Source organism: Pseudorasbora parva, chromosome 6 (assembly GCF_024679245.1).
Source record: "Pseudorasbora parva isolate DD20220531a chromosome 6, ASM2467924v1, whole genome shotgun sequence".
NCBI lineage: Eukaryota > Metazoa > Chordata > Actinopteri > Cypriniformes > Gobionidae > Pseudorasbora > Pseudorasbora parva.
Genome location: NC_090177.1, coordinates 29396390 through 29973105, shown reverse-complemented (window position 1 = coordinate 29973105; position 576716 = coordinate 29396390). Strand labels below are relative to the sequence as shown.

At 38.6% G+C, this 576716-nt stretch overlaps 12 protein-coding genes and 1 long non-coding RNA gene across 34 annotated transcripts in view; 5 read left to right on the top strand and 8 right to left on the bottom strand.

Moving 5' to 3' along the window:
* Window positions 1-8832, bottom strand: part of zgc:171775 (STKc_p38 domain-containing protein) — a 9846-nt gene extending 1014 nt beyond the window's left edge. Inside the window, exons 1-10 of the mRNA XM_067447341.1 lie at window positions 8503-8832; window positions 7014-7143; window positions 5475-5533; window positions 5125-5236; window positions 4933-4962; window positions 2558-2605; window positions 462-576; window positions 303-374; window positions 143-222; window positions 1-60 (exon numbers count right to left, since the gene is read on the bottom strand). The exon at window positions 1-60 is cut by the window's left edge and continues 19 nt beyond it. Of these exons, the coding sequence (XP_067303442.1) occupies window positions 1-60; window positions 143-222; window positions 303-374; window positions 462-576; window positions 2558-2605; window positions 4933-4962; window positions 5125-5236; window positions 5475-5533; window positions 7014-7143; window positions 8503-8621 (825 nt within the window). The 5' untranslated portion in view covers window positions 8622-8832. The remainder of the gene's footprint in view (window positions 61-142; window positions 223-302; window positions 375-461; window positions 577-2557; window positions 2606-4932; window positions 4963-5124; window positions 5237-5474; window positions 5534-7013; window positions 7144-8502) is intronic.
* Window positions 8833-18180: 9348 nt separating this feature from the next.
* plxnb1a (plexin b1a) lies at window positions 18181-120663 on the top strand. Of its 4 annotated transcripts, XM_067446622.1 has the most exons (38): window positions 18181-18489; window positions 72513-72592; window positions 73910-75008; window positions 78631-78813; window positions 80603-80731; window positions 82646-82746; window positions 82857-82989; window positions 84339-84495; window positions 86030-86138; window positions 87337-87445; window positions 88502-89182; window positions 91250-91384; window positions 92203-92325; window positions 92445-92538; window positions 94993-95159; window positions 100638-100789; window positions 100978-101083; window positions 102219-102355; window positions 103147-103326; window positions 104269-104494; window positions 104597-104839; window positions 106194-106370; window positions 106461-106609; window positions 107400-107500; window positions 107589-107806; window positions 108934-109112; window positions 109235-109301; window positions 110913-111059; window positions 111400-111565; window positions 111705-111808; window positions 111915-111999; window positions 113805-113977; window positions 114061-114221; window positions 114309-114456; window positions 114543-114607; window positions 114701-114776; window positions 115636-115710; window positions 118527-120663. In XM_067446622.1, exons 2-38 carry the CDS (start codon window positions 72579-72581, stop codon window positions 118629-118631), a joined length of 6474 nt encoding a protein of 2157 aa, XP_067302723.1. In that variant the 5' UTR covers window positions 18181-18489; window positions 72513-72578; the 3' UTR covers window positions 118632-120663. The 4 variants fall into 4 exon arrangements, with proteins under 4 accessions (XP_067302723.1, XP_067302724.1, XP_067302722.1 ...); XM_067446623.1 differs by lacking the exons at window positions 18181-18489; window positions 72513-72592 and having other exon boundaries at window positions 73893-75008; window positions 104269-104479; XM_067446621.1 differs by lacking the exons at window positions 18181-18489; window positions 72513-72592 and having other exon boundaries at window positions 73893-75008.
* Window positions 120664-126750: 6087 nt separating this feature from the next.
* Window positions 126751-129441, bottom strand: LOC137079507 (mucin-1-like). Its single transcript, XM_067447459.1, has one exon. The coding sequence runs from the start codon at window positions 129439-129441 to the stop codon at window positions 126751-126753; it is 2691 nt and encodes an 896-aa protein (XP_067303560.1).
* Window positions 129442-131267: 1826 nt separating this feature from the next.
* On the top strand, window positions 131268-144854 carry si:ch211-220i18.4 (SRSF protein kinase 3). 2 transcript variants are annotated; one of them, XM_067447339.1, is made up of 12 exons: window positions 131268-131504; window positions 131904-132004; window positions 132261-132369; window positions 132480-132567; window positions 132649-132736; window positions 139057-139163; window positions 141430-141598; window positions 141731-141798; window positions 141944-142051; window positions 143657-143726; window positions 143808-143900; window positions 144000-144854. In XM_067447339.1, the coding sequence occupies exons 1-12, from the start codon at window positions 131404-131406 to the stop codon at window positions 144182-144184; spliced, it is 1287 nt and encodes a 428-aa protein (XP_067303440.1). In that variant the 5' UTR covers window positions 131268-131403; the 3' UTR covers window positions 144185-144854. The 2 variants fall into 2 exon arrangements, with proteins under 2 accessions (XP_067303440.1, XP_067303441.1); XM_067447340.1 differs by lacking the exon at window positions 143657-143726.
* LOC137079372 (uncharacterized) lies at window positions 139555-141357 on the bottom strand. The gene is made up of 4 exons (XR_010905479.1): window positions 140939-141357; window positions 140528-140570; window positions 140356-140420; window positions 139555-139812 (listed from the first exon to the last, which is right to left on the bottom strand). It is a non-coding gene; the product is annotated as an uncharacterized lncRNA (long non-coding RNA).
* A 491-nt stretch (window positions 144855-145345) lies between the features above and the next one.
* Window positions 145346-364780, bottom strand: slc16a7 (solute carrier family 16 member 7). Its single transcript, XM_067446620.1, has 5 exons — window positions 364673-364780; window positions 364232-364467; window positions 363765-363908; window positions 145744-146580; window positions 145346-145663 (listed from the first exon to the last, which is right to left on the bottom strand). The coding sequence occupies exons 1-5, from the start codon at window positions 364714-364716 to the stop codon at window positions 145419-145421; spliced, it is 1506 nt and encodes a 501-aa protein (XP_067302721.1). The 5' UTR covers window positions 364717-364780; the 3' UTR covers window positions 145346-145418.
* prkcbp1l (protein kinase C binding protein 1, like) lies at window positions 364285-398717 on the top strand. 15 transcript variants are annotated; one of them, XM_067446605.1, is made up of 21 exons: window positions 364301-364424; window positions 367718-367764; window positions 374890-374960; window positions 375383-375543; window positions 377224-377445; window positions 381474-381587; window positions 381713-381805; window positions 382000-382087; window positions 382175-382230; window positions 383373-383450; window positions 383622-383737; window positions 385420-385892; window positions 385997-386104; window positions 386200-386349; window positions 387700-388221; window positions 388326-388763; window positions 391771-391901; window positions 392151-392231; window positions 392855-392933; window positions 393640-393879; window positions 397797-398717. In XM_067446605.1, exons 2-21 carry the CDS (start codon window positions 367718-367720, stop codon window positions 397973-397975), a joined length of 3447 nt encoding a protein of 1148 aa, XP_067302706.1. In that variant the 5' UTR covers window positions 364301-364424; the 3' UTR covers window positions 397976-398717. The 15 variants fall into 15 exon arrangements, with proteins under 15 accessions (XP_067302716.1, XP_067302712.1, XP_067302706.1 ...); XM_067446606.1 differs by lacking the exon at window positions 364301-364424 and adding an exon at window positions 366942-367029 and having other exon boundaries at window positions 375386-375543; XM_067446610.1 differs by lacking the exon at window positions 364301-364424 and adding an exon at window positions 366943-367029 and having other exon boundaries at window positions 375386-375543; window positions 377302-377445.
* Window positions 398718-401337: 2620 nt separating this feature from the next.
* On the top strand, window positions 401338-416124 carry mapre1b (microtubule-associated protein, RP/EB family, member 1b). Its single transcript, XM_067446603.1, has 7 exons — window positions 401338-401430; window positions 402443-402566; window positions 402653-402798; window positions 405288-405486; window positions 411869-411975; window positions 412063-412215; window positions 414139-416124. The coding sequence occupies exons 2-7, from the start codon at window positions 402446-402448 to the stop codon at window positions 414187-414189; spliced, it is 777 nt and encodes a 258-aa protein (XP_067302704.1). The 5' UTR covers window positions 401338-401430; window positions 402443-402445; the 3' UTR covers window positions 414190-416124.
* An 11328-nt stretch (window positions 416125-427452) lies between these two features.
* On the bottom strand, window positions 427453-429358 carry LOC137079369 (zona pellucida sperm-binding protein 3-like). Its single transcript, XM_067447338.1, has 8 exons — window positions 428746-429358; window positions 428549-428670; window positions 428361-428464; window positions 428118-428295; window positions 427928-428045; window positions 427777-427856; window positions 427619-427707; window positions 427453-427550 (listed from the first exon to the last, which is right to left on the bottom strand). The coding sequence occupies exons 1-8, from the start codon at window positions 429319-429321 to the stop codon at window positions 427489-427491; spliced, it is 1329 nt and encodes a 442-aa protein (XP_067303439.1). The 5' UTR covers window positions 429322-429358; the 3' UTR covers window positions 427453-427488.
* Window positions 429359-437423: 8065 nt separating this feature from the next.
* On the bottom strand, window positions 437424-439333 carry LOC137078855 (zona pellucida sperm-binding protein 3-like). Its single transcript, XM_067446598.1, has 8 exons — window positions 438721-439333; window positions 438524-438645; window positions 438334-438437; window positions 438091-438268; window positions 437901-438018; window positions 437750-437829; window positions 437592-437680; window positions 437424-437523 (listed from the first exon to the last, which is right to left on the bottom strand). The coding sequence occupies exons 1-8, from the start codon at window positions 439294-439296 to the stop codon at window positions 437462-437464; spliced, it is 1329 nt and encodes a 442-aa protein (XP_067302699.1). The 5' UTR covers window positions 439297-439333; the 3' UTR covers window positions 437424-437461.
* Window positions 439334-445240: 5907 nt separating this feature from the next.
* Window positions 445241-533422, top strand: lama5 (laminin, alpha 5). Its single transcript, XM_067446602.1, has 80 exons — window positions 445241-445706; window positions 448399-448551; window positions 478147-478264; window positions 480422-480540; window positions 480683-480853; window positions 480965-481062; window positions 484310-484425; window positions 487938-488056; window positions 488267-488357; window positions 488552-488686; window positions 488851-488895; window positions 488989-489129; window positions 490250-490387; window positions 491834-491968; window positions 492051-492185; window positions 492270-492407; window positions 492500-492552; window positions 493395-493494; window positions 493649-493701; window positions 493789-493894; window positions 493975-494074; window positions 494168-494324; window positions 496160-496298; window positions 498116-498258; window positions 498340-498443; window positions 498538-498691; window positions 499256-499419; window positions 499766-499880; window positions 499975-500072; window positions 501077-501269; window positions 501441-501567; window positions 501652-501791; window positions 501900-502015; window positions 502797-503008; window positions 503087-503288; window positions 505413-505557; window positions 505665-505805; window positions 506161-506322; window positions 508572-508676; window positions 508795-508878; window positions 509039-509269; window positions 512221-512334; window positions 512530-512660; window positions 512817-512897; window positions 513532-513746; window positions 513843-513943; window positions 514025-514208; window positions 514305-514445; window positions 514735-514886; window positions 515010-515120; window positions 515230-515341; window positions 515447-515617; window positions 516187-516383; window positions 516568-516684; window positions 516775-516929; window positions 518531-518672; window positions 518807-518906; window positions 519026-519139; window positions 519456-519641; window positions 519726-519868; window positions 521693-521875; window positions 522034-522170; window positions 522280-522433; window positions 523608-523750; window positions 523835-523997; window positions 524087-524212; window positions 524298-524440; window positions 524531-524663; window positions 525628-525771; window positions 525855-525985; window positions 526058-526222; window positions 526363-526486; window positions 526794-526942; window positions 527056-527242; window positions 527334-527480; window positions 530738-530885; window positions 530984-531114; window positions 531539-531632; window positions 532559-532678; window positions 532790-533422. The coding sequence occupies exons 1-80, from the start codon at window positions 445449-445451 to the stop codon at window positions 532936-532938; spliced, it is 10992 nt and encodes a 3663-aa protein (XP_067302703.1). The 5' UTR covers window positions 445241-445448; the 3' UTR covers window positions 532939-533422.
* Window positions 533423-533460: 38 nt separating this feature from the next.
* adrm1 (ADRM1 26S proteasome ubiquitin receptor) lies at window positions 533461-544348 on the bottom strand. Of its 3 annotated transcripts, none has more exons than XM_067446599.1 (10): window positions 544214-544348; window positions 543299-543513; window positions 543107-543223; window positions 542508-542631; window positions 539414-539500; window positions 539217-539289; window positions 538876-539135; window positions 538633-538790; window positions 538187-538289; window positions 533461-533702 (listed from the first exon to the last, which is right to left on the bottom strand). In XM_067446599.1, exons 2-10 carry the CDS (start codon window positions 543506-543508, stop codon window positions 533599-533601), a joined length of 1236 nt encoding a protein of 411 aa, XP_067302700.1. In that variant the 5' UTR covers window positions 543509-543513; window positions 544214-544348; the 3' UTR covers window positions 533461-533598. The 3 variants fall into 3 exon arrangements, with proteins under 3 accessions (XP_067302700.1, XP_067302701.1, XP_067302702.1); XM_067446600.1 differs by having other exon boundaries at window positions 539414-539497; XM_067446601.1 differs by having other exon boundaries at window positions 539414-539494.
* A 714-nt stretch (window positions 544349-545062) lies between these two features.
* osbpl2b (oxysterol binding protein-like 2b) lies at window positions 545063-573011 on the bottom strand. 2 transcript variants are annotated; one of them, XM_067446595.1, is made up of 14 exons: window positions 572907-573011; window positions 560688-560803; window positions 559299-559422; window positions 559003-559078; window positions 554462-554596; window positions 554210-554307; window positions 553845-554027; window positions 553305-553412; window positions 553126-553215; window positions 551109-551235; window positions 549025-549147; window positions 547372-547495; window positions 547202-547292; window positions 545063-547110 (listed from the first exon to the last, which is right to left on the bottom strand). In XM_067446595.1, the coding sequence occupies exons 2-14, from the start codon at window positions 560722-560724 to the stop codon at window positions 547008-547010; spliced, it is 1419 nt and encodes a 472-aa protein (XP_067302696.1). In that variant the 5' UTR covers window positions 560725-560803; window positions 572907-573011; the 3' UTR covers window positions 545063-547007. The 2 variants fall into 2 exon arrangements, with proteins under 2 accessions (XP_067302696.1, XP_067302698.1); XM_067446597.1 differs by lacking the exon at window positions 572907-573011 and adding an exon at window positions 560950-561071.
* Between the last annotated feature and the right edge of the window lie 3705 nt (window positions 573012-576716).

The following is a 576716-nucleotide window of genomic DNA, read 5'->3' as shown; positions in this document are numbered from 1 at the left end:
AAAGACCTCTTTGAAAGCCTTTTTCTTTTGGACTGGAAGTGAGCGGACATATGACTGTGCCTGCCAACACATCAATACAATAATGATAAACAGACTAGAAAAAGATCCCGAAACAGACAGTTGTCTGATGGTATTTGCTTACATCTTTGCTTTGCATTTTCATAACAAGCGTTGAGTTTGGTGTGCCCGTCAGGTTGAGGATCTTATTCAGCTGGTCAATACCTAAACATAACGTTAAGGAACAGGCACTCTGTATTTTGCTTGACAGATGTATTTAAAAAGCGAGGAATGATAAAGGATACTGTCACTGCCTGGGAAAAGCACTTCTCCTGTTATCATCTCGGCCAGGATGCAGCCAGCAGACCAAACGTCGACTGAACAAACAACAGTGAATTGTGACTACAGTGACTTAAATCGTACCAAGATAAAACAGAACCACTTTTTACAAGGTCAAAGGTCACCTGTTTGAGTATAATGCATCCAGTTGAAAATGATTTCGGGGGCTCTGTACCAGCGTGTCACCACATAGCCCGTCATCTCAGTTTCGGTGTGTCTTGCCAGTCCAAAGTCCAGAATCTAAACAAATGGTGTAAGAAACAGGCCACATAAGCCACTTTTCCAACCTTTCCTATTGCTTAACCGCTCCCTTCTGTGCTGATCCGGCCCAGCCGGTACGGGTATGGTTTCATTTTCCACTGTGGGGCTGATAACAGAGATCTTTGTAATGTTATTAAAATTTGAAACGCAAGAGTTTACAGACGACATGAGATGTATGTACCGAACCAGATATGGACGATGATATATCACATATATCTTTTAATTTTATAATTAACTTGCATTAAGCAATCTTATTCTCGTGCTGAGAATTCAAGAATGGTTTGTAATCGTGCCATACCAAACCAAGCACAAGTGGAAACATAACCGGAACCGTTCCTAGAACCGCTCGGCCCGACAGTGCCGGAAAAGTGGCTATAGTAGCTACAGAGGACGTATGATGCTTTTTACATTTTCAACTCTCTTTAGGGCTAGGGTCTCAATGTGTAATGTTGCTGTTTGAGCACGAAAAGCTACAAAGTCTGTAAAGCTACAAAGCATAAAGTCACTCAAAAGGGAGTTCTTCTCTATATGAAGTTCTTCTCAGTGAGCCGAACTCTGTGAAAATCCTCTAATGTAGTCTTGACTTTTCTTCCGGGAGCAAACATGTCACAATCTTCCTCATTTAAATAATTCCCACCCAAGGCAGGAGCAAAATAAAGGTACGAGTTGCGTTAATAGTGTGTTTAAACCAAAGGCCATAAAAAATATGGACGACTCGACATCATCCGTTTCCGCTTGCCATAGTTGAAGCTTTCAGGCGGCCTGCACGACCCTGACATCTTGGGACCGAGTCTGCACAGTAGAGATTTCGGGACCGGAGTTGTGCAGTAGAGAGCAGGAAGTACTGCTGTGATATCAAAAGCCCACCCACACTCTCACAGATGCAGAACAATTAATTATGTTGGTGTGAAATAAACAGTTATGGAAATGCAGAAATTAAAGCTAAAGCTCTAATCTGCTCCCCAAAAATCCAGAAAAAAGACCGTTAGTGCCTCAGTGACAACTTCACTCAGAGAAGACGTCAATCTCAGCTGTCAATCATGACAGGGGTTTTCAAACTTTATGATGCCAAGGACCCCCAATTATGATGAACCTTTATGAGGGACCCCCTTCCTAAAATCTATCTCTATATTTTTCTTTATGAAATAAAACAAACAGTAAGTCATAGTAAGTGTGACATTATGAATACAACATATTGTTTCCAAACTTAAACTGGCTATATTTAATGCTGGATCTGGATGTATAAACCTGAAGAACATTTTCAATTAAAAATGATTTGTATCAAATCTTTCACAATAAATGCATGCACTCTAAAAAATGCTGGGTTAAAAACAACCCAAGTTGGGTTGAAAATGCACCGACCCAACAATTGGGTTGTTTTAACCCAATGGTTGAGTTGTTCTTACCCAGCAATTGGGTTGTCTTAAGCAACATTTAACCCAACCACTGGGTTAAAACAACTCAACCACTGGGTTAAAACAACTCAACCATTGGGTTAAAACAACTCAATTGTTGGGTCGGTGCATTTTCAACCCAACTTGGGTTGTTTTTAACCCAGCATTTTTTAGAGTGTGTAAACAAACTTTCATACTCTGCCCAGTGAGATAAAGGGAGAAAACTCACTATAAAAGGTGCAAGACAAACATACAATTCTGGAAAGTGTGTATATGGCAAGAAAGGAGAGAAACATTTAGAAAATTAAACAGTTTATCCATTTTTTCTTAGCCTTTTTATTCCCTGAAATTTTCTGGGGACCCCTTAGAACCTTCTGGAGGACCCCTGGGGGTCCCCGGACCCCAGTTTGAAAACCCCTGAATCATGACGTTATGAGGGGGGAAAAGTAGCAGTGAAACATGATAATTTTGTTTTGAAATATTATTTGTAATATTTTACTATTATTTTGCTGATCATTCATTTTATGATAATTTTATTTAAATAATAACTATTTAATTATGTTTACCTTTAATTCACAGTTTTCATCCACGGCAAGGTTACTGGGCTTAAGATCCTGAAACAAGATACTAGTGTCATGTCATCATGTTTCATCATTATTACTGCATTTACATGCACAAGAACATTCCAAAGTTAATGAGAATTTGGTCATACTCTAATTATTTAAAGGGTTAGTTCACCCAAAAATGAAATTTCTGTCATTAATGACTCAGCCTAATATTGTTCCACACCCGTAAGACCTCCGTTCATCTTCGGAACACAGTTTAAGATATTTTATATTTAGTCCATTTACATTTAATCATTTAGCAGACGCTTTTATCCAAAGCGACTTACAAAAAAGGGGAGAGCAATAGAAGCAACGAAACAAACAAGGCCATCAACCTGTAAGAGCTGTAAGAAGTCTCAATTAATTAGCACAGTACACTTTTTTCAAAAACTCATGTACGCAAAATACAGAACACTGGATTTTGATAGCCATGATAACAACCCATTAGGACTAAGGCTGTCCAAGTCCAAGAGCGTATGCAAGTGTATGCACACTATACTGTCCATGTCCAGAAAGGGAATAAAAACATCATCAAAGTAGTCCATATGAGACATCAGTGGGTTAATTAGAATCACTTGAAGCATCGAAAATACTGATTGAAAAATCACAAAAACTGACTTTATTCAGCATTGTCTTCTCTTCCGGTTTTGTTTTCAATCCTCAAATAAAGATTCAAACGGTCATGAATCAGCGTATTGATTCATGATTCGGATCGCGTGTCAAACTGCCAAACTGTGCTGCGTTCCACTCCACTATTAGACACGCACTTGAAAACTTCCCTAAGCACTTCCCCTCGGGGAATCCCCGCCGCCATTTTGAAGTGCGTTCCACTTTGTGTAGAGGACAAGGGAAGTTTATATGGACAGACCCTTTTCCCTCGATTTTGACAGAGGGAGCGAGTCTTCTTCATATGTACACTTCAGGCAGCTTCAATCCACAATTCAACGCAGTTGACATCAGCGCATATTGCGTTTAATTTACCCCACCACAAACAACTCTATGATATTTTAAATATTTTTAAAAACATTTAAAACAACCCAAATACACCTATATACATATAGAATGTTGCATTAAACAATTTCGTAAAGGATTTTTTTTATATAATAAAATCAACTCCATTGTGGATTCCAAGTGATCAAGGGCTTAGGGCGTTCCAGTTCAGTTCATTGCAACGGTTCCACCAGTAGTGGACACTCATGCAACATAAGCAATGACGCACATACGAGTGAACGAGACAGAGGGAATTTCACGAGTAAAGGGCATAACAAAAACAAACTGGAACGCAGCACTGCTGAAAGCACGGGACATTGGTGATCCGAATCATGAATCAATACGCTGATTTATAACAATTCAAATCTTTATTTGAGGATTGAAAACAGAACCGGAAGAGAAGACAATGCTGAATAAAGTCATAGTTTTTGTTATTTTTGACCAAAATGTATTTTCGATGCTTCAAGAGATTCTAATTAACTAACTGATGTCACATATGGACTACTTTGATGACAGTATAGCTTAGCTATACTTAGCTATACTGATGACTTATTTTTCTGGACATGGACAGTATAGTGTGCCTACACTTGCATATGCTCTCGGACTAAATATAAAATATCTTAAACTGTGTTCTGGAGATGAACGGAGGTCTTACGGGTGTGGAACGGCATTAGGGTGAGTCATTAATGACAGAAATTTCATTTTTGGGTGAACTAACCCTTTGAGTGTCATGGATATGAATGAACCATATATATTATTTAAAAATGTACAAACATTAAAAGAAACATAATGAAAAACATATATATATATATATATATATATAAAGTAATTTTATTCAGCAAGGATGCATTAAATTGATCCAAAGTGACAGTAAAGACATTTATGTTTAAAAAAAGTTCATATTTCAAATAAATGCTGTTCTTATTTTGAACCTTCTATTCGTCACGTAATCCCATTAAAAAACGTGTTTACAGTTTACAATAAAATATAAAGCAGCACAACTGTTTTAGACATTGATAATAATCAGAAATGTTTCTTGCGCATTAAATCATCATATTATAATGATTTCCGAAGGATCATGTGACTTTGAAGACTGGAGTAGTGATGCTGAAAATTCAGCTTTGACATCACCGGAATAAATATATTTTAAATTATATTCAAATAGAAAAAAGCTTTTTAAAATGTGTTAATATTTAACATTATTACTGTTTTTACTGTATCAAACAAATGCAACCTTGTTGAGCATATATATATATATATTTTTTTTTTTAACTAACTTTTGAACAGTATTGTATATTTATCACTGTACAAATAAACAGCCATTATTTACTCTACACAGTACATACCCGATGAATAATCCCAGCAGAATGGATATACTAGGGAAAACGTATCATTAGCTGCAATATCAATCAATATTCATGTTTCAATGTCATCAATAAGTGGTATACAAGGAATTTAGTGTATGACATCTATCGAATGCTTTAAGAACAGAAGTACAGAAGAATGAAAGAGTTTCAATAATTAGGATTAAGGCAGACCTTGAGTCCTCGCAGTATCTGATAGAACAGGTATATGATGACTTTGCTGGTTAATTGCTTCCTCTTCATTATGTGGCTAAGATCCTGAGCTACAAATGGCATCACCATATAGCTGAGGAAAAACATTAGAAAATGTAGAAATTTCAATATCACTAAAGTTTGTAATTTAGTAAAAAAAAAAAAAAACTAAATGAATTTTTATGAATTTATGGAAAACTGTATGGAGCACATCCTCTCACTCACACACAAATACATAAACACACAAGCATGCATGCACTGCATCCCTCAGCCTGTCATGACAAGTGCAAGTTTTCTGCACAGGAATGCATTCTGTTCATCTCGACACTCACAAAGTATCAAATTTCTCCAGCGAGGAATCGGGGGTAAAGACATTGAGGAGGCATATCACCTGCAGGAAGAACAATACATCTGCATTCAGGAATGGTCTGTGCATTACCAATTAATGAATTGTTAATCATCATTTAATAAAGTGAAGGGCAATATCATTTATCCTAAGAATGGAAGAATGGCACATATAGTATTTGTTCGTTTTCTTATTGTTCTACTGCTTCTCGCATAATATAAGTATATGACAGACCATAGAAAATATAAAGTTGTGAATATTACAAGATTGATCAGGCAAAAATGTACTATAAATTTGGAATATATTACCTTAAATAATTTTCACCCAGTGTATGGGACACAAACATGAGTGTCCAATTATGGACAATTATATTTTTAATGTTTTTGAATTCACTGACAAATCTTTTCGTTCACTTTGAGAAACGTTGAATTCGCTTTGGTCTGTACCCGCTAAACTTTTACCTTCTTATCAGGGCTAACGTTATGCTTTTCAAGGGAACACAAAAACAATGATTTTTTTTTTTTTTTTAATTCTTCAAGTTCAACAATTTGAACAGATTAGTGTATTGTTTATAATCCTCCAATCGTTTTTTCCTATCTTCATACCAAGCCTCACAAACATAATTCGAATTAAAGGGATAGATAACCCAAAATTTCAAATTTTGTTAATTATAACTGCAATTTCTTCCTTCTGTTGAACATAAAGACAGATATTTAGATGAATATTTGTAACCAAACAGCTGCAGCCTGGTCCCCATTGACTCCCATATATATAAAAATCAATACTATGAAAGTCAATGGGGACCAGAAACTGTTTGGTTACCCACATACTTCAAAATATCTTCTGTGTCCAGCACACAAAATAAATTAGTACAGGTTTGGAACAACTTGAGGTTAATGATGACAGAATTTTTATTTTTGGCTGAACTCATCCTTTAAAAGGAATATTGATCTTCTTAACATGACTGTATTCAAAAACATGTCATGACCACACAAATCTATGCAGACCTAATCCATAATTGCTGCTTGCAGATAAATGTTTATTTGCTGTTGTTTAAAAAAATCATTAAAGCAAACTTTGCCCTGGCAAACGCTGCTAAACAAAGAATGATGAATTCTAGTGACTTAACTGGTCTGGGGTTTGAAAAGAGGATAACGTATTGCATAAATTATTCTCGATCCTCTTGCTACTCAACTTGAAGTACATAATAAACCTGCAGTGGTGTGAGGTCAGGCATATTGTTTACTAAGCACAGAAACCGGTTTGAGAAGATAAGGGGGGCTTTCACAACAGTATCATAAAATCTTTTCATTCTCTTTTAGTTGACAGAAGGATTATGGTGCTATTACAAACTACACACATACACAACACATGATAATGCTCTGGTTTAAATGATAAATAAACGTTTATGAAGTATAAGACTGACATAAGGAAGACACAAACAATACAAATAATACAGAAACGTGTGCTATTTAATCCTAGTCTGTGTTTCTTGTCTTCCTCTTGGGGATGATCTGAGACTTACATTGTCGTGTTGGATGTGACGGAGCAGCCGGAGTTCTCTGTAGGCACGTTTAGCATGGATCAGAGACTGGAATGGTCTGTAAAGTTTTTTAATGGCAACCTTTTCCTTTGTCTTCTGGTCAATTGCAGAACTGCACAGAAGTTATCATTAGGAACCATCATATCACACTTTAATTTGACATGAAATTCATTTTCACAGATAACTGAGAGAGATGGCATGCAAGCACTACGTCGTACAGCTCAAAACTCAAATCTGTTTTCACCATATTCATTCATCACATTTTTCCTTGTTCACTTACCTGGCATTATTACTTTTTTTTTATCAGAAATAATGTATCATTTCCCTGTTTAATAAAGAACGATGTCCATTGGATTTTACTTTTTTAGTTCATGAATATTTAAATAATAATAATATTAATGCATATTTGTAAATCCACTGCTCCATATTTACCGTATGCAAAACTATTAACTCCAGTACAACAGATGTTCATGAAACAGCTGTGGTTTTTGTTGTAATGTGGTGTTTAGGAGAAAATAACATTAAAGTGGACTTTTATTCTCTCTATTAATTTTTATCACTAGATGATAGGCTATACTGTATATGTACAGTTAAAATATACAGCTAAAGACCATTGTTCTTGTGCCACAAATTCAAATATTTGTTCAACCTTTAACTTTATATTACAAAATATAGCTTTTATTGTATTTGTGTAGACATTTTTATATTATCACAAGGTCTGATTTCAAGTACCAAAACAAATGTGGTATTTAAAGCATATTCTTTACATAAAAATACAATAAAAAATGTGTCTGTAAATTTTGTCTGTATTTATGTCTGTACAAGTTTTTATGTTTTTTTTTTTAGCCAATGGATGTAGTTGCAGATTTGCTAATACCGGCACTTAATTGATGTGTATTGTCCTTAGCCTAAATAAATAAAATATGACATAAGAAGAAAGCTATATTGACTGAGTCTCAGTATTTTGGGAGAATTTCTCTTATCAGCAAACGTGTTGAAACCAGCCACTCAGGTATGTGAGCCCACAGATGTTTATTGCTCCTATGGCTCACTACATTCTCAAGTCTATGTCATAGATGCACAAAGTAAATCATTTATATTACTAAATCTCTACATCTGCATAATGAACATAACAGTAGTTTTACTGCTCGACAGTACTGTTTGTAAAAACAATGATCCATTATGCAAATCTACAACACCACTGTTAGGCTACTGTTATTTATTAGAATACTTGAAATTTAACAGTGCGTTGTTAACATACTTCATATATGCCAAATCACTTCCAGAATCTGGCTATATAAATCTCCTTTACTACGTATAAAACTCTTTAACATAGGCTATACATAATTTAATCCCTTTAATTGCACTGAGCCATATATAGATTCCCCTTATAATGTTCAGTATAAACCCGCTCCCATTTCGGATACAGATATAGATGTAAATCTGACCTAACATAAGCCCCCTTCCTTACCATACTGTCCCATAGGCTCCAGAGCCAACGGGCTTGAGTGAGGTGTATCGGTCAGGAACATCCCATGTAGTTTTCTGGATGTCCAGTCTGTGGAATCCCGCTTTCAGAGGTGAAGCCATGAAGACGTCCACCTTATTATTTGTGTCCAGGTCCGTCAAAGCGCACTGTTCGACCACTCGGAATGTTCACAGTGACCCAGGTGCGCGCCAGTCAGAGTCGCGAGGACACGGCGACACGCCCACCTCCACTCACCTTCACCGTCACGTGATTTAGGTGAGGGTCCTTGCGCTCTGCTCAACCAAAATAACAACACATGATTATAACAGTAGTTTGTCTTTTGCGTGGAACAAACTTGACTGCCGTCTGTCTTGATTCCTCAACAACATCGTGTTGAACTTCCAGGAAGTTGAGGGTTTTATTGACAGCATAGGCTACCATAAAACATTAAAATAAACAGACTTTTTATAGATTAGCCATAACTGTAGTAGCCTAATTACTGTTGTGTTTTGGTAGAAACTATTGTAACATTTTAGTTTAGGGTCCGATTCTCACTAACGTTGCTTATTTGCATACTAGGATATTGGCTGTTTATTAGTAGCCTACTTATAAAGCACATAGGCCTACTATGACCCACAAAACCAGTCATAAGGGTAAATTCTCTGAAACTGAGATTCATACATCATCTGAAAAATGAATAAATATGCTTTCCATGGATATAAGGTTTGTTAGGGTAGGACAATATTTGGCTTAAAATCTGGAATCTGAGTGTGCAAAAAATCGCCATTAAAGTTCTCCATAGAAAATCGATATAAAAGAAAATAGCCATTAAAGTTGTCCAAATTATCAATGCATAATGCTACTAATAGGAATATTTTTTTGATATATTTACGGTAGGAAATTTACAAAATATCGTCATTGAACATGATCTTTACTTAATATCCTAATGATTTTTGGCATAAAAGAAAAATCGCCCACTAATTTACTCACCCTCAAGCCATCCTAGATGTATATGACATTCTTATTTCAGACGAATAAATCGGAGTTATATTAAAAAATGTCTTGGCTCTTCCAAGCTTTATTATGAAAGTGAATGGAAGCCCAAAATTTGAAGCCCAACAAAGTGCATCCATCCATTATAAAAGTAATCCACACGGCTCTGAGGGAATAATAATAAGGCCTTCTGAAGCGAAGCGGTTCATTTTTGTAGAAAAATATCCATATTTAACATTATAAAGTAAAATATCTAGCTTCTGCCAAACCGCTTTAGGCTGCCATTATAATGCTTGAATTAGCCAGGACATGTTTTAATATAACTGATTGTATTCGTCTGAAAGAAGAATGTCATATAATAGGATGGCTTGAGGGTGAGTAAATCATGGGGTAATTTTCATTTTGATAGCTGGAAAATATAAAATTATTTGTTTCAATATAAAGGCCTAATATTTTCATCACATTCTGAAATAAGACCTATTTCAGAACGTGATGAATACTAATGAACATGAATGTGAACGTATGTAGGTTTAAAAACATATAGCATAAAACATGAATGTCAGTTGTCAGACTTTTTTAGTTTAGTGCGTATTTTCACATAATAGCTTTTTTCACACTATTTAGGGTCAGTTGTCACAATGGAACCTTTTAAACCATCTGTTATGGACTTTTGAGCAAAATATTGTTATACATGTGCTGGTCATATATCATCAAAAAGTTGATTTATTTCACAAATTCCATTCAAATGGAAACTTGTATATTATATTCATTCATTACATATAGACTGATATATTTCAAATGTTTCTTTTTCTTTTAATTTTGATGATTATAACTGACAAGTAAGGAAAATCCCAAATTCAGTATCTCAGAAAAGTAGAATATTGTGAAAAGGTTCAATATTGAAGACACCTGGTGCCATACTCTCATCAGCCAATTAACTCAAAACACCTGCAAAGGCCTTTAAATGGTCTCTCAGTCTAGAACTGTAGGCTACACAATCATGGGGAAGACTGCTGACTTGACCACTGACACCTTGCACAAGGAGGGACACCATTGCAAAAGAGGCTGGCTGTTCACAGAGCTCTGTCTAAGCACATTAATAGAGAGGCGAAGGGAAGGAAAAGATGTGGTAGAAAAAAAGAGTACAAGCAATAAGGATAACCGCACCCTGGAGAGGATTGTGAAACAAAACCCATTCAAAAATGTGGGGGAGATTCACAAAGAGTGGACTGCAGCTGGAGTCAGTGCTTCAAGAACCACTACGCACAGACGTATGCTAGGGATAGGCGATATCTTATCTTTTGCGATACCGGTAAAAATTCTCCCCATGATAAGAATTTGTCTTCCCGCAATAATAAAGATAAAGCCTATGTTGATGACGCGACCCATTCGCATCTCTCCTATAGAGCGTAAACAACTATGGCAGAAGCTGAAGGATTTTATTGCTGAAGGAGGAGCTATCTCTACAACCTGGAGCTAGTACACACAGATATATTTTCACGCGATGAGCACTTGGACTGAGCATTTGAGAGATTTGCGCTTTGTCAAGCGATCCGTAAAGCGCGCTATTTCAGTTCATCTCAATGAACACGCAGTGTATTTGACGCACAGTAGTGTGAAGTGTCCGACTGAGAGCGCTCAGTCTTTCTCAAGAACTTAAAGAGAGAGCGTGAGAGTCTTATACCACGCAGAATCGATGTGTTGCATACAAATAATATTCTTTGTTGTATTTTCCTGTAAAAAAACAGCGTTCGTTTGGAATTATTCAGGCCTAATGCGCAAACGGCAATCTCATGGCTGGTGCGCACCTATTACTGTACCCGTTTTGATTTCAGCAAATCATTTCAAGAAACCACTGGCAATGTGATTAATATTCATAAACTCAACAACTCCTCAATCCTTAGTGCGGTTTATATTGTTATTAGTAGTAGAATCCGTAGTACTATTACCTTTATCAGTATTATGTTTAGTTTAGTGATTTTTTTTTCTACAGAAACACTGAATGACTTACCATCTCTTAAGATCCACAACCAGTCCTTCAGTTAAAATGAAAAATATGCATTCATACATTTCCATTCGTACGTGATTACCAAGTTTTAGTTCAGATTACTTAAGTTCTATCATTAAAATCATTATTTGCTATTTTTTTGTTATCTGGAGACATGGTTGGGATTATTACTTTTGGAGTGTTTGCACTAGAATATGAATAAATACAGAATCTGTGTTTACGTTTTGAACGTGTCTTTTTTTTTTGTATTGTGTGAAGTTTTTCAGCACAGTTGCATTATTTAAACATTACCTGCACTTTTACAGAAGTATAACTGCAACTTTTTAATTTCTGAAAAGGGTGTTTTTTGGATTAAGTGTTTTTATTATTCTTTTAAGTATTATAGGGGACTATTTCATGACGGGTACGTTTTGCTTTATATTATTGTTTGTTTTTCTGAGGCTTTCAAGAATGTATAGCCAAAAACTATATTTCGCTTATAGCCAAAAACATGGGGAATGGTAATACATTTATCGTCATTGATATCATTATCGCAATAAATACCAGAAAATATCGTGATACATTTTTTTAGTCCATATCGCCCATCCCTAACGTATGCAAGACATGGGTTTCAGCTGTCGCATTCCTTGTGTCAAAGCACTCTTGTACAACAGACAGCGTCAGAAGTGTCTTGCCTAAAGACAAAAAGGACTGGACTGCTGTTAAATGGTCCAAATTTATGTTCTCTGATGAAAGTAAATTTAGCATTTCCTTTGGAAATCAGAGTCCAAGAGTCCGGAGTAAGAGTCTGGTTTGGGGTGCCATGTCATCTGCTGGTGTTGGTCCACTGTGTTTTCTGAGGTCCAAGGTCAACTCAGCCGTATACCAGGAAATTTTAGAGCACTTCATGCTTCCTGCTGCTGATCAACTTTATGGAGATGCAGATTTCATTTTCCAACAGGATTTGGCACCTGCAGTCACAGAGCAACCAGTACCCGGTTTAAGGACCATGGTATCCCTGTTCTTAATTGGCCAGCAAACTCGCCTGACCTTAACCACATATAAAATCTATGGAGTATTGTGAAGAGGAAAATGCGATATACCAGACCCAACAATGCAGAAGAGCTGAAGGCCACTATCAGAGCAACCTGGGCTCTGCAGTGCCACAGACGGATCAACTCCATGCCAATTAACTTTTTTATTCATTAAAAGATTCCTGAATTTTTTTTATATATAAAAGAATATTAAACAGCACAACTGTTTTCATTCTTGATAATAATAAGAAATGTTTTTTGAGCACCAAATTATCTCTGTATGATCATGTGACCCTGAAGACCAGCGGACCCTGATACTGAGCAGCTTGGTGAGCACAAGAGTTTTCTTTCAAAAACATCTTACCAACCCCAAACTTCTCAACAGTATCTTGTGTAGCCATATCTTTGACTGATGTAAAGGTCTGTCAAGAAACTCCAAAAAAAAAACAAAAAAAAAAACCTCTGATTATCATTTAGCAATTTTATGTTACTAACCTTGCAAACTTTCATCTTCGAAAGCACCAGCTGTATTACTCCAACTTTGTTTCCAGACAGGGTGATAAAAAAGGCCTTTGTGCTTTTACTCCTCAAAGACAATCAGATTCAAACGTATTACATCAAAAAAGTGTTTTCCAGATTTGTGTGCAATACAGATCAGATGTTTAGTGCACGACTGTGGGCGGACTGTGTGACGTTCAAGGTTGAGACTATTGTAAGACATCCAGCATGACCATAAAGCAAACCGTGAGCCAAAATGAGCAGAAGATATGAAGAGATGACATTCATTGCTGTCATAGGGTAAAGTGTGCATTGATGATTAATAGAATCATCCAGATGAGTCCCACATAGGCCTACGCTGACATTGCTTCAGATAATATGACTCATTGTTATTTGTCAGAGGGTCATGAGGCTCCGGGAAACAGTATGGGTTGCATGTACAAAAAATGGGTCATTTATTCAATTAAAAATGATTATTATTATTTTCATTTAGAATGATCGTTCTGATGATGTTCCAAACCTATAGGACTTTCGTTCTTATGCAGGACACAAAAGACAATACTTTGGGGTCCGAACAACATTTTATTGTATGAAAAAAGAAAAGTCAGGATATGCTATATACACAGATCAGCATAACATTATGACAATATTGATACTATAAAAATAATATTGTGTTGGTCACCCCTTTCCTGCTAAAACAGCCCTGACCCGTTGTGGCATGGACTCCACTAGACCCCTGAAGGTGTGCTGTAGTATCTGGCACAGATATGTTAGCAGCAGAACCTTTAAATCCTGTAAGTTGCGAGGTGGGATCGGACTTGTTTGTTCAGCACATCCCACAGATGCTCGATTGGAGGCCAAGTCAACACCCCAAACACATTGTTGTGCTCCTCAAACCAATCCTGGAGCATTTTTGCTTTGTGGCAGGCAAATTATCCTGCTGAAAGCGTCCACAGTCACCAGGGAATACCTATTTTTTTATTATTTTTTTTAAACAGGAAAAGATTAAGGACAATCGGGCCTGGCTCAGTATACAACTGATTTTCAGCAGGTTCCTGCTCTGCAGAACATAAAAACCACATTCACAACAAAGCTCACACACTTGACCTCTAAAGACAGCAACAGACACACATTACCAAGATATGGGCGACAGGGGAGCTATAGAGCAATCTCAATGATCACAGATATACCTGTCCATTAAATATTGAGCAAATGTTTTTTTTAAATAGTCTTCTTGATGTGATAGTCCTGATGTGCTGTGGGATCTCATTCCAGTTTTTAGTGAGCACAAGAAAAAAAGATCTCTGTCCATAACAATTTCTAAAAGCCGGTAAAGGCAATAATCCATTTGTAAAAGATCTTGTAGTGCGTTCAGACCTTGAGCTAAGTTTCGGAACCAATTCGGTTAAAGCAGTTACAGTGTGTCCATTAGTGATTTGATGAAACAGGTTTATCCCGTGGCTTATTTTATAATTCTGAAATGTCAGTGCATTACACAAAGATAGTGGAGTATAGTGGTGACTCCAGCCTGGTAGCCTGACATGGATCTTATGAGCTCTATTATAAAGGCTTATTACTGGATCAATAATCTCATTTGTTGTTAGTGACCAAACAGGTAAACAATACGACAAAGTGGACAGAATGATGACATGAAGATAGGTTTTTGAAACAGAAAGCAGCAAATATGGTCTAATTTTGCTATAAACATATAATTTTTGATTTAACTTTCTGGTTAGGGTTTTCCATGAAAGGGTGTAAATGGTCTGCAACAATGCTTAGGTAGGTGTCGAAGTAACATCCACATGGATGGCAGGACCCAAGGTTTCCCAGCAGAACATTGCCCAAAGCATCACACTGCCTCCACCGGCTTGCCCTCTTGCCATAGTGTATCCTGGTGCCATGTGTTCTCCTGGTAACTTTGTCAAACTCACTCAAGTCCCTGCTTCTAACACATCAACTTTGAGGACAAAATGTTCACTTGCTGCCTATTATGTCCCACCCACTAACAAGTGGTGTGATGAAGGATAATCAGTGTTATTAACTTCACCTGTCAGTGGTCATAATGTTATAAAACACATTTGACAAAATCCATTGTTGTCAGAAAGCATTTGCCAAGGTAGGTCTGGTCAGAAAGTTTTAGCAATGGGGTCAATTCAGAGGTGATTCAGTTACATGTGTTTTCCACATACAGGTGTTACATCAAATAGAGGTAGTGTTTGCAGATTCCTCTTCTTTTGGCCCCAGTGTGTAAGAAAACACTGGATTTCAGAGGAATAAAAAGACTCTCTCACAGAAGGTCAAAGGTCAGTTCCTCAAGGCAGAGAACTTTCACACACATTCAAACACGCAAATGTGTTCATAATATCACTACTATCATCATACTATCAACACTTTTCTGCATTTCGCCTCTTTTATAGCTTGATTTCTAATCTAGTTGCTAGCATTTCTATATATGGAATATTTTTGGCTTTTTTGACGAATTGTTTCTTTTTTTTGTAAGTCGCTTTGGATAAAAGTGTCTTCTAAATGCATAAAATGTAAATGTAAATATTAATGGTCATGGGTGATTTTATATAATTATTCTTGTAAAATTGTCAATTAAAACCTTACATTTTTTGATTTTTTTTTTTGAAAAACCTGGATTTTTTATGTCAGGGCCAGTTGTCATATTGATACAGGGGAAAATTGTGTTTTAATTATTTTAATGTTTTTCAAAGAAAAAATTTAATTAAATGTTTTTTTTTTTTTGTTTTTTTTTACAGTGGTTTAAAAATGCTCCGAGAACTGTTTTCACACAGGTTTTTTTTTTTTTTTTTTTTTTTTAGGTCAATGTCAATGCCAAATTGTTATCATAATGGAAACCATTGTGAAACAAACATCTTTTTGTAAACTTATTTAGGCTTACAAACATCTAATCATAATATTATAATATTATATATACTATTCTAATCATAATAGTCAAAGTGATAACTACACTATATATGTAGTCTATTTAGACATTGTGAATAGTGTCTAAAACTCGGCTGTAAGTGGGGACCCTACGCTATAATACATTGAATATTTGGCCAACAGTGGCCTCTTCTGGTTGTAAGCAGCATTGCCAGTTTTAGATCAGATGAATCTTTCTTTCATTTTTATTTAGGCATTTGTACAGAGTGGTTCCTTCTAATTCAGCTCAGTCGGGTTATGCTTAGTAAGTAAATGCCATTTTAAGGAGGTTTGTAAATATGGTTATATCTAAATAGAAATCAATCTTGGCTTCAGGCCTCTTTGTCACATCTGATAATATACTCCGTCTATAACTGCAACACATATTCAAAACATAAACACATTACACAGTGAATTTCAAAGCAAATAAATCGCTCTGATATGGTCAAATAAACATGATGTGTTTGTGGAAAAGAGTAAGGCCTTGATGTCGGTTTACTTTGAAGGAGTGGGGGAGACTGCCCGTGAGGCATGCGCAGAGGTGACCAGACATTGGTTGTATTTTTATGATGCCCACTGTGAGGTGAATGGGGATTGGTCGCATGTCTGTGATGCTGGGCGAGAGGTGTGGTGCGATTGGGTGTGTTTTCATGAATGTGTTTGTGTGTTCTTTCTTTGGCACACTGTGAACTCCCACCGCACAGACACACCCACTCAAACAAACACCTACTCAACACACCCACCATCTGTGTGACCATGAGCACACACTCAACACCGCTCTCTTCTGCTCTTCTGGCTGTCGCACACATAGACATACAGGCGAAGCAAATGTATACAATGATAGATCATTAAATCAGAGGTAGAATTACACAATTTCCCACATAAATCAATGGAGTTAAAATATATCCTGCTGTTTGCTTTTCTGACACTTTTTATTTTGCATTTCCTCTCAGTTTCATTGTTCGGATTGATAGTTAGGCCCAACATGACCTTTGCCCCGTCACCCTCTATAAAGCTGAACGAAGCATACATTTCACATTGTGTGTTAAAACCTAAACTGGTAATGCATTATCTATACTCGAGCTGGTATAAGTGAATGTGAAATAAACAAGATAAACAGACAGGCAGACAAACAGACATGATTAGATAGATAGATAGATAGATAGATAGATAGATAGATAGATAGATAGATGATAGATGATAGATGGATGGATGGATGGATGGATAGATAGATAGATAGATAGATAGATAGATAGATAGATAGATAGATAGATAGATAGATAGATAGATAGATAGTTGGATGGACGGACGGACGGACGGACGGACGGACGGACGGACGGACGGACGGACGGACGGACGGACGGACGGACAGACAGACAGACAGACAGACAGACAGACAGACAGACAGACAGACAGACAGACAGATAGATAGATAGATAGATAGATAGATAGATAGATAGATAGATAGATAGATAGATAGATAGATAGATATTAATAAACAATTAATTAAACCACCAAACATTGTTTTTAAATGTTATATTAACAAACAAACATGTTTTGTTTAATGTTATATTAACAAACAATCAAACATGGTTTTTTGTTTAAATGTTATATTAATAAACATACAATCAAACACACATGTTTTTTGTTTAAATGTTATATTAATAAAGAAACAAACATGTTTTATTTAAATTAACAAACAAACATGTTGTTTAAATTTGTGTAAATGGTATAAATGTTGTTTCAATGTTATATTAACAAACAAACAAACAAAAACGTTTTATTTAAATGAACAAACAATGTTGTTTAAATGTTTAACAAACAACCCGTTTGTTTAAATTGTATATTAACAAAGAAACGCCAGTTTGTTTAAATGTTAATATTAACATTTTTTGTTTGATTGTTATATTAACAAACAAACGTACGTGTCGTTTAAATTTTATATTGCAGACAAACATTAATATTTAACATTAATAAACAAACATGATTAATAAACAAACCTGTTTTGATTAAATTCTATATTAACAAACAAATAAATCTTTGAGTTTAACAAACAAACCGCGTTTTTGTAAAGTGTAGACAACATTCGGATGAATAATCACGGGTGTTTTTGTGCTCGGTCTCTCGTGTATGGACTAGGCGATGTCTGAAGCCCAGCCCTTTTCCATCAGCGGCCGCCGGGTCGCACTAGCGGACAATAACTCTACTGTGAACTGACGCTCACCTCCCGTTATTCCTCACCAAAGGCACACAGGCAGAGCCGCGAATGATAGACAAGAGACGGGCTTCCTGGAGTTTGCGCGTCTAAATATACACTGGGACTCGTTTCACTCATTAGTTTTTAGGAAATCTTTCCTTGCGTGGAGACAGACAGCGAGGGACAAACACACGTGTGTTAACGGGTCGGGCACAAGCGCTCCCGGTGAAGTTTATAGACTGAAAGTGTCCTCGCTCGTGCGGATTAACCGGGATTCAAATCACTGCGAGTCTGTGGGAGGCGAAGAGGCGCGTTTTTTTGTTCCAAAGAAGATTTCATCGCTTTAAATGCAGGTGAGAAGATAACGAAACTCAGTTGATGTAAAACCTGCTGTGCAGACTTTTTGTTGTTGCGTTCTGGATTAACCTGTTATTTATGTGAATGCCAGTTAGTTCACTTTAACTTCTGTGGTTAGTTGCTGATGAAATTGACTGAATAGACGCATATTATGCCAGCACCCTTTATACCCGAATAGGCTATGTTTGTCTTTTACCATAAGTGCATTCATATCAGCATAAGTGAAAACAATGCTAAAGTGACTATCTATCACTGATATACTATATAAATGTAGATCTCTCTCTCTCTCTCTCTCTCTCTCTCTCTCTCTCTCTCTCTCTCTCTCTCTCTCTCTCTCTCTCTCTCTCTCTCTCTCTCTCTGATAGCCTATATATATATGCGCTAATGTCAAGTAACATTAATTAAGAAATGTCAGTGGTCTGTATTGTCATGTTGATTTATTCTGATGGAGAAGCTCATTCAGTCTGAGGTTCTAGTTGGAAAGAGATCGTTTGTTTTGTTTCAATTGTTGTCTTGATGTTATTATTTATGCTCCAGTAGCCTATATTTATGATAAGGTGGTCAGGTTTATGAGAACCTGTAGATCATCATCCGAATGAACTTGCTGTCATGAACCGCTGCACTTAAAGGTGCACTCAGTCATTTTTTTCTAAATTAAAATTGCAAAGCAATGAATGGTGCTCGTGGGGAATATCATTAAAATGATGTGAACTCACATAATATGAAGACTCCAGACATAATGTCCTTCTAGATAAAGATGTTTGATTTGTCATTGACCGGGCCATCCCTTCCTACCATGTTGACTTCTACTGACCAGCCAAGCAATTGACTAAATTGCAAGTATTAATATTACTGTCTCTAATAATATGTTTACTTTATACAGAACTTTCAGCCAGTACTTTACAAAGCAAGTAAGAAACAAGATAAACCAATGTAAAAACTGTTAGTAACAGGCCTAGTAGTAGGTTTCAGTAAAAAAAAAGGTGCAGTTTTAACAGTAATTCTCTAATACAAAAAGATCATATTCAAAGTTCGATTTCTGTTCAGACTAAAAGCATTAATAAGTCTTTTTAAAATGTCATGTGAACACTTTATTCTGACTGAAATTGCCGCTTCCCAAAAGAATCGTAAGCCTATCGTATTGCCACCAGTGGTCCCTACGATCAACTTTGCTCACACTACTTTTGAGAAACTCTTTTTTTTTTTTTGTAAACCCGGAATATTCGTCCCAGGAACTTTTTTTTCAGACCTGTTTTTGTCTGCATTACAATCACGGTTTAAAGTACCGTGACGATTGGCCAAATAAGTCCTGTGACGTAGGACTGCACATGACTTTTCAGTTCCCGCTGGATTTTGTCCTCCGCATATTATCTTAATAAAGCCTGAACCTCGTCATCGGTCCATCGGCGCGTATTTTTTAAACTCCATTGTTGAATAGCAAACAACTCTTACTGCACGCACCGCAACATGCTGAAATAAAATGCTGCGTGAACTCAGTTCAAGTCCCAAGTCCCACCCCCGAAATTGCCTAAACTTTGAAAAAGTACAATGAGTAGGGAATTTCTGAGGGGGAGATTTTTACCCAGAACTTCATTTAGACTCTGGTCACTGCATTTGAAACACACAGAGTACCATAACAAAGTCCCTAGTTCATGTGGTGGAAATGTGGCTTAACAGACCTATAATGTGATTCAAGCTGGGCTTCACCCATATCCTGAAAGATGGAAACTGTTAATGCTTAACTACTTAAAAGCCCACAAGGTGTGATGTACAAGAGTTTTTAATGAGCATGTATTTTAGAAGGTCATCAATCTGCCTCCCAGCATCTGTTGCCTTTTGGTGCATTCTTCATCGGTGTGTTTCGTTATGGCAGGAGGGCTTAAGATGCCTTTTAACCATAAGGCACTGAACTTTATTTTAGTGATCTGCTGCATCTGCACCATCCACGCTTCAGCCAAGAAACACAAAGCAGCTTCATTTTTATTGTAAAGCGTTGTGAATATTTTCATACTGGAATGAATTTAGATTATGAGGGGTTTTAAATAAGTCACCAAAGATCTATATTTATAACTTTTTAAAGTAAGTTACATAAAAAGGTAGATTGGTCTAATTTGAATTGGAAAGCTGTACCTCACTGCTAGTTGGACAAAAAAGTTCATGTGACTCCAGTGGTTCAACCTCGATTTTTTTATTGATGTAAATAACATCACAACATTCATTTCCATCAAGAGGTGCATACATTTTTGGTCAAGATCTTGTATAGAGTGGTGCAGGCATGACATCACTTTTTAGGCCAAAACGCGGAAGCGAGTTAGCTTTTTAACACTTCTGGTCTGATCGTCCCGAAGTCAGTGCAAAAAAATAAATACAAAAATATTGGGATTTTTGTTTTGTTTAAATGGCTGAAATAAGGTCTGTGGTGAACACAAGCTCTAGTACGTTTCACGTTTTATTCTGTGACATAAAATACATCAGTATTACCCCACTGGAGATTTTTTTGAAGCTGTTTGTTGTCTTGAAAATGATGGAGGCTGTCGGTGACAATAAACGTCCCCACGCCGAACAAGTAAACTCCATCTTCTTTTACAGCCTCATTATGCTCCAAATGTGCTCTTATAAACTATTCTAACTCGAACAAAATGTTTTTTTAGGTGAAAACTGAAAGAGTTGTTGAAGCTTAGTGATGGTGACGTGGTGTAGTTTCGCCTACCTGTAGCTTTTTACTTCTGCCGACTGCATTTAGGCCTCAAAATTCATAAAAGTTGTTTTCATCAGTGATGGCGTTATCAAGATAATCTGTGTTTATTATCTTGATATGACATCACAAAGTGACGTCATACTTACACCACTCTATTGTCAATGCAAGAGTAAAGCACCCTATAAAGTCTCCTCCAGCACATCCCAAAGGCTTTCAATGAATTTAAGGACCAATTCATGTGTGAAAATTATTCTTCAGGCTCCCTCGCAACCATTCTTTCACAATCTGAGCCTGATGAATCTTGAAATTGCCATCCTGGAATATAGCCATGATGTGTCTTCCAACATGGTTGTTTAAGAAATTTAAAGCTACACACTCCATCAGTTAGGGTTAGAAGAACTGCTGCCAAACAAAGTTTAATTTACAAAGTTTGGGAGGAGCCCGTTCAGGTAATCAAGCCAATCAGTGCAAGAGGAAGCCGGTATATATAGCCGTCTCTCACCTCTTGTCCCACGACAAACACCTCTTGTTTCACAGCATCCCTCCACCACACCATCGCTGCACTCTTGGCTGGTTTCATTCCCAGTCAAGGAGTATTCTGGGTTTTGGGCCAAATTCGGAGCTCGGAGCAAATTCGGAGCTCCCCTACCACCCCTACCCAGACAGCACGCCAAATACACATAAATTATTTGATTTCATGTACGTGTGAAACTCGTGAAACATATAACATGCTAGAAACATAATCATGGCAAATGGGGTAATAAAGACAACACACAACAGTAAAGAAACGCAATGAATCTAACCGAAACAACACTCTAATTTGCATCACTGATAAAATTAAATACAATTTAATTAATATAATGTAATATAATATAATTATTATAATTTAATAATGTATATAAAATAAAAACCTTCTGCTGTTTTTTTTACTGTAAATTACGCTGTAATTCAAATCTGTTTGAAAAACAAATTTGACTGTATTTTACAATAAAATTACATATAATGCAATGTTAAACTGTTTTTCATATAACTGTATGGTAACATTAACAGGTTTTAACTGTAGTATTTTTTTTTTTTACAGTTTTTTTTTCTTTTTTTTCTTTTCTTCTTTTTATGTAATTGCAGCTTGGTTGTAATTTACAGCTTGACTACACAATAACCTGCTGTAGCACAATTATAACTGTACATATTTAATGTGTGGCTGCTGTCATAGTCCCCTCCCCCCAACCACACACACACACACACACACACACACACACACACACACACACACACACACACACACACACACACACATAGGAAGAAATGCCATTAGGAAGTTAAAATACTCCCACAGTCTCACATCCAGCAAATGGTATGGCCGGATCTCACAGAGGGATATAAATGGTGGGAGAGACTGTGTGATGGACATTTGTCTGACTGTTCATTGCACTTTTCATATTCTGTAAAGGCTTTCTATCTTCATCTGTGTTTGGCCAGCACACTAGATTTAAGTGAGATTAAGATTCAGTAATTCAAGAGATTCAATTATATCTCATTAATTTGACCTTGACCGATCCCTTGTTGTTTTTTTCATATCCACCCATAGAGGAACACTTCAAGGTTCAGTTTACCCCACATGTGCATTCGCGCTGTTTTATCTCTTCATTATCTGCATCATCTACCTGAAGTCAAGCCAAAAATGTTGTGGTTTAAGTAAAAAAAATGCTTCTCGTTTCCATCTCTGGCTTTCGTGTTAAACCTTGCTCAAAGATGGCCATCTGCTCGCTGCTTTGTAGTTTCCTTCAGCACAATATCAGATTAACCCCTCACCTCATGTTCTATGGGAGTGTGGTGTGGAGCAGAACGGGATGGTTGTAGCGTGAAACCACTGGTCTGGAGGGTTTTGGCCAGGGTTAACAGGTGGTAGCAGACATAGATCCTGAAGGGTTGGCTTGGCTCTCTCATTCAAATGCTTAGCCTAAAACGTTGGTCTCGATGTACAACTTAAACTTGTGTTTGTGATATTGATTCTGCCTTTGTCTGTCGATTCGATCAGTGTCCTTAACTCATATGTGTCACTTAACCCCGAAAGATTGTATAGTGCATGCATTCTAGTCTGTTGCTTTGGGGGTTTTTAACGCTTGGTTAAATGGTGCTCAGAGAGGAAGGTGTGAGGTACAAGAGTTTTTAATGAGCATGTATTTTAGGAGGTCATGAATCTGCTTCCCAGCATCTGTTTCGCTGTAGCAGGAGGGCTTTAGATGACTTTTAACCATAACATAAGGCACTGAAATAGACATTTTCATTTGAATGCTTCTGCTAAGAAACACAAACATTTATTGTACAATGCTGCGATATAATTTTTTCAACTAGAATGAGTTTAGATTATGCAAATGAATTTTAAATGCATCACAAGACATGATGTTTTTTTATACATTAATGGTTGGATCTGATTGTTTGCGGAAGTCGATCCATTTGAACTTTCTTTACATCCACCGGCTTGTGTTTCCATACAAAAAACACAGATGTCAAACAGTGACATAATAAGATTTTCATTTAAAATTGTGGTTTCCAGGCAAGGAATAGTCATAGAAATGAATGAAATCTTGAAGTCAGTGAATTTTAGTAGTTATGTTCAACAGTTTACAATAAGGTTTCATTTGTTAACATTAGTTAACTACATTAACATGAAAAATACTTCAGCATTTGTTCATCTTAAAATGAATCTCAACATTTACTAACAGTGTGCGAGTTACGTAATCAGATTACTTTTGTAAAGTAACGCATTACTTTTAAAGTTACTTTTTGATTTAAGTTACTTTGTTTGTTACTTTGAACGTAATGTTGTAGTTAGAATAAATTTGAGCATTTACTCATATCACTTGCACAAAATATTCCTCAAAATGAAAAAAATAATGACATGCAAACGTGGAATAATGAAGTATTTTAAATTACACTAATATACTTAATGCATTTAATCTCACTTTATTAACCAATGTCTTTGCTACTGATCTTCAACGAGCCAAATCAATCATACAAATAAGCAAAAATTACTTCAGATTAAATTTGTTTTATTTTTATTGCTAAAGTAAGAGTGTTTAACTTTGTTCTCCTGCGCTCTATTGTTCTGCGATCCAGAAAAAAAATAGATGCATTGAAATTACCCTCCCCCCAACAACAAAAAGTAACATAGTGCATTACTTTTCATATGAAGTAACTAAAGCCCCTTTCACACTGTGATTCCGGCAAATACACGGATAATGCGACCCGGCATTTGTTCCCGGGCCGCTAGATTTGGTCCATTCACACTGCCAGCGAAATACCGTAATATGTGCGCTTTCACACACAACGCTTAATGGTCACGGGTCAAGTTGACACGTGACATCCTGATGTGACGTATAATGGCGAGCGATCTCAGCTTCAGCGCGGATAGTAAGGAGCTCCGTGGTCTCGACTTGTGTCCAGTTTGCTAATCACATTTCTGCTTGTTTAGTTTTAGTTTCTTTTGTATACGAACACTCTCTGCGTTTAAAACACCGACTAGCTCTTCTGGCACAGCAGGGTTGTGTTATTGAAGAAACAAGTTCTAGGAGTCGCACGATAACTACGTACACGTTGCGGCATTAGTTTCGGCTTTTGTTCACACAGCGCTCGTCCCGGGTTATCAGTCGAATTCGGTAATCAATCCCGGGACATGGTTGCTTTCACACAGAAGGCGACCCGGCAATGTTCCGGGAATATTGCGGGTCCGACGTGCAGTGTGAAACGGGCTTAAGTATCACAATTAGTTACTTTTTTGGTGAATGCAAAATTGTAGCATATTACTTTTAAAAGTAACTTAAAAATATCATCTTAAATACATACATTTTAAGATCAAAAGTTGTATCTATTAACATCAGTTAATGCACTGTGAACAAACATGAAACATTTTTATTAAAGGTCCCATTCTTCGCGTGCTTTCGAAGCTTTGACTATGTTTACAGTGTGCAATATAACATGAGTTCATGTTTCGCGTGTAAAAAAACAGTATTTTTCACACAATTTACTTATCTGTACAGCGCTGTTTCCTCTGTCCTAAAAACGGCTGATGATTTCCTTGTTCTATGAAGTCCCTCCTTCAGAAACACATAACGAGTTCTGATTGGGCCAGCGCTTCCCGTGTTGTGATTGGACAGCAGCTTAGCGCACTTTGCCCGGAAAGGTCCCGCCTCTTACCATAACGGGGAGATGCAAGCGCTGAATGCGTGCTCTTCTCCACGTGGGAGAGCAACAAGACCACGCCCCCTATTTTGCTTGTTCTTGTGGGCGGAGGGTTAGTCAACAAATGGTTCTAGTGATTTCATTCCTGCAAGGAAGTGCAGGGGTGTAGTCTAAACCGGCCGTTCACTGTAGGCTTTGAAAGGGAACTTCTGTTAGAAAAAAAATCTCGCTTGGCATTGAACTTTGAGCTTTATAATTTTACAGGTATTATTTATGCTCTAACAGCAACATTACACACTAACTAAAGTTTGAAAAATGGAATCGCGAAGAACGGGACCTTTAACTTATATTACAAAAGGTTACAGGGATAGTTTACCCAAAAAATCAAATCATGTCATCATTTACTTAAACTCATGTCGTTCTAAACCTGAATGAGTTTCTTTGTTCTGCTGAACGCAAAATAAGATATTTGGAAGAAAGTTTGTAGCCAAGCAGATAGAGCAACCATTCACTACCATAGTAGGGGAAGAAATACTATGGTAGTAAATGGTTGCTCTATCTGCTTTGTTACAAACATTCTTCCAAATATCTTATTTTGTGTTCAGCAGAACAAATAAAATGATACAGGATTGGAACAACATGAGTGTAAGTAAATGATGACATGATTTTATTTTTTGGGTAAACTAGTAAATGCTGTAAGAATTGGTGATTGATTGTAGTTCATGTTAGTAAATGCATTAATATTAACAAATTAGACCTTTTTCATAAATATTGAATCAGCTAGAAAAGTTTGTAAATGCAGTCAACAATATAATAAAATTAGATTTAAAAAGAGAAAAACTATGGAAATGCATTAGTAAAGAATGTGTAAAATCAGGCATTCTCCTTTTCCAATATATTCTTTTGTACATTTTTGGTCCCTGGTCTTTCTGTGATTTGTTTTTCTTAACTTGAGTAATGATTTCCAAGCCCACACATAGAAGGGTATGCAGAACTGGAAAATTGGAAGCAGAATAATCATATTTAGTGTTTGTTTACAAAGGATGTGTGGGAATGTGGATATAGCCTGAGATAAAAATAAAATAAATAAAAAGATACATTGACATTATACATTATTCTGGATTCTAATGTTATGCAAGTGCTGCCATGGCAAAGTCCGTTTGGACATACAGCGAGTAACCTGAGGATTAGTTTGAAGATCAGATGCTCACTAATAATAAGTCTGGCAAACAGATGAAAGCTTGCAAAGAGCTTTGAAATTGGCCTGCTCTTATGATTGTTGTTGTAGTTCAGGTCAGTTCGACCCGACCCACTGTATACCAGGACAGAGCACCACCTAAAACCTTTAACCCACTACCATTTGCATGTTGTTAAAATGATTGCACAATGCGCTAAAAAAAATATACCCAGAACCTTTTAGGAAACTCAGAGCCATATCTGGGCGATCAAGCAGAATTCCATATTACGTCTTCACGATTAATCAAAATAAAATGAATTGAAGTTACAACATGGCTTGACAAAATTATCGAATCGCAAAGGCTGTGATTTATATAAATTAATATATGTGCTGCATGTTTCAGAGTGAAGTACAGCACTGTTTTTTTTTTAAAGAGAAGCGTTAAGGGCTACTTGTTTTTCACCAAAATAAAAGCTTGATGGTTTGAAATGTTTTAAAATAAAGAAGTAAAGGTGCACTATGTAGTATTTTTTGCAGTAAAATATCCAAAAACCACTAGGCCAGTGTTATATATTTTGTTCAGTTGAGTTCTTACAATATCCCAAATGTTTCCAACTATTTGTGAATCGTGAGGGAATTGCTATTTTAAAGGGGGGGTGAAACACTCAGTTTCAGTCAGTGTCATGTCAATCTTGAGTACCTATAGAGTAGCATTGCATCCTGCATATCTCCGAAAAGTCTTTATTTTTTTTATAATTATATAAGAAAGATGCGCTGTTCCGAGTCTTTCCGAAAAAAGCCGAGCGGGTGGGGGCGTGTCATGTGAGCGGAGCTAAATAATGACGTGTGCAGCAGCGCGCTGCAGTGAGGAAAGTGAGTCGCTCTGTGAGGAAAGTGATTCGCTCTGTGAGGAAAGTGATTTGCTCAGTGAGGAAAGTGATTCGCCCGCCGCGTGAGGAAAGTGAGTCGCTCTGTGAGGAAAGTGATTCGCTCTGTGAGGAAAGTGATTCGCTCAGTGAGGAAAGTGATTCGCCCGCCGCGTGAGGAAAGTGATTCGCTCTGTGAGGAAAGTGATTCGCTCAGTGAGGAAAGTGATTCGCCTGCCGCGTGAGGAAAGTGAGTCGCTCTGTGAGGAAAGTGATTCGCCCGTCGCGTGAGGAAAGTGCTAATACAGATCGACCGCCGGCCTATCAGTGGGTAAGTCAGTAGCTACTGGTTATATCACCTGTTTAGCATCCTACAAGCCAGCGCTTTGATGGGCGTAGCCTGTTGCTTTCGCTCTCTCCCTCGCTCTCTCTCACGCGCTTCCGGTAGAATTGTCCGTAAGGCCCATACAAGGAAATTCCGCCCCCATTAACGTCAAAGGGGACGCATGATCTCAAAAAACTTGCCGAAACTTATGACTAACCGGAAGTAGTATTTTTGACAAAGAAATACTCCCATCAAACGTCCACCTTAACTTTTGAAACTTTGTCTATGTTTAGTATGGGATTCCAAGTCTTTAACAGTGTAAAAAGATCAGTATGCATGAAACAGCATTTCACCCCCCCTTTAACCAAGGAGCCGGGACGTCTGAGGGAGTCGCCTGTCATTTGCGTCCTATCTGTGTTACCCACCGGCTGTGAGGTGAAGACCACATGCTTCTGAGCTCAAACTTGATATCATCAAACTATGCCTTTATTTTGAATAGGCAGCTTTAATTGTTTTTTATTCCAGTAGTTTTTTTTTGTACTATTAATATTTTATTAAGTATAAAAACAATTATGATCATAGTAATAATGATAATAATAATATTTGTATTATTATTATTTAGTTATTACACAGCTCTGCGAAATACTTGATTCTGATTGGTCAATCGCGCATTCTAGCGGTATGTTATTTCCAGATACGGGTACTACGAGTTATCTTGACCGGTACTACTTCTATGCGTAACGCTGGCGCCATCTTGTGGCTGTTAAATACTTAAACAGCCATGGCTACAATGAAAGACTTCAAGGCGGGTTTCCTTTAAGTTTTAAATATGGATATTTTTCTTACACAAACGCATCGATTCGAATCAGAAGGCTCCATTAACCCATCGGAGTCGTGTGGAGCACGTTATTTGGCAGACAGCTGCATTTTTTATGGACTTCAAAAACAGCTACAACTACTGCTTGGATTAACGTTAGCCTGGACTTTTTAAATATAACTCCGATTGTATTTTTCTAAAAGAAGAATGTCATATACACCTATAATGACTTGAGGGTGAGTAAATCATTGGCTTGGTTTCATTGTTGGGTGAACTAACCCTTTCAGCATTCATTTTCAACATTTAGCAGCAATAGATAAAGGCTTAAAGCAGTTTTGAACTGTTTTTCTTCGCGGAAGCTTTGCGTAAGTGCTAATAAAATATTTAATCTCAAGACAATATTTTGTGTCTAATTTATTTGAGATGAGTAGCCGTGTAATAAGCGGGATAATGTACACCCAGCCGGTTGTTATCACAGAATAAACCCCTTCAGAGTAATGTGGTGTACATTATCCCTTACTTGTAGTATTATTTTATAGTCATAGTATTATATAATCACAAATTGTGCATCACTACAAACAAGCATAGCAAAAAATCTGGAGGATCTCTCTCTCTCTCTCTCTCTCTCTCTCTCTCTCTCTCTCTCTCTCTCTCTCTCTCTCTCTCTCTCTCTCTCTCTCTCTCTCTCTCTGTAGGTATTAAAAGAAAGCCCACCCGGGACTTCTCATTAGTCTCGTGTAGAGTCCTTGCATTCCTCTCCTTTCTTCCTGTTGGGTATACTTTTACACAAACAACTCCGATTATTTAATATATTCACAGCTATCTGGCATATTAACTACTTTTGCAGCCTATAAAACCACACTAGTTGTAATGGTTACTGTGCTTCTGACTTTTTAATTATTTCTTAACGAGAGATGATAATCTCTTCTGAGAATATATATATATATATATATTCTATGACTTCGTACACCTCTGTTCTCAATGCCCTGCTGAGAAACTAAGCCTTAAATGCTAGGCTAGTGTGCCAACATCCATCCTAGCTGTGCCCTGTCCATAAATAACCCTTTTTATTAGCGCACGGCCGAAGTGTTTACTTAACCAGAGTGAGCTTTTCCTGTATTTTTAATCTGGACTGTGGCTTGACAAGGCCCATACAGGGATATTAAGAAGCACGTGGAGGTGCTGCATGTGCTGAGAGGCGAGGACAGTTGTGGCTAGCATGATCACTTCAGAGTGGCTGGTTGCTTATTCTCTGTTTATTTGAGTGAGCGTCGAATGTGCGAAGACACTTTCCCCGTCTCCCACTCACACATGCCTGTCAGTTTCTCTCCCACTGACCCACACACACGAGGTTCCTAACCATGATATACTATACAAGTGTGGCAAGTTGTTGAGCTAAAAATATTCAGTGTTGCATATGTGCTGTGCCATAAGTGTGTTTTCCAGTGGAGGCCATGTATGGAGTTTTTAACGTGTGGTTTTGGTGAATCTGGAGAACACAGCTCATAAAATATGAAATGCTTTCACTGATCTGACACCAGACTAAACAAAAATTTTGTTTATACTCTTTTTCTCACATCCACTCTTGTGTTTCCCAGTTTCTTCGCCTGTAATATCGGCTACATTTCATCTCTTGTTTTATTTCCTTTCCTGTGACATTTGAATGGGGAATAGTTCATCCAAAAGTCATTTGCTCACCCTCATGCTGTTCCAAACCACTTTTTTTTCTGCATAATTTGACATGAATTGAATAATCTTTTGAGTTGTTGAGTTAAATCTGTGTTTTATTAGCAAATCAGACCAATGTGAGCAAATCGGACTGATTCGCCAGATCATTCTGTTCATTGGAGAGGAAGATTCTCACTGGGTGACATCTTAAAATATGGAGTCCTGGATCAAAGAGCATACATTTTGAAGAACACTTTTATGTTTCTTATTTGGAACTGGACTGTCTTGGTATGGAAAAGAGCCGCATGAAGATTTTCCTCATTTTCACGGGAAAAAAATTACTTTGTATGGGTAAGCATGAGCAAAATAATTCTTATTTTTTGGATGAACTATAAAGGAGGTGATTTGACATACGCCACTTGCCTTTGTCCCCTGCAGAGCTATGCCAGCCATACGAAATATGGCTCCGTGTAAGTACAGTAAGCCGGGTCTGTGTCACAGACGTGACAGCTGCATCTGCTCTCATTTTGCCTAATCCATTAGTTGAAAATGTTACAAGCCACTGGAGGGGGTTTGACCTGGGGTCCTTTTGACAATATATTGGATTTATCTGTGGACATCCGCACAGTGACTCACATATTTGTTTGGGTGAGAGGATATTAGCTGCGACTACTGAAGCAAAGCAATCGTACCAGAGTTGGCCAACGACCTTTTGGTTGGCAGCTGCTTAAAGGGGGAGAAAAGGCAGGATTTGAGACAGGATTTCAGTCGCATTATAATCTTACTCACATTCTATATATAATGTTTATTATTATTAGATAAATCTCTTGTTGAAATATAACGTAATGGGTGTTTCGAGTATTGTTAGACATTTGCGTATGTAAGTTAAATGCTTACAGAAAGTTGGTGTTATGACTGTGAGTTCACTGGGTGTCATGGATCAGTGGTATAGTTCATTATCTGTTTACCTCAGCTAGTTAGTTAATTGCTCACAGACCACAGTGCAGATGGTAACAGCTAGTCCATCTGTGCAGCTAGCTTCACCCCATTATTGTAATTGCATGTCTTACTGAAAGTAAAGCATCCAAGTTGCTTTGTGGAAGAGTGACATGAATAAAGCAAGAAAAATGGCAACACATAGTATAAGGTCTATCAAATTTATTTGAGGTTTCAAATTTTTTTTGTTAATAAGCCAGCCTCCTACTGTTTTGAAATTAGAAACGCTATCATATTTTTTTTATCAGTGCTTTGTGTCTTTTCCCAAATACTTCTCTGCAATTGTAGAGCCAAGAACATTTTGGTGAGCCAGAAGTTGTCATGTCAGACTGCTCAAATATAAAGCAATGTGGAAAGTGTACAGGTAAATGTCAGTTTCAGTAACAAAAATAATTTTCAGTGCATCACTAGTGTACAGTCGTTATGAATAGCACTTTTAAAATTGTTTTTGAATAAATTAATAGATATGAATCGAAAAAAAGGGCTTCATGTAATTGATCCTTAAACACTTTAAAAATTGGTGTGTGTTCTAGACTTCTGATGGAGTTCAGGCTGGGATGATCTGTTTGTCCGTCCAATTTGGATTGGGAAACCATATAATGTGCCATGCATAAACCCAAGCCCTAAAAATATACAGCAATGTTGAAAGTTCCACAGTGTTATGAATATGAATTTAATTAAAATTTTCCTAGAGTTGCACCACATGACATTTTTCAACCTAAACTATCCTTGCCTTGGCATAAAATGTAAAATTATCTCATTCTTCTAATGAGGCTCTCTCATTATGATATCAAATCAGTAACATCACCCTGACATTTCTTAGTTTATCAAATAATTAACAATTTATTAAAATTAAAATAAGTTTTGATATAAACTACAAAAGTAAAACATAAGGTTCATCATAAATATATATTATAGAGCTGCACAAATTAATTTTTACCAAAGTTTTCATTTTGCTGAAAATTGAAAATAAAGTTAATAGTAGTCAGTTAAGTAATGCCATTTATTTAAGAATCAACACTCAAGGAAAAAAAAACACTGAGTTGCATATACACATATACATACATATACATACATATACAGACACACACACACACACACACACACACACACACACACACACACACACACACACACACACACACACACACACACACACACACACACACGCATATATTTAACAAAGTGCTCCTCTCTAGAGTTATTTTTATGAATGATGAAATTCCTGAGGTATATGTAGTTATGCGACATTATTTACAAGCTGTATTATTGACATTTTACTGTGGTTGAAACACTCGTTTAGCATGAGACATGATACGTTTCCGTAAGTTGTACTTTTTCTTTCAACATACCTTCTGATGTTCATTTATGTTTATTTTGTGCTATAACTATAGTAAAGAGGAAAATCAGTTTGTGTACGCTTGATCCATGTTGCAGCTTGAACTGCCACATTAAAGAGCATATCTATTGTTTGTATTTCATTTTAAAATTGACAGACTTTGAAAGCTGAGACTTTGTTTTATCGCAAAAGCAACAAAGCACGAAACGTATTGCAATTTTTAGATAAAAAGGGCTACATATAATGTTTAGTGAAGTTTTGTTCACGCATCAACGGAATACAGCACAGAGTAAAATGAAGATCCTGACATGTTTACCTGTTGTAGCTTATCCATGTTAAGCACACGAAATAGACACTGACAAGGTCAAAACATGCCATCGGAGAAACGCTAGGTAAATGGGTCATAGTTTCAGTAAAAAAACGAAACCTTTTTTGCCCAGAGTGCCAAAATTTCAGTGCATCACTAGTGTATTGTAGTCATTTTGAATAGCGCTTTTATAAGTATTTTTGAATAAATGAACAGACTCATTTAATTGATCCTTGATCGCTTTCAAAATCGGTGTGTGTTCTGAACTTCTGACTCAACCAATGGAGTTCAGGGTGGGATGATACGTTTGTCCGTCATATTGGGTTTGGGAAACCTAATGTTGCACACTTAATCTTGCCATGCGTAAACCCAAGCCCTAAAAAAGCATGCAAAAGTGCAAATTGTCATTATTCCACATGCATGAGTGTATTACTCGTAAGGCAATAGTGGTGCTATTTAACACAGTCTTCCATGCTTATAATGGCTTTAAATGTGGTTAGTTTGCACTCAGTTCCACTTGCAGGCACCGCTGTACAGTAATACAAGCTGGCTGAGCTAACCTTATTTGGCAGGAAGCTGTAAAAGATCTATGCCATGGCTAAAATCAATGAGGCCAAACCATTGCGCGGGTAACAAGCCCCTTTCAAGTGTCGATCCCAAGCATCTGCCCCTCACTTCAATCACACCCTACGAGAGAAAGGAGGATTACACCTCTCAATGCAGAATAACCCCCTTCCTTCCCCAAATCTCAAATGATCAGGATAATGAAGAGAGTGGGGGAAGAGAGAGATATGGTGGGATGCTGGACTGACTCAACACACCCCTCCCCTCCAGTTATGCCTGCTCCGTAATCCCTTAATCCCATTGGCTCTGGGAATAATTCTGCTTGATCAACTGATCAATTTATAACCACCACTTCAGCCGAGCTTCACATAGCTGAGTACAGATTATTTAAGGCATGCGAAGACTGCAGTAGCTCGTGAATAGTGACACAGTTGAATAGTGATTAAAAAGCAAAGTTTATTTTTTCATGTTGTCTAAATTCAAGTTTAATGTGCGGGCAACTTAATTATATTAATTAATGGCTAATTTAAAAATGTTTATTTTTTATTTTAAGTATATATTTAAAACTTGTATTCAAAATTACGTGTGAGTGTACACTCATTTTTTTCTGTTTTACTTGATGGTAAATTCACAGAACATTTTTAGTTTCATTACATTTGAAACTTTTAAAATTCAAGTGGTTTACACTTTTCAAAACCCTATCAAGCCAAATTAAATACAAATATTATGTTCTCAACTATTAATACTGCTAAATAAGATTTTAAAATATTTATTATTTTCTTTATCATGGATTTGTCATATTCGTCATTGACCCTTTTTCTGAGTCTGCACATTAAATGGATAAAAGATCAAATTTAATATTATAACATATTACAAAAATATTTTGATTACACTGTAAACCTGGATAAGCTGGCAAAACTAAAAAAAATGAGACTATCAGTTAAGAAATTCAATGTTTAAGTTAGTAAATGAAACTCAAAATATATCAGTTCTGTGAACTTAAAAAAAGTGCTAAATACTTATAAACATTAATTACACTGAACTAATTTGTCCTATACTCAAACCAATGAATTATTTTGAGTTTTGCATTTGTATCGTGTGTATCATATAATCATATTCTCATATAAATGATCACCTATAAAAAAATGCACACTGGACTTGATCATGGTAAAGGCTTGTGTTTATGTAGCAGCTTTAAGTATACAGCTGAATTTGCTGCTGAATGAAGGGAATGTTTTCTTGGATTTGGAGTTTGTTCAAAGACATTCTTGCTATGAGGATGTTCCAGCCCTTGTCTTATTCTGTGCTCAAATCAGGGCTAAAATACTTTTAAAAAGCTCACGCTCTGCCTTCTGAGTCTCAGCCAAAGTAACAGTTCAGCTGCTTATAAAACAAATACTTTATTTTTCAATTTATTTGTTCTTGACCCTTAACAGTTCATAAAAGGAAATACAATGAGAAAGAAGACACATTTATTTCTTGCTATCATGTTGGTTTGTGTCAGACTTGGCTAAAGATTCACTCCCTGTCTTAAGGGTTACAGTTTCTGTTTTATTGCAGAATTAGTTGTATTCCACACAGACGGGTGAAAAAGTTAATGGATTTCCTGACAAGAAATTTAAGTAAACATACTCCTACTCATAAATGAAGAAATGATGCGTTGCTATGCCAGGCCTGTGCCTTCGGGGCAAGAGGCATGAAGCGGTTTTGTAAGCATTTCCCATGGTCTCCATGAATCTGCTGCGTGTCATTATTATGGGATAGCAATAGCAGTGTTCTGCTGATAGAATTAATGTGAATTTATGCGGTCTATCATCTTGGCTGAATACTCTTTCATTTGATTTTGACGGAGTCACATTTTCTAGAATGTCTGCTCGTGAAAATGGTTATGTGATTGTCTCTTCTAAATAAACCAAATAAAATATTCCAATCTAATTAAACTTCTGTTTCCCATGTCCTACTAACCAGAACATTAGTGCTTGGCAAGGCCGTGCACACACTGCATGTTTCTTAATCAGTGCCGAATCCTTGTTATACAAAGTTTTATTACTTAAATATTGTTAAACATGATCAAATCTATAACAAAAAGTTGTATTAATTATCGAGCACATCCTGCAATGGTTGATTTTGGGCATTAAGTTTGGGCTTTTAGAGAGGGATGAAAGTGCATTATAGTGTTTCCAGCACAATATTTCACTGGAATGGTAAAACTGACAGTTATTTTCGTCAGTTATGGCTCAAATTGAATTAATTTTAGAGAGAGAGAGAGCGAGAGAGCGCGATGGGAGGTGCATGTCCGCTCAGTGCCTCTCTCTCTCCATTAATAAGGAAGCTGTGAGTTTTTAATTTCTTCAAAAGTGCGATGTAGCTTGTGTGTTGCTGAGAATTATAATGCGTGATCGCGTGTCGAACTGTCAAACTGCTGAAATCACGTGACATTGGCGATCCGAATCATGAATCAATACACTGATTCATAACCGATTGAATCTTTATTTGAGGTTTGAAAACAAATGCGGAAGAGAAGACAATGCTCAATAAAGTTGTAGTTTTTGTTATATTTGGACCAAAATGTATTTTTGATGCTTCAAGAGATTCTAATTAACTAACTGATGTCACATATGGACTACTTTGATGATGTTTTCTTTCTGGACATGGACAGTATAGTGTGCATACACGTAGATACGCTGTCAGAATAAATATAAATATCTTAAACTGTGTCTGAAGATGAACGGAGGTCTTACGGGTGTGGAACAACATTAGGGTGAGTCTTTAATGACATCAATTTCATTTTTGGGTGAACTAACATTTTAAAGGGTTTAAATTGTCTGGATTTTAAAAAAATCTAAGAAATCAAAGAAATAATCAACAGATTAACTGATTATGAAAAAAAATGTTAGTTGCAGCCAGTGTTGGCATTACAAGTAATCCAAGTTACATTATCAGGTTACTTTTTTCAAGTAACTAGTAAAGTATTACATTACTTGTGAATTTACAAAATATATATATATATATTTTTCTAAATTACCTTTTCAAATTAGTAACGATACTTTGTTTTCCCATTTATCAACTGATTTCTCTTCTGTCCCCATGTTGAGCGAAATTGGGAGTAAAGTGTAAGAGTAATGTAACGCATTACATAAGTAACTTTTTTTTAAGGGATTTACCACTGGTTGCAGCCTCAGATTTTAGATTTTAGATTAGGTTTAAGATAGTAGTTTTTTGTATCAACCAGAGTTTTCATAAAGGTGTGTCCCTGTTTTGTACAAACAGTTAATTCAATAGCTATATAATAATTAATAGGTTTAGCACACTGTTTCGGAGAGATGTCATTAAATAATCAGCCCAGTGTGTTACTACAAGAACGTCACATGGGCTTGCTCAATGTCATTATGTGGATAGTGTGGATAGCAAAAAGTTGTTGTTTTCCTCCTACACAGATTTGGAGTTATTCTGGCATTTTCAGCAATACTGATGATTACACTCAACCAGGAGAGTGGCTTTAAATTACTGTGTTTACTGGCTGGCTTTTGCTCCATGGACCATGAGATGTGAACCCTGCTATGAGAGATCCACTCACTGAGTTTAGTGTTATGGTGGAAGAGGGAAAAATAAAGATGCTGGAAGGGGGAAAAAAGAGGAGGGAGGGAGATTTTCATGGCCTAACTGCTGAGGCTTGTAATTAAGTGGAGAAGTTGGCTGAGGACTGTAGATTTTGTTTGTTCCAGCTTTGGTCCGTAAAGAGGAAATCGCTGCAAGCCGTGTTATGACCACTGAGGAGCATGTTATCTTCAGCCACTTCTTGGCCAGCACTGTTGCATGCAGGGATATCTCTTCACTGTTTATATGGTACAGTTACATTTCAGTAAAACTGTCTTCTTGTTGATTTTCTTTTAATATGTTTAGAAAAGTATGTCAACCTAATCGGAGACTTATGACATCGCTAGACTTTGAAACCATGCAGAGACCGATTCTTGACGATCGCTGACATCTGTTGTGCTTCATGTGCGCAACCTCTCAGGATATTCACGTTTACTATCCATATGTCTTGTTTTGCACAGACAGATCAGTATATTTTTTTTTAGAAAATGCACACATTAAATATGTGCACTCATGACCTACATGCTTACACGGCCAAGGAAGTGTAGCATTATGACTGGACGACCTCGTTCCTCTAGAATTCCTCTAGAAGACCCCCTGTGGTGACGTTTTTAATGTTGTTTATGTCTGCGTGGTGTTTTTAACATGCTTTCAGACAAACCTTGTTCAAATTCCTAAGTCAACACCATTGCTAGAGTATTTTCTATTTTCTAAAGCTAACCTAGTAATGCTAAATTCATCAAATGAAAGTTCATTAAACCTACATTTTAGGGTTAAACTTTGACAAAAATTCTCAAAAGGGAACAGTCACAAACTCCTTTTCCATCTGGGCCTGTGGCTGATATTATCTAATAACAACTGCAAAGCACGAAAGCATAGTTTGAAATTCCCCCAGGAATGATGTGTGACGCGGACGACCTTTGACTTACTATTTTCCACATACTATCAATTGGGACATAGAAATATATCATTCAGAACTACTGAAGCAGTACTGACCAGGCCATATTTTTCCATGTATACTTCATAGTGACAGCCACAGGAAGTCTTAATGGACTTCATTGTCTGTCAATAAGTCATAAACTGAAGCATGTACACAGCATGTTTTCACTGTCAGGTGTTCAAGCACCAAAAAAACAGTTTAAAGGCATGCATAATTGCCTGTGTTGAGTGCATAAGCTAATGGCAAATTGCTTGGTTAAGATGCTAGTGCAGCCGGTTGTGACTGCATTAGTGATGGGTGGACCCACTGCGCTGACACCATGAAAACAGCTAGACCTCCTCAGAAGGACCATTCACGTCAGCCCAAGGTAAACTTTCACTCTGAACATCACAAATCTCTCTTTATTTCAATGTAGTGAGACCCAATGATGGAAAAAGGCCGCAGTGTCCCAGCCAGAGCTTGTTAAACATTACACACCGAGGCGCTGAAGGAACAAACAGGCCTTCTGGAGGGTTGTTGGAAAACTGCTATGAATCTTATCCATTTATTTTTAGCTCTGTTTCCAGTATGCTTGAATGCTGTCATCACAGTCCTCATGTGGTAAAAACAACCATGTAGCTCATATTCTCTTGTCTTAATGGGATAGTTCATCAAATAATTAACATTCTAAAAATCACTTACTCACCATCGTGTCATCACAAACTTGTATGTAAGGTTGTACTTATAAACCCATTAACATTTGTGTGGTTCCCTGCACCAGTTTTGGTATCAGAGCAAAAACGTTTTAATTATACTTAGTGTCCTGTTTTGTCTCATTCCTTGGTTATCACTGTCAGTGATCACCGTTTCCATGCAATTGCGCATTTAAATGTGTTTGTCAATCCAGAAACTTTGCAGTGTATTTAGCAGAATGAAGAACTAAACTTGTATTCAGATTGTGAATGGGAATTCAGATTTCATTTTGTGAATGAAAACGTTTTTGCTCTGATACCAAAACTGGTGCAGGGAACCACACAAATAATGGGCGGCAGTGGCTCAGTGGTTCATGTAGGTTGTCTACAAACTAGGGGTGTCCCCGACTAAGGATTTACACATTCGAATCAGAATTTTCTAATCTCTCTATGGTCGACCGATAGTCAAATCATCTGTGTGTGTGTAAACCATAGACCGGAAAAAAATAAACGATAGGCTATAAACGGGTTGGGAAGGGCAGGACACTAGTCAGCAGGAGGCTAAGACTATTTTTATTTTACTTTACTCACAGCACACAGCCACCACTTTTAATAAAGTGGTCAAAACTAGGCTACACTACACATTCGTAAATGAACCGTTCTCTCATAACATTTAAAAGCCGCGATCGAAACATAGACCTTCACACAAATATATAAAAGAACATTTTGATAAATAAACCTAAAAAAATACCTGCCTAGACAGGAAAAGAAGACTTTGAGTGCGTTTATATGCACGTTCTTAAGCCGATTGTGCCTAAAGGGGGTCGCACACCGGACTGAGGCTCAGCGCCGTGTCTCAGGTAACTTATCTCACACCAGGCAGACGTGAACATTATATACGCGTATATATACGCGTGAGCTCAATTTTGAATCGACTTCTGACAGAAGAGCTGCACGATGAGTGTATCTTGTAACACACGGTGAAATCAGTATGTACATTTATGATTTGAGGGAAATATACATTTAATCACCGCGGACAGGCGTCGAATGTTGGTGTCTGTGTGTGTTCGAATTTTAAAGGCGCGACGCGCCCGGTGCGAAGCTCAGTGCCCTTAAAGGGGCGATCGCTCAGCGCTGCGACACGTCTTTATAACACTAATATTGAGCACCCCCATATTGCCAAAATGGTATGATCCTCGTTTCATAACACCCGCGAAGATTCGACCATGAGATCAGTGGTCGAATCCGGTCCTGCATATCGATGCATCGAATCTTCGACTATTAGGGGTCAGCCCTACTACAAACCGAAAGGTTGGTGGTTCAATCCCCGTTTCCACCTGACCAAGTGTCCATGAGCAAGACACCTAACCCCAGCTGCTCCCGATGAGCTGGATGGCGCCTTACATGGCAGACACCGCCGTCGGTGTATGAATGGGAGAGTGAATGGGTGAATGTGAGGCAAGATGTAAAGCGCTTTGGATGGCCATAGGGTCTGTTAAAAAGCGCTATATAAATGCAGTCCATTTACCATTTAATAATGAGCAGAAAGCGAGAGGAGAGCCTCGCTTTATAAGCAGAATTTATAAGCTCGCGGAATTCTGCACTCTTGCGAAAACTTCCATTTAAACAAAAAAAGCTGTCTTAATTGTACAATGAATCGCTTATTTATATCGTGTTTATACTTTGTAGGTCACAATAACAGTATTCACAATCATGGGGCTCACGTTGAACAAGACAAAACCTTGTATGTTTTCAACAGTTAAGCAGATTGTGGCTTCTGATTGGCCATTGCGTTCATGCACTCAACAGATAAGATTGTGAATGCTTACAATTCTCAACACTGTAGACACACTGTACACACTGTAAGTAAAAACCTTTGACATGCAAAAAACTTAAATAAGAGCTTTTAAAAGCAGCGTATATCAACGGGTACCAAATATATCTTACTGGGCTGAATTGCTGGTACTGTTTTTTTTTTTCTAGAGCAAAATGGTACCAGTAGTAGCGGTACATTTTACAACCCTACTTGTTTGACTTCCTTTCTTCTATAAACGCGAAAGGTGAATTTTTGATGAATATCCTGTCTACTTGTTTGGTCTAAATGATTGATAAATGATAAATGAAATTTCCCTCTGTTCTTAATTTTTAAAACTGCAACGCTCCAGTGCCCATTCATTGTAATTGCATTTTTGTGCCCCAGTTAAAGGACAACTCAGATGAAAAATAAACCTAGGGGTAAAGCGTTCGTGGCTCGACTGGTCGAGACTGTTTTCCAAGATGGCTTCTGTCTGTATACGCGTAATGGACTGTGTTTAAAAGTATCTTCTTATTAAACTGTTTGTACACTTACAAAGTTCTCAATGCTTTGGTTTGCATGTTAGCGTGAGGCTATTTTGAGCCTTGTTAGTGGTATTAACTAGCGATTTAATTTGACTTATTCTATGCCCCTATACACTCGCGTCATAAGCTAGTCTGTTTTTAGAGATAAAACTCTTTACATTTGATTTTCATGAAAACGCATCCCAGAGAACGATCTATTCGGTAACAATGTGTTAATTACCCCCAGGGTCATTTCTCATCAGAGTTGTCTTTTAAGAAGGAAAATCATACATTTTTATTTTTGGGTGAACTATCCTTTAAAATCTTTGGCTTTTTATAGAGTATATAAGATCATCCCTCTCATGGGGAAGTTCTTTAATTGGACATCACACAATTTTTGCCTGACAAAGGTCTGCGTGTGTTAAAAAAAAAGTATATCCCCACATCACTTCATCATTTTTCTCTTCATGCTTCCATACGTTCAGCTGGATTTATGATCTAGCGTTCTCTCTTAAACCACAGTACTTCTATAAGAGCTTAAGCAGCACTTAGTCCTCACATTGTTCATCTATACTAGTGTTGGGCGATATGCCTAATTTTCCAATCGTCATATCGTCAGCCTGTGAGATCGCCGATACGCGATCTTATCGCGTCGGGGCGGAGCATTCAGTGGCATAACTTTGTTTTAAAAAGTGGGTGGGACAGTCTCACGAAAATGCGTATAGTACGAGTGTGCAATCTCGTGGAATGTATACGTCAAAATGAGCTTTGGCTTACAAATGGTAGGCTACGCAGTTTTTTGTGTGCATATGATACACACTTTATGGCGTATTATAAGGGGATGCATCTAAACACAATATAGCGTTAGTGTCCAGATTTTTCACGTGAATAAAGGCATAGATTTGCACACTTTAAATCCTCGAATTTTTTTCTCATTAAAACCGAATATCATCATTGATTGTACATGAAGAGCAGGGACAGTTTTTGTGCATTTTGTTTCGTGATTTTACCGGAACGAATACAAAAGTTAGATTAAAGTGCTCTGCACATGCACGAGCCACGAGAGAAATCTGCAGCACTGAAAACAGCGGCAACGAGCGCCAGATCGCCTCTTATTTAACAATCGAAATGATGCTCTTCTAGTTAACCAGATGTGTTGTGTTTGTATTATTTAGGTTCATCCTTGAAGCAATCCGTGTGCAACTGGTCCGCTGTTGCATACCACAAACACAGCATTTATTCATTATTTTTTATTTAAAATCCAAAAGTTTTTACTGAACATGGCTCGTCACTAGCCTACATAAACAGCATTTTATTCAATTAATTTATTCATATTTAGATTTAGCTCACACAAGTGGCAAAACATTTAAACATAGGTTATAGCCTAAATCACAAACATTTTAAATTAGAAACTTACAATAGGCTATTCAAAAACAGCCGACTCTCGTCTTTTCTTTCGTTTTTAAACCTTTTAAAGGAAATCCTGCAGTCTCGTTTCCTTGCTTAACTTGAGAAAAAAAGCCATGTGTTGACTTTGAAACAAGAGTAGGCCTATATTTTAAGTTATACGCATCTGTGGTTAAATTACTAGATTTTCGCGTCAATAGCCTAGCTGTTTATTTTAATGCGAACAATGTTCTGTCGTTTTAATGCAGCAACGCAGCGCAGCAAAAAATAGCCTCGGTACGAAAACGATCCGTGCACTGCTGCAGACGCACCGCTCCTGGAACGGACTGACGGACAGCACCCGCGTGCAGTGTGACAGCTGTCATCTGTTAACATGGGTACGGAAAAAAATACGCACCGCACACGCACTGCAGACGGGGTATGTGTGAAACGGGCTCCATCGGAACGCGTGTTCAGTGCAGCGGGCAACATACTCCCCACCGCAACCTTCTCAAACCAGCTGGTTTTCTTTATACAAAACATTTTTGGGAATAGATACCTGAATTGCATAACAATAATTGTTGTCTTAATTGTTTCTGGCCTTGTGTTTGTTTTAGCAATAAGTTCATTCGAGTAGCCTATACATTTGAGGTGATTTAATTGTTTTGCCGTTTTATTTGAGTTCTTTCATTGTGTTTTTTTATTTATTAAAGCCTATTTCGTTATTTATTATTTTTAGGCTACCGTCAACCTGGTGTCGCAGCCTGTCTATTTTAATGGACTATTTATTTCTGTAGCCCATACAGCGGGCAAGGGCTAAAACACATTATTAGAAAATACATTGTCTGCTGACATTTAAGTATTTCACTGCACTTTAACAAGAAATCTTAGCTTAACGGCCAGTGCAATATTTTTTGTTCATTGTTGTTCCGTTGTTAAGTCGTTTGAAATAAAGCTGCTTTTACTTTTTGACTGATTGCTCTGTTCAAATGTATAGGCTATAGCCTATAATTATAATATAGCAATTTGTTATTGTATTATTATAAGTATAAAATAAATGTACATTTATGAAAAAAAAAATTCTTTAGCCTGATGATGATGATGATGATGATGCCGTTTTCGCCGTGGCTTATGTGAATTTGTGAATATAGGGCTAGGTTGATCACCTTGCAATTAAATTCTGAAACTATGTAGTTTTTTCGTCTTTAAAAAAACATTTTTTTCACTGAAGAGTAACTCATTTTTACATTTTAAAAGCGTGTGGTGTTGCACTCGCAGTATATATGCGGCACGTAGCCTGTGAGTGCAACACCACGCGCTTTGATGTTGATGTGAATAGTAAGGCTAAGCAGAATAAGTAGGCTACAATTAATGTAATGATGATGATAATAATAATAATAATAACTATGATCATAATATTTTCATTTAATAATAATTTTTATTTATTTATTATATTCATGGGGAACGAGCCAAATATCGCCTTGAAATCGCCAACAGCTTCAGCTTTCGGCGATCTCTCTGCCTATCGTCGATACACGATACTATCGTCTATCGGCACAACCCTAATCTATACCCTCCAGGGACATACAATGAGCTAGATAGACACAGGTAGGTTTTATTTGTAGATAAGTTTCATTTAAAATGGCAAAGTGCAATGTGTTTTGACTGGCTTTATGCATTTTTCAAACGGCAGGTTTGACACAGGTTTTAGTCTGAAGGAACAAAGCTGTGTTTACCAGATAATGGGCTGCTCCGGTTAGCGCAAGATAGTTATACCCTACCATTGAGAAGTTTGAGGTCAATACAATTTTTTTGAAAGAAATTGTACTTTTAATTTAGCAAGGATGCGTTCAATTGATCAAACAAGATCTTTCCATCATCTCCGATCATGTTCGTATGTAAATAACGCAAGTTTACTTCGTCCATTCGATTAAAAGATCTGAAAAAGCCCTCATTTACCCTTCCCACAGACCCTTTCCTCAAAGAAATCAGGACAGAAGTGGTCAAAACAGATGGATTAAAACACCAGGTAAACGGGAATGCGTTTACCCTCATCTATATGTGATCCGATCGACCAACTAGGTGTAAACAGGGCCTGACTGATACAATGAGCAGTTTTGAAAATGAAATGATCAGGAATTTTCCAGTTTACATGGTTAGTGGTGGCTTTTAAAACATTCGAACTTTGTATATACATCAGCAGAACAATTTGTTGTGCTTAATACAAGTTATAGTGTAGTACAGCTGTTCACAGACACTGCTTCACCATTTTTCTGATACATTTTCTCACGCCAGTCTATTATTTGAATAAAATCCTTGCGAAATTTCAGGTAAACCCACCACTTTTTCTCACGCCGGGCTATCATTTGAATAAAATCCTAGCGATAGTTTAGATAAACCCACCACTTTTTCTCACACCAATCTATCATTTGAATAAAATCCTAGAGAAATTTCAGATAAACCCACCAGATAAAACAGACTGTGGTTGATCACTTTACATGTTGGTCATGTGGTCTTTTCCTGTCCAAGAAGGCTTTTCTTGGCCGGTTTAAGCTGCAATGTGGACCAGACTGTAATTAAAGCTGTTGCTAAACAAGACTACTAGATATGCGACTTGCAACTGCTTACTATACAATACTCCTATACAATACTGTTGACATTTCATGTAATTCTCTTGTGGACGTTAGTGGCCGTTCTTCTCTAAACCCCTCTGAAATCCATTAAAGCAGGGATCTCCTCCATTTGCTGTGCTCTGCAGGAGTCTGCTACTAGATTGGGCCGTTGTTGCTTTTGGCTCCCGGTGCAGTTACACTGTTTTGCCAGCTGTGCGCCGTCTTTTGTTTTTGCTCCCAGCGTCACGTGCTGGATATTCAAGGAGGTGTTTTCTCAACGTGCCAACAGTCGCAATCTGGCTCGCATCGAGGAAATGAGCCGTATTTCAGAAGAAAGACGTTTGATTAGCATCCATTTGCCGCATGTGAAATTGAGTCTTAATGCGTGAAACTGTAAACCGATATGCTCGTTTTACAGTTACTGTTGCAATCTAAACCATGTCTGACTTAGAAACTGGCTTAATTCGAGGGAAATCTTTAACTGAAGCATCATAAGAAGCATATGTATCCATAAAGACATCAAGTGTAAGAGGTTGCTGGAAAGGAGGCAAATGTTTGAATAGTGAGCAGTCTTTGGACTTTGAACTTGACTGTGATTTGTGTATAGTGTAGAGAGTATTGAGCACATACAGCATTAGCAGACGCCGCTGCCTTTGAGCCTCAGCTGTTTACACTGTGTGTACATTAAAGGAACCGCAACACTCTGCCCATGTTAAGCTGCAGAAGAGACGTGTGTGAAGGACAAGCTCACTTTGAATTCATTTGAACAATTATTTCCTTCCTTCCATTAGATGAAGTCTTTACTTCTTAACGTCCTTTATTTGTTTTCTTGCTTTTCCATTTTTCCTTTATTTTAATTGCTTCCTTCCCCTGTTATCCTTACATCCTCTGTTTCCTTTCCTTTCCTTTCCTTTCCTTTCCTTTCCTTTCCTTTCCTTTCCTTTCCTTTCCTTTCCTTTCCTTTCCTTTCCTTTCCTTTCCTTTCCTTTCCTTTCCTTTCCTTTCCTTTCCTTTCCTTTCCTTTCCTTTCCTTTCCTTTCCTTTCCTTTCCTTTCCTTTGCTTTCCTTTCCTTTCCTTTCCGTCCATTTTTCTCATTTGCTTTACCATCAGTACTTTATATCTTTCATGAATTTTTCTTTCTTTCTTTCTTTCTTTCTTTCTTTCTTTCTTTCTTTCTTTCTTTCTTTCTTTCTTTGCTCCTTTTATCCTTTTCCTCATTTCCTCATTTCCTTCCTTCCTTCCTTCCTTCCTTCCTTCCTTCCTTCCTTCCTTCCTTCCTTCCTTCCTTCCTTCCTTCCTTCCTTCCTTCCTTCCTTCCTTCCTTCCTTCCTTCCTTCCTTCCTTCCTTCCTTCCTTCCTTCCTTCCTTCCTTCCTTCCTTCCTTCCTTCCTTCCTTCCTTCCAGTGTTGCCAAAAGTACTGACCGCAAAACCAAATCGGTACTGAAATTTTAAGAATGTGACGCTTTGAGCGCTGTTGAGCGGAATTGTAAACATCTCTGACTGGCCATTGTGCTCACGTGCTCAACAAATATGTCTGTGATTCGATCAGCGCTTCACAAACACAATACATCATTGCCGCTTTTCACAAGCGCTTGCACAGATAGACACGGAGCGTTTGAATGCAGGCGTCTATCAGCCTACCGGTCCGCTGTTAACGTCTGCTTGTGCTTTCAAACACTCCTGCTTTTAAAACACTTTCAAACGCTGCCGTGCTCTTTCAAACCGCTGCCGTGCATTGATCATTGTAGCCAATCACAGGCACATCCGATGAGTGAGCACAATGGCCAGTCAGAGGTGTTTACGACTACAGCTTAACAGCGCTCGAAGAATCACATTTAAAGCAGCACTTGGCAACTTTTGCTCTCGGGGTCCCCCTACAGTTGGGAAAAAATAATGTCCTCAACTACTGTCGTAAGCTCTGTCATCTTACAACAGGGGATGCCATCGCGCGTGCATTTGTTGACATGACAACCCTGATAGCCCTGAGCTAGTAATGCGCGGGTCGTCTCATAACCCGCGGACCCCGTATGTCTATTTAATGGTCGCGGGTGTGGGGTGGATTGTAAAAATATATACAGTGGTGCGGGGCGGGCCAAATAAGTTCAAAAAAGCGGCCCCGCGGGTCGGTGCAGCACTAACCTTTACCCTGAACACTGCAGGAGGAGTTCACATGCAGGTGTTCTTCGGCGTCGCGTGTGAAATGTCTTCATCCCAGGTACAGTCAGTGGCATATGTTTCAGCATGTCGTATGAATATAATTTCATGGGTTTTGTTTTTTTCAAACGCCAAATAATCACGATGCTCACGTTTACAAGCCAGCCTCATTATAGTAGTCTATTGTTTACCGTTTTACAGAATCTATATGATACTTCAGTTCAATGTTTGAGTGGTAGCTCACCGTAACAAGCAGGACAGCATCGGTCGGGCACGCCTCCTTCAGCTCACGCCAACGAGCAAACGCTGGTCACATGTTGATCCTCGTCCTGCCTTTAATCCCATCACTCTTTCGTTTCCTCTTATTGCTTTCCTCCAGCAAAACCTTTTCTTTCTTATTTGTCTGTGCTGCTTCGGACATGACTATATTATCCGACGAACAAAGTTGGGCTCGCACGTCCGAATTTAAGGAAGTGTGGGTGTTGGTGGAAGTGACGTATATGCCGTAAAGCAGTCGAATTTTGTAGTTCTTTTTGTTCTCGGGTTACTACCCGAAACCCGAAGTTTAAAAGTACGATTAAAAACGATACAGACAAGCTATGGCAGACATGTCATTCATTGTAAGTCGATGTATCATCACAAGAGTCTTGGTATCACCGATTTGGTATCGCGGTCGGTACTTTTGACAACACTTCTACCTACCTATATACATACAAACATAAAGAATGCTGTTTTTGCTGTGTTTGCAGAACTGCTTTTGAGGCCGTCATTCGGGTTAATGTTCCTTGGAGCGTTCAACTTAAAGGCTAAACCAAATGGCTCGCGTCCGTTGAACTGAGGAGTGAGGAATTAGAAACCTGACAGGCCGCCTCCCTCGTTAAGGCATCCGGTCATTTCCATGCACAGCACATCCAAGAATCCACTTCCTCTCTGTCTTTCACTGTGGTCTCGGTCGGGAACGGGAGAGAAGGAGGGGGATCGTGGGATGACCGGCGGCTGGAGCGAGTGTGGGAGCGTCCGCTCTCTGTCTCCGACCTCATAGAGTGCTGTGCACTGAATATTAAACTTCCCCCTCCATTGTACCGTTGGCTGTTTAGGCTACTGTCAGAGAAATGCTTTTTATTTGTGTTAGACATTTCATTTTAGTCATATTTTTCCATATTCATAGTGTTAATTGTCAGATTTTTTTAATGCCCTTGGCTAGAAGACACTGTTCAAGGTCAATGCCAAGGAAGTCTTTAAATGGAGCACTGAATAATGGTCTGTTAATTCAGTGTCAGCCCTAATCAAAGCTCCGATAGATAAACGGAGAATCTGCACTGCTATGGCGTTCTTTATCAGGCTGTCTGGATCGGGCTCTCGCGATTGATTCCGGGGAGAACAGAGCATCTCTGTGTCTGTGGCCCAGCGGAGCTTGTCCTGCGAGTGACTCTGCTCATATTAATCATTTATGTGGTTCCCAGGTGTCTGGCCTGTTAACTGACTTGCAGTGACCACAGGGGAGAATCCCACTGCTTCTCTCCTCTGCACACTTCCCATCCTTCCAAACCTCTCTGCGTCTCTTCTCACCTAATCTCAAGAGGACACTCATGCCAGCTGAGGGTTTACAGCCTCGTCCTCCCACCCTCTGTCACGCTCTATCTCTTTCCATCCCTGATTTTGGAAAGATTGCTTCAATTAAGCTAACGGCGGGGTTCCTTAAGCCATTAGCCATGTTGCTGGAAGCCGTGTGCTGTCTAGCTCCGCTTTGCTCCCTGTAGATTGAGGAAGCCACATGCTGCTGTCTGGTTATTCATGTCACAAGCTCTCTTAGTAAATCGCATGAAAATGCATTTTTTTTTTTTTTTTCAAAATTAGGCTGGATGAGTGTCTGTTCAGGATTTTATTTTATAGCAACAACGTTTATTTATTGTAAATGTTTATTTTATAGCAGCTTTGTACAAGCTCAAGGTTTACAATAGTAAGTCCGATAAACATGACAGCAGGCATTAAGACAGGCATAAATGTAGATAAATATATATAGAGTGTAGAGAAATATAACAGAGAAACATAACATTCAAAACATGAGCCAGGTCATATAAGGATCCAAAAAAATAAAATAAAAATAATAATAATAATAATAATAATATAATAATATAATATATATATATATATATATATATATATATATATATATATATATATATATATATATATATATATATATATATATATATATATATATACATATATATATATATATATATGTTTAAGGTGGGATGTTGGGAAATTGAATTCCAGGATGAAGGCACTCCCACCAAACGATGCTAGTTTGTGGTGCGGGACCAGCAATAGACCCGAATCAGAGGACCTAAGAGTGCAGGCAGGGTGTGTAGCAATAAATGAGGTCCAAAATAAGATTCAAAAGCTTGCACTGGGGTGATACCCTTTCAAATGGTACATATTTTTACCTTATTTACCCCGAAAGGGTGGATATTAGTACCTTAGAGGTACATTTTAGTACCAAAATTGTGAATATTAGTGCCTTTTGAATACACTGAATGGTTTATTGGGTACCATGCAGAGAACGCTTTGGAATATGTGCATATGATATTATTCTCATAACTATTATTGAGATTGGGTTTGAGATTAGAACAGAGGAGGTGTGCTATTACTTTTCAAAGTAATCAAATTTGTCATCTTAATGCCAATTGCACAAAGTCTGCACAAGTTTGTATTTTTATTGGAATTGTACTATTTCATCCTCATTTTCCATCCCCTTTTAATCTTTTTAAAACATTTTTTTACACTAGTAAGACAAAATGGTTACACTCAGGACCTTAAGGACAAAAATGTCCCCATTGAAAGTGCCATTTATAATCCCAAGGAGATTTTAACTATAAAAACATGCTTTGTCTTTGATGTCTTTGTTAATAAGCTTTCATTTTGTTGGTCAAGCTTAAAAATGTATATTTTCTACTATTCTGCCAGATGGTGTCATTTGGAACACAACTTTAGATTTAGATTCAAGGCTTTGCTTTTCTAGCAGTTTTACCCCTGGTTTCATAGACAAGGCTTTAAAATAGTCCTAGACTAAAATGCATGTTTGAGCTTTTTAAACTAAAAACAACTTGCACTGATAGATCTTAAATTAAGTCAGTGCCATTGTTTTGTCTCAAGATGCACACCAGTAACGTTTTTTTTTTTTTCCTAAGGCACATTTATAAAAAAAAAAAAAAAAAAAATATGTTATATGTTATGATGTTCATAAATAATTTTCATAAACTCATACCAAACTTAAGTCTGTGCTCCCAAGCTTCAAATTTTATGGACATGGATGTTTTTGTCTTCTATGGCCTTTTTTCCCCCTATTTCATTCTGTGTAACTTTTTAATTTGATGCACAAGGGTGTTTGATGCACAAGGGTGATGCACAAGGGTGTAAAGGTAATTATCAAATGGCCCACTCTCACTATTTTTATCATTTGTAGTTGCTATTAAAGGAAATACTCAGTGTAGTAACCCAGAAATCAGAGCCGCTGATAACCGGGTCACCCTCTTTCATCCTGCTTATGTGAGACGTTTCTAAGAGTGAGGTTAAAGGGTAACTAGCACGAGTGGGCTGATAAATTTTCGATTTTCCAGAATGACAGCCAGATGCAGATGCCCAAACGTGTGTCCTTTGTCCTGGATTTGAGGGCAGATGCGAGCGTCCCGGTAGACAGTGCTGTGGAGAGCTCTCGCTGAGAGAGGAGGCATCTGCTGTGCTTTTCAGAGACCACCTCTTGTTCCTCAGCTCCAGTCCTCCTCTCTTTTCAGCCCAGGCGGAACTCGTCACCTCTTCACATCCTCGCTTTCTGTCCCTGCCTCGCTGTGCCGTCCCTCACACAGAGGAAACAAACAGACAGATGTCTTATTTTCTACCACCTGCAGAGCTCCACCCACCCACAGGGGTCGATCTGCTGGCCGACCCACGTTCATGCCCACAGTCTGTGACACTGGGGCTTTTCAACTTGGCAAGTGAACATCGATCGGCAACGATTTCCTGTCTGCGATGACTGAGAGGGCTGGAGATTGATCACTCGCAATTGTCTAATTGTGCGGCGTGGGATTGTGCGCATGCTTATTTGTGTGTTTCCATCCAAGTGAGTGAATGAAAGCAAAGAGAAGGGATTTCATAAAGTGCTTGACAACTGTAGACCTCCCACACCAAACGCTACGGCTTAGATTCTTCTCATTTGCAATCTGCCAGCAAGGACAATGTGTGTGTCCGGGGGTAGTCCATTGTCTTTCAAATGAAGCTGTCTCCCTTCCAAAACTGGAACAGAAGGTCATGAAAGCTCCCTCCGTCCTACGCTTGAAAAGCTTATTTGTGGGTGGACCTCTTTGTTGACGCAGATTCTGCTGATTGTGATGCAGGTCCAAAATTCACTGTCCCTCTACGCTGACCTTGTCCTAGACCGCCGGTCGTCCTGTATTTAGAGTAATTCATCAACGACGCCTACTCACTCGCTCGCCTTGCTCATTAATATTAAAAATGATGAACTCATGCGGAGTACGCAAGTGTCTTATCTGAACTAATAACTAGTATTGATTTGTGATTCATATGTGGTCAGCTCTCAGTAATTCCCTTGTTAAAAATGATCCACAACAGCTGCATGGCTGTGTTGGCAACGTACGCTTATTTTCCCCCAGGTTTTGCCCACTCAGAAATCAATCAGGAAAAAAATAGATTGTTATTTTCACAGTGAGTGGCGGTGTCTGGCTGTTTGTTTGGTTCCTTGCTTAACAACTGATTTCAAATTGACTTCCCAGCCATTACTCTGGAGTCGATTTGAGTTGATTTGATCTTAATTCATTTAGGATGTATGTTGGTGCAGCCCCTAGGCTGTTTTGGGGGATAGTATTGATTTTTTTTAGTTTTTTAATGTTACAGTTTTTGGTGTAAACTTATAACTAATAACTAGATTGGATTGGCAAATATAGGATAAAGGGTATCAAAACAAAAGGCTGGCTGTGGTGAGCTGCATGGAAGACCGAAGCCCCTTTATGATTACTTCAGCATGGGCTCTCTGGCACTGGATCAAACAACACACTCGACAAATGGGTGAGAAACTATTGTCCGCACTGGTGAGAACAGGGCAGTCACACCAGATCCGCTGCTGTAATTCAGCCAAGAAGACCTTTATGCTACTGAATAAAGATAGAGTGAATAAAAATGAGGGTTTAAGGTTGACTGATAATATATATTGTCTATTTGGTAATATTGACAGATACATGCAAATTAGCCCTGTCTCTACTCCATCACACCAGCTTTGAGATCCACTGTCAATTTTACTGTGGTAAACCAAAGTCCCTTTCTATATAGTCTTTGGGTAAACGCTGCACAGTGGAAAGTGGACATACTGGTTTAATTCAGCCATATATGAAACCGATTCAGAGGAAGTGGAAGAATATACAGTCGATGTTTCAGAAAGGTAATGGATTTTGTGTATAACTCTACAGCGTCTGACACATACAGAAATAAATATGATTAGCCTTTGGCTTGACTACGTTATCAAACAGCTAATAACGTGTGTCTAATGTTACACAAATCATGTTCCCGTTCGCTTTAAAAAAATCAGCACCCTTAGAAACGCTTTGAACATCATAGAATTTTAGAAAGAATTATAGTTTATAATAATAACATCGTAATATACATCATAAACATAATTCACCTGCTATATTGCTAAATGTACCCGATTTTTCATATCAACAGAAAAGAGAAAATCTTCTCTTGAGATTCCTCTGCTTCAGAGCAGTCATAATGATATGCTAAAGCCCGCTCACAGGTTGACGTGATTGGTTATAAGCTAGTTTTTAGACGTCAGAAACACCAACGATTTTAAACCACAATTCTAAGACTGTCTTTGGTTCAGTACAATTTTAAGGAGAAATTACTCAGCAGTGGTGTTGACATGAATTTGCTCATGGTTTGTGAAAGCATATTAAAAACGCCACATAGAAATAAACAACATTTAAAAAGTAGATTTTCTGTGGTTAATGAATCCTTTTAGCCTGACGTGGTCATACTCAATTCTAGTCAGAATATGAGTCTGAAACTGCTCCATTGGCCTGTGATTATGGGGCATGTTTCAACCGAACCAGGACACCTCGATTGGATAGAACTACAACCAATCAGAGCAATGAAGCGGCGCATAACGTTAGTTGTCAAATGTCAACAGAACTCAACTGCAGTGTTGCCAAGTCTGCGTTTTTTTCGCGGGTTGTTTTCCATGTCTGCGGGTTGAAGCGACTATTATGTGATATATAGACGCATGATTGCGAATTTTAGCAGGCAACCTTGCCAAAATAACTCACATTTATCCCCTTGGGCGTAGATTACACGGGGGACGGGGGGACGTGTCCCCCGCACTTTTAATAAAATGTATTTTCGTCCCCCGCACTTTTACTGGGTCTCACCGATCCTAGTCGACCCGCTCCGAGTGGGATTCGAACCGAGATTACCTGCGCGGGAGGCAGGCACGTTAACAAGGACGCTAAAAACAGCTGTCACCAACCTCGGTTGATAGCGTGGTTCTTGGGTCACGGCCCACGGCAAGTGTATTTACATAGAAACCAATGTGAATACATCACATTCAGGGACAAAAAAATGATCTATGCATGCATGACCTGTCATTTTATTCGTATTTAAATATGAGGAGGGTGCACACTCTCTTGATTTGAGCATCAAATCCTAATATAAGAATGATTAGTGAAGTATTATGTGACACTGAAGACTGGAGTAATGATGATAAATTCAGCTTTGATCACAGAAATAAATTGCACTTTAGTATATATTCACATAGAGAACAGCTGATTTACATCAGAATAATATTTCACTGTATTACCTTTTATACAATAACTTTTCTTTTACATTGCATAAAATCTATGGAGACTTAATCCACAAGTGTTTGTAATAGGCTACATAAACCAATTATAAAATTGGCATAAAATATAGAAGAAAAAAATTATAGATATTAGTAGTTATTCTTCAGCAGTGTATTTGATATATTACCGAATTAAAAGCAAGAGATGCGAAAAATTATATCGGTTAAAAAAAAAAAAAAGGTATAATGACAACTTTTCTGTCCCCCTCACTTCTGAAAAGATGGCTACGCCCCTGTTTTACCCCCCAAATGCCATTTTTTCCTGGAGAAGTATGTTTCATTGTCATGTTATTTAATATAGTTAACTAATGTTAATAGATGGAACCTTATTGACCATTTTTATTTTATTTTCCAGTTTTTTAATGTATTATCAAAACATGCCAATCAAACAAAATGTAAATGTACACTAAATTTGAAAGGCTTAGTATGTTTGAGAAGTTTGTTTAATGGTATGGAAAGTATTTTTAATATTCTAACTTTAATCATTTTGAAAGAATAACATAAGTCCAACATACTGTCATTCACTATATCTGACACATTGTAACTTACAAGACTTTATTATACAGTAATATTTTAACTTAAAACCTTTAACAGATAGTTCACCCAAATATGAAAATCATTTGCTCACACTCACCTGTTCCAAACCTTTTGGACCCCATTGAGTAAAACAGCCGAAACATTCTTCAAAATATATTCTGTTCCACAGAAGAGAGAAAGAGTCATACAGGTTTGGTACGACATGAAGGTGAGTAATGACAGAATTTTCATTTATTTGGTGAACTACTCCTTTAAACCATAACCTTTTTCCAAACACACCACAGTGTGAAAAGAAAAAAATGATATGTTATTGACATGTCATTTTTGGCAATTTACAATCTGTAATTTGTGAATTTCTTATTTCCAAATGCTGAAAAACGAGGCTTGCACATTTGTCCCACAGGATCCACATAGTTAAACTGTCGAGTTCTCCATTACTGTCGCAGTTGGTGTGCAAGACTCTTGGGTATTTCATAAGTCATTGTTATCAGCAATCCTCTCTGAAAATAACGCAGCCTCAGGCACCTGTGAATGAATTAACATCCATTACATCAGCTCCTCACCGTGCCTGTTGACTCGACTACTGACAATCCTGCGATCTTCACCACTTAGTGTTTAAAAGTGTGTTCACACTTGGCATGTTTGGTTTGATTAAAACAAACCCTTTTGTGATTGCTCTGTTAGTGTGGTTCATTTAAATTGGTGTGAACGCTGCCGTTTGAAACCTGGTGCGCACCAAACAAGTAGACCAAGACTGCTGTAAAGATGGGCCTCGGTCTGCTTCCAAACAAACTCTGGTGCGGTTCGAATGAAATATATGAATGCAACACGGACCAAAGACATGCAAACAGAGACATGATGTCACAAGATGTGACCCTACACTCAAAAAAATGACTTGTCGAATTTACTTTTAAAAGATGTATCTAGTGTTTGCACACAACTATATTAAGCATTTTTTACAATTAGCAATTTAGTTATATAAACAAAAGAAATTCAAGTAAAGCTGACTAAATTTCTTTGAGTAAATACAAACCATTTGAATTTGCCACTCTTACATAATATTTATATGTGTTTACTTAATAATGTTATGTTACATTTATAAAAGTTTATTATGTAAGGTGAACACATTTATCGATTTAATTTACCTTTAAAACTTTCAATTAACAAATTAGAATTAAAAATACAAAAACAACTCATTGGACAAACGCAGTTTTAATTGGGAGCAGGATTTCCATCTTATGAATTTGTGTTTAAGTGCCCACAGCCTAAACACAGGCGCCATTCTTCTGCATAATGGAAACCACAAAATTACAGAAACTCCTGAATGTCCAAAATAACTGAACATTAAACACTAACAAACTAACAACATCTTTCCCTTTACTGATAAACACTTTAAAATAACACTTTAATCCATAAATTGAATCTCCTAATGCAGTCTCTCGCAAAGAATGCTGGGAAATACAGATCCACTGCCCAGTTAGTTATGTCAGCACAAATATTTCATGTAGGTTTAACACAAATGAATTAAGTAAACGTCAGTTTTAAATATATTAGGTTGATTGAACACAATTAAATTAAGCTGAGACCAAATTTTATATGTTTAAGTAAAGTGGACAGAATTTAAATGTGTCATATCTATAGAGCACCTGAATCATTTTTATTGAGGGTACAAAGGACAGAATTATGCGTCTCCGTGTAGTAGATCTTCATTTTTGTGTGTAACGGAGGGATTCCTGCCACTGTTGTGACTCTTTTACACATTATATGCTCTTCACAAGTTCTCAGCTGGTAAAAACACCATCATATGTAGCTTACGCACATACAACATTTAGTGCATTTAGTGCACAGCATTGTTTTGGATGTCCGGTAAGTTCCATCATGAAATACGTAATAAAAGCCGTCCAATCAGGTTGTGAGCATATCCGTGTGTCTTTAGGTTCAGTATGTTTGATGTTAAGCGGACCAGCACTAAATGTGGATTTTTTTAGTGTTTTGTTTTTTGGTCCAGACCAACCGAAATCAACCGAACCCGAACTACAAGTGTGAACACACCCTAAATCATGCTCTCTTATACCTGTGTTCAATGTGGCTATTCTTGAATTGAATATTTGATTCTAAGGGATGACTCATTCAAAAAGAAAAGCCTGTCATCATTTACACGCCTTTATGTTGTTTCAAACCGGTTTGACTTTCTTTCTGTAGTGGAATACAAAAAAAGATTGTCATTATGAAAATAAATACAGGCCCATGCTCTGAGCTGCAGATTTATTAAATGTATTTTTTTAAAGCACCACAACAACTCATATCGTGTCTGTTGTGTTCAACGAGAGTAATTTCTTTGGAGCAGCACAAGACTATTTTATTATTTTCTTTAAATCAACAGTACATTGTAAGTTTGTTTTTATTTTAATTCATATACATGTAAAGATATACAAAATGTGGAAACGTTGTAAACTACAACTGCACATTTATTTTCAAGTGTGATTGGACACTGAATTTGTCATCCATCCTTAGTGACACTGGGTGTAAACTTTGGCTAATAATATTAGGTCTTTTTGGGGCCCTATTTTGATGTGAGCTAATGGACTCCCCGACTGGAGCATGTATCCGTGTTGACTCCTCACATCACTGGACCATGGAGTGTCGTCAAGACAACCTCAAGCTACAAAGAGCCTTCTCAGGCCCATTCAGAGGCACGAGAGAGAGGGGCTTTTGTGCTGGAGTTGTGGGTGGGAAGTAATGTATTCATTTAGTGTGCAAACAGACCAATAAGCATGCTAGCTCTGCTCTGTTCACTTGCGCATTTCATATCTGAACCGCAAACAAAAGTTCACATTGAACATGCTTTCCGTTTGTCAGCAAGATGAATTAGCATTTGAGATGGTCATACAGATTACATATGGAAACAGACACACTCACACAGCCGTACATGAACTCATGCCACAATGAAGCCGACAGCTGAGAGATTAATGACTCTATTACTGAACATTATGCAGAGAGACTATAAGCCATAAAACAAACGCTATGCCTACACCAATGGTGTGAGTTTGTAGCGGAACTATCGGCCTATCTGAGCTAACTTATTTGAAAACAGCCGTTATTTTTGGCACTAGTGGAAGCAGTTTTGAGGTACAATGTTTCAACTTCATGATTACTTGGCTACTTGTGAATCCTGTGAGATTGGATTATAAAACAAAAAACATGATAACATGCAAGTTTTCAAGTGTTTACACATTTCCTCACCCTTGTATCTTCTTTAGTATTCCACAGAAGAAATAAATCTACAGTTATGTTTACAGAATTATACATAATCATACAGGTTTGGAACGACTTGAGGGAGAGTCCTGTTTGGGGTCTCAGAAACGCCAGGAATAAATCATGAAGAAATGTAATAAGGATAGGCCTACATAATGTTTTGTTACAATGTATAGGGTGATTTTAGAGATTTGGCAACTTCGAGTCAGGGGGGAGGGGGAGAGAGGGTACACCATTGCAGTAACAGTTTAGGCCCCAATCTTATATACACTTCCTTTAAATGTAATTTTTTTTAAATCTCAATAATGAATATCCCCTTTTCATACCATACATTACAATGTTATAATGCTAAAAATGATTGATTTTAGTGCTCACTGTCCGTTCACACCAGACGCGTTTTGCGCAAAAAGAAATTGTGCTATGCGCATGTAGCTGGACACGTGAACACGTGAACATTTTGAGTTTACTTGCTTCATTCGCTCTTTTCAAGACAGACTCGAATTCGCGTCATGGAAGGGGCTTCTGTCTGGTGGCTCCAGTCTCGTTGCGAAATGGCTGACATGGATTGTTTTAAAATATGGCGAATAAGCTAATTTAGCTGGATTTAGGTAGCTTGTAGTCTCAATATGTGTGTGTGTGTGTGTGTGTGTGTGTTTGTGTATATATAAATTGAGTAAAGAGCGTTTTTTACAACTTACTAGACTGTCCGACCTCCTCGCTTTTTTCAAGCAAGATCCTTTTCATCCCAGTTTCTATAAAGTACAAAGATGTATCGTACAGGGTATTCTCATATGATTTTGTATTCCTTGTTGTCACTTGAGCAAGCTCCTAAAATGTGTTAATGCGCTACAAATATCCACCAAAGTATAGATTTTTCAACTCGAGTGAATCATGTGTTAAACGGCCCAAATGCTGAATTTGTTCCATGTTATTTGCGCCGCCAAATATCTGTTGGTGTCTTTGCATTGACTCAACATGTAAATGCACCATTAGTATTTTATTTATTTTGTTCATGTATTTATTTTATGTTTAGTTAGTTGTTTGCTTGTTTGTTTGTTTGTTTGTTTTTATTATTTTTTTATATTTTTTTAATTATTATTGTTATTTTGTAATTATTTTTTTATTTTTTTATTTTTTTGGCAAGAGTCTATAATTACAAGCAAATGTTAAGTAGGCCTAATTCATTCATTTAATTGTGGAATTTTGAAGTAGAAAGACTGAAATATTATTTTCTTGTAAAATGTACATAATCTGTTTTATTTACAGCTATAAAAAATAATGTTTGTGCCTTGTGGTATTTTTTTTTGTACTCAAGTGTATTTTTATTAGTTTTATTCTAGCTTTGTGTTTCTGCAACAATAACCCTAGACAGAAATTACATAAACTTCATGTATCATGACAAAAAGAGTAATATCTGTCTGGTTAAGCTGGAATTTAAGGTCAGATGAACATAAAAGGGACTTGAAGGGTAAATAATAGGTTATAATTTCTAAATGTTGCTATTAGTATTAGCGTTGTTGTTGTTATAGGCTGTACAAAATTGTGGTCTGTTGGAAACAAAGAACCAAATCAGTTGAAGGCAAAACACAAGGCTAAAAGGTTTCACAATGATTAGTGGCTGCCTATGAAGTGTTTATCCATGTTGATTTTAATGGCTTTAACTATATATGGATGGCCAATATTATGCTGAGGCCTTTGGCTCCTGTTCAGCTGCCGTAATCAGGGAGCCATTTATGAAACTGTCCTGCAGGAATGTGATTTCGTATGACCAGCCGACATAATTCAGGCAAGTGTGAATGTGAGGGCTGGGTGATATCAGCTGGCTCTTTCATTGGCTAGTGTTTCATCATACTGCTGCTAAATCCAGTTACTCCAGCCCGATGTACAGTCACTGCCTCTGTCTGACACAGCACACGTCCCCTGACTCACATAAGACAGCGCTGTCCTGTCTAGACACAGGAGACGAGTCAAAACGCAACCAAGCTGAATGTTTAAAGGCATAGTCATTTTCAGTGCAAAATGTTTCTACCCCAAATGTTGTTCCTTTCTGTGGAGATTTTGAAGAGTCTTCAGACAGCTTTTTCATAAAAAAGACAGTTCATAATAACTATTGCCATAATAAACAAAAATAATCTGTAAGATTAGCAGTGAGTAGTGTGTACAGTGAGCACAGTGAATTTTGATAGTAATATTTCTTATTTAAACCTGCACTATGTAATTTTTCCGCTAGAAGGCGCTTATAAAAAACAAAGGCGTAGTTTGATGACGCCAAGTTTGAGCTCAGAATCTTGGGACATGTGGTCTTCACCTCACAGCCGGTGGGAAAGAATCAGGATAGGACTCGGGCAGAAATCATGTTCATAGATGCGGTTATTAATGTTACTGTAGTATGAAGCAGAGCAGGACCGAGTGTTGTGGAGCTGAGCAAGACCGCTGGAGTGATTGTTGCAGAACACATGCCTCGCGAGCAGCGGGATTATTATTATTATTATTATTATTATTATTATTATCACTCTATAGTCATATTGCTATAATAAACAGAATAATATATATATATACAGTCCCTGACAAAAGTCTAGTCGCTTGTGTACAAATTGACCTAAAGTGCCGCTGAAATATATTTCTAATCAAGATTTTTTTACAAGAAATGGCTCATTTTAATCCCACCAGCTTTTGTGATAATGTTTCAGTGAAAAACTAAACTTTCAAAAAGTATTCTAATATTCACAGCTTGGTAAAGCCCATTGAGTCAATTTTTGCAAAGACATAAGTGTTGTCACCTTGTCATATGAGCTCCACCTGTGACTAATAATGGATCAATTAGGTCTCAAGTGTGTATAAAAAAGAAGCCCAGTACACTAGACCTTCACATCAACTGCAACTAGACCTCTGCAAACATGCCTAAGATTCTCCCAGAGACTAGAGTTTTGATTATCAAGAGGCTGAAGACCAGATCCACTGCTGATGTGGCAGACACCTTCAATGTGTCTCAGCGTCAAGTACAGAGGATAAAAAAAAAAGATTTGAAGAGACTGGAGACGTTTTTGACAAGCCCAGGTCAGGCAGACCCCGCAAGACAACTGCTCGAGAGGACCGTTTGTTGGCTCGAAAATCCAAGGCCAGCCCATTTTCCACTGCAGCAGAGCTCCACGAGACCTGGTCACCTGAAGTCCCTGTGTCAACCAGAACAGTTTGTCGGATTCTGTCTCGAAATGGCCTCCATGGTCGAATCAGTGCCCAGAAGCCAGCACTAAACAAAAGACAATTGAAAAACCGTGTGGCATTTACCAAGGCCCACAGCCTGCTAAAAGGATGGACGCTGGAAAAGCCGCAAATATTGCAGGAGACCTACTGGAGCCAGAATGGATCCGAGATTCACCCATAAAACAGTGAAGTTTGGTGGCGGAAAAATCATGGTCTGGGGTTACATCCAGTATGGGGGTGTGCGAGAGATCTGAAGGGTGGAAGGCAACATCAATAGTCTAAAATACCAAGAAATCTTAGCTACCTCTTATATTCCCAACCATAAAAGCGGCCAAATTCTGCAGCAGGACGGTGCTCCATCGCATACTTCCATCTCCACATCAAAGTTCCTCAAGGCGAAGAAGATCAAGATGCTCCAGGATTGGCCAGCCCAGTCACCAGACATGAACATCATTGAGCATATGTGGGGTAGGATGAAAGAGGACGCATGGAAGACGAAACCAAAGAATATTGATGAACTCTGGGAGACGTGCAAGACTGCTTTCTTAGCTATTCCTGATGACTTCATCAATAAATTATATGAATCCTTGCCAAACCGCATGGATGCAGTCCTTCAAGCTCATGGAAGTCATACAAGATATTAAATTTGGATCTCACAGCACCACAACTTAATTTGCTGACATATTTTTGTATTTGCAGTAAATTTGTTCAATTTCTGTATAGGCGACAAAACTTTTGTCTTGCCAAAATTTGACCTTTCTGTCTTGATTAAATGATAAATATTTTTTCTATGAAAATTATTTATTTCAGTGCATTAAACATCATTTGGGAGGGTTTTAGCTTTTCAAATGAGCTATTTCTAACACCAATGAATTAATTAAAAGTCAGGTTAATATCAGGTATTTCTAAAAAATAGATAAGCGACAAGACTTTTGTCAGGGACTGTATATATATATATATATATATATATATATATATATATATATATATATATATATATATATATATATATATATATATATATATATATATATATATATACACACACACAAATATTTATATATACAAATATTTATTTTACAAATAAATATTTTTGAGATTATCAGTGAGTAGTTATGTAATTAGTAAATATGTAATTATATATACACATACACATGAATTTGAATATTTAATAAAAAAAATTAATATTTATATATAAATTATTTATATATTGTGTAAATATATATACATTATACATGCTAATATTTCTTAAATATATAAACATTTCTGTGTGTGTTTTTATATACATAATAATTACACAGAATACACATGTAAACACCAACTTTTACTTTGGATTAATCGTTTGACAGCACTATTAATTATTATTATTAATATTATTATTAATGATAATAATTATCGCTGTAAATAATAATAATAATTTACATTTAAATTTATCTTTATATTTATATTATTTTTATAGTCATAGTGCCATAATATACATAAATATGTATTATGAAAATATGCATTATACAAGTAGTTACTCATAAGATTATTATCTTTTCATTGTTGCGTAAGATATTATTTCATTACTCAAAAAAATAGGATTCAATTATTAAATTAATTATCAAAATATCACTTAATCATTATTAAATCATTGTTTATTGTAATAAATATTATTATTTATGTGTATTAGATAATGATAATGGTATGCTCTTTACACAAAGATAGTGGCTATTATGGTAAGCTATTGGAAAAGAGAATTAAGACTTCATTAAAAACACATTCATTTGATATGACATAAGGGCGGTAAATAATGAGTAAATTCCATTTTTGCATCTGAAATAATCCCTTTAATGTTCAGATGTAGATGAAGGCATGTTAGGAAACGGTGACTTGGCTCTCCTGACCCTTCCCTGACCTCAGCTTGGCACCAGCCTTAGATGCCTAATTAAGTCCCTGTCACATCTGAAGTCACTCAGACACTCTTTCCTTGTTCCATCACTGTACGATTCATCAGAGCAGCACACAGCTAGCATCTGGAGTTCACTATAAAGGCAGAGAGTGTGTTGAATAATTGAAAATGTCCCAAACCTCAAGCCTGTCCAAGGACTTCCCCCAATAAACATGGCCACGTGAACCCTATTTTTATCTGAATGTGTGAAGGGGCTCCAAAAGTGACTGTTCACCCTCACCTGCAGGTGTGCGGGTCGTCCCCCACCCCACAGTTTGAAACCGGTTTTGTTTTTTACCACCCAGCTGAAACTGTGGGATTTCTTTTCTGGTCAGTCAGGCAGGACAAAGGCTAGTTTCTCAGAGGGGGACGGACATCACCCTTTTGAAAAGGGTTATGATGGGAAAAAGCATTAAAAATGCATGACACGCAGCCATATTAAGAAGCTGCTGGGGGCCTTTAAATGCTCTTCAAACAAAGTGACTTGCATTGTGTTAGAGAGATGTTGAACATGTGCCTCATTAAATTTGATTTATCAGTTTTGAACTCTGATACACAAGTCCGTAATGTCTTGCCAAATCCTGAAATGCAGTCCGTTTAATTATGATTACATATAATTTCAGTAATTAACCTTGGCAGATGTTCTCTTTTCCTCACTCTCAATCACTCATCCCGCTTCCTTCCTTTCTTGATCAGCATGTAGTTGTTTTCAATGGTCTGTTTGGCAGCTGCTGTCAATGCTTTTGTGCCGCTGCCCAGCATTCAGTACTTCGCCACATAAACCAAAATTCACATCAGCAGTTGTGCTTCTGCATTGATCGCTTCTGCATTGAGAATGTGCAAAAAGACTGAATCCCAATTTGCAAACACTGAAAAAAAAAACGGTGTAGGGTTTACAGTAACACTTTACAACATGTCTCTTTTGTTAACATTTGTTAATGCATTAACTAACAATGAGTAGTATATTCTTACAGCAGTTATTAACCGTTGTTAATGTTAGTTAAATGGCCATGACATAAGAAATCAAATTTGCCTTGGGAAAATTTATGTGAGCATCGCGTCAAAAGCAAATAGAACCCATTAAAATCACTGACACTGTTCACACTAGTTCAGTCATGACAACTCTTAGAATAGTTTGAACACAGTTTTATACATTGAGTAATGGTGCTGTAGATGTAAGTAGGATTTGTTTGGTAGATGTGAGTAGATCTGCAGGAAACTCTGCAAACTCTGCTAGTCTATGAAAACACTGAAAATAAAACTGATGCTGTTGCATAGCAAGCATACATACTTGCTCCATAAAACAAGGTGACATTAAGTGCTACAGCAAAGAGAACCCCGTTGCAGATTTAGACAGGTGGTGCTGGGGTGGAGGAGGGTTAAGACGAGTGTGCCGTCTAACGCTACCAGTGTCAGACCGAAATATATGCTTACTAGGTAGGAAGACACAGTGTCCTGTTTGACACTGTGAAGCTGCTTTGACACAATCGTGATTGTAAAAACGCTATATAAATAAAGTTGATTGAGTTGATTGAAGAAATGCCCGAACGGCTGTAGCTCCAGCCGTGAGACTACCAATTAGCGGTACGTTCGAGTTCCATGACTGAGCTGGGTATACAGATGCACGTTCCGTTTCTGACATATCCATGAGCATGAGTCTGCCGACAGCAGGACAAATGGAAGAAAGAACGAACATTCGCACTGACGGATCCAATTTAAACAGCTCTTTCGCGTCTCTGTAAAGACATCAGTAGGATCATAGTATTGGAAATAAGTGGATGGTTTATTTTAATGGTGTCCTGGATCGTGTCTGATGATTATATATTTGTTCAGAGCATTTTGATTGTAAACAAGGCAGTGTAGTAGAGAGTTTGCAAAGAAACTGTTGTTGAAAGATAAAGCAGTCAATTGTATCAGATCTGACAGCAGATGCATCTCAAACGAAGTAAGTTGTTTCATAATGCTTTGTCTGTAAATGGTTTTACATGGATAATGTTTTCAAAACTCTGGCGTGCAATAGCGAGTTGGCATTTATATTGAATGAGGGTCAGAATGTTTTTTCACATATGCGTGTGTGTGCGTGTGTGTGTGTGATGGAACCTTATTGTAAAGTGTAACTGGACTGTTACTTACAAGAGTTACTTTGTAAAATGTACTTGCAATTTCTGAGTGAAAACGGCTTCAAACTGCAAGTAACTTGTTGAATTAAACATCCAATTTTAAAGTAAACTGACTGGGAACAATATATGTACACCAATAATCTTCGAAAAATATATTTAGTGCACTGTTTTAGTTAATTAAAATAAAGCTGAAGTAAAATTAAATTAAAAATATTTGTTGAAAAACAAACTTAAACCAGCACTAGGTAGATTTTGCTCTCAGGGTCCCTCTACAGTTGGAAAACAGTATTGTCTTGTGTTTACGCGGGGGTGTTGGTGGAAGTGACGTATATGCCGTAAAGCAGTCAAATTTTGTAGTTCTTTTTGTTCTCGGGTTACTACCCGAAACCCGAATTTTAAAAGTATGATTAAAAACGATACAGACCCCATCAGGCTATGGCAGACGTGTCATTCAACCTATCGTAAGTTGATGTATCATCACAAGAGTCTTGAAAATATATTATGAAGGTTGAAAAGTTACCTAGTGCTGCTTTAAAAAATCTTCAGAATTAGAAAACTGAAACTGAAAACATACAAAATAAAAGCAAATTCAAAGTATTAATACATATAACAGTATAGATCATACTAAAGTAACACTGGGTTGGATAGCAGTCAGTTGAACTCTATCTCCCCCTTTAGTACAGTACCACACACATTTGCAATGTGTTGGCTAAGCATTTGTGTCTTCATTTGCATACTCAAGCCAGGAGTAGTATTAAATCATAAATTGCACCTTGAACAAGGGGGTTATGGGTAATATTAGCCTAAAATGGCATGCATGTGTGCGTACGTAGCCTCCTCTAAAATCCATTCTAGGATTTAGGACACACCTCCTAACATTTAGCATGCTATACAACTCATAATGTGAATTATATGTTAATATTGATCACATGTGGTTCTGTTCTCATACTGTGATTGTTTTCCGTGATGTGATGTGGCATTTGTAGGGTATTATGGAGTTTCTGTCCGTACACTGGCACATTGAGCCACAAATAAAGTCGCTCGCGTTGGTTTCTGTGCCAAGTGTAATTGTGGGCACAGGCGAGCTTGTGAAAGAGACTTCGAGAGACCACAGCATGACAGCGACGGCACAGGCCGATACAGTGAGACTGGTGAGAAACAGTAGACTTGGCTGTGTGAGTTTGGTAGTGTCTCCACCCCATCTGTAACCGTGACATCGGTGGTTTAGGACGGGGATATTTTTAGTGCTGAGGGTCCAGCTGTCATGGGAAGTTTGTCTGCTTGAAGGAAGTGGGACACTGTCAGAACTCTGGGTTTGAGCGTAATGCTGTTTTGGATCATTTATTTGTTTTATGGCTGTTCATTGCAGACAGGCTGCTGGGAAGTCCTGGGCCTGGTTGCATGAAAGCCCTTAAGTTAAGAAATGTTATTAGGTAAAACATGGGTTATGGGTTGCATTGGAAGGGCTCATCCTATTTTAAGTAACCAATAAAATGGAATTATGTCACACAGCCATGAATCATGATTTTCTGCTTGCTAGTCAGTAGTGACGAGCGCTTAAACAACAAACTTCGTGAAGCTTCGAAACCTTTGCGAAACATTTGTTTCGGGCCATGAACCAGTGTTTATATGGCTTTTACCTCTAATGATGATCTTGGATCAATTTTATACATTTGTAGACATTTAATAAAAAGGAAGAGTTCACTGAAAACCCTAATAAGTTGTTTCAACTCAGCTGATTTGAGTAAACTCGTTCCCTCAATTCAATTGAGTAATGGAGTCTCCCAAAACTTGTATATTTAAGTTCACTTAACTTGGTGCTTTCGTTCACTGTACTTAAAGTTCACCAACCTGGATACACAGTTCAGTACACCATGCTGGGTACAACCAATCAAAACTTCCCCATGGGTCCCAACATGCATTGTGGCATGAATAAATTATGCATCGAAATTGTGACTAATTTTCTTTGATTCTTACTATTTTCTTTTACTTTTGCTGTTTTCTTCTGATGTTTTTATAGCTTGTTTTATGTTCAGAGTTGTTTATTGGAATATATATTTTTTTTCTTTTTTTTTCTCACCATTGTAGAGATTTATACGTGGATTCTTGATGTCTGTGTGTGGATTCTTGATCTCTGTGTGTGTCTAACTAATGCCGTTGATTATAAAAAAAAAAAAAAGTGCAATTACCATAACAATGAATGATCTCATGGTTATTATTATTAATTCTTCAAAACTATTAATAACCACTTCGACATCCAGAGCATTAGACTCTGTTTGAGATCATGGATTCTGTCATCACATGATGATGTTTTATCTTGACTTTGTGTTACACAACAAATGTGTCTCACAAACACAAAGCAGCCAGAGAAACATTAATATTACACAGTCAAGGGTCAAGAGCCCAACTAAAGCAAACACTGATCTCCATCATGGTGACTTCTAACAAAACTATTATTTCATTAAAACAGAAATAAAGTCAATCTGGTTAGTTATAAGTTAGTTCACATATTATTGTTAGCTTTAGAAACTTACGAATTTTAAGAATTTAAGATTGCACACAATGAAAAAGTCTCCATCTTAATTTGAATCAGCAACAGACGAGGCGAAAAGGACCCGCCTTTTGTAAATGTCCTCTAATCAGTGAATTAGTTCTTGTTGCCAGACAGAACTCCTGGCATGGCCAATCACATCAAAGCAAGACCAAAATTATCTATTTTAATTAGTTATGATTTTGAGTTCATTCAACTTGAAATCTTAACCTGTTTTTTGAAGGTTAATAAGTTATACTAACTTATATTTGTGAGTTTCTGGACTAAACTAGTAATATTTAGTCAAGATAACTTGATTTGTTTAAGTAAAGACAACATTAGGGTTTACAGTGTTGTAGTTAAAAGTCTCAAATTGGTCTCATTAACCAAGCTCTCCATTAAAGCATATTGTTAGATTGGATGTTTTGTTAATTGCATTTAATAGATGAAAACCTTCAATAAAACATTTGTAATTGGTTTGTAAAATGTTTTATGCATGTTTTTGTTGCATTTGGGTTGTTGGCGTGACATGGCATTTTCACTGTCTCAGATAAAAATGAATATAATTAGTATTGTCATCAAATACAGAAACTGGTTAAACATTTGTTTGTCTTACATGGACCTGTTGATATGAAAACTGCTTTGTTATTAGAATTTTTTATTTTATTTTTTATTTTAAAAAATTATTAGCCAAATCTCATAATTGTCCTAGTGCGACTGTCTCAAGCACGGTTCAGTAATTTACAACGTCTATACATTTAAAAAGAAAAGGATACAAATGTTAATAAATACTGTTTTAGTAAATAGCAATCATTTTTTTCATCCATATATTTCATATATTTCTACAAGTGTAGAAACTTGTCACTGAAAGCCATGTCCTCCGGTGTGACACCATATCCTGATTTTTATATTAGGCATTTCCATTGGCAAGTTTAATTAGTTTTTGGACCCCATTCAAGGTCATATTACTGAAGCCCATGATGTGCACATGGTACGTTTTTGTCTCCAAACTTTTGTGGAACCACTATAAAAGTGTTAAAGGGTTAGTTCACCCAAAAATGAAAATTCTCTCATTAATTACTTACCCTAATGTTGTTCGACAGTCATAAGACATCTGTTCCGTTCATCTTCGGAACACAAATGAAGATATTTTTGTTGAAATCCGATGGCTCAGAAAGGCCTTCATTGACACCAATGTCATTTCCTCTCTCAAGACCAATAAAAGGCACTAAAGACATGATTACAAAGCCCATCTCACTACAGTGGCTCTACAATCACTTTATTAAGTGACGAGAATAGTTTTTGTGCGCAAAAAACAACAAAAACGAAATAACGACAAAGCTCCGAACTGTTATTAATCAACATATCGATTCATGATTCGGAAACCAATCAGTATTTGTTTTTTTTGTTTTTTTTACCTCATTTTAGACGAATCTCATCTAGTATTCCCAATGCCATTACTTTCGTCAAGTAAGGTCAAAAACTTTTCGTGATCATAGATATATATTTACATAGATGCATTATTCGACCGATCCGCACAGGCACTAAGGAGGAATCTATATATATATATATGATTGCGCCGGGTTATGAGGTAAAAAAATAACACAAATACTGTTTGGTTTCTAGCAGAAACCGATCGTTTCGTGTCTTAAGACATCAATGTGTCGCCACGAGCCACAGGGTTTAATATGGATTCGTATGTCTATTTGTTTTTTACTCTCATAGAAAAACACCCCATTGACATGCATTATACGAGCAACGGTTGGAGTTAAAAAATCTTCATTTGTGTTGTACTGAAGAAACAAACACACCTACATCTTGGGTGCCGTGGGGGTAAGCAGATAAACATCAAATTATCATTGTTGGGTGAACTATCCCTTAAAATCAAAACACAATATGGTTGCTCATTTTAGATCAGATGCGTCTTCCCTGTCTAGGCGGGCAGTTCTTGGCTAGTGTGAGCTGCAAAGTTGGACAGACATTATCTTGATAGTGAAAAGTCCAGCTACGCAATAAGGAAAGGTCAACAATAGTGTCTGGAATGCAGGGTATGCTGCGATGCCCCTCTATGTTCAACAGCTCTATTAATAACACTCTCTCTCTCATGAGCATGCTACTGTTTCTCCCTCTTACTCCATCATTTCTCTTTCGATTCTCACGCCTTCCTGGAAAAATCTGAAATACAGCCGGGGATTGTTCGCAACACCCATTCACCATATTTTACAGACAAATCTCTTTTAGGGGAGAGGCTAACGACATCGGTTTGATATCTGAAAAGACGTCTCATACGCTGTGAATTATGTTTCAGTCCTCTTTCTACGTGCTGAATGGCCGCATTGTCCCACGAGATGGATAAATAGCTTTCTTAATCATCCAGAGTGGCAACTTTTCATGTTCATTGTCATGCCCAATGAGGCGTGACAGCGTAACATTCTGTTAGGGACCATAAAAATGTGGGGTCACTGCCAACCCCTCCCAGAGAGACAGAGGGGTCAGTCTCCTCTTGGCGCTGCTGTGTGAGGCATGCCTCACGGGCCTGACGTTGCCCTGCCGGTCCCGGCATCTATCTATGCCCCTGGGAACGCTTCCAAACAATACACTCCCTTCAGCCCAGGGACATTTCGGAGGGGCCTGCTCAGAGTTTTATCCTTTAATACAGGGTGAAGTGCTTGTCATTCTTGTGTGGAATCCTTGCTCTCTCTCTCTCTCTCTTTTGCTTCCTCCTTCCCCCCCTCTTTTTCTATGACTGGTCTGTGAAGAGGAGATTCTACATTGTGTCGGCCTTAACTGTCATTGGTGTTAAATCAACACCACCTGCATGTCTATTCTAGGGAAGATTTAAAAGCAGTCGGCCTAACGAGCCTCTATTATTCGGTTTGCTGTTCGCTAACTGTGGAGGTTGAGCTCTTTTTGAGACCTTTTGTCTGTGCTGCTTTTCAGAGTGCAACCTAATGTTGAGGGGGGGTTTCTAAATACTCAACAGGACCTCTTGGAACACACCTCTAAAATCCGGTAATAGGTCAGCTTGGGGCACTTTTATTTGTTTGGTTTGGTTAATAGTAACTAGATTGGGGTCAAGTCATTCTCTGGTAACTTGAAATTCAGTGAATTAATTGGACATATGTCTTACTATACGGCTTGGCAGAGACACTCAGTTTGGTTAAGTTAGCAACTTACTATACAAACGTTTGGTTGTAGCAGTTAGCTCATTTTCTGACTGTTTTGGTACTTGTTTTAGTGGCGCATCGTATAGTTTTAAACAAAGAAATGAACAATACTTTTTTTATTTTTACAAATGATGTACTTTTATACATTATGTTTTAAATTATATATTATGTGTCCAAAGTTATGTACTTTAATATTAGATGACTAGCCTAGAAAACACTGTTCTGTTTTACATAATGGTGGTCTCCTCTCGTGGTGGCTTCCATGTTGGTCCTATGACAAGCTGAATACTTCTCATTTCCTATTCTCTTATGAGCTCTTACTTTTTAGTGAACCAAAAACATCTAGCATGGCCAGTGAAATCTTATTCTTGAGCTAATGAATATTATAAGCTGGTTATTTGATGGACACTATATCACAGCACTATATATAAAATGAACCTGCTTGTATAAATCTTTTGCTCAAGAATCAGACTTGCCAAACAAATGACTCTTTTGAGACGGTTCTTTTGAGTGAATCAAAAACACACAGCACAATCAATAAAAATATACTCATAAGAATTTTTTGCTCATGAATCAGACTTGCCAAGCAAATGACTCTTTTGAGATGGTTCTTTTGAGTGAATCAAACAAATTTAGCACAATCAATGCAAATAACATCCTCGTGTAGACTCTTTTGCTCAGGAATTAAACTTACCAAGCAAATTATTCTCATGAGCCGCTACTTTTTAATAAACACCTTCATGAATCCATAGGAGCAGAATCATTCTCTGAACCGCAAGTCCTTCATTTTGTCTTTCCTAAGTCCATGAACCCAGAGCTGTTACTGTTTTATATTGTATTTACGATTATGAGATTTAGTAGTTTAGTAGAGATGAGTAGTTACTGACAGTATTTTTTTTAAAACAACTAATGTGAACTCATGTTTTGTTCTTTTGTTGTTTTGCATGTATTATTGAAATGATCCAAGCATTTCTGATTTCAAAATACTACTTCCTTAAAATGGAAAGAATCGTTATTGTAACCATTAAGGAACACAAATCTTTAAACCTGTTTAATTCTTTATGATTCTGTTTCCCCTTTTATCTCTAAGTTGGTATACTCAAGTTGTTGCGTGGTTATTGCCAGGTTAATAATTTGTTAGCAGGAAATAGTAAAGCTAAGGATATGTAACTGACCATGGCTAACATGTCATGAATAATAAGACTGTAAAATCCTCTTATTCATTGGCCTGCAGTCAGTTTTGTAAGTGTCTTTCTACTGTGCATTTATTCCATGCTGACTTGGAGAACGAAATCAGTTGTGGACAAGGGAATGTGGGCAATGAAAGGAGGTTGCTCCGCTTCGGGAAGTGGTGAATCGGGTGATGCTGAACGATTGCACAAGTCATCAAATCACATTATTTCACTTTTTATCTTATTGATTGTGTAGGTCAGCTTGAATTGCTTCAAGAAATCTGAGACTACTACCCTATAATGGCTTCTTATTAATCACATCTAATTCATATAAAACATCATCGACAGTTTGCCTCCTCAGAGTACAGGATCTCTGCCAATCTGCTACTGCAGTGCAATGCATTAGGGCCTCGATGGTGACTTAGGGCCCATATCATCCAATTTCCTGTCAGAGAAGCATTGCTCAGCTCAACAGCTGTGTCTCCAATGAGCCACAATGGCATTAAGCCTCCTGTCTTCAGATTGCTCAATGCCGGTCTGTGTAAGAGCTAATCGGCATGTTTTTCTACCCTCACAGACTGTCTCCACAGGCATGTGCTATGCCACTGGATAACCAAGAGGACAGCAGCCTCCCGAACATTATATGTCTGACAAATGGTATGTGTGTTATTTTCCCATCATATTTCTTAAATATGGCTGTTTTTACAGGCCTTGTCTGAAGATCATTGCCTTGTGTCATAATCATAATTCATTTATACTGTATATTTGACCATTTAATTCTATAGCATACACTTACAAATACATGTTTATCAAGTTTTTTGTTTATATTGCATGGTACCACTCTTATTAAGTACCTTCATAATGTTTATATATGTGCTTGAAAAAAACAGGAAACACGTTTTACCTAGTATTATTGTTTTTGAGAGCGCATCATACTATGGTGTTTTTTATTTCTTTGTTAATTTCTTTATTGTCTTTTTTTTCATTTAATACCATCATTGTATGGCACCACCACAACACTTTTTTATTAAGTACTTATTAAAATTGTTCTGTTAATATTCATCTCATAAGGACAATCCCATTGGAACTTGTCGTAAATGGTTAGTTCACCCAAAAATAAAATTTATGTCATTAATAATATTAAAACACCCTAATGTTGTTCCACACCCGTAAGACCTCTGTTCATCTTCGAAACAGTCCGAGAGCGTATGCAAGTGTATGCACACTATACTGTCCATGTCCAGAAAGGGAATAAAAACATCATCAAAGTAGTCCATATGTGACATCAGTTGGTTAATTAGAATCTCTTGAAGTAACTAAAATACATTTTGGTCCAAAAATAACGAAAACTGACTTTATTCAGCATCATCTTCTCTTTCGGGTTTGTTTTCAATCCTCAAATAAAGATTCAAATGGTCATGAATCAGCGTATTGATTCATGATTCGGATCGCCAATATCACGTGATTTCAGCAGTTTGACACGCGATCCGAATCATGAATCAATACGCTGATTCAAAACCATTCAAATCTTTATTTGAGGATTGAATACAAACCCGGAAGTTGTAGTTTTTGTAATTTTTGGACCAAAATGTATTTTCGATGCTTCAAGAGATTCTAATTAACCCACTGATGTCACATATGGGCTACTTTATGATGTTTTTATTCGCTTTCTGGACATGGACAGTATAGTGTCCATAGACTTCCATACGCTCTCGGACTAAATATAAATATCTTAAACTGTGTTCCGAAGATGAACGAAGATGTCTTACGGTGTGGAACAACATTAGAGTGAGTCATTAATGATATGAAATTCATTTTTGGGTGAACTAACCCTTTAATTAAAAAAAACTCCTGATGATTATTGTTCATTTGTGTATAGTTATCCCTAACATGCCTTTGATTAACTGTACTATGTTTGGCACTGTGCTGTGAGCTAATTCTGCTGTAATACTGACTCATGTCTTGTGCGATCAGTGTTTTTGCAGTGCAGTGTGGGATGGCCCTCATCTTGACCCTGCTTCAGTCCCTCATCCTGGGTGTTCTGGGGATCCACAGCAGTTACCCTCGCTTCTCTTCCAACAACACAGTCTTCCAGCACCTGGCATTGCACCCCAACCCCAGCAGAGGAACGGTCTACGTGGGGGCTCGGGACCATCTGTTCCAGCTGGCTGGCCTTGATGGCCTCCGTCTTGAACTGGATGAGAGAACCGGCCCAGTGAGAGACAGCAAGGACTGCCTGCCTCCAGTAAACCTGGAGAACTGCCCTCAGGCTGGCCTCGTTAGCAACCACAATAAGCTACTGTTAGTGGATCCATACTCCCTCCAGCTCATCACCTGTGGCAGTGTACACCAGGGCACATGCCAGAAACGCAGCCTAGCCAATGTGAAAGAAGTTCTCTTCTCTGCCGAGAGACCTGTCGATACGCAGTACGTGGCAGCTAACGACCCCACAGTGTCGACGGTTGGGCTTGTGGTGCGACCGCAAGACAAGGATCCCGTCCTTTATGTGGGCCGAGGCTACACCAGCAGTCACCCGCCGGTCTCCACTCGCCAACTTTCGGCAGAGCCAGTGTTTTCTTACGAGGAAACCGCCAAGCTCGCCGTTGCCGGACGCCTCTCGGAGTATGATCACAATTTTGTCGCAACCTTTGCGAGACGCAATCACGTCTACTTTTTATTCTATAGGCGCGACTTAAAAGCTCCCTCACGGGAATATCGTACATACGTGGCTCGGGTTTGCCTGGACGATCAGGCGTATTACTCTTACGTTGAGGTACCGCTAGTGTGCCGCTCAAACTTAACAGGAAGAAACAACAATTTCCTCCAGGGAGCGCAGGTAGGCGGTGAGGAATTTGGAGACTCGCAAGTTTTGATGGGAGTTTTTTCGACGTCGGTGAGTGCTGCTAATGGGCTCAGTGAGGAATCGACATTGTGTGTGTACTCTCTGGATGAAGTGGACCGTGCTATTGATGCTACACGAGACCTGTGCTACACGCAGTATGGGGAGAAAGAAAACAACAAGGTGGCATACATTGAGTACGACGTTAAATCCAACTGTGCCAACCTGCCTACGGTGAGTGAATAGATTAAAGTTTCAGGTATAGTCTTAAGCTGTTGCCTAATGAAGAATGACACAATATTATAGTAACAGGAAGAATCCCCTTTTCTAAATTTTAAAGTTGGCTTAAGCTCTGCCCCTTTGAAAGTGGAAAGTGAAAGTGCCCTTTTCGATCGGACCACAGTGCCCCCGCGAACGCGATTTCCACCGTGATCCAATCGCGATTTCTACCGAGGGGGACCCCAATCATCCAGTGTTATTTATTTTGTTCAGTTGAGTACTTACAATAGCCCAAATGTTTCGAACTATTTGTAAATTGTGAGAAATTTGCTATTTTAATTAAAGGGTTACTTCAGTGATTAGCATATGGTTTTGTATCAGTAGAAACCCTGAAGTATATTCGAGTGATTGTGCTTTCCCCCCTCATATCCCCCTGAGACAAGAGATTTATGCATTTTATTTCTGGAAAAATTCCTCCTATGATGCAAATTGACGATATTTGCATCATAGGAGGAATGTTTGGCCAAAGGCTAAAGACTACAGCCAGCAGAGGGAGCTATTTCCACATGTTTTGAACCCGCATATGGGGGATGGGAGATCACACTCAGAGCTCAGCTCACAGCTACAGGCACTACAGAGCTATGGCGAGCAATGTAAGTCTTAACTTCTCAAATTAATTTCTATGAAAGTTAAGCTTGCAAAGGCATGAACTGAAACGCGCCAGACTGAACTCACATTGTGAATGTATGCCACGAGTGTAGTCGCGATTACCTCAGCTCTCATCACGAGAGCTCATCAGCTCATTTATCTGACTCCTGCAGTTAGTGCTCAGTGCTGTGATACTCGCGCTGTGACTCACTCATTATATTGAACAGACACGTTCAGTTTTTAATTGTAGTTTCTTCTCCAACTCAGTCACAGTAATCAAGTAGGTGGCTTTGGGAATGTCCTCACAGGGAAGCAAAGCATTCTGGGAATTGTAGTCTTTCATCCCCATGAGACAAAAATAAATGTTTTGTCTTTTCTCAGTCTAGAAGGCACCAAATTCAAAAATATTTTCACATTTCTACTACATTGATGACTCAGTTTAAATACAGATTCATCTTCCCAGCGCTGAAGTAGCCCTTTAAGGAACTGGGATGTCTGAGGGAGTCGCCTGTCATTTGTGTCATATCTGTGTTACCCTCGGTTTTCCGGTTTTATTCTGCAGAAGCGCTTTACTCTTAGCAGTGTGAACAAGTGTCACAGCAGCCGCTGAGCGAAAGCACAGAGTAACATCATAAAATCATTTTAAACACACTTAAAAGTATCTAATATAATAAACAGAGCTGCTTTACCTCACACTCATGACCGGAAAAGCGGAAATGGCGCCGGTGACTGTGTCCCGTCATAATAAGTCCCGTTGGTCACGAGGCGTGTGTTCTGCAACAATCACTCCAGCGGTCTTGCTCAGCTCTACAACACTACTACAGTAACGTTAATAATCGCATCCATGAACATGATTTCTGCCCGAGTCCTATCACGATTCTTTTCCACCGGCTGTCCCAGTGACTGTCCCAAGATTCTGAGCTCAAATTAGGCGTCATCAAACTACACCTTTGTTTTTAATAAGCGCCCTCTAGCGGATGGAAAAATGACATAGTGCAGCTTTAAACGGGTGAGAGTGCGAAAAGTATCGCACCACTTTTTTTTTACACTGTATACCTATGTCTCTGTTTCAAACGCTTCATGACACTGTTAGGTGGCCTTTACCTAGCCTGAAATAAAGATTAGAAAAGCTAGAAAATATAAAATATGCTAGAAGTGTAACTATTTGATTCTGACACGGACTTGCAGTGTTTGTTTTACAAGAACATTTGACAGATGCAGTTCACTCTCTTCACATTGAAACATTATACATATAAATTATCCATATAAATAAGTTTCGAGGTCAACCATTTCCACATAATCATCATAGTAGTTTAACTTTGATTGAAAAGCATGGAAAAATGGGAAAGGGATGCCCACAACGTAGCTCTAGGGAACTGGGCCGCATAATTTTCCTCTAACGGTGTGTGTTCAAAGTAACATTTATCCTAATTTAGATGCATTGCTCCTCATTAATTCTCAGGCAAATTGCTTTAGCTCATACTATTCTGCCTGCCATGATCTGAGTGAATTATGATTTAGTGACTTTGATGACCATAAGACAGGCCTACCTAGCATTACTCCTAACAAGATCTTCAGACAAATCAAAGACCTCAAGGATGTGGGCTCACAGGCAAACAACCTCTTCGTGACCTCCATGTATGTGCCCATTCAGCATCCAGAACCCGGCCTGCTCACTCTAAACAGGGTTATTCGGATCAATAAACCCCACAAGCTTAAACTACTAATGATGTCTGCTAGAAGAGGGGGCAGGATGGAGAAATACATGTCTGAGGAGGATTAGATATCTAGAAGACTTCTAGAAAGAAGAAGAATTGCCCGTTAAAATGATGGTTTACATAAATAAATTCTGTCATAATTTCCTCATTTTGTTACAAACCTGTATGGATTAAGTCCAAAGTACATACGCGATGGTCCACTTGACATAATTTTCATCATTAGAAGGGCATGCGGACGTCTGAATGCAACCACGTTTGTGTGTCCACTGTGACTTGAATGCTTAAAGTCCACTATATGTGGGACACCAAAGGAGATATTCTGCAGAATGGTCATGCCATCATGTCTTTCCTACATTGAAAGTGAATGGGGATGCTTTCATTCTCCAAAAATGACAAAAAAAAGTATGTGCCCTAAGGTTAGTGTGAGTTAGGGTACCATTAGATTGGATAGACCAATGACCAATGTACCATAAATGGGATCTTACTGGCCATATTCTTGAAGCCGCTCAATATCTATTGTGCAACTTTTTGTTTTTGTTTTTTGCTTTACTAAAATCGTGACTTAAATGTTGGTCTGTTCATCCCACAAAGCTATCATATGACTTCAGATGACTTATGTATGGGACAGGTTATACAAACTTCTTGTATAATGCTTTTTTTTTTTTGTCAGTTACTGGAGTTTGACGGCTTCCCCATCCAGTTTTATTTACTGTAAATGAGCATCTTGAACATTCTTTAAAATCTCTCATTTTATGTTTCACAGAAGAAAGTAAGATGAAAAAATGACACATTACATTTTTGGGTGAACTATCCCTTTAGTGGGATGTTACTGATCCAGAGACACCACCACCCAAATACATGATTTTTTTTGTGTTTCTTGCAAATCCTCAAACATTCATACACATTTTCCTGATCCCCATATGTTTTTTTGTCTGGCACACAAACAGTTCACTTCTAATAATGAGGGAACATGGCATGACGTTCAGGCTAGATTTTATCAAAGACTGCTGAAGCAGATTTGATAGCGTTAGTCTCAAAGAAAGGAGCAGTCTTGCCATCATAGTGTGAGGCCAAGATAATCTTCATCTAATCTGGCTTTCTGAACTAAGAGGATTTGACAGCCTTGAGGCAATATTCTGAGAACTAAACCCCTACGGTACAAAAAAACGCAGATTTGCAGAGTTTATTATTACACAACATGAAACTGGATTATGTCACAACATTTTTTTCCCAAAAGCGAAGTCACGAAAACTTGTTTTTGTGTCCTGCAGAACACCCTGAACGCTTATCCCTGTGGCTCGGACCACACCCCGAGCCCAATGGCTAGCCGGGAGCCAGTTGAAGCCGAAGCCGTATTGGACAGCCCATCCGCCCGTCTCACTGCTGTCGCCGTTAGTGTAAAGCAGGGGCACACTATTGTTTTCTTGGGTGACTCCAAAGGCAATTTGCATAAGGTATGTGACATGAAAATGTGCTCTTTGACTGGTAATTTATAAAACAATATGTTCATGATCTATAGTATGCCTTTTAAACCACTAGGGAAATATTAGTTCACTTAATATGGTAATATCATCTGTGTGCTTAAGCAGGAAAGAGATTTTGCCTTCTGGGCGAATGTGTCATAGCCAAGATATTGCTGAAACAGCATACCTAAAGCTTTGTTGCGTTTCCTCAGTCGGACTGCTGAGCAGCCTTCACCACAAACCACTTTACAATAACAATGTGTTTGCAGGGAGAGCGATTGCTCAAAGACCGTTGATCATTTTGTCTTATTTTTTAACTCATTGTGACAATGCTTGTAAACTCAAAGGGCTCGTGAGCTGAAATTTAAACACAGACCAAGTTATGTCTAGTCCTTGCACTGACTGTATTTGCATGGCACAATGGTCAAAGGTTAAACCATAGTGTTTGGTTAATTCTAGACAACATTACATGACCCAAACCTCTCTATGATAGTCAAACACTGTTCTCTGCTATTTAGACACATTTTGGCAAATCAGTGTCATTGTTCACAAGCATGTGTGACATTTTTGCAGTGGAAGGCAAGTGACGCATTTAGACAACAACGTTTTTGAATAGCCGTCATCACTATGTGCATCAGGTTTTAAAGGTTGGCCATCAAAGTGCCCTTATTATGCTTTTCATGTAATTGTGTAATATGGCTGTTTATGAAAAGGTCTGCAAAGTATTAAAGATCATAGTGCATGATAAGTAAAACTATCGGTTCTTAAAAGAAAGAATCCAAAGCGAGTCATCAGTTTTTCCAGTCTCACTTCTGTAACATATCTAGGTTTGTAACAATTTTGCATAATGCCAGCCTATCTTCATTGGTCTTCAACATCTAGTTAGACCCTCAAACACTTAAGTTGTGGCTTAGGCCTGAAAGAGTTTGGTTTTTCTTGTCCACATGTCATTTCTACACTGCAAATCCACTTCGCATAAACTTCCAAAGAATGAGTATTCATGCTGCAATGTATATTATAAATAATGTGTTTTTTGACCTTGGATACATGTAAATCTATTGCAAAAGACCTGGAAACAAAATTAGGAACATTTAAAATAACATATAGTGGCACTTTAAATATGACTATGACCTGCTGAATCATCAGTCGTTTGACCCAGACATCCATCTCGAGTTTTATACATGGAGGCAAAAATCTCAGCTGTATTTTCTCTCACAAACATGCATTCACATCTCCTCTAACTCTACATACACACAACTAGTCTTGCATAATACAATAATGTTGCAATGCACGATTCCTCCTGCAGTAGACCGTGCCGGACAGCTTGTCAATGCTAATCCAGTTAAAACACAAACCTGAATGGGCGGAGTGCGTGAGCAGCTCAGGGTATAAGGTGTCTGAGACTCTTAAGCAGGATACCTGCTCTTCTGATGGGATTCTCACTATTCTAATCCGGTTTGCTGAAATCGACCCCAGTTGTGATAGAATTCAAGAGGCATTAGGCACCTCGCTCAGATCCTTGTACGTCCTTTTCCTTTAATGAGACGTAGAAGTGCTCTGGCGCTAACCCTTTTCAGCAGACACTTTCAGCACTTTTAGTTAGACCTGTCCGCATTCAGCTCTCCTCGTCTCTCTAAGGTGTCCTGTTGCAATTGATGCAGTTTCATAAGCCTGAATATGCAATTAAACCTTGAGGAAGTTCTCAGGAGCCGTTGTCAGGTTACTTATTGAAAATCACTTTTTTTGTGGTGTGTTCAATGTGCTTTTTATCTCATGAAAGGTGTTTCTGGGTAACTCGGGAGAGGTGAAGAAGTACTCCACCCTTCTCATCCAACCTGGTCTGGCCATCAACAGTGACTTACTGCTGGATTCCACCCATAGACACGTTTACGTCATGACCAGCCATGCTGTGAGTTCAACATCATGACATTTGTACACTTCTGCTCAAAAGTTAGATTTAAAAAAAATTAAAAGTATGTGATGTTCATCAAGGCTGTATTCATTGGATCAGTAAAATACAAACAAAACTGTAATATTGTAAAATATTATTGTAGTTTACATTATATTTCAAATAAATGCTGTTTTTTTTTTTTTAATTTCTGTTCATCAAATAATCCTGAAAATAAGTATCCCACTTTTCACAAAAATATTAATCAGCAAAAACTTTTTCCATGTAATGTAATAATATAATGGATCACCAATAATAACTGATCATCAAATCGTCATATCAGAATGATTTCTGAAGGATCTGGAGGAATGATGCTGAAAATTCAGCTTTATCATCACAGGAATAAATTAGATATAAAAAACTGTTGAGACTATATTAAAGGGTTAGTTCACCCAAAAAGGCAATTTCTGTCATTAAAGACTCACCCTAATGCCGTTCCACACCCGTAAGACCTCCGTTCATCTTCAGAACACAGTTTAAGATATTTTATATTTAGTCAGACAGCTTATGATTCGGATCAATGATTCGGATTGCGTGCTAAAATGCCAAACTGCTAAAATCTCGTGACATTGGCGATCCGAATCATTGATCGATTCACTGATTCATTACCGTTTGAATCTTTATTTGAGGATTGAAAACAAACGCGGAAGAGAAGACAATGCTGAATAAAGTCGTAGTTTTTGTTCTTTTTGGACCAAAATGTATTTTCGATGCTTCAAGAGATTCTAATTAACTAACTGATGTCACATACGGACTACTGTGATGATGTTTTTATTCCCTTTCTGGACATGGACAGTATAGTGTGCATACACTTGCATACGCTGTCGGACTAAATATAAAATATCTTAAACTGTGTTCCGAAGATGAACGGAGGTGTGGAACAACATTAGGGTGAGTCATTAATGACATCAATTACATTTTTGGGTGAACTAACCCTTTCAACTATAAACTAGATTACTAATATTGTAATAATATTTTACAATATTGCTGTTTTTACTGAATTTTTTATAAAATGATTGCAGCCTTGGTGAACATAAGAAATGTCTTGAAAATAATTATAATGTCACTGTTAGGTAGAAACCTCATATCTCCAAAAAGCTAAGTTAAATAGCTTAAATAATCAAACTCCATGTTGTCAACGTTGATATTGTGGCTTTAAATATGGTGAAGCACTTGAATGTGTCAATGTAGTATTAACATTTTACCAAAAATCAAGCTCAAATTAAGATTTTCACCAACGAATGTCTTTAGAACGGCCACATCTGAGGCAGTAAGTGCATTGCATTTCTATAATTTTTCCCTGATTTTTAAAAATGTTTAAATATTTATTGTTTGTTGTGTGTTCAAAGTGATGTTACAATTCTACTCTGTGCGTTCACTTGGCGGCTACTATGAGACGGCTGTTGTACACTGCAGTAGCGAGATGGATATTAGGCATGATAAAACATGGTACTACTCGCGCTCGTGGAAAATCAAGAAAACCAGATTCAAACAATAAAACTAACTGTGTTGAGCTATATAAAAATGATTTGTTTTCTGTCGATGAATGTATCCAAACAGTTACTCACCTGTCTAATAAAACACATCATATATTAAAGTGTTTTTGGAGTCATTGATAGACATTGCAGGTCCGTGTCCTGTTTATTTCTCTAGATTTAAAAATTCTTGGAAACCTTTGGGATAATGTAAGGACACAAGTCAACAAAATATATAACAGTGTTTTTTTGATATTTTAATACAAAAATCGTACATATCTTACATAATGTGGGTCATGACTCACTCTCACACACATAAATGCCTGGAGTGAAAACTCTGGGTCACCATCACTGTGTGATGAGTGAAAAAGTGATTTCTCCTGTTGTGCCGTGTGGTCAGGTGGAGAAAAGGCCAGTGGCAGAGTGTGACAAGCACACTGATTGCACTTCCTGTCTGGCAGTGAAAGACCCTTACTGCGGTTGGTGTGTTCTTGACGGCCGGTGAGTTTCATCTTGTAATATCTGCTTTGAACTAGGCTTTTTTCAGTTCATTGTAGGAGTATTTCTTTCTATCTGTCAGTTATCTTACCCTATCTCTTTTTTTTCTGCAGGTGTGGGATGCGTTCAGACTGTAGGCTGGGCTCCGTTGAAGGTCATTGGCTGTGGAGTTTTGATGAGCAGCAGCAGTGTTTGAGAGTGGAGTCTCTGGGCCAATATAACGCCAGCCTTGGAGAACAGAAACTGGTATAAAATCATTCAATAAGATATTATGATGAAGTGAGAAATTCAAAGCACCAATTCAATCAAAATCAGCCCCTTTCGACCAATTCCATTGGCTGTCTGGAAATCCTACAATGTCAAATAATGTCTTTTATGCACTCCCATTCGAACGTTTGGGGTTGAAAGACTTTTAAGGGTTCATACAAGGTGCTTAAAGTGCTTGAAGTACTGTACATGAATTTGACTTTTTGAAATTTAAGTCCTGAAAAACCCTTAAAAAAACAGCCATATTTATGAAAAGGTACTTCAAAAGTGCATGAATTATTGAAAGAAAATGTATATGGTAAAAAAAAAACATAAATACAATCTTTTCATGCAAAACTTACACTATAGACTAACGATATAGAGCCATTTCACATGCCTATAAGCGTGATATTGCGTATATATTTCCAAGTACATGGCAGCCTTCATTCTTAAGGTCAATCATATGTTTGTGGGAAAAAACAGTTTGAATGAGGAACATCTTTGTCATAGTATCCATAGTATCTGTCATATTTTTAAATTGTGAAATCAAGTGCAGCACATGCAAAGTGTGCAAGGACTGTGGCAACTTTATGTATGGGAACATTAACACAGCATAGAAGAGGAAATAGAAAGAGGACATGATTCTTATTCTTATGATTCTTATTAAAAGATGTAAAGACAGAAGAAAACAAAGGATTTATTTGTGAAATATAAAGCATTTCAATGTAACTAATTACAAAGTAAAACACTAATATTGTGGTTATTATAACTTAAAATAACTGTTTTCTATTCTAATATATTTTAAAATGTAATGTATTCCTGTGATAGCAAAACTGACTTTTCAGTCTTCAGTGTCTTATGATCCTTTAGAAATCATTCTAATATGCTGATTTGATGCTCAAGAAACATTTATGATAACATAATGAGAAACGCTACCTAATATTTGTGCGCAAATCGTGATAATTTTTTCAGGAATCTTTGATGAATATAAATAATTTTAAAAAAGCACATTTATTTGAAATATAAATATTTGGTAACGTTATAAATGCATGTACTCTCACTTTTAATCAATATACTGCATCCTTGATGAATGAAAATATACTTCTTATAAAAACACCCCAAAATTTGAACAATAGTTTATATGACATAATATACTCAAAGCTGCAAATGATTTAATTGAATATGTTTCTTTCATATGTTAGCAAGCTAATGGGATAATCAACACAAAAATATAAATTCCGTCATCATCTTGTGTTTATATTTTTGATATATTTGATTACATGCACATGGTTTTGCCTCACTGTATTTGATTTTGAGACTATAACCATGACTAATGTTTCTTTTTTTAGATCGCTGTGGATGTCCCGGGTTTGCCCAGCCTGTCAGAGGGTGACATGTACTCATGTTTCTTTGAAGACGCTGAAACAGCTGCTTCAGTCTTGGGCTCCACAGTCACCTGTGCCACTCCTGAGGCCCACAGACTTCCACCTGTACAACAGGCACAGGGTAAGACAACCCACATGCAAATGATGTTTGGCTTCCTTGAGTCATTCCCTATGAAATCTGTCCTTATTGGTTTACCTGTTTGGGGGAAATCTTTGTCTTTCTCTGATTGATTTTTAAGCACCAATCAGTTTCAGTGTCACATTTTCTCACAGTTAAGAGTGACTTACCTACTGTTCAAATGTTTGTGGTCAACAAGATATATATTTTTAAGAAATAAATACATTCATTCATTCAGCAAAGACTTATTAAACTGATTGAAAGTGACAATAAAGACATTCATAACATGATCATATTATGTTAAGATTTCAATTTCAAATAAATGCTGTTCTTTTCAACTTTCTATTCATGAATACATCCTGGAAAAACGTATTATGGGTTCCAAAAATATTTTAAGGAGCGCAACGGTTTTTAACATTGATAATTATAATAAATGTTTCTTGAGCATCAAATCAGCACATTAGAATGATTTCTGAAAGATCACGTGACCCCGATGACTGGAGTAATGATGCTGAAAATTCAGTTTTGACATCGCAGGAATAAATCACATTTTACAATATATTACAATAAAAAACAGTTATTTTAAATTGTAAATATATTTTACAATATTACTGTTTCTATACATTTTTGTTCAAATAAATGCCAACTTGGTGAGCATTAGTTATTTCTTTTAAAATCTTACCGACTCCAAACTTTTGAACAGTAGTGTACATTACACTTTGTCTGGCTTTCACCAGACCAAGCTCAATTTAAAACTGAACACTGGTCTGGGGAGTCTGCTCAGTATTTTCTACTGCACAAGAGGCCTGATAAACGAACATAATTCAAATGACTCTGTGCGCAATTGGACAGTCCTTCAACCAATCAGACCACAAGAGGCGGGATCAACAGGCAAAGAGTCTATCGCTTCTCTATCCGTCATCATGTTAAACCCGCCAATAGTGCGCCAGGTGGATAAGCCAGTCTGTGATTGGTTCCCGCAAAAGTGTAACAGAAGCAGCAGAAATGAATGTACAGGTTTCCAGACTGAGTTGACGGGTGAAATCAAATCTCCGGCAGATCAGGCTGGGTTTACCCAGACTACATTACACTAAGATCCCACTTGAATTCTGTAATGGTGACTTTCTGGTTTTTGGTCTGGACTTCTTCTGTTGGTTTGTGGAAGAATTCCACTGAAATGTTGTTGATACTAAATGAATGGTGAAATAAGCTGTGGGTGGTGTCTTGAACTTAAAGTCAGCAGGAAACGAAAGTTGCGATAATCTTTTCTTTCTTATTTTGACATAAATCAGCAAAAATGTCTTCTTGAACAAGAAAAAAAAATAGGGCGAGGCTTGATTCTGATGACTGGATGGTTGTGGTTTGCTATTGGTGGTCAATCTCATGTGAGTGACAGGTTGTCCCGCCCTTGCGTCGGTGAACGCGTCATCAGAGAAGAGATCTCACTGCTGGAAGTTATTTTGATTAAAGATTATGAGGGCATGTGAATAAAAAAATAAAATTAAAATAAAAAACATTTAAAAATCCTCTTCAACAGATTCTGTGTCCGTCACACTGTCCCTGCGCTTCCGGACCGTCACCGTAGCGGCTGCAGACTTCACCTTCTACGACTGCTCTGTGGTGCAGCAGCTCTCTGGCAGCATGCCGTAAGTCCCATGATCGCTCCTGTGCTTTAATTCCACACGAGTAAAGCAATCACACAAACACAGTACATTATTTTTATTATTAAAGTCAAAAAATTACATTTCTCTCATCGTTTACTTACATTCATGTCCTTCCAAACATGTACTTTTTTTGTCTAGTAAAAGTCAGTGGGGTATGGAAGTTTGTTTCCGGCACCAGATATAAATAAATAAATATAAAAATTGTGACTGAGAGTTATAATTGAAGGATATAAACTCAATTCTGAGAAAATAGTTCAACAGTGCCTACCCACTTTTTCTGCTAAGGTGGTTCTGGAAGTATTTTTTCCATTCATTTTTCTCATAGGGATCAATGTTTTTGAAAATCAGACAAAAATATAAAGGTACAAGATGGTGTATTAGCAGCTTTACTTTATAATCCCATGAAGCTTTGCAAAGGGCATAATTAATTGAAAATTTCAGCTTTATTTCTCAGAATGTTGTATCTCACAATTTGGACTTTATAATTCGCAGTTCTGGAAATAGTCAGTAAATAAACGTTCCGTGGTGGAAACAAGCTTCCATAGTGGAGTTCAATGTTGTTTTGGACTGAAAAAAATGAAAAACATTGGAGAGAAAAAAACATTGGAAACATGATTTTAAATATATTTTACTGTACTTTAGTGTGCAAAATTTTACTACAGTATAAATGCATTTAAAACAAAATGTAACCGTTTAGTGTCATTCCATCATCATCATCATCATCTAAGAGCAATATTAAAACATCTTTTGGTAAGCAACTGTCATGGGTTGAAGAATGTCCCAGAGGCGTGAGAGGGGCAGGGCAGCTGTCTGTCTCTCCGGACCTCGGTAACACATCCCTGATGATTTAACAGCTGTTTCCCACATTCCACCATTCCACAGCCCTGCCATATCCTCTGCCCTCACCATCCTCCCTTACCCATACACCCCTGTAGACAGCCGCTGATGGGACGGCTCTCCCTGATGCTGTTTTGATTTGCGATGTGGGAAAGCTGTGAACTCAGCTCTATGTTGTTTGATGAGTTGAGGGGAGTCATGTGTAATTCTAGAGCTCAGCTATTTTGGATGCAGGGCAGCTTTACTGTCTTCATCCTGATGCTCAGAGGGGCGCAAATGGGTTTAATTTATGCTGTCACTTCTAACTTTTGGCCCATTATGTTCTGTCGTCTTGTGTTTTTAGGTGTAGTGGTTGTGTGAACAGCCGTTGGAAATGTAACTGGTGCATCCACCAGCATGTGTGCACTCACCGGTCCACGTGTGACCGCGGTGCGATCATCTACAACCAGAATGTAAGTTTTTGTTAATATGGGAAGTCATATCAGTGAGTTTGATATGCTGTGTGTAATTATATTACAGTCCAAAACTCTAAGACCAACAATGCAAAATAATGGTCAAAATGTTTTGGTTTTTTTTAGCGTGTGTGTTTATGTCTTATATCTACACTACCAATTAAAGGTTTGGGGTTGGTACTTTAAAAGTATTAATTTTTAAGAAGTCTCGTGCTCTTCAAGGCTGCATTTATTATTATTATTATTTTATCAAAATACAGTGAAATCAGTAATATTGTGAAATATTATTACAATTTAAATGAAATGCTTTCCATTTTAATAAAATGTAAGATGAAATTTATTTCTGTAATGCAAAGCTGAATTTTCAGCATCATTACTCCAATCTTCAGAGACACATGATTCTTCAGAAATCATTCTAATATGATGATTTGATGCAAAATGATCAATGCTGATAGCTATTGCTCAATATAAAGATTAAAAGAACAGCATTTATTTGAAATACAAATCTTTTGTAACATAATGAATGTCACTTTTGATTAATGTAATGCATTCTGCTCAATATAAGTATCAATTTCTTTGTCTTTTTTTAAAATCTTACTGACCCCAAACTTTTGAACTGTAGTGTTCTGTTGTTTTAAAAATAAAATAAAAGTCAGCCTAACAATGTGTATCAAAAGTTTAGATGAAAAAAAAAAAACCCTTTCAGAATCAGTATTAGATTTGCCCCATTTTGTTACAAAATTACACAATTGACTAGTGCATAAATGACGAGTGCAAAATATTAAAATTTCATTCTTAGTCATTAATTTTCTTTTGTTAAAACGTGTATTTCTAGATTTACTTGAAGTTTTAAATTGGCTATTTGCAGAATGGTCTCAGAGTTCCGGACCCTACTGTATGTGTTTTCAGTTCCTTTTGCTTGTATATGTAACACTTGCCTGTGTGTTTTATGATTTTTGATTAGTTTAATCCTTGTTTATTGTTTCGAGTTTATTTCAGTTGCCATTTTTTTAATTTGTCCCCTCATTCTCTCTGTTGTCCTGTGTTCGTCTAAAGTTCACGCTCCCCACATCTGCTCCTCAAACAATAAAAGACTTTGACACGTACACGTACACCACCTCGACACCCACGACAACAGCCCTCTCGACCGCTGAGGTTGCCGTCACAAGTGAAGCTATTGTCATGACTACCCCTTCAGTGACCCCTCCCACTACTCCAGAGCCCACTGCCGCCCCCACCACACCTCTGGAAACCACAACCCCACTCAGTGATGCACCCACCACCCCCAACCACGTCACTACAACCACCATGCGCCCATCCAGAGCCACTACAGAATCAACTGATACGTTCGCAGAGGCCACAACCCTCTCGCAAAATGGCTCTTGGGTGGAGGAGCGCGTTCAGGTAGGTTTGCTGTCGACACCGACCCCGCAATCATACGAAGAACTCGTGGGACATTCATCCCGTGAAGAGGCCGCTGAAGTGACGCTGCCCACATTGAGAGCTGGGGAAGTGGTGACAATGGGGCCGCCGAGTGAGGCGCTGCCCTCATCTTCCTCTGAAGTGGTCACCCTCTCGCAGGCGGAGATGGATATAGATGCACTTATAGACACGGGCGCACCTGTGTCGTCAGCCAGCGCCCCCTCTGGCGACGGCGAGGCAGGGCCTGATTCATCCGACTTCCCCCTCGCTCCAGACATGGACTACCAGTCCGACTCGGATGACCTTTTCCTCCTGGTGAGTGTGGTTCCCCAGGCGGACTCTGCTCGCATGTTACTCTGCAGAAGCCGGAGGTTGAACATACCTAAAGCGTGAATTATATGCGTGAATGAAGGGATGTATAATTAAATAGATGAAGCAGCTCTGCCCTATTACTAATTTAACCATAATTATATATTAAAAGGCATTTAATGTCTCAACATTAAAGGAATGTTCTGGGTTTATGATGATGTTGATTTGCACAGAAATTCCTTTTGACTCATCCGCAGCTTGTAAAAACGGGCAAAAATCTGGTTTAGAGAGAAACCAGAGAGTTTCAATCAGAGCATTACTAAAAGAGAGTTAGTAATGCTCTTACAGTTTGAATGGATAGTTCACCCAAAACATTAATATTTTATGATCATTTACCCTCCTTACATTCCAAACCTGTTTGACTTGTGTTCTTCTTTTGACCATAGAAAAATATATTTGTCCATACAATGAAAGACAATGGCCCATTGACTTTCATTGATTGGAATAAAATATTTTCTATGTTTCACAGAAGTAGGTAAGTCAAACAAGTTTGGAACAAGATGGGGGATAGTAATTGATCGTAGAATGTTCCTTATTTGGGTGAACTGTCTTTTCAAATTGATATCAATTTTTAATGGAATCTTAAACCTTTTGAAGACAAACCTACTGTGAGCTACTGATTAAAAAATGTTTTATGGTGAAGTAAATTCTACAGAAAAATAAATGTAGTTTCTACATGAAAAAGTTAGTTCAGGCAACAACAAAAAAAAGTATATTCTGCATCAGTACTAATTCAAGCTTGTAGAAATTAAATTGTAATTATCAATGTTATACAATTAGGTAAAACTATTCAACTTTTCTGATACTGGTGTTCCCATCATGCAATGGGGCTTGAATAATTAATAAGGTCGATTTTATTGTTAACCCCCTCTGTTTTCAAGCTGTATTTACACTGTTTTATCATTGCTTTTGTTGTTAGGTTCAGTAACTTGCAATTTTGTGACAACTGGAGATAATTTTTTACTCAAAATGGCGCATTCATTCTCAAAACCCATTCATTGGATGTTATTGGCATTGTGTATTGTGTATCGAGTATTGAGGTCTCTGTGTTCAGGTGCCACATTACTTCTGTTATATAGATATGTTGTTTACTTATTATTCTATTGTTTGAGTAAAAAGTATTTCAAAGGAAACTTCAACTAAGTAGAAATTACTCAACCTTTTACTGGTGAAATTAAAATTACTATTTTCTTTGTTAATTTGACTTAACTTAGTTTAGAAGAGTTTACTTAGCTTAATAGTGCAACTTACTTTAAAAATATGCATGAGAAAGGAAAATTAAGTACATTTCACAGTTTTTTGATGTAAGATTTTGTTGAAGCCGTCAGGCCATATTATTTCAGCCTATTTTTTTAATCCATTCAACAGCGAAACTTCTGGTTAAAAAAAAAAAACTACATTATCATGATTCTGCAGAGAGATCTCCACCAAACAGGGAATGGAAGCAAGCAAATCGTGTCATAAGATCACTTTAGTGCCAATCCATTCCCATGAAGCACTGCAAATTACTCAGTTTTCCTCTACTATCAAACTACTTAAATATTTTTATGCATATTGAACACATTTAAGTAACTGGTTAATCCATAATTTTGATTATATAGTTCGCAATGCTTCATGGGATTGTAGTTCTTTTCACCATTAAACGACGTTAAGAACACCTTAACTTTTTTTGTTTGTTTTGCACCTTTGACTTTTTGTCCAATTTTCCAATACCTTTTTGTGTCAGATCAAACTTTGTAATATGAATCACCTTATAATTATATAACACATGCTTATAATTCTTTGACAAAGAGTTGAATGAATAGTTGAATGAACCCAGAACATTTCTTTAATTTGGGTTTGTTGGCTGTTCCCCGTTTTTTTGTCCATTTAGTTTTTTGTCTAACACACTCACTTTTGTTGTGCTGTCATTCTGTGCTGCTAAACATAGCAGAAGCGAATACATTCTGTGTCTGCTCCTTTAAAAGCAGCCGTGTGTTTAATGAAGTGTATTGTCCATCTGTCTGCGATCAGGAAGAAGAGAGTTTACTGATGAACAGGGGTTCTCACGCCTGTCCGTGTGTGGAGAGCATCCAGGGCAGCTCTCTTCTACCTGTCAATGTTGAGAGGAAGATCACTCTGCTGGGACGCAACTTGCACCTCTATCAGGTGATGCAAGGTCTTGAGGCTTGTTGGAGCTTGATAGGCTAGCACAGTCAGACTTTGACTATGATCATAATGTCTGGTCATGCTCACTAAACTGCAGGAGACTGTCTGACTAATGTAAAACAACCAACTGCCATTTCTTTAGGATATTTAGGGGCGAGTCAATTTGAAACTTGCCTACCAAGGCTGTCTTTATTTGATATTAAAAACAGTAAAAAACTGAAATATTGTGAAACATTATTACAACACTGTAAATTGGTTTAACTTATAAAAAAGTAAGTAACCTGGTTGCCTTAAAATGTTGAGTTTATTGAAATTAAAAAATTGAGTTGATACAATGAAGCAAACGATTTGGATTGTTTCACTGCGTCATCACAAATAAAACACACGATTACCCAATATGCTTACAAAATCTTTTAATAATATTTGAATAAAGGTTGTTGATTCTCAAAAATGTTCATTGTATTAAATATTTTTTTTTAATTTCATTGAACTCAAAATTTTGAGGCACCAGGTAAACTTATTTTTAAAATATTTTTTACAGTGATTTTAAAATAGACATTTTCTATGTTAAAATATTCTTAAATGTAATTTATTTCTGTGATCAAAGCTGAATTTTCAGTATCATTACTCTAGTCTTCAGTGTCACATGATCCTTCAGAATCATTCTGATAAGATGATTTGATGCTCAGGAAACAAACATTATTTTTGTGATTCTTTGATGAATAGAAAGTTTTCTGATCTCATTATTTTTCTGATTTAAGAAATATTTGAAAATATTTAGGCCATAAAAAAGAATATGTCTGTGCTTTTTTTTTAAGGATAAAGATCTTGAGTACCAGTGTGTGTTGGTGATTGAGGGTCGTTCAGTGGTGGTGGATGCTTTTGTGGAAGTGGACGACACTCAGCCATCTCTCTTCTTCATTACCTGCCAGCTACACCAGGTCTGCGAGCACAACCCAAATGCGGCTTTATTATGTAAAGTAGTCATCGATAACTGTGTTGCATGCCTGTAAAGCTTTGCTATGGTATTAAAAATTGTGATTGCGTTTTGGTTTCAAAGTACGCTTACTCGGCTGCCGTGGAGGAATACAGCAGCATGATCTCAGTCAGGAGGAGGAACTCCTTCCAGATGGATTACCCAAAGGACCTGCATGGTACGTTACCCATTGTTTGTGTAGGCCGGCTGTTTTGAATGTTTTGTTCTCTGTTTGGACACGTACACACTGTAAAGTTTCAGCAGTGACAACTGCATGTAAATACAGAAGTGAGACCCCTAAATTATTGTGTGAGTACGGAATACAACTCACTGCCAAAACTATGATGATTGACACTGTAGTAACCATTGCAACATCCTGGCATCTCATGAGTTTGGTATCCGCTAGAGATGTGGAATATAATAATTTTTACGATTTTGAACGATTCTGCAACAATGTGCAACAACTTTTTAATTTATTTTTTTAAAGAATTTTAATTCAATTAAATAGGCTTATAATACATATTAATGTACAGTTTTATTGCAAAAACATAAATTACTACTACTTATTAAGCCTAATAAACTAGATATGAGATATATCTGATGTTCACAGATAATGTAAAAGAAAAAGAATATATATATATATATATATATATATATATATATATATATATATATATATATATATATATATATATATATATATATATATATATATGTGCATGAATAAGCTGTCTATCACTAGCAAAGCTAGTCATGTCTAGTCATGATAAATCATGTTAACATGTTGATTCATGCAAGAATAATGTTATTCCTGTTAACCAAATGCTAAAACTTGTTAGCAATATGTTAACTCTTTCTAGCAACATGTTGATTCTTAGCAGTGTGTTAACAATGTGTTAAATCATGCAAAATGGTAAAACATGTTATAAAATGTGTATAAAAAATGCTAACAATGGTCAAAAATTCAAGCTAACTTCATATTAAAGGCCCACTGAAGTGCCTTGAAACGCGCCGCATTATTCAATGTGTTGACGTAATTTCCCCTGAAACGGCTTCAGCTGTTAGCAGCTCCTCCCCTTTTTTGAAACAGCCAATAGCGTTTTGTTAATATACAGTTTGACTAGAGCGCAAGAGCGGACCTTTCTCTGTTTGGTAAAGCCAGTTTCCTCTAACACTGTTTACCATCATAATCTCCTCCATATCGCTTTGAAATGCAGCATTCTGTGCAGAATTCAAATGGGTCCGATATGTTTGTTGTCTGTGCGGACTCGTGCATATGATCCGCACTGAGCTCTTGTGTCTGTAGTCTAAATTTAGACCAGAGCCGCTGGTGTGTGTGCGCTGCGCCGGTGTGTGAAACTAACGTGAAAACAGACTTCATTCGCCTCAAATGAAAGCATATTTACACTGAATCGTTTCCTATCACATATATAGTGTGCTATGTGCCTATGTAGAAATTAGTAAATGTGTGTTAACAATGGACCGATTTCAGCCGCAGCTTCAGCAGTGTAGGGGGCGGGCTTTAGATTCTAGAGCGCATTCTGATTGGACAGAATATTTGACGAGAAAGTGAAGTCTGCGATGATGTCACCAAAATCTGAGATTCGTTTTAACGGAAGTGAGAGACTGTAAATTTTGAATGCTTATATCTCCTAAATGCAAATTTTGTCATAGTTTTGGAACATACCAGCTTATTCATAACTTGAAGGCTAACACAGTCATACTAAAAGCTAAAAAACTTAAATTTTGATTTCAGTGGACCTTTAAATCAAGTTAGCAACACATGCAAAATCAAGCCAGCAAACATGCTAACAGCGTGTTAAATCATGCTAACATCATTGTTAAAACATGTTAGCAAAACATACTAATTCATGCAAGCAATGTGTTAGCAACATGTTAATCGTGCTAGCAATGTAGAAGATTTTTATTATTGAATTTAATGTAAAATAAGCTGTATATAAGACACTATTAGATATTGGCTGTTTGCTGAGGTTGTGTTTGCCCTGTTTTAAGTTCTTGGGGACCTTGACAACGTGCTTGAAAATGACATGTAGAAGATGCATGATGGACAGAAAAAGATCTGGGAATGTTGTGACATATGAGCCAGGAAACCAACTGGAAAACTAGCTGAAGGTTACCATTTTGGGAAAGCAGCTGGGTATATATGCTAGGTAAACCAAAGAACTGGAGTTGTCTCCTGCAGGGGAAACTCGGCTTTGTTAAATTGAATAAAGTCTTTCTGAAATCAAATGATCTTTGGGAAATGATTTTTGGAAGAAGAAAATTTCCAACAGCAACATGTTAAATCATGTTGACGTGTCAATCATGCCAGTAGCATGTTAAAACATGATAACAGCGTGTTAAATCATGCTAGCATCATATTAAAACATGTTAACAAAACATGCAAATGCTTGCTAGCAATGTGCTAGCAACATGCTAATCATGCTAGAAACATGTTAAATCATGTTAGCAATGTATTAAATCATGCTACCATGATGATAACAACTTGTTAAAAGATGTTAGTGATGCATTAATTCAGTCTAGCAAACTGCCAATCATGCTAGAAAGGACAGCCAAATTGAACTGCAGTGTGTTCAAGGCCATTGTTTTACGTGTGTTTTTGTCTTTGCAGTGCGGCTTTATAACTGCTCCGTGGGCCGATCCGACTGCAGTCGCTGTCACACGGCCGATCAGCAGTACGGGTGTGTGTGGTGCGAGGACTCTCGCTCCAGCTGCGTCTACAAGAGCTCCTGCACCGGCCGCGTCCAGCAGACCTGCCCTGCGCCTCACATACACACGGTGAGAACATGCGGCTTTCCTTCTGCTCGCTGTGAGCCATTCACATTGTACTTAGTCAGTGGTAGTTCCTAGCCTGACGTGGTCATACTCAATTCTAGTCAGAATATGAGTCTGCTACTGTTCCATTGGGCTGTGATTATGGGGCATGTTTCAACCGAACCAGGACACCTCGATTGGATAGACCTACAACCAATCAGAGCAACAGAGCGGCGCATAACATTAGTTGTCAAATGGCAACAGAACTCAACTGCGCTGTGTTGCCAAGTCCGGATTTTTTTCGCGGGTCGTTTTCCATGTCTGCGGGTTGAAGCGACTATTATGTGATATATAGACGCATGAATGCCAATTTGAGCAGGCAACCTTGCCAAAATAACTCACATTTTACCCCCCAAATGCCATTTTTTCCCCGGAGAACCCCCCGAGAAGCTATTGTTTAGGGCTAGTAGTTGGCGGGTTTTGTTGTAAAAACTTGGCAACCCTGTCTGCACGCGCTGGAATAAACGATCTTTGCCAGTGTTGTAAAAAAAAATATTGAATGATACACAGAGTGCATACCCAACATGATCATCATTTCAGAGAGAAATAGTGAAGGTGAATGCAGATGCAAACAAGCTCTCCGTTTAGGATTCGAACAAATATAATCCAAGCCCCTTTGGTGACGTGCACGATTACGTTACTGTTGATCATCTGTCCGTCATCATCTAAAGCCTGCCTTGATGATTTCATTGGTCCGAACAGTTTCTGTTCTGGGATAATTACTCCTCTATAGATCGAGTCCAGACCGAACCGCCCAACCTAAAAATGTTGTGGGTGGGGCTAAGTTCGGCTGGCATCCAGGCTAGATAGTTCCCCCAATTTTTTATTCTGTTACCATTTACTCACACTCATTCTGTATTTCTTTAACTCTATTTGTGTGTGTGAACTGTCCCTTTAAGAAACTGAAATAAAATTGCCAGGCTAAATGGCATTGTAAGGTTTTTTTGTGTGTGTTTTTTTCTTCTTAACCATCTGAAATATACATTATCATCCTTGAAGGAGTGACCCTTGTCCTTTAAATGTAGATGTGGTATGGTTTCTCACCCTGAGGGGCCGGCCTTTCCGTGCTGACCCCTGTGTTTGTACAGTAATTGTTTTGTCTACTGAATTTACAAATCAGGGCAAAACAGATCACAATGAGGTCGCATTTGTCAGCCACATACGTCATGGACGAGGCTGCTTCATTTCAGTAAACTGAACGCTACATTCCAAAGTCATTAAGAAATCACAACAATTTATGCTTCACTAGAAATAAGTCAATTGTATAATGGTTACTGTTCTGAAATAAGACATCCTTTATGACCGTCATGCGACCTCCGGAGGATGTATCCTTTGAAACGAGACAGCGAATATTTCACCTGACATAATGAACTAGATGACATTTGCGTGCAGTGACTTAGGCTATTTACTGAAGAAAATGTGATGTGAGTAATGTTGCTAGGATGTTGTGGCTGGTTACATGGCATTACAATAAGGTTGCTAATACTGTTAGGTAGCTAGGGTTCTGTAGGTGATTTCTAGGTATTTAATTCAGTTAAATATTCCTATTGAAATACATTCATATTTTTTTATTTAGCAAGGATGCATTACATTGATCAAAATGGACAGTAAAGACATTTATGATTCTATTTCTATTGCCATGGGAGGATGGTATATCAGCTTCCACAAAAGTGAAGTTTTCATTATTGATAAGATTCAAGGCCTGTTGCATTAGCCTGGTTTCAATTTATACCCAGGTAAGTCTGAGATTAGTTCGAGCAAAGGTGGATTTGATTTTAGTGGTGTTCATCAGGATGATAACTTACTGTGCGGCTAACCTGTTCCAGAGCAGGATTTATTCAGGGGTGCGTTTCCCGAAACCATCATTGGCATATGGTAGCGAGTTCCGTCGTTATCAGCATAGTCTGTTTCTAGAAAACCAGTTCCAACAAACATCATCGTAAAATTGTGCGGTTGGAACGACAGCTCTCGAGCTGTGGTTAGAAGCAGAGTTTCGTCATTGTTTGCATGACGTATCCTTATCTTGAGCAAAAGAAGCAAGCTGACATCCAGTACAATCTATATCTATTATTTAGAATATATACAAATGTTGTTTATGTCTTTTAGTTTGTCAGGAGTGAAAAAAAACGCCTTTTTTTTGAAGAGTGCAAGTGTGCGTACGTGCTCCCTATGATTGATAGGGAAATATTGGATATAAAGCGAAAAATGCCATGTCCATATTTTATAGCCACAAAAAAAAATCTAGCATTAATTTGATCTCAAACAGATTCATTAAAATAATTTATTACTCCACCACCCACGACATTATTACATGACTTTCATACACTGCTTTCTTCTCGTTTTTATAGTTATTTTCAGGCCATTTCAGTGGCTTTATTTTAATAAAACATTTCCAGAGCGCATTATTGTAACACGAGCACATCCATGTAATGAGCAAGCATGAATCTTTCCGCTCGTAGGCGGGTTTACTTCACTCTCTCGCTTCGATATTACATGTATGCGCTAAAACTTTGTCCCGTGAACTCGGAAATCTCTACTTGCTCTTTCTCTAGAATTGTCTTCTCTCATGTATTTGAAGGGTTAGTTCACCCAAAAATGAAAATTCTCTCATTAATTACTTTCCATGAGCACTTAATCTTACATAAAAAAAAACCTCTTTCCTCCTCTATTTCTCCTTTCTTCTTCCCTTTTCTGATTTTTGCTACTCTGAGCGGTATACAAATCTTGGTATTTGGGGCACTTTCTGTGTTTCGTTGCCTCTTCTTGACGGATCGCTTCCTGTTCTCCTGAGTTGTAAGTGGCTTTGGATAAAAGCGTCTGCTAAATGCGTAAATGTAAATGTAAATGTACCATAATGTCGTTCGACACCCGTAAATCTTCAGAACACAAATGAAGATATTTTTGGCTCAGAAAGGCCTTCATTGACACCAATGTCATTTCCTCTCTCAAGACCCATAAAAGGCACTAAAGACGTCGTTACAAAGCCCATCTCACTACAGTGATTCTACAATTTTTTTATGAAGTGACGAGAATAGTTTTTGTGCGCAAAAAAACGAAATAACGACTTATATAGTGATGGGCCGATTTCAAAACAAAGATTCAAACGGTTCTGAATCAGCGTAATGATTCATGATTTGGATCGCGTGTCAAACTGCTGAAATCACGTGACATTGGCAAATCCTGAATCGAGATGGACTTTGTAACAACATCTTTAGTGCCTTTTATGGGTCTTGAGAGAGGAAATGACATTGGTGTCAATGAAGGCCTTTCTGAGCCATCAGATTTCAACAAAAATATCTTCATTTGTGTTCCGAAGATGAACGGAGGTCTTACGGGTGTCGAACGACATTAGGGTAAGCAATTAATGACAGAATTTTCATTTTTTGGTGAACTAACCCTTAAATGTTGCCATAAGCTTTAAACCACCTGACTTGACCAGACTGACTGATGAAATAACACGTTGCGTCCCAATTGGTCTACTTATACTATGCCCTAAAAGTTTGTACTCTTTAAGCAAAATAGTAGCTTTGGGATGTAGTACGTACCGTCTCGTCTTTATAAATTTCCACATTGTTATTGCAAATGAAATTTAAAATGGATAACATTAAATAAATATTTTTTATATCGTCCATCGCTAGAGCATCTCTTGAGGTCAGAGGAGTGAGGTTTACTCGCACAGCAACTACTACTAGCTGGCCTCCGTTACATATAATAATAATAATAATAATAGATTTTATTTATAATGCACTTTTCATTCCGAAGAATCTCAAAGTGCAACAAAGGGGGGGGGGGGGGGGGGAATAACAAAAAAAAAAAAAATGAATTACAAGTAAAAATATAGAATACTACAAACAATCAACCAACACAGAAAACAGAACAGAAACAGAGCTGATGGTGAACAGAAACAGAGCTGATGGTGAACAGAAACAGAGCTGATGGTGAACAGAAACAGAGCTGATGGTGAACAGAAAACAGCTGATGGTGGAAGTCTCTGTTAGCTCCGCAGCACACTGTGGTCCACTCCATGTTTCAGATTTCTCCCAGCGGCAGTGTCCCGATGACATCGCTGAGGCACGACAGCTGAAGACCAGATGATGGGTCTTCTTCATGATGATTCAAACGATGGGGATCGCTGCAGCACCATGCAGGAGGCAGAACATTCCTCCGGGCACTTCTGTGGACACACCGGGGCCGGCGCAGATGTCGCTCCACGGTCGCAATGCAGGACGGAACAGCGGCGCAGCCGAGAAGCAGAACATCCCAACATCATGCCGGACACCGACGACGAGAGCCCGGATGACGCTAGCCCGGTGCAAACTTCAGCCACCATGCAGCTTAAGCCCAAGGGAGACCACCAGTGAGCACCCGCGGCGAGAAACATAAAATGTCCTCCAAACCAGAAACCAACCGCAGCAATTCAAATGTAAACATTAGAGAAGCGGTTGAAAACGGCGAAACGACGAACAACGACTTCTCAGTGGCTGCCAGCAATCAGCAACAGTCCCAATTGTAGCTCTGACTGTTAGACTAGTCACAAACATAAGGCAATAAAATAAAATGTAAATCTAATAGTACATTAACATGATTTGTTGTGGGTGGAGAAGCGGCGAACAGACGACGCCAGCGTCCTCTCCCCCACGTTCAATATGTCATATGACATATGTCTGGGATAAACTTATTCTAATCTCACATTCTATTTAGGATGGATAGTATGGACATTGGGACCTTTGAAATTGTAAAGAAGTTACGTATTCACCTTTGTTTCATGAGATAGGCCTAGCATTTTCAGCATTTTCAAGCTGACACCTCGGGTACATGTAATTCAGAGTTAAACACAAACTCTGGATTAAACCCGAGTTGAGAGAGAAGGCTTGTGAGCCCACAGAGCCTTATTAAAACCAAGTTGGTTGTGTAGGGTTTTGTCAACTCTAATCCTATTCTAAAACCCAACTAGCTTCATGCAACAGGCCTCTGAAATGTTTCTTGAGCATCAAATCAGTATATTAGACTGACTTCTGAAGGGTCATGTGACACTGAAAATCTGACTTTATAACTCACAATTCTGACTTTATAACTGGCAATTCTAACTTCTTTTCTCAGAATTGTGAGATATAGGCTCGCAATTGCATGTTATAAAGTCAGAATTACATGATAAAAAATCATATCAGAGTTGCACATTTATATCTCACAATTCTGTCTTTATCTAGCAATTGTGTGTTATAAACGAAGTCAGAATAGCGTGATATAAGAACGAATTGTGAGATGAAGGGTCCCAATTAACTTTTTAATTTTTTTATTCTGTGGAAACAAGCTTCCATACATATATAGCTTTTTTCAAAATCGTAACTTTTTCCAAACTTTTAGTTCGTCTCGATTCCTTCATGCAATTTTCACCCGCTTTATCATTCGGTAGCTTCATGACTAATTTCTGTTTAATCGCAGATTGAGCCTCTTTCTGGTCCAGTGGAGGGCGGCACAGTGGTGACGGTGTCTGGCTCTAATCTGGGTCAGAGAGCTGAAGACATCCAGCAGTCTGTCACTGTAGCGGGAGTCCCCTGCACCGTCATCCCAGACAGATACGAGGTGTCCTCCAGGTAAATCCAGCAGCATCGTGTCATACCATATGAACATAGTGCTCCTGATCTTGAGCGAGGCCATGCTGTAATACTAGCATTCATTAATGACATTGTATTAATGGCTTCAGGCATTTCAGTTCCACAGTGTGGTGATGAGTATTGACTCAGTGCACTGAATAATGGGAGGTCTCTTTTGTGTCTGTTAGAATTGTTTGTGAGACCACAGCGAGCGCAGGGGAACAGAGCGGGCATGTCTCGGTGCAGGTTAAAGGCGGAGGAATCGGGCAGTCTGCCCAGCGCTTCCGTTACCAGGTAACCATTAATCCATCATGCCACAAGAGGGATAAAGTTGGTTTAGCAAGAAGGAATGATATGCAAGGAATTCATTCAGTGTTTATTAAAGGCAGGGAGGTATTTGACTGCAAAAAGGCATTTTCTTAAAAAGCGTCTCTGTCTTGTCCTCCTTAAAGGCACAATATGTAAGATTTTTGGATTCAAATATCCAAAAAACACTAGAAGAATTTTATATATTTTGTTGACTTGTGTACTTGCATTATCTCAAATGTTTCCAAGTATGTTTAAATCCAGAGATTTTAACAAGGGCGCGGACCGTGTCCATGCGTTGCCTATCAATGACATCATACCCACGTTACCCTCGATTTCTGGTTTTATTTTGTAGAAACCATGGAAATATCAAAGACGCTTTAATATATGATGTGTTTTATTAGACAGGAGAGCAACTGTATGGATACATTCAGACATAAAACGAATCATTGTTGTAATGCTCAAAACAGTTAGTCTTATTGTTTGAATCTGGTTTTCTTGATTTAATGCGAATACCATGTTTACCATGACTAGTATCCACCTAGCTTATATATGTTCATGTTTATTTTTCAGTAGTGGATTAAAAAAGGAAATTGAATTAGATTTATACTTAAAAACAAGGGAAAAAAGCACTGATGTATACGGTAGCAAACAAAATATAATAAATCACCTATTGATTTCATCATTACACCTGTAGGTGGCGACAAGTAAAATGTATTTGTGAATCGTTCATTCATGAGATTTGTTCAAAAATACTGATTCATCCCATCCAGTAATGAAACAAGTGATATCTTTGAGTCATTGAGTCATTGAATCATTGAATCGACTTTATAAATATTTTTTAATAAACTGCAGGAATTAATGTGCATTTTGTCTGAACCTCTAGTAAATTACGTTATTTTGTTTAAACAAAAAATTGTGACTCTCAATATATCCAGAATCATGCAGCTCTTCTAAATATGTCTTATTTGAAGGATTTTTAGATATTTTGTAGTGGAAAGACCAAAGTATAATGTATATTTGAGGCACTTTAATAGGATGAGATCATTGTTATGGCACCGGTCCGCATGTATAAGGCAGTGTTTTCTGACATGTGTGCGTGTTCTGTTTTTCTAAACTCAAGGACCCAGTGTTATTGGGAGTGTCTCCTCTGAAAGGCCCAATGTCAGGCGGCACATCACTCACCATCACGGGACAAAACCTTCTGACGGGCCGTTCCAGTGAGATCAGCATCCTGATTGGTGGAGTCCCATGTCACATGTAAGTGACTGTGTAGACAGACCATCGTCCTCTACAGCAATCCAGTCAGACAGAAATCATCAGGAAATCTCATTATATCATCTCGACCACACACAAACACACACACACACACACACACACACACACACACACACACACGTTTGTTTTTGTGACATATTGGGACACTCCATAGGCGTAATGGTTTTTATACCGTACAAACCGTATTTTCTATCCCCCTTACACTGCCCCTGCCCCTAAACCTACCCATCACAGGAAACATTCTGCATTTTTACTTTATCAACAAAAATCATCCTGTATGATTTATAAGCATTTTTTTAAAAGTGGGGATGTGGCCAATGTCCTCATATTTCACCCTCTCCTTGTAATACCTATGTCATACCCATGTCATATTACACACATTTGTGTCCTCATATGTCACAAAAACATGCCCACACACAAACACACACACACACACAATGATCATGGGATAATCGATCATCCTTCTGTTAAAGATGATGCTTGATGTGGTCTGGTGGTAGATCCAAACAATGAGTTATGTTAAATATATTATATTAAATATATCAATTCATAAATCTAATATTCTCCCTGAATTTCACAGGGGTGTGTGTGTGTGTGTGTGTGTGTGTGTGTGTGTGTGTGTGTGTGTGTGTGTGTGTGTGTGTGTGTGTGTGTGTGTGTGTGTGTGTGTGTGTGTGTGTGAGAGAGAGAGAGAGAGTTATTTTATTCCTGTTCATACCTGGTGACAATACATTAGATTGATGAGAGTTTTAATACAGTCCGTGTCTCAACAGATCTCCTGAGCAGTACAACAACGAGCATTTTGAATGCGTGACTGGAGGGAGTAACAGAACCGGGGAGAGTGGCGTTAAAGTGCGGTTTGGTAGAGCTCAGCGCCATCTACAGGAAGTGCTGTATCGTTACACCCCAGACCCCAATGTGACCCATGCTGCTCCCTCCAAAAGCTTCCTCAGGTAAGGAGCATGATATTTTTCTTATGGAATTCAATAAAGCAACTGTACCTTGTTTTAAGGATTTTAACTTTAATTGTATTATTTAATTTAATTATACATCCATTTTCCAAATGGCTTGTTCTACACCCTTATAAATAAAGGTTCCAAAGGGGTGTTTATGCAGCGATGAAATCATGGAAGGACCATTTTTAGTTCCTTAAAGGACTTTTCAGTGAGCAGCTCTTAAAAGAACCATATTTTTCTTAGTGTGAAGATCATATTAATATTCCAAATCCAAAGAACCTTTTGTCCACTATACAGAACATTTTGTACAAAAGATGGTTAAAGGTTCTTTAAGGAATCATAAATGCTAATAAATGTTATTTTTAAGAGTGTATGACGAGAGCTGGAGTCTAATTTCCTTTTAATAAAAACATCTTAAAAGCTTCATATGTAAGGAATGTGATATATTTACAATTTTAGAGTAATTTTGCTTTTTAATGATTAAAAAATATGTTTTTCTTTACTTTTTATGTTTATTAAGTCAAATAAGAAATGAAGACTTGATAAGAAGGACAGATTTATGTAATTTATGTAATTTACGTAAATGTAAGCTATCATATGTGATATAGTCAAATCTGTCAAATGTCAAAACATTTCTATACATTGGGGTGTTCTCAAATTTAAATTGCTTTAACTTGTGTTATGCAGTCCTTTTGTCCCCCCAAAAGTTCAAGAAAAATATGGTTTCTCATATTAAAAACCCTTTATTGTAATTTACAGAAGGGTTGTAGATACAGCAGATATTATGGTTATTTTAGACATGTGCACCAATTAATAAATGAATGTTATTTTTTCCTTGATTCCGTGTTCAGTTTTTTGGAAATAAAAACTGTGTTATTATTATTAGTCGTCAGCAGCATACATAATACCCAACTCATTAATCATCTGTGTTTGTGTAAGCGGGGGCCGTAACATTCGAGTGTCTGGCCAGCATCTGGACGTGGTTCAGGAGCCACGTATCCGTGTGACCCTGACCCCTCTGGAGCCACACTCTCAGAAGAAGAGGAGGAAGAAGAAGAGGAGGAGCGCGTATCACAGTCTTCTTAGGAGAGAACGGCGGATCGTCCCAGAGCCGAACTGTCCTGAAGATAGTCTCTGTGTCGTCAAACAGGTAGAGTTCACACAAGTGAGTCTGCGCTTGTGCCTTCTATCATCAAACTGGCCAGTATTCACGTGTCAGTTATTAAAGCACAGTTTCTGCCTTTCTTCATGTCCTGTTCTTGATCAGGTGGAGGAGCGGTGCACAGTCAACAGCTCAACTCTGATCCTGTGTCCCACTCCGGAGGTGGGGCCCGAGGCCCTGCATGCTGCCGTCAGTGTGCATTTCCTCCTGGATAACCTCCACTTTGAGTTTGAGGCGGTCAGCGGCAGCCCCTTCAGTTATGAGCCCAATCCTGTCCTTCACACCCTCAATCAACACGACCCCAGCAAGCCCTTCCGCCACAAACCTGGCAGCATCATCTCTGTGGAGGTCAGTCTGTGTATTAATGCATAGCAGATTATTATTTAGAAAACATACTCTAACAAGTATTCAAAGCTATATTATATTATAGGTCAGAACTATATTATATTATATTATATTATATTATATTATATTATATTATATTATAACGTTACGTTATGTTACGTTACGTTATATTATTACACGGCTATGTGAATACCTGATTCTGATTGGTCAATCGCGCATTCCAGCGGTATGTTATTTCCAGATAACAACCGCTCATACGGGTACGACTTATCTTGACCTGATAAGTATTTAACAGTTGTGGCTGTTAAATACTTAAACAGCCATGGCTACAATGGAAGACTTCAAGGCGTGGTTCCTTTATAAAGTTTTAAATATGGATATTTTTCTTACACAAACGCATCGATTCGAATCAGAAGGCTCCATTAACCCATCAGAGTCGTGTGGAGCACGTTATTTGGCAGACAGCTGCATTTTTTATGGACTTGGCTACAACTACTGCTTGGAATAACGTTAGCCTGGACTTTTTAAAAATAACTCCGATTGTATTTGTCTGAAAGAAGAATGTCATATACACCTATAATGACTTGAGGGTGAGTAAATCATAGGCTTGGTTTCATTGTTGGGTGAACTAACCCTTTCAGCATTCATTTTCAACATTTAGCAGCAATAGATAAAGGCTTAAAGCAGTTTGGAACTGTTTTTCTTTGCGGAAGTGCTAATAAATTATTTAATCTCAAGACAATATTTTGTGTCTAATTTATTTGAGACTAGTAGCCATGTAATAAGCGGGATATTGTACACCCAGCCGGTTGTTATTGCAGAATAAACCCCTTCAGAGTAATGCAAGACCCCTCCGCTCACTCTGTTGGGTGTACATGATCCCTTACTTATATTATATTATATTATATTATATTATATTATATTATATTATATTATATTATATTATATTATATTATATTATATTATATTGTAAAACCATTATACTTACCTTGATTTCTTTTACTTACAAAAAAGTTTATTTAAAGGTGCACTATGTAGTATTTTGCAGTAAAATATCCAAAAAACACTAGACCAGTGTTATATTTTTGTTCAGTTGAGTTCTTACAATATCCCAAATATTTCCAACTATTTGTAAATTGTGAGAAAATGTATAACCATTTTTTATTAACTTTATTATATCACTACAGTAAAACATTAATACTTGCACTTCATTGTGCTATGAAAACACACTGTAACTCCTGAATGGAATCACTTCTTAAATGTGTATTAATGCACAGCAGATTGTTATTTTTACACACTTGAATGGCCCATGGAGCGCACATAAATAGCAATGGCTTTGTCTGAATTTGGATTCTAGGGGGAGAATCTGGACCTGGCTATGTCTAAGGAGGAGGTGGTTGCTCTGGTTGGGGATGGGGAATGTGCTGTGAAGACTCTCACCAGAAACCACCTGTACTGTGAGCCGCCGACACAGCAGCCATCAGTGGCAGCGTCCAAGAAACGAGAGGCCACAGACACGCTTCCAGAGTTCACTGTACGCCAGCTTATATCTGAACCGTTTAGGGATTTGTGATGTTTCCCAGTGATGCAATATGAAAAGTTGTTTTTGTGTGTGTTTGTGTAGGTGAAGATGGGGAATCTGAACTTTTCTCTGGGACGGGTGCAGTATGATTCTCAGGGCCCGGCTGCCTTCCCTCTAGAGGCTCAGGTGGGAGTCGGGGTGGGAGCCTCCATCGTGGCTCTTATTGTGCTGGTCATCGTACTCATATACAGGTATGATGTACCACTTACTAATGCTAGAGAAATAGTAATGGCCAAAAAATTGTGTCAGGCATCTTCACCCTATTCAAATAATATATAAAAAAATGTCTTTAAGATTTTGTAAGCTTATTGCGTAGTTGTCCTTGGAGTCATTGTTTTATTTGTGATAACACAATGAAATTGTGCAGACATAATTTTTGGCCAGGCTGTCATACAAAGAAATAACCAATGAAATATAATAATGTGAGTATTTTATTTTTTCTGTGCTTTTTTTTTTTTTTTTTTTTTGCATAGTAAAATCAGATCTGTAGCTCTTGTTTGCCTTTTTGCCAATATAAATATTTTAGATAAATGCCTTAACCAAGTTTATTGTTTTATTCTTCCCTCATATTTAAAATAAAATATTTTCCTCATATTTTGATAGTTTTATTTAACTAAACTTGTAGGGTCATAAAAAACAAAAATCCCCTCCATATTATATTGTTATATTAAAACCTACATATATATTACATGCATAGATTTCTTTCTTTACAATAAAGAATAATATATATTTATTATATATATATTATATATATAATATATATTATATATATTAATTAATTATATGTGTTCTAGCTTATGTAATTGTTATATTCTGATTATCATGTTATCCAGTATGATTGTATGTTTATATATATATATATATATATATATATATATATATATATATATATATATATATATATATATATATATATATATATATATATATATATATATATATATATATATATAATATGTGTCTGTGTGTGTGTTTTAAAAGGAGGAAAAGCAAGCAAGCACTAAGAGACTATAAAAAAGTCCAGATCCAACTGGAGAATTTGGAGACGAGTGTCCGAGACCGCTGTAAAAAGGAATTCACAGGTCAGACGCTCCCGCACAAACATCAGCCAGACTGTGCCTACATGCTTGAAATCCCTTGTAATAATAAAACTGTGTGTATTATGTGCAGATCTGATGACTGAGATGATGGATGTCTCCAGTGATCTAATGGGCTCTGGGATTCCATTCCTGGATTATCGTAAATACTCGGAGAGGATTTTCTTCCCGGGTCACCGCGAGTCTCCACTGAGACGGGATCTTGACGTACCCGCCTGTCGTCGGGCTACGGTGGAGCAGGGCCTGGTTCAGCTCTCTAACCTGCTCAACAGCAAACTGTTCCTCACTAAGGTGGGCTTTCCTTAAACCTGTGAGCAGGGCCGTTTCTAGCCTTTCTGGCACCCTAGGCGAGATTCATATGTTGTGCACCCCCCCCCCCCCCCCCCCCTCTTTTTTTTTTTAAACTACAACTTATTAAGTAAATATGACTTCCTTATTTCATGGGCATATTGTACATGCATTAATCGAATAATGTAGCTAGGTTTATTATCTCTGAGATCATAGATGTTGGGGGGTTCGAGGGCATGCTCCCCCGAGAAAAATTTGATTTCTATGATCTACATATGTGTATTTTAAGATGTTCTGAAGGCCAAAAAATTAGATAACAATAGCTTGAAAACCATGTCACTCGGCGCCGCTGCGGATTGAAGAACACAATGACACAAAGACTAAAACACGGGACGAAGCAGTAGCCGAAGCCTTGCGCCAGTTTCATGTTTTAAAGGTTAATCACATATTTTTTTAGGGGGGGCTGATGCATAAGTTCATAAAAAAGGGCCTAGTGACGCCCATGGTTATGACAGTATTAGCCTACTTGATCAATTTACACCTAACAGCTATCTCTGATGTAAAAAAAAATTTATTCAAATTAACTGCTATAATGTTCTGCACCTGAAATGAGCATGGCGTGTGGTCCGTCCAGTACTAATATTCAGTGTAATGTTTTGCTCAACGTTATGATAGAGCGACCAGCTTAGTAGAGAACAAGTAACCAATAAGTAGGCTATACCTGTATATTTCGCTTTCTTTTTTCACTCGGACACAAGCGTTACAACGCCACGGATGACGATGTTCCCTGCCGCCCTCTACATGATCTCATTTCATTACAGCAGCGCCACTATCACCATGGCAACTTCACTCCAATAATCGCAACTAATCATAATGCCTTGAAATAGCAAAAGTACGAAATATTAATAATAAAATATATATGAAATAACTAAAAAATCTTGTTGGGGCGGGGACTCATTGACGCCCCCCAGCTGTTGGCGCCCTAGGCGACCGCCTAGTTTGCCTATGCCTAGAAACGGCACTGCCTGTGAGAAATAATTATTCAAGCAACCAAACCAGATTAAATCGATCATTAAGGTTTTGAGGTTATGTGTGATCTCATCTCATATTTGTCATACATTTCCCTACAGTTCATTCACACTCTGGAAGCCCAGCGAACCTTCTCTCCAAGGGACAGGGCGTATGTGGCCTCCCTCCTAACGGTGGCGCTGCACGGCAAGCTGGAGTATTTCACGGACATCCTAAAAACTCTGCTTAGTCACCTGGTGGAGCAGTACACCACTAAAAACCCTAAGCTCATGCTGCGCAGGTCAGTAGTGATGAGTACATTATCACAGAATCCTTGTTAAATCACAAGAACAGGATTTTGATATTTTAAATGGGTGATTATGGCACCTTTGATTCTCAGTGTAAATCTCTCATTTGTTACAGGACTGAGTCTGTGGTGGAGAAGCTGTTGACTAACTGGATGTCCATTTGCCTTTACACCTTCCTCAGGGTGAGTGATGCTTGGTGTGTTTTTGGTTTGGCTCACAAGGATAAGAAAGAAATGCAAAAGTGCTAGAAGAGATGGGGAACATAAAATAGAGGAAGACGTGCCAGTGATTGTAATTAAATATGTGACTAGTCCATAGTACCAAAACTACTAGTCCCAAGTGTTTTTTGCTAGGTTCAGCCCGACGCAGTTATCATTTCCACGTACATCGGGTCTCCCATGGGCGTGCTGGTCTGAAAACAAGGTGTTTTCAGAAGCTCAGAACTAAAAATAACTACACCACTGACCAATACAAATTTGGTCTTAAGTCAATGACGCAGTATTTTTTGTGTTATTTAAAGGGACAGTTCACTGTTTTTTCATATTAAACTGTAGCTGTGTCTCATTTCGTTAAATTTCGAAGGCTGCGTCCTCCGGAGGACACGTCCTGTGTAGGATGCAGTATACGGAGTGTCCTCAATCAGAATTAAACGAGACGTCCTTCATAGGACACACAGGCAGGAAGTATCACGTTGCTATGCCAACAAGTTCAGCCTCGTTGCGCTCTCACGCCATTTATATGAATGAAAATTATTTATAACTTGAAAATGACCACACCTACGCTCGCATGTATATCTGGCGGTGGTGCCGTTTTTTCATATAATATTAAAAAAAAAATTGACGGTTGTTAACGGAGACGCAAAGAATTGAGGGTTATCTCCAGCCGTGAAGGCTACACCTCATGCACACTCCGAAATCCTGTGAAAGAAGGACACATTCGAAGGTCGCATTTGGAGTGTCCTACTCACTTTTTTGAAATGAGACGGCCTTATGACGTATGCAGCCTTCGAATGCGACCTCCGGAGAACGCAGCCTTCTGAAATGAGACACAGCTTATGTTATTCCCTTAACTAAGATGAGTTGATACATCCCTCTCTCATCTCAGTGCGTGCACTTAATCTCTCTGACGCGCGGTGACGATCTGATAGCATTTAGCTTAGCCCCCTAAGCCCAGTTCATTCACTATGGTACCAAACAGAGATCAATTTAGAAGCGACCTAACAATTCTATGGTTTCCCCTATTTGAATACAGTTACACGAATAGTTGAACGACCTAGTATGGTGACATAAAATAAAACGTGGCGCTTTTCTAAGTGGGTTAAAAAGGAGAACTATAATGTATGTCAGAATAGCACTTCTGAGAGTGCTTCAACTAGGCGCAGTAAAAAGTCCCGGCTGAAAAATTACCCCTCAAATCAGAATCAGAAGAATCAGAATCAAAAAGAGCTTCAGAAAGAGAAGTGTGCCTTTCACAAATACAAATACAACACGGTAATAAAAAAATTATAAGAATAAAAATATAAGCAGTATAAGGTCACTGTTACGTTTCGTCAGAAAATCTCCCCCTCACGCTCTCATTTCTGTCAATAGGGGGTGGGGGGTGGGAGGATGTTTCAGCCTGGACTTTTTACTTCGCAGAGTTGAAGTTCTCTCAAAGTCTTGATGTGACATTATTTCATATGTCAGGCTTCACAGGGTTAAACGAGATAAAATAAGTCAAAATGAATATTCCATGTTTCACATCCATGTATTGATGCATTTAGTAAGTATCCATGTCTCTTTGTCCTATGGCAGGATACAGCAGGTGAGTCGTTCTACATGCTGTTCAGAGCCATAAAGCACCAGGTGGATAAAGGCCCAGTGGACGCGGTTTCAGGCAAAGCCAAATACACACTTAACGACAACCGACTGCTGCGGGAAGACGTGGAGTACCGCACTCTGGTGAGACACTGAGTTTGAGATAGAAATCAACTTTATATGGAAGTGTAATGCATTATCTAGACTTCAATGAAAAGGTTCATAGTTTACAGTTTCTTCATGTTTTTGCTAAAGCCAACGTGGGTCCAAAACCCTGCTGAGTTTAACTCCAACCCTGATAAATCTCCCCTGCCTCTAGCTTTCTAGCAAACATTAAGACCTTGGTTAGCTTGTCCAGGTGTGTTTGAGTTGGGTTGGAGCAAAGCTCTGCATGACTGTGGCTCTCCAGGACCAGTGTTGGCAGTAAAATATGACACTTTAAAGCAAACAACAGCTTTTAACCTCTTTCTCCATTGTTCTATAGAATCTAAATGTCCTGGTGACCAGTGGAGGTGCTGGTGAGTCTCAGACGGTCCCCACCAAAGTGCTGGATTGTGACACCATCACACAAGTGAAGGAGAAGATTCTGGAGCAGACCTGTAAGGGCATGTCATACACCCAAAGACCCTCCGCAGACTCTGTGCATCTGGGTAAGAGCACGCTGAGCTGATATAATGTTTAAAAACCAAGCAAATCATTTAAAGGCGTTACTAAAATAATTAAAAGAAATAATAAAATTAAATTCAATAATATTTAAATATTTAAATAAAATAATCCTGTGTTTTATAGAGTGGAGGGCGGGAATGGCTGGTCATCTGATCTTGTCGGATCAGGACTTGACATCAGTGGTTCAGGGATCCTGGAAACGCCTCAACACTTTACAACATTACAAGGTCTCTCAAATTGTTCCTCGATTTAATGACTTCATTTTGTGGAGTGAAATTTCACATGCTAATTTTTTTTGTGAGCGCATTGTTGATTTGTAAGTGTTTCCTGCAGGTCCCAGATGGTGCCACAGTAACACTGGTATCACGACAATCCAAGCAAATCCACCACGACAGCCAAGACTACATACCAGGAGAGAGTGAGTTTCCTTTGTTTCGTTTTTTTCATGACTTCCGAACAATATCCCAACCTACCCCATTAAAGGGTTAGTTCACCCAAAAATGAAAATTATTTTAATAATTACTCACCCTCATGGACACCTGCAAGACCTTTGTTCATCTTCAGAACACAGATGAAGATATTTTTGTTGAAAGCTGATGGCTGAGAAAGGCCTTCATTGGCATTCAGTACATTTCCACTGACCCACCAACAAGACCCATAAAAGGCACTAAAGACGTCGCTACAAAGTCCATCTCACTACAGTGGCTGTACAATAATTTTACAATGTGACGAGAATAGTTATTGTGTGCACAAAAGTCAAAATAACGACTTTATCCACCAAGTTATTGACGTGAACTCGACGCATGCGCGAGAAAATGACGCAGCTCCACCGTTCGAATACATGACCCGGAAGAGGAGGAGCGCCGCTGTCGCGTGAGTTCCATCTCAGAGACCTACACGGAAGACAATAACTTGGCGGATCAAGTCATTATTTTTATTTATTTTTTGCGCACAAAAACTATTCTCGTCGCATTGTAAAATTATTGTACAGCCCCTGTAGTGAGATGGACTTTGTAACGTCGTCTTTAGTGCCTTTTATGGGTCTTGTGAGTGGGTCAGTGGGATCGTACTGAATGCCAATGGAGGCCTTTTTGAAGCCTTTCTCAGCCATCAGCTTTCAACAAAAATATCTTCATTTGTGTTCCGAAGATGAACGAAGGTGTTACGGGTGTACAGCGACATGAGTGAGTAAATGAAATAATTTTCATTTTTGGGTGAACTAACCCTTTAAGACCAGGGTGTGCAGTTTCGAATAGGATCGCAAATAGAAAGCTAGTTTTGAAGGTAGAAAATGAGGAAAGAAGATCCCATCCAAAACACATAAACGTGCACCGCCAGAGCAGAGTCGGACATATGCAATACATGTGTAGGGTGACAGGTAAAATGCCTTTTCATTGGATGAAGATTTTTTTGGTCCTGAGATTTCCACAGAAGATATATGTGCTTATTTGTTTAGACCATTGATTGCATTTAGGATGTGAAGAGGCTTTCAACCAGTATAACAAAAATGTTTAAGAAAAAGCCTAGCCTAGCCTAGCCTAGCTTTAATATAGAATTCAGTTGATGTGCAGGTAGCATAGCATTTTACAACAGCTTTGAAATTGTATATATTATATTAGTTGCATTAATTTGTTTAATCATCACTTACTATAGTATTATATTTTGGTTTATGCCAAAATAATAACTTCTAAATAAAAACAGAAAATAATCAAATTAATTACCTCTTGTGAAATATTTAATTCCCTAGATTATCCAATAGCAGAAATGACAGTTATTATTAAAAATGTGAGGTCAGTAAGAAGAAAAGTAATGCTTGTAGGATGCAAAATTGACCAAAGTAACAGTAAGACATTCATAATTTCACAATATAACATGCTGTTCAATCAAAGAATCAGACTACAGTTTCTGCAAAAATATGAAGCAGGTCAACTGTTTTCAATATTGATAATAATAAGAAATGTTTTTGAGCAGCAAATCTGCATATTATAATGATGTTTGAAATAATGGCTGCTGAAATAATTACATTTTAAAATATATTTTAAATTGTAATAATATTTAATACATTTTTTATCAAATAAATTTTGCTTTGGTGAGCATTAGAGACATCGACAAAAACATTGGAAAATCGTACCCGAAATTTTTCAAATGTAACATCAACCAACAAAAAAGTAATAAGAGAACCATTTGGTCTCACGTTCTCACATGCTTTCTTTCCTCTCCCAGAGACCCCGATGTTGGAGGATGGAGACGAAGGAGGAGTGAAGCAGTGGCACCTGGTGAAGGCAAACGAAGAGGCGGAGCTACCCAAGCACAGACGGGGCAGTCTGAGAGACAAAGAGCGTGAGAGAGCCAAGGCGATCCCAGAGATCTACCTCACACGCCTGCTGTCTGTGAAGGTACCGCTGCAGACGCCACAGAGACAGAGCCACTGGGAATGGGGGCAGATGGAGCACTGTCTTACTTGTACTGTGTGTTTTAGGGGACACTGCAGAAGTTCGTGGACGATCTATTCACTGTGATTCTGAGCACCAGCCGGCCGGTTCCTCTGGCTGTGAAATATTTCTTCGATATGTTGGATGACCAGGCCACACTGCACAACATTACAGATCCAGAGACAATCCACATATGGAAAACAAACAGGTTGGTTAAATAAAATAAACTTTTTTTATTGAATAAGCAAATAATTATGGGTAATTAGTTTACATCTTGTATTATGGCTTTTTGTAGTTTGCCGCTAAGATTCTGGATCAATATCCTGAAGAACCCTCAGTTCATCTTCGACGTTCAGGCCTCTGACAATGTGGATGCAGTGCTGTCAGTCATTGCTCAGACCTTCATGGACTCCTGCACTATAGCTGACCACAAACTGGGCAGGGTAAGCTGGACAAGATGGATTGTGGGAAGAAGCCAGCTAAAAAGACCAGCTGCTAATTAGTTTGGTTTTATGTCTTGTACATACAGGATTCCCCAATCAACAAGCTCCTGTACGCTCGAGACATCCCACGATACAAACAAATGGTGGAGAAGTGAGTGTTTCATTTGTGCAGTTTCATGCTTAATTCATGACATAATGTTGCATAAATGTACTCAACGCTATTTTGATGATTGTATTTCATTAGATATTATTCAGATATAAGACAGACCATCTCTGTCAGTGACCAGGAGATGAACTCTTCTCTTGCCGAACTCTCTAGGGTAAGTTGTGGGATATTTACATCCTTTGGGATACTCAGATTACAAAATTTTCCATTTGTGAGAGTTGCGATTCTCTGTAAAGCTGGAAATGTTTTAAAGGGGACCTATTATGCCCTTCTTCAAAGTCTTGATTTTGTTTTAGGGCTCTACTAGAATAGGTTTTTATACTTGACTTGACCTGATTTGTCACATATTTGACATTGTTGCAGCACATCTTTTCTAGTCTGTCAGTAACCCTCTTTTTAGTTCCTTTCTCTATGAAACCCCTCCTTTCGAAAAGCGCATTGTGCTCTGATTGGTCAGCTGGATCAGTGTGTTTTGATTGGTCATCTGCTTGGAGCATGTTTTTGTCACGACATGTCGTATGTCGTGTCATAAATGTCACGGCCCTTACCAAAACAGCGAGTTTCAACACACTACTAATGCAACTCAACTAGGCCGCGCCTCCTTTATTTTGGATACGTCTTGGGTGGGAATTATGAAAATTAGGAATATTGTGACATGTACTTTTATAGACGAAAACCCAAGACTACAATGGACACTAAAGAAAGTTGAAAATGTAAAAAAACATAATAGGATCTCTTTAAGATTAAGTTTATCTGTGAATATATATGTTTCTCGATTTTATTTCTGTGTAAAATGTTTCAGCCATTTTGAATTTTCTACAAAAAAATCGACTTTTTTAGCTAGTGGATTGATATCTGTCGAAGGCAAAGTTCAAACTTAACGAAACTTGATAAACATAGAAAAGAGTAAAATCTTGACAGGAAAATCTTGACAGGAATTTGATAATGCAGTTAAAAGTAGCTTATTCCCACTTTTGAATAATAAATGACCAACTGCTATGCTTCCCTTGCAGAACTACTCAAATGAAGTTAATCATCTAGTGGCGCTGCATGAGTTGTACAAGTATATCAACAAATACTATGATCAGGTGAGTCTTTCAGTCTATTACCCCTCTCTCTCTCTCTCTCTCTCTCTCTCTCTCTCTCTCTCTCTCTCTCTCTCTCTCTCTCTCTCTCTCTCTCTCTCTCTCTCTCTCTCTCTCTCTCTCTCTCTCTCTGGCAGAATATGGTATTAATATGTGCTTTATAAGTACTAATAAACAGCATATCCTAGTAATATGTATGCTAATAAGCAGCTACTTAATATAAACAATTTTGCATTAAAGGGGAGGTGAAATGCGGTTTCATGCATACTGAGCTTTTTACACTGTTAAAGACTTGGATTCCCATCCTAAACATAGACAAAGTTTCAAAAACTAATGCTGGACGTTTGATGTAGTATTTCTGTGTTAAAAATACTCCTTCCGGTTTCTCACAAGTTTCGGCGAGTTTTTTTCGAGTATGGCTCGGCTTGACGTTAATAGAGCGGAAGGTCCTTGTATGGGCCGTACGGGCTCTTCTCCCGGTAGGGTGCGCCCGCGTGACTAGAGCGAGAGAGGAAATGCACGCCCATAAACACTCTCTCAGGTGCAGATCCAGTCGTCGTTATAGTCCGCGCCGCGCTCCACTTTATTCCTATGGGTGCATTGACATCAAGCGACTTCAACGCTTCAGCACAGCATTCCGGGAAGGCAGCGCTGCATTTGAACCGATTTGAACGCAGAAATGACGAGAAGCTTCACAACATCGCTTTAGTCACGTCGCAAAGTGGATCTCCACCGTTCAATGCTGTCAGGACTTTACCAAATCATACCAAAGAAGTGTGTTTTTGACAGAGCGGTCCCAGCGATAAAGGTTCGGTCCTGCTTTGGAAGCAGCCGGTGAGTAAAACTGCTTCAAATGTCTATGCTGTTGGCTATCGTCACGTGAGTAAACATCAGTAAACGACACGATCGCGTGCTTCGTCATTCAAATGCGCTAACGGTTACTCCATTGTTGTTCTATGTATAACGTTAAACTAGTCTGACGAGCAAAACCGTTTTGCTTGCTACTGCTAAGGTTTAGTCACATACAATAGTCCATAAACCGAATCATGTCCTCATAAACTGCGAGTAAAGACACACAAATGTTGACAGGACACTAAATACAGTACATACGACAGAATCGGACGTCCTGCTGTTGCTGTTTCTCCTGTTCAATTTATTTCAGCCTCCGAATGATTCTGGATCATATCTCTATTAACTGAGATCAATAGCCATGGGTTTCTCCACGCTTGAGGATGTCACCGCTTTGCGCATTCGTCATTCTTTAGCTCCGCCCACACGATACACCTCCAGGCGCTCGTTTTTTTCCGGAAAGACTCGGTACAGCCCATATTTCTTTTATAAATATAATAAAACTAAATACTTTGTTTTTATAAAAAACAATTATATTATTTATATAATTTATATTATATATATATTTATATTATTATATATAAATATAATAAAACTAAAGACCCCCCCCCCCCTTTAATTTGTGTGAATGATTGAAAATGTTTGATTATTACAATGAAATCATATTAAAAGTGTAGTTGTTCTTTTGTCTCTGCTTTGGGTGCTGTTATCCTTCAGATGAGTTATTGATATTTGTATGCTTTGGTGTGAATAGTGATGAAGGCATTCACAGCATGTTCATGTCATACTCTCATGCCTTGGCACATGTTTAGTGGCAAAGCAAGCTAGTAACCATGCACAGTATTAAAGATGACAAAAATAGATTCTTGTTGTAAGCGTCTTTTTAAAAATAGACTCTTGTTGTAAAATATCTGTTTACAAGTAGGGTAATATTTGCCTGTAGGCACAAAATGTATCATCAGGAATCAACATTTTCTTAATTCTTTAAGGCTAAAATGTTTGATTTACTATGAACACAAGTCATATTCATTCACTTGACAAAGACAGCTGTGTTTGAAATCTATGCCCTCATTCATTATTCCCTACATTAATCCACTAGTATAGTCCGCTTGAAGGAGTGAATGAAAACGAATGAATGGATTCAAACACTGAGTGAAGCAAAAGAGCAGCCGTTTTTTTAATAGTTTGTGCTTGCTGTTTAATTTTGAAACTTAGCAAACTGGCATCTCCAGTAGTAAGCGAAAGATTTAGTTGTCATGGAAACTGTACTTAAACAATTTAATAATCAAGTAAAAAGGAATTTATACCTGTATGATATTACGCTGGACCAGCGGTTTGGAAAATAGATGAATGGAGGATTTTAACTGAGGCCGCCATGTTATGGCAAGATGCGTGAATTAATTCGATGCGTGGATTTTACAGTGCATTCTGAATATTATCTAGCCGTTAAGTGTACATCAGTACACTCGTTATTGCATTGGATTGAATTAGTGCACTCGATAGCGTCCACTGTCGGACACCACTAAAAATGGCTGTTCTAGTGCCTTATTAAAGGGAATGGGGTGATTTCGGACACAGTATTTTTCTTCTAACTGAACTCTAAAAGCTTGTTCTGTACCTTCACAACTTTTAGATGTCAGACAAAATGCCATTTCATTCTTTCTACTTCAAAATGAAAGTAAAATATGCTAGCCATTTCTGAGTGACAATTGTTTCCTAGACCACTTTTTTTTGTGTGTGTAGCACCTACCGCTCTGCAGATTCTTATGAAGGATCTCAACATTAAGCTACATTAACATTAGAAATGGGCCTCAGGCGAAAAACAACAGAGATAAAAAATCTAATTTTACACCTTTTTACATTGTCAGAACCTAAACAGCCATCTTAGAGCTGGTGTGATGATTCAGACATCAGGAAATAAAAAGATCCCCCATCTTCTTCATGCCTAAAACACTGTTTTGTCTCTTCAGATCATCACAGCTTTAGAAGAGGACTCCACAGCTCAAAAGATGCAGCTGGGATACAGGCTCCAACAGATCGCTGCAGCTGTGGAGAATAAAGTCACTGACCTTTGACCTGTAACCTCGGATGGACGCTTGAATAGACTGTAAAAGAGACAAAGCCAATGACCGAGAGAGACCAGAGACCTCGCCAAAAGGCATGAACTCTTACTTCCTGATGACTCCAGAGCACTAAGAAGAACAGAGGATATTTGAGATTGATCATTATGATAGAAGACAGACAGCATTCCCAGATTCAAGAAGTGTGAATCTCTCCAAGAGAGTTACACATTCACGCTTGCTGGTCTTTAGAGCTGCTCTCTGCCTCTCTGCTTACACTAAGAGTCTTTGTTTCATCTGCACAGCCGTCACTCGCAAACATGCTACAGTGCCTGTGAAACTACTGTTTTCAGCGTGTCAAGCATGCTTGAGCGCCATCTTTCCTGTATTTAAAAAAGTCTTACATAGACCGACTTGCTGTTTGGCGAGTTCTTGGGAAACTCGTGCATTTGGTGTGATGTGCTTTGTGTTGCAACCCATGTCTTAATAAAAGCTCAAAAGGACAAAAAAACTAAATGAAGGATGGCTTCTAAGGACAACTAAATTAATAATTTTTTGCTCCAATCCTCCCATTGACCTTTTGTTTGTCCGGATTTTGTTTTTTTTTATTATGAAAAACACTGGTTTAAGGGACCTCACTCTAACAGGGCCATTTGAGATGTTTTCACGTGGCAGAGACTACAGTATTATATACATTAACATGCATGGATACTCACCGTGAAGAGATTTTAGGTTGGCACATGCAGGTCGCTTGTGCGTTTTATTGTCGATTATGTTTCTGTAATTGGAAGGTTAACCCGATTAACACACTTTAGGTAAATAGGTTTCATGTAACGTTCACAATGCTCCGTTGTTCATTTGTTCATAGTCATTAAGGTTTGTTTCCTCAGTGTTGACGTGTGCTCTTCGATGTTTTAGGTTGGCTTTCAGTAAAAAAAGAAAAAAAGTTTGCGTGCCTGTCCCAAATGTGTATATCTGCGGTACATCCCTGCACAATTGGCCGAGGTCGTTACGACGGAAGTATTTAATTTATGCTTTTTTTGTGCAATCATGACCATCCCTTCAAACTCTTGATCAACTGTTTTCTTTGGAAACGTGTTTCCGTTACGGAATAAATTATAAAAAAGGTAATTGCGACTATATATATCACAATCTTAGCTACTTTATAATTTGCAAATGCACAGTTTTGAGGAAAAAAGCCAGAATTGTGAGATATATACTTGTAATTTCATGTTATAAAATCAGAATTGAGAAATTACGGTGCAATTCTGCAAAATAGTCACAGTTATGAGAAAAAAAGGCTAAATTGCTAGATATAAACACACATTTATGATGTTTTTTCATCTTGCAATTGCATGTTTTTTTTTACTTTATAACTCCAGCAGCAAATTAATATTTAATTGTGAGATAAAAAGTTTCAATTACCTTTTACATTTTTTATACCGTGGTGGAAACGAGCTTCCATAATTTTCTGATTATTTTAATTGCTTTTATTACAAAGTCATTGTCCAACTGGTGTCACACCCTTAATGCTTGATTTGTTTTGGCGATCAGATCATGACTAACGTACATTAGCTTTTTTTATTTGACGTTTTCTGAACACTGAATGCACATTTTAAGGTGAACTAAATTCAGCTAAACTGTCGCACAGTGCATTGCTCGCACGTTTTACGTTCTTATTGATTTTTTATGTATTTATTTATTTATTTTGTTTCGATTGATGTACAGAATACAAGTTGGTAATTATATTCCACCTCCAAATTAAAAATTAACTTTTTTTTATATCTTGTAATCTACAGCGATCTGAACGCAGTTGTCAAAAAAAAAAGTGCATTCATGCAAATATACTGGTCTTATTTTTGCTGTAGTTCACTGTTGTGCTCCGTGTTTTATACGTATGTGTGGCTGTGATACACTATAGATTATTTTGTGAGTCTTGCACAGGATGCGTTGGCCTGTTTGAAGCGATTGTAAATTCTTTCTACCATCTGTTCTTCTATTACTGTGCATTTGTATTGTAAATAAAATGTTGCTATAACTCATAAAATGTTTCAGAAGTTGTCCGCTGTTCTGTAATAAACAGATTGCGTCTTTGTATTAAAGGAACAAATTCTGTCATCATTCTGCTTATAAACTATTGACAGAAATAATGTCTTTTAAAGATCTTAAAATCAACTCAAACTGATTCAAAAATGGTACCATTTGGGTATTGTAAGTAAGAAAGGCTTGAAGGAAATTCTTAGATTGCTGGAAAACAGATTACAGCATCACATCCTTTATTACAGACAGTAATGGAGGTTTACCTAATAAGGGCTTTCTATGTGAGGTGCTGTCACTCAGGATTCCCTCTAGCCAGGAAATGTGCATTCTAAAACCAGCCACTGCAGGACAGCACCAGGGAAACTGTGTATATTATTATCCTCACATCATCAATCCCTGTCAGTAAAAAGACCCCAAGAGTGTGACAAACATCAAGATTTGTGCTGTGTGAAAGTGAATAGCTGTAATTTATATGATTACTCATTATGAACTATCTTTAATCCATCCAAGGGTTGACAAATTGTTTAAATTGTGTTGTCAACCTGGAAAAGCCTGACATGACATAATGGTTCACTGAAGCTTTACACAAAATGGCTTTAAAATTTCAGACTGATATACTGAGAATATAGAGCTCACACTCGAGGAAAGGAAAAACTGCCCAAAAAATGAATGAAATTTGCAACTTGATGCAAAGTGTAAATACGACAAAGATTAATAGCTTTTAATGTAAATAAATTAGATCTAACTGCTTATATGCAATGCATACATGTATAAATAAATATATAAACTGATCAGGCATTCAGACAGGTGAAGTGAATAATTCTGATCATCTCTTTATCACGACATCTGTTGGTTGGCGGGGTATATTAGGCATCCAGTGAACATTTAGTCCTCAAATTTGATGTGTTAGAAGCAGGAAAAAATGGGCAAGCGTGAGGATTTGATCGAGTTTGACAAGAGTCAAAATGTGATGGTTAGATTACTGAGCATTTTCAAAACTTCAGCTCTTGTGGGGTGTTCCCTGTCTGCAGTGGTCAGTATCTATCAAAAGTGCTCCAAGGAAGGAACAGTGGTGAACCGGCGATAGGGTCATCGGGCAGCCAAGGCTCATTAATGCACGTGGGGAACGAAGGCTGGCCCGTGTGGTCCGATTAAACAGACGAGCTACTGGAGCTCAAATTGCTCAAGAGGTTAATGCTGGTTCTGATAGAAAGGTGTCAGAATACACAATGCATTGCAGTTTGTTGTGTATGGAGCTGCATAACTGCAGATCAGTCAGGGTGCTCATGCTGACCTTCCGTAAACCACTGAAAGCGCCAACAGTGGGCATGTGAGCATCAGAACTGGACCACGGAGCAAGAAGGTTGCTTGTCTGATGTATCAAATTTTCTTTTACATCACTTGAATGGCCGTGTGCATCGCTTACCTGGGGAACACATGGCACCAGGATGCACTATGGGAAGAAGGGAAGATGGAAAGCTGACGGAGGCAGTGTGATGCTTTGGGCAATGTTCTGCTGGGAAACCTTGGGTCCTGCCGTCCATTTGGATGTTACTTTGACACGTACCACCTACCTAAGCATTGTTGCAGACCATGTACACCCTTTAATGGAAACAGTATTGCCTGGTGGCTTTAAGCAGGATTTGCTTTCAATGCAAAAAGGATTCAGGAAACGTTTGAGGAGCAGAACAATGAGTTTGAGGTGTTGACTTGACCTCGAATCGAGCATCATTGCTGCTTTTATTTGTATGTTTGGAATCAATGCATATAAACCTCAGCGATTATTGTAATGTTTGGAGGGAAAAAAAACCTGACCAAAATACCAATCCAGCAAACAGAAATGTTTAATAACATTTTACTAACATTCCCATTAAGTCTCATAAAAATATTATTTCTTTAATTTTCTTTAACGTTTTAAAAAATACACACACACACACACACACACACACACACACACACACACACACACACACACACACACACACACACACACACACACACACAAAACATTCTTGGATATGCAAACATTAAAGAAACATTCCATTTTATCCTTCTGCACAAACATTTCACGAACGTTATATAAAAAAAGTTGTTGTGCTAACGTTTTGAGAACATTATAAAGACTTTTCTTTTAAAGTACTTTTAAAGCTGATGTTTTGAGGCTAAGGGAAAGCCCAATACACTTTTAATGGAAGATAAACACCCACAACTCAAGCCCATATAAGCTCATTTACTCCAAGCTTCTCAAGGCCTATTGAATCCATCTCATTGCTAATGAACTCATTTTTCATTTATCATTTGCCTTGTGATAAATGCCTCAGCTGCTTTCTCCTCCACATAATTGCTTTTGAATTGTTACATTCGAACTGTATAATCAGTTTGGCAGTTGGCAGTATGAAAATAGCAGGGATCTATTAATGAACCGTGATGCCATTTTGAGGCATGTCCCATTTAAAGTACAAAGCCCAGGGGAGAATGCTTGAGGAAAGAAGGAAGAGAATCCATGTAGACACAGATGACCTCCATTCATTAAAGCTCTCGAGATTTTATTCATCACCAGGTTTTGTTAATCATCAGATTAAAATGGTGCAGTGGCTTTTTAAAATTATTTTAATAAAATGCATTTAATAAGGTTGACTTGGACTGCATTTAAAATGAACATGGAACAGTATTAGCAACACATTTTACTTCCATAATGGGATGCTTTTCCAAATGAAACAGGGTATTTAACAGAAAAAAATGTAGGGTGAGACTTGAATGGCACTAAATTGGCACTAAATAGGCCTGAATTTGAGTGTAACGATAGTTCACTGAGTTAAATCCATGTGCAGTTTATTTAAATAAACATGAACAGATACTAGTAACCAGAACCAGACATTGACTTGACATGAATACCAACAGCAGGTTACATTTAACAAAACTAGATGAGACAATGGAAACCGTCTCAGGTTACGTATGTAACCATGTTTCCCTGAGAGGGAACGAGACGCTGCGTCGAAACGCTAGGGGACACCTCTGCGTACCATGTCATGAAGCACTTGTGTAATCAGTCCAATAGCGGGACGATACGTCACGAGCGGGTGACGTCATCGACCAGGAAGCTATAAAGCACACCTGGACCAAACAGTCGCTAGCTTCTGGAAAAGCCGAACAAATCGATCACAGGCATGCCGGGAGTATGGCATCGCGACACAGCATCTCGTTCCCTCTCAGGGAACCATGGTTAAATACGTAACCTGATACGTTCCCTATCTCGAGGGAACTTCGAGCTGCGTCGAAACGCTAGGAGACCTCAATACCCACGCCGCCAGAGTCCCAAATGTCTGTATGTGTGAATCAACCCAGAAACACTCTGGACCCCGGAGTAGAGGCTACGTCTACAGTAGATTGTAAAACCTCACAAATGTATGCAGAGAGGACCACCCAGCCGCATCACAAACCTCTGACAGTGAAACTCCCGAAATAAGAGCCATTGAGGCAGCCATACTCCTAGTGGAGTGGGCGCGGACCCTCATAGGTGAAGGATGTCCGGCCGACTCATAAGCGAGTGAAATAGCCTCGACTATCCACTTGCTAAACGTCTGCTTTGAAGCCGGTTTTCCCTTTGCTCGAGGACCCAAAACACACAAACAACTGTTCTGACTTTCGCCACAGGGCAGCTCTGTGGACATATGCATTTAGGGCCCTGACCGGACATAGCAGATTTAGCTTCTCTTGGTCTTGACTAGTGAACGGAGGCGGACAGAAAGCCTGCAGCACTACTGGTCCCGGCACGTTAGTCGGGACCTTGGGAACATATCCTTCCCTCGGGAAGAGAAATGCTTTCACCATTCCTGGTGCAAACTCAAGGCAAGAGGGTGCTACTGATAGAGCCTGTAGGTCTCCTACTCTTTTTAGTGATGAAATCGCTAGAAGAAACACTGTTTTTAGTGTGAGGAACTTTTCTGACACTTCCTCTAATGGCTCGAAGGGAGCCAACATAAGGCCTTCCAGCAGTATGGCCAGGTCCCAAGTAGTCACCCTCGAGCCTGACGCAGGTCTGAGCCTCAAGGTACCACGGAGGAAACGCGTGACCCACGGGTGTCTCCCTAATGATGCATTATCTAATGGATTATGATAAGCAGATATCGCCGACACATATACTTTCAGAGTCAACAGGGATAACCCTGCAGAGAATTTTTCTTGTAGGAACTCAGGAACTGAACCGACCGGGCAGTTAACAGGGTCCAAAGTCTGGTACGTACACCAGGCGACAAAAACTCTCCATTTGAGTGCGTAAAGTCTCCTTGTGGATGGTGCTCTGGAGTGCAACATGGTCTCTATCACCTCAGTCGATAAACCCGTGTTTATGAACTGGGCCCCCTCAGGGGCCAAGCCCACAGTTTCCACAGTTCCGGGCGCGGGTGCAGTACTGACCCCCCGGCCTGCGAAAGAAGATCCCTCCTGACTGGGATTTCCCAGGGAGGACCTTCTAGGAGAGACATGATGTCTGGGAGCCATACTCGGCCCGGCCAGAACGGGGAACACACGATCTGTTTTATCGTGAGCATTTTGAATTAACCCGCCTAATTTCGGCGATTGTTTCTCTCCCCACTTCTTCGGTCTCTTCATTAATATCCCCCAATAAATCAGCTTGATAAGCCTGCAGTACGGCCACCGTATGTAGACAGGCGGCCGCCTGCCCTGCTGCCGAGTACGCCTGAGTACACCACGCAGCTGCGGGGCTTGCAGCAACGATGCTGACTCGGGGGAGAGATAGCTCGTGAGCGTCTCTTCCACCCGCGGCATCGCCGCATAACCATGAGCCTTCAACCCGCTTATATTCAAATATTCAGATGTGGACGGGTTAAATGTGTAGATGTGGAGGTCCAGGAAAAATGGCAAGCCCCGCCTAGGAGGTTGTGTGTATGATGGTAAAAATCTCTCATCTAGCCTGCTTGTATGCTTATGTGACTCAGAGCGCTCGGCCGGCCAGTCTAAGCTTAATCTGGCAACGGCGCGAGTGACAACCTCCATTAGCTCCTCCTGTGCGTGCGTGTGTAATGGTGGAAGTAACTCGTCAGTTTCATTTATGCTTACAACATCAAGTTCCTCGGAACTGGAGTGCTGCAGCTGATCTTGTGCCTCAGCGCGAGCGGAAGAAACCGCAGAGCGTGCTTCCAACTCACGAGCTGAGGCTTGAGATCCAGCGGGTAAGGGCAGAGATAGGGGATCACCCGTCTCTAACCCCGCCACTAGATCTAACTGCGATCCCCAAGACGCGAGCCTTCGATGCGCCTCGGCAACAGCGGGACCCAAGCCCTGAGGACCGCGAGCCAAAGCACTCTCCTCGAAGAGTGCCCGGCGTGATCTCAGTGTTCGCATTGGGAGACTCTCGCAATGCTCGCAGCCAACCCCCTCGAGAGCTGACTGGGCATGCTCAAGCCCCAAACACATTACACACAGGTCGTGTGTATCCCCACCCGTGATGTAACGAGGGCAGGGAGTAACACATCGCCTGAACTGACTGGACATTCTCTTTTCTCTTTTTCTGATACACTCACAATAAATGGACATACAATATCACACAGAGCGCTTTGTGAAGGCACAGAAGCTAGTGACTGTTTGGTCCAGTTGTGCTTTATAGCTTCCTGGTCGATGACGTCACCCGCCCGTGACGTTTCGTCGCGCTATTGGACTGATTACACAAGTGCTTCATGACATGGTATGCAGAGGCATCCCCTAGCGTTTCGACGCAGCTCGAAGTTCCCTCGAGATAGGGAAATGAAGGCTAAATATACAGAAGGACTAATGACATAAAAAGACACATCTTAAAGTAATGAACACAATGATCCAATGAGAAGACCATCCTGGTCTTGATAAGACAATGACAAGACAATTATGTGTGTTTGGCTTGAACACGATACTTTGATGTTTAACATTGCTGCCACGCAACATGGCAGCCATGACATGGGCGGCAATGGCTCAGTGGTTCATGTAAATTGTCTACAAACCAGAAGGATGGTGGTTTGATCCCCGGTTCCACCTGACCAAGTGTAGGGGTGTCCATGAGCAAGACACCTAACCCCAGTGCTCTGATGAGCTGGATGGTGCCTTACATGGCTGACAACGCTGTCGGTGTATGAATTGGTCTGTTATATAAATGCAGTCCATGAGGCTCTGGTGTGGGGACCATAATGTGATGAGGCTCTGGTGTGGCAGCCATGATGTGATGAGGCTCTGGTGTGTTGACCATGATGTGATGAGGCTCTGGTGTGGGGACCATGATGTGTTGAGGCTCTGGTGTGGGGACCATAATGTGATGAGGCTCTGGTGTGGCAGCCATGATGTGATGAGGCTCTGGTGTGGCAGCCATGATGTGATGAGGCTCTGGTGTGTTGACCATGATGTGATGAGGCTCTGGTGAGGGGACCATGATGTGTTGAGGCTCTGATGTGTTGACCATGATGTGATGAGGCTCTGGTGTGGGGACCATAATGTGATGAGGCTCTGGTGTGGTGGTCATGATGTGTTGAGGCTCTGGTGTGGCAGCCATGATGTGATAAGGCTCTGGTGTGTTGACCATGATGTGATGAGGCTCTGGTGTGGGGACCATGATGTGATGAGGCTCTGGTGTGGGGACCATGATGTGATGAGGCTCTGGTGTGGGGACCATAATGTGATGAGGCTCTGGTGTGGGGACCATGATGTGATAAGGCTCTGGTGTGTCGACCATGATGTGATGAGGCTCTGGTGTGGGGACCATGATGTGATGAGGCTTTGGTGTGGGGACCATGATGTGATGAGGCTCTGGTGTGGTGACCATGATGTGATGAGGCTCTGGTGTGGCGACCATGATGTGATGAGGCTCTGGTGAGGGGACCATGATGTGTTGAGGCTCTGATGTGTTGACCATGATGTGATGAGGCTCTGGTGTGGGGACCATAATGTGATGAGGCTCTGGTGTGGTGGTCATGATGTGTTGAGGCTCTGGTGTGGCAGCCATGATGTGATAAGGCTCTGGTGTGTTGACCATGATGTGATGAGGCTCTGGTGTGGGGACCATGATGTGATGAGGCTCTGGTGTGGGGACCATGATGTGATGAGGCTCTGGTGTGGGGACCATAATGTGATGAGGCTCTGGTGTGGGGACCATGATGTGATAAGGCTCTGGTGTGTCGACCATGATGTGATGAGGCTCTGGTGTGGGGACCATGATGTGATGAGGCTTTGGTGTGGGGACCATGATGTGATGAGGCTCTGGTGTGGTGACCATGATGTGATGAGGCTCTGGTGTGGTGACCATGATGTGATGAGGCTCTGGTGTGGGGACCATGATGTGATGAGGCTCTGGTGTGGTGACCATGATGTGATGAGGCTCTGGTGTGGGGACCATGATGTGATGAGGCTCTGGTGTGGCGACCATGATGTGATGAGGCTCTGGTGTGGTGACCATGATGTGATGAGGCTCTGGTGTGGGGACCATGATGTGATGAGGCTCTGGTGTGGTGACCATGATGTGATGAGGCTCTGGTGTGGGGACCATGATGTGATGAGGCTCTGGTGTGGCAGTCATGATGCGATGAGGCTCTGGTGTGGGGAGCATGATGTGATGAGGCTCTGGTGTGGCGGACATGATGTGATGAGGCTCTGGTGTGGCGGACATGATGTGATGAGGCTCTGGTGTGGAGACCATGATGTGATGAGGCTCTGGTGTGGGGGTCATGATGTGATGAGGCTCTGGTGTGGTGACCATGATGTGATGAGGCTCTGGTGTGGGGACCATGATGTGATGAGGCTCTGGTGTGGTGACCATGATGTGATGAGGCTCTGTTGTGGCGGTCATGATGTGATGAGGCTCTGGTGTGGCGACCATGATGTGATGAGGCTCTGGTGTGGTGACCATGATGTGATGAGGCTCTGGTGTGGGGACCATGATGTGATGAGGCTCTGGTGTGGCGGTCATGATGTGATGAGGCTCTGGTGTGGGGAGCATGATGTGATGAGGCTCTGGTGTGGTGACCATGATGTGATGAGGCTCTGGTGTGGCGGTCATGATGTGATGAGGCTCTGGTGTGGGGACCATGATGTGATGAGGCTCTGGTGTGGGGACCATGATGTGATGAGGCTCTGTTGTGGCGGTCATGATGTGATGAGGCTCTGGTGTGGCGACCATGATGTGATGAGGCTCTGGTGTGTTGACCATGATGTGATGAGGCTCTGGTGTGGGGACCATGATGTGATGAGGCTCTGGTGTGGCAGTCATGATGCGATGAGGCTCTGGTGTGGTGGTCATGATGTGATGAGGCTCTGGTGTGGTGGTCATGATGTGATGAGGCTCTGGTGTGGGGAGCATGATGTGATGAGGCTCTGGTGTGGCGGACATGATGTGATGAGGCTCTGTTGTGGCGGACATGATGTGATGAGGCTCTGGTGTGGAGACCATGATGTGATGAGGCTCTGGTGTGGGGGTCATGATGTGATGAGGCTCTGGTGTGGCGGTCATGATGTGATGAGGCTCTGGTGTGGCGGTCATGATGTGATGAGGCTCTGGTGTGGCGGTCATGATGTGATGAGGCTCTGGTGTGGCGGTCATGATGTGATGAGGCTCTGGTGTGGCGGTCATGATGTGATGAGGCTCTGGTGTGGGGACCATGATGTGATGAGGCTCTGGTGTGGCGGTCATGATGTGATGAGGCTCTGGTGTGGGGACCATAATGTGATGAGGCTCTGGTGTGGTGGTCATGATGTGATGAGGCTCTGGTGTGGCGGTCATGATGTGATGAGGCTCTGGTGTGGCGGCCATGATGTGATAAGGCTGTGTTTTAGTTTGTATTGTTTTAATTTTGTTTTTGTAATATTTAAATTGTAAATGTAAATTATTATATTGCTCTCTCATTCCTCATTTTTCCACCTAGTATAAATCATCTTATTTCTGTACTTATCACTCAAGCTCATTCATGGCTTCGTCATGTCAGTAGTAAGTGTTAACAGGCTCATATAAACCGCAGACAGCTGCTGTTTCTCTCTCCCTGTTCTCCAGCTGACTGTTGGGTATTTTCAGCACTGCATGAAAGATAATGCACAGAAACCACAGCAACTTTTGCTCCAGACTGCTCCAATAGGGCCTGGCTGCAGACATTCACGTTTTTGTGAATACTATAGAGTGTTTTTTATAGAGAATGCCAAGTGTAAGTATAATCTTTTTTTACATGATATTCTAAACACTGCACAATATTTACTATTTACTTTATTATTGTCATAAATTATCCTTTAGCAGTTAATTTCATTCAATCTGTCCGTTTTTGCTGTCAGTGTTTTTTCTGCAGTGTCAAAAAGTTTGTTGTGCCTATGCTTAAGTTAAAATGAGCAACAACCTGTCTCCTCAGAAATATATGAGAGAGAGAGAGAGAGAGAGAGAGAGAGAGAGAGAGAGAGAGAGAGAGAGAGAGAGAGAGAGAGAGAGAGAGAGAGAGAGAGAGAGAGAGAGAGAGAGAGAGAGAGAAGGTGAAGAAAGTGAGTGGGTTGTGGGGGGTTTAGAGGAAGTTTCCCCATCATAAAACCAGCGGGTAAACTATAAGCAGCTTTAGACCTCTGATGAAATCATGCAAACAAACACGACCGATACAATCCACAACAAATCGTGAGTACTCTGCATGCTTCTGGATTTATTTAAGTGTAAAGGCATTCACAAAAATATGTAAAATCTGAGCTGCTCCTTGTGTTGTTGCTTTTGGGTCTGAGATTCAGTCTATGGCCTATGATAGTCATAGTAAGTCTCATTCAAAAAAAGTTTCAATGAGAGAGTTTGACTGCAATTTTATGACTGTGAACCCTGGGCTTCAGGACAGGAAGACTGTACTGGCCAATTGGTGCAGGCAGAAATGAATCCCTATATATAACGAAAACGAATGCTTTATAATTAGATGAGTTATGTAGTTTTATATATAGTATGTGATTTATATTAGCTGAGAGTTTCACATGATGGTTTCATTCTTATTTGGTCTATAACAGTGTTTCTCAGACTGCAGAACATGTACAACCTTTGATCATTTGAGAACATCCACCTAATTGACCCTAATTGTTTTGAGTGCCGGTTTAAGGACATGATGACACATTTAGATTAATAACAATATTTCTGTAGTTGAGATAAATTATGCTGCTGTCCCCTACACTGATTAAACACATACATCAAAATAATTATATTCAGAATGTTGTTGTAAGTTATTTGCATACTTTGTAAATAATATATAAATATATATTATAATAAATATTATATTATATTAAAAACAATATACTACATATGTCTATTCTGTTACTGCCTGTAAAGTGTCCTTGAGCTTGGGGGAATTATTATTATTATTTTTTATTTTTTTTACTGGAAAAGTCTTAAAACAATTACTGTCTGTCTGGAAGTGATTAGAGTTCTGCTTTATCTATCCAACTTAAAATCAGAAATTAAAAATAAAATATGGAACAATAAAAATAACCATTTAAATTAAATGATTACATTTTTAGTAGTCCACACTTGAAGGCACCATCTATTGTGCAACTTGTAAAATATTTTTAATGGATTTTTTTTTAAAGTACATTAATGCAGTTATACCATTCAGTTCTTTATAATTCGTTAATTTGTTAATTCTTTGCATGTGTCAGTAAAATGTCTTTCCTTATCAGTCAAGCTAAACAGTTTGCTTGACTCTGGGAATGTGTCCCTCACATTGCCCTCCAAAATCCTGTGTGACATGAGTGACAGACAGAAAGTGGCATGATATATTTTCAGGTCACGGTTCAGAGATCCTGCTGTAAACTCCCACAGCTCTCACGGGTGTTGAGATCTAAATGCGGTGCTGGCTTATCTGACCCTTGGTGAGCCAAATGTGTCTGGATAGAAGAGCTGTACTGGACATTTATGGTTGTCTAAGAATACACCACACAGATTTAGTCTTTTTGTCTATGCTCCATTACATCAGCAACCGTTAAATTATTTATACTCACAGGATACTCAATATGTTTTCAAACACATTTGCAAAGATTAAGGACTCGCTACTCGCATTGTGTGTGTGTTTGTGTGTGTGTGTGTGTGTGTGTGTGTGTGTGTGTGTGTGTGTGTGTGTGTGTGTGTGTGTGTGTGTGTGTGTGTGTGTGTGTGTGTGTGTGTGTGTGTGTGTGTGTGTGTGTGTGTGTGTGTGTGTGTGTGTGTTTGTGATTATGCTGAATATGCATTTATGAAGATGATAATATATGTGTTTTTGGGTTCTAATGCAGGTCTCATGCAGCTATGGACTACAAACTGAAAACACTAAATTATGAACATCTTGAACCGGATTACACAGAGGAACATGAAGATCCAAAAGATTACTGCTACGGTATTTAATTTAATTTAATTTAATTTAATTTAATTTAATTTAATTTAATTTAATTTAATTTAATTTAATTTAATTTAATTTAATTTAATTTAATTTAATTTAATTTAATTTAATTTAATTTAATTGTTTTTTTATCTTATTTAATTTCATCATTTTATTTATTATTTATAATTTCATGTTAGATGGTTTTAAAGCCATCTTACTTAAAAAGACTTAAAAGCAGAAATGAAAAGAGTTAATTGATATCTCTCTATAGGTGGGTATCACCCAGTCACGGCGGGAGATGTGTTTAATAAGAGATACAAAGTTCTGTCAAAGCTGGGTTGGGGTTATTTCTCTACTGTATGGCTCTGCGTTGACCTCAGGTACTGGAACTTTGTGTTTGCACCACAGTATCTATGTGTTCCCCTGTACTGAAGCATGTAAGAGTTTGTGTTGTTAAGGTTCTTAAGTGCTCATGTTCATGGTTTTGCAGGTCAGGCCGGCATGTGGCAGTAAAGGTATTAAAGAGCGGAGCTGGATTCACTCAGGCTGGCCAAGATGAACTGACATTACTGCGATGTGTGAGTGTCTCTCGCTCTTTCTCTCTCTGGTTGTCTGTTTCTCTTTCACTGTGTGCATGTACACCTCTTCTCTCCCTCCAGGCCAGTGGTCCCACAGCCCGTAACCCTCTTAAAAGACATATTGTGCAATTACTGGATGAGTTTAAGATAGCTGGTGTAAACGGGATCCGTATCCTTTCTTAAAATAATGTATGTGAAATGAAGCACCACATCATCTAACAAAACATGTTCTAACTTCTAAGAACTTTTTTGCTAATGTTCTCATTAAGTTATGAAACATAATTTTTTAACGTTCTCTGAATGTTCAAAATGTCCGAAGTTATAGCTGTTCAAAATTCCCTCTGAGGTTTGCAGCCAAACTCTTATGTCTCGAACACGACAGACCCCAAGTTTGCCCGATATCTCGTTTGCCCGAGGGACTATTAATTAATAGAATAGAATAGAATAACATTCCAGTTGATGATTTTGCACACATTATGGGAACGTTACATAGAAATGTTGTCTACATTTTCAAAATGTCAGAAGTTATAGCTGGTTAAAGTTCTGGTTATGAGTAAGCACATTCCTTTGTGTCGTTCCTAAATTAATCAGTGTGTTTGAACAAATTGGGTGAATGATTCAAATGAGACATTAAACTTGTGTCGCCATTACTAGCAAATGTAACTTTCAGGTGTTAAAGGGGGGGGGTGAAATGCGGTTTAATGCATACTGAGCTTTTTACACTGTTAAAGACTTGGATTCCCATCCTAAACAAAGACAAAGTTTCAAAAACTAATGTTGGACATTTGATGGAGTATTTCTGTGTTAAAAATACTCCTTCCGGTTTCTCACAAGTTTCGGAGAGTTTTTTTCGAGTATGGCTCGGCTTGACGTTAATAGAGCGGAAGGTCCTTGTATGGGCCGTACGGGCTCTTCTCCCGGAAGGGTGCGCGCGCGCGTTACTAGAGCGAGAGAGGAAATGCACGCCCATAAACACTCAGCGCCGCGCTCCACTTTATTCCTATGGGTGACATCAAGCGACTTCAACGCTTCAGCACAGCATTCCGGGAAGGCAGCGCTGCATTTGAACCGATTTGAACGCAGAAATGACGGGAAGCTTCACAACATCACTTCAGTCGCGTCGCAAAGTGGATCTCCACCGGTCAATGCTGTCAGGACTTTACCAAATCATACCAAAGAAGTGTGTTTTTGACGGAGCAGTCCCAGTGATAAAGGTTCGGTCCTGCTTTGGAAGCAGCCGGTGAGTAAAACTGCTTCAAATGTCTATGCTGTTGGCTATCGTCACGAGAGTAAACATCAGTAAACGACACGATCGCGTGCTTCGTCATTCAAATGCGCTAACGGACTCTATTGTTGTTCTATGTATAACATTACACTAGTCTGACGTGCAAAACCGTTTTGCTACTGCTAAGGTTTAGTCGCATACAATAGTCTATAAACCGAATCATGTCCTCATAAACTGCGAGTAAAGACACACAAATGTTGACAGGCCACTAAATACAGTACATACCACAGAGACGGACGTCCTGCTGTTTCCGTTTCTCCTATTAAATTTATTTCAGCCTCCGAATGATTCTGGATCATATCTCTATTAGCTGAGATCGATAGCCATGGGTTTCTCCACGCTTGAGGACGTCACCGCTTTGCGCGCTCGTCATTCTTTAGCTCCGCCCACACGATACGCCTCCAGCACTCTGTTTTTTCCAGAAACACTCGGTACAGCCCATATTTCTTTTATAAATATAATAAAACTAAAGACTTTTCGGAGATATAAAGGATGCAATACTACTCTATAGGTACTCAAGATTGACATGAGATTGACTTAAACTGACACCCCCCCCCCCCCCTTTAAAAATCCCCAACATACACTAACATATAGGTGCAATCACATATATTATATTGTCAAAAGTATTGGGAATCCTCCAAATCAGTGAAAACAGTACCCTCCAAATCATTGAATTCAGGCGTTCCATTCACTTCCATGGCCACAGGTGTATTAAATCAAGTACTAGGCATGCAGACGCTTCTACAAACATTTGTGAAAGAATGGGTCGCTCTCAGGAGCTCAGTGAATTCAAGTATGGTACCATAATAGGTTGCCACTTGTGCAATAAGTCCATTCATGAAATTTCCTCACTACTAAATATCCCATGGTCATCTGTTAGTGGTGTTAAAGTGGAAGCAATTGGGAACAATAGCAATTCAGCCACAAAGTGGTAAGCCATGTAAAATCACAGAGCGCAGTCAGCAAATGAGACGTGCAGAAGTCCCCAACTTTCTCCAAAGTCAATCGCTACAGAGCTTCCAACTTCGTATGGCCTTCAGATTAGCTCAAGAACAGTGTGCAGAGAGGAATGGGTTAATGGAATGGATTTCCATGACTGAGCAGTTGCATCCAAACCTTACATCACCAAGTGCAGTGCAAACCCTCAGATGCAGTGGTAAAGCATGCCGGCACTGGACTCTAGAGCAGTGGAGACGTGTTCTCTAGAGTGACAAATCACGCATCGCAATCTAATGGACACTTCAGGGTTTGGCGGTTACCAGGAGAACATTTCTTGCCTGACTGCATTGTGTAAGGTTTGGTGGAGTTTGGTTTGGGGTTGTTTTTCAGGGGTTGGGGTTGGGCTTGGGCCCTTAGTAAAGGAACTCTTAATGCTTCAGCATACCAAGACATTTTGGACAATTTAATGCTCCCAACTTTGTGGGAACAGTTTGGGTATGGTCCCTTCCTATTCCAACATGACTGCACACCAGTGCACAAAGCAAGATGTATAAAGACATAGATGAGCAAGTTTGGTGTGGAAGAACTTGACCATTCTTACGCACATGAGTAAGCAATCATTGTTGATAAATCCTGCATGTGCGTAAGTACCATGCTCATTCACGTTCATCGTCATTAGCATTCGGAAATGCCTCCAAAGAACCATATTTGGTGACAACACCCTTTAAAAAATACGTGATTGTGTTTTTTCCTTACCGCAATAATAGCAAAGGGGAGCAAAGAAAACAAACTTCACAAACACAGAATGAGTCGCGTAATGACATTTAACAACAAAAAATTTGCATCACAAACGATTTGCACGTTAACAGAATTAAATTCTTTTCTATTTACATCATTACATTTGTTGGTTGATGGTGCTTTTATGGCGATGTGGGTGCAGTCAATGGCTCCAGTTATGTTTGGGAATCTGGTGATAGCATGAAAGCCCTATTTTATTTTGGCTTGTTGAGGATTTTGGTAAGGGAACCGATGTAGGTTGGAAATAATTGCATCCAACATTTGTCACAGCTAGGTTTTATTGGGATTGACACCAATTATGCATTGTGTTTAAAACTAAAAACATATATAAATTGAGTGTTTTATAATTAAAGGAAACACGGGACATATGCCAATTGCTTAATGCATAGTGTGACATTCTTAAATGCTTTTTATGTGTAGTGTCACTATTCTACCACTTCTTTGCATAAGCATGCTCAGAAGTGTGCTTTTATTTCCACACATTTATATGTATAAGTACAAGTTAGATCCCACACTTTGCATAAAACTGTTCTTACGCACGCATTTATCAACACACCTTTGATAAATGAGGGCCCAGTGTCAGGTATTCTAACATGGAGGAGGACCCAGACACAGAATCAACCAAAAAGACAGTTTATTGACAGGACAGTTCAACAAGGCACAAGAGGGTAGTGGATGAGTGACAGTTCAAAGAGCAGGGCAGGGGACAGACACCATGATGGCAGGCGGGGAGGATGACCACTGAGACCAGTCTGGGGAGACAACGAACTTGACGACAGCTTGGGAGGCAACACCAGGCAGGGCAATGGTGGAAAAATCCCGGCAAGAACACAAGGAATCTGAGGCTAGATGTTCACTCTCAGGCAGCGGAGACAGCAGCCAGGGAAACCTCGGGCAGGAACCAACAAGAGTTTAGAGAAGACAACGAGAAATAACAAAACTAACAACTAACTAAACAAATCTAAAAAATAACTGGGGCTAGCAAAAGAGGAAAAATAAAACAAAACCAATCTCTAAAAATGACCGAACTAAAAATAAAAAGGGGAAAACTGGAGACAAATAAAATAAGAGGCAAAGCTAGCAAAACCAAGAAAACTAAACAATAAAGGCTTCAACATACTCCACAAGAACAGAGAAATTTGTTCATTTTCTCAAGGTGGCAAGAACAAGAACAAAGTTTGTTCTGGCCAGTACATTCCATACTTCAAGAAAAAAGCAGGTGCCGATCATCTGTGTTTCTCCGCATTAACCACGCCACATTAAATCTATAAAAAAGTTCTGCTCAGGCGATGTGTCGAGAACAAGCTGCGAGAACTCCCGTACCAGGGCTGCGAGAACAAAATGACGTAATCGGTCTCGCAGCTCTTGTTCGGGAGTTCTCGCAGCTTGTTCTCAACACATTGCCTGAGCAGAACTTTTTTCTTGCGGTTGTTTCTTGTGAAGTATGGAATGTACTGGCAAGAACAAACTTTATTCTTGTTCTTGCCACCTCGAGAAAACAAACAAATATCTTTGTTCCTGCAAACATACTCTGCAAGAACAGAGAAAAAACTTCTTGCTCCCAGGGCTGCGAGAACAAAATTACGGCATTTTGTTCGGCAGCCCTGGATTGGGAGTTCTCGCAGCTTGTTCTTGACACATCGTCTGAGCAGAACTTTTTTCTTGCGGATGTCCGAGAACTATTGTGTGATTTGTCAGACATTTAAAGTGGGCAGGTTAATGCGGAGGAACGCAGATGATCGGCACCTGCTTTTCTCGTGAAGTATGGAATGTACTGGCCACAACGAACTTTGTTCTTGTTTTTGCCACCTTGAGAAAACGAACCAATTTCTTTGTTCTTGCAGATTATGTTCCAAGCTTTACTAGAGGAAAACGCGAGTTGTGCTCAAAAAGTTCTGCTCAGGCGATGTGTCGAGAACAAGCTGCCAGAACTCCCGAACCAGGGCTGTGAGAACAAAATGACGTAATTTTGTTCTTGCAGCCCTGGAAGCGAGAACTTTTTTCTCTGTTCTTCCGGAGTATGTTGCCGCCTTAAGGCTAGGGTGAACTACCAAAATAAAGCCCGGAGAAATCGAGCAAAATAAAGACTTTGACTACTAGACTAGACAAAAAATTCTGGAACAAAGAAAAAACTGAAATAAATCAAAAGCTAGAAAAATAAGAGACACTAAATCTAGAACAGACTTGACAAGAAGCTAGAGACTTGCACACACTAAGCAAACGCGCACAAATGCAACGAACCAGCAAGGACATGAGGGAAGGTAGCACAATATAAGGGACCAGAGCACATGAGGATCAGGTTAACAGAATTAGTGAAACAAGGACAAGACCACACTAAACAAGGGGGCGTTGGTAACAGCAAACAAGGAGGTAGGACAAGAGGAACACATGACAAACACAAAGACAGACAGATCCATGTGATAAGACACAACATGAACATAGAAACATTAAACAATGGCCCTGTCCCAAATGGCACACTTCATGTGTACTTTCGGTCTTGTGGACTTACAATGGCCACTGCGTGCGCGTGTCCGTTAAGTCCACGAGACTGCAGGGTGTCCCATTTGTCATTTTAGGTCTTAGAAGGGTTCTCGCGAGTGCCTCCTTTGAAGTCGATATGCGCCCTCAATCCGCACATTTGCCGAGTCCGCACTGGTGCGGGTTACGCAGCCGGCTTCTTCCCGGCAGTCGAAGTGGCATTACGTTGTGAAAGTGCGGACTCAGAGGAAGACTGTGAGGGTTTAGGGTGCCATTTGGGACAGGGTCAAAGACAACACAGACAAGGCTGCCAGGGCAGAACTGACACCCAGGCCCTGACACCCAGGCCTTCTCGTCCAGCATCAGTGCCTGACCTCACAAATGCGCTTCAAGAGGAATGGTCAAAAATTCCCATAAACACTCTCCTAAACCTTGCGGAAAGCCTTCCCAGAAGAGTTGAAGCTGTTATAGCTGCAAAGGGTGGGCCAACTCCATATTAAACCCTATGGATTAGGAATGGGATGTCATCAAAGTTCATCTGCATGTAAAGCAGATGTCCCAAAACTTTTGACAATATAGTGTACATTTGTGACATTTCAGCCAAATTTCAAGGGTAAAAAGGTACATTTTCAATAGTTTAGCAATATATGAAGCACACATGTCACTTCTAAACCAAGCAGATTTATGTTGGTCAAAATGAACACCAAATGGGGGGAAAAAATTAACATGGGGAACTTTTCGCCCTTAAATGAAACTCTTGATCGTGTATATTCCTGTTGAAACGAAAGTTTTTCAGCTGTGAAATTTCAGTGAGAAAATGTGACCACATGTGGTAAGTCATAAGCACTCTTGGAACGTCACTCACCCAATCAAATTTAAAGACCATAGGCCTGTATAAATTCTGTTCTGTGGGAAAGTTATCATATAGGTATACTTCATATTTATAAAATACAGCGAGAATTGTTAGTCAATTCTTGACTACTATGTAGATATTTGTTTGGTGTTGGAGCTGCTGGGACCAAACTTGCGCTGTTGGCAGGTGTGTTTTGGTAGTCCGGGTCTCTCTCTCATCTGTGTTAAACACGTCATTACTCAGGTGAGACACTGTGTGTACACTGTAAAAAAATTCCCTGTTAATTTACAGTAGATTGCAGGCAGCTACGTGACCTGTAGAATGCTGTAATTTTACAGTGGACCTACTGTAATCTGAAACAACAGTTAAATACTGTAAAAAATATTACAGTACTGTGCTGTAGAAAATATAGTCTGTACAGTATAATACTGTCAGGTGTTTCCCTCCCGTTATAATGTTATTTTAGTGTTCCTGCTGTAATTTTCATAAATGGTTTAATACTATAACATTTATTAAAGTACTATCAAATGTGATATTTATATTGCAACACTACAAGAAACTGATGATGTATAATTTACATTTTAAAACAAAAAACACTAAAAATTGCTGGCAAACAAATGGCTCAGACAAAAGATAACTTTAAAACATGCTTTTATTAAAGCTAATAACATAAAATCCATTCATAGAATGACAATATTTCTGCTTCACCAGTGAGGCTAGGCTGAACAGAACATAATGCTGTGACTTTGCCCCACTCCATGAGTTTTTTAAGACGGTGACTAAAGATTCACAGTTGTTGCCTTTTTCATGCACATGCGTCCCTGTCTGCTTGGACACCACCTTTGCCTGGCTGGCTTTTGTTCCTCTCTTGGGGTTCACACAAATAGAGCATCTACAATATAATTACACAGAAATATAATATATTAGTGAGGTAAGTAAATATTAATTGCACTTTAGACATAAACACACTGCATTCAAATATAGGCCTTAATATTCTAGGTTGTTGACATTATGACAGTATTTGCATCAAATTTAGTTTACGTTTGATCTGAGGCATTAAGAGACCTGAGTATCTTAGAGTAATGTAGACAGCACTTTATAACTTTGTCAGCAGTATTAAAGGGATAGTTCACCCCAAAATTAAAATGTTGTTATGATTTACTCATCCTCATGTTGTTCCAAACCTGTATGAGTTATTTTCTTCTGTTCAACAGAAAAGAAGATTTTTTAAAGAATGATGGTAACCAGACAGTTGACAGACCCAAATGACTATCATAGTAGAAACAAAAAATACAATAGAAGTCAATAGCTACTGTCAACTGTCTGGTTACCAACATTCTTTAAAATATTCTTAGAATACAGAAAAAGAACAACTAGAGAGTATGTTTTATTCTGTTTTATTGTTTTATACTCCATGCTTGCCTGTGACACTTACCTAGCAGTATCAGTGGACGCAGGGAGGGTCAGGGTGTGCTCAGCATCTGCTGCAGTGGCAGATATCTGTAGAACAGAAAAATGGTGGCCTATGTAGTGAAATGAAAATGTGTATACAGTCACAATAGGCATGAAGTAAATACTAAACAAGTGGAATACTAAGCAAAACTCACATCAGCACGGAGTATCATTGCCTCTATGTGTGACACTTGATGGCTGAAAACATAGAAAAATGCATTATGTACTCGGGGATACCACACTTTGCATTCAGCAAAAAACTATGACATTGCTGCGGGTCTTACCACATATGTTGCACATTAGCATTTTTATACTACAATCCACAGACCTACACAACAAAATAATCTTACCATTTTAACACAGACAATCTTTAATCTCTCAACGAATGCTAGGACTAAAACAGAGGCAGCCAGCAGTGACTGCTAGTCTCATTGCTTTAGTGAGTAATTTAGTAATTTGCTTTAGTAATTTTTTCACATTTAAAACAAAAAAACAATACCTGATGTAGATTCGATAATAAATCAAGTCAGTTACAAAAGAACACTTTTTTTTCAGTTTGCATTTACCTTGATAAATTGGTGAAGTGAAAAGCCACATGCTGGTGATGCACCGTCGTCTGATGTGTGCTGGCAGGGTCACAATCGGAGCAAAAATTCTTCCTTAATTTAATCCTCTTCTCATTCTTCTTTTCTCACAATAAAATATTAAAGTAATGTAATGTTAAACCTTAAATGTTATGGTAATCCTTTTTGGTTGCACGCCTGTTGATGAGATGTGATGCTTCCTGATTTTCCTATGAGTTGTGAGCAGACTCAAGCATGTGACTATAATATAAAAAATACTGTATTATCCCGTAAAACTGAACAGTAGCTTGCCGTTATTCATTTGCTCGTCAAATTCTGCCTCATTTACAGTATTCAGCTGTATTAATGAAGAACGGTAAATTACTGTACAAAATGTCCCGTATTTTTACAGTAATTTTTTACAGTGTAGAATTTAATTCTATTTTAAAGACCATACAAATCAGCATAAGACCTGAAAACTGTGTCTGTCGCAGGTGCTTGAAGGTCTGGAGTATCTTCACCGCCACTGTAAGATCATTCACACAGACATCAAGCCTGAGAACATACTGCTGTGTCTGACACCGCAGTCTCCTCCTCATCCAACAGGGGGCGCGCTACAAATGCACACTTCAGCTATTAAAACCACAATACTCCAGGATCCAGGTAAGAATATCATTAAACGTAAAGTAAGTCATTACAGTGCATCACTTTAATAAATGTAGCCTAATATTTATGTTAAACCACATGGATTTAGCGAAAAGGCTGACATCCTCTTCTTTTTTCATGTGGGCGCAGCTGGAAAACCTGGAAACTTGGATAATATAACGGTGAAGATTGCAGACCTTGGCAGCTCATGTTGGGTGGTGCGACACATTGAATTCATATAATGCTTTTCTAAAGCCTAGTCTTGTGAAAGGATACTATTGATGCACTGAATCCGTAATTAGAGCAAATCAATTGATGTTTACCCCTGATTAGATTACCTAAGCAATTTTCTTGTTGTTATAGTACAAACACTTCTGTCAGGAGATCCAGACCCGACAGTATCGCTCTCTGGAGGTTCTTCTAGGCACTGAATATGGCCCTCCAGCTGACATCTGGAGTGTTGCCTGCTTGGTGAGTCTGCAGCGGAAGACAGTGTTCAATGAAAAAGAAGAAAATTTGGCTACATTCACACTGCAAGCCTTAGTGCTCAATTCTGATTTAATGCTCAGATCTTTGTCCAGTGTCTGCCACCGTAGCTTCTCTATGTGCTTCGAAAAGGGAGGGGGGAGCAGTGGGCTGTTGCAATTCGCAAGCTATCCGCTAGATGCCGCTAAAATGTACACACTGAGCATTTAAAGTAGTGTATATTTACGTATATAAATAATCATTTGAAGCAAATTGTATGTTTTAAACACAACGAATGTGGCTGGGACCCGGTTTCAGATACCAAATGTCGGATTCATGCTTCCAAAACGCCGGATCCGTGTGGACAAAACGCTGATACGGTACAAGATTTATACGTATACAGCTAGACACCTCTACCCCTGAAAGTGCCAACAGTAGGCACGTAAAAAACCCTCATGTAAATACCGTGATCAATGGGACAGCGAATTTATTTTTTCTGAAGAGGAGCAGGGTGGGGGACAGTCACGCGTTTCGTAAGTTTTGTAACTGCGACTTCAGCATCTCACATCCGCATCATGTGCGACAGCGGAAGATCTTTTTAAGTGACAGTAACCACTTATAATGACAATTTAAAGAACAAAAGTAATTGCTCACTAAATATGCTCTGCTCTTGACTAAATAACTTCAGTATCTTTAATCAGGATTAATCTATATATAATTCATAACTCATGCAGTGCAAACTGAATTTATGTATATTTCCTACTTGTTAAGTTGTTATACAGGCAGAGCACAGGTACAAATTAAAAGTATTACTACTATGGGTCTATGTGAGGATTTATTTATCTCCCCCCCCACACACACACACACACACATACACAAATGCTTCAGGAATGGTTTGAGGAGCACGACACTGAGCAATCGTTTGAGACACCCGGAAGAAAAATCTGTTGAATGTGTTGAACAAACAAGTCCAATCCATGGAGGCCCCACCTCGCAACTTACAGGACTTAAAGGCTATGCTGCTAAAATCTTGATGCCAGATACCACAGCATATAAAATATTTAGAGTGACCCCCCATCCACGCAGAATTGTGACAAATGTTGATCTAGAGTAACGTAAAACTTTCATGAATTCTGATACGACTGCTCAGAACGAGGTCACATTGCAAAACATCTGACCTCTTTTGGTTTTAGTAGCACTTATTGGAAGTGGCCCAAATCAGAATCGAAAAGATAAGACTCCATCTGGTTTGCTGCTAACATATGAGCAAAAAATTGGGCCACATTTGCCTGCAGTCTGAACGCAGAGTTTCAAAAGGGTATAGTGGTTTAACTCACCATAGCATGCGCACACAATACCAGTACACTTTAAACATTGCCAAATTTCATCCAAAAGCTGTCAACATGCATTGATCATGTTGTTTGATTATTGTCTTCTCTTTTGTAGTTTTATGCCATATTTAAGGAAAAATGTGTTGATTATTTAAATTATTTGCTGCATTTTTGCTACATTAGAAAGATCAAATTATATAAAAAACTAATATTATAATTATATAATTAAAAGTCCTTTTTTGTGTATTATGAATTATTTCTTAATATCATTATGCACCAGGCATTTGAGCTTGTTACCGGTGATTCCTTATTTGAACCCAAAGCAGGGCAGAATTTCTCCTTAGAGGAAGGTGAGCCATTTAAAAGCCACCCTCAATATTTTTATTATAAAAGTGTAGATTTGTAGTGTTGATTGTTTCTATTTGTTTCAGACCATCTGGCTCATATTATTGAGCTCCTGGGTAAAATCCCAGTGTCCGTTGCTTTGTCTGGGAAATATTCATCTGAGTTTTTCAACCGCAAAGGTGAGTACAACACTAGTCTTTGCCAATTTATCTTAGTGTGACAAACTCATCAGTTTAATGAAATAGTAATTTGTTTTACTTATGTCCGTTGTTGCACAGGTGACCTGCAGCGAATTGCTGTCCTCCGTCCATGGGGGCTGTATGAAGTGCTTGTGGAGAAATATCACTTCCTCCTCAGAGAGGCATCGCTTTTCTCTGATTTCCTTTTGCACATGTTGGACTTCCTGCCAGAGCGGAGGGCCACAGCAGCTCAGTGTCTCAAACATCCCTGGCTAAAACTGTGAGCCTTTCTGGCTTCTTATACTTGAAATTGTATTGTGCACTAGGTCTCCATAAGATTATCTGTCCATGTCCCTGCCTGCCGAATGAAAAGGTCATGCTCCTATATTTCAAAATGGGGCTTAAATAAGGATTTCACCCAAAAAAGAAAATTCAGTCATCATTTATTTATTCTTGTGTTGTTCCAAAACTATAGGACTTTCTTTCCTCTTTGGAACACAGTAAATGATAACAGAATGTTCATATTTGTGTGAACTGTCTCTTTAAATAAAAATGGCTGGATCTGTAACATGCATGAACATCACAGGTGTTATATCAAATGTCTATCTGTGAAATATGTTAAAATGTCTGGTACATACATTCCACTCTTAAATAAACCCAGTAGTACTTCTGTGCTTGCATCACAGATTAAAACACTATGATGACCATGACTAGAGATGCACAATATATATATCGGCCACCATATCGGTATCAGCCGATATATGTTACTTTTACATGTTATTTTTTATCAGCCTGAAAAGAAAATGTGGCCGAAATATTATAGCCGATAAATAATGGATTATTTCCTTCAGCTGAGATTGTTCACCATGATGGTTTTGAAATGCTTGAAATATGATTGAAATTACTTCAAAAAAGAAAATATAGTTAAGTGCAACATGCAGCGCAAGTCTGTCAATAAAGTTATAATTTTGTGCTTGGGTCATGGGTTTTAATAGTGAGCCTTTTATTTTGTAATCAAGATTTTTTATTATTATTATTTTGGATTTAGAAGATATATTGACCAACATATCGGTTATTGCCTTTCAAATACAAAGAATGACTGGTTATCGATATCAGCCAGAATGTTCATATCGGAGCATCCCTGACTATGACGGATCATTTGCTCAGGCCATTTGTTTTGGTAATCGACATGTCGAAACTAACTTTTCACAAAAGTGAAAAGATACATCTTTGTACCTTACTCACCACTAAATGTTACATACCTTAAAAGGTACATAGTAGTACCTGCATATTAGTTCCTTTTCGGTTTTGTACCTTAGGGTACCGCCCCAGTGACGCCCCAGTTTTATAATTTATTGATGCAATATTATTGAATGAAACGTTTAAAAATAAAGCCATCAATCTTAACAACACATTACAAAAACAGACAAAAATGCCAACAAGAACTCATTTATAAATTTATAAACATGCAACTTTGAGGACAGACAGACAGATAGATTCTAACAAAAGAAGACAGATTCAGGAATCTTTGCAGGTTAAGCCTGCTGCTTCCTCTTCCTCATTGTCTTTGGCCTTCTCCATGGCAGTAAGCTCTTTAGCTGAGCCAATCTGTAGCTTGTCTACCTTTCTCTGTTTCTTTTCCTTTTCCAACCATCTGTAGTTGTAATAGTTCATGATGAGGAGGAAGATACCGCCAACCAACATTATCATACCACAAGCAAAGTACATGTATTTATAGTCCATGAAGATGTCAACCAGTAAACCTAAGGGGGGGAAAAAACCTTTTAATACACTTCCTGAACTATATATCATGGAAAGATACAGTATAACAGTGAAGACTCACCAGCGATTGGTGGTCCCAGCAGGACAGGCCCACACTCTATGATGGTAACAAGCCCAACCGCACTGGAGAACCGCTGGGCTCCCACCAAATCCATGAGTACCTCGAAAAGAAGAGCACTCACCATTCCAAAAGCCATTCCAAAAAACACAGCGTACACCACCAGGCCTGTGTAACCTGGTAAGAGCGGGCACATCAGATGGCAAAGGCCATTATAAATCACAGCCAAGCTGAAGAAATACTGGATCTTGGGCCTAATCCATCTGGTGTTGGCGACCAGCCCCGTTCCTGGACGTGCAAACATGTCCACTAGAGCAAATATGGAGAGCAGGAATGCTGCGGAGTAATCGTCTATCCCCTGATGCTTGGCATATGGTGCCAGGAAGACCACTGGGGAAAAAAATCCAAAGAACATGAGCACATTTCCTACCAGATAGATGAGGAAGCCTCTGTGCTTGAAGAGGGATACATCAATGAACTGGGTGACCTTTGCAGCACAGCCTGACTGCTTGGACTTGGTTTGTCCAGCTGTCTGAGAGGTGACGTCCAGCTCCCCTATGTCATTTTCATCAGGGGTTTGGCACACTGATGGTTTTATTTTTATCTTGATGGGTCGCATAAGGGATCCAGCTACGCAGCAGTTGAACGTGACTCCTCCAAGGATGAGGAAGCTTCCTCGCCATCCAAAATGGTCAAAGAGAAACTGGTTGAGGGGAGCTAGGGTGGAAAGTAACACTGGGCTTCCCGCCATTACCAAGCCATTTGCAATTGGCCTTTTCACAAGGAAGTATTTGCCGATTATCGTAAGAGCTGGTTGAAGGTTAAAAGATAAGCCAAAGCCTATAAAACAAAAGCAGTGCCAAAGAGTTAACATTTAACAAAGTACATAACCTGATGACATATTACTCCAATAAAAGTACTTAAAGTAAATGTACTGATCTGTGAGGACTTTACATGCTCCATAATGCTCACTTTTTTTAGCAAGGCTGCATTAAATTGATAAAAAAGTGAAAGTAAAGACATTTATTTATATTAATATATTAATACATTTATAGATTTTAAATAAATGCAGAACTTTTAAACTTTATATATATATATATATATATATATATATATATATATATATATATATATATATATATATATATATATATATTTATATATATATATATATATATATATATATATATATATATATATAGAGAGAGAGAGAGAGAGAGAGAGAGAGAGAGTATTCAGACCCCATTAAATTTTACACTCTTTGTTATTTTGCAGCTATTTGCAGCTCATTAATGTACACAGAGCACCCCATATTAACAGAAAAAACACAGAATTGTTGACGTTTTTGCAGATTTATTTACAAAAAAACTGAAATATCACATGGTCCTAAATATTCAGACCCTTTGCTCAGTATTTAGTAGAAGCACCCTTTTGATCGAATACAGCCATGAGTCTTTTTAGGAAAGATGCAAAAAGTTTTTTGGGGATTTGGGGATCCTCTGCCATTCCTCCTTTCATATCCTCTCCAGTTCTGTCAGGTTGGATACTAAATGTTGTGGACAGCCTTTTTCAGGTCTCATCAGAGATGCTCAATTGGATTTAAGTCAGCACTGGCTGGGCTATTCAGAAACAGTCACAGGGTTGTTGTGAAGCCATTACTTCATTATTTAGCTGTGTGGTTCGGGTCATTGTCTTGTTGGAAGCTTAACCTTCGGCCCAGTCTGAGGTCTTGAGCACTCTGGAGAAGGTTTTCATCCTGTACTTTGCCGCATTCATCTTTCCCTCGATTGTCGTCCTGTCCCTGCAGCTGAAAAACATCCCCACAGCATGATGCTGCCACCACCATGCTTCACTGTTGGGACGGTATTGCACAGGTGATATTTTTCTCCACTTTTCTCAATTTTTCTGTTTTTGTAATCTTGGCCAGATCTGTGCCTTGCCATAATTCTGTCTCTGAGCTCTTCAGGCAGTTCCTTTGACCTCATGATTCTCATTTGCTCTGACGTGCACTGTGAGCTGTAAGATCTTATATAGACAGTTGTGTGACTTTCCTAATCAAGTCCAATCAGTATAATCAAACACAGCTAGACTCAAATTAAGGTGTAGTAGAACCATCACTGTGTCCCAATTCACCTACTATCCATACTAAATAGTATTCGAAATAAGAATTAGTATGTCCCAAATCGTAGTATGTTGAAAAGAGTATGCCAAAGATACCCGGATGGTTTACTATTTCCGGTCAGAATTCAAAGTACAGATCGACGCATACTCTAACCACTGATATTGTCCACAACCCATTGCGAGTTTGACGTGATTTCGATTAGATCTACAAACGCAGATAAAAAAGTGTTAAAAACCTACAAATATGACAGATGTGCAAGTCCGACAAATAAGTAGAGAGGTTTAGATAACAGGGTTTGAGTGATCAATTATCAGTATTTAGCCTGACAAAAAGATATTTATTCAGTGTTGGTGTTGTCCACATTAAATTCACCTGCAGCAGCATTGTGATCTTTTGTATTGATTCGTTTGGCCATTAACTTTTTAATGCATTATTATATTTAAAGTGCAAACATATGAGGAGAGTGTCTACATTAAAGACATGAATGGCAGATCAATATATATATATATATATATATATATATATATATATATATATATATATATATATATATATATATATATATATATATATATATATATATATATATATATATATATATATATATATATTATTATTATTATTATTAGGGGTTCAAGCACGAAGTGCTGAAACCCTATTGTAATTGTACTGATTTTTATTATTATTATTATTAGGGGTTCAAGCACGAAGTGCTGAAACCCTATTGTAATTGTACTGATTTTTATTATTATTATTAGGGGTTCAAGCACGAAGTGCTGAAACCCTATTGTAATTGTACTGATTTTTATTATTATTAGGGGTTCAAGCACGAAGTGCTGAACACCTATTGTATTTGTGCTGATTTTTAGGGGTTCAAGCATGAAATGCTGAAACCCTATTGTAATTGTACCGATTTTTATTATTAGGGGTTCAAGCATGAAATGCTGAAACCCTATTGTAATTGTACTGATTTTTAGGGGTTCAAGCACGAAGTGCTGAACACCTATTGTATTTGTGCTGATTTTTATTATTATTAGGGGTTCAAGCACGAAGTGCTGAAACCCTATTGTAATTGTATTGATTTTTATTATTATTATTATTATTATTATTCTTCTGCCGTAAAAGCGATCGTGCAGACCAAACCGTAAATGCTAGAGACTTCAAACTTTGTCAACAGGTAGTCCAAAAATCGAGGAGAGGTTATCAAATTATGAGCCAGATTGGCCCATAGGTGGCGCTATAGCAACCAAAAGCGCGAAAGGGCTCATAACTCCTAAACCGTTGCTCCTAAGGGTCAAGTGTCTTATATCATTGGAAAGCTGAGACCATGACGAACAAAACGTATATCTCCGATTTCATTTCCGGTATGCAAATTTTTCCGCCATTTTGAATTTTGTCGAAAATCTACTTTTGCGAACTAGTCCCTGGTTTTTTGACCAATCGGAACCAAACCAGTGCAGAAATGTTGTCTGGAGACTGAATATCAATATTCATTGAAAAAAAGTCGAAATTTCGATTCATGTTTGCTAAAGGACGTCAAAATGGATGTTCAGGGCGGAGCCTATTTTACTAATAAGGCTATAACTCAGGAAGGAAATTAGATATCGTCACCAAACTTGGTACACATATTTATGGGCTCAGTCCTTGGTCACGATAAAAAGATCGCGACGATTGGCCACATGGTGGCGCTATAACATGAAAAAAACATAAAAAGGGGTATAATCACCTGACCGTTAGTCTTATTGACTTGAAAATGGGAAAGCAGTGTCTTGGTCCAAGGCACCATGTATGTCTATGAGAACATCGGCGTATCTCAAAAAACATGGCCGCTATCGGCCAATGAAATTTGAGCACCTATTAGACAAGGTTAACGGAGGCTGATCGGAACAAAACTTGATGGGCATGTTTGACTCATGGCCCTAGAGGTCTGTAAGAATTTTTAAAGAAATCGGCCACTAGTTGGCGCTAAAGATTTGTATGGCTCCGTAATCACGTGGTGTGGCACCCATCCACAAAATATGCATATCATGTGATAGATCTCCTCATATTGAACAACTTTGCCTCTAGAACCATTGCTGTCAGTCAAATCATTAATTCAATATTTGCAATTATGTTAAAAACCTACTTTCGCGAACTAGTCTCTGTTTTTTTGCCCAATGTGAAACAAACCAGTGCCAAAATGTTCTCTGTAGTCTGAATATCAATATTCATTGAGAAAAAGTTGAAATTTCAATTTACGGTTGCTAAGAAGTGGAAAAAGAATGTTGTGGGCGGAGCCTATTTTACTAAAAAGGCTATAACTCAAGAAGGAAATGAGATATCTTCACCAAACTTGGAACACATGTGTATGGGCTCATTTTTTGGTCTAGATAAAAAAATCGCGACGTTTGACCAGTTGGTGGCGCTATAATGTGAAAAAAACAACGACCGCTAGTCCGATTGACCTGAAAATTGGTATGCAGTGTCTTGGCCCAAGGTACTTTATAAGTCTATGAGGACATTGGTGTATCTCAAAAAACATGGCCGCCATCAGCCAATGAATTTTGAGCACCTTTTAGATGGGGTTAACGGAGGTCGATCGGAACGAAACTCAGTGGACATGTTTGACTCATGGTCCTAGAGGTCTGTAAGAATTTTGAAAGAAATCGGCCACTAGTTGGCGCTAACCCAAAAGGGAAGCTCAAAAATTCACGAAAATTGTTGGGTATATGTGGCATGACATGCTGATGAAGCATGCAAAGTTTTAAATAGATCGGACTATAGGTGGCGCTATAACTGTTAAAAAGCTTTAAAAACCATGCATTTCCTATGGTAAATTGCCTATATTGGCTGTGAATGGACTTTTCCATCTATTATTTCAGTGTTTAAAATCTTGCTAAATAAAACTTAATGTCTTTAATGCCTCAGTGCTTAAACGCCATTAAATGCTTGAACCCCGCTCAAATGCTGCTTGCAGCTTTAATTAGGGGTTCAAGCACGAAGTGCTGAACACCTATTGTATTTGTACTGATTTTTATTATTATTATTATTCAGCCGAAAAACGCATCGTGCAGACCAAACCGTAAGGGCTGGAAACTTGAAACTTTGTCAATAGGTAGTCCAAAAATCGAGGAAAGGTTATCAAATTATGAGCCAGATTGGCCCATAGGTGGCGCTATAGCAATCAATTGCGCAAAATGGCTCATAACTCCTAAACCGTTTGGTCCACACTCAAGTGTCTTATATCATTGGAAAGCTGAGACCTTGGCGAACAAAACGTATATCTCCGATTTTATTTCCGTCATTAAAAATTTTCCGCCATTTTGAATTTTGTTGAAAACCTACTTTTACGAACTAGTCCCTGGTTTTTTGACCGATCGGAACCAAACCAGTGCCAAAATGTTGCCTGTAGTCTGTATATCAACATTCATTGAGAAAAAGTTGAAATTTCGATTCACGAAAGATAAGGGGATCAAAATGGACGCTCAGGGCGGAGCCTATTTTACTAAAAAGACTATAACTCAAAAATGAAATGAGATATCTTCACCAAACTTGGTACATGTGTGTATGGGCTCATTCTTTGGTCTCGATAAAAAAATCGTGACGATTGACCACTTGGTGGCGCTATAATGTGAAAAAAAACATGAAAATAGCTATAACCACATGACCGCTAGTCCGATTGACCTGAAAATTGGTATGCAGTGTCTTGGCCCAAGGTACCATGTATGTCTATGAGGACATTGGCGTATCTCAAAAAACATGGCCGCCATCGGCCAATGAATTTGAGCACCTATTAGACAAGGTTATCGGAGGCCGATCGGAACAAAACTCGGTGGGCATGTTTGACTCACGGTCCTAGAGGTCTGTAAGAATTTTGAAAGAAATCGGCCACTAGTTGGCGCTAACGAGTTTTATGGCTCTGTAATCATGTGGTGTTGCACACATCCACAAAATATGCATATCATATGATAGATCTCCTCATGCTGAACAACTTTGCCTCTAGAACCATTGCTGTCAATCAAATCATTAATTCAATTTCCGTAATTATGTTAAAAACCTACTTTTGCGAACTAGTCCCTGGTTTTTTGCCCGATCGGAACCAAACCAGTCTAGGATAATTCTCTGGACTCTCTAGATCAATAATCTTTGAAAAAAAGTTGAACTTTTACATTTGGATGGCTATACCAGGGCCATTTTAAAAAGAGGCGTGGCAAAATACACTCAAAAGCCTATAAATCCTAAGGTAAAACTCAAAACTTCACGAAAATTGATGGGTATATGTGGCATAACATGTTGAAGACACCTGCAAAGTTTTATGGAGATCGGAGTATAGGGGGCGCTATAACTGTTAAAAAGCTTTAAAAACCATGCATTTCCTATGGTAAATTGCCTATATTGGCTGTGAATGGACTTTTCCATCTATTATTTCAGTGTTTAAAATCTTGCTAAATAAAACTTAATGTCTTTAATTAGGGGTTCAAGCACGAAGTGCTGAAACCCTATTGTAATTGTACTGATTTTTAGGGGTTCAAGCACGAAGTGCTGAAACCCTATTGTAATTGTACTGATTTTTATTATTATTATTATTCTCCGATAAAACGCATCGTGCAGACCAAACCGTAAGGGCTAGAGACTTGAAACTTTACCCGAAGGTAGTCCAAAAATCGAGGAGAGGTTATCAAATTATGAGCCAGATTGGCCTATAGGTGGCGCTATAGCAATCAATTGCGAGAAAGGGCTCATAACTCCTAAACCGTTTGGTCCACACTCAAGTGTCTTATATCATTGGAAAGCTGAGTCCTTGGCGAACAAAACGTATATCTCCGATTTTATTTCCGTCATGAAAAATTTTCCGCCATTTTGAATTTTGTTGAAAATCTACTTTTGAGAACTAGTCCCTGGTTTTTTGACCGATCGTAACCAAACCAGTGTCAAAATGTTCTCTGGTCTCTGTTTATCAATAGTTATCAAAAAAAAGTTGAAATTTCGATTCATTTATGTTGATTGACTTCAAAATGATCGTTCAGGGCGGAGCCTATTTTACTAAAAAGGCTATAACTCAAGAAGGAAATTAGATATAGTCACCAAACTTGGTACACATCTGTAACGGCTCAATTTGAGGTCACGATAAAAAAATCGCGACGATTGGCCACTTGGTGGCGCTATAATGTGAAAAAAACATGAAAAGAGCTATAACCACGTGACCACTAGTCCGATTGACTTGAAAATTGGTATGCAGTGTCTTGGCCCAAGGTACCATGTATGTCTATGAGGACATTGGCGTATCTCAAAAAACATGGCCGCCATAGGCCAATGAAATTTGAGCACCTTTTATGTTTATGGCTCTGTAATCACGTGGTGTTGCATACATCCGCAAAATATGCATATCATATGATAGATCTCCTCATGTTGAACAACTTTGCCTCTAGGGCCATTGCTGTCAATCAAATCGTTAATTAAATATTCGTAATTATGTTAAAAACCTACTTTTGTAAACTTGTCCCTGGTTTTTTGCCCGATCAGAACCAAACAAGTCTAGGACAGTTGTCTGGACACTCTAGATCAATAACTATCAAAAAAAAGTTGAACTTTTGCATTTGGATGGCTATAACAGGGCCATTTAAAAAAGAGGCGTGGCAAAATACACTCAAATGCCTATAAATCCTAAGGGGAAACTCAAAACTTCACGAAAATCGTTGGGTACATGTGGCATAACATGCTGATGAAGCATGCAATGTTTTAAAGAGATCGGACTATAGGTGGCGCTATAACTGTGAAAAAGCTATAAAAACCATGCATTTCCTATGGTAAATTGCCTATATTGGCTGTAAATGGACTTTTCCATCTATTATTTTAGTGTTTAAAACCTTGCTAAATAAAACTTAGTGTCTTTAATTATTATTATTAGGGGTTCAAGCACGAAGTGCTTGAAAACCTATTGTTATTGTAAGGATTTTTATTATTATTATTTTTCTTCTCCCCTAAAACGCATCGTGCAGCCCAAACCGTAAGTGCTAGAGACTTGAAACTTTGCCAAAAGGTAGTCCAAAAATCGAGGAGAGGTTATCAAAGTATGAGCCCGATTGGCCAATAGGTGGCGCTATAGCGCAAAAAACAAAAAAAAAATACTATTTTGCTTATATCTCGAAAACCCATTGTCGCACATTCAAGTGTCTTACATCATTGGAATCATTGGCTCAAGCCAAACAAAACGTATATCTCCGATTTCATTTCCGTCATGAAAATTTTTCCGCCATTTTGAACTTTGTCGAAAACCTACTTTTGCGAACTAGTCCCTGGTTTTTTGACCGATCGGAACCAAACCAGTGCCAAAATGTTCACTGTAGTCTTAATATCAATAATTATCGAAAAAAAGTTGAAATTTCGATTCACAGACGATAAGGGCGTGAAAATGTACATTGAAGGCGGAGCCTATTTTACTAAAGAGGCTATAACTCAAGAACGAAATGAGATATCTTCACCAAACTTGGTACACATATGTAGGGACTCAATTTGAGGTCACGATAAAAAAATCGCGACGATTGGCCACTGGCTGGCGCTATAATGTGAAAAAAACATGAAAATAGCTATAACCACAAGACCGCTAATCCGATTGACCTGAAAATTGGTATGCAGTGTCTTCGCCCAAGGTACCATGTACGTCTATGAGGACATTGGCGTATCTCAAAAAACATGGCCGCCATCGGCCAATTACGTTTGAGCACCTATTAGATGGGGTTAACGAAGGCCGATCAGAACGAAACTTGATGGGCATGTCTGACTCATGGTCCTAGAGGTCTGTAAGAATTTTGAAACAAATCGGCCACTAGTTGGCGCTAACGAGTTTTATGGCTCTGTAATCACGTGGTGTTGCATACATCTGCAAAATATGCATATCATTTGATAGAACTCCTCATGCTGAACAACTTTGCCTCTAGAACCATTGCTGTCAATCAAATCGTTAATTAAATATCTGCAATTATGTTAAAAACCTACTTTTGCGAACTAGTCCCTGGTTTTTTGCCCGATCGAAACCAAACTAGTCTAGGATAATTCTCTGGACTCTCTAGATCAATAATCATTGAAAAAAAAATTGAACTTTTACATTTGGATGGCTATACTAGGGCCGTTTAAAAAAGAGGTGTGGCAAAATACACTCAAAAACCTATAAATCCTAAGGGGAAACTCAAAACTTCACGAAAATTGTTGGGTACATGTGGCATAACATGCTGATGAAGCATGCAAAGTTTTAAAGAGATCGGACTATAGGTGGCGCTATAACTGTCAAAAAGCTTTAAAAACCATGCATTTCCTATGGTAAATTGGCTATTTTGGCTGTAAATGGACTTTTCCATCTATTATTTCAGTGTTTAAAAACTTGCTAAATAAAACTTAATGTCTTTAATGCCTATGTGCTTAAAAGGCCTTAAAAGCTTGAACCCCGCTAAATGCTGCTTGCAGCTTTAATTATTATTATTATTATTATTATTATTCTGCCGTAAAACTCATCGTGCAGACCAAACCGTAAATGCTAGAGACTTCAAACTTTGTCAATAGGTAGTCCAAAAATCGAGGAGAGGTTATCAAATTATGAGCCAGATTGGCCAATAGGTGGCGCTACAGCAACCAAAAACGCGAAATGGCTCATAACTCCTAAACCGTTCATCCTAAGGGTCAAGTGTCTTATATCATTGGAAAGCTGAGACCATGACGAACAAAACGTATATCTCCGATTTCATTTCCGGTATGCAAATTTTTCCGCCATTTTGAATTTTGTCAAAAACCTACTTTTGCGAACTAGTCCCTGGTTTTTTGACATATCAGAACCAAACCAGTGCCAAAATGTTCTCTCTAGTCTGAATATCAATAATTATCAAAAAAAAGTTGAAATTTTGACTCATGAACGAAAAGGGGCGTGGAAATGTACATTTAAGGCGGAGCCTATTTTACAAAAGAGGCTATAACTACAGCAAGAAATGAGTTATCTTCACCAAACTTGGTACACATGTGTATGGGCTCAGTCTTTGGTCACGATAAAAAAATCGCGACGATTGGCCACTTGGTGGCGCTATAACATGGAAAAAACACAAAAAGGGCTATAACCACGCGACCGCTAGTCCGATTGACTGGAAAATTGGTATGCAATGTCTTGGCCCAAGGTACCATGTCTGTCTATGAGAACATTGGCGTATCTCAAAAAACATGGCCGCCATCGGCCAATGAAATTTGAGCACCTATTAGACAGGGTTAACGGAGGTCGATCGGAACAAAACTCAGTGGGCATGTTTAACTCATGGTCCTAGAGGTCTGTAAGAATTTTGAAAGAAATCGGCCACTAGCTGGCGCTAACGAGTTTTATGGCTCTGCAATCACGTGGCGTTGCACACATCGGCAAAATATGCATATCATATGATAGATCTCCTCATGTTGAACAACTTTGCCTCCAGAACCATTGCTGTCAATCAAATCATTAAATAAATATTTGCAATTATGTTAAAAACCTACTTTTGCGAACTAGTCCCTGGTTTTTTGCCCAATCAGAACCAAACCAGTCTAGGACAATTCTCTGGACTCTCTAGATCAATAATTATCAAAAAAAAATAGATTTCTTGCATTTGGATGGCTATAACAGGGCCATTTAGAAAAGAGGCGTGGCAAAATACACTCAAAAGCCTATAAATCCTAAGGGAAAACTCAAAACTTCACGGAAATTGTTGGGTATATGTGGCATAACATGTTGAAGACACATGCAAAGTTTTATGGAGATCGGAGTATAGGGGGCGCTATAAGTGTTAAAAAGCTTTGAAAACCATGTATTCCCTATGGTGAATCTCTGTAATCAGGTGGGGTTAAAACAGCCACATAATATGCATATATTATGATAGATCTTCTCATACTGAACAACTTTGCCTCTATAACCAATACTGTCAATCAAATCTTTATTTAAATATTCACAATTATGTTAAAAACCTCGTTTTGCAAACTAGTCCTAGGTTTTTTGCCTGATCGGAACCAAACCACAGCAGTATGATTCTCTGCACTCTCCTGATCAATTCATATTTAGACTTTATAAAGTCACTATTATAATATTTAAAATCACATTTTATCAGTTTATCACTTCATTTCACCTGATATCTCTAAAATTCATCCAGTGCTTAAAAACCTTTCATGCAAAAGGTGTCAAATGCTTAAAGACCTTAATTGGCTTGAACCCCGCTAAATGCTGCTCGCAGCTTTAATTATTATTATTATTATTCTGCCGTAAAACTCATCGTGCAGACCAAACCGTAAATGCTAGAGACTTCAAACTTTGTCAATAGGTAGTCCAAAAATCGAGGAGAGGTTATCAAATTATGAGCCAGATTGGCCAATAGGTGGCGCTACAGCAACCAAAAACGCGAAATGGCTCATAACTCCTAAACCGTTGCTCCTAAGGGTCAAGTGTCTTATATCATTGGAAAGCTGAGACCATGACGAACAAAACGTATATCTCCGATTTCATTTCCGGTATGCAAATTTTTCCGCCATTTTGAATTTTGTCAAAAACCTACTTTTGCGAACTAGTCCCTGGTTTTTTGACCAATCAGAACCAAACCAGTGCCAAAATGTTCTCTCTAGTGTGAATATCAATAATTATCAAAAAAAAGGTGAAATTTTGACTCATGAACGAAAAGGGGCGTGGAAATGTACCTTTAAGGCGGAGCCTATTTTACTAAAGCGGCTATAACTCCAGCAAGAAATGAGATATCTTCACCAAACTTGGTACACATGTTTATGGGCTCAGTCTTTGGTCACGATAAAAAAATCGCGACGATTGGCCACTTGGTGGCGCTATAACATGGAAAAAACACAAAAAGGGCTATAACCACGCGACCGCTAGTCCGATTGACTTGAAAATAGGTAAGCAGTGTCTTGGCCCAAGGTACCATGTCTGTCTATGAGAACATTGGCGTATCTCAAAAAACATGGCCGCCATCGGCCAATGAAATTTGAGCACCTATTAGACAGGGTTAACGGAGGTCGATTGGAATGAAACTCAGTGGGCCTGTTTGACTCATGGTCCTAGAGGTCTGTAAGAACTTTGAAAGAAATCGGCCACTAGTTGGCGCTAACTAGTTTTATGGCTCTGCAATCACGTGGTGTTGCACACATTGGCAAAATATGCATATCATATGATAGATCTCCTCATGTTGAACAACTTTGCCTCTAGAACCATTGCTGTCAATCAAATCGTTAAATAAATATTTGCAATAATGTTAAAAACCTACTTTTGCGAACTAGTCCCTGGTTTTTTGCCCAATCAGAACCAAACCAGTCTAGGACAATTCTCTGGACTCTCTAGATCAATAATTATCAAAAAAAAGTTGATTTTTTGCATTTGGATGGCTATAACAGGGCCATTTAGAAAAGAGGCGTGGCAAAATACACTCAAAAGCCTATAAATCCTAAGGGGAAACTCAAAACTTCACGAAAATTGTTGGGTATATGTGGCATAACATGTTGAAGACACATGCAAAGTTTTATGGAGATCGGAGTATAGGGGGCGCTATAAGTGTTAAAAAGCTTTGAAAACCATGTATTCCCTATGGTGAATTGCCTGTAAATTGTATTTTCCATCTCTGTAATCAGGTGGGGTTAAAACAGCCACATAATATGCATATATTATGATAGATCTTCTCATACTGAACAACTTTGCCTCTATAACCAATACTGTCAATCAAATCTTTATTTAAATATTCACAATTATGTTAAAAACCTCGTTTTGCAAACTAGTCCAAGGTTTTTTGCCTGATCGGAACCAAACCACAGCAGTATGATTCTCTGCACTCTCCTGATCAATTCATATTTAGACTTTATAAAGTCACTATTATAATATTTAAAATCACATTTTGTCAGTTTTTCACTTCATTTCACCTGATATCTCTCAAATTCATTCAGTGCTTAAAAACCTTTCATGCAAAAGGCGTCAAATGCTTAAAGACCTTAAATTGCTTGAACCCCGCTAAATGCTGCTCGCAGCTTTAATTATTATTATTATTAGGGGTTCAAGCATGAAATGCTGAAACCCTATTGTAATTGTACCGATTTTTATTATTATTATTATTATTCTGCCGTAAAACTCATCGTGCAGACCAAACCGTAAGGCCTAGAGACTTGAAACTTTGTCAATAGGTAGTCCAAAAATCGAGGAGAGGTTCTCAAATTATGAGCCAGATTGGCCAATAGGTGGCGCTATAGCGCAAAAAACAAAAAAAAGTCACTATTTTGCTTATATCTCAAAAACCCATTGTCGCACAATCAAGTGTCTTACATCATTGGAATCCTTGGCTCAAGCCGAACAAAAAACATAGGAGGTATTTTATTTCCGGTATGCAAATTTTTCCGCCATTTTGAATTTTGTCAAAAACCTACTTTTGCAAACTAGTCCCTGGTTTTTTGACATATCAGAACCAAACCAGTGCCAAAATGTTCTGTCTGGTCTGAATATCAATAATTATCAAAAATATGTTGAAATTTTGACTCATGAACGAAAAGGGGCGTGGAAATGTACATTTAAGGCGGAGCCTATTTTACTAAAGAGGCTATAACTCAAGAAGGAAATGAGATATCTTCACCAAACTTGGTACACATGTGTATGGACTCATTCTGAGGTCACGATAAAAAAAACGTGAAGATTGACCACTTGGTGGCGCTATAATGTGGAAAAAACATGATAATAGCTATAACCACGCGACCACTAGTCCGATTGACCTGAAAATTGGTATGCCGTGTCTTGGCCCAAGCTACCATGTATGTGTATGAGGACATTGGTGTATCTCAAAAAACATGGCCGTCATAGACCAATGAATTTTGAGCACCTATTAGACAAGGTTAATGGAGGTTGATCAGAACGAAACTCAGTTGGCATGTTTGACTCATGGTCCTAGAGGTTTGTAAGAATTTTGAAAGAAATCGGCCACTAGTTGGCGCTAACGAGTTTTATGGCTCTGAAATCACGTGGTGTTGCACATATCCATGAAATATGCATATCATATGATAGATCTCCTCATGTTGAACAACTTTGCCTCTAGAACCATTGCTGTCAATAAAATCATTAATTAAATTTTCGTAATTATGTTAAAAACCTACTTTTGCGAACTAGTCCCTGGTTTTTTATCCAATTGGAACCAAACCAGTCTAGGACAATTCTATAGACACTCCAGGTCAATAATTATTGAAAAAAAGTTGAACTTTTGCATTTGGATGGCTATAACAGGGCCATTTAGAAAAGAAGCGTGGCAAAATACACTCAAAAGCCTATAAATTCTAAGGGAAAACTCAAAACTTCACGGAAATTATTGGGTATATGTGGCATAACATGTTGAAGACACATGCAAAGTTTTATGGAGATCGGAGTATAGGGGGTGCTATAAGTGTTAAAAAGCTTTGAAAACCATGTATTCCTATGGTGAATTGCCTGTATTGGCTGTAAATGGTATTTTCCATCTCGTTAATCAGGTGGGGTTAAAACAGCCACATAATATGCATATATTATGATAGATCTTCTCATACTGAACAACTTTGCCTCTATAACCAATACTGTCAATCAAATCTTTATTTAAATATTCACAATTATGTTAAAAACCTCGTTTGGCAAACTAGTCCTTGATTTTTCTTGCCTGATCGGAACCAAACCACAGCAGTATGATTCTCTGGACTCTCCTGATCAATAGTTATCAAAAACATGTTGACCTTTACACTTTGGGTAGCTATAACAGGATCATTTAGAGAATAGGTGTGGTAAAACATGCTCAAAAGCCTATTAATCCTGAACGAAAACTCAAAACTTCACAAAAATAGGTGGTGTGTGTGTGTGTGTGTGTGTGTGTGTGTGTGTGTGTGTGTGTGTGTGTGTGTGTGTGTGTGTGTGTGTGTGTGTGTGTGTGTGTCTCTGTCTGTCTGTTTGTCATTCGAGCAAACAGCACTTCCAACATGCTACACATGCTAGCAGTGATTAGCTAAGTGTTAAATCAGGCAAAGAACATAGTAAGAACTCTATAAACATTATAGTAACCATCTGTGACAGCTAACAACTGCCTAGCAACACCATAACAACCATCAAGAACAACCTAGAAACCACCTAGCAACATGTTTATCATGTTAGCAAAGTAAAATAGTAATTTTGTCATACTATTGATTAATATTGTTCTATAATTCATATTTAGACTTTATAAAGTCACTACTATAATATGTATAATCATATTTTGTCAGTTAATCATTTAATTTCACCTGATATCTCTCAAATTCATTCAGTGCTTAAAAACCTTCCATGCAAAAGGCGTCAAATGCTTAAAGACCTTAAATGGCTTGAACCCCGCTAAATGCTGCTCGCAGCTTTAATTATTATTATTATTCTGCCGTAAAACTCATCGTGCAGACCAAACCGTAAGGCCTAGAGACTTGAAACTTTGCCAAAAGGTAGTCCAAAAATCGAGGAGAGGTTCTCAAATTATGAGCCAGATTGGCCAATAGGTGGCGCTATAGCGCAAAAAACAAAAAAAAGTCACTATTTTGCTTATATCTCAAAAACCCATTGTCGCACAAACAAGTGTCTTACATCATTGGAATCCTTGGCTCAAGCCGAACAAAAAACATAGGAGGTATTTTATTTCCGGTATGCAAATTTTTCCGCCATTTTGAATTTTGTCAAAAACCTACTTTTGCAAACTAGTCCCTGGTTTTTTGACATATCAGAACCAAACCAGTGCCAAAATGTTCTGTCTGGTCTGAATATCAATAATTATCAAAAATATGTTGAAATTTTGACTCATGAACGAAAAGGGGCGTGGAAATGTACATTTAAGGCGGAGCCTATTTTACTAAAGAGGCTATAACTCAAGAAGGAAATGAGATATCTTCACCAAACTTGGTACACATATGTATGGACTCATTCTGAGGTCAGGATAAAAAAACGTGAAGATTGACCACTTGGTGGCGCTATAATGTGGAAAAAACATGATAATAGCTATAACCACGCGACCGCTAGTCCGATTGACCTGAAAATTGGTATGCCGTGTCTTGGCCCAAGCTACCATGTATGTGTATGAGGACATTGGTGTATCTCAAAAAACATGGCCGTCATAGACCAATGAATTTTGAGCACCTATTAGACAAGGTTAATGAAGGTTGATCAGAACGAAACTCAGTGGGCATGTTTGACTCATGGTCCTAGAGGTTTATAAGAATTTTGAAAGAAATCGGCCACTAGTTGGCGCTAACGAGTTTTATGGCTCTGAAATCATGTGGTGTTGCACATATCCATGAAATATGCATATCATATGATAGATCTCCTCATGATGAACAACTTTGCCTCTAGAACCATTGCTGTCAATAAAATCATTAATTAAATTTTCGTAATTATGTTAAAAACCTACTTTTGCGAACTAGTCCCTGGTTTTTTACCCAATTGGAACCAAACCAGTCTAGGACAATTCTATAGACACTCCAGGTCAATAATTATTGAAAAAAGTTGAACTTTTGCATTTGGATGGCTATAACAGGGCCATTTAGAAAAGAGGCGTGGCAAAATACACTCAAAAGCCTATAAATCCTAAGGGAAAACTCAAAACTTCACAGAAATGATTGGGTATATGTGGCATAACATGTTGAAGACACATGCAAAGTTTTATGGAGATCGGAGTATAGGTGGCGCTATAAGTGTTAAAAAGCTTTGAAAACCATGTATTCCTATGGTGAATTGCCTGTATTGGCTGTAAATGGTATTTTCCATCTCTGTAATCAGGTGGGGTTAAAACAGCCACATAATATGCATATATTATGATAGATCTTCTCATACTGAACAACTTTGCCTCTATAACCAATACTGTCAATCAAATCTTTATTTAAATATTCACAATTATGTTAAAAACCTCGTTTTGCAAACTAGTCCTTGGTTTTTCTTGCCTGATTGGAACCAAACCACAGCAGTATGATTCTCTGGACTCTCCTGATCAATAGTTATCAAAAACATGTTGACCTTTACACTTTGGGTAGCTGTAACAGGATCATTTGGAGAATAGGTGTGGTAAAACATGCTCAAAAGCCTATTAATCCTGAACGAAAACTCAAAACTTCACAAAAATAGGTGGTGTGTGTGTGTGTGTGTGTGTGTGTGTGTGTGTGTGTGTGTGTGTGTGTGTGTGTGTGTGTGTGTGTGTGTGTGTGTGTGTGTCTCTGTCTGTCTGTTTGTCATTCGAGCAAACAGCACTTCCAACATGCTACACATGCTAGCAGTGATTAGCTAAGTGTTAAATCAGGCAAAGAACATAGTAAGAACTCTATAAACATATTATATATTATAGTAACCATCTGTGACAACTAACAACTGCCTAGCAACACCATAACAACCATCAAGAACAACCTAGCAACCACCTAGCAACATGTTTATCATGTTAGCAAAGTAAAATAGTAATTTTGTCATACAATTGATTAATATTGTTCTATAATTCATATTTAGACTTTATAAAGTCACTACTATAATATTTATAATCATATTATGTCAGTTAATCATTTCATTTCACCTGATATCTCTCAAATTCATTCAGTGCTTAAAAACCTTCCATGCAAAAGGTGTCAAATGCTTAAAGACCTTAAATGGCTTGAACCCCGCTAAATGCTGCTCGCAGCTTTAATTATTATTATTATTATTCTCCGCTAAAACGCATCGTGCAGACCAAACCGTAAGAGCTGGAAATTTGAAACTTTGTCAGATGGTAGTACTCATGTTGGGGAGACCCTGAGAAGCTATGACCCCAATTGGCCCATAGGTGGCGCTATAGCAATCAATTGCGAGAAAAGGCTCATAACTCCTAAACCGTTTGGTACACACTCAAGTGTCATATATCATTGGAAAGCTGAGTCCTTGGCGAACAAAATGTATATCTCAGATTTTATTTCCAGTATGCAAATTTTTCCGCCATTTTGAATTTTATTGAAAACCTACTTTTGCAAACTAGTCCCTGGTTTTTTGACCGATCGGAACCAAACCAGTGTCAAAATGTTCTCTGGTGTCTGTTTATCAATAGTTATCAAAAAAAAGTTGAAATTTCGATTAATTTATGCTAATTGGCTTAAAAATGGACGTTCAGGGCGGAGCCTATTTTACTAAAAAGGCTATAACTCAAGAAGGAAATGAGATATCGTCACCAAACTTGGTACACATGTATATCGGCTCAATTTGAGGCCAAGATAAAAAAATCGCGATTATTGGCCACTTGGTGGCGCTATAATGCGAAAAAAACATGAAAAGGGCTGTAACCACGCGACCGCTAGTCCGATTGACCTGAAAATTGGTATGCAGTGTCTTGGTCCAAGGCCCCATGTACTTCTATGAGGACATTGGCGTATCTCAAAAAACATGGCCGCCATCGGCCAATGAAATTTGAGCACCTATTAGATGGGGTTAACAGAGGCCGATCGGAACGAAACTTGATGGGCATGTTTAACTCATGGTCCTAGAGGTCTGTAAGAATTTTGAAAGAAATCGGCCACTAGTTGGCGCTAACGAGTTTTATGGCTCTGAAATCACGTGTTTTTTCACGCATCCACAAAATATGCATATCATATGATAGATCTCCTCATGCTGAACAAATTTGCCTCTAGAACCATTGCTGTCAATCAAATCATTAATTAAATATTCACAATTATGTTAAAAACCTACTTTTGCAAACTAGTCCCTGGTTGTTTGACCGATCGGAACCAAACCAATGTCAAAATGTTCTCTGGTCTCTGTTTATCAATAGTTATCGAAAAAAAGTTGAAATTTCAATTCATTTTTGCTAATTGGCTTCAAAATGGACGTTCAGGGCCGAGCCTATTTTACTAAAAAGGCTATAACTCAAGAAGGAAATGAGATATCGTCGCCAAACTTGGTACACATGTATATCGGCTCAATTTGAGGTCACGATAAAAATATTGCGACGATTGGCCACTTGGTGGCGCTATAATGTGAAAAAAAACATGAAAAGGGCTATAACCACGCGATCGCTAGTCCAATTAACCTGAAAATTGGTATGCAGACATTGGCGTATCTCAAAAAACATGGCCGCCATCGGCCAATGAAATTTGAGCACCTATTAGACAAGGTTAACAGAGGCCGATCGGAACGAAACTTGGTTGGCATGTTTGACTCATGGTCCTAGAGGTCTGTAAGATTTTTGAAAGAAATCGGCCACTAGTTGGCGCTAACTCAAAAGGGAAGCTCAAAAATTCACGAAAATTGTTGGGTATATGTAGCATGACATGCTGATGAAGCATGAAAAGTTTTAAAGAGATCGGACTATAGGTGGCGCTATAACTGTTAAAAAGCTATAAAAACCATGTATTTTTTTATGGTAAATTGCCTATATTGGCTGTAAATGGACTTTTCCATCTATTATTTTAGTGTTTATAATCTTGCTAAATAAAACTTAATGTCTTTAATGCCTATGTGCTTAAAAGGCCTTAAATGCTTGAACCCCGCTAAATGCTGCTTGCAGCTTTAATTATTATTATTATTATTATTATTCTGCCGTAAAACTCATCGTGCAGACCAAACCGTAAATGCTAGAGACTTCAAACTTTGTCAATAGGTAGTCCAAAAATCGAGGAGAGGTTATCAAATTATGAGCCAGATTGGCCAATAGGTGGCGCTATAGCAATCAATTGCGCGAAAGGGCTCATAACTCCTAAACCGTTTGGTCCACACTCAAGTGTCTTATATCGTTGGAAAGCTGAGACCTTGGCGAAAAAAACGTATATATCCGATTTCATTTCCGTCATGAAAATTTTTCCGCCATTTTGAATTTTGTCAAAAACCTACTTTTGCGAACTAGTCCCTGGTTTTTTGACATATCGGAACCAAACCAGTGCCAAAATGTTCTCTCTAGTCTGAATATCAATAATTATCAAAAAAAAGTTGAAATTTTGACTCATGGACGAAAAGGGGCGTGGAAATGTACATTTAAGGCGGAGCCTTTTTTACTAAAGAGGCTATAACTCCAGCAAGAAATGAGATATCTTCACCAAACTTGGTACACATGTTAAGGGGCTCAGTCTTTGGTCACGATAAAAAAATCGCGACGATTGGCCACTTGGTGGCGCTATAACATGGAAAAAACACAAAAAGGGCTATAACCACGCGACCGCTAGTCCGATTGACTGGAAAATTGGTATGCAATGTCTTGGCCCAAGGTACCATGTCTGTCTATGAGAACATTGGCGTATCTCAAAAAACATGGCCGCCATCGGCCAATGAAATTTGAGCACCTATTAGACAGGGTTAACGGAGGTCGATCGGAACAAAACTCAGTGGGCATGTTTAACTCATGGTCCTAAAGGTCTGTAAGAATTTTGAAAGAAATCGGCCACTAGCTGGCGCTAACGAGTTTTATGGCTCTGCAATCACGTGGCGTTGCACACATCGGCAAAATAGGCATATCATATGATAGATCTCCTCATGTTGAACAACTTTGCCTCAAGAACCATTGCTGTCAATCAAATCATTAAATAAATATTTGCAATTATGTTAAAAACCTACTTTTGCGAACTAGTCCCTGGTTTTTTGCCCAATCAGAACCAAACCAGTCTAGGATAATTCTCTGGACTCTCTAGATCAATAATTATCAAAAAAAGTTGATTTTTTTGCATTTGGATGGCTATAACAGGGCCATTTAGAAAAGAGGCGTGGCAAAATACACTCAAAAGCCTATAAATCCTAAGGGGAAACTCAAAACTTCACGAAAATTGTTGGGTATATGTGGCATAACATGTTGAAGACACATGCAAAGTTTTATGGAGATCGGAGTATAGGGGGCGCTATAAGTGTTAAAAAGCTTTGAAAACCATGTATTCCCTATGGTGAATCTCTGTAATCAGGTGGGGTTAAAACAGCCACATAATATGCATATATTATGATAGATCTTCTCATACTGAACAACTCTGCCTCTATAACCAATACTGTCAATCAAATCTTTATTTAAATATTCACAATTATGTTAAAAACCTCGTTTTGCAAACTAGTCCTAGGTTTTTTGCCTGATCGGAACCAAACCACAGCAGTATGATTCTCTGCACTCTCCTGATCAATTCATATTTAGACTTTATAAAGTCATTATTATAATATTTAAAATCACATTTTGTCAGTTTATCACTTCATTTCACCTGATATCTCTCAAATTCATTCAGTGCTTAAAAGCCTTTCATGCAAAAGGTGTCAAATGCTTAAAAACCTTAAATGGCTTGAACCCCGCTAAATGCTGCTCGCAGCTTTAATTATTATTAGGGGTTCAAGCACGAAGTGCTGAAACCCTATTGTAATTGTACTGATTTTTATTATTATTATTATTATTAGGGGTTCAAGCACGAAGTGCTGAAACCCTATTGTAATTGTACTGATTTTTATTATTAGGGGTTCAAGCACGAAGTGCTGAAACCCTATTGTAATTGTACTGATTTTTAGGGGTTCAAGCATGAAATGCTGAAACCCTATTGTAATTGTACTGATTTTTATTATTATTATTATTCTGCCGTAAAACTCATCGTGCAGACCAAACCGTAAATGCTACAGACTTGAAACTTTGTCAACAGGTAGTCCAAAAATCGAGGAAAGGTTATCAAATTATGAGCCAGATTGGCCAATAGGTGGCGCTACAGCAACCAAAAACGCGAAATGGCTCATAACTCCTAAACCGTTGCTTCTAAGGGTCAAGTGTCTTATATCATTGGAAAGCTGAGACCATGACGAACAAAACGTATATCTCCGATTTCATTTCCGGTATGCAAATTTTTCCGCCATTTTGAATTTTGTCAAAAACCTACTTTTGCGAACTAGTCCCTGGTTTTTTGACATATCGGAACCAAACCAGTGCCAAAATGTTCTCTCTAGTCTGAATATCAATAATTATCAAAAAAAGTTGAAATTTTGACTCATGAACGAAAAGGGGCGTGGAAATGTACATTTAAGGCGGAGCCTATTTTATTACAGAGGCTATAACTCCAGCAAGAAATGAGATATCTTCACCAAACTTGGTACACATGTTTATGGGCTCAGTCTTTGGTCACGATAAAAAAATCGCGACGATTGGCCACTTGGTGGCGCTATAACATGGAAAAAACACAAAAAGGGCTATAACCACGCGACCGCTAGTCCGATTGACTGGAAAATTGGTATGCAATGTCTTGGCCCAAGGTACCATGTCTGTCTATGAGAACATTGGCGTATCTCAAAAAACATGGCCGCCATCGGCCAATGAAATTTGAGCACCTATTAGACAGGGTTAACGGAGGTCGATCGGAACAAAACTCAGTGGGCATGTTTAACTCATGGTCCTAAAGGTCTGTAAGAATTTTGAAAGAAATCGGCCACTAGCTGGCGCTAACGAGTTTTATGGCTCTGCAATCACGTGGCGTTGCACACATCGGCAAAATAGGCATATCATATGATAGATCTCCTCATGTTGAACAACTTTGCCTCAAGAACCATTGCTGTCAATCAAATCATTAAATAAATATTTGCAATTATGTTAAAAACCTACTTTTGCGAACTAGTCCCTGGTTTTTTGCCCAATCAGAACCAAACCAGTCTAGGATAATTCTCTGGACTCTCTAGATCAATAATTATCAAAAAAAGTTGATTTTTTTGCATTTGGATGGCTATAACAGGGCCATTTAGAAAAGAGGCGTGGCAAAATACACTCAAAAGCCTATAAATCCTAAGGGGAAACTCAAAACTTCACGAAAATTGTTGGGTATATGTGGCATAACATGTTGAAGACACATGCAAAGTTTTATGGAGATCGGAGTATAGGGGGCGCTATAAGTGTTAAAAAGCTTTGAAAACCATGTATTCCCTATGGTGAATCTCTGTAATCAGGTGGGGTTAAAACAGCCACATAATATGCATATATTATGATAGATCTTCTCATACTGAACAACTCTGCCTCTATAACCAATACTGTCAATCAAATCTTTATTTAAATATTCACAATTATGTTAAAAACCTCGTTTTGCAAACTAGTCCTAGGTTTTTTGCCTGATCGGAACCAAACCACAGCAGTATGATTCTCTGCACTCTCCTGATCAATTCATATTTAGACTTTATAAAGTCATTATTATAATATTTAAAATCACATTTTGTCAGTTTATCACTTCATTTCACCTGATATCTCTCAAATTCATTCAGTGCTTAAAAGCCTTTCATGCAAAAGGTGTCAAATGCTTAAAAACCTTAAATGGCTTGAACCCCGCTAAATGCTGCTCGCAGCTTTAATTATTATTAGGGGTTCAAGCACGAAGTGCTGAAACCCTATTGTAATTGTACTGATTTTTATTATTATTATTATTATTAGGGGTTCAAGCACGAAGTGCTGAAACCCTATTGTAATTGTACTGATTTTTATTATTAGGGGTTCAAGCACGAAGTGCTGAAACCCTATTGTAATTGTACTGATTTTTAGGGGTTCAAGCATGAAATGCTGAAACCCTATTGTAATTGTACTGATTTTTATTATTATTATTATTCTGCCGTAAAACTCATCGTGCAGACCAAACCGTAAATGCTACAGACTTGAAACTTTGTCAACAGGTAGTCCAAAAATCGAGGAAAGGTTATCAAATTATGAGCCAGATTGGCCAATAGGTGGCGCTACAGCAACCAAAAACGCGAAATGGCTCATAACTCCTAAACCGTTGCTTCTAAGGGTCAAGTGTCTTATATCATTGGAAAGCTGAGACCATGACGAACAAAACGTATATCTCCGATTTCATTTCCGGTATGCAAATTTTTCCGCCATTTTGAATTTTGTCAAAAACCTACTTTTGCGAACTAGTCCCTGGTTTTTTGACATATCGGAACCAAACCAGTGCCAAAATGTTCTCTCTAGTCTGAATATCAATAATTATCAAAAAAAGTTGAAATTTTGACTCATGAACGAAAAGGGGCGTGGAAATGTACATTTAAGGCGGAGCCTATTTTATTACAGAGGCTATAACTCCAGCAAGAAATGAGATATCTTCACCAAACTTGGTACACATGTTTATGGGCTCAGTCTTTGGTCACGATAAAAAAATCGCGACGATTGGCCACTTGGTGGCGCTATAACATGGAAAAAACACAAAAAGGGCTATAACCACGCGACCGCTAGTCCGATTGACTTGAAAATTGGTAAACAGTGTCTTGGCCCAAGGTACCATGTCTGTCTATGAGAACATTGGCGTATCTCAAAAAACATGGCCGTCATTGGCCAATGAAATTTGAGCACCTATTAGACAGGGTTAACGGAGGTCCATCAGAACGAAACTCAGTGGGCATGTTTGACTCATGGTCCTAGAGGTCTGTAAGAATTTTGAAAGAAATTGGCCACTAGTTGGCGCTAACGAGTTTTATGGCTCTGCAATCACGTGGTGTTGCACACATCGGCAAAATATGCATATCATATGATAGATCTCCTCATGTTGAACAACTTTGCCTCTAGAACCATTGCTGTCAATAAAATTGTTAAATAAATATTTGCAATTATGTTAAAAACCTACTTTTGCGAACTAGTCCCTGTTTTTTTGCCCAATCAGAACCAAACCAGTCTAGGACAATTCTCTGGACTCTCTAGATCAATAATTATCAAAAAAAAGTTGATTTTTTGCATTTGGATGGCTATAACAGGGCCATTTAGAAAAGAGGCGTGGCAAAATACACTCAAAAGCCTATAAATCCTAAGGGGAAACTCAAAACTTCACGAAAATTGTTGGGTATATGTGGCATAACATGTTGAAGACACATGCAAAGTTTTATGGAGATCGGAGTATAGGTGGCGCTATAACTGTCAAAAAGCTTTAACCTGATAACCGTCACGAGGACGAGGACGCACTGAAGGTCTCTTTGTTTAAATTAGCTCAAAATTACTATCAGATGTAAGTAATTACCTTGACAAACTATACATCATTAAAAAGATCTAAGACTAAAGTTTAATTTTTTTACCTCTGTTTTATTCTCAAAGTCTTATAGTGACCGTAATGTGTTAATATGTTCCAGGAGTTATGAATATGATCTTGGGCGTCGCTACCTTTTGATTGTAATATGCGCGTCATTTGCTCCCATTCATAAAAAAATCCTCCTTGGTCGTCATGAAGACACTCGACAAAACAACTTCCCTCAGGGCTTTTACTTCAAAAGTGTGCAGATGTGGAGAAATATTGATAGATTCTCACACGTTTGAGTCAAATTTCTATACAGAGAAGTATTATTTATTCAATCTTTATCCAAAATCCGCGGATGTGTGATTATGAGCGCAGTAGGCTGTGATATGCTGTGTTTTCAATTCATTCTGGCAGCCGGAGGGCGCTGGAAAGCTGTACTACTGAAAATTCACCCCATGGGGAACACATGAAGAACAGACACACCATGTGACATTCAGGAAGTATCTGACATATGGACATATCCACACAGCTCCCTGGGATCGTCAGATCGCTATTTTATGCAGATAAACACGTTTTAAGACAATAAACACACAATCGCGGCAATATATGGTTGGTCTGTGTTCTTTATGCCATGTTGGGTGGTTTCATAATAGATGATATTTATAATGCAATGCTATTCCACATAGCTTTTAGCATTGTATATTTTCTGTCAGATTTTTTGACCCGAAGCTATATGAGATCACATATTGTTATATAAAACACTCTACATATAAAATATAAAGTGATATGAAGCAAGTTTTGAATAAAACATGATTTTAATCGTATAAATTGTTGTTTTGCTGGTGTGCTAAGCTAACATGCTAGCTTGCCCTAGATGCACCTGCCACTGAGTAAATACTTTATTTTTATGAACATTTTCTAAATGTAAAACTACTGAAATGCTTATTTGGACGAAATGCATTCAATAGAGTCTCAGTGAGGGTAAAGTGAGAGGTTTGATTTAGAAATGAGGTTTGAATAGAACAGTTTGAATAGAAAATCGTTAGTAATTATAATGCAGACAAAAGAATAATAATTGGAGCCATAACCAGTCCGCAGAAGTGTGAATGCCGGGGAGACAAACTGAATGGGGCAGTTTGCACCTCTAAACAATAGAGGCAATACAGCGACTGAAAGCTGAGAAGATGTGGCAATAAACATCAGTTGATATTTCAGCGATATCTCAAAATAAAATCACATGAAACGATCTTGTAAAACGTTTAATAAAATGCAGAGTTTTAGACTGATCATCTTCAGATCTGAAATATAACATGGTCAGACTTGTGGCTTTAGCTGTAGTGCATTTCTAGATTTCTCCAAGGCCCACTTCAATTTTATTTTCATAAAGATATATCATACAAATAAATTTCTAATAACTTTACAAAACTTTGAAGCTTATTATAGCTTTTTTTTATTATAAAAAATATTATCATTTTGACTTTACAGTAAACTGCCAGGTGTCTGCTTTCAAATGAGACCATAATTATGCTTTTAGTGCAAAGGATTCACAAACTGTATTTGTTTTAGTCTGAGTATACATTTCTTAGGATTTTTTCAAAATTTAGAAATCAGCTTAACAGGTTAAAAACCATGCATTTCCTATGGTAAATTGCCTATATTGGCTGTAAATGGACTTTTCCATCTCTTTGTAAAGTCACTATTATAATATTTAAAATCACATTTTGTCATTTTATCACTTCATTTCACCTGATATCTCTCAAATTCATTCAGTGCTTAAAAGCCTTTCATGCAAAAGGTGTCAAATGCTTAAAGACCTTAAATGGCTTGAACCCCGCTAAATGCTGCTCGCAGCTTTAATTAGGGGTTCAAGCACGAAGTGCTGAACACCTATTGTATTTGTGCTGATTTTTATTATTATTAGGGGTTCAAGCACGAAGTGCTGAAACCCTATTGTAATTGTACTGATTTTTAGGGGTTCAAGCACGAAGTGCTGAAACCCTATTGTAATTGTACTGATTTTTAGGGGTTCAAGCACGAAGTGCTGAACACCTATTGTATTTGTGCTGATTTTTAGGGGTTCAAGCACGAAGTGCTGAAACCCTATTGTAATTGTACTGATTTTTATTATTATTATTATTCTCCGCTAAAACGCATCGTGCAGCCCAAACCGTAAAGCGTGGAACTTTGAAACTTTGTCAGATGGTAGTCCTCAATTTGGGGAGAACCTCAGAAAGTATGACCCCGATTGGCCAATAGGTGGCGCTACAGCAACCAAATGCGCAAAAAGGGTCATAACTCCTAAACACTTTGGTCCACAATCAAGTGTCTTATATCGTTGGAAAGCTGAGTCCTTGGCGAACAAAACGTATATCTCCGATTTCATTTCCGTCATGAAAAATTTTCCGCCATTTTGAATTTTGTCGAAAAACTACTTTTGCGAACTAGTCCCTGGATTTTTGACCGATCGAAACCAAACCAGTGGCAAAATGTTCTCTGTAGTCTGAATATCAATATTCATTGAGAAAAAGTTGAAATTTCGATTCACGGTTGCTAAGGGGTGGAAAAAGAATGTTGTGGGCGGAGCCTATTTTACTAAAAAGGCTATAACTCAAGAAGGAAATGAGATATCTTCACCAAACTTGGTACACATGTGTATGGGCTGATTCTTTGGTCTCGATAAAAAAATCGCGACGATTGACCACTTGGTGGCGCTATAATGTTAAAAAAACATGAAAAGGGCTATAACCACGTGACCACTAGTCCGATTGACTTGAAAATTGGTAGGCAGTGTCTTGGTCCAAGGCACCATGTATGTCTATGAGGACATTGGTGTATCTAAAAAAACATGGCCGCCATCGGCCAATGAAGTTTGAGCACCTATTAGATGGGGTTAACAGAGGTCGATCGGAACGAAACTCGGTGGGCATGTTTGACGCATGGTCCTAGAGGTCTGTAAGAATTTTGAAAGAAATCGGCCACTAGTTGGCGCTAACTCAAAAGGGAAGCTCAAAAATTCACGAAAATTGTTGGGTATATGTGGCATAACATGCTGATGAAGCATGCAAAGTTTTAAAGAGATTGGACTATAGGTGGCGCTATAACTGTTAAAAAGCTATAAGAACCATGCATTTCCTATGTTAAATTGCCTATATTGACTGTAAATGGACTTTTCCATCTATTATTTTAGTGTTTAATTATTATTATTATTCTTCTGCCGTAAAAGCGATCGTGCAGACCAAACCGTAAATGCTAGAGACTTGAAACTTTGTCAACAGGTAGTCCAAAAATCGAGGAGAGGTTATCAAATTATGAGCCAGATTGGCCCATAGGTGGCGCTATAGCAACCAAAAGCGCGAAAGGGCTCATAACTCCTAAACCGTTGCTCCTAAGGGTCAAGTGTCTTATATCATTGGAAAGCTGAGACCATGACGAACAAAACGTATATCTCCGATTTCATTTCCGTCATGAAAATTTGTCCGCCATTTTGAATTTTGTCGAAAATCTACTTTTGCGAACTAGTCCCTGGTTTTTTGACCAATCGGAACCAAACCAGTGCAGAAATGTTCTCTGGAGACTGAATATCAATATTCATTGAAAAAAAGTTGAAATTTCGATTCATGTTTGCTAAAGGGCGTCAAAATGGACGTTCAGGGCGGAGCCTATTTTACTAATAAGGCTATAACTCAAGAAGGAAATGAGATATCGTCACCAAACTTGGTACACATATTTATGGGCTCAGTCCTTGGTCACGATAAAAAGATCGCGACGATTGGCCACATGGTGGCGCTATAACATGAAAAAAACATAAAAAGGGGTATAACCACCTGACCGTTAGTCTTATTGACTTGAAAATGGGAAAGCAGTGTCTTGGCCCAAGACCCCATGTATGTCTATGAGAACATCGGCGTATCTCAAAAAACATGGCCGCTATCGGCCAATGAAGTTTGAGCACCTATAAGACAAGGTTAACGGAGGCTGATCGGAACAAAACTTGATGGGCATGTTTGACTCATGGCCCTAGAGGTCTGTAAGAATTTTGAAAGAAATCGGCCACTAGTTGGCGCTAAAGATTTGTATGGCTCTGTAATCACGTGGTGTGGCACCCATCCACAAAATATGCATATCATGTGATAGATCTCCTCATACTGAACAACTTTGCCTCTAGAACCATTGCTGTCAGTCAAATCATTAATTCAATATTTGCAATTATGTTAAAAACTTACTTTTGCGAACTAGTCCCTGGTTTTTTGCCCAATCGGAACCAAACCAGTGCCAAAATGTTCTCTGTTGTCTGAAAATCAATATTCATTGAGAAAAAGTTGAAATTTCAATTTACGGTTGCTAAGGGGTGGAAAAAGAATGTTGTGGGAGGAGCCTATTTTACTAAAAAGGCTATAACTCAAGAAGGAAATGAGATATCTTCACCAAACTTGGAACACATGTGTATGGGCTCAATTATTGGTCTCGATAAAAAAATCGCGACGTTTGACCAGTTGGTGGCGCTATAATGTGAAAAAAAACAACGACCGCTTGTCCGATTGACCTGAAAATTGATATGCAGTGTCTTGGCCCAAGTTACTATATAAGTCTATGAGGACATTGGTGTATCTCAAAAAACATGGCCGCCATCAGCCAATGAATTTTGAGCACCTATTAGATTAACGGAGGTCGATTGGAACGAAACTCAGTGGACATGTTTGACTCATGGTCCTAGAGGTCTGTAAGAATTTTGAAAGAAATTGGCCACTAGTTGGCGCTAACCCAAAAGGGAAGCTCAAAAATTCACGAAAATTGTTGGGTATATGTGGCATGACATGCTGATGAAGCATGCAAAGTTTTAAAGAGATCGGACTATAGGTGGCGCTATAACTGTTAAAAAGCTTTAAAAACCATGCATTTCCTATGGTAAATTGCCTATATTGGCTGTGAATGGACTTTTCCATCTATTATTTCAGTGTTTAAAATCTTGCTAAATAAAACGTAATGTCTTTAATGCCTATGTGCTTAAAAGCCCTTAAATGCTTGAACCCCGCTCAAATGCTGCTTGCAGCTTTAATTATTATTATTATTATTATTATTCTCCGCTAAAACGCATTGTGCAGACCAAACCGTAAGAGCTGGAAATTTGAAACTTTGTCAGATGGTAGTACTCATGTTGGGGAGACCCTGAGAAGCTATGACCCCAATTGGCCCATAGGTGGCGCTATAGCAATCAATTGCGAGAAAAGGCTCATAACTCCTAAACCGTTTGGTCCACACTCAAGTGTCATATATCATTGGAAAGCTGAGTCCTTGGCGAACAAAATGTATATCTCAGATTTTATTTCCAGTATGCAATTTTTTCCGCCATTTTGAATTTTATTGAAAACCTACTTTTGCAAACTAGTCCCTGGTTTTTTGACCGATCGGAACCAAACCAGTGTCAAAATGTTCTCTGGTCTCTGTTTATCAATAGTTATCAAAAAAAAGTTGAAATTTCGATTCATTTATGCTAATTGGCTTCAAAATGGACGTTCAGGGCGGAGCCTATTTTACTAAAAAGGCTATAACTCAAGAAGGAAATGAGATATCGTCACCAAACTTGGTACACATGTATATCGGCTCACTTTGAGGTCACGATAAAAAAATCGCGATGATTGGCCACTTGGTGGCGCTATAATGCGAAAAAAACATGAAAAGGGCTGTAACCACGCGACCGCTAGTCCGATTGACCTGAAAATTGGTATGCAGTGTCTTGGTCCAAGGCCCCATGTACGTCTATGAGGACATTGGCGTATCTCAAAAAACATGGCCGCCATCGGCCAATGAAATTTGAGCACCTATTAGATGGGGTTAACAGAGGCCGATCGGAACGAAACTTGATGGGCATGTTTGACTCATGGTCCTAGAGGTCTGTAAGAATTTTGAAAGAAATCGGCCACTAGTTGGCGCTAACGAGTTTTATGGCTCTGAAATCACGTGTTTTTTCACGCATCCACAAAATATGCATATCATATGATAGATCTCCTCATGCTGAACAAATTTGCCTCTAGAACCATTGCTGTCAATCAAATCATTAATTAAATATTCACAATTATGTTAAAAACCTACTTTTGCAAACTAGTCCCTGGTTTTTTGACCGATCGGAACCAAACCAGTGTCAAAATGTTCTCTGTTCTCTGTTTATCAATAGTTATCGAAAAAAAGTTGAAATTTCAATTCATTTTTGCTAATTGGCTTCAAAATGGACGTTCAGGGCGGAGCCTATTTTACTAAAAAGGCTATAACTCAAGAAGGAAATGAGATATCGTCACCAAACTTGGTACACATGTATATCGGCTCAATTTGAGGTCACGATAAAAATATTGCGACGATTGGCCACTTGGTGGCGCTATAATGTGAAAAAAAACATGAAAAGGGCTATAACCACGCGATCGCTAGTCCAATTAACCTGAAAATTGGTATGCAGACATTGGCGTATCTCAAAAAACATGGCCGCCATCGGCCAATGAAATTTGAGCACCTATTAGACAAGGTTAACAGAGGCCGATCGGAACGAAACTTGGTGGGCATGTTTGACTCATGGTCCTAGAGGTCTGTAAGATTTTTTAAAAGAAATCGGCCACTAGTTGGCGCTAACTCAAAAGGGAAGCTCAAAAATTCACGAAAATTGTTGGGTATATGTAGCATGACATGCTGATGAAGCATGAAAAGTTTTAAAGAGATCGGACTATAGGTGGCGCTATAACTGTTAAAAAGCTATAAAAACCATGCATTTTTTATGGTAAATTGCCTATATTGGCTGTAAATGGACTTTTCCATCTATTATTTCAGTGTTTAAAATCTTGCTAAATAAAACTTAATGTCTTTAATGCCTATGTGCTTAAAAGGCCTTAAACGCTTGAACCCCGCTAAATGCTGCTTGCAGCTTTAATTAGGGGTTCAAGCACGAAGTGCTGAAACCCTATTGTAATTGTACTGATTTTTATTATTATTATTATTATTATTATTATTCTCCGCTAAAACGCATCGTGCAGACCAAACCGTAAGAGCTGGAAATTTGAAACTTTGTCAGATGGTAGTACTCATGTTGGGGAGACCCTGAGAAGCTATGACCCCAATTGGCCCATAGGTGGCGCTATAGCAATCAATTGCGAGAAAAGGCTCATAACTCCTAAACCGTTTGGTCCACACTCAAGTGTCATATATCATTGGAAAGCTGAGTCCTTGGCGAACAAAATGTATATCTCAGATTTTATTTACAGTATGCAAATTTTTCCGCCATTTTGAATTTTATTGAAAACCTACTTTTGCAAACTAGTCCCTGGTTTTTTGACCGATCGGAACCAAACCAAAGTCAAAATGTTCTCTGGTCTCTGTTTATCAATAGTTATCAAAAAAAAGTTGAAATTTCGATTCATTTATGCTAATTGGCTTCAAAATGGACGTTCAGGGCGGAGCCTATTTTACTAAAAAGGCTATAACTCAAGAAGGAAATGAGATATCGTCACCAAACTTGGTACACATGTATATCGGCTCAATTTGAGGTCACGATAAAAAAATCGCGATGATTGGCCACTTGGTGGCGCTATAATGTGAAAAAAACATGAAAAGGGCTATAACCACGCGACCGCTAGTCCGATTGACCTGAAAATTGGTATGCAGTGTCTTGGTCCAAGGCCCCATGTACGTCTATGAGGACATTGGCGTATCTCAAAAAACATGGCCGCCATCGGCCAATGAAATTTGAGCACCTATTAGATGGGGTTAACAGAGGCCGATCGGAACGAAACTTGATGGGCATGTTTGACTCATGGTCCTAGAGGTCTGTAAGAATTTTGAAAGAAATCGGCCACTAGTTGGCGCTAACGAGTTTTATGGCTCTGAAATCACGTGTTTTTTCACGCATCCACAAAATATGCATATCATATGATAGATCTCCTCATGCTGAACAAATTTGCCTCTGGAACCATTGCTGTCAATCAAATCATTAATTAAATATTCACAATTATGTTAAAAACTTACTTTTGCAAACTAGTCCCTGGTTTTTTGACCGATCGGAACCAAACCAGTGTCAAAATGTTCTCTGGTCTCTGTTTATCAATAGTTATCGAAAAAAAGTTGAAATTTCCATTCATTTTTGCTAATTGGCTTCAAAATGGACGTTCAGGGCGGAGCCTATTTTACTAAAAAGGCTATAACTCAAGAAGGAAATGAGATATCGTCACCAAACTTGGTACACATGTATATCGGCTCAATTTGAGGTCACGATAAAAATATTGCGACGATTGGCCACTTGGTGGCGCTATAATGTGAAAAAAACATGAAACGGGCTATAACCACGCGATCGCTAGTCCAGTTAACCTGAAAATTGGTATGCAGACATTGGCGTATCTCAAAAAACATGGCCGCCATCGGCCAATGAAATTTGAGCACCTATTAGACAAGGTTAACAGAGGCCGATCGGAACGAAACTTGGTGGGCATGTTTGACTCATGGTCCTAGAGGTCTGTAAGATTTTTGAAAGAAATCGGCCACTAGTTGGCGCTAACTCAAAAGGGAAGCTCAAAAATTCACGAAAATTGTTGGGTATATGTAGCATGACATGCTGATGAAGCATGAAAAGTTTTAAAGAGATCGGACTATAGGTGGCGCTATAACTGTTAAAAAGCTATAAAAACCATGCATTTTTATGGTAAATTGCCTATATTGGCTGTAAATGGACTTTTCCATCTATTATTTCAGTGTTTAAAATCTTGCTAAATAAAACTTAATGTCTTTAATGCCTATGTGCTTAAAAGGCCTTAAACGCTTGAACCCCGCTAAATGCTGCTTGCAGCTTTAATTATTATTATTATTATTATTATTCTGCCGTAAAACTCATCGTGCAGACCAAACCGTAAATGCTAGAGACTTCAAACTTTGTCAATAGGTAGTCCAAAAATCGAGGAGAGGTTATCAAATTATGAGCCAGATTGGCCAATAGGTGGCGCTACAGCAACCAAAAACGCGAAATGGCTCATAACTCCTAAACCGTTCATCCTAAGGGTCAAGTGTCTTATATCATTGGAAAGCTGAGACCTTGGCGAACAAAACGTATATCTCCGATTTCATTTCCGGTATGCAAATTTTTCCGCCATTTTGAATTTTGTCAAAAACCTACTTTTGCGAACTAGTCCCTGGTTTTTTGAAATATTAGAACCAAACCAGTGCCAAAATGTTCTCTCTAGTCTGAGTATCAATAATTATCAAAAAAAAGTTGAAATTTTGACTCATGAACGAAAAGGGGCGTGGAAATGTACATTTAAGGCGGAGCCTATTTTACTAAAGAGGCTATAACTCCAGCAAGAAATGAGAAATCATCACCAAACTTGGTACACATGTTTATGGGCTCAGTTTTTGGTCACTATAAAAAAATCGCGACGATTGGCCACTTAGTGGCGCTATAACATGGAAAAAACACAAAAAGGGCTATAACCACGCGACCGCTAGTCCGATTGACTTGAAAATTGGTATGTGGTGTCTTGGCCCAAGGTACCATGTCTGTCTATGAGAACATTGGCGTATCTCAAAAAACATGGCCGCCATCGGCCAATGAAATTTGAGCACCTATTAGACAGGGTTAACGGAGTTCGATCGGAACGAAACTCAGTAGGCATGTTTGACTCATGGTCCTAGAGGTCTGTAAGAATTTTGAAAGAAATCGGCCACTAGTTGGCGCTAACAAGTTTTATGGCTCTGCAATCACGTGGTGTTGCACACATCGGGAAAATATGCATATCATATGATAGATCTCCTCATGTTGAACAACTTTGCCTCTAGAACCATTTCTGTCAATCAAATCGTTAAATAAATATTTGCAATAATGTTAAAAACCTACTTTTGCGAACTAGTCCCTGGTTTTTTGCCCAATCAGAACCAAACCAGTCTAGGACAATTCTCTGGACTCTCTAGATCAATAATTATCAAAAAAAAGTTGATCTTTTGCATTTGTATGGCTATAACAGGGCCATTTAGAAAAGAGGTGTGGCAAAATACACTCATAAGCCTATAAATCCTAAGGGGAAACTCAAAACTTCACGAAAATTGTTGGGTATATGTGGCATAACATGTTGAAGACACATGCAAAGTTTTATGGAGATCGGAGTATAGGGGGCGCTATAAGTGTTAAAAAGCTTTGAAAACCATGTATTCCCTATGGTGAATTGCCTGTAAATTGTATTTTCCATCTCTGTAATCAGGTGGGGTTAAAACAGCCACATAATATGCATATATTATGATAGATCTTCTCATACTGAACAACTTTGCCTCTATAACCAATACTGTCAATCAAATCTTTATTTAAATATTCACAATTATGTTAAAAACCTCGTTTTGCAAACTAGTCCTAGGTTTTTTGCCTGATCGGAACCAAACCACAGAAGTATGATTCTCTACACTCTCCTGATCAATTCATATTTAGACTTTATAAAGTCACTATTATAATATTTAAAATCACATTTTGTCAGTTTATCACTTCATTTCACCTGATATCTCTCAAATTCATTCAGTGCTTAAAAACCTTTCATGCAAAAGGTGTCAAATGCTTAAAGACCTTAAATGGCTTGAACCCCGCTAAATGCTGCTCGCAGCTTTAATTATTATTATTATTATTATTATTCTCCGCTAAAACGCATCGTGCAGCCCAAACCGTAAAGCGTGGAACTTTGAAACTTTGTCAGATGGTAGTCCTCAATTTGGGGAGAACCTCAGAAAGTATGACCCCGATTGGCCAATAGGTGGCGCTACAGCAACCAAATGCGCAAAAAGGGTCATAACTCCTAAACCCTTTGGTCCACAATCAAGTGTCTTATATCATTGGAAAGCTGAGTCCTTGGCGAACAAAACGTATATCTCCGATTTCATTTCCGTCATGAAAATTTTTCCGCCATTTTGAATTTTGTCGAAAAACTACTTTTGCGAACTAGTCCCTGGATTTTTGACCGATCGAAACCAAACCAGTGGCAAAATGTTCTCTGTAGTCTGAATATCAATATTCATTGAGAAAAAGTTGAAATTTCGATTCACGGTTGCTAAGGGGTGGAAAAAGAATGTTGTGGGCGGAGCCTATTTTACTAAAAAGGCTATAACTCAAGAAGGAAATGAGATATCTTCACCAAACTTGGTAGACATGTGTATGGGCTCATTCTTTGGTCTCGATAAAAAAATCGGGACGATTGACCACTTGGTGGCGCTATAATGTTAAAAAAACATGAAAAGGGCTATAACCACGTGACCACTAGTCCGATTGACTTGAAAATTGGTAGGCAGTGTCTTGGTCCAAGGCCCCATGTATGTCTATGAGGACATTGGTGTTTCTAAAAAAACATGGCCGCCATCGGCCAATGAAGTTTGAGCACCTATTAGATGGGGTTAACAGAGGTCGATCGGAACGAAACTCGGTGGGCATGTTTGACTCATGGTCCTAGAGGTCTGTAAGAATTTTGAAAGAAATCGGCCACTAGTTGGCGCTAACTCAAAAGGGAAGCTCAAAAATTCACGAAAATTGTTGGGCATATGTGGCATAACATGCTGATGAAGCATGCAAAGTTTTAAAGAGATTGGACTATAGGTGGCGCTATAACTGTTAAAACGCTATAAGAACCATGCATTTCCTATGTTAACCTGATAACCGTCACGAGGACGAGGACGCACTGAAGGTCTCTTTGTTTAAATTAGCTCAAAATTACTATCAGATGTAAGTAATTACCTTGACAAACTATACATCATTAAAAAGATCTAAGACTAAAGTTTAATTTTTTTACCTCTGTTTTATTCTCAAAGTCTTATAGTGACCGTAATGTGTTAATATGTTCCAGGAGTTATGAATATGATCTTGGGCGTCGCTACCTTTTGATTGTAATATGCGCGTCATTTGCTCCCATTCATAAAAAAATCCTCCTTGGTCGTCATGAAGACACTCGACAAAACAACTTCCCTCAGGGCTTTTACTTCAAAAGTGTGCAGATGTGGAGAAATATTGATAGATTCTCACACGTTTGAGTCAAATTTCTATACAGAGAAGTATTATTTATTCAATCTTTATCCAAAATCCGCGGATGTATGATTATGAGAGCAGTAGGCTGTGATATGCTGTGTTTTCAATTCATTCTGGCAGCCGGAGGGCGCTGGAAAGCTGTACTACTGAAAATTCACCCCATGGGGAACACATGAAGAACAGACACACCATGTGACATTCAGGAAGTATCTGACATATGGACATATCCACACAGCTCCCTGGGATCGTCAGATCGCTATTTTATGCAGATAAACACGTTTTAAGACAATAAACACACAATCGCGGCAATATATGGTTGGTCTGTGTTCTTTATGCCATGTTGGGTGGTTTCATAATAGATGATATTTATAATGCAATGCTATTCCACATAGCTTTTAGCATTGTATATTTTCTGTCAGATTTTTTGACCCGAAGCTATATGAGATCACATATTGTTATATAAAACACTCTACATATAAAATATAAAGTGATATGAAGCAAGTTTTGAATAAAACATGATTTTAATCGTATAAATTGTTGTTTTGCTGGTGTGCTAAGCTAACATGCTAGCTTGCCCTAGATGCACCTGCCACTGAGTAAATACTTTATTTTTATGAACATTTTCTAAATGTAAAACTACTGAAATGCTTATTTGGACGAAATGCATTCAATAGAGTCTCAGTGAGGGTAAAGTGAGAGGTTTGATTTAGAAATGAGGTTTGAATAGAACAGTTTGAATAGAGAATCGTTAGTAATTATAATGCAGACAAAAGAATAATAATTGGAGCCATAACCAGTCCGCAGAAGTGTGAATGCCGGGGAGACAAACTGAATGGGGCAGTTTGCACCTCTAAACAATAGAGGCAATACAGCGACTGAAAGCTGAGAAGATGTGGCAATAAACATCAGTTGATATTTCAGCGATATCTCAAAATAAAATCACATGAAACGATCTTGTAAAACGTTTAATAAAATGCAGAGTTTTAGACTGATCATCTTCAGATCTGAAATATAACATGGTCAGACTTGTGGCTTTAGCTGTAGTGCATTTCTAGATTTCTCCAAGGCCCACTTCAATTTTATTTTCATAAAGATATATCATACAAATAAATTTCTAATAACTTTACAAAACTTTGAAGCTTATTATAGCTTTTTTTTATTATAAAAAATATTATCATTTTGACTTTAGAGTAAACTGCCAGGTGTCTGCTTTCAAATGAGACCATAATTATGCTTTTAGTGCAAAGGATTCACAAACTGTATTTGTTTTAGTCTGAGTATACATTTCTTAGGATTTTTTCAAAATTTAGAAATCAGCTTAACAGGTTAAATTGCCTATATTGACTGTAAATGGACTTTTCCATCTATTATTTTAGTGTTCAAAATCTTGCTAAATAAAACTTAATGTCTTTAATGCCTATGTACTTTAAAGGCCTTAAAGGCTTGAACCCCGCTAAATGCTGCTTGCAGCTTTAATTATTATTATTATTATTATTATTATTCTCCGCTAAAACGCATCGTGCAGACCAAACCGTAAGAGCTGGAAATTTGAAACTTTGTCAGATGGTAGTACTCATGTTGGGGAGACCCTGAGAAGCTATGACCCCAATTGGCCCATAGGTGGCGCTATAGCAATCAATTGCGAGAAAAGGCTCATAACTCCTAAACCGTTTGGTCCACACTCAAGTGTCATATATCATTGGAAAGCTGAGTCCTTGGCGAACAAAATGTATATCTCAGATTTTATTTCCAGTATGCAAATTTTTCCGCCATTTTGAATTTTATTGAAAACCTACTTTTGCAAACTAGTCCCTGGTTTTTTGACCGATCGGAACCAAACCAGTGTCAAAATGTTCTCTGGTCTCTGTTTATCAATAGTTATCAAAAAAAAGTTGAAATTTCGATTCATTTATGCTAATTGGCTTCAAAATGGACGTTCAGGGCGGAGCCTATTTTACTAAAAAGGCTATAACTCAAGAAGGAAATGAGATATCGTCACCAAACTTGGTACACATGTATATCGGCTCAATTTGAGGTCACGATAAAAAAATCGCGATGATTGGCCACTTGGTGGCGCTATAATGCGAAAAAAACATGAAAAGGGCTGTAACCACGCGACCGCTAGTCCGATTGACCTGAAAATTGGTATGCAGTGTCTTGGTCCAAGGCCCCATGTACGTCTATGAGGACATTGGCGTATCTCAAAAAACATGGCCGCCATCGGCCAATGAAATTTGAGCACCTATTAGATGGGGTTAACAGAGGCCGATCGGAACGAAACTTGATGGGCATGTTTGACTCATGGTCCTAGAGGTCTGTAAGAATTTTGAAAGAAATCGGCCACTAGTTGGCGCTAACGAGTTTTATGGCTCTGAAATCACGTGTTTTTTCACGCACTTACAAAATATGCATATCATATGATAGATCTCCTCATGCTGAACAAATTTGCCTCTGGAATCATTGCTGTCAATCAAATCATTAATTAAATATTCACAATTATGTTAAAAACCTACTTTTGCAAACTAGTCCCTGGTTTTTTGACCGATCGGAACCAAACCAGTGTCAAAATGTTCTCTGGTCTCTGTTTATCAATAGTTATCGAAAAAAAGTTGAAATTTCAATTCATTTTTGCTAATTGGCTTCAAAATGGACGTTCAGGGCGGAGCCTATTTTACTAAAAAGGCTATAACTCAAGAAGGAAATGAGATATCGTCACCAAACTTGGTACACATGTATATCGGCTCAATTTGAGGTCACGATAAAAATATTGCGATGATTGGCCACTTGGTGGCGCTATAATGTGAAAGAAAAAACATGAAAAGGGCTATAACCACGCGATCGCTAGTCCAATTAACCTGAAAATTGGTATGCAGACATTGGCGTATCTCAAAAAACATGGCCGCCATCGGCCAATGAAATTTGAGCACCTATTAGACAAGGTTAACAGAGGCCGATTGGAACGAAACTTGGTGGGCATGTTTGACTCATGGTCCTAGAGGTCTGTAAGATTTTTGAAGGAAATCGGCCACTAGTTGGCGCTAACTCAAAAGGGAAGCTCAAAAATTCACGAAAATTGTTGGGTATATGTAGCATGACATGCTGATGAAGCATGAAAAGTTTTAAAGAGATCGGACTATAGGTGGCGCTATAACTGTTAAAAAGCTATAAAAACCATGCATTTTTTATGGTAAATTGCCTATATTGGCTGTAAATGGACTTTTCCATCTATTATTTCAGTGTTTAAAATCTTGCTAAATAAAACTTAATGTCTTTAATGCCTATGTGCTTTAAAGGCCTTAAAGGCTTGAACCCCGCTAAATGCTGCTTGTTATTAGGGGTTCAAGCACGAAGTGCTGAAACCCTATTGTAATTGTACTGATTTTTATTATTAGGGGTTCAAGCACGAAGTGCTGAAACCCTATTGTAATTGTACTGATTTTTATTATTATTATTATTATTATTATTATTATTATTATTATTCTCCGCTAAAACGCATCGTGCAGACCAAACCGTAAGAGCTGGAAATTTGAAACTTTGTCAGATGGTAGTACTCATGTTGGGGAGACCCTGAAAAGCTATGACCCCAATTGGCCCATAGGTGGCGCTATAGCAATCAATTGCGAGAAAAGGCTCATAACTCCTAAACCGTTTGGTCCACACTCAAGTGTCATATATCATTGGAAAGCTGAGTCCTTGGCGAACAAAATGTATATCTCAGATTTTATTTCCAGTATGCAAATTTTTCCGCCATTTTGAATTTTATTGAAAACCTACTTTTGCAAACTAGTCCCTGGTTTTTTGACCGATCGGAACCAAACCAGTGTCAAAATGTTCTCTGGTCTCTGTTTATCAATAGTTATCAAAAAAAAGTTGAAATTTCGATTCATTTATGCTAATTGGCTTCAAAATGGACGTTCAGGGCGGAGCCTATTTTACTAAAAAGGCTATAACTCAAGAAGGAAATGAGATATCGTCACCAAACTTGGTACACATGTATATCGGTTCAATTTGAGGTCACGATAAAAAAATCGCGATGATTGGCCACTTGGTGGCGCTATAATGCGAAAAAAACATGAAAAGGGCTGTAACCACGCGACCGCTAGTCCGATTGACCTGAAAATTGGTATGCAGTGTCTTGGTCCAAGGCCCCATGTACGTCTATGAGGACATTGGCGTATCTCAAAAAACATGGCCGCCATCGGCCAATGAAATTTGAGCACCTATTAGATGGGGTTAACAGAGGCCGATCGGAACGAAACTTGATGGGCATGTTTGACTCATGGTCCTAGAGGTCTGTAAGAATTTTGAAAGAAATCGGCCACTAGTTGGTGCTAACGAGTTTTATGGCTCTGAAATCACGTGTTTTTTCACGCATCCACAAAATATGCATATCATATGATAGATCTCCTCATGCTGAACAAATTTGCCTCTAAAACCATTGCTGTCAATCAAATCATTAATTAAATATTCACAATTATGTTAAAAACCTACTTTTGCAAACTAGTCCCTGGTTTTTTGACCGATCGGAACCAAACCAGTGTCAAAATGTTCTCTGGTCTCTGTTTATCAATAGTTATCGAAAAAAAGTTGAAATTTCAATTCATTTTTGCTAATTGGCTTCAAAATGGACATTCAGGGCGGAGCCTATTTTACTAAAAAGGCTATAACTCAAGAAGGAAATGAGATATCGTCACCAAACTTGGTACACATGTATATCGACTCAATTTGAGGTCACGATAAAAATATTGCGACGATTGGCCACTTGGTGGTGCTATAATGTGAAAAAAAACATGAAAAGGGCTATAACCACGCGATGGCTAGTGCAATTAACCTGAAAATTGGTATGCAGACATTGGCGTATCTCAAAAAACATGGCCGCCATCGGCCAATGAAATTTGAGCACCTATTAGACAAGGTTAACAGAGGCCGATCGGAACGAAACTTGGTGGGCATGTTTGACTCATGGTCCTAGAGGTCTGTAAGATTTTTGAAAGAAATCGGCCACTAGTTGGCGCTAACTCAAAAGGGAAGCTCAAAAATTCACGAAAATTGTTGGGTATATGTAGCATGACATGCTGATGAAGCATGAAAAGTTTTAAAGAGATCGGACTATAGGTGGCGCTATAACTGTAAAAAAGCTATAAAAACCATGCATTTTTTATGGTAAATTGCCTATATTGGCTGTAAATGGACTTTTCCATCTATTATTTCAGTGTTTAAAATCTTGCTAAATAAAACTTAATGTCTTTAATGCCTATGTGCTTAAAAGGCCTTAAATGCTTGAACCCCGCTAAATGCTGCTTGCAGCTTTAATTATTATTATTATTATTATTCTCCGCTAAAACGCATCGTGCAGACCAAACCGTAAGAGCTGGAAATTTGAAACTTTGTCAGATGGTAGTACTCATGTTGGGGAGACCCTGAGAAGCTATGACCCCAATTGGCCCATAGGTGGCGCTATAGCAATCAATTGCGAGAAAAGGCTCATAACTCCTAAACCGTTTGGTCCACACTCAAGTGTCATATATCATTGGAAAGCTGAGTCCTTGGCGAACAAAATGTATATCTCAGATTTTATTTCCAGTATGCAAATTTTTCCGCCATTTTGAATTTTATTGAAAACCTACTTTTGCAAACTAGTCCCTGGTTTTTTGACCGATCGGAACCAAACCAGTGTCAAAATGTTCTCTGGTCTCTGTTTATCAATAGTTATCAAAAAAAAGTTGAAATTTCGATTCATTTATGCTAATTGGCTTCAAAATGGACGTTCAGGGCGGAGCCTATTTTACTAAAAAGGCTATAACTCAAGAAGGAAATGAGATATCGTCACCAAACTTGGTACACATGTATATCGGCTCAATTTGAGGTCACGATAAAAAAATCGCGATGATTGGCCACTTGGTGGCGCTATAATGCGAAAAAAACATGAAAAGGGCTGTAACCACGCGACCGCTAGTCCGATTGACCTGAAAATTGGTATGCAGTGTCTTGGTCCAAGGCCCCATGTACGTCTATGAGGACATTGGCGTATCTCAAAAAACATGGCCGCCATCGGCCAATGAAATTTGAGCACCTATTAGATGGGGTTAACAGAGGCCGATCGGAACGAAACTTGATGGGCATGTTTGACTCATGGTCCTAGAGGTCTGTAAGAATTTTGAAAGAAATCGGCCACTAGTTGGCGCTAACGAGTTTTATGGCTCTGAATTCACGTGTTTTTTCACGCATCCACAAAATATGCATATCATATGATAGATCTCCTCATTCTGAACAAATTTGCCTCTAGAACCATTGCTGTCAATCAAATCATTAATTAAATATTCACAATTATGTTAAAAACCTACTTTTGCAAACTAGTCCCTGGTTTTTTGACCGATCGGAACCAAACCAGTGTCAAAATGTTCTCTGGTCTCTGTTTATCAATAGTTATCGAAAAAAAGTTGAAATTTCAATTCATTTTTGCTAATTGGCTTCAAAATGGACGTTCAGGGCGGAGCCTATTTTACTAAAAAGGCTATAACTCAAGAAGGAAATGAGATATCGTCACCAAACTTGGTACACATGTATATCGGCTCAATTTGAGGTCACGATAAAAATATTGCGACGATTGGCCACTTGGTGGCGCTATAATGTGAAAAAAAACATGAAAAGGGCTATAACCACGCGATCGCTAGTCCAATTAACCTGAAAATTGGTATGCAGACATTGGCGTATCTCAAAAAACATGGCCGCCATCGGCCAATGAAATTTGAGCACCTATTAGACAAGGTTAACAGAGGCCGATCGGAACGAAACTTGGTGGGCATGTTTGACTCATGGTCCTAGAGGTCTGTAAGATTTTTGAAAGAAATCGGCCACTAGTTGGCGCTAACTCAAAAGGGAAGCTCAAAAATTCACGAAAATTGTTGGGTATATGTAGCATGACATGCTGATGAAGCATGAAAAGTTTTAAAGAGATCGGACTATAGGTGGCGCTATAACTGTTAAAAAGCTATAAAAACCATGCATTTTTTATGGTAAATTGCCTATATTGGCTGTAAATGGACTTTTCCATCTATTAATTCAGTGTTTAAAATCTTGCTAAATAAAACTTAATGTCTTTAATGCCTATGTGCTTAAAAGGCCTTAAACGCTTGAACCCCGCTAAATGCTGCTTGCAGCTTTAATTATTATTATTATTATTATTCTGCCGTAAAACTCATCGTGCAGACCAAACCGTAAATGCTAGAGACTTCAAACTTTGTCAATAGGTAGTCCAAAAATCGAGGAGAGGTTATCAAATTATGAGCCAGATTGGCCAATAGGTGGCGCTACAGCAACCAAAAACGCGAAATGGCTCATAACTCCTAAACCGTTTGTCCTAAGGGTCAAGTGTCTTATATCATTGGAAAGCTGAGACCTTGGCGAACAAAACGTATATCTCCGATTTCATTTCCGGTATGCAAATTTTTCCGCCATTTTGAATTTTGTCAAAAACCTACTTTTGCAAACTAGTCCCTGGTTTTTTGACATATCAGAACCAAACCAGTGCCAAAATGTTCTCTCTAGTCTGAATATCAATAATTATCAAAAAAAGTTGAAATTTTGACTCATGAACGAAAAGGGGCGTGGAAATGTACATTTAAGGCGGAGCCTATTTTACTAAAGAGGCTATAACTACAGCAAGAAATGAGATATCTTCACCAAACTTGGTACACATGTGTATGGGCTCTGTCTTTGGTCACGATAAAAAAATCGCGACGATTGGCCACTTGGTGGCGCTATAACATGGAAAAAACACAAAAAAGGCTATAACCACGCGACCGCTAGTCCGATTGACTGGAAAATTGGTATGCAATGTCTTGGCCCAAGGTACCATGTCTGTCTATGAGAACATTGGCGTATCTCAAAAAACATGGCCGCCATCGGCCAATGAAATTTGAGCACCTATTAGACAGGGTTAACGGAGGTCGATCGGAACAAAACTCAGTGGGCATGTTTAACTCATGGTCCTAGAGGTCTGTAAGAATTTTGAAAGAAATCGGCCACTAGCTGGCGCTAACGAGTTTTATGGCTCTGCAATCACGTGTCGTTGCACACATCGGCAAAATATGCATATCATATGATAGATCTCCTCATGTTGAACAACTTTGCCTCCAGAACCATTGCTGTCAATCAAATCATTAAATAAATATTTGCAATTATGTTAAAAACCTACTTTTGCGAACTAGTCCCTGGTTTTTTGCCCAATCAGAACCAAACCAGTCTAGGACAATTCTCTGGACTCTCTAGATCAATAATTATCAAAAAAAAGTAGATTTCATGCATTTGGATGGCTATAACAGGGCCATTTAGAAAAGAGGCGTGGCAAAATACACTCAAAAGCCTATAAATCCTAAGGGAAAACTCAAAACTTCACGGAAATTGTTGGGTATATGTGGCATAACATGTTGAAGACACATGCAAAGTTTTATGGAGATCGGAGTATAGGGGGCGCTATAAGTGTTAAAAAGCTTTGAAAACCATGTATTCCCTATGGTGAATCTCTGTAATCAGGTGGGGTTAAAACAGCCACATAATATGCATATATTATGATAGATCTTCTCATACTGAACAACTTTGCCTCTATAACCAATACTGTCAATCAAATCTTTATTTAAATATTCACAATTATGTTAAAAACCTCGTTTTGCAAACTAGTCCTAGGTTTTTTGCCTGATCGGAACCAAACCACAGCAGTATGATTCTCTGCACTCTCCTGATCAATTCATATTTAGACTTTATAAAGTCATTATTATAATATTTAAAATCACATTTTGTCAGTTTATCACTTCATTTCACCTGATATCTCTCAAATTCATTCAGTGCTTAAAAGCCTTTCATGCAAAAGGTGTCAAATGCTTAAAAACCTTAAATGGCTTGAACCCCGCTAAATGCTGCTCGCAGCTTTAATTATTATTATTATTATTATTCTCCGCTAAAACGCATCGTGCAGCCCAAACCGTAAAGCGTGGAACTTTGAAACTTTGTCAGATGGTAGTCCTCAATTTGGGGAGAACCTCAGAAAGTATGACCCCGATTGGCCAATAGGTGGCGCTACAGCAACCAAATGCGCAAAAAGGGTCATAACTCCTAAACCCTTTGGTCCACAATCAAGTGTCTTATATCATTGGAAAGCTGAGTCCTTGGCGAACAAAACGTATATCTCCGATTTCATTTTCGTCATGAAAATTTTTCCGCCATTTTGAATTTTGTCGAAAAACTACTTTTGCGAACTAGTCCCTGGATTTTTGACCGATCGAAACCAAACCAGTGGCAAAATGTTCTCTGTAGTCTGAATATCAATATTCATTGAGAAAAAGTTGAAATTTCGATTCACGGTTGCTAAGGGGTGGAAAAAGAATGTTGTGGGCGGAGCCTATTTTACTAAAAAGGCTATAACTCAAGAAGGAAATGAGATATCTTCACCAAACTTGGTAGACATGTGTAAGGGCTCATTCTTTGGTCTCGATAAAAAAATCGCGACGATTGACCACTTGGTGGCGCTATAATGTTAAAAAAACATGAAAAGGGCTATAACCACGTGACCACTAGTCCGATTGACTTGAAAATTGGTAGGCAGTGTCTTGGTCCAAGGCACCATGTATGTCTATGAGGACATTGGTGTATCTAAAAAAACATGGCCGCCATCGGCCAATGAAGTTTGAGCACCTATTAGATGGGGTTAACAGAGGTCGATCGGAACGAAACTCGGTGGGCATGTTTGACTCATGGTCCTAGAGGTCTGTAAGAATTTTGAAAGAAATCGGCCACTAGTTGGCGCTAACTCAAAAGGGAAGCTCAAAAATTCACGAAAATTGTTGGGCATATGTGGCATAACATGCTGATGAAGCATGCAAAGTTTTAAAGAGATTGGACTATAGGTGGCGCTATAACTGTTAAAACGCTATAAGAACCATGCATTTCCTATGTTAAATTGCCTATATTGACTGTAAATGGACTTTTCCATCTATTATTTTAGTGTTTAAAATCTTGCTAAATAAAACTTAATGTCTTTAATGCCTATGTACTTTAAAGGCCTTAAAGGCTTGAACCCCGCTAAATGCTGCTTGCAGCTTTAATTATTATTATTATTATTATTCTGCCGTAAAACTCATCGTGCAGACCAAACCGTAAATGCTAGAGACTTCAAACTTTGTCAATAGGTAGTCCAAAAATCGAGGAGAGGTTATCAAATTATGAGCCAGATTGGCCAATAGGTGGCGCTACAGCAACCAAAAACGCGAAATGGCTCATAACTCCTAAACCGTTCATCCTAAGGGTCAAGTGTCTTATATCATTGGAAAGCTGAGACCATGACGAACAAAACGTATATCTCCGATTTCATTTCCGGTATGCAAATTTTTCCGCCATTTTGAATTTTGTCAAAAACATACTTTTGCAAACTAGTCCCTGGTTTTTTGACATATCAGAACCAAACCAGGGCCAAAATGTTCTCTCTAGTCTGAATATCAATAATTATCAAAAAAAAGTTGAAATTTTGACTCATGAACGAAAAGGGGCGTGGAAATGAACATTTAAGGCGGAGCCTATTTTACTAAAGAGGCTATAACTACAGCAAGAAATGAGATATCTTCACCAAACTTGGTACACATGTTTATGGGCTCAGTCTTTGGTCACGATAAAAAAATCGCGACGATTGGCCACTTGGTGGCGCTATAACATGGAAAAAACACAAAAAGGGCTATAACCACGCGACCGCTAGTCCGATTGACTGGAAAATTGGTATGCAATGTCTTGGCCCAAGGTACCATGTCTGTCTATGAGAACATTGGCGTATCTCAAAAAACATGGCCGCCATCGGCCAATGAAATTTGAGCACCTATTAGACAGGGTTAACGGAGGTCGATCGGAACAAAACTCAGTGGGCATGTTTAACTCATGGTCCTAGAGGTCTGTAAGAATTTTGAAAGAAATCGGCCACTAGCTGGCGCTAACGAGTTTTATGGCTCTGCAATCACGTGGCGTTGCACACATCGGCAAAATATGCATATCATATGATAGATCTCCTCATGTTGAACAACTTTGCCTCTAGAACCATTGCTGTCAATCAAATCATTAAATAAATATTTGCAATTATGTTATAAACCTACTTTTGCGAACTAGTCCCTGGTTTTTTGCCCAATCAGAACCAAACCAGTCTAGGACAATTCTCTGGACTCTCTAGATCAATAATTATCAAAAAAAAGTTGATTTTTTGCATTTGGATGGCTATAACAGGGCCATTTAGAAAAGAGGCGTGGCAAAATACACTCAAAAGCCTATAAATCCTAAGGGAAAACTCAAAACTTCACGGAAATTGTTGGGTATATGTGGCATAACATGTTGAAGACACATGCAAAGTTTTATGGAGATCGGAGTATAGGGGGCGCTATAAGTGTTAAAAAGCTTTGAAAACCATGTATTCCCTATGGTGAATCTGTGTAATCAGGTGGGGTTAAAACAGCCACATAATATGCATATATTATGATAGATCTTCTCATACTGAACAACTTTGCCTCTATAACCAATACTGTCAATCAAATCTTTATTTAAATATTCACAATTATGTTAAAAACCTCGTTTTGCAAACTAGTCCTAGGTTTTTTGCCTGATCGGAACCAAACCACAGCAGTATGATTCTCTGCACTCTCCTGATCAATTCATATTTAGACTTTATAAAGTCATTATTATAATATTTAAAATCACATTTTGTCAGTTTATCACTTCATTTCACCTGATATCTCTCAAATTCATTCAGTGCTTAAAAGCCTTTCATGCAAAAGGTGTCAAATGCTTAAAAACCTTAAATGGCTTGAACCCCGCTAAATGCTGCTCGCAGCTTTAATTATTATTATTATTATTATTATTATTATTATTCTCCGCTAAAACGCATCGTGCAGACCAAACCGTAAGAGCTGGAAATTTGAAACTTTGTCAGATGGTAGTACTCATGTTGGGGAGACCCTGAGAAGCTATGACCCCAATTGGCCCATAGGTGGCGCTATAGCAATCAATTGCGAGAAAAGGCTCATAACTCCTAAACCGTTTGGTCCACACTCAAGTGTCATATATCATTGGAAAGCTGAGTCCTTGGCGAACAAAATGTATATCTCAGATTTTATTTCCAGTATGCAAATTTTTCCGCCATTTTGAATTTTATTGAAAACCTACTTTTGCAAACTAGTCCCTGGTTTTTTGACCGATCGGAACCAAACCAGTGTCAAAATGTTCTCTGGTATCTGTTTATCAATAGTTATCAAAAAAAAGTTGAAATTTCGATTCATTTATGCTAATTGGCTTCAAAATGGACGTTCAGGGCGGAGCCTATTTTACTAAAAAGGCTATAACTCAAGAAGGAAATGAGATATCGTCACCAAACTTGGTACACATGTATATCGGCTCAATTTGAGGTCACGATAAAAAAATCGCGATGATTGGCCACTTGGTGGCGCTATAATGCGAAAAAAACATGAAAAGGGCTGTAACCACGCGACCGCTAGTCCGATTGACCTGAAAATTGGTATGCAGTGTCTTGGTCCAAGGCCCCATGTACTTCTATGAGGACATTGGCGTATCTCAAAAAACATGGCCGCCATCGGCCAATGAAATTTGAGCACCTATTAGATGGGGTTAACAGAGGCCGATCGGAACGAAACTTGATGGGCATGTTTGACTCATGGTCCTAGAGGTCTGTAAGAATTTTGAAAGAAATCGGCCACTAGTTGGCGCTAACGAGTTTTATGGCTCTGAAATCACGTGTTTTTTCACGCATCCACAAAATATGCATATCATATGATAGATCTCCTCATGCTGAACAAATTTGCCTCTAGAACCATTGCTGTCAATCAAATCATTAATTAAATATTCACAATTATGTTAAAAACGTACTTTTGCAAACTAGTCCCTGGTTTTTTGACCGATCGGAACCAAACCAGTGTCAAAATGTTCTCTGGTCTCTGTTTATCAATAGTTATTGAAAAAAAGTTGAAATTTCAATTCATTTTTGCTAATTGGCTTCAAAATGGACGTTCAGGATGGAGCCTATTTTACTAAAAAGGCTATAACTCAAGAAGGAAATGAGATATCGTCACCAAACTTGGTACACATGTATATCGGCTCAATTTGAGGTCACAATAAAAATATTGCAACGATTGGCCACTTGGTGGCGCTATAATGTGAAAAAAAACATGAAAAGGGCTATAACCACGCGATCGCTAGTCAAATTAACCTGAAAATTGGTATGCAGACATTGGCGTATCTCAAAAAACATGGCCGCCATCGGCCAATGAAATTTGAGCACCTATTAGACAAGGTTAACAGAGGCCGATCGGAACGAAACTTGGTGGGCATGTTTGACTCATGGTTCTAGAGGTCTGTAAGATTTTTGAAAGAAATCGGCCACTAGTTGGCGCTAACTCAAAAGGGAAGCTCAAAAATTCACGAAAATTGTTGGGTATATGTAGCATGACATGCTGATGAAGCATGAAAAGTTTTAAAGAGATCGGACTATAGGTGGCGCTATAACTGTTAAAAAGCTATAAAAACCATGCATTTTTTATGGTAAATTGCCTATATTGGCTGTAAATGGACTTTTCCATCTATTATTTCAGTGTTTAAAATCTTGTTAAATAAAACTTAATGTCTTTAATGCCTATGTGCTTAAAAGGCCTTAAACGCTTGAACCCCGCTAAATGCTGCTTGCAGCTTTAATTATTATTATTATTATTATTCTCCGATAAAACGCATCGTGCAGACCAAACCGTAAGGGCTAGAGACTTGAAACTTTACCCGAAGGTAGTCCAAAAATCGAGGAGAGGTTATCAAATTATGAGCCAGATTGGCCTATAGGTGGCGCTATAGCAATCAATTGTGAGAAAGGGCTCATAACTCCTAAACCGTTTGGTCCACACTCAAGTGTCTTATATCATTGGAAAGCTGAGTCCTAAGCGAACAAAACGTATATCTCCGATTTTATTTCCGTCATGAAAAATTTTCCGCCATTTTGAATTTTGTTGAAAATCTAACTTTTAAAAACTAGTCCCTGGTTTTTTGACCGATCGGAACCAAACCAAGGTCAAAATGTTCTCTGGTCTCTAATTATCAATATTTATCAAAAAAAAATGAAATTTTGATTCATTTTTGCTAAGGGGCTTCAAAATGGACGTTCAGGGCGGAGCCTATTTTACTAAAAAGGCTATAACTCAAGAAGGAAATGAGATATCTTCACCAAACTTGGTACACATGTGTATGGGCTCAGTCTTTGGTCACGATAAAAATATCGCGACAATTGGCCACTTGGTGGCGCTATAACATGAAAAAAACACAAAAACGGCTATAACCACACGACCGCTAGTCCGATTGACTTGAAAATTGGTATGCGGTGTCGTGGCCCAAGGTTCCATGTATGTCTATGAGGACATTGGCGTATCTAAAAAAACATGGCCGCCATAGGCCAATGAAATTTGAGCACCTATTATGTTTATGGCTCTGTAATCACGTGGTGTTGCATACATCCGCAAAATATGCATATCATATGATAGATCTCCTCATGTTGAACAACTTTGCCTCTAGGGCCATTGCTGTCAATCAAATCGTTAATAAAATTTTCGTAATTATGTTATAAACCTACTTTTGTGAACTTGACCCTGTTTTTTTGCCCGATCGGAACAAAACAAGACTAGGACAGTTGTCTGGACTCTCTAGATCAATAACTATCAAAAAAAGTTGAACTTTTGCATTTGGATGGCTATAACAGGGCCATTTAAAAAAGAGGCGTGGCAAAATACACTCGAAAGCCTAAAAATCCTAAGGGGAAACTCAAAACTTCACGAAAATCGTTGGGTACATGTGGCATAACATGCTGATGAAGCATGCAATGTTTTAAAGAGATCGGACTATAGGTGGCGCTATAACTGTGAAAAAGCTATAAAAACCATGCATTTCCTATGGTAAATTGCCTATATTGGCTGTAAATGGACTTTTCCATCTATTATTTTAGTGTTTAAAACCTTGCTAAATAAAACTTAGTGTCTTTAATGCCTATGTGCTAAAAAGGCCTTAAAGGCTTGAACCCCGCTAAATGCTGCTAGCAGCTTTAATTATTATTATTATTATTATTATTCTCCGCTAAAACGCATCGTGCAGACCAAACCGTAAGAGCTGGAAATTTGAAACTTTGTCAGATGGTAGTACTCATGTTGGGGAGACCCTGAGAAGCTATGACCCCAATTGGCCCATAGGTGGCGCTATAGCAATCAATTGCGAGAAAAGGCTCATAACTCCTAAACCGTTTGGTCCACACTCAAGTGTCATATATCATTGGAAAGCTGAGTCCTTGGCGAACAAAATGTATATCTCAGATTTTATTTCCAGTATGCAAATTTTTCCGCCATTTTGAATTTTATTGAAAACCTACTTTTGCAAACTAGTCCCTGGTTTTTTGACCGATCGGAACCAAACCAGTGTCAAAATGTTCTCTGGTCTCTGTTTATCAATAGTTATCAAAAAAAAGTTGAAATTTCGATTCATTTATGCTAATTGGCTTCAAAATGGATGTTCAGGGCGGAGCCTATTTTACTAAAAAGGCTATAACTCAAGAAGGAAATGAGATATCGTCACCAAACTTGGTACACATGTATATCGGCTTATTTTGAGGTCACGATAAAAAAATCGCGATGATTGGCCACTTGGTGGCGCTATAATGCGAAAAAAACATGAAAAGGGCTGTAACCACGCGACCGCTAGTCCGATTGACCTGAAAATTGGTATGCAGTGTCTTGGTCCAAGGCCCCATGTACGTCTATGAGGACATTGGCGTATCTCAAAAAACATGGCCGCCATCGGCCAATGAAATTTGAGCACCTATTAGATGGGGTTAACAGAGGCCGATCGGAACGAAACTTGATGGGCATGTTTGACTCATGGTCCTAGAGGTCTGTAAGAATTTTGAAAGAAATCGGCCACTAGTTGGCGCTAACGAGTTTTATGGCTCTGAAATCACGTGTTTTTTCACGCATCCACAAAATATGCATATCATATGATAGATCTCCTCATGCTGAACAAATTTGCCTCTAGAACCATTGCTGTCAATCAAATCATTAATTAAATATTCACAATTATGTTAAAAACCTACTTTTGCAAACTAGTCCCTGGTTTTTTGACCGATCGGAACCAAACCAGTGTCAAAATGTTCTCTGGTCTCTGTTTATCAATAGTTATCGAAAAAAAGTTAAAATTTCAATTCATTTTTGCTAATTGGCTTCAAAATGGACGTTCAGGGCGGAGCCTATTTTACTAAAAAGGCTATAACTCAAGAAGGAAATGAGATATCGTCACCAAACTTAGTACACATGTATATCGGCTCAATTTGAGGTCACGATAAAAATATTGCGACGATTGGCCACTTGGTGGCGCTATAATGTGAAAAAAAACATGAAAAGGGCTATAACCACGCGATCGCTAGTCCAATTAACCTGAAAATTGGTATGCAGACATTGGCGTATCTCAAAAAACATGGCCGCCATCGGCCAATGAAATTTGAGCACCTATTAGACAAGGTTAACAGAGGCCGATCGGAACGAAACTTGGTGGGCATGTTTGACTCATGGTCCTAGAGGTCTGTAAGATTTTTGAAAGAAATCGGCCACTAGTTGGCGCTAACTCAAAAGGGAAGCTCAAAAATTCACGAAAATTGTTGGGTATATGTAGCATGACATGCTGATGAAGCATGAAAAGTTTTAAAGAGATCGGACTATAGGTGGCGCTATAACTGTTAAAAAGCTATAAAAACCGTGCATTTTTTTATGGTAAATTGCCTATATTGGCTGTAAATGGACTTTTCCATCTATTATTTCAGTGTTTAAAATCTTGCTAAATAAAACTTAATGTCTTTAATGCCTATGTGCTTAAAAGGCCTTAAACGCTTGAACCCCGCTAAATGCTGCTTGTTAGGGGTTCAAGCACGAAGTGCTGAAACCCTATTGTAATTGTACTGATTTTTATTATTATTATTATTATTATTAGGGGTTCAAGCACGAAGTGCTGAACACCTATTGTATTTGTGCTGATTTTTATTATTATTATTATTATTATTATTATTCTGCCGTAAAACTCATTGTGCAGACCAAACCGTAAATGCTAGAGACTTCAAACTTTGTCAATAGGTAGTCCAAAAATCGAGGAGAGGTTATCAAATTATGAGCCAGATTGGCCAATAGGTGGCGCTACAGCAACCAAAAACGCGAAATGGCTCATAACTCCTAAACCGTTCATCCTAAGGGTCAAGTGTCTTATATCATTGGAAAGCTGAGACCTTGGCGAACAAAACGTATATCTCCGATTTCATTTCCGGTATGCAAATTTTTCCGCCATTTTGAATTTTGTCAAAAACCTACTTTTGCGAACTAGTCCCTGGTTTTTTGACATATCAGAACCAAACCAGTGCCAAAATGTTCTCTGTAGTCTGAATATCAATAATTATCAAAAAAAAGTTGAAATTTTGACTCATGAACGTAAAGGGGCGGGGAAATGTACATTTAAGGCGGAGCCTATTTTAATAAAGAGGCTATAACTCCAGCAAGAAATGAGATATCTTCATCAAACTTGGTACACATGTTAATGGGCTCAGTCTTTGGTCACGATAAAAAAATCGCGACGATTGGCCACTTGGTGGCGCTATAACATGGAAAAAACACAAAAAAGGCTATAACCACGCGACCGCTAGTCCGATTGACTGGAAAATTGGTATGCAGTGTCTTGGCCCAAGGTCCCATGTCTGTCTATGAGAACATTGGCGTATCTCAAAAAACATGGCCGCCATCGGCCAATGAAATTTGAGCACCTATTAGACAGGGTTAACGGAGGTAGATCGAAACGAAACTCAGTGGGCCTGTTTGACTCATGGTCCTAGAGTTCTGTAAGAATTTTGAAAGAAATTGGCCACTAGTTGGCGCTAACGAGTTTTATGGCTCTGCAATCACGTGGTGTTGCACACATTGGCAAAATATGCACATCATATGATAGATCTCCTCATGTTGAACAACTTTGCCTCTAGAACCATTGCTGTCAATCAAATCGTTAAATAAATATTTGCAATTATGTTAAAAACCTACTTTCGCGAACTAGTCCCTGGTTTTTTGCCCAATCAGAACCAAACTAGTCTAGGACAATTCTCTGGAGTCTCTAGATCAATAATTATCAAAAAAAAGTAGATTTTTTGCATTTGGATGGCTATAACAGGGCCATTTAGAAAAGAGGCGTGGCAAAATACACTCAAAAGCCTATAAATCCTAAGGGGAAACTCAAAACTTCACGAAAATTGTTGGGTATATGTGGCATAACATGTTGAAGACACGTGCAAAGTTTTATGGAGATCGGAGTATAGGGGGCGCTATAAGTGTTAAAAAGCTTTGAAAACCATGTATTCCCTATGGTGAATCTCTGTAATCAGGTGGGGTTAAAACAGCCACATAATATGCATATATTATGATAGATCTTCTCATACTGAACAACTTTGCCTCTATAACCAATACTGTCAATCAAATCTTTATTTAAATATTCACAATTATGTTAAAAACCTCGTTTTGCAAACTAGTCCTAGGTTTTTTGCCTGATCGGAACCAAACCACAGCAGTATGATTCTCTGCACTCTCCTGATCAATTCATATTTAGACTTTATAAAGTCACTATTATAAAATTTAAAATCACATTTTGTCAGTTTATCACTTCATTTCACCTGATATCTCTAAAATTCATTCAGTGCTTAAAATCCTTTCATGCAAAAGATGTCAAATGCTTAAAGACCTTAAATGGCTTGAACCCCGCTAAATGCTGCTCGCAGCTTTAATTATTATTATTATTATTATTATTCTCCGCTAAAACGCATCGTGCAGACCAAACCGTAAGAGCTGGAAATTTGAAACTTTGTCAGATGGTAGTACTCATGTTGGGGAGACCCTGAGAAGCTATGACCCCAATTGGCCCATAGGTGGCGCTATAGCAATCAATTGCGAGAAAAGGCTCATAACTCCTAAACCGTTTGGTCCACACTCAAATGTCATATATCATTGGAAAGCTGAGTCCTTGGCGAACAAAATGTATATCTCAGATTTTATTTCCAGTATGCATATTTTTCCGCCATTTTGAATTTTATTGAAAACCTACTTTTGCAAACTAGTCCCTGGTTTTTTGACCGATCGGAACCAAACCAGTGTCAAAATGTTCTCTGGTCTCTGTTTATCAATAGTTATCAAAAAAAAGTTGAAATTTCGATTCATTTATGCTAATTGGCTTCAAAATGGACGTTCAGGGCGGAGCCTATTTTACTAAAAAGGCTATAACTCAAGAAGGAAATGAGATATCGTCACCAAACTTGGTACACATGTATATCGGCTCAATTTGAGGTCACGATAAAAAAATCGCGATGATTGGCCACTTGGTGGCGCTATAATGCGAAAAAAACATGAAAAGGGCTGTAACCACGCGACCGCTAGTCCGATTGACCTGAAAATTGGTATGCAGTGTCTTGGTCCAAGGCCCCATGTACGTCTATGAGGACATTGGCGTATCTCAAAAAACATGGCCGCCATCGGCCAATGAAATTTGAGCACCTATTAGATGGGGTTAACAGAGGCCGATCGGAACGAAACTTGATGGGCATGTTTGACTCATGGTCCTAGAGGTCTGTAAGAATTTTGAAAGAAATCGGCCACTAGTTGGCGCTAACGAGTTTTATGGCTCTGAAATCACGTGTTTTTTCACGCACTTACAAAATATGCATATCATATGATAGATCTCCTCATGCTGAACAAATTTGCCTCTGGAATCATTGCTGTCAATCAAATCATTAATTAAATATTCACAATTATGTTAAAAACCTACTTTTGCAAACTAGTCCCTGGTTTTTTGACCGATCGGAACCAAACCAGTGTCAAAATGTTCTCTGGTCTCTGTTTATCAATAGTTATCGAAAAAAAGTTGAAATTTCAATTCATTTTTGCTAATTGGCTTCAAAATGGACGTTCAGGGCGGAGCCTATTTTACTAAAAAGGCTATAACTCAAGAAGGAAATGAGATATCGTCACCAAACTTGGTACACATGTATATCGGCTCAATTTGAGGTCACGATAAAAATATTGCGATGATTGGCCACTTGGTGGCGCTATAATGTGAAAGAAAAAACATGAAAAGGGCTATAACCACGCGATCGCTAGTCCAATTAACCTGAAAATTGGTATGCAGACATTGGCGTATCTCAAAAAACATGGCCGCCATCGGCCAATGAAATTTGAGCACCTATTAGACAAGGTTAACAGAGGCCGATTGGAACGAAACTTGGTGGGCATGTTTGACTCATGGTCCTAGAGGTCTGTAAGATTTTTGAAGGAAATCGGCCACTAGTTGGCGCTAACTCAAAAGGGAAGCTCAAAAATTCACGAAAATTGTTGGGTATATGTAGCATGACATGCTGATGAAGCATGAAAAGTTTTAAAGAGATCGGACTATAGGTGGCGCTATAACTGTTAAAAAGCTATAAAAACCATGCATTTTTTATGGTAAATTGCCTATATTGGCTGTAAATGGACTTTTCCATCTATTATTTCAGTGTTTAAAATCTTGCTAAATAAAACTTAATGTCTTTAATGCCTATGTGCTTTAAAGGCCTTAAAGGCTTGAACCCCGCTAAATGCTGCTTGCAGCTTTAATTATTATTATTATTAGGGGTTCAAGCACGAAGTGCTGAAACCCTATTGTAATTGTACTGATTTTTATTATTATTAGGGGTTCAAGCACGAAGTGCTGAACACCTATTGTATTTGTGCTGATTTTTATTATTAGGGGTTCAAGCATGAAATGCTGAAACCCTATTGTAATTGTACTGATTTTTATTAGGGGTTCAAGCACGAAGTGCTGAACACCTATTGTATTTGTGCTGATTTTTATTATTATTATTATTATTATTATTATTCTGCCGTAAAACTCATCGTGCAGACCAAACCGTAAATGCTAGAGACTTCAAACTTTGTCAATAGGTAGTCCAAAAATCGAGGAGAGGTTATCAAATTATGAGCCAGATTGGCCAATAGGTGGCGCTACAGCAACCAAAAACGCGAAATGGCTCATAACTCCTAAACCTTTCATCCTAAGGGTCAAGTGTCTTATATCATTGGAAAGCTGAGACCATGACGAACAAAACGTATATCTCCGATTTCATTTCCGGTATGCAAATTTTCCCGCCATTTTGAATTTTGTCAAAAACCTACTTTTGCGAACTAGTCCCTGGTTTTTTGACATATCAGAACCAAACCAGTGCCAAAATGTTCTCTCTAGTCTGAATATCAATAATTATCAAAAAAAAGTTGAAATTTTGACTCATGAACGAAAAGGGGCGTGGAAATGTACATTTAAGGCGGAGCCTATTTTACTAAAGAGGCTATAACTACAGCAAGAAATGAGATATCTTCACCAAACTTGGTACACATGTGTATGGGCTCAGTCTTTGGTCACGATAAAAAAATCGCGACGATTGGCCACTTGGTGGCGCTATAACATGGAAAAAACACAAAAAGGGCTATAACCACGCGACCGCTAGTCCGATTGACTGGAAAATTGGTATGCAATGTCTTGGCCCAAGGTACCATGTCTGTCTATGAGAACATTGGCGTATCTCAAAAAACATGGCCGCCATCGGCCAATGAAATTTGAGCACCTATTAGACAGGGTTAACGGAGGTCGATCGGAACAAAACTCAGTGGGCATGTTTAACTCATGGTCCTAGAGGTCTGTAAGAATTTTGAAAGAAATCGGCCACTAGCTGGCGCTAACGAGTTTTATGGCTCTGCAATCACGTGGCATTGCACACATCGGCAAAATATGCATATCATATGATAGATCTCCTCATGTTGAACAACTTTGCCTCCAGAACCATTGCTGTCAATCAAATCATTAAATAAATATTTGCAATTATGTTAAAAACCTACTTTTGCGAACTAGTCCCTGGTTTTTTGCCCAATCAGAACCAAACCAGTCTAGGACAATTCTCTGGACTCTCTAGATCAATAATTATCAAAAAAAAGTAGATTTTTTGCATTTGGATGGCTATAACAGGGCCATTTAGAAAAGAGGCGTGGCAAAATACACTCAAAAGCCTATAAATCCTAAGGGAAAACTCAAAACTTCACGGAAATTGTTGGGTATATGTGGCATAACATGTTGAAGACACATGCAAAGTTTTATGGAGATCGGAGTATAGGGGGCGCTATAAGTGTTAAAAAGCTTTGAAAACCATGTATTCCTATGGTGAATTGCCTGTATTGGCTGTAAATGGTATTTTCCATCTTGTTAATCAGGTGGGGTTAAAACAGCCACATAATATGCATATATTATGATAGATCTTCTCATACTGGACAACTTTGCCTCTATAACCAATACTGTCAATCAAATCTTTATTTAAATATTCACAATTATGTTAAAAACCTCGTTTTGCAAATTAGTCCTAGGTTTTTTGCCTGATCGGAACCAAACCACAGCAGTATGATTCTCTGCACTCTCCTGATCAATTCATATTTAGACTTTATAAAGTCACTATTATAATATTTAACTTCTTAATCCGCACCGGATCGTGGGCGGGGCGTCTGACGCAAGTGGGCGTGTCTCTACTTATAATTACTTTTGTTTTATACAAACTGTTCAATCAACTATCACAAACTATGCATCATTTGAAAGCTAAAACACTCAAGATTCATGTTCTGAACTCGTTTTTGCAATAAATACACCAGAGAGGAAAGGGTTAAATTAAATGCTAAAGCAGTGGCTATTTAAACATTAGCATAATGAACGCGGTACTCATCTTTCATCTCCTGACGTTCAGATCAGATCGGACGAATCCACGAAACAACAGCATACATGTCTGTGTAAGAGTCCACTCTTCAAAATGCATCCCACTTTTAATCCAAAACAACGAAAAAATAAGGGGAAAAAACTAAAAATCCTCCGTTGTTTGCATAAGCGTTTTGTGTTAAGAGTAATCAATCATGTCCATTTTCAATGAAATAGCGATTGTAAGCCTTATTTTGACAATCTCCCCTGTACTGTGGACTGTTCCGGTTATATTAAACCCTCCCAGGTCTCTCTCCTTCAATCAAAAGCTGACTAGGACACATAAATAGAAAGGGAGCGCGTCACTGGGTGATACATCTGTCAGTCAAACTCGCCGGTCCTTTGTTGGATAAGCCAGTCAATGCCTAGCCAATGCATAGCCAGCATAGATTTGATTGATGGATGTAGTAACGAATCAAAAGACAATATTTTGCGTAGTTTCTGTAAGAGATGTCGTAAGAAGCATTGGTGAATACCTCATGCTTACTTAGCTGTTACTTAGAGTCGTCTCCACAGTTTTCATTCATCGTATCCAGCGCCTGCCAGTGTAAGCACACATACTTACACACAACGCGCAGACTAAATAAGAGACTGTTTTTATCAACTAAATGAGTTTTTTTTACACTTGTAAATTCTGTAAATAGTTGTTTTAGTTATCAGGGACTGCAAATGCATTATAATTAGCAGTTTATTGCAGATTTATTTGAATAAAAACTACTCTTTACTATTACACAAATGTTCTAATATAATTGGACTTTATTGAAAGGAAGCCCAGTCTTTTTTGACATAAAAGCTTACAGAAGCTACATTTTTGAGAGAATCGTCCTCAAATTTTAATCAAAGCATGATCAGACATTCAGTTTTATATTTAGGTTATTTTCAGGGCATAAAAATTAAAATCTAATATTTTTTTCCATAAGGGAATAATAAAAAAATAAAAACGTGAGTCACTTACATGCATATTTCCCCTTGTTTTAATCTGTCCCTATACTATTTGAGTTATTATGACTTTTGGGTAACATAATTTAAAGTGTCTAGTTTAAAATAAGACCACATTTATGGATATAGACCATAGGGTTTAAGAGCTGCAGACATTTTTATTTGGGGTATGTCATTTTTTTATTTATTTCTCAGCACAGGGCGAGGGTTAAGAGGTTAAAATCACATTTTGTCAGTTTATCACTTCATTTAACCTGATATCTCTCAAATTCATTCAGTGCTTAAAAGCCTTTCATGCAAAAGGTGTCAAATGCTTAAAAACCTTAAATGGCTTGAACCCCGCTAAATGCTGCTCGCAGCTTTAATTAGGGGTTCAAGCACGAAGTGCTGAACACCTATTGTATTTGTACTGATTTTTATTATTATTATTATTCAGCCGAAAAACGCATCGTGCAGACCAAACCGTAAGGGCTGGAAACTTGAAACTTTGTCAATAGGTAGTACAAAAATCGAGGAAAGGTTATCAAATTATGAGCCAGATTGGCCTATAGGTGGCGCTATAGCAATCAATTGCGCAAAATGGCTCATAACTCCTAAACCGTTTGGTCCACACTCAAGTGTCTTATATCATTGGAAAGCTGAGACCTTGGCAAACAAAACGTATATCTCCGATTTCATTTCCGTCATTAAAAATTTTCCGCCATTTTGAATTTTGTTGAAAACCTACTTTTACGAACTAGTCCCTGGTTTTTTGACCGATCGGAACCAAACCAGTGCCAAAATGTTGTCTGTAGTCTGAGTATGAACATTCATTGAGAAAAAGTTGAAATTTCGATTCACGGAAGATAAGAGGATCAAAATGGACGCTGAGGGCGGAGCCTATTTTACTAAAAAGACTATAACTCAAAAATGAAATGAGATATCTTCACCAAACTTGGTACACATGTGTATGGGCTCATTCTCTGGTCTCGATAAAAAAATCGCGACGATTGACCACTTGGTGGCGCTATAATGTGAAAAAAACATGAAAATAGCTATAACCACACGACCACTAGTCCGATTGACCTGAAAATTGGTATGCAGTGTCTTGGCCCAAGGTACTATATAAGTCTATGAGGACATTGGTGTATCTCAAAAAACATGGCCGCCATCGGCCAATGAATTCGAGCACCTATTAGACGGGGTTAACAGAGGCCGATCGGAATGAAACTCAGTGGACATGTTTGACTCATGGTCCTAGAGGTCTGTAAGAATTTTGAAAGAAATCGGCCACTAGTTGGTGCTAACGAGTTTTATGGCTCTGTTATCACGTGGTGTGGCACCCATCCACAAAATATGCATATCATATGATAGATCTCCTCATACTGAACAACTTTGCCTCTAGAACTGTTGCTGTCAATCAAATTATTAATTAAATTTTCGTAATTATGTTAAAAACCTACTTTTGCAAACTAGTCCCTGGTTTTTTGCCCGATCGAAACCAAACTAGTCTAGGATAATTTTCTGGACTCTCTAGATCAATAATCATTGAAAAAAAATTGAACTTTTACATTTGGATGGCTATACTAGGGCCGTTTAAAAAAGAGGCGTGGCAAAATACGCTCAAAAACCTATAAATCCTAAGGGGAAACTCAAAACTTCACGAAAATTGTTGGGTACATGTGGCATAACATGCTGATGAAGCATGCAAAGTTTTAAAGAGATCGGACTATAGGTGGCGCTATAACTGTCAAAAAGCTTTAAAAACCATGCATTTCCTATGGTAAATTGCCTATATTGGCTGTAAATGGACTTTTCCATCTATTATTTCAGTGTTTAAAAACTTGCTAAATAAAACTTAATGTCTTTAATGCCTATGTGCTTTAAAGGCCTTAAAGGCTTGAACCCCGCTAAATGCTGCTTGCAGCTTTAATTAGGGGTTCAAGCACGAAGTGCTTGAAAACCTATTGTATTTGTGCCGGTTTATTATTCTGCCGTAAAACGCATCGTGCAGACCAAACCGTAAGGGCTAGAGACTTGAAACTTGGCCAATAGGTAGTACAAAAATCGAGGAGAGGTTATCAAATTATGAGCCAGATTGGCCCATAGGTGGCGCTATAGCGATCAATTGCGCAAAACTGCTCATAACTCCTAGACCGTTGGCCGTAGCCTCAAGTGCCTTATATCGTTGGAATCCTTGGCTCGAGACGGACCAGACGCATGCCTCGGATTGGCTCGTGACCTGGGAAAATGTCCGGCTATTTTGGCTTTTTCCAAAAACCTACTTTTGCAAACTAGTCCCTGGTTTTTGGCCAAACCGGGACCAAACCAGTGCAGGCAGATTCTCTGGAGTCTGAATGTCAATAATCATTGAAAAAAAGTGGAAATTTGGGTTCAGGGTTCCTAAGGGCCGCCAAGTTTGAGGTGGGAGGAGCCCCTTTCGACTTAATTGGCTATAGCTCGTCAACGGAACGAGATATTTTCACCAAACTCAGCACAACTATGTAAGAGCTCATTCTGTGGTCACCCAAAAAAGGACGTGGCAACTGGCCTCTTGGTGGCGCTTTAACTGTTAGAAAGGTCAACTACATTATCCTATGCAAAATGACATTTAAATGACTAAAAAATGTCTGTTCTGCGCAGAACTTCACCAAATTAGCTGAGCATGTGCACCCTATTATTGTAAAGCAGCGTGCAAACTTTTATGGAGATCGGGCCGTCGGTAGAGGTATTACAGTTTAAAAGGGAAATTTTTTAAATAAAAAATAAAAATCATTTCCATGATAAATGAGCTGAAAAGGCAGAAATCTACCGTGTTCCTCTCTGCCGGCCATGTCAAAACGCTTGATAAAGTTTTTGTAACCAGCAGCTCAAAAATCAGGCGCTGAGACCCTATAGTTTTTTTTTTATAAGCCTTTTTAGGCCCTTTTACGCCTCTGTTATTAGGGGTTCAAGCACGAAGTGCTTGAAAACCTATTGTATTTGTGCCGGTTTATTATTCTGCCGTAAAACGCATCGTGCAGACCAAACCGTAAGGGCTAGAGACTTGAAACTTGGCCAATAGGTAGTACAAAAATCGAGGAGAGGTTATCAAATTATGAGCCAGATTGGCCCATAGGTGGCGCTATAGCGATCAATTGCGCAAAACTGCTCATAACTCCTAGACCGTTGGCCGTAGCCTCAAGTGCCTTATATCGTTGGAATCCTTGGCTCGAGACGGACCAGACGCATGCCTCGGATTGGCTCGTGACCTGGGAAAATGTCCGGCTATTTTGGCTTTTTCCAAAAACCTACTTTTGCAAACTAGTCCCTGGTTTTTGGCCAAACCGGGACCAAACCAGTGCAGGCAGATTCTCTGGAGTCTGAATGTCAATAATCATTGAAAAAAAGTGGAAATTTGGGTTCAGGGTTCCTAAGGGCCGCCAAGTTTGAGGTGGGAGGAGCCCCTTTCGACTTAATTGGCTATAGCTCGTCAACGGAACGAGATATTTTCACCAAACTCAGCACAACTATGTAAGAGCTCATTCTGTGGTCACCCGAAAAAGGACGTGGCAACTGGCCTCTTGGTGGCGCTTTAACTGTTAGAAAGGTCAACTACATTATCCTATGCAAAATGACATTTAAATGACTAAAAAATGTCTGTTCTGCGCAGAACTTCACCAAATTAGCTGAGCATGTGCACCCTATTATTGTAAAGCAGCGTGCAAACTTTTATGGAGATCGGGCCGTCGGTAGAGGTATTACAGTTTAAAAGGGAAATTTTTTAAATAAAAAATAAAAATCATTTCCATGATAAATGAGCTGAAAAGGCAGAAATCTACCGTGTTCCTCTCTGCCGGCCATGTCAAAACGCTTGATAAAGTTTTTGTAACCAGCAGCTCAAAAATCAGGCGCTGAGACCCTATAGTTTTTTTTTTATAAGCCTTTTTAGGCCCTTTTACGCCTCTGTTATTAGGGGTTCAAGCACGAAGTGCTTGAAAACCTATTGTATTTGTGCCGGTTTATTATTCTGCCGTAAAACGCATCGTGCAGACCAAACCGTAAGGGCTAGAGACTTGAAACTTGGCCAATAGGTAGTACAAAAATCGAGGAGAGGTTATCAAATTATGAGCCAGATTGGCCCATAGGTGGCGCTATAGCGATCAATTGCGCAAAACTGCTCATAACTCCTAGACCGTTGGCCGTAGCCTCAAGTGCCTTATATCGTTGGAATCCTTGGCTCGAGACGGACCAGACGCATGCCTCGGATTGGCTCGTGACCTGGGAAAATGTCCGGCTATTTTGGCTTTTTCCAAAAACCTACTTTTGCAAACTAGTCCCTGGTTTTTGGCCAAACCGGGACCAAACCAGTGCAGGCAGATTCTCTGGAGTCTGAATGTCAATAATCATTGAAAAAAAGTGGAAATTTGGGTTCAGGGTTCCTAAGGGCCGCCAAGTTTGAGGTGGGAGGAGCCCCTTTCGACTTAATTGGCTATAGCTCGTCAACGGAACGAGATATTTTCACCAAACTCAGCACAACTATGTAAGAGCTCATTCTGTGGTCACCCGAAAAAGGACGTGGCAACTGGCCTCTTGGTGGCGCTTTAACTGTTAGAAAGGTCAACTACATTATCCTATGCAAAATGACATTTAAATGACTAAAAAATGTCTGTTCTGCGCAGAACTTCACCAAATTAGCTGAGCATGTGCACCCTATTATTGTAAAGCAGCGTGCAAACTTTTATGGAGATCGGGCCGTCGGTAGAGGTATTACAGTTTAAAAGGGAAATTTTTTAAATAAAAAATAAAAATCATTTCCATGATAAATGAGCTGAAAAGGCAGAAATCTACCGTGTTCCTCTCTGCCGGCCATGTCAAAACGCTTGATAAAGTTTTTGTAACCAGCAGCTCAAAAATCAGGCGCTGAGACCCTATAGTTTTTTTTTTATAAGCCTTTTTAGGCCCTTTTACGCCTCTGTTATTAGGGGTTCAAGCACGAAGTGCTTGAAAACCTATTGTATTTGTGCCGGTTTATTATTCTGCCGTAAAACGCATCGTGCAGACCAAACCGTAAGGGCTAGAGACTTGAAACTTGGCCAATAGGTAGTACAAAAATCGAGGAGAGGTTATCAAATTATGAGCCAGATTGGCCCATAGGTGGCGCTATAGCGATCAATTGCGCAAAACTGCTCATAACTCCTAGACCGTTGGCCGTAGCCTCAAGTGCCTTATATCGTTGGAATCCTTGGCTCGAGACGGACCAGACGCATGCCTCGGATTGGCTCGTGACCTGGGAAAATGTCCGGCTATTTTGGCTTTTTCCAAAAACCTACTTTTGCAAACTAGTCCCTGGTTTTTGGCCAAACCGGGACCAAACCAGTGCAGGCAGATTCTCTGGAGTCTGAATGTCAATAATCATTGAAAAAAAGTGGAAATTTGGGTTCAGGGTTCCTAAGGGCCGCCAAGTTTGAGGTGGGAGGAGCCCCTTTCGACTTAATTGGCTATAGCTCGTCAACGGAACGAGATATTTTCACCAAACTCAGCACAACTATGTAAGAGCTCATTCTGTGGTCACCCGAAAAAGGACGTGGCAACTGGCCTCTTGGTGGCGCTTTAACTGTTAGAAAGGTCAACTACATTATCCTATGCAAAATGACATTTAAATGACTAAAAAATGTCTGTTCTGCGCAGAACTTCACCAAATTAGCTGAGCATGTGCACCCTATTATTGTAAAGCAGCGTGCAAACTTTTATGGAGATCGGGCCGTCGGTAGAGGTATTACAGTTTAAAAGGGAAATTTTTTAAATAAAAAATAAAAATCATTTCCATGATAAATGAGCTGAAAAGGCAGAAATCTACCGTGTTCCTCTCTGCCGGCCATGTCAAAACGCTTGATAAAGTTTTTGTAACCAGCAGCTCAAAAATCAGGCGCTGAGACCCTATAGTTTTTTTTTTATAAGCCTTTTTAGGCCCTTTTACGCCTCTGTTATTAGGGGTTCAAGCACGAAGTGCTTGAAAACCTATTGTATTTGTGCCGGTTTATTATTCTGCCGTAAAACGCATCGTGCAGACCAAACCGTAAGGGCTAGAGACTTGAAACTTGGCCAATAGGTAGTACAAAAATCGAGGAGAGGTTATCAAATTATGAGCCAGATTGGCCCATAGGTGGCGCTATAGCGATCAATTGCGCAAAACTGCTCATAACTCCTAGACCGTTGGCCGTAGCCTCAAGTGCCTTATATCGTTGGAATCCTTGGCTCGAGACGGACCAGACGCATGCCTCGGATTGGCTCGCTCTTCAGGCACCAATTTTGAGTTATTTTGGGTTTTTTGAAAAACCTACTTTTGCAAACTGGTGCCTGGTTTTTTGACCTATCGGAACCAAACCAGTGCAGAAATATTCTCTGGAGTCAGATTATCAATAATCATTGAAAAAAGTTGAAACTTTGATTCAATTTTGCTAAGGGGCGTCAAAATGGACGTTCAAGGCGGAGCCTATTTTATTAATAAGGCTATAACTCAAGAAAGAAATGAGATATCATCACCAAACTTGGTGCACTTATGTATGGGCTCAATCTTTGGTCACGATAAAAAAATCGCGATGATTGGGCTCTAGGTGGCGCTATAATGTTAAAAAAACATAAAAACGGCTATAACCACCTGACTGTTAGTCTGATTGACTTGAAAATTGGTATGCAGTATCTTGGTCCAAGGCCCCATGTATGTATATGAGGACATCAGCGTATCTCAATCAACATGGCCGCCATCGGCCAATGAAGTTGATACCTATAAGACAAGGTTAACGGAGGCCAATCAGAACGAAACTTGATGGGCATGTTTGACTCATGGCCCTAGAGGTCTCTAAGAATTTTGAAAGAAATCAACCACTAGTTGGCGCTAACGAGTTTTATGGCTCTGTAATCACGTGGTGTTTGACATATCCACACCATATGCATATCAATTGATAGATCTCCTCATGTTAAATAACTTTGCCTCTAGAGCTATTGCTGTCAATCAAATCTTTCATTAAATATTTGCAATTATGTTAAAAACCTACTTTTGCAAACTAGTCCCTGGTTTTTTACCTGATTGGAACCAAACCAGTCTAAGACAATTCTCTGGACTCTCTAGAGCAATCATCTTTGAAAAAAAAGTTGAACTTTTGCATTTGGATGGCCATAACAGGGACATTTAGAAAAGAGGTGTGGCAAAATACATTCAAAAGCCTATAAATACTAAGGGAAAACTCAAAACTTCACGACAATTGTTGGGTATATGTGGCATAACATGCTGAAGAAGCATGCAAAGTTTTATGGAGATCATACCATAGGTGGCGCTATACTGTTAAAAAGCTTTAAAACCATGCATTTCCTATGGTAAATTCCCTTTATTGGCTGTAAATGGCCTTTTCCATCTGTTATCATATAATGTTCAAATCATTTGTTAGATCTGCTCATTCTGACTCTCTAGATCAATTGAGAATGAGATGTCGTCACGACACAGTGCCCCGCCCATAGAGATCACGGAATCCTCCCCCTTCTGCCATTTTGGGAGGATAGTACTCGCCTTAGTGGATTCGGACAGAGACTGGAGAAGAGATATTCTGATGATTATTAAGTACAACATTTTCTAAACTCTATGTAACATGAAGTTTTTATCCACCCAAGCCGAGCTGAGAAAGCAGCTGCTGATAAACATACGCTATAATTCACCACAGGGTGTGAGTCATCGTCTAAACTCGTGACCGCGAAGCTGAAGTGTGTAACACCTGATGAATACGATCCTTTATTTATTTGTATTAAACATTTTGATCACTATTCTGTCATTTCCACTATCAATCATTTTACTGTATGTAATTTACATGTTTATGCCCAAAACGCTTAATTAATATTCAAAGTAGGCCTATAGTTGACAAATTTTCCTCTAACGTTACATTAATTTAAGGCACGTACCGAGCATTTATTCTACTTAAGAAGGCTGGACTAAAAGCACCAGCACACACAAGCGATCCTTTTTATTAGTCAAATTCATTTAGAAATCAAAACTCAACAGGTATTAAATATGATCAGTACAAGAAAAACTCTTACTGAGAGGACGAGCACTGGACTGCTGCAGGATAGTGGGGAGATTTATTTATTTATTATTCAGAATGCACAGAAAATATATGTATAGAAACATTTCAGGAAGGTAGTAAAGCGTCTAACATTAGGTCTCTGTTCCATTGTGCTGCAGGCAGCTCGTATGGGTCGACGTTTTTGATCTCAGCCAGCTTAAATACCTCTGCCTGGCGCTGGTAGTAAGTTTCTCCCTGTAAGAGGCCTCCATTTCTCTGTTTAAACGCGGTGATGATAATTCCTCAAGCCGTCTTTCCTGCTCCGATCTCTGTATCGCTCTTACAATGTTGCCCCTGGCAACCGATAGCGTAGGATCCCAAAATGGTGGACGGGCTCAGACACCGCCCAATTTGTCACGTGACAGCAAGCTACCATGACATATGTCCTCATTCTCAATAATTATCCAAAAAAATTACTTTTGCATTTGGATAGCTATAATAGGGTCATATCAAAATGTGACTTTGACCAAGTGTACCTAAACCTTTAACTCCTCAATAAATGTTTAGATCTTCTCAAAAATAGTTTGAGAAAGTAAATGTGACATGTGACTCTAAACAAGCATTCAAACTTTTATGGAGATTGGTCTATAGGTGGCGCTATAACTATAAAAGCTTTGATGCGTTTGCTATGGTAAATTTTCTGTAATTGTTGTAAATGGTCTTTTGTATCTATTATCGTATAATGTTCAAATGATTTGTTAGATCTGCTCATTCTGACAGGTCAATAATTATCCAAAATGACTGGCATTTGCATTTGGATGGCTATAATTGGGTCATTTCAATATGTGGCCTTGACCAAGTGTCCCCGAAACCCTTTAATAAATCCTCAATGAATGCTCAGATCTTCATTTCATCTCAGTTTTAATTAATTTAATGCTAAAAGGCCTTAAATACAAAAGACCTTAACTGTTTAAAGGCCTTAAATGCTTGAACCCCGCTAAATGCTGCTTGCAGCTTTAATTATTATTATTATTCTCCGCTAAAACGCATCGTGCAGACCAAACCGTAAAGCGTGGAACTTTGAAACTTTACCCGAAGGTAGTCCTCAATTTGGGGAGAACCTCAGAAAGTATGACCCCGATTGGCCAATAGGTGGCGCTACAGCGACCAAAAGCGCGAAATGGGTCATAACTCCTAAACCCTTTGGTCCACAATCAAGTGTCTTATATCATTGGAAAGCTGAGTCCTTGGTGAACAAAACGTATATCTCCGATTTCATTTCCGTCATGAAAATTTTTCCGCCATTTTGAATTTTGTCGAAAAACTACTTTTGCGAACTAGTCCCTGGTTTTTTGACCGATTGAAACCAAACCAGTGGCAAAATGTTCTCTGTAGTCTGAATATCAATATTCATTGAGAAAAAGTTGAAATTTCGATTCACGGTTGCTAAGGAGTGGAAAAAGAATGTTGTGGGCGGAGCCTATTTTACTAAAAAGGCTATAACTCAAGAAGGAAATGAGCTATCTTCACCAAACTTGGTAAACATGTGTATGGGCTCATTCTTTGGTCACGATAAAAATATTGCGACGATTGGCCACTTGGTGGCGCTATAATGTGAAAAAAACATGTAAATAGCTATAACCACACGACCGCTAGTCCGATTGACCTGAAAATTGGTATGCAGTGTCTTGGTCCAAGTCCCCATGTACTTCTATGAGGACATTGCCGTATCTAAAAAAACATGGCCGCCATCGGCCAATGAAGTTTGAGCACCTATTAGATGGGGTTAACGGGGGTCGATCAGGACGAAACTTGGTGGGCATGTTTGACTCATGGTCCTAGAGGTCTGTAAGAATTTTGAAAGAAATCGGCCACTAGTTGGCGCTAACTCAAAAGGGAAGCTCAAAAATTCACAAAAATTGTTGGGTATATGTAGCATGACATGCTGATGAAGCATGCAAAGTTTTAAAGAGATCGGACTATAGGTGGCGCTATAACTGTTAAAAAGCTATAAAAACCATGCATTTCCTATGGTAAATTGCCTATATTGGCTGTGAATGGACTTTTCCATCTATTATTTTAGTGTTTAAAATCTTGCTAAATAAAACTTAATGTCTTTAATGCCTATGTACTTTAAAGGCCTTAACTTCTTAATCCGCACCGGATCGTGGGCGGGGCGTCTGACGCAAGTGGGCGTGTCTCTACTTATAATTACTTTTGTTTTATACAAACTGTTCAATCAACTATCACAAACTATGCATCATTTGAAAGCTAAAACACTCAAGATTCATGTTCTGAACTCGTTTTTGCAATAAATACACCAGAGAGGAAAGGGTTAAATTAAATGCTAAAGCAGTGGCTATTTAAACATTAGCATAATGAACGCGGTACTCATCTTTCATCTCCTGACGTTCAGATCAGATCGGACGAATCCACGAAACAACAGCATACATGTCTGTGTAAGAGTCCACTCTTCAAAATGCATCCCACTTTTAATCCAAAACAACGAAAAAATAAGGGGAAAAAACTAAAAATCCTCCGTTGTTTGCATAAGCGTTTTGTGTTAAGAGTAATCAATCATGTCCATTTTCAATGAAATAGCGATTGTAAGCCTTATTTTGACAATCTCCCCTGTACTGTGGACTGTTCCGGTTATATTAAACCCTCCCAGGTCTCTCTCCTTCAATCAAAAGCTGACTAGGACACATAAATAGAAAGGGAGCGCGTCACTGGGTGATACATCTGTCAGTCAAACTCGCCGGTCCTTCGTTGGATAAGCCAGTCAATGCCTAGCCAATGCATAGCCAGCATAGATTTGATTGATGGATGTAGTAACGAATCAAAAGACAATATTTTGCGTAGTTTCTGTAAGAGATGTCGTAAGAAGCATTGGTGAATACCTCATGCTTACTTAGCTGTTACTTACCGTCGTCTCCACAGTTTTCATTCATCGTATCCAGCGCCTGCCAGTGTAAGCACACATACTTACACACAACGCGCAGACTAAATAAGAGACTGTTTTTATCAACTAAATGAGTTTTTTTTACACTTGTAAATTCTGTAAATAGTTGTTTTAGTTATCAGGGACTGCAAATGCATTATAATTAGCAGTTTATTGCAGATTTATTTGAATAAAAACTACTCTTTACTATTACACAAATGTTCTAATATAATTGGACTTTATTGAAAGGACGCCCAGTCTTTTTTGACATAAAAGCTTACAGAAGCTACATTTTTGAGAGAATCGTCCTCAAATTTTAATCAAAGCATGATCAGACATTCAGTTTTATATTTAGGTTATTTTCAGGGCATAAAAATTAAAATCTAATATTTTTTTCCATAAGGGAATAATAAAAAAATAAAAACGTGAGTCACTTACATGCATATTTCCCCTTGTTTTAATCTGTCCCTATACTATTTGAGTTATTATGACTTTTGGGTAACATAATTTAAAGTGTCTAGTTTAAAATAAGACCACATTTATGGATATAGACCATAGGGTTTAAGAGCTGCAGACATTTTTATTTGGGGTATGTCATTTTTGTATTTATTTCTCAGCACAGGGCGAGGGTTAAGAGGTTAAAGGCTTGAACCCCGCTAAATGCTGCTTGCAGCTTTAATTATTATTATTATTCTGCCGTAAAACTCATCGTGCAGACCAAACCGTAAATGCTAGAGACTTCAAACTTTGTCAATAGGTAGTCCAAAAATCGAGGAGAGGTTATCAAATTATGAGCCAGATTGGCCAATAGGTGGCGCTACAGCAACCAAAAACGCGAAATGGCTCATAACTCCTAAACCGTTGCTTCTAAGGGTCAAGTGTCTTATATCATTGGAAAGCTGAGACCATGACGAACAAAACGTATATCTCCGATTTCATTTCCGGTATGCAAATTTTCCCGCCATTTTGAATTTTGTCAAAAACCTACTTTTGCGAACTAGTCCCTGGTTTTTTGACATATCGGAACCAAACCAGTGCCAAAATGTTCTCTCTAGTCTGAATATCAATAATTATCAAAAAAAAGTAGAAATTTTGACTCATGAACGAAAAGGGGCGTGGAAATGTACATTTAAGGCGGAGCCTATTTTATTAAAGAGGCTATAACTCCAGCAAGAAATGAGATATCTTCACCAAACTCGGTACACATGTTTATGGGCTCAGTCTTTGGTCACGAAAAAAAAATCGCGACGATTGGCCACTTGGTGGCGCTATAACATGGAAAAAACACAAAAAGGGCTATAACCACGCGACCGCTAGTCCGATTGACTTGAAAATTGGTAAACAGTGTCTTGGCCCAAGGTACCATGTCTGTCTATGAGAACATTGGCGTATCTCAAAAAACATGGCCGCCATCGGCCAATGAAATTTGAGCACCTATTAGACAGGGTTAACGGAGGTCCATCGGAACGAAACTCAGTGGGCATGTTTAACTCATGGTCCTAGAGGTCTGTAAGAATTTTGAAAGAAATTGGCCACTAGTTGGCGCTAACGAGTTTTATGGCTCTGCAATCACGTGGTGTTGCACACATCGGCAAAATATGCATATCATATGATAGATCTCCTCATGTTGAACAACTTTGCCTCTAGAACCATTGCTGTCAATAAAATCGTTAAATAAATATTTTCAATTATGTTAAAAACCTACTTTTGCAAACTAGTCCCTGGTTTTTTGCCCAATCAGAACCAAACCAGTCTAGGACAATTCTCTGGACTCTCTAGATCAATAATTATCAAAAAAAGTTGATTATTTTGCATTTGGATGGCTATAACAGGGCCATTTAGAAAAGAGGCGTGGCAAAATACACTCAAAAGCCTATAAATCCTAAGGGGAAACTCAAAACTTCACGAAAATTGTTGGGTATATGTGGCATAACATGTTGAAGACACATGCAAAGTTTTATGGAGATCGGAGTATAGGGGGCGCTATAAGTGTTAAAAAGCTTGGGAAACCATGTATTCCCTATGGTGAATTGCCTGTATTGGCTGTAAATGGTTTTCCATCTTGTTAATCAGGTGGCGTTAAAACAGCCACATCATATGCATATATTATGATAGATCTTCTCATAGTGAACAACTTTGCCTCTATAACCAATACTGTCAATCAAATCTTTATTTAAATATTCACAATTATGTTAAAAACCTCGTTTTGCAAACTAGTCCTTGGTTTTTCTTGCCTGATCGGAACCAAACCACAGCAGTATGATTCTCTGGACTCTCCTGATCAATAGTTATCAAAAACATGTTGACTTTTACACTTTGGGTAGCTATAACAGGATCATTTAGAGAATAGGTGTGGTAAAACATGCTCAAAAGCCTATTAATCCTGAACGAAAACTCAAAACTTCACAAAAATAGGTGGTGTGTGTGTGTGTGTCTGTCTGTCTGTTTGTCATGCTAGCAAACAGCACTTCCAACATGCTACACATGCTAGCAGTGATTAGCTAAGTGTTAAATCAGGCAAATAACATAGTAAGAACTCTATAAACATTATAGTAACCATCTGTGACAGCTAACAACTGCCTAGCAACACCATAACAACCATCAAGAACAACCTAGCAACCACCTAGCAACATGTTTATCATGTTAGCTAAGTAAAATAGTAATTTTGTTATACAATTGATTAATATTGTTCTATAATTCATATTTAGACTTTATAAAGTCACTACTATAATATTTATAATCATATTTTGTCAGTTAATCATTTCATTTCACCTGATATCTCTCAAATTCATTCAGTGCTTAAAAACCTTTCATGCAAAAGGTGTCAAATGCTTAAAGACCTTAAATGGCTTGAACCCCGCTAAATGCTGCTCGCAGCTTTAATTAGGGGTTCAAGCACGAAGTGCTGAAACCCTATTGTAATTGTACTGATTTTTATTAGGGGTTCAAGCACGAAGTGCTGAACACCTATTGTATTTGTGCTGATTTTTATTAGGGGTTCAAGCATGAAATGCTGAAACCCTATTGTAATTGTACTGATTTTTAGGGGTTCAAGCACGAAGTGCTGAACACCTATTGTATTTGTGCTGATTTTTATTAGGGGTTCAAGCACGAAGTGCTGAAACCCTATTGTAATTGTACTGATTTTTATTATTAGGGGTTCAAGCACGAAGTGCTGAAACCCTATTGTAATTGTAAAGATTTTTATTATTATTATTATTATTATTATTATTTTTCTTCTCCCCTAAAACTGAACGTGCAGACAAAACCGTAAGTGCTAGAGACTTCAAACTTGGCCAATAGGTAGTCCTCAATTTGGGGAGAAACTGAGAAGCTATGACCCCGATTGGCCTATAGGTGGCGCTACAGCGACCAAAAGCGCAAAAGGGCTCATAACTCCTAAACCGTGTACTCCACACTCAAGTGTCTTATATCATTGGAAAGCTGAGACCATGACGAACAAAACGTATATCTCCGATTTCATTTCCGTCATGAAAATTTTTCCGCCATTTTGAATTTTGTCGAAAACCTACTTTTGCGAACTAGTCCCTGGTTTTTTGACCGATCGGAACCAAACCAGTGCCAAAATGTTCTCTGTAGGCTGAATATCAATAATTATCGAAAAAATGTTGATATTTCGATTCACGGTTGCTAAGGGGATTCAAAATGGACGTTCAGGGCGGAGCCTATTTTACTAAAAAGGCTATAACTCCAGAAAGAAATGAGCTATCTTCACCAAACTTGGTACACTTGTTTATGGGCTCATTCTTTGGTCACGATAAAAAAATCGCGACGATTGGCCACTTGGTGGCGCTATAACATGAAAAAAACACTAAAACGGCTATAACCACGCGACCGCTAGTCCGATTGACTTGAAAATTGGTATGCGGTGTCTTGGCCCAAGGCCCCATGTATGTCTATGAGGACATTGGCGTATCTCAAAAAACATGGCCGCCATCAGCCAATGAAATTTGAGCACCTATTAGACGGGGTTAACGGAGGCCGATCGGAACGAAACTTGGTGGGCCTGTTTGACTCATGGTCCTAGAGGACTGTAAGAATTTTGAAAGAAATCGGCCACTAGTTGGCGCTAACGAGCTTTATGGCTCTGCAATCACGTGGTGTTGCAAACATCCCCAAAATATGCATATCATATGATAGATCTCCTCCTGCTGAACAACTTTGCCTCTGGAACCATTGCTGTCAATCAAATCGTTAGTTAAATATTCGCAATTATGTTAAAAACCTACTTTTGCGAACTAGTCCCTGATTTTTTGCACGACCGAAACCAAACCAGTCTAGGACAATTCTCTGGACTCTCTAGATCAATAATTATTAAAAAAAAGTTGAACTTTTGCATTTGGATGGCTATAACAGGGCCAATTAGAAAAGAGGCGTGGCAAAATACACTCAAAAGCCTATAAATCCTAAGCGAAAACTCAAAACTTCACGAAAATTGATGGGTATATGTGGCATAACAATGTGAAGAAGGATGCAACATTTCATGGAGATCGGAGTATAGGTGGCGCTATAAGTGTTAAAAAGCTTTGAAAACCATGTATTCCTATGGTGAATTGCCTGTATTGGCTGTAAATGGTATTTTCCATCGATTATTTCAGCATGCTAATTGTGTTACCAGTATGTTAAAAACATGCTAATCGTGTTAGCATTTTGCTAAAAACATGTCAGCAGTGTAGGGTAGCAACAGGGCCACAAGTTTTGCCATTGCAAGCACAACTCAAATTCAGTCTTTATAAAGTCACTATTTTAACATTTGCAATCGAATTTTGTCAATGTATCACTTCATTTCACCTGAGCTCCCAGATTTAATTATTTTACTGCTTTAGAGCCTTAAATGCAATACGCCTTAAATGCTTAAATGCCTTAAGTCGCTTGAACCCCGCTAATTGCTGCTCGCAGCTATATTTATTAGGGGTTCAAGCACGAAGTGCTGAAACCCTATTGTAATTGTACTGATTTTTAGGGGTTCAAGCACGAAGTGCTGAACACCTATTGTATTTGTGCTGATTTTTATTATTATTATTATTATTATTATTCTGCCGTAAAACTCATCGTGCAGACCAAACCGTAAGGGCTAGAGACTTGAAACTTTGTCAATAGGTAGTCCAAAAATCGAGGAAAGGTTATCAAATTATGAGCCAGATTGGCCAATAGGTGGCGCTATAGCAATCAATTGCGCAAAAGGGCTCATAACTCCTAAACCGTTTGGTCCACACTCAAGTGTCTTATATCATTGGAAAGCTGAGACCTTGGCGAACAAAACGTATATCTCCGATTTCATTTCCGTCATGAAAATTTTTCCGCCATTTTGAATTTTGTCAAAAACATACTTTTGCGAACTAGTCCCTGGTTTTTTGACATATCGAAACCAAACCAGTGCCAAAATGTTCTGTCTAGTCTGAATATCAATAATTATCAAAAAAAAGTTGAAATTTTGAATCATGAACGAAAAGGGGCGTGGAAATGTACATTTAAGGCGGAGCCTATTTTACTAAAGAGGCTATAACTCCAGCAAGAAATGAGATATATTCACCAAACTTGGTACACATGTTTATGGGCTCAGTCTTTGGTCACGATAAAAAAATCGCGACGATTGGCCACTTGGTGGCGCTATAACATGGAAAAAACACAAAAAGGGCTATAACCACGCGACCGCTAGTCCGATTGACTTGAAAATTGGTAAGCAGTGTCTTGGCCCAAGGTACCATGTCTGTCTATGAGAACATTGGCGTATCTCAAAAAACATGGCCGCCATCGGCCAATGAAATTTGAGCACCTATTAGACAGGGTTAACGGAGGTCGATCGGAACAAAACTCAGTGGGCATGTTTGACTCATGGTCCTAGAGGTCTGTAAGAATTTTGAAAGAAATCGGCCACTAGTTGGCGCTAACGAGTTTTATGGCTCTGAAATCACGTGTTTTTTCACGCATCCCCAAAATATGCATATCATATGATAGATCTCCTCATGCTGAACAAATTTGCCTCTGGTATCATTGCTGTCAATCAAATCATTAATGAAATATTCACAATTATGTTAAAAACTTACTTTTGCGAACTAGTCCCTGGTTTTTTGCGCAATCAGAACCAAACCAGTCTAGGACAATTCTCTGGACTCTCTAGATCAATAATTATCAAAAAAAAGTTGATTTCTTGCCTTTGGATGGCTATAACAGAGCCATTTAGAAAAGAGGCGTGGCAAAATACACTCAAAAGCCTATAAATCCTAAGAGGAAACTCAAAACTTCACGAAAATTGTTGGGTATATGTGGCATAACATGTTGAAGACACATGCAATGTTTTATGGAGATCGGAGTATAGGGGCGCTATAAGTGTTAAAAAGCTTTGAAAACCATGTATTCCCTATGGTGAATTGCCTGTAAATGGTATTTTCCATCTCTGTAATCAGGTGGGGTTAAAACAGCCACATAATATGCATATATTATGATAGATATTCTCATACTGAACAACTTTGCCTCTAAACTAGTTCTAGGTTTTTTGCCTGATCGGAACCAAACCACAGCAGTATGATTCTCTGCACTCTCCTGATCAATTCATATTTAGACTTTATAAAGTCATTATTATAATATTTAAAATCACATTTTGTCAGTTTATCACTTCATTTCACCTGATTTCTCTCAAATTCATTCAGTGCTTAAAAACCTTTCATGCAAAAGGCGTCAAATGCTTAAAGACCTTAAATGGCTTGAACCCCGCTAAATGCTGCTCGCAGCTTTAATTATTATTATTATTATTATTCTGCCGTAAAACTCATCGTGCAGACCAAACCGTAAATGCTAGAGACTTCAAACTTTGTCAATAGGTAGTCCAAAAATCGAGGAGAGGTTATCAAATTATGAGCCAGATTGGCCAATAGGTGGCGCTACAGCAACCAAAAACGCGAAATGGCTCATAACTCCTAAACCGTTGCTCCTAAGGTTCAAGTGTCTTATATCATTGGAAAGCTGAGACCTTGTCGAACAAAACGTATATCTCCGATTTCATTTCCGGTATGCAAATTTTCCCGCCATTTTGAATTTTGTCAAAAACCTACTTTTGCGAACTAGTCCCTGGTTTTTTGACATATCAGAACCAAACCAGTGCCAAAATGTTCTCTCTAGTCTGAATATCAATAATTATCAAAAAAAAGTTGAAATTTTGACTCATGAACGAAAAGGGGCGTGGAAATGTACATTTAAGGCGGAGCCTATTTTACTAAAGAGGCTATAACTCCAGCAAGAAATGAGATATCTTCACCAAACTTGGTACACATGTGTATGGGCTCAGTCTTTGGTCACGATAAAAAAATCGCGACGATTGGCCACTTGGTGGCGCTATAACATGGAAAAAACACAAAAAGGGCTATAACCACGCGACCGCTAGTCCGATTGACTTGAAAATTGGTATGCAGTGTCTTGGCCCAAGGTACCATGTCTGTCTATGAGAACATTGGCGTATCTCAAAAAACATGGCCGCCATCGGCCAATGAAATTTGAGCACCTATTAGACAGGGTTAACGGAGGTCGATCGGAACGAAACTCAGTAGGCATGTTTGACTCATGGCCCTAGAGGTCTGTAAGAATTTTGAAAGAAATCGGCCACTAGTTGGCGCTAACGAGTTTTATGGCTCTGCAATCACGTGGTGTTGCACACATCGGCAAAATATGCATATCATATGATAGATCTCCTCATGTTGAACAACTTTGCCTCTAGAACTATTTCTGTCAATCAAATCGTTAAATAAAGATTTGCAATAATGTTAAAAACCTACTTTTGCGAACTAGTCCCTGGTTTTTTGCCCAATCAGAACCAAACCAGTCTAGGACAATTCTCTGGACTCTCTAGATCAATAATTATCAAAAAAAAGTTAATTTCTTGCATTTGGATGGCTATAACAGGGCCATTTAGAAAAGAGGCGTGGCAAAATACACTCAAAAGCCTATAAATCCTAAGGGGAAACTCAAAACTTCACGAAAATTGTTGGGTATATGTGGCATAACATGTTGAAGACACATGCAAAGTTTTATGGAGATCCGAGTATAGGGGGCGCTATAAGTGTTAAAAAGCTTTGAAAACCATGTATTCCCTATGGTGAATTGCCTGTAAATTGTATTTTCCATCTCTGTAATCAGGTGGGGTTAAAACAGCCACATAATATGCATATATTATGATAGATCTTCTCATACTGAACAACTTTGCCTCTATAACCAATACTGTCAATCAAATCTTTATTTATATATTCACAATTATGTTAAAAACCTCGTTTTGCAAACTAGTCCAAGGTTTTTTGCCTGATCGGAACCAAACCACAGCAGTATGATTCTCTGCACTCTCCTGATCCATTCATATTTAGACTTTATAAAGTCACTATTATAATATTTAAAATCACATTTTGTCAGTTTTTCACTTCATTTCACCTGATATCTCTCAAATTCATTCAGTGCTTAAAAACCTTTCATGCAAAAGGCGTCAAATGCTTAAAGACCTTAAATTGCTTGAACCCCGCTAAATGCTGCTCGCAGCTTTAATTATTATTATTATTATTATTCTGCCGTAAAACTCATCGTGCAGACCAAACCGTAAATGCTAGAGACTTCAAACTTTGTCAATAGGTAGTCCAAAAATCGAGGAGAGGTTATCAAATTATGAGCCAGATTGGCCAATAGGTGGCGCTACAGCAACCAAAAACGCGAAATGGCTCATAACTCCTAAACCATTGCTCATAAGGGTCAAGTGTCTTATATCATTGGAAAGCTGAGAACATGACGAACAAAACGTATATCTCCGATTTCATTTCCGGTATGCAAATTTTTCCGCCATTTTGAATTTTGTCAAAAACCTACTTTTGCGAACTAGTCCCTGGTTTTTTGACATATCAGAACCAAACCAGTGCCAAAATGTTCTCTCTAGTCTCATTATCAATAATTATCAAAAAAAAGTTGAAATTTTGACTCATGAACGAAAAGGGGCGTGGAAATGTACATTTAAGGCGGAGCCTATTTTACTAAAGAGGCTATAACTCCAGCAAGAAATGAGATATCTTCACCAAACTTGGTAAACATGTGTATGGGCTCAGTCTTTGGTCACTATAAAAAAATCGCGACGATTGGCCACTTGGTGGCGCTATAACATGGAAAAAACACAAAAAGGGCTATAACCACGCGACCGCTAGTCCGATTGACTTGAAAATTGGTATGTGGTGTCTTGGCCCAAGGTACCATGTCTGTCTATGAGAACATTGGCGTATCTCAAAAAACATGGCCGCCATCGGCCAATGAAATTTGAGCACCTATTAGACAGGGTTAACGGAGTTCGATCGGAACGAAACTCAGTAGGCATGTTTGACTCATGGTCCTAGAGGTCTGTAAGAATTTTGAAAGAAATCGGCCACTAGTTGGCGCTAACGAGTTTTATGGCTCTGCAATCACGTGGTGTTGCACACATCGGCAAAATATGCATATCATATGATAGATCTCCTCATGTTGAACAACTTTGCCTCTAGAACAATTTCTGTTAATCAAATCGTTAAATAAATATTTGCAATAATGTTAAAAACCTACTTTTGCGAACTAGTCCCTGGTTTTTTGCCCAATCAGAACCAAACTAGTCTAGGACAATTCTATGGACTCTCTAGATCAATAATTATCAAAAAAAGTTGATTTTTTGCATTTGTATGGCTATAACAGGGCCATTTAGAAAAGAGGTGTGGCAAAAATACACTCCAAAGCCTATAAATCCTAAGGAGAAACTCAAAACTTCACGAAAATTGTTGGGTATATGTGACATAACATGTTGAAGACACATGCAAAGTTTTATGGAGATCGGAGTATAGGGGGCGCTATAAGTGTTAAAAAGCTTTGAAAACCATGTATTCCCTATGGTGAATCTCTGTAATCTGGTGGGGTTAAAACCGCCACATAATATGCATATGTTATGATAGATCTTCTCATACTGAACAACTTTGCCTCTATAACCAATACTGTCAATCAAATCTTTATTTAAATATTCACAATTATGTTAAAAACCTCTAGTCCTAGGTTTTTTGCCTGATCGGAACCAAACCACAGCAGTATGATTCTCTGCACTCTCCTGATCAATTCATATTTAGACTTTATAAAGTCACTATTATAATATTTAAAATCACATTTTGTCAGTTTATCACTTCATTTCACCTGATATCTCTCAAATTCATTCAGTGCTTAAAAGCCTTTCATGCAAAAGGTGTCAAATGCTTAAAAACCTTAAATGGCTTGAACCCCGCTAAATGCTGCTCGCAGCTTTAATTATTATTATTATTATTCTGCCGTAAAACTCATCGTGCAGACCAAACCGTAAATGCTAGAGACTTCAAACTTTGTCAATAGGTAGTCCAAAAATCGAGGAGAGGTTATCAAATTATGAGCCAGATTGGCCAATAGGTGGCGCTACAGCAACCAAAAACGCAAAATGGCTCATAACTCCTAAACCGTTGCTTCTAAGGGTCAAGTGTCTTATATCATTGGAAAGCTGAGACCATGACGAACAAAACGTATATCTCCGATTTCATTTCCGGTATGCAAATTTTTCCGCCATTTTGAATTTTGTCAAAAACCTACTTTTGCGAACTAGTCCCTGGTTTTTTGACATATCGGAACCAAACCCGTGCCAAAATGTTCTCTCTAGTCTGAATTTCAATAATTATCAAAAAAAAAGTAGAAATTTTGACTCATGAAAGAAAAGGGGCGTGGAAATGTACATTCAAGGTGGAGCCTATTTTATTAAAGAGGCTATAACTCCAGCAAGAAATGAGATATCTTCACCAAACTTGGTACACATGTTTATGGGCTCAGTCTTTGGTCACGATAAAAAAATTGCGACGATTGGCCACTTGGTGGCACTATAACATGGAAAAAACACAAAAAGGGCTATAACCACGCGACCGCTAGTCCGATTGACTTGAAAATTGGTAAACAGTGTCCTGGCCCAAGGTACCATGTCTGTCTATGAGAACATTGGCGTATCTCAAAAAACATGGCCGCCATCGGCCAATGAAATTTGAGCACCTATTAGACAGGGTTAACGGAGGTCCATCGGAACGAAACTCAGTGGGCATGTTTAACTCATGGTCCTAGAGGTCTGTAAGAATTTTGAAAGAAATTGGCCACTAGTTGGCGCTAACGAGTTTTATGGCTCTGCAATCACGTGGTGTTGCACACATCGGCAAAATATGCATATCATATGATAGATCTCCTCATGTTGAACAACTTTGCCTCTAGAACCATTGCTGTCAATAAAATCGTTAAATAAATATTTTCAATTATGTTAAAAACCTACTTTTGCGAACTAGTCCCTGGTTTTTTGCCCAATCAGAACCAAACCAGTCTAGGACAATTCTCTGGACTCTCTAGATCAATAATTATCAAAAAAAAGTTGATTTTTTTGCATTTGGATGGCTATAACAGGGCCATTTAGAAAAGAGGCGTGGCAAAATACACTCGAAAGCCTATAAATCCTAAGGGGAAACTCAAAACTTCACGAAAATTGTTGGGTATATGTGGCATAACATGTTGAAGACACATGCAAAGTTTTATGGAGATCGGAGTATAGGGGGCGCTATAAGTGTTAAAAAGCTTTGAAAACCATGTATTCCCTATGGTGAATCTCTGTAATCAGGTGGGGTTAAAACCGCCACATAATATGCATATGTTATGATAGATCTTCTCATACTGAACAACTTTGCCTCTATAACCAATACTGTCAATCAAATCTTTATTTAAATATTCACAATTATGTTAAAAACCTCGTTTTGCAAACTAGTCCTAGGTTTTTTGCCTGATCGGAACCAAACCACAGCAGTATGATTCTCTGCACTCTCCTGATCAATTCATATTTAGACTTTATAAAATCACTATTATAATATTTAAAATCACATTTTGTCATTTTATCACTTCATTTCACCTGATATCTCTCAAATTCATTCAGTGCTTAAAAGCCTTTCATGCAAAAGGTGTCAAATGCTTAAAGACCTTAAATGGCTTGAACCCCGCTAAATGCTGCTCGCAGCTTTAATTATTATTAGGGGTTCAAGCACGAAGTGCTGAAACACTATTGTAATTGTTAGGGTTTTTATTAGGGGTTCAAGCACGAAGTGCTGAAACCCTATTGTAATTGTACTGATTTTTATTATTATTATTATTCTCCGCTAAAACGCATCGTGCAGCCCAAACCGTAAAGCGTGGAACTTTGAAACTTTGTCAGATGGTAGTCCTCAATTTGGGGAGAACCTCAGAAAGTATGACCCCGATTGGCCAATAGGTGGCGCTACAGCAACCAAATGCGCAAAAAGGGTCATAACTCCTAAACCCTTTGGTCCACAATCAAGTGTTTTATATCATTGGAAAGCTGAGTCCTTGGCGAACAAAACGTATATCTCCGATTTTATTTCCGTCATGAAAAATTTTCCGCCATTTTGAATTTTGTCGAAAAACTACTTTTGCGAACTAGTCCCTGGATTTTTGACCGATCGAAACCAAACCAGTGGCAAAATGTTCTCTGTAGTCTGAATATCAATATTCATTGAGAAAAAGTTGAAATTTCGATTCACGGTTGCTAAGGGGTGGAAAAAGAATGTTGTGGGCGGAGCCTATTTTACTAAAAAGGCTATAACTCAACAAGGAAATGAGATATCATCACCAAACTTGGTACACATGTGTATGGGCTCATTCTTTGGTCTCGATAAAAAAATCGCGACGATTGACCACTTGGTGGCGCTATAATGTTAAAAAAACATGAAAAGGGCTATAACCACGTGACCACTAGTCCGATTGACTTGAAAATTGGTAGGCAGTGTCTTGGTCCAAGGCACCATGTATGTCTATGAGGACATTGCTGTATCTAAAAAAACATGGCCGCCATCGGCCAATGAAGTTTGAGCACCTATTAGATGGGGTTAACAGAGGTCGATCGGAACGAAACTCGGTGGGCATGTTTGACTCATGGTCCTAGAGGTCTGTAAGAATTTTGAAAGAAATCGGCCACTAGTTGGCGCTAACTCAAAAGGGAAGCTCAAAAATTCACGAAAATTGTTGGGTATATGTGGCATAACATGCTGATGAAGCATGCAAAGTTTTAAAGAGATTGGACTATAGGTGGCGCTATAACTGTTAAAAAGCTATAAGAACCATGCATTTCCTATGTTAAATTGCCTATATTGACTGTAAATGGACTTTTCCATCTATTATTTTAGTGTTTAAAATCTTGCTAAATAAAACTTAATGACTTTAATTAGGGGTTCAAGCACGAAGTGCTGAAACCCTATTGTAATTGTACTGATTTTTATTAGGGGTTCAAGCACGAAGTGCTGAAACCCTATTGTAATTGTACTGATTTTTATTATTATTATTATTCTCCGCTAAAACGCATCGTGCAGCCCAAACCGTAAAGCGTGGAACTTTGAAACTTTGTCAGATGGTAGTCCTCAATTTGGGGAGAACCTCAGAAAGTATGACCCCGATTGGCCAATAGGTGGCGCTACAGCAACCAAATGCGCAAAAAGGGTCATAACTCCTAAACCCTTTGGTCCACAATCAAGTGTCTTATATCGTTGGAAAGCTGAGTCCTTGGCGAACAAAACGTATATCTCCGATTTCATTTCCGTCATGAAAAATTTTCCGCCATTTTGAATTTTGTCGAAAAACTACTTTTGCGAACTAGTCCCTGGATTTTTGACCGATCGAAACCAAACCAGTGGCAAAATGTTCTCTGTAGTCTGAAGATCAATATTCATTGAGAAAAAGTTGAAATTTCGATTCACGGTTGCTAAGGGGTGGAAAAAGAATGTTGTGGGCGGAGCCTATTTTACTAAAAAGGCTATAACTCAAGAAGGAAATGAGATATCTACACCAAACTTGGTACACATGTGTATGGGCTGATTCTTTGGTCTCGATAAAAAAATCGCGACGATTGACCACTTGGTGGCGCTATAATGTTAAAAAAACATGAAAAGGGCTATAACCACGTGACCACTAGTCCGATTGACTTGAAAATTGGTAGGCAGTGTCTTGGTCCAAGGCACCATGTATGTCTATGAGGACATTGGTGTATCTAAAAAAACATGGCCGCCATCGGCCAATGAAGTTTGAGCACCTATTAGATGGGGTTAACAGAGGTCGATCGGAACGAAACTCGGTGGGCATGTTTGACTCATGGTCCTAGAGGTCTGTAAGAATTTTGAAAGAAATCGGCCACTAGTTGGCGCTAACTCAAAAGGGAAGCTCAAAAATTCACGAAAATTGTTGGGTATATGTGGCATAACATGCTGATGAAGCATGCAAAGTTTTAAAGAGATTGGACTATAGGTAGCGCTATAACTGTTAAAAAGCTATAAGAACCATGCATTTCCTATGTTAAATTGCCTATATTGACTGTAAATGGACTTTTCCATCTATTATTTTAGTGTTTAAAATCTTGCTAAATAAAACTTAATGACTTTAATGCCTATGTGCTTAAAAGGCCTTAAAGGCTTGAACCCCGCTAAATGCTGCTTGCAGCTTTAATTATTATTATTATTCTCCGCTAAAACGCATCGTGCAGCCCAAACCGTAAAGCGTGGAACTTTGAAACTTTGTCAGATGGTAGTCCTCAATTTGGGGAGAACCTCAGAAAGTATGACCCCGATTGGCCAATAGGTGGCGCTACAGCAACCAAATGCGCAAAAAGGGTCATAACTCCTAAACCCTTTGGTCCACAATCAAGTGTCTTATATCATTGGAAAGCTGAGTCCTTGGCGAACAAAACGTATATCTCCGATTTCATTTCCGTCATGAAAATTTTTCCGCCATTTTGATTTTTGTCGAAAAACTACTTTTGCGAACTAGTCCCTGGATTTTTGACCGATCGAAACCAAACCAGTGGCAAAATGTTCTCTGTAGTCTGAATATCAATATTCATTGAGAAAAAGTTGAAATTTCGATTCACGGTTGCTAAGGGGTGGAAAAAGAATGTTGTGGGCGGAGCCTATTTTACTAAAAAGGCTATAACTCAAGAAGGAAATGAGATATCTTCACCAAACTTGGTAGACATGTGTATGGGCTCATTCTTTGGTCTCGATAAAAAAATCGCGACGATTGACCACTTGGTGGCGCTATAATGTTAAAAAAACATGAAAAGGGCTATAACCACGTGACCACTAGTCCGATTGACTTGAAAATTGGTAGGCAGTGTCTTGGTCCAAGGCACCATGTATGTCTATGAGGACATTGGTGTATCTAAAAAAACATGGCCGCCATCGGCCAATGAAGTTTGAGCACCTATTAGATGGGGTTAACAGAGGTCGATTGGAACGAAACTCGGTGGGCATGTTTGACTCATGGTCCTAGAGGTCTGTAAGAATTTTGAAAGAAATCGGCCACTAGTTGGCGCTAACTCAAAAGGGAAGCTCAAAAATTCACGAAAATTGTTGGGCATATGTGGCATAACATGCTGATGAAGCATGCAAAGTTTTAAAGAGATTGGACTATAGGTGGCGCTATAACTGTTAAAACGCTATAAGAACCATGCATTTCCTATGTTAAATTGCCTATATTGACTGTAAATGGACTTTTCCATCTATTATTTTAGTGTTCAAAATCTTGCTAAATAAAACTTAATGTCTTTAATGCCTATGTACTTTAAAGGGCTTAAAGGCTTGAACCCCGCTAAATGCTGCTTGTTAGGGGTTCAAGCACGAAGTGCTGAAACCCTATTGTAATTGTACTGATTTTTTTAGGGGTTCAAGCACGAAGTGCTGAAACCCTATTGTAATTGTACTGATTTTTATTATTATTATTATTCTCCGCTAAAACGCATCGTGCAGCCCAAACCGTAAAGCGTGGAACTTTGAAACTTTGTCAGATGGTAGTCCTCAATTTGGGGAGAACCTCAGAAAGTATGACCCCGATTGGCCAATAGGTGGCGCTACAGCAACCAAATGCGCAAAAAGGGTCATAACTCCTAAACCCTTTGGTCCACAATCAAGTGTTTCATATCATTAGAAAGCTGAGTCCTTCGCAAACAAAACGTATATCTCCGATTTCATTTCCGTCATGAAAAATTTTCCGCCATTTTGAATTTTGTCGAAAAACTACTTTTGCGAACTAGTCCCTGGATTTTTGACCGATCGAAACCAAACCAGTGGCAAAATGTTCTCTGTAGTCTGAATATCAATATTCATTGAGAAAAAGTTGAAATTTCGATTCACGGTTGCTAAGGGGTGGAAAAAGAATGTTGTGGGCGGAGCCTATTTTACTAAAAAGGCTATAACTCAAGAAGGAAATGAGATATCTTCACCAAACTTGGTACACATGTGTATGGGCTGATTCTTTGGTCTCGATAAAAAAATCGCGACGATTGACCACTTGGTGGCGCTATAATGTTAAAAAAACATGAAAAGGGCTATAACCACGTGACCACTAGTCCGATTGACTTGAAAATTGGTAGGCAGTGTCTTGGTCCAAGGCACCATGTATGTCTATGAGGACATTGGTGTATCTAAAAAAACATGGCCGCCATCGGCCAATGAAGTTTGAGCACCTAATAGATGGGGTTAACAGAGGTCGATCGGAACGAAACTCGGTGGGCATGTTTGACTCATGGTCCTAGAGGTCTGTAAGAATTTTGAAAGAAATCGGCCACTAGTTGGCGCTAACTCAAAAGGGAAGCTCAAAAATTCACGAAAATTGTTGGGTATATGTGGCATAACATGCTGATGAAGCATGCAAAGTTTTAAAGAGATTGGACTAGGTGGCGCTATAACTGTTAAAAAGCTATAAGAACCATGCATTTCCTATGTTAAATTGCCTATATTGACTGTAAATGGACTTTTCCATCTATTATTTTAGTGTTTAAAATCTTGCTAAATAAAACTTAATGACTTTAATGCCTATGTGCTTAAAAGGCCTTAAAGGCTTGAACCCCGCTAAATGCTGCTTGTTATTATTATTATTCTCCGCTAAAACGCATCGTGCAGACCAAACCGTAAAGCGTGGAACTTTGAAACTTTACCCGAAGGTAGTCCTCAATTTGGGGAGAACCTCAGAAAGTATGACCCCGATTGGCCAATAGGTGGCGCTACAGCAACCAAAAGCGCGAAATGGGTCATAACTCCTAAACCCTTTGGTCCACAATCAAGTGTCTTATATCATTGGAAAGCTGAGTCCTTGGTGAACAAAACGTATATCTCCGATTTCATTTCCGTCATGAAAATTTTTCCGCCATTTTGAATTTTGTTGAAAACCTACTTTTGCAAACTAGTCCCTGGTTTTTTGACCGATTGAAACCAAACCAGTGGCAAAATGTTCTCTGTAGTCTGAATATCAATATTCATTGAGAAAAAGTTGAAATTTCGATTCACGGTTGCTAAGGGGTGGAAAAAGAATGTTGTGGGCGGAGCCTATTTTACTAAAAAGGCTATAACTCAAGAAGGAAATGAGCTATCTTCACCAAACTTGGTAAACATGTGTATGGGCTCATTCTTTGGTCACGATAAAAATATTGCGACGATTGGCCACTTGGTGGCGCTAAAATGTGAAAAAAACATGTAAATAGCTATAACCACACGACCGCTAGTCCGATTGACCTGAAAATTGGTATGCAGTGTCTTGGTCCAAGTCCCCATGTATTCCTATGAGGACATTGCCGTATCTAAAAAAACATGGCCGCCATCGGCCAATGAAGTTTGAGCACCTATTAGATGGGGTTAACAGAGGTCGATCGGAACGAAACTCGGTGGGCATGTTTGACTCATGGTCCTAGAGGTCTGTAAGAATTTTGAAAGAAATCGGCCACTAGTTGGCGCTAACTCAAAAGGGAAGCTCAAAAATTCATGAAAATTGTTGGGTATATGTGGCATAACATGCTGATGAAGCATGGAAAGTTTTAAAGAGATTGGACTATAGGTGGCGCTATAACTGTTAAAAAGCTATAAAAACCATGCATTTCCTATGTTAAATTGCCTATATTGACTGTAAATGGACTTTTCCATCTATTATTTTAGTGTTTAAAATCTTGCTAAATAAAACTTAATGACTTTAATGCCTATGTGCTTAAAAGGCCTTAAAGGCTTGAACCCCGCTAAATGCTGCTTGCAGCTTTAATTATTATTATTATTATTATTCTCCGCTAAAACGCATCGTGCAGCCCAAACCGTAAAGCGTGGAACTTTGAAACTTTGTCAGATGGTAGTCCTCAATTTGGGGAGAACCTCAGAAAGTATGACCCCGATTGGCCAATAGGTGGCGCTACAGCAACCAAATGCGCAAAAAGGGTCATAACTCCTAAACCCTTTGGTCCACAATCAAGTGTCTTATATCATTGGAAAGCTGAGTCCTTGGCGAACAAAACTTATATCTCCGATTTCATTTCCGTCATGAAAATTTTTCCGCCATTTTGAATTTTGTCGAAAAACTACTTTTGCAAACTAGTCCCTGGATTTTTGACCGATCGAAACCAAACCAGTGGCAAAATGTTCTCTGTAGTCTGAATATCAATATTCATTGAGAAAAAGTTGAAATTTCGATTCACGGTTGCTAAGGGGTGGAAAAAGAATGTTGTGGGCGGAGCCTATTTTACTAAAAAGGCTATAACTCAAGAAGGAAATGAGATATCTTCACCAAACTTGGTAGACATGTGTATGGGCTCATTCTTTGGTCTCGATAAAAAAATCGCGACGATTGACCACTTGGTGGCCCTATAATGTTAAAAAAACATGAAAAGGGCTATAACCACGTGACCACTAGTCCGATTGACTTGAAAATTGGTAGGCAGTGTCTTGGTCCAAGGCACCATGTATGTCTATGAGGACATTGGTGTTTCTAAAAAAACATGGCCGCCATCGGCCAATGAAGTTTGAGCACCTATTAGATGGGGTTAACAGAGGTCGATCGGAACGAAACTCGGTGGGCATGTTTGACTCATGGTCCTAGAGGTCTGTAAGAATTTTGAAAGAAATCGGCCACTAGTTGGCGCTAACTCAAAAGGGAAGCTCAAAAATTCACGAAAATTGTTGGGCATATGTGGCATAACATGCTGATGAAGCATGCAAAGTTTTAAAGAGATTGGACTATAGGTGGCGCTATAACTGTTAAAACGCTATAAGAACCATGCATTTCCTATGTTAAATTGCCTATATTGACTGTAAATGGACTTTTCCATCTATTATTTTAGTGTTCAAAATCTTGCTAAATAAAACTTAATGTCTTTAATGCCTATGTACTTTAAAGGCCTTAAAGGCTTGAACCCCGCTAAATGCTGCTTGCAGCTTTAATTATTATTATTATTCTCCGCTAAAACGCATCGTGCAGCCCAAACCGTAAAGCGTGGAACTTTGAAACTTTGTCAGATGGTAGTCCTCAATTTGGGGAGAACCTCAGAAAGTATGACCCCGATTGGCCAATAGGTGGCGCTACAGCAACCAAATGCGCAAAAAGGGTCATAACTCCTAAACCCTTTGGTCCACAATCAAGTGTCTTATATCATTGGAAAGCTGAGTCCTTGGCAAACAAAACGTATATCTCCGATTTCATTTCCGTCATGAAAATTTTTCCGCCATTTTGAATTTTGTTGAAAAACTACTTTTGCGAACTAGTCCCTGGATTTTTGACCGATCGAAACCAAACCAGTGTCAAAATGTTCTCTGTAGTCTGAATATCAATATTCATTGAGAAAAAGTTGAAATTTCGATTCACGGTTGCTAAGGGGTGGAAAAAGAATGTTGTGGGCGGAGCCTATTTTACTAAAAAGGCTATAACTCAAGAAGGAAATGAGATATCTTCACCAAACTTGGTAGACATGTGTATGGGCTCATTCTTTGGTCACGATAAAAAAATCGCGACGATTGGCCACTTGGTGGCGCTATAACATGGAAAAAACACAAAAAGGGCTATAACCACGCGACCGCTAGTCCGATTGACTGGAAAATTGGTATGCAATGTCTTGGCCCAAGGTACCATGTCTGTCTATGAGAACATTGGCGTATCTCAAAAAACATGGCCGCCATCGGCCAATGAAATTTGAGCACCTATTAGACAGGGTTAAAGGAGGTCGATCGGAACAAAACTCAGTGGGCATGTTTAACTCATGGTCCTAGAGGTCTGTAAGAATTTTGAAAGAAATCGGCCACTAGCTGGCGCTAACGAGTTTTATGGCTCTGCAATCACGTGGCGTTGCACACATCGGCAAAATATGCATATCATATGATAGATCTCCTCATGTTGAACAACTTTGCCTCCAGAACCATTGCTGTCAATCAAATCATTAAATAAATATTTGCAATTATGTTATAAACCTACTTTTGCGAACTAGTCCCTGGTTTTTTGCCCAATCAGAACCAAACCAGTCTTGGACAATTCTCTGGACTCTCTAGATCAATAATTATCAAAAAAAGTTGATTTTTTGCATTTGGATGGCTATAACAGGGCCATTTAGAAAAGAGGCGTGGCAAAATACACTCAAAAGCCTATAAATCCTAAGGGAAAACTCAAAACTTCACGGAAATTGTTGGGTATATGTGGCATAACATGTTGAAGACACATGCAAAGTTTTATGGAGATCGGAGTATAGGGGGCGCTATAAGTGTTAAAAAGCTTTGAAAACCATGTATTCCCTATGGTGAATCTGTGTAATCAGGTGGGGTTAAAACAGCCACATAATATGCATATATTATGATAGATCTTCTCATACTGAACAACTTTGCCTCTATAACCAATACTGTCAATCAAATCTTTATTTAAATATTCACAATTATGTTAAAAACCTCGTTTTGCAAACTAGTCCTAGGTTTTTTGCCTGATCGGAACCAAACCACAGCAGTATGATTCTCTGCACTCTCCTGATCAATTCATATTTAGACTTTATAAAGTCATTATTATAATATTTAAAATCACATTTTGTCAGTTTATCACTTCATTTCACCTGATATCTCTCAAATTCATTCAGTGCTTAAAAGCCTTTCATGCAAAAGGTGTCAAATGCTTAAAAACCTTAAATGGCTTGAACCCCGCTAAATGCTGCTCGCAGCTTTAATTATTATTATTATTCTCCCCTAAAACGCATCGTGCAGACCAAACCGTAAGGGCTAGAGACTTGACACTTTGCCACATGGTAGCCCAAAAATCGAGGAGAGCTTATCAAATTATGACTCCGATTGGCCAATAGGGGGCGCTACAGCAATCAAAAGCGCAAAATGACTCATAACTCCTAAACCGTTTAGTCCACACTCAAGTGCCTTATATCATTCGAAAGCTGAGACCATGGCGAACAAAACGTATATCTCCGATTTTATTTCCGTCTGGAAAAATTTTCCGCCATTTTGAATTTTGTCGAAAAACTACTTTTGCAAACTAGTCCCTGGTTTTTTGACCGATTGGAACCAAACCAGTGCCAAAATGTTTTCTGTAGTCTGCATATCAATATTCATTGAAAAAAAGTTGAAATTTCGATTCAGGGAAGATAAGGGGATTCAAAATGGACGCTCAGGGCGGAGCCTATTTTACTAAAAAGACTATAACTCAATAATGAAATGAGATATGTTCACCAAACTTGGTATACATGTGTATGGGCTCAATTTGAGGTCACGATAAAAAAATCGCGACGATTGGCCACTTGGTGGCGCTATAATGTGAAAAAAACCTGCAAATAGCTATAACCATGCGACTGCTACTCCGATTTACCTGAAAATTGGTATGCAGTGTCTTGGCCCAAGGTAGCATGTATGTCTATGAGGATATTGGTGTATCTCAAAAAACATGGCCGCCATTGGCCAATGAAGTTTGAGCAACTATTACACAAGGTTATCGGAGGCCGATCGGAACGAAACTCGGTGGGCATGTTTGACTCATGGTCCTAGAGGTCTGTAAGAATTTTGAAAGAAATCGGCCACTAGTTGGCGCTAACGAGTTTTATGGCTCTGTAATCACGTGGTGTTGCACACATCGGCAAAATATGCATATCATTTGATAGATCTCCTCATGCTGAACAACTTTGCCTCTGGAACCATTGCTGTCAATCAAATCGTTAATTAAATATTTGCAATTATGTTAAAAACCTACTTTTGCGAACTAGTCCCTGGTTTTTTGGCCGACCGGAACAAAACCAGTCTAGGACAATTCTATAGACTCTCTAGATAAATATTCATTGAAAAAAAGTTGAACTTTTGCATTTGGATGGCTATAACAGGGCCAATTAGAAAAGAGGCGTGGCAAAATATACTCACAAGCCTATAAATCCTAAGGGAAAACTCAAAACTTCACGAAAATTGTTGGGTATATGTGGGATACCATGTTGATGAAGCATGCAACGTTTTACAAAGATCGGAGTATAGGTGGCGCTATAAGTGTTAAAAAGCTTTAAAAACCATGCATTTCCTATGGTAAATTGCCCATATTGGCTGTAAATGGACTTTTCCATCTATTATTTTAGTGTTAAAAATCTTGTTAAATAAAACTTAATGTCTTTAATGCCTATGTGCTTAAAAGGCCTTAAAGGCTTGAACCCCGCTAAATGCTGCTTGCAGCTTTAATTATTATTATTATTATTATTCTGCCGTAAAACTCATCGTGCAGACCAAACCGTAAATGCTAGAGACTTCAAACTTTGTCAATAGGTAGTCCAAAAATCGAGGAGAGGTTATCAAATTATGAGCCAGATTGGCCAATAGGTGGCGCTACAGCAACCAAAAACGCGAAATGGCTCATAACTCCTAAACCGTTCATCCTAAGGGTCAAGTGTCTTATATCATTGGAAAGCTGAGACCTTGGCGAACAAAACGTATATCTCCGATTTCATTTCCGGTATGCAAATTTTTCCGCCATTTTGAATTTTGTCGAAAACCTACTTTTGCGAACTAGTCCCTGGTTTTTTGACATATCAGAACCAAACCAGTGCCAAAATGTTCTCTCTAGACTGAGTATCAATAATTATCAAAAAAAAGTTGAAATTTTGACTCATGAACGAAAAGGGGCGTGGAAATGTACATTTAAGGCGGAGCCTATTTTACTAAAGAGGCTATAACTCCAGCAAGAAATGAGATATCTTCACCAAACTTGGTACACATGTTTATGGGCTCAGTCTTTGGTCACGATAAAAAAATCGCGACGATTGGCCACTTGGTGGCGCTATAACATGGAAAAAACACAAAAAGGGCTATAACCACGCGACCGCTAGTCCGATTGACTTGAAAATTGGTAAGCAGTGTCTTGGCCCAAGGTACCATGTCTGTCTATGAGAACATTGGCGTATCTAAAAAAACATGGCCGCCATCGGCCAATGAAATTTGAGCACCTATTAGACAGGGTTAACGGAGGTCGACCAGAACGAAACTCAGTAGGCATGTTTGACTCATGGTCCTAGAGGTCTGTAAGAATTTTGAAAGAAATCGGCCACTAGTTGGCGCTAACGAGTTTTATGGCTCTGCAATCACGTGGTGTTGCACACATCGGCAAAATATGCATATCATATGATAGATCTCCTCATGTTGAACAACTTTGCCTCTAGAACCATTTCGGTCAATCAAATTGTTAAATAAATATTTGCAATAATGTTAAAAACCTACTTTTGCGAACTAGTCCCTGTTTTTTTGCGCAATCAGAACCAAACCAGTCTAGGACAATTCTCTGGACTCTCTAGATCAATAATTATCAAAAAAAAGTTGATTTCTTGCATTTGGATGGCTATAACAGAGCCATTTAGAAAAGAGGCGTGGCAAAATACACTCAAAAGCCTATAAATCCTAAGAGGAAACTCAAAACTTCACGAAAATTGTTGGGTATATGTGGCATAACATGTTGAAGACACATGCAATGTTTTATGGAGATCGGAGTATAGGGGGCGCTATAAGTGTTAAAAAGCTTTGAAAACCATGTATTCCCTATGGTGAATTGCCTGTAAATGGTATTTTCCATCTCTGTAATCAGGTGGGGTTAAAACAGCCACATAATATGCATATATTATGATAGATCTTCTCATACTGAACAACTTTGCCTCTAAACTAGTCCTAGGTTTTTTGCCTGATCGGAACCAAACCACAGCAGTATGATTCTCTGCACTCTCCTGATCAATTTATATTTAGACTTTATAAAGTCACTATTATAATATTTAAAATCACATTTTGTCAGTTTATCACTTCATTTCACCTGATATCTCTCAAATTCATTCAGTGCTTAAAAACCTTTCATGCAAAAGGCGTCAAATGCTTAAAGACCTTAAATGGCTTGAACCCCGCTAAATGCTGCTCGCAGCTTTAATTAGGGGTTCAAGCATGAAATGCTGAAACCCTATTGTAATTGTACTGATTTTTAGGGGTTCAAGCATGAAATGCTGAAACCCTATTGTAATTGTACCGATTTTTATTATTATTATTATTATTCTGCCGTAAAACTCATCGTGCAGACCAAACCGTAAGGCCTAGAGACTTGAAACTTTGCCAAAAGGTAGTCCAAAAATCGAGGAGAGGTTCTCAAATTATGAGCCAGATTGGCCAATAGGTGGCGCTATAGCGCAAAAAACAAAAAAAAGTCACTATTTTGCTTATATCTCAAAAACCCATTGTCGCACAAACAAGTGTCTTACATCATTGGAATCCTTGGCTCAAGCCGAACAAAAAACATAGGAGGTATTTTATTTCCGGTATGCAAATTTTTCCGCCATTTTGAATTTTGTCAAAAACCTACTTTTGCAAACTAGTCCCTGGTTTTTTGACATATCAGAACCAAACCAGTGCCAAAATGTTCTGTCTGGTCTGAATATCAATAATTATCAAAAATATGTTGAAATTTTGACTCATGAACGAAAAGGGGCGTGGAAATGTACATTTAAGGCGGAGCCTATTTTACTAAAGAGGCTATAACTCAAGAAGGAAATGAGATATCTTCACCAAACTTGGTACACATATGTATGGACTCATTCTGAGGTCAGGATAAAAAAAACGTGAAGATTGACCACTTGGTGGCGCTATAATGTGGAAAAAACATGATAATAGCTATAACCACGCGACCGCTAGTCCGATTGACCTGAAAATTGGTATGCCGTGTCTTGGCCCAAGCTACCATGTATGTGTATGAGGACATTGGTGTATCTCAAAAAACATGGCCGTCATAGACCAATGAATTTTGAGCACCTATTAGACAAGGTTAATGAAGGTTGATCAGAACGAAACTCAGTGGGCATGTTTGACTCATGGTCCTAGAGGTTTATAAGAATTTTGAAAGAAATCGGCCACTAGTTGGCGCTAACGAGTTTTATGGCTCTGAAATCATGTGGTGTTGCACATATCCATGAAATATGCATATCATATGATAGATCTCCTCATGATGAACAACTTTGCCTCTAGAACCATTGCTGTCAATAAAATCATTAATTAAATTTTCGTAATTATGTTAAAAACCTACTTTTGCGAACTAGTCCCTGGTTTTTTACCCAATTGGAACCAAACCAGTCTAGGACAATTCTATAGACACTCCAGGTCAATAATTATTGAAAAAAGTTGAACTTTTGCATTTGGATGGCTATAACAGGGCCATTTAGAAAAGAGGCGTGGCAAAATACACTCAAAAGCCTATAAATCCTAAGGGAAAACTCAAAACTTCACAGAAATGATTGGGTATATGTGGCATAACATGTTGAAGACACATGCAAAGTTTTATGGAGATCGGAGTATAGGTGGCGCTATAAGTGTTAAAAAGCTTTGAAAACCATGTATTCCTATGGTGAATTGCCTGTATTGGCTGTAAATGGTATTTTCCATCTCTGTAATCAGGTGGGGTTAAAACAGCCACATAATATGCATATATTATGATAGATCTTCTCATACTGAACAACTTTGCCTCTATAACCAATACTGTCAATCAAATCTTTATTTAAATATTCACAATTATGTTAAAAACCTCGTTTTGCAAACTAGTCCTTGGTTTTTCTTGCCTGATCGGAACCAAACCACAGCAGTATGATTCTCTGGACTCTCCTGATCAATAGTTATCAAAAACATGTTGACCTTTACACTTTGGGTAGCTATAACAGGATCATTTGGAGAATAGGTGTGGTAAAACATGCTCAAAAGCCTATTAATCCTGAACGAAAACTCAAAACTTCACAAAAATAGGTGGTGTGTGTGTGTGTGTGTGTGTGTGTGTGTGTGTGTGTGTGTGTGTGTGTGTGTGTGTGTGTGTGTGTGTGTGTGTGTCTCTGTCTGTCTGTTTGTCATTCGAGCAAACAGCACTTCCAACATGCTACACATGCTAGCAGTGATTAGCTAAGTGTTAAATCAGGCAAAGAACATAGTAAGAACTCTATAAACATATTATATATTATAGTAACCATCTGTGACAACTAACAACTGCCTAGCAACACCATAACAACCATCAAGAACAACCTAGCAACCACCTAGCAACATGTTTATCATGTTAGCAAAGTAAAATAGTAATTTTGTCATACAATTGATTAATATTGTTCTATAATTCATATTTAGACTTTATAAAGTCACTACTATAATATTTATAATCATATTATGTCAGTTAATCATTTCATTTCACCTGATATCTCTCAAATTCATTCAGTGCTTAAAAACCTTCCATGCAAAAGGTGTCAAATGCTTAAAGACCTTAAATGGCTTGAACCCCGCTAAATGCTGCTCGCAGCTTTAATTATTATTATTATTATTCTGCCGTAAAACTCATCGTGCAGACCAAACCGTAAATGCTAGAGACTTCAAACTTTGTCAACAGGTAGTCCAAAAATCGAGGAGAGGTTATCAAATTATGAGCCAGATTGGCCAATAGGTGGCGCTACAGCAACCAAAAACGCGAAATGGCTCATAACTCCTAAACCGTTGCTCCTAAGGGTCAAGTGTCTTATATCATTGGAAAGCTGAGACCTTGTCGAACAAAACGTATATCTCCGATTTCATTTCCGGTATGCAAATTTTCCCGCCATTTTGAATTTTGTCAAAAACCTACTTTTGCGAACTAGTCCCTGGTTTTTTGACATATCAGATTCAAACCAGTGCCAAAATGTTCTCTCTAGTCTGACTATCCATAATTATCAAAAAAAAGTTGAAATTTGGACTCATGAACGAAAAGGGGCGTGGAAATGTACATTTAAGGCGGAGCCTATTTTACTAAAGAGGCTATAACTTCAGCAAGAAATGAGATATCATCACCAAACTTGGTACACATGTTTATGGGCTCAGTCTTTGGTCACTATAAAAAAATCGCGACGATTCGCCACTTGGTGGCGCTATAACATGGAAAAAACACAAAAAGGGCTATAACCACGCGACCGCTAGTCCGATTGACTTGAAAATTGGTATGCAGTGTCTTGGCCCAAGGTACCATGTCTGGCTATGAGGACATTGGCGTATCTCAAAAAACATGGCCGCCATCGGCCAATGAAGTTTGAGCACCTATTAGACAGGGTTAACGGAGGTCGATCGGAACGAAACTCAGTAGGCATGTTTGACTCATGGTCCTAGAGGTCTGTAAGAATTTTGAAAGAAATCGGCCACTAGTTGGCGCTAACGAGTTTTATGGCTCTGCAATCACGTGGTGTTGCACACATCGGCAAAATATGCATATCATATGATAGATCTCCTCATGTTGAACAACTTTGCCTCTAGAACCATTTCTGTCAATCAAATCGTTAAATAAATATTTGCAATAATGTTAAAAACCTACTTTTGCGAACTAGTCCCTGGTTTTTTGCGCAATCACAATTAAACCAGTCTAGGACAATTCTCTGGACTCTCTAGATCAATAATTATCAAAAAAAAGTTGATTTTTTGCATTTGTATGGCTATAACAGGGCCATTTAGAAAAGAGGTGTGGCAAAATACACTCAAAAGCCTATAAATCCTAAGGGGAAACTCAAAACTTCACGAAAATTGTTGGGTATATGTGGCAAAACATGTTGAAGACACATGCAAAGTTTTATGGAGATCAGAGTATAGGGGGCGCTATAAGTGTTAAAAAGCTTTGAAAACCATGTATTCCCTATGGTGAATTGCCTGTAAATTGTATTTTCCATCTCTGTAATCAGGTGGGGTTAAAACAGCCACATAATATGCATATGTTATGATAGATCTTCTCATACTGAACAACTTTGCCTCTATAACCAATACTTTCAATCAAATCTTTATTTAAATATCCACAATTATGTTAAAAACCTCGTTTTGCAAACTAGTCCTAGGTTTTTTGCCTGATCGGAACCAAACCACAGCAGTATGATTCTCTGCACTCTCCTGATCAATTCATATTTAGACTTTATAAAGTCACTATTATAATATTTAAAATCACATTTTATCAGTTTATCACTTCATTTCACCTGATATCTCTAAAATTCATTCAGTGCTTAAAAACCTTTCATGCAAAAGGTGTCAAATGCTTAAAGACCTTAAATGGCTTGAACCCCGCTAAATGCTGCTCGCAGCTTTAATTATTAGGGGTTCAAGCATGAAATGCTGAAACCCTATTGTAATTGTACCGATTTTTATTATTATTATTATTATTCTGCCGTAAAACTCATCGTGCAGACCAAACCGTAAGGCCTAGAGACTTGAAACTTTGTCAATAGGTAGTCCAAAAATCGAGGAGAGGTTATCAAATTATGAGCCAGATTGGCCAATAGGTGGCGCTATAGCGCAAAAAACAAAAAAAAGTCACTATTTTGCTTATATCTCAAAAACCCATTGTCGCACAATCAAGTGTCTTACATCATTGGAATCCTTGGCTCAAGCCGAACAAAAAACATAGGAGGTATTTTATTTCCGGTATGCAAATTTTTCCGCCATTTTGAATTTTGTCAAAAACCTACTTTTGCGAACTAGTCCCTGGTTTTTTGACATATCAGAACCAAACCAGTGCCAAAATGTTCTATCTGGTCTGAATATCAATAATTATCAAAAATATGTTGACATTTTGACTCATGAACGAAAAGGGGCGTGGAAATGTACATTTAAGGCGGAGCCTATTTTACTAAAGAGGCTATAACTCAAGAAGGAAATGAGATATCTTCACCAAACTTGGTACACATGTGTATGGACTCATTCTGAGGTCAGGATAAAAAAATCGTGACGATTGGCCACTTGGTGGCGCTATAATGGGGAAAAAACATGTAAATCACTATAACCACGCGACCGCTAGTCCGATTGACCTGAAAATTGGTATGCCGTGTCTTGGCCCAAGCTACCATGTATGTGTATGAGGACATTGGTGTATCTCAAAAAACATGGCCGTCATAGACCAATGAATTTTGAGCACCTATTAGACAAGGTTAATGGAGGTTGATCAGAACGAAACTCAGTTGGCATGTTTGACTCATGGTCCTAGAGGTTTGTAAGAATTTTGAAAGAAATCGGCCACTAGTTGGCGCTAACGAGTTTTATGGCTCTGAAATCACGTGGTGTTGCACATATCCATGAAATATGCATATCATATAATAGATCTCCTCATGATGAACAACTTTGCCTCTAGAACCATTGCTGTCAATAAAATCAATAATTAAATTTTCGTAATTATGTTAAAAACCTACTTTTGCGAACTAGTCCCTGGTTTTTTATCCAATTGGAACCAAACCAGTCTAGGACAATTCTATAGACATTCCAGGTCAATAATTATTGAAAAAAAGTTGAACTTTTGCATTTGGATGGCTATAACAGGGCCATTTAGAAAAGAAGCATGGCAAAATACACTCAAAAGCCTATAAATCCTAAGGGAAAACTCAAAACTTCACGGAAATTATTGGGTATATGTGGCATAACATGTTGAAGACACATGCAAAGTTTTATGGAGATCGGAGTATAGGGGGTGCTATAAGTGTTAAAAAGCTTTGAAAACCATGTATTCCTATGGTGAATTGCCTGTATTGACTGTAAATGGTATTTTCCATCTCGTTAATCAGGTGGGGTTAAAACAGCCACATAATATGCATATATTATGATAGATCTTCTCATACTGAACAACTTGGCCTCTATAACCAATACTGTCAATCAAATCTTTATTTAAATATTCACAATTAGGTTAAAAACCTCGTTTTGCAAACTAGTCCTTGGTTTTTCTTGCCTGATCGGAACCAAACCACAGCAGTATGATTCTCTGGACTCTCCTGATCAATAGTTATCAAAAACATGTTGACCTTTACACTTTGGGTAGCTATAACAGGATCATTTAGAGAATAGGTGTGGTAAAACATGCTCAAAAGCCTATATTAATCCTGAACGAAAACTCAAAACTTCACAAAAATAGGTGGTGTGTGTGTGTGTGTGTGTGTGTGTGTGTGTGTGTGTGTGTCTGTCTGTCTGTTTGTCATTCGAGCAAACAGCACTTCCAACATGCTACACATGCTAGCAGTGATTAGCTAAGTGTTAAATCAGGCAAAGAACATAGTAAGAACTCTATAAACATTATAGTAACCATCTGTGACAGCTAACAACTGCCTAGCAACACCATAACAACCATCAAGAACAACCTAGCAACCACCTAGCAACATGTTTATCATGTTAGCAAAGTAAAATAGTAATTTTGTCATACAATTGATTAATATTGTTCTATAATTCATATTTAGACTTTATAAAGTCACTACTATAATATTTATAATAATATTTTATCAGTTAATCATTTCATTTCACCTGATATCTCTCAAATTCATTCAGTGCTTAAAAACCTTCCATGCAAAAGGCGTCAAATGCTTAAAGACCTTAAATGGCTTGAACCCCGCTAAATGCTGCTCGCAGCTTTAATTATTATTATTATTATTATTCTGCCGTAAAACTCATCGTGCAGACCAAACCGTAAGGGCTAGAGACTTCAAACTTTGTCAATAGGTAGTCCAAAAATCGAGGAGAGGTTATCAAATTATGAGCCAGATTGGCCCATAGGTGGCGCTATAGCAATCAATTGCGCGAAAGGGCTCATAACTCCTAAACTGTTTGGTCCACACTCAAGTGTCTTATATCATTGGAAAGCTGAGACCTTGGCGAACAAAACGTATATCTCCGATTTCATTTCCGTCATGAAATTTTTTTCGCCATTTTGAATTTTGTCAAAAACCTACTTTTGCGAACTAGTCCCTGGTTTTTTGACATATCGGAACCAAACCAGTGCCAAAATGTTCTGTCTAGTCTGAATATCAATAATTATCAAAAAAAAGTTGAAATTTTGACTCATGGACGAAAAGGGGCGTGGAAATGTACATTTAAGGCGGAGCCTTTTTTACTAAAGAGGCTATAACTCAAGAAGGAAATGAGATATCTTCACCAAACTTGGTACCCATGTGTATGGGCTTATTTTGAGGTCAGGATAAAAAAAATTTGAAGATTGACCACTTGGTGGCGCTATAATGTGGAAAAAACACAAAAAGGGCTATAACCACGCGACCGCTAGTCCGATTGACCTGAAAATTGGTATGCAGTGTCTTGGCCCAAGGTACCATGTCTGTCTATGAGAACATTGGCATATCTCAAAAAACATGGCCGCCATGGGCCAGTGAAATTTGAGCACCTATTAGACAGGGTTAACGGAGGTCGATCGGAACGAAACTCAGTAGGCATGTTTGACTCATGGTCCTAGAGGTCTGTAAGAATTTTGAAAAAAATCCGCCACTAGTTGGCGCTAACGAGTTTTATGGCTCTGCAATCACGTGGTGTTGCACACATCGGCAAAATATGCATATCATATGATAGATCTCCTCATGTTGAACAACTTTGCCTCTGGAACCATTTCTGTCAATCAAATCTTTAAATAAATATTTGCAATAATGTTAAAAACCTACTTTTGCAAACTAGTCCCTGGTTTTTTGCGCAATCAGAATCAAACCAGTCTAGGACAATTCTCTGGACTCTCTAGATCAATAATTATCAAAAAAAAGTTGATTTTTTGCATTTGGGTGGCTATAACAAGGCCATTTAGAAAAGAGGCGTGGCAAAATACACTCAAAAGCCTATAAATCCTAAGAGGAAACTCAAAACTTCACGAAACTTGTTGGGTATATGTGGCATAACATGTTGAAGACACACGCAAAGTTTTATGGAGATCAGAGTATAGGGGGCGCTATAAGTGTTAAAAAGCTTTGAAAACCATGTATTCCCTGAGGTGAATTGCCTGTAAATGGTATTTTCCATCTCTGTAATCAGGTGGGGTTAAAACAGCCACATAATATGCATATATTATGATAGATCTTCTCATACTGAACAACTTTGCCTCTATAACCAATACTGTCAATCAAATCTTTATTTAAATATTCACAATTATGTTAAAAACCTCGTTTTGCAAACTAGTCCTAGGTTTTTTGCCTGATCGGAACCAAACCACAGCAGTATGATTCTCTGCACTCGCCTGATCAATTCATATTTAGACTTTATAAAGTCACTATTATAATATTTCAAATCACATTTTGTCATTTTATCACTTCATTTCACCTGATATCTCTCAAATTCATTCAGTGCTTAAAAGCCTTTCATGCAAAAGGTGTCAAATGCTTAAAGACCTTAAATGGCTTGAACCCCGCTAAATGCTGCTCGCAGCTTTAATTATTATTATTAGGGGTTCAAGCACGAAGTGCTGAAACCCTATTGTAATTGTACTGATTTTTATTAGGGGTTCAAGCACGAAGTGCTGAACACCTATTGTATTTGTGCTGATTTTTATTATTAGGGGTTCAAGCACGAAGTGCTGAAACCCTATTGTAATTGTACTGATTTTTATTATTAGGGGTTCAAGCATGAAATGCTGAAACCCTATTGTAATTGTACCGATTTTTATTAGGGGTTCAAGCACGAAGTGCTGAAACCCTATTGTAATTGTACTGATTTTTTTATTATTAGGGGTTCAAGCACGAAGTGCTGAAACCCTATTGTAATTGTACTGATTTTTAGGGGTTCAAGCACGAAGTGCTGAACACCTATTGTATTTGTACTGATTTTTAGGGGTTCAAGCACGAAGTGCTGAAACCCTATTGTAATTGTACTGATTTTTATTATTATTATTATTCTCCGCTAAAACGCATCGTGCAGCCCAAACCGTAAAGCGTGGAACTTTGAAACTTTGTCAGATGGTAGTCCTCAATTTGGGGAGAACCTCAGAAAGTATGACCCCGATTGGCCAATAGGTGGCGCTACAGCAACCAAATGCGCAAAAAGGGTCATAACTCCTAAACCCTTTGGTCCACAATCAAGTGTCTTATATCATTGGAAAGCTGAGTCCTTGGCGAACAAAACGTATATCTCCGATTTCATTTCCGTCATGAAAATTTTTCCGCCATTTTGATTTTTGTCGAAAAACTACTTTTGCGAACTAGTCCCTGGATTTTTGACCGATCGAAACCAAACCAGTGGCAAAATGTTCTCTGTAGTCTGAATATCAATATTCATTGAGAAAAAGTTGAAATTTCGATTCACGGTTGCTAAGGGGTGGAAAAAGAATGTTGTGGGCGGAGCCTATTTTACTAAAAAGGCTATAACTCAAGAAGGAAATGAGATATCTTCACCAAACTTGGTAGACATGTGTATGGGCTCATTCTTTGGTCTCGATAAAAAAATCGCGACGATTGACCACTTGGTGGCGCTATAATGTTAAAAAAACATGAAAAGGGCTATAACCACGTGACCACTAGTCCGATTGACTTGAAAATTGGTAGGCAGTGTCTTGGTCCAAGGCACCATGTATGTCTATGAGGACATTGGTGTATCTAAAAAAACATGGCCGCCATCGGCCAATGAAGTTTGAGCACCTATTAGATGGGGTTAACAGAGGTCGATTGGAACGAAACTCGGTGGGCATGTTTGACTCATGGTCCTAGAGGTCTGTAAGAATTTTGAAAGAAATCGGCCACTAGTTGGCGCTAACTCAAAAGGGAAGCTCAAAAATTCACGAAAATTGTTGGGCATATGTGGCATAACATGCTGATGAAGCATGCAAAGTTTTAAAGAGATTGGACTATAGGTGGCGCTATAACTGTTAAAACGCTATAAGAACCATGCATTTCCTATGTTAAATTGCCTATATTGACTGTAAATGGACTTTTCCATCTATTATTTTAGTGTTCAAAATCTTGCTAAATAAAACTTAATGTCTTTAATGCCTATGTACTTTAAAGGGCTTAAAGGCTTGAACCCCGCTAAATGCTGCTTGTTAGGGGTTCAAGCACGAAGTGCTGAAACCCTATTGTAATTGTACTGATTTTTTTAGGGGTTCAAGCACGAAGTGCTGAAACCCTATTGTAATTGTACTGATTTTTATTAGGGGTTCAAGCACGAAGTGCTGAAACCCTATTGTAATTGTAAAGATTTTTATTAGGGGTTCAAGCACGAAGTGCTGAAACCCTATTGTAATTGTAAAGATTTTTATTATTATTATTATTATTATTATTATTTTTCTTCTCCCCTAAAACTGAACGTGCAGACAAAACCGTAAGTGCTAGAGACTTCAAACTTGGCCAATAGGTAGTCCTCAATTTGGGGAGAACCTGAGAAGCTATGACCCCGATTGGCCTATAGGTGGCGCTACAGCGACCAAAAGCGCAAAAGGGCTCATAACTCCTAAACCGTGTACTCCACACTCAAGTGTCTTATATCATTGGAAAGCTGAGACCATGACGAACAAAACGTATATCTCCGATTTCATTTCCGTCATGAAAATTTTTCCGCCATTTTGAATTTTGTCGAAAACCTACTTTTGCGAACTAGTCCCTGGTTTTTTGACCGATCGGAACCAAACCAGTGCCAAAATGTTCTCTGTAGGCTGAATATCAATAATTATCGAAAAAATGTTGATATTTCGATTCACGGTTGCTAAGGGGATTCAAAATGGACGTTCAGGGCGGAGCCTATTTTACTAAAAAGGCTATAACTCCAGAAAGAAATGAGCTATCTTCACCAAACTTGGTACACATGTTTATGGGCTCATTCTTTGGTCACGATAAAAAAATCGCGACGATTGGCCACTTGGTGGCGCTATAACATGAAAAAAACACTAAAACGGCTATAACCACGCGACCGCTAGTCCGATTGACTTGAAAATTGGTATGCGGTGTCTTGGCCCAAGGCCCCATGTATGTCTATGAGGACATTGGCGTATCTCAAAAAACATGGCCGCCATCGGCCAATGAAATTTGAGCACCTATTAGACGAGGTTAACGGAGGCCGATCGGAACGAAACTTGGTGGGCCTGTTTGACTCATGGTCCTAGAGGACTGTACGAATTTTGAAAGAAATCGGCCACTAGTTGGCGCTAACGAGCTTTATGGCTCTGCAATCACGTGGTGTTGCAAACATCCCCAAAATATGCATATCATATGATAGATCTCCTCGTGCTGAACAACTTTGCCTCTGGAACCATTGCTGTCAATCAAATCGTTAGTTAAATATTCGAAATTATGTTAAAAACCTACTTTTGCGAACTAGTCCCTGATTTTTTGCACGACCGAAACCAAACCAGTCTAGGACAATTCTCTGGACTCTCTAGATCAATAATTATCAAAAAAAAGGTGAACTTTTGCATTTGGATGGCTATAACAGGGCCAATTAGAAAAGAGGCGTGGCAAAATACACTCAAAAGCCTATAAATCCTAAGTGAAAACTCAAAACTTCACGAAAATTGATGGGTATATGTGGCATAACAATGTGAAGAAGGATGCAACATTTCATGGAGATCGGAGTATAGGTGGCGCTATAAGTGTTAAAAAGCTTTGAAAACCATGTATTCCCTATGGTGAATTGCCTGTATTGGCTGTAAATGGTATTTTCCATCGATTATTTCAGCATGCTAATTGTGTTACCAGTATGTTAAAAACATGCTAATCGTGTTAGCATTTTGCTAAAAACATGTCAGCAGTGTAGGGTAGCAACAGGGCCACAAGTTTTGCCATTGCAAGCACAACTCAAATTCAGTCTTTATAAAGTCACTATTTTAACATTTGCAATCGAATTTTGTCAATGTATCACTTCATTTCACCTGAGCTCCCAGATTTAATTATTTTACTGCTTTAGAGCCTTAAATGCAATACGCCTTAAATGCTTAAATGCCTTAAGTCGCTTGAACCCCGCTAATTGCTGCTCGCAGCTATATTTATTATTATTATTATTATTTTTCTTCTCCCCTAAAACTGAACGTGCAGACAAAACCGTAAGTGCTAGAGACTTCAAACTTGGCCAATAGGTAGTCCTCAATTTGGGGAGAACCTGAGAAGCTATGACCCCGATTGGCCTATAGGTGGCGCTACAGCGACCAAAAGCGCAAAAGGGCTCATAACTCCTAAACCGTGTACTCCACACTCAAGTGTCTTATATCATTGGAAAGCTGAGACCATGACGAACAAAACGTATATCTCCGATTTCATTTCCGTCATGAAAATTTTTCCGCCATTTTGAATTTTGTCGAAAACCTACTTTTGCGAACTAGTCCCTGGTTTTTTGACCGATCGGAACCAAACCAGTGCCAAAATGTTCTCTGTAGGCTGAATATCAATAATTATCGAAAAAAAGTTGATATTTCGATTCACGGTTGCTAAGGGGATTCAAAATGGACGTTCAGGGCGGAGCCTATTTTACTAAAAAGGCTATAACTCCAGAAAGAAATGAGCTATCTTCACCAAACTTGGTACACATGTTTATGGGCTCATTTTTTGGTCACGATAAAAAAATCGCGACGATTGGCCACTTGGTGGCGCTATAACATGAAAAAAACACTAAAACGGCTATAACCACGCGACCGCTAGTCCGATTGACTTGAAAATTGGTATGCGGTGTCTTGGCCCAAGGCCCCATGTATGTCTATGAGGACATTGGCGTATCTCAAAAAACATGGCCGCCATCGGCCAATGAAATTTGAGCACCTATTAGACGGGGTTAACGGAGGCCGATCGGAACGAAACTTGGTGGGCCTGTTTGACTCATGGTCCTAGAGGACTGTAAGAATTTTGAAAGAAATCGGCCACTAGTTGGCGCTAACGAGCTTTATGGCTCTGCAATCACCTGGTGTTGCAAACATCCCCAAAATATGCATATCATATGATAGATCTCCTCACGTTGAACAACTTTGCCTCTGGAACCATTGCTGTCAATCAAATCGTTAGTTAAATATTCGCAATTATGTTAAAAACCTACTTTTGCGAACTAGTCCCTGATTTTTTGCACGACCGAAACCAAACCAGTCTAGGACAATTCTCTGGACTCTCTAGATCAATAATTATCAAAAAAAAGTTGAACTTTTGCATTTGGTTGGCTATAACAGGGCCAATTAGAAAAGAGGCGTGGCAAAATACACTCAAAAGCCTATAAATCCTAAGCGAAAACTCAAAACTTCACGAAAATTAATGAGTATATGTGGCATAACAATGTGAAGAAGGATGCAACATTTCATGGAGATCGGAGTATAGGTGGCGCTATAAGTGTTAAAAAGCTTTGAAAACCATGTATTCCTATGGTGAATTGCCTGTATTGGCTGTAAATGGTATTTTCCATCGATTATTTCAGCATGCTAATTGTGTTACCAGTATGTTAAAAACATGCTAATCGTGTTAGCATTTTGCTAAAAACATGTCAGCAGTGTAGGGTAGCAACAGGGCCACAAGTTTTGCCATTGCAAGCACAACTCAAATTCAGTCTTTATAAAGTCACTATTTTAACATTTGCAATCGAATTTTGTCAATGTATCACTTCATTTCACCTGAGCTCCCAGATTTAATTATTTTACTGCTTTAGAGCCTTAAATGCAATACGCCTTAAATGCTTAAATGCCTTAAGTCGCTTGAACCCCGCTAATTGCTGCTCGCAGCTATATTTATTATTATTATTCTCCGCTAAAACGCATCGTGCAGCCCAAACCGTAAAGCGTGGAACTTTGAAACTTTGTCAGATGGTAGTCCTCAATTTGGGGAGAACCTCAGAAAGTATGACCCCGATTGGCCAATAGGTGGCGCTACAGCAACCAAATGCGCAAAAAGGGTCATAACTCCTAAACCCTTTGGTCCACAATCAAGTGTTTCATATCATTAGAAAGCTGAGTCCTTCGCAAACAAAACGTATATCTCCGATTTCATTTCCGTCATGAAAAATTTTCCGCCATTTTGAATTTTGTCGAAAAACTACTTTTGCGAACTAGTCCCTGGATTTTTGACCGATCGAAACCAAACCAGTGGCAAAATGTTCTCTGTAGTCTGAATATCAATATTCATTGAGAAAAAGTTGAAATTTCGATTCACGGTTGCTAAGGGGTGGAAAAAGAATGTTGTGGGCGGAGCCTATTTTACTAAAAAGGCTATAACTCAAGAAGGAAATGAGATATCTTCACCAAACTTGGTACACATGTGTATGGGCTGATTCTTTGGTCTCGATAAAAAAATCGCGACGATTGACCACTTGGTGGCGCTATAATGTTAAAAAAACATGAAAAGGGCTATAACCACGTGACCACTAGTCCGATTGACTTGAAAATTGGTAGGCAGTGTCTTGGTCCAAGGCACCATGTATGTCTATGAGGACATTGGTGTATCTAAAAAAACATGGCCGCCATCGGCCAATGAAGTTTGAGCACCTAATAGATGGGGTTAACAGAGGTCGATCGGAACGAAACTCGGTGGGCATGTTTGACTCATGGTCCTAGAGGTCTGTAAGAATTTTGAAAGAAATCGGCCACTAGTTGGCGCTAACTCAAAAGGGAAGCTCAAAAATTCACGAAAATTGTTGGGTATATGTGGCATAACATGCTGATGAAGCATGCAAAGTTTTAAAGAGATTGGACTAGGTGGCGCTATAACTGTTAAAAAGCTATAAGAACCATGCATTTCCTATGTTAAATTGCCTATATTGACTGTAAATGGGCTTTTCCATCTATTATTTTAGTGTTTAAAATCTTGCTAAATAAAACTTAATGACTTTAATGCCTATGTGCTTAAAAGGCCTTAAAGGCTTGAACCCCGCTAAATGCTGCTTGTTATTATTATTATTCTCCGCTAAAACGCATCGTGCAGACCAAACCGTAAAGCGTGGAACTTTGAAACTTTACCCGAAGGTAGTCCTCAATTTGGGGAGAACCTCAGAAAGTATGACCCCGATTGGCCAATAGGTGGCGCTACAGCAACCAAAAGCGCGAAATGGGTCATAACTCCTAAACCCTTTGGTCCACAATCAAGTGTCTTATATCATTGGAAAGCTGAGTCCTTGGTGAACAAAACGTATATCTCCGATTTCATTTCCGTCATGAAAATTTTTCCGCCATTTTGAATTTTGTTGAAAACCTACTTTTGCAAACTAGTCCCTGGTTTTTTGACCGATTGAAACCAAACCAGTGGCAAAATGTTCTCTGTAGTCTGAATATCAATATTCATTGAGAAAAAGTTGAAATTTCGATTCACGGTTGCTAAGGGGTGGAAAAAGAATGTTGTGGGCGGAGCCTATTTTACTAAAAAGGCTATAACTCAAGAAGGAAATGAGCTATCTTCACCAAACTTGGTAAACATGTGTATGGGCTCATTCTTTGGTCACGATAAAAATATTGCGACGATTGGCCACTTGGTGGCGCTAAAATGTGAAAAAAACATGTAAATAGCTATAACCACACGACCGCTAGTCCGATTGACCTGAAAATTGGTATGCAGTGTCTTGGTCCAAGTCCCCATGTATTCCTATGAGGACATTGCCGTATCTAAAAAAACATGGCCGCCATCGGCCAATGAAGTTTGAGCACCTATTAGATGGGGTTAACAGAGGTCGATCGGAACGAAACTCGGTGGGCATGTTTGACTCATGGTCCTAGAGGTCTGTAAGAATTTTGAAAGAAATCGGCCACTAGTTGGCGCTAACTCAAAAGGGAAGCTCAAAAATTCATGAAAATTGTTGGGTATATGTGGCATAACATGCTGATGAAGCATGGAAAGTTTTAAAGAGATTGGACTATAGGTGGCGCTATAACTGTTAAAAAGCTATAAAAACCATGCATTTCCTATGTTAAATTGCCTATATTGACTGTAAATGGACTTTTCCATCTATTATTTTAGTGTTTAAAATCTTGCTAAATAAAACTTAATGACTTTAATGCCTATGTGCTTAAAAGGCCTTAAAGGCTTGAACCCCGCTAAATGCTGCTTGCAGCTTTAATTATTATTATTATTATTATTCTCCGCTAAAACGCATCGTGCAGCCCAAACCGTAAAGCGTGGAACTTTGAAACTTTGTCAGATGGTAGTCCTCAATTTGGGGAGAACCTCAGAAAGTATGACCCCGATTGGCCAATAGGTGGCGCTACAGCAACCAAATGCGCAAAAAGGGTCATAACTCCTAAACCCTTTGGTCCACAATCAAGTGTCTTATATCATTGGAAAGCTGAGTCCTTGGCGAACAAAACTTATATCTCCGATTTCATTTCCGTCATGAAAATTTTTCCGCCATTTTGAATTTTGTCGAAAAACTACTTTTGCAAACTAGTCCCTGGATTTTTGACCGATCGAAACCAAACCAGTGGCAAAATGTTCTCTGTAGTCTGAATATCAATATTCATTGAGAAAAAGTTGAAATTTCGATTCACGGTTGCTAAGGGGTGGAAAAAGAATGTTGTGGGCGGAGCCTATTTTACTAAAAAGGCTATAACTCAAGAAGGAAATGAGATATCTTCACCAAACTTGGTAGACATGTGTATGGGCTCATTCTTTGGTCTCGATAAAAAAATCGCGACGATTGACCACTTGGTGGCCCTATAATGTTAAAAAAACATGAAAAGGGCTATAACCACGTGACCACTAGTCCGATTGACTTGAAAATTGGTAGGCAGTGTCTTGGTCCAAGGCACCATGTATGTCTATGAGGACATTGGTGTTTCTAAAAAAACATGGCCGCCATCGGCCAATGAAGTTTGAGCACCTATTAGATGGGGTTAACAGAGGTCGATCGGAACGAAACTCGGTGGGCATGTTTGACTCATGGTCCTAGAGGTCTGTAAGAATTTTGAAAGAAATCGGCCACTAGTTGGCGCTAACTCAAAAGGGAAGCTCAAAAATTCACGAAAATTGTTGGGCATATGTGGCATAACATGCTGATGAAGCATGCAAAGTTTTAAAGAGATTGGACTATAGGTGGCGCTATAACTGTTAAAACGCTATAAGAACCATGCATTTCCTATGTTAAATTGCCTATATTGACTGTAAATGGACTTTTCCATCTATTATTTTAGTGTTCAAAATCTTGCTAAATAAAACTTAATGTCTTTAATGCCTATGTACTTTAAAGGCCTTAAAGGCTTGAACCCCGCTAAATGCTGCTTGCAGCTTTAATTATTATTATTATTCTCCGCTAAAACGCATCGTGCAGCCCAAACCGTAAAGCGTGGAACTTTGAAACTTTGTCAGATGGTAGTCCTCAATTTGGGGAGAACCTCAGAAAGTATGACCCCGATTGGCCAATAGGTGGCGCTACAGCAACCAAATGCGCAAAAAGGGTCATAACTCCTAAACCCTTTGGTCCACAATCAAGTGTCTTATATCATTGGAAAGCTGAGTCCTTGGCAAACAAAACGTATATCTCCGATTTCATTTCCGTCATGAAAATTTTTCCGCCATTTTGAATTTTGTCGAAAAACTACTTTTGCGAACTAGTCCCTGGATTTTTGACCGATCGAAACCAAACCAGTGTCAAAATGTTCTCTGTAGTCTGAATATCAATATTCATTGAGAAAAAGTTGAAATTTCGATTCACGGTTGCTAAGGGGTGGAAAAAGAATGTTGTGGGCGGAGCCTATTTTACTAAAAAGGCTATAACTCAAGAAGGAAATGAGATATCTTCACCAAACTTGGTAGACATGTGTATGGGCTCATTCTTTGGTCACGATAAAAAAATCGCGACGATTGGCCACTTGGTGGCGCTATAACATGGAAAAAACACAAAAAGGGCTATAACCACGCGACCGCTAGTCCGATTGACTGGAAAATTGGTATGCAATGTCTTGGCCCAAGGTACCATGTCTGTCTATGAGAACATTGGCGTATCTCAAAAAACATGGCCGCCATCGGCCAATGAAATTTGAGCACCTATTAGACAGGGTTAAAGGAGGTCGATCGGAACAAAACTCAGTGGGCATGTTTAACTCATGGTCCTAGAGGTCTGTAAGAATTTTGAAAGAAATCGGCCACTAGCTGGCGCTAACGAGTTTTATGGCTCTGCAATCACGTGGCGTTGCACACATCGGCAAAATATGCATATCATATGATAGATCTCCTCATGTTGAACAACTTTGCCTCCAGAACCATTGCTGTCAATCAAATCATTAAATAAATATTTGCAATTATGTTATAAACCTACTTTTGCGAACTAGTCCCTGGTTTTTTGCCCAATCAGAACCAAACCAGTCTTGGACAATTCTCTGGACTCTCTAGATCAATAATTATCAAAAAAAGTTGATTTTTTGCATTTGGATGGCTATAACAGGGCCATTTAGAAAAGAGGCGTGGCAAAATACACTCAAAAGCCTATAAATCCTAAGGGAAAACTCAAAACTTCACGGAAATTGTTGGGTATATGTGGCATAACATGTTGAAGACACATGCAAAGTTTTATGGAGATCGGAGTATAGGGGGCGCTATAAGTGTTAAAAAGCTTTGAAAACCATGTATTCCCTATGGTGAATCTGTGTAATCAGGTGGGGTTAAAACAGCCACATAATATGCATATATTATGATAGATCTTCTCATACTGAACAACTTTGCCTCTATAACCAATACTGTCAATCAAATCTTTATTTAAATATTCACAATTATGTTAAAAACCTCGTTTTGCAAACTAGTCCTAGGTTTTTTGCCTGATCGGAACCAAACCACAGCAGTATGATTCTCTGCACTCTCCTGATCAATTCATATTTAGACTTTATAAAGTCATTATTATAATATTTAAAATCACATTTTGTCAGTTTATCACTTCATTTCACCTGATATCTCTCAAATTCATTCAGTGCTTAAAAGCCTTTCATGCAAAAGGTGTCAAATGCTTAAAAACCTTAAATGGCTTGAACCCCGCTAAATGCTGCTCGCAGCTTTAATTATTATTATTATTCTCCCCTAAAACGCATCGTGCAGACCAAACCGTAAGGGCTAGAGACTTGACACTTTGCCACATGGTAGCCCAAAAATCGAGGAGAGCTTATCAAATTATGACTCCGATTGGCCAATAGGGGGCGCTACAGCAATCAAAAGCGCAAAATGACTCATAACTCCTAAACCGTTTAGTCCACACTCAAGTGCCTTATATCATTCGAAAGCTGAGACCATGGCGAACAAAACGTATATCTCCGATTTTATTTCCGTCTGGAAAAATTTTCCGCCATTTTGAATTTTGTCGAAAAACTACTTTTGCAAACTAGTCCCTGGTTTTTTGACCGATTGGAACCAAACCAGTGCCAAAATGTTTTCTGTAGTCTGCATATCAATATTCATTGAAAAAAAGTTGAAATTTCGATTCAGGGAAGATAAGGGGATTCAAAATGGACGCTCAGGGCGGAGCCTATTTTACTAAAAAGACTATAACTCAATAATGAAATGAGATATGTTCACCAAACTTGGTATACATGTGTATGGGCTCAATTTGAGGTCACGATAAAAAAATCGCGACGATTGGCCACTTGGTGGCGCTATAATGTGAAAAAAACCTGCAAATAGCTATAACCATGCGACTGCTACTCCGATTTACCTGAAAATTGGTATGCAGTGTCTTGGCCCAAGGTAGCATGTATGTCTATGAGGATATTGGTGTATCTCAAAAAACATGGCCGCCATTGGCCAATGAAGTTTGAGCAACTATTACACAAGGTTATCGGAGGCCGATCGGAACGAAACTCGGTGGGCATGTTTGACTCATGGTCCTAGAGGTCTGTAAGAATTTTGAAAGAAATCGGCCACTAGTTGGCGCTAACGAGTTTTATGGCTCTGTAATCACGTGGTGTTGCACACATCGGCAAAATATGCATATCATTTGATAGATCTCCTCATGCTGAACAACTTTGCCTCTGGAACCATTGCTGTCAATCAAATCGTTAATTAAATATTTGCAATTATGTTAAAAACCTACTTTTGCGAACTAGTCCCTGGTTTTTTGGCCGACCGGAACAAAACCAGTCTAGGACAATTCTATAGACTCTCTAGATAAATATTCATTGAAAAAAAGTTGAACTTTTGCATTTGGATGGCTATAACAGGGCCAATTAGAAAAGAGGCGTGGCAAAATATACTCACAAGCCTATAAATCCTAAGGGAAAACTCAAAACTTCACGAAAATTGTTGGGTATATGTGGGATACCATGTTGATGAAGCATGCAACGTTTTACAAAGATCGGAGTATAGGTGGCGCTATAAGTGTTAAAAAGCTTTAAAAACCATGCATTTCCTATGGTAAATTGCCCATATTGGCTGTAAATGGACTTTTCCATCTATTATTTTAGTGTTAAAAATCTTGTTAAATAAAACTTAATGTCTTTAATGCCTATGTGCTTAAAAGGCCTTAAAGGCTTGAACCCCGCTAAATGCTGCTTGCAGCTTTAATTATTATTATTATTATTATTCTGCCGTAAAACTCATCGTGCAGACCAAACCGTAAATGCTAGAGACTTCAAACTTTGTCAATAGGTAGTCCAAAAATCGAGGAGAGGTTATCAAATTATGAGCCAGATTGGCCAATAGGTGGCGCTACAGCAACCAAAAACGCGAAATGGCTCATAACTCCTAAACCGTTCATCCTAAGGGTCAAGTGTCTTATATCATTGGAAAGCTGAGACCTTGGCGAACAAAACGTATATCTCCGATTTCATTTCCGGTATGCAAATTTTTCCGCCATTTTGAATTTTGTCGAAAACCTACTTTTGCGAACTAGTCCCTGGTTTTTTGACATATCAGAACCAAACCAGTGCCAAAATGTTCTCTCTAGACTGAGTATCAATAATTATCAAAAAAAAGTTGAAATTTTGACTCATGAACGAAAAGGGGCGTGGAAATGTACATTTAAGGCGGAGCCTATTTTACTAAAGAGGCTATAACTCCAGCAAGAAATGAGATATCTTCACCAAACTTGGTACACATGTTTATGGGCTCAGTCTTTGGTCACGATAAAAAAATCGCGACGATTGGCCACTTGGTGGCGCTATAACATGGAAAAAACACAAAAAGGGCTATAACCACGCGACCGCTAGTCCGATTGACTTGAAAATTGGTAAGCAGTGTCTTGGCCCAAGGTACCATGTCTGTCTATGAGAACATTGGCGTATCTAAAAAAACATGGCCGCCATCGGCCAATGAAATTTGAGCACCTATTAGACAGGGTTAACGGAGGTCGACCAGAACGAAACTCAGTAGGCATGTTTGACTCATGGTCCTAGAGGTCTGTAAGAATTTTGAAAGAAATCGGCCACTAGTTGGCGCTAACGAGTTTTATGGCTCTGCAATCACGTGGTGTTGCACACATCGGCAAAATATGCATATCATATGATAGATCTCCTCATGTTGAACAACTTTGCCTCTAGAACCATTTCGGTCAATCAAATTGTTAAATAAATATTTGCAATAATGTTAAAAACCTACTTTTGCGAACTAGTCCCTGTTTTTTTGCGCAATCAGAACCAAACCAGTCTAGGACAATTCTCTGGACTCTCTAGATCAATAATTATCAAAAAAAAGTTGATTTCTTGCATTTGGATGGCTATAACAGAGCCATTTAGAAAAGAGGCGTGGCAAAATACACTCAAAAGCCTATAAATCCTAAGAGGAAACTCAAAACTTCACGAAAATTGTTGGGTATATGTGGCATAACATGTTGAAGACACATGCAATGTTTTATGGAGATCGGAGTATAGGGGGCGCTATAAGTGTTAAAAAGCTTTGAAAACCATGTATTCCCTATGGTGAATTGCCTGTAAATGGTATTTTCCATCTCTGTAATCAGGTGGGGTTAAAACAGCCACATAATATGCATATATTATGATAGATCTTCTCATACTGAACAACTTTGCCTCTAAACTAGTCCTAGGTTTTTTGCCTGATCGGAACCAAACCACAGCAGTATGATTCTCTGCACTCTCCTGATCAATTTATATTTAGACTTTATAAAGTCACTATTATAATATTTAAAATCACATTTTGTCAGTTTATCACTTCATTTCACCTGATATCTCTCAAATTCATTCAGTGCTTAAAAACCTTTCATGCAAAAGGCGTCAAATGCTTAAAGACCTTAAATGGCTTGAACCCCGCTAAATGCTGCTCGCAGCTTTAATTAGGGGTTCAAGCATGAAATGCTGAAACCCTATTGTAATTGTACTGATTTTTAGGGGTTCAAGCATGAAATGCTGAAACCCTATTGTAATTGTACCGATTTTTATTATTATTATTATTATTCTGCCGTAAAACTCATCGTGCAGACCAAACCGTAAGGCCTAGAGACTTGAAACTTTGCCAAAAGGTAGTCCAAAAATCGAGGAGAGGTTCTCAAATTATGAGCCAGATTGGCCAATAGGTGGCGCTATAGCGCAAAAAACAAAAAAAAGTCACTATTTTGCTTATATCTCAAAAACCCATTGTCGCACAAACAAGTGTCTTACATCATTGGAATCCTTGGCTCAAGCCGAACAAAAAACATAGGAGGTATTTTATTTCCGGTATGCAAATTTTTCCGCCATTTTGAATTTTGTCAAAAACCTACTTTTGCAAACTAGTCCCTGGTTTTTTGACATATCAGAACCAAACCAGTGCCAAAATGTTCTGTCTGGTCTGAATATCAATAATTATCAAAAATATGTTGAAATTTTGACTCATGAACGAAAAGGGGCGTGGAAATGTACATTTAAGGCGGAGCCTATTTTACTAAAGAGGCTATAACTCAAGAAGGAAATGAGATATCTTCACCAAACTTGGTACACATATGTATGGACTCATTCTGAGGTCAGGATAAAAAAAACGTGAAGATTGACCACTTGGTGGCGCTATAATGTGGAAAAAACATGATAATAGCTATAACCACGCGACCGCTAGTCCGATTGACCTGAAAATTGGTATGCCGTGTCTTGGCCCAAGCTACCATGTATGTGTATGAGGACATTGGTGTATCTCAAAAAACATGGCCGTCATAGACCAATGAATTTTGAGCACCTATTAGACAAGGTTAATGAAGGTTGATCAGAACGAAACTCAGTGGGCATGTTTGACTCATGGTCCTAGAGGTTTATAAGAATTTTGAAAGAAATCGGCCACTAGTTGGCGCTAACGAGTTTTATGGCTCTGAAATCATGTGGTGTTGCACATATCCATGAAATATGCATATCATATGATAGATCTCCTCATGATGAACAACTTTGCCTCTAGAACCATTGCTGTCAATAAAATCATTAATTAAATTTTTGTAATTATGTTAAAAACCTACTTTTGCGAACTAGTCCCTGGTTTTTTACCCAATTGGAACCAAACCAGTCTAGGACAATTCTATAGACACTCCAGGTCAATAATTATTGAAAAAAGTTGAACTTTTGCATTTGGATGGCTATAACAGGGCCATTTAGAAAAGAGGCGTGGCAAAATACACTCAAAAGCCTATAAATCCTAAGGGAAAACTCAAAACTTCACAGAAATGATTGGGCATATGTGGCATAACATGTTGAAGACACATGCAAAGTTTTATGGAGATCGGAGTATAGGTGGCGCTATAAGTGTTAAAAAGCTTTGAAAACCATGTATTCCTATGGTGAATTGCCTGTATTGGCTGTAAATGGTATTTTCCATCTCTGTAATCAGGTGGGGTTAAAACAGCCACATAATATGCATATATTATGATAGATCTTCTCATACTGAACAACTTTGCCTCTATAACCAATACTGTCAATCAAATCTTTATTTAAATATTCACAATTATGTTAAAAACCTCGTTTTGCAAACTAGTCCTTGGTTTTTCTTGCCTGATCGGAACCAAACCACAGCAGTATGATTCTCTGGACTCTCCTGATCAATAGTTATCAAAAACATGTTGACCTTTACACTTTGGGTAGCTATAACAGGATCATTTGGAGAATAGGTGTGGTAAAACATGCTCAAAAGCCTATTAATCCTGAACGAAAACTCAAAACTTCACAAAAATAGGTGGTGTGTGTGTGTGTGTGTGTGTGTGTGTGTGTGTGTGTGTGTGTGTGTGTGTGTGTGTGTGTGTGTGTGTGTGTGTCTCTGTCTGTCTGTTTGTCATTCGAGCAAACAGCACTTCCAACATGCTACACATGCTAGCAGTGATTAGCTAAGTGTTAAATCAGGCAAAGAACATAGTAAGAACTCTATAAACATATTATATATTATAGTAACCATCTGTGACAACTAACAACTGCCTAGCAACACCATAACAACCATCAAGAACAACCTAGCAACCACCTAGCAACATGTTTATCATGTTAGCAAAGTAAAATAGTAATTTTGTCATACAATTGATTAATATTGTTCTATAATTCATATTTAGACTTTATAAAGTCACTACTATAATATTTATAATCATATTATGTCAGTTAATCATTTCATTTCACCTGATATCTCTCAAATTCATTCAGTGCTTAAAAACCTTCCATGCAAAAGGTGTCAAATGCTTAAAGACCTTAAATGGCTTGAACCCCGCTAAATGCTGCTCGCAGCTTTAATTATTATTATTATTATTCTGCCGTAAAACTCATCGTGCAGACCAAACCGTAAATGCTAGAGACTTCAAACTTTGTCAACAGGTAGTCCAAAAATCGAGGAGAGGTTATCAAATTATGAGCCAGATTGGCCAATAGGTGGCGCTACAGCAACCAAAAACGCGAAATGGCTCATAACTCCTAAACCGTTGCTCCTAAGGGTCAAGTGTCTTATATCATTGGAAAGCTGAGACCTTGTCGAACAAAACGTATATCTCCGATTTCATTTCCGGTATGCAAATTTTCCCGCCATTTTGAATTTTGTCAAAAACCTACTTTTGCGAACTAGTCCCTGGTTTTTTGACATATCAGATTCAAACCAGTGCCAAAATGTTCTCTCTAGTCTGACTATCCATAATTATCAAAAAAAAGTTGAAATTTGGACTCATGAACGAAAAGGGGCGTGGAAATGTACATTTAAGGCGGAGCCTATTTTACTAAAGAGGCTATAACTTCAGCAAGAAATGAGATATCATCACCAAACTTGGTACACATGTTTATGGGCTCAGTCTTTGGTCACTATAAAAAAATCGCGACGATTCGCCACTTGGTGGCGCTATAACATGGAAAAAACACAAAAAGGGCTATAACCACGCGACCGCTAGTCCGATTGACTTGAAAATTGGTATGCAGTGTCTTGGCCCAAGGTACCATGTCTGGCTATGAGGACATTGGCGTATCTCAAAAAACATGGCCGCCATCGGCCAATGAAGTTTGAGCACCTATTAGACAGGGTTAACGGAGGTCGATCGGAACGAAACTCAGTAGGCATGTTTGACTCATGGTCCTAGAGGTCTGTAAGAATTTTGAAAGAAATCGGCCACTAGTTGGCGCTAACGAGTTTTATGGCTCTGCAATCACGTGGTGTTGCACACATCGGCAAAATATGCATATCATATGATAGATCTCCTCATGTTGAACAACTTTGCCTCTAGAACCATTTCTGTCAATCAAATCGTTAAATAAATATTTGCAATAATGTTAAAAACCTACTTTTGCGAACTAGTCCCTGGTTTTTTGCGCAATCACAATTAAACCAGTCTAGGACAATTCTCTGGACTCTCTAGATCAATAATTATCAAAAAAAAGTTGATTTTTTGCATTTGTATGGCTATAACAGGGCCATTTAGAAAAGAGGTGTGGCAAAATACACTCAAAAGCCTATAAATCCTAAGGGGAAACTCAAAACTTCACGAAAATTGTTGGGTATATGTGGCAAAACATGTTGAAGACACATGCAAAGTTTTATGGAGATCAGAGTATAGGGGGCGCTATAAGTGTTAAAAAGCTTTGAAAACCATGTATTCCCTATGGTGAATTGCCTGTAAATTGTATTTTCCATCTCTGTAATCAGGTGGGGTTAAAACAGCCACATAATATGCATATGTTATGATAGATCTTCTCATACTGAACAACTTTGCCTCTATAACCAATACTTTCAATCAAATCTTTATTTAAATATCCACAATTATGTTAAAAACCTCGTTTTGCAAACTAGTCCTAGGTTTTTTGCCTGATCGGAACCAAACCACAGCAGTATGATTCTCTGCACTCTCCTGATCAATTCATATTTAGACTTTATAAAGTCACTATTATAATATTTAAAATCACATTTTATCAGTTTATCACTTCATTTCACCTGATATCTCTAAAATTCATTCAGTGCTTAAAAACCTTTCATGCAAAAGGTGTCAAATGCTTAAAGACCTTAAATGGCTTGAACCCCGCTAAATGCTGCTCGCAGCTTTAATTATTAGGGGTTCAAGCATGAAATGCTGAAACCCTATTGTAATTGTACCGATTTTTAGGGGTTCAAGCACGAAGTGCTGAAACCCTATTGTAATTGTACTGATTTTTATTATTATTATTATTCTCCGCTAAAACGCATCGTGCAGACCAAACCGTAAAGCGTGGAACTTTGAAACTTTACCCGAAGGTAGTCCTCAATTTGGGGAGAACCTCAGAAAGTATGACCCCGATTGGCCAATAGGTGGCGCTACAGCAACCAAAAGCGCGAAATGGGTCATAACTCCTAAACCCTTTGGTCCACAATCAAGTGTCTTATATCATTGGAAAGCTGAGTCCTTGGTGAACAAAACGTATATCTCCGATTTCATTTCCGTCATGAAAATTTTTCCGCCATTTTGAATTTTGTCGAAAAACTACTTTTGCGAACTAGTCCCTGGTTTTTTGACCGATTGAAACCAAACCAGTGGCAAAATGTTCTCTGTAGTCTGAATATCAATATTCATTGAGAAAAAGTTGAAATTTCGATTCACGGTTGCTAAGGGGTGGAAAAAGAATGTTGTGGGCGGAGCCTATTTTACTAAAAAGGCTATAACTCAAGAAGGAAATGAGCTATCTTCACCAAACTTGGTAAACATGTGTATGGGCTCATTCTTTGGTCACGATAAAAATATTGCGACGATTGGCCACTTGGTGGCGCTAAAATGTGAAAAAAACATGTAAATAGCTATAACCACACGACCGCTAGTCCGATTGACCTGAAAATTGGTATGCAGTGTCTTGGTCCAAGTCCCCATGTATTCCTATGAGGACATTGCCGTATCTAAAAAAACATGGCCGCCATCGGCCAATGAAGTTTGAGCACCTATTAGATGGGGTTAACAGAGGTCGATCGGAACGAAACTCGGTGGGCATGTTTGACACATCGTCCTAGAGGTCTGTAAGAATTTTGAAAGAAATCGGCCACTAGTTGGCGCTAACTCAAAAGGGAAGCTCAAAAATTCATGAAAATTGTTGGGTATATGTGGCATAACATGCTGATGAAGCATGCAAAGTTTTAAAGAGATTGGACTATAGGTGGCGCTATAACTGTTAAAAAGCTATAAAAACCATGCATTTCCTATGTTAAATTGCCTATATTGACTGTAAATGGACTTTTCCATCTATTATTTTAGTGTTTAAAATCTTGCTAAATAAAACTTAATGACTTTAATGCCTATGTGCTTAAAAGGCCTTAAAGGCTTGAACCCCGCTAAATGCTGCTTGCAGCTTTAATTATTATTATTATTATTATTATTCAGCCGAAAAACGCATCGTGCAGACCAAACCGTAAGGGCTGGAAACTTGAAACTTTGTCAATAGGTAGTACAAAAATCGAGGAAAGGTTATCAAATTATGAGCCAGATTGGCCCATAGGTGGCGCTATAGCAATCAATTGCGCAAAATGGCTCATAACTCCTAAACCGTTTGGTCCACTCTCAAGTGTCTTATATCATTGGAAAGCTGAGACCTTGGCGAACAAAACGTATATCTCCGATTTTATTTCCGTCATTAAAAATTTTCCGCCATTTTGAATTTTGTTGAAAACCTACTTTTACGAACTAGTCCCTGGTTTTTTGACCGATCGGAACCAAACCAGTGCCAAAATGTTGCCTGTAGTCTGTATATCAACATTCATTGAGAAAAAGTTGAAATTTCGATTCACGAAAGATAAGGGGATCAAAATGGACGCTCAGGGCGGAGCCTATTTTACTAAAAAGACTATAACTCAAAAATGAAATGAGATATCTTCACCAAACTTGGTACATGTGTGTATGGGCTCATTCTTTGGTCTCGATAAAAAAATCGTGACGATTGACCACTTGGTGGCGCTATAATGTGAAAAAAAACATGAAAATAGCTATAACCACATGACCGCTAGTCCGATTGACCTGAAAATTGGTATGCAGTGTCTTGGCCCAAGGTACTATATAAGTCTATGAGGACATTGGTGCATCTCAAAAAACATGGCCGCCATCAGCCAATGAATTTTGAGCACCTATTAGATGGGGTTAACGGAGGTCGATCGGAACGAAACTCAGTGGGCATGTTTGACTCATGGTCCTAGAGGTCTGTAAGAATTTTGAAAGAAATCGGCCACTAGTTGGCGCTAACCCAAAAGGGAAGCTCAAAAATTCACGAAAATTGTTGGGTATATGTGGCATGACATGCTGATGAAGCATGCAAAGTTTTAAAGAGATCGGACTATAGGTGGCGCTATAACTGTTAAAAAGCTTTAAAAACCATGCATTTCCTATGGTAAATAGTCTATATTGGCTGTAAATGGAATTTTCCATCTATTATTTCAGTGTTTAAAATCTTGCTAAATAAAACTTAATGTCTTTAATGCGGTTGCTAAGGGGTGGAAAAAGAATGTTGTGGGCGGAGCCTATTTTACTAAAAAGGCTATAACTTAAGAAGGAAATGAGATATCTTCACCAAACTTGGTACACATGTGTATGGGCTCATTTTTTGGTCTCGATAAAAAAATTGCGACGTTTGACCAGTTGGTGGCGCTATAATGTGAAAAAAACAACGACCGTTAGTCCGATTGACTTGAAAATTGGTATGCAGTGTCTTGGCCCAAGGTACTATATAAGTCTATGAGGACATTGGTGTATCTCAAAAAACATGGCCGCCATCAGTCAATGAATTTTGAGCACCTATTAGATGGGATTAACAGAGGTCGATCGGAACGAAACTCAGTGGACATGTTTGACTCATGGTCCTAGAGGTGTGTAAGAATTTTGAAAGAAATCGGCCACTAGTTGGCGCTAACCCAAAAGGGAAGCTCAAAAATTCACGAAAATTGTTAGGTATATGTGGCATGACATGCTGATGAAGCATGCAAAGTTTTAAAGAGATCGGACTATAGGTGGCGCTATAACTGTTAAAAAGCTTTAAAAACCATGCATTTCCTATGGTAAATTGCCTATATTGGCTGTGAATGGACTTTTCCATCTATTATTTCAGTGTTTAAAATCTTGCTAAATAAAACTTAATGTCTTTATTGCCTATGTGCTTTAAAGGCCTTAAAGGCTTGAACCCCGCTAAATGCTGCTTGTTATTATTATTATTATTATTCTGCCGTAAAACTCATCGTGCAGACCAAACCGTAAGGCCTAGAGACTTGAAACTTTGTCAATAGGTAGTCCAAAAATCGAGGAGAGGTTATCAAATTATGAGCCAGATTGGCCAATAGGTGGCGCTATAGCGCAAAAAACAAAAAAAAGTCACTATTTTGCTTATATCTCAAAAACCCATTGTCGCACAATCAAGTGTCTTACATCATTGGAATCCTTGGCTCAAGCCGAACAAAAAACATAGGAGGTATTTTATTTCCGGTATGCAAATTTTTCCGCCATTTTGAATTTTGTCAAAAACCTACTTTTGCGAACTAGTCCCTGGTTTTTTGACATATCAGAACCAAACCAGTGCCAAAATGTTCTATCTGGTCTGAATATCAATAATTATCAAAAATATGTTGACATTTTGACTCATGAACGAAAAGGGGCGTGGAAATGTACATTTAAGGCGGAGCCTATTTTACTAAAGAGGCTATAACTCAAGAAGGAAATGAGATATCTTCACCAAACTTGGTACACATGTGTATGGACTCATTCTGAGGTCAGGATAAAAAAATCGTGACGATTGGCCACTTGGTGGCGCTATAATGGGGAAAAAACATGTAAATCACTATAACCACGCGACCGCTAGTCCGATTGACCTGAAAATTGGTATGCCGTGTCTTGGCCCAAGCTACCATGTATGTGTATGAGGACATTGGTGTATCTCAAAAAACATGGCCGTCATAGACCAATGAATTTTGAGCACCTATTAGACAAGGTTAATGGAGGTTGATCAGAACGAAACTCAGTTGGCATGTTTGACTCATGGTCCTAGAGGTTTGTAAGAATTTTGAAAGAAATCGGCCACTAGTTGGCGCTAACGAGTTTTATGGCTCTGAAATCACGTGGTGTTGCACATATCCATGAAATATGCATATCATATAATAGATCTCCTCATGATGAACAACTTTGCCTCTAGAACCATTGCTGTCAATAAAATCAATAATTAAATTTTCGTAATTATGTTAAAAACCTACTTTTGCGAACTAGTCCCTGGTTTTTTATCCAATTGGAACCAAACCAGTCTAGGACAATTCTATAGACATTCCAGGTCAATAATTATTGAAAAAAAGTTGAACTTTTGCATTTGGATGGCTATAACAGGGCCATTTAGAAAAGAAGCATGGCAAAATACACTCAAAAGCCTATAAATCCTAAGGGAAAACTCAAAACTTCACGGAAATTATTGGGTATATGTGGCATAACATGTTGAAGACACATGCAAAGTTTTATGGAGATCGGAGTATAGGGGGTGCTATAAGTGTTAAAAAGCTTTGAAAACCATGTATTCCTATGGTGAATTGCCTGTATTGACTGTAAATGGTATTTTCCATCTCGTTAATCAGGTGGGGTTAAAACAGCCACATAATATGCATATATTATGATAGATCTTCTCATACTGAACAACTTGGCCTCTATAACCAATACTGTCAATCAAATCTTTATTTAAATATTCACAATTAGGTTAAAAACCTCGTTTTGCAAACTAGTCCTTGGTTTTTCTTGCCTGATCGGAACCAAACCACAGCAGTATGATTCTCTGGACTCTCCTGATCAATAGTTATCAAAAACATGTTGACCTTTACACTTTGGGTAGCTATAACAGGATCATTTAGAGAATAGGTGTGGTAAAACATGCTCAAAAGCCTATATTAATCCTGAACGAAAACTCAAAACTTCACAAAAATAGGTGGTGTGTGTGTGTGTGTGTGTGTGTGTGTGTGTGTGTGTGTGTCTGTCTGTCTGTTTGTCATTCGAGCAAACAGCACTTCCAACATGCTACACATGCTAGCAGTGATTAGCTAAGTGTTAAATCAGGCAAAGAACATAGTAAGAACTCTATAAACATTATAGTAACCATCTGTGACAGCTAACAACTGCCTAGCAACACCATAACAACCATCAAGAACAACCTAGCAACCACCTAGCAACATGTTTATCATGTTAGCAAAGTAAAATAGTAATTTTGTCATACAATTGATTAATATTGTTCTATAATTCATATTTAGACTTTATAAAGTCACTACTATAATATTTATAATAATATTTTATCAGTTAATCATTTCATTTCACCTGATATCTCTCAAATTCATTCAGTGCTTAAAAACCTTCCATGCAAAAGGCGTCAAATGCTTAAAGACCTTAAATGGCTTGAACCCCGCTAAATGCTGCTCGCAGCTTTAATTATTATTATTATTATTATTCTGCCGTAAAACTCATCGTGCAGACCAAACCGTAAGGGCTAGAGACTTCAAACTTTGTCAATAGGTAGTCCAAAAATCGAGGAGAGGTTATCAAATTATGAGCCAGATTGGCCCATAGGTGGCGCTATAGCAATCAATTGCGCGAAAGGGCTCATAACTCCTAAACTGTTTGGTCCACACTCAAGTGTCTTATATCATTGGAAAGCTGAGACCTTGGCGAACAAAACGTATATCTCCGATTTCATTTCCGTCATGAAATTTTTTTCGCCATTTTGAATTTTGTCAAAAACCTACTTTTGCGAACTAGTCCCTGGTTTTTTGACATATCGGAACCAAACCAGTGCCAAAATGTTCTGTCTAGTCTGAATATCAATAATTATCAAAAAAAAGTTGAAATTTTGACTCATGGACGAAAAGGGGCGTGGAAATGTACATTTAAGGCGGAGCCTTTTTTACTAAAGAGGCTATAACTCAAGAAGGAAATGAGATATCTTCACCAAACTTGGTACCCATGTGTATGGGCTTATTTTGAGGTCAGGATAAAAAAAATTTGAAGATTGACCACTTGGTGGCGCTATAATGTGGAAAAAACACAAAAAGGGCTATAACCACGCGACCGCTAGTCCGATTGACCTGAAAATTGGTATGCAGTGTCTTGGCCCAAGGTACCATGTCTGTCTATGAGAACATTGGCATATCTCAAAAAACATGGCCGCCATGGGCCAGTGAAATTTGAGCACCTATTAGACAGGGTTAACGGAGGTCGATCGGAACGAAACTCAGTAGGCATGTTTGACTCATGGTCCTAGAGGTCTGTAAGAATTTTGAAAAAAATCCGCCACTAGTTGGCGCTAACGAGTTTTATGGCTCTGCAATCACGTGGTGTTGCACACATCGGCAAAATATGCATATCATATGATAGATCTCCTCATGTTGAACAACTTTGCCTCTGGAACCATTTCTGTCAATCAAATCTTTAAATAAATATTTGCAATAATGTTAAAAACCTACTTTTGCAAACTAGTCCCTGGTTTTTTGCGCAATCAGAATCAAACCAGTCTAGGACAATTCTCTGGACTCTCTAGATCAATAATTATCAAAAAAAAGTTGATTTTTTGCATTTGGGTGGCTATAACAAGGCCATTTAGAAAAGAGGCGTGGCAAAATACACTCAAAAGCCTATAAATCCTAAGAGGAAACTCAAAACTTCACGAAACTTGTTGGGTATATGTGGCATAACATGTTGAAGACACACGCAAAGTTTTATGGAGATCAGAGTATAGGGGGCGCTATAAGTGTTAAAAAGCTTTGAAAACCATGTATTCCCTGAGGTGAATTGCCTGTAAATGGTATTTTCCATCTCTGTAATCAGGTGGGGTTAAAACAGCCACATAATATGCATATATTATGATAGATCTTCTCATACTGAACAACTTTGCCTCTATAACCAATACTGTCAATCAAATCTTTATTTAAATATTCACAATTATGTTAAAAACCTCGTTTTGCAAACTAGTCCTAGGTTTTTTGCCTGATCGGAACCAAACCACAGCAGTATGATTCTCTGCACTCGCCTGATCAATTCATATTTAGACTTTATAAAGTCACTATTATAATATTTCAAATCACATTTTGTCATTTTATCACTTCATTTCACCTGATATCTCTCAAATTCATTCAGTGCTTAAAAGCCTTTCATGCAAAAGGTGTCAAATGCTTAAAGACCTTAAATGGCTTGAACCCCGCTAAATGCTGCTCGCAGCTTTAATTATTATTATTAGGGGTTCAAGCACGAAGTGCTGAAACCCTATTGTAATTGTACTGATTTTTATTAGGGGTTCAAGCACGAAGTGCTGAACACCTATTGTATTTGTGCTGATTTTTATTATTAGGGGTTCAAGCACGAAGTGCTGAAACCCTATTGTAATTGTACTGATTTTTATTATTAGGGGTTCAAGCATGAAATGCTGAAACCCTATTGTAATTGTACCGATTTTTATTAGGGGTTCAAGCACGAAGTGCTGAAACCCTATTGTAATTGTACTGATTTTTTTATTATTAGGGGTTCAAGCACGAAGTGCTGAAACCCTATTGTAATTGTACTGATTTTTAGGGGTTCAAGCACGAAGTGCTGAACACCTATTGTATTTGTACTGATTTTTAGGGGTTCAAGCACGAAGTGCTGAAACCCTATTGTAATTGTACTGATTTTTATTATTATTATTATTCTCCGCTAAAACGCATCGTGCAGCCCAAACCGTAAAGCGTGGAACTTTGAAACTTTGTCAGATGGTAGTCCTCAATTTGGGGAGAACCTCAGAAAGTATGACCCCGATTGGCCAATAGGTGGCGCTACAGCAACCAAATGCGCAAAAAGGGTCATAACTCCTAAACCCTTTGGTCCACAATCAAGTGTCTTATATCGTTGGAAAGCTGAGTCCTTGGCGAACAAAACGTATATCTCCGATTTCATTTCCGTCATGAAAAATTTTCCGCCATTTTGAATTTTGTCGAAAAACTACTTTTGCGAACTAGTCCCTGGATTTTTGACCGATCGAAACCAAACCAGTGGCAAAATGTTCTCTGTAGTCTGAATATCAATATTCATTGAGAAAAAGTTGAAATTTCGATTCACGGTTGCTAAGGGGTGGAAAAAAAATGTTGTGGGCGGAGCCTATTTTACTAAAAAGGCTATAACTCAAGAAGGAAATGAGATATCTTCACCAAACTTGGTACACATGTGTATGGGCTCATTCTTTGGTCTCGATAAAAAAATCGCGACGATTGACCACTTGGTGGCGCTATTATGTTAAAAAAACATGAAAAGGGCTATAACCACGTGACCACTAGTCCGATTGACTTGAAAATTGGTAGGCAGTGTCTTGGTCCAAGGCACCATGTATGTCTATGAGGACATTGGTGTATCTAAAAAAACATGGCCGCCATCGGCCAATGAAGTTTGAGCACCTATTAGATGGGGTTAACAGAGGTCGATCGGAACGAAACTCGGTGGGCATGTTTGACTCATGGTCCTAGAGGTCTGTAAGAATTTTGAAAGAAATCGGCCACTAGTTGGCGCTAACTCAAAAGGGAAGCTCAAAAATTCACGAAAATTGTTGGGTATATGTGGCATAACATGCTGATGAAGCATGCAAAGTTTTAAAGAGATTGGACTATAGGTGGCGCTATAACTGTTAAAAAGCTATAAGAACCATGCATTTCCTATGTTAAATTGCCTATATTGACTGTAAATGGACTTTTCCATCTATTATTTTAGTGTTTAAAATCTTGCTAAATAAAACTTAATGACTTTAATGCCTATGTGCTTAAAAGGCCTTAAAGGCTTGAACCCCGCTAAATGCTGCTTGCAGCTTTAATTATTATTATTATTATTCAGCCGAAAAACGCATCGTGCAGACCAAACCGTAAGGGCTGGAAACTTGAAACTTTGTCAATAGGTAGTACAAAAATCGAGGAAAGGTTATCAAATTATGAGCCAGATTGGCCTATAGGTGGCGCTATAGCAATCAATTGCGCAAAATGGCTCATAACTCCTAAACCGTTTGGTCCACACTCAAGTGTCTTATATCATTGGAAAGCTGAGTCCTTGGTGAACAAAACGTATATCTCCGATTTCATTTCCGTCATTAAAAATTTTCCGCCATTTTGAATTTTGTTGAAAACCTACTTTTACGAACTAGTCCCTGGTTTTTTGACCGATCGGAACCAAACCAGTGCCAAAATGTTGTCTGTAGTCTGAATATCAACATTCATTGAGAAAAAGTTGAAATTTCGATTCACGGTAGATAAGGGGGTCAAAATGGACGCTCAGGGCGGAGCCTATTTTACTAAAAAGACTATAACTCAAAAATGCAATGAGATATCTTCACCAATCTTGGTACATGTGTGTATGGGCTCATTCTTTGGTCTCGATAAAAAAAATTGCGACGATTGACCACTTGGTGGCGCTATAATGTGAAAAAAACATGAAAATAGCTATAACCACACGGCCGCTAGTCCGATTGACATGAAAATTGGTATGCAGTGTCTTGGCCCAAGGTACTATATAAGTCTATGAGGACATTGGTGTATCTCAAAAAACATGGCCGCCATCGGCCAATGAATTCGAGCACCTATTAGACGGGGTTAACAGAGGCCGATCGGAATGAAACTCAGTGGACATGTTTGACTCATGGTCCTAGAGGTCTGTAAGAATTTTGAAAGAAATCGGCCTCTAGTTGGCGCTAACGAGTTTTATGGCTCTGTAATCATGTGGTGTGGCACCCATCCACAAAATATGCATATCATATGATAGATCTCCTCAGGCTGAACAACTTTAACTCTGGAACCATTGCTGTCAATCAAATCATTAATTAAATTTTGTAATTATGTTAAAAACCTACTTTTGCAAACTAGTCCCTGTTTTTTTGCCCGATCGGAACCAAACCAGTCTAGGATAATTCTCTGGACTCTCTAGATAAATAATCATTGAAAAAAAAGTTGAACTTTTACATTTGGATTGCTACACTAGGGCCATTTAAAAAAAAGGCGTGGCAAAATACACTCAAAAGCTTATAAATCCTAAGGGAAAACTCAAAACTTCACGAAAATTGTTGGGTATATGTGGCATACCATGCTGATGAAGCATGCAAAGTTTTACAAAGATCGGATTATAGGTGGCGCTATAACTGTTAAAAAGCTTTAAAAACCATGCATTTCCTATGGTAAATTGCCTATATTAGCTGTAAATTGACTTTTCCATCTATTATTTTAGTGTTTAAAATCTTGCTAAATAAAACTTAATGTCTTTAATGCCTATGTGCTTAAAAGGCCTTAAAGGCTTGAACCCCGCTAAATGCTGCTTGCAGCTTTAATTATTATTATTATTATTATTATTCTCCGCTAAAACGCATCGTGCAGCCCAAACCGTAAAGCGTGGAACTTTGAAACTTTGTCAGATGGTAGTCCTCAATTTGGGGAGAACCTCAGAAAGTTTGACCCCGATTGGCCAATAGGTGGCGCTACAGCAACCAAATGCGCAAAAAGGGTCATAACTCCTAAACCCTTTGGTCCACAATCAAGTGTCTTATATCATTGGAAAGCTGAGTCCTTGGCGAACAAAACGTATATCTCCGATTTTATTTCCGTCATAAAAAAATTTCCGCCATTTTGAATTTTGTCGAAAAACTACTTTTGCGAACTAGTCCCTGGATTTTTGACCGATCGAAACCAAACCAGTGGCAAAATGTTCTCTGTAGTCTGAATATCAATATTCATTGAGAAAAAGTTGAAATTTCGATTCACGGTTGCTAAGGGGTGGAAAAAGAATGTTGTGGGCGGAGCCTATTTTACTAAAAAGGCTATAACTCAAGAAGGAAATGAGATATCTTCACCAAACTTGGTACACATGTGTATGGGCTGATTCTTTGGTCTCGATTAAAAAATCGCGACGATTGACCACTTGGTGGCGCTATAATGTTAAAAAAACATGAAAAGGGCTATAACCACGTGACCACTAGTCCGATTGACTTGAAAATTGGTAGGCAGTGTCTTGGTCCAAGGCACCATGTATGTCTATGAGGACATTGGTGTATCTAAAAAAACATGGCCGCCATCGGCCAATGAAGTTTGAGCACCTATTAGATGGGGTTAACAGAGGTCGATCGGAACGAAACTCGGTGGGCATGTTTGACTCATGGTCCTAGAGGTCTGTAAGAATTTTGAAAGAAATCGGCCACTAGTTGGCGCTAACTCAAAAGGGAAGCTCAAAAATTCACGAAAATTGTTGGGTATATGTGGCATAACATGCTGACGAAGCATGCAAAGTTTTAAAGAGATTGGACTATAGGTGGCGCTATAACTGTTAAAAAGCTATAAGAACCATGCATTTCCTATGTTAAATTGCCTATATTGACTGTAAATGGACTTTTCCATCTATTATTTTAGTGTTTAAAATCTTGCTAAATAAAACTTAATGACTTTAATGCCTATGTGCTTAAAAGGCCTTAAAGGCTTGTTATTATTATTATTCTCCCCTAAAACGCATCGTGCAGACCAAACCGTAAGGGCTAGAGACTTGACACTTTGCCACATGGTAGCCCAAAAATCGAGGAGAGCTTATCAAATTATGACCCCGATTGGCCAATAGGGGGCGCTACAGCAATCAAAAGCGCAAAATGGCTCATAACTCCTAAACCGTTTAGTCCACACTCAAGTGCCTTATATCATTGGAAAGCTGAGACCATGGCGAACAAAACGTATATCTCCGATTTTATTTCCGTCTGGAAAAATTTTCCGCCATTTTGAATTTTGTCGAAAAACTACTTTTGCGAACTAGTCCCTGGTTTTTTGACCAATCGGAACCAAACCAGTGCCAAAATGTTTTCTGTAGTCTGAAAATCCATATTCATTGAAAAAAAGTTGAAATTTCGATTCACGGAAGATAAGGGGATTCAAAATGGACGCTCAGGGCGGAGCCTATTTTACTAAAAAGACTATAACTCAATAATGAAATGAGATATCTCCACCAAACTTGGTACACATGTGTATGGGCTCAATTTGAGGTCACGATAAAAAAATCGCGACGATTGGCCACTTGGTGGCGCAATAATGTGAAAAAAACCTGCAAATAGCTATAACCATGCGACTGCTACTCCGATTTACCTGAAAATTGGTATGCAGTGTCTTGGCCCAAGGCCCCATGTATTTCTCTGAGGATATTGGAGTATCTCAAAAAACATGGCCGCCATCGGCCAATGAAATTTGAGCACCTATTAGACAAGGTTATCGGAGGCCGATCGGAACGAAACTCGGTGGGCATGTTTGACTCATGGTCCTAGAGGTCTGTAAGAATTTTGAAAGAAATCGGCCACTAGTTGGCGCTAACGAGTTTTATGGCTCTGTAATCACGTGGTGTTGCACACATCGGCAAAATATGCATATCATTTGATAGATCTCCTCATGCTGAACAACTTTGCCTCTAGAACCAGTGCTGTCAATCAAATCGTTAATTAAATATTTGCAATTATGTTAAAAACCTACTTTTGCGAACTAGTCCCTGGTTTTTAGCCCGACCGGAACAAAACCAGTCTAGTACAATTCTATAGACTCTCTAGATAAATATTCATTGAAAAAAAGTTGAACTTTTGCATTTGAAAGGCTATAACAGGGCCAATTAGAAAAGAGGCGTGGCAAAATATACTCAAAAGCCTATAAATCCTAAGGGAAAACTCAAAACTTCACGAAAATTGTTGGGTATGTGTGGCATACCATGCTAATGAAGCATGCAACGTTTTACAAAGATCGGAGTATAGGTGGCGCTATAAGTGTTAAAAAGCTTTAAAAACCATGCATTTCCTATGGTAAATTGCCCATATTGGCTGTAAATGGACTTTTCCATCTATTATTTTAGTGTTTAAAATCTTGCTAAATAAAACGTAATGTCTTTAATGCCTATGTGCTTAAAAGGCCTTAAAGGCTTGAACCCCGCTAAATGCTGCTTGCAGCTTTAATTATTATTATTATTCTCCGCTAAAACGCATCGTGCAGCCCAAACCGTAAAGCGTGGAACTTTGAAACTTTGTCAGATGGTAGTCCTCAATTTGGGGAGAACCTCAGAAAGTTTGACCCCGATTGGCCAATAGGTGGCGCTACAGCAACCAAATGCGCAAAAAGGGTCATAACTCCTAAACCCTTTGGTCCACAATCAAGTGTCTTATATCATTGGAAAGCTGAGTCCTTGGCAAACAAAACGTATATCTCCGATTTTATTTCCGTCATAAAAATTTTTCCGCCATTTTGAATTTTGTCGAAAAACTACTTTTGCGAACTAGTCCCTGGATTTTTGACCGATCGAAACCAAACCAGTGGCAAAATGTTCTCTGTAGTCTGAATATCAATATTCATTGAGAAAAAGTTGAAATTTCGATTCACGGTTGCTAAGGGGTGGAAAAAGAATGTTGTGGGCGGAGCCTATTTTACTAAAAAGGCTATAACTCAAGAAGGAAATGAGATATCTTCACCAAACTTGGTACACATGTGTATGGGCTGATTCTTTGGTCTCGATAAAAAAATCGCGACGATTGACCACTTGGTGGCGCTATAATGTTAAAAAAACATGAAAAGGGCTATAACCACGTGACCACTAGTCCGATTGACTTGAAAATTGGTAAGCAGTGTCTTGGCCCAAGGCCCCATGTATGTCTATGAGAACATTGGCGTATCTCAAAAAACATGGCCGCCATCGGCCAATGAATTTGAGCATCTATTAGACAAGGTTATCGGAGGCCGATCGGAACGAAACTCAGTGGGCATGTTTGACTCATGGTCCTAGAGGTCTGTAAGAATTTTGAAAGAAATCGGCCACTAGTTGGCGCTAACGAGTTTTATGGCTCTGTAATCGCGTGGTGTTGCACATATCCACAAAATATGCATATCATATGATAGATCTCCTCATGCTGAACAACTTTGCCTCTAGAACCATTGCTGTCAATCAAATCATTAATTCAATTTCCGTAATTATGTTGAAAACCTACTTTTGCGAACTAGTCCCTGGTTTTTTGCCCGATCGGAACCAAACCAGTCTAGGATAATTCTCTGGACTCTCTAGATCAATAATCTTTGAAAAAAAGTTGAACTTTTACATTTGGATGGCTATACCAGGGCCATTTTAAAAAGAAGCGTGGCAAAATACACTCAAAAGCCTATAAATCCTAAGGTAAAACTCAAAACTTCACGAAAATTGTTGGGTATATGTGGCATAACATGTTGAAGACACGTGCAAAGTTTTATGGAGATCGGAGTATAGGTGGCGCTATAACTGTTAAAAAGCTTTAAAAACCATGCATTTCCTATGGTAAATTGCCTATATTGGCTGTAAATGGACTTTTCCATCTATTATTTCAGTGTTTAAAATCTTGCTAAATAAAACTTAATGTCTTTAATGCCTATGTGCTTAAAAGGCCTTAAAGGCTTGAACCCCGTTAAATGCTGCTTGCAGCTTTAATTATTATTATTATTATTCTGCCGTAAAACTCATCGTGCAGACCAAACCGTAAGGCCTAGAGACTTGAAACTTTGTCAATAGGTAGTCCAAAAATCGAGGAGAGGTTATCAAATTATGAGCCAGATTGGCCAATAGGTGGCGCTATAGCGCAAAAAACAAAAAAAAGTCACTATTTTGCTTATATCTCAAAAACCCATTGTCGCACAATCAAGTGTCTTACATCATTGGAATCCTTGGCTCAAGCCGAACAAAAAACATAGGAGGTATTTTATTTCCGGTATGCAAATTTTTCCGCCATTTTGAATTTTGTCAAAAACCTACTTTTGCGAACTAGTCCCTGGTTTTTTGACATATCAGAACCAAACCAGTGCCAAAATGTTCTATCTGGTCTGAATATCAATAATTATCAAAAATATGTTGACATTTTGACTCATGAACGAAAAGGGGCGTGGAAATGTACATTTAAGGCGGAGCCTATTTTACTAAAGAGGCTATAACTCAAGAAGGAAATGAGATATCTTCACCAAACTTGGTACACATGTGTATGGACTCATTCTGAGGTCAGGATAAAAAAATCGTGACGATTGGCCACTTGGTGGCGCTATAATGGGGAAAAAACATGTAAATCACTATAACCACGCGACCGCTAGTCCGATTGACCTGAAAATTGGTATGCCGTGTCTTGGCCCAAGCTACCATGTATGTGTATGAGGACATTGGTGTATCTCAAAAAACATGGCCGTCATAGACCAATGAATTTTGAGCACCTATTAGACAAGGTTAATGGAGGTTGATCAGAACGAAACTCAGTTGGCATGTTTGACTCATGGTCCTAGAGGTTTGTAAGAATTTTGAAAGAAATCGGCCACTAGTTGGCGCTAACGAGTTTTATGGCTCTGAAATCACGTGGTGTTGCACATATCCATGAAATATGCATATCATATAATAGATCTCCTCATGATGAACAACTTTGCCTCTAGAACCATTGCTGTCAATAAAATCAATAATTAAATTTTCGTAATTATGTTAAAAACCTACTTTTGCGAACTAGTCCCTGGTTTTTTATCCAATTGGAACCAAACCAGTCTAGGACAATTCTATAGACATTCCAGGTCAATAATTATTGAAAAAAAGTTGAACTTTTGCATTTGGATGGCTATAACAGGGCCATTTAGAAAAGAAGCATGGCAAAATACACTCAAAAGCCTATAAATCCTAAGGGAAAACTCAAAACTTCACGGAAATTATTGGGTATATGTGGCATAACATGTTGAAGACACATGCAAAGTTTTATGGAGATCGGAGTATAGGGGGTGCTATAAGTGTTAAAAAGCTTTGAAAACCATGTATTCCTATGGTGAATTGCCTGTATTGACTGTAAATGGTATTTTCCATCTCGTTAATCAGGTGGGGTTAAAACAGCCACATAATATGCATATATTATGATAGATCTTCTCATACTGAACAACTTGGCCTCTATAACCAATACTGTCAATCAAATCTTTATTTAAATATTCACAATTAGGTTAAAAACCTCGTTTTGCAAACTAGTCCTTGGTTTTTCTTGCCTGATCGGAACCAAACCACAGCAGTATGATTCTCTGGACTCTCCTGATCAATAGTTATCAAAAACATGTTGACCTTTACACTTTGGGTAGCTATAACAGGATCATTTAGAGAATAGGTGTGGTAAAACATGCTCAAAAGCCTATATTAATCCTGAACGAAAACTCAAAACTTCACAAAAATAGGTGGTGTGTGTGTGTGTGTGTGTGTGTGTGTGTGTGTGTGTGTGTCTGTCTGTCTGTTTGTCATTCGAGCAAACAGCACTTCCAACATGCTACACATGCTAGCAGTGATTAGCTAAGTGTTAAATCAGGCAAAGAACATAGTAAGAACTCTATAAACATTATAGTAACCATCTGTGACAGCTAACAACTGCCTAGCAACACCATAACAACCATCAAGAACAACCTAGCAACCACCTAGCAACATGTTTATCATGTTAGCAAAGTAAAATAGTAATTTTGTCATACAATTGATTAATATTGTTCTATAATTCATATTTAGACTTTATAAAGTCACTACTATAATATTTATAATAATATTTTATCAGTTAATCATTTCATTTCACCTGATATCTCTCAAATTCATTCAGTGCTTAAAAACCTTCCATGCAAAAGGCGTCAAATGCTTAAAGACCTTAAATGGCTTGAACCCCGCTAAATGCTGCTCGCAGCTTTAATTAGGGGTTCAAGCACGAAGTGCTGAAACCCTATTGTAATTGTACTGATTTTTATTAGGGGTTCAAGCACGAAGTGCTGAAACCCTATTGTAATTGTACTGATTTTTATTATTATTATTATTATTATTATTATTATTATTATTATTCTCCGCTAAAACGCATCGTGCAGACCAAACCGTAAGAGCTGGAAATTTGAAACTTTGTCAGATGGTAGTACTCATGTTGGGGAGACCCTGAGAAGCTATGACCCCAATTGGCCCATAGGTGGCGCTATAGCAATCAATTGCGAGAAAAGGCTCATAACTCCTAAACCGTTTGGTCCACACTCAAGTGTCATATATCATTGGAAAGCTGAGTCCTTGGCGAACAAAATGTATATCTCAGATTTTATTTCCAGTATGCAAATTTTTCCGCCATTTTGAATTTTATTGAAAACCTACTTTTGCAAACTAGTCCCTGGTTTTTTGACCGATCGGAACCAAACCAGTGTCAAAATGTTCTCTGGTCTCTGTTTATCAATAGTTATCAAAAAAAAGTTGAAATTTCGATTCATTTATGCTAATTGGCTTCAAAATGGATGTTCAGGGCGGAGCCTATTTTACTAAAAAGGCTATAACTCAAGAAGGAAATGAGATATCGTCACCAAACTTGGTACACATGTATATCGGCTCATTTTGAGGTCACGATAAAAAAATCGCGATGATTGGCCACTTGGTGGCGCTATAATGCGAAAAAAACATGAAAAGGGCTGTAACCACGCGACCGCTAGTCCGATTGACCTGAAAATTGGTATGCAGTGTCTTGGTCCAAGGCCCCATGTACGTCTATGAGGACATTGGCGTATCTCAAAAAACATGGCCGCCATCGGCCAATGAAATTTGAGCACCTATTAGATGGGGTTAACAGAGGCCGATCGGAACGAAACTTGATGGGCATGTTTGACTCATGGTCCTAGAGGTCTGTAAGAATTTTGAAAGAAATCGGCCACTAGTTGGCGCTAACGAGTTTTATGGCTCTGAAATCACGTGTTTTTTCACGCATCCACAAAATATGCATATCATATGATAGATCTCCTCATGCTGAACAAATTTGCCTCTAGAACCATTGCTGTCAATCAAATCATTAATTAAATATTCACAATTATGTTAAAAACCTACTTTTGCAAACTAGTCCCTGGTTTTTTGACCGATCGGAACCAAACCAGTGTCAAAATGTTCTCTGGTCTCTGTTAATCAATAGTTATCGAAAAAAAGTTAAAATTTCAATTCATTTTTGCTAATTGGCTTCAAAATGGACGTTCAGGGCGGAGCCTATTTTACTAAAAAGGCTATAACTCAAGAAGGAAATGAGATATCGTCACCAAACTTAGTACACATGTATATCGGCTCAATTTGAGGTCACGATAAAAATATTGCGACGATTGGCCACTTGGTGGCGCTATAATGTGAAAAAAAACATGAAAAGGGCTATAACCACGCGATCGCTAGTCCAATTAACCTGAAAATTGGTATGCAGACATTGGCGTATCTCAAAAAACATGGCCGCCATCGGCCAATGAAATTTGAGCACCTATTAGACAAGGTTAACAGAGGCCGATCGGAACGAAACTTGGTGGGCATGTTTGACTCATGGTCCTAGAGGTCTGTAAGATTTTTGAAAGAAATCGGCCACTAGTTGGCGCTAACTCAAAAGGGAAGCTCAAAAATTCACGAAAATTGTTGGGTATATGTAGCATGACATGCTGATGAAGCATGAAAAGTTTTAAAGAGATCGGACTATAGGTGGCGCTATAACTGTTAAAAAGCTATAAAAACCGTGCATTTTTTATGGTAAATTGCCTATATTGGCAGTAAATGGACTTTTCCATCTATTATTTCAGTGTTTAAAATCTTGCTAAATAAAACTTAATGTCTTTAATGCCTATGTGCTTAAAAGGCCTTAAACGCTTGAACCCCGCTAAATGCTGCTTGCAGCTTTAATTATTATTATTATTATTATTATTCTCCGCTAAAACGCATCGTGCAGACCAAACCGTAAGAGCTGGAAATTTGAAACTTTGTCAGATGGTAGTACTCATGTTGGGGAGACCCTGAGAAGCTATGACCCCAATTGGCCCATAGGTGGCGCTATAGCAATCAATTGCGAGAAAAGGCTCATAACTCCTAAACCGTTTGGTCCACACTCAAGTGTCATATATCATTGGAAAGCTGAGTCCTTGGCGAACAAAATGTATATCTCAGATTTTATTTCCAGTATGCAAATTTTTCCGCCATTTTGAATTTTATTGAAAACCTACTTTTGCAAACTAGTCCCTGGTTTTTTGACCGATCGGAACCAAACCAGTGTCAAAATGTTCTCTGGTCTCTGTTTATCAATAGTTATCAAAAAAAAGTTGAAATTTCGATTCATTTATGCTAATTGGCTTCAAAATGGACGTTCAGGGCGGAGCCTATTTTACTAAAAAGGCTATAACTCAAGAAGGAAATGAGATATCGTCACCAAACTTGGTACACATGTATATCGGCTCAATTTGAGGTCAGGATAAAAAAATCGCGATGATTGGCCACTTGGTGGCGCTATAATGCGAAAAAAACATGAAAAGGGCTGTAACCACGCGACCGCTAGTCCGATTGACCTGAAAATTGGTATGCAGTGTCTTGGTCCAAGGCCCCATGTACGTCTATGAGGACATTGGCGTATCTCAAAAAACATGGCCGCCATCGGCCAATGAAATTTGAGCACCTATTAGATGGGGTTAACAGAGGCCGATCGGAACGAAACTTGATGGGCATGTTTGACTCATGGTCCTAGAGGTCTGTAAGAATTTTGAAAGAAATCGGCCACTAGTTGGCGCTAACGAGTTTTATGGCTCTGAAATCACGTGTTTTTTCACGCACTTACAAAATATGCATATCATATGATAGATCTCCTCATGCTGAACAAATTTGCCTCTGGAATCATTGCTGTCAATCAAATCATTAATTAAATATTCACAATTATGTTAAAAACCTACTTTTGCAAACTAGTCCCTGGTTTTTTGACCGATCGGAACCAAACCAGTGTCAAAATGTTCTCTGGTCTCTGTTTATCAATAGTTATCGAAAAAAAGTTGAAATTTCAATTCATTTTTGCTAATTGGCTTCAAAATGGACGTTCAGGGCGGAGCCTATTTTACTAAAAAGGCTATAACTCAAGAAGGAAATGAGATATCGTCACCAAACTTGGTACACATGTATATCGGCTCAATTTGAGGTCACGATAAAAATATTGCGATGATTGGCCACTTGGTGGCGCTATAATGTGAAAGAAAAAACATGAAAAGGGCTATAACCACGCGATCGCTAGTCCAATTAACCTGAAAATTGGTATGCAGACATTGGCGTATCTCAAAAAACATGGCCGCCATCGGCCAATGAAATTTGAGCACCTATTAGACAAGGTTAACAGAGGCCGATTGGAACGAAACTTGGTGGGCATGTTTGACTCATGGTCCTAGAGGTCTGTAAGATTTTTGAAGGAAATCGGCCACTAGTTGGCGCTAACTCAAAAGGGAAGCTCAAAAATTCACGAAAATTGTTGGGTATATGTAGCATGACATGCTGATGAAGCATGAAAAGTTTTAAAGAGATCGGACTATAGGTGGCGCTATAACTGTTAAAAAGCTATAAAAACCATGCATTTTTTATGGTAAATTGCCTATATTGGCTGTAAATGGACTTTTCCATCTATTATTTCAGTGTTTAAAATCTTGCTAAATAAAACTTAATGTCTTTAATGCCTATGTGCTTTAATTAGGGGTTCAAGCACGAAGTGCTGAAACCCTATTGTAATTGTACTGATTTTTATTAGGGGTTCAAGCACGAAGTGCTGAAACCCTATTGTAATTGTACTGATTTTTATTATTATTAGGGGTTCAAGCACGAAGTGCTGAAACCCTATTGTAATTGTACTGATTTTTATTATTATTATTATTATTATTATTATTATTATTATTATTATTATTATTATTATTCTCCGCTAAAACGCATCGTGCAGACCAAACCGTAAGAGCTGGAAATTTGAAACTTTGTCAGATGGTAGTACTCATGTTGGGGAGACCCTGAGAAGCTATGACCCCAATTGGCCCATAGGTGGCGCTATAGCAATCAATTGCGAGAAAAGGCTCATAACTCCTAAACCGTTTGGTCCACACTCAAGTGTCATATATCATTGGAAAGCTGAGTCCTTGGCGAACAAAATGTATATCTCAGATTTTATTTCCAGTATGCAAATTTTTTCGCCATTTTGAATTTTATTGAAAACCTACTTTTGCAAACTAGTCCCTGGTTTTTTGACCGATCGGAACCAAACCAGTGTCAAAATGTTCTCTGGTCTCTGATTATCAATAGTTATCAAAAAAAAGTTTAAATTTCGATTAATTTATGCTAATTGGCTTCAAAATGGACGTTCAGGGCGGAGCCTATTTTACTAAAAAGGCTATAACTCAAGAAGGAAATGAGATATCGTCACCAAACTTGGTACACATGTATATCGGCTCAATTTGAGGTCACGATAAAAAAATCGCGATGATTGGCCACTTGGTGGCGCTATAATGCGAAAAAAACATGAAAAGGGCTGTAACCACGCGACCGCTAGTCCGATTGACCTGAAAATTGGTATGCAGTGTCTTGGTCCAAGGCCCCATGTACGTCTATGAGGACATTGGCGTATCTCAAAAAACATGGCCGCCATCGGCCAATGAAATTTGAGCACCTATTAGATGGGGTTAACAGAGGCCGATCGGAACGAAACTTGATGGGCATGTTTGACTCATGGTCCTAGAGGTCTGTAAGAATTTTGAAAGAAATCGGCCACTAGTTGGCGCTAACGAGTTTTATGGCTCTGAAATCACTTGTTTTTTCACACATCCACAAAATATGCATATCATATGATAGATCTCCTCATGCTGAACAAATTTGCCTCTAGAACCATTGCTGTCAATCAAATCATTAATTAAATATTCACAATTATGTTAAAAAACCTACTTTTGCAAACTAGTCCCTGGTTTTTTGACCGATCGGAACCAAACCAGTGTCAAAATGTTCTCTGGTCTCTGTTTATCAATAGTTATCGAAAAAAGTTGAAATTTCAATTCATTTTTGCTAATTGGCTTCAAAATGGACGTTCAGGGCGGAGCCTATTTTACTAAAAAGGCTATAACTCAAGAAGGAAATGAGATATCGTCACCAAACTTGGTACACATGTATATCGGCTCAATTTGAGGTCACGATAAAAATTTTGCGACGATTGGCCACTTGGTGGCGCTATAATGTGAAAAAGAACATGAAAAGGGCTATAACCACGCGATCGCTAGTCCAATTAACCTGAAAATTGGTATGCAGACATTGGCGTATCTCAAAAAACATGGCCGCCATCGGCCAATGAAATTTGAGCACCTATTAGACAAGGTTAACAGAGGCCGATCGGAATGAAACTTGGTGGGCATGTTTGACTCATGGTCCTAGAGGTCTGTAAGATTTTTGAAAGAAATCGGCCACTAGTTGGCGCTAACTCAAAAGGGAAGCTCAAAAATTCACGAAAATTGTTGGGTATATGTAGCATGACATGCTGATGAAGCATGAAAAGTTTTAAAGAGATTGGACTATAGGTGGCGCTATAACTGTTAAAAAGCTATAAAAACCATGCATTTTTTATGGTAAATTGCCTATATTGGCTGTAAATGGACTTTTCCATCTATTATTTCAGTGTTTAAAATCTTGCTAAATAAAACTTAATGTCTTTAATGCCTATGTGCTTAAAAGGCCTTAAACGCTTGAACCCCGCTAAATGCTGCTTGCAGCTTTAATTATTAGGGGTTCAAGCACGAAGTGCTGAAACCCTATTGTAATTGTACTGATTTTTATTATTATTATTATTATTCTCCGCTAAAACGCATCGTGCAGCCCAAACCGTAAAGCGTGGAACTTTGAAACTTTGTCAGATGGTAGTCCTCAATTTGGGGAGAACCTCAGAAAGTATGACCCCGATTGGCCAATAGGTGGCGCTACAGCAACCAAATGCGCAAAAAGGGGCATAACTCCTAAACCCTTTGGTCCACAATCAAGTGTCTTATATCATTGGAAAGCTGAGTCCTTGGCGAACAAAACGTATATCTCCGATTTCATTTCCGTCATGAAAATTTTTCCGCCATTTTGAATTTTGTCGAAAAACTACTTTTGCGAACTAGTCCCTGGTTTTTTGACCGATCGAAACCAAACCAGTGGCAAAATGTTCTCTGTAGTCTGAATATCAATATTCATTGAGAAAAAGTTGAAATTTCGATTCACGGTTGCTAAGGGGTGGAAAAAGAATGTTGTGGGCGGAGCCTATTTTACTAAAAAGGCTATAACTCAAGAAGGAAATGAGATATCTTCACCAAACTTGGTAGACATGTGTATTGGCTCATTCTTTGGTCTCGATAAAAAAATCGCGACGATTGACCACTTGGTGGCGCTATAATGTTAAAAAAACATGAAAAGGGCTATAACCACGTGACCACTAGTCCGATTGACTTGAAAATTGGTAGGCAGTGTCTTGGTCCAAGGCACCATGTATGTCTATGAGGACATTGGTGTATCTAAAAAAACATGGCCGCCATCGGCCAATGAAGTTTGAGCACCTATTAGATGGGGTTAACAGAGGTCGATCGGAACGAAACTCGGTGGGCATGTTTGACTCATGGTCCTAGAGGTCTGTAAGAATTTTGAAAGAAATCGGCCACTAGTTGGCGCTAACTCAAAAGGGAAGCTCAAAAATTCACGAAAATTGTTGGGTATATGTGGCATGACATGCTGATGAAGCATGCAAAGTTTTAAAGAGATCGGACTATAGGTGGCGCTATAACTGTTAAAAAGCTATAAGAACCATGCATTTCCTATGTTAAATTGCCTATATTGACTGTAAATGGACTTTTCCATCTATTATTTTAGTGTTTAAAATCTTGCTAAATAAAACTTAATGACTTTAATTAGGGGTTCAAGCACGAAGTGCTGAAACCCTATTGTAATTGTACTGATTTTTAGGGGTTCAAGCACGAAGTGCTGAAACCCTATTGTAATTGTACTGATTTTTAGGGGTTCAAGCACGAAGTGCTGAAACCCTATTGTAATTGTACTGATTTTTTTAGGGGTTCAAGCACGAAGTGCTGAAACCCTATTGTAATTGTACTGATTTTTAGGGGTTCAAGCACGAAGTGCTGAACACCTATTGTAATTGTACTGATTTTTATTATTAGGGGTTCAAGCACGAAGTGCTGAAACCCTATTGTAATTGTACTGATTTTTATTATTATTATTATTCTCCGCTAAAACGCATCGTCCAGCCCAAACCGTAAAGCGTGGAACTTTGAAACTTTGTCAGATGGTAGTCCTCAATTTGGGGAGAACCTCAGAAAGTATGACCCCGATTGGCCAATAGGTGGCGCTACAGCAACCAAATGCGCAAAAAGGGTCATAACTCCTAAACCCTTTGGTCCACAATCAAGTGTCTTATATCGTTGGAAAGCTGAGTCCTTGGCGAACAAAACGTATATCTCCGATTTCATTTCCGTCATGAAAAATTTTCCGCCATTTTGAATTTTGTCGAAAAACTACTTTTGCGAACTAGTCCCTGGATTTTTGACCGATCGAAACCAAACCAGTGGCAAAATGTTCTCTGTAGTCTGAATATCAATATTCATTGAGAAAAAGTTGAAATTTCGATTCACGGTTGCTAAGGGGTGGAAAAAGAATGTTGTGGGCGGAGCCTATTTTACTAAAAAGGCTATAACTCAAGAAGGAAATGAGATATCTTCACCAAACTTGGTACACATGTGTATGGGCTGATTCTTTGGTCTCGATAAAAAAATCGCGACGATTGACCACTTGGTGGCGCTATAATGTTAAAAAAACATGAAAAGGGCTATAACCACGTGACCACTAGTCCGATTGACTTGAAAATTGGTAGGCAGTGTCTTGGTCCAAGGCACCATGTATGTCTATGAGGACATTGGTGTATCTAAAAAAACATGGCCGCCATCGGCCAATGAAGTTTCAGCACCTATTAGATGGGGTTAACAGAGGTCGATCGGAACGAAACTCGGTGGGCATGTTTGACTCATGGTCCTAGAGGTCTGTAAGAATTTTGAAAGAAATCGGCCACTAGTTGGCGCTAACTCAAAAGGGAAGCTCAAAAATTCACGAAAATTGTTGGGTATATGTGGCATAACATGCTGATGAAGCATGCAAAGTTTTAAAGAGATTGGACTATAGGTGGCGCTATAACTGTTAAAAAGCTATAAGAACCATGCATTTCCTATGTTAAATTGCCTATATTGACTGTAAATGGACTTTTCCATCTATTATTTTAGTGTTTAAAATCTTGCTAAATAAAACTTAATGACTTTAATGCCTATGTGCTTAAAAGGCCTTAAAGGCTTGAACCCCGCTAAATGCTGCTTGCAGCTTTAATTAGGGGTTCAAGCACGAAGTGCTGAAACCCTATTGTAATTGTACTGATTTTTATTATTATTATTATTATTCTCCGCTAAAACGCATCGTGCAGACCAAACCGTAAAGCGTGGAACTTTGAAACTTTACCCGAAGGTAATCCTCAATTTGGGGAGAACCTCAGAAAGTATGACCCCGATTGGCCAATAGGTGGCGCTACAGCAACCAAAAGCGCGAAATGGGTCATAACTCCTAAACCCTTTGGTCCACAATCAAGTGTCTTATATCATTGGAAAGCTGAGTCCTTGGTGAACAAAACGTATATCTCCGATTTCATTTCCGTCATGAAAATTTTTCCGCCATTTTGAATTTTGTTGAAAAACTACTTTTGCGAACTAGTCCCTGGTTTTTTGACCGATTGAAACCAAACCAGTGGCAAAATGTTCTCTGTAGTCTGTATATCAATATTCATTGAGAAAAAGTTGAAATTTCGATTCACGGTTGCTAAGGGGTGGAAAAAGAAGGTTGTGGGCGGAGCCTATTTTACTAAAAAGGCTATAACTCAAGAAGGAAATGAGCTATCTTCACCAAACTTGGTAAACATGTGTATGGGCTCATTCTTTGGTCACTATAAAAATATTGCGACGATTGGCCACTTGGTGGCGCTATAATGTGAAAAAAACATGTAAATAGCTATAACCACACGACCGCTAGTCCGATTGACCTGAAAATTGGTATGCAGTGTCTTGGTCCAAGGCCCCATGTATTTCTATGAGGACATTGCCGTATCTAAAAAAACATGGCCGCCATCGGCCAATGAAGTTTGAGCACCTATTAGATGGGGTTAACAGAGGTCGATCGGAACGAAACTCGGTGGGCATGTTTGACTCATGGTCCTAGAGGTCTGTAAGAATTTTGAAAGAAATCGGCCACTAGTTGGCGCTAACTCAAAAGGGAAGCTCAAAAATTCACGAAAATTGTTGGGTATATGTGGCATAACATGCTGACGAAGCATGCAAAGTTTTAAAGAGATTGGACTATAGGTGGCGCTATAACTGTTAAAAAGCTATAAGAACCATGCATTTCCTATGTTAAATTGCCTATATTGACTGTAAATGGACTTTTCCATCTATTATTTTAGTGTTTAAAATCTTGCTAAATAAAACTTAATGACTTTAATGCCTATGTGCTTAAAAGGCCTTAAAGGCTTGAACCCCGCTAAATGCTGCTTGCAGCTTTAATTATTATTATTATTCTGCCGTAAAACTCATCGTGCAGACCAAACCGTAAATGCTAGAGACTTCAAACTTTGTCAATAGGTAGTCCAAAAATCGAGGAGAGGTTATCAAATTATGAGCCAGATTGGCCAATAGGTGGCGCTACAGCAACCAAAAACGCGAAATGGCTCATAACTCCTAAATCGTTCATCCTAAGGGTCAAGTGTCTTATATCATTGGAAAGCTGAGACCATGACGAACAAAACGTATATCTCCGATTTCATTTCCGGTATGCAAATTTTTCCGCCATTTTGAATTTTGTCAAAAACCTACTTTTGCGAACTAGTCCCTGGTTTTTTGACATATCAGAACCAAACCAGTGCCAAAATGTTCTTTCTAGTCTGAATATCAATAATTATCAAAAAAAAGTTGAAATTTGGACTCATGAACGAAAAGGGGCGTGGAAATGTACATTTAAGGCGGAGCCTATTTTACTAAAGAGGCTATAACTACAGCAAGAAATGAGATATCTTCACCAAACTTGGTACACATGTGTATGGGCCCAGTCTTTGGTCACGATAAAAAAATCGCGACGATCGGCCACTTGGTGGCGCTATAACATGGAAAAAACACAAAAAGGGCTATAACCACGTGACCGCTAGTCCGATTGACTGGAAAATTGGTATGCAATGTCTTGGCCCAAGGTACCATGTCTGTCTATGAGGACATTGGCGTATCTCAAAAAACATGGCCGCCATCGGCCAATGAAATTTGAGCACCTATTAGACAGGGTTAACGGAGGTCGATCGGAACAAAACTCAGTGGGCATGTTTGACTCATGGTCCTAGAGGTCTGTAAGAATTTTGAAAGAAATCGGCCACTAGTTGGCGCTAACGAGTTTTATGGCTCTGCAATCACGTGGTGTTGCACACATCGGCAAAATATGCATATCATATGATAGATCTCCTCATGCTGAACAACTTTGCCTCTGGAACCATTTTTGGCAATTAAATCGTTAAATAAATATTTGCAATAATGTTAAAAACCTACTTTTGCGAACTAGTCCCTGGTTTTTTGCCCAATCAGAACCAAACCAGTCTAGGACAATTCTCTGGACTCTCTAGATCAATAATTATCAAAAAAAAGTTGATTTTTTGCATTTGGATGGCTATAACAGGGCCATTTAGAAAAGAGGCGTGGCAAAATACACTCAAAAGCCTACAAATCCTAAGTGGAAACTCAAAACTTCACGAAAATTGTTGGGTATATGTGGCATAACATGTTGAAGACACATGCAAAGTTTTATGGCGATCGGAGAATAGGGGGCGCTATAAGTGTTAAAAAGCTTTGAAAACCATGTATTCCCTATGGTGAATCTCTGTAATCAGGTGGGGTTAAAACAGCCACATAATATGCATATATTATGATAGATCTTCTCATACTGAACAACTTTGCCTCTATAACCAATACTGTCAATCAAATCTTTATTTAAATATTCACAATTATGTTAAAAACCTCGTTTTGCAAACTAGTCCTAGGTTTTTTGCCTGATCGGAACCAAACCACAGCAGTATGATTCTCTGCACTCTCCTGATCAATTCATATTTAGACTTTATAAAGTCACTATTATAATATTTAAAATCACATTTTGTCAGTTTATCACTTCATTTCACCTGATATCTCTCAAATTCATTCAGTGCTTAAAAGCCTTTCATGCAAAAGGTGTCAAATGCTTAAAAACCTTAAATGGCTTGAACCCCGCTAAATGCTGCTCGCAGCTTTAATTATTATTATTATTATTCTCCGCTAAAACGCATCGTGCAGACCAAACCGTAAAGCGTGGAACTTTGAAACTTTACCCGAAGGTAGTCCTCAATTTGGGGAGAACCTCAGAAAGTATGACCCCGATTGGCCAATAGGTGGCGCTACAGCGACCAAAAGCGCGAAATGGGTCATAACTCCTAAACCCTTTGGTCCACAATCAAGTGTCTTATATCATTGGAAAGCTGAGTCTTTGGCGAACAAAACGTATATCTCCGATTTCATTTCCGTCATGAAAATTTTTCCGCCATTTTGAATTTTGTCGAAAAACTACTTTTGCGAACTAGTCCCTGGTTTTTTGACCGATTGAAACCAAACCAGTGGCAAAATGTTCTCTGTAGTCTGAATATCAATATTCATTGAGAAAAAGTTGAAATTTCGATTCACGGTTGCTAAGGGGTGGAAAAAGAATGTTGTGGGCGGAGCCTATTTTACTAAAAAGGCTATAACTCAAGAAGGAAATGAGATATCTTCACCAATCTTGGTAAACATGTGTATGGGCTCATTCTTTGGTGACGATAAAAATATTGCGACGATTGGCCACTTGGTGGCGCTAAAATGTGAAAAAAACCTGTAAATAGCTATAACCACACGACCACTAGTCCGATTGACCTGAAAATTGGTATGCAGTGTCTTGGTCCAAGTCCCCATGTATTTCTATGAGGACATTGCCGTATCTAAAAAAACATGGCCGCCATCGGCCAATGAAGTTTGAGCACCTATTAGATGGGGTTAACAGAGGTCGATCGGAACGAAACTCGGTGGGCATGTTTGACTCATGGTCCTAGAGGTCTGTAAGAATTTTGAAAGAAATCGGCCACTAGTTGGCGCTAACCAAAAAGGGAAGCTCAAAAATTCACGAAAATTGTTGGGTATATGTGGCATGACATGCTGATGAAGCATGCAAAGTTTTAAAGAGATCGGACTATAGGTGGCGCTATAACTGTTAAAAAGCTTTAAAAACCATGCATTTCCTATGGTAAATTGCCTATATTGGCTGTGAATGGACTTTTCCATCTATTATTTCAGTGTTTAAAATCTTGCTAAATAAAACTTAATGTCTTTAATGCCTATGTGCTTTAAAGGCCTTAAACGCTTGAACCCCGCTAAATGCTGCTTGCAGCTTTAATTATTATTATTATTCTCCGGTAAAACGCATCGTGCAGCCAAAACCGTAAGGGCTGGAGCGTTGAAACTTTGTCAGATGGTAGTCCTCACTGTGGGAAGACCCTCAGGAGGTATGACCCCGATTGGCCAATAGGTGGCGCTACAGCAACCAAAAGCGTGAAAAGGCTCATAACTCCTAAACCGTTTGGTCCACACTCAAGTGTCTTATATCATTGGAAAGCTGAGTCCTTGGCAAACAAAACGTATATCTCCGATTTCATTTCCGGTAGGGAAATTTTTCCACCATTTTGAATTTTGTTGAAAACCTACTTTTGCAAACTAGTCCCTGGTTTTTTGACCGATTAGAACCAAACCAGTGCCAAAATGTTTTCTGTAGTCTGAATATCAATATTCATTGAAAAAAAGTTGAAATTTCGATTCACGGATGAATAGGGGCGTGGAAATGTACATTTAGGGCGGAGCCTATTTTACTAAAAAGGCTATAACTCAAGAACAAAATGAGATATCTTCACCAAACTTGGTACACATGTGTATGGGCTCAATCTGAGGTCACGATAACAAAATCGCGACGATTGGCCACTTGGTGGCGCTATAATGTGAAAAAAACATGAAAATAGCTATAACCACACCACCGCTAGTCCGATTGACCTGAAAATTGGTATGCAGTGTCTTGGCCCAAGGCCCCATGTATGTGTATGAGGACATTGGCGTATCTCAAAAAACATGGCCGCCACCGGCCAATGAAGTTTGAGCACCTATTAGACAGGGTTAATGGAGGTCGATCGGAATGAAACTCAGTGGGTATGTTTGACTCATGGTCCTAGAGGTCTGTAAGAATTTTGAAAGAAATCGGCCACTAGTTGGCGCTAACAAGTTTTATGGTGCTGTAATCACGTGGTGCTGCACACATTGGCAAAATATGCATATCATTTGATAGATCTCCTTATGCTGAACAACTTTGCCTCTAGAACCATTGCTGTCAATCAAATCATTAATTAAATAATTGCAATTATGCTAAAAACCTACTTTTGCAAACTAGTCCCTGGTTTTTTGCCCGACCGGAACCAAACCAGTCTAGGACAATTCTCTAGACTCTCTAGATAAATATTCATTGAAAAAAAGTTGAACTTTTGCATTTGGATGGCTATAACAGGGCCAATTAGAAAAAAAGCATGGCAAAATACACTCAAAAGCCTATAAATCCTAAGGGAAAACTCAAAACTTCACGAAAATTGTTGGGTATATGTGGCATACCATGCTGATGAAGCATGCAAAGTTTTACAAAGATCGGACTATAGGTGGTGCTATAACTGTTAAAAAGCTTTAAAAACCATGCATTTCCTATGGTAATAGGAACCATGCATTTCCTATGGTAATTGCCTATATTGGCTGTAAATGGACTTTTCCATCTATTATTTTAGTCTTTAAAATCTTGCTAAATAAAACTTAATGTCTTTAATGCCTATGTGCTTAAAAGGCCTTAAAGGCTTGAACCCCGTTAAATGCTGCTTGCAGCTTTAATTATTATTATTATTCTGCCGTAAAACTCATCGTGCAGACCAAACCGTAAATGCTAGAGACTTCAAACTTTGTCAATAGGTAGTCCAAAAATCGAGGAGAGGTTATCAAATTATGAGCCAGATTGGCCAATAGGTGGCGCTACAGCAACCAAAAACGCGAAATGGCTCATAACTCCTAAACCGTTCATCCTAAGGGTCAAGTGTCTTATATCATTGGAAAGCTGAGACCATGACGAACAAAACGTATATCTCCGATTTCATTTCCGGTATGCAAATTTTTCCGCCATTTTGAATTTTGTCAAAAACCTACTTTTGCGAACTAGTCCCTGGTTTTTTGACATATCAGAACCAAACCAGTGCCAAAATGTTCTCTCTAGTCTGAATATCAATAATTATCAAAAAAAAGTTGAAATTTTGACTCATGAACGAAAAGGGGCGTGGAAATGTACATTTAAGGCGGAGCCTATTTTACTAAAGAGGCTATAACTACAGCAAGAAATGAGATATCTTCACCAAACTTGGTACAGATATGTATGGGCTCAGTCTTTGGTCACGATAAAAAAATCGCGACGATTGGCCACTTGGTGGCGCTATAACATGGAAAAAACACAAAAAGGGCTATAACCACGCGACCGCTAGTCCGATTGACTGGAAAATTGGTATGCAATGTCTTGGCCCAAGGTACCATGTCTGTCTATGAGAACATTGGCGTATCTCAAAAAACATGGCCGCCATCGGCCAATGAAATTTGAGCACCTATTAGACAGGGTTAACGGAGGTCGATCGGAACAAAACTCAGTGGGCATGTTTAACTCATGGTCCTAGAGGTCTGTAAGAATTTTGAAAGAAATCGGCCTCTAGTTGGCGCTAACGAGTTTTATGGCTCTACAATCACGTGGCGTTGCACACATCGGCAAAATATGCATATCATATGATAGATCTCCTCATGTTGAACAACTTTGCCTCTAGAACCATTGCTGTCAATCAAATCATTAAATAAATATTTGCAATTATGTTAAAAACCTACTTTTGCGAACTAGTCCCTGGTTTTTTGCCCAATCAGAACCAAACCAGTCTAGGACAATTCTCTGGACTCTCTAGATCAATAATTATCAAAAAAATGTAGATTTTTTGCATTTGGATGGCTAAAACAGGGCCATTTAGAAAAGAGGCGTGGCAAAATACACTCAAAAGCCTATAAATCCTAAGGGGAAACTCAAAACTTCACGAAAATTGTTGGGTATATGTGGCATAACATGTTGAAGACACATGCAAAGTTTTATGGAGATCGGAGTATAGGGGGCGCTATAAGTGTTAAAAAGCTTTGAAAACCATGTATTCCCTATGGTGAATCTCTGTAATCAGGTGGGGTTAAAACAGCCACATAATATGCATATATTATGATAGATCTTCTCATACTGAACAACTTTGCCTCTATAACCAATACTGTCAATCAAATCTTTATTTAAATATTCACAATTATGTTAAAAACCTCGTTTTGCAAACTAGTCCTAGGTTTTTTGCCTGATCGGAACCAAACCACAGCAGTATGATTCTCTGCACTCTCCTGATCAATTCATATTTAGACTTTATAAAGTCATTATTATAATATTTAAAATCACATTTTGTCAGTTTATCACTTCATTTCACCTGATATCTCTCAAATTCATTCAGTGCTTAAAAGCCTTTCATGCAAAAGGTGTCAAATGCTTAAAAACCTTAAATGGCTTGAACCCCGCTAAATGCTGCTCGCAGCTTTAATTATTATTATTATTATTATTATTCTCCGCTAAAACGCATCGTGCAGACCAAACCGTAAGAGCTGGAAATTTGAAACTTTGTCAGATGGTAGTACTCATGTTGGGGAGACGCTGAGAAGCTATGACCCCAATTGGCCCATAGGTGGCGCTATAGCAATCAATTGTGAGAAAAGGCTCATAACTCCTAAACCGTTTGGTCCACACTCAAGTGTCATATATCATTGGAAAGCTGAGTTCTTGGCGAACAAAATGTATATCTCAGATTTTATTTCCAGTATGCAAATTTTTCCGCCATTTTGAATTTTATGGAAAACCTACTTTTGCAAACTAGTCCCTGGTTTTTTGACCGATCGGAACCAAACCAGTGTCAAAATGTTCTCTGGTCTCTGTTTATCAATAGTTATCAAAAAAAAGTTGAAATTTCGATTCATTTATGCTAATTGGCTTCAAAATGGATGTTCAGGGCGGAGCCTATTTTACTAAAAAGGCTATAACTCAAGAAGGAAATGAGATATCGTCACCAAACTTGGTACACATGTATATCGGCTTAATTTGAGGTCACGATAAAAAAATCGCGATGATTGGCCACTTGGTGGCGCTATAATGCGAAAAAAACATGAAAAGGGCTGTAACCACGCGACCGCTAATCCGATTGACCTGAAAATTGGTATGCAGTGTCTTGGTCCAAGGCCCCATGTACTTCTATGAGGACATTGGCGTATCTCAAAAAACATGGCCGCCATCGGCCAATGAAATTTGAGCACCTATTAGATGGGGTTAACAGAGGCCGATCGGAACGAAACTTGATGGGCATGTTTGACTCATGGTCCTAGAGGTCTGTAAGAATTTTGAAAGAAATCGGCCACTAGTTGGCGCTAACGAGTTTTATGGCTCTGAAATCACGTGTTTTTTCACGCATCCACAAAATATGCATATCATATGATAGATCTCCTCATGCTGAACAAATTTGCCTCCGGAACCATTGCTGTCAATCAAATCATTAATGAAATATTCACAATTATGTTAAAAACCTACTTTTGCAAACTAGTCCCTGGTTTTTTGACCGATCGGAACCAAACCAGTGTCAAAATGTTCTCTGGTCTCTGTTTATCAATAGTTATCAAAAAAAAGTTGAAATTTCGATTCATTTATGCTAATTGGCTTCAAAATGGATGTTCAGGGCGGAGCCTATTTTACTAAAAAGGCTATAACTCAAGAAGGAAATGAGATATCGTCACCAAACTTGGTACACATGTATATCGGCTCAATTTGAGGTCACGACAAAAAAATCGCGATGATTGGCCACTTGGTGGCGCTATAATGCGAAAAAAACATGAAAAGGGCTGTAACCACGCGACCGCTAGTCCGATTGACCTGAAAATTGGTATGCAGTGTCTTGGTCCAAGGCCCCATGTACTTCTATGAGGACATTAGCGTATCTCAAAAAACATGGCCGCCATCGGCCAATGAAATTTGAGCACCTATTAGATGGGGTTAACAGAGGCCGATCGGAACGAAACTTGATGGGCATGTTTGACTCATGGTCCTAGAGGTCTGTAAGAATTTTGAAAGAAATCGGCCACTAGTTGGCGCTAACGAGTTTTATGGCTCTGAAATCACGTGTTTTTTCACGCATCCACAAAATATGCATATCATGTGATAGATCTCCTCATGCTGAACAAATTTGCCTCTGGAACCATTGCTGTCAATCAAATCATTAATGAAATATTCACAATTATGTTAAAAACCTACTTTTGCAAACTAGTCCCTGGTTTTTTGACCGATCGGAACCAAACCAGTGTCAAAATGTTCTCTGGTCTCTGTTTATCAATAGTTATTGAAAAAAAGTTGAAATTTCAATTCATTTTTGCTAATTGGCTTCAAAATGGACGTTCAGGGCGGAGCCTATTTTACTAAAAAGGCTATAACTCAAGAAGGAAATGAGATATCGTCACCAAACTTGGTACACATGTAAATCGGCTCAATTTGAGGTCACGATAAAAATATTGCGACGATTGGCCACTTGGTGGCGCTATAATGTGAAAAAAAACATGAAAAGGGCTATAACCACGCGATCGCTAGTCCAATTAACCTGAAAATTGGTATGCAGACATTGGCGTATCTCAAAAAACATGGCCGACATCGGCCAATGAAATTTGAGCACCTATTAGACAAGGTTAACAGAGGCCGATCGGAACGAAACTTGGTGGGCATGTTTGACTCATGGTCCTAGAGGTCTGTAAGATTTTTGAAAGAAATCGGCCACTAGTTGGCGCTAACTCAAAAGGGAAGCTCAAAAATTCACGAAAATTGTTGGGTATATGTAGCATGACATGCTGATGAAGCATGAAAAGTTTTAAAGAGATCGGACTATAGGTGGCGCTATAACTGTTAAAAAGCTATAAAAACCATGCATTTTTTATGGTAAATTGCCTATATTGGCTGTAAATGGACTTTTCAATCTATTATTTTAGTGTTTAAAACCTTGCTAAATAAAACTTAGTGTCTTTAATGCCTATGTGCTTAAAAGGCCTTAAAGGCTTGAACCCCGCTTAAATGCTGCTTGCAGCTTTAATTAGGGGTTCAAGCACGAAGTGCTGAACACCTATTGTATTTGTACTGATTTTTAGGGGTTCAAGCACGAAGTGCTGAAACACTATTGTAATTGTTAGGGTTTTTATTATTATTATTATTCTCCCCTAAAACGCATCGTGCAGACCAAACCGTAAGGGCTAGAGACTTGACACTTTGCCACATGGTAGCCCAAAAATCGAGGAGAGCTTATCAAATTATGACCCCGATTGGCCAATAGGGGGCGCTACAGCAATCAAAAGCGCAAAATGGCTCATAACTCCTAAACGGTTTAGTCCACACTCAAGTGCCTTATATCATTGGAAAGCTGAGACCATGGCGAACAAAACGTATATCTCCGATTTTATTTCCGTCTGGAAAAATTTTCCGCCATTTTGAATTTTGTCGAAAAACTACTTTTGCGAACTAGTCCCTGGATTTTTGACCGATCGAAACCAAACCAGTGGCAAAATGTTCTCTGTAGTCTGAATATCAATATTCATTGAGAAAAAGTTGAAATTTCGATTCACGGTTGCTAAGGGGTGGAAAAAGAATGTTGTGGGCGGAGCCTATTTTACTAAAAAGGCTATAACTCAAGAAGGAAATGAGATATCTTCACCAAACTTGGTACACATGTGTATGGGCTGATTCTTTGGTCTCGATAAAAAAATCGCGACGATTGACCACTTGGTGGCGCTATAATGTTAAAAAAACATGAAAAGGGCTATAACCACGTGACCACTAGTCCGATTGACTTGAAAATTGGTAGGCAGTGTCTTGGTCCAAGGCACCATGTATGTCTATGAGGACATTGGTGTATCTAAAAAAACATGGCCGCCATCGGCCAATGAAGTTTCAGCACCTATTAGATGGGGTTAACAGAGGTCGATCGGAACGAAACTCGGTGGGCATGTTTGACTCATGGTCCTAGAGGTCTGTAAGAATTTTGAAAGAAATCGGCCACTAGTTGGCGCTAACTCAAAAGGGAAGCTCAAAAATTCACGAAAATTGTTGGGTATATGTGGCATAACATGCTGATGAAGCATGCAAAGTTTTAAAGAGATTGGACTATAGGTGGCGCTATAACTGTTAAAAAGCTATAAGAACCATGCATTTCCTATGTTAAATTGCCTATATTGACTGTAAATGGACTTTTCCATCTATTATTTTAGTGTTTAAAATCTTGCTAAATAAAACTTAATGACTTTAATGCCTATGTGCTTAAAAGGCCTTAAAGGCTTGAACCCCGCTAAATGCTGCTTGCAGCTTTAATTAGGGGTTCAAGCACGAAGTGCTGAAACCCTATTGTAATTGTACTGATTTTTATTATTATTATTATTATTCTCCGCTAAAACGCATCGTGCAGACCAAACCGTAAAGCGTGGAACTTTGAAACTTTACCCGAAGGTAATCCTCAATTTGGGGAGAACCTCAGAAAGTATGACCCCGATTGGCCAATAGGTGGCGCTACAGCAACCAAAAGCGCGAAATGGGTCATAACTCCTAAACCCTTTGGTCCACAATCAAGTGTCTTATATCATTGGAAAGCTGAGTCCTTGGTGAACAAAACGTATATCTCCGATTTCATTTCCGTCATGAAAATTTTTCCGCCATTTTGAATTTTGTTGAAAAACTACTTTTGCGAACTAGTCCCTGGTTTTTTGACCGATTGAAACCAAACCAGTGGCAAAATGTTCTCTGTAGTCTGTATATCAATATTCATTGAGAAAAAGTTGAAATTTCGATTCACGGTTGCTAAGGGGTGGAAAAAGAAGGTTGTGGGCGGAGCCTATTTTACTAAAAAGGCTATAACTCAAGAAGGAAATGAGCTATCTTCACCAAACTTGGTAAACATGTGTATGGGCTCATTCTTTGGTCACTATAAAAATATTGCGACGATTGGCCACTTGGTGGCGCTATAATGTGAAAAAAACATGTAAATAGCTATAACCACACGACCGCTAGTCCGATTGACCTGAAAATTGGTATGCAGTGTCTTGGTCCAAGGCCCCATGTATTTCTATGAGGACATTGCCGTATCTAAAAAAACATGGCCGCCATCGGCCAATGAAGTTTGAGCACCTATTAGATGGGGTTAACAGAGGTCGATCGGAACGAAACTCGGTGGGCATGTTTGACTCATGGTCCTAGAGGTCTGTAAGAATTTTGAAAGAAATCGGCCACTAGTTGGCGCTAACTCAAAAGGGAAGCTCAAAAATTCACGAAAATTGTTGGGTATATGTGGCATAACATGCTGACGAAGCATGCAAAGTTTTAAAGAGATTGGACTATAGGTGGCGCTATAACTGTTAAAAAGCTATAAGAACCATGCATTTCCTATGTTAAATTGCCTATATTGACTGTAAATGGACTTTTCCATCTATTATTTTAGTGTTTAAAATCTTGCTAAATAAAACTTAATGACTTTAATGCCTATGTGCTTAAAAGGCCTTAAAGGCTTGAACCCCGCTAAATGCTGCTTGCAGCTTTAATTATTATTATTATTCTGCCGTAAAACTCATCGTGCAGACCAAACCGTAAATGCTAGAGACTTCAAACTTTGTCAATAGGTAGTCCAAAAATCGAGGAGAGGTTATCAAATTATGAGCCAGATTGGCCAATAGGTGGCGCTACAGCAACCAAAAACGCGAAATGGCTCATAACTCCTAAATCGTTCATCCTAAGGGTCAAGTGTCTTATATCATTGGAAAGCTGAGACCATGACGAACAAAACGTATATCTCCGATTTCATTTCCGGTATGCAAATTTTTCCGCCATTTTGAATTTTGTCAAAAACCTACTTTTGCGAACTAGTCCCTGGTTTTTTGACATATCAGAACCAAACCAGTGCCAAAATGTTCTTTCTAGTCTGAATATCAATAATTATCAAAAAAAAGTTGAAATTTGGACTCATGAACGAAAAGGGGCGTGGAAATGTACATTTAAGGCGGAGCCTATTTTACTAAAGAGGCTATAACTACAGCAAGAAATGAGATATCTTCACCAAACTTGGTACACATGTGTATGGGCCCAGTCTTTGGTCACGATAAAAAAATCGCGACGATCGGCCACTTGGTGGCGCTATAACATGGAAAAAACACAAAAAGGGCTATAACCACGTGACCGCTAGTCCGATTGACTGGAAAATTGGTATGCAATGTCTTGGCCCAAGGTACCATGTCTGTCTATGAGGACATTGGCGTATCTCAAAAAACATGGCCGCCATCGGCCAATGAAATTTGAGCACCTATTAGACAGGGTTAACGGAGGTCGATCGGAACAAAACTCAGTGGGCATGTTTGACTCATGGTCCTAGAGGTCTGTAAGAATTTTGAAAGAAATCGGCCACTAGTTGGCGCTAACGAGTTTTATGGCTCTGCAATCACGTGGTGTTGCACACATCGGCAAAATATGCATATCATATGATAGATCTCCTCATGCTGAACAACTTTGCCTCTGGAACCATTTTTGGCAATTAAATCGTTAAATAAATATTTGCAATAATGTTAAAAACCTACTTTTGCGAACTAGTCCCTGGTTTTTTGCCCAATCAGAACCAAACCAGTCTAGGACAATTCTCTGGACTCTCTAGATCAATAATTATCAAAAAAAAGTTGATTTTTTGCATTTGGATGGCTATAACAGGGCCATTTAGAAAAGAGGCGTGGCAAAATACACTCAAAAGCCTACAAATCCTAAGTGGAAACTCAAAACTTCACGAAAATTGTTGGGTATATGTGGCATAACATGTTGAAGACACATGCAAAGTTTTATGGCGATCGGAGAATAGGGGGCGCTATAAGTGTTAAAAAGCTTTGAAAACCATGTATTCCCTATGGTGAATCTCTGTAATCAGGTGGGGTTAAAACAGCCACATAATATGCATATATTATGATAGATCTTCTCATACTGAACAACTTTGCCTCTATAACCAATACTGTCAATCAAATCTTTATTTAAATATTCACAATTATGTTAAAAACCTCGTTTTGCAAACTAGTCCTAGGTTTTTTGCCTGATCGGAACCAAACCACAGCAGTATGATTCTCTGCACTCTCCTGATCAATTCATATTTAGACTTTATAAAGTCACTATTATAATATTTAAAATCACATTTTGTCAGTTTATCACTTCATTTCACCTGATATCTCTCAAATTCATTCAGTGCTTAAAAGCCTTTCATGCAAAAGGTGTCAAATGCTTAAAAACCTTAAATGGCTTGAACCCCGCTAAATGCTGCTCGCAGCTTTAATTATTATTATTATTATTCTCCGCTAAAACGCATCGTGCAGACCAAACCGTAAAGCGTGGAACTTTGAAACTTTACCCGAAGGTAGTCCTCAATTTGGGGAGAACCTCAGAAAGTATGACCCCGATTGGCCAATAGGTGGCGCTACAGCGACCAAAAGCGCGAAATGGGTCATAACTCCTAAACCCTTTGGTCCACAATCAAGTGTCTTATATCATTGGAAAGCTGAGTCTTTGGCGAACAAAACGTATATCTCCGATTTCATTTCCGTCATGAAAATTTTTCCGCCATTTTGAATTTTGTCGAAAAACTACTTTTGCGAACTAGTCCCTGGTTTTTTGACCGATTGAAACCAAACCAGTGGCAAAATGTTCTCTGTAGTCTGAATATCAATATTCATTGAGAAAAAGTTGAAATTTCGATTCACGGTTGCTAAGGGGTGGAAAAAGAATGTTGTGGGCGGAGCCTATTTTACTAAAAAGGCTATAACTCAAGAAGGAAATGAGATATCTTCACCAATCTTGGTAAACATGTGTATGGGCTCATTCTTTGGTGACGATAAAAATATTGCGACGATTGGCCACTTGGTGGCGCTAAAATGTGAAAAAAACCTGTAAATAGCTATAACCACACGACCACTAGTCCGATTGACCTGAAAATTGGTATGCAGTGTCTTGGTCCAAGTCCCCATGTATTTCTATGAGGACATTGCCGTATCTAAAAAAACATGGCCGCCATCGGCCAATGAAGTTTGAGCACCTATTAGATGGGGTTAACAGAGGTCGATCGGAACGAAACTCGGTGGGCATGTTTGACTCATGGTCCTAGAGGTCTGTAAGAATTTTGAAAGAAATCGGCCACTAGTTGGCGCTAACCAAAAAGGGAAGCTCAAAAATTCACGAAAATTGTTGGGTATATGTGGCATGACATGCTGATGAAGCATGCAAAGTTTTAAAGAGATCGGACTATAGGTGGCGCTATAACTGTTAAAAAGCTTTAAAAACCATGCATTTCCTATGGTAAATTGCCTATATTGGCTGTGAATGGACTTTTCCATCTATTATTTCAGTGTTTAAAATCTTGCTAAATAAAACTTAATGTCTTTAATGCCTATGTGCTTTAAAGGCCTTAAACGCTTGAACCCCGCTAAATGCTGCTTGCAGCTTTAATTATTATTATTATTCTCCGGTAAAACGCATCGTGCAGCCAAAACCGTAAGGGCTGGAGCGTTGAAACTTTGTCAGATGGTAGTCCTCACTGTGGGAAGACCCTCAGGAGGTATGACCCCGATTGGCCAATAGGTGGCGCTACAGCAACCAAAAGCGTGAAAAGGCTCATAACTCCTAAACCGTTTGGTCCACACTCAAGTGTCTTATATCATTGGAAAGCTGAGTCCTTGGCAAACAAAACGTATATCTCCGATTTCATTTCCGGTAGGGAAATTTTTCCACCATTTTGAATTTTGTTGAAAACCTACTTTTGCAAACTAGTCCCTGGTTTTTTGACCGATTAGAACCAAACCAGTGCCAAAATGTTTTCTGTAGTCTGAATATCAATATTCATTGAAAAAAAGTTGAAATTTCGATTCACGGATGAATAGGGGCGTGGAAATGTACATTTAGGGCGGAGCCTATTTTACTAAAAAGGCTATAACTCAAGAACAAAATGAGATATCTTCACCAAACTTGGTACACATGTGTATGGGCTCAATCTGAGGTCACGATAACAAAATCGCGACGATTGGCCACTTGGTGGCGCTATAATGTGAAAAAAACATGAAAATAGCTATAACCACACCACCGCTAGTCCGATTGACCTGAAAATTGGTATGCAGTGTCTTGGCCCAAGGCCCCATGTATGTGTATGAGGACATTGGCGTATCTCAAAAAACATGGCCGCCACCGGCCAATGAAGTTTGAGCACCTATTAGACAGGGTTAATGGAGGTCGATCGGAATGAAACTCAGTGGGTATGTTTGACTCATGGTCCTAGAGGTCTGTAAGAATTTTGAAAGAAATCGGCCACTAGTTGGCGCTAACAAGTTTTATGGTGCTGTAATCACGTGGTGCTGCACACATTGGCAAAATATGCATATCATTTGATAGATCTCCTTATGCTGAACAACTTTGCCTCTAGAACCATTGCTGTCAATCAAATCATTAATTAAATAATTGCAATTATGCTAAAAACCTACTTTTGCAAACTAGTCCCTGGTTTTTTGCCCGACCGGAACCAAACCAGTCTAGGACAATTCTCTAGACTCTCTAGATAAATATTCATTGAAAAAAAGTTGAACTTTTGCATTTGGATGGCTATAACAGGGCCAATTAGAAAAAAAGCATGGCAAAATACACTCAAAAGCCTATAAATCCTAAGGGAAAACTCAAAACTTCACGAAAATTGTTGGGTATATGTGGCATACCATGCTGATGAAGCATGCAAAGTTTTACAAAGATCGGACTATAGGTGGTGCTATAACTGTTAAAAAGCTTTAAAAACCATGCATTTCCTATGGTAATAGGAACCATGCATTTCCTATGGTAATTGCCTATATTGGCTGTAAATGGACTTTTCCATCTATTATTTTAGTCTTTAAAATCTTGCTAAATAAAACTTAATGTCTTTAATGCCTATGTGCTTAAAAGGCCTTAAAGGCTTGAACCCCGTTAAATGCTGCTTGCAGCTTTAATTATTATTATTATTCTGCCGTAAAACTCATCGTGCAGACCAAACCGTAAATGCTAGAGACTTCAAACTTTGTCAATAGGTAGTCCAAAAATCGAGGAGAGGTTATCAAATTATGAGCCAGATTGGCCAATAGGTGGCGCTACAGCAACCAAAAACGCGAAATGGCTCATAACTCCTAAACCGTTCATCCTAAGGGTCAAGTGTCTTATATCATTGGAAAGCTGAGACCATGACGAACAAAACGTATATCTCCGATTTCATTTCCGGTATGCAAATTTTTCCGCCATTTTGAATTTTGTCAAAAACCTACTTTTGCGAACTAGTCCCTGGTTTTTTGACATATCAGAACCAAACCAGTGCCAAAATGTTCTCTCTAGTCTGAATATCAATAATTATCAAAAAAAAAGTTGAAATTTTGACTCATGAACGAAAAGGGGCGTGGAAATGTACATTTAAGGCGGAGCCTATTTTACTAAAGAGGCTATAACTACAGCAAGAAATGAGATATCTTCACCAAACTTGGTACAGATATGTATGGGCTCAGTCTTTGGTCACGATAAAAAAATCGCGACGATTGGCCACTTGGTGGCGCTATAACATGGAAAAAACACAAAAAGGGCTATAACCACGCGACCGCTAGTCCGATTGACTGGAAAATTGGTATGCAATGTCTTGGCCCAAGGTACCATGTCTGTCTATGAGAACATTGGCGTATCTCAAAAAACATGGCCGCCATCGGCCAATGAAATTTGAGCACCTATTAGACAGGGTTAACGGAGGTCGATCGGAACAAAACTCAGTGGGCATGTTTAACTCATGGTCCTAGAGGTCTGTAAGAATTTTGAAAGAAATCGGCCTCTAGTTGGCGCTAACGAGTTTTATGGCTCTACAATCACGTGGCGTTGCACACATCGGCAAAATATGCATATCATATGATAGATCTCCTCATGTTGAACAACTTTGCCTCTAGAACCATTGCTGTCAATCAAATCATTAAATAAATATTTGCAATTATGTTAAAAACCTACTTTTGCGAACTAGTCCCTGGTTTTTTGCCCAATCAGAACCAAACCAGTCTAGGACAATTCTCTGGACTCTCTAGATCAATAATTATCAAAAAAATGTAGATTTTTTGCATTTGGATGGCTAAAACAGGGCCATTTAGAAAAGAGGCGTGGCAAAATACACTCAAAAGCCTATAAATCCTAAGGGGAAACTCAAAACTTCACGAAAATTGTTGGGTATATGTGGCATAACATGTTGAAGACACATGCAAAGTTTTATGGAGATCGGAGTATAGGGGGCGCTATAAGTGTTAAAAAGCTTTGAAAACCATGTATTCCCTATGGTGAATCTCTGTAATCAGGTGGGGTTAAAACAGCCACATAATATGCATATATTATGATAGATCTTCTCATACTGAACAACTTTGCCTCTATAACCAATACTGTCAATCAAATCTTTATTTAAATATTCACAATTATGTTAAAAACCTCGTTTTGCAAACTAGTCCTAGGTTTTTTGCCTGATCGGAACCAAACCACAGCAGTATGATTCTCTGCACTCTCCTGATCAATTCATATTTAGACTTTATAAAGTCATTATTATAATATTTAAAATCACATTTTGTCAGTTTATCACTTCATTTCACCTGATATCTCTCAAATTCATTCAGTGCTTAAAAGCCTTTCATGCAAAAGGTGTCAAATGCTTAAAAACCTTAAATGGCTTGAACCCCGCTAAATGCTGCTCGCAGCTTTAATTATTATTATTATTATTATTATTCTCCGCTAAAACGCATCGTGCAGACCAAACCGTAAGAGCTGGAAATTTGAAACTTTGTCAGATGGTAGTACTCATGTTGGGGAGACGCTGAGAAGCTATGACCCCAATTGGCCCATAGGTGGCGCTATAGCAATCAATTGTGAGAAAAGGCTCATAACTCCTAAACCGTTTGGTCCACACTCAAGTGTCATATATCATTGGAAAGCTGAGTTCTTGGCGAACAAAATGTATATCTCAGATTTTATTTCCAGTATGCAAATTTTTCCGCCATTTTGAATTTTATGGAAAACCTACTTTTGCAAACTAGTCCCTGGTTTTTTGACCGATCGGAACCAAACCAGTGTCAAAATGTTCTCTGGTCTCTGTTTATCAATAGTTATCAAAAAAAAGTTGAAATTTCGATTCATTTATGCTAATTGGCTTCAAAATGGATGTTCAGGGCGGAGCCTATTTTACTAAAAAGGCTATAACTCAAGAAGGAAATGAGATATCGTCACCAAACTTGGTACACATGTATATCGGCTTAATTTGAGGTCACGATAAAAAAATCGCGATGATTGGCCACTTGGTGGCGCTATAATGCGAAAAAAACATGAAAAGGGCTGTAACCACGCGACCGCTAATCCGATTGACCTGAAAATTGGTATGCAGTGTCTTGGTCCAAGGCCCCATGTACTTCTATGAGGACATTGGCGTATCTCAAAAAACATGGCCGCCATCGGCCAATGAAATTTGAGCACCTATTAGATGGGGTTAACAGAGGCCGATCGGAACGAAACTTGATGGGCATGTTTGACTCATGGTCCTAGAGGTCTGTAAGAATTTTGAAAGAAATCGGCCACTAGTTGGCGCTAACGAGTTTTATGGCTCTGAAATCACGTGTTTTTTCACGCATCCACAAAATATGCATATCATATGATAGATCTCCTCATGCTGAACAAATTTGCCTCCGGAACCATTGCTGTCAATCAAATCATTAATGAAATATTCACAATTATGTTAAAAACCTACTTTTGCAAACTAGTCCCTGGTTTTTTGACCGATCGGAACCAAACCAGTGTCAAAATGTTCTCTGGTCTCTGTTTATCAATAGTTATCAAAAAAAAGTTGAAATTTCGATTCATTTATGCTAATTGGCTTCAAAATGGATGTTCAGGGCGGAGCCTATTTTACTAAAAAGGCTATAACTCAAGAAGGAAATGAGATATCGTCACCAAACTTGGTACACATGTATATCGGCTCAATTTGAGGTCACGACAAAAAAATCGCGATGATTGGCCACTTGGTGGCGCTATAATGCGAAAAAAACATGAAAAGGGCTGTAACCACGCGACCGCTAGTCCGATTGACCTGAAAATTGGTATGCAGTGTCTTGGTCCAAGGCCCCATGTACTTCTATGAGGACATTAGCGTATCTCAAAAAACATGGCCGCCATCGGCCAATGAAATTTGAGCACCTATTAGATGGGGTTAACAGAGGCCGATCGGAACGAAACTTGATGGGCATGTTTGACTCATGGTCCTAGAGGTCTGTAAGAATTTTGAAAGAAATCGGCCACTAGTTGGCGCTAACGAGTTTTATGGCTCTGAAATCACGTGTTTTTTCACGCATCCACAAAATATGCATATCATGTGATAGATCTCCTCATGCTGAACAAATTTGCCTCTGGAACCATTGCTGTCAATCAAATCATTAATGAAATATTCACAATTATGTTAAAAACCTACTTTTGCAAACTAGTCCCTGGTTTTTTGACCGATCGGAACCAAACCAGTGTCAAAATGTTCTCTGGTCTCTGTTTATCAATAGTTATTGAAAAAAAGTTGAAATTTCAATTCATTTTTGCTAATTGGCTTCAAAATGGACGTTCAGGGCGGAGCCTATTTTACTAAAAAGGCTATAACTCAAGAAGGAAATGAGATATCGTCACCAAACTTGGTACACATGTAAATCGGCTCAATTTGAGGTCACGATAAAAATATTGCGACGATTGGCCACTTGGTGGCGCTATAATGTGAAAAAAAACATGAAAAGGGCTATAACCACGCGATCGCTAGTCCAATTAACCTGAAAATTGGTATGCAGACATTGGCGTATCTCAAAAAACATGGCCGACATCGGCCAATGAAATTTGAGCACCTATTAGACAAGGTTAACAGAGGCCGATCGGAACGAAACTTGGTGGGCATGTTTGACTCATGGTCCTAGAGGTCTGTAAGATTTTTGAAAGAAATCGGCCACTAGTTGGCGCTAACTCAAAAGGGAAGCTCAAAAATTCACGAAAATTGTTGGGTATATGTAGCATGACATGCTGATGAAGCATGAAAAGTTTTAAAGAGATCGGACTATAGGTGGCGCTATAACTGTTAAAAAGCTATAAAAACCATGCATTTTTTATGGTAAATTGCCTATATTGGCTGTAAATGGACTTTTCAATCTATTATTTTAGTGTTTAAAACCTTGCTAAATAAAACTTAGTGTCTTTAATGCCTATGTGCTTAAAAGGCCTTAAAGGCTTGAACCCCGCTTAAATGCTGCTTGCAGCTTTAATTAGGGGTTCAAGCACGAAGTGCTGAACACCTATTGTATTTGTACTGATTTTTAGGGGTTCAAGCACGAAGTGCTGAAACACTATTGTAATTGTTAGGGTTTTTATTATTATTATTATTCTCCCCTAAAACGCATCGTGCAGACCAAACCGTAAGGGCTAGAGACTTGACACTTTGCCACATGGTAGCCCAAAAATCGAGGAGAGCTTATCAAATTATGACCCCGATTGGCCAATAGGGGGCGCTACAGCAATCAAAAGCGCAAAATGGCTCATAACTCCTAAACGGTTTAGTCCACACTCAAGTGCCTTATATCATTGGAAAGCTGAGACCATGGCGAACAAAACGTATATCTCCGATTTTATTTCCGTCTGGAAAAATTTTCCGCCATTTTGAATTTTGTCGAAAAACTACTTTTGCGAACTAGTCCCTGGTTTTTTGACCAATCGGAACCAAACCAGTGCCAAAATGTTTTCTGTAGTCTGAAAATCAATATTCATTGAAAAAAAGTTGAAATTTCGATTCACGGAAGATAAGGGGATTCAAAATGGACGCTCAGGGCGGAGCCTATTTTACTAAAAAGACTATAACTCAATAATGAAATGAGATATCTTCACCAAACTTGGTACACATGTGTATGGGGTCAATTTGAGGTCACGATAAAAAAATCGCGACGATTGGCCACTTGGTGGCGCAATAATGTGAAAAAAACCTGCAAATAGCTATAACCATGCGACTGCTACTCCGATTTACCTGAAAATTGGTATGCAGTGTCTTGGCCCAAGGTAGCATGTATGTATCTGAGGATATTGGCGTATCTCAAAAAACATGGCCGCCATCGGCCAATGAAGTTTGAGCACCTATTAGACAAGGTTATCGGAGGCCGATCGGAACGAAACTCGGTGGGCATGTTTGACTCATGGTCCTAGAGGTCTGTAAGAATTTTGAAAGAAATCGGCCACTAGTTGGCGCTAACGAGTTTTATGGCTCTGTAATCACGTGGTGTTGCACACATCGGCAAAATATGCATATCATTTGATAGATCTCCTCATGCTGAACAACTTTGCCTCTAGAACCAGTGCTGTCAATCAAATCGTTAATTAAATATTTGCAATTATGTTAAAAACCTACTTTTGCGAACTAGTCCCTGGTTTTTTGCCCGACCGGAACAAAACCAGTCTAGTACAATTCTATAGACTCTCTAGATAAATATTCATTGAAAAAAAGTTGAACTTTTGCATTTGAAAGGCTATAACAGGGCCAATTAGAAAAGAGGCGTGGCAAAATATACTCAAAAGCCTATAAATCCTAAGGGAATACTCAAAACTTCACGAAAATTGTTGGGTATGTGTGGCATACCATGCTAATGAAGCATGCAACGTTTTACAAAGATCGGAGTATAGGTGGCGCTATAAGTGTTAAAAAGCTTTAAAAACCATGCATTTCCTATGGTAAATTGCCCATATTGGCTGTAAATGGACTTTTCCATCTATTATTTTAGTGTTTAAAAGCTTGCTAAATAAAACTTAATGTCTTTAATGCCTATGTGCTTAAAAGGCCTTAAAGGCTTGAACCCCGCTAAATGCTGCTTGCAGCTTTAATTATTATTATTATTATTCAGCCGAAAAACGCATCGTGCAGACCAAACCGTAAGGGCTGGAAACTTGAAACTTTGTCAATAGGTAGTACAAAAATCGAGGAAAGGTTATCAAATTATGAGCCAGATTGGCCTATAGGTGGCGCTATAGCAATCAATTGCGCAAAATGGCTCATAACTCCTAAACCGTTTGGTCCACACTCAAGTGTCTTATATCATTGGAAAGCTGAGACCTTGGCAAACAAAACGTATATCTCCGATTTCATTTCCGTCATTAAAAATTTTCCGCCATTTTGAATTTTGTTGAAAACCTACTTTTACGAACTAGTCCCTGGTTTTTTGACCGATCAGAACCAAACCAAAGCCAAAATGTTGTCTTTAGTCTGAATATGAACATTCATTGAGAAAAAGTTGAAATTTCGATTCACGGAAGATAAGGGAATCAAAATGGACGCTGAGGGCGGAGCCTATTTTACTAAAAAGACTATAACTCAAAAATGAAATGAGATATCTTCACCAAACTTGGTACACTTGTGTATGGGCTCATTCTCTGGTCTCGATAAAAAAATCGCGACAATTGGCCACTTGGTGGCGCTATAATGTGAAAAAAACATGAAAATAGCTATAACCACACGACCACTAGTCCGATTGACCTGAAAATTGGTATGCAGTGTATTGGCCCAAGGTACTATAGAAGTCTATGAGGACATTGGTGTATCTCAAAAAACATGGCCGCCATCGGCCAATGAATTCGAGCACCTATTAGATGGGGTTAACAGAGGCTGATCGGAATGAAACTCAGTGGGCATGTTTGACTCATGGTCCTAGAGGTCTGTAAGAATTTTGAAAGAAATCGGCCACTAGTTGGTGCTAACGAGTTTTATGGCTCTGTTATCACTTGGTGTGGCACCCATCCACAAAATATGCATATCATATGATAGATCTCCTCATACTGAACAACTTTGCCTCTAGAACTATTGCTGTCAATCAAATCATTAATTAAATTTTCGTAATTATGTTAAAAACCTACTTTTGTGAACTAGTCCCTGGATTTTTGCCAGATCGAAACCAAACTAGTCTAGGATAATTCTCTGGACTCTCTAAATCAATAATCATTGAAAAAAAATTGAACTTTTACATTTGGATGGCTATACTAGGGCCGTTTAAAAAAGAGGCGTGGCAAAATGCACTCAAAAACCTATAAATCCTAAGGGGAAACTCAAAACTTCACGAAAATTGTTGGGTACATGTGGCATAACATGCTGATGAAGCATGCAAAGTTTTAAAGAGATCGGACTATAGGTGGCGCTATAACTGTCAAAAAGCTTTAATTAGGGGTTCAAGCACGAAGTGCTGAAACCCTATTGTAATTGTACTGATTTTTAGGGGTTCAAGCACGAAGTGCTGAAACACTATTGTAATTGTTAGGGTTTTTATTAGGGGTTCAAGCACGAAGTGCTGAAACCCTATTGTAATTGTACTGATTTTTATTAGGGGTTCAAGCACGAAGTGCTGAACACCTATTGTAATTGTACTGATTTTTATTATTATTATTATTATTATTCTCCGCTAAAACGCATCGTGCAGACCAAACCGTAAAGCGTGGAACTTTGAAACTTTACCCGAAGGTAGTCCTCAATTTGGGGAGAACCTCAGAAAGTATGACCCCGATTGGCCAATAGGTGGCGCTACAGCGACCAAAAGCGCGAAATGGGTCATAACTCCTAAACCCTTTGGTCCACAATCAAGTGTCTTATATCATTGGAAAGCTGAGTCTTTGGCGAACAAAACGTATATCTCCGATTTCATTTCCGTCATGAAAATTTTTCCGCCATTTTGAATTTTGTCGAAAAACTACTTTTGCGAACTAGTCCCTGGTTTTTTGACCGATTGAAACCAAACCAGTGGCAAAATGTTCTCTGTAGTCTGAATATCAATATTCATTGAGAAAAAGTTGAAATTTCGATTCACGGTTGCTAAGGGGTGGAAAAAGAATGTTGTGGGCGGAGCCTATTTTACTAAAAAGGCTATAACTCAAGAAGGAAATGAGATATCTTCACCAATCTTGGTAAACATGTGTATGGGCTCATTCTTTGGTGACGATAAAAATATTGCGACGATTGGCCACTTGGTGGCGCTAAAATGTGAAAAAAACCTGTAAATAGCTATAACCACACGACCACTAGTCCGATTGACCTGAAAATTGGTATGCAGTGTCTTGGTCCAAGTCCCCATGTATTTCTATGAGGACATTGCCGTATCTAAAAAAACATGGCCGCCATCGGCCAATGAAGTTTGAGCACCTATTAGATGGGGTTAACAGAGGTCGATCGGAACGAAACTCGGTGGGCATGTTTGACTCATGGTCCTAGAGGTCTGTAAGAATTTTGAAAGAAATCGGCCACTAGTTGGCGCTAACCAAAAAGGGAAGCTCAAAAATTCACGAAAATTGTTGGGTATATGTGGCATGACATGCTGATGAAGCATGCAAAGTTTTAAAGAGATCGGACTATAGGTGGCGCTATAACTGTTAAAAAGCTTTAAAAACCATGCATTTCCTATGGTAAATTGCCTATATTGGCTGTGAATGGACTTTTCCATCTATTATTTCAGTGTTTAAAATCTTGTTATTATTATTATTATTATTAGGGGTTCAAGCACGAAGTGCTGAACACCTATTGTTTTTGTGCTGATTTTTATTATTATTATTATTATTATTAGGGGTTCAAGCACGAAGTGCTGAAACCCTATTGTAATTGTACTGATTTTTATTATTATTATTATTCTCCGATAAAACGCATCGTGCAGACCAAACTGTAAGGGCTAGAGACTTGAAACTTTACCCGAAGGTAGTCTAAAAATCGAGGAGAGGTTATCAAATTATGAGCCAGATTGGCCTATAGGTGGCGCTATAGCAATCAATTGCGAGAAAGGGCTCATAACTCCTGAACCGTTTGGTCCACACTCAAGTGTCTTATATCATTGGAAAGCTGAGTCTTTGGCGAACAAAACGTATATCTCCGATTTTATTTCCGTCATGAAAAATTTTCCGCCATTTTGAATTTTGTTGAAAATCTACTTTTGAGAACTAGTCCCTGGTTTTTTGACCGATCGTAACCAAACCAGTGTCAAAATGTTCTCTGGTCTCTGTTTATCAATAGTTATCGAAAAAAAGTTGAAATTTCGATTCATTTATGTTAATTGACTTCAAAATGATCGTTCAGGGCGGAGGCAATTTTACTAAAAAGGCTATAACTCAAGAAGGAAATGAGATATCGTCACCAAACTTGGTACACATCTGTAACGGCTCAATTTGAGGTCACGATAAAAAAATCGCGACGATTGGCCACTTGGTGGCGCTATAATGTGAAAAAAACATGAAAAGAGCTATAACCACGTGACCACTAGTCCGATTGACTTGAAAATTGGTATGCAGTGTCTTGGCCCAAGGTACCATGTATGTCTATGAGGACATTGGCGTATCTCAAAAAACATGGCCGCCATAGGCCAATGAAATTTGAGCACCTTTTATGTTTATGGCTCTGTAATCACGTGGTGTTGCATACATCCGCAAAATATGCATATCACCTGATAGATCTCCTCATGTTGAACAACTTTGCCTCTAGGGCCATTGCTGTCAATCAAATCGTTAATTAAATATTCGTAATTATGTTAAAAACCTACTTTTGTGAACTTGACCCTGGTTTTTTGCCCGATCAGAACCAAACAAGTCTAGTTATTAGGGGTTCAAGCACGAAGTGCTGAAACCCTATTGTAATTGTACTGATTTTTATTATTATTATTATTATTATTCTCCGCTAAAACGCATCGTGCAGCCCAAACCGTAAAGCGTGGAACTTTGAAACTTTGTCAGATGGTAGTCCTCAATTTGGGGAGAACCTCAGAAAGTATGACCCCGATTGGCCAATAGGTGGCGCTACAGCAACCAAATGCGCAAAAAGGGGCATAACTCCTAAACCCTTTGGTCCACAATCAAGTGTCTTATATCATTAAAAAGCTGAGTCCTTGGCGAACAAAACGTATATCTCCGATTTCATTTCCGTCATGAAATTTTTTCCGCCATTTTGAATTTTGTCGAAAAACTACTTTTGCGAACTAGTCCCTGGATTTTTGACCGATCGAAACCAAACCAGTGGCAAAATGTTCTCTGTAGTCTGAATATCAATATTCATTGAGAAAAAGTTGAAATTTCGATTCACGGTTGCTAAGGGGTGGAAAAAGAATGTTGTGGGCGGAGCCTATTTTACTAAAAAGGCTATAACTCAAGAAGGAAATGAGATATCTTCACCAAACTTGGTAGACATGTGTATGGGCTCATTCTTTGGTCTCGATAAAAAAATCGCGACGATTGACCACTTGGTGGCGCTATAATGTTAAAAAAACATGAAAAGGGCTATAACCACGTGACCACTAGTCCGATTGACTTGAAAATTGGTAGGCAGTGTCTTGGTCCAAGGCACCATGTATGTCTATGAGGACATTGGTGTATCTAAAAAAACATGGCCGCCATCAGCCAATGAAGTTTGAGCACCTATTAGATGGGGTTAACAGAGGTCGATCGGAACGAAACTCGGTGGGCATGTTTGACTCATGGTCCTAGAGGTCTGTAAGAATTTTGAAAGAAATCGGCCACTAGTTGGCGCTAACTCAAAAGGGAAGCTCAAAAGTTCACGAAAATTGTTGGGTATATGTGGCATAACATGCTGATGAAGCATGCAAAGTTTTAAAGAGATTGGACTATAGGTGGCGCTATAACTGTTAAAAAGCTATAAGAACCATGCATTTCCTATGTTAAATTGCCTATATTGACTGTAAATGGACTTTTCCATCTATTATTTTAGTGTTTAAAATCTTGCTAAATAAAACTTAATGACTTTAATGCCTATGTGCTTAAAAGGCCTTAAAGGCTTGAACCCCGCTAAATGCTGCTTGCAGCTTTAATTATTATTATTCTCCCCTAAAACGCATCGTGCAGACCAAACCGTAAGGGCTAGAGACTTGACACTTTGCCACATGGTAGCCCAAAAATCGAGGAGAGCTTATCAAATTATGACCCCGATTGGCCAATAGGGGGCGCTACAGCAATCAAAAGCGCAAAATGGCTCATAACTCCTAAACCGTTTAGTCCATACTCAAGTGCCTTATATCATTGGAAAGCTGAGACCATGGCGAACAAAACGTATATCTCCGATTTTATTTCCGTCAGGAAAATTTTTCCGCCATTTTGAATTTTGTCGAAAAACTACTTTTGCAAACTAGTCCCTGGTTTTTTGACCAATCGGAACCAAACCAGTGCCAAAATGTTTTCTGTAGTCTAAAAATCAATATTCATTGAAAAAAAGTTGAAATTTCGATTCACGGAAGATAAGGGGATTCAAAATGGACGCTCAGGGCGGAGCCTATTTTACTAAAAAGACTATAACTCAATAATGAAATGAGATATCTTCACCAAACTTGGTACACATGTGTATGGGCTCAATTTGAGGTCACTATAAAAAAATCGCGACGATTGGCCACTTGGTGGCGCAATAATGTGAAAAAAACCTGCAAATAGCTATAACCATGCGACTGCTACTCCGATTTACCTGAAAATTGGTATGCAGTGTCTTAGCCCAAGGCCCCATGTATGTCTCTGAGGATATTGGCGTATCTCAAAAAACATGGCCGCCATCGGCCAATGAAGTTTGAGCACCTATTAGACAAGGTTATCGGAGGCTGATTGGAACGAAACTCGGTGGGCATGTTTGACTCATGGTCCTAGAGGTCTGTAAGAATTTTGAAAGAAATCGGCCACTAGTTGGCGCTAACGAGTTTTATGGCTCTGTAATCACGTGGTGTTGCACACATCGGCAAAATATGCATATCATTTGATAGATCTCCTCATGCTGAACAACTTTGCCTCTAGAACCATTGCTGTCAATCAAATCGTTAATTAAATATTTGCAATTATGTTAAAAACCTACTTTTGCGAACTTGTCCCTGGTTTTTTGCCCGATCGGAACAAAACCAGTCTAGTACAATTCTATAGACTCTCTAGATAAATATTCATTGAAAAAAAGTTGAACTTTTGTATTTGGATGGCTATAACAGGGCCAATTAGAAAAGAGGCGTGGCAAAATATACTCAAAAGCCTATAAATCCTAAGGGAAAACTCAAAACTTCACGAAAATTGTTGGGTATGTGTGGCATACCATGCTAATGAAGCATGCAACGTTTTACAAAGATCGGAGTATAGGTGGCGCTATAAGTGTTAAAAAGCTTTAAAAACCATGCATTTCCTATGGTAAATTGCCCATATTGGCTGTAAATGGACTTTTCCATCTATTATTTTAGTGTTTAAAATCTTGCTAAATAAAACTTAATGTCTTTAATGCCTATGTGCTTAAAAGGCCTTAAAGGCTTGAACCCCGCTAAATGCTGCTTGCAGCTTTAATTATTATTATTATTCTCCGCTAAAACGCATCGTGCAGCCCAAACCGTAAAGCGTGGAACTTTGAAACTTTGTCAGATGGTAGTCCTCAATTTGGGGAGAACCTCAGAAAGTATGACCCCGATTGGCCAATAGGTGGCGCTACAGCAACCAAATGCGCAAAAAGGGTCATAACTCCTAAACCCTTTGGTCCACAATCAAGTGTTTTATATCATTGGAAAGCTGAGTCCTTGGCGAACAAAACGTATATCTCCGATTTCATTTCCGTCATGAAAAATTTTCCGCCATTTTGAATTTTGTCGAAAAACTACTTTTGCGAACTAGTCCCTGGATTTTTGACCGATCGAAACCAAACCAGTGGCAAAATGTTCTCTGTAGTCTGAATATCAATATTCATTGAGAAAAAGTTGAAATTTCGATTCACGGTTGCTAAGGGGTGGAAAAAGAATGTTGTGGGCGGAGCCTATTTTACTAAAAAGGCTATAACTCAAGAAGGAAATGAGATATCATCACCAAACTTGGTACACATGTGTATGGGCTCATTCTTTGGTCTCGATAAAAAAATCGCGACGATTGACCACTTGGTGGCGCTATAATGTTAAAAAAACATGAAAAGGGCTATAACCACGTGACCACTAGTCCGATTGACTTGAAAATTGGTAGGCAGTGTCTTGGTCCAAGGCACCATGTATGTCTATGAGGACATTGCTGTATCTAAAAAAACATGGCCGCCATCGGCCAATGAAGTTTGAGCACCTATTAGATGGGGTTAACAGAGGTCGATCGGAACGAAACTCGGTGGGCATGTTTGACTCATGGTCCTAGAGGTCTGTAAGAATTTTGAAAGAAATCGGCCACTAGTTGGCGCTAACTCAAAAGGGAAGCTCAAAAATTCACGAAAATTGTTGGGTATATGTAGCATGACATGCTGATGAAGCATGAAAAGTTTTAATTATTATTATTATTCTCCCCTAAAACTCATCGTGCAGACCAAACCGTAAGAGCTAGAGACTTGACACTTTGCCACATGGTAGCCCAAAAATCGAGGAGAGCTTATCAAATTATGACCCCGATTGGCCAATAGGGGGCGCTACAGCAATCAAAAGCGCAAAATGGCTCATAACTCCTAAACCGTTTAGTCCACACTCAAGTGTCTTATATCATTGGAAAGCTGAGACCATGGCGAACAAAACGTATATCTCCGATTTTATTTCCGTCTGGAAAAATTTTCCGCCATTTTGAATTTTGTCGAAAAACTACTTTTGCGAACTAGTCCCTGGTTTTTTGACCAATCGGAACCAAACCAGTGCCAAAATGTTTTCTGTAGTCTGAAAATCAATATTCATTGAAAAAAAGTTGAAATTTCGATTCACGGAAGATAAGGGGATTCAAAATGGACGCTCAGGGCGGAGCCTATTTTACTAAAAAGACTATAACTCAATAATGAAATGAGATATCTCCACCAAACTTGGTACACATGTGTATGGGCTCAATTTGAGGTCACGATAAAAAAATCGCGACGATTGGCCACTTGGTGGCGCAATAATGTGAAAAAAACCTGCAAATAGCTATTACCATGCGACTGTTTCTCCGATTTACCTGAAAATTGGTATGCAGTGTCTTGGCCCAAGGTAGCATGTATGTTTCTGAGGATATTGGCGTATCTCAAAAAACATGGCCGCCATTGGCCAATGAAGTTTGAGCACCTATTAGACAAGGTTATCGGAGGCCGATCGGAACGAAACTCGGTGGGCATGTTTGACTCATGGTCCTAGAGGTCTGTAAGAATTTTGAAAGAAATCGGCCACTAGTTGGCGCTAACGAGTTTTATGGCTCTGTAATCACGTGGTGTTGCACACATCCCCAAAATATGCATATCATATGATAGAACTCCTCCTGCTGAACAACTTTGCCTCTAGAACCAGTGCTGTCAATCAAATCGTTAATTAAATATTTGCAATTATGTTAAAAACCTACTTTTGCAAACTAGTCCCTGGTTTTTTGCCCGACCGGAACAAAACCAGTCTAGTACAATTCTATAGACTCTCTAGATAAATATTCATTGAAAAAAAGTTGAACTTTTGCATTTGGATGGCTATAACAGGGCCAATTAGAAAAGAGGCGTGGCAAAATATACTCAAAAGCCTATAAATCCTAAGGGAAAACTCAAAACTTCACGAAAATTGTTGGGTATGTGTGGCATACCATGCTAATGAAGCATGCAACGTTTTACAAAGATCGGAGTATAGGTGGCGCTATAAGTGTTAAAAAGCTTTAAAAACCATGCATTTCCTATGGTAAATTGCCTATATTGGCTGTAAATGGACTTTTCCATCTATTATTTTAGTGTTTAAAATCTTGCTAAATAAAACTTAATGTCTTTAATGCCTATGTGCTTAAAAGGCCTTAAAGGCTTGAACCCCGCTAAATGCTGCTTGCAGCTTTAATTATTATTATTATTCTCCCCTAAAACGCATCGTGCAGACCAAACCGTAAGGGCTAGAGACTTGACACTTTGCCACATGGTAGCCCAAAAATCGAGGAGAGCTTATCAAATTATGACTCCGATTGGCCAATAGGGGGCGCTACAGCAATCAAAAGCGCAAAATGACTCATAACTCCTAAACCGTTTAGTCCACACTCAAGTGCCTTATATCATTCGAAAGCTGAGACCATGGCGAACAAAACGTATATCTCCGATTTTATTTCCGTCTGGAAAAATTTTCCGCCATTTTGAATTTTGTCGAAAAACTACTTTTGCAAACTAGTCCCTGGTTTTTTGACCGATTGGAACCAAACCAGTGCCAAAATGTTTTCTGTAGTCTGCATATCAATATTCATTGAAAAAAAGTTGAAATTTCGATTCAGGGAAGATAAGGGGATTCAAAATGGACGCTCAGGGCGGAGCCTATTTTACTAAAAAGACTATAACTCAATAATGAAATGAGATATGTTCACCAAACTTGGTATACATGTGTATGGGCTCAATTTGAGGTCACGATAAAAAAATCGCGACGATTGGCCACTTGGTGGCGCTATAATGTGAAAAAAACCTGCAAATAGCTATAACCATGCGACTGCTACTCCGATTTACCTGAAAATTGGTATGCAGTGTCTTGGCCCAAGGTAGCATGTATGTCTATGAGGATATTGGTGTATCTCAAAAAACATGGCCGCCATTGGCCAATGAAGTTTGAGCAACTATTACACAAGGTTATCGGAGGCCGATCGGAACGAAACTCGGTGGGCATGTTTGACTCATGGTCCTAGAGGTCTGTAAGAATTTTGAAAGAAATCGGCCACTAGTTGGCGCTAACGAGTTTTATGGCTCTGTAATCACGTGGTGTTGCACACATCGGCAAAATATGCATATCATTTGATAGATCTCCTCATGCTGAACAACTTTGCCTCTGGAACCATTGCTGTCAATCAAATCGTTAATTAAATATTTGCAATTATGTTAAAAACCTACTTTTGCGAACTAGTCCCTGGTTTTTTGGCCGACCGGAACAAAACCAGTCTAGGACAATTCTATAGACTCTCTAGATAAATATTCATTGAAAAAAAGTTGAACTTTTGCATTTGGATGGCTATAACAGGGCCAATTAGAAAAGAGGCGTGGCAAAATATACTCACAAGCCTATAAATCCTAAGGGAAAACTCAAAACTTCACGAAAATTGTTGGGTATATGTGGGATACCATGTTGATGAAGCATGCAACGTTTTACAAAGATCGGAGTATAGGTGGCGCTATAAGTGTTAAAAAGCTTTAAAAACCATGCATTTCCTATGGTAAATTGCCCATATTGGCTGTAAATGGACTTTTCCATCTATTATTTTAGTGTTAAAAATCTTGTTAAATAAAACTTAATGTCTTTAATGCCTATGTGCTTAAAAGGCCTTAAAGGCTTGAACCCCGCTAAATGCTGCTTGCAGCTTTAATTATTATTATTATTATTATTATTCTGCCGTAAAACTCATCGTGCAGACCAAACCGTAAATGCTAGAGACTTGAAACTTTGTCAACAGGTAGTCCAAAAATCGAGGAAAGGTTATCAAATTATGAGCCAGATTGGCCAATAGGTGGCGCTATAGCAATCAATTGCGCAAAAGGGCTCATAACTCCTAAACCGTTTGGTCCACACTCAAGTGTCTTATATCATTGGAAAGCTGAGACCTTGGCGAACAAAACGTATATCTCCGATTTCATTTCCGTCATGAAAATTTTTCCGCCATTTTGAATTTTGTCAAAAACCTACTTTTGCGAACTAGTCCCTGGTTTTTTGACATATCGGAACCAAACCAGTGCCAAAATGTTCTGTCTAGTCTGAATATTAATAATTATCAAAAAAAAGTTGAAATTTTGACTCATGGACGAAAAGGGGCGTGGAAATGTACATTTAAGGCGGAGCCTATTTTACTAAAGAGGCTATAACTCCAGCAAGAAATAAGATATCTTCACCAAACTTGGTACACATGTTTATGGGCTCAGTCTTTGGTCACGATAAAAAAATCGCGACGATTGGCCACTTGGTGGCGCTATAACATGAAAAAAACACAAAAACGGCTATAACCACGCGACCGCTAGTCCGATTGACTTGAAAATTGGTAAGCAGTGTCTTGGCCCAAGGTACCATGTCTGTCTATGAGAACATTGGCGTATCTCAAAAAACATGGCCGCCATCGGCCAATGAAATTTGAGCACCTGTTAGACAGGGTTAACGGAGGTCGATCGGAACAAAACTCAGTGGGCATGTTTGACTCATGGTCCTAGAGGTCTGTAAGAATTTTGAAAGAAATCGGCCACTAGTTGGCGCTAACGAGTTTTATGGCTCTGCAATCACGTGGTGTTGCACACATCGGCAAAATATGCATATCATATGATAGATCTCCTCATGCTGAACAACTTTGCCTCTAGAACCATTTTTGGCAATTAAATCGTTAAATAAATATTTGCAATAATGTTAAAAACTTACTTTTGCGAACTAGTCCCTGGTTTTTTGCCCAATCAGAACCAAACCAGTCTAGGACAATTCTCTGGACTCTCTAGATCAATAATTATCAAAAAAAAAGTTGAACTTTTGCATTTGGATGGCTATAACAGAGCCATTTAGAAAAGAGGTGTGGCAAAATACACTCAAAAGCCTATAAATCCTAAGGGGAAACTCAAAACTTCACGAAAATTGTTGGGTATATGTGGCATAACATGTTGAAGACACATGCAAAGTTTTATGGAGATCGGAGTATAGGGGGCGCTATAAGTGTTAAAAAGCTTTGAAAACCATGTATTCCCTCTGGTGAATTGCTTGTAAATTGTATTTTCCATCTCTGTAATCGCATATATTATGATAGATCTTCTCATACTGAACAACTTTGCCTCTATAACCAATACTGTCAATCAAATCTTTATTTAAATATTCACAATTATGTTAAAAACCTCGTTTTGCAAACTAGTCCTAGGTGTTTTGCCTGATAGGAACCAAACCACAGCAGTATGATTCTCTGCACTCTCCTGATCAATTCATATTTAGACTTTATAAAGTCACTATTATAATATTTAAAATCACATTTTGTCAGTTTATCACTTCATTTCACCTGATATCTCTCAAATTCATTCAGTGCTTAAAAGCCTTTCATGCAAAAGGTGTCAAATGCTTAAAGACCTTAAATGGCTTGAACCCCGCTAAATGCTGCTCGCAGCTTTAATTATTAGGGGTTCAAGCACGAAGTGCTGAAACACTATTGTAATTGTTAGGGTTTTTATTAGGGGTTCAAGCACGAAGTGCTGAAACCCTATTGTAATTGTACTGATTTTTAGGGGTTCAAGCACGAAGTGCTGAAACCCTATTGTAATTGTACTGATTTTTATTATTATTATTATTCTCCGCTAAAACGCATCGTGCAGCCCAAACCGTAAAGCGTGGAACTTTGAAACTTTGTCAGATGGTAGTCCTCAATTTGGGGAGAACCTCAGAAAGTATGACCCCGATTGGCCAATAGGTGGCGCTACAGCAACCAAATGCGCAAAAAGGGTCATAACTCCTAAACCCTTTGGTCCACAATCAAGTGTCTTATATCGTTGGAAAGCTGAGTCCTTGGCGAACAAAACGTATATCTCCGATTTCATTTCCGTCATGAAAACTTTTCCGCCATTTTGAATTTTGTCGAAAAACTACTTTTGCGAACTAGTCCCTGGATTTTTGACCGATCGAAACCAAACCAGTGGCAAAATGTTCTCTGTAGTCTGAAGATCAATATTCATTGAGAAAAAGTTGAAATTTCGATTCACGGTTGCTAAGGGGTGGAAAAAGAATGTTGTGGGCGGAGCCTATTTTACTAAAAAGGCTATAACTCAAGAAGGAAATGAGATATCTTCACCAAACTTGGTACACATGTGTATGGGCTGATTCTTTGGTCTCGATAAAAAAATCGCGACGATTGACCACTTGGTGGCGCTATAATGTTAAAAAAACATGAAAAGGGCTATAACCACGTGACCACTAGTCCGATTGACTTGAAAATTGGTAGGCAGTGTCTTGGTCCAAGGCACCATGTATGTCTATGAGGACATTGGTGTATCTAAAAAAACATGGCCGCCATCGGCCAATGAAGTTTGAGCACCTATTAGATGGGGTTAACAGAGGTCGATCGGAACGAAACTCGGTGGGCATGTTTGACTCATGGTCCTAGAGGTCTGTAAGAATTTTGAAAGAAATCGGCCACTAGTTGGCGCTAACTCAAAAGGGAAGCTCAAAAATTCACGAAAATTGTTGGGTATATGTGGCATAACATGCTGATGAAGCATGCAAAGTTTTAAAGAGATTGGACTATAGGTGGCGCTATAACTGTTAAAAAGCTATAAGAACCATGCATTTCCTATGTTAAATTGCCTATATTGACTGTAAATGGACTTTTCCATCTATTATTTTAGTGTTTAAAATCTTGCTAAATAAAACTTAATGACTTTAATGCCTATGTGCTTAAAAGGCCTTAAAGGCTTGAACCCCGCTAAATGCTGCTTGCAGCTTTAATTAGGGGTTCAAGCACGAAGTGCTGAACACCTATTGTATTTGTACTGATTTTTATTATTATTATTATTCAGCCGAAAAACGCATCGTGCAGACCAAACCGTAAGGGCTGGAAACTTGAAACTTTGTCAATAGGTAGTACAAAAATCGAGGAAAGGTTATCAAATTATGAGCCAGATTGGCCTATAGGTGGCGCTATAGCAATCAATTGCGCAAAATGGCTCATAACTCCTAAACCGTTTGGTCCACACTCAAGTGTCTTATATCATTGGAAAGCTGTGACCTTGGCAAACAAAACGTATATCTCCGATTTCATTTCCGTCATTAAAAATTTTCCGCCATTTTGAATTTTGTTGAAAACCTACTTTTACGAACTAGTCCCTGGTTTTTTGACCGATCAGAACCAAACCAGTGCCAAAATGTTGTCTGTAGGCTGAATATGAACATTCATTGAGAAAAAGTTGAAATTTCGATTCACGGAAGATAAAGGGATCAAAATGGACGCTGAGGGCGGAGCCTATTTTACTAAAAAGACTATAACTCAAAAATGAAATGAGATATCTTCACCAAACTTGGTACACATGTGTATGGGCTCATTCTCTGGTCTCGATAAAAAAATCGCGACGATTGACCACTTGGTGGCGCTATAATGTGAAAAAAAACATGAAAATAGCTATAACCACACGACCACTAGTCCGATTGACCTGAAAATTGGTATGCAGTGTCTTGGCCCAAGGTAATATATAAGTCTATGAGGACATTGGTGTATCTCAAAAAACATGGCCGCCATCGGCCAATGAATTCGAGCACCTATTAGACGGGGTTAACAGAGGCCGATCGGAATGAAACTCAGTGGACATGTTTGACTCATGGTCCTAGAGGTCTGTAAGAATTTTGAAAGAAATCGGCCACTAGTTGGTGCTAACGAGTTTTATGGCTCTGTTATCACGTGGTGTGGCACACATCGGCAAAATATGCATATCATATGATAGATCTCCTCATACTGAACAACTTTGCCTCTGGAACTGTTGCTGTCAATCAAATCATTAATTAAATTTTCGTAATTATGTTAAAAACCTACTTTTGCGAACTAGTCCCTGGTTTTTTGCCCGATCGAAACCAAACTAGTCTAGGATAATTCTCTGGACTCTTTAGATCAATAATCATTGAAAAAAATTTGAACTTTTACATTTGGATGGCTATACCAGGGCCATTTAAAAAAGAGGCGTGGCAAAATACACTCAAAAACCTATAAATCCTAAGGGGAAACTCAAAACTTCACGAAAATTGTTGGGTACATGTGGCATAACATGCTGATGAAGCATGCAAAGTTTTAAAGAGATCGGACTATAGGTGGCACTATAACTGTCAAAAAGCTTTAAAAACCATGCATTTCCTATGGTAAATTGCCTATATTGGCTGTAAATGGACTTTTCCATCTATTATTTCAGTGTTTAAAAACTTGCTAAATAAAACTTAATGACTTTAATGCCTATGTGCTTAAAAGGCCTTAAAGGCTTGAACCCCGCTAAATGCTGCTTGCAGCTTTAATTATTATTATTATTATTATTATTCTCCGCTAAAACGCATCGTGCAGCCCAAACCGTAAAGCGTGGAACTTTGAAACTTTGTCAGATGGTAGTCCTCAATTTGGGGAGAACCTCAGAAAGTATGACCCCGATTGGCCAATAGGTGGCGCTACAGCAACCAAATGCGCAAAAAGGGTCATAACTCCTAAACCCTTTGGTCCACAATCAAGTGTCTTATATCATTGGAAAGCTGAGTCCTTGGCGAACAAAACGTATATCTCCGATTTCATTTCCGTCATGAAAATTTTTCCGCCATTTTGAATTTTGTCGAAAAACTACTTTTGCGAACTAGTCCCTGGATTTTTGACCGATCGAAACCAAACCAGTGGCAAAATGTTCTCTGTAGTCTGAATATCAATATTCATTGAGAAAAAGTTGAAATTTCGATTCACGGTTGCTAAGGGGTGGAAAAAGAATGTTGTGGGCGGAGCCTATTTTACTAAAAAGGCTATAACTCAAGAAGGAAATGAGATATCTTCACCAAACTTGGTAGACATGTGTATGGGCTCATTCTTTGGTCTCGATAAAAAAATCGGGACGATTGACCACTTGGTGGCGCTATAATGTTAAAAAAACATGAAAAGGGCTATAACCACGTGACCACTAGTCCGATTGACTTGAAAATTGGTAGGCAGTGTCTTGGTCCAAGGCCCCATGTATGTCTATGAGGACATTGGTGTTTCTAAAAAAACATGGCCGCCATCGGCCAATGAAGTTTGAGCACCTATTAGATGGGGTTAACAGAGGTCGATCGGAACGAAACTCGGTGGGCATGTTTGACTCATGGTCCTAGAGGTCTGTAAGAATTTTGAAAGAAATCGGCCACTAGTTGGCGCTAACTCAAAAGGGAAGCTCAAAAATTCACGAAAATTGTTGGGCATATGTGGCATAACATGCTGATGAAGCATGCAAAGTTTTAAAGAGATTGGACTATAGGTGGCGCTATAACTGTTAAAACGCTATAAGAACCATGCATTTCCTATGTTAACCTGATAACCGTCACGAGGACGAGGACGCACTGAAGGTCTCTTTGTTTAAATTAGCTCAAAATTACTATCAGATGTAAGTAATTACCTTGACAAACTATACATCATTAAAAAGATCTAAGACTAAAGTTTAATTTTTTTACCTCTGTTTTATTCTCAAAGTCTTATAGTGACCGTAATGTGTTAATATGTTCCAGGAGTTATGAATATGATCTTGGGCGTCGCTACCTTTTGATTGTAATATGCGCGTCATTTGCTCCCATTCATAAAAAAATCCTCCTTGGTCGTCATGAAGACACTCGACAAAACAACTTCCCTCAGGGCTTTTACTTCAAAAGTGTGCAGATGTGGAGAAATATTGATAGATTCTCACACGTTTGAGTCAAATTTCTATACAGAGAAGTATTATTTATTCAATCTTTATCCAAAATCCGCGGATGTATGATTATGAGAGCAGTAGGCTGTGATATGCTGTGTTTTCAATTCATTCTGGCAGCCGGAGGGCGCTGGAAAGCTGTACTACTGAAAATTCACCCCATGGGGAACACATGAAGAACAGACACACCATGTGACATTCAGGAAGTATCTGACATATGGACATATCCACACAGCTCCCTGGGATCGTCAGATCGCTATTTTATGCAGATAAACACGTTTTAAGACAATAAACACACAATCGCGGCAATATATGGTTGGTCTGTGTTCTTTATGCCATGTTGGGTGGTTTCATAATAGATGATATTTATAATGCAATGCTATTCCACATAGCTTTTAGCATTGTATATTTTCTGTCAGATTTTTTGACCCGAAGCTATATGAGATCACATATTGTTATATAAAACACTCTACATATAAAATATAAAGTGATATGAAGCAAGTTTTGAATAAAACATGATTTTAATCGTATAAATTGTTGTTTTGCTGGTGTGCTAAGCTAACATGCTAGCTTGCCCTAGATGCACCTGCCACTGAGTAAATACTTTATTTTTATGAACATTTTCTAAATGTAAAACTACTGAAATGCTTATTTGGACGAAATGCATTCAATAGAGTCTCAGTGAGGGTAAAGTGAGAGGTTTGATTTAGAAATGAGGTTTGAATAGAACAGTTTGAATAGAGAATCGTTAGTAATTATAATGCAGACAAAAGAATAATAATTGGAGCCATAACCAGTCCGCAGAAGTGTGAATGCCGGGGAGACAAACTGAATGGGGCAGTTTGCACCTCTAAACAATAGAGGCAATACAGCGACTGAAAGCTGAGAAGATGTGGCAATAAACATCAGTTGATATTTCAGCGATATCTCAAAATAAAATCACATGAAACGATCTTGTAAAACGTTTAATAAAATGCAGAGTTTTAGACTGATCATCTTCAGATCTGAAATATAACATGGTCAGACTTGTGGCTTTAGCTGTAGTGCATTTCTAGATTTCTCCAAGGCCCACTTCAATTTTATTTTCATAAAGATATATCATACAAATAAATTTCTAATAACTTTACAAAACTTTGAAGCTTATTATAGCTTTTTTTTATTATAAAAAATATTATCATTTTGACTTTAGAGTAAACTGCCAGGTGTCTGCTTTCAAATGAGACCATAATTATGCTTTTAGTGCAAAGGATTCACAAACTGTATTTGTTTTAGTCTGAGTATACATTTCTTAGGATTTTTTCAAAATTTAGAAATCAGCTTAACAGGTTAAATTGCCTATATTGACTGTAAATGGACTTTTCCATCTATTATTTTAGTGTTCAAAATCTTGCTAAATAAAACTTAATGTCTTTAATGCCTATGTACTTTAAAGGCCTTAAAGGCTTGAACCCCGCTAAATGCTGCTTGCAGCTTTAATTATTATTATTATTATTATTATTATTCTCCGCTAAAACGCATCGTGCAGACCAAACCGTAAGAGCTGGAAATTTGAAACTTTGTCAGATGGTAGTACTCATGTTGGGGAGACCCTGAGAAGCTATGACCCCAATTGGCCCATAGGTGGCGCTATAGCAATCAATTGCGAGAAAAGGCTCATAACTCCTAAACCGTTTGGTCCACACTCAAGTGTCATATATCATTGGAAAGCTGAGTCCTTGGCGAACAAAATGTATATCTCAGATTTTATTTCCAGTATGCAAATTTTTCCGCCATTTTGAATTTTATTGAAAACCTACTTTTGCAAACTAGTCCCTGGTTTTTTGACCGATCGGAACCAAACCAGTGTCAAAATGTTCTCTGGTCTCTGTTTATCAATAGTTATCAAAAAAAAGTTGAAATTTCGATTCATTTATGCTAATTGGCTTCAAAATGGACGTTCAGGGCGGAGCCTATTTTACTAAAAAGGCTATAACTCAAGAAGGAAATGAGATATCGTCACCAAACTTGGTACACATGTATATCGGCTCAATTTGAGGTCACGATAAAAAAATCGCGATGATTGGCCACTTGGTGGCGCTATAATGCGAAAAAAACATGAAAAGGGCTGTAACCACGCGACCGCTAGTCCGATTGACCTGAAAATTGGTATGCAGTGTCTTGGTCCAAGGCCCCATGTACGTCTATGAGGACATTGGCGTATCTCAAAAAACATGGCCGCCATCGGCCAATGAAATTTGAGCACCTATTAGATGGGGTTAACAGAGGCCGATCGGAACGAAACTTGATGGGCATGTTTGACTCATGGTCCTAGAGGTCTGTAAGAATTTTGAAAGAAATCGGCCACTAGTTGGCGCTAACGAGTTTTATGGCTCTGAAATCACGTGTTTTTTCACGCACTTACAAAATATGCATATCATATGATAGATCTCCTCATGCTGAACAAATTTGCCTCTGGAATCATTGCTGTCAATCAAATCATTAATTAAATATTCACAATTATGTTAAAAACCTACTTTTGCAAACTAGTCCCTGGTTTTTTGACCGATCGGAACCAAACCAGTGTCAAAATGTTCTCTGGTCTCTGTTTATCAATAGTTATCGAAAAAAAGTTGAAATTTCAATTCATTTTTGCTAATTGGCTTCAAAATGGACGTTCAGGGCGGAGCCTATTTTACTAAAAAGGCTATAACTCAAGAAGGAAATGAGATATCGTCACCAAACTTGGTACACATGTATATCGGCTCAATTTGAGGTCACGATAAAAATATTGCGATGATTGGCCACTTGGTGGCGCTATAATGTGAAAGAAAAAACATGAAAAGGGCTATAACCACGCGATCGCTAGTCCAATTAACCTGAAAATTGGTATGCAGACATTGGCGTATCTCAAAAAACATGGCCGCCATCGGCCAATGAAATTTGAGCACCTATTAGACAAGGTTAACAGAGGCCGATTGGAACGAAACTTGGTGGGCATGTTTGACTCATGGTCCTAGAGGTCTGTAAGATTTTTGAAGGAAATCGGCCACTAGTTGGCGCTAACTCAAAAGGGAAGCTCAAAAATTCACGAAAATTGTTGGGTATATGTAGCATGACATGCTGATGAAGCATGAAAAGTTTTAAAGAGATCGGACTATAGGTGGCGCTATAACTGTTAAAAAGCTATAAAAACCATGCATTTTTTATGGTAAATTGCCTATATTGGCTGTAAATGGACTTTTCCATCTATTATTTCAGTGTTTAAAATCTTGCTAAATAAAACTTAATGTCTTTAATGCCTATGTGCTTTAAAGGCCTTAAAGGCTTGAACCCCGCTAAATGCTGCTTGTTATTAGGGGTTCAAGCACGAAGTGCTGAAACCCTATTGTAATTGTACTGATTTTTATTATTAGGGGTTCAAGCACGAAGTGCTGAAACCCTATTGTAATTGTACTGATTTTTATTATTATTATTATTATTATTATTATTATTATTATTATTCTCCGCTAAAACGCATCGTGCAGACCAAACCGTAAGAGCTGGAAATTTGAAACTTTGTCAGATGGTAGTACTCATGTTGGGGAGACCCTGAAAAGCTATGACCCCAATTGGCCCATAGGTGGCGCTATAGCAATCAATTGCGAGAAAAGGCTCATAACTCCTAAACCGTTTGGTCCACACTCAAGTGTCATATATCATTGGAAAGCTGAGTCCTTGGCGAACAAAATGTATATCTCAGATTTTATTTCCAGTATGCAAATTTTTCCGCCATTTTGAATTTTATTGAAAACCTACTTTTGCAAACTAGTCCCTGGTTTTTTGACCGATCGGAACCAAACCAGTGTCAAAATGTTCTCTGGTCTCTGTTTATCAATAGTTATCAAAAAAAAGTTGAAATTTCGATTCATTTATGCTAATTGGCTTCAAAATGGACGTTCAGGGCGGAGCCTATTTTACTAAAAAGGCTATAACTCAAGAAGGAAATGAGATATCGTCACCAAACTTGGTACACATGTATATCGGTTCAATTTGAGGTCACGATAAAAAAATCGCGATGATTGGCCACTTGGTGGCGCTATAATGCGAAAAAAACATGAAAAGGGCTGTAACCACGCGACCGCTAGTCCGATTGACCTGAAAATTGGTATGCAGTGTCTTGGTCCAAGGCCCCATGTACGTCTATGAGGACATTGGCGTATCTCAAAAAACATGGCCGCCATCGGCCAATGAAATTTGAGCACCTATTAGATGGGGTTAACAGAGGCCGATCGGAACGAAACTTGATGGGCATGTTTGACTCATGGTCCTAGAGGTCTGTAAGAATTTTGAAAGAAATCGGCCACTAGTTGGTGCTAACGAGTTTTATGGCTCTGAAATCACGTGTTTTTTCACGCATCCACAAAATATGCATATCATATGATAGATCTCCTCATGCTGAACAAATTTGCCTCTAAAACCATTGCTGTCAATCAAATCATTAATTAAATATTCACAATTATGTTAAAAACCTACTTTTGCAAACTAGTCCCTGGTTTTTTGACCGATCGGAACCAAACCAGTGTCAAAATGTTCTCTGGTCTCTGTTTATCAATAGTTATCGAAAAAAAGTTGAAATTTCAATTCATTTTTGCTAATTGGCTTCAAAATGGACATTCAGGGCGGAGCCTATTTTACTAAAAAGGCTATAACTCAAGAAGGAAATGAGATATCGTCACCAAACTTGGTACACATGTATATCGACTCAATTTGAGGTCACGATAAAAATATTGCGACGATTGGCCACTTGGTGGCGCTATAATGTGAAAAAAAACATGAAAAGGGCTATAACCACGCGATGGCTAGTGCAATTAACCTGAAAATTGGTATGCAGACATTGGCGTATCTCAAAAAACATGGCCGCCATCGGCCAATGAAATTTGAGCACCTATTAGACAAGGTTAACAGAGGCCGATCGGAACGAAACTTGGTGGGCATGTTTGACTCATGGTCCTAGAGGTCTGTAAGATTTTTGAAAGAAATCGGCCACTAGTTGGCGCTAACTCAAAAGGGAAGCTCAAAAATTCACGAAAATTGTTGGGTATATGTAGCATGACATGCTGATGAAGCATGAAAAGTTTTAAAGAGATCGGACTATAGGTGGCGCTATAACTGTAAAAAAGCTATAAAAACCATGCATTTTTTATGGTAAATTGCCTATATTGGCTGTAAATGGACTTTTCCATCTATTATTTCAGTGTTTAAAATCTTGCTAAATAAAACTTAATGTCTTTAATGCCTATGTGCTTAAAAGGCCTTAAATGCTTGAACCCCGCTAAATGCTGCTTGCAGCTTTAATTATTATTATTATTATTATTCTCCGCTAAAACGCATCGTGCAGACCAAACCGTAAGAGCTGGAAATTTGAAACTTTGTCAGATGGTAGTACTCATGTTGGGGAGACCCTGAGAAGCTATGACCCCAATTGGCCCATAGGTGGCGCTATAGCAATCAATTGCGAGAAAAGGCTCATAACTCCTAAACCGTTTGGTCCACACTCAAGTGTCATATATCATTGGAAAGCTGAGTCCTTGGCGAACAAAATGTATATCTCAGATTTTATTTCCAGTATGCAAATTTTTCCGCCATTTTGAATTTTATTGAAAACCTACTTTTGCAAACTAGTCCCTGGTTTTTTGACCGATCGGAACCAAACCAGTGTCAAAATGTTCTCTGGTCTCTGTTTATCAATAGTTATCAAAAAAAAGTTGAAATTTCGATTCATTTATGCTAATTGGCTTCAAAATGGACGTTCAGGGCGGAGCCTATTTTACTAAAAAGGCTATAACTCAAGAAGGAAATGAGATATCGTCACCAAACTTGGTACACATGTATATCGGCTCAATTTGAGGTCACGATAAAAAAATCGCGATGATTGGCCACTTGGTGGCGCTATAATGCAAAAAAAACATGAAAAGGGCTGTAACCACGCGACCGCTAGTCCGATTGACCTGAAAATTGGTATGCAGTGTCTTGGTCCAAGGCCCCATGTACGTCTATGAGGACATTGGCGTATCTCAAAAAACATGGCCGCCATCGGCCAATGAAATTTGAGCACCTATTAGATGGGGTTAACAGAGGCCGATCGGAACGAAACTTGATGGGCATGTTTGACTCATGGTCCTAGAGGTCTGTAAGAATTTTGAAAGAAATCGGCCACTAGTTGGCGCTAACGAGTTTTATGGCTCTGAATTCACGTGTTTTTTCACGCATCCACAAAATATGCATATCATATGATAGATCTCCTCATTCTGAACAAATTTGCCTCTAGAACCATTGCTGTCAATCAAATCATTAATTAAATATTCACAATTATGTTAAAAACCTACTTTTGCAAACTAGTCCCTGGTTTTTTGACCGATCGGAACCAAACCAGTGTCAAAATGTTCTCTGGTCTCTGTTTATCAATAGTTATCGAAAAAAAGTTGAAATTTCAATTCATTTTTGCTAATTGGCTTCAAAATGGACGTTCAGGGCGGAGCCTATTTTACTAAAAAGGCTATAACTCAAGAAGGAAATGAGATATCGTCACCAAACTTGGTACACATGTATATCGGCTCAATTTGAGGTCACGATAAAAATATTGCGACGATTGGCCACTTGGTGGCGCTATAATGTGAAAAAAAACATGAAAAGGGCTATAACCACGCGATCGCTAGTCCAATTAACCTGAAAATTGGTATGCAGACATTGGCGTATCTCAAAAAACATGGCCGCCATCGGCCAATGAAATTTGAGCACCTATTAGACAAGGTTAACAGAGGCCGATCGGAACGAAACTTGGTGGGCATGTTTGACTCATGGTCCTAGAGGTCTGTAAGATTTTTGAAAGAAATCGGCCACTAGTTGGCGCTAACTCAAAAGGGAAGCTCAAAAATTCACGAAAATTGTTGGGTATATGTAGCATGACATGCTGATGAAGCATGAAAAGTTTTAAAGAGATCGGACTATAGGTGGCGCTATAACTGTTAAAAAGCTATAAAAACCATGCATTTTTTATGGTAAATTGCCTATATTGGCTGTAAATGGACTTTTCCATCTATTAATTCAGTGTTTAAAATCTTGCTAAATAAAACTTAATGTCTTTAATGCCTATGTGCTTAAAAGGCCTTAAACGCTTGAACCCCGCTAAATGCTGCTTGCAGCTTTAATTATTATTATTATTATTATTCTGCCGTAAAACTCATCGTGCAGACCAAACCGTAAATGCTAGAGACTTCAAACTTTGTCAATAGGTAGTCCAAAAATCGAGGAGAGGTTATCAAATTATGAGCCAGATTGGCCAATAGGTGGCGCTACAGCAACCAAAAACGCGAAATGGCTCATAACTCCTAAACCGTTTGTCCTAAGGGTCAAGTGTCTTATATCATTGGAAAGCTGAGACCTTGGCGAACAAAACGTATATCTCCGATTTCATTTCCGGTATGCAAATTTTTCCGCCATTTTGAATTTTGTCAAAAACCTACTTTTGCAAACTAGTCCCTGGTTTTTTGACATATCAGAACCAAACCAGTGCCAAAATGTTCTCTCTAGTCTGAATATCAATAATTATCAAAAAAAGTTGAAATTTTGACTCATGAACGAAAAGGGGCGTGGAAATGTACATTTAAGGCGGAGCCTATTTTACTAAAGAGGCTATAACTACAGCAAGAAATGAGATATCTTCACCAAACTTGGTACACATGTGTATGGGCTCTGTCTTTGGTCACGATAAAAAAATCGCGACGATTGGCCACTTGGTGGCGCTATAACATGGAAAAAACACAAAAAAGGCTATAACCACGCGACCGCTAGTCCGATTGACTGGAAAATTGGTATGCAATGTCTTGGCCCAAGGTACCATGTCTGTCTATGAGAACATTGGCGTATCTCAAAAAACATGGCCGCCATCGGCCAATGAAATTTGAGCACCTATTAGACAGGGTTAACGGAGGTCGATCGGAACAAAACTCAGTGGGCATGTTTAACTCATGGTCCTAGAGGTCTGTAAGAATTTTGAAAGAAATCGGCCACTAGCTGGCGCTAACGAGTTTTATGGCTCTGCAATCACGTGTCGTTGCACACATCGGCAAAATATGCATATCATATGATAGATCTCCTCATGTTGAACAACTTTGCCTCCAGAACCATTGCTGTCAATCAAATCATTAAATAAATATTTGCAATTATGTTAAAAACCTACTTTTGCGAACTAGTCCCTGGTTTTTTGCCCAATCAGAACCAAACCAGTCTAGGACAATTCTCTGGACTCTCTAGATCAATAATTATCAAAAAAAAGTAGATTTCATGCATTTGGATGGCTATAACAGGGCCATTTAGAAAAGAGGCGTGGCAAAATACACTCAAAAGCCTATAAATCCTAAGGGAAAACTCAAAACTTCACGGAAATTGTTGGGTATATGTGGCATAACATGTTGAAGACACATGCAAAGTTTTATGGAGATCGGAGTATAGGGGGCGCTATAAGTGTTAAAAAGCTTTGAAAACCATGTATTCCCTATGGTGAATCTCTGTAATCAGGTGGGGTTAAAACAGCCACATAATATGCATATATTATGATAGATCTTCTCATACTGAACAACTTTGCCTCTATAACCAATACTGTCAATCAAATCTTTATTTAAATATTCACAATTATGTTAAAAACCTCGTTTTGCAAACTAGTCCTAGGTTTTTTGCCTGATCGGAACCAAACCACAGCAGTATGATTCTCTGCACTCTCCTGATCAATTCATATTTAGACTTTATAAAGTCATTATTATAATATTTAAAATCACATTTTGTCAGTTTATCACTTCATTTCACCTGATATCTCTCAAATTCATTCAGTGCTTAAAAGCCTTTCATGCAAAAGGTGTCAAATGCTTAAAAACCTTAAATGGCTTGAACCCCGCTAAATGCTGCTCGCAGCTTTAATTAGGGGTTCAAGCACGAAGTGCTGAAACCCTATTGTAATTTTTATTATTATTATTATTCTCCGCTAAAACGCATCGTCCAGCCCAAACCGTAAAGCGTGGAACTTTGAAACTTTGTCAGATGGTAGTCCTCAATTTGGGGAGAACCTCAGAAAGTATGACCCCGATTGGCCAATAGGTGGCGCTACAGCAACCAAATGCGCAAAAAGGGTCATAACTCCTAAACCCTTTGGTCCACAATCAAGTGTCTTATATCGTTGGAAAGCTGAGTCCTTGGCGAACAAAACGTATATCTCCGATTTCATTTCCGTCATGAAAAATTTTCCGCCATTTTGAATTTTGTCGAAAAACTACTTTTGCGAACTAGTCCCTGGATTTTTGACCGATCGAAACCAAACCAGTGGCAAAATGTTCTCTGTAGTCTGAATATCAATATTCATTGAGAAAAAGTTGAAATTTCGATTCACGGTTGCTAAGGGGTGGAAAAAGAATGTTGTGGGCGGAGCCTATTTTACTAAAAAGGCTATAACTCAAGAAGGAAATGAGATATCTTCACCAAACTTGGTACACATGTGTATGGGCTGATTCTTTGGTCTCGATAAAAAAATCGCGACGATTGACCACTTGGTGGCGCTATAATGTTAAAAAAACATGAAAAGGGCTATAACCACGTGACCACTAGTCCGATTGACTTGAAAATTGGTAGGCAGTGTCTTGGTCCAAGGCACCATGTATGTCTATGAGGACATTGGTGTATCTAAAAAAACATGGCCGCCATCGGCCAATGAAGTTTCAGCACCTATTAGATGGGGTTAACAGAGGTCGATCGGAACGAAACTCGGTGGGCATGTTTGACTCATGGTCCTAGAGGTCTGTAAGAATTTTGAAAGAAATCGGCCACTAGTTGGCGCTAACTCAAAAGGGAAGCTCAAAAATTCACGAAAATTGTTGGGTATATGTGGCATAACATGCTGATGAAGCATGCAAAGTTTTAAAGAGATTGGACTATAGGTGGCGCTATAACTGTTAAAAAGCTATAAGAACCATGCATTTCCTATGTTAAATTGCCTATATTGACTGTAAATGGACTTTTCCATCTATTATTTTAGTGTTTAAAATCTTGCTAAATAAAACTTAATGACTTTAATGCCTATGTGCTTAAAAGGCCTTAAAGGCTTGAACCCCGCTAAATGCTGCTTGTTATTATTATTATTATTATTATTATTATTATTATTCTCCGCTAAAACGCATCGTGCAGACCAAACCGTAAGAGCTGGAAATTTGAAACTTTGTCAGATGGTAGTACTCATGTTGGGGAGACCCTGAGAAGCTATGACCCCAATTGGCCCATAGGTGGCGCTATAGCAACCAATTGCGAGAAAAGGCTCATAACTCCTAAACCGTTTGGTCCACACTCAAGTGTCATATATCATTGGAAAGCTGAGTCCTTGGCGAACAAAATGTATATCTCAGATTTTATTTCCAGTATGCAAATTTTTCCGCCATTTTGAATTTTATTGAAAACCTACTTTTGCAAACTAGTCCCTGGTTTTTTGACCGATCGGAACCAAACCAGTGTCAAAATGTTCTCTGGTCTCTGTTTATCAATAGTTATCAAAAAAAAGTTGAAATTTCGATTCATTTATGCTAATTGGCTTCAAAATGGACGTTCAGGGCGGAGCCTATTTTACTAAAAAGGCTATAACTCAAGAAGGAAATGAGATATCGTCACCAAACTTGGTACACATGTATATCGGCTCAATTTGAGGTCACGATAAAAAAATCGCGATGATTGGCCACTTGGTGGCGCTATAATGTGAAAAAAACATGAAACGGGCTGTAACCACGCGACCGCTAGTCCGATTGACCTGAAAATTGGTATGCAGTGTCTTGGTCCAAGGCCCCATGTACGTCTATGAGGACATTGGCGTATCTCAAAAAACATGGCCGCCATCGGCCAATGAAATTTGAGCACCTATTAGATGGGGTTAACAGAAACCGATCGGAACGAAACTTGATGGGCATGTTTGACTCATGGTCCTAGAGGTCTGTAAGAATTTTGAAAGAAATCGGCCACTAGTTGGCGCTAACGAGTTTTATGGCTCTGAAATCACGTGTTTTTTCACGCATCCACAAAATATGCATATCATGTGATAGATCTCCTCATGCTGAACAAATTTGCCTCTAGAACCATTGCTGTCAATCAAATCATTAATTAAATATTCACAATTATGTTAAAAACCTACTTTTGCAAACTAGTCCCTGGTTTTTTGACCGATCGGAACCAAACCAGTGTCAAAATGTTCTCTGGTCTCTGTGTATCAATAGTTATCGAAAAAAAGTAGAAATTTCAATTCATTTTTGCTAATTGGCTTCAAAATGGACGTTCAGGGCGGAGCCTATTTTACTAAAAAGGCTATAACTCAAGAAGGAAATGAGATATCGTCACCAAACTTGGTACACATGTATATCGGCTCAATTTGAGGTCACGATAAAAATATTGCGACGATTGGCCACTTGGTGGCGCTATAATGTGAAAAAAAACATGAAAAGGGCTATAACCACGCGATCGCTAGTCCAATTAACCTGAAAATTGGTATGCAGACATTGGCGTATCTCAAAAAACATGGCCGCCATCGGCCAATGAAATTTGAGCACCTATTAGACAAGGTTAACAGAGGCCGATCGGAACAAAACTTGGTGGGCATGTTTGACTCATGGTCCTAGAGGTCTGTAAGATTTTTGAAAGAAATCGGCCACTAGTTGGCGCTAACTCAAAAGGGAAGCTCAAAAATTCACGAAATTTGTTGGGTATATGTAGCATGACATGCTGATGAAGCATGAAAAGTTTTAAAGAGATCGGACTATAGGTGGCGCTATAACTGTTAAAAAGCTATAAAAACCATGCATTTTTTATGGTAAATTGCCTATATTGGCTGTGAATGGACTTTTCCATCTATTATTTCAGTGTTTAAAATCTTGCTAAATAAAACTTAATGTCTTTATTGCCTATGTGCTTTAAAGGCCTTAAAGGCTTGAACCCCGCTAAATGCTGCTTGCAGCTTTAATTATTATTATTATTATTATTCTCCGCTAAAACGCATCGTGCAGCCCAAACCGTAAAGCGTGGAACTTTGAAACTTTGTCAGATGGTAGTCCTCAATTTGGGGAGAACCTCAGAAAGTATGACCCCGATTGGCCAATAGGTGGCGCTACAGCAACCAAATGCGCAAAAAGGGTCATAACTCCTAAACCCTTTGGTCCACAATCAAGTGTCTTATATCATTGGAAAGCTGAGTCCTTGGCGAACAAAACGTATATCTCCGATTTCATTTTCGTCATGAAAATTTTTCCGCCATTTTGAATTTTGTCGAAAAACTACTTTTGCGAACTAGTCCCTGGATTTTTGACCGATCGAAACCAAACCAGTGGCAAAATGTTCTCTGTAGTCTGAATATCAATATTCATTGAGAAAAAGTTGAAATTTCGATTCACGGTTGCTAAGGGGTGGAAAAAGAATGTTGTGGGCGGAGCCTATTTTACTAAAAAGGCTATAACTCAAGAAGGAAATGAGATATCTTCACCAAACTTGGTAGACATGTGTAAGGGCTCATTCTTTGGTCTCGATAAAAAAATCGCGACGATTGACCACTTGGTGGCGCTATAATGTTAAAAAAACATGAAAAGGGCTATAACCACGTGACCACTAGTCCGATTGACTTGAAAATTGGTAGGCAGTGTCTTGGTCCAAGGCACCATGTATGTCTATGAGGACATTGGTGTATCTAAAAAAACATGGCCGCCATCGGCCAATGAAGTTTGAGCACCTATTAGATGGGGTTAACAGAGGTCGATCGGAACGAAACTCGGTGGGCATGTTTGACTCATGGTCCTAGAGGTCTGTAAGAATTTTGAAAGAAATCGGCCACTAGTTGGCGCTAACTCAAAAGGGAAGCTCAAAAATTCACGAAAATTGTTGGGCATATGTGGCATAACATGCTGATGAAGCATGCAAAGTTTTAAAGAGATTGGACTATAGGTGGCGCTATAACTGTTAAAACGCTATAAGAACCATGCATTTCCTATGTTAAATTGCCTATATTGACTGTAAATGGACTTTTCCATCTATTATTTTAGTGTTTAAAATCTTGCTAAATAAAACTTAATGTCTTTAATGCCTATGTACTTTAAAGGCCTTAAAGGCTTGAACCCCGCTAAATGCTGCTTGCAGCTTTAATTATTATTATTATTATTATTCTGCCGTAAAACTCATCGTGCAGACCAAACCGTAAATGCTAGAGACTTCAAACTTTGTCAATAGGTAGTCCAAAAATCGAGGAGAGGTTATCAAATTATGAGCCAGATTGGCCAATAGGTGGCGCTACAGCAACCAAAAACGCGAAATGGCTCATAACTCCTAAACCGTTCATCCTAAGGGTCAAGTGTCTTATATCATTGGAAAGCTGAGACCATGACGAACAAAACGTATATCTCCGATTTCATTTCCGGTATGCAAATTTTTCCGCCATTTTGAATTTTGTCAAAAACATACTTTTGCAAACTAGTCCCTGGTTTTTTGACATATCAGAACCAAACCAGGGCCAAAATGTTCTCTCTAGTCTGAATATCAATAATTATCAAAAAAAAGTTGAAATTTTGACTCATGAACGAAAAGGGGCGTGGAAATGTACATTTAAGGCGGAGCCTATTTTACTAAAGAGGCTATAACTCCAGCAAGAAATGAGATATCTTCACCAAACTTGGTACACATGTGTATGGGCTCAGTCTTTGGTCACGATAAAAAAATCGCGACGATTGGCCACTTGGTGGCGCTATAACATGGAAAAAACACAAAAAGGGCTATAACCACGCGACCGCTAGTCCGATTGACTTGAAAATTGGTATGCAGTGTCTTGGCCCAAGGTACCATGTCTGTCTATGAGAACATTGGCGTATCTCAAAAAACATGGCCGCCATCGGCCAATGAAATTTGAGCACCTATTAGACAGGGTTAACGGAGGTCGATCGGAACGAAACTCAGTAGGCATGTTTGACTCATGGTCCTAGAGGTCTGTAAGAATTTTGAAAGAAATCGGCCACTAGTTGGCGCTAACGAGTTTTATGGCTCTGCAATCACGTGGTGTTGCACACATCGGCAAAATATGCATATCATATGATAGATCTCCTCATGTTGAACAACTTTGCCTCTAGAACTATTTCTGTCAATCAAATCGTTAAATAAATATTTGCAATAATGTTAAAAACCTACTTTTGCGAACTAGTCCCTGGTTTTTTGCCCAATCAGAACCAAACCAGTCTAGGACAATTCTCTGGACTCTCTAGATCAATAATTATCAAAAAAAAGTTGATTTCTTGCATTTGGATGGCTATAACAGGGCCATTTAGAAAAGAGGCGTGGCAAAATACACTCAAAAGCCTATAAATCCTAAGGGGAAACTCAAAACTTCACGAAAATTGTTGGGTATATGTGGCATAACATGTTGAAGACACATGCAAAGTTTTATGGAGATCGGAGTATAGGGGGCGCTATAAGTGTTAAAAAGCTTTGAAAACCATGTATTCCCTATGGTGAATTGCCTGTAAATTGTATTTTCCATCTCTGTAATCAGGTGGGGTTAAAACAGCCACATAATATGCATATATTATGATAGATCTTCTCATACTGAACAACTTTGCCTCTATAACCAATACTGTCAATCAAATCTTTATTTAAATATTCACAATTATGTTAAAAACCTCGTTTTGCAAACTAGTCCAAGGTTTTTTGCCTGATCGGAACCAAACCACAGCAGTATGATTCTCTGCACTCTCCTGATCAATTCATATTTAGACTTTATAAAGTCACTACTATATTATTTAAAATCACATTTTGTCAGTTTATCACTTCATTTCACCTGATATCTCTCAAATTCATTCAGTGCTTAAAAACCTTTCATGCAAAAGGTGTCAAATGCTTAAAGACCTTAAATGGCTTGAACCCCGCTAAATGCTGCTCGCAGCTTTAATTATTATTATTATTATTATTATTCTGCCGTAAAACTCATCGTGCAGACCAAACCGTAAATGCTACAGACTTCAAACTTTGTCAATAGGTAGTCCAAAAATCGAGGAGAGGTTATCAAATTATGAGCCAGATTGGCCAATAGGTGGCGCTACAGCAACCAAAAACGCAAAATGGCTCATAACTCTTAAATCGTTCGTCCTAAGGGTCAAGTGTCTTATATCATTGGAAAGCTGAGACCATGACGAACAAAACGTATATCTCCGATTTCATTTCCGGTATGCAAATTTTTCCGCCATTTTGAATTTTGTCAAAAACCTACTTTTGCGAACTAGTCCCTGGTTTTTTGACATATCAGAACCAAACCAGTGCCAAAATGTTCTCTCTAGTCTGAATATCAATAATTATCAAAAAAAAGTTGAAATTTTGACTCATGAACGTAAAGGGGCGTGGAAATGTACATTTAAGGCGGAGCCTATTTTAATAAAAAGGCTATAACTCCAGCAAGAAATGAGATATCTTCATCAAACTTGGTACACATGTGTATGGGCTCAGTCTTTGGTCACGATAAAAAAATCGCGACGATTGGCCACTGGGTGGCGCTATAACATGGAAAAAACACAAAAAAGGCTATAACCACGCGACCGCTAGTCCGATTGACTGGAAAATTGGTATGCAGTGTCTTGGCCCAAGGTCCCATGTCTGTCTATGAGAACATTGGCGTATCTCAAAAAACATGGCCGCCATCGGCCAATGAAATTTGAGCACCTATTAGACAGGGTTAACGGAGGTAGATCGAAACGAAACTCAGTGGGCCTGTTTGACTCATGGTCCTAGAGTTCTGTAAGAATTTTGAAAGAAATTGGCCACTAGTTGGCGCTAACGAGTTTTATGGCTCTGCAATCACGTGGTGTTGCACACATTGGCAAAATATGCACATCATATGATAGATCTCCTCATGTTGAACAACTTTGCCTCTAGAAACATTGCTGTCAATCAAATTGTTAAATAAATATTTGCAATTATGTTAAAAACCTACTTTCGCGAACTAGTCCCTGGTTTTTTGCCCAATCAGAACCAAACCAGTCTAGGACAATTCTCTGGACTCTCTAGATCAATAATTATCAAAAAAAAGTAGATTTTTTGCATTTGGATGGCTATAACAGGGCCATTTAGAAAAGAGGCGTGGCAAAATACACTCAACAGCCTATAAATCCTAAGGGGAAACTCAAAACTTCACGAAAATTGTTGTGTATATGTGGCATAACATGTTGAAGACACGTGCAAAGTTTTATGGAGATCGGAGTATAGGGGGCGCTATAAGTGTTAAAAAGCTTTGAAAACCATGTATTCCCTATGGTGAATCTCTGTAATCAGGTGGGGTTAAAACAGCCACATAATATGCATATATTATGATAGATCTTCTCATACTGAACAACTCTGCCTCTATAACCAATACTGTCAATCAAATCTTTATTTAAATATTCACAATTATGTTAAAAACCTCGTTTTGCAAACTAGTCCTAGGTTTTTTGCCTGATCGGAACCAAACCACAGCAGTATGATTCTCTGCACTCTCCTGATCAATTCATATTTAGACTTTATAAAGTCACTATTATAAAATTTAAAATCACATTTTGTCAGTTTATCACTTCATTTCACCTGATATCTCTCAAATTCATTCAGTGCTTAAAAGCCTTTCATGCAAAAGGTGTCAAATGCTTAAAGACCTTAAATGGCTTGAACCCCGCTAAATGCTGCTCGCAGCTTTAATTAGGGGTTCAAGCACGAAGTGCTGAAACACTATTGTAATTGTTAGGGTTTTTATTATTATTATTATTCTCCCCTAAAACGCATCGTGCAGACCAAACCGTAAGGGCTAGAGACTTGACACTTTGCCACATGGTAGCCCAAAAATCGAGGAGAGCTTATCAAATTATGACTCCGATTGGCCAATAGGGGGCGCTACAGCAATCAAAAGCGCAAAATGACTCATAACTCCTAAACCGTTTAGTCCACACTCAAGTGCCTTATATCATTCGAAAGCTGAGACCATGGCGAACAAAACGTATATCTCCGATTTTATTTCCGTCTGGAAAAATTTTCCGCCATTTTGAATTTTGTCGAAAAACTACTTTTGCAAACTAGTCCCTGGTTTTTTGACCGATTGGAACCAAACCAGTGCCAAAATGTTTTCTGTAGTCTGCATATCAATATTCATTGAAAAAAAGTTGAAATTTCGATTCAGGGAAGATAAGGGGATTCAAAATGGACGCTCAGGGCGGAGCCTATTTTACTAAAAAGACTATAACTCAATAATGAAATGAGATATGTTCACCAAACTTGGTATACATGTGTATGGGCTCAATTTGAGGTCACGATAAAAAAATCGCGACGATTGGCCACTTGGTGGCGCTATAATGTGAAAAAAACCTGCAAATAGCTATAACCATGCGACTGCTACTCCGATTTACCTGAAAATTGGTATGCAGTGTCTTGGCCCAAGGTAGCATGTATGTCTATGAGGATATTGGTGTATCTCAAAAAACATGGCCGCCATTGGCCAATGAAGTTTGAGCAACTATTACACAAGGTTATCGGAGGCCGATCGGAACGAAACTCGGTGGGCATGTTTGACTCATGGTCCTAGAGGTCTGTAAGAATTTTGAAAGAAATCGGCCACTAGTTGGCGCTAACGAGTTTTATGGCTCTGTAATCACGTGGTGTTGCACACATCGGCAAAATATGCATATCATTTGATAGATCTCCTCATGCTGAACAACTTTGCCTCTGGAACCATTGCTGTCAATCAAATCGTTAATTAAATATTTGCAATTATGTTAAAAACCTACTTTTGCGAACTAGTCCCTGGTTTTTTGGCCGACCGGAACAAAACCAGTCTAGGACAATTCTATAGACTCTCTAGATAAATATTCATTGAAAAAAAGTTGAACTTTTGCATTTGGATGGCTATAACAGGGCCAATTAGAAAAGAGGCGTGGCAAAATATACTCACAAGCCTATAAATCCTAAGGGAAAACTCAAAACTTCACGAAAATTGTTGGGTATATGTGGGATACCATGTTGATGAAGCATGCAACGTTTTACAAAGATCGGAGTATAGGTGGCGCTATAAGTGTTAAAAAGCTTTAATTATTATTATTATTATTCTGCCGTAAAACTCATCGTGCAGACCAAACCATAAATGCTAGAGACTTCAAACTTTGTCAATAGGTAGCCCAAAAATCGAGGAGAGGTTATCAAATTATGAGCCAGATTGGCCAATAGGTGGCGCTACAGCAACCAAAAACGCGAAATGGCTCATAACTCCTAAACCGTTGCTCCTAAGGGTCAAGTGTCTTATATCATTGGAAAGCTGAGACCATGACGAACAAAACGTATATCTCCGATTTCATTTCCGGTATGCAAATTTTTCCGCCATTTTGAATTTTGTCAAAAACCTACTTTTGCGAACTAGTCCCTGGTTTTTTGACATATCAGAACCAAACCAGTGCCAAAATTTTCTCTCTAGTCTGAATATCAATAATTATCAAAAAAAAGTTGAAATTTTGACTCATGAACGAAAAGGGGCGTGGAAATGTACATTTAAGGCGGAGCCTATTTTACTAAAGAGGCTATAACTCCAGCAAAAAATGAGATATCTTCACCAAACTTGGTACACATGTGTATGGGCTCAGTCTTTGGTCACGAAAAAAAAATCGCGACGATTGGCCACTTGGTGGCGCTATAACATGGAAAAAACACAAAAAGGGCTATAACCACGCCACCGCTAGTCCGATTGACTGGAAAATTGGTATGCAATGTCTTGGCCCAAGGTACCATGTCTGTCTATGAGAACATTGGCGTATCTCAAAAAACATGGCCGCCATCGGCCAATGAAATTTGAGCACCTATTAGACAGGGTTAACGGAGGTCGATCGGAACAAAACTCAGTGGGCATGTTTAACTCATGGTCCTAGAGGTCTGTAAGAATTTTGAAAGAAATCGGCCACTAGCTGGCGCTAACGAGTTTTATGGCTCTGCAATCACGTGGTGTTGCACACATCGGCAAAATATGCATATCATATGATAGATCTCCTCATGTTGAACAAATTTGCCTCCAGAACCATTGCTGTCAATCAAATCATTGAATAAATATTTGCAATTATGTTAAAAACCTACTTTTGCGAACTAGTCCCTGGTTTTTTGCCCAATCAGAACCAAACCAGTCTAGGACAATTCTCTGGACTCTCTAGATCAATAATTATCAAAAAAAAGTAGATTTTTTGCATTTGGATGGCTATAACAGGGCCATTTAGAAAAGAGGCGTGGCAAAATACACTCAAAAGCCTATAAATCCTAAGGGAAAACTCAAAACTTCACGGAAATTGTTGGGTATATGTGGCATAACATGTTGAAGACACATGCAAAGTTTTATGGAGATCGGAGTATAGGGGGCGCTATAAGTGTTAAAAAGCTTTGAAAACCATGTATTCCCTATGGTGAATTGCCTGTAAATTGTATTTTCCATCTCTGTAATCAGGTGGGGTTAAAACAGCCACATAATATGCATATGTTATGATAGATCTTCTCATACTGAACAACTTTGCCTCTATAACCAATACTGTCAATCAAATCTTTATTTAAATATTCACAATTATGTTAAAAACCTCGTTTTGCAAACTAGTCCTAGGTTTTTTGCCTGATCGGAACCAAACCACAGCAGTATGATTCTCTGCACTCTCCTGATCAATTCATATTTAGACTTTATAAAGTCACTATTATAATATTTAAAATCACATTTTGTCAGTTTATCACTTCATTTCACCTGATATCTCTCAAATTCATTCAGTGCTTAAAAACCTTTCATGCAAAAGGTGTCAAATGCTTAAAGACCTTAAATGGCTTGAACCCCGCTAAATGCTGCTCGCAGCTTTAATTATTATTATTATTATTATTATTATTATTATTCTCCGCTAAAACGCATCGTGCAGACCAAACCGTAAGAGCTGGAAATTTGAAACTTTGTCAGATGGTAGTACTCATGTTGGGGAGACCCTGAAAAGCTATGACCCCAATTGGCCCATAGGTGGCGCTATAGCAATCAATTGCGAGAAAAGGCTCATAACTCCTAAACCGTTTGGTCCACACTCAAGTGTCATATATCATTGAAAAGCTGAGTCCTTGGCGAACAAAATGTATATCTCAGATTTTATTTCCAGTATGCAAATTTTTCCGCCATTTTGAATTTTATTGAAAACCTACTTTTGCAAACTAGTCCCTGGTTTTTTGACCGATCGGAACCAAACCAGTGTCAAAATGTTCTCTGGTCTCTGTTTATCAATAGTTATCAAAAAAAAGTTGAAATTTCGATTCATTTATGCTAATTGGCTTCAAAATGGACGTTCAGGGCGGAGCCTATTTTACTAAAAAGGCTATAACTCAAGAAGGAAATGAGATATCGTCACCAAACTTGGTACACATGTATATCGGCTCAATTTGAGGTCACGATAAAAAAATCGCGATGATTGGCCACTTGGTGGCGCTATAATGCGAAAAAAACATGAAAAGGGCTGTAACCACGCGACCGCTAGTCCGATTGACCTGAAAATTGGTATGCAGTGTCTTGGTCCAAGGCCCCATGTACATCTATGAGGACATTGGCGTATCTCAAAAAACATGGCCGCCATCGGCCAATGAAATTTGAGCACCTATTAGACAGGGTTAACGGAGGTCGATCGGAACAAAACTCAGTGGGCATGTTTAACTCATGGTCCTAGAGGTCTGTAAGAATTTTGAAAGAAATCGGCCACTAGCTGGCGCTAACGAGTTTTATGGCTCTGCAATCACGTGTCGTTGCACACATCGGCAAAATATGCATATCATATGATAGATCTCCTCATGTTGAACAACTTTGCCTCCAGAACCATTGCTGTCAATCAAATCATTAAATAAATATTTGCAATTATGTTAAAAACCTACTTTTGCGAACTAGTCCCTGGTTTTTTGCCCAATCAGAACCAAACCAGTCTAGGACAATTCTCTGGACTCTCTAGATCAATAATTATCAAAAAAAAGTAGATTTCATGCATTTGGATGGCTATAACAGGGCCATTTAGAAAAGAGGCGTGGCAAAATACACTCAAAAGCCTATAAATCCTAAGGGAAAACTCAAAACTTCACGGAAATTGTTGGGTATATGTGGCATAACATGTTGAAGACACATGCAAAGTTTTATGGAGATCGGAGTATAGGGGGCGCTATAAGTGTTAAAAAGCTTTGAAAACCATGTATTCCCTATGGTGAATCTCTGTAATCAGGTGGGGTTAAAACAGCCACATAATATGCATATATTATGATAGATCTTCTCATACTGAACAACTTTGCCTCTATAACCAATACTGTCAATCAAATCTTTATTTAAATATTCACAATTATGTTAAAAACCTCGTTTTGCAAACTAGTCCTAGGTTTTTTGCCTGATCGGAACCAAACCACAGCAGTATGATTCTCTGCACTCTCCTGATCAATTCATATTTAGACTTTATAAAGTCATTATTATAATATTTAAAATCACATTTTGTCAGTTTATCACTTCATTTCACCTGATATCTCTCAAATTCATTCAGTGCTTAAAAGCCTTTCATGCAAAAGGTGTCAAATGCTTAAAAACCTTAAATGGCTTGAACCCCGCTAAATGCTGCTCGCAGCTTTAATTAGGGGTTCAAGCACGAAGTGCTGAAACCCTATTGTAATTGTACTGATTTTTATTATTATTATTATTCTCCGCTAAAACGCATCGTGCAGCCCAAACCGTAAAGCGTGGAACTTTGAAACTTTGTCAGATGGTAGTCCTCAATTTGGGGAGAACCTCAGAAAGTATGACCCCGATTGGCCAATAGGTGGCGCTACAGCAACCAAATGCGCAAAAAGGGTCATAACTCCTAAACCCTTTGGTCCACAATCAAGTGTCTTATATCGTTGGAAAGCTGAGTCCTTGGCGAACAAAACGTATATCTCCGATTTCATTTCCGTCATGAAAAATTTTCCGCCATTTTGAATTTTGTCGAAAAACTACTTTTGCGAACTAGTCCCTGGATTTTTGACCGATCGAAACCAAACCAGTGGCAAAATGTTCTCTGTAGTCTGAATATCAATATTCATTGAGAAAAAGTTGAAATTTCGATTCACGGTTGCTAAGGGGTGGAAAAAAAATGTTGTGGGCGGAGCCTATTTTACTAAAAAGGCTATAACTCAAGAAGGAAATGAGATATCTTCACCAAACTTGGTACACATGTGTATGGGCTCATTCTTTGGTCTCGATAAAAAAATCGCGACGATTGACCACTTGGTGGCGCTATTATGTTAAAAAAACATGAAAAGGGCTATAACCACGTGACCACTAGTCCGATTGACTTGAAAATTGGTAGGCAGTGTCTTGGTCCAAGGCACCATGTATGTCTATGAGGACATTGGTGTATCTAAAAAAACATGGCCGCCATCGGCCAATGAAGTTTGAGCACCTATTAGATGGGGTTAACAGAGGTCGATCGGAACGAAACTCGGTGGGCATGTTTGACTCATGGTCCTAGAGGTCTGTAAGAATTTTGAAAGAAATCGGCCACTAGTTGGCGCTAACTCAAAAGGGAAGCTCAAAAATTCACGAAAATTGTTGGGTATATGTGGCATAACATGCTGATGAAGCATGCAAAGTTTTAAAGAGATTGGACTATAGGTGGCGCTATAACTGTTAAAAAGCTATAAGAACCATGCATTTCCTATGTTAAATTGCCTATATTGACTGTAAATGGACTTTTCCATCTATTATTTTAGTGTTTAAAATCTTGCTAAATAAAACTTAATGACTTTAATGCCTATGTGCTTAAAAGGCCTTAAAGGCTTGAACCCCGCTAAATGCTGCTTGCAGCTTTAATTATTATTATTATTATTATTATTCTGCCGTAAAACTCATCGTGCAGACCAAACCATAAATGCTAGAGACTTCAAACTTTGTCAATAGGTAGTCCAAAAATCGAGGAGAGGTTATCAAATTATGAGCCAGATTGGCCAATAGGTGGCGCTACAGCAACCAAAAACGCGAAATGGCTCATAACTCCTAAACCGTTGCTCCTAAGGGTCAAGTGTCTTATATCATTGGAAAGCTGAGACCTTGGCGAACAAAACGTATATCTCCGATTTCATTTCCGGTATGCAAATTTTCCCGCCATTTTGAATTTTGTCAAAAACCTACTTTTGCGAACTAGTCCCTGGTTTTTTGAGATATCAGAACCAAACCAGTGCCAAAATGTTCCCTCTAGTCTGAATATCAATAATTATCAAAAAAAAGTTGAAATTTTGACTCATGAACGAAAAGGGGCGTGGAAATGTACATTTAAGGCGGAGCCTATTTTACTAAAGAGGCTATAACTCCAGCAAGAAATGAGATATCTTCACCAAACTTGGTACACATGTGTATGGGCTCAGTCTTTGGTCACGATAAAAAAATCGCGACGATTGGCCACTTGGTGGCGCTATAACATGGAAAAAACACAAAAAGGGCTATAACCACGCGACCGCTAGTCCGATTGACTTGAAAATTGGTATGCAGTGTCTTGGCCCAAGGTACCATGTCTGTCTATGAGAACATTGGCGTATCTCAAAAAACATGGCCGCCATCGGCCAATGAAATTTGAGCACCTATTAGACAGGGTTAACGGAGGTCGATCGGAACGAAACTCAGTAGGCATGTTTGACTCATGGTCCTAGAGGTCTGTAAGAATTTTGAAAGAAATCGGCCACTAGTTGGCGCTAACGAGTTTTATGGCTCTGCAATCACGTGGTGTTGCACACATCGGCAAAATATGCATATCATATGATAGATCTCCTCATGTTGAACAACTTTGCCTCTAGAACTATTTCTGTCAATCAAATCGTTAAATAAATATTTGCAATAATGTTAAAAACCTACTTTTGCGAACTAGTCCCTGGTTTTTTGCCCAATCAGAACCAAACCAGTCTAGGACAATTCTCTGGACTCTCTAGATCAATAATTATCAAAAAAAAGTTGATTTCTTGCATTTGGATGGCTATAACAGGGCCATTTAGAAAAGAGGCGTGGCAAAATACACTCAAAAGCCTATAAATCCTAAGGGGAAACTCAAAACTTCACGAAAATTGTTGGGTATATGTGGCATAACATGTTGAAGACACATGCAAAGTTTTATGGAGATCGGAGTATAGGGGGCGCTATAAGTGTTAAAAAGCTTTGAAAACCATGTATTCCCTATGGTGAATTGCCTGTAAATTGTATTTTCCATCTCTGTAATCAGGTGGGGTTAAAACAGCCACATAATATGCATATATTATGATAGATCTTCTCATACTGAACAACTTTGCCTCTATAACCAATACTGTCAATCAAATCTTTATTTAAATATTCACAATTATGTTAAAAACCTCGTTTTGCAAACTAGTCCAAGGTTTTTTGCCTGATCGGAACCAAACCACAGCAGTATGATTCTCTGCACTCTCCTGATCAATTCATATTTAGACTTTATAAAGTCACTACTATATTATTTAAAATCACATTTTGTCAGTTTATCACTTCATTTCACCTGATATCTCTCAAATTCATTCAGTGCTTAAAAACCTTTCATGCAAAAGGTGTCAAATGCTTAAAGACCTTAAATGGCTTGAACCCCGCTAAATGCTGCTCGCAGCTTTAATTATTATTATTATTATTATTATTCTGCCGTAAAACTCATCGTGCAGACCAAACCGTAAATGCTACAGACTTCAAACTTTGTCAATAGGTAGTCCAAAAATCGAGGAGAGGTTATCAAATTATGAGCCAGATTGGCCAATAGGTGGCGCTACAGCAACCAAAAACGCAAAATGGCTCATAACTCTTAAATCGTTCGTCCTAAGGGTCAAGTGTCTTATATCATTGGAAAGCTGAGACCATGACGAACAAAACGTATATCTCCGATTTCATTTCCGGTATGCAAATTTTTCCGCCATTTTGAATTTTGTCAAAAACCTACTTTTGCGAACTAGTCCCTGGTTTTTTGACATATCAGAACCAAACCAGTGCCAAAATGTTCTCTCTAGTCTGAATATCAATAATTATCAAAAAAAAGTTGAAATTTTGACTCATGAACGTAAAGGGGCGTGGAAATGTACATTTAAGGCGGAGCCTATTTTAATAAAAAGGCTATAACTCCAGCAAGAAATGAGATATCTTCATCAAACTTGGTACACATGTGTATGGGCTCAGTCTTTGGTCACGATAAAAAAATCGCGACGATTGGCCACTGGGTGGCGCTATAACATGGAAAAAACACAAAAAAGGCTATAACCACGCGACCGCTAGTCCGATTGACTGGAAAATTGGTATGCAGTGTCTTGGCCCAAGGTCCCATGTCTGTCTATGAGAACATTGGCGTATCTCAAAAAACATGGCCGCCATCGGCCAATGAAATTTGAGCACCTATTAGACAGGGTTAACGGAGGTAGATCGAAACGAAACTCAGTGGGCCTGTTTGACTCATGGTCCTAGAGTTCTGTAAGAATTTTGAAAGAAATTGGCCACTAGTTGGCGCTAACGAGTTTTATGGCTCTGCAATCACGTGGTGTTGCACACATTGGCAAAATATGCACATCATATGATAGATCTCCTCATGTTGAACAACTTTGCCTCTAGAAACATTGCTGTCAATCAAATTGTTAAATAAATATTTGCAATTATGTTAAAAACCTACTTTCGCGAACTAGTCCCTGGTTTTTTGCCCAATCAGAACCAAACCAGTCTAGGACAATTCTCTGGACTCTCTAGATCAATAATTATCAAAAAAAAGTAGATTTTTTGCATTTGGATGGCTATAACAGGGCCATTTAGAAAAGAGGCGTGGCAAAATACACTCAACAGCCTATAAATCCTAAGGGGAAACTCAAAACTTCACGAAAATTGTTGTGTATATGTGGCATAACATGTTGAAGACACGTGCAAAGTTTTATGGAGATCGGAGTATAGGGGGCGCTATAAGTGTTAAAAAGCTTTGAAAACCATGTATTCCCTATGGTGAATCTCTGTAATCAGGTGGGGTTAAAACAGCCACATAATATGCATATATTATGATAGATCTTCTCATACTGAACAACTCTGCCTCTATAACCAATACTGTCAATCAAATCTTTATTTAAATATTCACAATTATGTTAAAAACCTCGTTTTGCAAACTAGTCCTAGGTTTTTTGCCTGATCGGAACCAAACCACAGCAGTATGATTCTCTGCACTCTCCTGATCAATTCATATTTAGACTTTATAAAGTCACTATTATAAAATTTAAAATCACATTTTGTCAGTTTATCACTTCATTTCACCTGATATCTCTCAAATTCATTCAGTGCTTAAAAGCCTTTCATGCAAAAGGTGTCAAATGCTTAAAGACCTTAAATGGCTTGAACCCCGCTAAATGCTGCTCGCAGCTTTAATTATTATTATTATTATTATTATTATTATTATTCTCCGCTAAAACGCATCGTGCAGACCAAACCGTAAGAGCTGGAAATTTGAAACTTTGTCAGATGGTAGTACTCATGTTGGGGAGACCCTGAAAAGCTATGACCCCAATTGGCCCATAGGTGGCGCTATAGCAATCAATTGCGAGAAAAGGCTCATAACTCCTAAACCGTTTGGTCCACACTCAAGTGTCATATATCATTGGAAAGCTGAGTCCTTGGCGAACAAAATGTATATCTCAGATTTTATTTCCAGTATGCAAATTTTTCCGCCATTTTGAATTTTATTGAAAACCTACTTTTGCAAACTAGTCCCTGGTTTTTTGACCGATCGGAACCAAACCAGTGTCAAAATGTTCTCTGGTCTCTGTTTATCAATAGTTATCAAAAAAAAGTTGAAATTTCGATTCATTTATGCTAATTGGCTTCAAAATGGACGTTCAGGGCGGAGCCTATTTTACTAAAAAGGCTATAACTCAAGAAGGAAATGAGATATCGTCACCAAACTTGGTACACATGTATATCGGCTCAATTTGAGGTCACGATAAAAAAATCGCGATGATTGGCCACTTGGTGGCGCTATAATGCGAAAAAAACATGAAAAGGGCTGTAACCACGCGACCGCTAGTCCGATTGACCTGAAAATTGGTATGCAGTGTCTTGGTCCAAGGCCCCATGTACATCTATGAGGACATTGGCGTATCTCAAAAAACATGGCCGCCATCGGCCAATGAAATTTGAGCACCTATTAGATGGGGTTAACAGAGGCCGATCGGAACGAAACTTGATGGGCCTGTTTGACTCATGGTCCTAGAGGTCTGTAAGAATTTTGAAAAAAATCGGCCACTAGTTGGCGCTAACGAGTTTTATGGCTCTGAAATCACGTGTTTTTTCACGCATCCACAAAATATGCATATCATATGATAGATCTCCTCATGCTGAACAAATTTGCCTCTAAAACCATTGCTGTCAATCAAATCATTAATTAAATATTCACAATTATGTTAAAAACCTACTTTTGCAAACTAGTCCCTGGTTTTTTGACCGATCGGAACCAAACCAGTGTCAAAATGTTCTCTGTTCTCTGTTTATCAATAGTTATCGAAAAAAAGTTGAAATTTCAATTCATTTTTGCTAATTGTCTTCAAAATGGACATTCAGGGCGGAGCCTATTTTACTAAAAAGGCTATAACTCAAGAAGGAAATGAGATATCGTCACCAAACTTGGTACACATGTATATCGGCTCAATTTGAGGTCACGATAAAAATATTGCGACGATTGGCCACTTGGTGGCGCTATAATGTGAAAAAAAACATGAAAAGGGCTATAACCACGCGATCGCTAGTCCAATTAACCTGAAAATTGGTATGCAGACATTGGCGTATCTCAAAAAACATGGCCGCCATCGGCCAATGAAATTTGAGCACCTATTAGATAAGGTTAACAGAGGCCGATCGGAACGAAACTTGGTGGGCATGTTTGACTCATGGTCCTAGAGGTCTGTAAGATTTTTGAAAGAAATCGGCCACTAGTTGGCGCTAACTCAAAAGGGAAGCTCAAAAATTCACGAAAATTGTTGGGTATATGTAGCATGACATGTTGATGAAGCATGAAAAGTTTTAAAGAGATCGGACTATAGGTGGCGCTATAACTGTTAAAAAGCTATAAAAACCATACATTTTTTTATGGTAAATTGCCTATATTGGCTGTAAATGGACTTTTCCATCTATTATTTCAGTTTAAAATCTTGCTAAATAAAACTTAATGTCTTTAATGCCTATGTGGTTAAAAGGCCTTAAATGCTTGAACCCCGCTAAATGCTGCTTGCAGCTTTAATTATTATTATTATTATTATTCTCCGCTAAAACGCATCGTGCAGACCAAACCGTAAGAGCTGGAAATTTGAAACTTTGTCAGATGGTAGTACTCATGTTGGGGAGACCCTGAGAAGCTATGACCCCAATTGGCCCATAGGTGGCGCTATAGCAATCAATTGCGAGAAAAGGCTCATAACTCCTAAACCGTTTGGTACACACTCAAGTGTTATATATCATTGGAAAGCTGAGTCCTTGGCGAACAAAATGTATATCTCAGATTTTATTTCCAGTATGCAAATTTTTCCGCCATTTTGAATTTTATTGAAAACCTACTTTTGCAAACTAGTCCCTGGTTTTTTGACCGATCGGAACCAAACCAGTGTCAAAATGTTCTCTGGTGTCTGTTTATCAATAGTTATCAAAAAAAAGTTGAAATTTCGATTAATTTATGCTAATTGGCTTCAAAATGGACGTTCAGGGCGGAGCCTATTTTACTAAAAAGGCTATAACTCAAGAAGGAAATGAGATATCGTCACCAAACTTGGTACACATGTATATCGGCTCAATTTGAGGCCACGATAAAAAAATCGCGATGATTGGCCACTTGGTGGCGCTATAATGCGAAAAAAACATGAAAAGGGCTGTAACCACGCGACCGCTAGTCCGATTGACCTGAAAATTGGTATGCAGTGTCTTGGTCCAAGGCCCCATGTACTTCTATGAGGACATTGGCGTATCTCAAAAAACATGGCTGCCATCGGCCAATGAAATTTGAGCACCTATTAGATGGGGTTAACAGAGGCCGATCGGAACGAAACTTGATGGGCATGTTTAACTCATGGTCCTAGAGGTCTGTAAGAATTTTGAAAGAAATCGGCCACTAGTTGGCGCTAACGAGTTTTATGGCTCTGAAATCACGTGTTTTTTCACGCATCCACAAAATATGCATATCATATGATAGATCTCCTCATGCTGAACAAATTTGCCTCTAGAACCATTGCTGTCAATCAAATCATTAATTAAATATTCACAATTATGTTAAAAACCTACTTTTGCAAACTAGTCCCTGGTTTTTTGACCGATCGGAACCAAACCAATGTCAAAATGTTCTCTGGTCTCTGTTTATCAATAGTTATCGAAAAAAAGTTGAAATTTCAATTCATTTTTGCTAATTGGCTTCAAAATGGACGTTCAGGGCGGAGCCTATTTTACTAAAAAGGCTATAACTCAAGAAGGAAATGAGATATCGTCGCCAAACTTGGTACACATGTATATCGGCTCAATTTGAGGTCACGATAAAAATATTGCGACGATTGGCCACTTGGTGGCGCTATAATGTGAAAAAAAACATGAAAAGGGCTATAACCACGCGATCGCTAGTCCAATTAACCTGAAAATTGGTATGCAGACATTGGCGTATCTCAAAAAACATGGCCGCCATCGGCCAATGAAATTTGAGCACCTATTAGACAAGGTTAACAGAGGCCGATCGGAACGAAACTTGGTTGGCATGTTTGACTCATGGTCCTAGAGGTCTGTAAGATTTTTGAAAGAAATCGGCCACTAGTTGGCGCTAACTCAAAAGGGAAGCTCAAAAATTCACGAAAATTGTTGGGTATATGTAGCATGACATGCTGATGAAGCATGAAAAGTTTTAAAGAGATCGGACTATAGGTGGCGCTATAACTGTTAAAAAGCTATAAAAACCATGTATTTTTTATGGTAAATTGCCTATATTGGCTGTAAATGGACTTTTCCATCTATTATTTCAGCGTTTATAATCTTGCTAAATAAAACTTAATGTCTTTAATGCCTATGTGCTTAAAAGGCCTTAAATGCTTGAACCCCGCTAAATGCTGCTTGCAGCTTTAATTATTATTATTATTATTATTTATTTATTTATTTATTTATTTTTGTATATAATATATATTTTTTATATATGTATCACGTGACACTGGATCATGTGACACTGAAGACTGGAGAAATTATACTGAAAAAACGCACAATATTACTGTCTTTGCTGTATTTTTTAATCAAATGAATGCAGCCTTGGTGAGCATAAGACACTTCTTTTAAAAACATTTTAAAAATCCTGACACCAAACATTAGAACGATAGTGTAAATTTTAGATTTTAACATTATGTAGAATTGTATTTATTATTATGGAATGATGAGAATCATAATACTCCTGGTTTTTGGCTCATTTTGAATGAGACAAATGCAGTGATTTGTTAACTTGAGACTCACTATGAATGGATCATTAAATCAGTGAGTTTTTAACTGCTGCAATCGGAATAGTCAAATTCACTAATGAATCATAGATAATGATTGGTAAACCAGTTGAATACAGTTCATTGAAAATAATCGATTAATAAGAATGATTCGCTCACTAATCACACTATAAAAAATTTGTGGTGGTTTTTGTTGGTTTAACTTAAAAAAGTAAGTAACCTGGTTGCCTTAAAACTTTGAGTTTGTTGAAATTAAAATTTTGAGTTGATACAATGAAGGAAATTTGTTTAATAAATAGAAACTCAAAATATTTTGTATCTGAACCACATAAAAAATGTGATAAATCATGAAAATAGCACAATTAGGCATGTTTCACTGCGTCATCAGAAATAACACACACATAATTACCCAATATGCTTACAAAATCTTTTAATAATATTTTAATAAAGGCTGTCGAATCTCAAAAAATGTTCATTGTATTAACTCAAAATTTTAATTTCAATGAACTCAAAATTTTAAGGCATCCAGGTAACTTTTTTTCTAATTAATTTTTTACAGTGCAGACCCATGGGGGTCTCGGATCAGGTTTTAATTGATCCCATTCAAAATAAAAAGAAAGTGAAACGTCAGAGCTTCCATAGCTTGAATATAACTCAGACAGCTCTGACCTTGAGTTTGTAATCTTTGATCATTCACATGCAAGGGAGGAACCCCAATTCACTGACACTGTCCAATCAGAATGAAGCATGCTTTTACTAGCAGAACCATGTCACAAGAAGGGAAATGAATTACAATACTATGTCTATATGTGTTGTGGCTGAGATTCAAGTTAAAATATGTACCTCCAATGACTCCCACACATAGATACAAATGCAAAATGGTAGTGCCAAAAGACGCCATTACCATAGCAAGCCCAACCATTAGCCCACCAACAATCACCACTGGACGGCTACCATAGCGGTTGACCAAAATGCTGCTCACAGGTCCTGCAAGGTGAAAGAAAAAGATAATGCAATGCTCATATTAGGTGTAATGAACCCAAATACTAAAACCTTCACCTCGAAATTTGCATGTGACTATACAAAATAAGACTAAAAAAGAGCACAGCTCTGGCTTGTTGTGCAACCATGGGTACAAAGTAATCTTTGATTTGGATGCCTCCTGTTATTTGGTTACTTTTAGCACACATTTAACTGCTCTCCTGTGTTTGTGGGAGTATAAAATGCCAAGCAATCATGTGAATATGACTCGCATACATATCATTGTGCCATCAAATCATTATGCAAAGCTGAGTAATATGCTTTCTAACCTCCTGCATACATGGTAGCCAGCATGATGGAGGAGACCCAGGCTATCTCACTGTAGGAGGTGGAAAAATACTCCTGGATTTCTTTAAAGTAGATGGTGAGAGACTTGGGGAAGGCGTAAGAGAAGCCGATGGAGATGAAGGACCCAAACACCACGGCCCACCCCCAGCCGCCATCAGGAGGGGTATAGCCCAGGTTTGTGCTATCTGATGGGGGCATGTTTTGTTTTAATTCCTCTCTAAAAGGGGAAAAAAAACACATGATTTCATTAATACTGTTCAGAACAGACCATTGCTCATTCACTACAGAAATCATTCAGGAACTAACCCGTTTACTGATAAATCTGATAAATCCCAAAGCATTTGATTTATATATTTATAAATGTATAAATGAAAAATATATAAATGTCTGCAAATTATAAGACACACAATTAGTGACCTTACCTCTCTCCATGAGTAACGCGCTTCCAGCTGGCAATGTTCAACATGCCCTGCTTTCTTTCTTTTTTTTCTTCTTATCAGGTCTCATTCTTCACCACGTGAAAAGCTTTGCTACGTTTTTAAAGAGAGAGAGAGAGAGAGAGAGAGAGAGAGAGAGAAAGAGAGAAAGAGAGAAAGTGAAAGTGTGATTATATGAAATTTGACCAGATATTAAAGTTCGCAGTAGTAGATAATTTTAAATCAGTTAGTGTTTCAAAAAGCATACACAAATCTTTGAAATTGTTCCTTTCTTGGAATTCCAAGCAAAATCCATGATCGTATTGCAAATGTGAAAATCAACAAGACTCTTCTTATGCAGTGTTGTCATCACCCTTATGCTTCTATCCTCCTTGATCTTCAACTTCTTCCTTTCATACTACGACCTTATTTTCGAATGCACTGCCGTCATTATCATCAATGCTTTCTGGAAAATGTATAGCTTTTCCACTCTTCTATAAAGCATACAAACATCAGCCTAAAACACAGGCCCAAAGGCTATTATAGCCTACTGCCTGCCAGGGATAAAAATAGTGCCAGCTACACCAAAAAATTATACATCCCCTAAAAGAACTGTGTAATTTATGCATGTCATTTTTTGGTTTTTGAGGTATTTTTACAAAATGTGCATTGAAAATGACCAAAGCACATTTGGATGTAAAATTACATTATTATAATTTTTTTTAAAATAAATGTAGGTCTAGTATACTGGTGCATGTGACGTGCAAATGTTTCCACTTCCTTGCTGCCAAAAATGTCAAGCAAGTAACAAATAGATTTTAACTGTATTGGTTTAAAGGGATAGTTCACCAAAAAACGAAAATTCTATAATCCTTACTCACCCTCAAGCTGTTCCAAACCTGTATGAGTGTCTTTCTTCTGTTGAACCACAGACTGTAAAAACACAAAGGAAGATATTTTGGGTAACCAGGAAGATAACCAACATTCTTTAAAATATATATATATATTTTTTTTTTTTTAAACGCAGTTTTCTTTATGTCATTTATAAATGAACCATAGTCTCATGGAGGTTTAAAGTGTGGTCATGCACACCCCCACCCCCACCTCGACCAGTGGATCTGTGAGTATTTAAAACATTGTAGTTCGAACTTAGCGGGCAACAGACAAAAAACAACACATTATTAACATAAAAACACCAACAACTACTAAAGTGCATCTACTCATTATTTTCTTTACATTTAGTTTGTAATTGAAAAACAAACTTTTTGCAAGGTGCTAACACAGTTCTACATTCGCGTTTCATTTGGACAACACAATGCCAAACTTATTTGCCGATTACCTCTACAGCCAATGTGTGAAAACACTTATAGGCCACCTAATTTGTTCACTTAGAAATTGAAAGTCAGTTTGTGAAAGAAAATAAATTATTGTCTTATACCATGCATAGTGTTGGCCTAAATAGGCCTGGGTAAAACAAATAGTTGTTCAGCTTTTCATTTCAGTTCTTTTTGTAGATGATAACACATGCAAGTCAAGTCCTCTTTATTTTTATAGCACTTTATAGTCCTACAAAATTGTTTCAACAAATTAAAATTCTGTTGGCAGCTCTAACAAGTCAATAGTATATTATTCAGTTTAAGACGTCTTTAACCTCCTTAAACATGGGGGGGGGGGGGGGGGGGCAAGTAGGCTATCCCCTAATTATTAGAAATGGCTAAATTGTCCTCCCCAATTTGTGAAATTCTTGCACTGTTGCTTAAATCATGTTAAATCAGGCATTTTGGGAGACAGCAAGTGAATAGGGAAATCAGTTCAATGTTCCTATACAATATAAGATATTATAATGAAAATGTTGCCAACTACTAGCCTACTCCCATTATTACACTCATTACATGTTGCTCCAAAAACATATTGATACAGCGTAGGCTACATCAAATGGAAAAACCTGGCTATTTTAGCCACATATTGCATAAAGTAAAATGGTGATTCATAACATTACATAGTTGAGAATTATCTTTAAACACATTTTGGTTAAAAAATAATAATCATGAAACCCAGAGGGGAAAAAAAATCACATTGTCATTTTATAGTCCCTGTGTCCACTTTGGAGGACATGGCCTACTGTATGAATAAAATATACGTCTTCCCCTCATTCTCCATTTGTTTGTTATGCATTTTTTCTGGATTAATGTGAGATTTTAGGCTGTCTGCCTCATTGGCCTCATTGGTATAACAGCGCTCATCAACGTCAAAATTATACTAATCAAATCAAAGTAGGCGGGGTTTACTGTGCACAGAGGGTGAATTCCAGCGCGAACTCGACTGGCCTGTCATCGTTATCGTTGAACTTGAAAGAGAGCGAGGTAAGATGTAAATAGCGAAACATTTAATACATGTCAACTGTTTTACGATTAAAAAAACACTCAAACTACTCGACTTTATTTCTCAAATATGGCCGTTTGGAGTTGAAAATTTGCATTTACGTGAGTCATGTCATTGACTTACTGCGTGTGACGAGACAAGAAACGTTTACGTTTTTGACATAACGCATACAAATAAGATATTTGAATGCAAATATACTTTGTAAATTATGATTAGCCTATTTCCAAACTAGAATTAGACCTAGAATTTCCTTCACTTTTATAAAAATTGACCCCCCAGTGTTCAAGAAATGGTCACGGCCTTGAGTTCAATGTTGATTCAATTCAGTTCATAACTGTAAAGTTCATCAAATGTGCAGAATATTTGTGCACCTGTGAGTGAGTGCTATGACAAACCTCTGCACACGGAAAAAGAAAAAGACAAGCTAATAGTGTTTTATATTTGTCACACTCACATCTGTGTCTGTGTAGTTTGGTGTATACTGTATATGGCAAATCAGTTTTGTGTATCGAGTTACTGTGCAAAAAACATTTTTTTAGAAGTGTTAAAATAGTTTTGCAAGAGATGTATAATGTTTTGCATGTTGCGTGCTTGTTTTGTGTGTAGAGTTTAGAGAAAAGGAGACACTGCTGCAGACAAGATTTTCAAGATTATGTTGTGTGATTTCAGATGGGAGTCATGCAGTTCCCTGTCTGTCCAATGGATGTCAGTGTTGTGTAAGTGTCAAGAGAGCAGTCGGCGCTGTTTGCGGCCTAGTGGAAGCTTTTGCTGCGAAGGCCTAAACACATTCATACTAAATCATCGACTAGATTAACTTTAAAATGTACCAGTGTCTTAATGCAGTAACGATTCAGATCATTTTATTTTAACACTCACAATATTGTGATACATATAATGCATATACCTAGCTACCTCCTTTGCTTTTGTGAATGTGAAAATATATTATTCATGATAGCCATGATAGCCATACGCCCCACCCCCAGAAAACTATTGTCATTGAATATAATACAAATTTTTAAGTGCTTCAATGTTTTAGTTAATCCAGTCCGTTTCGCTACATTACTCATTATGTAATGTTCATTTGTTTTTGCACTGATACTGACATAATAATGTCAAAGTACTTTGCATTTTTCATTTTAGAGTGAATGCTGTATCTGCTCTACATATTGCTCATTAATCGGTTGCAGTTCAAGCACAGGAAGTTATGGTGGCTGCACTATTTTTGCTCAGGGCTCATTTTCACTAAAGGAGTGTCTCCTATTACTCAACCGGCTCTGGTGGGGGGAGGGATTAAACAAAGGCCTACGGCTCCACACAGACCCGAGACAAACAACAGCTCTAATGCGAAATCCCACACAGTTTGCTTCACATCCACAGCTAACGGACATTTAGCTGCCATTTCGCAGTGTGTCTGTGCAAACAAGCGTGTTTTTTGAGTGAGGGAGGCCTAGTTCTTTCTCTCCCTCTCCTCTGTGCTCTTTCCCGCACTCACTGCTGATCCTGCCAGTGCCGAACAAAGATAATTACTAAGGAAGCGCTTCGGCCAATCAGACGAGGCCTTACATCCTGCTAGTGGGAGGGCAGCCAGTCACGGCCCTGCTCTGATCACACAGGCCTGAGCTCTGAGTGTGGAGAGGAGAGCCCTCCCTTGTCTAAAGGCTGAGGCTGTCCTCCATGTTTTATAAGTATTGACATTACACTGTTTCAGCCATGCATCCACAGAGGTAAGCCTGATGTTTTATTACGTCTGTCCTTTCTTGTCATTGTACTGTTTTCATCCACTGCTAACACTGTGAATTGCAGATTTGATTCTCCAGTGACTGGGGAGGCCTAGCAAAGGCCTGTGTCTCAGAAAAACAGGGCAGAGGAGGAAGGAGGTGGGGGAGAGGGCCAGAGAAGGGGGGTCAGGCGTTCTCCCTCTCCTGAGCTTTGGCCTGTGTGCTGCTCGATCACATGGTTTCATGGCAAACGAAGTCAGCTATCACTCATTGCTGAACTGGCAAACAGCTGAGTGACATTCATTTCTGTAGATGTTGATCTGTCCCACGTAGGGGGGTGGATGACAAGGGGGTGGGGTGCTTGGGTAATGTACTTTTTTAAGCTGATTGCCTGTCCCATTGTCTGTTTGTGTCACAAGCCACGCCACAGAAAATGGAGGCATCTGTTAGGGCCCTATTAGAGAGCTGAGAGCCCCAGCTGTGGTCATTTTACACAGGGGCAGGATGGGTAATTCAGGACGTGATCTGCCAATGAGGGACGGAGAGCACATTTTTCAGTGGCATTCGTGTTTATTTCATATTTCCAGTTTATAGTTTTAGCTTCAGGAGGGGCGTTAGACGACATTGTCGCTTTTTTATTTAGCTAGTGATTACAGCTACTTTCTGTGCTGTTTTTGAGCACATCCTTAAGAAAATAATTGGTCACTGTGGACATTTGCATGTTTTTTTGCTGTCATTGTTTACAGTCAGTCACATTGTGAGTGGGAGTATGAGTTTATAAACGATATGAGACACCATTTTGTCATAAGCATCTAGCTTTTTCAAGCATGGATTATTCTTGGAAAAGGAATTTAACAGCTTCATACAAATCATGTAGAAAAGTCATTTTGTTCCTTAGGCCAGTGATTAGAACACATACTGTAACATGTATTATGTGCAGACAGCCACAATGGGAAAAATAGGCATTGAGTTGATCAGAATTATAGTCTGCTTTCATTTCCTTTGTGAGCAGAGGTTTTTTTTGTGTGGCATTGCACTATTGCGCATGCACATCATTGTTATGTCAGCATTACTGTTGAATTCTTTTGAAATGCATGTAATTTTTTTTTTTTAAAGCTAAATTGTATAAAAAGAAAACCGATTCTTGTCATAGAGAAGGCTGTGACGTTCTTTCAAGAAGATTGTTTAGATATCTGCATATTATTCATCTCCCTAGAGATCATCTTTTTGCCTATTATTCATCTCCTCCTAAGTTTCTTTAGAGATTTATGGTGAAGTTAACAATAAAATAGCACCACCACCACATACACACACAGCTGCTCCCTAAGACAAAACAAGCGAGCGCAAACCACCAGGGACTAAAAAGCCCCCTGTCGCATTCCCAACGGATCCTTGGCCTTTCTAATGATATTTATGGCTGCGTTTCAAAAAACCCCTTCCAGTACGTATCGTATTTCACCTGTTTATCAAACAACAAATGGTTCCCGAATTAGATGTTGTAATTATGAACAATTAATTTAATTGCATGCACAATATAGTCGTCCAGATCTTCATAATGTTAGCCTAGCTTCTCTTTATGGGAAAATGGCTGGTGTGTTTTACATCAGTAAAAGATTATGCCACTGCGATTGGAATTCTTGTCAAGAAAACAACATTGTAAAAGGATTGTGGTGATTGGCTTTGTGCCGTTCGGAGGAAATGACCTGCAGTGGTTTTGACGAGGTTATTTTGCCTGTGGCATATCAGCAAAAAGCGACATAAAAAGTCAAATCATATCGACATCTGTGACAGGAAACGACGGTGTCCTTGTACAGTCACTGCCTACCCTTGATATGATTCACAAAGCAACCACGAAGCAAGTAGCTGCTCACTTTAACGGCCCAAGAGCACAATCTGGGAGGAAGGTTTGCCTTGTCTGAATGATAAAACGTTTGTTTGCATGTTGATACTCAGGTGCATTGCCGGTTCACTTGTTTTTCTCAGCTGTGGCTCTTGAGACTGACCTACATGCAATGGTTTCTCTCGTTCTCCCTGTTTACTGTAAGCTCCTGTGCCATGGACGTGCCAGAGCCCGCGTCTCTGGCCTAGAGGGAGGGGGGAAGGGGAGCTCGAGCAGAGCGGTGGGGGAAGGGAGGCACTCTCATTTCCTGCGAAGAGAGAAAAAAAGACCTCGGCTCACTCTGACCAGTTATCTCCACATTCACAGCTGCCTTTCTCTTTATTTGGTCTGTTTGCGAGGACCTCTGATTGTCTCTCTGCTCAGATTGTTCACGAAGATCCCGTTTTGGAGGCCGGTTTGGTTGCAGAGCGGTGGTTTTCTTTCTCTTTTCATCTGATCAGCTTCAGGACTTCCTGTTTCTTTGATTTCAGTGTAGTGATCTGGATTTTCAGCCACACAGTTGGCTTGACCTTTCTAAAGCGAGCAGGAAAAGACAGGCCTGGTGGACGGGATTTTCTGACGTGGCCCTAATGTGAAAAAACATCCATGCGGCTTCTTTCAGCCTCATATTAAAGTCAAATATGGAGAGCCTTCAGGCCCTTGGCTACATGCATAGATGTGCATTTCCCACCTTAGACATCATATGTCTAATTCAAGTTTGCTGAAACGGATATTCATTCTCCAGACTAATGTCATTACTCTCGTTTCTGACATACTCTGCAGATTATTTATGATTTTTCAGCACAACCTGGAATATTTTCTTGTGAGAAAGGTGAGTTTTATTCGTTGCTATGGAAGGTTATTTGCCAATTTGGACTTATTTGATGAGTATTCCTTTTTATTGTCCTGATGAAGGAAGTCTCTGAATATCTAAACAGTGAAAGTACATGGATTTATTTTCTACGATGTCAAGCCGTGGGCCCCGTGAATGAGAATTAGTGAAAGACTAAGGCCTCATCATGGCCTGACGATCAATCCTCTCATTCGTGCTCGTTCACAACACAGGTCCTAATCCTGACCTCATGTAATGGAGAACCGTTGCCAGTTTCTAATCTTTTCTATTCTTTTCTTCTGCACAAAGACTAGGACCAAGGCCTCATCGTTGTAGGATTTTGTTTGTGCTGTAGACCCTGGACCGCCTCTTTTCTTTCACCTTTCATTTACATGATTCTGTTTGGTACCCGTCATTTCCATCCTACCCTTGTGGTTGAGAGGGTTTTTGTTGATTGATTGACCATAGTGGGTTACCCCTTTATGGGGGTGAATAAGGCCTCATTGTGGTCAAGAAATGTGTGCTTGTGTTCAGTGAAGTATTCACCTCTTTTTTTGTTGTCCTTGTTTAAATCTTAAAGGCTTAGTTCACCCCAAAAAATTAATTCTGGCTTCTTACGCTGAAAATATTTAATATGGGCTTTTATTCACATATAAACATTGGTCAGCGAACATGAACAGACGCTCAACCAAACCTCATCATCAAAAAGCGATTGAGTCTCTTCAGAAAATTTGGACTAAACCACTCAATTCATATGGATTAGTTTTACGATCTCTATGAACTTTTTGAAGCGTCAAAGTGGTTGTTGCGTTGACTTTCAGTGGAGGAACAGAAACCTCAGATTTTAAAAACATCTTAAATTTGTGTTCCGAAGATGAACGAAAATCTTACGGGTTTGGAAAAACATGAGGCTGAGTAATTGATGGCAGAATTTTCATTTTTGGGTGAACTATCAGTATATTTTCATTAACTTGTTAATTGTAAGATGTATTTTAGCAGATTCCATTACCGCCGGATGCATAACATCCTTTTTGTTACCTTAGTTTGTTCATAGATGTTACATTTTGGTTAAATAATAATATTAGATGATATAGCACTGCATGATCAAATGTTAAGTTTGGTACAGTATATATTTATTTGCAAGTATTGCGCCATATTTAAGAAACTTGAGCATGAATTTATGTAAAAAAAAAAAAAAATTAACATTGATTTTGTAAGACACAATAATGTTAAACCGCATTTAAACTGACAGTGGTTAAATCGCTGTACATCTTGAGTCTATGAGCTGTTGGTTTCTATTAGATGTTCATACTCTGCAGAAGTATTCAGGTGGAAAATTGCTTTTTGTGCTTCTGTTGGAAGTCGCTGCATCATGCTTTTTATTTCCAAACAGGCATTTTGACAATATTGTGTTTTTGTGTTCATCCTTTCAAGCACAAAAAGATGAGAAATGAATTTGGTGTTTGCGTGCCGTCATAAAACAGTAAGACAGCGTGGGACATATCAAGCAGCTCCTCCCCTTTTTAAAAACAGCTAATAGCCTTTAATTTATATCACAGTCTTTGTTTCCTCCTAATCTCTAACTGTTTCTAATCTCCATATTGCTTTAAAATACAGCATTCTTTGCAGAATTCAAATGGGTCCAATATGTTTTGTTGTCTTGTCAACATGCCTTGCGCATATGGTCCGCTTTATGTTCTCGTGTCTCTGGACCGGAGCAGATGTGGTGCACGCTGCATTCGCCTCAATTGAAAGCGTATTAACACTGAATCGTTACATATCCAATATATAGTGCCATTCACCATGTAGAAAATAGTAAATGTGTGAACAAGTGACGGATTTCAGCACTAGCTGTAGCGTCTATTTTGGGGGAGGGACACTTTACATTCTAGAGCATTTGATTGGACAGAAGTTCTGATGAGAAGCCCGTGGTGATGTCATAAAAATCTGTGCTCTATTTTAGTGGAAGTGAAAGTTTTGAATGCTTATATATCCTAAATGTTTTTTTTTTTTTGAACACACCAGCTTATTCATACACTGGGAAAAAAAATCAGGTCTCCAATCGAAAATTTTCACATTTAAATGTTTGAGTTGGCCAAATTGAATTTCTGTGAATTAAATTGCCTCATTTCACAGAAATTCTATTTGGCCAACTGAAAAATGTAGATGTGAACAGTCACTAGAAATTTGGAGACCTTAATCATACTAAAAACTAAAAAACTTGATTTTGATTTCAGGGGGCCTTTAAAGATTCAGCATTTCAATTAATTGTAAAATTCCTTCAAATTAAATTGAATAATCCTCATGTTTTAATTGAATAATTGATTAAGGATTGTTCAATTAAAATATGTAAGGATAATTCAATAATTAAAATAAATTGCGGGCAAGACAAGTTACGGATTGAGTTCTCTTTCACGTCTTCTTGCACTTGCACATGCTTTAAACTCACTTGAATGTTTAAACTGACAGGACTTTAACATAAAAATGATAAACTTTCACTCTATGATGGTTAAAATGTCAAATTAATCTGCAAATCACATCTGAACCATGGGTCCTGGTCCATACAGATCAACTACTATCTCTATTTGCCTGACATCGCACATCCTATGCTGGGAATATGCGCACATTGTGACGTCGATGTTGAAACAATCGTCCAGCCCTACCGGAACTCACCTGTTCTGGCTAAAACTCTTTAACCATTTACTATGTCCAGTCATTTTGTCACAGCAAATTCATTTTTTCATTCTTTTTACACAATTTTAAGATGCAAACATACTGATAATGACAACTTGAAATTGTTTACATTTTTAAATGTCTGAACATAAGGTAATATGTAAATACTGCTGCATTATTGGGCACATTTTGAATGTCTCCATGTCAATAGCTGATGGTATTTTAGTAGCGATTATGCCTGAACTTGGACGAGGCAAAATCCTCTCAGACAAGAAGTAGACTAATAAGTCTGAATTAAAGACACTCTCCGGTGCTCAGCAGACGTCTCCGCCGTAATCCCCAGTGAGTAGACCTATTCACGGCGGTATTCCCCATGAACGTGTTTGGTTCATCTGAGGGAGGTTTTGGTCTATTACTAGACACACAGAGAGAGTTTATGCCTCGCACTTTCTCAATCAGACGTGTTTACCTCGTAAGGTTAAACCTCTTTATATCCTCATTTAAATTCACTCTGCAGGCCAATGCTAGGTTACAGCAGAGTTCAGACAAAGCAATACTCATGCAAGGGTCTTCTTGCCCAAGTAAAGGTGGTTCAGATGTGGAATGGAGAACTATTGCTATGAGCAACAACAACATAACTCTGGAGATTAGATTACATCATCCAAGTCTTTTATCTCAGGGGGAGACCTCATGAGATTTCAGTGTCTTATTCCAGCATTTTCTTTTGCTCTTCATTTAGTTTGGCTGTGGAGGAAATAAAGACGGAGTCCGATGCTGTTGATGGGATGGAGGTGTCCATGCCACCCAAAGGTATTTGTTTTTCTTTGATCGTTTTTTTATTTCAACATTTAGAATCTTTTTTTGTATGAACTGACTTAGCATTTCTTGTCATGCTTTAATCTTACATAACAGACTCCAAATATAGATTGTGAGTGTTGAAATCTTGAAATAAATAAAAAGCAAGTCACACTTTTAATCTGAGCCACATCAAATATGGCATGCAACCTAATTTCCTCTTTCATAATGGCAACTGATTGTAAGTAGGTTAGTCAGAGTAGGTTGTTTTATTCTTGAAGATGTGCATAAAAGACAGGTCTCTTTGTGCATGGAGGTCAATGGCGGCCTGTGTTGTTGATGCTTTGAAAAGGTCACATTCACAGGCCAGGCTGGGTGAGGTGTTGTATTATCCATGTGGGCTTTGCATAATGAAGCAGCTGTGTTTCTCTTGCTAGCAGTCCCTGATCTAGGATCAGCGGAGCAGGCGCCGACTGCGCAGAAGAGGAAAGCACCTAGTCCTCCACATTCCTCCAATGGACACTCTCCCTCTGACACGTCACCGAGTCCCATAAAGAAGAAGAAGAAACCAGGATTAATCAACACCAATAAAGACCAAGTATGTTCCCTCACTGGCTCATCCTGATGTCCTTTTGTCTAATTTTAATTGGTTTGAGCTGTTTTATTTCCCCAAATGCTAAATTTAAAAAATATGTGTAAGTCAAACATGCCTCTTCCTGTGTCCTTTTACATTTTCTGTTTGAATGGCCAAATTAAATAATCAGGATTGATTGTGGCTTGTAAATCTGTGTGATTGATTAAAATTTCTATTCAATGTGCAGTTTTCAGTGATAAAACACTGGCCGTTCAAAGGGGCCGAATGCTTTTACTGATTTGCATGAACAAAGTCGACCCCTTGTGGGGATTTCTGTCCTGTAAGCAATAGGGTGGACTCAAAAAGCATTTGGACACTACAGGCATACTTAAAGGGATAGTTCACCCCAAAATTAAAAACGCTGTTCCAAATATTACTTTCTTCTATGAACACAAAAGAAGATATCTCAAAGAATGTTTCAACTGTTTTTGCCCACACAATAAAAGTCCCAACATCATCGCTCAAAAATATATTTTATTTTGTGTTGCACAGAAGAAAGAAAGCCATATAGGTTTCCAATGACATGAGGGTGAATAAATTATTATTACAATTTTTGAGTGAACAATCCATATTAGAGAATAAAATATCAAACCAAGTAGTGTTTACTCAAAGAACATCCTGTTTTAAATGATAAACTAATTATAATGCAGGCAAGTGTGTTGACACTTTCTGGTTATCACTTAATGTACACTATCATTCTTTATTTGATCAAACTGTAATATTGGGAAATATTACAGTTTAAAATGGCTGTTTTCCCCCCATTGTAATGTATTTTAAAGTTTAATTTATTCCTGTGCTGGTAAAGCATCTTCAAATAAAATAAAAATACATGATTTTTTTTCAGGAATCTTCCATGAATAGGATTCCTTATTTCTTTTTTAAAATAAATCTTACTGAACCCAAACTTTTAAACAACAGCAGTTCATAGTTAATGTGATGAACCACACCTGTGGTTACCAGCTGGTTAAATGTCATGTCAAAAATAGCACAAAGGGAAGTAGCTCTAGCTTTCATAACCAATAATTTGTTTGCAAACATCAATTGTACATAAGTGTCCAAATGCTTCTTTTTTGGGCCCACTTTCACTTTATTACAACTAAAAAATCAAGTGCACTGATTTTATTGAATGCTGTGCCATCTTTGTGGTAATGTGTTGCAGTACATATGAACAATGATTCATAAAAGATGCCAAATGTAGATTTGCTTATTGGCATTATGTGAAAATACCAAGCAAATTTAAATTAATTAATAACTTTGAACACTAATAATTAGCTGTCATTTATGATGTTTCATTATCCATCAAAACGTTGTCTAAAGTATCTTTTGCCCCACTGTCCCATGATCCTGCTAATCTGTATTTGGCATCTGATGGTAATTTAGGATTTCATTCCAATCCCGGCAAAACACACTTGATCTCAGACACCACGAGTTTCTCAGTTCACACATGAGTCATGTAGTGTGTTTACACCAATATGAATTGAAATCCTACACAGTGTCTTCCCAATGTGCCGCTTTTGACCCAGTGGTCATGTGATTGCTTACCTGTCCGTGCTTGATTTATTGCAGTTCCTTGCTACATTTCCCCTGCGAGTGTTGTGGCTTGTGATTTGACCCCTTGCCCTGTCTCTCTTGCCTGCATTTCAGTGTGAGCTTAGACATGGTCCCTTTTACTATGTCAAGCAGCCCGCACTCACCACAGACCCTGTTGATGTTGTACCGCAGGACGGGCGGAATGACTTCTACTGCTGGGTGTGTCACCGCGAGGGCCAGGTGCTCTGCTGTGAGCTCTGCCCTCGCGTCTACCACGCCAAGTGCCTCAAACTGTCCGGAGAGCCTGAGGGCGACTGGTTCTGTCCAGAGTGCGAGGTACTGAGGACTGTACTGTGTCTGGATTAGTCAAGCTATGTGACTGTTCTTAAATATGTTCAGAACATGAAAAGCTGCTTGTATAGCTATAAATCATGTCCATAAAAGGGTCATATGGAAACCTAAGATATGTTCCAAAACCTAATGAGCTGCCTACTTATTTTGAAGTGCAGGCACACTTTTTTTTTCTTTGTTTCACAAAGCAGACAAAATTATACTGCCCTAAAGGGATAGTTCACCCAAAAATGACTTTCTTCCGGGGAGAAGAAAGTCAATGGCCTGGAATGTTTTTTGGTCTTTTTCCAACATTCTTCAAAATATCATCTTTTGTGTTCCAAAGGCTAAACTATACCTTTCAGAAACCACATTTTGGCTGAAACACATTTTCGCAGTTTCCTTTAATTAGTAGGTCCTGTAAATAGCAGGACGAGTCGCAATAAATGTTGATTATAAATAAACATATTTCTGTCTGTATTGGAAAGTTTAAAAAAAATCTTAACATTTTTGTTTAATCGTTAAGTTAAATTTTTGAGTGTGCTATTTATTATGCTTATCAGGTTGAGTATTAGTGTGGTGTTATTTTAATGACATGCTAACCTTAAACTCTACTGCAGTCACTGAGGCAAAAATCTCTCACGCTTTGTCTATGTAGTGTCTGATATCAGTCAAATATAGGGGTGTAACAGATCGTGTCAATATATCACAATACAAAAATGCAACATGTATCATGGATAGTGGCAAATTGTGTATAGTTCACCCAAATTAAAATGAATGTGAAAAAATTCAAGTTTACAGTTTTAATGTCAGTACTTCATTAAACTTCTATATATAATGTATAATAATGCAATGTGGAAATATTTGTGGGTACTGATTATGCTAAATTATTTTACCAGTGAAAAGTGGCCTACATTATTTTAAAAATAAGTCAGTGACAGAGTGCAGCATATTCGTCTAAAATAATTCAAATAATAAAATAATTTGTAAAAAAATATAAATTCATATTTTTATTCTGGTGTCATAATTTTCCTTTGCATTGTGTTACCAGCACCAAGTCCAAGCCTATTCATTTCCACCCCCAATGTAATACCAAATTTAGCATTTTAATCAACAGTACATTTTTTTTGTAACATTTTACCATGTGTCTTGGCGTATCGCAATAAGATTGTACCGTGACGTGACACGAGGCTATCGTTACACCCCTAGTCATTTAAGAGGTTGCATAATAGTGCATTAGAGCCCACTCACTTTTTCAGTGGTGTTGCCATAGTATTTAGTCAGACATCATTTGAGGTGCTTCATGGGAGTGGGCGACGCTAACAAGATCTTTTGGCACGCTTTGCTTGTTTTCAACTTGAGGTTGTTTGGTGGAATTTTCTGTACAGCATCATGGGTAATGCAGTTTTTCACCACAAATGTTGCTGTTAAACACTGGTATTTTAAAACTAAGTTAAAATAATGCGTGCTGAATCTTTCTTCTGAAGCAAATACTATCGATTAACAACCTTGTTGATCCCAGTAATGCTGTCTTTAAGGGTTTATAGGTTATCATTAAAATTCAGTTTCCCTATAGAGAAACTTAATGAAAATGTTCCTTGCTGAACCCGACTGTTGCATTCTAGAGTTAGGATGCTACCCATGATAGGAGCAAGACATGTAGACAGCAAACTCACTAGGTTTTGGAACACTAGATGTGACATACCAGAAATGTTTGTTGTGACCAAAATTCAGATTTCATGAAGTTTCGTGTTTATAACTTAAAATAGCTTCAATGCATTTTTACACTCCTAATTTGGAAACAGTTCTTTCCAAGAATTATATATATATACACACACAAAACTTAAGGATTATTAGGAACACCATACTAATACTGTGTTTGACCCCCTTTCGCCTTCAGAACTGCCTTAATTCTACGTCGCATTGGTTCCAACTAGGTGCTGAAAGCGTTCTTTAGAAATGTTGGCCCATAGTAATAGGATAGCATCTTGCAGTTGATGGGGATTTGTGGGATGCACATCCAGGGCACGAAGCTCTCTTTCCACCACATCCCAAAGATGCTCTATTGGGTTGAGATCGAGACACCCCTTGCTGCAGCCTGCAGCAGGATGACGTTACTGGATAGATCCAATACGTACTGGATGGTGGATCGTTTTGGCGACGTCATACCGATCTCTGTTAACTTATAATGTGTATGCGCTGGTCTTAAGTGACATGTATGATCAATATGGTATATAGATGATCTAACCTGTGTAGTTGTATTACTGATAAATAGTATTAAGTAATTATAGATGAATAAATCATCTTTTCATAAATGTGATGCTTAAATTATCATAGTTTTGCTGTACATGCATGCAAAACAGTTAAAATTTTAATATTTTCTAGACATATTTGCTGTTGAGTGGAAGGAAATGTAATTGTCTCTGTAATGTTAATCCTCAAGGTACAATGCAACAGGATCTGTAAAGAACTTAAAATACCAGAAGCCTACACATTCAGGGGAAAATGCAAAACGTGTGTCCTTATGACGTGAGCATGTTATTAATCATTATTTTTGCACGAGTGGTTTGAGTATTTATCTATCCAGCAAAACTCTTAACTGTGCATCAAACTCTACTGCTCATGCATATATGACGTCATCGAATTGTGAATGAAACCACCGCACATGCGCGTCCAGTACGTGTTGGATCTGATCCAGTACGTCATCGTGCTTCAGGCTGCAGCGAAGACTTGTTGAGATCTGGTGACTGTGGGGGCCATTTTAATACAGTGAACTCATTGTCATGTTCAAGAAACTAATTTGAAATGATTTGAACTTTTGTGACATGGTGCATTATCCTGCTGGAAGTAGTCTTCAGAGGATGGGTACATGGTGGTCATAAAGGGATGGACATGGTCAGAAACAATACTCAGGTTGGCCGTGGCATTTAAATGATGTCCAATTGGCACTAAGGGGCCTAAAGTGTGCCAAGAAAACATCCACCACACCATTACACCACCACCACCAGCCTGTACAGTGATAACAAGGCATGATGGATCCATGTTCTCATTCTGTTAACCCAAATTCTGACTCTACCAACTAAGTGTCTCAACAGAAATCGAGACTCATCAGATCAGGCAACATTTTTCTAGTCTTCAACTGTCCAATTTTGGTGAGCTTGTGCAAACTGTAGCCTATTTTTTCTATTTGTTGTGGAGTTGTGGTACCCGGTGGGGTCTTCTGCTGTTGTAGCCTCAATCCGCCTCAAGGTTGTGCGTGTTGAGGCTTCACAAATGCTTTGCTGCATACCTCGGTTATAACGAGTGGTTATTTCAGTCAAAGTTGCTGTTCTGTCATCTTGAATCAGTCGGCCCATTCTCCTCTGACCTCTAGCATCAACAAGGCATTTTGGCCCATAGGACTGCCGCTTACTGGATGTTTTTCCCTTTTCACACCATTCTTTGTAAACCCTAGAAATGGTTGTGCGTGAAAATCCCAGTAACTGAGCAGATTGTGAAATACTCACTCAGACCGACCCGTCTGGCCCCAACAACCATGCCACGCTCAAAATTGCTTAAATAACTTTTCTTTTCCATTCTGACATTCATTTTGGAGTTCAGGAGATTGTCTTGACCAGGACCACATCCCTTAATGCATTGAAGCAACTGCCATGTGATTGGTTGATCAGATAATTGCATTAATGAGAAATTGAAAAGGTGTTCCTAATAGTCCTTTGAGTGTGTGTGTGTGTGTGTGTGTGTGTGTGTGTGTGTGTGTGTGTGTGTATGTATATATATATATATATATATGTGTATGTATGTATGTATGTATATATATATATATATATATATATATATATATATATATATATATATATATATATATATATATATATATATATATATATATATATATATATATATATATAATACATTTCATTAAATCAGGCTAAATGGACAATATAATTAACTTCTGCATTTTGAAACCTGCAGTGTGAGTGCTTGTTTGTGTGTGATATGTGTATATAGTACAGTCATTTCACTCTCTACTTCAGAAAATAACGGTGGCTGAATGCATAGAGACTCAGAGCAAAGCTATGACCATGCTGAACTTAGAGCAGCTGTCCTATCTGCTGAAGTTCGCTCTGCAGAAGATGAAGCAGCCAGGGGTGAGTCAAATACCACATCCCTCACAATTTACTTAATGGCTCCATATTTTCATTATGAAGGTATTGGTTTTCATGTGACTGATTCAACCCTTGCGGCGTATCTTTATGAATGATTAATCTTGCAGACTGAGCCGTTTCAGAAGCCAGTGTCCCTGGAGCAGCACCCAGATTATGCCGAATATATATTTCACCCAATGGACCTGTGCACTCTAGAGAAGGTAAATAATATGTATTCTGTATTACAAGTGTTATTTTTTTCCGTATTACTGATATTTTTTTGTCTTCAAAGAGTATATCTGTTTATTTATCATGTAAAACCTAATAAACTTCAAAATGTTTGTATTTTGAGGCCCCTGCATGTGCCTAAACGTAAAAAAGAAATACTTTAACTGACAAATATATGTGTCTGTAGAATATCAAGAAGAAAATGTATGGTTGCACAGAAGCATTTTTGGCTGACGTGAAATGGATTCTACACAACTGTATCATTTATAATGGAGGTTAGTGCTGGTCTATGAAATCAATGTGCTTGTATCTTTACTCTCATCAGTACAATCATTCATGAAGTCTAAATGGCTCTTTTTCAGGGAACCACAAGCTAACAGCGACTGCTAAAGTTATTGTCAAGATCTGTGAACATGAAGTGAGTAGTCTAATATCCATATAACATATGAAATGAGTTCTATAAAAGCTTATTTACCATTCAAAAGTTGTGGGTTCATGATCATTCAGAAATCATTCTAATGTGCTGATTTGCTGCTCAAGAAACATTTCTTAGCATTATCACTGTTGAAAACAGTTTAATATTTTTGTGTAAACTGCTATTTTTCTGGATTCTTTAATGAATAGAAAGTTCAAAAGAACAGGATTTAAAGGTCCCATGGCATGACATTTTCAACATTAATATGAGTTCCCCTAGCCTGAATATTGTCCCCAAGTGGCCATAAATTTTGATTGGTGTAAACCGAGTTCTGGCTGTCTTTCTCTGCCTTTGAGAAAATGAGAGCCCAGACGAGCTGATCTTGAATTCTCCTGTTATGACGTCATACCAGGAAAGGTTTCCTCCCCTTCCTCTGCTTCCTAACAGTGTTCATTAATGCCTGATCTGGGATCAGTGAGTTCTGATGTGTAGCTAATCATTCAAGTTCACACAGAATATCTTTCTATATAGTTTAATACTGTCAGTCCTGCAGCTGGCCTTCTTGATGCATCGGTGAATCAAGCCAGTTACTAAAACCATCAACTTCACATCGTTTCTGTTAGAAGCATGAAACAAATCTGTTATTTAAATGATTAAACTACAGAGAGAAACAATCAAAGAACATTCTTTATAATGTTCAGATCAGTCAATCACACATATATCTGCAGTGCACTCTTGTCCAAACTGCCGTTATAACAGGAGCTCTTACTGTATTCATGTCGATGTCGTGTTTGTTGTTAGTTATTGTGGTGAAAGCATTTAATGAGAGAAGTAACGTTGCTAGTTCACTAGTGTTTATTCAGAGCTCTCAGATACAAACAAAATAAACCTGCGCTCTCAACAACTCGGTACAAGTGGCTAATATCTGTATTGAAAATACTAAAATATGACATTTTTTGATGTAAAAACCATACTTAACAATAAATGTACACCTCAGGAAACATTATAAAATAATAAAAGAATCCATGCCTTGGGACCTTTAATTTAAATCCTTTGTGACAAATGTTTTTACTGCCACTTTGAATTAATTTAATGCAGCCTCATTATCTATAATCATCATCACGCTATCTATAAATCATACACAGATGAATGAAATTGAAGTTTGTCCAGAGTGCTACCTGTCTGCCTGTCAGAAGAGGGACAACTGGTTCTGTGAACCTTGTGTAAGAGGATGATCTCTCTTTTTTTTAAATATATATATTGTCCATTTGTGACTACTAGCTCCTTATATCAAGCTGCTTTATGTAATGTCTTTAAAAACCAGCCAGTCAATATCTGGGCTAAATTTCAAGTGTAGCTAATGGTCATGTTTGTTATGTGTTGTTTTCATGTAGTCTCAGCCTCACCCTCTGGTGTGGGCCAAACTGAAAGGTTTTCCCTTCTGGCCTGCTAAAGCCCTGAGAGAAAAGGACGGTCAGGTGGACGCACGGTTCTTTGGCCAGCATGACAGGTGAGCCCATTACTCTTGTATTTACTTAGCTCAGTATATTGAATATTTACATGATGGCTATGATTTTGTTACCAATATAAAACGTTAGCGTTTTATTTGGCTCGTTCCTAAACACCATTACTTATGTTTTGTGACCTGAGGGTGTGACGTATTGTAATAGCATTTCTGATTTAAACTTAACTTCTGATTTTAACTAGCAAACTATACATAACAATTCGTTAACCGATTCTTTGCTACAGTTTGTTTATAGAAGTTTGCAGACATTAATGTTATGTTTTTAAAATGGGTTCATATAGTTGTATTGATAAAACAAATTAATGGTTTATATTAGAGACTTTTCAGATGCATACATACGCTTTCTAATATGTGGATTTGCTGCTCAATTAATATGCATTACTATTATTAATGTTGAAAACAGTTGCGCTGCTTAATATTTTTTGTGTAATATAATACCATTAAGAAAATGTAAACAAAAAATAAGAAATAATACTTTTACAAAGTGCTCAAAAGTGACAGTATATAAAACATTCATAATGTTACAAAATGTTTCTATTTCAAATCAATTTAATGCAATTAAATGTGTCATGGTTTCCACAAAAATATTAAGCAGCTCAACATTTTATAATAATAAGGATGGTTTCTACAGCATCACATCAGCATTTTAGAATGATTTCTGAAAGATCATGTGACACTGAATACTAGAGTAATGGTGCTGAGACATTATTACTGTTTTTACTGTATTTTTTATCAAATGAATGCAGCCTTGGTGAACATTTCGACAAGGTGACTTCTTTCAAAACATTAAAACATAGCCCTCTGGTTTCAGGTAGTCCTAGACTAAAATGCATGTTTGAGTTGTTTTAACTGAAAGAAACTTGCACTGATATTTCTTAAAATGTGTCAGTGCCATTGTTTTGTCTTAAGATGCACACCAGTAGAGTTTTTTTTTCTAGGGCAAGTTTATAAAAGTTATTTAAAGGGATACTCCATCACTTTTTCATAAAACTATGTTATTCCAGCAGTAAAAAGTGGTGCAGTAAAAAGTCACACCTGAAAAATCCTCTCCGCCTATTGACAGAAATGAGAGGGGGATGGGGAGATTTGAGGGAGAATTTTTCAGGCGTGACTTTTTACTTCGCCGAGTTGAAGTACTCTCAGAAGTGCTATTCCGCCATACATTATAGTTCGCCTTTTTAACCCGCTTAGAAAAGCACCACGTTTTATTTTGTGTCACCACACTAGGTTGTTCAACTATTCGTGTAACTGTATTTAAATAGGTTAAATGTGGAGGTGTTTAGTCACTTCTAACTTGATCTCTGTTTGGTGCCATAGTGAATGAACTGGGCTTAGTGGGCTAAGCTAAATGCTATCAGATCGTCACCGCACGTCAGAGCGATTAAGTGCATGCACTAAGACGAGTGAGGTATTTATCAACTCGCCTTAGTTAAGGGAATAAATGTTTAATATGAAAAAGCGAGGTAATATCCCTTAAAATGTCCTAATTGTACTAATGCCTAATCCTAGCTTAGCCTAAGCCCTGTTTGTGAAACCGGGCCTTTTATTTTTTACAAACTTTTGAGCGGTAGTGTACATCAACAAGGATCTCATAGTGGCATCATACTGCCATACACATTTCTTTATTTGTATTAAAGTATGTACTTCCCCCATCATTTAACTTTCAGAGCCTGGGTGCCCATAAACAACTGTTACCTCATGTCTAAGGAGATCCCCTTCTCTGTGAAGAAGACTAAAAGCATCTTCAACAGCGCCATGCAAGAAATGGAGGTCTATGTGGAAAACGTGCGCAAGAAATATGCCGTGTTCAACTACGCTCCGTTCCGGACGCCTTACACACCCAACAACCAGTTCCAAATGCTGCAGGACCCTAGTAACCCTAAGAAAGGCACGGTGAAGAATGAGAAACAGGACAAAGTCAAGTTCAACTTCGATATGACCGCATCCCCCAAGATGCTCCTGGGTAAGACAGTTATGTCAGCAGGGGCGGGACGACGGATCTCTGTGACGGACATGCCCAGATCACCAATGAGCACCAACTCTTCAGTCCACACAGGGTCAGACCTGGAGCAGGACGAGCGAGGTGCAAGAGTGTCATCGAGTCACTATAGCGCCGGAGAAGACTCGATGGATTATACAGGTGATTAACTAGATTTCCTGCGTTTAATTGGCCAATATTTTGTTTAACAAACAATACTGGGTGATAAACTTCTAAAATTTGGCCCTTCTAAAAACTTCTAACAGCATCCCCTGCATCTCTGAAGACAAGTGGCAGCCCTAAGCCTCTCCTACCCACGCCGGTTAAACAGGAAAGGAGCACGGCAACAGGAGGCATCCTCAACCTCAATCTTGGTGAGTCTCAAATCAACCTGCTGCCCACCACAATGACAACTGCACCATTTATTTCTCTGTTTCTTGAATTTGAATTGTTGAATGTGTTCCCTCAGATCGCATCAAAGCTGAAATGGACTTGAAGGAGTTGAGTGAGACTGTACAACAGCAGCAGCTGCAGCAAGGGACATCGGTTCTTCTCACCTCTCCCAAAAAACCTACTAGGAGTTTGGATAAGACTATAGAGAGCTGCAAGGCCCAGCTAGGTAATTCACACACAAACACACTGAAATGATGATAGACCTCAACAATGACTACGTTTACATGTCATTTTTATTATTCTGATTATTTGCTAATATTTATGGTTATACCACACTCAGATAGGCATACAGTATGCCTGTTAGCAGCCATTGTTTTAATCTACTCGCATCAAACATTGCAATGCCCGGGTTTGCCTACGCTCCTGTCACATTCTTCGTGCCAGCTAGATGAAGACACGTAGCAGAGACTGCGAGTTGTGTTGAACAAGTTTAGTGATTTGGAGAAGAGGAAATTTCAGATTAATGTCACAGCGTTGATGATACATGGCATACGTTTACGTCAGAGCATATGCACACTTTGGTCAGAACGATTTAATATGTGATTATGGCATTTACATGCCTGTTTATCGATATATCAAATCCACTAAGTTTAATGCAACTATTGCAACTATGCAACATTATGTAAACAACATGTAAATGCACTGAATGACCATCCATTTTTTCAGCAAACTTGCATTCACATTTATTTCTTCTATATGAATATCAGAAAATTCTTCAATAAAGATCTTTGAATCATAATTAGATCAATCACAACATTGCAATATTAGATTTCAAGCAGCACAAATATGAATATTGTATTTACTACATTGGTTTGTGCCATTCAGAATTGATCAATTTAAATTGATGTAGTAAAAATGAACTAGAATTGTAATTTTAATATTAAGACAGAATTAAAATGAATTTAAATAATTGAATTACATTACATTAACTACAATGTGTCATGTAAAACAAGAACAAGAAAGTTTATATTGGTAACATATGGAAATATTTTTACAGGCCTTATAGACAGACAGACAAACAGATTTATAGACCAAGGTTGCATTACATTTCTTTGCAATTCAGTCAGATTTCTCTTATTGTCATTCCATTTCATACCCCAATTCAGCTTCCTGTTGTCCGTGACCAATTCAGTTCAAATTCCAACTTATGTATTGAAAATTCTCAACCGTAACATCTTTTTATGAGGCAATAAACTCCCATAAAGCATTGTAAATGATAATCTAATCAGTCTAGGTTTTTGTGTAATTTTATTGTCTTATCAGAATCCACCACTACTGTTTTTATGCTCAACCCTACAGCATTCTGTATTCATTTAACATTTGGTTGGTAGCTAGCAATTGAACTAACCTGCTAATGTTAGCAAAAAAAATTATATAAAGTTATGCAGCTGTCCTGAAAAAACTCACCATGGGTATTGGCTAGATTTTTGTTTGTTTTGGGTGATTAAAATGAATATGTATCAAGATATGCAGTCTGTAAAATTTAGAACTGAAAAATGTCTCTTGATGTCCACAGGAATTGATGAGATCTCTGATATGTACCGTGGTGTTGAACACAGTGATTCAGACGACTCAGACAAATCTGACTCTAGTGACAGCGAATACATGTCTGACGATGATCAGAAGCCCAAAAACGCTAACCACAACAACAGTGTCCACAAAGACTCCAAAAAGAGACCGAGACCTTCATCTGCACAAGGACAAGAACAAGACGCTGCCCCATCTACTGCTGGAGGAACTACAGGTGGGGACAAGAAATCCTCAGATCCCCAGACCAAAGAGAAGTTAAGTAGTGCTGTGGAGAAAGACTCTCAGGAGAAGAACAAACCCCTGCAGCCGACCCAGAAGGAGCGGTCACAGCCTGGGCAGGACGTCCGGCCCGCCGGACCAGAGGTGGATGTGGACTCGGACTCTGAACGGGAGCTGGTTATAGACCTCGGTGAAGAACCAGGTGGGAGGGAAAAGAAGAAAGCCAAGCGAGAGACTCCATCAGCCCCCGTCTCTACACCTAAAGATCAGGCGGGCATTAAAACAGATGGTAGATAAATGCTGTGTTTTGTTTCTCTAAAAAAAAAACATCTCTAGAATATTTAAACAATCTTTAAAATGAAATGTCTACATTGCATTATTCCCTTTGTTTAGGTAAAGCTCCTGCATTGACCAGCATATCAGCTTCTCCATCCACCGATAATGCTTCATCTTCCTCCAATCCTGGTTCAAAAGATGCAGCCTTATCAGCCATCAAGCCCCCAGCCACCGTCACAACTGCATCTGCTACTCAAGCCACCTCCACCTCGGCCGTTCATCCCGGGTCTACCGTCCCTGCCGCATCCAATGTAGTGAAAAAACAGCGCCCTCTGCTGCCTAAAGAGAGCACACAGCCGGCCCAAAGACCTGCGACATGGAACCATGCTGGTGGTAAATTCCAGACTTCATCTCAGAAGTGGCACACGCAAAAGGTGCAGAGACAACAACAACAAGGAGAGATGGTTCCTCAAAAAACAGAGGCTCAGAGCCAAGCACAGCCCCAGACATCAGCCAACAACAGCACACGCTACCAAACCAGACAGTCCGTCAAAGGTAAATACATCATTTCCCAGTGCAGAAGATTTACACACATACACACATGTATACATACATAAACAATATATAAATAAATAAAAATAATATTTTAAAATATATAATATAAAATAAATCATGAGCTGAAGTAATTTGCAATCATATTTAAAAAAATAATAATAATAATTCTCATCAAACTTTTTTTCCAAACACATTTTTTATGTCTCCCTCATCAGCCACACCCAATTCAAGTCTTGCAGGCTCTACTAATGAGCTGATGAGTGGATTCAGGTGTGTTAGATGAGGAAGACATGCAAAATATGCTGTGGTGAGGGCTCCCCCGGACCACTGATCTGGATGAGCAATAAAATATCTAATGCAAAATCTAGTCATTAAATAGAAAAGGATTATTTTCATTTGAATTAGGGCTGAATGATAAATCATATTTGCGTTAATATTGCGATTTGATAAAACGATTTTGATATTTCTTTTTTAACCGCAAAGGCTGGGATTACACTTTGTTCATGTGAAACGCAAAAGTAAAGCAGTCAGCTCTGAGGAAGCATTACCTTGGCACGCTACACAACAGAACAGTTTGTTTAAGCCCTCTAATATTTTGTTGGTCATACTATACAATAGGGGTGGGAGAAGATCTCGATTCTCAGCTTAGTTTTTAACCACAGATGCGAGATGGCGCTGTGTGTAGAAACACACCCGTATTCTGATGGATTCCAAATCCTCACACACATCACACCACTTGAAGCTTCTGTAGGATAATCTTTCATACATTTCGGAAAGGTTGAACTTAGGGCTGGGCGATATGGAGCAAAAAATATATCTCGATATATTTTGCTATATCTCGATATACGATATATATCTCGATATCTTTACAGGAAAAATAACCCCCTAAAAACTACAGCAAAAACAAATATGCCAAATACCACAAAAACTTTTTTTAAAAAATTGAAGTGCAAAGAGGTAGTCAAGTGCTTTTGCGACATTTAAAAAAAAAAAACTCCCTGATTACATTAATAATAATAATTTAACTGTAAAAGAAAATATTATTGCCTTCTTTTCATTTATTTCATGCTTTAAAAAGATGAATCAAAGACTCCCTTTTTTACAGTTAAAGTAAACAGTAAGCATTTTGCAGAAAGATGGGGGCATGACTGAGATATTAATAAACTGATATTGTCATAACACCATTTCCTGTTAAATTTGTATCAAAATTCAAACAGTGATGTTTGTCATGAGTTTGACAAAATTCAAACTCATCATGCGGATCATGTAGGCTACACATGAGCTGAATTTCACTTCTTTTCCAGTTACAGAACGAAATATGAATGTCAGAAGGTAGGCTATATGATAATATGATACAGTACAACTTACAGAAGAGCACCGCGTGTCTCAGGACACCCGGGATGTCGCGTTTTTCACTCTTGGTTAAAACGTGAACAGACCTATTCATCATAATCGCGTGATAAAGCTGACAAAATAATAATAGTAATGATATTGCAATACTTTTTAAATGTTTTCAAATGATATGCGATCATTTTGACATTTTAACCGAAAACTATGCGATCAGTTAGACACAGATCATAAACTGGCATGATTGCGACCGCGTCTCGCACCAGTAGTGTCAATCACCTGTCTGTGGGTGAAACGTGCGATTTGAACTATGATGAACATTAATATTTCTTTATTAATTTTTAGCAAGCAGTTGTGTTAGAAGGAAAACATGGTCTCTAAACTGAGTCCTGAACAACGTGCGCGCTTGTCAACATGATAACTAATCCTCACCTGGTTGTGGAAGCAGCCGTGTTCAATGAGACAACACGCGAGGGGAGGGGGAACAAAAGCAAGAGGCGGGAGGCGCGCGAGGCTCCGCGAGCACAGCACAGCACAGCACAGAGAAGGCAAACAAGCAAAGTGGCGGAATCAGAATTAAATATAAACAATATATCGATATATACGATATGTCCAAATCCATATCGAGCTGAAAAAATATCTCGATATATTTTAAATATCGAGATATCGCCCACCCCTAGTTGAACTGAACTCCAAGGACATTCGCAGGCTTCATTGCCCAGGATATGTACTGTGATTGTGAGGAACATGCACTTTGCTTGATTTTATGTGTGTAGTGCATGGGCTCGCCCGACGGTATTTTCCTTACAAATTCTCTACGAAGGCATCATTTATGTCATTTGGAATGCAGTGGACTTATATATGTATTGTGCATATATTAAGGGATTAAACAGACAGGACAAACCACAAGAACTCTGTGCATTAGTTTGAATGTAGCTTATTGGATCTCCGACAGTTTATGATGTCACCCTCATAATTAAATAGCAGTAAAAATGAATGGAAAACATTCAGATAGCCAGGATACTCTAAAATCCTGATATTCTGTTTATTGCTTGTAATGTTTTTTTGTTCCTTTATGTAATTTACTAGTTTTTTTAAGCTATATTAGTTTATATATTTAAAAAGATTACCATGCAATTGTTTTAATACATTTTGTTAATGTGTGTTTATTTTAAAAAGTATTTATAATTACATATGTAATAATAATAAAAATGTAGTTTTATTAATAGAATACGTAAATAAGAAAAAAAAAGATCGGCACTACAGTAGAATCGGATCTTGAGGTGCCCGAAGCGTATAGCAAAAGATTTTTGCTATAATATGCTTCCTAGAATTCTTTGCTCTACATAAACAATAAGAACAACATATAAAATAAATCATGTTACTTTATTTGGACATCATGATTCATCAGCTGTCCATCCATATAGCAATTTTATAGAGCTCAAATAATAATCTTTCAAAAGTCATTTCACAATTTTTTTATGAGCTTCACATTTATAATTTCTTTGTATTTTGCATTGCAAACAACTGACAACAACAAAAAACAACTTAAGGATGAGGCAAAATGATTTTCTGTGGTGATTGGCCTTATGCAACTTATTTTTTGTTGAAGCCAGAACATTGGTTTAATTTGGCATGAATCCTTTCTCTTGTTTCACAGCTGTTCAACCGAAAGACACTTCACCTGTTAACACAGGGTCTGGTACATCCCCTTCCAGCCTGGCTGGAGACTTCCTCACACCTCCTGCCTCTGCTGAAGTCGCCGCTGACATCGCCAAGTACACCACTAAGGTGAGCCATATATTCTCTTCACTATCAAATTGGTCAATTAAAGAGCACATTAATGCTACATTAATAAAACATTTCTTATTTGACATTTTTATGTAGAGTGTTGTAATAGTGTGTTTAAGCCTTGATTGCCACAGCTAATGCAACTTTGAAAGAAATAAATATAATGAAAGAACATAATTGTCTAAATCATTTAAAAGTCAATTGTGAATTTGATTGTGGTGTTGTCTGTGTTATCCATCATAATGGCAGATGATGGACGTGATCAAGGGAACAATGACAGAGATATACAATGATCTCTCTAAGAGCACTACGGGGAACACCATTGCAGAGGTTTGTACTTTTTTGTGCCTTATATAATTTCTATTGGTTGATTTTATTCCATCATCCACACTCTTTGTCAATGTCCATTTTATGACATTTTTCAAGACACTTACTGGTTGCCGGTTGACAGACTGAATTCCTATTTTGCCAAATACTTTGATATGGTTCTCGTTTATATTAGAAGATCCCCCAGCATGTTACACTTTTTTTTTTTAACAAACATAAACATTTAGTGTTTTTGGAAAAATATATTTTAAAACCTAATTTAGTTTACCATACATTTTTCTTGCTATTAAAATAGCCACAGAAGCTGGCATGGCATTAAAATCACCATGAAACATATGCTGTGATAGTCATTTCTTCCCTATTTTGACCGACTGTGAAACGGTGTAAAAATGTCCCGCCCTTGCACCAGTAAACACATCACCAGAGAAGAGCAGAGATCTCACTGCAAGAGGCAGGGCGATTTATTTTAATAAAAGGCTACAAAATGACATTAATTAAAATAATGTGCACAGATAAATAATAAATACTGCAAAATTCCACCAAAAAATAAGATGTCCATTTTTTATTTCATGGTGACTTTAAAAAAACAGACAAACTTGTGACATTCTCTGTGGATTTTCTTGTAGATTCGGCGGTTGCGGATTGAGATTGAGAAACTCCAGTGGTTGCATCAGCAGGAGCTGTCAGAGATGAAACATAACCTGGGTAACTCTCCTTAATGATTTGCAATAGCACTGCAAACTGTTTCGGGATGCTACAGCATACTGGTTCCCAACCTTTTGTCAATGAAGCCCCTCCTCCGTCCATATAAAAAAAAACAACGAGACCCGCTTAGGCCCGATCAGACAGAACGCGTTTTTTAGGTTAGAAGGTTTTAGGTTAGGTTAGGCTTCCTTTTTTGGTTGATGTTTTTTTTCATTTAGAAAAGAGCAGTGCGTTGCAGTTTTTTTATGTTGCTAGGAAAACCCTGAATTAGCTGTCCTGTCCTGTCAGTCGAATCAAGGTAACAGTCACCACAACGGAAGGCCCGCTTCTCCATTCATTCGATTGGACAATGACGTTAAGTGCATTTCTATTCAGAGTTTTTTTTTTCCAACTTCATGCGCTTCTTCAAAATCGCGAGGCGCAGAAGGCGGTTACAACGTGAGGTGTCTGGGGCGCATAATCACCACTCATAACACTCTCGGCCAGCGCAAATCTATAAAAAAGTCGCCTCTCGCTGCAAAAAGGCGTTCTGTCTGATCAGGACCTAATGGAACAGCAGCAATTTGGAGTTTCCTTGGTTACCTCTGTAAACAAAGCGGCACTAATATATAAACAGGCTTTTACACTAAACTCCTACACATTCTTGAGGACCATTACAGAGCTTCAACCACATATATATCAACATTGGGTGTGGGTTTGTGTGTAGAGCTGACCATGGCTGAAATGAGGCAGAGTTTGGAGCAGGAGAGAGAGCGGCTAGTGTCAGAGGTCAAGAAACAGATGGAGGTGGAGAAACAGCAGGCGGTGGATGAGACCAAGAAGAAGCAGTGGTGTGCCAACTGCAAGAAAGAGGCCATTTTCTACTGCTGCTGGAACACAAGTTACTGCGACTACCCATGCCAGCAGGCACACTGGCCCGAACACATGAAATCCTGCACCCAGTCAGGTAAACATTTCTCTACCTTACTCCCTCTTTAATTTTTCACTTTTAACCACTTTTACCAAAACTGTTGGAAATGGGATCATAAAATGTTAGGGTCAGATTGGAACTTCATGTCAATAAGCTCAATATGTCAATGCAGATGTGCTAAACCACTGCCCTGAATGGCTGTTCAGAACAACATAATTACATACTACTTAGTTCACCCAAAAATTAAGCTCTATGTATGTTCGATGATCAATGTTTATATGTGAATGAAAGCCTAGATTAAATCTGTTCATCATATAAAGTGATTGTGTCTCTTCAGAAGGCTTTAAACCACTCAAATCATAAGGAGTTCTTTTATGATCTCTTTAACTTTTTGAACCATCAGAGTTTTGGATGAATTGGAGGGACAGATATTTTTTTTAACTTTCATATGTTATTAAAAATATCTTCATTTGTGTTTTGAAAGTCTTATAAAATGACATAAGTGTGAATGAATGAAAACTTTTGGGGTTATTATTCCTCTTATAGAGTGTGTATTTTTCTACCTACTGCAATTGGAAAAAATGGGCAGTAGACAACAGAGCACACTGCACTGAATACTATGTCCCATAATGCAATGCACTCAACATGAATATTTAATTTCAGTGTAATGTAATTGATTTTTTTGTCAGATCAAATTATATTTTTTAAAAAGTGATGTTCAGACAATTAAATCAAAAATGCTAAATAACCTATTACTATCCCAAGACGATAACAGAATGCTACTCACATTGTAAAATGTATACTACTTTTTTTTGTTTACTTTTTTATTCACCATTTACTATCGACCCTTTTCACAATTCTGGGGTTGTCAAAAGTGGAAGTTATCATAGTTGGGTAAATTACATAACATATAAACAAAACGCAAAAGTATACTTTAAAGGTGGTTCTTTAAGGCCTGGTCACACCAAGGACGATAACTAGATGTAGTTCTAAAAATCATTCTAAATAGAAAAGAATAGCAGAGACCACACCACAACTATAACGATACCTGGTTGGTAGCCAATCAGAATCCATTCTGCTTTAAAGAGCATTAAAAGCTGCAGACTACAAAACTGCAGCACCTACTTAGAAACCGCTGGTGTGTGGATGCTAATATAGTTATCATTATTGTTATCTTTTGTAGTTCTTGTGAACGGGCTTTTACACATGGTTACAATTCCTTAGAACGATAGGGTCCTGAAGAATGCTTTATATGCTGAAATGGTTCTTTGTGTAAGAGTTTAGGTTGCCCACCTTTTTGTTTTTCAAATCTGTAACTGTTAAAGCCACCTCATTACTGATTTTCTGGAGCTCAGCCATTCAGCTACACAGACTGTCATCACACTCAACAGGTAAATGATTTCTTTCTGAAATGTCTATAATTTAACTTTCAATTTGTAACTGGTTTCCTGCCAATCATGTCTTTCTCTTTTTAGTTTAACAGAACATGTAAGTGTGACCTGCACTGTTCATTTAAAGGAGTACTTCAGCGCTGGGAAGATGAATCTGTATTTAAACTGGGTCATTAATGTAGTAGAAATGTGAAATAATTTTTTAATTTGGTGCTTTCTAGACTGAGAAAAGACAGAAAATTTATTTTTGTCTCATGGGGATGAAAGGCAACAATACCCAGAATGCTTTGCTGCCCGAGGCCATTCCCAAAGCCACCACTACTAGATTACTGATCACTTTCCTACCGCGACCGCAATCATCTTCATAAAATCAGTTCAGTTAGAGAACAGACACTACAATTAAAAACTGAACATGTGTGTTCAATATGTGATTTAGCCACTGAGGGACTGTCACAGCTCAAAACGCTGCAGGAGTCACATTGACAGTCATGGATGAGCTCGTGATGAGAGCTGAGGTAAACGCGACGGCACACACGGCATAGATTCACGGCGCATGTTCAGTCTGGCGTGTTTTCAGTTCATGCCTTTGAAAGCTTAACTTTCATAGGAATTAGTTTGAGAAGTTGAAAGACTTACTTTGCTCTGCTGGCCGCACCATTTAAACATGAATGCCTGAGGCTGCAGCTGAGTGCTGTGTGATCTCCCATCCCCCACGCGCGACTTGAAAACGTAGCTCCCTCTGCTGGCTGTAGTCTTTAGCCTCTGGCCAACAATTCTTCCGATGGCGCAAATTGACGATATTTGCGTCATGGGAGGAATTTTTTTTCCAGAAATAAAATGCATAAATCGCTTGTCTCAGGGGGATATGAGGAGGGGAAGCACAATCATTTGAATATCCTCCAGGGTTTTTACTGATAAGCCCCTTTCACACTGCACGTCGGACCCGCAATATTCCCAGAACATTGCCGGGTCGCCTTCTGTGTGAAAGCAACCACGTCCCGGAATTGATTACAGAATTGAACCCGGGTCGGGGACCTAGTAACATTGCGGGGTTCGATCCGGGATGAGCGCTGTGTGAACAAAAGCCAAAACTAATGCCGCAACGTGTACGTAGTTTTCAATAACACAACCCTGCTGTGCCAGAAGAGCTAGTCGGTGTTTTAAACGCAGAGTGTTCGTATACAAAACAAACTAAAATTAAACAAGCAGAAATGTGCGCAAACTGGACACAAGTCGAGACCACGGAACTCCTTACTATCCGCGCTGAAGCTGAGATCGCTCGCCATTACACATCACATCCGGCTGTCATGTGTCAACTCGATCCGGGACCGTTACGGGTTGTGTGTGAAAGCGCACATATTACGGTATTTCGCTGGCAGTGTGAATGGACCAAATCTAGCGGCCCGGGAACAAATGCCGGGTCGCATTATCCGTGTATTTGCCAGAATCGCAGTGTGGAAGGGGCTATACAAAGCCATATGCTAATCGCTGAAGTAACCCTTTAAGGATACTTGTCTTCTCTTCTATACTAAGTAACACAGATATTTAATTTATGATCCATATTATTTGATTTTTTTAAATGTTTTAATTTATGCATAAACATACCCAATTGCAAAAAAATTAAAGCTACCCCATGACTTAATATACATTTTTCCTTTTAGACCTGTATAGGGCTCACATACTGTTCATTTTTGCTCATTTTAAACATGCTTGTTTTTACATAATCAAATGGAAGAGACACTGTAACTATAAACTCAATTGTGTATTTCAGATGCTGCCACAACCTCATCATCTGCAGAAAGAAACCGCCACTCAAAATACACACATAAGAACATAAAGACGTCATAGAGTCCGAAGGACGTAAAGACATCATAGAGGATTGTGAAGATATTTCACTTGATCTTGGTCTATATCTGTATGATGTTTAATATCAATTGTTATTTATTAATGTATTCAGCTAATAACTGTTGTTAGAGCACTGTCATTCTTGCTACAATTTGCCATGTCAATAATAAAAAAAAAGAACCTAATTGACATGCTGATTTTGTTGTTGTTTTGTGTAAAACCCAAATAGAGGCTACATGATATTATAAGACCAGTCAGATAGAGGGGTAAAAAAAACTATATTAATTAATAATAAATAAATAAAAATTAATATTAATGAAAATAAACGGTTATTTATAACCCCATTAAGGTCCTATAGAGAGAGCACTTTCAAAGCATGGTTCTCAATGGTACCTTAAAAGGTCTCTGCTATTGTTACAAGCAAAAGAACCCTGAGTTTGTACTGGTTAGAACCATTTTTCTTAGTGTTATAAATGTACATTATTTTTTTTTAAAAATGAAAGTATTCAAATTATTGCCGTGTTTACGGTGTTAATACTAGTGGAAATGCGTCATCAGTCTGAAATGGGCTTTTTTTTTTACTTAGTACTAGATCGTATACAATATGTGGTAAGCTGTATTCCTTTCTGAACATAGCCACTCTCTTTTTACATATGCATTTATTATCGAAAGCACTTGTCTCATTTAATAATTCTCTCTTTTTTGAATTCTCCATAGCCACAGCATCTCAGCAGGAAACGGAAGCTGAAGCCAGTTCGGACACAGCCGGAAAACCTGTAGGACAGTCCCCTAAAACCCAACCTCCATCTACCGGAGAAAGAACATCACCCACAAACCATGGACCTTCCCCCTCCACAGACAACACTAAAGGCAGCTCCTCCGTGGCGGTCTCATAACCCGAGTGATCTTTTTCATCATCAGAATAGTGCCATTCAAAGGGAGTCAGATGTGAACACCAAAGGACCTTGACTCGTTTCAAACAGACTGATTATTTTTTCAGTGTGGTCATGACATGACGTCAACACACTTCCTGTTCACTGCATCAAACTTGCAAACCGACATAAGGATAATGCCTACAGAAGTTTGATTCATTTCTACGTACATTTCGTATTTGAATTTGTGACTTGTTTAGTACAAAGACAGAAACACCCTTTGATATAAAATATGCAACTGTAAAACTGTTGTGCTTTTTTTTTATATATACATATCAATTTTTGTAAACTTCAACAATCGTGTTTGATCAATATAATTTTTTTTCTCTCAATGTGAAAGATGCACTTAGAAGTGCCTCTGGAAGAGTAAGTTCACTTTATACAAAGGTAAACGTAAATGAAGTGCGTGTTTGTACAGGTCAAAAACGTACAGAATATGATTGTTAGTAATAATGAATTGTCACTACATTTCTTGGAAAGATTTATATCTTTCACATCTTTCAACCATGAAAGGCTTCTTGATAAACAAATTTTTTAAAAAAAGCAAAAATCTAGAGGCGCAAATTAAAATATTTTACATATTGTGGGCATGTTTTTTTTTTTTTCTCTCTCTTGTCTTGTGGACTCTCTTGTTTACATACTGTAAATACAAAAGAATAAGCAGAGATGATATCTGGAAGAAAAATAAAGTCTTTATGAGACAACATTATGTTTTATGCCTTTTGTATCAACATCTATCTATCAGTCATCTATATGTGTCTGTCTATCTGTTTATCTATACCTATTTATCATCTATCTGTCTATCTTTGTATGTCTATCTATCTGAATATGTATCATCTATGTATCTGTCTGTCATCTTTGTATCATCATGAGCTGAACTCAAAGATCTAATACTTTTTCTATGTACACGAAAGGTCCATTTCTCAAATATTGTTCATAAATCTGTGTTAGTGAGCACTTCTCCTTTGCCAAGATAATCAATCTACCTCACAGGTGTGGCATATTAGACAGCATGATTATTGCACAGGTGTGCTTTAGGCTGGCCACAATAAAATGCCACTCTAAAATGTGCAGGTTTATCAAACAGCACAATGCCACTAGCCTAGAAATCTAGACACACCCTAGCGGCAGCAAATCTAATCTGCCGCGAGTATCGTCTAGCAACTCAATACACGTCTGAGCTGTAAAATCCAAACTCTGGTCAGGCCAATCACATCGTGTATAGAGTCGGTTGGCGGGGCTTAACATAATAACGGCAGAGTTGTGCTTGTGTGCTACTAGTAAACAAAGAAACTGGCGAACGGAGGTCTTTCGAATCAGCTTTGACTGCGTCTGGAAGACTTGGAGTTAAGCTTTTCTCTGAGAAAAGAACAAAGAACGGCACTGAAATCATGCTTAAGAAGGGAAGATGAGTTAGGAGTTTTGCCGACCAGATACGGCGAAAGTTTAATCTTCACATGTTTACTAGCTTCAGCTAGATCTGCTTCACATTGCTCTGGTTTGTTGAAGCGTTATCCAATCGCGTGCAGAGGGAGTTTGAAAGACCGTTTATCCCGCCCCTCGGATTGAGCCCTGTCAATGATGAGTTTCCAGACCAAACATCTTGATGTGGGTCTGGCTTGTCAGGCTACAATGCCACAGATGTCGCAAGTTTTGAGGGAGCGTGCGATTGGGATGCTGACTGCAGGAATGTCCACCAGAGATGTTTCCCTGGAATTGAATGTTAATTTTCGACCAAAAGCCGTATGCTAAGGTGTTATGGGCCGTATGCCCTGGACTTCCACATCCAGCATATTCACCTCCAAGATCGTCTGGGGACAGATTTGCGAATAATATTTGAGAGAAATCTTTTGTAAAAAAAAGTCTTAGATCTTTGAGATCAGCCCATGAAAAATGGGGGCAAAACAAAAGTGTTGCATAATTTTGTTGATTGTATCTATCTATGTATCTGTCTATCCATCGATCAATCAAATTCAAAATTACTGATATTAATGTAAATAATACAATATTGCCAAAGCTAGGAATATATGAACATAAATAATAACACATATATGAACATATGTAATAATAATAATACATGAACATAATAAATAATAATAATACAAACACTACCATTGAAAATTAGGACACACTTTCCCATTCTCTTTTATGTGAAAGTGTGCCCAAACTTTTCAATGGTAGTGTATATGAGCATTAATAATAGTAATAATAAGGATAATAATAAACATCAAAATAATAGAAGAATTATTAGATTTTACATCAGATTGGAATCTGTGATTCAATGTTTTGGGATTTTTTTCTTAATGGCAAATAGAGTTTTTTTTAGCTTTGTCTTTAAAAGCATTCACTGAATGAAACTCCATGATGCAGTGATTACCAGACCAAAACCATTGGTTCTTTGTGTTTCAAATTTGATTATTTTCTAAGTTGTTTTCTTAATGTTTTACAGTCTGAGTTGAACAATGTTTCATCTTTTCGTGTGTTTTTTTCTGTTTTTGTTGTTGTTTGAATACTTTTTGCCTTTCTTTTTCAATTCATTTTTATATGATGCTTTTTTAAATATCATTTCTTTTGTAGCCAAATGAACACCATCTTTAGTCAAATTTTGTACAAAGAATTGTATTTATCGGATTTGTTTAGTCATTCTGAATTGAAGGCTTGATTAAATTTGTCTGTATGTAAGTATCTATCTATCTATCTATCTATCTATCTATCTATCTATCTATCTATCTATCTATCTATCTATCTATCTATCTATCTATCTATCTATCTATCTATCTATCTATCTATCTATCTATCTATCTATCTATCTATCTATCTATCTATCTATCTATCTATCTATCTATCTATCCATCTATCTATCTATATATCTGTTGGTCGGTCGGTTGGTCAGTCTATTTATCTATCTATCTATATATCTATATATCTATCTATATATCTGTTGGTCTGTCTGTCTGTCTGTCTGTCTGTCTGTCTGTCGGTCTATCTATCCATCTATCTATCTATCTATCTATCTATCTATCTATCTATCTATCTATCTATCTATCTATCTATCTATCTATCTATCTATCTATCTATCTATCTATCTATCTATCTATCTATCTATCTATCTATCTATCTATCTATCTATCTATCTATCTATCTATCTATCTATCTATCTATCTATCTATCTATCTATCTATCTATCTATCTATCTATCTATCTATCTATCTATGTTATTATTTAACATCAATAAAATCTTATTTTTAGCAAAAAGCAGTAAGGCAGACAGACTCTTATTTTACAACCGTCAAGAAGACTTTTATTTTGTCAAGTGTTTTGCCACAATATTTCCCAACGTATGTGTACGTAATGACGCAACACGCCCAAAGAACAAACCGACGCATGATCTGAGAGAAAGAGGCGCCGGCGAACAAGAGGTAAACTCGAATGAGACAGCTTAAATACCGTTAGATATTATTTATTTTCTTGTATTTCATGAAATAAAGGCACAGAGAGCTAGGTTATGTTATGACAGCGCAGTTAAAGCGGTAAATGCTTGTTTAAAATTGTTTATTTTCAACGAGTGCGCTGTAATGAACGCCTAGCCCCGGTCGCTAACGGAAGCTGATGCTGCTGTTTCTGATGTTTTATGGGACAAAGAATTTTCTGGGCTTGTCATATATTTCGGTCTACGAGGCCGTATGTGCTGTCTCACCAAATACGTCTATTCATTTGCGCCTACTCGTTGTAATGAGTATCTGTAAATGCGCCTGCATAAGGGTTATAGAGGGGAAGGCGAGGCCTGGATGTGGATGAGCAGCTGAGGCGGTGCATGACTCAACCTTGCGCGCTGCCTATCAGGAAATTTTGGGCGTCAAAGACGTATTTGAATTAGAGTTTTTTTTGTTTTGTTTTTTAGCCAAAAATGACTTCGAACAAAATGCTGTATAGGTCGGGCTTAGTTTACTAGTATGAGACACAGCCATAGTGACTGGCATCACTGCTGTCTCTTTTCTCAGCATCTGCTCAGCTGTCTTGAGACTCTGGCTGCCATTACTATAACGTTGTATTACAGCCAGTATATCATACTGTCTAGGTATAGGCACATTTGCTATCTTCATACTTAGTGCTCATTCTGTTATATATAGATGTATTAGTCGACTTAAAGGACTTTATTTCTCTATGTTTGATTTATTGATGAATGGTAAGAGGAAATCTTGAGGTAAAATCCGACATTAAAAATGAATTGTAGTTACACTTCCTGAGTCACTCGTGATACAATACATAACACTGCATTCATTGGAGTGCTTATATTTCTTTATATATTCTATAAAGGTTAATGTATGATTTTTGAGCATCCTTTAATTGAGATTTTGACTTGAGTCTCTTATACCATGATATGATGATGTGTAACCACCTGAATCAACATACTATCTCATTTATCTTTAGGAAATGGCTGTGAACGTATATTCCACCTCAGTGACTAGCGACAATCTGAGTCGCCATGACATGCTCGCGTGGATCAATGAGTCTCTACAGATGAATTTCACAAAGATTGAGCTTTTATGTTCAGGTGAGTTGTGAGACGTGTTTCCTCTTTTGTTTATACAATAATCATTGTGTTTTGGTGTAATGGAAGAGTTATAATTCTCCCTACAGGTGCAGCCTACTGCCAGTTCATGGACATGCTGTTCCCAGGCTGCGTACCTCTGAAGAAAGTGAAATTTGGTGCAAAGTTAGAGCATGAATACATACACAATTTTAAGATATTACAGGCTGCCTTCAAGAGGATGGGAGTTGACAAAGTGAGTTGCTTAATTTCTTTTTCTCAAACTTGTCTGTACAGATAGTGTGTGCTAGGGATGGCTTGATACCACGGTTTTGTCCTCGGTACGGTACCACAATCTAAAACCGAAGTACCGAAATTAGATCAATACCATACAACTGTGCTCAGCAATTGCCAGAAAAAGTGACATGCCAGCGAGAATATCTGGCCTGCGCCCGCATCTGCCGAATGTTTTGATAGCGGCTAGTTCTGAAACATATCTGTCAGCGTAACGGAGGCGAGCTAAAAAGAACTGTGCACGTAAACTCATGTCATATCAAGAGATGCTCGTCTATGGCCAGTGCAAAAAGTATGCAGAATTTAGCCTCATCGTTAGAGCGTCAGACTCCTGTGCGGAAATACAAGGCTTAGAGCGGGCAGTGCAAACCTAGGTATATCAACATGCACTTACAAATCATTTTGTCTTTAGTGATTTTGCCTTCAAAAAAATACGACTGTTTTAGCAGCAATGTTTTATTTTGGGATAAATTGTGAGCTTTCAATTTGAAAAGTTCTGAAAGACATTAAAGAGTCTGTGGAATAGATCGCTAGACGCGCCTTTAAAAGAGCTGTCATGAAATGTGTGGTATGATGATAAAACGAACAATGGACCATTGAAACGTTTGCCTACATCGCGGGGCCTGAGCACAACTCACGTGAACAATAACAACAAATTCAGCTTCCTTTTTATCAAAAAATATTGACAAGACATCCAGCAAAAAAGGTGCCATACTTCGTCTCATAGTGCCTTCTGATATTATTCTTTACAAACAGTGACAACTTCATTGCAGATTAGACACACCAGCTTTGCATTCACAAAACCAGCTGAATTTTTGTGTGAGTATTGTGCATCATTTTACTCGCTCTCACAAGCTTGGGGTTTATGAAGCGGAAAATTACCGCAAATGTTTATAATTAAATTAACTTTATTGTGAGAAGTAATTTCAGCAATACTGCGTGTCTCCCTTCTCTAGCTCTCAAAATTTGCATATTGCTTCTGGCTTCAAAATATATCGTACCTGCACAACAAAACCCAGAAAGCATGTAGTAATCGGCCCGAGCTCAGCTTAAGCCATCTGCACGCTCAGATTCAACACTTTCGCTGTAGTTTATTTTTAAACGATACAATCTCATGTATGTGCGTTGATCAGTGTTAAAAGAAAATAAATGTCTAAATTAGTTTTAATTATGCCCTCACCTGTCTGTCTCTTTTAATGTCTTACAAGACAGGAATGGCAAGAATACCATGTGTCCCTAGTTTATGCAGTCATAATCTGTAAAGCAGAAGTTTTTACAATTTTTTTTTAGGTTTAGCAACAAGCAAATAATGCAGAGTTCACACTGCACAATTTTCAAAGTAGCCGGATCACTGTTCACACTGCACGATGGATCGGTGACGGAGTTTCACACTGCATGGCTTTACAATAGGAAAAATAACAACTCGGGTCCACAAACTACTTTTCACAACCGAAAACGCTCATGTGACAAGACCGGTGTTCTCACACGAGACTGGAATTGTGATTCAAAATGATAGCCCGCAAAAATCTTGTGATCCAGATTGTCTGTGCGCTGATATGCAACGAAAAGGAGAAAAATAAAAATATGATTATGTAGAGGGAATTGGTTGGGGAGATAAGGGGAGCAAGAGATTGTGTTCTGCAATGTAGAATTGGAGGTAAATAAATAATTGTGCTGCAGTTGCGGCTGGTCAAGCAGATGTTTGTGAATTGTTTAAAAAAAATATATAATTATAAATATAATGTAAAATACTGATATTGTGGTTTATAACTCCTCCCTGAACTTCCCGCTGGCCTGTTTCTTGCTCTCTCAATGGCTGTAGGTCATCGGCAATGTAAATTTCAGTCAGAACACAGTTCGGATTTTGAACTGTGGATTTTGAAACGCAGACAGGATTTTGAAATGCAGACATGTCCATATATTTAGCATGCCAAATATCTCGCGGGCATCGGCGATTCTCTAATTGTGACTGTCACTTGCGTGAACGAGCACTGATTCTATGATTTCGGGCAACTCTGCATACATGCTCTTAAACTGTATCACAAAAACCGAAAATAGGATTGGAGCCAGTTAGATCTTGCGGATGAGTCTCAAACATTACAAGCATATTGTTTTCAAAGAAGATTTTGATTTGTGTCTGGCAGAGGTGCTGATGTTTGATTCAGGTAGTTGTACAATATTGGCATACAGCCACTGATTTGTTTTTCTTTTTCCCCCCAGTAATTTGGCATTGTGAAAAATTTGGTGTAAATTATAATTGGCATTTTCATATCACAACAGCCCTGATTTTGCAGTTCTGTTTGATGTTTTTAGTGGTGTAACTTCCTCAACTCATTTTTTCTATTAGTATTCTTCCAGGAATTCTTATTTTATTTTTTTGTGCTCCCTTTCACCACTAAAACATCCCTGATAAATCCAATAAATAATACCAGGATTTGTTTCCCCCATCAGATTATCCCGGTTGACAAATTGGTGAAGGGCAAATTTCAAGACAATTTTGAATTTGTTCAGTGGTTTAAGAAGTTTTTTGATGCCAACTATGATGGAAAAGAGTATGACCCAGTGGAGGCTCGACAAGGCCAAGACACCATGCCTACACCCAACCCCTCCATGCCTGCGCTCAGCAAGCCCAAGAAGATCATGAATGCAGGTTGGTCACTTTGCACAGATTGTTTGCAGCTCATAATTGGTTTAGGATTTTAGGGTTAGAAATGCGTTTGCATATTGTATACATTGTTGGGGGGGGGGGGGGGGGGGCTGTTTCATGCATACTAAGCTTTTTACACTGTTAAAGACTTGGATTCCTATCCTAAACATGGACAAAGTTTGAAAAACTAAGTTGGATGTTTGATGGAGTATTTCTGTGTCAAAAGTACTCCTTCTGGTTTTTCACAAGTTTTGAAAAAGTTTTTTCGAGTATGGGTTCGCTTGACGTCAACAGGGCGGAAAGCCTTGTACGGCCGTAGGGGCTCTTCTCCCGGAAGGGTGTGTGTGCGAGCGACCAGAGCGAGAGAGCAAATGCGCGCGCATAAACGCTGCTCTCACTGCTGTCACAGGACTTCACCAAATCAACAATGTTACCAAAGAAGTGTGTTTTAATGGAGCGGTCCCAACGATAAAGGTTCACGGTCCTGCTTTGGAAGCAGGCAGTGAGTAAAACTGCTTTAAATGTCTGTGTGTAACTTTGTCGTGTAAGTAAACATCAGGTTACAACACGATCGTGTATAGTTAATTTATCAATGGAGCATGCAATCTATAGTGTGTTTAAATACATTTGTTTAGCTGACCACTATTATTGTTGTCTGTTTGTTTATTGTAAAACACAAAGCGCACTTATTCATTAAAAATGCGATACTATTCCATTGTTTTCTATGTAAACACTAGTCTGAAATGCAAAGCCGTTTTGCTTGCTACTGCTACCGTTCAGTCATATACAATAGTCCATAAACCAAATCATGTCCTCATAAACCACAAGTAAACACGCAAATGTTTACAAGCCGCTAAATTTACAGTACCACAGAGACGTCCTGCTGTTGCTGCTGCTTCTGTTTAATTCCATCCTCCGGATCCGATTCTGGATAATATATGTATTAGTTGAATCTTATTGATAGCCATGGTTTATTAGGGTAACGTTTTCTTTTCCATGCTTGAGGATGTCACAGGCAGCTTTCAGACGCCCTCAATGCAACAGCTGCGCGCGCTTGTGATTCTTAAGCTCCGCCCACACGATACGCCTCCATACGCTTAGTTTTTTCCGGAAAGACTTGGAATAGCCTATCTTTCTTTTATAACTATAATCAAACTAAAGACTTTTTCCGAGATATGAAGGATGTAATACTACTCAATAGGTACCCAAGACTGACAACACTGAAACAGTCCCCCCATTTTAGTCTTACAATAAAATGTATTCCATATGAAAAGTATAAATTGTAGTAATATTTCACAGTATTACTTAAGTATTTAGTATTACTGCATTATTTACTATTTTTAGTTTATTTTTTATTTAAATAAATGCAGCCTTGGATGATAGAGCACAAATCTGGATAAATTGTGAATCATATTTTTTTTGTTTAAAATTGACATTGTGATTTCCCCACCCCTGAAAAAAAGGAGGAAAAAAAACATTTTTGAATTGCTCCAGTCTATTAAAAAAATACATACATTTGAATATAATAAAATAAAGAAAATAATTAGAATGGAGTCATGTCTCATTCATAAAGACTGCATTTGGGAATGTATCACTTGAATGAATGATTCAATGACAACTGTCCGTATTCTGTAAGCGCTGCACAAGCTCGCAGTGCCATCTGCTGGAAACGCTTCACTTCAGCTTCATTGTTTGCCAGGCTTGAAAGTGCTTAGGCAATAACCGATCATCACTACTAGATTTTTGTCCCTTACATCGATTTCGTTTAAAGGTGCACTATGTAGTATTTTTGCAGTAAAATATCCAAAAACCACTAGGCCAGTGTTATATATTTTGTTCAGTTGAGTACCTACGATATCCCAAATGTTTCCAACTATTTGTAAATTGTGAGAGAATTTCTATTTTAACTAAGGACCGGGACGTTTCAGCATAGCATCTGAGGAAGTCGCCTGTCAATTACATCATATCTGCGCTACCCTCGGTTTCGGGTTTTGTTTGGCAGGAGCGCTTTGCTCTCAGCAGTATGAACTAGTAAATGCGCGGAGTAACGTCATAACATCATTTTTAACACACTTCAATGTATCTAATACGATAAACAAAGCGGCTTTACCTTATAATCATAACCGGAAGAGCGGATCAGTGCAGGGTCCCGGCGAATGTGTCCCGTCCCGTCATAATAAAAGTCCTAGTGCTCGCGAGCTGTGTGCTTGTTTAACAATCGCTCCAGCGGCTGTGCTCAGCTCCACAACACTCGGTCCTGCTCTGCTTTACACTACAGTAACGTTAATAACCGCATTCATGAACGTGATTTCTGCCCGACTCCTATTTTCCACCGGCTGTGAGGTGAAGACCACATCTCCCAAGATGCTGCGCTCAAACTTTGCGTCATCAAACTACGCATTTGTTTTGAATAGGTGCCCTCCAATGGACGGAAAGTTGCATAGTGCACCTTTAAAGGTCCCGTTCTTCGCGATTCCAGCGTTCGAACTTTAGTTAGTGTGTAATGTTGCTGTTAGAGCATAAATAATACCTGTAAAATTATAAAGCTCAAAGTTCAATGCCAAGCGAGATATTTTATTTAACAGAAGTTCCCTTTCAAAGCCTACAGCGAACGCCCGGTTTGGACTACAGCAGGAAGTGCAGGGATGTAATGACGTCACTCGAACCGTTTGTTGACTAACCCTCCGTCCACAAGTACACGCAAAATAGGGGCCGTGGTCTTTTTGCTCTCCCACGTGGAGAAGAGCGCGCATTCAGCGCTTGCATCTCCCCGTTATGGTAAGAGGCGGGACCTTTCCAGGCAAAGTGCGCTAAGCTGCTGTCCAATCACAACACGGGAAGCGCTGGCTCAGTCAGAACTCGTTACATGTTTCTGAAGGAAGGACAGAGGAAACAGCGCTGTACAGATAAGTAAATTGTATGAAAAAAAAAATTTTCACACGCGAAACACGAAACATGAACTTTAACATAGACACATAAACTTGCTTTCTGTCAGCATATTGAAGTGCATATTTGTGTTCACACATGGCGATTTAAAATTGTAGTCCATGTATATAGCAAATAACTTTAATAAAACATCAGATTTATATTTAAATTAGGTTTATTTTTATTTTTTTCTGTATATTAGCGTTGATAATTTAATTCCCTCATTTTATTAATATCCTACGTGCATTGTGTTATTCATGGCTATTTACATTAATTCTTCAATAAGATATACATTTGCAGACCTGGTTTTGTTCTTGCCAAATGATTTGACTCTCTAAACATTACTGTGTATCAGCCTAGTCAAGTCACCTTTATTTATATAGCACTTTATATAATTGTAATAATTGTTTCAAAGCAGTTCTACACTGATAACCGGAAAAGTATGAATTTTGTTGCTGTTCAGCTGAAGTCAGTTCAGTGTTGAGTCAGTTCCATTGTATCATCAATTATTAAATAAGTTGATATTATCTATAAAGCAGTTCTGCAAAAAAAATTGTCATCGCCCCGGTTGCCCCATCAGTTCTGTTGATAGCATTCAAATATTCATCCAGTTCCTTTTGCTTGAAGATCGAATTCGCCGGTATGGTTCTTGTGGTCTTTGCTGAGGATCTGTGCCAATGACTGTCGTGTCGATGAGGCCTTCACAGGGGATTGTCTAGTAAACGAGGTCTCTACTGACATTCAGGGCTGTGTTGTGGCCGTGCCTAGGTGCAGGTCCATTATCTGATCTGGAGATGGACTGGATCCGACTGACTATGGTAACCTTGGGATAAGGATGAGACAGAGAGACTAATATTGGCATAGATGCCATTCTTCTTATGGTGTAACAAGTACATCAGGTGTTATAGGACGTTTTCCTGATTCCAGTTAACATAATTTATGCAGCCTAACAATCATTTAACTATTGAAAATAGAAATTGATTTAGTCAAGATTTAAATTACTAACCGTACTAAATTACTAAGTCCGCAATAGACGTGAAGGACTATATGTTAAGAGCTCGCTCAAGACTGAGGAGCTTAACCATTTAATACTTTGTAAGTAATTAGCAAGATATAAAAATGATTGCAATGTTTAAATAGGGAGCCAATGTAGGTTTGGAATGGTCATATTTCATGGTTCTAGTATAAAACTCTAGCTGCTGCATTTTGGATCAGCTGAAGTTTATTAATGCTCAGTAGAGCAGTACAATAATCTATCTTTGAGGGCATGAATGCATTAACTAACTTTTCTGCGTTTGTCATTGTCATAATTTAGATATAATTTAGTCTACTGTTAAGGCACTATAAGCAGCTCTTCATTGGTTTGATATTGTCGTACTCTTGGGTTTCTAAACATAAGCCCCGTTTTCACCAAAATTACCCGGAACAATTTGTACCAGGAACTTTTTTACAGGAACTTTTCTCCCCCCCAGACCTGCAGCTGTCTGCGTTTCCACCGCGATAAAGTTCCGAGAAGATTAGGCAAATTAGTCTGGTGATGTAGGACTGCACGCGACTGTTCCTCCAAGCCAGTGATGGACAAGGGCTGTCACTTTTCGATATGCATTCGAAGATGACGTGAAATATCCGTAATCGAACTATAAATAAACTATCCGGTTTTTAAAGTGCCATGTAGCGCAATTTTTTTTTACTGTCGGTGCGTTTACATGGAGCACTGTAATCGGTATAAAAGTCCAATCTGAAGGAAAATGCTCCATATAAACACCTGATCAATCGTAATAAAAATGCCCAAACTGAATGAAATTGTAATCGTTTTGAGATGGGTGGATAAACCTTTTCATGAATCGATCAAACGCAACATTTCACCATGTAAATGACCTGACCGGATTACTTTTGAGTGTGCGTCCTTATGTGATGTACACAGCGCGCCTTCACCACTGAAGAGCACACGCCGCGCTCATGCACCAAGCATGCCAAGAGAGGAAAATACATTTTTCTGAGGGATAAACTTTTTATTTCATAAGAAGTTATGAAGATAATGTTGGCATAATGACACTGTCCCTAAGCCTTTGTAAGCAAACAATCATTAACTACTTCAACTGCGCCTGACATTAGAATTAATTTTTTCTGAGATGATTATTAAATGAATAGCTTTTATAAAACCGTAAAGTCCTGGTGGCCGTTGAGAGTTGCTATGGCATCCGTAAACACATTCCAGCTGCTGGAGAGGACGGCGTTGTAGATAATTGAATATATTCGAATGCATTGCTTGATATTTTAATTCCGTTCGAATTAGATTTTTTTTTTAAATGACAGCCCTAACGGACAGTAATCATTTTTGTGTGTACCGATTGAAAGATTTAGTGGACCGTTTACATGAGACGTTATCTAAACCGATCTGGTGTTTACATGTGATGACTTTCAATCGCAATCATTTTGTCACATAAGCAGTTTGTCTGCCACATCAAAAATGTCAACGCTGTTTTCTCCAGCAGCTGGAGTGTGTTAACTGAAGCCATAGCAACTCTTAACGGCCACCAGGACTAATACAGTATTATATTATAAGCTATTTATTTGTTTAAATAATCATCTGAGAAAAAAAAAAATTCTTCTGTCAGGCACAGTTAAAGTAAAAACTGCCTGGGGCAATATACGCTGTGTCATTACTCCAACATTATCTTCATAACTTCCGAAATAAAAAGTTAACCCCTCAGAAAAATGAACTTTCCTCTCTTGTCAACATGAGCGCGGTGTGTAAAACTGATTATTACTGAACGTAGACCGAACCTCGCAAAAGACTTTTAAAAATGCCGAGTTGACATAAAATGCTGCGTCAGCTCAACCAATCAGCATGTTCAGCGCCCAAGTCCCGCCCTCGAAAGTTCCTGAACTTTGAAAAAGTACTACCTCGCGAGCAGGGCCGTTTGGAGGGGGAAATATTTACCCGGAACTTCATTTAGACCCTGGTTCCTGCGGTCTAAACACACCGAGTACCACCCAAAGTTCCTGGGTAAAGTTCCTGTGGTGGAAACGGGGGTATATATAGTGTCTGTTAAAGGGCTGCCCCCTAATAGTCGACTAAATGTTAGTCGATGAGAAGAGACTTAGTCGACCAAAATTGTATTAACTTGTTAGTCTAAAAAAAGAAAACTCCACAGGAAGTAGCAAAGTCATGAGGGACAAATTGGTCCTGACCTCAAACATGCAAGTAGTAGCAGCTTGCATGGTCACTTGTTATGAAGTTAACTAAGATGTGTGCTATTATTAGGTGCATATTATGTACATTCAAAACTGTGTAAATATGTACTTTCATTTGTCCATTCACAGTAACAATAAAACATTGTGCTTTTCTAAAATAAAGAAAAGAAACATTTTGGTTTCCATAAACGGGAGCGTGTCACAAAACTGAACCAAAACTCATTTGTCTCTTAGTACTTTTTTTATTGCTTGTTCCCCACAGCCCCACAAAGAGCAGCCGTTGCCAAGGTAACACCTAAGATGGTGCCTAGCTCTGCGCGGAGACCTGGTGCAGGTGGCGATGAAGAAAGGGCAGAGCTTATTCAAGAGGTTTGTTATACTATGTAGACTTTCATGTCATATGTTAGTCTGTTATATCACCCTCCACAGCTAAAATGTTTGTTTGGTTACTTTTAGTTAAATATCTTGAAGTCTACGATCCAGGACATGGAGAAGGAGCGGGACTTTTACTTTGGCAAACTGAGGAACATAGAGCTGATCTGTCAAGAAAAGGATGGTGAGGGAGACCCCACCCTGCAGAGGATTGTGGATATTCTTTATGCCACAGACGTGAGTCCAACGCAACTGCATTGTCACTTAAAAAATGTTAACAAGATTTTAAGGCTTTAGTTTAAACAAAACCTAACTCTTAATAAAAAAAAAGTGATGTTATCATACATAGGTCGGTATGACTTTTACGGAATATGCTTTTAGTAGTCAGCTATGTAAGGAATAATTGAAGACGGGCCGTTGAATGATTAGAAAAATAATGCACACCTGAGGTGGTGATGCGTTTACGACTTGAAGCAGACGTGGCGCGAATCTGTAAATTGGTTCATGATGAAGCTCAAATGTGATGCGTAACACGAGAATGGACCTCATTGGTTCATGATGAAGCTCAAACGTGATGCGTAACACGAGAATGGACCTCATTGGTTCATGATGAAGCTCAAACGTGATGCGTAACACGAGAATGGACCTCATTGGTTCATGATGAAGCTCAAACGTGATGCGTAACACGAGAATGGACCTCATTGGTTCATGATGAAGCTCAAATGTGATGCGTAACGCGAGAGAGGACCTCATTGGTTCATGATGAAGCTCAAATGTGATGCGTAACGCAAGAGAGGACCTCATTGGTTCATGATGAAGCTCAAACGTGATGCGTAACACGAGAATGGACCTCATTGGTTCATGATGAAGCTCAAACGTGATGCGTAACACGAGAGAGGACCTCATTGGTTCATGATGAAGCTCAAACGTGATGCGTAACACGAGAATGGACCTCATTGGTTCATGATGAAGCTCAAACGTGATGCGTAACGCGAGAGAGGACCTCATTGGTTCATGATGAAGCTCAAACGTGATGCGTAACACGAGAGGACCTCATTGATTCATGATGAAGCTCAAACGTGATGCGTAACACGAGAATGGACCTCATTGGTTCATGATGAAGCTCAAACGTGATGCGTAACACGATAATGGACCTCATTGGTTCATGATGAAGCTCAAATGTGATGCGTAACACGAGAATGGACCTCATTGGTTCATGATGAAGCTCAAACGTGATGCGTAACACGAGAATGGACCTCATTGGTTCTTGATGTAGCTCATATGTGATGCGTAACACGAGAGAGGACCTCATTGGTTCTTGATGTAGCTCATATGTGATGCGTAACACGAGAATGGACCTCATTGGTTCTTGATGTAGCTCATATGTGATGCGTAACACGAGAGAGGACCTCATTGGTTCATGATGAAGCTCAAACGTGATGCGTAACACGAGAATGGACCTCATTGGTTCTTGATGGAGCTCAAATGTGATGCGTAACACGAGAATGAACTCCATTGGTTCTCAACGAAGCTCAAACGTGATGCGTAACATGAGGATAGACCTCTCTTCGTTTCTTGACGGAGCTCAAACGTGATGCGTAACACGAGAATGGACTTTATTGGTTTTTGATGAAGCTCAAACGTGATGCTATAATATTATATTTGGCTATAATGCACAGCGCCATGTTTGGTGAAAACCAAAAGAGCAGATCATTGTGCCTATTTTACGCAATCGGTTTTACTTGCAACTCTGAAAATGGCAAATACTGTATCCTATACCCCCAAAAAATAAAAGTTCCAAAACTAGTGTTTTGCAGTGATGTCGTAAAAGAACCATTTTGGGTTTCCCAAAGAATCTTTGCTCTAAAAAGAAACTTTTGAGCAATAGAAATGTTCAGTGCACGCTAAAGTTTCTTCGTGGGATCATTCATTCCAAAGACTTCAGTTTTTTTAAATAGCCAAATGGAAGATTTTTTTGATGCAACGATCCATATTGATGTCGTTATTTGTTTCCTGTTTACTACATCTTTGCAATACAAATAAATAACTACTAAAAGAAGTTGAGAAACATGTTCTTGGAACAATCTTTAAATGGCTAGACTTTTGTTATCAGATGACTCACTCTTTCCTCCTCTTTTTTTTTCACTTGCTCTCTCTCAGGAGGGATTTGTCATACCAGATGCGGAGTCAGAGGACCAGGAGGAGTTCTAATGCTCGTGACTTGTTGCAGTTTTACCCTCCTCTCACTCTCTCCATTCCTGTCCTCTCCACACAGTCACTTAACCCACATCCCACCCCCCCTTCCCATCCACACTTCCCGTTATGCATTTGGACTTTTCCGAACTAACTCCATATTGAATCCCATTGCATCTGCTAAAGCATGCATAGACACACATCATGTTGAAAGAACTGTTTTAATGCCCTCAGACCTCTGGCTGCCACCATACTCCTGTTCCGCTCTGAGGAAGAGTGCGTTTCCTGTCTGTAAAATACAATTTGATATTGTTTTCCTCTTTTAGCAACTTCAGACACCTGCAAATGTATTTATCTTATTTTAAATGTCGCTGAATTGTCTTGGACACATCGTCTGTAGTGTTTTATAGGTGACGTCTCCTCCCCTCACTGATGTGATGCATATCTGTGTCCATGTCTTATTCAGAACCATACCTTACTGACACAAAACCAAGGGATGGAATGATAAAACGCGCGTTAGTTCATCACAAAAACCTTCTCGCTTCCTAGTTTCCACTCATGGTTTTGGTGCAAGGCAGATAGCAGTCACCACCGCTCCAGTCTATCCCTCAGTGACTGTGCCTTATACAGACTGTCTGGAGGGAGTGGACCCAGTCTGATGTTTGTCTTTTCTGTTTAATGGATGTAGTAAAGCGCCGTTTTCGAGTTGACGTATGTACTAACACTCAGTCATGCGCCTTGGTCTACAGGACGCTGCTGTACTGTAGCATCACAGTTGCATGAGTAAAAATATTTTATTATAATTTTATTGCGTTTGTTTTAAAGAATTATCCTAGCCACTACATTGGTGGACTCGAGGCCCAATTTGAGTTGACACGACAAACACTGCCCTTTTTCTACCTGTTTTTACTGCCTTATATTTAATGCATTTTTCTGTCTTTCATTCGCTCTCTCTTTTGGCAAATGTTTGTAATTCAAGTTATTAAAGTTTTATGGTTTCTTTTAATTATTATTTGTAGAAATAGCAGCAGCAGAATATTGATTATTTCAGACCCAAAACTAAGGTAAACCATGAAATCCTTTGAGTTATTTCAAAAGATTGCACTCTTTCAAGACCATTCCCTAAATAACCATGTCAGGCTGATGATACAAATGCAAAAAACACTAAACTAAAGGCCTTTTCTGTTCTTTAAAAAAAAAAAAAAGAATTATTTCTGGATTTGATCTATTCGAGTTTCTTTTTCTAAGCAATGATCACTCGCTTCATTTGTCATTTTTGGAGATTTATGAAGATTACGACTTTGGATCACTGTGCCAACTGACATTCTCTGTGTAGTTTCATTGTTTTCATGTGCACTGGTCATTCTCAAACAATATGAATTTTTCTGTGTGTGTAGTTCTCAATGTTGCAGTGTACATCGATAGCACATGCAAAGCCGGCAATCAAGAGTTTTTATTGGTGCTATTAAATACCTTGACCCTGAAGAAATTGCCTGTTTGTGCTAGAAAAGCCTCTTTGCTGGTTGTTTTGGTTTATTGGATTAGACCTTTTGCTGCGTTTGGGTGGATATAACAGCGCTGGATCCGTTTTAAGTAGGAGATAATAGGAAAACAAGTGACACTCACATTTCTGAGCTTGCGTTTTGACAAATATCTCATTGTAATTTCATAATACGAACTGCTAAATATTGGGGGATGGCTGCAAGTAAAAATGTGGAAGGACGTTGTTTGGAAGCAGGTAATGTCTGTGAAATGCAGTGATTCACCCTTCCCTCCTTTCTTTCAATGCTCTGTGGCCTTTAAGAACAATCTGTAGCGAAGGTACTCAGTACAATGTGGGGCCCACACCACGAACAAACTGTCTCTCTCCCTGTTTTTGTACTTGCAGGCTGTTAAGAGTTCCACATTTTTAACTGAAGTCCATTTCTTACAATAAAACTGTATTTACATGTCTTTCTGTTGGTGTCTTCATTTCTGGTGTTGATGGGCTTGCTGTTGTATAGCATCTTGTTTTTGAGAGCATGTCTCTTCATACTCTGATTGTACAGTTTTCCTTGTTTTTGAACAATAGAAAGTCATCCAAAATAAATCAATTACATTTGTCATGTAATGACCACTGGACTTTCACTCAACCAACAGTGAGATGCATCCTCAGATGCTTTCTAAAAAACATGAGTAGGCCTACGTGTACGCCTGCATGACACATAGCTGTACCTTTATGCTTGGTCAAATGTTTTGTCCTATAAATTGTAGTGTACTCTTCAGAAAAGTATGGAAATAGGACCCAATGTGCTGTTATTATAAAGGAATTTTCTGTGTTGACTTTTCTCTGTTGCGTTGTGTTTTGTGGGTGAAGGATATGTCTTTAAACAGGACCCATCCTGAAACCAAAGGTTGAGGCTGCTGTTGGTGAAGTAATGGTGTGGGAATATTTTCTTGGCACACTTTAGTCCCCCTGCTGAGTTTAAACTGATCTATTGGTACTGAATATTGTTGCTGACCACGTCCAACACTTTATGACCTCAGTGTACTCTTCTGAAGGCTACTTCCAGTAGGATAACACCGTTTCACAATCGTCTCAAACTAGATTTTTGAACATGACTGAGATGACTAATTTCAAATGACTTCCATAGTCACCAGATCTCAATCCAGTAGAGCGCCTTTGGGATGTGGTTGAACGGGAGATTCACATGGATCACGTGCAGCTGACAAATCTGCAGAAACTCATTTAAATATGGACCAAAATCTCTAAGGAATGTTTCCGGCACCTTGTTGAGTCTATGCCTCGAAGAATTAAGGCAGTTCTGAAGTAAATTAAGAGGTATAAAACTAGTGTAGCTAACAACGTGACCAGTGAGTGTAGTTCTTAGTGCGTGCCACAGTCAGAAGACACCACCACTAGATGGCGGTAGGGATCAACTTTTATCAAAAATTCAAACAGTTGGTCTGAAAAATCCTAGCCTGACAAGCCAGACCGAGCCAGACCCACATCAAGATGTTTGCGGGCAGATTAAATTTGCTGCCGCTAGGGTGCGTCTAGATTTCTAGGCTAGAAAAATCGAGTTAGAAATGAACAAGCCGTTAAGATGCTGTTTTCACTCGCGGTCTAGATTTGAGTGCTATGGCTTGTTTAAAGCAGTCATTACTTGAGGAGAGTCGTCTCAAGCTTTGTGAGTAGAGTAAGTCCATTATTAAAGAGTGTGTTTAAGATTACAGCTCTTCCTGTCTTGGTTTGGAACTGAATAACATGGTAATAACTGTGTAGGACCAAACAGGTGTGCTGTGTTTCTCTGTCATCATCAGGCCTGGTGTCTGACAACACGTTTGTGTTGGTGGAATGATGAAATTCAGCTGCTATTCTACAATACAGTTAGGAGTCACATCCTGTTCTTACTTGTCATAGAGGATTTATTAGGCTTCATGTTTTGAGGTCATCATGACACTTTCCCTTTGATGATAAGCACGTTGAACATCACATGGTATCCTCATGTGCCTGATGTGGCCCGGATCTGGGGCGATGTTAGCTGGGGAGGTTCCAAATCTGTTTTAAATCTGAAAATATTATTTTATGGGGACATGCCAAATACAAAATTAATTTACTTTTTCCCCCCACTTTTAGATAAGAAAATAAATAAAAACATTTGAACTAGTTTTGTATATATTTACTAAAACATAAAAATAAAAAATCAAATTATGGCCAGTAAAATCCCATTTCAGTGTGTAACTGTCATAATAGTATGTAAACAACTAAATGCTCAAATACCCTTGTGAGCTGGTAACAGATTTTTTATTTAGTTTGATGAAACAACCCTGTTTTACAATGTTATTCTGTCTGTAAAATTGATAAATTTAGGGCTATTTCTAAAACTAAGAAAGCTTAATTTCTTTTAAATAAGTAATATAACTTTTATTATTGTTGTTGTTGGTTTAACTGAAGTTGCCTTAAAATTTTGAGTTCATTGAAATAAAACATTTCAGTTAATACAACAAAGGAGAAATTGAAATAATTGAAAATCAGAATATTATCTGAACCACATTAAATCTAAGCTGATTTGACAAAAGACAAAAAGTTGTGATAAATCATGAAAATATGTAAATTTTTACTGTAAAAATACAATGCAGTGTTATTTTTGTGTTGTGTTTTTGTATTTTAGTTGTGTGCTTTTGTCATTTCTATGTATCTGTTATATATTTTTTTAAAGTTCTACACTGTAAAAAAAAAAAAAGTTGAGAAAAGTTTAAGGCAACCAGCTGCAGAACATTTTTGAGTTTTCTCAACTTGGGGTCAATAGTTGTATAAGCTTTGTTTGAGGTATCTCAACTTCTTTCATGGTAAAGAGTTGAATAAACTTTAAAAGCTGAATTTGTCATACAAAACATAAGTTGGATTTTTTTTTTTACATTCTCATTTTTTTTCTTTTTTTTCTGATAATTATATTTTATTTATTACAGATTTTTCAGTTGAGGAAAACTATTTAGTTCTAGATTTAGTTAACAAAAGTAACACTGGTGCAATTTATAACATTTTACTTGTAATCAAGTATGTTTTGGGCTAGATACTGTGACTGTAACACAATTTGGACCACAAATGAGTACCTGAATTTTTATTTTTTGCTGTATGTTTAACAGCCCTATATTTGTGAAGGCTCTTGTCATTTCACCTGCCTCAGCCGTACCCTGTTCACTTTAGTCTATGTCTCACTGATCTTATACACAGCTACTGACATCAGAAAGAAAGACATGCTGTTATTTTCAAACACTCTGGGGTTTCTGCATGTCTCCCATCTTATTTGTCTCTCTGTTTGTTAGAGCTACTGGCCACACAGCTTTTCTTAGCCCCGTTTCCATCAAAATTACCCGGAACAATTTGTACCAGGAACTTTTTTACAGGAACTTTTCTCCCCCTCCAGACCTGCAACTGTCTGCGTTTCCACCGCAATAAAGTTCCGAAAGGATTAGGCAAATTATTAGCCCGGTGATGTAGGACTGCGCGCGACTGCTCCTCCAAGTCAGTGACGGACTCGGACAGTAATACTTTTTGTGTGTACCAATTGAAAGATTTAGTGGACTGTTTACATGAGACGTTTTCTAAACCGATCAGGTGTTTACATGTGATGACTTTCACTCGCAATCATTTTGTCACATGCAGTTTGTCTGCCGCATCAAAAAGGTCAACGCTGTTTTCTCCAGCAGCTGGAATGTGTTAACTGTAGCCATAGCACTAATACAGTATAATAGGCTATTTATTTGTTGTAAAGTGTAATAATCATCTCAGAAAAAAAAATTCTTCTGTCAGGCGCAGTTAAAGTAAAAACTGCCTGGGCCTATATTCGCTGTGTCATTATTCCAACATTATCTTCATAACTTACGAAATAAAAAGTTTACCCCTCAGAAAAATGAGCTTTCCTCTCTTGTCAACATGAGCGCGGCACGCGCTGTCACGTCATGGAAGGACGCACACTTAAAGGTAATCACTCAGGTCGTTTGCATGGTGAAAAATAGACTGTAAAAAATTAACGAGTATGGAAGAGATTCAAGCTGTGCTGCTTTTGCTGGTTATGTATAGGTTTACTAAGAGGTAATTAACAACGACAGAAAAGAGCACTAATATGCAGATTCAGCAGCATATTCAGAAAGCTTGTAAAGCTAGATTTAAAATGACAATGTATATTATTATCAGCTATTACGGACATTGCACGTGAGATGGCTGAGACGAACGCGCGCCATCAGCCATCAGAGAGCAAGACTGATATTTACTGAACGTAGACCGAACCGCGCAAAAGACTTTTAAAAATGCCATTTGGAATAAAAGCCTGCGTGAGCTAAACCAATCAGCATGTTCAGCGCCCAAGTCCCGCCCTCGAAAGTTCCTGAACTTTTGAAAAAGTTCTACCTCGCGAGCAGGGCTAGCCTAGAAATCTAGACGCACCCTAGCGGCAGCAAATTTAATCTGCCCGCAAGTGTCGTCTAGGAACTCTCAATACCGTTCTGAGCTGTTACTCCTCACAATCTGGACGGCCCAATCACATCGTGTATAGAGTCGGCGGGCGGGGCCATAATGACGACGGCCGAGTTGCGTTTGCATGCTTCTAGTAAACACAAAAACTGGTGAACGGCGGCGGTCTTTCGAATCATCATTTAGACCCTGGTTTCTACGGTTTAAACACACAGAGTACACCAAAAGTTCCTGGTTCCTGGGTAAAGTTCCTGTGGTGGAAACGGGGCTTTACAGAGATTATTTATCTCCCTTTAAATATACAGAGGTCACTAAATGCCTGTGGCCTTTCCTCGAGAAGATCGAAAGCTCTTAAATGGAATGATATTCATTCCTATTCATGGAGACACACAACATCCTGATATCATAGTGAAGATACTGATCTTTAATATAGTTGTTTTCTCTATGTAAACGTATGACTACATCTTTATACTATCTAGCATGCAGGATTTCTATTGCACTCTTTAAAAAATGCCACAGAAGAAAAATGTTTGTTTTCTCAAGACCCTTATAATATATAGAATAATAATAGTTCCGAATGTTGCCAGAACTTAACTATAGACCTGAGAACAATCCCTGTTAACTGGGAAAAGTTATGCCCCCCCCCCCCCCCCCCAGTTAATTGATACCCCTGACAAAAGACTCTCATTCTTCCCTCTCAGACACCAAAGAGCTGCAACTTTAGCCCTTCAACATTATCACATTCTGTCTAATCACTTTGTTTGGTGTGCGCATGCTAGTGAAAATCCACGTCTCGTTCTTCACATGTCTATCGTATGCCAGCATGCAAGTTCTTTGTGAGAGATATACTCTCATTGTAAATGCAGGAGTATATTCCGTTTGTCTGAAATGCTTAACCGCTCATTTGGCTAGACCGCTGGCCTTTTGTTCCTTATCCCGCAGTTAGCGCTCTGATTATCTCTTTTCATGCAGACTAAACTTCAAAGCATGTGAGCTTAAAAAAACTGAGGGAAGAGCAAGAGGCAGCACTGTTTAGTAAAATACGTTGTGTAAGGGAGTCTGAAAGATGCTACAAACCTGTAGGTACTTGCCATCCACTCAGACATAGCGCTTATATGCTAACACAATAACTGGGCATGATGCCAGTACAATAAAACTAGAGCTATATGCCCGTTGGCTATAAATATATACCTGCATGATATTTGTTTGGATTATGAACATCATTGGTGCCAGCTATTCGGTCCTAAAAATACATATTTGTGGAATGGCTTAGGCTGCTGGAGAGACTACCCAGTACCCAACATTCCTGTTTGACTCCAGGATTAGTACCTTAATCTGTGTTTCAACTGGAACCAAGTTTGTTGTTAAAACTTTTAATGTCGCACTCCTCGCTTGTGTCTTTGCTAGGGGTAAAGTAATCTGAGGTCCTGTCTTTTCCTATGGTTTAAAGAGGATTTTCTGCTCTTTATTGTTTGTGCGGTGCAGGATGCTGGTGAATGTTTAGTGTGGGCTGTCTGTCTCTTTCTCCTTATTAATGAGGAATTAGAGGTGCTGAGAACCTGCTGTAATTATTAATGTGTGGATTGAGGGGTCTGACACGTCGAGCAGGTGTGTTTGTGCAGGGGGAGTGTGCTTTTGTCTCTTTCATATGAACATCCTCCTCACGATCTCGATCATCTTAACTAGTGGTGTTTGCCTAAAAACACCAAAACTCATAGATGTACTAAAAACAAGAAGAACAGAGCTTTAACTCTGTTTTTTTTCTGTTTCTTTTGAGAAAAACTACAGTGGCCCAGTAGTGCAGCCGTTCTAAATTAAACCACAACACAACAGAATTAAACCACAACACAACAGAATTAAACCACAACACAACGCAAATGCTCCCGACCACGTGGGGGCTCTCGGAGTGCAATACAGTTAGTTTCCTTTGCCATTGCTCTATTGATTGGCCAGTCTTACAAAGATATATACACTACGATCAGTTTTAAGTGTGTAACCATTGTATATCGACATAAATATCAATTCAAAATCACCTACAGCCATTATAGCATCATATTTATACTCAAAAACGCTTTTACACGGTGTCATGGCGCTTGATGCCCAAGGGAACATCTGCCAATTCCACCACATGTGATTTCGTTGTGTTATGGTTTTATTACGTTGTGTTGTGGTGATTCCGTTGTGTTATGGTCGCCACAACACAACGGAATAAAGCCATAACACATCGAAATCGCCACAACACAACGGAATAAAACCATAACACAACGAAATCGCCACAACACAACGGAATAAAACCATAACACAACGAAATCGCCACAACACAACGGAATAAAACCATAACACAACGAAATCGCCACAACACAACGGAATAAAACCATAACACAACGAAATCGCCACAACACAACGGAATAAAACCATAACACAACGAAATCGCCACAACACAACGGAATAAAACCATAACACAACGAAATCGCCACAACACAACGGAATAAAACCATAACACAACGAAATCGCCACAACACAACGGAATAAAACCATAACACAACGAAATCGCCACAACACAACGGAATAAAACCATAACACAACGAAATCGCCACAACACAACGGAATAAAACCATAACACAACGGAATCGCCACAACACAACGGAATAAAACCATAACACAACGGAATCGCCACAACACAACGGAATAAAACCATAACACAACGAAATCGCCACAACACAACGGAATAAAACCATAACACATCGGAATCGCCACAACAAAACGGAATAAAACCATAACACAACGAAATCGCCACAACACAACGGAATAAAACCATAACACAACGAAATCGCCACAACACAACGGAATAAAACCATAACACAACGAAATCGCCACAACACAACGGAATAAAACCATAACACAACGAAATCGCCACAACACAACGGAATAAAACCATAACACAACGAAATCGCCACAACACAACGGAATAAAACCATAACACCACAACACAACGGAATAAAACCATAACACAACGAAATCACCACAACACAACGGAATAAAACCATAACACAACGAAATCGCCACAACACAACAGAATAAAACCATAACACAACGAAATCACCACAACACAACGGAATAAAACCATAACACAACGAAATCACCACAACACAACGGAATAAAACCATAACACAACGAAATCGCCACAACACAACGGAATTAAACCATAACACAAGGAAATAAAACCATAACACAACGAAATCGCCACAACACAACGGAATAACATTTCGTTGTGTTGTGGCGATTTCGTTGTGTTATGGTTTTATTCTGTTGTGTTGTGGCGATTCCGTTGTGTTATGGTTTTATTCCGTTGTGTTGTGGCGATTCCGTTGTGTTATGGTTTTATTCCGTTGTGTTGTGGCGATTTCGTTGTGTTATGGTTTTATTCCGTTGTGTTGTGGCGATTTCGTTGTGTTATGGTTTTATTCCGTTGTGTTGTGGCGATTCCGTTGTGTTATGGTTTTATTCCGTTGTGTTGTGGCGATTTCGTTGTGTTATGGTTTTATTCCGTTGTGTTGTGGCGATTTCGTTGTGTTATGGTTTTATTCCGTTGTGTTGTGGCGATTTCGTTGTGTTATGGTTTAATTCCGTTGTGTTGTGGCGATTTCGTTGTGTTATGGTTTTATTCCGTTTTGTTGTGGCGATTCCGATGTGTTATGGTTTTATTCCGTTGTGTTGTGGCGATTTCGTTGTGTTATGGTTTTATTCCGTTGTGTTGTGGCGATTTCGTTGTGTTATGGTTTTATTCCGTTGTGTTGTGGCGATTTCGTTGTGTTATGGTTTTATTCCGTTGTGTTGTGGCGATTTCGTTGTGTTATGGTTTTATTCCGTTGTGTTGTGGCGATTTCGATGTGTTATGGTTAGGCATTGACTGGCTTATCCAACTAAAACAACCGGCGAGTTTGACTGACAGATGTATCACCCAGTGACAAGCTCCCTTTCTATTTATGTGTCCTAGTCAGCTTGTGATTGAAGGAGAGAGACCTGGGAGGGTTTAATATGACCGGAACAGTCCACAGTACAGGGGAGATTGTCAAAATAAGGCTTACAATCGCTATTTCATTGAAAATGGACATGATTGATTACTCTTAACGCAAAACGCTTATGCAAACAACGGCGGATTTTTAGTTTTTTCCCCTTATTTTGTTGTTGTTTTGGATTAAAAGTGGGATGCATTTTGAAGAGTGGACTCTTACACAGACATGTATGCTGTTGTTTTGTGGATTCGTCCGATCTGATCTGAACGTCGGGAGATGAAAGATGAGTACCGCGTTCATTATGCTAATGTTTAAATAGCCACTGCTTTAGCATTTCATTTAACCCTTTCCTCTCTGGTGTATTTATTGCAAAAATGAGTTCAGAACATGAATCTTGAGTGTTTTAGCTTTCAAATGATGCATAGTTTGTGATAGTTGATTGAACAGTTTGTATAAAACAAAAGTAATTATAAGTAGAGACACACCCACTTGCGTCAGACGCCCCACCCACGATCCGGTGCGGATTAAGAAGTAGGGCTAAAGGGAAAAGGAGAACTATAATCGATGGCGGAATAGCACTTCTGAGAGTACTTCGTCTAGCCGCTGTAAAGTCCCGGCTAAAACATCCTTCATCACAGTCGAAGTACTCTCAAAAGTGCTATTCCGCCATACATTTTAGTTCTCCTTTTTAATCCGCTTAGAAAAGTAGCACATTTTATTTTATGTCACCATACTTGGTCGTTCATCTGTTCGTGTAGCTGTATTTAAATAGGGGAAACGTGGAGGTGTTTGGTCGCTTCTAAATTGATCTCTGTTTGGTACCATAGTGAATGAACTGGGCTTAGTGGGCTAAGCTAAATGCTATCAGATCGTCACCGCACGTCAGAGAGATTAAGTGCACGCACTGAGACGAGAGAGGGATGTGTCAACTCATTTTAGTTTAGGGAATAACATAGTTTAATATGAAAAAGGGGTGAAGTATCCCTTTAAGACAATCTCACAATTGAGACTATTTCTCAATTTTTCTTTTCATATCTCACAAATGCAACTTTGTCTCATAATATTGACTTGTAACTTGATATTGAATAATGAAACCACACACATTAAAGATTGTTACACATTTTCTCAAATCTAGTTTTATTTTCACCCTCTCATGTGAACTCTCGCACTCTGCTGCTTATCCTAAACTGTCCAGCTTGGACAGGTGAAAAAGTGCTGAGAACCACATCACAGTTAAGATCAGGCCTGTCTGGTCACGTCTGTGGCTAATGACTTTGATGTGGCTTCTCCATGTACTTCAGAACTGTGTTTGAGTCGCACAATGATTTCCTCTGAACTTAATCAAACAATCTCACACTCAACAGATTGTTACAAGATTATGCATCTTGTAAAAAATGTTAATAACAGCCCTAGTTTGGTCGCTGACCTGTGCTGAGTCTGTAAGGGTGTAACGGGGCGTTTCCACATCATTCTGACTCTTTAAAAGAAATCCATGGCAACCAGGAGGCCACGATCAAGAGGCCTAGAGACTAATACACTGACACAACCACTTCAGACAAAAAGCAGCTTTCTTTCATCTCTTGTATTCTGAGTTGACTCGCTTTTCCATAGAGGAAGTATGTGACAGCTGGATGGCATTTCCTTCATCCTTCAGTTGTGAGATTTATCTCTCTCTTGTTTCGTTTTGGTCTGCTGTGTGGAATGTGTTCTTGTTTGGAAGTGAATGGGAGTTCGGTTGCATTAGCAGGAGGACTCTAGACTTCCAAAGTCAAACACCAATCTGACCCCTGCCAGTTTGTTGCAATACTCCTCTGAGAGCAAAGTTCAGAGGTCAACATGTGTAGGACAGATGAAAATATTAGTTTGTCAGCCTTGAGCTTCATTCATTAAAAGGAAATGAGTCAGCAGGGGAGTTAAAGCGGTAGATCATCCAAAATTAAAAAGTCTTATAATTTTCTCACCCTAATGTTATTCCAAACCTGGATAATTGTATTTCTTCTGTGGAACATGAAAAGGGTAATTTGAGGAATATTGTATCAAATTATCTTCTTTTAAGTAAGTCAAAGTTTGCACAAATCACTTATCCCCTTAAGAAACAATGTTTGTCTGTTTTTGCCAATGGTTTTTACACATCTCTAACTGCTTGACAGCCACTGGTTGCTGTCTACTTTGTATGAAAAAGATTAGCTTGAACATCCTGCCTGTCATTTTTTATGTTTTAGACACAAAAAAGAAATTTGAGTTTGAAACATGAGGTTTGTTGAGTGAATTAAGTTTCATTTTCACCAAAATATGACTCCAGACTTTTGACCTCAGCAGTTTATCATTCTGCAGCGAATTAAGATAAACCTGCTGGACTGAATATGAATGAATAATTGCGTGTTTTATGACTAGTATTTAGAGGGGTGCCTCTTTGCTGGCTGTGTTTCAGGTGGTCAAAATGATGGTTGAAGAAAACACCTGCTACTCTCCTCCCCCTGTCCCTTCTCACTCACTTTGTTCTCTGGAGCGCTGCCATTTAATTAAACCTCAGGTTCTGTAGACTGGAAAATGAAAGCCTGAGACGCTGTATGAGGTGTGGAGGAATGTGAACAAGCTCTGGTGGGAAATCTCAGTGTAATGCATGGTCTGAGGTTGCCGCTCACTATACACACATTTGTCAAATTTTATTTGTAATGACTGAAAACATTAACCTTCAGAACTCAAAATGTCTCAGTTTTGTGTATAAAATGTTGGTTTTAAAGTAAGGTTCTGGCCTTTTTTTTAAAGCATAGAAATTATGGTCAAACCTAATGTTTAACTTACAATAGAACAATCCTTAGCTTTGGAAGTGCTCTTTGTAACTACCAAAAGTCCATGGAGACAAAAATGGCCAAAACAGCCAATTTACTGAGGAATTGTTTTAAATCTGTTAAACCATTATTGAAGTATAGATAAAAACCTAAGACTAGGTTTTGAAATAATCTTTGATGGATGGCAGTAAAGGCAGAATGATTTAATGTAAATCCTCGAATTAAGGCTTGTTTAATGGAATTACTATTAAACCAAAGCACAAGTTGACTACATGCTTGAATCCCTAAAAAAAAAAAAAAAAAAAAAGGAAACCAAGGACCAGATAGGATGTGATGCCATTGGAAGGCATTTTAGTGTTGTAACAGGCCAAGCCCTCCAAATAAGCAAAAAAAAAAAAAAAAAAAAAAAAGTCCCCACAGACCAGTAGTAAAAGGCATTGTGATGCATGGGTTGACAAGCAAAGCATGTAAACTGGATAGATACATTTGGATTTTGTCAATAAAGACCATGCAAACATTAAGATCATATTTTATTAGATCACATGACAGTCAGTTATTGTTGGCCATAGTCCTTAACATTGATGGGGCCGACAGACACCTTTTCCCATCGTAGATCTGAGGAACAAATGATTAGTGAGAACTAAAGCCATGAATGACAACAAGTTATCAGAGTTAGTCCATACCCGTAAGCAGCCGATCACTTCCACTTCTGACGCTACAAGTGGAGTCACAGCAGCCACACACCTGGTCAGAGTCATCTGCAGACACCCAACTGACAAGAAACACCCTCAGTTAAGTTGACAACCAATTTACCTGTACACCCATCTAGCAGGAAACATACCCATTAGCAGAGAATGAACAAGCTTTTTGCTCAGAACTTGAGGTTGCTGCAGTCGCCTTCAAGATGCATGTGATATAGACCTGCAAAGACAGTTGTTTGTATATCATGGTAGCATATCATACAAAGAGTTGCAAAACTAAAACATACATACCAGTCCACTGTCTGCTTGCTGGAACCTGAACACCTCTAGTTGAAACCGTAGCTTATCACCTTGAGTCCGAGGCATAAAGTGAGATGTAGAGCCTGTGAGCTTGGCATCAACCAGGCACCTGCAAACAGAAACCAGTTCGAAAATCTGCAACCCTTCTGGAAGCTGGTATACATGAGGTAGCACCCCTTACCCATTATTCTCAATAAAGGAGTATCTGGGGACAGAAGCGACATCAGGGACTGGAGTAGCCACACAGCTGTCCACAAACACACGGAGGGGAACATGGCTGTACAAACGCACTGATGCTTCAAGATTCAGCACGTCACCCAGAAAGTACTGGTTAGAAGGTCGCTCAAACATCCAATCATCTGCAAGGAAAGAGTCTTAGCACAGCTTCACAAGCATGCTACAAATCTGTTTGAGATACACCAACCAGTCATGAGCTTGAGGGAGAAGACAAGGACTTCCTCAGCAACCTTAGTTGAGGCATATGGGATCCAAGTGGGCATTAAGACATTGCTGCTCACATTATGTGTTCTGTAGGAGTTAAACAAGCAGTCGTCTCAAGTCCATAAATGTTGGGATCAGCAGATCCAGCAAGTCTCATAATTTAATCCTCACCTTGGATAATGACACTCGATACCAACTGCCGCACTACTGCTCCTGACAATAGGAGCACCAGATGAAGCCGCTTGTGGGGTGTAGATAATGTTGAACGTATAGACAAGCTCATCCTCAGTCATCTAAACAGAAAGTTAAGACAATCATGGATATTTGTAAACTGTCCTGGTGAATAAAACATCAAAATAAAACCCTACCATTGATGTGCTGCTACATCCATGCAGTTCAGACTCAAAGATGAGCACTTGAGCTGAAGGATCTTCTCCAGTTGCAGTGCAGCCTCCCAGTGTAAAAGCAGAGGACAACAGTAGATGCCCAGTCCCAAAGAAGTCCTTCATCACTTCCACATATACTGAATTCTCTCCACACTGAGCAGCTACACTGTTGGCAGGGACTGGATGCGGCAACTCAAAATTAATGTCGGGTTGGGGTGGTTCCTCTGGTAGACTTGGAAAGCTCCAAGTCAGCTTCGCCACTGGACCCTGCAACAGCTCTTTTGATTGAACACCCAGAAAGTCTTGAGATGGCTTTCCAAAGTCAGTCCTGACTGGTGTCTGGACAGGAAACTGCGCAGGGAATATTTGTGGTGCAAATACAGGTTTGTTGGGAACCACAGACATCCTGGAATCAGCCTGTTGAGAAGTTTGAGCGAATGCCCTGGGCCTAAACTCACTTAGACTGCGATTAGGTGCTGCTCTTGCTCTCCATTGTGCATCAGAAAATCCCAGAGCCAGAAGAAGCACCAACCCAAATCCAACCTGCCAAAACCCCATTACTGCCAAACTTGTTTCAACAACACATTAGGCTGCTCACATCCAAATTTATAAAGATGTAAATCAGCATGGCTCCACCTTTCTTGTGACAAGCATCATTGTTCTCTGCACCTGCCAATTTACTCAATCAATAAGTTACAGGTGAAAGTCATTGATTCTTTATTATTCAGGATGAAAGGAAGTACCAAATAAAGGCAGAGCTAAATGAATCACACTCCGGAGCAGAAAGGGGCGGTAATGCACCAAAAGCTGGTTGCCAACCGCCGTTAAAAACAAAAAAAAAGAAGAAGAAGAAGGCAGATCTAAACCAAACTATTTCTTATTTTAAACATCAAAATGACAGAACAGGGGCCAGTTCTTTGTAAATTGCCAAGTCAGTTAGCTGTATTTGATTGTTGATGATTTGGCTTGATCTCGGATCGTTTGGTTCTTCGGAGCTCATCCTGGACTTGCTGTCATAGCAACAGGTCCGTTAGCTTAAACCTGCTCGGGAGCAGCTTATTTCATGTAAACAGGATTAGATTGCATCTTAAGGTGACACTTAATCTGTCCCAGCCAATGCTACTTTATTACGAGACTACATTACTGAACCAGGGGCAATAATACTTATATAATAATAATAGTAATAAATATAAAAGTCTATTTGAAAATAATATTTTAATGTTAAATGTAAAATTTGCCTATAATACTATAGACACAGTCACTTGATTAAGAGATTTATTTGTGAATTGTGATGGAATGATTACTTTATATAGATGTATTGGAGGTTCACACACATTGTGCAGTTAATCTTTGTCGTGCATTAATGTGAGTGATGACGGATATTATGGGAGTGGCTTGATGCAGCTCAAGAGATGCAGATAATTTGATCTCGACTGTTAAGAAACTTTAATTAATACTGTAACATAACATCTGCTTCAAATTGAATTAAATATGAAATTACAACATCGAAATAAAAATGTAAAGTGTGTACAAATATTATAAAATCGTGAATATAAATAATTGGGAATCATGTTCATCAAAACAGTGCACATTTAATTTATCTAACTTTTATGTTGGTTTGGTCGTTTGGCTGTTTCCTTATAAAGAATCTTTTTTTTTTTTTTTGACAAGTTTTTTGCCAAGTGTTTTTTTTTTATTATATGATGTCATTACGTTGTCTTGACGCCAGCCAATCGCTGCATTGCTGATCATGGTTTCGAGTGATGCATCTGCCCTCTTCAGGGAACACAGGCACGAGCACTGATCTCAGATAATATAATCCAGATATTTTAATCCAATCCGCAAATTAGTTTGAAGAACCAAATTAGCCAGAGATCAGTTATCACGATTAAAAGATCTAGGATCTGTCAAATCATCTCAGATGTATTAGGCGAGGTACGAAGAACGGACACCAGGGCCTGTATTTGTCAAGCCGCTGACCATTACAAGAACACTGCTAAAAACTGACTTAAGAGTAAAACTATTCTTGGCTCAAAGCTGTGCTTAATTGTTAGTTATCAACATCTCAGTCGTTATTTAAGTGAAGTGTAGAACTAAACCTTAAATGCCAGTCTTAGAGATTATTCATGACACTTTGCTGTGCCACAAACAGGATTTTGGATGATGACATAGGCATGGACCAATCACTGAATAGATTTCCTTATTTAGGAATATTCTCAGATAAATTCACATTGAATGGTGAAATTCCTAAAATAATTTTCTAGAGAATACATTATGATATACACATTGGAAATTAAAGATAAACATTTTTTCTAGCCATGTCTTAATTACACATTTTAAACCAGCGTGCTGTTAGCTGACCAGATTTTATCATATAATCAGCCCCCATGGATTCCAAAAGAGAACCGAACTTGTGGGAGGAAGAAGCAATCGCTACTGTTTGCTGAATTAGTTGAACAGTGGAAACATGTTATAAAAGGCAAGTTCAGCCCAACATTAACCAGTGCTGACAAAGATGATGCCTGCTCCGTCCAAACGACACTGTTTGATTAACTGCTCGTCATCAAACATTTCAAAAACATTCTTCTTCTCCTAAAAGATTTGCGCATGTCTCTGTAGTACCATCACAAGTCCCTACTGGGAACTCCTAACCCCTTGAGAGATCTCTCGAGCTGTCTTAAATAACTGAGAGTAAGAGTGATTCTTAGCTTTACGAAATTTGTTAAAGGGGGGGTGAAACACTCAGTTTCAGTCAATCTCATGTCAATCTTGAGTACCTATAGAGTAGTATTGCATCCTTCATATCGCCGAAAAGTCTTTAGTTTTATTATATTTATAAAAGAAATATGGGCTGTACTGAGTCTTTCCGGAAAAAAAACGAGCGCCTGGAGGCGTATTGTGTGGGCGGAGCTAAAGAATGACGAGCGCGCAAAGAGGTGACGTCCTCAAGCGTGGAGAAACCCATGGCTATCGATCTCAGCTAATAGATATATGATCCAGAATCATTCGGAGGCTGAAATAAATTGAACAGGAGAAACAGCAACAGCAGGACGTCCGATTCTGTCGTATGTACTGTATTTAGTGGCCTGTCAACATTTGTGTGTCTTTACTCGCAGTTTATGAGGACATGATTCGGTTTATGGACTATTGTATGCGACTAAACCTTAGCAGTAGCAAGCAAAACGGTTTTGCACGTCAGACTAGTGTAACGTTATACATAGAACAACAATGGAGTCCGTTAGCGCATTTGAATGACGAAGCACGCAATCGTGTCGTTTACTGATGTTTACTCACGCGGCGATAGCCAACAGCACAGACATTTGAAGCAGTTTTACTCACCGGCTGCTTCCAAAGCAGGACCGAACCTTTATCGCTGGGACCGCTCCGTCAAAAACACACTTCTTTGGTATGATTTGGTGAAGTCCTGACAGCAGTGAACGGTGGAGATCCACTTTGCGACGCGACTGAAGTGATGTTGTGAAGCTTCCCGTCATTTCTGCGTTCAAATCGGTTCAAATGCAGCGCTGCCTTCCCGGAATGCTGTGCTGAAGCGTTGAAGTCGCTTGATGTCACCCATAGGAATAAAGTGGAGCGCGGCGCGGACTATAACGACGACTGGATCTGCACCTGAGAGAGTGTTTATGGGCGTGCATTTCCTCTCTCGCTCTAGTCACCCACGCATGCGCACCCTACCGGGAGAAGAGCCCGTACGGCCCATACAAGGAGCTTCCGCTCTATTAACGTCAAGCCGACCCATACTCAAAAAAAACTCTCCGAAACTTGTGAGAAACCGGAAGGAGTATTTTTAACACAGAAATACTCCATCAAATGTCCAACATTAGTTTTTGAAACTTTGTCTATGTTTAGGATGGGAATGCAAGTCTTTAATAGTGTAAAAAGCTCAGTATGCATGAAACAGCATTTCACCCCCCCTTTAAGAATGCGTGTCAGAAAAATGAAATGTCATTAATGATTCACCCTAATGTCGTTCCACACCCGTAAAACCTCTGTTCATCTTCGGAACACAGTTTAAGATATTTTATATTTAATCCAACAGTGTATGCACACTACCCATACGGAAATGTAATATATGTCTATATATGAAATATCAATATATGCGATATATGTGATATATAAAGTAAAAACATATATGAAACATATTAGAAATTGGAACAATTCCATATATTGACATATAAATGTATCCCATATATTATATATGTTAATGTATGTATAATACATATTTTGACATATAGGTCTCATATATGAAATATCCTAATATGCTCATATAGAGTAAAAACATAAATGCACATATATGCACAGCATCAGAAATTCCATATATCGACATATATCTTTAGTCCACATATTATATATGTTTAAATTATATATGTGACAAATCATTATCACTGTCAAATGTCGTAGAGTCTTAAAATCTATAGGCTGTATAAAAGAAATGACATTTAAAATATAAAATATTTATAATGTTACTTATTGTCAGGTGAGGCAAGAGATGAAGGACTCAAGGGTGCAGAGGTTAATGGGCTTTTTATTAGACTTCAAAAATAAACAATCAAAACAATCAAATTCCTTCATGGTGGTAACTGGCTCACCTTAGTTTTTTATACAATAAGAAATCCTCACAAAAACGGGAATTCACTTTTGCCAATATTTTGTGTTCAAACTAACTGTAAGATTCTCAATGAGGGAGTGAAAATAAATTGAATCTATTTAACCACTGAATGAGATAACATAGTAACAATTAGCACATGGATGGAAATCCAAGACAGTATTGTGAATATCAAAGCTCAACACTATAAGTAAACAAATAAACAGTAAATCAATTCCAAACCCAAAATACTAGTGATACACAAACAAAAAACTGTACCAAACAATTCAAAATGTCGTAGAGGGAAAAGGATATACAGTCTGCAATGCAAGTGTCTTATATGAGTGTTGTAGAATTCCCAGTCCCAGCAGGCACTGAAGATATACAATACTAAATACTAGATTAGGCCCTGGCACAATCCAACACAGGTAAGAAGTAGGTATCAGTGCACTCAAGCCCCATAACGGAATCCTCTGCGAGCTTCTCTGCAAACTTCCAAACACTATGAATTAACATTTTTATGGGTACATAAATATGTGCATTTGAACAAGATTGTAAAGCATTAGAATGTACAATTCACTTAACTCTCAAACACAATGTGATTCCAGGCATTTTCACCCATGCTCCATTGCCATGCTTCTCCTCTGTGCTACTCGTAACCTTAAAACCACTTCCTCCATTTGTTGCCCTCTAGAGGACAGGATGAAAAATGTCACCCATGTACCAGAGTAACCGTTACATGCTACAGAGAACAAAACATGAAAGTACACGCCATGGCTAATGATGAGCACAAACCACATGCTAAACAAACAACCCTAAACACATGGACAAAAGAGTGTATACTGCCCAAGCAAAACTAGATGCTCACACGAGACCAAGCGAATGCTCAAACTGTACACTCACAATGGGAAGAAAAACAAACATGGAGCTTTTAATGTCCGACGCCTGAACCAAAATCACATTTTTAAAAGCCAGGATTCAAACACCACTATATAAATCTATATAAAATCCTATACAAGCATACTGAATGTTTGCATATATTATGTTTAAATAAACTTACATATATAAATTCGACATATATTGTTTACATATATGGCATTAACATACAGTACCATATAAAAATCATCATATAAATAATTTTAATATATGTATATATAATAATTATTCTATGGGTATTTCATACATGGTATAAACCTATATCTTCATATATCATGAGAATGTATATATGCGCTAATAATATATTGCCTTATATGAAACATATATGACATCACTACTCGGATATAGGGACATATATGTACATATATTACATTTCCGTATGGGTATACTGTCCATGTCCAGAAAGGTAATAAAACAATGGAACATCAGTTGGTTAAAGGGGTACTTCAGCACTGGGAAGATGAATCTGTACTTAAACTAGGTCATCAATGTAGTAGAAATGTGAAATTATTTTTGAATTTGGTGCCTTCTAGACTGAGAAAAGACAGACAATTTATTTTTGTCTAATGGGGATGAAAGAATACAATTCCCAGAATGCTTCGTTGCCCTGTGAGGCCATTCCCAAAGCCACCTGCTTGATTACTGTGACTGAGTTGGAGAAGACACTACAATTAAAAACTAAACGTGTCTGTTCAATATAATGAGAGAGTCACAGCGCGAGTATCACAGCACTGAGCACTAACTGCAGGAGTCAGATAAATGAGCTGATGAGGTCTCGTGATGAGAGCTGAGGTAATCACGACTACACTCGCGGCATACATTCACAACGCGAGTTCAGTTTGGCGCGTTTCAGTTCATGCCTTTGCAAGCTTAACTTTCATAGAAATTAATTTGAGAAGTTAAGACTTACATTGCTCACCATAGCTCTATTTAAATGAGTGCCTGTAGCTGTGAGGTGAGCTCTGAGTGTGATCTCCATCCCCCATATGCGGGTTCAAAACATGTGGAAATAGCTCCCTCTGCTCGCTGTAGTCTTTAGCCTTTGGCCAAACATTCCTCTATGATGCAAATATCGTCAATTTGCATCATAGGATGAATTTTTCCAGAAATAAAATGCATAAATCTCTTGTCTCAGGGGGATATGTAGCCTAGAAATCTAGACGCACCCTAGCGGCAGCAAATTTAATTTGCCCGCAAGTGTGGTCTAGCAACTCTCAATTCCTATCTGAGCTGTGTTCCTCAGAATCTGGACGGCCCAATCACATCGTGTATAGAGTCGGCGGGCGGGGCCATAATGACGATGGCCGAGTTGCGTTTGCGTGCACAGAAACAGGCGAACGGCGGCGGTCTTTCGAATCAGCTCTGACCGCGACTCTGGAAGACTTGGAGTTAAGCTTTTCTCTGAGAAAAGAACGGCACTGAAGTCATTCTTAAAAAGGGAAGATGTGTTCAGAGTTTAGCCGACCGGATACCACGAATGTGTAATCAGTCAGCGAGCTCCCCTTCACCGTCGTTGCTCCGGTTGGTGTAGCACTATCCTATCGCGTGCAGAGGGAGTTTGAAAGACAACCGTTTATCCCGCCCCTCGGATTGAGCCCTGTCTATGGTGAGTTTCCAGACCAAATATCTTGATGTGGGTCTGGCTTGTCAGGCTAGGGGATATGATGGGGAAAGCACAATCATTTGAATATACTCCAGGGTTTCTACTGATACAAAGCCATATGCTAATCGCTGAAGTAACCCTTTAATTAGAATCTCTTGAAGCCTCGAAAATACATTTTGGTTTAAAAATAAAACCTACGACTTTATTCAGCATTGTCTTCTCTTCCTTGTTTGTGTTCAAGCCTCAAATAAAGATTCAAACAGTTATGAATCAGCTTATTGATTCATGATTTGGATTACCAATGTCACTATTTCAGCAGTTTGGCATGCAATCCAAATCATGAATCAAGACACTGATTCACAACCGTTTGAATCTTTGAGGATTGAACACAAACAAGGAAGAAGAGACAATGCTAAATAGTAGTAGTTTGTTATTTTTGGACCAAAATGTATTTGATGCTACAAGAGATTTTAATTAACTGATGTCACATATGGACTACTTTTTTATTCCCTTTCTGGACATGGACCATATAGTGTGCATACACTTTCAGACGCTCTCGGACTAAATATAAATAAATCTTAAACTAGTCAGATGAACAGGTCTTACAGGTGTGGAACGACATTAGGGTGAGTAACGACAAAGTTAATTTTTGGGAACTAACCGTTTAGGTATTTTACTAGGATAATTAAGGAATTGTCAATTTAATGGAATGTCACTATTCAACCAAGTCTTAAAATTAGAGTGTACATCTATTTTAAAGCTTTACTTGAAAAGTATATCAAAATACAACATGCTTGAACCATACACTTTACATAAAAACCCTTTGGATGTTTTGTCCATAATATAATTTGTAGGGTTCAGAAGAGCTGTTTTAAAGCCTAAGTTGTCCATTTCCATCTTGGCAGTGCATTGCCACAGGCCATGCCTGGATAACGGAACATGGGCAGAGGTGGGATGTGGGTGGAGTTGAGGTGTCTGGTTGCTGAAGCCACCTAACAGCAATCCAACTGTCACTCAAGTTGCTATGCCACTTAAGTATGCAGAACTAAGATTTACAAGTTAAAATGTGTAAAAAAAAAAAAAAAAAAAAAAAAAAAAAACCCATGTCATTAAGTTCAAAATTAGCCAAAACTTTTGTACCAGGCTGTAAACATTGCTGTAAAGTTGGTCCCTTTACCATTGGGAGATACAGATTTTACTTTCCTTTGCGGCCAGTCTCTCACAGGCAGTTGATGAGATGCAGTTTAAGTCACTTCCATGTTGGCTTCAGGAGAGACTGCTGGTCAGCTTGAGTTCCAAGACAGGCAGAAGCACAAGAATCCACTAAGCACCAGCAAGGATGTGATGCCATTGGAATGGCCTTGTGTTGTAAGAGGCAGACCTACAAATGACTTGAGCAGTAGTCCTCACAGAGGCCAGTAGGAAGTTTAAAAAATAAATTAAAAAAAAGCGCATTTTTGAACAGTCAAATCATGGATATACATTTAGTATTGTACCAGTAAAGACCAGACGCAAACCTATTAAGAATATATTTTATTAAATCACATGACAGTCAGTTATTGTTGGCCATAGTCCTTAACATTGATGGGGCCGACAGACACCTTTTCCCATCGTAGATCTGAGGAACAAATGATTAGTGAGAACTAAAGCCAAGAATGACAACAAGTTATCAGAGTTAGTCCATACCCGTAAGCAGCCGATCACTTCCACTTCTGACGCTACAAGTGGAGTCACAGCAGCCACACACCTGGTCAGATTCATCTGCAGACACCCAACTGACAAGAAACACCCTCAGTTAAGTTGACAACCAATTTACCTGTACACCCATCTAGCAGGAAACATACCCATTAGAAGAGAATGAACAAGCTTTTTGCTCAGAACTTGAGGTTGCTGCAGTCGCCTTCAAGATGCATGTGATATAGACCTGCAAAGACAGTTGTTTGTATATCATGGTAGCACATCATACAAAGAGTTGCAAAACTAAAACATACATACCAGTCCACTGTCTGCTTGCTGGAACCTGAACACCTCTAGTTGAAACCGTAGCTTATCACTTTGAGTCCGAGGCATAAAGTGAGATGTAGAGCCTGTGAGCTTGGCATCAACCAGGCACCTGCAAACAGAAACCAGTTAGAAAATCTGCAACCCTTCTGGAAGCTGGTATACATGAGGTAGCACCCCTTACCCATTATTCTCAATAAAGGAGTATCTGGGGACAGAAGCGACATCAGGGACTGGAGTAGCCACACAGCTGTCCACAAACACACGGAGGGGAACATGGCTGTACAAACGCACTGATGCTTCAAGATTCAGCACGTCACCCAGAAAGTACTGGTTAGAAGGTCGCTCAAACATCCAATCATCTGCAAGGAAAGAGTCTTAGCACAGCTTCACAAGCATGCTACAAATCTGTTTGAGATACACCAACCAGTCATGAGCTTGAGGGAGAAGACAAGGACTTCCTCAGCAACCTTAGTTGAGGCATATGGGATCCAAGTGGGCAATAAGACATTGCTGCTCACATTATGTGTTCTGTAGGAGTTAAACAAGCAGTCGTCTCAAGTCCATAAATGTTGGGATCAGCAGATCCAGCAAGTCTCAAATAATTTAATCCTCACCTTGGATAATGACACTCGATACCAACTGCCGCACTACTGCTCCTGACAATAGAAGCACCAGAGGAAGCCGCTTGTGGGGTGTAGATAATGTTGAACGTATAGACAAGCTCATCCTCAGTCATCTAAAAAGAAAGTTAAGACAATCATGGATATTTGTAAACTGTCCTGGTGAAGAAAACATCAAAATAAAACCCTACCATTGATGTGCTGCTACATCCATGCAGATCAGACTCAAAGATGAGCACTTGAGCTGAAGGATCTTCTCCAGTTGCAGTGCAGCCTCCCAGTGTAAAAGCAGAGGACAGCAGTAGGTGCCCAGTCCCAAAGAAGTCCTTCATCACTTCCACATATACTGAATTCTCTCCACACTGAGCAGCTACACTGTTGGCAGGGACAGGATGCGGCAACTCAAAATTAATGTCGGGTTGGGGTGGTTCCTCTGGTAGACTTGGAAAGCTCCACGTCAGCTTCGCCACTGGACCCTGCAACATCTCTTTTGATTGAACACCCAGGAAGTCTTGAGATTGCTTTCCAAAGTCAGTCCTGACTGGTGTCTGGACAGGAAACTGGGCAGGGAATATTTGTGGTGCAAATACAGGTTTGCTGGGAACCACAGACATCCTAGAATCAGCCTGTTGAGAAGTTTGAGCGAATGCCCTGGGCCTAAACTCACTTAGACTGCGATTAGGTGCTGCTCTTGCTCTCCATTGTGCATCAGAAAATCCCAGAGTCAGAAGAAGCACCAACCCAAATCCAACCTGCCAAAACCCCATTACTGCCAAACTTGTTTCAACAACACATTAGGCTGCTCACATCCAAATTTATACAGATGTAAATCAGCATGGCTCCACCTTTCTTGTGACAAGCATCATTGTTCTCTGCACCTGCCAATTTACTCAATCAATAAGTCACAGCCACAGGTGAAAGTCATTGATTCTTTATTACTCAGGATAAAAGGAAGTACCAAATAAAGACATGTAATTAGTAGCTTAACAAAATTATTTATATTTTATTTTCATCAAAACGAAAGGCCCCGTTTACACGTACATGGTTATTTAGAAAAGCAGAGACATTTCCCTTCGTTTGCACCCTTTGTTTACCCGCAAATGGAGAATTTGCCTCTGGAAGCTCCGGCCAGAGTAGAGATTTTGAAAATCTTCGTTTGCACGTTTGTATGCAAACTGAGAGAAACGGGTGTTTAGGCCTATGTCAAAAGTGCGACCTATGTTTACATGTAATCATGTAAGCGTTCAGAGTAGCAGTCACATTTATATTGGTGCAAACTCTTCTCGTGTGTTTGCATTTGCAAATACAGCTGCTCCTTCATGTTCGAGGAGTAGAGACAAATGAGTGCTCGGAGGTCAGCAATTTTGCAACAACTTCTCCCTCCAACACAAAGAACCAGTTCGCGTCACCACCAGTGCCGCCTCTATTTTCGGGATTCTGATTGGCTTACGTGGGCTTGAGCTTCTCGTTACACTGCCACCTACAGGTTTGGCATGCTCTTGACGGCATGTATACACGGGCAAGTGTAAATGAACACTGACATATGTGCTGCGTTCCAGTTCGTTTTTATCAAGCCCTTCACTCGCAAACTTCCCTCCGTCTCGTTCACTCGGATGTGCGTCATGCCTACGTTGCATGAGTGCCCACTACTGGCGGAAACTTTGCAAATGGACTGAACTGGAACGCCCTAAGCCCTTGATCACTTGGAATCCACTATGGTGTTGATATATTATTTATTTTTTACCTTTACGAAACTGTTTAATGCAGCATTCTATATGTATATGGATGTGTTTGGGTTGTTTTAAATGTTTTTAAAAATAGTTATAGTTGTTTGTGGTGGGGTAAATTAAACGTGATATGTGGTGACGTCGCAATCGCGTTGCATTGTGGTATATGAAGCTGCCTGAAGTGTACATATGAAGTAGACTCGCTCACTCGGTCAAAATCGAGGGAGCAAGGGTCTGTCCATACAAACTTCCCTTGTCCACTTCACGAAGTGGAACGCACTTCAAAATGGCGGCAGGGATTCCCCCAAGGGGAAGTGCTTAGGGAAGTTTGCAAGTGCGTGTCTTAAAGTGGAGTGGAACGCAGCAATGTGCACAATCATGACATATGTGGTTGAAATGTCAGTTTATGAAAATAGCCGCCCACATGTAAACATAGCCCAAGTCTTTTTCTGTCTTCCTATTGGCCACAGACATAATTGTGCACTAGAGTATCCAAAATAATAATGTTGAGTATGTTTATAGTCAGGCTTAGATTGTAACAAACGTTCTTCCCCCACATCAACAGCAATTTTCACAAGGAACTGAAATTGAGAAATTTAGTTCAGAAAAAAATGAATGCAAGATGCATTGATTTTAGTATAGATTCACTTACTCATTTCATCCCTGTTATAACATTAAGGATTAGGTTGATCAGAGTGTGGATTTATTGTAGACTTCTTTCCTTTTTGAACTATATTATATGATGCTAAGCAACAAAAGACAATCTGAAAAGTCTACAATTTTATTTATTTTTTAATGTAAAAGATTAACAGGTTCGAACATATAAGAATTCTTAAGGGGGGGGGGGGGGGGTGAAATGCTGTTTCATGCATACTGAGCTTTTTACACTGTTAAAGACTTGCATTCCCATCCTAAACATAGACAAAGTTTCAAAAACTAATGTTGGATGTTTGATGGATGTTTCTGTGTCAAAAATACTCCTTCCGGTTTCTCACAAGTTTCGGAGAGTTTTTTTCGAGTATGGCTCGGCTTGACGTTAATAGAGCGGAAGCTCCTTGTATGGGCCGTACGGGCTCTTCTCCCGGTAGGGTGCGCCTGCGTGGGTGACTAGATCGAGAGAGGAAATGCACGCCCATAAACACTCTCTCAGGTGCAGATCCAGTCGTCGTTATAGTCCGCGCCGCGCTCCACTTTATTCCTATGGGTGACATCAAGCGACTTCAACGCTTCAGCACAGAATTCCGGGAAGGCAGCGCTGCATTTGAACCGATTTGAACGCAGAAATGACGGGAAGCTTCACAACATCGGATTTCCACGCCACTGCTGTCACAGGACTTCACCAAATCATACCAAAGAAGTGTGTTTTTGGCGGAGCGGTCCCAGCAATAAAGGTTCGGTCCTGCTTTGGAAGCAGCCGGTGAGTAAAACTGCTTCAAATGTCTGTGCTGTTGGCTATCGTCGCGTGAGTAAACATCAGTAACCGACACGATCGCGTGCTTCGTCATTCAAATGCGCTAACGTTTACTCCATTGTTGTTCTATGTATAACGTTACACTAGTCTGATGTGCAAAACCGTTTTGCTTGCTACTGCTAAGGTTTAGTCGCATACAATTGTCCATAAACCGAATCATGTCCTCATAAACTGCGAGTAAAGACACACAAATGTTGACAGGCCACTAAATACAGTACATACCACAGAGACGGACGTCCTGCTGCTGCTGTTTCTCCTGTTCAATTTATTTCAGCCTCCGAATGATTCTGGATCATATATCTATTAGCTGAGATCGAGAGCCATGGGTTTCTCCACGCTTGAGGACGTCACCTCTTTGCGCGCTCGTCATTCTTTAGCTCCGCCCACACAATACGCCTCCAGGCGCTCGTTTTTTTCCGAAAAGACTCGGTACAGCCTATATTTCTTTTATAAATATAATAAAAACTAAAGACTTTTGGGAGATATGAAGGATGCAATACTACTCTATAGGCACTCAAGATTGACATGAGATTGACTGAAACTGAGTGTTTCACCCCCCCCCCCCTTAAATAATATACAGTGGCATGAAATAGTATCTGAAGCCTTTGGGATTTCTCACATTTCTGCATAAAATCAGCATCAAATGTGATTTGATCTTTGTCAAAACGAAACAAAACCCTCAAACATTTATAGGTTTTCATATTTTTGATATGGATAACATGCAAACAATGACAGAAGGGGGAGGAATAAGTAACTGAACCATCACATTAAATATCTGGTTGCCCCCCCTTCAGCAGCAATAACTTCAACCATACGCTTCCTGTAGTTGCAGATCAGTCTGGCACATCGATCAGGATCAATCTTGGACCATTCCTCTTTAAAAAAAAATGCTGTAGTTCAGTCAGATTCCTGGGATGTCTGGCATGAATCGCTGTCTTGAGGTCATGCCACAGCATCTCAATGGGGTTCAAGTCAGGGCTTTGACTTGGCCACTCCAGAATGTGCATTTTGTTCTTCTGAAACTATTCTGAAGTTGATTTACTTCTGTGTTTTGGGTCATTGTCCTGTTGCAGCATCCATCCTCTTTTTAGCTTCAACTTTCTGACAGACAGCCTCAGCTTTTCCTACAAAACATCCTGATCAACTTTTGAACTCATTTTTCCATTAATGATTGCAGGTTGTCACAGCCCTGAGGCAGCAAAACAGCCCCAAACAATGATGCTCCCTCCACCATGCTTCACGATGGGGATGAGGTGTTGATGTTGGTGAGATTTTCCATTTTTCCTCCACACATGACGTTGTATGTTCCTCCCAAACAGTTCAACTTTCGTTTCATCAGTCCACAAAATATTTTGCCAGAAGTTCTGTGGACATTCCAAGTGCCTTTTTGCGAACATTAAATGTGCAGCAATGTTTTTTTAGACAGCAGTGGCTTCCTCCGTGGAGTCCTCCCATGAACACCATTCTTGGCCAGTGTTTTACTTAAAGTCGATGTATGCACAGAGATATTGGACTGTGCCAGTGATTTCTGTAAGTCTTTAGCAAACACTCTAGGGTTCATTTTTACCTCGCTGAGTATACTGTGCTAAACTCTTGTTGTCATTTTTGGGGGACAGCCACTCTTTGGGAGAGAAGCAACAGTGCCAAACTCTCTTCATTTGTAGACAATTTCTCTAACTGTGGATTAATGAACATCCAAACTTTTAGAGATGGTTTTGTAACCTTTCCCAGCTTTATACAAATCAATAATTCTTGATCCCAGGTCTTCAGAGAGCTCAGCGAGCTATGGTGCACATCAGACAATGCTTCTCATCAAGACAATACTTTCTAGGTGTGTGTTTTATAGTAAGCAGGGCAGCTTTAAGCCACTCTACAGTGATTGGACACACCCCTGACTTAAATAGTTTGATAAAAATTGGTAGTAATTGCTCTAAAAGTCTCCTTAGGCATAAGGTTCAGCTACTTATTCCTCCCCCTTCTGTCATTGTTTGCATGTTATCCTCAATAAAAATGTTTTTATTGACACAAAACACAAATGTTTGGGTGGTTTTAGTTAAAGCAGATCCTTTTTTTTTCATTTGTGTCATTTTGACAAAGATCTGATCACATTTGATGGTGATTTTATGCAGAAATGTGAGAAATTCCAAAAGTTTCAGATACTTTTTCATGCCACTGTATATATTGTTCACAAATAGTTTTTTTTAAGCAGCACACAGTAATAAAAAGTATATTCACCTATTTTATAAATCAGTAGACAGCAGTTTTTATTTTTCCTTCATTGCCCTGTAGAGGGCTATGGATATAACTTATTTTGTAGCACAATCTAATTGCTGCAGAAAAAGTTAGGTTCCATGCAAAATGTAACGCGTAATTGCATTACTCATCACAAATGTACTGTAGCCTATATAAGATAGCATACATTCATTCAAAAATAGTCAAGTAAAATATCTTTGATACTCAGTAAAACTACAAACAGAAAAGATACTTAAGTACTAACTAATTACATTTACTCAAATACTTTACACCGCTGTTGGCATGTCTATGTCATTCACCTTTCATTTTGACGTCGTCCTTCCCCCAAATAATTTTTTTCTGATGTGGGCGATAGTCAATGATTATTATTATTTTCTAGCTCAAGGATCATGGCAGTTAATAATTTTACTTCTAAAAAGTTAACTATTACTAATACTTGTTTTGGCTTTTATATTTGGGATTTTTTATTTTATTTTTTAAACTCAAAGAAATACATAATTACACAATAGCCTACAGCAATGCCTCTGATTTTGTGCACTGTAAAAAATTATTTAGAAAAAAAGTTACCTGGTTGCCTTAAAATTTTGAGTTCATTGAAATTAAAATTTTGAAGTTAATACAATGACAATTTTTTGAGATTCGACATCCTTTATTAAAATATTATAAAAATATTTTGTAAGCATATTGGGTAATTGTGTGTGTTTTATTTCTGATGACGCAGTGAAACATGCCAAATAGTGCTATTTCATGATTTATCACATTTTTTATGTGGTTCAGATACAAAAATATTTTGAGTTTCTATTTATTAAACAAATTTCCTTCATTGTATCAACTCAAATTTTTAATTTCAATAAACTCAAAATTTTAGGGCAACCAGGTTACTTTTTTAAGTTAAACCAACACAAAACAACCAAAAATTTTTTACAGTGTGCTTACATGTGATAGCAGCGCTGACCAGATGGGAGAACGGAATCATTTCTTGAACGAAGATGTTTTTTGTAAACACCCGATTCACTGAAAAGATTCCAACAGAAGAAAGCAAGTCCTACGGAACAAAATAAATGGTATGACAGAATATTCATATATCCCTTTATATTAACCATGAGGATGACTTTAACAGAAAAATATGAATTTGAATGCGCATGAAAGGGGTCTCAAGCTATAACACACCTATCCACTGGGTCTCGCAGCGTGAGAGAAAGACAGGACTGCACACGCACTGCACTGCCCTCTCTCTCTCAACTCAACGACTGCACTGCCCACTCAGACAGAGGCAGAGCCCGAGAGAGAAGTGCCCCCCGAACTGCACTTCTGCCTTGTTGTTGTATATTAGGCTACGCTCTGAAAGAAACCGCAACGACTTTCCATATATTCGGTCTCTCCAAATGTCCGTCATTAATACCACAGCAAGCTCTCAGTGGACATTTTGACCAGTTGTAACAGTGTTGAGCGTGCGGCACAGGTGAAGATGGCGAGGGGGACGTCGCGCGCACCGGTGTTACTGTTTCTATCGCTGCTACTCATTGAAACTTTAACGGCGCAGGAATTGCCCACCGGCGGAGTGAACGGATTCAGTTTGCACCCACCGTATTTTAATCTAGCTGAGGGAACGAAAATCACGGCCACGGCAACCTGCGGGGTTGACGAGAACGAGCAGCCGATTCAAGACCTGTACTGCAAACTGGTCGGGGGGCCCGTGTCAGGGGACCCGAGTCAGACTATTCAGGTAAAGATGTGTAAAATACTTAATGTTCTGCAGTTTACATCACTTAAACATGATTAAAACACTTTTTGATATTTATAGCATTGGATTGCACCTGACTTTGTGAAATGCAAGTTTAATCGGTTTTGTACTTAAATATAGCTATGATGGTACTAAATAATTCCCATATTAATTTAGACCTACTATTCCAAGGTGGAACTGACATGGTACACGTTATATTATATTTTCCAAATTAGATTTATTACTATAGTATGCCTACCTACTGCCAAAAAATGCAACAATTTGGTTTTATTGTTTTGTTAGTATATATAAACAAGCCAGGGCAGTGATTTTGGTCTTAAGGAACTGTAGAAAATCTCAATCTTTTTCTGAGAGCACCTGCTCAAGGTGACAATGGCAAAGACCCCTATAAAGTGCTATTCTGACTCATAAGAGACCCCCACTTGGGCTTCATTGGGAGGCTCAGAAGGCACGACTCAGCTTGTTGGCGAATGAGTGAAATGTTTAAACATTGTAAAGAGTAAAATGCAACCCCCGTGTAGCGCTGCTACTGGGATTTTCCCTCAGGAATGTGTGGCATTCCTGTATGGAGACCTTGAGGGAGACACACACAGATTTGCACCACTTCAAAGAAAATGTTAATAAAATGTTGCGATCGATTGTTGCAGGGACCTCCTGTGGCAATGTTCACAACATCACACATTTACATTTTTAATTTAGCGGAAACTTTTTTTCCAAAGCAACTTACGCATGATAGATAGGTAAGAAGGTAGGTGGGTAGGTAGGTAGGTAGACAGACAGACAGACAGACAGACAGACAGATAGATAGATAGATAGATAGATAGATAGATAGATAGATAGATAGATAGATAGATAGATAGATAGATAGATAGATAAATATAATAAGCAATTTATCTTAAAGAGGCAATACCAAGTTTCATACATCATTCAGAATAGCAGGCATACGATAAGGATTTATTATAATTGTACAGTAATACAGTAACTATAGTAACTGGTATTTTGGCATAAACTATGGTTGCTGTGGTAATTTGGCAGTAAGTTGAACCTTCTTATGAAAGATTAGATTAATTGCTAGTCAAATGAAATCTTATCTATAATCAATCTCTGAAAAAACATTCACACATGGGTGGTCTCAAGATAATTTGTGAATTTCTGATTGAGGCTGCTCCTATTTGTTAATTTTTACTGTTATAAATTACTCTATTTTTCTAGCCAAGAACACAAATAGCGCTAAAAATGAATCATTAAAAGAGGTTTTTATAGTTTCCAGCAGTTGGCTAATGAAGGGAGTGAATTCTTCCAATGTTTTCACTGAAATCCTGCACACTAAACCCCTACAAATCCTTAGTGTCCGCAAGCAACACGTGTCTAAAACTATTTGCTGACCACAAAAAGGATTTCTGCATGGTCAAATCTAAGTTTTATTATGACTTGTTTATTTGCAGTCTGTGCATTCGTTAAAAGAATTATGCAAATCATGTGGTCGAGTGGTGCGAATATTCATGCAACATTCACCCAAAAATTGGGTGTAGAATTTCAGTTTGCATGCAACAATTCCTTTGCATCGGAAGCAGCTTTTTAAATGCTTGAAGTTTCCATTGATAACTCTTTTCTTTATCTTATCTTCGTTCTTTAATGAATTATTGCTGCCATTGATAGAAAATACATGCAGAAACAGTAAGAGTGCACTGTAACATCTGGATAAACTGGATTGTGGGTGGTTAGTGAAAAGTTTCTGTGCTGTAATACCGCTCACAAAAGTGGCACAACTGAGTAGTGAACTGAATCCGAACAGACGTGTGTTAATATTTGAACTTTCTGACCTTAGAGGAGTTAGTTTGCTCTTTCATCCTGTATGAATTGAACTAAAAGTAGATCACAGTTAGAAACCTAAGACTTCCCTTACCAGAGTTTTATCTAGTGGCCAAGGCGTCTCAAGGCCAGGATTAAAGGAGAGAGTACAGCTTACAGGTCAACTCGAATGTTTTACAGATAAGTCATTGCCTGATAACAATGACTTACTAAAACGTTGTGCATTCAAAGCCTCAAATCATTATTTATGTGACAGAATGATACATTAAAAAGCTCAATCAACAGTCAACAGTAAGATTAATATTTTGTAATCATACATTTGAATTGCTCTGAACTTGAAATATTTGAGTAAACGAATACTCTAAAAATAAATAAAACTTTTTTTGTAATTATTAATGTGTAATTGTTTACACAATGCTTTGGTAGTATTAGCATAGCACTTTGAATGAGGATAGCAATATATTACATTTAACATATACTCTATCTGTCCTCAAACTAAGCTCATGATCCACTCGTCACGTGATTGTAACCCCCAAAAAAATAAAATAAATACAGAAACTCTAATGAACAAACTATAACTCTTATTTTTGGAATTCACAGTCACTTTTGCATGTCATGACAAAGCGTGTTGGGAAATAGAAATCCCGGCCAGTTTCTGTTAAATTTAAGTTAATAAAACCCAAAACATTGAAACAATTCAGATGACTTAAAATGTGTCAGTTTTGAGAACTCAACTCAAAAGAAAAAGAAAGTTCTAAATACTATCTCTACTCAAACCAATTAAATATTTTGAGGGTTAGGGTCTACAGTGTAATTAAACAGAAACCTAAAAACTAAAGTTTGTGTCTTCCTATGTTACCAGGGCCAGTACTGTGACATCTGCACCTCAGAAGACACGAACAGAGCGCATCCCATCAGCAATGCCATAGATGGTACCGAAAGATGGTGGCAAAGCCCTCCTCTCTCCCGCAGTGTAAAATACAACGAGGTCAACGTCACTTTGGACCTGGGACAGGTATGTTGCCGGTGCATGCCTTACAATTTGTCTAACTCTCTATCACCCCCCTCCCCCACCCACGCACACACACGCACACACACACACACACACACACACACACACACACACACACACACACACACACACACACACACACACACACACACACGCGCACACACACACGCGCACACACACACACACACACACACACACACACACACACACATATCGTGTTCAGATTATTCATCTTACAGTAGAGTAATCTGATACTCGGCCACAGCAGGCGCTTTTGTGGATTGCACATGAGTGTAGAATTTCAAGGGTGGATCCTAAGTTGAATATCATCCATTCATATTCTAGTCTGGAGTATCTAGAGGTTTTTTTGCTTTTGCTCTGAACACTTTATATCTTGGTCTTGTGTATCAAAGGTTATTATTTGTGAATAGCTCAACAGCCAGTGGGCATTTAAGATTAGTACTTTCTAAACTGTAATTGTAAATAAACATTACAATTCCCAACACTCTCCCACACATATTCTCCTCCTAAAGCCCTCCAGCATTCCCAGTGGCTTCTACATAAACAGTCAGCGCTGCCTCATGTAGCTTCATGCTGCCCAAATTAAAAAAGAGTCTGAAACTCAATGGAGGTCAATAGTAATTTGTTTTATATTGACCTCCATTGAGTTTCAGACTCTTCAGATGGAATCTAGTGTCATGTCTCAAAAGCAGCTTGTCTGGATTTAATAGGAAGCAATCAGTGATCAAGCTACATGGTGTTATTATGAGAAGCTTGAGTCACATCTTGTTTTATGACTGTATTTCAAAAGAAGGTTTAAATTTATTGTTATCTTATTACCAGGCCCACACAGAATCTGCTTACATAGCACTATGCAAAAGAAAAAAAATGGGATAAAAACATAATGGACAGAACATTGCACATTACCTATCCGATATAAATATATTGCACATTATGCTAATTGTTTAATGTACTAATATACTTTCAGCTTTTTTTTAACCATATTCACAGAATTTCCTACACAATCTATGTAGAAATTGGAGGAAAGCACTTTCTGTCTGGGCCTGCCTACTTTTATAAATTAATATTTCAATTAGTTTATTATTTCAATTTTAAAGCTTTCCAGGTTTAATATGAATACACAAATGTTTAGGGTCGATAGGATTTGTTAATGTTTTGGAAAGGCATCTCTTATGATCACCAATGCATCATTTATTTAATAAAAAACACAGTAAAACAATAATATTATAAATTATTACTACAACTTAAAATAACTGTTTTCTATTTGAATATATTTTAAAATGCAATTTATTCCTGTGATCAAAGCTGCATTTTTAGCATCATTACTCCAGTCTTCAGTCTCACATGATCCTTCAGAAGTCATTGTAACATGCTGATTTGATACTCAAGAAACGTTATTATTAATATCAATGTTGAAAACAGTTGTGTTGCTTCATATTTTTGTGGAAAACTTAATAGAAAGTTCAAATTTAAATAGAAATATTGTAACATTATAAATGTCTTTTCTATTTTGATCATTGAATGCATCCTTTCTGAATAAGTTTTTTTAAAAACATCTTACTGACCCCAAACTTTTGAACAGTAGTGCATTTATTACATATGTTTAATGAGTTCAGTTGTATTGCTCAGAGCTGTATTGCTGTATATTTGTGTAACATGGCTATCTAAATCAGCTGAACATGGCTGTAATATGTGACAGACTAAGCCCTGAATACAACCTACTTTCCTTTCTCTTTCAATCTCTCTCTATCCCTCCCTCCCCCTCTCTCTGTCTGAATGGAGGCAGAGAGCAGAGACTGGCTTTGTATTGAATTCTTTTATGTAGCTGGTGTTTTTTCAGTGCAACTTAAACCAGCTTGTTAAAAAGCTATCATACATACATGACTAAGCAGAGAGAGAGAGAGAGAGAGAGAGAGAGAGAGAGAGAGAGAGAGAGAGAGAGAGAGAGAGAGAGAGAGAGAGAGAGAGCAAGAGAAAGGTGTATACATAATGCCAGTAAACTTCATCAGAAGAAAATATGAAATGCACAGAACTTACAGGGGTGTTTTGAGTGGTTGCCAATGCGTTGCTATATGGTTTCCAATGTTCTCTAAATGTTTTTTTAGCATATTGCTATGTGGTATATTAAAAAGTGGTTGATAGGATAGTGATAAGAATAATGATTTTCACCCATTATAGAGTGTCATAAGTTTAAATCAGTATTTAGATCTCTTAGAAGACTATAACAGCACACCTCTCCACGATCAATATACATTGTTTGAGGTATTATTCATGTCAATAGCACAAGCAGTGTGGGATGAGTTCTCCAAACTCGGTCCTGGAAGGCCACAATCCTGCAAAGTTTAACTCCAATTCCCATTAAACACACCTGAACCAGCTAATGGGTGTCTTTCTTGGGCCTAGCAAGACTACTGGCCTAAAGTCCCAAATTTGTAATGTTTATATGTCTCTGCGGTGTTTTTAATATTCTTTAAGTGTGCAAATTCATCAGTCAACACCATTGCTGTTATTTTCTTTTTAAAACATTTAAAACTGGTTAAAAAAAAAACCGTTTACCAAAGAGAGTCTCAAAAAAGCGAAAACTGAAACTGCTCCTCTCTCCTACCATCACAAACTTGTGCGGGGCGGGACTTTTCCTATCATTATTTCTAAGGATGCTTATTTTTAGAAGTCAGCTCTCTGACTCTGAGGCAGAGAATTGGGTACATGGTTTGTGTAACATTAGCAACAAGACAAAGGCTAATCATATAAATAACCACTTTGTGTCAAATTATATTCAAATTCTAAATGTATGATACAATACATGAAAAGCGCCTTTTACAATCACTTGTAAATCACTTTACAATCAAAAGCTGTAACTCATCTCAGTTTGTGATATCACCAAGTTCCATTATAACCAATAAAGTTGTCTACTCTGACTGCACAATTAATCTCTTATTTACATCATATCTACACCCCTGATTGGCCACTGCATTCAAGCGTTCAACAAACATGTCTGGTTGGCTTCATTGCTCACCTCTACAAAAACACGTAGTAAATAGAAAAATCTGACGTTCACATAAATACGCACTGGAGTGTTTATCAAATCGGTTTCATCAATATGATATTATTACAGCATCAACTGAGGGTGCTCTCTGTAGAACAGGGCCTATCTGTATAATTCGTTCTTCCTCTTCTTCTTAATCAGTCTCTGGTTGAGATATGGTTGAGTTATATTTCCACTTGGCATTGTGTTGCGTTTACTACAGTTGAAAGAGTGGAATAGATCGAATTCAGGCAGAAGCTGGTGTGATTAAAAGGAGGTGGGGGCTCATTTACATGACTGTGCTTTTTGATTGATTTTCTGTTGGTGTGGACAACCAAACATTTCTTGTTGCTGGAATTGAATTGCATCCTGTCGAGTTAGGTTTGTTCAGAACCTTACCCGTAAGTATGAGTTGCAATAATAGTGATGCAGGTATGAGGTGCATTCTGACCCCTCAGAGCAGATGAATTAGATTGGAATGTTAGTTACTCAATATCTGCCTCAACCTGTTCAGGGACAAAACGACCCTCCCCATCACAATCAAAGTTCAGGTCTCTCTTCTCTCGCTCGCTCTCTTTCTCTAAACGTGAATGCTGACACACATTAACTTATTCTCTAGATGTATTAGATTATTAAACAGTGTTTATGGAGGTTCTTTTCAACTCATCTGTCAATTTAGGAAGATATTCTAAGTAAGCACTGTAAACCAGTAATTCCAGTGGTGCAGTGAGTTTGGTGTCAATTAATTAAATGATTTGAACATACTTTTTTTCTCATAATCTAAGAATCGATGAGTGAGATCAGTAAATGTAGTATTGCTTAAGGCTTGAACTAAAATACACAATCCTTTTTGCTCTGTGTATGAGTTGATGTTAGTTGCAAAAACGTAGAGCCAGTCTGCACGAAAATGCATATAAATTATATGAGTTTTTCTCTGGCATTTGACACGCACTTTATGGCATATTATACGCACTAAATATATACGTCCCCAAGACTCATTTTGCCGTATACATTCCACGAGATTCCACTCGTACTATTGATACGCATTCGCATGTGATCGTGTTGAGATTTTGGGCAGTTGGAGTTGACAGATTTTCTGCTTGAGTTCTGCTTGAAGTCTGTTAGTGTGTGATGCTCAGTCATTTAGTGTGCAATGACCAGTTTGTCCTCTGTAACCATTTTCAAAGTCAGCAAATGTGTGTGTAGTGTTTTAAAAGTAGTATTATATTCCAGGCTTTAATACCAGTAAATACAGATTATATTTAGGCTGTAAATGTCTTTATGAGCTTAAAGGGATAGTTCACCCAAAAAATGAAAATTGTGATTTACTCACCCTCAAGTTGTTCCAAACCTGTATGAGTTGCTTTGTTCTGCTGAACACACACAAAAAAGATATTTGGAAGAATGTTTGTAAAAAAGCAGAGAGCATTCACTATCATAGTGTGTTTTCCCCTACTAGTCAATAGTTGTTCTCTCTGCTTTGTTACAAACATTCTTCCAAATATCTTTTTTTGTGCAACCCCAGGTTTGGGACAGCTTGAGGGTGAGTAAATGAAAATGTTTGTTTTTGGGTGAACTATCCCTTTAAGCTCATAAAGACATGTACAGCCTAAATATCATCTGTATTTTACATTAAATATAATATGTAAATGATGACAGAATTTTCATTTTTGGGTGAACTATCCCCTTAAATCATTGCTGCAACAAACTGAACTGACAGATCAAATGAATCGATAAACACAGATTTGTGCTACTTTTTTCTTTTCTTTAACCAGTATATTCTACTGAACTGTTTGAAAGAATCGAGTTTGAATTGAATCAGACACTTGTCATTACTGGTAGGCTTAGGCCTTGTAAATGAGAAAGCTGCTTGTTTTTTTTCTGAAAACTTGGCAAGTAAAGACAATTCTCAGTGACTTTTACATATTCAGGTTTCCTGACATAGCCAGGGCAGGTTTTTGTGTAAGGGTGTGTGGTTGAAAGAAGCCCAAGCTAAGCTAAAATCACTTACATCACCTGAAAATTGTTTCCTGTTTTACTGTCTGACCTCTCCTAGCAAAATGCTCAGTGTTAATGCAACCTCATTAATGTGTGTGATTCACCAGGGCACATCAGTTTAATATCAATGAGACAAAGACAAACTCTTGCTGCTAATAGCACACAAATGCTTGGGAAACAACCATTAATGCATTTATCTAGGCTTATGATTATTTACTTTAGCACTTTTCTCAAGTATTCAGTCATCAACCTCTAATCTTTTGAGGAAGATCATGGATGGATCCTGTCCCATCAGGAAACAGGTCTAAATTATACTTCACAATGCATCAAAACAATAATCAAGCCTGTCAAGGAGACTTTCATCACTCTGTTAAAGATACAGGGTTGTTTATGTCTTATTTCTCCCTCTAATTCTTAAACATGCATTACTCGTGTAGACTGCACTTCATGCTAAAGTATATCGTAAGTTTTAAGTACCATTTAAATACCTAAACATACTCTTCTTCCAAACCTTAGCAGAAATCCTGTGCCCTTTTCTGGGGCCCTTTTGTTTCATAGTTAAAAATAGACGATGTCTAATCCAGAGTTGCACCATACTCTGTGTGAGTGTGTTCGAGTGTATTTTGGGGGGGTGGGGTTGAATGTGACTCAATGTGGACTAAAGTGCCCCATTGTGTGCCATGCGCAGAGATGGGCTTGATGCCAGTCGTGAGAGCCGCACAGGAGTTTACTGTCATTTAGTAGGGAGTAGGGACTGAGTTTATCCAATGTCAAGGCAGTCAAACTGGACGTATTGATCTCGCACTCCTTTTTTCTCTGTCAGTTCATTTGCTCTCCTTATCCTTGCAGGACATTAGTTTTTCTAGAGATCACGTAATCAGGAGCTAGCTTAAAGCAACAGCTCACCAAAAAATAACTCCTTTATTCTAAAACTTGCAGAATGCAAAAGAAGATATATTGAAGGTTGTTTCATTTTTGTGTGTGTGTGTGTTTCAGAATGTGTGTCTTTAGTTTCTCTCTTGGCTGTCGCTTTGTATAAAAGTGTCTACGAGATGCATAGATGTAAATGTAAATGTTCAAAGAAGAAATAAAATCAGTTAGGTTTAAAATGATATGAAGAGTTTTCCATAGTCTCAGGTACGGGACGTCCCAGTGTGTGTGGCCTGCATACTTTGGCAAACAAAGTTCCCATTGTGCAGTTCTCAACATCTTCCCTTGCTTTTCCCTCACTTTTTTTTTCCATCGGAAAAGATGACACTCTTTTTATCTGTCAGACCTGTTGATCTATATTCAGAATGACCTGGTATGTTGAAAAGCTTCTGTACTGTTAGACCTACCTGAACATCTTATATACATGGTTTAGACTAAGCCAGGATTAGACATTAGTTCAGTTATATGGCAGTTATATAGTTAATATATATAAAAGTCTGTGAAACTGGGCATAAATTAGTTTTTGCTGTGGAATAGAGAATTGTAAAATATTCCTGGTAAACTGGTTTTCTGTTTAAACTGAAGTTGTTTAATTCATATCTGCCCAGTAATACACACACTAACATATGCCCAAGCTCACATGCACACACACACCCTTTTTTAAATGTTGTTTACTGAGCATAAAAATGGGCCTGTTAATGGGAGCGAAAAGAAAAAAGCATTGCCGCACAATCTGATTGTAATAGGAGAGAATCAATGGAGACAAGGGCACAAGGAAAAACTTTATATGATCCAATCTTTCGTGCATGTCAGATCCTGAGTTGTCTTTCCCTTTAATATGAGCAGGCTTGTACATAATGCACATCTGTGAGAGTGTCTCATACATGAGTGTGAACCATCATTCCTGCTTGAGACGGCTATTAATGGGGTAATTCAGAAACAGTGGGGATCTGATCTCCTGGCCTACATTCTTCAGAGTCCTCCACCTCGACTTTAGCCATCGATCATGGAGGAGGTTTTGTTTGCGGCTTCTCTGCAGCCCCTTGCCCCCAGCATCCCTGTTGGCAACGGCCCCATTTAAACCCCAGATGCATATATCTTCACTGACACCAGACACACAGCTGACCTCTGCTCACCTCCTATTATTTATTAAAGGGGCCATATTCTACACTTTTGTAATGTTTTTTCCCCTCAAATGTCCGCTTAGAATGTTTGCAACGGCCAAAAAACGTAATTCTAAACCACAGAATTCAGCAAGACTGCTTTTGGTACTGTACCTTTTAAGTTAAATCCTTTATGAAATGAACTCTGTTATGGTTGCTGAATACTGAATGGTGTAAATCTATGAACCATTAGTCATATGTTAATGTACATATAGTTGTGAAGTTACACTGACCCTGAAAATGAATAAATGAATTAACAAATATTCACGTTTAGATGACAGGTTTAAACAGATCATCTGAACATCTTGGAGAACTTCGCACATCTCCCTGTGTGGCAGACATGCTTTCGGGCGATTTTGAGCCTGTGTTCACTTCATTTCGTCTGGATAAAGGTTCTCTGAAAAGTAGATAAACAAGATCTACAGATTAGACACTTCCAGTCTAACTGTTGTTTACGTATCCTCTAGGGATAATCTCCATTGCATTGGGAGGAGCGCATGTGTGCAAGTGTGTGTGTGTGCTGCGTCTAATATAATTTAGATGCAGATTTACTGCCGGTTTGCAGGAGTTTCAACATTGTATGCTGTCATTTCCAACTGAAATCACGTTCTTTTCAAATCCAAATAATTGTTGGTTTTGCTCTTCTTGAGATAGATGTTTTTTGCAAAGACTTTTGAGAAACCTGGAGGAGCTCTCCTGCTGGAAGGATCAGCTGATACACACTCCAAATACATTCCTGCTTTGAAGATAATTGACCATTGTGAGTTTCTTATTGACGTGTTCCGATCATTCCTTTAGTTCGGTTCACTTTCTTTAGTTCCAGGTTTTGCTCACGGTGGAGCTATAGGTCACTACGCTCCACAGCCTTCATCTCACCACGTACCATGCAACTAGCAGCTTTGATCTCTTCTTATTCTGACTTCAGTTTTAAACAGGCTGCTCTTATCTACTTTATTGTCTATAAGCGACACATGGCAGTTTAGAGTGTCCTCCACTCCCCTCTCAAATATTAGCACAGCATTTCAACAGCATTTTCGAGACATTGAGGGAGAAAAATGAGGATAAGGAGTGGATTGTGATGAAGCAGTAACCTTTGAGGAGTTCAAGGAGAGGATTTTGACGAATAACTGAGGTTGATGTGACAATAGTCAGGAATAGAAACTGAAGATAAGATTGGCATGCTTTTATTTGAATTTCAGGGTTGAATTTCTGTTGATTTTCATTTATCTCAGAAATTCCAAGCATTATATTTGTTTAGCTGCGATGTTATAGCTTAATGCTAAGACTGTAAACTGATTACAAAATTTAATCAGCAATTAATCACATATACAACATTTACAAAACAAATTCCCTTAATAAGATAATACAAAGACTTGAAATAATTCTGGCAGACAACGAAATAAAAACACATTTCAAGGGGCATGATTAATTTTGTATCTAATTATTTTTAGTATTTAATCATATTAAATTAACAATTGAATTTGACACTGATGCCCAATACAATTCTTTAGTAATTGCTGATTCTGGACTTTGACAAAAGCATGCTTCTAGATCGGTTTGACATGAAAGCTGTTGTCACATAGGAATGAATAAAAACAATTCACACCTCCTCAGGGATTCTCGCCTTCCCTCAATATTCTGGCCAGGAGGCAGGGTCAAGACAAAATGTCAAACCCGAATGAACAATTGACCCCCAAAACGAGGTGGAAGAATTTGAGATGACGTGTGAGGGGCTGTCATATTGTTTTTTTCAATCAGAGTTCAGCAACACCTCCGATTCCTGTCGAAACCTGTTTGGTTATGCATTAGGGAAAGAAACCCACCTCCATGTCTCCAAGGCCTCTCTCACGGCTGAGTCTGGAAGCTGAAACAATAGGGCGATCCTGCAGCCTTTCAGTGGATATAGGTACACGACCCTGCAGTGTGACCTTGCTTATCTGAGCCCTGCATGCAAGATAGCTGTCTTTCAGAGGAGACATGTCTACAGATTAGGTGTTAAGACCTGCTGCTGCTTCACACATCTGCTGATTAACTATCAGTGACAAACCAATGTTAGCTGAAGGAACTGAACGGTCAACCAAGGGTGAAATAATATTTAGGCTTCCTCGGTTTCTTAGATATCTAGGATTTTGGTTTCCTTGAAACACAGTTCAATCCCACATATTAGAAGCTACTTATAAATAGATATATGTAGGTGTGGCTGCTCACCCTTATACCTTGAGTAAAGGCGAGCGACGATCATGACGGTATTTTGGCAAAGTAAAATCTTCAACTAGTTTAGAGGTTGAACAATATACAGGGACCCCAAAAAGTATTTGGAACTTGTAAACACTGACAAAAAATGTCTAAATATCGTTGCATTAGATACAACGTATCAAGTGGCATATGCAAATGATCTTAATGCCATTTTTTGTTGATGTATGACGTCAATTCCCCTCACACAGGTTCACACAGATGTCCCAGTAGATTAACAGGTGTAGTTCATTATACTAACACGTGTTCTACAAAGTTTTACAACCAGAAAGTGCCCGAAACATAATTTTGACACATATATTTGTTTCATATTTTAAAGCCTAACACACATTTGTGAAATGTTTTAATTGAAAAGTGTGCTTGTGCTGTATTTCATTACAATGGCTCTTAGTTTGATATTTTAATATGTAATACAAATTTCTATTTGTTACATTTTTAACTGTGGCGTGTGTCCAAATACTTTTTAGGTTCAAAATACTAGGTTTTTTAATTGCCAGTGGCGATACTGATATATTACAAGCAGGTTTGCAGACATAGTGCATATATAAAACTTGTTTTAAATATCAATTAGGAGGCTGTTTACACCAAGGGCAATAGCAAAAAGCTATAAAGTTTTAATAATCATTTTAATTTTATGAGCACAGCTATAGATAACGACACAGAGAAATGTTATTGTTGAAATCATTGTTATAACATTTTTTTTTCCAGCTGTTGAATAAAAAAATATAGGCCATAATAACTACCAAAACATAAGCCAATTAGAATCGCTCAACTAGTTATAGTCATGTTGTTATCAATATCCTTAAAGTAATGGTTCTTGGTGTGCTACTAACCAACTTCAACCAATTAAAAACCATGTAAATCCACCTGCCATGTTTTTTGGGGATTTTTTTAATGGATGGCCAGGGACATAAACAAAACTCTATCCTTTTAAACTGTATAGTTACTAGCATTGCACATGATCAGAATTTTATCAAAATTTTCCATATTTCATTTCTCAGCAGCTCTTAGTCATTTGAATGAACTGACATTATGAAGTCAGGCTATTAATAGTCTAATGCTAATGTGATCGGTCCACGCACAAAAGGTCCTTTTTTTACATTTTGGGCACATTGGCATAAAGTTCAGACTGTGGTTTAGGACCCGATGTCTCATATTCTTTCCTCTAACGTGCTCTGATGAATAGATGTGAATTCACACCCAGCTGAACTGGCAGATTTACCCATCACTGCTGGCAGTAACAAGTGTGCAGTGATTCATTACATAGAAATTAAATATATTCCGTACTGGCCTCAGTGCGCTAAATTCTTAGTTCCTCATGAGCACTTTTTCCCTTTCATCTCAAGCTCCTTCTTTACCTTTTTGTTCTTTAATCCTCCCTCTCCACTCTGATAGATGATGGCGTTTTTTGGGGAGTTTAAAGTACACGCTACTAAAAAAAGATGGGAAGGGATGGAGTGAATGCGGGGCCTTGTTAATGAGAGAGTAAATGTTTGTTTTTGCCGGGTCAACAAGAGCTGTTGTTGGAGTCTTTTATCCATTCAATGGCTCATTGGTTGGGTTGGGCCTGAGAGGGGAGGGGAGGTGTGTTTGTTGCGGAGAGGGGGTCACTTTGGTGAAGGGGGCAAATAGAGGGATATAAATACCTTTCCCCCCTCCCTTTGCCCTGAAGGGGGCTGTTTTCACTGGCCTTTCCTCTCCTTTAGGCCCCACTTTTAATCAAGACACTGAGAAATCTGCGGTCGGATGAGATGTTGTTAGGCTATATGTGAGTGTCATATTCTAATGTTATTTTCATAACTTCAAATAAGTCTCACCTCAGAAAAAAATATTATTATACTGTGGCGGCGCATGCTCCATATCACTTCATTATAAATAATGTGCAAACTACGATCATGCACCATTGTGAGATTACCAAAAAGTACCAATAAATTACATAACTGCAGTGTGTTAGCTGGGAAGGGTTTGTATGCGGGTATGATGTTCATTCTGTTCATCAGGAGCCGTTTCCATGTGCTTCCTTGGCAGTTAATGCTAGCAATTGTGTATTTACCATGGTAACTGTTGTTTCTGTAACCCCAAATTGTAACTTTATTTGAACTATAGTTGTGTTATTTTCTATATTTGTAAATGACTGTGCTGACTCATACCAACTTACTAAATGTATTGTATTAACAAAGTCTAGTTTGGAACTGCTATTAAATAGCCTTACCCTTTAGGCTATTGTTTATTCAACCTAAAATTAAAATGAAGAAAAAATGTGATCATGGCTTGATGACCATGGGAAAATGTGGGTCCCATGGCCAAACCAGTTGAGAATCACTGCTGTAGAGTATAGTAGAGGCATTTAAACATGGTGGTTTGGTTCTGATGTACACTTCCAGGGAGGTTTCTAAACTCTGCCCCCAAGCATGAGAACCCAGGAGAGGAATGACAAAAAGAGAGATAAATCCACCCCTCCTCTCCATCTGAGATAAACAGGGCAGATAGACACGTTTAAAAAGACCTCCATTTGAAGGGCCATAAAAGGTTGAATGAGAGAGGACAACTCCAAATGCAGATGACGTGAAGCAACTCTTCCTGAGTTTGACTTGGGGGGTACATGCTTGTAAAAACCCATCACTCCTCAAACACTGTATTCTGAGTATTTTTACTTCAGTTTCCTCTAAATTTCCACTCAAGTGCTTTTTAGTTGAGCTACATGTACAAGAGTATGCGTTTTTCAACCATTCCTCGCTTGATAAGGTGGCAATTGCAAGGCGGTGTTACACAGGGAATGAAAAGAGAAATGTGTTTTTTCCCTTAATTGACTCTAAAATGTTTTTATTGGGTCTCCACGACAGTCATACATAAATGTAACAGGTGCAATATTTGTAATATTTTGTAAAAAATACAAAATACTGAAATGAGGTTGTAATATGATCATAGTGATGTCCACCCAAAAATGAAAACCCTATCATCATGGGTTAAAACAACCCAATTGCCAACCCAGCATTTTTAGAGTGTAACGGAAAAGAGGACACAGACAAACCCACAACACACCAAAAAGATCTTCTTCTCCCCGTATCGTTTCAGTGGCCACGGTTTAAAGCTGGTCGCAGTTAAGAGTGAACCATGTCTAATGTAGCGCTAGTGGTAATTCATGGCGCTGAATGAGAGGGCACCTGCCTTCACCACTGCTAACCTCTCAGTGAGTTCCCAGAGGAGCACAAAAGGCTTTCCGACTGCGCTGGGCAGGAGGGTGCTGGCTCTTGTTTCCTGTTTCCTCTTTCAGGACTTTTCAATGGCAGAGGAGGTGGGGGTTCACCAATGATTCAAGACTCTTAATGCTTGATCAAGGCTATACACAAAACCCATACATTCACATTTATTTAAGCACTTTACTGAGCAGGGCAGAGCGGCAGTCTTGAGTTACATTCATCAATCTCAGCTTGTCGTTTTAGTCTTATTTCTGTGTGTAATTATGTTGCACTTAAGTATGACAGGCTCTCCATAGAGACATTGACAATATGCTTGAAGTTGACTGCTCAGTGTATTGTAGAGAAGATCTTTTCATGTTTTGAACAGTTTTGGTATGTTTCAATCTTTGGATTTTATTGGCTGATTGTCGCTGTATGATCGTTGATGTAACATCCAACAGCACTGGGGTTTGTATCTGTCTGTGTTTGCGTGTGCCAGAAAGACTGTCAGTCTGGTTATTAGTAGAATTAAGGAATGTTTTCTTTCTGCAGGTTACATCAGTATGCCAGTATGTGGCATCATGTGCCTGTCTTTATCATTTAGCCACTGAATTATTAATTCTACTCATTTGTTCAAAAGACTGATTCATTCTGGAATGAAACAAGTGTCTTTAGCCCTATTTGGAAGGGATCAGATTAACATGGGGACGTGGGGGTAAAGTAATTTTACCCCAGGACATCTGTAATATTAATGGCCAATTTGGACGGGATAAGAAATCTCAGTAAAACTAGCAGAAGTGGGTGGAGTAACTCGCTTTACGCACCACAGTAACCTTCTTTTCATCATGTGTGTATGACGCTACTGTTATCACATGAGCAAACACAGAACATTAACGCCAGTCTGAACTCCGTCTCCTATATATATATATATATATATATATATATATATATATATATATATATATATATATATATATATATATATATATATATATATATATATATATATAAATTTGTTTTATAAAACAGTTAGATTCAGTCGAACGATTCTTATAGGAATGTGTTTCCTAAAGAAACTTTCCTAGAGCTAAAATAAGTGTTGTGCCTCTAATAAATAAATGCCTCTAAAGTTGTGATCTTCTTTTTGCTTTAAATGATATGCGGAAAATACTGGAGGTTTGCCACAGAGTATTCCCACCACCTGCAACGCAACGGAATGCTTCAAGTGCCTCCATGCTCGCAAAATGCGCTTTTTTTTAAACTTTTAAACAGGAAATTACAGAATTTTACCATACATTTTTAGAGCAGGTCTAATCGAACGGGATTAGTGTTACCCAAGGTCACTTTTCCCGACCTTACAAGGTAAAAGTCTCCGTAATCTTTACTGGCATTGTCCGTAATGATTACCGAGATGGTACATTCGGACGGGACTAAAATCACAGAAAACCTCTGGTAATAATTACTTTACCCCCACGTCCCCATGTTAATCTAATCCCGTCTGAATAGGGCTTTTGAGTGAGTCATTGAATCATTCATTCTGCTGATTTGTTCAGAAACACTGATCCATTCAGAAACAAAACAACACTACTTTTTGTTTCTTCAAGACACAACAGTTTCTCAGAATGTATAGCATCTCCCTTTTTCCTTTGTGATCTTCAAATTAGAGATACACCAATACTAAATCTCATCCAATACCAATACTGTAAGTGAAAAGCCACACATAAGTATCTAAAAATTTAAGCAGGTTTCACTTTGTTTAATTTGTTCTGGAGAGCTACGAGAACTCCCTTTGAGTCCTCTGTGTGTGTGTGTGTGTGTGTGTGTGTGTGTGTGTGTGTGTGTGTGTGTGTGTGTGTGTGTGTGTGTGTGTGTGTGTGTGTGTGTGTGTGTGTTAGAGCAGATGGGAGAAACACAGATAAGACACTCTCACTGCCTCTGGGATATCAAATTAGAGTCGGACAGTATCTGCGAGACAGAAAACACCCACCACTCTTCCCCAGAGTCTCGCAGGACCAGCCAAGAGCAGAACCAGCAGGTCGAGCTACCAACAATTAGCCACTTGACCTCCCAGTTTAGAAAAGAAAAACACAGATAGCCCACTCCCTCTGATCTTCCCATGTCCTTCCAAAGGGACTATAATTATAAAAATGCCTGGTCAGGAAAACATAGAGGATAATGATGGAAGCAAGATAATTACGTAAGGAAGATAGAGCAAAAGCTTTATGCATTAAGTTAAAGAGACACATGGCAGGAAAGTCAGGATAAGTCACAGGGAGTCTGAGAGCTAAGACGTAACATTTAATTATGTTTCAAATTCACAAATCCCATTCTACCCTACCTCACACCCTGCAACAAGCATTCCCAAATCCAGAGTTTCTCAGAGGAAAACATAAAGAATATTCCTGCAAGGCTCAAATTCAGGACAGTAGTGTTTTTGCAGGATGGGAGGATGGGATTGAGGCATGCAGAGCAGGTGTGAACAGAAGACCACCCTTCAAACTCATCTAACCCCCTCTCTCATATGCCTTAGGGCTGATAATACACACACATCCTAGCTGCCCATCCAGCATTCCCAGGAAATGAAGTGTGATTATACATGTCATCGGTGACATCCCTCTGTCTAGAAGCTGAGAACTGATGAACAGCGTGTCTTTCTCCATACATTACTGAAGTCTAGAGGAATGAGGTTAGCTCACATGAGCCCAAGAGCTCTCTTGTCTGAGGGCTTAGGGCAGTATAGATGCCTTTCAGTGGGGTTGTGCTTTCCGAACATTCCCGTACTGGGTCGGAGAAGCACACCTGTTTGTGAATGTTGGAATTTTTTATGGGATGTTTGCACCTCTGGACACTTTTATAGCCTGTGGTTTAAGAGTTTAAATGCAGTATTTAGGAGCGGACTGTTACATTAGACCAAGTGTGCTTATGGGTCAATTCAGTCATGGGTATAATAAATGCTCACGGATTAAAGCAGAATATCAAGGGACCTCTTAAAATATATAAGTGGCTATATATTTTTTTTATGTACAAAGAGCCATTTACACAACAGCATTTTTATGAAATAGAAATCTTTTGTCAAAATGTGAATAAAAGTATTTTATTATTTAAGTGTATCCCTTAAAGTGATAGTTCACCCAAAAAAGAAAATTACCCCATAATTTACTCACCCTCAAGTCATTCTAGGTGTACATGACATTATTTTTTCAGAGTTATATTTAAAAATGTCCCGGCTAATCCAAGCATTGTAATGGCAGTGAATGGCAGCTCAAATTGTTAAGCTCAAAAAAGGGCATCCATCCATTATAAAAGTAAATCCACATGGCTCTGGGGGGTTAATGAAGGCCTTCTGAAGCGAATCAATGGGTTTGTGTAAGAGAAGTACTGCCATTTACTGCCATTATAATGCTTCTATTAGCCAGGACATTTCTAAATAAAACTAAGATTGTATTTGAGGGTGAGTAAATAGAGCCCTGCACGGGCCTCAAATCTAGGCCCTAGCCCGGCCCGGGCCCGAGACGCTGAGGCCCTAGCCCGGCCCGTGTCCGACAGCTTATCAAAATTCTCGGCCCGAGTCCGACTGGAGCCCGTTTTTTTTTTTTTTTTTTTTACATTGTTGCAGCCATTAAAATAGTTCTGTTTTGTTTTTAATGTCAAAGTAGTTATTTTTCGTTTCGTTTCTTTATTACGTTAATTAAGAAAAATGTTTAGAGCATTTTTTTGTTTGTTAAATTAAAGTTTTAATTTTTTTAAGTGACGACCAAAAGCGGCCAGCGGCCGACAGTGAGTTAACCGCATATTTAATTAATTTAGTCTCTCAAATCAACTCTTGACTTGTCTTGCCTATAATAAAATCCATAAAACACTTCAAGCATCACAATGTTAGTTAATTTCGCCAACTATTACCACCAGTAGCCTAAAAGGCATTTTTGACGAGCTGAGGCAGGCTGATTCTGCTCGCGGCTCTCGCAAACGGAGCTAAACAAATAAAATAAAAAAAGCACATGCAGGTTGTCTTATAGCCTACCTTACACCTACGCAAATGAATATAAATCCCATCTTCAATTCCCGGGGTATATGCTCATTTAACGGAGTTTACAGCAACGGAAGCAAAAGATTAAGATGCATTTTATTCAGCAGCTTATTTCAGATTCAAATACCACATAAGAGAGCGCGACGCACTGGTAAGATAATGATCTCATTCATCATTTTTATTGAAGATGATGGTGTTTTTGACTATCTTAGACTTATTTTAAGTTTCATTTACGGCCATTTGCGTTGGCTTGCATTAGTCATTTGCGGCGATGCGTGTTGCAGCACCATCATATCTATCTGACTACAACATATAGCCCATAAAACATTGTGACACATAATGACATAATGTTTGAAAGTCTGTAGGTTAACATAAATGCAGATAGGCCTAATTGTAATAATAAAAGACAACATAGCCTAATTATCGATTTTGAAATATTAAACCAGTCAATACAGAACGAATTATTCTGTAGCCTTTTGCCGTCAATACCATGGATATGGCATGGGCCGGCTACTGCCGAAGTTGTCTTTGCTGTATCAATAGGCAATATATTTATATTTAACATGAAGTATAGGGCTTCCCTGTACATTAATAGCACCAGACGCCCCGCGGATGACACGCAACAGAAACGCCATGCTCACACCACGCTTGCAGTGTGTCTCCGTGCTGAAGAAACGCGCGCTGCTGCTGGCGCGGACTCTGAACCTATGCTCTGAACACTGTGCGAGCCATCTTAACAGTCCCGTTAGCTATTATGGTCTCGTGTTGTTTCCACCAGCGCAGAACTCATTGTTCCTTTTAATTGATAAAATAAATATAAAACTAAGGAGAAGCCTATAAAAAGGCCCGAAGCCCGGCCCGCGTTTTAGGTATGACATGAAAATTGGCCCGAAGCCCGGCCCGAGGGGCGTAAAAAAGTCGGGGCCCGTCGGGCTCGGGCATAAATGCAGGGCTTTATGAGTAAATCATAGGGTAATTAAAATTTTGGGGAGAACTATGCCTTTAAAATGCATCGTTGATCACCAAAAGTACACATTTACAGTTTTTTATTATATATTATTTTAATTCATGCCTTAAACTAGCTTAAATGTAACTCTAAACCATTGCTTCATTTAAAATGTGTTGGTCCAAGAATATGCTTGCTATCCTAGTGTAATAATGTGTTGATGATGTTACACTAGTAACCATGTTCCCCTTCGCCATTAGCCTGACAAGCCAGACCCACATCAAGGTGTTTGATCTGAAAACTCACCATTGACAGGGCTCAATCCGAGGGGCGGGATAAACAGATGTCTTTCAAACTCCCTCTGCACGGAGTGCACGCGATTAGATATCGCTAAAACCAACCAGAGCAACGTGAAGCGGAGATTGATAGATTAAACATTCGCCGTATTCGGTCGGCAAAACTCCGAACACATCTTGCCTTTTTAAGAATGACTTCAGTGTCATTCTTTGTTCTTTTCTCAGAGAAAAGCTTAACTCCAAGTCTTCAAAAGGCCGCCGTTCCCCAGCTTCTGTGTTTAGTAGTAGCACACAAGCTCAACTCTGCCGTCATTATGTTAAGCCCCACCCACCTACTCTATACACAATGTGATTGGCTTGACCAGATTTTAGTTTTTACAGCTCAGACGTGTATTGAGAGTTGCTAGACGACACTCGCGGGGGTGCGTCTAGATTTCTAGGCTACTTCGCCATCTCAGTCTGTCTTCTAAAAATCAGCATCCTTAGAAATGTTTTGAACATCATAAAACATCAGTGTATGATGTATATTTGAACTTTTCATAGGCCTAAATTACTTTTGTTTTTTCTTGTGACACCCTGAGGGTCTTAGTTTGAAAACCTTTGGTCTACAGGAATAGTTCATCAAAAAATAAACATTTGAGTTTTAATGATATGAAGGTTCATATAAAAATGACAAACATTAAACTATTATTTAAGCCCATTGAGCTGCAGTTATAAAACATTCAGGGCTAACACTGTCCTCTTGTCCTTTTTTCATGCAGTCTACAAAGTTTCCTATCAGCATGGCGGAAAGCTATGCAGGCCTTTTCTTCAGTGCTGTATGTTTTGTCACAGTGTAGTATTTTGAGTGTGAATTACCAGTGTCTGCTCATGTTCACACTTGCTCAGATGCTTACAGTAGCCAGGGTTCAGCTATGAATAAGAGTGTTCAATTGAAAACTGTGTCAGGAAACACATTTATGCACTGTATGCATCAATCTTCAGTAACCTGGCTTGGACACATATGCACTATTCTTTCTCTAATATCTGCTCTGGATTACTTGTCCTTTCAGTCTTTTATCTACATACTATTTATTTTGTCTTCTCTTACTGGCATCATTGCCTCAAGGAGACAAAAATGTGTTTTAAAATACCTTATCTGTACAAGTGCTTCGTGACTTCAAGTCTTTACTTGTTTTGTTGGGGTCTTCCGTATGCGCTGTATGTTCTTTCTTAAATATATTTTCCTGTGTATATTTAATGGTGTTTTCTAAGTATCATTATTACAGTTGCTCATACTTGGAGTTAGGAATTTGAAGAAAGCAACAATAGAGTGGAATATTGCAGGGCTCTCAAGTTTTGAACTGAGTTCAGAGTGAGATTTCGGCCGTGGGTTTGGCTGGGTACGGGGGTCTGATATGAAAAATGACAAATTCGTACAAATAAAATAAATATGTATTTAATTAGTGTGTGTTTGTGAGAGAGAGAGAGAGAGAGAGAGAGAGAGAGAGAGAGAGAGAGAGAGAGAGAGAGAGAGAGAGAGAGAGAGAGAGAGAGAGAGAGAGAGAATGGTTAGTGTTGTTTATTGGTGTTGGTAGCAGGTTTTTGAGGCCTTCAGCCCAGGGGTTGGTGGCACCTTAACATGAGCACGGTCGCGCTGAAGTGAGCTGTGGTTTACAACAGAGATTATTTTACTCTCAAATAATCTTAGACAAGCTGCCTATGATTATTGTTTGCTATATCAGTATGGTTGTATTTTTTCCTCTCTTTATGACAGCGGAAACAACTCCCACACCAATACGCCATCATTTTTTAGCCATACAGATAGCAGAGGATACAAGACATAATTATAAACTGTCTACTTTTATTTGTGTTCACTCCAAATAACAACAAAGGCTGTGGATTCAGGGAACGGAGCACCCAACTCCAAACAGTCTTTATTTCAAATATGTATTTTGTTTAAGTAAAGTTTTTAATTTCAAAAGCATTTCTGAATTCAGTTAAAATAACAAAATATAAAAAAAATTTTTTTTGGAACCATGCAAAATGTAATTAATGCTTGAATAACACCTATGTCTCCTTTCCATTAAAAATAATGGCTAGTGCGGCGACGTGGCATAATTTTTGGAATTGCTTGAACATGTTAAACACATCTAATTATTTCTGTAATACATTTTAATTTTGCAACTTATATAAAGTATTAGCCTACAATATACAATTTATGTTTAAATTTTATGTTAAAACTAGTGTAGGAAATAGTAAATGTAAATTATATTATTCAATTTGAATTATTATTTTGCTCCAAATGTTGCACACATGGTATGGGAAATGTAAATGTAAATTTTGAAATGCATTGCCATTTTACATATTGCATTGCAAATTTTATATCGCTACACTTCAGCTTCCATAAATAGGGGTGAGCACGAATATATTTGATCTGTAATTAATGTTCGAAAAATAAAAATAATATTGAAATTTGACTATATTGCTTCGCTGGCCTAAATGCAGTGAATCCATTATGCATCCCTCTAAATCTCGCAGTTATAAGTAAATCCACTGGGTGGTGCTCTGGAGCGGGTTAATAACTCGACTGTATTTGATAACTAATGTCGTCTGCCTCGTGATGTTTGGAATTACTTAATGATCTTACAAAATGGAGTTACTTTTAATAAATTAATTAATGAAAGTGAGTTAAAAAAAAAAAAAAATCCCATCCAAACACCAGTGGAATGAGGACAGCTGTCCATCACCGCATTCACGAGTGCAGAAGAGCACAGATGTTCACTGAGTGAGAGACCAATAACGTACGATAGCAAAATGCATTTCATGCAAATCATGATTGAGACAAGGCTTCCTTTAAGTTTTGTTGAGGGATTAAGAACAGAAAACAAAGTGCTGTCAGAAACTTAACTTGACACCGTTATCTTTGTGTCTCTGCGTCTGTCATCGGGGTTTGTAGTTGCCAACTAAAGGTACTTTAGCGAGCATTTGATTCAATGAGCGAGGCCGTGGCGTGAATCACAGAACGTGATGTTGGAATCAGAACGTAAGCGTTATTGGGTGGAAGGAATATTTATCTTACCCAGATACAGCAAATCTATTTTATGATTGGCTGTTCGGTCTCTATTTTTATTAGATTAACTGGTGCGTGGCAGGGCCAGAACTCTATGGGGAACTCGCTTGATTCCTCTAATAGTGCGCAACTTAAGTGTGTGTTACCCTGGCGATTTCTCTGCGTGAGAAATACAAGGTGTGGCGTGTGAGCGTGTGAACGGGTTGAAATGCGTGTGTCTCACGCCCAGTGCGTGAGACTTGAGAGCCCTGATATTGTAACTTGGGAGTGGGTTCTTTTGACTTGAGCTAACAAGCAACTCGCCCTAGCGACAACCTCGGAATACCTTAGCATCAAGAAATGCTCTTGTGGTTCATTTTTGTGTTTGGCAAGAGAGAAAGTATCCAGTAACTCATGTCCTGAGGTAACATGCACCGGTGTTGTAGTGTGTATATGCTTTGAAAGGTAATAGACGGTCAGAAGATCCTTTACTGTCTGTGCTGTTTTTTGTTACTCTGTAGCTGTGAATTGATTGCAGTAAACACAGCTCTCACAGGCATGTTTGGAATGGACTTTAAGGGTGGGATCCATTTGCCCCGATCAGATTCTGTCTCTGGGGGGCAACAGCTGTGTTTGATCTTTGAACTCTGGAGTGACCCATCATAGTTTCGTTTTACCAAACCATGTACATACCAGCTAACGATGTAGCAGGATTTATGACATGTGCCGGGACTCCAGGTGTGAACGGACAGCAGCTGTTACGGCATCCCCCGTTGCCATGGTAATCCCTCCTCCTTCTGCTCTCCTCATAAGCATGCCATTATTCTCAAGTCTGTCTGGCGCTCTGGAGTCGGAGCCGATGAGGTTGTGGAACGTTCCGTTCCTGCAGAGCAACACCGATGTCTTTACACAGACAGCCTCTTGCATCATGACAGGATGTGGTTATTATGTGGTATATTAAAGATAAAAAATGTGATGGAAGGAAGAAGAGGATGGGAAGAGGAGAGTGAACAAGTGAAGCCCTTTAGGGATTGAGTGGGGGTGTAACCTAGTGTTCATTGCTACTATAACATGCTCTGTTAGGCTCACAGGATCAAGTTTCTTGCACAAAAAATATGGATCAAGTTTTTCGAATAAAATAGTGCTTCTCTAAGAACTGTTAATTGATGATTGATTGGGTCACACTTTATATTAGGTGTGTCTATCTAGTTGTTACATAAAAAGTAAGTACAATGTAGTCATTCATTGCTGATGTTTTATTGCAGAGCACTTGCTGCTACTGAGGTTCAGGGGTTTATGGGTAGGTTTAAGGGTGAGTTAAGGGGTAATGAAAAGGTCAACAGTGTATGTGTTTTTTTCTTTTCTTCAATGTATTCATTTTTAAAACATTGTTCTCATTCTCTTGTCTGCATTTCAGTTCTGCTCTAGCTTGCATACTAATCTTGTGTATACTCTAATCTTGGCATTGTGTACTATAAATATTGTTGGCTCATTTGAAATTGCTTATGTTGTTTCTCATGTGTAAGTCTCTTTGTTTCTGCATATTATGCTTGTATTTATGAAATTGAATGACCAATTTACATTTAAGGCACTAAGAAAAAATGATAATGCTTTACATAAAGCCTTTAAATATAAAAATAATTAGAAAAGTATTTTAAATATGCCTTGTAATGCACCTTATATTGCATTGTATAGTTGCCTCTGTTGCATAAATAATTATAATAACCACAGTTGTAGTATATTATAATACTTATCTATTCATTGAACACACCTTTAGAAAATATAATGTATTTAAACACATGAAAAACTTAATTTCAGATGTAACAATAAATAATACATCTGCAAATATAATACATTTTAACTTTGGTTGCAAGAATTAATGAAGAGATACTGCATTATAATGTACATTATGAATAGCTTCATAATGCATTATACATAAAGGCTTTATGTAGTGTAAAGTATATAGGTAAAGGAGGGAAAGCGTAAACTAGATGAGGGTGAGGGGGATGGAATGAACATACTTCATACATACATTCACTTTGAAGCATGTTCAGACATGCACAGATCACCTCACCGATGCTCACTGCAACAGGCTTCGAAAGAGTGTTTCCAGGTAAAGAACAGTTTAAATAAATGTTACTCAATATGCCAAACTTAACGCATGCCAAATTATTCCAGAATGAAACAACTTAGACTACTGAATCAGGTAACAGCCCTTTGGAAATATCAAACTTTTGTTTAAAAGTTTAGTTTTTTGTTTTTTTTTGACGACGACGTCACATTTCCATGTCCTTTTGCCCTGTTGACCAAGGTGTTGCCTGTTTCTTAGGTGCTTAATAATTGACCAAGCATTCACAGTCCCCCAACCTGTGTGTTTCCACACTTATCACTGTGGCAACACAATGAGGAATTTGTGCAATCATTAAGCCCAAGGGAGTCTGGACACAACTGACTTTTATTGAACACTTTATACACGCTTACCTCACGCTGCAGCTAACCTAGCCCAGCCCAGCCCGACCAAATAAAAGGCTTTCACAGCAAAAAAAAGACAGCTTTTTCTAGTAAGTAGCCACCTAGAAACTGCTTACAACACCTTTGCAACCCCATGTAAACCATCCAGAAGACACTAGCACCAAATAGCATGCACTCAGAGCACCATAGCTTCTAGCCAGTGAGTTTTGCTGTGTCAGCTATCACATTTTTATATCAAAAATAATAAAAAAGTACATCTACATTTTTATTTCTCTTCAGTTTTTTTATCAATTAATCAAATTGATATTTTTTGAAATTTGGTGACTTCACAAATATGATTTTGATGGTCTAAAGCACAGTTTAGTTAACTTTAAATGTATTTACAACCCATAAGTCATTGGGGTGGATCCAAATGGTTCCAAAACTTCCTGCCTCTTGAGAAGCATGTTGCATCTCTCATCATGTTCCTTAGTAAATGAGAAATGCTGACAGACAGACAGCCAGACAGACACACACACACACACACACACACACACACACACACACACACACACACACACACACACACACACACACACACACACACACACACACACACACACACACACACACACACACACACACACACACACACACAGTCTGAAGTTCAGGTTCATTCACACCCCTTGTAACCAGCGGCCCGTCTGGCAGATGGTAGAAAGAGCATCTGATCCCCATTTCAAAGAGCCCACCTTTCCACCTCGCTACTCCCGACAGATATTTCCACAGATGTGTTTTTGTTCTGCGTATCTGTGAGGAGGCTTGCGTTGACAAAAGCCCCTGACGTGGCTGAAGTGCTTCTTTGTAGCAGAGGGGCTTTGGGGTTATTTTGCATTTGAGGGGTTGTGGAAGTTAGTATAGATGGTGGGGGATGGTTTTGTGTGTGTGTGTTGAAGGGGATACTGTGTTGTCAGAGCTGAGAGGCTTAGAGAGGAAGTAGATGGATGTTTAAGCATTAAGCCTTTGGCTTTCCTAAGGAAGACACTTTTCCAGTAAGATTAGATGAAGAATGTCTGATATTTATGCTAGGATGCATCATTATGGATTACTCTTATAGTTTAATATGTATTAAACTTATACTGTAGTTTAATAACAGAACAGCCGTTCCCGTGAGAATGCACTATGGTGTTTTGGGAGTGATAGAGATAGCATAAAGAACACAAATGAATGTCAGGTGGTTATCACATAAGACGAAGGAGATTAGAGATGATCAGCTGAATTTTGGCATTGTGAGCGTGTAAATTAGATAAGCGCTTCTTACCGTCCCGTGCAGCAGAGCCTCAATGTCGGGGCCTGCCATTTTTTCCAGACCTTTACACTGAGGTGTCTAGGTCCTGGAAAAAAACGGCATCATATCATGTGTTCAGCCCTCAAACATCAACGTATAGTAATATACTAGGGTTGAAACAGTACGGTTATGGGGCGATGCCTAAGGTTGAAGAGATGCTCACGAGCCATCTCTCGCCTTCAGCTGCATCGTCCCTGAAAGCCCCGACAGTACCCACCAAGCCATTAAAAACAACTTCGGCTTTGGTGGGTAAGGCGTACTCGGCGGCAGGTCAGGCCGCAGCGTGCCTGCATACGATGGCTATAATGCAGGCATACCAAGCCAAACTGATAAGGGATCTGGATGGCAGAGATGAAGTGGGGGGTAATGTGATCAATGAGCTCAGACAGTCAGCTGATTTAGCTCTCCGTGCCACCACTCCTTTCAGTGGTGTCCTACCCACAGAGGTGGGCCCGGAGCAGGCTCTGGTTATGGCACAAGAAGTAGAGATTTGTCTGCAAAAGGAGGCTATAGAGAGGGTTCCTCCTCCCAGCAGGGAGTCTGGGTTTTACAGCCGTTACTTCATTGTACCAAAGAAGGATGGAGGGTTGCGCCCGATTTTAGATCTGCGTCTGTTAAATCGTTCTGTAGATCCTCGGTTTCTGTCCCAGGGACCTGTGTTAGGAGCTCATGTTCGTCGCGTCACGCTAACGACAGATGCATCTCTCAGGGGTTGGGGGGCGACCATGAGTGGTCGCTCGTCCCAAGGTCTATGGCAGGAACATCAGCGTTCATAGCACATAAATCGGCTGGAGATGCTGGCTGTGTTTCTTGCTTTGAAACAATTCCTGCCAGACCTCAGCGGCCACCATGTGTTGGTCAGGTCAGACAACACATTGGTGGTCGCTTATATAAATCATCAGGGGGGTCTGAGGTCTCGCCCCTTGTACAAGTTGGCATGTCAGATCCTCCTGTGGGCCCAAGGGAAACTACGTTCTATCAGGGCAGTTTACATCCCGGGGGTCCTGAACCAGGAAGCAGACAAACTGTTGAGGCAGGGGCTGAGGCCCGGGGAATGGAGGCTCCACCCCGAGGTGGTGGAGCTCCTGTGGAGAAAGTATGGAAGAGCAGAGATAGATCTGTTCGTTCGACAGAGCTGCCCTGTGGAGAAAGACTGACCAGATGTTTGTCTGTTTTGGAGCACCTAAGAGGGGTGCTCCGGTATCCAAGCAGAGAATGAGCTAGTGGGTGGTCGAGGCTTGCTTATGAGGCGGCTGGACAGCCATCTCCCTTGGCTGTCCGGGCCCATTCTACCAGGGGTATGGCTGCTTCTAAAGCATTGCTGTTGGGAGCTTCGCTCCAGGATGTTTGTAATGCGGAAGGCTGGTCCTCGCCGCTTACCTTTGTCAGATTCTACGAACTTGATGTAGGCTCTACGGTTGGGGCACAGGTGTTGTCGTAGTCGTGTGTGCTGAGGTTTCACACATACGATCACTTGGTCCTATGGCGATGTGGGTATAAGCGTTCTTACAGCGTTTCGACGCAGCTCGAGTTCCCTGATATGGAATATCTCGGTTACGTATGTAACCTTAGTTCCCTGAAGAGGGAATGAGATGCTGTGTCACCCTGCCATACTCCCTGCATGCCCGTGATCACTTACTTCAGGCTTTCCGAAGCTGGTTTCTGTTTGTGTTCGCGGGTGCTTTATAGTTTCCGTGTCTATGACGTCACCCGCCTATGACGTTCCGTCTTCCAATTGGACTGATTCGACACACGCTTCATGACGCAATCACGCCGAGGCGTTCTCACAGCGTTTCGACGCAGCGTCTCGTTCCCTCTTCAGGGAACTAAGGTTACATACGTAACCGAGACGATTTTATTTATAATGCACTTTTAATTCCGAAGAATCTCAAAGTGCAACAAAGGGAAAAAATAACACAAAAATGAATAACAAGTAAAAAATATAGAATACAAAAAAAATCTACCAACACAGGCAACTGAACAGAAAAAGAGCTGATGGTGAACAGAAAACAGAGCTGATGGTGAACAGAAACAGATCTGATGGTGAACAGAAAACAGAGCTCACGGTGAACAGAAAACAGAGCTGATGGTGAACAGAAAGAGATCTGATGGTGAACAGAAAACAGAGCTGATGGTGAACAGAAACAGATCTGATGGTGAACAGAAAACAGAGCTCATGGTGAACAGAAACAGATCTGATGGTGAACAGAAAACAGAGCTGATGGTGAACAGAAAACAGAGCTGATGGTGAACAGAAACAGATCTGATGGTGAACAGAAAACAGAGCTGATGGTGAACAGAAACAGAGCTGATGGTGAACAGAAACAGATCTGATGGTGAACAGAAAACAGAGCTCATGGTGAACAGAAAACAGAGCTGATGGTGAACAGAAAACAGAGCTGATAATAATAATAATAATAATAATAATAATAATAATAATAATAATAATAATAATTTGTTCGATTTATATAGCGCTTTTCAAGGCACTCAAAGCGCTTTACATTGAAGGGGGAATCTCTTCAACCACCACCAATGTGCAGCATCCACCTGGATTATGCGACGGCAGCCATATTGGGCCAGAACGCTCACCACACACCAGCTGATTGGTGGAGAGGAGACCGGGTGATTAAGCCAATCAGGACAGGGGGATGATTAGGGGGCCATGAAGGACAGAGGGGCCAATGGGCAAATTTGGCCAGGATGCCAGGGTTACACCCCTACTCTTTTTCCAAAGGACATCCTGGGATTTTTAATGACCACAGAGAGTCAGGACCTCAGCTCTGATGGTGAACCGAAAACAGAGCTAATGGTGAACAGAAACAGAGCTAATGGTGAACAGAAACAGAGCTGATGGTGAACAGAAAACAGAGCTGATGGTGAACAGAAACAGAGCTGATGGTGAACAGAAACAGAGCTGATGGTGAACAGAAACAGAGCTGATGGTGAACAGAAACAGAGCTGATGGTGAACATAAACAGAGCTGATGGTGATGGTGAGCTGATGGTGAACAGAAACAGAGCTGATGGTGAACAGAAAACAGAGCTGATGGTGAACAGAAACAGAGCTGATAGTGAACAGAAACAGAGCTGATGGTGAACAGAAAACAGAGCTGATGGTGAACAGAAACAGAGCTGATGGTGAACAGAAACAGAGCTGATGGTGAACAGAAACAGAGCTGATGGTGAACAGAAACAGATCTGATGGTGAACAGAAAACAGAGCTGATGGTGAACAGAAAACAGAGCTGATGGTGAACAGAAAACAGAGCTGATGGTGAACAGAAAACAGATCTGATGGTGAACAGAAAACAGAGCTGATGGTGAACAGAAACAGAGCTGATAGTGAACAGAAACAGAGCTGATGGTGAACAGAAAACAGAGCTGATGGTGAACAGAAACAGAGCTGATGGTGAACAGAAACAGAGCTGATGGTGAACAGAAACAGAGCTGATGGTGAACAGAAAACAGAGCTGATGGTGAACAGAAACAGAGCTGATGGTGAACAGAAACAGAGCTGATGGTGCACAGAAACAGATCTGATGGTGAACAGAAAACAGAGCTGATGGTGAACAGAAAACAGAGCTGATGGTGAACAGAAAACAGAGCTGATGGTGAACAGAAACAGAGCTGATGGTGAACAGAAAAAAGAGCTGATGGTGAACAGAAACAGAGCTGATGGTGAACAGAAAACAGAGCTGATGGTGAACAGAAAACAGAGCTGATGGTGAACAGAAACAGATCTGATGGTGAACAGAAAACAGAGCTCACGGTGAACAGAAAACAGAGCTGATGGTGAACAGAAAACAGAGCTGATGGTGAACAGAAACAGATCTGATGGTGAACAGAAACAGAGCTGATGGTGCACAGAAACAGATCTGATGGTGAACAGAAAACAGAGCTGATGGTGAACAGAAAACAGAGCTGATGGTGAACAGAAAACAGATCTGATGGTGAACAGAAAACAGAGCTGATGGTGAACAGAAAACAGAGCTGATGATGAACAGAAAACAGAGCTGATGGTGAACAGAAAACAGAGCTGATGGTGGAAGTCTCTGTAAGCTCCAGTACACTGTGGTCCACTCCATGTATTACATTTCTCCCTGCGCTAGCGGCTCATATGCCCATCATTATGTAATAATAATAATAATTATAATAATAATTATATGAAGGATTTAACCAATTTTAACTTATTTTTTTAATGTTAGGACTAAACTAGGCAAGATGAAGCCAACATCATTATACATACAAATGTAGTATTTGGTGTATATTTACTAACAGTCATCTCATCATTAACTTAGCATTAAATCAATTAATAGTCATGATGTAATTACTTCCACCTTTCTTTCTCTCTGGGGCACAAAGACTGTATGTTGAGTCATGGCAATGGAGTCAGTTCAGGGAAAACAGTCCAATTATGTCCATGTCTTTGATTAAGTCACTGTGGGAGAACATCTGTGAACCTCAAAGACTTGATCAATTTATCAGCCATATAAAAAACAACATTACTTTGACATTGTATGAGCTCACAGCCATAACTGCCTTATTAATATAGGGCCACTCCCATCAGACAGCCTGGGAGACAGGATTGATATTTATATGTGATGACCTTATGTGAAAAGGAAGTTTAAGGTGGTGGTGATGTCATCCCCTCCATTATGGTATAGAAAAATCTTCCATCTTCAACTCCATTGGATGCATGTATAACCAAGGTTAAACTAATGTACTGTACAGTGTTAGGGGTCGGTTTATTGTCTCTAAGATGGGGAGGCTGTCACTAATATGGGTTTTTATTGTCCATTGCTGATACAGATAGAGCAAGGTGGCTGATGGTAGATATTCAGTAATGCAGATATGTATGAAGCAGTATAATGCAAATAAGACTTTATTCATATTGTGAACTTATATTGAAATTCTTTTTTTTCTTCTTCCCAGCTTTTCCATGTCGCATACGTTCTCATCAAGTTTGCCAACTCGCCCCGGCCGGACCTGTGGGTTCTGGAGCGCTCCATTGACTTTGGGAAAACATATCAGCCATGGAAGTTCTTCGCTTGTGAGTAACTGAGATTAGCTTTTTTTTTATCACTGCTCTTATGTGTTATGTTCACCTACATGAACACTGTGTGGTCTTCAGTGATTGAAAGGAATGCATTATGGGAATGAAAGTGTGGGTTAAGTGAGAAAGGTCAGGTTTTGGACAGCTCTTTCTGTTCTCTGACACTAGGGTTTGCGAGCACACATATTGCGTTGTTTTGTTTGTCACTGAAGGCCATCAGTAGTGTAGGTGTAGGCCACAATCCTGACAACAATAACTACACCCCTTGGCTGGCATTTGGAGGTTTTGACATTATCAGAATAATGAAATGTAATTTTCAGTTGTTTTGCTAAACTCACAATCCATCAGCCCACAATTGCCTCCATGACTCTGTTCAAAACAAAAACAGAACACTAGACAAAGATGGAGGGAAGAGGTAGCATTTTGTGACAAATCGATGTGTGCCATACACTTTATAAGTAGCATATTTTATAAATACTCTAATATTCAATCTAGAGTCAGCTTTACATTCAGTCAACTTAGACAATGTTAATCATTACTTCTAGTTAAAGGTGCACTATGTAGTATTTTTGCAGTAAAATATCCAAAAACCACAAGGCCAGTGTTATTTATTTTGTTCAGTTGAGTTCTTACAATATCCCAAATATTTCCAACTATTTGTAAATTGTGAGAAAATTGCTATTTTAACCAAGGAACCAGGATGTCTGAGGGAGTCGCCTGTCATTTGTGTCATATCTGTGTTACCCTCGGTTTACCCTCGGTTTCCTGGTTTTATTCTGCAGAAGCGCTTAACTCTTAGCAGTGTGAACAAGTGTCACAGCAGCCGCTGAGCAAACGCACAGAGTAACGTCATAACATCATTTTAAACACACTTAAATGTATCTGATATGATAAACAGAGCTGTGTTACCTCATACTCATGACCGGAAAAGCGGAAATGGTGCCACCGAATGTGTTCCACCATAATAAAACGCTTATCCCATCGCTTGTGAGGCGTGTGTTCAGCAACAATTGCTCCAGCGGTTGCGCTCCAATCCTCAACACTCGGTCCTGCTCAGCTTCATACTACAGTAACGGTAATTACCGCATCCATGAACATGATTTCTGCCGGAGTCCTATCCTGATTCTTTTTCCACCATCTATGAGGTGAAGACCACATGTCCCAACATTCTGAGCTCAAACTTGGCATCATCAAACTGCACCTTTGGTTTGAATAGGTGCCCTCTAGCGGACAGAAAAGTTACATAGTGCAAGTTTATGTTCAGGAATATAAATAAAGTTATGAATAATTTATGATATATAACAATTTATATTGTTTAAAGTAATTTACTAATTTATATTAATAACGTATATGTATACTGTTAATTTATGTTAATTTAAATATTTATTATTGTATATTTATTAATTAATATTAATTTTAAATATATTTACATTACATTTTGATATTAAAATAATTATATTTTCTTAAGTTAACATGATATATATATATATATATATATATATATATATATATATATATATATATATATATATTTGTTTTATCTGTTACTGTTTAAGTATGGGTATCTTAATCTTAAAGCACTTGTCTTTTATCTTACTATGGTTTTCCTTCATGGAATTAGGTAAAGATACTAATTATAATAATAAACTTAATCTTAATTATAAAACTTAAAGATGTCAATAATCAAACCAAAGTCCACTAATAATCAAAGTTTTATTTAAACTCAGCAGGTTGTCAGCAGCAGTCTTTTCTTTTCTGATGTGAGATATATCCAAGTGAACTGGCTTTTTAAACAAGAAAAAAATTCAGTACTTGATTTTGCCCAATAGGAATTGATTGGCTCGTTGGATTATTATGGTTTGCTATCGCTGTGATGTCATGCATGTGGTTTGGTTTTCCCTCCCTCGCGCCAGTTAACGTCATCGAAGAAAATTAGGGAAAGTTATTTTGATCAAAGATTACAAGGGCACATTAATTAAAAAGAATAATGATGTGCACAGAGAAATCATTTCTATAATAAATACTGCAATTATTCTATTAACAAAAACAAGAATTGTCAATCTTGATTTCATGGTGACTTTAAATAGATTGTCCAGACCACTGTGCTAACATTTTCTCAACTGAGTTTGTTTATTGTCTCTGTTTTTGCTCCAGCTTCTAAGAGAGACTGTATCGAGAGGTTTGGCAAGAGGACTATCGAGCGGATCAACAACGATGACGATATCATTTGCACAACAGAGTACTCACGGATTGTTCCTTTGGAGAATGGAGAGGTACGGACACGGACAAACTGTCTCTAGCCTGCTTTTACATCTGTAGATGCACTTATGTACTTTAAATATTTTTGTAGACACTTTAGGTATCATTGAGAAGTCTGACTTTTGCCATTGTTGAATCTTTCTCACACACGTTCAGATTGTGGTGTCTCTGGTGAACGGACGACCGGGCGCCATGAACTTCTCATACTCTCCTGTTCTGAGGGAGTTCACCAAGGCCACCAACATCCGCCTGCGCTTCCTCCGCACTAACACACTGCTGGGTCACCTGATGGGCATAGCCCTGAGAGACCCAACGGTCACACGAAGAGTAAGATAGACCCCACTTCATTGTTTTAAATGGAAGAAATGACAAAAAGCTCCATGACAAAACCATAAATTATTCCAACGATATCATATATTATCTGCTTTTATTCTTCAGTATTACTACAGTATTAAAGACATCAGTATTGGAGGAAGATGTGTGTGTAATGGCCATGCTGAGGCCTGTAATGCTCAAGACCCCAATGACCCATACAAGTAAGTGACCTTTAAGAATATTTTATTTTGTTTTATTTATTTAAGTCAAATTCAAACTTGGGTCAGCTGCACAACTGTTTTCAACATTGATAAGAAATAAGCCTCAAACTAAATGAAAATATTTTTAAATTGTAATAGTGTTTTATAATATTTAGTCAAATAAATGCAGTCTTGGTGAGCATAAGAGACTTCTTTCAAAAACATAAACAATCTTACAGACTCCAAAAGGTATTTTGCCCTGTTTTTGCCAACTCTATTGTAAATATGTTTTCCTGCCTTATCCATCGCTTGTAATGATATCACCAGTATGCAAATTTTGTTGCTACACTGTTGCAAATATGCAAATCTTTCACTGATTTGCCCATACGCCATGACTATGAGCTGGGGGGCATTTCTTTCTGTAAATATGTGAAGGAGGCTTAAATCATACTTGTTCATAATCTGCTCTTTCCTGTGCCTGGAGGGGGTTAAAAATACCTTTAGTTTCCACCTGCACCACAGACCACTAGCACAGGCACAGGCACATACATGCTGCCCTGACGCTTTGCTCTGAGGAGTCTTCACTTGTCTGATTCTACGTTTTCTGCACATATTTTTACCTCATAATATTCATAATCAAGCATAATGTTTTAGACCTATTTTGTAATCCAGAGGTTTAGAAAACAGTCGCAGGGCACCTAATATCTTAAAACAACCAACGTTGGAGCTGCTTTTTTGCTCATAGTCAGAGCATCTCGTCTTCTCGATGGCGCGTGTCTCAGGACAATGAGTGATGGTGGCTGGGGAGGGACATTCTTCAGCTCTGGGGCCCTGCAGGCGCCTGGATTTACTGGTTTGTCAGAAGATCAGTTCAGGATTGGTTCACTTTCAATAGGCTAAGTTTTTGTACAATGTATCCAGTGGGTTCATTTGTTTTGCTACTTTAATCATCTTCCAAGATGACGTCGGGAGTTAAAAAGTAATGAAATCTTACAAATATTTAAGTGAAATCCTCAAAGATATGTGCTGTATGTGGTCTTTTATTGTAGAAGACCACTGGACATAAAACAGATCCCGCTGTTTAACTGACAGCAGCTTGTGTAATATTTCAGGAATCTTTGCATGTACCAATCGAGACGTATCCGCCGGTCATAGTTTTTGTCCCTGCTGATAAATAGTATGTTACTGTATTCCTTCATTCCACAGATTCCTGCTGCGTTCAGTGCAGGCAAACAGGAATATGAAACACCTGGAAGGTGTCATATATATCAGTAAAAAAAAAAACTCTCCTTTGTGGGGATTATTAACACCCAGAGGGTTAATACAGATCATAACAATGAAAAACATATGCTAACATTGCGTTTGGAGGGGAGGTAGAGTTTCCATAAACTTCATGGATCTTTTGTTAAATCTGCTGTTCTTTGTGATTTCCTCTTTATATGAGTTTTTTTGGTGCGTGTGTAACTGATATTGTCGAGATCTACTGATAAACATACAATGTGGATGTGGATGAGACCAGATGTTTTCATTTGAGACTGTCACACCTGTATATTTCATTATGCATCCCACATCTTTTCTTGGTGTACACTATTTAATTATGTGGTGATTTTAGGAGTTAAGGAGCTGCTCAAAATGAATGTTTTGCAATGAAATTCTAGAATACTATTCTGAATGTAATCGTTGAATGCTGACTGACTGAATGAATACAGACAGTTAGTGAAGGGTGGAGGGTTTTGATTGACAGAGCTAAATGAGGATGACCCAGAGAATGAGTCAGACACTGAAGGTCACAAGTCAATCGCTAAAGCGTGCTCCATCTATAAGCTTCCCAGATCCACCTGTTTGCCCCAAGGAGTTAAAATGATGTCAGTGTGCAGTTGATTCATGGGGAAATTTGGGTAGAGAGGTAACTTTTTCCATGCTGTAAGCTGTACCTGAAGCTTTAGACGGCATGTGCATTCAAGTCTAGAGGGCAGCTGAGGGTTAATAGACTCTAGATGGGGTTGGTTAGTAGCTGTAGCTGTAATGGCTGTAGCTCATTTGAAGTGAGTCTCTGGAACACTTGCTCTCACTGTGAATGGATGCTAATGAAGGATTAAACTGGTTCTCAAGCTGAACAGATTCAGGGAAACTAAAGTGCACACTTGAGTGCAAGTGTGCCTCCGTCCATATGTGTGCACTTAGTAGTGCTCAGATGAGTGAAAGTGAGGCCCCGTTTACACTATAGTGCGTTTTAGTTTTAAAAAGTATCAAATGATCAAATGCTGTATTTTATAATACTCCAACTTGGAGGCATGGATTTTCGGTCATGCAGTGTAGATAGAAATCGTTTCTGAAACGCAATGGAAACCCCAGTGTAGACGAGGATTGTTTTCATTTTAAAACACTGTTTTTCTGTGTTTATATACCAGACTGCATTAAATTAGCCACAATTCCCATCAATACCCATTAGCATCTCAATTCGCCTTATATACTATGCCCTAAAAGGATGTAAAAGCTACTTTGTCATAGTTGCGTCTTTAATGTACCACTCTTTTGCTCACTTACATGCGTCCTATCACTGTTTTAACTGCCCTGTCAATCATCTTGTCGTGGTTTTTTTTGTTGTTTGAAGGTCATTATTGATATTTAACATTTTAATGTTTGGATATGGCATGTGTAAAGCGTGTAGCTGTCCCTGTGTAGCTTTATAATGATACGTGAGTGAATGCAGCCACACGTGAGCAAACCTCTGAGTCTCAGTTAATTCGATCAGCTTTTCAGATGTCGTAGGAAAATTAAGCAAGCGTGAAGAACTTAACCTTTTCAGACTCTCAGGTTTTGAAGGCTCTTTCACTTTCCCTCTATCTCCCTAATTCACTCTTTTCATGGAAGCAGCAATGTCAGTGAGAAGTTTAGACACTTGAATTAAAACACTGTAAGCTCTTGTGTGGCTCATTGGATGCCCATAGGCATGAAGTGCTTTAGTATTTGCATATACTGGCCCCTCAAGATTGACATAGAAAGAGGACAAGAGTGATTCTCATGGGAATAACCTTCAAACATGGCAGTGAGAATTTCTATTAAAAAACATTATGAAAGAAAAATCTATATTTATGTATATATACTCACCATTTTTCATGTTTTTATCTATTAGTTTTAAGGACAAGTAAAGTGCCTGATGAAATCACCTTTTCATGAAAATGAGTCAAAAGCATGTGAATGATGAAACGGCTTTGTTGCTTTAAAGGATAACTTATGCTTTGCCTTTTATGTGTGTGTACCCCAGGCTTCAGTGTGACTGCCAGCACAACACTTGCGGCCCGTCATGTGATCGCTGTTGCCCCGGCTTCCACCAGTTTCCATGGAAACCAGCCACGACTTACAGTGCCAATGAATGTGAACGTGAGTTCTCCTCTCTCTGTTTCCAGCGAGCCAACAAAACAAAGATTTACAGTAGTACCTGCCGGCGCCTCCTTCACATATTTTTCACAAAACATGATTTCTCGCTTTTGGGAGATTTTTTTCTTCTTTCCTGTCTTGATGGCGGAACAACATTTCCTTTATTCTATCCAACAGTGGTCTTCTTTATATATGAATGGACATGACATCTAAAAGTATAAGTGTGAATTTTTTTTTTTTAGATAGTTCCAAAACTTAATATCTTCACTTACAGAGAATCTTGAATGATTTCTGTCTGTTTTTGTGATCGGTTTCTTTCTTCACTCATTCAATCGTACAATTTTAATAAACAATAAATATACCAAACTATATTTGAAATACACTTATTTTATGCTAAGAATACTACACATACATTTAAATATTTATGTATGTGAATTATTCACTTAATGTGAATACCCTTCAATTGTACTTTTGGTATACTGAATTGATATACTTAAATATATATATTTATATACTTATCTAATTTTGTACTTAATGCACTTCAGTCATCCAGAAGTAGTGCTGAGTTCCAGCTCAAGATGAACTTAAATATATTTGATTGTACTAAAGTGGGAATATTGCTAGAGTACACTGTAAATATATTGCATTTAAAGACATTATTATACATTGATTATACTATCCTTACTAATAGCGATATTAAAACACATTCTAGGGTTTAATATTAATCATCAGGTGTATATGCCTGACTACGGTCATGAGACCGAAACGTTGCTAATAAAACGTTATTGATATCTTATGCACGTTTAAACTTTTGAGGTTTAATATTAAGAAATGTGCATTGTGCATTTAAGAAGTACTCCAAATAAAATGTAATTATAATATTTATATCAGTAAGTCTCAAGCGATATTTAGTAAATATGTTAATCGATTTGTAGTATACTTAGTATGTAATATGTATTTTATATACATTTTGGAATAGGTTTTTTTCAATAGGAAAGTTTGTTTTCCATACATACATTTTTAACATTTCAGCTTGTGTTATTCTAACATACGTAAAAGACTATATGACCATTAGTGTGAGTGCATTCCACAATTTTGTGTTGTTATATATTTCTTCTCAAGTCTTTAAAGCGGCAATCCGTACCTTTTTTTGCTCTACATTAATAAACAGAACTGCATGCGTCTTGCGGAAGAACATTACAGCCGAAACTGTCTCTCTGTTTACGTCTATGGCGAGTCACGCAGGGACTGTGCTCCTCCGCAGCGGTTCCTACGAGACTGGTCTGAAATAGTCCCAATATAAACACTTATAAGTGTACCATATTGGTTCAGGGTAAGACAAAAACATGGATTAATGGATTAATCTTGTACATTCTCATTATATACTTTTTGTGAATCTTGAATAACAATTTTATTATTTTGCTATTATTTTATTTTGAAACATTATGTAATTTTAAATATCGTATATTTCGTCAATTAAAAATATATTAACTAATTAGTTTACTATTATTCAACTACATTTTAAGACACAATTTAATATTAATTTATCCATTTAAAAAGTGATTTATTATACTTTTGATAATTTACTCCTTTTTTAAGTGAAATTGGCTACCTGATACTTCTATAAATGTGAATACATATTAGCCTTTCAGATCTAGCATGGGTTTTGTTGTGTGAGGATTTTTAAAGGTTCACTTTTGGATCAGCGTAGTCCCTGCTTTAGTAAGACATCAGAGACAGTGTGAATGAGAGCGGCTGGCAGTCTGTGTGAACAGCCCCAGCCTGCTGTGAGCTCATACAGACGCTAATCCAGTCTCTCACACACTGTAAAAATAGTCCCACAATGCTTTTAAGAGGATCTCAGTCTCACTCTTTTGGGTGTCTATCTGTGTATTGGGAGCCGTTTCAGTCTGGAAAACGTTTCCACTGAGTAAGTTGTTGGATAGCCTCAGTTTCTCACCTAATCTAATCTCTTGAGTTCCCAAATATATAACCGCCCCTTTGTGTGGAGAGAGACCTCAGTGAGTTTTATAGCACATCTGTGAGCAGTGCTGGCTTGAGTTAAGCCAGAGAGACTGTCCCATCTGACAGAACTGTTTCATCTCACGCCGGGTCACCATGTCCTCACCCTGCCGTCAGTGGACTGGACCCTTAACAAAACACAGCCATTCCACACCGCACGTCCTGTCAAAGACTCCACTGTGTGACAGGAATAACACACATTCTGTAGTTTTGAGAGCTTTTTAATGCCTGCTGGTGCATATTTCGAAAAGTGAATTTGTCCTGACATTATGAGATAATGCTAATGACAGCTGATTCAAGTGTTAACATGTGTCAAGTGTTGTTAGTGATGCAATTCTTAGCCACAACCACACATTTTGAACCCTCTGGCCTGTAATAGGAATCCATGTGAACTGCAATTTAGTTTGTGTTAGTTCGAAAGATTTCCCATGATTTAGCATCAGGTTCATGTTATTCAATTTGGTAGAATTCGCTGCATTGACCAACAGAAAACTGCTTCTGTGTGAGCTTTGCTTCATACAGTACATCTACTATAGACAATGGACATTTTTCACTGCACTTTTACTTGGAAATAATTATGAATTATTTTATTGTCTTTAAATAAATAAACAAATAAATGTTGCTAATCACAGCTGATTAAAGTGTTAAACATTTTATCTCTGAAAATTAGTGATGCACTTAAAAATACTAGAAAAACTGTAGACAGGGTATAGAAAAAAACAATGCCCTTTACTGATCATCCAGTATGAAAGAGGGGTATCTTGGAAAATGTAAATATAAGTGCTGTCAGTTGATTAAAAATGAACTAATTAATAATCAGGGTAGAGTAGGCCTACCCGCTGGATCTTAAAATGTAGGCTACATTTTAAAATCTAAATTTTAGGTCTTAAAAAGTCTTACATTCGCTGAAGTATTGAGTTCTAGGTCTTAAATCATTTTAAACTTAGTCTTAATTTTCCTACGTCCATGTAATGCTACCTCTACATGCTCCCGCAGCATTTTAGTGTGTGTGTGTGTGTGTGTTTATTCTGGGGTGTTGTAGTTCTTTCTTTCCTTAGTCCAACTATAGTTCGCTGTATTACAACTATAAATGAGACCAACATGCATCTTATATGGCAGCCAATCATCTTTCGTGTTATTGGAGCAAGTCTCTTTCGGATTGTACCATAGACACAAAATTGATTTTATTCTTCAGCTAACAGTTCTCCTATTGTCATTTGTTTATAAGTTCTTATTACTGACCATTAATTTGATTACTTAATTACTTAAGTATTTTTAACTTTTTACTTATATTAAGCAATTGCTTAAATGCACCTTGCATTTATGCAATTATGTTTAAGTATTTTATTCATGTCCTGCCCGGTTTCTATCTGTCCTGCTTGTATATTGTTCTCTCTGCAATGGCAGACGAGTTACTAATTTCATCTTCAGGCTGATTATATGGTGACGTACCTGTGTTGTTTGTGTGTGTGTGTCTTTGTGTGTTTTTTCAGCTTGTAACTGCCACAGACACTCATCAGAGTGCTACTATGATCCAGAGATCGACCAGCGGAGAGCAAGTATCAACACGCAGGGAGAATACACGGGCGGCGGAGTGTGTTTTGAATGCCAGGTGGGCTCAGGTGTACAAACACGCAATTATAATGCAGAAGTTATACAGTAGTATTAACTGTGGCTCAAAGCCTACCTAGACATTTGTGGCATTCATGAGCAACATAGATGCATACAGCATTGTTGGGCATCAAATACATGCTGACTGGGTTTGGAAACATAGCTTTTGATGATTTTGCAAGTACATCCTATGATTTTTATTCTCTCACAGCATCACACCACAGGCATCAACTGTGAACGCTGCATTCCGGGCTACTACAGATCACCTGACCATCCACTGGAGTCCCCATCCGCCTGTTCAAGTGAGTCTCCAGTCATACATTGTGTTATTTTAGTATTACTATAATACTTGTGTCTATATAATATTTATTCATATCTTTAATAAAATTTTATTTTATATTTTCAGATTTCATTTTAACTGATTTTAACTTTGATTTTAACTCTGGTCATACATGCATTTAAATGAAAATGTAAAAACTGTTATTTTCTTTTGCAGAGTGTCAGTGTAAGTCTGAGTTCACTGACGGCACATGTGAGGACTTGACCGGACGCTGCTACTGTAAACCCAACTACACCGGGGAGAACTGTGACGAATGTGCAGAGGGATTCGAACGCTTCCCTGATTGCTACCGTAAGAGTGTCTATGTGTGTGTGTCTTTGAAGCTTTCATGTAGGTTTTAGGCATTATATTCATCCACTGTGTCTAATCTCTAAACAATGATCAAACAAATGTGTCTGTGTATAAAGAAATCCTTCTTGTTATAAAATTAGTTTCCTTGTGTCTGTTATTGTCAGAGGTTTTCATCAGTAGAGAGGCCAGACCTGCAGGAGAAATCATCAGTAAGATGCTGATTTGACTCAATTCGAATTTGATTCGATTTAATTCTTATTCACTGATTTTTCACCCATTTTATTGCATTCTTGTGTTTGCAGACTGTGAGTGCAGTGCCGCAGGTACAAAAGGGAACTCCTGTAGGCCGGACCCTCGCACCAATACGTGTGTGTGTAAACCTCAATTCACCGGAGAGCATTGCGACACCTGTGCTCGTGGACACTTCGGCCTCAACTGCCAACGTAAGGACACACACACACACGTAAACACACGCACGCACGCACGCAAACACACACACACACACACACACACACACACACACACACACACACACACACACACACACACACACACACACACACACACACACACACACACACACACACACGTAGTGTTTCCATGTTTTATGGGGACTTTCCATAGACATAGTGGTTTTTATACTGTACAAACCGTATTTCCTATCCCCCTACACTGCCCCTAAACCTACCCATCACAGGAAACATTCTGCATTTTTACTTTATCAAAAAAACTCATCCTGTATGATTTATAAGCCTTTTGACAAGTGGGGACCGCTGGCTGGTCCCCACAATGTAGGTGATCTCAGGTTTTACTATCCTTATGGGGACATTTGGTCCCCACAATGTAATATAAACAAGGGCACACACACACACACTGCCCTTTTAATATGTTAATGCCACTGTTGAGTTGACATGACATGATTACGTAAACAGTTTAAAGTTTACTTTACAGTCATTAACAAACATAATATACAGTTGAACAAATCAGTAGTTCATGTCAGTTAAAATATTTAATATTAAAATATGTGTCTAACATTTTCATAAGATTTTAACTATATTTGTATTTAAATTAACATTATTAAATTTAGTAAACAGATAGCTTTGAACAATGGATGGTTATGTACTTGCTCAACCCCAAATTTTTTAACCCCAAAAAGTTACAGACAGCAGCTTTAATAATGTATTAGTAAATGTTGAAATTAATATTAACAAATATTAATAAATGCTGTAGAAGTGCAGTTCATTATTAGTTTAACTCATGAAATCTTATTGTAAAGTGTCACCGATATTTGAATGTAAGTATATCATCTGTCATATCTCTATGTTTGCATGTGCATGTCCATTGCCAGATCAATTCAGCTGTCCTGTTCAGCCCATTTTTGTCTTTTCTCTGTAAGCTTCAGTGGTAGGTGACATCTGAGCAAACACATGCGGATTGTCGCATCAGTGTTGTCTGTCTGCTGAACTGCTGTTGATCTTGTGCATAGTTGGAGTGTTTGTGAGCACAATATACCACACAAAGACAAAGGCAATGCAAACATGCCCATATTCTCACTCCCCCCAGGCTGTCAGTGTTCGGGCCAGGGTTGCCTTGATGGGTCCTGTGATGCAGTAACGGGCCAGTGTGTTTGTCGGAACGGGTTTCAGGGGTATTCATGCGAGCAGTGTGTGCCCGGCTACTTCAACTATCCACTGTGCCAATGTGAGTGCTTGCCAACTCTAATCTCACTGAACTCAAAAATCCCCCATGTACTGCCAAACCTTTAACTTCACAATACAGCCACAAAGAAACGGTTTCCTGTGCATTCTTTCACTGTTTAGAAGTCTATTTAAGATCAGTGTAAATGTACCCCATTTATTTACTTAACACACATTCTGTCTTATTGTGCAAGACTCATCAGAGCCCATTTTAAAATCTAAAATAACTTTCTTCACGTTTCCGTTTTGGCTTTTTTGTGTGTGCTGATATTACCATTCAGATAGCAATGGGAATTATTTACTGTTGGTATTACTCTTCTTGTCTATGTTTTTACATTCACAGACTGTGAATTTGCTCCTCTGTGGACTACTGGCGGAGATTTTTTAATGACTCTTTCTGCAGTTTAAAGGCCCCTTCACACCAAGGACGATAACGATAAAGATATAGCTCTAAAAATCATTCTTATTATTAAAGAATAGCCAAGTTCATACCATAGGTATAATGATAACGGCACAGGGAAAGGATATCGTTGTAATCACTTTCAGAATGATTTTACCCAGCTGATGAATGATAAAAAACATTGACAGCCAATCAGAATCCATCATGCTGTAACAAGCTCAAGCATTTAAAGTGGCAGACAACTAGTGCAACACTGGTGTGGATGCTAATATATTTATCTTTATAGTTATCGTTCTTGGTGTGAATGGGCCTTGAATCATTATTCCAGTAGGTTGCGACTTGTGACTGCCTTTATAAATCTGTTGTTTAAATCGTTTACTCAACGTATTAATTCGAAACACTGATTCATTCTGAAACTAAAACGAGTGACTGTCTTTATAAGTCACAATAAATATTTTACTCAAATTATTATTTTTCCAAAAACACTGAATCATTCAGGCAAAATTGTGAGTCAATCAGCAACAAAACAAGTGACGTGTCCCAAATTATGCAGTTAAATACGCTGTCACTGAATCTTTTACTCAACTGATTTGTTCAAAAATATAATAAAAGGCGAGTCTGTCTTGATAAGTCACTGAATCATTCATTCAACCAGATCAATTTGTGATTCAATTTGATTCACTTAGGTACAAAAAAAGTGAGTGTCTTTATGAGTCACTGAATCATTTACTCAACTGATTTGTTAAAAAACACTGACTCATTCAGGCAAAATTGTGTACAATGTATGTTAATAAATCTCGACTATTAACTCAGTAGTAAGTAATCATTGACTGCAAACTCACACTCAGTTCTTGCTCCACTCTTGAATGGAATGCCCACTGGGGAACCATTCTCTTCAAGTCAATTCTTACATTTCATCTCATTAAATGTCCTTTTTCACTCTGATATATGTCACATTACAGCAGTAAAATTGATTGCGAATACACGTCATGTGGACTTCAAAACTATTAACTTTTAAGTTTTAATTTCTGTCTGTCTGTCTGTCTGTAGATTGTGAATGCAGTGTTGTGGGCTCAACACCTGAGATGTGTGATGCAGTCGGTCAGTGTTTGTGCAGGCCGGAGTTCACTGGTCCTCGCTGTGATCAGTGTCGCTCGGGGTTCCACTCATATCCAAACTGCCACGGTGAGACACACAAGAAAGGCTCTGATTCATGTAGATCCACTGTCTGTATTACCACAATTGTAACTTGTATCCTATTTCCCAGTGTGCACTTGTGACCCTCACACATCTTTGGACACCAGCTGTAGTGTGTTGGGTCAGTGTAACTGTAGACCCAACTACAGTGGCCCCAAATGTGACCAGTGTGCACCCGGATACTACTCTTTTCCCAGCTGCACACGTAAGTCACATGACTCTTATCACGGTGAAAACATTACCAAGGGAAGGATTGTCTACTGTAACAAGTGATTTTTCTCTGTTTCAGCTTGTCATTGTTCATTGGAGGGCTCTCGCTTTAGTTCCTGCGATCCAGGGTCTGGTCAGTGTGTGTGTCTGCCAAACATTGAAGGTCAGAGGTGTGATAGCTGCAGTCCTGGGTCATATGGCTTCCCCCTCTGCAAAGGTGATCTTGCATAGATGTTTACTCAAACAAAATCCTTCTTTTATATTCACTCACAGTAGTTCTGATGGTTATCTTTCTCTTTTCTGCTCTAGTTGGGACTTGTAACCCAGCAGGCTCTGTTCATAATGATATCCTGCCCACTGTGGTGAGCTTTATCTTTTTCTATATTAAGTAGAGCAATATTGAAAATCAAGTACTAGAATACTGCATATACTTCATGCTAATTTGTATATCATGTATATGTAATAAAATAGTGTGATGTATGCAGCATTTCAGTAGTTGAATGGCACATTGGTGTCCCATTTGTGTTTTTTTTAAAGAAAAAAAACTTTATTAAGCAAATATGCATATATTTATAATGTTTCATATATTTTATTATTATTATTATTATTTATTTATTTTTTTACAAAAGATTGTTTTAAAATAAATGCTGTCTAGTCATCAAATAATCCTGAAAAAAGTATTGTTTCCACAAAAATATTAAACAGCACAACTGTTTTCAACATTGATTAAAAAAAAAGAAATGTTGAAATGTTTTTTGAGCAGCAAATCATCATATTAGAATGATTTCTGAAGGATCATGTGACTGAAGACTGAAGTAATGATGCTGAAAATTCAGCTTTGCCATCGAAGGACTAAATTACAATTTAAAATACACTGCCCGGCCAAAAGAAAGTTGCTGTTTGGATTTAAATTGGCAAATGCTTTAGAGTCAATGATCGGATCATTATTGCAGTGATTTTTGTTTCTAGCATGTAATATGTTTGGCAACAGTTCTTCTAACCCTATTTGTAGGGTTATTGCAGTGTACAGTATATTCAAATAGAAAACAAAGTTATTGTGAATTGTAATATTTCTGTATTTTAATTTAAAAAAAAATCATATCTTTTATATTGTTACTTTTTAATTTATTCTGTAATTGAGGATCTTGGTCTTTTACAAAAATTTATCCCTGACTCTCAACGCTTGTTTTTTTTTATACCTCAGGGCTCCTGCAAGTGTCGCCCGAATGTAGAAGGGGTGGCGTGCGATCGCTGTAAGCCTCTCTACTGGAATCTTTCTCCTCATACAGACTATGGATGCTCAAGTAAGAGAACATGACAGTCATTTTGTTAGCTTTGGTGATCAATCACATCACTGGTGACAGTGTATTATTTGAATCTGTTGCTGGTTAGTTAAACTGTATATACAATAATATAGAATATTTATTTCTGCTAATGTATATTCTGATGATTTTGCAGCCTGTGACTGTGATACAATAGGAACAATGAGCGAGGTTGCAGAGTGCGGTCAGGTATAGACATATTTCCAATAATAGCTCCATCTTACAACTGCAATTCCAAGAGCAGAGTTAACAAATGTCCATCTGTGTGTGAATCAGCTCTCCGGCAAGTGTTACTGTAAACCCAATGTGTGCAGTGGCAGATGTGACATGTGCAAGGATGGGTACTTCAACCTTCAGAAACAAAATTACTTTGGTTGCCAAGGTACAAAATCAATTCCAAGCAGACATTATCAATACTTCAATGACGAGATGGGTTAGACTCTCATCCCTGTGTCCATGTAGGGTGCCAGTGTGATATTGGAGGCTCCTTTGGGCAGGCATGTACTGAGAGACACGGGCAGTGTGATTGCAGACCCAATGTGAAGGGACCTAAATGCAACCAGTAAGTGATGGCGAAAGCACACACAGGTGTAGCAGTGTGCACGAATCACTTTCATGTGCGGGCGGCTGTCATCACTCTGATGTGCTTGTTTAGACCACAGCCGGATCATTATTTCCCAGACCTGCACCATATGAAGTTTGAGGTGGAGGAGGGAACCACAATGGATGGACGTCCAGTGAGGTTTGGTTACAATCCTCTGGAGTTTGAGAGCTTCAGCTGGAGGGGGTATGCCCAGATGTCCCTCATACAGGTGAGACACACACACACGCACACTCTTACGAGACGTAATGTTTGTACCTTGAAATCATGTTTTTTTTAATGAATGGTAAATAATAATAGTAAAACATTTAATATAATAATATATATATATATATTTTTTATGAATCTTTAATTGTATAAATAAAAAAAACTATAACAACAACACTACTGAATGGTAAATAGCCATAACAAACTGCTGTATTAACGAAAGCTATAATATTCATACCAGATTACACCAAATTAGCATCAATAATACAAATTATAATAATATCAAAATCTATTATTATTACATATTGTGTGTTTTAGCAATTTGTGTATTATTTAAACTTTTTTCTAAAGCACTTGAAGTCAACATTAAATAAAATGTACTCCATTGACTTTCTTAGTACATTTATAAATGTCTTTGTAATCTAAATGTAAACATCAAAAAGTAACAACTTTCCTCATTTTGGTGATGTCACTAGGAAATATGTCACATTACAGAAGTAAAATGTGTTATGAAATTTAATGCTTTTTTAAAAATGTTATTTTTTAAGACTTTAAAGGCCCCATTTTCACTGCATTTTCAAGTGACCCAATTCCAATTTTTTCCTCTCATGTGGCACCGATATCCTCAGATGGCATTCAGGCCTCACTCATACGTGGTAATAAACCCGATATGAATAGGATATGTGCGTTTGCGTCTGCCATGTAAGCAGTCAAATTGAATATTTCCCAGTAAATGCAAGTCATTGAAAAAGGAACGGAGGCGAATGACGTCAACTCAGGTGGACTCTTTCTCTGCCTTACAAGAGAAATGTTTTGCTGACCTTTAAAGGGTTAGTTCACCCAAAAATGAAAATTAGATGTTTATCTGCTTACCCCCAGTGCGTCCAACATGTAGGTGTGTCTGTTTCTTCAGAAACAGACAAATGAAGATTTTTTAACTCCAACCATTGCTGTGTGCCAGTCATATAATGGGGTGAATAGGTAATAAGTCTATGAGAGCAAAACAAACACACAAAAAAAACATGCTTAGACAACACATTGATGTCTTAAGACATGAACCGATCGGTTTCTGTGAGAAACCAAAAGGATTATGTTATTTGTTTACCTCATATCCCGACGAGTCTCAAGTTTTTCCATCAGCTATTACTTCCGTCTGATAAGGTCAAACTGGCGCGATCATACACACACACACACACACACACACACACACACACACACACACACACACACACACACACACACACACACACACACAGAGAGAGAGAGAGAGAGAGAGAGAGAGAGAGAGAGAGAGAGAGAGAGAGAGACTCCTCATTAGTGCCTGCGCGGATCGGTCGAATAAGGCATCTACATAATACATATCTATGATCGCGCCAGTTTGACCTTATCAGACGGAAGTAATAGCCACCAAATTGGATATAGTCCGATATAGCCACCAAATTGGAATTGTGCATCAAGACCTGCAGTGTAAATGCAGCCATAGATTCTGTGGAAGTAATACGATTACATATAATCTGAATCAATATTACTTATTTTACTTTTTTTAAAGATGTTTTTAAAAATATATTTATTATTATTATTTTGTAAATAAAATATGATTGAGATGTTTTAAGTTCATGCATGTGTGTAAAGTGTGTGCCCTGTGCAGAATATCACTGTGATGTGTCATTGAAATGTGCTGTGTCTTTGGCTTGGCTGAGGGCTTTGATCAAGGGTTTTGATTGGCTCTGCTTGCGTACATTGGCTGCTGTGTTGGGCTGTAGTACTGGTTGGTGGTGGTTTTAAGGAACAGCTTTGCAATTGTCTTTCTGTTGTGGGCCGTTCTTTCTCGCTCTCTAGCCTCGGGTTCTGGTTGAGGTGGTGGTTGGCTCTCCAGACCTGTTTCATGTGGTCTTGCACTATGTGAACCGAGGGGGCGTGGACGTGAGGGGGCGGGTCTCTGTGATCGAGGATGGCAGTCACTTCCTGTGTGGGAACTGTAAGTCTTTGAGCACTTCTCCGTTTTGATGATCTGCCTCTTCTCCATCTTTCTACCTTCCTCACTTCTTTGCTCTCTGAGCTGGTGACTCGAGTCTTCCTTGATCCTCTCTTTACAAACCCTCCTTCCTCTCCCCATGTTCAAGACACACTCACAGTGCAACCTGCATCTATCACAGATCTATCACGTGATCACACCAGCTTGATCAGAAAGCCCCAGTTCAGGTCTTTAACACAGGCCTTGTTATGTGCTGTACACCCTCCCCTCCTCTTTCCCTCTCTCTCCTTTTCTCCTTCTTCCTTGTCCTCCATCTCAGAAAACAGTTAAAATGATGGTGCGCGTGCGTGAAGCAGACGTGTATCTCACGCGCTTCATCCTCAGATATGTAAACACGCAGTCGGCCGTGTCGAACGGTAAAATCACAGCCTTTCAGAACAGCAGAAGAGGTATGTCTGACGGTTCAATGTGCCAGAACTGGTACTTCAGAACTGTCATTGCTTTCTTTCTGTTAATTGGGGTTCCGGATAAGAACTATTTGAACTTATTTTGACTATTATTATTAATTTTAATTACGCTGTTTTATCTATTTTATTCAAGTAATAAGGTTGTCCCAAAAATGATTCTGTAATCATTCACTCATGATTTTCAGAATCATGCACACTTTCTTTTATTGAACCCAAAAGGAGAGTTTTAACAGCATGTCTGAGTTGCTCTTTTCCATACAAAGAGAACTCAAAATATGACAAATAGGCATTGTAATATTACTGTTTTTACTAAGAACCTAAGAAATCTAAGAACCAACAAAAAATGTATATAAATATTAAAATACACAAAATATACACACATATCTACAATTATGATGTGTTGCACCCTTTTCTTGTTGTTTTGTTATCAATTGACATGTTTAGGAGACATTTTTGGCGCATTTAAAAGTTAATTAAAAAAAAATAGTTATATAAAAGTTTACATACTAATTAGACTTAAGTGTGTGCATGCGTGTATGTGTGTAAAAACACATTCCTGATTGAGGAGCCTGATTCCAGATTCCAGATATGATAAATGTGGCAAAAGTATCACATGCATAACTTGTTGCTTTAAAAAAATAAAAAAATATAAGCTTTTACATGGCACCATTTTCAGCTAAAACTTTTGGGCATTCATTTTGCATGAGAACAGCGTTTTGGAGGCATGAAAAGGATTTCAAAGTGCAAGTTTTTGAAAATGATACCACTTATTGTGTCCATGTGAACTACAAAACTATGAATTTGTGAAAATGGTGTATTGTGCGTAGGCACGTAGTGTTTCTTTACAAAGTGACAACGCTATCTGCTGGCCTGGTCACACAATACAGCGTATTTAGTTTTTTTTCCGAGATCTGTGTGAATCCGTGGGGAACGTTTTGACAACATCGTCTGTAAGCAAAGGAAAAACGTTTCTGTTTTTAGGACATCATTGTCAAGTAAACCTACCTTTACAAAATTCAGATTTTTGAAGTTTATTAGGTTCATATATATATATATATATATATATATATATATATATATATATATATATATATATATAAAGAGCAGCTAGGACATTCTGCTAAACTTCTCCTTTTGTGTTTTACACGAGAAAGTCTCCATGAATAAATAATGACAGCTTTTTAATTTAAATTGAATATAAATTTTAAATTACCCACTTTTAGTACAATAAGTCGCATTTTGATATTGTTAATGAATAAAAATATGTAACTTCATAACAAGTCATCTTTTATTAATTCATCAAATGCTATGACTCCATCCCCATAATCCAGATCTCCATCCTTCTCTTTGCAGGCTCTGAACAGTCTAAACAGATCGTCTTTGCACCCAGTTCAGAACCCACATTTGTGAACGTGCCTCAGAACAGTTTTGTGGAGCCATTTGTCTTGAACCCAGGAACCTGGACTGTGATTATCGAGGCAGAGGGCATTCTGCTGGTAGGACCCCCTCTGAACATGCTCTTTACATTATTATGAACAAACCCTGGACACACATTCTGTGTCTCTTTCTCTCTGCAGGACTACTTGGTGCTTTTGCCCAGTGCCTATTATGAGGCTCCTATCCTGCAACTTCAAGTGACTGAACCCTGTTCATACAGAAACACACAGGGTGCAAGTCAGAAGTCAGTAATAAAGCAACTTTTTGTGTACATATGTGATGCGTATACCTTTTGAATTGCAGTTTTACTGGAGTAATGTGTGATTTGGTGTGTTTAGCTGTCTGCAGTACATGTATCTGTCTCTGGATGAGTTCCCGTCCATCTCCAGTAAAGATGCCAGCTGCAGGTCTGATAATCACCTGCCCAGACCCTGCCACACTGAAAAGATCACCCCTCGCCATCCAAGCATGGCCATCTGCAGCGGCAATGATGTAAGTGTGTGCACACAGGTTGAAACAATTTGATCAAAATTAGATGTGTACAAGTTCTTACCAACACTACCGTTCAAAACTTTGGGCTCTGTATGTTTTTTACGTTAATACTTTTTATTCAGCAATGATGCATTGAATTGATCAAAATGTATTTAAATTTCAAATAAATTCTGCTGTTTTGAACTTTCTATTTCACAAAAATACTAAGCAGCACAACTGTTTTAACAATGATTATAATAAGAAATGTTTCTTGAGCATCAAATCAGAATATTAGAACGGTTTCTGAACGCTCATGAGGCACTGAAGACAGGAGTAATGTAGCTGAAAATTCAGCTTTGACATAACAGAAATAAATATCAAATAGAAAACAGTTATTATAATTGTTATTATACAGTTATAACAGTTATTATAAATAATAAAAAAATCCTAATATTACTGTTTACTGTATTTTGATCAAATAAATGCAGCCTTGCAGAGCATAAGAGGCTTCTTTTTATTAACATAAAAACGCCAAACCTTTGAATGTTAGTATATAAATAAAGGAAACCCTACTTGCATGTTCAGATGAACGTTCAGCTGCGTGGTCATGTTCCTGTCCCTGGAGATTATGTGTTGGTGGTCGAGTACGCCAGTGAAGACCAAGTCCCTCAAACTCTCACGGTGTCTGTCAACTCACCGGGTGAACGTACTCACCAAGAGCAAATCACACTCCTTCACTGCAAATACAGGTGCGATGTTACAACAACTGTTTAACCTGTTCTTTTGTGCTTCAGATTTTCACACTAGAATGGGTCATAGTCTGTCATTTTGTTTCCCTTTCTAGTCACGGTTTTTTGCATCAAATCAGTCATATTATTTATATTTTCCACACTCTCTGACCCTTTAAATTAAATGTGCTGTTTTTTAAATCATACCTTTAAAACTTCTATATGACCTCTTTTATGATTGATCACTTTGCATGAGCCATATTCATGTTTTGATGTAACATCACAGCCACAACAGCTATGTTTACATTTTCATCTACACTTACTGATTGATTTCTGTGTATGCGTCTCTATTTCTGTGTGTGTGCAGTTTCCTGTGCCGTGCGGTGTCTGTGGACGACATGAAGCGTGTTGCGGTCTTCACTCTGTCCACAGAGGCTGATATCCAGCTCATCGCCGCAGACAGAAGAAGCAGTTTCTTCCTTGTGAGAGAGCTTTTCTGCTTGAATTTGCCATAAAAGCTATTTGTGTCCACTGCAATCATGGCATTTACAAGTGTGTGTTGGATTTCCCCTCCAGCACAAAGTGTTCCTTGTCCCTCGTGCTCAGTTCACCATGGAGTACCTGAAGCCCAGAGTTCACTGCATCAGCACACATGGCCACTTCTCTCCAGACAGGTGAGAGTCGTGTGAATCATGAACAGTTTCAATCTAACACTTTTGATCGTTGCATCATGCGGCATTACACTCAAACTTACACTCAAAATTACACTTGTTTCGTCATTTTTTTTGTTGCAGAACTTTACTAACTCTCGTTTTGTAGATAATATAATTTTATTATTTTTTTTTAATTAGGTGTGCAACTCTTTATACACTAAGTACTTTTTGTAGAGAATTTCGTTTTGGATTTTTTTAATTATATTTTATCTTAATTTTGGGTGTACAACTTTTCAAACTTTTTCTACTCTCAAACTTGTGGTGCAACAGATCACAAAACTCATGTTTTAGATCAAATGATGACGCTTTTCCACTGTATGGTACGGCTCGGTACAGCTCACTTAAATAGTTCCACCTCGGTTAAGGTTCCAAGCGAGCAGCACCAATACAAATATGTGACATTGCTGTAAACACTGCTGATCACTGTTTGGTCATGGAGAATCATCACTACCAGCGTCAATTAATTTGACGCTTGTAGTTTAAATGTTGTACTGTGTTTTTTTGTTGTTGTTGTATTGTTGCAAATATAACAATCAGTCTATAATCCCACCCATTTCGAAGCGGTCCTAAACTGCAGTGGAAGAGTAAAGTGAGTTGAGCTGTGTTGTGCCATGTCAAGCCGAGTCATACCACACTGTGGAAAAGCACCATTACAAGAATATTTTATTATAAGACTAGTGAACAGTCAGTAATACAATTCTAAGATCTCTGAGTGTGAGCGTAATGATAGATAACTTTGCAAACACTGAATTGAGTTGCATCTCATTGCGCTTGCCGTTATACCCCTAACTCAAACTTATTTTTTCATGTTATTTTATTTTTTATTCAGTTGTAGACATGACATATACCAGTTTTATGACATGAAAATGCTACAGGATATCAGATCCGGATCTGATACAGCAATAAGTACTAATGCTCTTAATAAATGTACATGATCGTCATGTTTTATATTCTCTTTTGTCCAGCGGCTCCTGCATCCCGTCTCGTTTCCAGAATCCTCCTCAGTCTCTGGTCCTTAAAGAGGGTCAGGCTTCTTCTGTACCGGAGGAAATTCTGGCTTCAGCCCTCGATCCCTCCCTTTATGCAGACAGACCCATGACTTCTAGGCCGCCAACCGCAGCTGATAACAGTGAACACGTGCTTCTGGACCCTGGTCAGGTATATCAAGCCCATTACAGTGTCATTGCTGTCCAACATCTGTTACTGTTTACTACTTTAAATGAACCTCCATTTATTTGTCCTGTGCATCCTGTCTTTTAGGTTGTTTCTTTCTGATGCTTTCAAGTTGAAAAATTCTTTTAATGTTCATTTGTCTGCATTATTTCCTAGAATGCTGTGATGTATACAACCCGTGTACATGCACTGGGCCGTTACGTGTTTATTCTGCATTACCATCAGCCCCTGCATCCAACTTACAATGTCCAGGTCTACATCAACGGAGGACGCATATGGCAGGGTGAGAATTAAACAGATTCACTAGTGCGTTTCTGTTTTAGCGCTAAAATATTAGTTTTATTAATGGCCACTCTTTGTTTTCTAGGCCACGTCAACACATCCTTTTGTCCCCATGGTTATGGTTGTCGTAGTGTTGTTATGTCAGAGAACCAGATTATCCTGGATGTGACGGACCATGAGGTCATCCTGACCCTGCGTGTTCCAGACAGGAAAACACTGTGGCTGGTGAGTGTCATTAAGTTTTTTTAAAGTTTATTTGAATTAGTTGAATTTGAATGTGTTCAAGAATGACAAACAATGGCACTTCTACATTCTCTTGTGTTTGTGTATTAGGACTATGTGTTAGTGGTGCCAGAGAACACTTACAGCTCCAGCTTTTTATCTGAGGAGCCTCTGGACAAATCCTATGACTTCATCAGCAACTGTGGACAAAACAGCTTTTATATCAAGTATGACACTTCTACATTTGGAAATATGTAATTATTTAATATTATATATTATAATTATTGATTATAATGATAACTGATCTTTATTTTCATGTTATGGCCTAAAATAGGCAAAAATGGATGAATGTATGTATGACAAATAGTAAAATTAAATGCTATTTTTATATATGGATGAAAAATATATTAAATATTTTATTTTATAATATATTTTTGCTGAAATAGCAAGCACATTATATAAAAAAACTTTCATTTAAAAAATGTAAATGAAAATTTGAATTTTTTTCTTTACTTGAAATATATGTTTAAGTACTAAACTTACTAAATTTGAAATAAATTAAAGCTAAAATATATATAAATACATTCAAAAAATTATAAAAATGACAAAGCATAACAAAATGACTAAATCTTTAATTAAAATAAAAAAATGTTTACAATGTAATGTATATAATATAATGTAATTTAAAGTAGTATAATAGTATATAAAGATAAAAAAAAGTGAATTTAGCCATCAAAACATAATGTACAGCATAAAAAATAATTTATTCTGAGATTTGCTAAAGATTATATTTAACAGTATTGTTAAAATATTAGTGTTTTAAGAGTTTTAAAATTTACACAATTAAACCATTTAAATGGAAAAATAGAGAAAATTACACAATTAAATATGCAAAAATGACCTTGAAAAAAATAATAATTTCGACCAACATTATGGTGTGGGTATATATCGTTCATGCACAAACATTATAATAGTGCCTTCTAGCCTAACATTCCCTCTTTCTCTCAGCCCTTCCACAGCCTCTCCGTTCTGCCGCAGCTCTGCCACATCTCTGTCTGCGTTCTTTAATAATGGTGCTGTGCCCTGCGGGTGTCACGAGGTGGGGGCGGAGAGCGACACCTGCGAGACCTTTGGTGGACAGTGCAGGTGCAAACCTAACGTGATTGGCCGAGACTGTTCCCAGTGTGCTACGGGATACTTCGGCTTCCCCAACTGCAGACGTGAGTATCACCTGCCACACGGTGGGCGATTGATTGATTGTTGGATCGATGGATGATGTTGTTTCCTTTTCTCTCTAGCATGCAACTGCGGTGCACGTCTGTGCGAGCCTGTCACGGGCGAGTGCATCTGTCCTCCACGGACCCTGCAGCCCGAATGTGTCACCTGTGAACCCCAGACGTTTGGCTGCCATCCTCTGGTGGGGTGTGAGATGTGCAACTGCTCCAGGCCTGGAGTGACTTCACTGGACATCAGCTGTGACACACACAACGGCCAGTGCAGGTACTACACAGCAGGCCACACACACACATGCGCTACTATGGCGACGCACGCTACTCACGAGGTTCACTTTTTTAAGGATCTGGACAATTATGAATATGTGATTTGAAATTTGTTTCGGTCTTTCTGAGAAATGTAGGTTTTGAGTGTTTGTGTGTGTGTTTTTTGAAATGTTGTTGAACATTTGAAACACTTTTTTCACACACAATATCTACATTTTTGCATCTGAGTACTTGCTTACTTATATTTTCTCAATGTTTGATTTATTTTCTCATGATTTCATTTGATTTGGATCTTACAAAAATGCTTCCAGATCATATTTCACCCCCAAAATAATTTAACATTTTTTACGTGAACAAGCCAATTAACTTTAAAACCATCAAGATTTTTTGTGGACATTTTTTTCATGACAGTATTAACTTTTGTCCCCTTATACCTATATTATTTGTTAATTACACATTTTCTATTAGTGTTATTATAGTAAAATGTATACACTTTTACAATATTTATTATATGAATTTACCTTATTTTTATATTTATAATTTTCTTAATTTCTATTTAGCTTTAATTAAAAAAAGAAAATTATTTATGCTTTAGGCTTAGTATTAAAGGTGCACTATGCAACTTTCCATCCACTGGAGGGCGCCTATTCAAAACAAATGCGTAGTTTGATGATGCAAAGTTTGAGCGCAGCATCTTGGGAGATGTGGTCTTCACCTCATTGGATATTTTACTGCAAAAATACTACATAGTGCACCTTTAAGTACTCTTCCTTTTATATTTTATTTCATTTAAAGCCCAAGGCAACAAGTTTTTTTTTTTTTTCAGGCTTAACCTATGCCAACAGGTTTTTTAATTTATTTAACAAAAATGATTATCTCTTTATTTATAGGCAGCATGGCTAACTGTTTCATCTATGAATTAGTGAATGAGTAAAATAAAAATTGGTGCAAATGTGCTTCAGTTTATATAAAAATTAATAGGCCAATAGAAAACAGGACCATTGTATTTTATTTAGTTCCTTTGATTTCGGGTGAAATATGCCCTGGACAAGTTCATAATATTTATGAGACTAAACGTGTCTGGTGTTTGAAGTCGAGTCGTTGGGATTGGAATGGAGTCAATGGATTGTTTACAACTGACCTTTTACGCCTGAGCCAAACTTTTTTTCTGTGAAGCACTGCCTGAAGGACTGATATTATTAACCACTGTCTCTGGTTATAACAATACTGTCTATATAAGGATTAAGTGCAGGAATTCCAGAGGTATTTATTTTTAGGAGATCTTATTTCAGTCTATTGGCCACACCGTCTCCTCATTAGGCAGTGTTTAAAATCCACAGGGAGTCGGGATTTGAGCTCCAGTGACTGTGAGCTGCAGAATTTCACCGGTCATCCCTGCACTTTTGAGAGAATGTCATAAATTATTTCAGTTCATGCACATCCATTGAGGTCATGTTCATTAACTCTAACTGGATAAATGGAAAATAACTATGGCTGTTTGCTTAGTTATAGTTGGAAAGAATGTATTAAGGCCGTAACACGCCAAGCCTGTCGCTCGTGTTGACTGGCTCTAGGCCAAAAAGCTGCACTTGAACACACCACAAAGATTACAGGCGAATCAACCAGAATGTGCGATCTGCACCTTCGTGTAAGGAAATAAATAGGAAAATGGAAACCGAAACTAGGACTGCAGCTTGCTTACCATTTGGAATATCAGTCATGCTGATGACTCCAACAACATGTTAATGCTCAGGTAAGATGATGTAAAAGTAGAGCATATCTCTGTTCGACATGATCCAGGCAATGTGTAGAACACACCACAAAAACTAGCCCAACTTTTGCTCACCGATGGCCCAGCGTTTGCTAGCGTCTGACCGTTGGTGTGTTATGGCCAAGAGCTTGGGACTGGTTGAGTATAATGCCCATTTTGTGGGTTTTCACATGCTCATGATTGGTTTGACAATTCCACGGGACATTGTGACATTTCGTTCAGACATGATAGGAACCAGTGAGTAGGAACTACAGGCATCCCATCATCCTAGAGTGTGTCAGCTGGCACTGAGAGCAAATACCTACATACTTCATGCTATTTGCACCATGCCAAAGCACATTACTCTCTCCACAGGTGCAAGAACAACATTGTTGGCCGTCAGTGTGATAGATGTGTCCCAGGTTTCTATGGATACCCCAACTGTAGGCCATGTGACTGCAACGAGGCAGGAACCGAGATAGACGTGTGTGACTCCTTTACCGGACGCTGTTTATGCAAGGTGCCTCTTCCTCTCCTTCTGGGCCTCTCATATTATTTATAAATGAATTTATATGTCAGTTTTCTCTCAAAACGTCTCTGTTAAATCGATGACGTGTCGTCACTCAGGAAAATGTGGAGGGCTCTCACTGTGACCAGTGCAAACTGGGAACGTTCCATTTGGACCCCACTAACGCTAAAGGCTGCACCAAGTGCTTCTGCTTCGGAGCCACTGACCGCTGCCACAGCTCTGACAAACGGAGGAGTGAGGTACTGTTCCAAAGATTAAGACACAAATAATGAATTCTGTCACCTTTATACATACACATATACGCTACTGTTCGCTACCGTTGAATCTTCAGCCACAGTACAGTGTCATAGTAATCATATTTTTCCATTTGTCTGTTGAGTTGTCATCACTGTTTACACGCACAAAGAATTACAGTACAACCAGCGTATTCCATCTGCTTACAGATGAATCATTCAAAAAAGACTCACATATTTCAAATCTTACACTGAAAGACATCCCTGTATCATTATATGTGACTATTTTCAGTGAACCTTTGTGTACTGGAGGTTTGTGACTGGTGTAAAATATTACTTATAGTTTTGCTTTGATCTACAGATCATGGACATGGCTGGCTGGGTGCTATTGAGGAGTGACAGACAGGAAGTGCCTGTGTCCACGTATCTCGATCAAGATCTGGTTGAGGCCGATCTGAGTGATGTACCTGACGTCTCTCAGGACCTCCACTGGCATGCTCCTCCCAATTACCTTGGCGATAAAGTGAGTCCACAACAATTCATGATAGTAGGATAATGCATTCAGTCATGCATTTCTCTGATATGATCTTCTATATCTAGACTTTAAAGGTGCTCTCATCTCTATATTATGACGCCATGCCAGCTGCTTTGACATACGTTTCAACCGAGCTTATGGGTTAGCTGGGTCAGACAGTAAGGGGCCAGACAGACAGCTGAATCGCCATCAGATAGCTCACATTAAAGCTACAGGAAACATAAGGTTCAGACAAACAGTATAATCTGATAACTCACGCACACCTTGTTTGGTCTGGTGCTAAATGTTGATGCTGAGTTTCTTGATGATCGAGATTAAATGCAGGCTTAGTGCAGCCTTTTGTTGACTCAGGAATTTTACATATTATGCTCTTTTTCGAAGTTTTCATTTTGTTTATGGAGACTATTAGAATAGGGCTTCTTTTCACATATTTTACATTATTACAGCACCTCTATTCCCAGTCTGTCATTAATGCCTGTCTCTATGAAGTTCTTCCTTCTGAACCACTTCCGACTACTGTGTTGTGATTGACCAATTGCTTTAAAGCGTTTTGGAAATGCAACGTCCCTTGCAATAACAGCGAGTTTCAACGCACTACTAATGCAACTCAGCTAGGCCTTGTCCCTTTATTTTGTGTACGTCTTGGGTAAGAAATATTTAAAGATCATGAACTGAGAAATACAATTTCCTCTTTTTTTTTGAGTTTAACATTTTTTTTGAGTCACTGTACTATAAAAACATCCTGTAAGTTTCAGAACTCAAATCTTCTAAAACTTAAAAGGTTTAAGAAAAAAAAAAGCTGCGAAAAAAGCTGCGAAAATAATTTGTTTTGGATTTTGTGACATTTAAGATGTAATGAATTGAGATATCAACTTTCCCTTGAGCTTTTGATATAAAAGGTCATGGTAATATAAAACGACCCTGTAAGTTTCGGAGCTAAAAACATCCTTGTTAGTCAAAGAAAAGCTTTTACAGACAACAGGCCCAGCAAACATTCGTCATCTCATCTTGACGTCATCGACTGACGAAACACCGCCTCTACAGAATAATAAGCACGTGTAGTTCTGTAGTACACCGACTCATCGGATCATGCTAGCCAGCAGCAATAAACATGCCAATGAATATAGCAAGATATTGCACTATTCCTGGTTGTGGAAGAACACAGTCGCTGCATAAGCTTCCTTCAGATCCTAAATATTAGGAATGTGTGGTTGAACTCTATTTTGAATGAAGTTCCAGCTCACATGGGGAAGACAGTGGTGTTCACTTAATTTCACTGCGGGATCGTTTGAAATCGTTCACTCTCTCTTGGCTTGAAATTTGAAGGACGCGCGCATGTGTGTGTGCACGGTTAGCGCTAATATCGAACGTTCGTGTGGGCTATGTAATATAAAAATAATAGTCCAATCAATCGCAGGTGGATAAGAAATAAATCATTGTGTTTTTTTGATTTCGGTTGCCATTGTTAAAACAATCTCTCCTCTCCCTTAATGTGAACTGAACGGACAGGAGGATAGATATAACAGGAGCTGACGCTCATTAGATATGCAAATCTTATCCAATCCTAGCCGTGGGCGTTTACTTCAAAGTCTTCAGTGCGTCACATCCATCAAAACCCAGCGTTCAGGAGAGAGCCTCAAAACCAGTGTAGAAAATAGCTTATTACTTATTAGTTATGTTTTTGAATGTAAAAAACACACAAATGTCATTAGTTGACCTTAGACAACAGTATAACAAATTTAAAAAGCCAGTTCATGACACCTTTAAGACATAAAAGTCAGACGAAAGACCGCCACTGCAGTAATACTTAATTCATATGCAAAGTTGTTAGCCAATCATAGCAATGGGCGTTTCAACTGAAGTCTCACAGCAGACACGCACCTTTAAACAGAGTGGTCAAATTAGAGGGCCAAAATAAGGGTAGAAATTTGCTTTTTATTTCTAAACTGTGAACATTTTTTATGTGAAAATCATGCTAACATTATAAGTGCACTTCATGAAACATAAAATATAATGCAGTTCATGACCCCTTTAAACTATGACTACTGTGACATGTTTGTTTTTGAACAGTGATTACTGATATAAAGAATAACTCTCTTTTTGGAGTTACCTTCTGCTTGTAACTTTGCAGACCTTTTTTATGCTCAAAAAGCAACATAACACAAAGAAAGTCGAAAATGTAAGCAAGCATAATAGGTCCTCCTTAACCTGATTTCTGTTCTCTTTCCTTTGTGTAGGTGTCGTCCTACGGAGGCTATCTGCGCTACCGCCTGCACACCCAGACGATGCGAGGTGATGCTTTTCTGATTGTCGAGACCACCCGACCAGACATTATACTCAAGGTTACTCATTATACTCAGCATAGACTCTCACTCTGTCAAGTTTATTTAGAATCTTTACATAAAGTTGAAGTTCAGCTGAACTGAATATCTTTGTGTGTGTGTATGCCTGTTTGTGCAGGGAAATCAGATGACTCTGGTGTACATGGAAAGAGAGTATTCCTCTCCTGAAGACCCCCATGAGGGGATTGTCCACCTGGTGGAGGTGAGGAAATTAGTAACAAACACTACAAAAAAAACAACAACAAAAAAGAAAAAAAAGAATATGGTCTTCAGACATGAACAAACTAAATTGGTTGTATGCGCGAGTATAAATGATTCCACAAATGCTCAGTTGTTGTAACTCAAGTTTCCTCTTTCTAAAGGAGAGTTTCAGGCACGCTCAGACGGGGAACTCTGTGTCCCGTGAGGAGTTGATGATGGTGTTGGTGGCGCTGGAGTCCCTGCAGATCAGAGCGCTGCACTCTCAGTCTGCCCAGTCCGTGTCGCTGCGTGCTGCTGTGCTGGAGGTGGCAGAGAACCTGCCATCTGGTCGACATGCCAACAACGTTGAAATTTGTCTTTGCCCAGGACACTATCTAGGAGACTCATGTCAGGTAGTGCTTTAACAAAAACAAAGATTTTATTCAATCACTTCAATACAGTGGTTTAACAGTTTGACTAGAGTCTTTCTGTTTGGTAAACCCAGTTCCCTCTTACCGTTTATCATCGAAATCTCCTCCATATCACTTTTAAAATACAGCCTTCTGTGCAGTATCTAAATGGGTTGATATGTTTGTTGTAACTTGTATGCGCCGACTCGTGCATATGATCCGCGCTGCACTCTCGTGTCTCTAATCAACGGCTCTGGTCTAGACTGTCTAAAAACTGACCGGTTTTAGCCAAAACTTCAGCAGCGTAGGGGGCAGGCTTTAGATTCTAAAAAGCATTTTGATTGGACAGAATATTTAATGAGAAGGTGAAGATGATGTCATCAAAATCTGTAATTTGTTCAGTAGTATATTCCTGCACAACCGGAGGCTGCAGTTTAGTACCCCAGTTTCAGGACCGCAGTTCTAGGACCCTAGTTTTTTGTGACAGCGCCACCTACAGAACTGGATGATATAGCGGTGTGCTGCAGTTTCAGGACCTCAGGTCTACGACCCACGTGGTTTAGTTAGTAGCCTACATAGTATCAAGATATTTAATCTCAGGAGTATATTTTATGTGATTTTTAAAATTCAAAATGCATCAGTGGTTAATTACAAAGTGTGTAATACCTACTTTGAGTCACAATTTTAAATTTAAACAAATTAATTTACACAAAATATAAATGAAAAATGTAAATCAATCTTTTAAAAAAAAAGTTGAGTACCTTGAAAATCTTAGTTTCTTAGCTTTAATTATACTGTATATTGATTAACCTCCTTAAGTTTAACTAATTAGTATAATTAATTAGTATTAATATAAATATGGGATCAGTATATGCAGTCACTAAATTACAGCCAGATATTTTAAAGGTTGTTTAAAGGCAAGACAAGACTCAAGAATGATTGAAGAATATATATTTGTCTTTTTTTTTTTTTTTTTTATGTCAAAATTTGTGATTTATTAATTCATAGTTAGCAGCCATAACTTTGGCTATGTACATTTTGTTTCGGTTAAACGTTATAAAATAAAACTTGATTGAATATCGGTACTCACAGACGGATCTGTGTCCTTTGTCCATCTTAAATTAGTGTTTTGGTGATTCAATTCGGTAGGTGGTGCTGTCACAAAAAACTAGGGTCCTAGAACTGCGGTCTTAGAACTAGGGTCCTGAAACTGCAGCCTCCGGTTGTGCAGGAATACCCTTCTCAATTTGTTTTAACAGAAGTGAGAGACTGTAAGTTTTGAATGCTTATATCTCCTAAATGGGAATTTTGTCATTGTTTTGGAGCACACCAGCTTATTCATAACTTTAAGGCTGACATTGTCATACTAAAAGCTAAAAAACTTCAGTTTTGATTTCAGTGGACCTTTAAGTTTTAATACAATTAAATGTATGCATTTTTATTTTTATACAATTAAAATACGTGACTTTTATTTGGTTTATTTTCAAGCATCAAATATTTAAAATAAAATTAACATATTAATGAAATCATCCATTTGATGTTTAAAACTAGCTACATTTAACATGCTTATGTTATATTTTATGTAAAATAATGCTTTATCTAACATATCTCCCCAAAGAGATTCTTTAATGGTTTCAAAAAAGTAATAGTTTCTAGTTGTACCCTTTGTGTGGCAAACTCGTTCAATACAATTTTGAAACTGTTGACTAGAAGTATTTGAAATATGACTAGAAGCAATTCGCATGCAATATATTTGTCATAAAAGTCAGTCTGGCATGTTTTATTACCCATTATATTTTATATTGCATGTTTTATTACCCATCCTATCCCATTCCATCCCATCCCATCAGAAATACAGAGTAATGCAATATAAGTAATTAAGAAGAGAGTATTGCAGTTGTTTAAACTGAGTTTCTTTCTGGTGAACACAAAAGAAGATATTTTAAGAATATTAAAATTTAAGATATTTTAACACAAAAGAAGATATTCTGAATTTGGTAATCAGACAGTTGATCAATCAATCAACTTTATTTATATAGTACTTTTACAATCACGATTGTGTCAAAGCAGATCAGTGTTAAAAAGGATAATATTGCAACAAAATTAGATTTGGCTGTACAGTCGTTCTGGAGAAAACAGTGATGTTATCAGCTTATTTTAATTTATCATATAGCGATAATGTTGGCATATCCGTATTATAGTTTATAGAATTAAGTAAAACCTAATTCATAAATTTTATTTGTATAATTAGTTGAATAACTTTGATCATAATTTTAGTGTCCCCAACTGAGCAAGCCAAGCCAAAGGCGACACTGGCAAGGAACCAAAACTCCATCGGGGCATGATGGAGAAAAATAAACCTTGGGAGAAACCAGACTCAGTCGGGGTGCCAGTTCTCCTCTGGCCTATTAACACACCATGTATGATTATTATTCTGGCAACCTTACAGGTCAGAAATCATATTAGATCGGAATATTCAAAATTTCAGGGTATCACGGAAGAGGCGGGTTTATTTAGGATGGTGTGTCGATTAAACAAGAGTATGAATACATGAAAGATCGGAATTTTTGCGCCTGAGACGGGTTTTTGAGCATGACGTGTCGGTGAGACAAATTCAGTGGAGACACCAATTGACACTCCAGGATGTGTTGGTCATGTCCAGACGCAGGTCCACCATCCGATCCGGACACGGCCCGGATCCGGGATAAACCTCAGGATAAACAGAGAGACTAACATTAGCATAGATGCCACTCTTTTTATGATGTAACGAGTACATCAGGTGTTATGGGAAGTGTTCCCGGTTCCGGCTGAACTAGTTAATGCAGCCTAACAATCAGTCAATTGTTAATGGTAGATGGTACTTTTTGATGGCAAGTTGATGGTAGATGGTACTTTTTTCATTTTAGGGTGAACTATCCCTTTAACATGTTCATTTCTTCCTCTCCTTCTCTCAGAAATGTGCCCCAGGCTACTACAGAGACACTAAAGGGCTGTTCCTCGGGAAGTGTGTCCCCTGCAACTGTAACGGTCACTCGGATCAGTGTCTGGATGGCTCTGGGGTATGCGTGGTGAGTTCAGCTCACTAAGTCATATATAAATCACATAACAGACTTCATCATGGGCGATATATTGCTATTGCACATCCCACTGGGTATAGTAAAATGTCAAACTTCATGGAAAACAAAGTCGTAAATTCAAGAATGGATGTCGAAGCAGAACTTAGGCACGAAGTTCAAATAGGCACTTTAACTCTTCATACACAGAACTGCCGCCACAACACCGCTGGAAACCATTGCGAGAAGTGCCAAGGCGGTTTTCATGGTAACAACACAGTTGATGGCCACGCAGTGTCCTGCTCCAGCTGCCCCTGCCCGCTGCAAGTGGCTTCAAACAAGTCAGCACTCTTATTTCATCATCTGGAAAACTAATTTACTATTTACTGTTTTATTTACTGTCTTTAATCTCTAATAAGAGTTGATTTCAGAGCTGGATATCCCAGCATGCCTCATTTTCAGAGTAAAGGATGTTGTCTGTTTGATCTTGTTATCAGTTTTGCCATTCGCTGTGTGGATAAGCCCAATCAAATGCGATGTCTGTGTATGCCTGGTTATGCTGGACCCAAGTGTGAAAGGTAGTTATGAAACATGCACTTTTTTAATTTTTATTTTTGGCAATTTATTATTAATCAATAATAATTATTATATAATACATGCTACTATTTTTCATAATAACAAATATAAATTAAAATAGGTTGTCGATTTTACTTATTAACATGATAGTTCACCCAAAAATGAAAATGATGTCATCATTTAGTCACTCTCAAGTTGTTTCAAACCTGGATAAGTTTCTTTCTTCTGCTGAACACAAAGGAAGACATTTGGAAGAATGTTTGTAACCAAGCAGATAGATGATAGAAGATCTGCTTGGATCAAATAAAACATTTATTTCTAAAGCTACTTTTTGTAATGTTTTTTTGATGCTTTTCTCATTTAACGCAATGATTTTAAATGATATTTTCGGGTCATTTATCAGCCAAATTTGATGTGCGATCTTATTTGATAAAAATTTTTAATCACTTGACAAAATAAAAATGCTATAATAATAAAATGATTATACATTTATTCTATTAAATTACATTTGTGAATTTATTAATTAAAAATATATAATATACATATATTATTATTATTATTATTATTATTATTATTAAGTCACTTAGAAAATCATAAAAGAAAATCTCTAAATTAATTATTTTCTACATAATGCAGGTGTGCGCCAGGTTACTATGGAAACCCATTGGTGATTGGCAGCACATGCCAGCCGTGCAACTGCAATGGAAACTCAGACCCCAACATGTTGTTCAGCGACTGCCACGCTTTGACGGGCGAGTGTCAGAGCTGCATGCACAACTCCGCCGGGCCGCACTGTGAAATCTGCGCTCCTGGTTTCTACGGGGATGCCATCACAGCCAAGAACTGCACCCGTAGGGCATCTTTTATATACCCTAAGTGATCTGTAATCTGGAAGGTGTTTAAAGTGTTCTCATGATTGTTTATTTCCCCCCAACTGCACGATCCAGGATGTAACTGCTCTCCTTGTGGCACTGCACATTGTGACCCTCGCTCCGGGCAGTGCCACTGTAAGCCTGGAGTGGTGGGATCCCACTGTGACCGCTGTGAGGTAAGTGTGCTTATCTTGTTAGTCTTTATTGTTTTGTCGCAGTAGTTGATGGCAATCTTTTTTTTCCCTGTTTTTGTTTAGGATGGGGCATTTGGCTTTGATTCCTGCACCGGCTGCCGTAAGTGTGATTGTGATGCAGCAGCGGCGTTGGTTCAGCCATGCGACCCTGTTAACGGCTCGTGTTCCTGTCGTCCTGGGGTCAATGGACCGAACTGCCGCCAGTGTGCTCCAGGTCACTGGGGCTACAGCCCTAATGGCTGCAAGAGTGAGTCTAAAGCACACATAGGAGGACAAAACAGGAGGAAATTGTACACATTATTAGTTGATTTTAATGAGGAGTGTGTGTGTGTGTGGTCTGTAGAGTGTGAGTGTATGGGAGGTCACTGTGACCCTCGAACAGGAGAGTGCCGCTGCTCAGTAGGTCTGACAGGGAAGCAGTGTGACACGTGTCTTAGCCAGCACAGTGTCCCGGTGCATCAAGGAGTAGATGTTCGCTGTCAGCGTGAGTACTGCTTCACTGGACTGGGCAACACACACTTCATTCACACACATATTCATTCGTTTTGATCTTTAGAGACTTCTTTTAAAAACATTCAAGAATCTTACCAACCCCAAACTTTTGAATGGTGGTGTGTTGTATATACTCTCACTTAATAACTGAATTATTAATCGAGTCAAAAATTAATTTGCTCGCGGCGCTCTGTCAATACAAATGCAAAGTAACCAATATTTTTGTGGGTCCCAGTTGATTTCACTCATCAGATGGCGATTGATATGCATTATGTGTTTAGCCTGTGACAGCTGTGTGATGGTGCTGCTGGAGGATCTGGAAAAGATAAACCAGCTTTATCAGTCCGTTGCCAATCAGCTGACCAGCCTCAATGCCAGCTCAATGGCCTGGGCTCAACTAAACCGCCTCAATGCATCCATCGAGGACATTGCTGTGAGTCTCGCTCTCTTTCAGACACAAACACTCTCTCAGACTTTTACATTTTAGGATTTGTCCCACTTTAAAATTTAGTTGTGTGTTATTATAATTGTATCTAACTATAATTGTATGCCGCAGAACGACATAACAAACTACAACAGCACTCTGGACGAGAGCAGGAACCGGGCCGATGTGTTGGAGGGAGAGCTGCAAATCATCAACTCAGATATTAAAGAGTTAGAAGAGAAGGTATGAGAACATGCCATCGGATGAACTTATTCTGTTTTCAAATCAAAGGGACCATAAAACAATTTGACCATATTGACTAGGAGTTGGTGTATGTGTGTCTGTGTATTAGGCCTCGGCCACACAAAAGAAAGGAGATGCTTTAGAGAACAACACTAACTCTACACGCACCAGAGCACATGACCTGCTTGGATTCATCAAAGGCATCATGAGAGATGTGCAAGGTGGGAAGTAGAACAAACAACAACAAAAAACGTCTTGTTAGATTTACCCCTTATACTTAAAGATTAAAGCCCCATTCAACTGGCTGCTTTTTTGCATATGCCCAGACATTATAATGCAGGTGAACCGGACTGCCCACAATGAGACCGAGGTGACCGATGAGAAGGATCTGTCTAGAAAGATAGAAGAGGTGGAGTCCATGCTCAGAGAGATGCGCTTCAGGGGCTTTGACTTCCAGATGAATATAGCAGAAAATGAGCTGGAGCAAGCCAACAAGTGTGAGTGACAGGACAAATCAGGTCTATAAAGAAATATTCATCAGCAGTCTCAGCCCTATTCATTTTATTGTGTAACATTTAAATGATCATTTTATAACCTTTCTAAGCCAATAATCCTTTATAAGTACTATTGGATTGTAAAAATGGTAACACTTTACTTATAATGCATAATACGTTTTTTAATACATTAATTATGCCTTGTAATGCATCTTATGGATAACAATAATTACAGTTATAATACATTATTATACTTGTATACTATTATACTATCTATTCACACCTTTAGAAAGTATAATGCATTACAAACACATCACAAACGACCAAATTCAGATATCAAGGAATCTGCAAAAAATATTACAATAGATTACAAATTTGGTTACAATTATCATGCATAACAGCGTATATTATTAATACTTTTATAATGTATTATACACAAAAAAATAAAGTGGCTTCAAATAAAGTGTTACTAAAAAAAGGACACTTTTGTATTCACCTTTAAATGTGCTACATGTTTTTACTGCGTTCAAAAGGGATGATCCTTGACCTTCACAGTTGTTGTCTCTCTGTAGTGGTAGATCGTGTGAAAAACGAGGTTACAAACCGGACGCTAAGTAATGAAGCTGTGGCAGAGAACGTCAAAAACAAACTGAACCAGTTCAATCAGCAGCTGATGGACCTGAGAGATGCCCTGAATGAGGCCGTCAACAACACAGCACACACCGTAGAAGCCAACAAGATTAACCAGAAACGCATGGAGGAGATCCAGGTGATCATTCAAACACACGGACACACACCCAGGATTGGGGACAATTCTGGAATTTGAGCCTGAATTGGACACACATCATAATCTGCTTTATCAGAATCTGCATAGAGATTTTAATTCAAAAGCGCAGGAAGAACTATCTACTGAACTGCATTTCAATTCAAACGCACATTATCATGTTTTCTAGAAAATAATAAATAACCTGCGAGAGAAGCAGATGGAGGTGGAGAAACAGCTGCAGATGGCAGAGGATGATGTGACAAACGTCAACGACCTGCTCTCCATGCTCCAGGACTCCAAAGAGGTACATACAATCATCACATTTCTGTTTTTACCATCAATGAACCTCACTAAGCATATGCATGCTGTCTCTGGATGCTGTTCATGATATCAGGATTATGAGCGTCTGGCCGCTCAGTTGGACGGAGCAAGACAGCCCTTAGCTGAGAAGGTGCAGAAGTACGCGCCAGCGGCCAATAAAATTCCCCTGGTGGAGGCTGCTGAGAAACATGCTGAAATACTGGACCAGCTTGCCAAAAATCTTTCCAGGTGTGTCTATTATATATTGTAATGGTCAACTTATATCGGTACATTTAAACGACAATGATGTACTAAAAACTGAAGTTGTAAAGATGACAATTTTGTCAAAATGTTCCGCTGTTTCATGCCTGGCCAGTAGGTGGCAATGCCACTTTGTAAAAAACACTACACGCCTGTAGACTGAACATGTTCTAGGCATGTGCATTGATGTCACCATTTTCAAAAATTAGCATTTTTGTATTATACAGTTTGACAATAATGATATTGTTTTCAATAACTTGCACTTTGAAACCCTATTTTTTTAGTTTACTTTTTCAGGGGCCCCAAAATGCCAAAGTCGTGTAAATGAACGGCCAAAACACATAAAGAAAATTCAGTTTTTAGTTGAAAACATTAAACGGCCTCTTAGTGGATGATTGTAAGGTTTGTATCTAGATAGCAGTCTGATGGCCAATGCAATGCATGTATGTAATTTAATGTTAGCAAAGGTGAACAATTATTTTATACACATTGATCATTAAAAATGTTTTACACAGACATAAAAAACAAAGACAATAAAGAACTATTTTTATTTTAATTAAAATAATTAAAGTAACAAAAATGGCTAGGATTAAAGGTGCACTATGTAGTATTTTTGCAGTAAAATATCCAAAAACCACTAGGCCAGTGTTATACTTTTTGTTCAGTTGAGTTCTTACAATATTCCAATTATTTCCAACTATTTGTAAATTGTGAGAAAATTTATATTTTAACCTAGGAACCGGGACGTCTGAGGGAGTCGCCTGTCAAATGTGTCATATCTGTGTTACCCTCGGTTTCCGGTTTTATTCTGCAGAAACGCTTTACTCTTAGAAGTGTGAACAAGTGTCACAGCAGCCGCTGAGCAAACGCACAGAGTAACGTCATAACATCATTTTAAACACACTTAAATGTATCTGATATGATAAACAGATCTGCTTTACCTCACACTCATGACCGAAAAAGCAGAAATGGTCCCGGCGTCTGTGTCCCGTCATAATAAAAGTCCTGTCGCTTGTGAGGTGTGTGTTCCGCAACAATCACTCCAGCGGTCTTGCTCAGCTCCTCAACACTCGGTCCTGCTCTGCTTCATACTACAGTAACGTTAATAATCACATCCATGAACATGATATCTGCCCGAGTCCTATCCCGATTCTTTCCCACCGGCTGTGAGGTGAAGACCACATGTCCCAACATTCTGAGCTCAAACTTGCCGTCATCAAACTACGCCTTTGTTCTGAAGAGGGAACCTCCAGCAGACGGAACAATTACATAGTGCAGCTTTAATAATAAAAAAGGAAAAATGTATTTAAGCACATAAACTGAATTGTTACTAGTTGCTAGTCAATAACAAAATTGACATAAGAAAGCATTCATTCTGCCATATTGCATGTTGCATTTTCTCTTATTCATAGTAATATCAGTGTACCGTCTCTGTATATCTAAAGTCTTTAGTATTAGTCAGTATATTGGCTTGGCCATATATACTATACATACTTGTATCCTCTAATGTGACCTCTTCTAATATGTTGAATGTGTTTTTATATGTTGAATGTGTAATATTGCTCTGTGTTTGTTGTTTTGTTGTGCAGTCTGATATCCGGCTCCAATCAAGACGGTTTCATACAGCGTGCTCTGAACGCATCTCGCGCGTACACTAACATTATAAACAGTATGCTGGAGGCTGAGACCGCCGCTAAGAAAGCCAATGAATCTTCTACTGAGGCTCTGACGGTACAGTCAAGCGCACTCTCCATGCACATCACTGCACCTTTATTAATGCATCTTTATTACTCTTTAAACATGAATACATACACTCAGGCTATTCACCTTAAGTCACATACATTTTATTGTTTCTTTATATCTAGAACATAAAAGACAAAGACCTGGCCATGCAAGCTTCTGCACTGAAGAATCAGAGTATTGAGCTTGTGAATGCAGCAGAGGAACTAAATAACAGCAGTCAAAGTAAGAACAGCAAACTACTGTGGATCTGGATTTAACCGCCACCTCCACACTTTTCTCAAGGTACATCTTGGTTGTTGTGAGCCTCTTTCTAATGAGGGCATCTACTACATCTCTGTCAGGTTTAAAGCCACACGTGGACTCCATAAAGAAAGGTTTGCAGGATGCTGAAAAGAAGAAAGAGGAGATGCTTCAAGATCTAAAAAAAATTCAGGATAGCCTCAATGTCAGCCGAGGTCAGAGGTCAAAGTCTTCCGAGGTCCATTGTGACCTAACTAATAACAAGCTAAATACATAGACTACCATTCAAAATGGTATAATGTTGGGGTTGTTAAAATGTTTCCATGTTTTTGAAAGAGGTCTGTTATGCTCAACACGGCTTTTAATGCATTCTTGCTGAATAAAAGTAATATTTATTTTAAACATATATTATCGACCCCAAACTTTTGAACGCTAGTGTATATTAGTAGTGTATTTGAGTCTGTCGGGAAACTAGATGTTTTCCTTTATTAAGGAAATAATTATTGTTGAAATGTGTTTGAAATGTTGCAGACGACATAGCGAACGACATTACAGCAGCTAAGAGTGCGGTGGAGCAGGCTAACAACACGGTGGCTAATGTTAGCAATGCGCTGGCTCCCATTCAGAAACAGCTGGAGGAATGGCAGAAGCAGTACGGAGACTCCAACGCCACCAGCGATGATATCAACAAAGCCCTTAGTGACGCCAACACGTCAGGTGCGTGTGAGGGAGCGCTCGTGTGTGAGCGTTTGTGATCTTGACCTGCCTTTCATAGCCCAGTGTGTTTCCATGTCCCTGCAGTGGCGGCGCTGAGCGACACTCTTCCTCAGCTGATAAAGAAGTTGGATCGTCTGCAGAACTCCTCATTTCAGCCATCCAACATCTCCGACAGCATCCAGAGGATCCGCCAGCTCATTGAGAAGGCTCGCAACGCTGCCAACAAGGTCTCTTCAGAAAGTCTCCCTTTTTTTAAATGGATACTCCACCGTTTTTTCATATTAAACTATGTTATTCCCTTAACTAAGACGAGTGTATAAATCCCTCTCTCATCTCAGTGTGTGCTCTTAATCGCTCTGACACGTGGTGACATTCTGATAGCATTTAGCTTAGCCCACTAAGCCCAGTTCATTCACTATGGTACCAAACAGAGATCAAGTTAGAAGCGTCAGAAGTTATCAGATCGTCACCGCACGTCAGAGCGATTAAGTGCACACACTGAGAAGAGTGAGGTATGTATCAAGTCTTAAACTGGGTGCACACGGTGTGCGATTTTGGCCACGATTTGGCCATCTGAGACAAATTATGCAAATCCTAAAAGATTCCTCTAATCCTAGGCTAAAATCTGACGTCTTTGGTCGTTAGTTTGACCACCGGCAGCCGATTAATGAGCGCTGCGATCAAATTTTACCTCATACGAAATTCTGGCAGTGTCTGAAGATTTGGCACACAATCCTGCAGTGACTTCTACGACGACAGTCAAATATCTCGATTTTTCAAGACAAACTATGACCAAAACGAGAGCTAGAGATTTGTTTGTAGCCAGCATTTCAGTCCAGCGTGTAATAAAGCTCACTGTCACCGAACATGTCATTCATTGATGATATAAAACTCCAGACGAGTTTTCTTGCGCGCGTCCGTTTTTAGCGCGCCTTCACTATCGTGCAGTCTGACATTAATGCCAACTGAGATCTTACAGTGTGACATGGCTTACATCGGGGATCATGTTCGTACAGTCTGTGACAAGGGATATTCGCAAAGGATTTTGAAAAATCGCAGTGTGCAGGACCCATTAGTTAAGGGAATAACAGTTTAATATGAAAAAGTGGTGGAGTATCCCTTTAAGAGCTGCATGATTCTGGATAAATTGAGAATCACAATTGTTTAAAATATAGATCATGATCATCCCACAATTATGAATAGACAACTGAACATAAGGTTTATTAAAAAAAAAAAAAAATTGAATTTGAAAATTTGCAAAGTGCAACGGTGTAATTAATCTTTATTTTTGACGTCTCAAGTTACTTTACAAGGTAATTTACTTAGATAGAAATTTAATTTGATTGCTACCATAGCATTTTATATCCAAACTATAAACTTTTATCCCAGTACTTCTGTGATCATTTGAATTATAGTAACACAGAAATGATTTGTTGTGAAGCTGTTTCATACTTTTGTGTAACAACTGCTCTCTCTGGACAGGAGCGGTGACAACACAGATCTGAATGTTCACTGAGTCTGTGGTCATATTTTTCAATTGTCTAGCTATCACCAGACCATGCTCAATTTTGAACATTGGTCTGGGGAGTCTGCTCTGTATTTTCTACTGCACAAGAGGCCTGATAAACGAACATAATTCAAATGACTCTGCATGCAATTGGATAGTCCTTCAACCAATCAGACCACAAGAGGCGTGATCAACAGGCAATGACTCTATCACTTCTCTATCCGTCATCATGTTAAACCCGCCAATAGTGCGCCAGGTGGATAAGCCAGTCTGTGATTGGTTCCCGCAAAAGTGTAACAGAAGCAGTAGAAATGAATGTACAGGTTTCCAGACTGAGTTGACGGGTGAAATCAAATCTCCGGCAGATCAGGCTGAGTTTACCCAGACTACCTTGTCAATGTTTAAGTAAAGAGAGATGAATCGTTTTCATTTTAGGAATAATATCACATTGGTGATTAATCGCACAGCTCTACAAAATACCAAAGTATTCTCAGTATTCCATTAAGTGTTGTTACAGGCAGTGACTCAACTGTCTTTCCTTCAGGTGACCGTGTCAATGAAGTTTAATGGTAAATCAGGAGTACAAGTGAGGCTGCCCAGTAACGTGGCTGACCTGGCAGCCTACTCAACATTACAAATGTTCGTCAAGCCACCAAAAGTCGCACGTAGACGACGGCAAACAGAACCCATCAAATCCCAGTTTGTCTTCTACCTTGGAAACAAAGACGTAAGCCAACTTCCTCAGCCTAACAGTAATTTGTATGGCGTGCAAATTGTGCTTTATGATGTTTTGCATGTTTGGTATTATTTTAAAGCTGTTTTCAGTCACCCATTATTAAATGTATATGTGTGAAAATAAACGCGTGTCTCTGCTGCGTGTTGTAGTCAAGTAAGGACTATATGGCAATGACGCTGAAAGGAGCAAATCTGCAATGGTACTTTAATGTTGGAGGAGAAACAGCACACGTGGAAATGAAAAAGGAAATGATAAGTGATAACTTCAACAAACTCATCCTAGAGAGGTGGGAAAAGTCCACGCCATCACACACATCTGTTGGGCTTTCATTGATATTATTTTCAAGTTGTATTTAATTTTAATTTCTTCTGTATTTGTGGATTGTGCATTTGCAGGACTCTTCAGTATGGTTATATGGCAATGTCCACAGATTCAGAAGAAAAAAATACATTTAAAGAAAAGATGGTGGCAGGAGGAGAAAATGGCCTGCTCAACCTGCCAGCTGAGGAGACTGTGTTTTATGTCGGAGGTTATCCTAGCACTTTTAGTGTGAGTAATGCTGAACACTTATCTATGGTGCGGAATAGAATAGAGACTTGGGATTGGGCATTTTTGACTTGAACCAACAAGCGAACACCCTAGTAACCACCTAGAACTCCCTAACAACCCTATAATGATGAACTATATGTTTTCATTTAAAAGTATTTTAATAAGCAAGAATTCATAGTAGTAAAGACATTTATAATATTACATAAACAAAAAAATTGGACTTTCTATTTAACATAGAATCTTGAAATAAGAAATGTTTTTTTGGAGCTAAATCATATTAGAATGATTTCTGAAGGATCATGTGACATTGGAGTAATGATGCTTTCTTCAATTGTAATAATATTTCACAAGATTACTATTTTACTTTTGATCAAATAAAAGTAGCCTGGGTAAGCATAATGTTCCAAAAACATTATAAAATCTTACCAAACATTTAAATGGTTGTTGTTACCATAACAGTTATGAGCTGATGTTATAGATGATTTCATTTATTGTTTTTGGTCAATATTAGATATTTAATAATTTGCCTTATTTTTAAATTGAGATCACATTTGCCATCATCTTACACTCACATAAAGTTAATCTTGAAAAATACTAATAATTTAATTTGTCATCACATTTATTTATATAGTATTTTATACAATACAGAGCAGCTTCAAAGCAGCTTTGCTGTAATACATAGGAAAATAACTGTGCTAATATTGCATAATTCAGCTGTAAAGCATCTCTACAGGAGACAATAGTGTATTCATGTAGCTCAGTTCATTTTGAGTTTTGTTCTCATCTGACAGTGTCATTGCAGTGAAATTGATAATATTACTGAATATTAATTTGAGGCAAGCCAAAAGTGACAGTGACAAGAAACCAAAACCCATTAGCTAAATACTTGGAAGAAACCAGGCTCAGTCAGTAGCAAATCTGAAAATGAATATACATTTTTCATACTGTACATTATCATAATATTATTATAACTAAATTCCCTTGTAGCATGTAAGATGATTGTTTTTTTGGATTTAAAAGAGTATAGAATTTTTAAATTGGACATGTACATAAAAATAAAAAAAAACTCAAAATAAATATCAGCCTATCCTTGTCTTGTAGAATTCATTTTAAGAATTATCTGAAGAATCTCACAATCTCTCTGTTTCTCTCTCTCAAACACACACACACACAGCCTCCTGCGAATCTGAGCACAACAGATTTAGATTTCTTCAAGGGCTGCCTGGAGTTACTAAGTCTAAATGAAGAACTAGTCAGCCTCTATAACTTTGAGCAAACCTTCCAAATGAACACCACAACGAACGTCCCTTGTTCACGGTCAGAGGGGTTTATTCATTGTATAATCTGTTAACATTTTGTATGTGTGCATTCCTCGTAAAATGGCTTCATGTGTCAAAACAGGAAGAGGCCAGTCAATAGGCCTGAATGGGTAGTCGACGGAGTGCACTTTGATGGATCAGGCTATATTGAGGTTACGTATAACCCTGCGCAGGAAAGCCGTTCGTTTGAGCAGTATATAAAAGTCGTCTCGCACAACGGCATTCTGATTGCATTTCAAAAAGAGGTGAGACTTCTTGTCTTTTGTATGATTCATGATTTTTAGACACGCTATCATGAGTGAGTCATTTTTTTCCGTCGAATGTCCCTTCTCAGGATAAATTTGTGGCTGTGGTTGTGCAAGACGGCCTTCTGAAAGTCATCTATAACATTAAAGGAGATTTGACCGAGCTTGACCTACAACAGAAGAAAATAAAAGTCGCCGATGCTCAGCCGAAAATTGTGAGTGAAACCCTCTATTTATTTCAGTTTATTCCTGACAAATCTCAAGATTATTGATTTAAATGTTTTTTTGTTTTATTTTCAGTTCGATGTTTTCTTTCAAAATTCAAAAAAAGAAATTCTAGTGAGGCTAGATCGTGAGAAGGTCTACACGCTTTCCAGTCAAGACTTCAGTTTCCCAGAAAAATACTTCCTAGGTGGAATGCCAGAGGACCAGATGCCTCAGGAGTAATCTTTCTGATATTTCCCTTGAGAAGTCATATTTGGATCCAATTGGGCATAATCTGTGAGATGAACTATCTGTGCATGTCATTGCAGGTTAAAGAGCATGTTTCATAAGAGTGGCTCCATAAGGGGCTGCTTTAGGACCATTAAGGCCATGAAAGGCTTCGTTGAAATTAAGAACATGAAGAGTGTAGGGATCAGCTATGGCTGTCCAGAAGACCTGCTGGTGAGAGTGTCATCATACATGCCACTTTAGGTTTGGGAATCCACATTCAGTTCTGCTAATGGTTTTGGAATATCTGCGTTCTTCTGCAGTGAGGGAACATGCTTGTATTCGCTCAGTGATTTGTGAAAAAAAGGAACCTCCAAAATCTGGGATATGAAGTAACGAATGGTAAAGGCCTTAAAGAATAGTTCACCCAACAAATGAAAATGATCCCATGATTTACTCACCCTCAAGCCTTCCTAGGTGTATATGACATTCTTCTTTCAGACGAATACAATCAGAGGTATATATAAAGAAAATGTCCTGGATAATCCAAACATTATAATGGCAGTGAATGGCAGTCCGGAATTTGAAGCCCCAAAAAATGCATCCATCCATTGTAAAAGTCATCTACACGGCTCAAGGCCTTCTGAAGCGTATCGATGGGTTTGTGTAAGAGAAATATCCATATGTAAAACATTCACTGCCATTATAATGCTTGAATTAGCCAGAAACATTTTTTATTTAACTCTGATTGTGTTTGTCTAAAACAAGAATGCTAGATACACCTAGGATGCCTTGAGGGTGAGTAAATTATGGGGTCATTTTCATACGTGGGTGAACTATCGCTTTAAGGCCCTGACATAGTTTGAGCAAAAACCTGTAAAACATTTTTTATTTGCCCTCATCATTTTTCAAGTACGAGTTCAGACTTTTTTTTGGTGATTCTCCAATCCTTTTCTATGGTAAAAAATACCCTTCCACACTCGACTACAAGCTTACATTCATTTTTAAGTGCCACGCCACATGTCAAAATCCAATCAACAACCGATTACTTGAATTAAGGGAATGGATAAGGTGTTAAAACCGCTTAGGGGAATCATAATTAGAACCAGAATGTGATGACTCCCAGTCCTACTGTTTTCACTGCATATGACCTCTACTATGTTAAGACATGCGTTTATGCGTGTTTGTGGTGTTTCAGGTTACTCGTGAGGCTCATTTCACTGGTGAAGGTTACCTAGGCTTAAAGTTGGTGAATGTACTGGATCTTTCAGACGACTTCTATGCCGGCATCGGCTTCAGAACAGATCAACAAAATGGACTCATGTTTTACCATCAAGGCCAGGTACAAATTACACCAACCAGTTTTACATATCAAAATACATTTTGAGTATATTAACCATGCAATGTTTGTGTGTGTCCCTTCAGAGTGATGTGTGTCAGGTGGCCTTAGACAGCGGCCATGTAGTAGTAAGCACTAGCCAAAATGAAGTCAGGTCTCAGAAGACATACAATGATGACAACAGTCACTATGTTGCATTTTACCACGACACAAATGGGTATGTTTGTTAAAGATATATTGTTACGTTGTGTTTGTGCAGAGGGTTAAGACCATATCTGTCTTTGTTCAGATTACGCATTTATATAGATGATGTCCTTGAGAGTGGGGGACAAACTGTCAGTGGGACCACCAGCAGGGCGGCGCTGAAGTCTGACATTACCTATGTGGGCGGCACACCTGAGTCAAACGGCCTCACTAACCTCACCGGCTGCCTCAGTAACTTCTTCATTAAGAGGTGTGTGTGATGCAAAGAGCATGTTAAAAGAAGATTAATGGAGGCAATGCAAAATGAATCATCAAATTAAATCGTGTCCAGTACCTGTATGAAAGGTTACAGTGAGATCTGCTGTTATAATATCTGCATTGTGTTTATAGAAATGATACAAACATGGTTGTAGATCTGAAGTCAGCTCAAGAGGGACAACATTACTCATTTGTTTGCCCCAATGCTTCAGTCCCGCTGGAGATTCTGGATTCACCACGACGGAAGAACCCAAAGGTACTGTTTTAAAAACTGAAGAATTTTATTGTATATATATATTTTTTTAATAAGAACAGAAATTATTATGCATAATATAATTGTTTAACGTTGTATGAATTTTAATTTTGAATATATATAGTTTTATATTATTTTGCTAGTATGAAATCACAAATTAATTAGAAGAGTTTAAGAGCATAAAGAAGAGTTTATTTTTGATAATATTATTTTTTGATTATATTATTTTATGAATACTTCTTTAATATGAAATAATCTTTTTTTATATTTAAAAGCATATGAAATGTGTGTCTGTTTTTTGAAACTACAGAATAAGCCTCAAGGAAGGTCCAGAAATCGATTGGTGCTCAAGTCCTGCCAGGGTGAGACGTCTGTCCAGGAGGTCGACGCCCACTATTTCAGTGGCTCCTCCTACAGCCACCTGAGATTTGATACACTGCCTCAAGCGTTTAGCAAAGCGTGAGTGTTTCAAAAAACTGCTTAAAAATCAGTAAAATATAATATAATACTGACCAACAAAAGTAACTAATATCGCTAAAAACACAATAGTAACTTGTAACCTTCTTTTGCAGGCCACACATCTCTCTCGGTGTGCGCGTGAACTCTTCAAGTGGACTGATTTTTCAAGCAGGAGAGAAGGGTCAGAGAACCATGACACTCTCTGTGTCTGACGGCCATCTTACGCTACAGGTCAATGGCGGAAAGAGGAAGCCTAGCATACGCAGCAAAAAGAAATACAACGACGGCACGTGGCACACGGTTCGTACTGTGGATGAGGCATATTATTAAACATAAAAGTGTGAATATCTGTTTCTTTTAAATCTTTCATTTTTACAATGGAATCATGCAGGTGTTTGTGAAAGTGGAGGGGGACAGGGCCTCTCTGACAGCGGACGGGATCGACACCCAGAACAAGAGGGTGACAGGTGGAGGGAAGAGTCAGTTTGGTGCTCCTCTCTACATCGGTGGACTTCCCTCAGACCACAGCGACGCTATGGTAAACACTTTATTACGCACACTATAGCTCTGTTTTTCACACCTGGATTCACAGCAGAATTGTTTTGTAACCATGGCCAGATCTGTGCCTTGCCACAATTCTGTCTCTGAGCTCTTCAGGCAGTTCCTTTGACCTCATGGTTTTCATTTGCTCTGACATGCACTGTGAGCTGTAAGGTCTTATATAGACAGGTGTGTGGCTTTCGTGATCGAAGTCCAATCAGTATAATCAAACACAGCTGGACTCAAATGAAGGTGTAGAATAGTGCTGCAACTACGGAAATACGTCGACGTTCGTGAAATGCGTTGACGCGTCGTGTCAGACGTTCATCTCGCGTAATGTTGGCTTCTGCTCCTGGTTCTATCACAAAAACCAAGACCGCGAATATCAAAAGTATGGGAATACTTTAAACAGAGGCCAAACAGTGTTTCCCACACATAGACTAATTTGTGGCGGACTGCAACATAATCAATAACGGCCGCCACATTCGTCATTCATTCATTTTTACGCTATTTAAAAGACCCACGCATATTCGTTTAGCTGCATTTCCTTAAGTTCTCTCTCCGCCCTTTTGCGCGTCTCTTACTCACTCACACACACACACACGCGTTGCATTCGACCGTAAAACAAGGCAGCGTGCGGTCACGGCGCTCATATAATTCTAAACAAACCAGCGCAGTGTCAATCAATACAGACCAGTGTTTCCCAACCGGGATCCCAAGCAAAAGTTGCGGGGACGCACTTACACTTCGGTTCATCTCGCATCTGATGACGCATCTTTAATATGGGTTGTAACTTGAAAATAATGCTGTATGTATGTTTCTGTACATAGATACACGTGATACACGTGCTGACTCCTCAGGTATGCACTACAACAACAGCGATAATAAAAGAAAAACGTGGGCAAAACGGTCTCTCTTTGTAAACTTTATAAAACGCATGCGAATGCTGCTGTACATCCGAATATGAGCAGTCATTTTCACCGTCATCACCCCCGTGTAGCCAGGAGACTTGAATGAGAAGATCTGTCTTTGTGCACTCGTCCCAAAGCTCGTCCCATATTGAGTTATCTTTCAAATCCTGTGCTTAAACGGACAAACTCACAAAAAGTATGTCAAAATGTCATAGCCTACTCTATGCCTTAAGTGAACTTTATACAGAAAATACGACGACTATCCGTGGGTCTTAAAGGGGCAGTAGCCTTCACTGCTTTCTGTTTAATGTCAAACAAAAGATAAAGACATCACTCACTGCTCCTGACTGCTTTTGTAAGTTTAATAAGGATTATTTTTTAAATTTTAAACAGGTAAATGTGTGGTTATTTTACTTTTGATTACTTCATTCCATTTCTCTACCTAAAAACTAATGTTGGACCTACCTGAAAAGCATTGTTTATTTTATTCTCATCTTTGCTCAATAGTATTTATTTGTGCTGCTGCTTCTATTTAAGTTATAGAAGAGTTATAGAACAGTTATCTGTTCTTATTTTCTTTATTTTCATTTGACAGTAGTCCTTTTTCCCCTGAACATAGCAAATACCAAACTGCACTGAAACGTGAACCTAAAACTGTGATACAAAGCGAACTGTGAGCAGTCTGTACTGTTACAACTCTAGCGTAACTTATGTGAGGGGGTGCCACAGAATTTTGAAAAATTTCAAAGGGTAAAAAAATAAGTCGTTAGATCAGTCGACTAATCGGAAAAATAATCGTTAGATTAGTCGACAGAAAAAATAATCGTTAGTTGCAGCTCTAGTGTAGAACCATCTCAAGGATGATCAGAAGAAATGGACAGCACCTGAGTTAAAAATATGAGTGTCACAACAAAGGTCTGAATACTTTGGAACATGTGATATTTCAGGTGTTCTTTTTTAATAAATCTGCAAAAATGTCAACAAGTCTGTGTTTGTCTGTCAATATGGGGTGTTGTGTTTACATTAATGAGAACAAACTTAAATGATTTTAGCAAATGGCTGCAATATAACAGAGTTAAAAATGTAAGGGGGTCTGAATACTTTCCGTACCCACTATATATTTCTCATTTTTAGGGGTGTCCCCAAATAAGGATTTACATATTCGAATCAGAATTTTCGAATCTCTCTATGGTCGACCGATAGTCGAATCATCTGTGTGTGTGTAAACCATAGACTGGAAAAAAATAAACAGTATCGGGTTGGGAAGGGCAGGACACTAGTCAGCAGGAGGCTAAGACTATTTTTATTTTACTTTACTCACGGCACACAGCCACCACTTTTAATAAAGTGGTCAAAACTAGGCTACACTACACATTCGTAAATGAACCGTTCTCTCATAACATTTAAAAGCCGCGATCGAAACACAGAACATCACACAAATATATAAAAGAACATTTTGATAAATAAACCTAAAAAAATACCTGCCTAGAGAGGAAAAGAAGACTTTGAGTGCGTTTATATATGCACGTTCTTAAGCCGATTGTGCCTAAAGGGGGTTGCACACCGGACTGAGGCTCAGCACCGTGTCTCAGGTAACTTATCTCACACCAGGCAGGCGTGAACATTATATACGCGCGAGCTCAATTTTGAATCGACTTCTGACAGAAGAGCTGCACGGTGAGTGTATCTTGTTGCACACGGTGAAATCAGTATGTACATTCACGATTTGAAGGAATTATACATTTAATCGCCGCGGACAGGCGTCGAATGCCGGCGTCGGTGTATATGTGTTCGAATTTTAAAGGCGCGGCGCGTCCGGTGCGAAGCTCAGTGCCCTTAAAGGGGCGATCGCTCAGCGCCGCGACACGTCTTTATAACACTAATATTGAGCACCCCCATATTGCCAAAATGGTATGATCCTCGTTTCATAACACCCGCGAAGATTCGACCATGAGATCAGTGGTCGAATCCGGTCCTGCATATCGATGCATCGAATCTTCGACTATTTAGGGTCACCTCTACTCATTTTATAATTTTTTTTTATTCTATGATGATGTTTGCAATGCTTCATGTGATTGTAGTTCTTCACCTGACTGAAGCTGTTAAGTACACGGTCTTGTCTTTGTATTTTCGTCTAGTTTTACTTTTTTACCCTATCGGAGAAATGAATGGAAAAATTACTTCCAGAACAAATGTTGCTAAAAATGGGGGCAGAAACTGCTGCACTCTTCAGGTTTTGGAAAAGAGATTGTTCCTATCTTATTATTCACAGTAATATTATTCTAAGAGAGCAAATTCATACAAAATTGCTTTTGTGATGTTGACTTTTCTTTCTTTCTGTCAGCCTGGTTTCGTTGGCTGTGTGCGGGATGTGAAACTGAACGAGGTGCCGCCACAGAGCCCCTCTCACAGTGTGGGAGTGACACCCTGTTACCAGCAGCCTCTCCAGCCTGGGGTTTACTTCTCCAGTCAGGGCGGATATCTGACCATCGGTGAGCCTTCTCACTTCACTTCACTTCATCGGTCGACCTGATCAATCAATCACTCACACTTCATTCATATATTGCGCCTCTCTGTCTTTGCATGTTAGACGAATCTCTGATGTTGGGTCGGGACTTTGAGATCCAGATGGAGGTCCGTTTGGTCTCCGACTCCGGGCTCCTGCTGCACATTGGAGCCAAGAAAACTCAACAGCTGAGTCTCTATCTGAACCAGGGCCAGGTGACACAGCCATGCACTGAAACACAAAACTTAGTAATAGACCTATAACTCTTCCAAGGTTAAATGAGATTTACACTTAATTTTAAAGGTTTAAATTGGACCCCATTTTCACAGTAGCTGTATTTACTTGGCCTTATCCTATTGTAATCTGACTAGAAGCATAGTCGGAATAAAAAAATCATGTTTAATCACGTCATTCAGAATGAATTGGCAAAAGCACATCAACCCGATCACTTTATTTAGCGTTCATGTAAACACTATGTTTAGATTCCTTTTTTAACTAAATGCGTCCAGCCTAAAGGTGTAGCTGTTGAAACGAGAGTTCAGAGAATATCAACCTAGTCATTCAGGGTTGGTCGTGCTCTCTGATGGTCTTTGGGACGGGTCCATACACTAGTTTGAAGTGTCCGTTTGTTCCGTACAGGTGACTGTGTTGGTGAACAGTGGCAGTGGAGAGTTTTCAGTCAGTCTCACTCCAGAGGAGTCACTCTGTGACGGAGGTTGGCACACTCTTACAAGTGAGTCATACATACATTTGAAAAATAATCACAGTATTTAACCTGTGGGTCTGTTTTAAATAAAAATACAGCTGTGATGTTTGGGTCAAAAATGAACTGTTTAGACTTCAAGGATTTTGAAAATGGGTATATATTTATCTAGATGTAAAATCAGGTGCTGCATATATGCTTATGCCTGGTGATATGTCAGTGGTGGTACTGCACTTAAACAATAGAAATGTGTTCAGTATATCGCTAAAAATGAGAATACTTACAAGCCTTTGTGACCCTGGACCACAAAACCAGTCAAAAGCCACACAGGTTTATTTGTGGCAATAGCCAACAATACATTGTATGGGTCAAAATGATAAAAAAAAACATGATGGAAATCATATTTGTTCAGCTTTCAGAGAATGTATATCTTTTTTTAATTGACCCTTATGACTGTTTTTTTTCTGATCCAGGGTCACATTTCATGTTTTATTTTCTGAAACTTTTATAAAATCCAATGTTATAATGGATAAAGTCGTTGTTTTTTGCACACACAAAGTGTTCTCTACACTTCATAACATTAAGGTTGAAACAATGTAGTCACATGGACTGTTTTAACGATGTCTTTACTACCTTTCTGGGCCTTAAAGTATTAATTAAATTGCCGTCTATGAAGGGGTAAGAGAGCTTTTGGATTTCATCAAAAATACCTTAATTTGTGTTCTGAAGGTCTTATGGGTTTGGAACGACCTGAGTAATTAATGACAGAAATTTCTTTTTTGTGCAAACTAACACTTTAAGTAAAAAAGCAACCATTATTGTTCAGTTTTTCCGTTTTTTAATCTCGTCAACCACTTCAAAACCCATCCCAAACTGAATACAAGGGTTAAAATCTATAGATAATACAAGAGCAATGTTTTTTCCATATAATTTCACTTTAATATTTGTGATTTTAGTTGTGAAGAAGAGCAATGTCATCCAGCTACACGTGGATGCGGCGAGCGAACACGGAGTGGGTCCCAAACAGAGCAAATCAAACGGGGCCAAAGAGACCGTTTATCTCGGCAGTGTACCGGGTATGACACCCAAATGCTTTTACAATTCCTGTCAGAGAACATGCAGTTTTGAAATGTGAAATAATGAGATAATGTGCTCAATGTAACAAGCCTTTGTCCTCTCATGTGCAGATACCATAGCGGTGCCAGGTCTCCCGTCAACCATCCTGCCCTTCCATGGATGTGTGAGGAAAGCCGTACTGAACAACAGGACTGTCATGCTGTCAAAACCCTTGTCGGTGTCTGGATCTGTGGGGACTCAGGGCTGCCCTGCCTTATAGACCACAACTGCAGTATCCCCAAATACTCCACATACACTGACACTATCAAATCAACAGGTGGTGGGTTTGCTTAGCTGTTAATTTAAACAGATATTTATGTTTACTCTCATGACACCCGTGTGTGTAGTTTTATAAAAACGCACTGGTGCCAAAAACACCACTGTTAAAGTAAAGTCCAGAACTGCCAGGACCAGAGGAAAAGCACTGGATGGATTTTCCATGTGTAATTAATACATTTCACTGATACAATCATGACCAAACATTAAATGGGTTTTATGGGAATATTTAACTGTATAAAAACACTGGAGTCAGTGACTTTCTCCAGATATTCCCAAGCAAAATTGTGTGCCGTTGAGATTTCATTGTGTATTATCTAAAATCACTGGAGTTGAAAACTCAAGAAATATTATTTTGTCACTTTTGATATTTTGGCAGATTCCCTGAAATAGCTGTATTTTTATTGCCAATAAACATTTCCTTTACATTTCTTGTCACTTTGATTAACTGCACACTCACACAAACTGGCGTTACAGAGTCAATTGTTTAATAGCGTAGCTTTGGACATACAAAACACACATGAATCAATGAATGATTACAGGCAAACATCTCAGACTAGCATGAGACTAACACTTCAGAGACAGTTGTGTTCAGAAGGACGTTCTAATCCAAGCTCATGTCCTCGTCATCATCTTTCTTGTCTTTGGAATCACCATCATCAGTCTTGGTATCACTGCCCTCCATGGCCTTGGCAAACGCCTCCACATCTAGATATCAGGACAAAGCAAATGAGTTCCTGTGATTAGCAAACCTGAAATAGTTCTTAACCCTTTCCCCACCATTGAGGGAATTTTCCTGGCTTTCCGTGTTTTCACGGTTATACGCTAGGGGGGGGCGCTATAACATCTTCCGAGAGAGTACAGAATCTCCTGAGCTGCACAAACCAGCGGTATATGCAAGCCGATTTAAAACAACACTATCGTCAACATTAAACCGCATTTAAATCAAAACTGCCTAATGTTACCAAATTAAATGTTGACCAAGGACAAGCTGTAGGACTGTGAAGCTTTTGGGGGTGTGAATTGACTCGATCTATTCCATGTATGTTTTAATCATCGTTCTGAATCCAATATGGATCTAGTCTTTGACAAATATGCTATTTGGTCTAAATCCAGGGATGCAAACACATGTATGGTCAAAAAAAAGAGGTAATCGAAGCCAGCGCCCAAAGGCAAATATCCAGATACTTACTTTGCCACCAATCCCTGACCCACTCCTATAGGCACAGACTGTAAAATTAAAATCTAGAAAATGTGTTGCAGTGTCAGATACCATATACCAGTGGTCTTCACTATGTTTTTTAGGCGAGCCACACTGGTAGGACAAAATCAACAGGAGAGCCACTTTTAGCAAAGTGTAAAAAGGTACATCCAATAGCATATCTGCTTATCAATCTGTCATCCCTGAACATATTATATGCACTGCAATAAATACAAAAGGCAGATAGATAGTGGAAATGCCTGCATAACATTTTTAATGTTAAACTTTCTTTTAGTGCTGTCCATCGATTAAAAAAAAAATATTCACACATTTTTCTGTGATTAATTGCGATTAATCACAATTAAAAACAAGTGGTTATATGTTTTTAATATATTTTATGATGCAATCATTTTACAGTAAATAAATCAATGTAGAAAAAACAAAGACACAATATTTTAAATACAGTGAGGAAAATAAGTATTTGAACGTAGGGCTGGGCGATATGACGAAATATATCGTCTGGACGATAGAGCCTTATATAAAACGATAGACATTTTCTATCGCTTACGCCACGATAAGGCGTTTACAGCAGAATTTTACGTCAAGATGCACCTCACGCCATGGCATGCCCATGCACGCTGCAATACATAAACAAACATGGAGTAGTAGACGCGGTTCAGACCAGGGTAATTCTCAGAGTAATTATGCCAGACGCTGCAACGGGCTTTTACGCGTGGCACACCAGCCATATATTGAAATATTTTAATGGCAGGTGTAGGGATGGCGAAAACTAAACATTTTCTTGACCGACCACCGAGCCTCATTAGCCGGTTGAAACCGGTTAACCAATTAGTTTAAAATATGCTGCGCTATTTGAAATAACAGCCGCGAGCCGCTCTCCAGCTCTCTCTCTCTCTGTCACACATACACACACGCACACGCACTGTCCTAGCGCTGCTGCCTCCCTTCCACTCACGTCACTTTTTTTAAATCCCCCACAGCACGAAACACGAGTCCCGCAAACGCGGCGCCGAGGAGCTTGTTTGTAATCTGAGGAAATGGCTCCTTAGTTTCGACATGGTTTAGGTACAAGGTGATCGCGTTGAAAATAAAGGCATTTGTCCAGCGTAAGAGGCTCATTTGAAACATTGCCGCGGCTCATTTAAGAAAATGACAGCTCCGAAGAGACGCTGCTTTAGTTCGAGTAAGAGCTAACAATAATAAAGAAAGACGATCAACATCTTATGTGTTACCACTGAAATGTAGATGTAATATACATTTCCAAATGTACGCCCATCTTAAGCGAAATGCACGCTTCATACTGTCGTCTGCCCTGACTCTAACCTCGAGTTTTTAGCCTGTTTACTTTTTGCAAACCTTGTGAGCGCCCAAACCCAAACGCTGTGACCACGCGCCAAATGTTTTTATTGGTTTATTAAGTACAAACAGGCGAGTTATGAAAAATTGAGTGCGAGGGATATGTTCACTTCACACAAAAAGATTTTGAAATGAGATGGCTAACTGTAGTAGCGTTTAGTCCACTGTATAATAGCCTAATTTAGAGATCACTTTGATCGGTTAACGTTGATACGGTCAACCATCGGTCAAACGGTCATCGGTTAACATCCCTAGGCAGGTGTTAACTTTACTAACAGTCTTGCTTAAAAAAGGTTCTAAATAAAATAAAAATGTAGTCCATACTACCTTTATTTGTTTTGTATATCATTTCAAACTGCATTTCCACTTTGCAATTTTGTATAGACTATTCATAAACTGAATTAACAGAAAAATTGCTATATCGTTATTGGGATATCAAATTAGCTATATCGGGATATGAATTTTTGGCCATATCGCCCAGCCCTATTTGAACACCCTGCTATTTTGCATGTTCTCCCTATTGGAAATCATGGAGGGGTCTGAAATTACAATATGATTTTTTTTAAACAATTTATTTGTATGATACAGCTGCAAATAAGTATTTGAACACCCGTCTATCAGCTAGAATTCTGACCCTCAAGAAATCAGCCTACTACACCTACACGGGAGGAGCTGGTCAATGACCTGAAAAGAGATGGGACCACCGTTTCCAAGGTTACTGTTGGTAATACACTGAGACGTAATGGTTTGAAATCATGCATGGTACAGAAGGTTCCCCTGCTTAAACCAGTACATGTCCAGGTCCGTCTTAAGTTTGCCAATGACCATTTGGATGATCCAGGAGTCATGGGAAAGTCATGTGGTCAGATGAGACCAAAACAGAACATTTTGGTCACTAAACGTGTTTGGAGGAAGAAGAATGATGAGTACCATCCCAAGAACACCATCCCTACTGTGAAAAATGGGGGTGGTAGCATCATGCTTTGGGGGTGTTTTTCTGCGCATGGGACAGGGCGACTGCACTGCATTATGGAGAGGATGACTGGGGCCATGTATTGCGAGATTTTGTGGAACAACCTCCTTCCCTCAGTTAGAGCATTGAAGATGGGTCGAAGCTGGGTCTTCCAACATGACAATGACCCGAACACAGCCAGGATAACCAAGGATTGGCTCTGTAAGAAGCATATCAAGGTTCCTGCATGGTCTAGCCAGTCTCCAGACCTAAACCCAATAGAGAATCTTTGGAGGGAGCTCAAACTCCGTGTTTCTCAGCGACAGGCCAGAAACCTGACTGATCTAAAGAAGATCTTTGTGGAGGAGTGGGCCAAAATCCCTCCTGCAGTGTGTGTAAACCTGGTGAAAAACTACAGGAAATGTTTGACCTCTGTGATTGCAAACAAAGGCTACTGTACCAAATATTAACATTGATTTTCTTCAAATACTCAAATACTTCAAATACTTATTTGCAGCTGTATCATAAAAAAATAAAAAAAACCATACATTGTGATTTCTGGATTTTTTTTTTTTTTTAAGATTATGTCTCTCACAGTGGACATGCACCTACAATGACAATTTGAGACCCCTCCATGATCTCCATGACCCCTCCAAGTGGGAGAACTTGAAAAATAGTAGGGTGTTCAAATACTGATTTTCCTCACTGTATTTCAAATATAGTGTCTTTGTTTTTTCTAGTTTGTTTGAGATGTTATTTGATATGTGACTACTAATTAACAAAACTTAAAAATTCGGCATAATTCTTTCTATGTGTTATAGTTTTTTCAAGTGCGAAAGAGAACTGGATTCTGGGGTTCTCTCTGATCTCATGATGTTGGTGCGTAACCAGCGCGTAACACACAAATCCTAGTTGACAATGCATATTATATGCACGTAAAAAGAACGTTTTGGAGTTAAGAGCAGGAAAGACAGCTGGCAACTCCGTAGTCATGGACGTAAGGGCAGAGCTAGTTTAAATTTTCTAGTCTATATTTCCAACTTTTGTAATGCCACTGTTTTGGGTATTTAAAAATATAAATTATTTGTAATAGAGCAGGCACTTTGAGCTTTTAATGGGTTATTTTATAGCCCTGCTTGTTTGTATTAGTGTTTTGACAGCATGATCATTTCACCGTATTATTTACTGCCATGCGAGATGCAAATTAAGCTGGGCGAGCCGTGCGATGACACTGCTATAGACAGTAAGATACGCAGCAAGAAGAAACACCAATGGCTCAAGCTAGCACACATACTGCTGTTTTAGTGCGCAGTGTTCTGATTTTATAAGATCCTATTTACAGTTTGGTGGAGGCAATCCAGAATTACTTTTGGTGAAATTATAATCAGTCACCCACCACCTCTTAAAAAACTCATCGGATCTGCACGATTCACACAAGTCACCCAAACTGATGTGAAAAAAGCTGGAGGCGGCGAAAAGCGCACTGTTTGCATCCCTGTAAATGTTGCTTTTGACACTTTAAAGTGTTGATAAAAAATTTAATAAAAGGAATGTATGAAGCTGGAATAAAACAGTGGGTGGGGAAAAGTGAGTTAAAAGTGTGAAAACTGAACCTTATTTTTTTCACTTTCACTTATGTATTGAGTTTATTGCACAACTCACCTCCTTTATTAGCTGCATCCACTGCTTCAGAGGGCAGACCAAACTGGTTCATGAGAGGGCCGAGCTGACCAGAGGCCAGAGCACTACTGAACATGCTCATCGCCTGAATAAACAGACAAAACAGCACGTTTTACAATCGCAACAGAACACATGAAAAAGCCCCAAAACAATTAAAATCAAGAATGTCAATGACCATTTCTTCCTCTTTACTATTAGTTGCAGCATGAAAAACATGAACATCAAAAAGTATAAAACAGTGAAAACTTACGCTACAATAAAACCATCAAAAAATGTCATGTAATATTTACCTCAGAAAAAACAAACTAATAATTCAACATATTTTATTGAAGTAACACTGAATACTCCATTTTTTAAATACCAGTTATCATCACTATACTTGTATCAATTGACATCACTAATTTCAAAGCATTATGTCCATGACTGACCTGCTGGAACTGTGGAGAGGTCAGTGTGTTCTGGATCTCGTCAGTGCTCTGCGGGAGAGATTCTCCTGATGGCAGGTATGGCAGCAGTCTCTGCTGCACTTCAGGGTTGGCCAGAATAGGAGCCATGACATCAGGGGTCAACACACTTGCCAGGTCCACTACAGAAGGAGCGATGGACAAGATTTTAGAGGAAAGTAAAAGCGAAGATCACATCAAAGGTCCCATCGGTTGTCAATCTCTCACCTCCTGGTCCCTCTGCGGCCATGGCGGGAACGTTCATGGTGGCCAGGATGCTCTGGAGGTCACTCAGCTGGATGGGCTGTGTGCTGGAGGGCGGTCCTGCGGGTATGGAGGGAGTCTGGGCTGCAGGGGTGGTGGGCGTCACCGTGGGCGAGCCGGTGGAGGTGGCGGCAGGGGTTACGGGTGTGGTGGGTGCCTGGGTGGAGCTAAGGCGTGCGGTGGATCCAGAGGAGGGAGTGGCTGCTGCCGATTGGCTGCGGGAGCTGTGGATGAAGGATATAAACCATTAGATGGCGGAACACTCAGCAGCAAAAATTAACATTGAGAAAAATCACCAGACATACCTAGAGGTGGAGCTGCTGGTAGCAGGACCTCCACTGCCCAACAAACTGGCCAGACCTGGACCAGCCAGAGCACCTTTTTAAGAAAAAACATCTCAGTGGCCCAGAATTCACAACGGTCTTCAATATGGCCCAATCCTAATATTATTAACAACCATGAACATGGAATCTGGCTTAAAATAAATAAATCATTCACTTACCAAGTCCACCCAGTCCTGTTGGTCCAATCAGCTGCATGAGTTGGTTGTGGCTCATATTTCCCAGTAGGCTTTGCAAGCCACCTTCTCCTTAAAGAAAAGGATATTTAAAAAAGGGAAATTCCCTTAGTAGGAATACCTACACTTACGCATAGAACTTTTGATTAACCTATGGGGCACAACATTTACAAAGCTTTATTTACATAGTTTAATTTTTAATACTTTGCGTATTAAAATAAACTTGTCTGTTCAGTAGTCTTTATGTCACAGACATAATTATTGAATTAAGGTGCTAAAGGTGATAAAGCAGTTGCAAATGTTTTACAAAATACTCATCTCTGTATCAATTAAATTGGCAACACTTTACATTTACTACCAAATATCTCATTCTATTATGTAATAAATGTAACTTGCACACTGGAAAGTTTTTTAATTCTCACATTTCCAGGGCCTGTGAGAGTTTATGAACAACATTAGAGATTGTGTGGATTTAGTGTGTGTGTTAATGGCACTGAGCTTTGGCATTTTTACACAACAATGATGTATTAAATACGGAAAAGTTTTCCTTTTCATACAGACGACAACGTTGGCAAAACAATCCCCATTCACGCAGATATCAGGCATGTGATTGGCTAAGGACAAAAAAGCAGGAAAATATACCATATTTTATAATATAGACCACCCCCACCCCGCCGCGCCGATCAAACTGGTGGCGGATCAATACGGACAGTAAAGCAGGACCCATAACAACTTATTTGAACAAAAAATACATTTTATTGTAATAACTTTTTTGTACAGTATGAAAAAAAACTAATTATTTGGTGGATGCATTTTTACCCAATTTTAATAGCTAAATGTGCAACATGCACATTTTCATGTCAAAAGAAGGCCTCAATTTTTGTATGACTCTTTAGCCTTTGTAGAAAGCTTTTTTAGAGCCTCTACACGTTTCTTTTGGAATTTGCGCCTGGCATGATAAATTAATCTATAATGACGAAATGGGGGTGCAATTCACATTTATTCCACAAGGTGGCAATGTCTGATACCCAATGATGAAGTGACGTTTCACTCATAGTTACCTCTGACAGAAAACGAAACAATAATAATTATAATCTGCAAAACTTGAAATGGCTCAGTGATTTACTGCAGAGAGCAAGTATTAAACACAATCAAATATTAGTGTCACTGTCTCTTGATGATGGATGTGGTCAAGAAGCTGTCAGTGAGCAAAATATTGATTTTGAAGACATTGAAAATGAGTTTGGAGAATATGCTGGAGATCGCGAATATGAGGCAGATGCTGAATATACTGGTAAACGATCTCTGACGAGGAAATATGATGATGGTATTAAACATCTGCTCAAACTGAACCCTTCCAAGCTCCAAAAGGTAACGAAATAGGTTTTATTTTATTCTTCTGTAGCTGTTACATCACTCTAACATCAGGAGTTTTATATATTATCGCGACAGGTAGAGGTCTAACGTTATCCATGTTAAATATAGATCTGGGTAAGGTTCTATATTTAATGTAAGAATGTTTGGCGAAACAGTCATGCATTTAAGGGTTAAGCTATGGAATGGCTTCAGATGACTTTGTTACCCAAACTGACGTGAAAAAAGCGGGGGGCGCCGAAAAGCGCGCTGTTTGCATATATAGCTAGTGCTAGCAAATACAAGTAATGTTAGCTGTCAAGTTAATGTTAAATGCAGCTTAAACATCCTGCCATAGTGGAAAATCAATCAAAATCGATCATCTAATCAATCGACAACAAAGTCAAATTAGTAACTTATAGGTTATATATAGACACAAGCAATAGTATACCCAGATCATCCGATCCGGCGATGTTCTTGTCACGATACAGTCCTTGTTGCCAGTGTTGCCAACTATTTTCCAAGGAAAGTAGCTAAAGCCTGCCAAAAAAAATCGCTAAATGTCGCTAGATGACGTTATGCGTTAATTAGCATATTAGTGACGTCATCACGTCGTCCTTGCGTTCAGCCTGCGTAACGTTTTTTCATTTAGCCTACTATATTTTACAATAATATAATAGCCTACAGCCGATTGTCCAATGAATGTTTTCATTTCCTATACCTTTTTGTCATACAATATATGATATAGTGAATTACAAAAAAAATTATGTGTAAAATCTGAATTGAGAAACTGGATGAACTAAAGCTCTGTGAGAGAGTAATATAAGTGATAAGCACAAGAGATGGAACTCATCATAACTCATTTATTTAAATATAAAACAAAAGAAGCAGATAACATTAAGTGAGAAATCGATGGCAACCTTGTGTGCTCATGTGTAGCTCGCTCATTCACGTCTGTCAGCTGCTGTCTGTAGGCGCGTGCAGCTCCCCTCAGCCATTCACTGAACAGGGCAGACGCAGAGAGAGGTGTGTGTGACAGAGGGGAAATAAGACCTCGCGCTCGCAGGACAGTACTGCCGACATTTATAAACTAAAGTAGCTGAAGTTTGTCCATAAAATCGCTAGAGGGGTCTGAAAAGCCGCTAAATATAGCGACAAAGTCGCCAAGTTGGCAACACTGCTTGTTGCCCATCCCGCGATCGTGGTTTCGTCCCGGGTTACCATGGTGACGGCTGTGAGATGACGGTCAACCCCCCAATCCCCCCCCCCGCCCCCGCCATTTTTTTTTTTTTACAGATCTGCATGATTTACGTAGGTCACATTTTCAGGTCGGAAAATCCGGAATTCCGGATTAATCCGGAAAAATCACATCCCTGAGATATGCAAAAACGTCTATCAACACTGGAGTATTCATGCCAAGCAATAGTTGGCGATGTCACTAAAGAAACACTACACACCTATAGACTTTCACAAATTGGCATTTTTTTTGTGTAGTTTACAGAGACAATATTGTTTTAAAAAACAAGCAGAAAGCACCCATTTCAAAAACGAAATGAATCTACAAGAATCAAACTAATGACCCACTATGGATTTGAAACGGTGACAAGTTTGCATTCCTGATTTACATACACCCACTCTCAAGTGGCCAAGACTTCAAGTGTGAGTACTGGGACATGTCCAAAGTGAGATGAGTGTTCTCCTCAAAGTGAGATTTTCTATCACTCACCACCAAGAGCAGAGAGTTCATGGCTGCCTCCTCCTCCGCTGCCCAGAGCACCTGGCATGGGGGGGTTGTTCAGGTACTCGTTGACTTTGCGACAGTACTCCTCATCTTTATCTGTTTTGGGCTCCTTTTTACAAAAGAGATAGAAAAGCAAGAACAAATGTGACTGACAGCTGACTGGATAGCAGGAATCTCCTTGTTTCGGTTATCCTATGGTGGCATTTTTTAACAAAAAAAACAAATTGTTTACAATATAAATAAAAAGACAGCAATCTCATATTGCACGCTCTTATTGACTGCTTATCTCCTGAAGTGCCACAAATCTGACCTTGCATTCATGTTCACTATTTAGGGTGTAGGGTAGGTTTAGATGTTATAATTTATTATAGCATTGTAGGAAATCAGTACTGTAATTGACATGACCAAAACTTTAGAATCAGCTGCTGGATGGAAGAAAAAATAAATAAATACATTTATAAAAATCTTATTTTGGAGCTCTCCAGGATGCAGCCGCACCCTTCTTGTATCACCAGCATTAATAAAAATACCAAATATCAGCCAAAGCATCAGCCGTGATGAAATATCAGATGACCACTACTAACCTGCATCCAAAAGAACAGCCTTTTAGAGCCGGCCTTGAACTTCAGCACATACACGCGTCCTGTAGTGCACTGATTGACCCGCTTGAACTCACAGTCATCCGGGAATATTATCAGATCCTAAAATGCAAAATCAAAACGTCAATATCGATGTAATACACCATCGCTTGACCAGTAATTATAAACAGTCCTCACATCCTCCACATTTCCAGAGGTCCTGTCCTTCCAGCAGAAGTGGATGAGCGAGTCGTCAGTCTGCTGAATGTAGACGGTGCCCTTGCGTTTGTCCGGGGTCACCGTGCTGCCCTTCAGGGTCATTTTACCAGCCCTGAACTCAACCAGATATTTACTGGATGAGCTGCGGGAGCCAGAGACCAGACTGGGGAACAGAGCTCCAGATGACATCCTCACTGAGGGACAGACGATACAAATGATTACAGACACAAGCCGAAAGCATTTCAAACTACTTCCGCATCCATATCAATAAGGTTTTATTAAATATCTCGCAGCTCATCTTTAGCATGTGGCTGATATAAAACAAAGCTTAAGTTCATCTAAAGTGAAAATTCGGTCATTGTTTACTCCCCCTCAACTTGTTCCAAACCTGTATGAGTTTATTTCTTCTGCTGAACACACACAAATATATTTGTATGTAATGTTAAGTCAATGGGGACCATTAACTGTTTAGATACCAACATTAAAATATATCATTTTGTGTTCAGCAGAAGAAACTCATACAGGTGTGGACCAAGCTGAGGGAGAGTAAACGATGACAATGTTTGATTTAAGTGAACTATCCCTTTAAATGTTTGAGCAGTTACTCAGCAAGATTTGTTAGCACTCTAGCTAGCTTCAAAAAACAGCTTGTATTGAGCTTGTATTTGTAGAAATATACATGCACTTGTAATCCTAAGATATAATAAGCACAATATTTAACACAATTTAACTATATTGTCGTTGTTTGGCTTTTGAAGCACTAACGTTACCCTCGATTAGCATTAGCTGCCATTTCAACAACAGTGACTACGCATTTTGTTCCTGACGCTTATTCAAACGAAACACGCGTCTACAGCTCAGATAACAGAGCACTGTAATAAAAGTGCATCATACCGGCGGATAGGTTTAATCTTTCGTAGATCCCTGCAGCAAAGCGATGTATTGAGGGGACGCTTGATGAAGAGTTGCAGATGGACTGATGGTGAGAAGGCGGCAAACAACTTCCTGCATCCTGCTAGTGTTGCTATTGGCCACGTTCGCAGGTTCGTCCCCAGCATTTGATTGGCTACATAAAATGTCATTCTTGGCATGCAGCAAATGATGCGTCATTACATTACTGAGAGCAGATATAGCACCTTTCTTTAATGCACAATCACTCACAATATGAATAATCAATTCGATATAAATGTATAAGTAATATATAAGTAACTTAATTGTATACAGTTTGTAGCTTTTTCTTTTGAAGTTATAATGTATAGACGTTTTGTTTTTTGCACAAAAACAGAAGTAGCAAGTCTAACACTGAGCTTTAACCCTCATCTTCTCCTCACATCCTGTAAAAAATATTTCCCTCGTTGCCCTTAAATTATTTTATTTATTTATTTTAGTCCAGAAAGCTAATCACTTTGATAATATTTTTTGTGGCATTTCTTTTTTTTTTTTTTACCTGTAAATTACATTTTAATCAACCGTTCTCCTGGGACTTAAAGTCTGTTCTTAACAAGTCTACATTTTTGCATTCATGTATCTATTTAAACAAAAAAAAAAATAATAATATTTATTTTGGTAAATTTTTATATTGGGAGTTTTTAATATATATAATAAAAAAATATCCACTCAGACAGGCTGTAAATTGTAAAATAAATAAATAAATAAATAATAATAAAAATACTTTTTCAGAGCACTATATTCCCAAGCAGTATTGCAAAATTCCAGCATTTAAAGGAATGAAACAGAGAGAGGTTTATCAATGTCAATTTTTTTATTCCAAAAGAATCAACATGTTCAAACTAAAATTTCAGTTAGTAGAATTTGTTCTCACCAGAATGACATCCCCTTTAATTCTAAAGCAAACTGTTCAAAAATGAAGTATACACCTCATCTCACAGTTAAATACCTTTTGACACCTTTTAACAAACAAAATTAAATACTATAAAAATAAATCATTGCACAAAATAAGAGCTATGTGCTTATGATCACTAGAAATCTATGTGCAACATCTTAGAACATACAGACATTCGTACATTGAAAATACGACACACAGTGAAGAGGAACATTTAGTCATTCCACTTACACAATGAACTCACACAAAGCCGCATAAAAATAAAATCTATAGTTTAATTGTGTAATATTAGTTTCATAGCGCTAGTTTTCAAATGATCAAATGCACATTTAATGAAGGAACAGATAACAATAAAGGATGTAAAACAAGTAGTGTACTGAATGTCAGGTGTGAATCTCAAACGGTGACTACGTTTTGACATTCCTGTTGAAGTTTAGCACTAGCAAATGAGTGGAAAGGTGGTTAAGAAACAAACAGCTTAAGATTAAGCATTAGTGACTAACAGATGTATTCGAAAGTCAGGCACTGTGGGGAAGAAAACGTGTTCGTGTACTCGAGAAGAGCAGCAACGGTTGCATCACTGCGCTTCAAACCCGCTCATTTAACTTAAGCTCTCGAAACGAAAGGAATCGCTTTTAAGGTCTGAATGAGAATATTATTCGATCTTAAAATACTTTCATGGCATCTATAGGCAGGAAATAACCTCTCAAATGAGATCCATGTTATATTTACACATACATAAGCTGCCATTCCATACGTTCATTAAGACTGAAGTTTTCATCAGTTTGATGGGTTGCATAGATTTCGTCCGTTTTCTCAAAATACACAGTGTGCATGTCTGTTTAAGAGCAGCGATAACAAATGCAAACGCTGATGGATAAAACAACCCACGACACCCTACTTTTCATGAAACAAATTCAATGGAAAGTGCTTGAAGAATTTAGTGTGACACCCATACCTTATAAAAAGTGTGGAATATGAAAATGTGCACTTACAATATGTCAGAGCTTGTTTGAACTAAAACATATTAAAGCCAGTACAATCTTATTTTACATCCCATGAGTCTCTGCGGGAACCACAACGTGAAAAATACAAACAAAGAAAAAGAGCTTTTGAGGACATTTTTAAAACGCTTCACCATAATTAACGCATGATGAAGATATTTTGCATTAGGTTTAATCTGAAAAAAGAAAAATATTGTACCAATTAAAACAAAATCGATAGCATTTACATCACATGCCACAAGCGCGCACACACACACACACACACACCCAAACAGAGTTCATTATTAACATTCATCACCATCATTCACTAAACATAACGGTCGTAATTTGTAATTAATGCTTGATCACCTTCACGCTCTATGTACAGCTGGATCAGAGGTCTTAGGTGGCTCAGTGCTAGCCCAACTCAAATCATCTGCAATTAGTTTTCATACGTTAAACGCCTACTGTACATGGAAAACGGCCAAAGCAACTCAGTCCCATTTTATTGGTGACTTCGTGAGAAAGAACGACATCTACACTGAGCTCCAGCATCACTGACGGTGAACTAGCTGGAGCTCTGATGAGAGGCTTGAACGTTCGAGAGCAGAAGGCAAATCTGTTCTACTGCTGTTTTCGACGCTTTCCTCCATTGAGAAAACCTACAGGGTTGATGAGATGTGAGGGAGGATGCTTCCAAAGGGCGATTCAATAAGCACGATCAAAAAACGTAAATGCTTAAGATGGTGGCTGCACGATTTTAATGTGAGCAGAAGCACTATTGTTTTCGGTTGGATACAATATGGTGCATTGTGAGGAAGGAGGTGACGAAAGCTCTGCCCTTTGAACTTGCACCTCCTCGTCAGTAGATATCAGGACAGTCTGTGTATTTCCTATCAAAGTAGCGGCCAGTGTACAGCCAGTCCTGTGATCCCGTGTATGGGTTTGTGCCTGACTGAAACCACCTAAAACAGCAAGAGAGGTTAAAATTTGGCATATAAATCAATTCCAGGCACACATACAGGATAACAAGCAGAACAATTTAGTTGTACTGACCTTGTGGACCACTCTTCACCATCTTTGGCCCGCTCCTTACGAGCTGATCTCTGTTTCTCTTCTAGTCTCTCCTTTTCTCTGCTGGCTTCATCTGCACAAACACACAAAAGCTTCATGTTAGTCTTTAGCATGTGTGAACAGCAGGGAGCGCTGTAGGGCTGCTTCATTACCCATGTTGCCGTTCTCCATGGCTCTAATGTCAGGCCGTAGGCGGCAGTCTGTCGGTGAAAGCAGTCCTTCCATGCCAGGCTCCAGCTCATTCAGTGTCATGGCAAAATTAGTGAAGTTATACATCTAGAAGTGAACAGAGGGGGAAGCCACCATTAAAATGTGACTACACCAGTTTAAAAATGTGGGGTCAGTAAAAAAAAGAAAGAAAATAAATTAATTCTTTAAAGTCCCAGTGAACCAGAAGTAGCAAGTGAGTTTTCTTCAGTGATGTTTCAAACCTAAGCCGTCAAACCGACATCATCTGAGAGGGAAAGGCATTTCCAGTTACTTCTCAGATTTTGATTTAAGATTACCTCGACAAACTATTTTTTTTCTAACAAAGTAAATAGGATCAATATTGATTTCATGAGGACTTTAATTCGTCAAGGAGGCATTAAACTGATAAAAACTGACTTTTGAATGTTCTATTCAAAGAATCCTGAAACAAGGCATCACATTTCCATGCAAATGTTAAGTAGCACAACTGTTTTTAACATTGATAATAATCAAATGTTTCTTAAAGGTCCCGTTCTTCCCGTGTTTTCGAAGCTTTGATTATGTTTACAGTGTGCAATATAACATTTCATGTTTCGCGTGTAAAAAAAACACAGTATTTTTCACACAATTTACTTATCTGTACAGCGCTGTTTTCTCTGTCCTAAAAACGGCCTGATGATTTCCTTGTTCTATGAAGTCCCTCCTTCAAAAACACATAACGAGTTCTGATTGGGCCAGCGCTTCCGGTGTTGTGATTGGACAGCAGCTTAGCGCACTTTGCCCGGAAAGGTCCCGCCTCTTACCATAACGGGGAGATGCAAGCGCTGAATGCGCGCTCTTCTCCACGTGGGAGAGCAAAAAGACCACGGCCCCTATTTTGCGTGTACTTGTGGATGGAGGGTTAGTCAACAAACGGTTTGAGTGACGTCATTACATCCCTGCACTTCCTGCTGTAGTCCAAACCGGCCGTTCGCTGTAGGCTTTGAAAGGGAACTTCTGTTAAATAAAATATTTCGCTTGGCATTGAACTTTGAGCTTTATAATTTTACAGTTATTATTTATTCTCTAACAGCAACATTACACACTAACTAAAGTTTGAATAATGGTATCGCTAAGAACGGGACCTTTAAGCATCATGTGACACTGAAAACTGGAGTAATGATGCTGAAAATTCAGCTTTGATCACAGGAAGAAATTACATTTTGAAATATAGTAAAATAGAAAACAGTTATTATAAATTGTAATATTTTGGTATATTACTGTTTTTACTGTATTTTTTATCAAATAAATGCAGCCTTGCTGAGCCTAAGAGACCTTTTTTTAAAAAATCGTACAGACCGCTCAAGTGTGCTCTATAAAAACATGTACTATAAACTAATCCTCAAAACAATTAATTGGTTTAAGTAAATCCAACACAAATTAAACAAATTAGTTCAATCAAATTAACTTTTATAAGTATTTAAAATTTCATTTTGAGAACGGTAAACTTTAGAACGGTAGTTCAGATAAACTTTTAAGAAATCATCAGCTGGTGTAATTGTTTTTCATGCGTTTGTGTGTGTGTGTGTGTGTGTGCACCTCTTCAGGTCACTGAACATGAACATAACAGCCTGTACCTCTGCTGAATGAGGCGGTCTAGATGATATTCGCCATAATAATGTGCTACCAGGAACCACGGCCACAGTCTCTTGTACATCTGGCATTTCATCTGCATCTTCGTTGACAGCTTCTGGCTCCTCCTGTTGGTGCAAGCGCATATTTTAAAGGTCCCATGGCATGACATTTTTATTGTATGAGGTTTTTAAACATTAATATGAGTTCCCCTAGCCTGAATATTGTCCCCAAGTGGCTATACATTTTGATCGGTGTAAACCGAGTTCTGGCTGTCTTTCTCTGCCTTTGAGAGAATGAGAGCCCAGACGAGCTGATATTGAATTCTCCTGTTATGACGTCATACCAGGAAAGGTTTCCTCCCCTTCCTCTGCTTTGCCCGCAAAGAGAATTAGTAGAGAATGGGTTCAGTTTATCAGTCGCTATGTCAGCTCAGGCTTTACCATATGAATTCGACAGCATCGCCACAAACCGTGAGTAACAGTGTTCATTAATGCCTGATCTCGCTGCTCGCGCCTCACTAAACCACACCCCTCCGCACATAATCTCATTTCAAATGCAAAGATGTCAGCCAATCACAACTGTGGCCGTTTTCACTGAAGACTCCCAGCAGACACACCCCTTGAAACAGAGCATTCCAGTGCTAATATCCGTATAGAAAAAAATGCCTTTTATTTCTAAATTATAAAACATTTTCATGTAAAAACCATACTAACAATATAAGTACACCTCAGAAAACATTATAAAATAATTAAAAAAAAACATGCCATGGACCTTTAATCTATAACCTATATAACTATAACCTTCCCTGACACTCTTTAATTTTTCACACTGATTCATGCAGACAGGAAAAGCATAAACCCTTACAGTGACCTTCAAATTTAGTCACACTTGATGTATGAATTTCATCATATTAGGCAAGATAAACCAAGTGGCATCTGCTGCTTTACCATTTAAAAGAAAACTTTTTTTGTAAAATGTTCAGCTTGAAAAGGGAGCTTTGTCTGTCTTTCTTTAAAATAAATGTCTTCTGGTTTCATGTTTTGTTATCTTTAAACACTTGAAAGCACTTACTCACCTTTTTCCAAACCTGTATGACTTTCTTTTTTCTGCACAACACAAGAGAAGATAGTTTGAAGTATGTTGGTAATCAAAAGTGTTGGTGTCGGTGACTTCCATTGTACGGGAAAAAAAACCTGACATTTCTCAAAAAAGTTATCTTCCACAGAGAAGAGAAAGTCGTACAAGTTTGGAACGACATGAGGTTGATTGTGAGGATTTTTATGAACCCTCCTTTTAAGCCACACTGTATAAATCAATGCAGAAGAAACACAGAAGCTCCCACACAAGATGTGTCAGTCATATATGGCCATAAACTGGGTGTGGTGGCAATGGGACACATGTTTAAATAACCAAAATTAACTGACAAAAACCTGAAGGAAAGGTGAGGCATGAGGAGTATTTTAACACACCTGCCCTCTCTAAACCTACACAGAATTTCTGTAAATACATTAGCACATATTTAAACTACACACACACACCAATGCAAATAGTTCGGTAACCCTAAAACAACACTCTATTATTCTCTACATGTGTCTAAATCACTACAGACGGTCTAAGCTGCGGCTCCTCAAATAATTATACATCTACACCTACTGATAGTAGACTACAACTCTGTTACCTTGACATGAACACAGAGAGAAGAGCTGCTTCAAGTAAAAACAAAGATATCGATCAGGGGTTAAAGCAACACGAGTGGTCAACTGTTAAGCTTGGTTCATACTCTGCAAGAAAAAATAAATGTGTTCGTTTTCTCAAGGTGGCAAGAACAAAGTTCGTTCTGGCCAGTGCATTCCAAACTTCACGAGAAAAGCAGGTGCCAAACAACTCAATTTCTACGTATTAACCCCGCCCACTTTAAATTTCTGACCAATCACACAATAGTTCTCGGACACCCACAAGAAAAAGTTCCGCTCAGACGATGTGTCGAGAACAAGCTGCGAGATCTCCCAAACCTGGGAGCGAGAACTTTTTTCTCTGTTCTTGCGGAGTATGTAACGGCTTTTAGCCTTGTTGATATTTTTCACACCTGTTTCTGTTTTTTAGTGTCCGTCGTTCCTTTCTTCTCGAGCTTCCGATGGGCCTCGTACACCTGTGGGTCGACGCTCCACATACACTCCGTCCATTTTCCATAGATCACACAGCGCTTCTTCTTACTGCAAGCAATGTATTTAGAGGAGACAAACAGCGGTCATTACCAATTTGAGCTACGTAGCACTATAAAATATAAGCCAGAAATAAAATACTGGAGATTTCTAAAACCCATTAAAATGTTGGCATGAAGGGTGTTAGCTAAAAAGCTTGTATCGCAGGCTAAACATTGCAAAAAAACATTATGTAACATGTTGAGTCTTAAGCACTGATATCTGTTAAATGGTAAGTAGACAGATCATCCCTTCGTTTAGACAAACAGATGTGGGAATAAAGACTTCCTGTATCTATTTTGAGTCAGATTCACATTTTGATTCAGCTTATTTTGTTATTATTAATATATTTGTGGTCTAAAAGACAATGTTTTTCTTCATTATGTCATAATGCTGTCTATTTATTGTTCATTAACAATAATCTAGGGCGATTTGAAGTGTGAATTATTACTGGCTAGGCTTTAGCTAAACGAGGATCGGGACATACAGACAACAGTGTTTTTTTTGTTTTTTTTTACCTCAGTTAAAGATGTGCTGAAGCATATATTGATTTATATTATGAAAAAAAGACTTTCACATGTATTGCATCTAGCAATGTTGTTGCCGTCCTTCTAAGTATCTCATAATATTTTTTTCTGGAAGCTAAAAAAAGTAGTAACCCTTTTATAAACGATTCATTTAACATTGGCAAGTTCATAATTGTCCACCTGAGCAGTGACCACCAATGGGACAGTGATGGAGTTCTTGATCTGGAGGAGTATAAACGCCTACTACAACCAACAGTACAGAGACTTGGCACTGCCAATGATTTAATCGTACCTTAATTATTAACACAATGCCAAATGCCATGGGTATCAAAGGTGTCTAACTGCTTTCTAATCTTTACAGTCTTAAAAGTTCCTTATTGCTAATCTCATTGAAAACAATTTTACACAAATTAATAGTACTTATATGACTCCAGTCATGTCAGTAGCCTAATAAAATTGAACATGAAACAGGGTCACCTCATTTGACCAGATGAATGCCACATCAAAAGGAGCTTTCACTCTGGAGTAACGTTTTCATAGTTCCTAAACTATTGGTGGAAGTACTCATTTTTGGCGGTACCCACTACAGCAACTGGGATGATTTTAGTTAGTCTAACCCAGCACAAAAATAACTACCAGTGACGATATTGTAAACTGATTGGCCAGGCACACTTAATACAAAACCTGATTTTTAAAAATCAATATAAACACACTTATGTTCTTTTCTCAGCCTCGATGATATGTAGCACTGCAAGTTGTCGTAGAAGATTTAGTCGCTTGGCCTTTATTTTTCTCTTTCAGTCGAATTACTTCTACGTCTATACTCCACCTCCGTTATCACGAAACCCACGACAAAACAAAAACAGCTCCAAATACAACGTCCACCATCCTCTAGTTGTTGACATTGTTGAATGCAGCACTTAAAAAGATGTCGCTGTTAGCCGGCTTACGTCACTTCAGAGTTCATACTGGTGGTGCGAATGCAACCAGGAAAATGGCCCTATGGGAACTGTTGCCTAAGGGGACCGCCCTGGTGGCTAGTTTCTATAACTACCCATTGCACACTGCACTTATTTAATCCCATCATTGGACAGTCTAACTCACAGAATAAATAAATTGGGACTGATAGTGTATTTCTATGAAATTGGTAATGCTGCTTTTTTGTGTTTGCTGATGTTTGCTCTTTTGTGTGATGCTTTATCCATGCTTCTCTTCGTAAGTGTAAGTCTAAGAACACAATGAAATTTTGGCTGAACTCACATTTACATCATAGCTACAAAAGCTTCTTTCTTAAAGACATGTTGTATGATTTAAACAGTTCATGTTTATAGAAACAGTCCAGTAAAATGTGAAAAGTTGGAGTCATGGATCTCACCTCTTATCCTGGATGTAACCTTCAACTCTGTGCAGCTCCTTTCCAAACATCCCACAGGGTTTAAAGTTCAGCACGCACTTCTCTCCAGTACTAAGCAATCACACATCACACTAATCATTCAAACATATCCGATATCCGTGAGAATTCACAATAGAATAGATGTGTCGTCATAACTTTACCTGTGGTTGACAATTTCCACATTGCCGTACTGTTCAATCCACAGTTTACCGATAATTACATTATGCACACAGCAAAAAGGGTTTGTCCATGTGTATGCCTCTTTATGCCTGTGTGGATACACACACGCACACACACACGCGCACACACACACGCACACACACACGCGCACACACACATGCACACACACACGCACACACACACGCACACACACACGCACACGTGCACGCGCACGCACACGCGCACGCACACACACACGCAGAATGTTACTCAGCAACCCCAGAACCCTTTGCTCTCAAATCTAACCACTGACTAAACCAAGCAAAATCTCACTCACACAATCAATAAACCTTTCCATGAACACAAAAATAGTATTAAAACAAATTTGCCACAAAAACTTAACATAAAAAATATATATAATTATAGTACAGTAACACAAACTTTTTATTTGAATGTGATTAATTGTTCATATATGCGTGTGTGGTTTATATATCTGGGAATATCAGGGTCTGTAAATGTGTGTCTATATATGTCACACTCACTTGTGAAGCTCTAATGTGATGGTCCCCTTAGGTTCTGCCTCCACACTTTTGCCCCAGAACTTGAGTTTGGGGTAGATGGAACCGTGGAACACAAAGTCACCTGTCAGACTCTCAGTGTGAAACGCACTGATGGGCGGATGGTGACTCACCTGCTCAGAGATCAGTCTGAAACCCTGATCCTCTCTGAGTAAAAGAGAAGCCAACAAGAGTAGAGGAAGGAAGCATTAAGGGGAAGAAGAAGCAGAGTTACATAAATGACAAAGAACAGTTTCCCTTTAGAGCAATCTTGATCTAACCAATGTTTAACGACATCCTCAAATCTTATCAGCGTAGTTTGTAATTGAACGTTCTGCTGGTGTCTTTACCGTGTGAGTTCGTAGGTTTCTCCTAAAAGCGGGTTGAAAGGTTTTCCAGTTCTATCCCACTGAGAAGCGACTGCAGACACAGCAAAGGCAGCTACCGTCTTAGGAGCAAGACAGAAAAACATGTCAAATAAAAGGCCGGATTGTTATATTAGAAAACCGTGCGCATATGCTCAAGTTGTGTTCCAAATGACGCACTATACACTTTGCAATTATGCATAGTCTATGAAGGTTATTTAGTGCGTGTGGTCTTACCTGCATCCGCTCTATAGAGTCGTTCTGCGAGCAGGCTTTGTGGATGAGGTACGTGTGCTCCATATACTCAGAGATTCTCTGTAGAAAGCTCAGGGGCTCATTGAACACAATGGGCATGGTGATCTTGGACAGCTCCTAGAATACAGCACCAAACAGGCTGAGCAGGACCGAACATCTTTACAGGTTGTGCAAAACTACAGATTTTCAAACCAGCTCTAGGAACGCTGGTTTAAGGTTATGTCCATTAGACAGTGATCAGACATGTTTCTTAAGAGGCCCCTAGACACATTCTTGCATTCAAAAACAGCTGGATGGAGTGCAAATGAATAGAGAACAACTTGAGATATGTTTTTTTTAAACCGTTAAACTGTCTACTTCACATTATAAAAACAGTGAGGCGACTACATATACATAAACCAACCATTCAAATATGATTTTTTTTGACAGTAATGTTCTTAAGTTATTGCTGAAAGTGAGAGGATTTGGATTATGGCTGTTACAATATCAGATTTTCCACTACATGATTATCGTGGTCAAAATAATTCACGACAAATGGCTATAGACGATAAATATATCTATGGAATTCTTGAAAAAATAAGGCAGTAAAGTGTTTTTTTTTTTTTTTTGAAGAATCACACCATTGCATACAAAAGGAACAATTATACTTAAATGGCAACCAGTTTGAAACTGTTGAAAGAAGTTCCTTCTGTAAACTGATGTGGCTTCTTATCACAGAACGAGGCAGAAATTATATTTTATAGTATTCTAGTTATATAGGTTATGTCGATTGGCATTGCATTATAAATATACATTATCCTTATTAAAGCTGCACTGTGTAACTAGCTAATTCTTAGCTAAAAACACTAAGTTCTTTCAAAAATATATGTGCTCATTAATGTATATTTACTTCTTTCAAGTAATAAAGTATTCTCGTGCGTTTATAATATGCCATTGAAAATACATACGGGTGAGGGGTTCGAATGCCGGTCGCCATGTTCCCCCTCCATCTTGAAAGTACATTAGCCAAAGAGAGACATACCCATAAATTCAAGCTTCGCCTTTCGCGTGCGTTTTAACACTCAATGGCACCGTGTCGAATGTGAAGAGGGGGGTTGCTATGTTAATTTTGGACTAAATCAGCCACCGTAGGAGTTAAAATGAAATCAGAAATGAGAGAAACAGAAACTAATATTCGCTGGATGGTCATATACATTTACACCGCTAGATGGGGGAAAATATCACACAGTGTAGCTTTAAAATACCAGAGTTAGACCACAGATAGACCATATACTGTTGCAATGGTGTGTCATTCTCTTCATATTTAATCAGTCAAAAAGTCTCTGCATTTTATTCAGCTAGGGATAGCTGGATTTCCTGGAGCGTCATAAGCTTTATTACTGCTACGAGTCTCTCGTGTGGACTTTCTGCGTGAGGGTGCCCTCCGCTGTCAAGTATGAATGAAACAAATCACATGTGAGAGTTTAGTGCTCCATAACTCTCACATCGTCGTAATTTGGGTAAAAAGAAAGAAAAGTTTTTATCTGACACTTCTGGACTAAAAATGATGTAAATATAATAAGACACAGAAAGGCGACAACAATTTCAGGACTAGCAAAAGTTACAACTTTCTACGAGGTAGAACGAGATAACGAGGCAGAGGTGGGTGAACAGGTTGGTGATTTTGCCTCCTTTTACGCTCACTGTTGATCGGCAAGTCCTGCAGGCTGGGGTGATCAACCGGGTTGAGTAATCTTTGTGGAATAAGAAAAACTTCCACAATTGTGAGCTAACTTTCTTGGAGGGTGGGTAGAGTGTCTCGTCTTGTCTGTCATATATTTTACGCGGGAGTGCAGATACTGCACGGCAGATACTGGTGCTGGACTATTGGATGTCACAATTATCTTCAATACTGGTATATCACGACACACCTAATTTGGAATTCGTTTAATTTGACCCTCTCCGAGATGTTGTTTAACCCCTTTAAAGAATAAATAAAAACTAAAAATAATATTGAAGTTGGTATGACATGGAAAATGCAATGGCCTTATCTTCCCTATTGTGTGATGTATATCAGATTGAAAAAGCTTCTCAAATGAGAAGAATAAATGTGGGGCGAGACTTGACCTTTGCAAATTGATTGGATCATTGTCATTTGCTTATTTCTGCAATCTCAGTCGAGTGACATGTGCTGGAAGCGAGGGATTATTATTGTCCCGCTCCTGCACCGGTGATGTATCATCAGAGAAGATAGAGCAAGAGTGACGGGAAAATAACGTTTTTGATTAAAGAATACAAGGACACATGCATGGATCCATCAATTATAACATAATAATAAACACTGCAATATTCAATTTACAAAAATATTTAAAGCTGCACTATGTAATTTTTCCATCCACTAGAGGTCACCTATTAAAAACAAAGGTGTAGTTTGATGACGGCAAGTTTGAGCTCAGAATCTTGGGACATGTGGTCTTCACCTCACAGCCGGTGGGAAAGAATCAGGATAGGAATCGGGCAGAAATCATGTTCATGGATGCGATTATTAACATTACAGTAGTGTGAAGTAGAGCCGGAACGAGTGTTGTGGAGCTTAGCAAGGCCGCTGGAGCGATTGTTACGCAAACACACGCCTCACAAGCAGTGGGACTTTTATTACGATGGGACACAGTCACCGGCGCCATTTCCTCTTTTCTGGTCATGAGTATGACCAGAGGTAAAACAGCTACAAAGAAAATAATCAATAATAATAATGCAAGATGCCCTGTTGAAATATGTGAGATCTAGGGTTTATATATATATATATATATATATATATATATATATATATATATATATATATATATATATATATATATATATATATATATATATATATATATATATATATATATATATATATATATGTTTAGCATATTGAAGACATTAAGAGCATTTAAAATGATGTTAAGATGTTACTCTGTGCGTTCACTCAGTGGCTGCTGTGACACTTGTTCACACTGCTAAGAGTAAAGCGTCTCTGCCAAATAAAATGGAAACCGAGGGTAACGCAGATATGATGCAATTGACAGGCGACTTCCTCAGACTTCCCAAGCTCCTTGTTTAAAATATAAATTTTCTCACAATTTACAAATGGTTGGAAAAATTTGAGGTATTGTAAGAACTGAACAAAATACATACCGTAAATCCTCTAATATTGGCCTGTATTCCATTAGCGGCCGGGTATCCAACATTGGCCGGTCTCGCTGTCACCGAAAGTAAATAAAGGCCGGTCTCTAATAGCGGCCGGGGGTATTATTAGAACCAATGTTTTTCTGGGCTGGCCTCAACATCAGGGGCAACATGCCTGACGGGCACAGGCCTGCCCACTATGATGACAGGCCCCCTCAGTTTATTATACAAATATAAAAATATTTGTTAAATAACAGTTGTTTCAATTATTTTAACATAATTACAAAATTATTATAACATCTCAGATACTGGAATAAATAAAAATAGTTTTTTACAGTCTTTTTTTTTTTTTTTTTTGCATGATGTTTGATTGACAGCTGTGTTAAGGCAATAGGCTGTCTCATGTGTGACGCGGCTCGCGCCTGTGACTTCATGAAGTGTGTTTAGCCATTCACTTAGCCTGTAATTTGCAGTTGTGTGATAGAGAAACAGCAGCGATGCAAAATTCTATCAAAAGGAAAAATTGTGTTGACGTGAGAGAGAACCCATCCATCAAGTAACGTTAAGACTTTTCAATTGCCTGCGCGAGGATGAGAACAGACGCGCAGCGGAACATGAGGAGGACGAAGAGGAGCTGTACAATAATGAACTTGTTGTTAGAGGCTGGCGCGAGTGATGAGGAGTTTACAGGGAGAGATGAAGAGGAGGATTAAACAGAATTGGAGGATTTTTTTTTTTTTTTTTTTTTACTTCAAACCGAACGAGACAGGAATGGTTAAACTTTGGAGCGGTAAGGTGTCTGTTGCCTTTTGTTATGAATCAATAACCTAATTATCACCGTGTATGGTTAAGTCTTTACAATGCGCTTCTGGTAGCCTATGTTTGCTACGTATTTGTTACCATATTTCTACACTGGAATTTAGTCTGAATTACCGGTATTTGTTGTTAATGTTCTGTGTGCATACCATAATGTTATGGTAACTGTACGTTTTCAATAAATGAACCTAGTATTTTATAGGTTGAAATAGATGCAAAATCTCATTTTTATACATTCTACTGGTAGTTTGATTTGCTCAAATAGAAATTGAGCCCTGCCTCTAATTCTGGCCTCCTTCCAATAAAGGCCTGGACCGCGATGCGCTTGAGTAAAATAAAGGCCCGGGCCTATATAAGAGGATTTACGGTAACACTGGCCTAGTAGTTTTTGGATATTTTACTGCAAAAATACCACATAGTGCACCTTTAATGGTGACTGTAAAAAGCTCACTAATAGACATTAATCCGCTAGTCAACCGTGCGGACACATTCTAAATGCATTCAAAGAAACATGATTAAATTTAATGGTGCTAAAATTATTAATTATTTATGCTTACCAGTCCAATACATTTCTTGAGAATGCTCCAGTAACTAAAATCATTTCTGGAGAACATAGGGGCAGGAAGAGACGACCTAAAAGGGCAAAAGAACACTCTTATTCATAAACATGCACACACTCTCTTAAGTGTACTGGCATTTTTGGCTGTAGAACTATGCACAGATTATAAATGAACGAGAATGAACTGTAAACCCGATGAAAATAAGAATCTAAAGATAGATAGAGAGACAAAACACAGAGACCAAAGCGCTTAATAATGAGTATATGGGTGACAGCACTGGAATCTGGCTGTACCTGCGCTTCTTAATTCCGTTCTCCTGAGGAACTGCTCCATTGTTCTTCTGAGCACCGTCATACACGACAGCATCTTTAAAACTGGCTTCTGATGTGCCTTCACAAGACTCGTCTGAATCCAAGCCTGAGACACACACAAGCACATTATTTTTTTATATACCAATCCCAACTGGCTGATGCTAATAAGATAATCATTATTTTCATTTTGACAGTAGCTGATAAATTACATATGTTACTTTCATTTGTTAAATACTTTAAAACAAAATTAAAACATCACAATATGACACTTAAAAAGTAGAAAAGTTAAATAGTTTTGAAAATAGGTCTATATATAAAAAGCATAAGTGTTAAAATAAGGGTTCAAAATATGTAATTTTCAATAATAATAATGAACATTGAAAATGGAGCCTTTAACAAAATTTGGAAACGACCACATATATATATATATATATATATATATATATATATATATATATATATATATATATATATATATATATATATATATATATATATATATATATATATATATATATATACACACACACACTAACACTTTAATATATTATATATATGATATCATATGTATACATTAGAGTAAGTGATTAATGTCAGAATTTTCCTTTTTTGGTGAACTAACCCTTTAAAGACAGAAGACTTAAATATATTCTGTATGTCTGATATCAAGTTATAAGCAGTTATTAACCATTTAATAATATTGAATAAAATGTGGTTCCTTCATGTATTGTACCACCTGATATGAGCGACTTGGTTGATATCAGGCTTCAGGTTTCCAGCACAATGACCTGCCAAAGTCCATATTGCCTTGTTTATTTATTCATTACATTATTTTCATCTCATTTCATCTCCGCAATGACAGAAGCCATCAGACCATCTGAACGCAGCACTACATAATTGAAGTTATCAACAGATTGTGGTAAACCGACACCAGACTGGCGCGCTGCATTGCGACCACCCTGTCATAACAAACACACGGCTGAGGGCCAAAGTCAACAGTGGCCAAAACACTCACAATAGGGCATAAATGAGATTGTCCTCAGAAAACACAGCTGTTTAATACTGCTGTGTGTTAACTCAGACAGCGCTGAGAGAATGTCAATGTTTTCTTGACATGCGACAGCTCCGGATGGGCTTGAGTCACAGAGGTGGCTTTAAATGGATAAACATATTTCCCTTTAGGACTTCAAATTTGAAAGGTACCTTTCGTTTTTGAATATTCATCCGTTGGCAATACAACCATGCATGTGATTGGCTACAATGCAAAAGCAGCAGGAGTAGATATGAATAGACACTTTGTTAAAGAGTAATCGTACAATCGATTGCTTTTTCTGATTAACCATCATGTGCCATTGAAAAAAAATGTCTTACCTGTGACGGCATCATAGAACTCATCTTCATTGTTCATTGTAGTGAATGGGATGACAGCACAAGGTCTCTAAAACATGGTCTTTCTTTCTTTTTTTTGTCTCTGGAAACAGGGACACCTGCAAAGAGACAAAATAGTCAATATCAAAACCTCACGAACAAGAAAACAACTTTCAACCGTACACCTTACAACAGTTTTAAGATGGCATATTGAAAGCCCATTTGAAGCTTGCCATACATGGAACATAAAAATCCCATCATTCACCTTTCCTCCAATGATCTTAGAGCCTAAGTTCATTCATGCATCCATTCATCTGTCAAGATTGACTGAAACTAGCCGGCTGCTCTTGAAACGAGAGGTGGAGCAACTGCAGGTCTCCTCCCATGGGCTTGTATGTAGCAGCATATTTGATATAGAACTGAACTTTGGACCATCTGCTTCCAAAGAGTGTAAGCTGAGAGACAGACCTGTACTGTGACACACAGGATGGCTTTATCTCACTCTAGACAACCTGAGGGAACGCTTCTAGCAAGGTTAAAGTCTATTAGCCATCTACGCAACTTCATGTAGCCACTGAGGAGTTAATTAAAGAACGCTTTCTTAATGCCTTTGCTGGTCTGTTCTAGCAGACTGCCATTTAGGCTCAATGAATTCCCAGAGCACAGATTACTGGAGAGCAACTAAAAGTTTTATTACAGCCCGAGGACAACTCTGAAGTCTTTAAGTAACATGAAAAGCAAAGACAAATCAAGCAGTACCCATCTAATTTGGTTTACATCTTTTTAACTATCATGACTTCTTTGCTATGTCAGAAAATGTTTTTTGCAAACAAGAGCCACGGGAGAAACAGAATCGCTATTAGGTCAAATATGCAAATCAAGGTGCCACTTCCAACCAACAAGTACGTTGCATAAGGTTTATTAGTTTTTAATAATGACCCGTAGACATTTTTACTAGACAAGTGCCACCCACCATTCTGCAATTTCAGGAAACTTTCATATTATGACAAATCACCTTGACAATTCATTGGTGGTGTTTGCCAAGCAAAGCACTACTATTACTTAGGATTAGGGTCCATAGCCCTAATTAGTCAATGACTGATACTTAAATTGCACGCCTTTCGGGAAGAGATTTACTTTATCTTTTTTGATGGCCAAAAATAAATCAATTAGACCAACAATATCTTAGAAACACATTCTAAATCTTGGCAGATTAACGCATTGTTCCCAAATCTACTGTCAGCCCTGTCAGTGAATAATAAAAGTTTTAGTACATTTTAAATAAATACTGTGAAGTAGCAACAGATATTTTCTTCCATATTGTGGCATATATTCAATTAAAGTGTAACAGATTATCGAAAAAAATAAAAAAATAAGGGAGAAGATTTTATTCATTGTGTTCCATCCATTGGTTTTGAGACGTGGGCATTTGTACTTGAATGAATGCAATAATGTAGTCAATTGTAAGAAAGGTGCAAGTTGATAAGACTGCCGACCTGACTGCTGTCCAGAAGGCCATCATTGACACCCTCAAGCGATAGGGTAAGACACAGAAAGAAATTTCTGAACGAATAGGTTGTTCCCAGAGTGCTGTATCAAGGCACCTCAGTGGGAAGTCTGTGGGAAGGAAAAAGTGTGGCAAAAAACGCTGCACAACGAGAAGAGGTGACCGGACCCTGAGGAAGATTGTGGAGAAGGACCGATTCCAGACCTTGGGGGACCTGCGGAAGCAGTGGACTGAGTCTGGAGTAGAAACATCTAGAGCCACCGTGCACAGGCGTGTGCAGGAAATGGGCTACAGGTGCCGCATTCCCCAGGTCAGGCCAATTTGGGCTACAGAGAAGCAGCACTGGACTGTTGCTCAGTGGTCCAAAGTACTTTTTTTGGATGAAAGCTAATTTTGCATGTCATTCGGAAATCAAGGTGCCAGAGTCTGGAGGAAGACTGGGGAGAAGGAAATGCCAAAATGCCTGAAGCCCAGTGTCAAGGCACCCCAGACCATCACTGACTGTGGGTACATGTCAGCTGCTGGTGTTGGTCCATTGTGTTTTATCAAGGGCAGGGTCAATGCAGCTAGCTATCAGGAGATTTTGGAGCACGTCATGCTTCCATCTGCTGAAAAGCTTTATGGAGATGAAGATTTGGTTTTTCAGCACGACCTGGCACCTGCTCACAGTGCCAAAACCCACTGGTAAATGGTTTACTGACCATGGTATTACTGTGCTCAATGGGCCTGCCAACTCTCCTGACCTGAACCCCATAGAGAATCTGTGGGATATTGTGAAGAGAAAGTTGAGAGACGCAAGACCCATCACTCTGGATGAGCTTAAGGCCGCTATCAAAGCATCCTGGGCCTCCATAACACCTCAGCAGTGCCACAGGCTGATCGCCTCCATGCCACGCCGCATTGAAGCAGTCATTTCTGCAAAAGGATTCCCGACCAAGTATTGAGTACAAAACTGAACATAATTATTTGAAGGTTGACTTTTTTTGTATTAAAAACACTTTTCTTTTATTGGTCGGATGAAATATGCTAATTTTGTGAGAATTATTAAAAAAAAATGAATTTGAATTTTGGGTTTTCATGAGCTGTATGGCAAAATTATCAGTATTAAATCAATAAAAGACCTGAAATATTTCAGTTGGTGTGCAATGAATCTAAAATATATGAAAGTTTAATTTGTATCATAACATTATGGAAAATAATGAACTCTATCACAATATGCTACTTTTTTGAGAAGGACCTGTATACATACCCAGCCCTAAATTTGATTATGTACTTATCCATTTAGTTGCGAGTGCAGAATGAAAGAATAGGACATTAACTGCAGCATGGAGAACAACTTACAGCTGTCTGTGTCACGGTCACACCACCTCTTAACTGTTTAAAATCAGTCGGTTTAAAAGCAGAAAGGGATATGAATGTGTGGAATGTTATCTTAACCCTTTCATGCCTGAATAATGACAACCTAAGTCAGGGTTTTTTTTTTCCCCCAGTGTGTTGTTATTACTCTTAGGTCACAAAATACATTTTCAACACAAAGATGATTTTCAGATGTCCACTTGAGTGGACGTGATGCATTCTTGGTTTAAAAAATTATGTGAAAACTACAAAAAAAATGCTATATACTTCTACATCAGGGCTCTACATAACGCCCATTTTGGGCACATTTACGCCTGGAAATGACTGCGTGTAACTGTGAAATAATATTTAGGCGCACCGGTGCGAGTGACACGATCAATTCTCATGAATGTGTAATACAATCGGAATAAAAACTACAACTCCCAAAGTGCATCAACACTGAGAAACGGTTAGGCTACGTTTCCTACTGCAATCAACTGCTTTGCATGCCTTCAGTCAGCAGAGTAAGTGCAAAAATGTGTGCGACGGCCTACACTTCAAACAACGATTCAACTTCAAACAACAAACACAAAGTGAAACGGGTCTGAAGAGGCAGCCATGCGCACTTTAGCTACCAGACGCCTCGCGCTGATGATTTACAGCCAAATCAAAATTAACTGGAAATACCACATTTGGGTTATCATAAACAAGCTCAGAGATGAACGGATGCTTGGGGCAAAAATGCCATCAAAAATAATGTATTAATAATGAGTTCCTTGAGTTCCTTGAGTTCCTTGAGTTTAATCTTTATCACACATGCTGTTTATAAAAATACTAAATGTATAAAATGAGCGAGTAGGCTTTATCATTAAGATGTTTTTCCAAACCGTGTTTTTGTTTTATCCTGAATCACTATGGTACACATAAAATAAGTGTTTATATTCCCGCTGCGGATTAGCACAGTATCTGCGAAGTAGATCCGGCTGCAATGTTCTTCCGCTAGACGCATGCGGTTGTGTTTATGAAGCGCCAGAGCGCCAAAAGTCACGGCTTAATTGCTTTTGCTCTGAGTATTGGTATGATTGCATATGTGATACTGATCTTGTACAAAAGTCCCATAGACAAGTTGATAACAAGTAACAACGTTTTAGCCACAACACTGTCTATTTGGCAGTGGTGGAATGTAACAAAGTACACATACTTCCGTTACTTTACTTAAGTACATTTTTCACGTATCTGTACTTTACTTAAAGGGTTACTTCAGCGATTAGCATATGGCTTTGTATCAGTAGAAACCCTGGAGAATATTCAAATTATTGTGCTTTCCCCCCTCATATCTCCCTGAGACAAGAGATTTATGCATTTTATTTCTGGAAAAATGCCTCCTATGATGCAAAATGACGATTTTTGCATCATAGGAGGAATGTTTGCCCAGAGGCTAAAGACTACAGCCAGCAGAGGGAGCCATTTCCGCATGTTTTGAACCCACGCATGGGGGATGGGAGATTACACTCAGCTGGCAGGGAGAGCTCAGCTTGCAGACAGGATCATTTAAACGGAGCTATGGTGAGCAATGTAAGTCTTTTAACTTCTCAAATTAATTTCTATGAAAGTTAAGCTTGCAAAGGCATGAACTGTAACAGGTGCCAGACTGAACTCGCATTGTGAATGTATGCCGCGAATGTAGTCGCAATTACCTCAGCTCTCATCACTCCTGCAGTTAGTGCTCAGTGCTGTGACACTCGCGCGGTGACTCACTCATTATATTGAACAGACACGTTTAGTTTTTAATTGTAGTGTCTTCTCTAACTCAGTCACAGTAATGAAGTTGGTGGTGTTGGGAATGGCCTCACAGGGCAGCGAAGCATTCTGGGAATTGTAGTCTTTCATCCCCATGGGACAAAAATACATTTTCTGTCTTTTCTCAGTCTAGAAGACACCAAATTCAAAAATAATTTCACATTTCTACTGCATTGATGACCCAGTTTAAATACAGATTCATCTTCCCAGCGCTGAAGTACCCCTTTAAGTAGAATCAATAGTGCATACTTTTTACGTTTATTGTTACATTGTGTAGCAAATATTTTACTTTCTACTCCACTACATTACTACAACGTTTCGTTACATTTTCTCAGTTTCAGGGCTCGAGATTAAGGTTTGTTCGGATAATTAATGGATGATAATAGGCTAATGTATGAATTGACGGTTGCACGGTTGACAATTGCGCAGCCTCTCGAGGAGAAATGGAAACAAACCAATGCCGCTCGTACAGAGAAACTCAGCAACATACTGCAGTAAATATTCAAAGTATGTCGATTTACCCGTTATTAGCTGATAATTCTGCTGATTAGCTGATTATGCATTTCTACCCTAGCTCTCCTCTCTCATGAAAACATCAGACTGTAATCTAAATCTGTGGAAAACAACTAGAAAAGCTCTGAAAAGCCTGAAAATGGTCCCCAGCATGCTCTCTGTGCAAGAAAGTTGTCACGCTGGTTATGTTGACGGAAGTTAGCCTATTTTCAGGCGCTGCATAATATCATTGCGCCATTACCCATATCATTACACAATGTAACTGTACACATCACAACATGTAAATGTTGGTGTTATTTTGTCACTTATTGAGCAGTAGGCTAGATGTAGCCCTTTACCTCCAGTCTTTGTGCTAAGCTAGGCTAGCGGTGGGAGCGCCAGACAGAGTAATAGCACGCACGGAGATGAGAATGGTATGTATTGACTTTTCTAACTCTGGGGGATACGGTGAATGAGCTAAAGTTCCAAAAAGTCGGTGTGTTCCTTTAAACACACATTAGAGCCAAAATCAAAATAAGCAAAGGGTCAACGGTAGACACCAGTCCCCTGAAATCAAACAAGACGGACAAAGACAGATAGAGATAGTATTGCTCAAGGTTTTCAACAGAATCTGATACATTATCTCTGATGCACTTTCACCTACATGGGAAAACAAGTGTTCTGCAATCAGTTGAAATGTTAAAATAACACAGACGTCTCAGCCGCCCCCCCGAGACACTGTGTTATGCTACAGTAATGATCTCTGATCTGCAAAAAGGGTCCCCGGGAGCAACAATACGGAGTCAGAGATGGCAGAATACCGGTGCCGTGGCAACTGATAACCAGGCAGGCACAATACGTTTCCGCATGAAAAATAAAGTCTCAGGTGCAGGTGTGGCGTCTTACAGTTACAAGACCCAGCACACAATGGGGTCCTGTTGCGTTTGAACAGAATCCTGATGGACCAGAGGGTACATTTGAAGAACACAGCAATAAATAACAACAGATGGGATACACAAATACACACAAACCCAAAATACATAATGATTATGCCTTCTCCCTTGACACCTTATAAGTGGCTCATTTCTGAGAACATTTTGGGAAAAGAAGAACAGATGGGAAGGGATTTCCTGCCATTGTTTTAGACTTCATTGGGGGTAAATCTGCTAAATTTGTGCATTTACTGTGATTAATGCATTTAGAGAGAAATGTTTAAAGGGTCATGGATCAAAAAGGCTTTTTTGAGATGTAAACAGATATGTATAGGCTGCCGCTGCACATCATTGAAAACACTAATGGTACTCATTAATGGTATCCATATGTGAAAATAGTTATTTTTGCATTTTTCAGAGCGATTTCTGTCTTCCGGTTTGAAAAGCTTAGTCGGAGCAACGTCACAAATGTCAGCGTGTGGTTTTCGGCCCAAATATGGGCTGCTGGGCACATGCTGACGTCGACCGCTCCGAGCAATTCTCGATATATATTCATGATATAAAGCTCATTCAGTCCAATCACTGCAATGTAGTATGCATACAAGATAATTTAGTTAATATGCATGAGACAGTCACTTCTGTCAGGCTCGTCTTCCATCATTATTGTAGAGACATGGTGGGGAATTTTTGGAAGCAGCATGCGGAAAAGTCAAGGAGGAAAGCTAGGCGTTATGCTGATACGAAGTAACATAAGGGCGCCGAGCGAGCTGTAAGTGGGCGCCGTCTGTGGAAGCGTTTGCTACAAAGGCTCAGTAAAGTAAAATTAACTTGAGCAATCGCACGCCGAACCTGCAAGCGTTGACTATCTAATTTATGTCAGGAGTGCAAAAGTCTATGGTGCGCACCGAACTGGGCTGCGATTTACGTGGACAGTGTGAAGAACATGGACTCGGGAGCGCGCTTGTTCAGGAAAGTAACCTGTGCATTCGTTTTAGCCGATTGTAATGTATTTAGTGAACCCTTTTCTTTCCCTATTAATGTTTGGTGCTGCATCCTTTGAGTCTGACTGCTCTCACTTTTTCCAACTACGGGCTATGCCACGGATCAAACAGAAAATGCTCGCTGCGTTAATAAATTTAGTGCTGTTAAAATGAATTTGCGTTAACGCGTTATTAACATATTTGACAGCCCTATTTTTTAATGAAACTTTTTGTACGTGTTTAAGCAATTTGTGTTGTCACATAGGCATATTCTTTCTGCTATCCCAATTTGTTTTTTTCTTTTTTTTGTGGTCTGTTCTGATTGGGTGGGCCAGCCGTCAATCTGAGTGGGCCAGTGCCACCCTGGCCCTTATGTAGCCTCGCCCCTGGCTCTAACAGCAACATCACACACTAACTAAAGTTTGAAAGATGGAATCGCGAAGAACGGAACCTTTAAAATAAAAAACTGTAATATTACACAAAAATAATAATAATTGTCAATATTGATTTCATAGTGACATGGTGAAAAAAAAGGAAGTTACCAAAATTCTTAATAAAGCCATAAGGGATGTATGGAATATAATGATTGATGGCTATTCCGAATCTGTGTACATTTGTGAAGGTTAGGAGGTTGAGGCAATAGCAGAAAGGTCATGACTGCCTAATAAAGTGACTAGATAAACGCACAAACACCCACAAGATTTCAGAAGTGGAATGAATCACAGACTCTTGCGTTACTTACACACAGTTTCATTCACACTATCGGAATGTGGTCTGCTCGGGAGAGGTGCATGCACATACCTGACAATGACACATTAGTTAGCAAGTCAAGGTGGTGTTGGGAATCTCCATTTGCATGTACGTAAAACAAAGCAGTGACATCTTGCTTTACTCTCTGGAATGTGGACTGATACTCATCTACATCTGTCGACAGACCTGCCCCAAGCTACACACAGCATAACACCTCAGGAACTGAAATCAAGTAATAACTGTTCAACAGTCCCGGTGGCAAACTCCACTATACATTATTCAACCCTTTTACCAACTTTAAAGGGTTACTTCCAGGGATGGAAATTAAAGGGGGGGTGAAATGCTCTTTCATGCATACTGAGCTTTTTACACTGTTAAAGACTTGGATTCCCATCCTAAACATAGACAAAGTTTCAAAAACTAATGTTGGATGTTTGATGGAGTATTTCTGTGGTAAAAAATACTCCTTCCGGTTTGTTTCTCACAAGTTTCGGAGAGTTTTTTTCGAGTATGGGTCCACTTGACGTTAATAAGAGCGGAAGGTCCTTGTATGGGCCGTACGGGCTCTTCTCCCGGTAGGGTGCGCGCGCGTGACTAGAGCGAGAGAGAGGAAATGCACGCCGTAAACAATGCTCTCAACTGAAGATCCAGTCCTCCGTGAAGACTTATGTCGCGCGCCGCGCTCCACTTTATTCTTATGGGTGACGTTGAGCGACTTCAACACTTCAGCACAGCATTCTGGGAAGGCAGCGCTACATTTGAACCGATTTGAACGCAGAAATGACGGGAAGCTTCAAAGCATCGCTTCAGTCACGTCTCAAAGTGGATTTCCACGCCACTGCTGTCACAGGACTTCACCAAATCATACCAAAGAAGTGTGTTTTTGACGGAGCGGTCCCAGCGATAAAGCTTCGGTCCTGCTTTGGAAGCAGCCGGTGAGTAAAACTGCTTCAAATGTCTCTGCTATTGGCTCGTCGCGTGAGTTAACATCAGTAAACGACACGATCGCGTGCTTAGTCATTCAAATGCGCTAACGGACTCCATTGTTGTTCTGTATAACATTACACTAGTCTGACTCTGACGTGCAAAACCGTTTTGCTTGCTACTTCTAACGCCGGCTTCACACTGCACGCGTAAGCAGGGCGTAAGCAGCGCGTATTTTTTTCGGCGCTCATGTTAACAGATGAGTGCATTCACACCGGCAGCAGAGGCAGCGCAGCGGCGCGTAGCAGGAGCAGAGCAGAAGCGTCAGTGCCGCGATCGTTTCGGCGCCAGGTCTATTTTTGACGCGCTGCTCACGATGAATTAAAGCCACAGTACATTGTTCTGATCAAAATTTACCGAAAAATAACACATTTAACCATGAAATAATTTAGTCAAGTGTTCCGTGTGTTTCTCAGTCACCATATGACACCCGGCGCTGTGAGAAAAAAAAGTTCTACACAAAAACGAAGCCACTGCCATAAGTTTTTGCCTGAACTACAAAACTAACTTTAAATAATGTATGCCAGTTTAGCTTAAATTAAATATGAATTAAATTATGTATATATGATAACTATATGCTGGCATAACAGAAACGATAAACAAAAGCACGTGGTGTCACAGGCAGTGTTCTTCAGAGTGCATTTGGAAAGACAGCAATGGATGACACTCGTCTCATCGTGAAGGTTGAGAAGCAGTTCTCTATGATCCACACAATTTGCTTTATAAAGACTTGCAAGTGAAGGAAAAAGCATGGGAGGAAGTTGGTGAGCGTGAGCGGCTCTTGGTGCTGATGGTAAGTCATTTTAAAGTGTTTTTGACAGTCTTTCGTTGTCTCACGAACGAACAACTAAATATGGATAGGTAAATAAAATATACACACATTAATATAGCACACATACAGTATATAGACATGTAGATAGTCTATAATGTGCGTTTTGTCATTTTTTAAAAAACTTTGTTAGATAATTTGCTCATTTAGCCTACAATATATCATTAAGAAGTTTCCTCTTAGTTATTACAGTCATTTATGAATTATCTTTAATAGGTTTATGATGGGTAATGCATGTAAATTTGATGCCTTTCCAATATTTCAAGACAATTCCCTGAAGTTTCTCTTTTTAGCAGTGTGCTTTTCATGGACATAGTGCGATAGCCTTTCTTCTATCAAAAACTTGCACTAAACGAAATAAAAAAAAAACATCAGAAACAAGTGAAACGATTTTTTAAATATAAAATTAGCTTCATGATAAATCTTTGCTTTATTTCCATTTCATATACATTAAAGAGAAATGCAAACTTATCCATTATAGAGTACTCTGTACACAACTGCGCGTGACAACTGCGCGCGACAAACGCTGCCTGTGTGAAAGGAAAAAGTATATACATTTCATTAAATGAGTAGGGCTCTGTGCGCTTTTTTTTTAAACCTGGATTTGGCATTTGGATGATTCGTGATCTTTTATGGCTTCCAGTTTTAGGTTTTTAATCCCAACAATGAAACTATTAGTTTTGGCATCTTCTAAAGCGTGTTGACGACACACCGAGCAGAACATTGTCAGTAGGGATGCACAGAAATAAAAATTCTTGGCCGAAACACCAAAGGAAATTGTGCCAACTATTAGTACCATTGCATGGCTAATGCTGTGACTGTGTAACTTTACTAAAAATCAAGGCATTGCGATTGCATAAATTAATATTAAAGTTTCAAATATTAATCAATTACAAATTATGCAAATATTTATTTAGCACATTGCAACAATCCACAGTATAAAATACAATTCAAACTAAAATGTTTAACTTGTTTAAAGTTGTTTAAAGATTAATCCTTATTAAACTTACAAAAGCTATTCAAGAGCAGTGAGTGATGTCCTTTTGTTTGACATTAAACAGACAGCAGTAAAGGCTACTGCCCCTTTAAGACCTAGTGCAGGGATATGCTCTTCTTTCTCGACTGTATAACGTTCACTTGAGGCATATTCAGACTATGTCTGCTAGGATACTAATCAAGATGGACATGTTGACATACTTTTTGTGTGAGTTTGTCCATTTAAGCGCAAGACTTGAAAGAGAACTCAATATTTGCGCGCTGTGAGACGAGTGCGCGTTCTCGGATGATGCGCAGTGACGGATCTTCTTTCAGCGCGCGCAAGTTCGTATTCGCATCTTCTGGTACTACATCCGGGTAATGACGGCGAAAACGACTGGTCATATTCGGACATACGGCTGCACTCGCATGCATTGAACAAAGTTTACAAAGAGGGGAAACACTATGCTATCATCATTAGCACTTTCAAGGCACAGAAAGGTAGTAAAGACATTGTTAAAATCGTGACTACAGTGGTTTAACTAAGGTTATGAAGCGTCAAGAATATTTTTGTGCGCAAAAAAACAAACAAAAATAACTAAATGACTTAATTAGTCAACAATTTCTTCACATCTGAGTTACATCAAAGCTACGCCAGAACGCCGGCTTACCCTCGGCTGACAATGTTCAGCCCACAACGCATGAATTTGTGTGTGAACTAACCCTTTAACACTGGTAATGGATGAAGTACAGGTCGGCAAAACTTCTATATAGAAATTACTTTTTTCTTTTCTTTTCTTTTTTAATCAGATGCAGATAAAACCATGAAACCTATACCCATGAAAGTCAATATGATAATGCAAATAAGTCAAACATTAATACACACATCCTATTTGAAAATCCACAGGTCAAAACCTGCAATTCTTATTAGAAAATCATATCACAAATAAAGATAAAACAGTAATAATAGATCAACTACCATCTATCTCAATCATGTATGGAGCAAGTTGTTTCAGTTGCTGGTGTATAAAGCCGCAGGGAACAACACGAACTTGTTAATGTCGGTGCAGATTAACGTTACCCCACACAGATGAAAATATCTGGAAAGCGACACCTTCCCTCACAAAACGTCATTGTTTACTTTTAATGAGAACGAAGGCTGGGGAAATGACAGCTGACCCGCCCTCAGACTCAACACGACAGGCTTCAACCTCTAAAAATCAACCTTACACAAACGCTTTTCTGAATATTAGTTTGTTCAATTTCACCACACAATTCATAACCAAAAGATTCAGCAGCTGACACTCTCGCGAATCAGTGCTGTGACCTGAATTCTAGTGGGCTTCCCATCTAGACAGCATTTGGGGGGGCATTCGGATTGAGGTATGTAAATCACTGTGTTTTGCCACTGATCGCTGTTCACTCAAAATGTTGTGTAGTGCTCGCTAGGTTACGAGGAGCAGCCGGAGTCTATAAAGTGTAAACAGATGCTAACAGGCTACAGCTCCAGCAGCTAACTGCCAAACTTATTGAGTAACGACTTGAGAGCGTTTCGTCCGCTGGAAAGCATTGCTTAATATATTTAGTTACTGCTGTGAAAGAGTCCAAAGAGATACTTTAAAAAAGACAATCTGGTACCTGTGATGATGGCTGGATTTCGCGTCTCTCGGGCAGAGATGATGATGATGCTGTTGCTGCTGAAAGGCTCTTAGGGCTGACAACTCACAGCCGGAAGAGACCGATATGGACATTTTGATTGACGTGTCTCTTGGCCAATTATATTGCGGGAATTTCGTCGCCTGACGGGTTACGTCAGAGCAAGACCTTTTGCAGTGTAGTTGCACAATAATGTTATATCATGCAGCTTTTGTTGAGCCTAAACTCAAACATACTTACTTTTAAATAATTATGTAACTAACCCAAAAAATAAATATGCTTAATATATGGTATATCATATAAGAGTTTTGCTTAATTTATATATATATATATAGCCTATTGATATGCTGTAGGCTATTGATTCACAGTTGGGTACAGAATTATTGGCACCCCTGGTAAATATGATCAAAGACAGATGTAAAAAAAAATACATGTGCATTGTTTATGCTTTTGATATTTCATTCAAAAAATGATTTTTGAAGGAAATATCAAAAGGATTAACAATGGACATTTATTTTTATAGCCATGTTTGAACATATTTAACAGGGTGCCAATAATTCTGATGACAACTGTACATGATATACATTTTATTCTTTGAGAAACAACCAGCTGTCTCTCATTCCAGTCATTTATTACACATTATCTTGACATCAAGTTATTGAACCGAACAGCACAGGCTTGCTTATCATGTTACAGTCTGTTCCATGAACCACCTTTCAGGCTACTGCTTTTTTCATTTTAGCCTAATGTCCATTCCAAGAAATGCCTATTGAATTCATAGAACATTGATCAGTCATTACCAGAGGTCACTGACAAAAAAGTACAGTAAGTTAGTGCAGAGAAGCAAGTTAGAGCGGATTGCATGCTGATCCTCTAAAATTGCAATCTCTATAAAACCATGAAAATGATTGAGTGTAATGAAAACATTTACAACGCCCAGACATAACATTATGTCCACTGACAGGCGAAGTGAATAACACATCATCTCTTCATCATGGCACATGTAAGTGGGTGGGATATATTAGGCAGCAAGTGAACATTTTGTCCTCAAAGTTGATGTGTTAGAAGCAGGAAAAAGGGGCAAGTGTAAGGATTTGAGCGAGTTTGACAAGGGCCAAATTGTGACGGCTAGATGACTGGGTCAGAGCATCTCCAAATTTGCAGCTCTTTTGGTGTTCCCCGTCTGCAGTGGTCAGTATCTATCAAAAGTGCGCCAAGGAAGGAAGAGTGACAGGTGACAGGGTCATGGGCCAAGGCTCACTGATGCACATGGGAAGCGAAGACTGGCCTGTGTGGTCCGATCAAAGCAGCGTGCATGGAAACGGTATTCCCTGGTGGCTGTGGCCTCTTTCAGCAGGATAATGCGCCCTGTCACAAAACAAAAATGCTTCAGAAATGGTTTGATGAGCACAACGAGTTTAAGGTGTTGACTTGGCCAACAAAATTCCCCGGATCTCAATCCAGTCCAGCATCTGTAGCATGTGTTGAACAAGTCTGATCCGTGGAGGTCCCACCTCGCAACTTATAGCTTCACAAAGCACACCTTTAGGCGTCTAGTTGAGTCCATGCCTTGATGGGTCAGGGATGTTTTGGCAGCATAAGGGGGGCCAACACAATAATAGGAAGGTGGTCATAATGTTATGCTTGATATGTGTACATTTTTTTCTATTTGGTTTATGTTTTTCATTAATAATGGATGCAAACGTCACTGATATAGGCCTGTTCCCAGAAGCACAGCTGACCTGCATTGACCTCACTACTTAATTGTACAGTGCGTGCAGTGCGTGTGTGTGTGTGTGTGTGTGTGTGTGTGTGTGTGTGTGTGTGTGTGTGTGTGTGTGTGTGTGTGTATGTGTGAGCCTTTTTATGTGGTTTATGAGGACACAAATTTGTATAACTACATGGGTATTACACTGGTATTACACTATAAATGTGGTTTATGAGGACATATCAAATGTCCTCATAATTCAAATGGCCTTAAAAACATACTAAATGATGTTTTTTTGAGAAAGTAAAAATGCAGAATGTTTCCTGTGATGGGTAGGTTTAGGGGCAGGGGCAGTGTAAGGGGATAGAAAATACGGTTTGTACAGTACAAAAATCATTACGCCTATGGAGAGTCCCTGTAAACCACATAGACCAACATGTGTGTGTGTGTGTGTGTGTTGGAAACCACCTCTGATGTCTGATGTCACGTTGACATATTATCCAAAATACATTTTATTACACTGTATTATCCAGCTTTGAGATAAATTTGTTCTGTCTAGAGCATAAAGCCACATATTATCCATGCAGGACAGACCAGCCAATCAGCTGTCAGCAATACATCATAGTTGTATAGAGGCAAATTATAACCTTTTCATCAAAAACTATCCTGTCGATTTGTCTGTACAATTCCGGCAGTGCTGTTCCAACAGATCTCAGAAGACTAAAGACTGTGGCTTGACTACAGTAAAAGGGATCTTTCATCCAGCATTACACACGCCAATTACACCCACTGACCCTCTACAACATGGCTTTGTTTCTGCTTGCATAGAAAGAACTGGCCTCTCTCATGAGTGATGCATGAGTCTGACTCAGTTTGTGTAAAATTAATCTTTAAATCACGCTCAGACAGCAGCAATGTGAAACCTGGAAGCCAACGTAAAACATGATTAAATAAGTGTGTGTGCGTGTGTGTTTTTTTTTTTTTTAAACAGCTTAAAGCAGATTTAATTAGCAGAAAATTTAAAGAACAAGCCCATATAATTATAAAATACCCATTTAATATATTAAATTAAATTACATGAATGTTATGGTATGGTATAAGACTAGGGTCATTTGTTTGTCGCGGTGTTTTACTGTCCCCACTACTTCAACATTCGAAGTGATAATCATGTTGTGCTTGCTTAATGTGACCATACGATGGCACTAGTGCTTCAGTTAACACACAGAAGATCTGTTGAATGATTTGCTTTATTCTGTGTATTGAGCTCATATCGCCGACACAGATCATTTTGTAATAACCACCCTTGTGATATAATGAAATATAATAAATTGCTGTGTGTACACTGAACATTAATATCTACTCTACGACATAAAAAGCAAAAAAAAAAAACTTGTTTTTATTAGAACCTAGGCTATGCTTTTTCCCACAAACATCAGTAAACTTGGTCATATACATCCATCTTACACATTCAAGCTTCTGTGATAAAAACAAACAAAAAAAAAAAAAAAAAACCAGGGCCTAAAAACTATGCTTTGTTTTTTATTTAGCCAGTGGTCATTGAAATCAAATGAGATTCTTAACTTTTGGAAAATGCTGATTAACAACCTCAGGACATAACATTGTATATTACTGTATAAACATATTTTTTATGTGGGGTTTGAAATTTTCAAAATATGGCACATTTAAATAAGGTTTAATACCATCCTTATGTTAATTATTGAACAACACACACACACACACACACACACACACACACACACACACACACACACACACACACACACACACACACACACACACACACACACACACACACACACACGTTTGCAAATATGTTTCTTTCTTTCTTTTTTCTTTTTCTTTCTTTCTTTCTTTCTTTCTTTCTTTCTTTCTTTCTTTCTTTCTTTCTTTCTTTCTTTCTATCTATCTATCTATCTATCTATCTATCTATCTATCTATCTATCTATCTATCTATCTATCTATCTATCTTTCTATCTATCTATCTATCTATCTATCTATCTATCTATCTTTCTTTCTTTCTTTCTTTCTATCTATCTATCTATCTATCTATCTATCTATCTATC

Excerpts from the sequence above, each read along its gene's own strand:
- plxnb1a (XM_067446621.1), top strand. The coding sequence starts at position 73,893 with ATGTCTTGTGCGATCAGTGTTTTTGCAGTGCAGTGTGGGATGGCCCTC. Across the intron at positions 95,160-100,637 it reads CTGCGCCTCACATACACACG|ATTGAGCCTCTTTCTGGTCC; the intron begins GTGAGAACATGC and ends GTTTAATCGCAG. Across the intron at positions 106,610-107,399 it reads GTCATCGTACTCATATACAG|GAGGAAAAGCAAGCAAGCAC; the intron begins GTATGATGTACC and ends GTGTTTTAAAAG.
- LOC137079507 (XM_067447459.1), bottom strand. The coding sequence starts at position 129,441 with ATGGCCGCCACACCAGAGCCTCATCACATCATGACCGCCACACCAGAG.
- si:ch211-220i18.4 (XM_067447339.1), top strand. The coding sequence starts at position 131,404 with ATGATATATTTTCAGGTCACGGTTCAGAGATCCTGCTGTAAACTCCCA. Across the intron at positions 142,052-143,656 it reads TCTGGAGTGTTGCCTGCTTG|GCATTTGAGCTTGTTACCGG; the intron begins GTGAGTCTGCAG and ends ATTATGCACCAG. Across the intron at positions 143,727-143,807 it reads GAATTTCTCCTTAGAGGAAG|ACCATCTGGCTCATATTATT; the intron begins GTGAGCCATTTA and ends TATTTGTTTCAG.
- slc16a7 (XM_067446620.1), bottom strand. The coding sequence starts at position 364,716 with ATGTTGAACATTGCCAGCTGGAAGCGCGTTACTCATGGAGAGAG. Across the intron at positions 363,909-364,231 it reads GGCTACCATGTATGCAGGAG|GACCTGTGAGCAGCATTTTG; the intron begins GTTAGAAAGCAT and ends TTCACCTTGCAG. Across the intron at positions 146,581-363,764 it reads ATGTGTGGGAGTCATTGGAG|GCTTTGGCTTATCTTTTAAC; the intron begins GTACATATTTTA and ends TTTGTTTTATAG.
- prkcbp1l (XM_067446605.1), top strand. The coding sequence starts at position 367,718 with ATGGGAGTCATGCAGTTCCCTGTCTGTCCAATGGATGTCAGTGTTGT. Across the intron at positions 381,806-381,999 it reads ACCTGTGCACTCTAGAGAAG|AATATCAAGAAGAAAATGTA; the intron begins GTAAATAATATG and ends ATGTGTCTGTAG. Across the intron at positions 383,451-383,621 it reads ACTGGTTCTGTGAACCTTGT|TCTCAGCCTCACCCTCTGGT; the intron begins GTAAGAGGATGA and ends GTTTTCATGTAG.
- mapre1b (XM_067446603.1), top strand. The coding sequence starts at position 402,446 with ATGGCTGTGAACGTATATTCCACCTCAGTGACTAGCGACAATCTGAGT. Across the intron at positions 405,487-411,868 it reads CAAGAAGATCATGAATGCAG|CCCCACAAAGAGCAGCCGTT; the intron begins GTTGGTCACTTT and ends TGTTCCCCACAG. Across the intron at positions 411,976-412,062 it reads GGGCAGAGCTTATTCAAGAG|TTAAATATCTTGAAGTCTAC; the intron begins GTTTGTTATACT and ends GGTTACTTTTAG.
- LOC137079369 (XM_067447338.1), bottom strand. The coding sequence starts at position 429,321 with ATGGGGTTTTGGCAGGTTGGATTTGGGTTGGTGCTTCTTCTGGCTCTG. Across the intron at positions 428,046-428,117 it reads TCCTTTATTGAGAATAATGG|GTGCCTGGTTGATGCCAAGC; the intron begins GTAAGGGGTGCT and ends TTCTGTTTGCAG. Across the intron at positions 427,551-427,618 it reads AAGTGATCGGCTGCTTACGG|ATCTACGATGGGAAAAGGTG; the intron begins GTATGGACTAAC and ends TTTGTTCCTCAG.
- LOC137078855 (XM_067446598.1), bottom strand. The coding sequence starts at position 439,296 with ATGGGGTTTTGGCAGGTTGGATTTGGGTTGGTGCTTCTTCTGACTCTG. Across the intron at positions 438,269-438,333 it reads CTCCCTCAAGCTCATGACTG|ATGATTGGATGTTTGAGCGA; the intron begins GTTGGTGTATCT and ends CTTTCCTTGCAG. Across the intron at positions 437,830-437,900 it reads AGCAAGCAGACAGTGGACTG|GTCTATATCACATGCATCTT; the intron begins GTATGTATGTTT and ends CTGTCTTTGCAG.
- lama5 (XM_067446602.1), top strand. The coding sequence starts at position 445,449 with ATGGCGAGGGGGACGTCGCGCGCACCGGTGTTACTGTTTCTATCGCTG. Across the intron at positions 513,944-514,024 it reads CCCACTGTGACCGCTGTGAG|GATGGGGCATTTGGCTTTGA; the intron begins GTAAGTGTGCTT and ends GTTTTTGTTTAG. Across the intron at positions 532,679-532,789 it reads TTATCTCGGCAGTGTACCGG|ATACCATAGCGGTGCCAGGT; the intron begins GTATGACACCCA and ends TCTCATGTGCAG.
- adrm1 (XM_067446599.1), bottom strand. The coding sequence starts at position 543,508 with ATGTCATCTGGAGCTCTGTTCCCCAGTCTGGTCTCTGGCTCCCGCAGC. Across the intron at positions 539,136-539,216 it reads ACCAGCAGCTCCACCTCTAG|CTCCCGCAGCCAATCGGCAG; the intron begins GTATGTCTGGTG and ends CTTCATCCACAG. Across the intron at positions 538,290-538,632 it reads CCTCTCCACAGTTCCAGCAG|GCGATGAGCATGTTCAGTAG; the intron begins GTCAGTCATGGA and ends CTGTTTATTCAG.
- osbpl2b (XM_067446595.1), bottom strand. The coding sequence starts at position 560,724 with ATGAACAATGAAGATGAGTTCTATGATGCCGTCACAG. Across the intron at positions 559,079-559,298 it reads AACGGAATTAAGAAGCGCAG|GTCGTCTCTTCCTGCCCCTA; the intron begins GTACAGCCAGAT and ends TTGCCCTTTTAG. Across the intron at positions 547,293-547,371 it reads CATGGAGAACGGCAACATGG|ATGAAGCCAGCAGAGAAAAG; the intron begins GTAATGAAGCAG and ends GTGTTTGTGCAG.